This window comes from Odocoileus virginianus, chromosome 23, assembly GCF_023699985.2.
Source record: "Odocoileus virginianus isolate 20LAN1187 ecotype Illinois chromosome 23, Ovbor_1.2, whole genome shotgun sequence".
Taxonomy (NCBI): Eukaryota; Metazoa; Chordata; class Mammalia; order Artiodactyla; family Cervidae; genus Odocoileus; species Odocoileus virginianus.
Window position 1 is genome coordinate 24,235,807 of NC_069696.1, and position 576,716 is coordinate 24,812,522.

Below are 576,716 nucleotides of genomic sequence, written 5' to 3' on the forward strand. Positions count from 1 at the left end.
ACACGTTTCATTTTACTGTTATTGTTATGTTATACTATTTGGCATAGTATCGTGGGCTTCCTTTGTGGCTCAGTTGGTAAAGAATCTGCCTGCAATGCAGGAGATGCAGGTTCGACCCCTGGGTGGGGAAGATCCCTGGAGAAGGACATGGCAATGCACGGCAGAATTCTTCCCCGGGATATCCCATTGACAGAGGACAAAGGAGCCTGGTGGGCTACAATTCATGGGATTGCAAAGAGTACGACTCAACACACATGCACAGCCATCAGAGGGAAGCCAGGGAGAGGTCAGGGGCAGGTTTTAGGAACAGGTTTCAGCCACGTGTAGCAAACGAAAGGAGAAGGAAGCCCTGAAACAGTGGCTGGCACGTGGCCCAGGCCCGCAGAGCCGTAGTGGAAGAGGCTGCAGCCTCATGGCTTAGGACATGCTGGGAACAAGACATCACCCTCAGCAGCCAGGTAGGTTTTGCGGCTAGTGTATCTGAACCTAGCTCTATGTACACTCTGCTCTGGTTCAAATTATTCCCAGAACTCAAGTTGTTGGCATCAGGGTTTGAAGCTGAAAATTTTGGTGAAATTTCTGACAAGAGCCACCTACATGGTCTCCCGAAATCCATTTCTGTCTCATTCCAATCAATTTTTCAACAAAAAAGTTGGAGAAGTCCATTAAAAAAAAAAAATCTGATAACTATGCTCAGGCTCACTCAGTTACTAAGTCATGTCCGATTCTTTTGCAAGAAAAAAGAATCCTGGACTGTGGCCTGCCAGGCTCCACTGTCCATGGGATTTCCGAGGCAAGAATACTGGAGTAGGTTGCCATTTCCTCCCCTAGGAGATCTTCCTGACCCAGAAATGGAACCCACATCTCCTATGTCTCCTGCACTGGCAGGCAGATTCTTCACCCCTGAGCTTCACCAGTCCCTACATTCTGCAGTCTTTCATCACATATTGGGTTGGCCGCTTAGAAAAGTACAGGCTTCCAGATACAAATCTGTTCTACCAGCTGCTTCCACCCCGGTTGTTGAGTCCCTCCCAAGTTTCAACTCTGCCTTAGGTCAAGGTCTTCACCTGGCCCTTCCTCTCCCCTAAAGTGCCTCTGAGGTGAAGTTTGTGAAATGATTAAAAACAAACTGCAAGAAATAACACACAACGGCAGGTTGCCTATCTAGAAGAACTTCCCTTTAGAAGACAGCTTTCTTATTCCTTATTCTTCTGAGATAGCAAGGTAAGATTTATTATTTGTTAACAGTTCAACAGAACATTCCAGTGTGGATGAAGCACTGATGTTTATCAAAAGAATGAGGAACATGTTTTACAGTGGTAAATATCATAAGCTTTGGACGAAGATTTTTTTCTCAAACATGTTTAAATTGTTTAGGTCTATTCCCTTTTAACTGGCCTGCATGTCTAACTCCCACGTTTCTCAGAATTTCCGGCAGTAAAAACGATACACCTCAGTGAAGAGAGATGTTCAGATGTGAAGAGTCAAAGAGAGACTGGCATTTAATCTGTAGCAGGTGTGCTTTGGATTTAATAAGCATTTCTGGGAGGGTTTTTTTTTCCCCCTTCTTCATGAAGAGTCCTTGAAGCACATGAGAAAAATTTAAACCAAAACATGAAATATAATCAGAGCAGAATATGACAAATAACTCTCCACCCTTGCACTTTCTCTACCCTTGAAAGAAAGCAATTTTAGAGGCAGAAAGTTTTCCCTGAGCTTGCTAAGGATATATTTCTTTTTCTTTTGTCTCCTCTTTTCCTTTTCCAGTCCAGGCAAGACAGGATCATCCATAGAAATTAACTAATACCTCATTTCCTAAGTTTGATATCAGAAACACATCCATAAGTTTCAGGATAACATCTTCCTACATCTGTGCTTGTGGTTCCATACTACACACCTTGTTCTAAAAACAGAATTCTCTGTGTGACCAGAACAAATGCAGACCTGGTGAAAAATGTTTCTGCTGGATTGTGAGACTGATGTGAATTAAAGTAGCTGAAATGTAGGTCCACAGTATTGTGATCTGAAGTGTTAGAGCGTGCCCTTCAGCTAAGAAATGCAAAGTATTTTCAAAACAAGCATCATGTGACACTCAGCAGTTTGAGTCATATTATTACAGCTCTCCAGAGGAAGTAATTTGTTGTGCAAAAGCTTGAGGATGTTTAGCTAAAATTTGACACTTTTTTTCTTAATGCAGCTCAGAATTCTCCATTTTTGATGTACATGTTTTACATCTTCTTCTGATAACCAGATTGCTGTCAAAAATTATAACAAATCTTACTGTACTTTAAGACAAAAGGAATGGCAAAAAAAGAAATGTACAAGAATAAATGACAAAGCTTCAGATGTTTTGACTTAACAGGTTTTTGTGTGCTTGTAGAATCCCCAACCATACTATTAACTTACCTAATTCAACACTTTGTGACCTGGTTTCAAATTTGGGATTTTCTTTTTTTTTTTTTTTTTAAGATTTTTCTTTTAATGTGAACCATTTTTTTAAAGTCTTTATTGAATTTGTTACAGTATGTTACTGCTTTACGTTTTAGTTTTTTGGCCTCATAGCAGGTGGGATCTTAGTTCCCCCACCAGCGATGGAACTCGCACACCCTGCATGGGAAGGTGAAATCTTAACCACTGGACTACCAGGAAAGTCCTTGGGATTTTCTCTATCCTTCATTCCATGTACTCTGACAGCAAATATTTTATAATCTGCAGATTAGTTTACTTTTTCTCCAATGATGAAGTATCAAAGAGCTTTAGCCACTTGAGCTGCCAATTAGAAATTGCAACTTCCAGCTCCACCTAAGCAGAAACAAGCCCCATAGGAAAGGTGAGTAGGAGCCAGAAAAATACAATGGCAAAGACTCTGTGGGAAATATGGAAGAATAATATCATTTCTGCTCACTAGATATGTGACCACAGTGCAAGGGAGAACAAAATCTGAGGCTGGACAAAACAAGAAACAGAGGCTTTGACTTATATCAAAATTGGTCAGGAGAGAGGCAGTTCTTTTCAAATAACTTCCAAGAGATCTTCCTAACTTACCCTACAACCTCCATTCAGTTAGTCTTTCATCTTCTATTCCTTTTATTTCCTTTGGGATATTTGAGGGATCTGTTTTGTTTTGTTTACATTGATGCTTAGTCTCGGCTTCAACATTTCTTACACTCCAACTCAGTGACTTTAACTAACGAAAGACTTTCACAATTTAATGAATGAAATTAATTTTCAGATTTAAGAAATCCAGTAAATCGGATGCTGGGAAAGACTGAAGGCAAAAGGAGAAGGGGGCAGTAGAGGGTAAGATGATTAGATAGCATCACCAACTCAGTTGGCATGAATTTGAGAAACCTCCAGGAAATGCTGTAGGACAGAGGAAGCTGGACGGTTACAGTGCAAGGGGGTCTCAAAGAGTCAGACACGACTTAGTGACTAAACAACAACAAATAAATCTCAGGAAGAATAAACATGAGCAGAAACATGCAAAGGCACATAATAGGCTAAAAACCAAAGAGAAAAAATACTTGAAACCAGATACACAAAAATGGCAACTGTACATAAAGGAACAGAGAGTTTGAATCTTGTTGATTTCCTATCAGAAACTATGGAGATGAAAAGACAACATCAAAGAGGTTTAAAAATTTCTGCCAAGACAAAATTCTGCATCCAGCATAAGTATTCTTCAGGAACAAAGGCGAATATAGCCATTTCAGATAAATGAAAACAAAACAAAAAATTTGGCACAAACAAACCTAACCATAACAAATGGGAAAAAGAGTCTTTCAACCTGAAGGAAAACTATACAGATGGAATTATGTATATATTTAAATATAATCATAAATAAATACTTTATATCTTAAATAATACATAATTATAAAATAAACAGCTTATATGTAAATTTGATAATTTTCATTTTTCCATATTTTTTAGCTGGAAGAATTAAAGAGTAAAATTATTTTGTCAGTTTATTTTTAATTGAATGAAAGATTCTTTAGATTCTATAGTGCTTTATAATTTTCTGAAGTTTCACATACATGATTTCATGCAATCCCATGATGGTGGTTTAGTTGCTAAGTCATGTCTGACTCTTGCAACCCCATGGACTATAGCCTACCAAGCTCCTCTGTCCATGGGATTCTCCAAGCTAGAATACTGGAGTGGGTTGCTATTTCCTTCTCCAGAGGATCTTCCAGACCCAGAAATAGACCCCAGGTCTCCTGCAGTACAAGCAGATTCTTTACCAACTGATCTATGAGGGAAGCCCACAATCCCATAATAACCTTTTTTTTCCCCCCAGATTCCAACTCAGTGACTTTTTTGGTTTCTTTGCATTTAGTAGCTTATTCCTAGGCATCTGATATCATCTGGCTATATTTTTAACACGAATAGTAAGATTTTAGCTATGTGAACTTATTTTTTTAATTAGCTCTCCATCCAGCCCCAGCTCCCTCTGTTATTCTGTGCTGGCTCAAACCACTGACTCATCTTCCTGGTAAGATGCTGCCTGTCTTTGCCAAGAAAAAAATAGACCCATCTCTGAAAGAGGAAAGGTTAAAAGTTCTCTAAGGACTCAATTTCTGTGAATTCATAATCTAAACATAACTTAAACGAAAGCTGAACAATTATCTCATAAATGTGGAAAAAATAGTTGAGGAAAAGCAGTATGTGTATGTGTTTAATTATCTTCATGATTAACAGAAAAACACTTTCAAAGGACACAAACATCTTTAGTTCATCTAACCAAATGAGGATCAAGTCTGCATAAGTCCTCTCAGCTTAAGGGGTTACTCCTTAAGAAAAAGAATGCAAAACTACAAATGAAATATTGGGAACAAATGTTAATATATGTGTGGAAGGAAAAATAAATCACAATGAAATACAACTTAAGAAACAGACAAATATGTTAAATATCACACAATACAGAAAATAGCTATTTTATTAATTAATTGCCTGATAAGACTCTCTGATACATATTTCAATTTTTTAATATTTATTTATTTGGCTGTGCTGGGTCTTAGGTGCATCACATGGGATCTTCAACCTTTGCTGTACTTTCAGATTCTTTAGTTGTGACGTTTAACCTCTTAGATGCAGCATGTGGGATCCAGTTGCCTAGCCAGGAATTGAACCCAAGTCCCCTGCACTGGGAGTGCAGCGTCTTAGCCACTGAACCACCAGAGAAGTCCCCATAGTTCTAATTTTTTGGCTTCATACTCTGAAATATATTTACAAAATTAACTGCAACACAAGAGGAATTAAAACACAGTTTTAAATTGTTGCTACATTATATTGAGCTGCATCAATATCAAATTATTCTTATACTACATACATTAACTAAGTTGATGAATATGTATAGATATCCTGTCACTGGAGCACTTATTTCTTCAGTCTGTATTTCTTCGTGGACAATTTCATCAGGAACTGCTCAACTTTCCAAGGACAAAATATGTCAGATACTATAAGAAGGGATCTGACATATTAGAATGAAATGCACAGCTTGTCAAGAGACTTATTCACTGTTTGTAGTATTCCTAAAGTTTGTGACCTAGAAACACAAGAGTTATTGGATAAATTTTATTTTTGTGATTCCCATCCAAAAAAGAAAAAGATATTTGGTGCCTTTATCATTGTACATTCTGCATTATTGTGTGTTACTGATAGGAGAGAACAACAATTTTGGTTAGGTGATAATGAGAAGGAGATGCTTTACTTACAGTTCTACACTTCTAATGCTTAGAAGAATTTTCTACAGACTAGCTTCCTGTTTTTAAACACCCTTTTTCTCTTTCATTGTCCACATACCTCAGTGCCTGGTTCTATAGGACACATTCATATCACTAGGAATGTTTTGTAGGTACTTGAACTACCCACTGGGCTGTTTAGGGTTATTTGAAAATGGTCTTGAATTAGTTGTAAATGTGTATTACAAACTCTAGGGCAACCACTAAACAAAAAGTTTTAAAAGAAGAATAATTGATATGCTAAGAGGGAATATTTTTCAATGCTAACAGAAAAGAGCTATCAGTCCATGAGAAGACATGGAGGAACCTCAAATACATGTTACTAACTGAGAGATGTCAACCAAACAATGCTACATACTGTATGATTCCAACTATAAGACAGTCAGGAAAAGGCAAAACTATGCAGATAGTGGATACCTGGGCACTGGTGAGAAGAGATAAACAGGTAGAGAAAGGAGAATTTTTAGAGCAATGAAACTACTTTATATGATATCAAAACCATGCATACATGCCATTAGGAAACTGCCCAAACCCATAGAATGTACGACATCAAGAATTAACCCTAATATAAAAAAATAGATTTCCAAAGATAAGGATATGTCAAAGTATGTTTATAAGTTGTTACAAATAATCTACCCTATCGGAGATTGTTGGTAAGAGGAAAGACTATGGATATCTGGAGAAGAGATTACATGAAAATGTGTGTATCTTCTGCTCAGTTTTGCTATAAGCCTAAAACTGCTCTGAAACATAAAGTCTATTACAAATAAAAATATAAAATAAAGTTAACAGTTTTAAAAAATAATAGCTGCCAGCAATTGTTGTAAATAAAATTATATTTATTGACCATGGAAAACAAAAGCATTTGCTCTGCATTAAGGTCTATAAGCATATTTGCAATCATATTCAAAAACATAACAAAAATAATGAAAAGGGTTTTCAGTCAGATACCAAAATAGCTGTCTTTTGTTTGTTGAAGAATGACTCTCTTTATCTCCCACTTCACTCCATCTGCTTCCTACAGTTAGCAACAAGAAATACAGCAGTTATTTCACTTATCCACTCTCTTTTCCTTAAAATCCTTTCTTTTCTATAATTTAGTCATTTAAAGTATGAGGTTGTATTTACCAAAGAACCACTTTCAATTAGCCACGGCCAGATTTATATTTTACATTAACTTTAGTTGGGCAAATAAACAAGAATTTGTGAACAAAACTAAAATAACTATGAATCAGCTAAAATAGTTACATATAAGATGGCATTTATTTTGATATTATATACTAACTTACATTTCATTTTTTAAGTTAATTCAACAAGTATTTCTGTCCTTGGAACTTTGGGGATGGTGGGCCACAGATTCAAATAAGCAAACAGTTAAATATTTATTTTAACAGCAAATAGTGATCAGTACAACCTGGAATCAAGAAATATTCCAGGGAGATATTGTAGGGAGAAATATCAATATTGTAGGAAGAAATATCAATAACCTCAGATATGCAGATGACACCATACTTAAGGCAGAAAGCGAAGAGGAACTAAAGAGCCTCTTGATGAAAGTAACAGAGGAGAGTGAAAAAGCTGGCTTAAAACTCAACGTTCAAAAAACTAAGATCATGGCATCCGGTCTTACCACTTCATGGCAAATAGATGGGGAAACAATGGAAACAGTGAATGACTTTATTTTCTTGGGCTCCAAAATCACCGCAGATGGTTTCTGCAGCCATGAATATAAAGACACTTGCTCCTTGGAAGAAAAACTATGATCAACCTAGACAGCATATTATAAAGCAGAGACATTATTTTACTGACAAAAGGTCCGTCTAGTCGAAGCTATGGTTTTTCCAGTAGTCATGTATGGATGTGAGAGTTGGACCATAAAGAAAACTGAGCACCGAAGAACTGATGCTTTTGAACTGTGGTGCTGGAGAAGACTCTTGAGAGTCCCTCGGACTTCAAGGAGATCAAACCAGTCAATCCTAAAGGAAATCAGTCCTGAATATTCATTGGAAGGACTAATGCTGAAGCTCCAGTACTTCGGCCACCTGATACAAAGAGCTGACTCATTGAAAAAGACCCTGATGCTGGGAAAGATTGAAGGCAGGAGGAGAAGGGGACGATAGAGGATAAGCTGGTTGGATGGCATCACCGACTCAATGGACATGAGTCTAAGCAAGCTCCAGGAGTTGGTGATGGATAGGGGAGCCTGGCGTGCTGCAGTCCATGGGGTCACAAAGAGGGACACGACTGATTGACTGAACTGCACTGAACTGAGTGATCAGTGCCATAAAGGAAATGTTAGGAGGATATAATAATAGGAAGGTCTGACTGATATCTTGGAAAGGGTGGGGAGGTGGCATAGGGGATGGGGAAGGCTTCCCTGAGGAAGTGGCATTTGGCTTAGGCTTGGAGTTTAAAGAATAATAAATAAGTTTAAGAGACAAAAAGTATAGGAGGAGAAGGGGGAAGACAACAGATGAGCTGGTTGAATGGCATCATCAACTCAATGGACATGAGTTTGAGCAAAATCCACAAGATAGTGAAGGACAGGGAAGCCTGGCGTGCTACAGTCCAGGGGGTTGAAAAAAGTCAGACAGGACTGAGTGACTGAACAGCAAAGACACAGCAAAGAGTATTGCTGGTAGAGGGCATAATGTGCGAGAGGGTCTTAAGAGACCAAAGAGTATAACTATTCAGAGGACTGAAGACAGCTCCTGTGCCTGGAACATAGTAAGCAAGGATTATCACAGGATGAAGCTAAAAATTAGGCAGAAGCTGGTTCATGAAGGACCTCCCCAAACATAGGACATTAAGTGACTAAAAGGTTTTAAACAGCACTGTCAAATTTTTAAAATAGTAATAATTCTGAGATAGAAGTTGGGAGGAGTGATACTTCTCTAAGGATATCATTTTTTATCACTTTGACTTTGAATCATGTTAATGTTTTAACACATAAAGTAGTTAATGAATAGATTTTATTCTTAAAAGGGAATACAAAGCAAATGAGAAAACAAATAAAGCAAACGAACATTATTATATTCCAAAAGGATGATATAACCATACTTGAGGTGGGGGAGTTAGGGGGGGTGGTGGATCAAGAAAAGCTATTTAAGTCACTTTAAAATTTTTTATTTATTTATTTTTGGTGTGGGCACTGCACTGGGTCTCCATTGCTGTGTGTGGGCTTTCTCTACTTGCACAAGGGGGGTTACTGCTTAGTCGTGGTGCCCAGACTTATTGCAACAGCTTTTCTTGTTGCAGAGCACTGGCCCTGGAGCACAGGCTCAGCAGTTTTGGTACATGGGCTTAGTTGCTCCAGGGCATGTGGGCTCTTCCCAGACCAAAGATTACTATGGATCCAACCTGTGTCCCCTGCATTGACAGGCAGATTCTTAACCACTGGACCACCAGGGAAGTCCTCAAGTAACTTTTTGAAATTGAGATTTAATTGACATCGAACCTTATATTACTTACAGGTTCAAGTAACATTTGAACACAGCATTTTAATACTATATCTTCATTCGAAAGAGACAGAACCATTAGTAAACATTAAACATATGATTTTTAAGAGTGGGTAGCTGTTCCCTTCTTCAGGGGATCTTCCCAACCCAGGGATCAAACCAGCATCTCCCATATTGCGGGCAGATTCTTTACCTGCTGATCCCTATCAGGGAAGCCCATAAAAGAGGGGAAAAGGTCAAGAAAATGCTAAGGGATATGCATATATGAATGTCCCTATGTGTTTGAAGTAATCACTCCCCAAGAGCAGAGAGTACAATTAATGACCAAATTTTGACTTCTTAATATATTTTGTACTAAAGGAATCAAGTCTCTTTAGAGAAACAGCTGATTCCAGCCTGGGGCAGAAAAAGTATAAGAGGAACTGTGAACATCTTATTGTGCCAAAAAGTAAGAAAAGGTTTCAAAAATGTTACGGATGGCAATAAAACACAGGAGGGATGTGATGGAGAGGGAGGTGGGAGGGGGGGTTCGGGATGGGGAACACATGTAAATCCATGGCTGATTCATGTCAATGTATGGCAAAAACCACTACAATATTGTAAAGTAATTAGCCTCCAACTAATAAAAATAAATGGGAAAAAAAAAAGGAATCATCTTGAAAAAGTTCTTACCTGGCCAAATGTAAAAATCATTATATTAGCAGATTAAAATAATTATATTATTATTTTTAGGAAAATATATATACTAACAGATTAAATTCCATTCAAGGAAATAAGAATCCATGAATTTATCCTAATATAGAAAACATATGAATGAATTAGGAAAAAAGACTAAGTGGAAGATATTAAAATTTATTTAAAAAGCAAAAATCAAAGAAAAAAAGAAAACATATGAATAAATGAATGGAAAGATTAAAAAAGAACTTTTCTATGACAGATATAATTGAATTAGGCAAAACTCCTCAAACTACTGAGTGTAAGTTTGGTGATGAATTGAGAGACCTGTGTACCTTACAAAATATTATCTTCCCAGAAAATGCTTGCTAAGTAAAAGGAGAAAAATGGCAACTTTACAACAGAGAAAACTAACCAAATGATCAAAGTTAACATCACATCGAGTATTAAGACAAATCAACATGTGACCCAGATACAGGGCCCTGAGGAGCATACAGCATCACCTTTGTGATATCCCTGCCCAAAATGTATAACCTCAAACTAATCACAAGGAAACATCAGATAAATCCAAACTGAGAAACATTCTATGACAATAACTGTATTGTATTCAATTATCTGCATTCTTCAATTATCTCAAGGATATGATCAGCAAAAGCAGTCTGAAGACCTTTTCCAGATTAAATGAGATGAAAGAGATATGACAAGTGCAACATATGATGTTGGATTGAACACTGGACCTCGTTTCATTCTTTTCCTTTAATTTTAATTTTTTCTTTTAAAATTAAGAACTTCAGTTCCTCAAAAGATATTAAGAAAATATTTTCTCCACTGGGAAATCATATTTGACAAACAACTTGCATCCAGGTTATATGAAGAACTCTCAAGACTCAACAATGAGATGACAGGGATTATCTGGTGATCCAGTGGTTAAGAATTTGCCTTCCAATACAGGGGACATGGGTCCAGTCCCTGGTTGGGGAACTAGGATCTCACATGCTGTGGGGCAACTAAGCCCAAGCACCACAACAAAGACCTAGCACGGCCAAAATTAAAAAGTGGAATAAATGTTTAAAAAGCCAATAAGACAACAAACAATCCAGTTTTTTAAAGTTGACAAAAGGTTTGAACTGACACTTCATGAAAGAAGATATATGGATGGCAAATAAGCACCATGAAAAAGACACTCAACATTACTATTTATGAGAGAAAACCACTATTTATTATACTAATACTATTTATTATGAAAACCACTGTGAGATACCTCTCACTACCTACCTATTAGAACGACTAAATTAAAGAGTGTAAAAAGTGTTAGCAATACCGTGGAGCACCTGGAGGTCTCAAACAGTACTGAGGGAACATTAAAATGGACCAACCACTTTTGAAGACAGTTTGGTAGTTTCTCAGAATGTTAAACATACACTTATCATGTGACCAAGTCATTCCACTCCAAGGTATTTATTTACCCAAGAGAAAAGTAAGCGTACATCCAAACAAAGATTTGTACATACATAAAAGCTCATAGAACTTTCATTTGTAATAGACAACCACTATCCACTACATCCATTGATACAAAATCTAATCCAAGTCACATTATTTCTAGCTTTAATTATTGCAATAACCCCTGCACTGGACTCAATGTTTGTGTCCCCCAAAATTCATATGTTGAAAACCTAGCACCCAGTTAGTACCCAGATGGTACTTAGAGGTGGAACCTTTGAAAGGCAATTAGGTTAAAAGGATGGAGCCCTCATGAATGGTATTAGTGCTCTTATAAAAAGGAACCCAGAGAACCCCTCTCTCCCTCTTTCTGCCCTTTGAGGAAACAGTGAGACTGGAAGTCTGGAGGTCTGAGGTCACAGTGCCAGCATGATCAGAATCTGATGAGAACTTTCCTCTTTCTGTTGTTTATAAGCCATGCAATCCAAGGCTCTTTGTAATAGCAACCCAAACTATAAGACACCCCATAACTGGTCTCCCTGTAGCTGCCCTGATCCTAACCCCAACAATGTATTCTCAACATAAGAACAAGATGTCTTTCCAAGCTTTAAGTCCTACAGGTGTACTTACATAAAGTGACCTGCTGTTCCCACCCCCTCCCACCTGTCTGACTTCATCTTCTACTTATTTCTCTACTCTCCTTATTTCTCAGTTCCAACCATGTTATTTCCTTGCTTTTCTTGACACACATTAAGCATGCTCCTTCAGAGATTTTTGTACTTGCTGCCTGGAAACTCTGTTCAAATATCCACAGTGATGACTTCCTTACTTCTCACAGGTCTATGTTCAAATGCCATCTTCTAATTGGAGATTCTATTGGATAAACTCAGATGAAATAGCTGTTCTTCACTGCTACTCCCCTTCCTCTATCCATTCTTTGTGGTACTCCTCATTATCCACCATGTTGTGGATTTACTTGCTTAGTTGTTGTCCCTATTTTCTCACCACCACTAGAATACAAGCTCCATGAGAGCAAAGACTTTGTTCACTTCTGTATTCTTTGACAACTGGCAATTGGGCATGCAATAAATTCTTATTGATTGGGTGCATAAATATCATAATTGCATTATCTTTAATCTTATTCTTGACATCTTGGTAAAGGTTTCTGACCTAATAGAAGCAATTGAAGTGAGAACTTTTACATTAAACTTACTTTGTTCCATATGTTATGGATTATTTTTTTTAAGTGACTTGTCATCATCCATTCTTTCCTTCCCTCATTGCTATATATTTCACATTAGCCCATTTAATTTCAAATGTAAAGAATACTCCCTGATCATATATCCAGAGTGTTAGACCTTTTTCTCTACTTCATTTCTCAAGGTTTGTACTAGCTGATGAGGGGAAGAAGGATAAGACCTAGTGCTAAAATGTATGGTTGACATTTTCCTAGTGGGTTTGGGAAGGAACCAGTAATTTTAAAAAGTAGAGAAAAAGAGGAAACAAAAGAAAAACGACTCTTCCCGGCAGCACTATTTCTTAACCCTGGCTTTTTGGTTACTAAGTACATAGCATTTGAAAGCTGCTGCTCTTATAACGCCCCTCTACATTATCATGCTGATTGAAAGGCATAATTTGATCACCTGCAGTTTATTGTTAAGGATGCATAGTAGTTACCACAATGCATAACTGAATTAATAGAGCAGGAATCTGTCCAGAATGGCTGCCACTGCTGTTTAGTCTCCAGGCTCTGATTGTAGACCACTGGTCACTCCCCACACTTAACTAGCACAATATAAGCTTCTTGCTGTGACACCGTTTTCTTACCCCGTCCTGCTGAGGGACCTCGTTACTTACAGAAGGAAGGCAGCCTCAGGAGTGGCTGAGACTCTTTGCTGCTTACGAAAAACATTATTCTATGACCACTGTGAAGAACATAAGGTAACTTGAAGAGTCAAAGAATTAAAAACAAGGATAAATCCTGAGAAAGGGTATTTGACATGCTTTTGGGATCAAAGAAGAAGAAAATCTAAGAAATTCTAGACTGAAGATTATTTTGATCCTACAGTTGGGAGTGAAGGAAAAGCAAGGAAAATGAGAATTATGAAATAGAAAAAGGACTCACATGTGGGTAGTTATTTCCTTAACTTGAGATATACAGGAATGAAATTAAATAGATACTGCTGACAAAAATGATTCAACTAGGGGCTTCCCCGGTGACTCAGTGGTAAAGAATCTGCCTGACAATGCAGGAGACATGGGTTCAATTCCTGATCCGGGCAGATCCCACATGCGAAGGAGCAACTTAACCCAAGCTCCACAACTATTGAGCCTGTGCTCTAGAGCCTGGGAGCCGTAACTACTGAAGCTCCCATGCCCAGAAGCCAGGGCAGTGAGAAGCCCTCACACCACTTGCCGAAACTAGAAAAAGCCTGCACACAGCAAAAAAGACCCAGCACAGCCAATAAATAAGTAAATAAATAAATAAATAAAATTACTGTTAAAAGTGATTCTACTGGTAAGCTTCACTATAGGTGGGGATGTTAATCCAGCTCATTTCCACTCTTCTCCACCTTGCATTAACCTTACCTAGTTGCCATACCCTTCTCTTCATAACCTAAACACCTAAAAATGAAAGTCTGTCTCAATTGTTATCATTCCCTGAAATGAGTCATAACACTGAATATCCCAAAACTATAAAATGGGGTATCAGGACCCAACAAATGCTTGATACAGGTAATCTTAATCCTAAAAAAGTGACCATTTCACACAAAATATCATAAACCACTCTTATTCTCTTAGATCATCCTATAAGATGTACGACCTCTATCCAGAGGATCAGAAAGAAAGCTCAACACTTTTTCTCTTTCATCCTCTCTCCTCTTCCTTCATAGACTTAATGAAGACATCTGGCTGACAATAGTCATGTTGCTAAATTAGACAAGAAACAGCCCAATTTGCCTTGTCATCTGCCAAAAAAAAAAAAAGGAAAACAAAAAGGAGTCAGAACTATATCCACTTTATCTTGCCTTCAACCCATTCCTTGCAATTACAAGAAGAATGAAGGATGCTGAATGGTTTTACAATTCTTTTGCTATCAATGCTCCCTCCTGAAAAATGAAACTTTATTACTACTTATTATACCATAAGCAGCATGCATAAAACCGGGATAGAAATTGCCACAGAGAAAAGTGGGTAGTAAATACACGTAGCTCAAATGCTTCATACACTGTGCAGAAAACTCTACCTGTTAGAATGGAAGAAGAAAGTTGAATAGAAAAAAAGGAAAGCAGGTTCCCCAAGATCTTGAAAATCAGTTCCAAGTTTCCACAAATAAGTAGATCTGCAAGTGATGTATGTAAAATGCTGACCCACTCATATCTGTTCCCCATGTAGCCTCTCTTGTCTTTATCCTTCATTCAGATTTATTCTTTCTCTTCTCTCCTTTTCTATAACATTTCAGCAGAAGCCCAACAGATAATGTTCATATAAACAAAACTATGGTTTTTCTAGTAGTATGTACAGATGTGAGAGTTGGAGCATAAGGAAGACAGCACTGAAAAATTGATGCTTTTGAACTGTGGTGAGGGAGAAGACTCTTGAGAGTCCCTTGGAAAGCAAGGGGATCAAACCAGTCAATCCTAAAGGAAATCAACCCTGAACATTCATTGGAAGGACTGAGGCTGAAGCTAAAGCTCTAATACTTTGGCCACCTGATGAAAGGATCTGACTCACTGAAAAGACCCTGATGCTGGGAAAGGTTGAGGGCAAGAGAAGAAGACAGATGAGGATGAGATGGTTGGATGACATCACCAATTCAATGGATTTGAGTTTGAGCAAACTCAGGGAGATAGTGAAAGATAGGAAAACCTGGTGTGCTGAAGCCCATGGGGTTGCAAAGAGTTGGAAACAACTTAGCATCTGAATAACAACAACATATAATGTAAAAACAATGAAAAGACAGAGACCAAATCTTGTGCCCATTTGGGAATTACTTGTTTGTGTATACTATTCTAAGTTCTTAGAAGGCAAATACATATGTATTATCTAGGACTATTTCCTATAACAGATAAGTACATAACATAATATTTGATGGTTTCATGAAGTTGTATTTAGACTCAGTTTCCCTATAGCTGATGAGCAACTCAGTCCAAAATGTTCATTTTTTTCACGGATATTGGCCTTTATTGGCTGCAGTCTATTCACCTTTCCCTGATTTTCTTTCAAGAAACTACCTCTTCCCTATTGTATGTTGTTACAGTGGACAGGTAATTGCATGGCTTTGGAGACCAAGGGACCCAGGTCCTTTATGTGGTAAACCCAAGGGTCAGACATTTGACAACCTCAGCCAACCAGTTTTTCTCTCCTGGGACTGGGAATCTTGAGAGTGTGATGCAACAATGGAGAAAATATTACGGAGATGATTTCATTTCAGTGGTAGCTAAGGAGGTGTCTTTTGCCATGGGGTGGTGGCAAAAGGTGTTCTTCCTGATCCTCTAAAGCTCTCTTTCCTTCTTTTTGGTTCCAAGCTTATCCTCACAGCCTCCTTACCTGTTATTCCTGCGTACACAAACACCGTATTCATCACCATCATAGTCTTAAGTAAATTCTCTTTTAAGTTACCAGCAGTTAGTTTCTATTGATCATAATTAGAAAAACTGATGGATTACCCTAGAGATAAAAGGGAATTTCAAAAAATAATTTACAAGCTCTTTCTGATTTCAGTGAAACTGCATGTGAGAGGAAAATTCAAAAGGGTATTTCTCTGCCACGTGGAGAAACAGAACACATGACTTATTAAAAACATATTTTTTAAACTATTCTCACATTTAAATACTTTCAGACTGTTCTGGGGAAATATGAGCCAAATTTTAAGAGAAAGGGGAGCAGTTATTGATGTGAGAGTGTTTCTGTGCTTCAGGAAAGAGTTAGTGAGAAGGATATTCATAGATTTAAAAAAAAAATAGGGATTTTTAACTTGATTTGTTGTGAAGTCTGACACATTCTAAAATTTTTCTAGGTTAGGGAGAGTTCGAGATGAAAGCCTGAATGGTCAGTGTAATGGTAATGGAGTGAGTGGATGTGACAAGGGGATATGTCATCAACAGCCCCAATTAATACTTATGTTGACAGGCAGCTGAGTCATGAAATGACAGTGAGCAAAGAACTGTGAATGAGCGGAGAGAAACCTATGGATGAGCAAAGATCACATAAGAACACAAAAGATTGCACACCCTCAGATAAAATGTGATAATGGCTCCACTTGGTTAATACTAGCTATTAATTTTACTGAGAAACTTCAGTATTGATCACTAATTTTATTAGGAATTTACCTTGATAATCTGTCTCTAATTTTCTCAAATGTTATTGGAAAAAACTCAAAAATTGTGAATTCTGTGACATAGTGATTTACCGTGGTGTGGGCAACACAGAGCTTGTACTAAATGGAGTGCTGGTGTGTGTGTGTGTGTGTGTGTGTGTGTGTGTGAGGGGTCAGGATACAAGCATTAGTATACAGAAAAGCAAGGTGGGAAGAATGGAGGAAAATTCAAGCCTGAATCAAGACTCATACTGGAAAGAAATAAAAGCCAACATGAAGATTGCAAATGCTTAAGAGGTAATAGAAAAGAAAAATGTAACAGAATACTTGTATAAGAGCTCTGTTAAAAAGAAAGAAGAGCTGGAAAAAATAACAGAACTGACTGAAGAAGGAGCAAGAGACCTATATGTACTACAGTGTACAGATAGATCTAGGAAAAATGCTATACTTTTGTCAAAAAAATTGCTGATAAAGAAAAGGCCTTTGGATTGGCTCATCCATATGTGTTTTACTACAGCATTCTTTCTTCTGATTTTTAATGAAAATACATCAATTGTTAAATTTGATGAAATGCTGAAGGGCATTTAGAAGATACTGTAGATCTATTGATGATGTTTCACCACCACGTAATTATTTCAGAGGGCAGGCTGAATATACGCATGTCTATTTCAGTGGCTAGAATTACAGCGCCAGGGACTTGAAGCCCTATTAGCATCAAAATATGTGTGCTTGCAGGGGGGATAAGGGGGGGAAAGATAGGGAGTTTGGGATGGATATGCACACACTGCTACATTTAAAATAGAGAACCAACAAGGACCTACTATATAGCACAGAGACCCCTGCTCAATTGTTAAGTGGTAGCCTGGATGGGAGAGGAGTTTGCGGGAGAATGGATACATGCACATGTATGGCTGAGTCCCTTTGCTGTCCACCTGAAGCTATCAGAACATTGTTAATTGGCTACACTCCAATATAAAATAAAAAATTACACACACACAAAAGATGTGTGCTTGACTAGCAAGAATGAAACAAAAGGAGGTAAGTTCAAAGTCAACTGTAGGGGCAGATCTACAAATTATGATTTTTTAAATTATTGTATATCACAAGAAAAGCACTTCGGAAACAAACACATCTGAGTTCAAATTTCAGCTCAGCTCAGCTCATTTCTGGGTGTGTGACCTCAGACAGTTATTCAATCTCTTCAAGCTTCAGTACTTTCATCTGGGTGTTTTTTTTTTTTGTATTTTTTTTATTTTAAAGGCAAACGCTGTATGATCTAATTTACTGAGGGTTGCATTGGATAGCATATAAGTACAGTCGGTGATCTGGGGAAGGGAATGGCAACCCACTCCAGTATTCTTGCCTGGAGAATCCCGACAACAGAGGAGCCTGGCAGGCTACAGTCCATGGGTCACAAAGAGTCAGACACAACTGAGCAAGAATCACTTCACAGTTGCTGATATATAAAGTGTTTGATGCTAGAGTTATTGTTTAACACCTGGACGTATGTAGTAAGATTTCAGAAGCTCCAACCTGTTATTTCCCTTCTGTTTTCAACTCTACCACCACCAGAAGGGGGGGGGGGAAAAAAAACCTCACTCAAAAGAAAATCTGAAAACCCTTTTTTAGATTAAATTATTTCACTAAAGATTGTGTGGGCTTCCCTGATGGCTCAGTGGTAAGGAATCTGTGTGCAATGCAGGAGATGTGGGTACCATGCCTGGGTCAGGAAGATCACCTGGAAGAAGAAATGCAACCAACTTCAGTATTCTTGCCTGAGAAATCTGAAGGACAAAGTTGCCTGGTGAGCTACAGTCCACACGACTGAGTGACTGAACACACACACACACAGATTGTGTACTATTTAAAACTTGTAAAAATACTTTTAAAAAGATAGCATAATACCTTCATCAGTTATTCTTACCTCAATTTATGAACATTTATGAACTCCTCTGTGTTGAATGCATTTTAATGGAAAGTCCACGAAAGCCCTGAACCCATTTGCAGTGGTGGTGTGGATGAGAGGAAAAAGGGGAACTGGGAGTACAGAGACAAATTTTATCTTCGTTATGGTTATTTTCTAGGGACTAACTTGGAGAGTTTAGAAGTGTTATTGGGGAGAGGGGGCGAAAAGATCTTTTTGATATTCAATAGTTTATGACTTCCCAGTGTACCATGAGGGTAAAATATAAAAAACTTGATTAATATGCAGAACTTCATAATGCGAGCTTCCCTGCTAACTCAGTTGGTAAAGAATCTGCCTGCAATGCAGGGGACCCCAGTTCGATTCCTGGGTCAGGAAGATCCGCTGGAGATGGGATAGGCTACCTACTCCAGTAGTCATGGGTTTCCTTCCATTGTGGCTCAGCTGATAAAGAATTTACCTGCAATGTAGGAGACCTGGGTTCTATCCCTAGGTTGGGAAGATCCCCTGGAGAAGGGAAAAGCTACCCACTCCAGTATTCTGCCCTAGAGAATTGCATGGACTGTATAGTCCATGGGGTCACAAAAAGTCAGACACAACTGAGCAAGTTTCACTTTCACTCTTCATTCCTAATACATTTTTATTTATACATAGTCCTTATTCCTAGAAGTCTTGGGAGTTTATTACATTACAATTCAGCCTCCACTTATCTTCACTGGTGCATCAGTTAAGTTTAAAAGGAGGAGGTATAATTCTATTATCTTCAGGTTACAGATACAGGAAAGACAGCAGAGATAGATAAACCAATTTATCTATGGCCTCACCTCCATCCATAGTTCACCAGGCACTCTGTCTGTCAGATCTACTCCCTTAAATCTATTTCTCACTTCCACTATATAGTCATAAGGGGTTTGATTTAGGTCATACCTGAATGGTCTAGTGGTTTTCCTTTTCTTCAATTTCAGTCTGGATTTGGCAATAAGGAGTTCATGATCTGAGCCACAGTCAGTTCCCAGTCTTGTTTTTTCTGACTGTATAGAGCTTCTCCATCTTTGGCTGCAAAAAATATAATCAATCTGATTTTGGTGTTGACCATCTGGTGATGTCCATGTGTAGAGTCTTCTCTTGTGTCGTTGGAAGAGGGTGTTTGTTATGATCAGTGCGTTCTCTTGGCAAGATTCTATTAGACTTTGCCCTGCTTCATTCCGTACTCCAAAGCCAAATTTGCCCGTTACTCCTGGTGTTTCTTGACTTCCTCCTTTTGCATTCAAGTCCCCTATAATGAAAAGGACATCTTTTTTGGGTGTTAGTTCTAAAAGGCCTTGTATGTCTTCACAGAACCATTCAACTTCAGCTTCTTCAGCGTTACTGATTGGGGCATAGGCTTGGATTAAGGGATCAAGACCATCCCCATGGAAAAGAAATGCAAAAGGCAAAATGGTTGTTTGAGGAGGCCGTACAAATAACTGCGAAAAGAAGAGAAGTAAAAAGCAAAGGGGAAAGGGAAAGATATTCCCATTTGAATGCAGAGTTCCAAAGAATAGCAAGGAGAGATAAGAAAGCCTTCCTCAGTGATCAATGCAAAGAAATAGAGGAAAATAGGAATAGAGGGAAATAGAGGAATGGGAGAGACTAGAGATCTCTTCAAGAAAATTAGAGATACCAAGGGAACATTTCATGCAAACATGGGTTCGATAAAGGACAGAAATGGTATGGACCTAATAGAAGCAGAAGATATTAAGAAGAGGTGGCAAGAATACACAGAAGAACTATACAAAAAAGATCTTCACGACCCAGATAATCACAATGGTGTGATCACTCACCTAGAGCCAGACATGCTGGAATGTGAAGTCAAGTGGGCCTTAGAAAGCATCACTATGAACAAAGCTAGTGGAGGTGATGGAAATCCAGTTGATCTATTTCAAATCCTGAAAGATGATGCTGTGAAAGTGCTACACTCAATATGCCAGCAAATTTGGAAAACTCAGCAGTGGCCACAGGACTGGAAAAGATCAGTTGTCATTCCAATCCCAAAGAAAGGCAATGCCAAAGAATTCTCAAACTACCGCACAATTGCACTCATCTCACATGCTAGTAAAGTAATGCTCAAAATTCTCCAAGCCAGGCTTCAGCAATACATGAACCGTGAACTTACAGATATTCAAGCTTGTTTTAGAAAGGGCAGAGGAACCAGAGATCAAATTGCCAACATCCGCTGGATCGTCAAAAATGCAAGAGAGTTCCAGAAAAACATCTATTTCTGCTTTATTGACTGTGCTAAAGCCTTTGACTGTGTGGATCACAATAAACTGAAAAATTCTGAAAGAGATGGGAATACCAGACCACCTGACCTGCCTCTTGAGAAACCTATATGAAGGTCAGGAAGCAACAGTTAGAAGCGGACATGGAACAACAGACTGGTTCCAAATAGGGAAAGGAGTACATCAAGGCTGTATATTGTCACCCTGCTTATTTAACTTATATGCAGAGTACATCATGAGAAACACTGGGCTGGAAGAAGCACAAGCTGGAATCAAGATTGCCAGGAGAAATGTCAATAACCTCAGATATGCAGATGACACCACCCAGATGGCAGAAAGTGAAGAGGAACTAAAAAGCTTCCTGATGAAAGTGAAAGAGGAGAGTGAAAAAGTTGGCTTAAAGCTCAACATTCAGAAAACTAAGATCATGGCATCTGGTCCCATCACTTCATGGGAAATAGATGGGGAAACAGTGGAAACAGTGTCAGACTTTATTTTGGGGGCTCCAAAATCACTGCAGATGGTGATTGCAGCCATGAAATTAATGAACGCTTACTCCTTGGAAGGAAAGTTATGACCAACCTAGATAGCATGTTAAAAAGCAGAGACATTATTTTGCCAACAAAGGTCCGTCTAGTCAAGGCTATTTTTTCCATCATGGATGTGAGAGTTGGGCTGTGAAGAAACCTGAGCACCAAAAAATTGCTCTTTTGAACTGTGGTGTTGGAGAAGACTCTTGAGAGTCCCTTGGACTGCAAGGAGATCCAACCAGTCCATCCTGAAGGAGATCAGTCCTGGGTGTTCATTGGAAGAACTGATGCTGAAGCTGAAACTCCAATACTTTGGCCACCTCATGCAAAGAGTTGACTCATTGGAAAAGACCCTGATGCTGGGAGGGATTGGGGGCAGGAGGAGAAGGGGATGACAGAGAATGAGATGGCTGGATGGCATCACTGACTCGATGGACATGAGTATGAGTAAACTCTGGGAGTTGGTGATGGACAGGGAGGCCTGGCGTGCTGCGATTCATGGGGTTGCAAAGAATAGGACACGACTGAGCAACTGAACTGAACTGAACTGATGTTCTCACCACCTGTAAGTTGTCAAGTAAGGCATGGAACCAGTCATGTACTAGATATCTCTCCTGTTAGGTAAGGGTACCAGAGTCCCATCCCAGCTGAGAATTGTCTTTTTCTGAACCCTCAGCGTCAACAGATGGAAAGATGGGAAGGTGGGGTTCAGGGAAATCAGAATGAACAGTTTAGTAGACAACGAATCATTGAAGATATGGTTGCTGTAGATTTGGTGACTGTTAGGTAAGGCGGGAGGCAAGGCTGGTCTAAAGTTCAGAGCAGCTTTCTGTTGAATAGATGACTGTCCCCATAAAGCCCTGAGAGCCCTCCCCTGCTGCCCCTTCCATTTCATCCTCCTTTCGCTGACTTCAACCTGGCGTTTGTTGAGTAAGTCCCTCTGCAGCTCTGCCATGGTTGAAAGGGTCCTGACTCTTAACCTTTGTGCATCTCCAACCACCAAACCAGAATCACCTGGCAGCCACTCTTCAAGGCACAACTTGGCACATACAGAGCTCTGGGACTGAGCCAATTCTGAGGCCAGACTTTCACTTTGTCTCTCCAGTCATTTTTATCTCACAGGTCACCATTCAAATGAAAATAAAGGAACACCCAACATGAGTGGGCTTCCCTGGTAGCTCAGTTGTTAAAGAATCTGCCTGTAATGCAGGAGACGCTGGTTCTATTCCTGGGTGGGAAAGATCCACTGGAGACAAGACAGGCTATCCACTCCAGTATCCCTGGGCTTCCCTTGTGGCTCAGCTGGTAAAGAATCCGCCTGCAATGAGGGAGACCTGGTTTGATCCCTGGGTTGGGAAGATCCCTTGAAGAAGGGAAAGGCTACGCACTTCAATATTGTGGCCTGGAGAATTCCATGGACTGTGTATAGTCCATGGGGTCACAAAGAGTCAGAAATGACTGAGTGACTTTTACTTTCAACATGAGTATTTTCACATAGGGATAACAAATGAGCACTCATTTGTTCTTTTTGCTTATAAAAATCTACCTCACTTGTTTCTTGAGAAAAATGAAGTGAGATGGTAGAATAATTATTAAAACTGGATGTTTAAGAATAAATGATTAAGATCATTTATTCTGGGTAAAGTTATGAAAAGGTGTCTAAAGCTTTAAATCATAGTCTTTCATACTGCTTATGATTATGAACAGCTTGAATTTAGGTCAGAAGAATGACGTTCAGAAATTTGGTATGGAGGACCTCCCTGAGGATTTGGGTTCCATTCCTGGCTGGGGAAAAAGGCTCCCACATGCTGAAAAGCACAACAGGAAAAAAAAATTGGAATGGCTGATATGCAAACTCCTTCCCCTGACACTTAAGCAAACCAAAATAAAGTCCTCACCAATTTTTTCTAGTTTTTGGCTTTTACTTTTTGGAAATAATTGACATATATCACTGTATATGTTTAAAGCATGATGGCTTGATTTACATATATTATGAAATGATTGTCACAATAGGTTTAGTTAATATCCATCTTCTCACGTAGATACAAGAAAAAAAATAATCACCTTGTGATAAGAACTCTTAGGAGTTCTATTAACAGTCACTCTGTTAACAACTTTCCTATATACCATAGGAAAACAGTGTTAACCAGTCATCATGTTGTACATTACATTTCTAGTACTTAATCTCTTAATTAGAAGTTTGCAGTTTTTGATCACACTCCCCCAATTTCTCCTCATCGCATATTCTACACTTTATTATTATTATTATTATTATTTTAACTGCTCTTTAAGTGCAGTTAAAGTTTTACAGCAAAATTAGGGGAATGGTACAGAAATTTCCCATACATGCCCTGCTCCAACACATGCGTAGCCTCCCCTGTTATCAACATCCCTCACTAGAGTGGTACATTTGTTACAACTGATGAACCTACATTGGGACATCATAAGCACCTAACGTCCATAGTTTACATTACAGTTCACTCTTTGTGGTATTCATTCTATGGGTTTAGACAAATGTATAATGACGGGTATCTTTTATTAAGGACTTCCCTGGTGCCTCAATGGTAAAGAATCCACCTGCCAATCCAGGAGACATGGGTTCGATCCTTGGGTCTGAAAGATCCCCTAGAGAAAGAAATGGCAACCCACTCCAGTGTTCTTATCTGGAAAAGCCCCATGGACAGAGGAGCCTGTCCGGCAACAGTTCATGGGGTTGCAAAGAGCCCGACATGACTTAGCGATTCAACAACAATCTTTCATTATGGTATCATATAGTGTATTTTCAATGCCCTGAGTGTCCTTTGTAATCAGCCTATTCACTTCCTCAACCCTGGGAAACACTCATTGCTGATCACTGATTTTACTAGGTCCATAGTTTTTCCTTTTCCAGGACACCATACACTTTAAGATTGGCTTCTTTCACTTAGCAATACACACACAAGTTTCTTCCATGTATTTTCATGGCTTGATAGCTACTTTCTTTTAAGTTCTGCATAATGCTCCCTTGTCAGGATGTACCAGAACTTCTTTATGCTTTCATCTACTGAAACATCTTGGTTGCTTTCAAGTTTTGGCAATCTTGAATAAACCTTTTATAAACACTCATGTGTAGGTTTTTTGTGGACATATTTTCCCACTCCTTTGGGTAATACCAAGGAGTACAATTGCTGGATCACATGATAAAAATGCTTAATTTCATTAAAAAAAAAACACCAAACATGAAACTGCTTTAAAGTGCTTATGCCATTTTGCATTCCCACTAGCAATGAACAAGAGTTCCTACTTTTCCACATATTTGTTAGCAATTGGTGTTGACAGTGCTTTGGGTTTTGGTTGTTTTAATAGCTAGGTGATGGTAGCTCACTGTTTTAGTTTGCAGTTCCCTAATAACATATGATGTTAAGCATCTTTGCTTACTTGCCATCCATATACCTTCTTTGGTGAGGTCTCTATTCAGGCCTTTGGCCTTTTTGAAATCTGGTTGTTAGTTTCCTTATTTCTGACTTTTAAAAGTTCTTTGTATGTTTTGGATAGTGGTCCTTTATGAGATGTGTTTGCAGGTAATTTCTCCCAGTCTGTGGCTTGTCTTCTTATTCTCTTGACAGTGCCTTTTGCAGGGAAGTATTTTTAATTTTGGGCTTCCCTGGTGGCTCAGATGGTAAAGCATCTGCCTGCAATACAGGAGACCTGAGTTTGATCCCTGGGTTGGGAAGATCCCTTGGAGAAGGAAATGGCAACCCACTCCAGTATTCTTGCCAGGAAAATCCCATGGTCAGAGGAGCCTGATAGGTTATAGTCCATGGGGTTGCAAAGAGTTGGACATAACTAAGCGACTTCACTTTACACTTTTTAATTTTAATGAAGTCTAGCCTCTCAGTCATTTTTAATGGATTATTCCTCTGGGTATCTAAAAAATCATCACATACCAATGTCATCTAGCTTTTCTTCTATGTTATCTTCTATGTTGTCTAGTAGTTTCATTGTTTTACGTTTTACCTTTAGGTCTATGATCCATCTTGAGCTGTAACTTCCAGTATAATATTGAAAAGGAGTGGTAAGAGGGGACATCCTTCCCTTGTACTTGGTTTTACTGGGAAAGCTTCAAGTTTCTCACTATTAAATATAGTATTAGCTCGAGGGTTTTTTTTCTTTATCAAGTTGGGAAAGTTCCCATCTATCAAAAAGGAGTCTTTAATTAAAATGAGTTTTGGATTTTATCAAATGATTTTCTGCATCTGTGATAAAATCATGTGGTTTTTCTATTTTAACCTGATATTATGATGAATTACATTAATTGATTTTAAAATATTGAACTAACCTTGCACACTTAGCATAAGTTGCACTTGGTTGTGGTTTATAAATCTTTTTATATATTATTGGATTTGATTTGCTAATATTTTGCTTATGATTTTTACATCATTTTCATGGGGGAGATATGTCTGTAGTTTTCTTGCAATGTCTTTGTCTGGTTTTGGTATTAGGATAATGCTGACTTCATAGAATGAATTATAAAGTTTTTCCTCTGTCTATATCTTCTGGAAGGCATTGTAGAGAATTGGTATAATTTCTTCCTAAGATGTTTCATTGAACTCACCAGTGAACCTCTTTGGACTTAGTGCTTACTGTTTAAAAAGTAGCTAACTCAATTCCTTTAACATAGTCAGACCTATTCAGATGGCTATTTCTTCTTGTGTGAGTTTTGGCAAATTGTATCTTTAAAAGAGTTGGCCAGCTTCAACAGACTATAAAATATGTGCACATAAAGTTGTTCATAGTATTCCTTTATTATTCCCTATTTATTTTATTATTATTCTAATAATATCATCTCAAAATATGTACAGCAAAACTTTATCAGAATTACAAGGGTAAGTATTCAAATCCACAATAAAAGAGTTTTTTATGCAACTCTCACTAACTCACTAGAATAAGAAGAAAAAAATTTAGGAAGGATATAGAAGAATCAAGTAACATAGCAAACTTGACTTTTTCAAATACACATGGATTATTTACAAAAATCAGCCTCTCAAGAAGACAGCTGAGAATAGGAAATTAAGTAAAATAATTGAAAATGAAGTAAAGCTGGACTGCTGCATGCAAATCAATGAAGTTAGAACATACCGTCATACAATACTCAGAAATAAACCGATATGGCTTAAAGACTTAAGTATAAGATAGGGCACCACAAAACTCATAGAAGAGAATATAGACAAAACATTCTCTGTCATAAATTGTACCAATGTTTCCTTAGGCCAGTTTCCCAAGGCATTAGAAATAAAATAAAAAATAAACAGATGGGACCTACCTAATTAAACTTATAAGTTTTTGTTTGCTTATAATGTTACAGTAAAGGAAAATATAAACAAAATGAAAAGATAACCTACAGATTGAGAGAAAATATTTGCAAATGATGTGACTGATAAAGGTTTAATCTCCAAAATATACAAACAGCTCACACAACTCAATAGCAATAACAACAAAAAAACCAACCTAAAGAAGATCTACAGATGGCCATTAGGCACATGAAAAGATATTCATTATTACTAATTATTAAAGAAATGTACATCAAAACTACAATGAGGTACCACATCACACAAGTCAGAATGGCCATCACTAAAACATCTATAAATAACAAATGTTAGAGGGGGTGTGGAGAAAAGGGAACCCTCCTCCATGGTTGGTGGGAATATAAATTAGTGTAGCCACTGTGGAAAGCCGTATGGAGGTTCCTTAGAAAACTAAAAATAGAGTTGCCATATGATCCAGCAATCCTATTCCTGGCCATATTTTCAGACAAAACTATAATTTGAAAGGATGCATGCACCCTGATGGTCAAAGCAGCACTATTTATAATAGCCAAGGCATGTAAGTGCAACCTAAATGTCCATTGACAGATGAATGAATAAAGAAGATTTGGTAAATATATACAATGTAATGTCAATCAGTCATAAAAAAAGATTAAATAATGCCATTCCCAGAAACACGGATGGATCTAGAGATTATCATACTAAGCAAAGTAAGAAAGAGAAAGACAAATGCCATATGCTATCACTTACACACGGAATCTAAAATATGACACAAATGAACATACCTACAAAATAAAAACAGTCTCACAGACATAGAGAACAGATTTGTGATCGTCAAGGGGGTTGGGTGGGGGAAGGAAGGATTGGGAGTTTGGGATTAGAAGATGCAAACTATTACATACTAAATGGATAAACAACAAGTTCCTATTGTAGAGTACAGGGAACTATATTCAATATCCTGTGATAAACCATAATGAAAAATAATATATATGTACAACTGGATCATTTTGCTGTATAGCAGAAATAAACACAAGAGTGTAATCAAATATAGCTCAATAAAATTCTTAAATAAAGAAAATGAAGAGAATATAAAGATAAGAACAGGAATTAAGGTCTTTGTCTCATATTCTTGTGTGTGTGTGTGTTTGCTGTCGTTTTGTTTTCATTTGCTTTTAAAAATATAAAAATTATTCTTACCTCACTGAGTCAAACAAAAACAGGCCATGGGTCAGATTTGGCCTGAGAGCTTCAGTTTTCTGACTCCTGCTATAGATCATACAGACATTAAAATGATCATAAGAGGATAGTATGAAAAACTTCATGCCAGTAAACTTAAAAATTCAGATAACACAGACAAAAAGATAGCTACAAAACAAATACAAGAATAGAAAGCCTAAATTGTTTTATAACTATTGAAGAAATTGGATTGGTAATTTAATTCCTTCCCACAGAGAATAACCACAGGCCCAGATGGCTTTGCTGGTGAATTCTACCAAACATTTAAACAGACTTTTTTAGAGGACAGTAAACCAGGGACAACTTCCCATCATTTTTAAGGGAGCTTAATAACCTTGATATCAAAACATGACAAAAACATCATGAAAAAGAAAAATTCCAAGCTAATGTCACTCATAACACAGATTGAAAAAAGTCCAAGTAAAATATTAACAAATCAAATTTAGCAAAATATAAAAATTTGGGTTTATTCCAGGAACACAAAATTGACTGAACAGCCAAAAATCAATCAGTGTAATTTATCATGTTAATGGAAGAAAAGAAAAATAGCATGACTCTCTTAATAAATGGAGAAAATACTGTGATAAAATTCACTGTTTATAATATTTTTAGCAAAAGAGGAAGAGAATGGAATTTCTCTATTTCAAAAACAGTATCAACAAGAAATACACAGCAAGCATTAAGTTTAGTTGTGAAATGATAAAAGCGTTCCTAATGAGACCTGGAAAAAGACAAGCATGTCTGCTATCACCATTCCATTCAACACTGAACTGAAGTTCCCAGACAGTGCAAAGAGGGAACATAGCTATTATAGAAAAGAGAGAGACAATTGGAAAGGAAGAAATAAAAAATAACACTTTCTCATTATTCACAGATGACATATGCTTGTGTTCACAGACATTCCAAAAAAGGAATGTAAATGGGACAGCCATTTTGGAAAATAATATGGACGTTAAACACACACAAATAGAACTACCGTATCGTATAGCAAATTCAAGTTCTGGGTGTTTATACAAAGGAAACTAAATGACTATCTCAAAGAGATACCTGCAGAGTAGGAAGTTAAGTTCCCTGTGTTATAGAGCAGGTTCTTATTAGCTATCTGTTTTATCTGAAACTAATATAATATTGCATATTAATTATGAAAGTATAAGTGTTAGTCGCTCAATCATGTCCAACTCTTTGTGACCCCATGAACTATAGCTAGTAGGCTCCTTTGTCCATGGCATTTCCCAGGGAAGACTACTAGAGAGGGTTGCCATTTCCTTCTCCAGGGGATCTTAGCCACCCAGGGATTGAACCCACATTGCCCGCATTGGCAGGCACATTCTTTACCACTGAGCCACTACAGAAGCCCAGTGGTCATGTTACCTAACCTAGTTGTGCTAGTCATTTTACTATATCTAATCATCAAGTTGTACACCTTAAATTTACACACTATCGACTCTTGTGGCAGAAAGTGAAGAGGAACTAAAAAGCCTCTTGATGAAAGTGAAGGAGGAGAGTGAAAAAGTTGGTTTAAAGCTCAACATTCAGAGAACTAAGATCATGGCATCTGGTCCCATCACTTCATGGGAAATAGATGGAGAAACAGTGGAAACAGTGTCAGAATCACTGCAGATGGTGACTGCAGCCATGAAATTAAAAGACACTTGCTCCTTCGAAGGAAAGTTATGACCATCCTAGACAGCATATTAAAAAGCAGAGACACTACTCTGCCAACAAAGGGCCATCTGGTCAAGGCTATGGTTTTTCCAGTGGTCATGTATGGGTGTAAGAGTTGGACTGTGAAGAAAGCTGAGTGCCAAAAAATTGCTGCTTTTGAACTGTGGTGCTGGAGAAGACTCTTGAGAGTCCCTTGGACTGCAAGGAGATCCAACCAGTCCATCCTAAAGGAGATCAGTCCTGGGTGTTCATTGGAAGAACTGATGCTGAAGCTGAAACTCCAATACTTTGGCCACCTCATGCAAAGAGTTGACTCACTGGAAAAGTCCCTGATGCTGGGAGGGATTGGGGGCAGGAGGAGAAGGGGACGAAAGAGGATGAGATGGCTGGATGGCATCACTGACTCCGTGGACATGAGTTTGAGTAAACTCTGGGAGTTGGCAATGGACAGGGAGACCTGGCATGCTGCGATTCATGGGGTCACAAAAAATCGGACACAACTGAGCGACTGAACTGAACTGAACTGAATATGTCAATTATATCTCAGTAAAGCTGGGGTGAGGGAGAAGAAACTTCATAAGAATTACAGATATTTGACACTAACAAGAGAGTTCAATGAGTTGCTATATAAAATACACAAAAGCATTTCTTTTTGTATGACAGGTCGTAAGTCTCCTCCTCTGTTATCTTCTAAAGGCTTCAAGTGAAGTGAAGTCGCTCAGTGTTTGACTCTTTGAGACCCCATGGACTGTAGCCTACCAGGTTCCTCTGTCCATGGGGTTTTCCAGGCAAGAATACTGGAGTGGGTTGCCATCTTCTTCTCCAAGAGATCTTCCCGACCCCGGGATCGAACCCGGATCTCCCACGTTGTAGGCAGACGCTTTACCATCTGAGCCACCAGGGAAGTCTCTCTAGAGGCTTCGCCTAGACACAAACGTATTTCTGTATATCAGCAATGAACAGTCAGAAAATAAGAGTTTAGACCATTTATTCAACAAAACTGAAAACATCCAATTACCAAACATCGAACGTAACGTAAGATACACAGGACTGGCTGTGTTGTGAAAGAATCGCTAAAACCAGCAAGTTGAGGGCTCCACTGCATGCCTGCGAGGCATTTCTTTCCAGACCAGCTGGGAAGTGGGAGGAGTAGAGGGAAATTTTGTCATTATTTTAAAAGATAATTCAGGAATACTGTTGACCAGAAGTGTGGGTCGCTTCGACTGCCGCAGAGATTGTTGAGCAGTAATAGTCCCAGGGCTGTGGGTCTGAAGCAGTGGCTGGAAAAATGGGGACCTTGGACCTGGATCAAGTGGAAGCTCTGGAGGAGGTGGGTGTGCTGGAGTCCGAGGTAGATTTCAAGCAGTTTCTGCTCCCAGGCATCAACTGCCTGCGGGAGGACATCAAAGCGCTCACCTGAGAATCCAGGAGCCCATGTCTGAGGACTAGGAGCAAGTGGCGGGAGGTGGACCATCTGCTCATCCAGATGAGAACACAGGTGGAGGCGTCGGAGCAGGGCACCTTGGATCGCATTCGGCCTCCTATAGGGAGGCTGATGACAGAGTATCCGAGTTGTGTGAGAAGGCCACGGGAAAAGGCAAGGAGGTGGAGACAGAGGCTGAGATGTCAACGGAACTGGTCTGGCACATGGAGGAAAGCGACTCGCCCTGAAGGAGGATCACAGGTTCACAGGTGGTGGACTCTGGTCAGCTGGTAAGATTTGGCTGACACCTTAAGGAAACTGACACAGCTTGTTATTTTCTCTATTTTGTTTTTGTATGTTTTTCACCCCCATGTAACAGTCTCCCTTAGGGTCAGTGGTGGGTGACCTCCTTGGAGGTTTAGATTGTCAAATACATGTGGTTCTTAAAAAATAACTTTTGTTTGAGAAATACTCTAATAAGGGAATGGGGCTTAATAAATAGTTGTTTCAGTGGTCAGATTTATTTTGTTGCTTCGTTGTGTTTTTTAAATGTTGGGCATGGCCCAACGGTAGCTGTCACTCATGTGACCAGATTGTTTTAAGTGTATGTTGATGTTTGTATGTATCTACTTGGCTTACTGTTGCTTTTATGGAATTCAAAGAGCAGATTCTAGAAAATATATTAAAATTCAGTGGACTCGCTTGATTCCAAAATGGCAATCAATGGAAAGGCAATGGACTAAGAATACTGAGGGTACCTTTAAAGAAATTCATGGTGGGAGAACCTAGCCTACAAGACACTGATAGTTTCCCTCATGTGGCTGTAATGAAGATAAGAGCATGTTAATGAAAGGATAGACAAAATAAGGGGATAAAAATCAAGACTGTGCATTTATAGATTCCTGAATGTCTAAGATAACACTTCTGAACCTTAGGAAAAGCAAAACTTTACAATAAGTGTTGTTGAGAATATTGGTTATCCCCCTTGGGGGTTGCTGGGGATGGAGGCAGGTGGAAATGGACTTGAATTCAATTACATACCATTCAGAAAAAACAGCTCCAGATGGATTGCAGATTTAAATGTGAAATACAGAACTCTGAAGCTTTTAGAAGATAAGATAGATGAATATATTCATGACCTAAGGTAGGAAAATACTTTATAACAAGACACCAAAAGTATCATCATAAAGGAAAGATTTATAAATTTTGCTACTTCAAGTTCATTAAAACACCCATAAGGAAGTATAAAGTCAGCCACAGAGTGAGAGACAAAGTATTTTGAGTCACCTAAATAATTCTGCAAATCAACAGCAATAATGAAATCTGGGACTTCCCTGGTGATCCATTGGTTAAGACTCTGTGCTTCCAATGCAGAGGGCACAGGTTTGATCCCTGGTCAGGGAACTAAGACCCCAAGTGCCATATGGTACCATCAAAAATAAAATAAATTTAAAAATAATAATAATAATAAATTCTGGCAACGAAAAGGAAGATGGGGAAGAGATCTGAACAGTCACTTCATAAAATATGATAGTTAATAGCCAGTGACTATAGGAGCATATGAGTTGAATAACTCTTTCTTGGTAACTCAGACAGTAAAATGTCTGCCTGCAATGTAGGAGACCCGGGTTCAATCCCTGGGTTGGGAAGATCCCCTAGAGAAGGAAATGGCAACCCACTGCAGTACTCTTACCTGGAAAGTCCCATGGACAGAGGAGCCTTGTAGTCTACAGTCCATGGAGTCGAAAACAGTTGGACACAACTGAGCGACTTCACTTTGACTAATGTAAAGTCAGGGGAAATGTAAACAAACACTATGTGAGATAACACTACTGTGACAAGAAATATTATATTTGGCCTCTGCCCTTAATTGCTGACACAGAACTCCTAAAACCCTTGTAATTTCCTGAATGACAGGAATAACAGTAGCATTTTTGTTATAATATTTGGTCTAAATCCCTGGTTCTTGACATAAGAGTTTCTGAGATGCTTGATATCTCCAGAGTGACAGGCATGTTTCCTCACAAGCTAATGAGATGACTGGTTACCGGGATCCCTGGATAGTTTCATGATGAGGGCTAATTCCCAGAAAAATCAAGGCATAATTAGAAACTTAGAAATTTCAGCCCCACATCCACCAACATCCAGGAAGGTGTGAGAGACTACAGTTGCATTAATCACCAATGGCTAGTTATTTAATCAGCCATGCCCATGTGTTGATAGTAAACTTCCATAAAAACCCTAAAGAGCGGAGTGCAGGTCAGTGAACAAATGGAGGTGCTGAGAAGTTGGCACAACCAGAGAATACATGGAAGGTCCACACCCTTTTCCCACACCTTGCACTGTGTACCTCTTCATCTAGCTGTTTAATGCACCCTTATAACATTCTTTTCATTGGAAAAGACCCTGATGCTGGGAAGATTGAGGGCAAGAGAAGAAGGGGGCAGCAGAGGATGAGCTGGTTGGATAACATCGCCGACTCAGTGGACATGAGTTCTAGCAAACTCCAGGAGATGGTGAAGGACAGGGAAGCCTGGTGTGCTGCAGTCCGTGAGTTCTCAAAGAGTCAGACATGACTGAGTGACTGAAAAACAACAATAACATTCTTTAAAATAAACTGGTGATAATAAAGTGTTTCCCTAGGTTCTGTGAACTATTATAGCAAATTTTCATACCTCATATTAAGGGGGTTAAGAGAACCCCCAATTTTTAGTCAAGTAAGACAGAAGTGTGAGTAACCTGGAACCTTCTGTTAATACTTGCAATTAGCATCTGAGGTGGGGGCAGTGTCGTGGGACTGAGCCTTTACGCTGTAGGCTCTATACTAACTCCAGGTGGGTCAGAATTGAATTAAATCATGTAACATCCAGTAGGTGCCAACAGAGGATTAGAGAATTTCTTGGTTTGAAAAGCCCACACATTTGGTGTCAGAAGAGTTGTGCGGAGAGTGAATTCTCCTTTGACTACAAAACGCATCAAAATGGCTAAAATTTAAAAGACTGATAATACCAGTCATTGAGGCAAGTAGCGAGCAGCAGGAACTCTTATTCACTGCTGCTTGGCAAGTATATTAGCACAACCTCCTTAGAAAAGAGATTGGCACTTGCAGCTGAGTTGAATACAAGCACACCCTAGGACCCAGCATTTCCACTCCGAGGAAGAGAGAGAAGAGAAATGTGTATACATGTGCACCAAGAGACAGGAGAAGAGCGCTCCTAATGGTATGATTCCTGTCTCAAATTGGAAATACCCAAACGCACATTATGAGTAGAATAGATAAATAGGAGACACTATTTTGGGAAAGATCCCCAGTGTTCTTATTTGCTACAAATAATAAATTTTTCCTTTTCCTGGAAAAAAGGGAATAAAATAGATAAATAAATTTTAGATATATACAATCAAAGATTATAAAAGAGTGAAAATGAACTACAGCTGTGATAAAATTTTACAGATTTTATTTGTAAAATAAATGTTACAAATATATTGAGAAGAAAAAGTCTGTCATGACAGCATTTATTCTATAGGATTCCATTTACTATAAAGTTCGAAAGAGGCAGGACTATAGAGTTTGGGATACATTGGAACTATAAAGCAAGCGGAAAGTGATTACCGTTAAGTACCAGGAGGAGGTGAAGGGGATGTAACAGGGGCTTTGGGAGTGCTGGCCAGATTCTATTTCTTGATCTGAGTGGTAGTTGCAAGAAGACTTGCTTTGTGATAAATCATTACGGCACACATTTTTATTTCATGCCTTTTCATATATCTTTATTTGTTTCATTTTTCTTCAAATTGTCTTTGGAAATTTAATCAACTTAGTGGTAATGGGGATTTTTTTTTAACTGAGATGTGACTGATATATAACATTGTATTAGCATTAGGTGTACTGATAATGATCTGATACATGTATATGTTGCAAGCAAGATTTAGTTAACAACCATCACCCCACATAGTTGGGCTTCCTTGGTGGCTCAGATGGAAAGAATCTGCCTGCAGTGCGGGAGACCTGAGTTGGGTCTCTTGGTTGGAAAGATACCATACTGTACCTTACATCCCTGGGACTTATTTTTCTTAAAACTGGAAGCTTGTACCTTTGGACCACCTTTACCAATTTTGCCATCCCCCACCCACCCAGCCACCACCACCTCTGGCACCAACAATCTTCCCTTGTATCTACCAGTTTGCCTTTTTTCAAAAAATTCACTCACATATAAGTGAATATCATGCAGTATTTGTCTTTCCCTATCTGATGCATTTCAGAGTTTCACAGTGGTAAAGATTCAGCCTGCCAGTGCAGGAGAGGTGGATTCAATCTCTGGGTTGGGAGGATCCCCCAGAGGAGGAAATGGCAACCCACCCCAGGTTTCTTGCCTGGAGAATCCCATGGACAGAGGAGCCTGGTGAGCTATAATCCATGTAGTTGCAAAGAGTTGGACATAACTGACTGACTGACTGATCTGCTGTATTTCACTTAACATAATGCCTTCAAGTTCCATTCACATTGCTGCAAATAGCAGGATCACCTTGAATGTTGTTTTTAATTTTTTAAATCAAAGTTTAATTGATTTATAATATTGTGTTAGTTTCAGGTGTGCAGGAAAGTGATTCAGTTATATATATACATATATTCTTGGCATTCTTTTTCAGATTCTTATCCCTTATATATTATTACAAAATAATGAGTATAGTTCACTGTGCTATATGGTAGGCCTTTGTTGATTTTCTGTTTTATAAATAGCAGTGTATATATGTTAATCCGAAACTCCTAGTGTATCCCCGCCCACATTCCCTTTTGGTAACCATAAGCTTATTTTCTGTGGGTCTATTTCTGTTTTGTATGCAAGTTAATATGTATCATTTTTTTTAGATTTCACACGTAAGCGATATGTTGTGATATTTGTCTTTGACTTTCTTCATTTAGCATGATAATCTCTAGTTCCATCCATGTTGCTGCAAGTGACATGACTCCAAACTTTTTATGACTGAGTGGTATTCCATTGCATATATATATACCACATCTTTATCCATTCATCTGTCAATAGAAGCAAGTTAGGTTGCCTCCATATCTTGGCAATTGTAAACATTGCTGCAATAAATCCTTATATTTCTTAAACTCTTAATTTCAGAATTTAAAAGCTTAAGAAAGCTTCAACATGAACCAGTGGGTGGTGTCCACTGACACTGGCTAGTTGCAACCAATGGCCTGTTAAATTCAGGCCTGGCCTTTGTATGGTGACTTGAATAATCCTGTGTGACAGCCCAACACAACAATCCTTACTGAAGCCAGCATGACATAGATTTAAATGGAGGACTTTGGAGTTTTCCTTGTTTGTTTTAAATATTACTTTTTATTTCTTATTTGGCTGCCTTGGGTCTTAGCTGCATCTTGTGGGATCTTTCACTGCAGTACAGAGCCTCTCTACTTGTGGCCCGGGCTTCAGTAGTTGCATGTGGGATCTTAGTTCCCCGATCAGGGGTTAAACCCATGACCCCGCACTGCAAAGTGGATTCTTAACACCTGGACCTCCAGGGAAGTCCCTAGGGTTTTCTTTTTATAAAAGTTGAATTACAAGGTTGTCAGAAGCAACCATTTTGAACTATGTGTAGTTTATGTGTGTGTGTGTGTGTGTGTATTTTCTTGCACTATTCCACCTATGGATGCTCTAGGACCTTCGTTGGAGTGCTCTGCTTCCCATAGAACTGTCAGCTGCACACACATTGAAAAGTCCAAGGACTCCAGTGACAAAAATCCACATCCCCATGGAGCTGAGAGAATTATCTGTACCACAGGGCTCTCAGGCCTTCCTTAACAATCTTTTAATATATTGGCTTCCACAACCCTTTCCTCCTTTGTCATTCCAATTAAGTTATTAAAATTAAAGTAGAAGCATTTAAAGCTAAAGAGTTTTGGTAGATGCTCATAAAGGGTTCTGTGCCTTGACTACTTAGCAAAATGCTTTCCCAGTTTTTCATTTGTTTGTTTTTTGCCTCCAAAGGAAACAGTTCTGAAGCTTCACACACATGTTCTTGTAACTTCTTTGGTTTCCTCAATTTCTATTTTGCCAGATTAAAGTTTAACTTCTCAATGTTTTCTTTAAAAAAAAAAAAAAACAACTCTATTGTATGAAGTAATTAAAATTTACATTTTATTTAAATTCTCCACTGGCCTTCATCCTCCTCTAAACAAAGCTCAATTTCTCCTTAACAAATTCTCAAAACTGGTATCTCCAACACATACAGAGAGCGGATGAAAAAAAATGGGAATTTTCATGTGCTCAGTATAATTGAGCTCAAAGTCACTTATTTTATGAAGAAAAGGCAACCACCCTTCTCATGCCAGCATACTGGCTCCTCAAACAAAGTTCAGTGGTCAAGCTGGGGAGAAAAGGACATATTTCTGATGCCAGATAAAACAGAATGGAAAATTCCCAGGTTAAATGTTAGAAAAATCTCTTAATGAAGATATTTTTCAGGCTGGAGCAACTTTCCTGAGGGAAATGACTTGAAGTGACATCCTTTGAGACATTTAAATTATAGTGGATAAAATACTCAAACCCACCACGAAGAAACACTCTTTGTAGAACTCATGGGAAAATTACTGGGATCTATAATAGGCCTTTTCTAAGAGGAAGCTAGCCCAGGAGGCAGACCTGCTGTGGAATAAATTTTATTTTTAATGGAGTGTGGCTGTATTGTAACTCTGTTCCTTCTTTTGGAGAAGAGCATGAATGGGTGGGTTAGCCAAAAATTAATAGGTTTTTATAAAGTGGTAGATTTCTTCACCAAACCTTCCTAATTATGTGTTTTTCCTCAAGAACTCCATGCCTCAATACTCATTTTCTTTTAACTAATTTTTTTTTTTAATGTTATGTGCCCCTTAGGACTTCCAACCCCCTTTCTCTAACAAACCAGCGCGTAACAGAGAAGAAAAGTTCAGAACTCACACAGCTTTCAATGTTAAATTTTTAAATTTAACTTCACCTTTTTTGAGTAAAATGAATTTAATGGTGATCCTCCATGCTAAGCCTTTCCCACAGCAGGGCTGACCCAGCACAACCCTAATTAAGCATAAAGTGTCCCACAGTGAGGAAACCACTTGTTTGGAATCAGCCTTTGTAAGTTACAAAAAACAAGAACAAAACAAACAACAACAACAAAAAATCCTACCTTCTAAAGAGCCTTCATTGGAAAGTACAATTGCCATATTCTGTAAGCCTATTGATTTTTCTCATTGTTGAGATGGAGAAAGTAAACAGAATTGCATATTTACTCATTTCCTATTCTGATACCTTTGCTCTAGGAGCTCCACTCTTCTGTCCCACACAGATAGGAGGCTGCTATTTCCAGAGCTGGTCCGTGGAGATGACAGATGATTGATCAGGCAAAAATTCTGATTAATGCTCTATAATTAGGAGTTTGCCTCTACTTTATGAGGTTTTTTTTAAGTCCACAATTTTGACCCCACAACCTTCTTTCCCCTTGGTAATTGCTGAAGTCTGACAGCCACTGTGTTTGCTGCCTGTAACATATGGCTAATTGAATCTGAGCTGGGGAAAGAATGACCGGATTCCTAATTATGATCTGGAGACTGGATAAAGAGAAAACAAGGAAAATGCTGCTGAGCCAGAAAACATCATGATACACAGTAGTTGTAGCAGGATGTAAGTATTCCCCAGAATGCCTAAAGATTACTTCTTTATGGTGTGTTCTTTCTTTTAATCACAGAAAGCAGGCAAAGATTAGACAGGGTTTACTTTCATCTCTATGGTTTTTGCAAGTCTGGACACTGGACATCTGATATGTAGTCTTCTCCTGAAATTCATGTAATCTTACACTGGGACACTTTGTATTTTTAATAAGATAAAGGCTGGATTTTCATTCTGTAGGTTCTTCCCCATCTCCACCATTCCTATAGTGAAGATACATGTATGTGGATGGGCAATGTCACCTGCCATATCAATAAACAAAGGCTGTTGTGACCGTCAAGTCCCCTACCACAATATACCCTGAGGGGATCCAGGATAGATAAAAATGGGATACTGGCCCTAGATAGTTAATGCCAAACAAAGGAATAATTTCAATGAGCCTGGACTCTTGCATCTTCCCATACACAGAAAAATGCTAAGTTCATTAATTTGAGATGTTTGCTTTTCCTTTAATTAGAAGAAATCTTCTGATGCTCAACTACCTAGTTTGTTTTTGCAAAACTCCTATATATCCTGACCCCTCCTTTACTCTTCCAAGCAGTGCCTCAGAGGTATCAGAGAGGCTCCCTCCCAGACTTAAGTCCTCAGCAAGTCTACCAAATAAAGCATAATTCTCAACTTTTAGATTATGCTGTTTTTCAGTCGACAAATATATATTTTTAAATGTGTGCTTTGATTTTAAACGAATTATTCTATAGCAGTTAACATAATGGTAACACACTTTTTATTGCCTCTCCTGGAGTTGGGGGAAAGCAGTAAATGAAACAAACCAAGAATATTCACTCATCAAATATTTTTGCTGAATAGGTAACCAACAGTGCAAGGCACAGTACTACGTGTCAAGAGGGTATACAGATGATAAGACGTTTATCCTTTTTTTTTTTATCTTGTAAAGGTAAGCAAGATGAACAGAAGTAAAACCTGAGACAGCTTGTAGAATGTACATAAGAAAATACTGTTTGTTTAATGTCCCTCACTAGACTATAATGAATGAATGAAATCTATGAATGAAATCTAGCACAGAGATTTCACAGTGGGTGTTCAATAAAATCAACTGTAAAATAGTATAGGAAATATAGAATATAATATAGTTATATTTGGACTTCCCAGGTGTCACTAGTGGTAAAGAACCCGCTTGCCAATGCAGGAGACATAAGAGATGCATGTTTGACCCCTGGGTTGGGAAGACCCCCTGGAGAAGGAAATGGCAACCCACTCCAGTAGTTTCCTGGAGAATCCCATGGACACAGAAGCCTGGCAGGCTACAGTCCATAGGGTTGCAAAGAGTCGGACATGACTGAAGTGACTTAGCACAGAAAAATATTTATATTTGAGTATAGAAAGGACTCATTTCTGACTGTGGGATTCTAGAGAGGCTTTTATAAGGAAGTAAATTTTTGTTTTAAGTCTTAAATGAAGGAATACGTTTTTTGTTTGTTTTTGGCTACACTGGGTCTTCGTCATGGTATGAGGGCTTCTCTAGTTGTGATGCATGGGAGCTTCTCTAGTTGCAGCACACGGGGTTGGTTGCCCCACAGCCCATGTGAGATCTTAGTTCCCTGACTAGGGATTGAACTTGAATCCCCTGCACCTGAAAGGCAGAATCTTAAGCATTGTACCAATAAGATTATAGTTCTGTGATGGGAGTTACTCTACTAAGATGGCTCAAGCATAGGGAAACAAAGATACAGGATATATTTGGGTGGCACAACAGATCTCGTTTGTTTGAGAAAGTCATATAACACTTCACATGTTGCAACATGTCATAAATTTTTTAAAGACACATGAAAAAGAGTTGTGTGAGATAAACCTAGAAAGGTATATTGGGAACAGATCTTGGATGACCTTGATTAGAGGTTAACGATCATGATAAAAAGCAGTTTTCCATCAATGTCTGTGGGATAATTCAAATCTTAGCCATTTATTCATAACAGGGAATGTTTTCTCCTCCAATATCTCTCAAAAACACATGTACTGAAATTAGCATATTATAGTGGAAAAGATAAAGTATGGTTTTCCTTGTAATTCATTTTCAGAATGAAAGATAGTAGAGATACCACTGAGAATAAACTCCATTGAGAACAAAGGTGCATGTTAGTAACCTCCTTCCTTCCACCTTTTTCTTAGCAGCTTGCCAGCTATAACTAAAAATAATTCAGAAAGTTAATTTAAGGAATGCTATCTATGGTGTCTTTACTGTTAATAGTCATGTTTTTGTTGTAAGAATTTAGAAGAAGAAATTAAATATCTGATGTGAAAACTTGGTAGTGATGGACTTCCTTAGTGGCTCAGTGGCGGGGAATATACATAAAGAATCCACCTGCCGACTCAGGAAAAGTGGATTTGCTCTGGGTTGGGAAAATCACCTGGAGGAGAAGACAGCAACCCACTCCAGTATTCCTGCCTGGAGAAGTCAATGGGCAGAGGAGCCTGGCAGGCTGCAGTCCATGGGATTGCAAAGAGTTGAAGAGCTACTGAACCCAGCCTCAGAAGTGCTGAGTGAGAATACAAATGGTTTCTTTGTAATTTTGCGGCAAACTCACCCAATTGTTTACACTAACAGCTGTTCTTCCCTAATAGTATATTAACATCTTAAAACCTATTGTTTTTCACAGGAAACATGGCCACCTGGAGACTTTCAAAAATAAAGTGTAAATTTTCATCTTCCCTTGCTCCTATAATTATGTGAATAATTTCTGACCAATAAATGTAAGCCAAAAAATTGTGTGCAACCTCCGGGAAGACAGGAGAGGGGATTTTCTTCATCCCATTTCCCATCTTGCTGCCTGGAATGTGAACTTGATGGCTGAAGCAGTTTGATTAGCATCTTGGACCAAGAAGTGACCTAGAAACAGTAATAGATCTACAGAGAAGGCACTGGGCTCCAGATTATGAAGATACAATGTCGCTTTGACTTGCTTTCCTGTGAACTTCATTTACAGGTACAAAAAGATTCTATATTGTTATCTAGCAATTTGTAATCTACTGTTATCTAGCAGTTTCTATTATTTAACATTGAATCTGGGGACTACCCTGATGGTCCAGTGATTAGGAATCCACCTTGTAACAAAGGCGATACGGGTTCCATCCCAGGTCCAGGAAGATCCTCCATGTCTCAGAGCAACTAAGCCCATGCTCCACAGCTACTAAAGCCAGAGTGCCTAGAGCCCGTGTTCCACAACGAGAGAAACCACTGCAATAAGAAGCCAGTGCACCTCAACAGAGAGTAGCCCCCACTTGCCACAACTAGAGAAAGCCTATGCACAGCAATGAAGACCCAGTGCAGCCATAAATACATATATATATATATGGAGTGGGTTGCCATTCTCTTCACCAGGGAATCTTCCCGACCCAGGGATCGAACTCGGGTCGCCTGCATTGCAGGCAGATTTTTTTACTTTTTGAGCCACCAGGGAAGCCTATGTATATATGTAAATATTTTAAAGTTAAAAAATTGACTCTGAACTGGAGTAATTTAAAATTTGAGATATAATAGAAAGTAGTAAGTAAAGCATCTTATTAATAAGAATAATCATCTTATTAATAATGTATAAAACATTTTTTAATAAGCAACTAAGCATCAATTTTAGTTGCTCAGTTGTGTCTGACTCTTTGCAACCCTGTGGACTTAGCCTGCCAGGCTCCTCTGTCCATGGGATTTTTCAGTCAAGAATACTGGAGTGGGTTGCCATTCCCTTCTCCAGGGGATTTTTCTGACCCAGGGATTGAACCCAGGTCTCCTGCATTGTAGATGGATTCTTTACCATCTGAGCCATCAGGGAAGCCCATAAAGCTACTTTATAGTAAATTCTAAGGAAGTATTCTCCCTTCCCCTTTCCATCCGAGGCATATGCTTTCATATCCCATTGATGTTGGATTTGACTATGTGAGTTGCTTTGGCCAATAAGATTCGTAAAGGCTTGACCTGTGCCTGTGTGGTTGGACTTGCCCTCTTGCACTCCTCACTGCCCTGGGACAGATTTCCACTGGATGGCCATTACCCCTTTGACCCCAGTCTTTTTTTTTTTTTTTTTTTCATTTATTTTTATTAGTTGGAGGCTAATTACTTTACAACATTGCAGTGGTTTTTGTCATACATTGAAATGAATTAGCCATGGATTTACATGTATTCCCCATCCTGATCCCCCCTCCCACCTCCCTCTCTCCCCGATCCCTCTGGGTCTTCCCAGTGCACCAGGTCCGAGCACTTGTCTCATGCATCCAACCTGGGCTGGTGATCTGTTTCACCCTAGAAAATATACATGTTTCGATGCTGTTCTCTTGAAACATCCCACCCTCGACTTCTCCCACAGAGTCCAAAAGTCTGTTCTATACATCTGTGTCTCTTTTTCTGTTTTGCATATAGGGTTATCATTACCATCTTTCTAAATTCCATATATATGTGTTAGTATACTGTAATGGTCTTTATCTTTCTGGCTTACTTCACTCTGTATAATGGGCTCCAGTTTCACCCATCTCATTAGAACTGATTCAAATGAATTCTTTTTAATGGCTGAGTAATATTCCATGCTGTATATGTACCACAGCTTCCTTATCCATTCATCTGCTGATAGGCATCTAGGTTGCTTCCCCTATTATAAACAGTGCTGTGATGAACATTGGGGTGCATGTGTCTCTTTCAGATCTGGTTTCCTCGGTGTGTATGCCCAGAAGTGGGATTGCTGGGTCATATGGCAGTTCTATTTCCAGTTTTTTAAGAAATCTCCACGCTGTTTTCCATAGCAGCTGTACTAGTTTGCATTCCCACCAACAGTGTAAGAGGGTCCCCTTTTCTCCACACCCTCTCCAGCATTTATTGCTTGTAGACTTTTGGATAGCAGCCATCCTGACTGGCGTGTAATGGTACCTCATTGTGGTTTTGATTTGCATTTCTCTGATAATGAGTGATGTTGAGCATCTTTTCATGTGTTTGTTAGCCATCCGTATGTCTTCCTTGGAGAAATGTCTGTTTAGTTCTTTGGCCCATTTTTTGATTGGGTCATTTATTTTTCTGGAGTTGAGCTGGAGGAGTTGCTTGTATATTTTTGAGATTAATCCTTTGTCTGTTGCTTTGTTTGCTATTATTTTCTCCCAATCTGAGGGCTGTCTTTTCACCTTGCTTATAGTTTTCTTTGTTGTGCAAAAGCTTTTAAGTTTCATTAGGTCCCATTTGTTTATTTTTGCTTTTGTTTCTAGTATTCTGGGATGTGGGTCATAGAGGATCCTGCTGTGATTTATGTCGGAGAGGGTTTTGCCTATGTTCTCCTCTAGGAGTTTTAGAGTTTCTGGTCTTAAATTTAGATCTTTAATCCATTTTGAGTTTATTATTGTGTATGGTGTTAGAAAGTGTTCTAGTTTCATTCTTTTACAGGTGGTTGACCAGTTTTCCCGGCACCACTTGTTAAAGAGGTTGTCTTTTTTCCCATTGTATATCCTTGCCTCCTTTGTCGAAGATAAGGTGTCCATAGGTTCGTGGATTTATCTCTGGGCTTTCTATGCTGTTCCATTGATCTATATTTCTGTCTTTGTGCCAGTACCATACTGTCTTGATGACTGTGGCTTTGTAGTAGAGTCTGAAGTCAGGCAGGTTGATTCCTCCAGTTCCATTCTTCTTTCTCAAGATTACTTTAGCTATTCGAGGTTTTTTGTATTTCCATACAAACTGTGAAATTATTTGTTCTAGTTCTGTGAAAAATACCTTTGGTAGGTTGATAGGGTTTGCATTGAATCTATAGATTGCTTTGGGTAGTATAGCCATTTTGACAATATTGATTCTTCCAATCCATGAACACGGTATGTTTCTCCATCTGTTTGTGTCCTCTTTGATTTCTTTCATCAGTGTTTTATAGTTTTCTATGTATAGGTCTTTTGTTTCTTTAGGTAGATATACTCCTAAGTATTTTATTCTTTTTGTTGCAATGGCGAATGGTGTTTCCTTAATTTCTCTTTCTGTTTTCTCATTGTTAGTGTATAGGAATGCAAGGGATTTCTGTGTGTTAATTTTATATCCTGCAACTTTACTATATTCGTTGATTAGCTCTAGTAATTTTCTGGTAGAGTCTTTAGGGTTTTCTATGTAGAGGATCATGTCATCTGCAAACAGAGAGAGTTTCACTTCTTCTTTTCCTATCTGAATTCCTTTTACTTCTTTTTCTGCTCTGATTGCTGTGGCCAACACTTCCAAAACTATGTTGAATAGTAGTGGTGAGAGTGGGCACCCTTGTCTTGTTCCTGATTTCAGGGGAAATGCTTTCAATTTTTCACCATTGAGGGTGATGCTTGCTGTGGGTTTGTCATATATAGCTTTTATTATGTTGAGGTATGTTTCTTCTATTCCTGCTTTCTGGAGAGTTTTAGTCATAAATGGATGTTGAATTTTGTCAAAGGCTTTTTCTGCATCTATTGAGATAATCATATGGTTTTTATCTTTCAATTTGTTAATGTGGTGTATTACATTGATTGATTTATGATATTAAAGAATCCTTGCATTCCTGGGATAAAGCCCACTTGGTCCTGATGTATGATTTTTTTAATATGCTGTTGGATTCTGTTTGCTAGAATTTTGTTAAGGATTTTTGCATCTATGTTCATCAGTGATATTGGCCTGTAGTTTTCTTTTTTTGTGGCATCTTTGTCTGGTTTTGGAATTAGGGTAATGGTGGCCTCATAGAATGAGTTTGGAAGTTTATCTTCTTCTGCAATTTTCTGGAAGAGTTTGAGTAAGATAAGTGTTAGCTCTTCTCTAAATTTTTGGTAGAATTCCGCTGTGAAGCCATCTGGTCCTGGGCTTTTGTTTGCTGGAAGATTTCTGATTACAGTTTCTATTTCCTTGCTTGTGATGGCTCTGTTAAGATCTTCTATTTCTTCCTGATTCAGTTTTGGAAAGTTATACTTTTTTAAGAATTTGTCCATTTCTTCCAAGTTGTCCATTTTATTGGTATAGAGCTGCTGGTAGTAGTCTCTTATGATCCTTTGTATTTCAGTGTTGTCTGTTGTGATCTCTCCATTTCGTTTCTAATTTTGTTGATTTGGTTCTTCTCCCTTTGTTTCTTAATGAGTCTTGCTAATGGTTTGTCAATTTTGTTTATTTTTTCAGAAAACCAGCTTTTAGCTTTTAGTGACCCCAGTCTTAAAATGAATACTCATGTAAGAGACCTAAGCCCAGCCCTCAGCTAAAGCTTGGAGCAGCTGAACTCCAGATGACACCAAACGAGTAAACAAGAAATAAATGCTTGCTGTTTTATGCCCCTGAGTTTTGTGATTGTCACCCAGCATTAATGGACTAATGCACATCTTCTCCCGTTCAAATTTGTCAGGATTTTATGCATTAAGAACTGCACTCTGGTTTTCAACCACCCAAAAATCATCATTACAATTCATTAGACCAGCAGATTACCAGCCTTTTATTACCAGTAAAGTGACTTAAAGAGATGAATATTTAATTCGTATTTATGCTATAGACCCCCCCATATAATTAAATTCAGAATTGAGTTCGATGGGATGGCAAGTCCTTTCTATGCCCATTGGCTTTTACAACTGTGACAGTTTCAAATAGAACTCACAGACCAGGTTTGTCTGGAGATGTGACAGTTTAGTAACCAACTGCCTTTGCTGTGACCACCAGAGCGCTTGAAGGTTTCCTCTTGTATTTATAAAACTTGGAAACTGAAATCGCCTCACACCATTTATTTTCTGATTTCTCTCATTCTTAGCAACTGACACAACAATCATTCTTGGTGAGGACATTAATAACTACTTTACTACAGTTAATGACAATAAGAAAAGTGCAAATTATTGCAAGATAGGTAATTCATCTCAAGAGAGCTTATTTAGTTTTATTATCCATCTGTAAAACTTTCCAGCCCCCAGAATCCAATGTGGTCTTTTTTCCTCTTTGGGAGGCTACGTGCTCAGATATCTAAGAAAACTATCCAATCCTGATCTTCTTAAATAAAATTTTTCTTTATTTGTTCAACTCTCCTAGTTCTCCCTGACCACCATCGCTGAATACATGTGGACATTATTGTTCCCTCCAGAGTCCCAAATTACCAACAGCGACTCCAGACGTTTGACTGTGAACCCACAGGGCTAACAGTTTTTCCACAAACTTCCCTATGAGCTCATCCTTTGTTATCTATATGCTTGGCTTCTTTGGGTTTTCCCGCAGTCCTTGAATTTTCACTCATATAATAAATGGGTTAGTGATTCTTCTCTCATTTCTTCCTTCCCTTTTCTATTATAAATCTCTTGTTAGAATACTACTTATGTTATTGTTCAGCTGTGTCCAACTCTTTGTGACCCCATGCACTGCAATATGCCAGGTTTCTCTGTCCTTCACTTCCTCCCAGAGTTTGCTCAAACTCATGTCCATGGAGTCAGGAACTTACTGATTGAACCGTTTTGGGGGATTTGTTTATTTGTTTTTCAACTGAAGTACAGTTACTTTACAATGCTGTGTTAGTTTCGAGTGTACAGCAAGGTGAATCAGATGTGATTCAGATATACATATGTCTTCTTTTTCAGAATCTTTTATATCTTTCCCCTTATAGGTTATTACAAGATATTGAGTATAATTCCCTGTGCTATATAGTAGGTCTTTGCTGCTTACCTATATTATATTAATATATAATAGTGTGTATATGTTAATCCCCAACTCCTAATTCATTTCCCTCCCACCCTTCTCTATCTCCTTTGGTGACCATAAGTTTTTTTCCATGTCTGTGAGTTTATTTCTGTTCTGTGAACAAGTTCCTTTGTATCATTTTTTTTAATCCACATATACATGATATTATATATTTGTCTTTGTCTGACTTACTTCACTTTATATGATAATCTATTGGTTCATTCATGTTGCTCCAAGTGGCATGATTTCAGTATTTTTAGGAACTGAGTGGTATTCCATTGTATAGACCACATCTTCTTTATCCATTCATCTGTTGATGGATGTCTTACATGTTGCTTCCATGTCTTGGCTATTGTACAAATTGGGTGCATGTGTCTTTTCAAATTATATGTGCAGGAGTGGGGTTGCTGTATCATATGGTAGCTCTATTTTTCATTTTTTGAAGAATCACCATACTGTTCTCTATATTGGCAGCACCAATTTACATTTCCATCAACAATGTAGGAGAAACTCGTTTGGTTTTTTCTTTAAATTTTTTATTTTTTAAATTATGAAGTATGATAACACATTTACAGGAAACTTGGAAAATACAGAACAAGGTTACATATAGTTCTACTATATATTACAATTATTTTTAAGTAAATTAAGATCTTTAGTTGAAGCTTCAATATCAAACTCTCAAAAATTGATAGAAAGAATATAAGGAAAAGAAGGATACAGTAGACCTGAAAGCACTGTAAATCAGTTCAACATAATTATAGAATTTTCACGTAACAGTAGGTTACAAATTCTATTCAAGTTCCCGTAGATTGTAAACTAGGAGGCATAGGAACATATCCAGGGACATAAAACAGGTGTAAAAATTTCATGGTCTAAAGATACTGAAATCATACAGAGTCTGTTCTCTTATCACTGTGGAACCCATTTGTTTTTATAGCAATTGCTTTCTATTATGTCCTGTCCCCTTGCCACAACCCCACTACTCACTATTGTCGATCAAATTGTCCTTTTTGAGCTCCTGTGCATACAAGAACATATAAAATCAAAAAGTAAGTCTTCTTGGATTTTGTGTTTCAATAGCCATAGTTTTACCATGAATGTATAGGATCACAGTGGCATATTTAAATTTTTGAGCTGTCTGTGTACAAAGTACTGCTATTAAGTTGCTTGGACCTAACTGTTTAATGAATGGAACTGTTAAGACTCTGGTATTTGGCTTGTTCATTTGCTCATTGTTTATATTTTGTTTGTTTGTTTGTTTAGGCCTACGGGTGCCATGAAGAAAACTATCAACACACTAAGGACACCATAAACCTAGGAAGGTGGGGAACTTCTGTAGATTAGTAAGGACTCATGGCATAGGAACAATTTAGGAGAAAACAAAGAGTAGGAACAAGCCCTGACTATTATAGGTCTCCTTGGTACTGGGAGGTAGGGTAATCAGTACCAGTACTCTTGTCCTAGAACCAAACTGCTGTGAGGTAGCAAGACTCCCAGATAACTTTCTGGAATCTTAGAGGAAAGGAAACATGAGCCCTATTTTATGACTAGTCCTCTAAGTATTGGCAAGAGAGGGTCTTCCCAGCCTCCACAGAGGTTTACAAATGCCAGCATGACCTGGAGTAGTAATTCGATTTTCAAAACCCCTAGAAAGGTGGGAATGTAGCTGAGACCAATGCCAGAACTGAAGGCCTCTTCCAGACAGAAGTGAAGAAGGCACGCATGATGAGATGTGAGGACAGGACGGGCCACTGGGGTGTCTCAGAGATGCATGAGTCATCAAATGTCCTCTTTAGCCCTAGGGGCTTAGACCTAAGTAAGTTATCTGGTCTTAAATGCAACCTAAGTAAAAAGGAAATAGAAGTATAGGGAAACTGACCACTTTAACCACCGTTAAGTTTCTACCATTCTAGAGGAATGGGTGTTCAAGGAGAAATTAAATTTGAAAAATAAAAGTATATTTCTTACATACTTTGACCTGTGCATTGAGATTTATAACATGTACATAAGCACATAAAATGGAAGTGATTTCACCTTTATTAAGGCAGGTGCTATTTTCAAGAGACTCTGGTTTTTGGGGGGATTTTTTAAAGAAAAATATCCTGTCCAAGCACCAAGAAGAATTTTTCAATACCCCTGACCAAGTGAAATTGTGACTCAAATCAAAATCCACTTAAAATCCACCATTGCCCACTGTGACACATTTTATAAATATTAGAACTAGAAAGAGATACCATTTCTCCAGTGGTTTCAAACAATTTTAAGTTCAGAAAATATTTCCCAGGTGTAATATTCCAAAAAGAATATGAATAGACCCCCAAGAGATAAAGGGGGTATTATACTAGCGAAATTTTATTTTTAACTCAAATTTATAATAAGTTTTTATTTAAAAGTACAACCAATGAAAATTACAAAGCAGTTTTGCAAATGCCAAGATATTGAAAACTAAAGGTTACTGGTGTTAACTGTAGTCTTAAATCAGACTTGTGACCTCCATGGACTGTAGCCAGGCAGGTTCCTCTGTCCATGGGATTTTTCTCAGGCAAAAGTACTGGAGTGGGTAGCCATTCACTTCTCCAGGGGATTTCCCTACCCAGGAATGGATCAAACCCAGGTCTCCTGCATTGCAGGCAGATTCTTTCCCATCTGAACTACCAGGGAAGCCCCTTAAATCAGACATGTGGTCTTAAATCAGACAAGATGTTCTAATTTATTTCTATATTTTGCATTCTCCATTTCTGTTGCTCAAGATAAATAGGTACAAGTGGTCATAACTTTCTAATAGTTTATCTTATTATCAGATTATTCTTCAATATTCTAATTATCTATTGCATGTAATAAACCACCCTAAAATGCAGTGGCTTAGAAAATCATTGCAATTTAAGAATTTAGGCAGAACTCAGATGGCTGGTTCTTCTGCTCCATGTGGTTTCAACTGAGATCATTCTTCAATGGTACTTAGCACAAAGATGACCTCTTCTAGAGTGATCAAAATTATTTCATGCACACATCTGATTCCTCGGTGGACACAGATGATAGGAGGGCTCAGTGGAGCCCTTACACCTCCCTGCAAGCTCAGGACCTCTCCATGTGGCACTCCAGCTAGGTCGTCAGATTTCTTTCTGGTAGCTCAGGGATCCAAGAGTGAGAGTTCCAAGAGGCTTGGGCAGAAATTGCAGGTCTTCTTGTGAGCTCACTTCAGAATTTTAAAGCATTCTTTTCAATACATTCTATCGAACAAACAAGGCGCTAAGGCCTGCCCGGGTTCAAGGGGAGAGAAGAATAGACTCTCAGTGGAGGAATGGTATATGCATTCAAAAAGCTGAAGGAGTGGATGGTGGCCCTTTTAGAAACAAGCCTCCACATTCAAGAAACACCAATCCAGGCATTTAAATTAAGAGCAAAGTTTTAATATCTATTAAGTAATAATGTGTGTGAAATTTGCTCAGTCATGTCCGACTCTTTGCAACTCCCTGGACTATTCAGTCCATTGAATTCTCCAGGCCAGAATACTGGAATGGGTAGCCTTTCCCTTCTCCAGGGGATCTTCCTGACCCAGAGATTGAACCCCGGTCTCCTGCATTGCAGGCAAATTCTTTACCAACTGAGCTATCAGGGAAGCCCTAATAAGTAATAATATCTACAAACATTTCTTAATTGATAAATGTTCAATGTCGAGAGAATCAATGGATGGATTCTTCAGACTGTTATTGGTGGAAAAATAATTTTCAAACATATATTGTTAAATTATGACATGTTTGGTGGTATCTTTTAAAACTTCAGATACTAGGACAATTTTGTCAGATATTTCTTGAAATTTGTAAAATAATCAGACCGCATTATTTTGTATATCAAGTCTTTTCATTTCTTTACAGACACTTTAATCTGTAGCTGCAATTCATAGGGATCTTGAATTGCCAAATAAACATGAGCTTGTTTACATTCTATTACTACCCATATCGATGCAGATAATCCTGAAAAACCTGCCGTTGAAAATTTAAGAGTTGATGAAATTAGTATGGCACTATCTAGGGCTTCCCTGGTAGCTCAGCTGGTAAAGAATCCACCTGCAATGAGGGAGACCCCGGTTCAATTCCCGGGTCAGGAAGATCCCCTAGAGAGGGGATAGGCTACCCACTCCAGTATTGTTGGGTTTCCCTCAGGGTTCAGACAGTAAATAATCTGCCTGCAGTGAGAGAGACCTGGGTTTGATCGCTGGATTGGGAAGGGACTCGTTGGGAAGGGTTTGATCCCTGGGTTGGAGGAGGGCATGGCAACCCACTCCAGCATACTTGCCTGGAGAATCCCCATGGACAGAGGAGCCTGGCAGGTTACAGTCCACGGGGTTGCAAAGAGTCAGACACGACTGAGCGACTGAGCAGAGCACATGGCAACATCTAACACTGCATACAAAGATGCTAGAATCCTCTTAACAGCTAATGTTTCTCTTATATAACACATGATGACTAAGTACATTTTGGCAATGAATTTTCTCTGAGCCACCGATCCCTTGGTGCTTTTTTCCCCCACCACTGCTCCTACATACTCACTGAAGACATTCCTACATTAGTAATATTCAGTATTTGAAAAAATGATTTTAACTCTTACCATTTCTTTCTGGTTCCTATGAATCATGTGTTTGACACAGTCTTAAATCATCTTATATGCATGCCAGAACATATGATAAATCAAGCAAAAATGAAAACTTCACAGTATTTGCAGCATTGTCAGTTGAACTGTAAAGAATTTGTATCATCTCAGCTTCCTTACTAATGTATCACCTTCAGTAGGTACATTCTGAAATCCTTTCTGGAATGTGTTATCAGATAATGTTACAGATCTGCTCCCATATTTGTTACTATGTTGCATCAGTTATTTGTTGCTATGTAACAAACCACTCCAGAGATCAGGGGCTTAAAAAAAACAATATTATTTTTCACAATTCTATAAATTAACTGGTTGGCTCTTCTGCTAGTCTTGCCTGTGTTCACTCCTGTGGTGGTATTGATAAGATGACTTGCTTTGGGTCAGAGGGTGGTTTCTGTGTGGTTTCTCATCAGTCAGTTGCTAGACTTCTTGACGAGATGACCAGAGCATTCCAAGGGGGAGAGATGAGTGCTCCAAGGCTTTGGAGGTCCAGCCTCTGCACAGTATAACCTCAACAACATTCTACTAGTAAAAGCTCATCAAGGGACTTCCCTGGTGCTCCAGTCGTTAAGAATCCAGCTTCCAATGCAGGGGACAAGGGTTCGATCCTCAGTGGGAGAACTAAGATCCCACAGGCCTCAGGGCGACAGAGCCCACAGGCCACACCTGGAGAAAGCCCACTCGCTGCAATGAAGACCCAGCATAGCCAAAACAGAAAGCAAGTCAAGAGGCAAGTTTAGATTCAAGGGGTCAAAAAATAGACTCCACCTCTGAAAGGATCTTGAATCCTTATGTTTACTTCATGAAATTGCACTTCAAAATGACGATGTAATTTGATTATTAGGACATAAAAGTATCTTGGAAAACTTCACTATGTATCTTGCAAATCTTCATATTGAAGCTTCGGGCATTCATATTATCACAGAAGCAAGTCTCAGTGATAAATATTGGTAAAAACAAACAAAAAAATAGTGTTTTCAGATTTTCTTTTTTCTTTTTTTTACTGATACTTCAATCTGTAGCTATAGTTCATTGAGACCCTAAATGGCCAAACAGATATAAACTTGCATCACAGTGACTTTGAAGAGAATACTCTGCGTATCACTTTCATTTTGTATACTACCGTTAGTCTGGTCGATAAAACTGTAAGATGCATTCAGTTCTTAACAGTATGACTCGTTTTATTCTTAGCCTAATCAATACTGCATATCTATCCTAAAATGTGAGCCTAGTCGATATGATCATTTATCACATTTGCTTTTCAAATGTGCTACTTTTAACCAGCAATCTGTTTCTAGTTGCAAGGGAATTATTCCACCTCACCTAAAATAAACATAAAAAACAAAAACAAATCCACAAAACACTCAAAAGGTGTAACAATGTGAGCACTAAGATCAGATAACAAGCACCCAGAATGAAAAGTAAGCATTTAAACACACTGCCAGTTGCATTCTCAAGCAAAGATATAGAAAGCAGTCACCCCGGCCTATTCCACTAATGATTAGATGGTGAGTGGAAGGAGGCCAGGCAGATGAATGTGCTTCTGACTTGTCTTTTCTTTTTTTCTTTTTGGACAGACTAAGCAGCATGTGGGATCCTAGTTCCCCAACTAGGGATTGAACCTGTGCCCCCTGCAGTGGAAGTTCAGAGTATTAACCATTGGACTGCCATGAAAGTCCTTAAGTTGTCATTTCTTTGACGCCTGTCTTTGCATTCATGTGTATAGTTGTGTTTGGGCCTGAATTTGCAGGAAATTCACAGAATTTCCTAGAAAAACTGTATCCATCTTGGTCAAGGACACATTTTCATAACAGTCAAATATAAGCATAGGGATCCTTACACCAGGACTGACCTCAAAAGAGAGGTTGATACAACAGTGTGGGAAAGTGCTAGTCGCTCAGTCATGTTTGACTCTATGGGAGCCCATGGATTATCTTCTCTGTCCATGGGATTCTCCAGGCAAGAATACTGGAGTGGGTTGCCATTCCCTTCTCCAGGGGATCTTCCCAACCCAGGGATGGAACCCAGGTATTGCAGGCAGACTCTTTACCCTCTAAGCCACCAGGGAAGCCCATAACAGTGTGTAAGTGGTCTCAAATACATTAAAATGGGGGGACTTAACAACCTTCAGTTTGTACCAACTGACTTTTTAATAGTCAAAAATTATCTTTTAAAGGCTTCCCTAACAGCTCACCTGCTAAAGAATCCACCTGCAATGCAGGAGACCAGGGACATGACTGAGTGACTTTCACTTCGAAGTGAAACTTGAGTCATATTTCTTAGAATGCCTGTAGCAGTATGAAAACCACTGATTAGGGTGAAAAGTATTTTCATAATACACACAAAACACAGCCCAAAGAAGTTAAGAATCTTGCCCACAGATAAACGAAGTAGGGCAAAAATCCAGGTCGAGAGACTCCCAGTCCACCATCTTACTACACTACTGGCCTTTAGCTCTGATTTTTATCTAACATAGGTTCTTCCATGTGCTTTGACCTCAAATATTTAAAGAAGTTTGGAAAGAGAAGTTTTGTTCAGATCACACAAAAACACTATAATTCATATTTCCAAGAACTAAAAATGACATTGAAAAATCACTCTTCCTATCAAGTTTGTGTAGATGTGTATAACGTAATATATCACAAAGAAGAAGCATTTAATGATCCCCTTAGGCCATGACAAAATAAATCCTCTTTTTAGCTTCCATTTACTTTAAGTTCTTAAATTAAATAAGTCAGGGTGAAGAGCTCCAGCTAACATAAACTGTCGGAGTCTACTATTAAGGCTTCAATCTTCACCAAATTATTTATTGATTTAATTGCTCAGATACAATACCATCTTAATAGGACAGAAGTTTAGTCTGTCAAATTTTCCAAAAAGAAAATCATCTACTCCCTCAAAACTATAGAATTTTTAATTTCCTGGGCACTCCTTGAACATTTTATGCCAACATCTGAAGAAAAGACAATACCTAGTGTTGAGGAGATTTTAGGAAACTAGGTACTATAAATTCCTTCCGTATTTCTAGAGGGCATTTTGGCAATAAGTATTAAAAAGCCACTTTAAAATTGTGTAGGCCCTTTGAGCAATTATATTACTAGCAATTTAACTTAAAACAATAATCTCCTTATGTTTATAAATTTTCCTATAAATATGCTAAGCACAGTTTTTTTCATATCATCAAATTAACAATCACCTAAACTCCAAGAATATAAAATTGATTAAATATATATGAAAATGCAAAATAATACAAAACTGTTTAATTGCTCAAATAAATATATGATGTTACATCCATAAATGAGCCAGTAGTCAACAGTGACTGAGATCTTAGTATGTGGAATGATACAAATCTGGGTTCAAGTCACAGCCTACCAGTGTGACAGTGAGAAGTTATTTAAATTTTCTAAGATTCAGCTTCCTCAATTGAAATAGCCTTGCAGAGTTCTTGTGAAGATTAAATAAGTGTTTAAAGTATATCTAACTGTAGTATACAGTGAGTGCTCAGTAGATCATACAAACTAATATTATTACTGGTTTAGTGAATTGTTTGGGAGTCATTAAACATCATTTTATAGACGTCTTTAATCAACTGAGACTAAGTGTTATAAAATAGTATATATGTATTATGATGTCAAATTCATTCTTACACTGAAAAAAGCCCCCTTGTAAGATAATCACAAAAATGTTAAAAATTGCTATCTCTAAATAGCCAAATACTGGATGAATTTAATTTTCTTCTTTTATATATATAATCTAATATTTATTTTCTACAATAAAATTTTTTAATTTTATATTCGGTGGGGAAGCCACTATTTTGAAAACTTTTATATCATCTTACTACTTAAACTGCACACTGAGTTTTCTCATTTCCATTTTTCCAGGAGGAGAAAGCTGACCTCAGGCTGGGCAAGTCCCTTCTTGGGTTGGGACTGCTCCCTATCACCACTGGAGGGTCTTCCAACCTCAGTATAACAAAAGTTACAGAGTTTTGTGTTTGTTTGTACTTTTTTACTTTTTATTATTGTTTGATTCTATAGCTAGAAAAGTTGTTTTGATACTCAGAAACCTGATATTTTAGTACTTTAACAAAATTTGAAAGCCAAATAATCTCTAGGGGCATAAGGCAGGGTTTTATTCTGCTTTCTCCACAATTTTTTCTAATTTATTAATAAATGTACATTGCCTCCCCACTATTGTGGTGAGGAGATGAAATGGTGAACCTTGGAAATAAATAAGATATAGTTCTTACCATCAAAGAGTTCATAATTTTAAAGAAATAACATTTGTATTGCAATTTACAAAGTACTTTGAATGGGTGTGTGTGTGTGCGTGTGCATCCAGTTGTGTCCAACTCTCTGCAACCGCATGGACAGTAGCCCGCCAGACTCCTCTGTCCATTGAATTCTCCAGGCAGGAATACTGGAGTGAGTTGCCATTTCCTACTGCAGGGGATCTTCCCAAACCAGGGCTCAAACCCACGTCTCTTGTGTCTCCTGCTTTGATAGGTGATTCTTTACTACCAGCACCACTTGGGAAGCCTTTGCACGCATCAGTTCAGTTCAGTTCAGTGGCTCAGTCGTGTACGACTCTTTGCAACCCCATGAATCAAGACACGCCAGGCCTCCCTGTCCATCACCAACTCCCAGAGTTTACTCAAACACATGTCCATTGAGTTGGTGAAGCCATCCAGCCATCTCATCCTCTGTTGTCCGCTTCTCCTCCTGCCCCCAATCACTCCCAACATCAGGTTCTTTTCCAACGAGTCAACTCTTTGCATGAGGTGGCCAAAGTATTGGAGTTTCAGCTTCAGCATCAGGGCTTCCAATGAACACCCAGGACTGATCTCCTTCAGGATGGACTGGTTGGATCTGCTTGCAGTCCAAGGGACTCTCAAGAGTCTTCTCGAACACCACAGTTCAAAAGCATCAATTCTTTGGCTCTCAGCTTTCTTCACAGTCCAACTCTTACACCCACACATGACCACTGGAAAAACCATAGCCTTGGCTACATGGACCTTTGTTAGCAAAGTAATGTCTCTGCTTTTTAATATGCTATCTAGGTTGGTCATAACTTTCCTTCCAAGGAGCAAGAGTCCTTTAATTTCATGGCTGCAATCACCATCTGCAGTGATTTTGGAGCCCCCAAAAATAAAGTCTGACACTGTTTCCACTGTTTCCCCATCTATTTTCCATGAAGTGATGGGACCAGACGCCTTGATCGTAGTTTTCTGAATGTTGAGCTTTAAGCCAACTTTTTCACTCTCCTCTTTCACTTTCATCAAGAGGCTTTTTAGTTCCTCTTCACTTTGTGCCAAAAGGGTGGTGTCATCTGCATATCTGAGGCAATTGATGTTTCTACCGGCAATCTTGATTCCAACTTGTGCTTCTTCCAGTCCGGTATTTCTCCTGATGTACACTGCATATAAGTTAAATAAGCAGGGTGACAATATACAGCCTTGATGTACTCCTTTCCCTATTTGGAATCAGTCTGTTGTTCCATGTCCAGTTTTTTTTTTTTTTTTCTATGTCCAGTTCTAACTGTTGCTTCCTGACCTGCATACAGGTTTCTCAAGAGACAGGTCAGGTGGTCTGGTATACCCATCTCTTTCAGAATTTTCCACAGTTTATTGTGATCTACACAGTCAAAGGCTTTGGCATAGTCAATAAAGCAGAAAAAGATGTTTTTCTGGAATTCTCTTGCATTTTTGATGATCCAGTGTATGTTGGCAATTTGATCTCTGGTTCCTCTGCCTTTTCTAAAACCAGCTTGAACATCTGGAAATTCTCGGTTCACGTATTGTTGAAGCCCGTCTTGGAGAATTTTGAGCATTACTTTACTAGCATGTGAGATGAGTACAATTATGTGGTAGTTTGAGCATTATACACTTGTTTAATTCTCAAAGCAACACTGGAGGGGTAGGATTGTATTATAGTGATGATCAATTTATGGTTTAAGATGTAAAGAGACAAATAAATAATTTAACTCAATGACTGGTGAACCTGGGATAGATCCTAGTTCTTGTTATTTCAAGTCTGCTGTTCTTTCCTCTAAACCAAAATGTAAAACAGAAGCAGGAGTGTAACAAATTCAGTAAAAACTTTAGAAATGGCCCACATTAAAAAACAAAAAAATCCTTAAAATTGACACATAATGTGAAGTAAAGCTATATTAAATTCCAAAGAAAAGGAGGATTTTAAGAAAGTATAACAAAAATTTCCAAGCTTATCTTTAAAAAATCAAAAAAAAAAAAAACACTACAAACAAGGAGAGAGATTAAAAGACTTTTCAGAATTTCAGATCAGAAAGGATGAAGGCATGAACTGAGTCAGAGATGGCAGACATAATGAGGGATGGACAAAGGCAAGAAAGTTTGAAAATTAAAATACGTTGAATTGGTGAATGAGTGATGTAGAGAGCAAGAAAAAAAGAGTTGTTCTAGATGATTCCGACATCTTTGCTATGGGTTACTGTAAGACTTTCAGTGTTACCAGCTGAAGGAAATAATAGCTGAAAATGCAGAGTTTAGTTTTCAACAAGTTTAGTTTTCAACAAGTGTAGTTATGGATCGCCCGTGGGATATTTGGGTAAAGATGGCCATTAGAATATACACTGCCAAGGACTGAAGCAGACATGGGCAGATCGAACAGCAGAAATCAGTTCTGATATAACCACTTAGGGAAGTTCCAGGAGAGTGAGAGTGAGAAGACCACTGGTTTTTGGAGGCCACAAGCATTTCCTGGATGGATAAAAAGACAGGAGTCACTGATGGAAATAGAGCACAGTAAAGAAATGGACTTCCCTGGCGGCCCCGATGGTAAAGAATCAGCCTGCAGTGTAGGAGACCTGGGTTCAATCCCTGGGTCAGGAAGATCCCCTGGAGAAGGAAATGGCAACCCACTCCAGTATTCTTGCCTGGAATATTCCATGGACAGAGGAGACTGGCGGGCTACAGTCCATGGGGTCACAAAGAGTCAGACATTCAGACATTGCAGAGCAACTAACACACACAAAGAAATGGAAGGAAAATTGAGAGACAAAAGGTTTCAAGAAGAAAAGCTCTCTCATCAGTGTGGAATGCGGAAGACCCAGTAAGATAAAGACAGAAAAGCACAGTAGGTTTTTGCACTTAAGAGGTCATTTGCAATCCAGGAAAATTGACTTCAGGAAGTAAAATGGTTTTCCAGGAGCTGGGAAGAGGAGGAAATGGGCAGTTGTTGTTCAATGTGTATAGTTTCAGTCCTGCAAGATGAAAAAGTTCTACAGGGACTTCCCTGATGGTCCAGCAGTTGAGAATCTACCATCTAATTCAGGGGACTCAAGTTCGATCTTGGTCAGGAGCCAAGATCCCACGTGCTTCTGGGCAACTAAGCCCGGGCATTACAACTAGAGAGGTCCACAGTGCCACAACTACTAAGGCCACACACACTAGAGCCTTTGTGCGGCAACCACAGAAGCCTGCATGCCACAATTAAGAGCCAGTATGGCCAAAATAAAAATTAAAAAAAAAAAAAGAGCTCACTTAATAAATATGAAAAATTCTAGGTGCTAATAAACTTTTTTAAAGAAAAAATTCTAGAGATCTTCTGTACAACAATGGCATACACTTAATAATCCTGTATTATACACTTGTGTCAGAGGGTAGCTTTCGTGTTATATAAAGGCATTCATATAAGAGCTAAAGAGTCAAACAGTAAGAAAACAACATTTCAAAAAAGTTAAATAGCTTCATGTCCCTTGCATGCATGCGAAGTCACTTCAGTCATGTCTGGACTTTATGTGATCCCCATGGACTGTAGCCCACCAGGCTCCTCCGTCCATGGAATTCTCCAGGCAAGAATACTGGAGTTGGTTCACACTTCCTTCTCCAGGGAATCTTCCCGACCCAGGGTTCGAACCCATGCCTCCTGTGGCTCTTGCATTGCAGGCGAATTCTTTCCCACTGAGCAACTAAGGAAGCCCAATGATAGAAACCAGACTGAAGTGGCCAGAGGGAACACGAAAGAGAATTGAAGATGTGGACCGAAAATGGAGAGGACATTTTGGAGAAGGATCCATATGAAGTGAAGATGAAGGACTGGGTGGCAGATGGAGGGTGGATGGCTTGGCAGTCCCTGGGTTTTGCTGTGAGCATTTTCTTATGGTGATATAATCTACTTTTTCATGCAGTTTAAACCCAAGATGTACAAATTAGTTCTGAGAGCAACAGGAGCTTCCTATTTGTCCCTAATGATGATACATGGAGCTTTTCAAATTGCTTTCAGCACAGGCTTGAATTGCTCCACTTACTGTCTTAACCCTCTTTGTTAAGCTGTTTGTCATCTATTTCATGTGCCCCACCCAAACAGTTGACACCTGATCTTCGTGGCCCAGATAGCTAAGGAGTGATACATTCCAGGGCTTTCTTTTCCAGATGAAGTTTTCTGATTTGTCAAGTGATGTTAATGATATTCCTGGGTAGTTACCTCAATAATGGTGTGCCATTCTTTTGGTTCTTTTATGAATGTTGATCTTTATTCAAAAGAAAATTCAAGGGCCCTATAGGATTTTTTTTAACTTGGATAAAAAATTGCAAATCATATATTGACACTGTGATGTTTTTGAACTACATTCTTTGTGATATTTATAGGTAGTTCTTTGGAGTTAAACATGATGTAAGAGAACAAAATTGTGCAATTTGCAGAGACATGGACAAACCTGGAGACTGTCATACAAAATCAGTCAGAAAAAGAAAAACAAATGTTGTATAATATTGCTTATATGTGGAATCTAGAAAAATGATACAGATGGAGTTATTTGCAAAATAGAAATAGAGACACAGATGCAGAGAATGGACATATGGATGCCACAGTGGAGGGGAGAGGGTGGGATGAATTGGGAGATTAGGATTGACATATATACACCCCTCTGTATAAAATAGCAAATGTATTGTATAGCACAGGGAACTCAATGCTCTGTGGTAATCTAAATGGGAAGGAAATACAAAAAAGAGGGGATATGTATACATATAGCTTATTCACTTTGCTGTACAACAAAAACTAGCACAGTGTTGAAAAGCAACTATTCTCTAATAAAAATAAAGTGTACCAAAAAGGTGATGTTAATTATGTCTCAAGTTTAAAAATAAGTGTTTAGTGATACATATGTGAGAGTACAAACAGAAGTAGGAAAATATTCCCTAAAAGTTTTAGAATAGAAATCACTTTATAGGATTTGCTTTATAAATCATTCACTTAGTTAATTCAAATATACATTCAAACATTTACTGAGTGTCCAATGCCCACCACAGGTATGCACAATGTTTTATGGATGTAAAGAATTAACTACCTAACTTTGCCCAGGAATGTCACAGAGGTATTGGAGATGATAGAGTGTTTGATCTAAGATTTGCAGGATGAATGGGAGTTTGCCAGATAGACCACTTGGCCAAGGGCATTCTTTAATGAGCGAGCAGCTTTGTGCAAGATGAATCAGAATGGCTCAACCAAAAGTGGAGGAAGCAGGGAGTAAAATTAGAAGGCGATTGCAGTTACTAGTTCAAGGGAGACAGGACTACTCTGCTTTATGACAGGTTCTGTGCCAGAAGCTGAACAGGTTAAAATCATGTAGTCTCTGATCTTTTTGAATATATATATATACACACACACACACATGCATATAATATATATATATATATTTTTTTTTTTTTTAAACTTTATTTGTTGCAGTGCATGAGTTTTCTCCAGCTGCAATGAGCAGTGGCTACTCTCTAGTTATGGTGAATGGGCTTCTTGTTATGGTGGTTTCTCCTGTTGCGGAGCACAGGCTCTAGAGTGAAGGTTCAGTAATTGTGGTGCATGGGCTTAGTTGCCCAGCAGCATGTGGAATTTTCAAGGACCAGGGATTGAACCTGTGTCCCCTGCATTGCAGGCAGATTCTTAACCACTGGACCACCAGGGAAGTCGTAGCCTCTGATCTTAAGAAGCTCAGTGTCTGGGGGATGGATGACATGTAAACACTTCTGTAAAAGGCCACACAAAAGAGGAAAACAGGGACAAGTAGGTGTGATGGGAGAAACAGTCTTCTCCTTTGATATGTGCTGTTGAGTTGAATTATGTCCTTCCCACAATTCATACAGTAACATCTGACACTCCCCAGTACCTCAGGGTGTGGGCTTCCTAGGTGGCGCTAGTGGTAAAGAACCCAACTGCCAAGGCAAGAGACCTAAGAGACAGGTTCGATCTCTGAATCCGGAAGACACTCTAGAGAAAGAAATAGCAACTCGCTCCAGTATTCTTGCTTGGAGAATTCCATGGACAAAGGAGCTTGGCAGGCTACAGTCCACGGCATCACAAAGAGTTGGACATGACTTAGCGACTAAATGACCACCACAAGCCAAGGAATGTCAAAGATTGCCAGAAAACCACCAGGAGGTAGGGGAGAGGCATGGAACAGACTCTTCCTGAGAGACCTCAGAAGGAACCAACCCTGCTAACACCTTGATCTCAAATTTCTACCCTCCAAAACTAAGACAATAAATTTCTGTTGTTTAAACCACTTAGTTTATAGTACTTGGTATGGCACTCCTCTGCTCTGCTTAGTCACTCAGTCATGTCCGACTCTTTGCGACCCCATGGACTGTAGCCTGCTAGGCCCCTCTCCTCTGTTCATGGAATTCTCCAGCAAGAAAACTGGAGTGGGTTGCCATGCCCCCCTCTAGGGGACCTTCCCAACCCAGGGATCGAACCTAGGTCTCCCACATTGTAGGCAGATTCTTTATAGTCTGAGCTGTAAGTATATACCTAGCAAACCAACAAATGGCTTCATTTTGTCAAAGTCAGCCCAAATTTATACAAGGTACTAAGAGTGCACCTAAGAAATCCATGAGGGGCTCTCAAACCAAAATATTCTACCAGATACCCTAGAGTTTAAGAAAACACCATGACCACGTCAAACCAAATACTTTCCATCTTAGAGAGTTAGATGGAAAATCGATAAATAGTCACTTTCCTAGTATCTGCTTCAAGAATCCTTTTCTTCCATATCCGAGAGCCATTCACAAAATCTTTCACTTGTAATAACTCACTTGACTCTTTCTACTTTTCTTCTAATTTTAAGTCATTTATTTTTCATCTGTAGACTCAGCCCCACTCAGGCTCTGAAATTAAAGATATTCCTAGTCAGAGGATATTTAATAATAGTAGGTTAATCATCTACTCATCTTGGAAAATGGCTAAGCATTGTTCTAGTAAACAGGCTCTCTTTTTGTTCTTTATGACCAAGCCCAGTTTTGGGGCCTGTCCCGAAAGACCAGGTCACGTTAGGCTTCTTTGGCAGCTTTAAGTCTCCCTGACTAAGACTGTTTCGTGACTTTCTAGGTGGTTCATTTATAGATGGCACCTCCCCTGATTGCCTATTCCAACTTGGTGAATCTAGCCATTCTCTGGATCCCTGTTTGCTCTGGCCTGTCCAGCCACTTACTAAGTAAACTTTGACCTAGTTTTCTTTCTACTAAGCAGTGAAGATTTTATTTCCTAGTTTAAAAAAATACAGCTTACCAGTTATCTATTTGAACCTACTGGATATTACAGGGTTTTGTTTTTTTTTTATCACAGAGTTATTGCTCTTTAGACACTAAGTTGTGTCTGATTCTTTTATGACTCCATGGACTATAGCCTGCCAGGCTACTCTGTCCATGAGATTTCCCAGGCAGGATTACTGAAGTGGGTGGCTATTTCCTTCTCCAAGAGATCTTCCCAACTCGGGGACTGAACCCACGTCTCCTGCACTGACAGGTGGATTCTTTACCACTGAGCCACCTAGGAAGCCAAGGGAACTCTACTCAATACACTGTAATGACCGATATGGGAAAAGAATCTTTGAAAAGTGTGGATATATGTGCATGTATAACTGATTCACTTTGCTGTACCCCTGAGGCTAACACAACATTGTACATCAACTATACCCCAATAAAATTAAAAAAAAAAATACAACTTATTCTTGATCATTTGACATGTTGCTAGTTGCTCAGTCATGTCCGACTCTTTGTGACACCATGGATTATAGCCTGCCAGGCTTCTCTGTCCCAGGGATTCTCCAGGCAAGAACACTGGAGTGGATTTCCATTCCCTTCTCCAGGGGGTCTTTCAAACCCAGAGATCAAACCTGGGTCTCCCTATTTGGCATAGCTGTCAGTTAAGTTATGCAATGATAACAAACAACTCCAAATCTCAACAGCTTAAAACAACCAAGATTCATTTTCTTTCTTTGGCTGTACGCCCATTAAAAGTCAGTTGGTAGGGTGGGACGGGAGGTCGTCTGCTCTCGGTCTTCTGTCATACTTTCTGCTTTCCTTATTCTGGGATCCAGATCTACGTGGAGGCACCATCTGGAATACAGCCAAGAGTTGCTGTGATCGAGAGAAAGACAGCTGCCTGCTTTGGGATGTGAATGCTTCAAACTAGAAGTGACTTGCATCACTTCCACAAAACTCATTAACTGGAAGGTTCAGTATTTGATTCGCCAGGAAGGAGTGAGTGAGTGAGTGGATGAAAGTCACTCAGGCATGTCCAACTCCTTGCAACCCCACCGACTATACAGCCCATGGAACTCTCCAGGCCAGAATATTGGAGTGGGTAGCCTTTCCCTTCTCCAGGGGATCTTCCCGACCCAGGAATTGAACCAGGGTCTCCTGCATGGCAGGAAGATTCTTTACCAACTGAGCTATCAGGGAAGCCAGAAAGGAGAGGAGAACCAAATAGTGGTAAGTGGCACCAGAGACTACCACCCTTGACACTGATTATTTGCATGTTACCTGGATCCCTTTCTTCTTCTTCACAGACATCCAAATAAAAATAACATTAACAGCTACATACTGAAAGCATGATTTGACAGATGTTCTAAGAATAAATATTCTGTAATCAACATAAACCCTGCTGAGAAATAGGTTTACTTCTTGGATATTCCCTGGTAGCTCAGACGGTAAAGAATCTGCCTGCAATGCAGGCGACCTGGGTTCAATCTCTGGGTTGGGGAAGATCCCCTGGAGAAGGAAATGGCAACCCATTCCAGTATTCTTGCCTGGAGAATTCCAATGATGGAGTCTGGCAGGCTACAGTCCATGGGATCACGCAGATTTGAACATGACTGAAAAACTAATGTTTTCACTTTCACTTGGATATTCATTTAATATTTATTAGCATATCAGAATCTCTACAATATTTTAAAATCTGTTTAATTTTACTCAGAGTTTCCCCAATTTATTTAACCCTAATTTTTTTTTTTTTTTAGTAAAACACCATCAGTTTGAAAAAACACTCAGGTCAAAACTATATTATCTCTTTTAATTTTATTGCAATCCTATAGAATGAGAAATAATGTGTTACAATAATTTTTTTGTTTATTGTTTTTTTAAAAGATATCGTAAGGAAGAAGAATAAAAGTGTTAGTTTTTATAACCTATAATTTCAATCATATATCATTTATTTCTCACAGATACTTCAGACTTTGTAGTGACCATGTTTTTAGAAAAGTCAAAAATGTTAAACTGCATACTAAATTAATTACCACAACATCAAATATTTTTTCAAATTGCCAATAGTTTTCTGAATATAGTTCTTTGTAAAAGTATTATCATTGGAAAGTGAAAACTTTCAGTGGGTTTCAAACTTAGAAATTTTCTTTCTTTTTTTGCCTTTCCTTTATAATTTTGCTTTAATTCTAAAATCAACTTAAACAATAGCTTTTAAAAAGAACATATTATAAATCAGCTACATTTAGTCCATATGTTTTTCTATTATTAGGCATAATTATTTATTGCAAATGACTGTGACTTCACTTAAGATAAAGTCTTCCATCTGGATAGAAAAATCTTCATTCTTGAAAATAAAAATAATAATAACAAGCTTTAAATGACCTACCATAATTTTTTTCGCAAGTCAAAGAAAAAAAGCTGTCTTTTTAAATCACACAGTTGTACAAAAAAATCCCTTAGGCCATTCATCATGAAAAAAAATCTAATTCAGCATTTATGTAAGATGAACACTGCTTTTAATGCCCTATTGTTTGTAGACTTTTTTCTTAAATGTGATGCTATACTTCTAAAGCTCTGCTCTTTCTAAATTCCTTTTCTGTCTGTTTAGAAAAGATCAGGCCACATTTTCTTAGCAAATCACAAATTTTCAGGGTTGGGCATTTGTTTTTCTATATCCAATTTTCTATTTCAGCGTATTACTTTCCTTCAATTATTCTTATTCTTTCCATTTCCCCAGCAAACCTTCAGCCAGTGTGCATTTAATTTTGTCTCACGTTTGCCAGCCAAAGGCACATTTCCGTATGCCATATTTTCACTATTTTTTTAAAAACAAGAATATTTCCCATAAACTTCCCTCTTCACTGCTCCCACCTACATACACACACACACCATCGCCGCCACCACCACAACTACAACAAAAACAGCAACAATAAAAACTAGATCTTCCAGGCTGAAAAGCTGCGCCACAGCCTCTGGAAGTCTAAGCAGAGCCGCAGCAGAACAAGACCTTGTTTACTGGGAGTAGCTAGGCTGATTGACTGCTGATGTAGAACAGACCTAACCAGTGTTTCTGGAAAAATGAAACAAAGCTTCTGTAATGAATAGAAGGCAGTTGTTACACCCTAATCTTCACAAGAAAGGTAAAAGACAGGTTCCATAGATTTATTTCTTTTTCTAGACAAGCGGCCCTGTCGAATTCCTAATGAATTACAGATTACTGGACCAACTGAGGCTTCTCTGAATTATGAGATAGTTTAAAACGACAGAGCTAATCTGACATTTCTGAGAAGAGCTGGTTCCCTGCCTTCTTTTCACCTCCATTAAGTGTGGCAAATTAAAACACTTCTTGTAGGGGTCCAGCTGTGACTTTCATCATGGGATTCAGTACGAAGAAGTCCATTTGGCTCTTGAATAAAACCTTTATTGGTAATAGTGGTGCCATTTGGACGTTCCAGCTGTCTTATTCTTTTACTTTATATTTCCAATCTGTTCAGAATCTAGATGAGGAAGAAAGGCATTATTTGGTGACTTTTCACCAAGACCCCTAATTTGGATGAGCTATTAACATTGAGAAATAAAGGAAGTGGAATGAGGGGAAGGAAAAAATATATATACACAAGAGTGGGTTTTGATGGGGTCAGAAGGGGTGGCAAAGGGCTTTAGACTTTAGTGTACGGGCAGAACATTTTGACCTGAATGGTTTGCGAAGGCACCTATTAGCTAAGCTGACTGAACAGATGGGCAGACGGCTAGAGTCTGAGAGTGAGCTTTCAGCTTGGGGTCATACAGAATGGAGACTACAATTTATGGCAGCTTTATCCAGGGATGAACAGCTGTTTCTAAGAGACAAGGGCTGCTTGTGGGGGGTGGAAGGGGGTGCTGCTGGGCAGAGGGCACTCTACTTAAGTGCAGCTCCCAGCGAACACCTTGGACACTTGGACCACAGGGCAAAAGGCAGGGACCGCTGAACCCTACAAAAGTGCGTGGGAGCCAGGAGTGTTAGTCTAGGCAGTGTTAGTCTAGGAGTTAGTCTAGGAGTGTTAGTGTGCTAGGCAGGTGGGTTTTAGCAAGGATAAAGGCAGCCACAGGATACAGACTGCTACAGTTTACTACACAGACACAGCTTTCCTTATGCTGGCCAGGAAAACATCTAACTAAGGAGAAAGAGCGTGGGTGCCCAGGCCTTTGAGACATTAAGGGTGTAACGAGTTTTGGTGTCTTTACTTTCTTTCCCAGCCAGGCCTGAGACTAAATTAGACAGAGGAGTGCTCTGTGTGCCCTGAGCATTAGGGTGACTCTAAGTTAATGATTTGCTGCCAGTTTTAGGAACCTGCTGCTCCAGAGTCCATTCAGCACTGGAGCTGGGGAGGGAGGGAACAGTATAGAATCAAATCTTAACCTCATGTGGCTTGGGTATAGGTTTAAGTCTCGGCAGGACCTCAAGCTGACTCTCGACATGGTAATTATATATGAGGGAGAAACTTCTCAGCAGACGTATTTCTTCATTCTGATGGACACAAAGGAAAAATGGAAATTAAGAAGTTTTGAGTATAGTATATGAGAAGGAAAGACCCTTCAAATGAGATCAAGTGATGAAACTGAAAATTTCTGAATTTTGTAATATTTCACTTGCTGATCTCAAATAGATGAAAAAAAAAAAAGAAGGCAGAATGTAAAAGCAGGTTTTTTACCCTAGCCATGGTAAATGCATAATGCTAAAAGTAACTTCTGAGAGGTTTCTCCCAATTAAGATTCTGGAATGAACATTTCAGATATTTTGAACTTTTTAGGTAAGAATGATGGAAGTATATCTTCTTGGCTCCAGCAGAAATCAAGAGTTAGCAAATGTGGCTGTGTTTCTTTGCTTTTTTTTTTCTTACTCCTTGGTTTATATTATCCATCTATAAAACGAAGAATAGATTTAACTTCAAGAAAATTTAAACAATGGCAGTTGACGATTTATACAGTAGCTGGACAGTACCTAGAACTCTAACCTGAAATGGTCTAAGTACTGATGGGTTGTGCTTAGTTGCTCAGTCATGTCTGACTCTTTGCGACTCCATGGACAGTAGCCCTCCAGGCTCCTCTGTCCATAAGATTTCCCAGCAAAAATACTGGAGTGAGTTATCATTTCCTTCTCCAGATGATCTTTCCCACCCAGGGATTGATCCTGCATCTCCTGAGTCTCCTGAATTGGCAGGCGGTTTCTTTACCACTGCACCAATCAGGAAGCCTTACAAGTGGGTTACATTCTTATAAACCCATCAAAACTGGAAAATGTCATGAGTCAAATGCATGTATCACACCCAATCTACCAAACATCGTAGCTTAGCCTCAGTTCAGTTCAGTTCAGTTGCTCAGTCGTGTCTGACTCTTTGCGACCCCATGAATTGCAGCACGCCAGGCCTCCCTGTCCATCATCAACTCCCGGAGTTTACTTAAACCCATGTCCATCGAGTCAGTGATGCCATCCAGCCATCTCATCCTCTGTCATCCCCTTCTCCTGCCCCCAATCTCTCCCAGCATCAGGAACTTTTCCAATGAGTCAACTCTTCGCATCAGGTGGCCAAAGTATTGGAGTTTCAGCTTCAGCATCAGTCCTTTCAATGAACACCCAGGACTCATCAACTTTAGGATGGACTGGTTGGATCTCCTTGCAGTCCAAGGGACCCTCAAGAGTCTTCTCCAACACCACAGTTCAAAAGCATCAATTCTTCAGTGCTCAGCTTTCTTCACAGTCCAACTCTCACATCCACACATGACTACTGGAAAAACCATAGCCTTGACTAGACGGACCTTTGTTGGCAGAGTAATGTCTCTGCTTTTTAATATGCCATCTAGGTTGGTCATAACTCTCCTTCCAAGGAGCAAGTGTCTTTTAATTTCATGGTTGCAATCACCATCTGCAGTGATTTTGGAGCCCAAAAAAATAAAGTCTGACACTGTTTCCACTGTTTCCCCCATCTATTTCCCATGAAGTGATGGGACCAGATGCCATGAACTTAGTTTTCTGAATGTTAAGCTTCAAGCCAACTTTTTCACTCTCCTCTTTCACTTTCATCAAGAGGCTCTTTAGTTCTTCTTCACTTTCTACCGTAAGGGTGGTGTCATCTGCATATCTGAGGCTATTGATATTTCTCCCAGCAATCTTGATTTCAGCTTGTGCTTCATCCAGCCCAAAGTTTCTCATGACGTACTCTGCATATAAGTTAAATAAGCAGGGTGACAATATAGAAGCCTTGACATACACCTTTTCCTAGTTGGAACCAGTCTGTTGTTCCATGTCCAGTTCTAACTGTTGCTTCCTGACCTGCATACAGGTTTCTCAAGAGGCAGGTCAGATGGTCTGGTATGCCCATCTCTTTCAGAATTTTCCACAGTTTATTGTGACCCACACAGTCAAAGGCTTTGGCATAGTCAATAAAGCAGAAATAGATGTTCTTCTGAAACTCTCTTGTTTTTTGATGATCCAGCAGATGTTGGCAATTTGATCTCTGGTTCCTCTGCCTTTTCTAAAACCAGCTTGAACATATGGAAGTTCATGGTTCACGTATTGCTGAAGCTTAGCCTAGTCTACCTTAAGTGTGCTCAAAACACATTTGCCTCCATTTGGGCAGCATCATCTAACACAAAGCCTGTTTATAATAAAACATTGACTAGCTTGTGTAACTTATTGATGACTGTACTGAAGTGAATAAAACATAACGTTAGTCTGGATACAGAATGTTTGTAAGTGTATCAATTGTTTACCCTCCTGACTGCCTGGCTGACCGGGAGCTGTCGTGGCTGCCACTACTCAGGGTCATGAGAGAATGTTATACTGCATCATCAGTAGCCCCAGAAAAGATCCACATTCAAAGTATGGCTTCTACCAAATGCTTGTCACCTCTGCCCCATGGTCAAATCAAAGAAATAGAAAGTTGAGCCATGGTAGGTCTTGGACTCTCTGTATCGGTATGAGAACTATACTTTCAAAAAAGTGCTTGGAGGATCTACTTACAGCATAGCGCAGGAAACGCCGCTCAAAGCTATGTGGCAGCCTGGATGGCAGCCTGGATGGCAGGAGGGTTTGGAGAAGAATGGATACATGTATATGTATGGCTGAGTCACTTTGCTGTTCACCTGAAACTGTCACAACATTGTGAATTGGCTATACTCCAATACAAAACAAAAAGTTTAAAAATGATTGAGTAAATAATTTTTTAAAAGGTAATTGGAGATCTTGCGACACGTGCTTTTTCTATACGTACCCCCTTCCTGTGTAGTGCAGTCTGTTTGTTTCTGATTGTAGTGTTGTTCTCCTGGCTTTCTTTTGATGTAGTGTTGTTCACAGTTTAATGCCAGCACAGAGTACTACAGTGTATGCGGAAGAAACCAACTCTTGTTAAAGTACATGTAGTATGAAACAATTTCACCATCATAACACCCTTTCTTTTTTAAAGGAGGACATTAAATGCAATGTAAATGCTACAATTCTTGACAGAACATCATTTTTTTTTAAGAGGAAGTTTTTTTAAAATTGTAATTGGAGGACAATTACTTTACAATATTGTGATGGTTTTTGCCATACCGCAATATGAATCGGCCGTAGGCATGCACATGTCCCTGCCCTCCTGGGCCCCCCTCACACCTCCCTCCTCACCCTGCCCCTCCAGGCTGTCACAGAGTACCAGCTTTGGGTTCCCTGCATCATACATCAAACTCCCACTGGCTATCTATTTTACCTATGGTAGTGCATGCGTTTCAATGCTATTTTCTCATATCATCATACTCTCTCCTTCTCCCACTGAATCCAAAAGTCTGTTTTAAAAAGGGAGTTTTTTTAATAAAAAGGGAATTTATTTAGTTTTATAGAATACTGCTGTTAGGGGTATTATTACACAATTATATTTCTACAGAACCTCTCAACTAACCCAACAACACAGTTTATGCATTATACCTATCAGCAAAGAACTATCTTTTGACTTTTTTTTCAATCATTGCTTCCTTTACTCTACAAGACTACCACATCACCAGGTGGTAGACTGTAGCAAAAAATCTATGATGACTATAGAAACTCTTCTAATGCCACTACTAATCCATAACCAAGGTTTTCACTGCTAATTGTCCTAGAGATGGCCCCAAACCCATCAAGCTCATCTGCACCCTAAATCTAAAATGTAATAGTTGTTTGAGTCATCAAGTTGGGTCTGACGTTTCGCATTCCCATGGACTGTAGCCCACCAGGCTCCTTTGTCCATGGGATTTCTCAGGCAAGAACACTGGAATGGGTTGTCATTTCCTTCTCCAGGGGATCTTCCCAAATCAGGGAAAGACCCGTGTCTCCTGCATTGCAGGCATATTCTTTACCACTGAGCCACCTGGAAGCCCCCCAAAATGTAACAGACCTAACCTTGATTATAAGGGAAGGAATCCACTGGACATAATTCCATTGTTCTTAACCAAGAATAACTTTTACTTTGAGAAGGAATCCAGAGTAGGCAGAAACCAACTGTCATCTATAATGATCATGTAAGACCTCATCTATGCCTGGATGGAAATATTCAAATCTAGTCTTAAAACATTGCCTCTTTAGTGACTCATCTAAATTGATCCTTGTGGGCTGAAAATCAGGTGACGTCTCAAGAAAAAGAAGTGGATTGTCTAAGTTAGAACTCAGGTGACTCTAGAATTCCTACTCTGGACTTCTGGACTGCATGGGCCCTCTCTCACAGCACTGCTCAACTCTCTCCTTGCTGAAGAGTAGCAATGAGACACCCCTCTGCTGAAATCTGACAAACAAGATGCCCAGTTGCACCCCACTGATTCTAGACACTTGTTTGGTAGAAGTACCACATCCCAAATCTTGTCTAAGAGGAGCCAGCACATCCTATGTCTTCCAGACATTGTTGTCTAGAGAGGCATGTCCTGTCTGGGAAGAGAGGTGAGGGCTTCTGCACAGGCTTTCTTTGGTCTCTCAGATATATCTTTCTATTTGTATGCAAATTAAACATCATAGAGGGAGACTTTTCAAAGGCAGGAATGTGTTTTCAAACATTTTTTGCGCTTTTCACCATGATGAGTGAACAGTAGACCTTTTATAATTTTTGTTAATGCACATTTAAGCTTCTTCCCTTTGCATGCCTATGTATTTTTTTCTGTATGTCCTTAGGCAACAATAGAGGTGTCATATTTAGTAGAGAAGTAAAAGACTTTTCTATTTAAAGCTTCCTCTCTTTACCTTCCAAGTTATTCTGAAACTGCCTCCATAAAATAAAATTCATATTTACAGCAAGAAAAGAAAAATTTAAACATAAAATGTCTCCTCTGACCATTGACTGCTTGCTCCCCCTACTGTGCATTGTGTATGCACTTTATGCATACACCTTCCCCCATAGCAGGAATACCTCCTAACCATAAACAGCAACATTTTCCCAGCATCAATAAGACAACTCCTTAAAAGATAACATTCCTTCTGGATCTTGTAAAGGGTCACATGACCCATCATGTTGATGCTTAAATCTGGATTATGTTAACTGTCAATAATATGTCATTTAATGTATGGTCTTCTGTTTCAAAAAACTTACATAAACTGTGTTTTGATTTCTAATGGATGGAGCAGTTCTCAGAGCTTCCTGAGATGCTCTGAGCTATAATCGTCAAATTTGGCTCAAATAAAAATTTCCAATCCTTTTTTAGATGGACTGGTTAATTTTTCTTCAACAGCTGGCATGATCTTGCTACTTTACTGCCAGATACTAGTGTGTCGGTGTGACTGGGTTTTCATCACATACTCTTGTGGCATGAATTCTTTAACACAACTTCTCCAGCTTCCCAACATTACTCTTTTCTTTGGTATCTGAAGAAGAAGGATCAGAGCCTCCCTCCAAGGAATGCAGAGAGTCCAGTCTCCCCCAGACTTTATGAAGTCACACAGGAAGTTCTTACATGTTTCACAAATCCAACCTGAGTGTTTTGTGTCAACTCCCTCTGGGCTGCTGCTTCAGACTTCTCCACTGTTCTCACCTGACTGAAGTTCTCCAGGCTTCTTAACATCCCCAAAGTATAGACACACTTTTCTCCCAAAGTATAGAAATGGATTCCACCCCCACCTCCCCCGACACATATACACATTGAACTTAGAAAAAAACACAATTAACACATTTTAGGATACTTCACTAGGGCTTGAAGATGATCTAAGAGATTATAATAAAAAAAAAAAAAAAAACAAGTAACAAAAAGAAAATACAAGAAACAAAAAAGAAAGGAAAAGAGAAATCTGAACATTGATGTGAGATGTTCATCCTAAAGCCTAAAGTTTATTAACATGCCTCTTCACAGGAAATCTCTTAGTGGATTGTCTCTTTGGGACCCAGTCTGCTTGTGTATTTACAGAATCAACTTCATCTCCTCTGGCCAAAGTTCTGTTTTTGATCTCATTTCTTTCCCTAGTACCTTATCCCTAAACATGGTCTCAGACTCAGCCAGAGGAAGAATAGTCAGGTCATATAATCAAAAATCTCTTCTGTGAGAGGCATATATCTCCCTAAAGAAGTCAGTAGAGTTAGAGATCTATTTTTGGAGGACTTTATCAATGGGCTTCCTGAAAGGTAATGGTGGGTACTTCATTTACAAATACTCAACTGAAAGAAATATTATTTACTTAATTTACAAATATCTAACTCATGAAGTATGAGTTCTTCTAAAACAAAGGAGGATGATACCCTAAAACAAATCCACTTTTTATCATTTATGAAGGAACTGCAAGTACTTGAATGCTTGGTGATCTAAAACTTTTTATTCCCTCTTCCAACCATCAGCAACTTACAACTATCAGGATCTATAGTCCTAGACTACTGCCACAATAGTATTATGAACTCTTTTTTTTCTTAAGCCTAGTTATTTCTATATGATTTTTTCCTTTTGTATGCAGAAGAACTTTAAAGATTTGTAAACATACCCCCTCCTTTTCTTATATTTAAGCACTATCTTATCACAATGAAACTTACTGGATAACTCCTAAGAACCTTCATATTTGTATTCTTAGTGCACAAATGTGTTTGCTTTAGGACGTATTAAGTCAGGAAGGGACTGACTTATGAATCACCTAAGAAGTAAACTTCAGAAAAGCACTTTTTACAAGGAAGAAGGGAACAGAGTATGTGGCATTTTGTTGGCAAAAGTGTCATTTGAAAAACAAAAATCTGTGAGCCACTGCTCTGAAGGAAGCTTATGCTTCACCCACTGAACTTTGTCCTATTGCGATGGGTGTGGTAGGTTTAGCTAGAAAGAAAGAAGGCTTCTGGTAGTTTCACTACCCTTATCTTGAATTCTGGTTGTTTCTTCAGTACAGGAGTAGTATTCAATTTTTCTATTTACCTTCTTTGAGTTAACTACTCCAATATCAGGAAATTTAATTTTGTAAGAGTTGAAAGGGGAGATGAAACTGAATGAATATGTATGTATATATGTATATATACACATAAATATATATGTATACATATATATCAGATATATACATATGGTGTTTCTCGAAACATCTTCAAATGAAGGCAAAAAGGTTTGCATAATGTGTCGACAAGCTTATCATATTTAAAATTCTGCCTAACAGTTGATATGTAATGCTAAGTTAAACAAAATTGATCGGCCTACATTTTCATAAAAAATTTGATGCCATAACATATTTTAAATTTCACTACTAGTAGGAAAAAATTAATTTTTACTGGCAAAGTTAATTTCTTTCAGCTAAAAATTAACACTGTGGAAGCATAACCTTGGGAAATGATATGTTTTGTACTCATGCCTTTAAAACAAAACTTATGGTTCAGTTTTTACCAAAAAGCAGTAATTACACAAATGCTATATATGTACATTACTAGGTGCTTAAAATCTTAATTATAATTATACCTGAACTTTTGCTGAATACCCAGGGACAGCAAAGACATGTTCAAACAGGTAAATCAGTACCTAATTAAATGACATCTGTGGCCCATGTATTGCAATCTTATAAAGCTCCAAGTATGACTCCTTTCTATTGCACAATTTTTAGAGCAGTAATTTTTTTTAATGTTGCACAAACATGATAAGGACACAAAAGACATTTTTTCCCCTTCTGGCCACTGAACTTTCATGAGAATGTTATGAGAACTTCATGTCTTACCACACCAGCCCCAACCCTTGACTGTATTGCCCAATAAAAGCCAGATTTTCCAAATATTATGTTTTAGTTGAGCTTGCAGCAATCACAAATCAGTCATTAGGAATCATGTGAATATAGCAAGGTTTGTCTTCATAATTTTTTGAACTGAATATAAGCAAGCATATTTAAAATGGTAATATCCAAAGAATCATATCTCAAGACTTCCCTGGTCATCCAGTGGTTAAGCCTCCACCTTACAATGCAGGAGGCATGGGTTCAATCACTGGTTGGAGAAATATGGTCCCACATGCCATAGAGTGTGGTGAAAAATAAAAAAGTGAATCAGACCTCAGCAGTCTGGTTTTATTTGCACACTCCATAGTGTCTATTATTAGCAATTAACTTGTGTTGTCTCCCCACAGTCTTTCTGGGGTGAATAAGTCATTCTCTAAGAAAAAGTTTGTGGGCAAAAAAGAAAAACCTTAATTACCCTCTATGGGGCATTTTTTCTTCTGCTTCAAATTGGACAAAAGTGGCTCTTAGATATAATTTTACATAACCTCAGTGGCATGTTGAAGTATGGGAGGCAAAAGACATTTATGCAATTACCAAGTCTATTGTTTATGTGTGCAAGCATGAAGATAGAGTTATTTTGTTGCTATAGCATTAGTTTTGTCTTCAACACCAAAAGTCATCTTTAGAGAATATCAGAATATTCCCTTTATTATCATGTATGATTTTTTTTAAGGTTGTATCTATTTCTCTCCTAGAAAAATACTGCTTTGATCAATGAATTAATGACTGCAACTGAAAACTCTTTGGTAAATTTTTAGAGGAAAAGTTTGGTGGCATACAAAAGGAAAGATTTGACTGCTATACAAATGTGATTGCTTATGAAGTAGAAGCAAAAAATACATTACATTCATTTTAACTAAAGACAAGACAGTTGAGCCCAAGGATACGACCACTGCAATCGCCATACAGGCATGGCAGATATTCTGTTCTGGACTACCCACTAGTTTCTCCTATTTTCAGGTTAATTTCCAAATTTATTTTCCCCAGAATGATTTCTCAGGGCTCGCTGTCCCCTACTTTGAGACAGGATGCTGTGGCTCCCATAATGTTAACTCTATTCTCTGGGGTGGCCAGACCTCAGCTGAGGGCAAACCATTCTCAGAATCATTGCTCTGTTCCCATGACCTGGACCTGATTAAACAAATTACAGTGGCAAGCCCAGAAGTATTTCTCCAACCAGTTAGGCAGAAACTTGGGACCTAAGCAAGAGACAAGTCACAAAGGAAAGCAACATAGTGGAGATAATTTCTTTGGGCATAAGGACAGAAAACTGACAGTGTAAACAAGGGGCAGAATTTGATGAGCCTGGATGGAGATGAGCAACAGCAGCACCAAACAATAAAACATCATGATACGACAAGCAATTACAGACTCTGTAGTAAGCACATGAGCAACCTGATACATTAACTAGTTGAAATGTTACAATGATCAGGATCTATGAATCTAGTTAAAGAAATAGAATAATAACCAGTGCTTAAATCCCATATCAAAAACTGCCCCTCAATGTAACTCTATCCTGCCTGTTTTGTTTTCATAACTCATTTTCTATGTCTCTAGGTCAAATTGGTCATAGTCCATCCTGTTTTAAAAGTTCGACACTCCAGACTGATCTCACTGGTTAAAATAAGCAATCTTTCTACAACTTGTAAACATAAAATTTGCCTGGAAATAGCCTGTTTGTTTTTCCTTTGTAAATGTTAATCATTTCCAAGTTAACAACACAGACTTGAAATTCAGTTCAGTCTGGTTAGACACGAATTAAGGTGACTTTAAAATTTTAAATGATAAGAACTAATAAAAATTATTAATACAATAGAATGTGGGCATACTGTTTTATCAACATTTAAAATGGATTTTTACAAATTTGTTTATTCTCAAATAAAACAAGTTGCAAGGGTTTGATTTGACGGTATTTAATAGTTTGATTTAGCAATCTGTTCTACAGCTGCTTTATATTGGGGAATTACATCCATAGACAATCTCAGGGCCAAATGTTTTGTAATATTTTTATATAGTTAAATGGATTAATTAACAAAAAGATACTTGTCTTTCTTCTTGAGAATATGATAATTTAGCCAAGGGACTTCCCTAGTGGTTCAGTGGTTAAGAATCCACCTTGCAATGCACTGGCTGCGGGTTCAATCCCCGCTCAGGGAGCTAAGATTCCATAGGCCTTGGAGCAAGGAAGTGCACACGCAGCAACTATTAAGCCCCAGCTCTGGAGCACCTGTGCCACAAATAGAGAGTTCATGTGTTGCAACTACTGAAGTCCGAACCTCTGGAGCACACACAAGACAGCTACCAAGCCCACAGCTACCACAACTAGAGAGTCCAAGAGCCGCAGGATTCTGCATGACATATCCCATGTGCGGCAATAAAGACCCTAATCGGCCAAATCAATAAATAAATCTTTAAAAGACGATAGTAATTTAGCCAGGCTACTATCAATCCTTTTGATAGTCATTTATTGGAGACCTATGTATATGGAACCCCCAGCTAGGGCTTGAAAATCATCCGTGTGTGTGTGTGTGTGCGTGCGCGCGTGCAAGCACGCACTCTGCTGCTCAGTTGTGTCCAACTCTTTGTGGCCCCATGGACTATAGCCCGCCAGACTCCTCTGTCCATGAGATTTTCCAGGCAAGAATACAGGGGTAGGCTGACATTTCCTCCTTCGGGGGATCTTTCTGACCGAGGGATTGAGCCAGCATCTCCTGAGACTCCTGCATTGGCAGGCAGATTCTTGACCACTGAACCACCTGGGAAGCCCTAATGATGAGCTGAAAATCACCATAGACAAGATCAATATGTTCCAAACTCATTACAAGGAAAAAGGAGCTTTTGCAGCAGAGAGACCTTTGCTTTCACACGAATCTGCTTTTTGCCATTTCTCATTTTACTATATCATGGCTTAAGATCATGGAGGAAAATAGAATAAGAAGAGAACAGACACAATGTTAAAGTTTCTGTGTGGGGCAGGGGATTTACTAGCAGCTAGGGTCTTCCTTCTCTCTGGGAATTCCAACCAAATAAGGACAAGGGAAATGGTGGCTTGGGATGGGAATCAAACAGGGGAGCGTCAAATATTCTACCTTTCAACAATGTGGGCAGACTTCCCCGGTGGCCCAGTGGTTAAGAATCCACCCCACAATGCGTAGGATCGAGGTTCGATCCCTGGTCTGGGAGCTAAGATCCCACATGCCAAGTTCATCACAACTACTGAGCATGCGTGCCCTAGAGCCAGTGCTCCACAATAAGAGAAGCCTTGGCAGTGAGAAGCCCAAACACCTCAACTGGAGAGTAGCCTTTGCTCACTGCAATGAGAGAAATCCCATGGAAGCAACAAAAACCCAGGGTAGCCTAAATGAACAAATAAAATTATTTTTAAAAATAAGCAAAAATACTTTATATAAAAGAAAACCACATGTGGTCACCGCAAAAGCATTGTTATCCCTGTTGCTTTAGGTTATGGCTTGTATTTCTCCCAAGCCTTGAGTTTTCCATTCATCTTAAATTACATATTAAAAATAATAATAAATACTGAGAATAGTTTTGTTCTTAAAGATGGCACATAAAGTAATATTCATTTCAGGATGATTATTTTTCTTTGTTCTATGTTTATAGCTTATTCCTCTAGCTCATAGTAACCATCAATAGAGCAATGACAGTTTTCTTAGGTATTTTCTTACACTATGGATGTGATTTATAAGCATCTTTTACCAGATAACAACAATAAGAAGAATCTGATGTTTGTGAAGTGTTTTATAGTTTACAAATACCTTCACATACATTATCTCATTTGATTAACAATCTGGCAGATGGCCAGGGCAGACATATTTATCCCTGCTCTAAAGAAACTGAAACTTAGAGAGGTTATGAAATTCGCCTAAGGCATCATAGTCTATAGTAGGGAGTGGTAGGTTTTAAACCTAGACCACGTTTCTTCACGCCCAGGTCATGTAATCCAGGTTCAATTTCCTCTCCTCCATATTTTGCCTCCTGTCTTATGACCCCGAGTGGATTGATCAGTGCCATGACTTTTAGCCATCAGTGTTATAGATGTTGATAATAGAGATGATTTTACCCCATGTTTACTTAGCATAATAAAAGAGATAGGTAATAAATTAAAAGTTGCTATCTCCCACAGTGCATAAAGTAACATGAAAAATAATATTAAATCATCATGGGGGGGGTTTCCCTGGTAGCTCAGTGGTAAAGAATCCGCCCACCAATGCAGGAGACTCAAGTTAGATCCCTGATCCAAGAAGATCCCACATGCCCCAGAGCAACTCAGCCTGTTGGTCACAATTACTGAGCCTGAGCCCACATGCCACAATTACTGAAGCTCGGTGCCCTCAAGCCTGTGCTCCGCAACAAAAGAAGCCACTGCAATAAGAAGCCTGCGCAATGCAATAAAAAGTAGCCTCTGCTCGCTGCAACTAGAGAAAAGCCCATGCAGCAACAAAGACCCAGCACAGCCAAAAATAAATAAAATTTATAATTAAAAAAAATCATCATGGGAAGTGTATTATGAATAACCAAAAAAGGAAGCAAGAAAAAAAAAGAGCAATGGTCCATTACAACGGGTTTTTTAAAAATTGTTTATTAGGAGAGAAGCATTTCATCGAAGCGTTACAAAAGAATAAATCCCCCTCTTAGTGACTGGTTAATATATTAGCCTTCCTGGGGTAATTTGTGTACTTAAAAAATATATATATCTGCACGATAAAACTTGCTGCAGAGAAAATATTTAAGCTATTTTCAAATCACTGAGCCTTTCGGTGACTCTTGCCTTCATTAGGTCCACATTATTTTCCATTTGATCCCTTATTATACTATTCCTTAAAGGCAACAGAGTAGTAACTTAGAACACCACTTCTGGATGGTTATTTTGTTTTCTCTCCACATTTTCTTTTTTGGCTGCACAGTCCCTCTTGTGAACTTCCCCCAACCAGGGATCAAACCCACGTCCCTTGCATTGGAGGCATGGAGTCTTAACCATGCCCACTAGGGAAGTCTTCTCCCCACATTTTTGGATATTCAAGATAATAGAGAAATAGAATAATTTCTGAAATTTTTCTTGTTTAACTGAATTTACCAGTATGTATGAAGTACCAGAAGCCAGACACCAGGAAATACAAAGACCAATTGAACTTAGTCTATGAATTCAAGAAGTTTACAAGAGAGACTTTCCTATGAGCAGCAAAATTTACTCATAATCTCAATTGACATTTAGCAGGTAACATTTTGGGCTGATTCATCAGCATTTACTCCTTTTCTGACAACAGGCCCACCTATAGAGAAGGGCCCTAAGACTACCTTAGCCGCCAGGACTGGTCACTGACCCAAGCTGAACTAAATAAATTCTCCCTACTGAATTTTGCATGAGGACACAGAGGCCTGAAAATTAGCTCTGGCATGGGTCAGGTACAGATTTTCCTGGTGACTCAGATGGTAAAGAATCTGCCTGCAGTGTGAGAGACCTGGGTTCAATCCCTGGGTTGGGAAGATCCCCTGGAGGAGGGCATGGCAACCTACTCCAGTACTCTTGCCTGTAGGAGAATCCCACAGTCAGAGGAGTCTGACAGGCTACAGTCCATGGAGTTGCAGAGTCAGACATGACTGAGTGACTAACACACACACACACACACACACACTCACACATCAGGGACACCCAGTAAATGAGGGCAGTGGATTGACTAGCCATGATAAGGTTGCCAGGTAAACTACAGGCATCTTGGATTTTCATTTGCTAAATCTGGCAAATCAAACATATATGCCAGGTAAAGTGAAGAACGCTGCTCTGTAAAAAGAGAGTAAAAGCATAGCAATAAGCAAAGTTAAAGAATATGGTGAGGGACTTCCCTGGTGGTCCAGGGGTTTAGACTCCACGCTACCACTGCCTGGGGCACAGGTTCAATCCCTGGTCGGGGAACTAAGATTCTGCATGCCAAGCAGTTCAGCCAAAGGACTAAATAATTAAGTAAAAGGAAAATTTTTTTAAAAAGACTAGAGTGAATGTGCGGTGGGGGTAGGAATAAATAGGAAAAGGAAGAAGCACACCAAGTGTTGCCTTGGTCGCTGACAACTTTTCAGTCCTCAACTCCACTCCCTCAGGAGAGCTGATTGTATTTCTTGCCCTTGAGTTCTCTGAGATACCTTGCCTCTTTATAAAAGATTCTTCTTTTCTTTAGCTGGCTCAGAGGAAACCTGTTCCTTATATCAAATATGTCCTAAGGCATGTAATATAATGTTCTCATACTTTGAGGGAAAGTTTTCATTTCCTCACAAACTTTAAAGAATTCACATGGTCCATAAGATATGTGAAAGAGAAACTTGTTTCTTATTTATCAAGAGTAGGAAATCTTGCCTCTCTGTAATATATATCATGAAAGGTCTGAATCAATACTTTAAAAAATTCTGTATTTGGAAACCTATTCACAAGAGGTCTTCTTAAGCTCCTTAGAAGCCCAAGTAGGGTTAGGGGTTGGGAGGGCGCTCAAGAGGGAGGGAATATATGGATACATATAGCTGACTCATGGTGTTGTGCAACTAACACAGCATTGCAAAGTGATTATACTCCAATTAAAAAATAAATGAAAAATAAAATGAGCTACAATGATATATCATACAATACAAGGAATACACTCAATATTCTACAATAACTATAAATGGAGTGCTTGTGTGTGTGTGTTAAGTCACTTCAGCTGCATCTGACTCTGCGACTCTATGGACTGGAGCCCATCATGCTCCTCTGTCCACGGGATTCTCTCCAGGCAGAAATACTGGAGTGGGTTTCCATGTCCTCCTGCAGGGAATTTTCCTGACCCGGGATCGAACCCGCATCTTCTATGTCTCCTGCGCTGCACTGGCAGGGGCTTCTTTACCAAGACCGCCATCTGGGATGCCCATAAATGGAACGTAACTTTTAAAATTGTAAACCACTATATTGTACACCTGTAACATACAATGCTGTACGTCAACTATAATTCAAGTTAAAAAAAGGGTTAAAAAAAGTTTCAATAAACTCATCTGATGCACTTCCTTAAGATATTATTCTAAATCATTGTGCCAAAAGTAAAAACTGTGAAGTGGTTAATGATGAAACCATCAGGTATTATCAGTTTCAATTATGCCTATTCCACCTCTTCCCTTTTCTTGCCTCTTTCCTTTTCTCTTTTCCTTTGTATATCCTCCCTCCTCTATTCTCTACCCTCCCTCCTTAAGTTCCTACTGAGGAAAAAAGGGCCATCAAAAAAAAAAAAAACCGCCCTAACACCTCAGTGTAAATTAGTCAAAAGCGTTATTCACACTTGGAGTATTTGCATTAAAAATAAAAAGACCTTATGAGAGGGAAGCCAGGAACACTTCTGGGCTTGCTGAGAGTGACAACTCTACATAATGTGGAGTTTATGTTAAATAATATTAGTTAATGGATTGGGGCAGATCATACTGAATGTTCAAGAAAAACATCGTGCTCTGCTTCAATCTACCCAAGCTGGGATTGAGTTAGGGCTGGAGATGACTTTCCGAGGGGAATGTGAAAAGTAGATTCAGGTGACTCAGTAAAGAACTTACCTGTCAGTGCAGGAGATTCGGGTTCGATCCCTGGGTTGGGAAGACCCCTGGAGGAGGAAATGGCAACCCACTCCAATATTCTTGACTGGAGCATCCCATGGACAGAGCAGCCTGGAGGGCTACAGTCTATGGGGTGGTCCTTCTTCTAACCCTGCCCACCTTCACACATACACACTTCAACGTGGTGCTCAGTGACATGGGACTCATCCATCAAGACCCAGCTCGTTAGCACTTCCACTGTGATTTTTCCCAGGAGAGCCTTCTTGTCTCCCTCCTTATATAAGGCCTAGAGAAGCACCATGGAATAGTGACTAACAGTACCAGCTCTGAAGTCAAACTGCAGTGTTCAAATTCCAGGTCTGCCATTTATCAGATTTATTTGCATAATTGTGGGCCTGTTCCTTTATCTATAAAATGAGAGTAATGTAAGTAACAACATCATAAGTTTGTTATGGATATATGGCAGGTTAACACACAGTAAACACTGAAAACAATGTTACATAAGGACATGAGCATTCAGTAGATATTTGGAATTTCTATAAGGAGGATAGTATATGACTTAGTCCATTGCATTTTGTTAGATTTGTGTGAGTCCAGTTTCTCTAGTCAAGAAACAAATTTTATACATTTTTGGATCCATAGTGCCTGGCAAAATACAGGCAAGAAGATATTCAGAATATTTCTAATGAATAAATGAACAAGCCTCTGGCACTTGGAAGTCAAGGGGATTTCTCCTTTGGAAAAACAGAATTACAGATAGAGAGGAGTCCCAAAAGATACTGAATCCTGTGTTTCTGGCCTAGAAACCACAGACCCACTTACATGAAAAGTAAAGACGCAGAAGCAGAGATGGGCAGATGATGTCCACCTGCAGGGTAGGAGGAGAAAGCAAACCCACTGTGGTTTGAAGGCAAAGGAGAAAAGATCCTTGGGTAGGAGGTGAAGATCCTCCTTTCACGTCCTAAACTGTGGCCAATTTCCATCACGGAGCTCCTCTTCTGTCATTTCTGCATAATAAAGTGAGATGGGCCCACATGAAACTGGGCGATTCTGGTTTTGAATGAATTAACGTATGCATGTATGTATTTTTGGCTGCCCTGGGTCTTCATTGCTGCACACAGGCTTTCTCTAGTCCTGGCCCCGGTGTCACGCAGGCTTCTCATTGCAGTGGCTTCTCTTGCAGAGCATGGGCTCTAGAGCATGTGGGCTCAGTAGTTGTGGATAGCAGGCTCAGTTGTTCTGTGGTGTGTGGGGTGCTTCTGGCCCAGAAGGATCAAACCTAAGTTCCCCTGCATTGGCAGGTGAATTCCTAACCACTGGACCACCAGAAGTCCCTGGGCAAATCTTTAGCTGGACAGACTCAAGGATAATTGTAAATGCTAAACAGAGGTATTTCAGGTTATTCATAGCTAGACATAGGAAATTGACCAGGGACACTGAGTGGCACTCAGCATACTGATTGGCACCATGTTGATACTCAGTAAATAACTGTTGAACTGATCCAAGAATGACAGAATAAAATAATGAAAGAATGAAAAGGAAGTAAATGGATCAATCAATTGTGGAGGTCGATTCATAAACTGCATCATGTAGGTGACATCAGTATCCTCCAAAGCGTGTCCCAAAGAAGCCTGGGTCAGGGACATGTTGAAAGGTTTGTAATTATTTACATTTGAAAAAGGCAGCAAACTAGACCGTGGAGATTTTAAGAAATGAACATTAGCTTATTAAGGACTCTGTTTAGCTTTGTTTGGTTAATAGCACGGAACGTTTTTCCTCTGTAGAGTGTTCAAGCGTCTGGCTCTGACTGAGAAATTTGAAGAAATGAATAATCTCAAAGTTTGAAAAACACATAAAATTAAAGTTGAATTATATGCTTGAAAGATTAAATATAATGCACATTCAAAAACACGGGCCATTTCTGGTATGAAGCAGTGGCATTTCTCAAAGTTCCTGTGGTAGTTAAATGCTGTTTTAATATTTATTTTTAATGTATTTTTATTGTGGTAAAATATATATAGCATAAAGTTTACTATTTCAACCATTTTCAAGTTACAATTCAGTGACAGTACCTTTGCTATGCAACCTTTATCATTATCCATTTCCAGAACTTTATTCTCATCCCAAACAGAAACTCTATACCCATTAAACAATAGCTGCATTCTCTTCTTCCTCCAGCCCCTGGTAAACTCTATTATGCTTTTTGTCTCTATTAATTTGCCTATTCTAGGTATCTTATTTAAAATGAATCATAAAATTTATGTACTTTTGTCTGGCTTATTTCACTTAGCATTATGTTATCAAGGTTCACCTGTGTAGTAAGATGAATCAGAATTTCATTCCTTTTATTTTCTTCGACTGAATATACATATATTCCATTGCATGTATATACCACATTTTGTTTATCCATTCATCCATTGATGGACATTGGAATTACTTCCACCTTTTGGCTATTGTAAACAATGCTGGTAAGAACATTGGTGTTTAAGTATCTGTTTGAGACCCTGTCTCAATTCTTTCATAATATACATAGAAGTGGAATTGCTGGATCATATGATATTCTTTTTGAGGAACTAGAGGTTTTTTTAGCTTCTTGAGGAACTCATGTTTTTATTTTTTATGCGACTGAATATTTTTCTTAACTGCTAAGTTAATAAAGTGTAGATTTTGCTATGTTATGCAGGAGCTTATACTATCAGAATATAAAATTTAGCAGGAATTTTAATCATAATATTTTATAGGAAAACGCAATTCTTCACAATATTTAAGGCTAAAGAACATTCTTGGGATGTGGTAGAAGTAACTGATTAATCAAGTAGCATTACAATCAGAATATCGATTAGTCATGTTCGACTCTTTGGACTGAAACTTATACAATCCATGGAATTCTCCGGCCCAGAATACTGGAGTGGGTAGCCGTTCCCTTCTCCAGGGTACTTTCCCAACTCAGGGATCGAACCTAGGTCTCTCACATTGCAGGAGGATTCTTTATCAGCTGAGCTACCACGGAAGCCCCATAACAAAGACAGTATTAATAAACATACATTTGTTCCTCCTGCTCCACTTTCTCCCAATTCAGCCACTGGGTCAATGCAAAACCAATCCTCAGTGTCTATGTCTCAATTTGGCATGCTAACCTGTGGTCCAAACGTCCTCCCTTTTCCCTTTTGATGACGATTGCTTGCTTCTTATCTACCCAAGGATAAGGCAAAACTAATCATTTCCTTGAATGTTTACATCTTCAAAGTGTCACCCTCTCACTCCCAAAAAATCATTGTTATAGTCTTTATTTCATTAGTTAACATTTCCACCTAGGCTAATTGTTTCTTGAAAATCTTACTGACACCTCTCAATCCTGCACATCCTTCCATTAATAATGAGATTTCAGGTTCTGATGGTCCAATGGCTGACTTTGAGCTCCCAATGAAGGGGGCCCAGGCAGGATCCTTGGTCCGGGAACTAGATCCCACATGCTGCAACTAAAGATCCTGCATGCTGTAACAAAGATGTAAGATCCCACGTGCCGCAACTAAGACCTGGAGCAGTCAAATAAATAAATATTTTTTAAAATAATAATGAGATCTGAAATTAAAGCTTCTAGAGTTTTTGGTATGACTGGACAGATTTCATCCCTCTATACAACCCTTTTATGCTTACCATCTTCCTCCACTTTATGAATATTATTTATTCATGAAAAATTTCTCCTTGGATTAGTTCTTTTAAAAAAAAGAGAGAGATAAACATTGTATATAACATTATATTGGGCTTCCCAAGTGGCACCAGTGGTAAAAAACCACCTGTCAATACAGGAGATGTAAGAGACTCAGGTTTGACCCCTGGATCAGGAAGATCCCCTGGAGAGGGAATGTCTAACCACTCCAGTTTTCTGGAGAATTCCATGGACAGAGGAGCCTGGCGGGCTACAGTCCATGGAGTTGCAAAGAGTTGGACATGACTGAAGTGACTTAGCACACATGTATGCATATTTTCTTTGGAAAAATGTCTGTTTAGATTATCTGTCCGAGTTTTAATTGTCCTATTTGGGTGATTTCCCAGCAGTCCAGTGGTTAGAACTCCAAGCTCTCACTGCCATGGGCCTAGATTCAATCCTTGGTCAGGGAACTAAGATCCCACAAACTATGTGTGTTGGGAGGGAGTGTTGCTTTTTTTTTTTTTTTTTTTTGCTATTGAGTTGCTTGCTCTGGTCATGTAATTTGGATACTGACCCCTTATTGGAAATTTTATTTCAAATATTTTCTCTCATTTAGTAGGTTGCCTTTTCGTTTTGTTAATGGCTTCCTTTGCTGTGGTACCATTTGTCTGTTTTTGCTTTTGCTAACTTTACTTCTGGAGTCAAATTAATAATTTAATATCTTCCCCAGTGGGTCAGTGGTAAAGAATCCACTTACCAATGCCGGAGACGCCAGAGAGATGAGTTTGATCCCTGAGTCAGAAACAGCCCCTGGAGAAGGAAATGGCAACCCACTCTAGTTTTCCTGCCTGGAAGATTCCATGGACAGAGGAGCCTGGTGGGCTACATTCCATGGGGTTGAAAAGAGTCAGACAGGACTAAGCACACAGACACATACTGATTGTTATAGGTTTGCAACAGAGTTAAAAACCACTGTTTTGTTTGTCTTTCTCAAGATTGCTTTGGCTGTTTGGGGTCTTTTGTAGTTCCATATATATGTATACATTTTTTTTTGGCTGGACTTCGTTGCTGTGCCTGGGCTTTCTCTAACTGTGATGAGTGGGCTACTCTTCCTGGTGGTGCACGGGCTTTGGGGTACTGGGGCTTCAGTAGTTGTGGCACATGGGCTTAGTTGCCTCACAGCATGTGGGATCCTCCCAGACCAGGGATTGAACCCATGTCCCCTGCATTGGCAGGCGGGTTTCCAACCACTGGACCATCAGGGAAGTCTCTCCATACACATTTTTAAATCATTTGTTCTAGTTCTACGAAAAGTTCCATTGGAATTTGAGAATGCAGTGAATCAGTATGCCTGTTGTTCAGTCTCCACCTGTGTGTGTTTTTTCTTCTAGCACTTTGAATATAGCATTCCACTCCGATTTGCAAACTTTCTGCTGAAAAGCCATCTGATAGTCTCCTGGGGGTTTCCTTGTATATAACTAGTTCTTTTTCTGCTTACTGTCTCCCCCTACTTTATGATATCATTATTTATCCCTGAAAAGTTTCCCTTTGCATTTGTTCTTTTAAGGTGAAAAAAATTACACTAATTTTAATGGGTGTTCTCTAAGCTGCAATTCCGCAAACCAAAAAGCAACATGTTTTAAAGCAAAGTTTGTTTCTCCCATGTTCTCCACTCTCATATTTTAACAAGATAGATTTGGCAAAATTCACCAGTGGTCCTCTGGATTAAATGGGAGCCAAGGAGGAGCTCAGAAGGAGGTAGGCTGGGAGAAGAGGTAAAACTACACTAAGGTTAAAAAGGATCACGAGCTCTGAGAGCTGTGAAGTGGATAGAGAAGAAGGACACAGTGATACTAAAAGAGGGATCTTAGGTGTTAAATAACACTTTGGTTTGTGTTTTGCCAAGCAGGCAGAAAAAACTAAGAGGAGGAGAAACTGTCATAGCTATAATTCTTAACTCATAAACTTGATCTAACTGCATTGTAACAAAACTGGTCAAGTAAGTGATTATAACAAATGCTACAAGAAATGTTGTGGGTTTCAAAGAATTCACAAAAGACCAGGACTGAGCAAAATTTTTTAAATATTTTCTGGAATAAGAAAGCATGTTCTAAGCTATAGAGCATAGGCTTTTGTGATTGTTTTCGTGATTGTCATTCTTAACGAAAAGTAATTTTACCATCATCTTTATCTTCGAAGAATGTGCTGGACCAACTTTATGTATCAAATACCAAGATACAGAATGCTGCTGCTGCTGGTAAGTCGCTTCAGTCGTGTCCGACTCTGTGCGACCCCATAGACGGCAGCCCACCAGGCTCCGTTATCCCTGGGATTCTCCAGGCAAGAACACTGGAGTGGGTTACCATTTCCTTCTCCAATGCATGAAAGTGAAAAGTGAAAGTGAAGTTGCTCAGTCATGGCCGACTCTTCGCGACCCCATGGACTGCAGCCTACCAGGCTCCTCTGTCCATGGGATTTTCCAGGCAAGAGTACTGGAGTGGGGTGCCATTTCCTTCTCCGAAGATATAGAATAGTCGTTCCTAAACTATTTTCCTTAGAAATCTGGGGCACAGAACAGGTATGGCAACTGGGATAAAAGAATTATATACATACTTCCCTCTAGTCAGTGGACACTAAAAGTATAACAGTTATGAATGACAACTTTTGAAAGTAAAAAAACAAATTGCTGTGATCCACTAGTACAAAATATTTAGATATTTACATGCAAAAACAAAAAGGATAGAAAATGGGATTTTAGAGTAAAGGAATGATCGGGTCCAATGCAATAGCCTTTTCAGTCAGCACACTCTTGCAACTTACCCAACTCTTTCCAGTAGTATGTTGCCTTCAGTATTGTTTTAAAGGAATTTTCCTCTCAGAGTTTTGTTATTCTGAAATTATAAGCTTTTCCCCAAAGATAATTACTATTAATATTTTCTTTTAATCCACTAGACATTTTTCTCTGCATACATTTTTTCTAATAAAATTGGGATTTTAAAATGGCACCAGACTATTAATACTATTTTTTCAGCTTTATTGAATTAAATTTTCATAAAAAATTAAATTTTCATGAAAACTGTAAGATAATTAAAGGGTCCAAAATATACCTTATGAAAAGATTCTCCCATCAGGTTCATGAACACATCTATCACGTCGCATGGTTTTGTTTTGGTTTTTTTTGGTAAAAACATTTATGTTTCACTCTCAGCAAATTTAATTATACAGTGCAGTGTTAGTAATTATAGTTACTATGCTATATATTTGATCCTCAGAACTTATTCATTCACTGATGTTATAACTGAAAGTTTCTGCCCATTTACCAACTTCTTCCTGTCCCCTCATCTCCCCTACCCCAGGCCCCTACAACCACTTTTCAGTCTCTGGTTCTGTGAGTTCAACTTTTTAAAATATTATTATTGTGTATGCATTTCTGGTTTCTATAAGTTCATAGTAATTTTTGAAAGTTGCCTTTTCACTTTACAAAATATTAATGTAATGATTATAAAAACAGTTTTTCCTGTAGAGTTACAAATATAAAATGTTACTGGGTGAGGTTCTAAATGATCCCTTGTCCTGGGTATTTTTATGGATACAGTCTGGTAGACCAGTCCCTATGAGAGTGTTCTGGGTGAAGTGCTCCTAACTTTCACATCCAGACATTAAAAAACAGAATCTCTGGTGAATAGTGACACTAAACATACAGTAGCCAAAAGTCAATTATCAATCTGGATGAATTTTTTAAAAAGCATCTATCCAGTAATACACCCACTCCCTTTATCTTTTTCCAAACACAATTATCTAAAGGGTAGTTACAGAATATTGGTATTCTGATTCCAAATTGGCTTCTCTTTGTTACAACTGATCTAATAATCCAGGTTTTCATGAATAAAATGAATCTGTCTCTAAACTCAGTAAGTTTAGATAAAATTTATCAAGGGTATTGTAGAGTCAATTTCTACAGAGACTTAGCTTATATGACCTGTATAATTCTTTCAACCATAAGGGAAATATTTCAATTCACCCAAGTTTATCATGGACATTTAGTTTAGTCTATCATGAGGCTTTATACATGAAACTTTATTAATTTTTCCCAATGGTAAAATACAGAGTTGCTACCCTACTCTAGGAATTTTAGAAAATGTAAATTTTCATAGTTAAATAAAGGTGAAATGAAATTTATTTTATAATGAAAATAAAATATACTCCATAAAGAACTATTAGAAAATATGATGAGTTTCTAAAGAAAAAAGCTAAACTAAAAGTTAATCACTGCAAGATTTAGGTATATGTCCTCCCCTGCTTTTCTAGTCATAAGCAGCCAATTATATTTCCCCGTGTTAATAGTCTTGTAAAACCACATTTTTAATGGCCATGTGTTAACAGCATAGATATACAAAAATGTGCCTAAAAAACCCAAATTCTTGAGCCTTTATGAGAAAAAAAAGTCACCGTGATGAACAACTCTATATATATATATATATAACTTTGCCACATTTTTTATTATTGCCTTAGGATAAATTCCAAGAAGTATTGTTTCTGGGCCAAAGGGTATACCGATTTTAAGCCATTTGTCAAATATAGCCGAGGTGCCTTCCAGAAAATTAATATCTATCTAACTCTCAGCTGGGACTTCCCTGATGGTGCAGATGGTAAAGAATCTGCCTACAGTGCAGGAGACCTGGATTCGATCCCTGGGTCAGGAAGATCTCCTGGAGAAGGGAATGGCTACCCACGCTAGTATTCTTGCCTGGAGAATTCCATGGACAGAGGAGCCTTGCAGGCTACATTCATGGGGTCACAAAGAGTCAGACACGACTTAACCGACTAATACTTTCACTTCGCTTTTTTTTTTTCACTTCACTCTTTAACTCTCAGTGGTAAAATATGAGTTTCACCTCTGCACAACCTCTGTAGAAATGGATTTTCCCCCCTTAAATCCTTTTTCTGCACCCAGTTTTAAGCAGTACTTAAGGAAAGGAATTGTCTTAAATTATTTATTTGATTCTTAATATAGTGCCTACCACATACTCTGTATTCATTAAATTTATTTAATAAATTAAAGATGAATGAATATATACTATTCTAAGTGAAACATCAGGTGAATATGGAAAAATAATAGAATGTGGAGAAAAAAAAAAACCAGACAAAGAACTAGGAGGCTAGCTCTCCTAACCAGTTTCATCATATCAGGCAAGTAATTTAACCTGTCTGACTACTGCACAATTGCACTCATTTCACACGCTAGCAAAATAATGCTCAAAATTCTCCAAGGCAGGCTTCAAAAGTATGTGAACCGTGAACTTCTGGATGTTCAAACTGAATTTAGAAAAGGCAGAGGAACCAGAGATTAAATTGCCAACATCCACTGGATCATCGAAAAAGTGAGAGAGTTATAGAAAAACATCTACTTCTGCTTTATTGACTATGCCAAAGCCTTTGACTGTGTGGATCAGAACAAACTGTGGAAAATTCTTTAAGAGATGGGATTACCAGACCACCTGACCCGCCTCCTCAGAAATTTGTATGTAGGTCAAGAAGCAACAGTTAAGAACTGGACATGGAACAACAGACTGTTTCCAAATAGGGAAAGGAATATGTCAAGGCTATATATTGTCACCCTGCTTATTTAACTTATATGCAGAGTACATCATGAGAAATGCTGGACTGCATGAAGCACAAACTGGAATCAAGATTGCCAGGGGAAATATCAATAACCTCAGATATGCAGTTAACACCACACTTACGGCAGAAAGTGAAGAAGAACTAAAGAGCCTCTCGATGAAAGTAAAAGAGGAGAGTGAAAAAGTTGGCTTAAAACTCAACATTCAGAAAACTAAGATCATGGCATCTGGTCCCATCCGTTCATGACAAACAGACGGGGAAACAATGGAAACAGTGACAGATTTTATTTTTCTGGGCTCCAAAATCACTGCAGATGGTGACTGTAGCCATGAAATTAAAAGGCGCTTGCTCCTTGGAAGAAAAGCTATGACAGACCTAGACAGCATATTAAAAAGCAGAGACATTACTTTGCCAACAAATGTTCATCGAATCAAAGCTTTGGTTTTTCCAGTAATTATGTATGGATATGAGAGCTGGACTGTAAAGAAAGCTGAACGCTGAAGAATTGATGCTTTTGAACTGCAGTGTTTGAAGAAGACTCTTGAGAGTCCCTTGGACTGCAAGAAGATCCAACCAGTCCATCCTAAAGGAAATCAGTCCTGGATATTCATTGGAATGACTGATCCTGAAGCTGAAATCTAGTACTTTGGCCACCTGATGCAAAGAAGTGAGTCGTTTGAAAAGACCCTGATGCTGGGGAAGATTGAAGGTGGGAGGAGAAGGGGACAACAGAGGAAGAGATGGTTGGATGGCATCACCGACTCAATGGACATGAGTTTGAGTAAGTTGTGGGAGTTGGTGATGGACAGGGAAGCCTGGAGTGCTGCAGTCCATGGGGTCGCAGAGAGTCGGACATGACTGAGCGACTGAACTGAACTGAACTGAACTGACCTCTTTTTGGGGCTTCCCAGATGGTGCTAGCATGCCGCCTGCCAATGCAGGAAACATAAGAGATGCAGGTTTGATCCCTGGGTTGGGAAGATCCCCTGGAGAAGGGAATGGCAACCCATTCCAGTATTCCTGCCTGGAGAATTCCATACAGTCCATGGGATCTCAAAGCCTGAGCAACTAGCAGTTTTAGTTAGTCAGTTCAGTCACTCAGTCATGTCCAACTCTTAGCAGCTTATTTACTTATTATTTTTGGCTGCTGCGTCATTGCCATATGCAGGCTTTCTCTAGTTCCAACAAGCGAGGGTGACTTGCTAGCTGTGGTGCTTGGACTTCTCTTTGAGGTGGCCTCTCTTGTTGTGGAGCACTGGCTTAGTTGCCCCACGGCATGCAGGATCTTCTCAGAACAAGGATTGAACTTGTTACCCCTGCACTGGCAGATAGATTCTTAACCCCTGGACCACCAAGGAAGACCTGCCTAATAATTTTTGAACAAGGAGCCCGATATTTTCATTTATGCAAACTATACAGCTGGTTTTGCCTCTGCTTCCTCATCTGTAAAACATAATAAAAGAAAATTAGGCCTGTTCAAGTTACAGCAATTTTGATTCAATGAGTTCTTCCTGAATACATGAGGCTACTGTTTAGGTACATAAATATCTTGAAACAATTTGGAGAGTCATTCTAATTGCTTGATGGAGAGCCTCCATTCTGTGAATTGCTCAGCCCTTTTCTCTAACCCGTCTCCTTAAATAGTCTCCTCCAACCTCTCTCTTCTCAATTAGTTTCATCATTGCACTGGATTGTATTTACTCCTGCAGCACTGCAACCATTAATTTTTTAGTATGAAGGAACTGAAAAAGAGAAAGCTATTCATGATGATAAATTCTTATGGTCCAAAAAGAAAGACATATCCAGTAAAATTTTCTATAAGGAGGGGATTGAGCAGAAGCAAAAAGAAAAAATTTGAAAAATCAATTTGAGCTTCTAAGCTTTAACCTGGGTTTCCCTGGTGGCTCAGACAGTCAAGAAACCTCCTGCAATGTGGGAGACCTGGGTTCAAATCCCTGAGTTGGGAAGATCCCCTGGAGGAAGGCATGGCAACCCACTCTAGTATTGCCTGGAGAATCCCCATGGACAGAAGGGCCTGGTGGGTTACAGTCCATGGGGTCGCAAAGAGTCGGACATGACCGAGCAACTGAGCACAAGCTTTAACTTGTAGATACTCAGAGTCACGGAATAGTATGGTTCTTTCCACTTTCTCTCTTCCCTCTGCCTTCTTTTCTTTCTTCCTTCCGTTCCTCCTCTCCTCCCTCCTTTCCTTCCTTCCTCTCTTCTGTTTCTAAAAGCAATTCATTTCCATCCCTGAATTAAGTATAATTTCATGGAGGAAAATTCTCCTCTACAACTATTTCAAAACAAAAGCTGCTGTTCTAGTTTTATTTTGGAGTAGTCATTTTGAAAATAAGTGATGGTCTTTAGAGGAAAAAAATCACAGCAAGCTGCCCAGAGATGGAGAGAGCATGCGAATTACTACTAATTTAAATGACCTTCCTTTTTTCTCTACTCTAGAAAAATGCCATGTTTGTTTTAAAACATTTATATCTGAGCAGTTCAAGCTATTTTAAGATGTTATCTGTTTCAACACACATACTGAAACGTGCTGGGTAACTATTCCGCCAATTTACAGAGAGATGGAAAGTGAAAACAACCGACACCGAATTGACATAAGACTGAGATCTCTGAGTCTAATGCGCTTTGCTGCATCTCAAAATGTTAAATAAAATGCACTCTTATTAATGAACTGGAACAATTTAGAAGGCTGTTTTTTTTAATGTTTTCTAAGATGTTTACTCTTTAGACTTCATTGTATATAGAACAAACTAGATGATATAAATCTTATTGAAAACTGTGTCTTGCCCCTAATAAGCAGTGCTTTTCTACAAAGCACGTAGTTGGGAGAAAGTTGATGATACTGGCATACCTGGTGTTCAAACCCTCTCCCTGAGACCTGGGTAGAGAGAAGACAAGTACAATACGACACATATCCAACAGTGCATAGTTGGCAAAGATGCTTATTTTGATCCAAGTTTTCTGTCTGCTTTGCTTTTTGTTTGCAATAATATGAGAGCACATTGGCAATGTGTAGTCATAGTAAAGTAGGGCAGTCAACTAGCTTTTGCCTGCTATAGTTCAAATTAAGATATCAAAGAAATTGTCCAATTCCCAGAATGTATTAAAGCAGCCTGCCTCACTTGCAGGAAATAACAAGGTACACCATAAGACTACCTAATACATTCAAAAAAATAATTAGGAGTTATTGAAGCATAAGGCAAAGTTTGGGTAAGTAATTTTGATGTGTGTGTGGACATTCATACATTCATTACTTTATTCATTCGAAAAATTACTTACTATCTGACATGTGATAGGTAGTGTGTGGTAAGTGCTGGGGAGTAAGATCAATGTGATACATAAGATTAGGTTGAGCTGAGAGCAGCAGCAGGTCATCCTGATTTCCCCAAACAGCATTAGCTTAATCAAGATGAAATTTAATTTCTCCCTTACTTTAAGTCTAGAGAAAGCACTTTAAAGTTGTTATGTTGGTGCTGCTGCCTGGAGTCCGAAGAGACCCAGGATATAACCAGGCATCTGCTCTGCATCCCGAGGGTGTAGTCTTTGTCTTCTTCAGCCCAGATGGAGGTTGTTGTTGTTCAGTTGCTCCGTTACGTCCAACTCTTTGTGATCCCATGGACTTCACCACGCCAGGCTTCTCTGTCTGTCACTATCTCCCTGAATTTACTCAACCTTATGTCCATTGAATCGAAGATGCCATCCAACCATCTTGTCCTCTCTCACCCGCTTTTCCTCCTGCCCTCAATCTTTCCCAACATCAGGGTCTTTTCCAACGAGTTGGCTCTTCGCATCAGGTGGCCAAAGTATTGGAAGAGACACAGTTGTCCAATCCACATTTCAAGCAACAGTTCAAAGAAGAGGAAATAAGCAGGACCAAGTATTTGCTAACCATCTTTTAAGGAAATTTCCCATAATCTGCCATACATTTCTCTGTTTACATCCCACTCCGCAAAACCCAATTGAAGAGCTCATATCTAAGTTAAAGCACGCTTGGGAGATATGTCTTTAGTTCATGCATCCATGCACCCAGCTGCAACAACAACAACAAAACTTAGGGGGCTCTAAGAGGGAAGAAAAGATGTTGGGTAAATGATCAGCTTCTGCCTCTCATGGCCCCAAATCTCTAGTACCTAATATTCTAACAGAGCTATCGCAGAGAGGAATGAGGGCAGCGTCAGCTGATGCTGTAATTTACCAGTTTCAAGAAATACCCCCAAGGCAATAGAAATAAAACAAAAATAAACAAATGGGACTTCATCAAATCTACAAGCCTTTTGCACAGCAAAGAAAACCATAAGCAATACAAACATAGATGGGGAAACAATGGAAACAGTGACAGACTTTATTTTGGGGGGCTCTAAAATCACTGCAGATGGTGACTGCAGCCATGAAATTAAAAGACACTTGCTCCTTGGAAGAAAAGCTATGACAAACCTAGACAGCATATTAAAGAGCAGAGACATTACTTTGTCAACAAAGGTCCATTGAGACAAAGCTTGGTTTTTCCAGTAGTCATGTATGGATATGAGAGTTGGACCATAAAGAATTGATGTTTTTGAACTATGGTGTTGAAGGGACTCTTGAGAGTCCCTTGGACAGCAAGGAGTTCAAACCAGTCAGTCCTAAAGAAAATCAATCCTGAATATTCATTGGAACGACTTATGCTGAAGCTGAAACTCCAATACTTTGGCCACCTGATGCGAAGAGTCGACCCATTAAGAAAGACCCTGATGCTGGGAAAGATTGAAGGCAGGAGGAGAAGGGGATGACAGAGGAAGAGATGGTTGGATGGCATCACTGACTCAATAGACATGAGTTTGAGCAAACTCTGGGAGATGGTGAAGGACAGGGAAGTCTAGCATGCTGTGGTCCATGGGGTCACAAAGAGTCAGACATGACTGGGTGAACAATAACAACAACAGAATGGGAGGAAAAATTTGCAAAAAACGCAACCGACAAGAGCTTAATTTTCAAAATATACCCACAACTCATACAATTCAACACCAGAAAAAAAAAAAAAAACCCTGTTGAAAAATGGGCAGAAGACCTAAAGAGGTATTTCTCCAAAGAAGAAATACAGATGGCCAGTAGACACGTGAAAAGATGCTCAACATCGCTAATTTTTAGAAAAAGGCAAATCAAAACTAGTCAGGTACCACCTCATGCTGATCAGAATGGCCATCATTAAAAATTTACAAATAACAAATGCTGGAGAGGGTTTGGAGAAAAGGGAAGTTTCCTACACTTTGTGGGAAATGTTAGTTAGGTGTGTAAGTTATGTATGTAGATATGTAAGTTAGTATGTAACTGTATGTAGTATGTACATACTATGTGTGTAGTATATACATGAATGTATGTAGTATGTAAATGTATATAGGTATATAACTTAGTGCAGCCACAGTGAAAAACAGTATAGAGATTCCTTGCTGCTGCTAAGTCGCTTCAGTCATGTCTGACTCTGTGCAACCCCATAGACGGCAGCCCACCAGGCTTCCCCGTCCCTGGGATTCTCCAGGCAAGAACAGTGGAGTGGGTTGCCATTTCCTTCTCAAATTCATGAAAGTGAAAAGTGAAAATGAACTCGCTCAGTCGTGTCCGATTCTTAGTGACCCCATGGACTGCAGCCTACCAGGCTCCTCTGTCCATGGGATTTTCCAGGTGAGAGTACTGGAGTGGGTTGCCATTGCCTTCTCCCATAGAGATTCCTTAGAAAACAAAAAAAAATATAATTACCATATGATCCAGCCATCCCATTCCTTGGCATATATCCAAACAAAATAATAAATCAGAAAGATACATGTATCCCTTCATTCATAGCAGCACTATTCACAATAGCCAATTCATGAACACAACCTAAATGTCTATCAACAGATGAATGGATAAAGAAGATGTGAGATATATATATATAATGGAATACTATTCAGCCATAGAAAAGAACAAAATAATGCCATTTGCCACAACATGGATGCAACAAGAAATTATCATCCTAAGTGAAGAAGTCAGAAGACAAATACCACTTACATGTGGAATCTAAAATATGACACAAAAGACCCCTGTGATGAAACATAAACAGAGCCATGGACATAGAGAATAGACTGGAGGTTGCCAAGAGAGAGGGGGATGGGAGAGGGATGGATTGGGAGTTTGAGATTAGCAACAGCATGGATAAACAACAAGGCCCTACTATATAGCACAGGGAACAACACTCAAATCCTTTGCTAAACCATAATGGAAAAGAATATGGGAAAGAGTATATGTATATGTATATGGGCTTCCCCGCTGGCTCAGACAGTAAAGAATCTGCTTGCAGTGCAGGAGACCTGGGTTTAATCCCTAGGTCAGGAAGGTCTCCTGAAGAAGGGAATGTCTACCCACTCTAGTATTCTTGTCTGGAGAATTCCATGGACAGAAGAGCCTGGCGGGCTACAGTCCTTAGGGTCACAATGAGTCAGACACAACTGAGCTACTGACACTTTCAACTTTCATACATATATGAATAATCAACTTACTTTGTTGTATAGCAGTAATTAATACAACATTGTAAATGAACTATACTTTAATAAAATAAATGATTAAAAAAAATAAATCCTTGTAGAGGTACTGTTGATTAACAACACAACTCAGGTAATGCTTTCTCCCAGAAAGACCTCCCTACCCTCCCCCTGCCATGGTTGCAAGATGGATGTCTTTTTTACAAGCTTTCTTCCATCTTGTACACTATCTATCACATCATCTATTACCAGTATAATATTTTTTTATCTCTTCTCCACTCCCTTCTACCTCAACTTGAGGACTGTGGTGCCTGGAGGGCCTTAACATGCATTTGTATTTCTTTTTATCCCCAGTTTCCCTAGCCTAGGATGAGATGTATTATCAGGTTCATGAAAAGTGTCTATTACTTAAATTGGATAAAATAAATTGCAGATAAAGAATCTCTAATCATAATAAAGCTAGTTACCACAGGGTAATAGTATAGAGAGAATTTCTCCAGCTATCAAAATATTTAGCACCAAACTTTTTACTTACGAACAGAAGGGATTCTTTTATTTTCATCAATATTTAGAACATCATCTAATCTTCTGAGCATGTTAAATATTGCTGACAAATTCATAATTCATTACATTTTGCTTATGATGAATGTTATGACAATTATAAAAGTTTTTAAATCACCCTGTTATGGAGATTGCTTACCCAAGAAACTTTCTTAAAATATTCTAGTAAAAAACATACACAAGGGTTTCCCTTTCAGTCCAGTTGTTAAGAATCTGCTTTGCAATGAGAGGATGTGGATTCAATCCCTGGTCAGGGAACTGAGATCCCACATGCTACACACCAACTAAGCCCGAGTACTGCGGACCACAACTAATAATAGGAAGTCCATGCACCACAGTGAAAGATCTCACACGATGGAACAAAGATCCTGCATGCCACCGCTAAGAACTGATGCAGCCAAATAAATAATAAATACTAAAACAAACAAAAAAGTAAGATAAAGAGCTATTTCTATCTACTCTATACAAATGATAAAGTTGGGCTCAGAATGACACAACTGGAAATATATGTATACATGTACATGCACACAGTTTTCTATAATAAGATGAGCTGGGGGAAAATCTCTTGCTCTAAGCAAATAGTGACTCAAAATATTAAAGAAAAATTGTCCATTCAGAAAGTAAAACACTAACATGCATGCTTAGTCTCTTCAATCGTGTCCAGCTCTTCATGACCCTGGGGACTGTAGCCCGTCAGACTCTTCTGTCAATGAACTCCTCCAGGCAAAAATACTGGAGTGGGTTGCCATGCCCTCCTCCAGGGGATCTTCTGGGATCAAACCTGCATCTCCTAAATTTTGGCAGGTGGATTCTTTACCCACTGAGCCACCTGGGATGCCCAAAACACTAACAATGAGGGAGAAAATGCCTCCCTTTCTTCCTTTCATTTATTCCTTGGGTTTAGGGCACAAGATCTGATAACCTTTATCACTTACAGCTACACACATAATTCTTGATTGTGAGTTTGTTTTTTTCCTCCAGTTCATTCAGCTATAGCATCTGATTTTCTAGGTACTACATATTATTTTTATCAATATTGCTTTTTCTAGGAAGAATTTATGTTCAAAAAAAGACGCCATAAAGCCCTTTAGCAAATCACAGACAATGCTTAATCCTTTCTGTCCTTCAATTTCTCACTCAATAGAACTACAAATCTTACTATTCTTTAAGCCAGGTAGACAGTTATACAGAAAGCAGCTATTTTCATATACTGCTATGCTGGTCTTGGGCTTATGCCATTTTTTTTTTTCTCTTCTATATGGGATATTCTATAAAAAGCTAAACAGAATGTTAAATCTAAGAAAGGAAAGAAGCGTGACTCACTGGCAACTTGCAGTAATAAAAACAGAAATAAGTATCAAATAAGGAGTGCTTCATAAAATACAGTGCACTAAGTAAATATCAGTACCATTATTCATTCATGTAAGCAACATTTATTGAATGTTAGGTGATAAAGATAAATAAATAAAATGTTTTCATTGAGGGAAATAGGATGGAGAAAGAGATGTAGACTATAAGAGCAATTCAGTAGAGAAGGTATGGGAATACGGCAGAAGGAGTAGCTTGTTGACCCAAAGAATCAAGGATGGTTTCTCTTTTTGGCCACCCCATCAGGCATGCAGGGTCCTACTTCTTCTGACCAGGGATCGAATCTGTGCCCTTTGCAGTGGAGTGCAGAGTCTTAACCACTGGACTACCAGGGAAATCCCCCAGAGATAGTTTCTTAGTGGAAGTCTTGAGATAAGACTGTAAACATAAGTAGGAGTTTGTTAGGTAAACAGGGAGGAGGACACTGTAGGGAGAGAGAGGAGCACGTATGGAAACCTGAAAGCCTGGCTCAATTAGAGAACAGTAAGCTTGGGCTTCCCTGGGGGCTCAGCGGTAAAGAATCTGCCTGCAATGCAGGAGACACAGGAGGTGCAGGTTCAATCCGTGGGTTGGGAAGATTCCCTGGAGGAGGGTATGGCAACCCACTCCAGTATCCTTGCCTGGAGAATCCCGCGGACAGAGGAGCCTGGTGTGCTGCAGTCCATGTGGTTGCAAAGAGTTGGACGTGACTTAGTGACTCAACAACAACAACAACAAATCAGTCAATAAGAGGGGAACACAGGGTGGGGCAAGTATTTGGAGGAAAATGATTTGTTTGGGAATGTTTGAGTTCTTGAGGACCACCCAGAAGGGATATTCCAGAAGAAATATGTCTAGAAGGAAATTTGATATATGGTCTAGAACTCAGGAGAGAGGTCTAGGCTGGAAATAAGCTAGGAATTATCATCATATTGGGCGGTGGTTCTAAGATATTCATGTATACAAAAATCACTGAAGTGATAGTTAGATGTGGATTCCTTGGTCTAATCCTCAGAGGTTCTAGTTGAATGGATCTGGGGGAGGCCCAGGAATCAACGCTGAGATAAGCTACCAGGTGACTATGCTGCAGATGGTTTAGAGCAAAGAGCAGGAGGAGAACCACAAGGAAGTGACGTTAAGAAACTCCAAAATGGAAAGTTTCAAGGAGTAGAAGTGGTGACATATGGATTACAGAAGGGAGATCAGGAACACTTGGAGCTGAAAGCATCTACTGGACTTGGCAGCCTTCAGGAGGGACCTGGTGACTCAGGAGAGCAGGTGCAGTGAGGTGGTGAGAGCAGACACCGGCTGCAGTAGGGAGGGAGGGATTACAGGTAAGGAAGAGAGTGAATGAATGGAGCTTGGCTAGGAGGGGAATTCCTTATGGACAGAATTTGAAATTGAACATCGAAACCCTAAGGCTCATCGAAATCAACCAGGCTTAAGCCCTAAGCTTGCCACTTAATGGCTAGGTTACATAATATATTTGTGGAGCCCATATTCTTGTTTATAATACATCAATAATGCCTATGCACAAGTTAAATATGACATTGCATGTGAAAGAACTTTCTAAATTGCTCTTCCAAAGTTTTCTATGATAAACCATCTGAGCAGCAGAAAATCCTAAACAGTTTTATACAGTAGGCGTCTTACTTGTGTCTGTTCACAGTGACGAAACACCCCCAGCTTCAGCAACTGGAATGCTCACCCCATGAAAGCAGAGAACTTCAGAGCCAAAGAGAATGCTGGGTGACGTACTAAATAGACCAATGCCCTTACTTGACAGATGAGAATCCAGAGGTCTGAGACGGGAATGGAGGTTAAATGACTTGTTCAAAGTCACACATTGATTCATGGCAAAGTCAGAAGTTCAGCCAGACTCATCACTCACTGTATCCAGCCTTTTGCCCGTGCATCATAGAATACTTCTTTTTCCCTGCAGCATGTGGGATCTTCCTCAACCAGAGATCGAACTTGTGCCCCTTGGAGTGGAAGCATGGAGTCTTAACCACTGAAAGTGAAAATGAAAGGGTTTGTCACTCAGTCGTGTCTGACTCTTTGTGACCCTATGGACTGTAGCCCACCAGGCTCCTCCGTCCATGGAATTCTCCAGGCAAGAATACTGGAGAGGGTCGCCATTTCTTTTTCCAGGAATCTTCCCCATCCTGGGATTGAACCCAGGTCTCCCGCATTGCAGGTAGACTCTTTACTGACTGAGCCATCAGAGAAAAGACCAAAATGCAAATGGTGAAGAATTAAAAGAAGTGTTAAAGATTTCCCTGGTGGAAGTCCTTTTACAGCAGAGAAAAAAAGCAGATGACTGAAGCTTTGATGACTGGGATAAAGGAAGAGGTGTTTAGTTTGAACAAATCCAGAGATTCACGGCTAAGTTCCTTGAAGACATTTTTGATATCCATCCCTGTGAGTCTCCAAGTCTCCAAGCAGATGCCAACTTAGCCTAGAACCCCAGCTGTGGTAGATGGATCAGCCAGTAGTAGGGTTACTAGTGCTACTACATATTTCTTTCAATTATCCCCGTTTAGAATTGAAGAGCTCTCCAAAACATCAACATGAAAAGACTGTAGCTTGAGATAAGCCTTGAGGGTTCACAAGACACCCTTAGAAAGCAACTCCTGTGGTTTATTTCTATGGGAAGTGTAGAGATGCTCCTTCTAAACTGTACTTCAATATTTACATCTCTTTCTTTCTAAGCCTCCAAGAGAAGGCAAAGATTTCTGATTCCTCTCACCCAGCTGGTTCCTCATATACAGTAGGGATTCTATATATGGCCATTGAATGAATGAGGGAAATAATTTCAACTATAACTCTTTGATCAGTTTATTCTTTAACAGAAAAAGAATCTCTAAAACATTGACTTTGAAATATTATTTGCCTTCTTTTAAATCCTCAATTTCTACCTTTTCTCTCTGGATTGTCAGTGAACTAATTGCATCCTCTATTTGCCCCTCCTCAGAACTTTTCTTGATATATAGAGGTTTCTCTGGTTGCTCAGCTGGTAAAGAATCCGCCTGCAATGCAGAAGACCTGGGTTCAATCCCTGGTTTGGGAAGATCCCCTGGAGAAAGGAATGGCTACCCACTCCAGTATTCTGGCCTGAAGAATTCCATGGACTTTATAGTCTGTGGGGTTGTAGAGTCAGACACAACTGAGCAATTTTCACTTTCCCTTTCCCTGGTGGCTCAGCAGTAAAGAATCTGCTAGCCAAGGCAGGAGACACGGGTTTGATACCTGGGAAATCCTATGGACAGAGGAGCTTGGTGGGCTACAGTCCATGAGGTCACAAGAGTCAGACATGACTTAGCAGCTAAACAACAGTTAAGTAATTAAAGGAACTGTTTACAATATTCTTTATCTGTGAATGAATAAAGTAACAAAACATAAAAGGTAACACAAACATAGCTGGAAATACAACCTAATCAAAGTCACAAACTTTGTTGGTAAATGGAAAGATTGAGGGCAGGAGGAGAAGGGGGCGACAGAGGATGAGATAGTTGGGTATCATCACTGACTCAACGGACATGAGTTTCAGCAAACTCACGGAGATAATGAAGGACAGGGAAGCCTGGAGTATTGTAGTCCATGGGGTGGCAAAGAGTCAGACATGACTGAGCGACTGAACAATAACAATGTACATGAATAAGAGACGGTTGTTGATAGTAAATAAGAAATTTCTCTCTCTAGAGCCTCTTTGTCTTCTTTCCAGAGCTCAGGCTTTTATCATTTCCATTAAAACGGGGGAAAATTGATTTGCTGTTTTCTAAGATGTCGTTTTGTTCTCTTTTACATATTTTAAGAAACTTTCCTCTGATTTTTCTTGTCACAGTATGTATTTTTCTGTTATATTTGAACTGGAAGCTCTTTAGGACAAGGACTGTCCTCTATATATAGACAGAGTGATGTTTACTTTTAGTGCTCAGCACTTTTAAACTTCTTTTCCAGAGAAGCTGCAACAGTCATAGGCTGATACTCCTCAAAAAGGTAGATCATGATGTATGAAATGGAATGGTTTCATAAGATGGAAGTGTAAAAAAAATAAAAAGCAGAGGTTAGATAGGAGTTTAGATCTGAGTCAGTTATTAAAGAGGTATAGAGTGATAAAAAGGGGATGTGTACTGGAAACTAACTCTGCTGGGAGGTCAAAGCTCTGGGAAGAAAATGAAATCCAATAATCATCTGAGAACTGACTCAAGGTTGGGAAGGATTCAGTGATGGAGAAGACATGATTCTTCGCTTCCTACATGTACACACAAATAGAAAGTAAAGCAGATCTGGGTAAGGCAATAAAGCTGCAGAGAAAGGACATTCAAGGAAAATTTAAAGAATATAGCTTTACTCATTAAGGGCGAAAATTATCCAGAGTGCCTCACATTCTAATGTACGAAGCTGCTTTTAATTGCTTCCCTGAAGCCACGGGGACTATTACTTTTCCAAATCAGGAGCATTTTGTATACGCCTCATTTTTTTATATTGTCACTAACTTTATTTACTGCCTTTCCTAAATTTTGAGACATAGGGAATAGTATATAAGATTTTAGGTTACTATTTAAGCACTGCAAATGTGATTTTGTAAGATACACATTTTTATAAGTGAATCTCTATCACTTTTTGAAATATGCCTTGCATTCATGAATCTTGTAAATCAAAGATTCACATGTAAAATGAACTCTCCATACAACCATGGTCAACTTAATGACTTCTCAGCAGTATGAAGTAAAAAAGTCAAATGATACTACTGTACTAACAGGTATTAGATTTCTAAAGCTATTATTATGATATTAAAGACTCACTTTAGATTTTTCAGTATATAATGATAGCACGATATAAAGTCAATACCTCTTGATTTTCTTGCTATGTTACAGCCTGTGACCACTGATGGTAATGTGGAACATTTCCTGCTAGTTATTCATTGATTAAAAAAAAAAAAAAAACACCTCATTTTTCCAGAGACTGGGCAGGAGATAAGATGTCAAGAAGTAATGAAATGAAAGAGGAGAATGCACAGGAACCGAAAAGAGAGAAACATTAAAGTGATGTTATTTTTTTCCCCTGTGTATGCAGATGGACAGCAAAATTATAGCAGTAATTGCAGACTCCTTTTCACCAAAGACAGAATGGCCTTGGGGAATTAGAGGATGAGAGATAAAAGTCCAATGAAACTGCATTCTCATCCAGGCTCCATCTTAGTGGCTGGATCTTGCTTTGGCCAAGGTCATTTACCCTTTTCCTGCCTTAGTTTCTCTAACTGTTGAAAAAGATTTGCCTCTTTGAGCATTAGGGAATATGAGTAAGATAATTCTTCAGAGGTCCCCAAAATCGGTCAGAAAAAGGTGCTATGAGAATACTAAGTATTATTATTATTGAGCTGTGTACTCCTGTTGGCATGAGTCATCTTGCTGCAAAGACACAGAAGCAATTCCAAGTGTGGCTGGGCATCAGGGGCAATAAGAGGAGGCCAGTGCTCTTAACTGGCCTTAAGGGAGATCTTAGTTGCAAAGAAATCTGCCATTCTCTGGTTAAAAAACAAAACAAAGCAATATCAACAAAAAAGGGTGGGAGGGCAGAGGAAAGGTGGGACTTAAAATAAGTATAGCAGTGTGATTATACAAATGGACTTTTGAAATTTAACAGTCAGTTAAAATACAGGCTTTGTCACTTAGTATTATGACCTCGGGGGCTACCCATGTGGCGCAGTGTAAAGAATCCACCTGCCAATGCAGGAGACGCCAGTTTGATCCCTGGGTTGGGAAGATCCCCTAGAGCAGGAAATGGCAATCCACTCCAGTATTCTTGCTGGAGAATTTCATGGACAGAGGAGCCTAGTGGGCTGCAGTCCATGGGGACGCTTGGGCAAGTTTCTCCAAACTTTATTTTTCCCCTCTGTAAAATGGGGATTATAGTACTATCCACAGGACTTAAAAAAACGTACACGCTTTCAAAGGCTCTGTACAGTTAGCTAATATTATAATTTATAGGAGATAGGAGGAAGTAGAAATTCAGGTTGGTAAATAACTGAATTTTAAAAAAAGTAAGGGAAAAAGACAAGCTTGTATTTCACAAAACGTTAAAAGATTTAAGGGGTCCAGGAAGAGGCAAACTTGTTGTGTCGAGTCTGAATTCACTCTTATTTGTGGGTCCGTGGCAACTTGTCAAACCGTTGCTATCTGGCACACAAAACACAAACAGGAAAAACCTTCCGTGTGCTTGAATAAAAACGGCCTTCCTTTTAAAGCGATATATATATATATATATACACACACACACACACACATACGTATATATATTTTTCTTTTTTGGGGGGAAAAATCTTAGATCCCCAATAGCTCTTATAAAACAAAGCTCAGAAGCTGTGTTTCTGTTGTTTTAGAGAGAGAGCAATCAGGGGCATTCAGATTACGCTCTCTTTGAATCGCGCTTGGGGCTGGGAAGCCTTAGGCAAAGCCCCGGGGGCAGAACGCCTTTTTTTTTTTTTTTAAATCGATCCCGGAACCTTCGCTCGGGCGGCGGGGGCGCGGGAGGGAGGGGTCTGGCCGCGGGGCGCGGCGCCGCTCGCCCATCCCCCGAGCGCGCGGCGGGGTGGCCGGCCGGCGGCCGCGGAGGATGCGGAGGGGCGGCGGCGCGGGCCCGACCCAGCCCGGGCGGCGGGGCGGGCGCCGCCCGAGGGGGTAGGGCGCGCGCGGGGGCGCGCCGGGCCGGGGAGGCGCGCTCCGGCCGCGCTCGCTCCGCTCGTTCGCTGGCTCGCTCCCTCCTCCCTCGGCAGCCGCGGCGGCAGCAGGACAAGGCGGCGGCGGCGGCTGGGGATCAGACATGGCGGCGGATCTGAACCTGGAGTGGATCTGCTCCCTGCCCCGCTCCTGGACTTACGGGATCACCAGGGGCGGCCGCGTCTTCTTCATCAAGTAAAGGACCGGGGCCGGCGCGGGGGGCCCGGAGGGGGGCGGGAGGCTGGCGACCGCGGGACAGCGCGGCGGGTCGGTGCCGCTCCGGCCCCCTCGGCTCCCCACGGCGCCCCCACTCACGCCCGGTCTCGGCTTCTCTCCTCCCCCCTGCAGCGAGGAGGCGAAGAGCACCACCTGGCTGCACCCCGTCACCGGCGAGGCCGTGGTCACCGGGCACCGGCGGCAGAGTACAGGTAACGCCGCAGCCCGGCCGGGCCCGAGAGGAGTTGGGCTCCGCCGGGAGGAGGCGGCAGAGCCCCGGCCGCCCGCCTCCCTGCCTCGCTACCTGCCCCGAGCCGCCGGCCCCTGGGAGGCGGCTAGGTGGGGCGGAGGCCGGCGGGGGCGGCCGCAGGTAGAGGGGGTCGGGGGGGCCAACGCCGGGGGACTTCCCTCGAGTCTCCGGACGCCCCTCTCCTCCGCCCCGGATCGCCGCCAGCCCGCGGCGCCCTCTGCCCCATCCCAAACTGCTCACCCTCCGCCCCCCACCCCCGTAGGGTGGCCCACTCCCCTCTCCCGGGAAAGCTGGGGCCCTGAGTTGTTCCTCCCGCGGCCACTCCTGAGTCCTCCTGCCGCCCCCCGGCCCCCTTGCCACCTTTTAGGAAGTCCTTTCCCTCTCCCATCGTGCAGCCCCGGGATCCTGCCTCCCGTCCGCCGGGAGAACGTATCCACAACCTCCCGGGCGGCTTCCTCCTCCGAGGTGGGACTTGGGGGTTAGGTGGCTGATGGAGGAGGTGAGGAGTTCGGGGCGGGGGGGGTGCTGCGATCGTTCCCCGCGCCGGAGCGGCTGGGGAAATCTGGGCTCTTTCCCTCGTGCGGCCGGGGCCGGAGGAGGCATTTGCCGCTGCAGTTGCCCGCCAGCCCGATTCAAAGTCCCCGGCGGCAGCACCGAGGTCGCACACGCCGCCCGGAGCCGGTGGGCGTTCTGGGGGTGGGGGTAGGGGCGTCCCGCGTGCGGGCCCGGGTCCCCGATTGGAGGGGGTCGCCGGGGAACCAGCTCAGTGCCTGGGTGCCTTGGGGAGCTGGTTTGAAGGCTGCCTGTGAGCTGAGCTGGGGAAGAGCAGATTGGAGCTTCGGGGCTGCTCTGGCTTTCTTTTGTCAGTCTGTGTACATTCTTGAAACTTGTTTGCCTTTGAAACGTAACATGTGTTCCTCTTCCTGGCCTGCCTCTGTTACTGGTGATTGGAAAGGCTTGAGAACAGTTTGGGTGGAAGGTGAGGCCGGCTTCAGAAAAGCTCTGTAGAGCTAGTCTTCCGGGATATTTCCTCTCCAACTCCGAGGTTCTCTCTTAAAGTTGCCAGGTTATTGAAGAAGCCTGTCTCCTGTATTAAATGCTGCAGTTCAGCACAGTGACTAATATCCCCAAATTTGCAAAAAGGTGGAGGAGGAAAGAGAAAGCTGGTGTAGCAAGCATGATGAGGTTCCATTTTTAAGGCATTTCTGACTAATTCGCCGTCATATTTCTTAACTCCTCAGTGTCCTCTGACTGAAATGTACATTTTGGTGTTTGGCATACATACAGTCAACTTCAGTGGCCTCTTTGCGTTATGGATAGTAACAGGTTTGTGCCACAAGAGACAATGTGATGTTTAGGTTATGTAGCCTCATCGTCTGGTGGAATTGGTCCATGGTTATTTTGTCTATGTGAAATACATATTTTTATCGTATTTACTCCCCAGGTTTGATAACATTCACATGTCAGAAAAATTTTATTCTGTGATTTCAGGTTAATTTGATTTTTGAGAGATGATCTTTTTTTTTTTTTTTTTTTTTGGTTCTGGTTTGGTTTATTTTGCTTTGATTTTGCACACACATCAGTGGTTTTTTATTTCAGTGGTATCATGATTAAATCCAAGCCACTGGTCGTTTGTAAGTAATTTGCAAGCACAGAATGTTACCATCTTTCACCTGCATTCTTGCCAGGTTTATGACTTGAAACTTCACATCTCTGAAAGCCAGGTCTGTAGAAACACACATGTATAAAGCATGTGATGTCAGATTTCATTCCCCTTAATTAAATACTTAGGAAGTTCTCTCATCAGTGACACTGCCCGGATGGATTCACTTATGTAGCTGAAAGGTGTGGTCTTAAATAGACTCAACATCCTTAGGAAGAAGTGGGTGTTACCTTTTATGCACAGCCTTTTTCTTTGATTTTGGGGGGTATTTTGGCCTGCTGTTCATGGGTATTTACTTGGGATTAGAAGACATCCCTTGGCTTTTTTTCCTCTCCACTCTGATCAAAGTGTATAATTCTGCTAGATAATTTCTAATGTGGTTCATAGTTTTCTGGTGGCATTACATATGAATTGTCATTTCCCAAAAATGATATTGTATCTACTATGAATTTTACTACCAGTCTAATGCTTTTTTGGGGGGTGGGATTAAAAACTTAATAAATGAAAATCACTGATCGTGAAAAGAAATAATTAAAATGGTTTGAAACTTACTATGCTATTCTGTTGAAGTAATACTGATTGTGAAATACATGTTTTTTAGATTTGCCGACTGGCTGGGAAGAAGCATATACTTTTGAAGGTGCAAGATACTATATAAAGTGAGTCTTTTTAATTATGATTTTTTTCCCTTGGTAATTCAGATGCTGTGATTAACCTTTGGTTGTATGTTGGGGTACAATCATGATTTCTTAAGGTTTATCGTATATTATTGATTTTATGCTTTATGAGTGTTGGAATTTGAGGTAAAAGACAACACTCAGTTTTCTTATGTTATTTGCCTGGGCATTCATTGATTTAGCAGTTAGATCATTTATGGCTACAGTTATATTTTTGGCGCTTCTGTATATATTCTTGAGTGATTGTCTTTAGCATGTTACCTTTATTCTTTTTAAGTGAATTCTGTTCATGTGTATTTTGATGAGAGCTATTAATAAGTAGTGAAATTGATGTAAAGCTAGGTTACAGTTTGATGGATAGTGACAGGGCTGAAAGTAAAAACAAATAAGGAATATTTCACAAACATCTGTGGGAGCATTGTTTGTAATTTGCCTCAGTTTATGTAAATAGAGCTGAGTTTCAAAGTTTCATATCTAAATGTTTTATTGGCATTTGTGTTTGAATAAAAGGCTTTCAGTAGCACATAAAGACAAATGACCAGTCCTAATCTTTAAATTAATTTTATAGAATATTGAAATAGTTTCTGTTAACTGTTAACCTGACAGTGCTTGGAGACAGATGCACCAGTTTGAGGTCAACATTATGTAGGAAAAATTTTTTATCCTTCAAGGGAACGTAAAGGTGGTTTTATCTTAGAAACTGTTTACTTAAGAGCTTGTTTTAAAATTTTTTGTTTCATTTTAAGGAACTGAGGCTTGAAGGAGAATGCTTAACTATGAGATTTGGTTGAGATGTCATTGGCTTATTATAATAACAGAGACCTAGCTTAAGGTACCTCTGCTTCATCCAGCCCAATAAGGCATTTTACTGAGTGCCATTTTAAAGATGATGCCATACCTCATTAAATTATAATTATCAACATGGCTTAAACATTTTTTTTAGAATGATTTTTTATAAAATATTAAGGGAAACATATAGATATTAGCTATGCTTGCTTTTTTTGGCTGTAGAAATGGAGAAAGCAGAATGAAGATACAGGAATGGAGTACAGTTTCATGATGTGGTCCTTCCCTGGATATGTTTGATTTGCATCTTTTATTTGGAGATTGTGCTGTGCATCATTAGATGGCCTAAAAAACAAAGGCATGAATAAAGTGCAGAGTCACCAACTGTTTTCTTTAGAGTTCTTTTTCGTCCTGAATTAAAGTGCGTTTGTATTGTCATGAAAGGGATTCTTCTTTTTTTTTTTTTTTGGACAAAATATTGATATTTCCGAAGACAGCTTTTTTTGGATGGAGTTCGTTTATTTGTATCCGGTATAATTTTAACCGTTCTACGTTAAGCCTTGCTGATCTTACAGAATAGGAGTAACACTATATTCTCAATATTATTTAAATTTTGATGGATGTATTCATCCTTAGATGAATGTTTATTTGGCAGTGCAAAAAATTACTCTGTGCAGGCCGAATATGTATGTTTTAATTTAGAACTAAGCTGTTAGAAGACCGAGTTTTCTTTTGTTTCACTAGCCCTTTTGATTAGAGTTTCTTTTATGTTGACTTAAACAAATTAGAATCTTGTTTGTGTCATGCCTAAGTTTCTCAGGCACATAAGGACTGCATTCAGAAAGGTGTAATAATTTGACTTTAATTCTACATGTATTTTTAAGCTAGCCGGTTTTCATCATGTGTATTGGTAGACAGCCAATTGTTGTGTCCAAAGGTAGCAATAAAGAATTTGCTTTATGAAGGTAATTTGTTCTAAAGTTGAGCACATTTTAGAAATATACATTCATTAAACCTCTAAACTTCTTTTAAGTAAAAGTTTAAAACAACCATTGAAATACATGATTTGCTGAATTCTAGGTGCTACTGTTTTTCCTTTCTGGGTTGTATCAGAAGACTAATTTCTTTTAAGATCAGTTAAATCTCTAACGTGGGCTGTCATTTCCTCAAAACCTTTTACCTTCTTCTGTTGTTATGAGCAATTAGGAGTGCTTGATTATTGTAGTGTACTAGGAGCACTGCTCATATCTGAAACTTCAGTTTGCAGAGCGCTTTTGCACATGTTAGCACGTCTGAATCTCATTTTAATTGTGGTTGTCGTCAGAAGAACTCTTTTCCTTGTCACACCACATAATAAAACAACAGAAACATGCCTTTGGAACTTAGGAGTCTGCAAAGACAGCAAGATGAGAAACAGCCGGGATGTGAACTATATTTAGAATGTTCAGAGTAGGAGAAAGGATAGGAGTTTGCCGTAGGAAAGTGATGGCTGTTGGTGGATATATTTTTCACTGTGGGTTCTATGTTAGATGAAGAAAGGAGGTTATTGACCAGATCATAGTAAAAAGAGGTGATGGAGTGAGCAGGGTGGGTTTTGTTCACAAGAGAAGATGAAAGGCAGATAAAAGACCCATTGATCATCTTGTTATTCCTAATCCTGTGTTCTGGGAGGCTCCCAGAGCAAGAAGGGAGACCAAGAACTGGAGTTGTTTCTACTTTAGTTACCATGTGAAGTACATTTAACTCTCAAATTCTCTTCAGAACAAATGGTGGTGGTGGTGGTTCAGAATGGCAGATGGCCAAGAAGAATTTATCTTTGAATTGTATCGATGTTTTACTGTCCACAACCTGCGTTCCTGTGGGCAGTAAGAAGAGCAGAAGGAAGGCGGGACTGTGGCCTTGACCCTCTAAGACAGGAGAGCTCAGTCTTCACATCTTTAAATTAGGCGGTCTGGAAAAGGCAACTTCTCGGTTCCAGCCAACTTTCAAATTTCTTTGAATTTTATTTGGTTCTGGGAATTTATAGTATTCTACAGAATAATGCACTCAGAGTGCCAAAGAAGAGATAGTATGGGAAATGTGGAAAGTTACTTAGCTTTCAGATCCTGCTTAACTATTTAATCTCTGTCTTTAAGCTGTGTGTAGATAACCATAGATAAGTCTAAGTGGAGCCAAAGTTTGTGTCTTCCCTCTTTTTCTGTTGCCACAGTGGGAGAGTTGTGTGTGTACGGTTGACAGCTCTCACTAATGTCAACAGAGGGGCGGATCAGAGTTAAGAGTTGTATAGATTTGAGCTGGATGATCAGTTTATTTTATACAGTTTTTGAAATTGGTTCTTTCATGAAAGTTTACAGTTAGGAAACAGAGTATAAAGAGAAGGTATTTTACTTTAAATCACTTTGGCCAGAAAAATGTTAGAATTTGAAAATTAATTCTTTATTGTAACAATAAATATTTAGGTTTATTTTTTTAATGAAGAAAGTTTGCCTTAAGCTAGCCAGCCTCTAAATTATTTTATTGTGTGTGTGTGTAAATACATATACACAGAGTCTGAATTTGATTATTGTTTCCATATTGCTTTTTAACAGTTAATTCATGCTTTTTATTTTTGGGAAAGAATGCTGAAAGTTGCTGGTGATTTTTATAATTTATGAAGTATAGCTTTAAATATTCAAATAACTCAGCTTAAAGTGCAGAAGATAGTCATATATTTGAAGGTTATAAAGCTTTCTGCTTACTCCTTGAAAATATTACTTAATGACTCTAATGACAGGTCACGGTAGCTTAAAATATATGTGTCATTGACTGTTACCTTGTGCTTCAAAGCTTTAAGATGGTTAATTTAAAGTGCTAAGTAAATCTTTAAACAATGCTCTCTGAATAGTGAGCAACTTTGTTCTAATTATCTAGAGGTCATTGTCTTATGTGACAGGTTTGGGGATCAAAAAATGTCTTTGCAGGGTCATAGAGTAGTATGTAAATTTTGTGAGGTTATATTTTCATATTGATTTTTTCCTTGATTTTAAATTTAAAGTTCTGAAAATTGAACTTAGATATGCAAATAGAGCAGAGTGTGATTTTTTTTGACTAATGAAGTTTCATTTCAGTATCTGCTATAGTTGGATCTAACGTGTGCTTAGAATTTCAAACTAATCTGCAGTGAGGGGAATTCTAGTATGAAATAGCCATTTAAAGTTGCAAGTGAGAAGAAAATCTGTTTCTTCATAGATTATCACAACTCAAACTATGAGTGAAGACAGGGAACATAGCTGCCGTGAGAATGTGAGAATATATTGCCGTGTGTTTGATATTTAAAATTGTTTGGTATGGCTGTACTATAATATTCTAATTGGGTGTAGCAACATCATGTTTCAGAACAATTCATGGACATTGTACATCTTTTCCATATCCATAACAGTATTTGGAATGAGTAATCCTTCTGTGTATAAAGCACTTTATGCTAATTTGTTAGGTACAGCATAACAATGAACTTTGGTTTCAACCTTCAACTGTGGTATAGAGAAAAGCATGTGGAGTATTAAAGGGAGATGGTGTGGGGCCCATGGACTCCTAGTGTGAGGCACTTCAACACAGCATTCGATGAATTTAATACTCAAAGTAGCCTTTTTTTACCTTTCCCCCCTCCTCCCCATGCACCCTTTTTCATGATGAAACGGAAGCCTAAAGAGCTTAAAGGCCTGTTGTAGGTCTTATAGCTTCACTATTAGTCACTATCATTCAAATTAAGGTCTCTGGGCTAAGACTCTTTTAGACCTAAAAATACAGAGCAGTATAAACAGATCTATGGTATGTGTCCCTCCATAAATAGATAGCTTGGAAATAGAGATCATTTCAAAGAAACAAGTTTAGTGGATAGGTGAGTATGTGTGTGCTCACTCACTCAGTTATGTCCAACTCTTTGCTATTCTGTGGACTGTAGCCCGCCAGTCTCCTCTGCCCATGGGCTTTTCCAGGCAAGAATATTGAAGTTGGGTTGCCATTTCCTTCTTCAGGGGATCTTCCTGACTCAGAATCAAACCTGCATCTCCTGTGTGGGCAGGCGGATTCCACTCAGCCACCTGAGAAGCCCCCTAGGTTAGTAGGTAGGTTAGTAGGCACATGAAAGCTCGTTTAACCCCTCAAAACCTATTGACCAGTATTTTTTTAATAGAATCTCAGAATTTGGTCATTTCTTTACATCCACTCGAGAGTGCTGGTGCTGGGCACTATTCTAGGTATTTGGTGATTCAGCTGAGGTTTTCCTGGAGCATGCAGTCTTACTAGGAAAAATAGACATGGAAACAAAAAATGAGATTTCCGTGGTGGTCCCGTGGTTAAGAACTCTCCAGTCAGTGAAAGGACACAGGCAGGTTCGATCCCTGGTCCGGGAAGATTTGACATGCCTTGGGGCAACTAAACCCGTGCACCAGAGAAGCCCCTGCAACGAGAAGCCCGCGCACCGCAACTCGAGAAGGCCTGCACAGCCGTGAAGACCCATGCAGTCGGGTTGTTTTAAAAAACTGGAGCAGATTTTAAAATGGCATCCTCATAAAGGAAAAGCAGAGTGTTTTGTGACAGATTAGGAAAGTTTCCCATAAATGTTTCAGTGATAAAGTGTATTTAGGGTTTCAAGGGTGGGATAAGAGGACTTCTAATAGCGTGAATTTTATCGTGGGATCTCACGGTCCCTTTTAGTCCCAGGACCATTGCTCAGGACCAGGCCTGCTCAGCGTCTTCTTGTAGTGCCTGCATATAGCTGAAGGCCAGCATCTGGTGAGCCCCTGGTAAGTGGTGTCTGTGCTGATACTGCTGGCCTCCAGTCTCCAGAGGAGTTCATTGGGGTAGGACCAGAGGGATCCCCACAGTGCAGGTCACTGCATTTGGAGAGCCCCTTCTGGATTTCTCAAGTGATTTCCCCCTTATGGGGATGGATCTCTTTCTCGGTTTGTATTTCTGATTGTCAAAGCCGGTGTAGTTTAGGAAAGATGAAGGAAAGGGGAGTAGGGAAGGCACTGGTTGGAAGTGTCAAGGAATCGGAGGCCACAGAAACTGGTAGGATGTAGACATCCCTGTTTAGGTATCTCTGTCTGTCTTAGAAAGACAAGGGGTTTCTCAGCGCTTGTGGGCAAATACTCTCTCCTGGGACTTTTTCTCTTTTCTATAAAGATATGTATAAGTTGGGGTTAAATGATGAAAAGTGACATGTATAGCTATGAGCAAATTGGAGTTCATATAAAAGTGATGCTGGTTGTCACTCAAATGGCATCCTAAGAAGTCAGAGAAGGAAGAAGAAACTTAGGGCCAGCTTGACGGGGAAAGGCATGAAGGAAGAGGCAGGAGTTGAGTTAGGCCTTCATGGCATGGCTGGGATTCACATGTACACCAAATACCTAGAATAGTGCCCAGCACCAGCACTCTCGAGTGGATGTAAAGAAATGACCAAATTCTGAGATTCTATTAAAAAAATACTGGTCAGTAGGTTTTGAGGGGTTGAATAGTGATGAATAGTGATAACTACCCTGCTGGTAGGTGGTTAGAAAAAATGCTAGGATAATGGGAAGTCAGACCAGGAACTCTGTCTGGAGCTATATTGTGTCTGGTCTTTGAATGTAAGGCTGAGATTTTCATTTCTAGGCAAGCCACTGCAGGTGGATTTTTTTGGTACAGCATTAATACCGTAAGGTGAAGGCATTAAGGGAGATTTGAATGCAGGCAGCATGGCTTAGAGAGGGGCAAAACGTGGAATGGAGGAGTCCCTTTCTGGGTCTGTGGCTGTAATCTGGGAGTTAGTGCTGGGACGAAGTTGGTAGCAGCGGGAATGGAAAGGAAGGAGGCCATTGATCAAAGTTATTAAAGAGGAGTTGACAGGCCTTGGGAGTCTTGGTGAGCTGGGCGGTTGTCAGAGAAAGAGAGGTCAAAAGTTACTTAAAGGCCTTTGTGTCTGAGTGGCTACGAGAATGATTGGGACCCTTGACCAGAATAAGGGGGTTGGTGGTTGGGGGGAGCTCTAGGTAGAGGTGTTACTGATGGTTCGCTTTTTGAGCTGCTTACCTCCAAAAGGACATCACATTTTAGCTGGCTAAAATCTGGCCTTTCCAAAGGACTCCCAACATTATTTTCTATTCCCCCTCATGAATAAGAAACACACCCTCTACCCCTTAAAATGCTGTCTCAGCTGCTTTATCTCCAAATAATAAATGTAGATCCAAGCCAGCACTGTCATATTCCTTCATCCAATAACTCATTCAGCAAATAGTGAGCACTGTGTGCTGAACGCTTTAGGTTTTATGAATGAAACAGACATGGACCTTGCTCTTATGCAGCTTATAGTTAAATTAGTGGGAGAGACAGTGGTAACATAATCACAAATGTACAGTCATAGGCTGATAAATGTTATGACGTGTGCATGATGCTTTGAGCAGATGTATTGTGAGGAATTGGTCCAGTATGGAAGAGGCCTTTCTCACAAACGTAAGGAGTAAACCTTCTTGAAGCTCAGCCATGAAACCCCACAGAGTGATCAGAACAGAGCAGCACAAGTGACAGATGAAGAATTAATAGCATCTGGGCTTGAGATTGGACTGTGACCTGAGTGACAGTGTTGTTGTAGCCAATGAAAGACTTGGGGTGGGGTCGATGTGAAGTGGAATTTAGGAAAAAGGAAAAACACTGCAACAGAAATTACCCTTTGAGAGCACGGCTAAGCTGACTATGATTAATTATGAGTTTATCTATTATTTCAGTCCCAGGGGCACGGTCTTCCAGTTACATAGTCATTCACCAACACATTTTTTCTTCCAACTCTTCAATACATTTTGAACTCATAATTACATGCCTTAGTAAATAGGACACATCATTAAACAAAATATACCCCCCAAACTCTACCCTTCTGGGGAGTGGGATGGTGGGGGAGGGAATATCAGACAAAGAAAATATAACATTGATAAATAAGTTTTGCGGTATGTAAGCATATATAAGTGCTGTAAGAAAAAAAATTAGAGCTAGATGTGGAGGATCAGGAGAAGAGTGTAGAAGGACGGGTGTGGGGGAAGAAAACAGTGCAATCAGAGAAGGACAGGCAGGGGTGTGTGGGGCCTCATTGGTTGGTATAATTGGCTGTTAACACTGGGTGATGTGGAGCTGTCGCAGGTCTGAGCAGAGGAAAAGTGTGGTCTGATTTCGCCCTTTGAAAGGGTCAGTCTGACTATGGTGTTAGATGCGACTCTGGGGAGACTTAGTGGAGCCCCTCCAGCGTAAGGTCTGCCCCTCGTCAGATTCTCTCCTTGTATTTCTTTTTAACACTTAACAGGATTATGATGAAATACTCCTATAACCACCGTATTTCTTTTAAGCTCCCAGTAGTTATCAGTACCACTGATTTAATAACAACAGCTTTTCGGCGGGGGGAGGGGGGGGGGATAACCATATTAAATAAACCCTTTTATCCTTATTTCAGAAATAGTATATTGAAAAAACACGTTTTAAAATCAAGCCAATGCTTGGTTAATACCTGTTTGCCTACACACACTCATGGTAGGTAGCCTTTGGGAAAAGCAGCTTGTTTATAGCTATATTTTCCATCCCTCAGCTTAAACCTTTCTCATAATACTTCCTCAATAAATATTTCCTGGTGAGTTTTGATGATGACAGTGATCTTAATTCCATGCTATTCAAAAGCCTTATAATGTGGCTCTTTGTGGAATTTAAATATTCTCATTATATGACAGTGTGTCTATCCCAGTATGAATTAGGAAATCACTTGTTTCTTGAGTGTGGCTTATGTGATTTTCCTCCATGACACAGGTAGGATCTGCTCAGAAGCCCAACTGAGGGACCAGAACCAGGATGAAGCCAAGATAATGCTGGGACCTGTGAGGCTTGTTGGGAAATGGACCTTGGCAGTGACCATGCCATTTCCACTTAGAAATATTGACAGTTCAACCTACTGTGATTTGGAGAACAGGGGAAATACTGAAGTCTGTCTGCTGTCAGGAGTAGTATGAGTAAAGCAGATAGAGTCCACTTAGAGACTGAACTCAGTGGATCCTAGAAAGGCCGGAGAGAAGTAGAAGGTGGGTCTCATGAGGTGGAGGTCACAGATGTGTCAGAGTCACTTGGGGAAGCCCTTGGTTCTTTAGAAGCAGCCTCCTGGCTACTTGGGAATTATTCTTTGAAGTGGCCAGTAATTCCAGAAGCGCTGAGAGAATCCCTCTAGACCAGGGGTCCCTGTTAGGAACTGGGCTGCACGGCAGGAGGTGAGAGGCAGGCCAGCCAGCGAAGCTTCATCTGTATTTACAGGTGCTCCCCATTGCTTGCATTACCACCTTGAGCTCCATCGCCTGTCCGTGGTGGCATTAGAGTCTTGCAGGGGCATGAACCCAACCTGAGCTCCACTTATCCCGAAACCATCCCCCCTGTCCCAGTCCATGGAAAAACTGTCTTCCGCAAAACGTGTGTCTGGTACCAAAAAGGTTGGGGAGCGCTTCTCTAGACTGTTAACTCTTCGGAGGCAGAGACTGTGTCATAATCATGTTTCTAGCACCCGACACCTAATAGGCAGTGAGATGTTCGACATGAAGACCTATTACAGATGGTAGGAAAAGGAAATCTGAACATCCCAGGACATTTTCCTGCTTCTCATTTGTCATCTGGTTAGGATTCATACTGTTGGAATTGTCAGTGACCCAAAGCCAACTATTATAAGCGAAAGCCAGCTCTCCTCACATGTTAATTCCAGGAGTGACACAAATGAATCCTTCAAGGCCCTTTCTTACCCACCTTTTTTCACTTGAGAAAGCTTTTCTCCACTTAACCAGGAAAATGGCTGACCACAGCCCCAAATTACGTTCTTTTAGCTGTTTAAATCAAAAGATAAGGTTTCTTCTCTGTTCCCCAATAAAAAATCTTAGGGACTTTGACTGTCTTGTATCCCATGCCCACCGCAAGAGTGAAGACTGGTCCTCTGGTCTTCAGTCATTTTCTGTCCTTAGCTGAAGCTGAGATTATAATACTGTCAGCCAGCCTTCCGAGGAGCTGTGCAATAAGAGAGGAAGGCCAGGTTCACGCGGGAAGTCGGGGTGTGAAAGGCTGCATGATCAGAGACTACCGCTCCTCCCTGGTATACAGGGCCCAGTGCTAACAGCCAGGAAGGCCATGGACTTGAGCATCTGCAGGCTTCTAAGAAGTGATAGGATCAGTGATTGCAAGGCCGCTTTCTGCCTTCTGATGAAGAGGGAGTAGCTGAAGATGCACACAGGGTGATTCAGGCTTGGACCTGGGAGAAGGGAAAGCAAGTGTTAAATTCTGAGGATGAAGCCGTAGAAACCAATCCGGTTCTGGCTGCCTTGAGCAAGGGGGATTGAGGAAACCAACTCGGATTTAGTACAAGCGGTAGTACAGTCTCACTGTGGTCAAACCCCATCCTGCTGGAGCGCATCAGGGATTCCCTCTGGTTCTTCTGAAATCACTGGCCACTCATAATTCCCACATGGTGTCAGTGCTTGAGTAATGCTACCCAAACTTGCTTACGACATACATCCCATGGGTGTTCTACACAGTCTTTCCCTCCATCCCTTCCAAGTGACTAAGATTCTTTACATGTGTTATTTCTTTGGGATAGATATGGTCCCCAAAAGAGAATTTGCCTCTGAGATGAAACATTGCTTTAGTCTTCATATTGAGTTAATTCCATCGGCTCTTGCTGAATTTGATTGAAGGTGCGTATAATACCCATTTTATTAAATGTTTACAATAAAGCTGTTCAACCTAAAATTTAAAACTCAGTCAAATGGGACAGTATGGCCCAGTCTTCAGAAAACACAAGGAATTACTCAGAAAACACAAGGAATTACTCCTTGCTCATTTTCCATAGTACAGCACAGTGGTGCAAGGAAAGTAACATGTTAAACCTAGTGTCAGTTTTTTTCTCTGAAAATTCATCTGTGGTACTACATTTACTTTGAAAAATCTGTTCTACCACAGAATATAGTTGCATCTAATAATGATGGCATTTAAAAAAATTTAGTAAAGAAATGTCAGAGAATGATTCCAAATCCATCTTAAGTGTGTGTGCTTTTTTTCCAACCTGTTTTATAATGTTAAGTGTTTCTTTCTGATTATAGAAGTAATGCATTTTTATTACAGAACATTTGGAAAAAAACGAAAAGTATAAAAGAGAAAATAAAAATCACCCAGTCCCATTATGCAGAGAGAATTTCCATTAATATTTCAGCATATATGCATAAGTACTTTTAAAGATTTGGGTCTTATTGCTAATACTGCGTTGAATGCTGTTTTCATTAAGGTTATACTGTGTGTCCTCATGTCATTATATATTTATTCATTGGAAGATTTTTTATTAATCGAATAGTCTGTCTTATGAATGTATAATAGTTTAATCATCTTATTTTTATATGACTATGAGGCTTCCTTGGTGGCTCAGTGGTAAAGAATCCGCCTGCCAATGCAGGAGACTCAGGTTCGATTCCTGGGTTGGGAAGATCCCCTGGAGAAGGAAATGGCAACCCACTCCAGTATTCTTGCCTGGAGAATCCCATGGACAGAGGAGCCTGGAGGGCTGCAGTCCTTGGGTTCTCAGAAGAGTCGGGCACGACTTAGCAACTAAACAGCTGTTTCCAACTTTTTGCTGTGAGAAAAATCTTATGTAATACTCTTACATGCATATTTGTTTCCTAGACTTGGAATTATTGGGATAGGGTATGAGCTTTTGGGGGCTTCCCTGGTAGCTCAGTTGGTAAAAAATCCACCTACAATGCAGGAGACCCCGGTTCGATTCCTGGGCCTGGAAGATCTGCTGGAGAAGGGATTGGCTACCCACTCCAGTGTGCTTGGGCTTCCCTGTGGCTCAGCTGGTAAAGAGTCTGCCTGCAATATGAGAGACCTGAGTTTGATCCCTGGGTTGGGAAGATCCCCTGGACAGTGAAAGGCTGCCCACTCCAGTATTCTGGCCTGGAGAATTCCATGGACTGTATAGTCCATGGGATCCCAAAGAGTTGGATGTGATTGAGTGCCTTTCACTTCACTCACTCATGAGCTTTTTAAAAGGTTCACTACTTAACATTTTGCCCAGTTGCCCTCTAGGAGATTTGTACAGTTATGATCTCCCTTTGTACATGAGAATGTATAAAAGTGCCCCTGTTTCTCCAGACCTACAATAAATACCCTGATTGGATAGGTGAAATTTGAAGGTATTTCTTGAAGAATTTGATGGAGAATCTGTGTGGGTTATTAGCAGTTCTGATAGTTTGGAACAAGAATTATCTTCCAGTTACCTGTTGTTACATAACTGACTATCCTAAAACTTAGTAGCTAAAAACAGCAATGGTTTATAATTTCTCACCTTGCTTTGGGTTGGCTGGGCTCAGCGAGGCTGTTCTTCTGTTTCCTGGGCTGTCATTGAGATTACTCATACAGATACATTCAGCTGGAACTTGGTGGTGGCTGGAATTGCCAAATGTCTTCTCGTGGCCTCTAATCTCTTAGTGGTCTACCTTGAGTTGCTTGATAACAAGTCAGCTGGGCTTCTAAGAGGCAATATTCCAAGAAGACAAGCCACTGGGTATAAGCATTTATGTAATAAAACCTATGCTTGTTTTATGCCTGCTCATGTCCTGTTGGTCAGAGCAAGTCACATAACCAAGGCCAAACTCAAAAGTGGGAGAGAACTATACAAGCCTCTGAATACAAGGAGATGTGGTTCATCGCAGACTGTTGATGGAATGGACTACCAGAGATAGTAAATAATTTTCTAGTAGCATTGCAGTTCTAATTGATTAGCAGTAGTACTTTGGAGCACTGTATTCAGAAGAATTTGGAGAGTAACTTCTGGATCAGTAGGAAAGTATATTATGACAAGTTGATGTTTGCAAGGGCTTAGGTGAGGATGTTGGTATAGAGGTGTATTTACTGTCTTTAATAGCTACAAATTTATGTAATAAAATTACAAACCTTAAAATGAAAAGCAATTCAAGAGCTTGCGTGTAGGCCCAAATATTTTTAAAACATGGGAGCACTTGAGTAAATTGAGTCTTAAGCGTTTGTTCATCCTGGGTTCACACAATTAATACAACTGAAGTATAAGATGTTAATTATTGGTACCTTGTGCTAGATTAATTTGCAAAATATCCATATTTTACACCAGGACTGCTCTTTCCCATTGCTGAGTGAAAAAACTGTAGCAGAGTTCATCGATAAGGAGCAAGTACCCATATTAGTGATTATAGTGGTGTCCAAAGTCGTATGTGTCGGTGGGTGGATGGCTAGATGGACAGATAATCTCACATATATATGTATTTGCGTTGTGAGTTTTTTTGCAGTGTGGTTTTAAGTGCTTGACTGACTTGTGAACTTGACCTTTGGATTAACTTATATGATTTAGCTAGTATTATCAGTGGCAATATTTAAGAGTAGTCACTATAACCTATGCATTCCCAGGGAGACTTATACGAAAATGTTACTATTACTTTTGATACAGTAATGTAGAGTCCCCCTCACCCCATACTCGACTTCCCAGAGGAGGTTCTGTGTATCTGTAGTTTGGCGTTTGTCCTGCTCCCCTTTCTTTGCATACCTATCCAGGCATACATTCATTTGTTTAGTTTTACCAAGATGAACTTGTCCTATGTGTATGATTCTTTGACTTTTACTTTTTATTTAATATCTTAGATCGCTTCATAGTAGTAGTTAGAAGTCAAAACCATTCTTTCAGTAGCTACAAGACATTAATTATTTAGCTGTACCCACCCCTATTGTTGGACATGTAGTGTTTTTCCATTTTCCCCCCCTCAGTTTCTAAAATCGTTGTTGTGAACATATTTATACATAAACTTTATGGTCATATGAAAATATTCTTATAAAATAGATGTGGAAATTGCTGAGTTAGGTTGTATATGTATTTTAGCTTTTGATAAATGTGGTAAAACCCTGCTAAACACCATAAATAGTATCTGAAAATATTGAAATGTGTAATAATAAGATAAATGAGAAGCAGTATTGTTCATTAAGTTTGTGGAGTTACATGCAAAAAATAAGAAAGTGGTAGAAAGTGACACATTGTGCAAAGCTGCATAATGAATCCAAACGCCCCAAATGATAACAGTGCATCACTCCCTACATTCCTTTTGGAATTGGAGTTGGACCAACTATTGGAGCCCTTCAACAGTCACATTCAGATTGGTTTATGGCTTTACTCTTTGTGGTTAGGCCAACTTCCAAAAACTCTTCACCATTTTATCCTTGCATCATGCATTATATAGGATTATTATCTCCTGTATCCTTGCCAGTACTTGAAGTTACCAGACTAAAATTTTGAGGGAATCTAATGGACAAAAGTGATATCTTGTTTGAATTTGCATGTTCTCGGTTTTGGCCACGCTTGTCATCTTTCCCACTGTTTGTCTCCTGTTTGAGTCTCTTCTACAGATTGATTCTTCCATATATTTTCTCTATTCTTCTCTTGCTATTTTCCTTAATGATTTATGTCATTTATAATCATTTGTATTTTTGTCAGAGCCAGTTAGCTTAATAGAACTCTCCAAAATACTTTCGTTGTGCATCTTGGTAAGTAAAAAAGAAAATTTGGTTGTATTCTGTCATTATATGTCTATTGATTTACAGATTATATACATGTATGGTCGTCAGTCTGTGTCTTAGAACTTAGTAAAGCTTATTTTTTCCTTACTTTATTGTGTCTTAAAAATAAGTGTAAATAGGGGGTGCTAACCTGTCGACAGCTCAATGGAGAGAGTGCAGTGTGCATTCACCTAGGAATTTAGGAGATCTCCATGATACATGATGTAGGCCTATTATAGGCCTATTAAATTGGCCAGGAGGGGATGCTTTTTATCCTGTGACCACAGTGTGCATATCTGTAAGCCTCTGGCCGCTGAGTGTTCTGGTGAAGTGGAAAGTGGCCAAGGGTCAGACCTTGGCTCTGTTAAGCACACAGCTTGGAGAGGATTGCTTATTCCCACTAAGAACCAGTTTGTTGGAGAGGGTAATTCTTGTCTTGCCTTCTTTATAGGCTTATGATGTGAGTGAATATGTGAACAAACTTGGAAAAACTGTAAACCATTGTGTACGTATGAAATACATGGGTATTTGTTTTGCAAGGCCATAACGTTTCGTATATAAGATGGCACATTTCCGGATCATTTATGCTGGAAAACAGTTGAAAATCCTGGCCTACTAATAATGGTTCAGAAATATTTTTTAAAAAAATAAATCTTTCTAGTTGCACTGCACGGCATGGGGGGATCTTAGCTCCCTAACCAGGGATCGAACTCCTGCCTACCACATTGGAAACACAGTCTTAACCTCTGGACTGCCAGGGTTATCCCCAGAAATATCATTTTACGTCTTCAACTTGTGTAGATTCTAAGCTTCTTGAAGGTAGAAACTGTCACACAGGCTGGTCAGTAAGTTTTGTTGTTGATGGTGTATGTATATTTAATAATATATATATTTTTGGTTTTTAAAATGTTTTTTATTTAAGAAAGCCCTGTGATTTAAGAATTGGAAATCAGCTTATTTGTGAAATACCCAGTGGCACTAAGGAAGACTTTCTTGGAAGAGTAAAGTACTTTTTGTCCAGGGCTGCAGATAAAAGGCAGGACCTAGCATGAATATGTTCTCCAGGGTAGGGAAGAACTCAAGGCATTGTAATGTCAGGGCCTGTTAACGTAGGTAGGAAGAGCTGTATTATGCGGGAGGTGGTATAGAATACAGTGTACCCAGGAGTGATGATGAAAAGGCAGTTTGAACATGGATAATGCTGTGTTTTAAAAATGTGTTTCATAATTTTTTTTAATGAGTGTATTATCTGTAGAATAAATTATTACCATCTGCAGAAGGTGGTAGATGAAGGGAGGAGAAATAAAAGAACTGAACCCCTGATCATTAATAAAAAGGAATAGGAAAAGTTGGGATGGCAACTATAGAAGTTTAAATATAGAGGTTTGAAATATTTTACAAGTATTAACAGTCAGGCCCTGCAACAGTGTTGGAAAACAGGCGCTCACAGGCCTGCGCTGCTGGCGGGCCAGGCCGGCCTGTGAGCAGTAGTGGCCTGAGTAGGCTGGGACTGGAGCTGTGGGCAGTGGGCCAGGCGGGGTCGCATTCCTTCTGCATACTCTCCTCGCCTTCCTTTTCCTTTGATTCTCAGAACAGCCCCACAGGGTAGAAAGCTGGACAGGCTGAGTCCAGTTAGAGTCACTAAACCTTTTATGCTTACCCAGATGAGTGGGAAGGGGAGGTGGCGTGCTTACTTATTATATCTACTTTCAAAAACTTATTTAAGACTCTCGGAGGAGGTAGAAGACAGTGTGCGAAAAAGAAATGAAATCCTTTGCAAACTTGGAAGAATAGCTGTATTTCTCAGAAATAGTTCACACCGAGGAATTTCTGTCTCTCAGGAAAGAATGATAAAAGGACTTTTTTTTTCTGATACAGAGAAATCACAGGTCCATTTTGAACATTTACCTAATAATCCAGATTTTTACAAAGTCATATCAAGCCCCCCCCGTTATTCTTATATGAATGAGTCTTAGTCCAGCTGCTGTTCCTTTCCCAGTGGAGCTGCAGAAGAAACTGAATGGAAAACAGGCAGTATTATTGGTAGGAGAAATAAACTCCTTTGATGGGGTTCTACATCTTTTCTGTGTATAACAGCTCCTACCTAGTGTTGTATTAAAGCCTCCTTGCAGAAGACCCTGAGATGAAAATATTTTACAATTTTGGGCTTCAATTCCTCAAACACATTGAAGGAGAAATGTAATAGATGATTCCAGTTGAATAGATATGATTAATCTTGCTGCGTCAGTTAGTGTTGGATAAGAAGCCATCTCCAAACTCAAAGGCTTAAAATAGTCACTGTACATTGCTGAACACAGGGCCCTGGGTTGGCTATGCAGTTCCTCTCGTGTCTGTTGCATTTACTCTCTCTTTTTTTAAACTTATTTTATATTGGAGTATAGACAATTAACAATGTTACCATAGTTTCAGGTGGACAGCAGAAGTACTCAGCCATACATATACATGTATCCATTCTTCCCCCAAACTTCCCTCCCATCCAGGCTGTCACATTTAGCAGAGTTGCTTGTGCTGTTCGCTAGGATCCTGTTGGTTTTCCATTTTAAATGTCCTGTTGCGTTTACTCTTGTCTGAGATCAGATGTGGGTCAAGCAGGAGGCTTTGCTCATCTTGGCTGGTCTGGGATGGTCTTTCGGAGATGGTAGAAGTGACTGGCCCCTCTTCCACAGTCTCTCATCCCCAGGAGGCTTCCCCAGGCCTGCTCTTGCGTGGAAGGCAGGTGTGCAAGCAAGTGTGCTGAAGTGCTCCAGGTCTCTCGAGGTCTGGGCTCAGAATTAGGGCAGCATCACTTCATGCACTGCTTTCCATTGGCCTAAGAAAGTCTCACAGCCAGCTCCAGTTCACGATGTGGAGAGAGAGATTCCATCTTTTGAGAGACTTGGAAAACACGTTGCAAACGTTGTCCATAAGGGGAGAAGTGGAGAATTGGAACCTTTTTGTAAGCTGTTGTGTAGCACATGTGCCCCCAAATTTACTGAGCCCGTTTGAGGTTTATGCTTCCTCTGCCTCAGATAGGGGTTTACACTGGATCCTGTTCATACAGTTGATTATGTACTTCTGTTACGTAGAAAATTAACTGGGCATGTGTGTACAAGTCTCTTTATTGAATCAGTTAGATGCTGATGCCTTTAGGGCAGGGTTCTTCTTTTTTTCCCCCCCTTTCATGATGTGTTCAGTTGGTTTGATGGTCTTATTGAGGCTAAGTGATTTTAAGGTTCAGAATGAGCCATAGTGCTTCTGTTGTGGGTGGTGGAGAAGATATTGTAGGTTTCAGTGTATTTAAGAACGCCGTCAAGCAGATGAACTCCCCTGTCTTACTCACACCCAAAACCCGTTGACCAGACACCTGCTGTCGTGTGACCTACTGTAGTGTCCTTTCCTCCTGGTTCTCAGCACTACTGGCTCAGCTTCTTGTTCATATGCCTCTGTCATTTGTCTCCCCTCACTGAGATGTAAGCTTCCCAAGAACAGGGACCGCCTCCGACCTGCTCATTTCTGAGCTCCCAGGGCTTAGAAGAGTGCCTTCCTCTCCTTAGGAGATGCTCACTAAATATTTGTTGATGTTTATAATAAAAGTTTTGTGATAAACAAGTCAGCAGTTCATGAAAACACAGCGTGTTACGCGCTATGTCTCGGGTACCTTGTCCACACTCGTGGGGTTATGGAACCTTTTAGGGAGGGTTGGGGAGAAAGTGAATAGTTGGAGCCACAGAGGGTTTTTCCGGGTGAATGCCATGAAAGGCAGATGAGCAGGAGAGTTTAGGGTGTGAAAACTTTGTTGAAATGTTAGACCCTTGGACTTCAGGCTGGGAAGGAAGGAAATGGAGCAGGAAGGAATCTGATGAACTTAGAACAGAGACTTGCCCAAGAACAGACACCCCACAGAGGAAGAGTAGTTAGACATGCATGCTGGTGGTTGGGGGTTGTGTTAATGTACTGTGATCGCTGATGTTGTTGATTTCAGATTATGTGCAGGTTATGGGCCTGATGGGGTCCCGGGATTAAGTTCCGTCAAGTGGTTGGAGGACCTTGAGGAGGAGGGAATAAAAGCTGTTGTTTGTCAGGGCCGAGCGGGATAGGCAGTGTCCTTCAGGCAGCGTCCTTAGCAGCCGGAGTACTGGGGTAATGCTTTGAAAAGAGGTTTGCTGACAACGGGGCACCGCTTCCTCGGGTGGTTTAGTTTACAAGATATGGAGGCAGAGTGGAGGCTAGGTCAGGGCCAGACCCAGCAAAGTCTTGTAAGGCGAAAGTTGCGTCAAGAGATGGATTGGGAAAGGGAATGGAGATGGTATGAACCTGGGCATTGAGAGGCTCAATGGGTTTAGTTTCAGTAGAATCTTCAAGAAGAGTGACCCTGCCACTGACCAGACAAGAAGCCATGTCTCATCGGTCAAGGGTGGTGGTCATTCCAGAATTTCTGGGCTCTGACTGTGTGAAGGAGATCTAGGTAGACATCCGTGAACTCCTAGGAGTTTATATACTAAACAGATGTGAGCTGATTCGTTACTGCAGTATTTTCATTATAAGTTCTTCAGAATATATTAAGTATCTTCTTAAAATTAAAAATGACATTCTCCAAATTAAATTAGTAAAAAAATAAAGCAATGATATATGCAAATACTAAAGGACAGTGGCTTAATCATTTTGTGGAGTACTATTTATCAAGTCTAAAATACAAGGAGTAGGGCTTTCAGATGAATATTTTAGTCTATCTTTGGGTCATAAAGTTTTTTAGATAGGTGTTAACCACATAGATATTTTTGCACCTAAATATTTAATCTCTTCTCTTTGCTGTCAGTCATTTTGAAAGTCCAAACTGTGTGGTGAACCAGAGCAAAATTTCATAATCTTTAAGCCACAGAGTTGCCTAATAGGCAACAAAGTAGAAATGACAGCAGTCAGGATTTTACAGATTCCCAGAACCACCTGGCAATAATTTTAGGAAGAGCGTTTGACTAAGAGCTCATAAATAGGGACTCTGTAACATGACTAATTAATAGTAATTTCTTTCTTGCCTTCAACCCTTTGGTCAGACTTGTTCCATGGAAACAAGCAAAGTAGGTTAAAATAATCTATATAATTCAAACTGTGTGCTTGTGCAGTACAAGTAAGTTTATTTTACGCAATTAGCAACAAATTGTCTAAATTCTGTTAGCCAAGTATTTATTTAACTACTACTTGTATGTGATGCTAAGTACTTTTTAAAACTTTTTTTGAGTATGTGTTTTATTCATTATGAAAAATCTAATATAGATTTAGATGGAAAATCTAATATATACCAAATGAGTATAAAATTTGTCCAACAAAAAGAAAAATACATTGATCACTGCACAAGATAACTCAGCTTTAAAGAGAGAACATGTCGCAGACCTTTGAAGCCCTCTCTTGCCCCTCCTTCATTCCATTTCTTTGTCATTACCCACTACCCTTACCCCCATAGGCAACCACCATCCTGAATGTTTATAACATTCCATTGGTTTTCTTTAAATGTTTACCACATATGTTTGAGTCAATATACAGTGCATGGTTTAATTTTCCCAGTTTCTTCTTTTAACTTAATAAAAGTGAATTCGTTCTGTATGTGATTTATTTTCTTAAACATTATTATTTGTAAGGTTCATACCAAATTAATGTGGCTCATTTTTATGACTGTGTATTAGTTTAGTATATGTTTGTTTATTCTATAAGCATTACCCATTGGTGGACATGTGTGCTATTTTATTTTATTATGGCTTTATGTGAGCATCATTGTATGTCTTCTCATACTCATTTGTAAGATTATCTCAGACATAGAACTTGAAGCATAATTGAGGTGGTAAGGTGCATTTCAGCTTCACTGAATAAATCTAAATTGTTTTCCGAAGTAGTTGTACTATTATACTCCCTCCAGCAGTATGAGTTCTTGTTCCTTCATATCTTTGTCAGCACTTGGTATTATCCAACTTTTATATTTTTTGCCAGCCTCAGTTCAGTGCAGTTCAGTCGCTCAGTCATGTCCGACTCTTTGTGACCCCATGAACCACAGCACGCCAGGCCTTCCTGTCCATCACCAGCGCCCGGAGTCCACCCAAACCCATGTTCATCGAGTCGGTGATGCCATCCAACCATCTTATCCTCTGTCGTCCCTTTCTCCTCCTGCCTTCAATCTTTCCCAGCATCAGGGTCTTTTCCAATGAGTCAACTCTTCGCATCAGGTGGCCAAAGTATTGGAGTTTCAGCTTCAGCATCAGTCCTTCCAATGAACACCCAGGACTGATCTCCTTTAGGATGGACTGGTTGGATCTCCTTGCAGTCCAAAGGATTCTCAAGAGTCTTCTCCAACTTACATTTATTTATTTGTTTATTGGCTACACTATGCAACATGTGCAAACCCATGCCCCCTACATTGGATGGCAGAGTCAACCACTGTTATTGTCTTAACCACTGTTCTTGTGATTACTGGTGTAGTTAAAATTATTTCAACCCTATTTTGTACTTTCCTCTTTTCTACTTTCTTGCTTCCTGGTGTTTTCTTTTGGAGGTCAGGGAAGGGTTCGTTTTTAAGAGGATAATATTTATAATCTTTTATATTAGACCCAAAATATAGTAGATAATAAATTTTCACATTAGTAGTTGACTTAAAAGAAACATTGATTGTACCTACCACAAGTTCAGTAAGAAATTGTTAGAGGACAAGCCAGATAAAATTCCTTCATAATTTTGGAAGAAGTCATTCTAAGGAAGAGCACTGATCTTTTTTTAGTAAGAAGAGTTAAATTTGCTGGTTGAACACATTTTTTTTTTCTTGATTTGTACTCATTGATGGAGGCACCATGTTTGGTGTGTTTTTTATATTTCAATACTAAAGTCTTCTGTCGGTAGTCTGATATTTATTATCACTTTTAGTGATTTAAAATAAAATATTATTTGTTTAATCAGGACAGCAGGCAACTTTGAATGCCTTTGTTCTAAGGCCTGTGCCTTGTGGACACAAAGAAATGAAAGGCTTTGTCCTGAGGGGTTCATATGGCCTAGCGTTATCGATTGATATTAAATCTGTGTCAGTTAAGAGTCAGGTAAATGTCAGTCAGTGTCAGATGAGAAACCCCTTTCTTGGTTTGTCAGTTTTGGGCTCATCCTCTGGGTTTATATGCGCATGGCCGCGACAGAGAGAGGAAAATGAGGCAAAGCGGTGGGAAGCAGTGAGGAACAGTCAGAAGAGAATACTACTTGAGGTGTGGAAGGGGATGGAATTACCTGTCTTTAAACAGATCCTTTTGAAGGTGTACATAAGAACTCTTGGACTTACCTGAAAGTTCATTGTCACATGCTAGGAAGACCTCACAAGCTCTATGTTAAAGAAAAAAAAAAAAAAAAAAAACTGGCATGTTTTTATATGATCAACTGTTTACCTGGCGAGAAGGAAGTCCAGACAGTTCTAAACTTGTTTTGATCATGAGATTAAATAATAATGCTTTTATTAGATGCTTCTGAATAATGAACCCGACTCCATCTAGTAAGGGAGCCCCTGCCAGGAATGGAAGAAAAGCAAGGTTCTTTACTATCAAGTCCTTAAATCTTGGTTTTTCTTAAGATCCCGTTTGTGTCCTGCTGCTCTGTTAGTCTTCAGTCAGCCTGATTATTGCAGTTTGGGGACCTGTAGATTTTTTTTTAATAGCTTTGAAACCCCCCAGATCAGGACTTTATATGTAAACTACTTAAAATCACATGGAATATGTTCTCCTCCGCCAAAGAAGATAACAGTTTAAAGGTGTGGAATCCAAGTCTTGGGCATACAGTATTATTACTCTTGATCTAAAATTTGTTACTGCTCTGTACTCAGGATTGCACAGGTTTCATTTACTTAGGTGACGGGATTCTATCAGAGATAGAATTACTTTCTCCTAATCCTCGTAATAAATCAAAGCCATGGGAAAAAATACTGAAGGTTTTGTTGGCTTCTGTGGCACTGAGCGTAATAACACCTTCCTGACCCAAATATCCTGATACGCCCTGAAACAACTCCATGGCTCTCTGAAAATAACTCATCTCTGATTGAAGATCTTTATCTTCAGACATTCCTGAAAAGTGCTCCTTGAATGAGTGGTCCTTCTCTCTCTAAGAGTTGGTATTGGCAGACCCAGGTGTACAGTGAAAGTAATTTTTATAATTAGTACTTTTGTTTGCACTTTGAGAGAATTTCCTGTATTAGAAAGTAGAATCTTGCAGTTCTGAAGTTTCTTATTTCAGTTCTTACCTCTCAAAGTTGGTATTGCAGGGACCTCCCTGGGCACACATTCTCTTAATTGGCAGAGGGATCAGAAGTTAGATAGGACTGTTTTCCACGCTTTGTTTTCGTTCCTTTAGGGAACAGAGCCAAGCCAGTCCTTCCAAATCCTGAGAAACAGAACAGGAAGTAATCGGAGATTTTTATACAGCAGTGTCGAACTTTGGCTTTTTACTTTAGAAAGCTGGTTGTATGGAGTTTCTCTGGTCAAAAACATGTGTTTTTGGTGAAACTGTATATGACACTGAATTCTTACGTTTTGGTTTTGGTAAGAAAACACTGAAAAAATTCCAGGATGCCATGTAGAGTAAATGCTTCTAGGATCTAAAATGATAATACTGCTGTGAGTTCCTTAATGTGATCAGCTTTTAAGACTTTCCTGTTTTTTTTTAGTTTTATTGATAGATAGTTAACATATGCTAAGACTTTCTTAAAACAGAGCTTCCAGCAGTAAGTTTTCCATTGTAGCATTCTCATATACTTGTTTGGTCTGAACTCTGGTTAGGAATTATGGTTTTGTTCCCTTTTTTTATAGAACATGAAAATTTATGCATTTATTCAAACATTTGAGCCCCTAGTTTATGTTAAACACTGAGCAAAATAATATGCTTAATTATTTATTATAATATATAATAAATATATATTGATTTATATACTGTGATCCCAGGTCTAAGCTGACCTCAGGCTGTACTGACTTGCTTCATTATAAAGAATAATTAGCCAGACAGACTTGGCCCTTACCCTTATGTACGTTACAGTCCAAACCCAAAACCCCTGACATGGAATTAAATTACAAATCAAAAGTTTTAAGAATTCAAATTATTTTTTAATTGCATGAGAAAAGGTGAAATTAACTGAATGTGTTACATAATCTGCCAGGCACTGAGATGCAAAGATGAAATAGTCAAGGTCTACAAACTAGAAATTCTCAGAGTTTCATAATAGGTTTTGATAGTTATTATTTAGGAATGTATTAGTATTTATCCAGCACACACTGTTCGATAGGTATGGTGCTAGGTGGTAGGGATAACGCATTGTATGTTAATAGTGGGAGGGTTGTTTGTTTATTTGCTTTTTGTTTTTCTCAGATTTTGAGAAAACAGTTATTTGCATTAGAGACAGTGTTTTGTTTTTTACTTGTTATTTTAAGTTCTTGTCTACTTGTTTTTTGTAATACCGGCTCTTTATGGAATGCTTACTAGATCCAGGTGCTCTGCTGAATATTTATCTGCATTACGTCATTTATTGCATACATCTACGGACCTGTCCACCAGTAATTGAGCACTTCTGTACCATTTCATCTCCCTAAAAATGAGGAGTTCAAACCTGAGAGAACTGGCAAAGCTGGTATTCAAATGGGGGATGGGTCGACAATTGTGGGAGTGAACCCTACCAGAAAAAATTGTTTATCTGTTGAGTTAAACTTCCACCTACAGTAATCAATGATCAGATTATTAATATTCACCAGATCAAAAAAGAGGCAATAGAGGATTAGTGATGTCCAGCTATGGAATTTATTCATCATTTCATGTAACCAGGGTATCTACTGGGTTGTTCAAAAAGTTTGTTTGGGTTTTTCCATAAGATATTACAGAGAAACCCAAACAAACTTTTTGGCCAACTCAAAATTATGGCCAGCTTAAAAAAAAAAGCACACTCCATTCATTTCAACAAATATGGCTATTGCTATAAACCTAGGGTTTAAGTTTACAATAAAACTAAAAATAATAACTCATAAAATTAGCTTGAAAATTAGTGTTTATCCTTACAGCCAATTGTCTTGTGTAAAGGTAGTTATCTTATGCTTGATGGCATTAGAAATTGATAGCTCAAAGAAGGTGTACTTTTTAGTAAAGTTTTGAATTTCTTACAGATTCTGGGCTTCCGGTGACTTCACAGTTCTCCATTTAAGATACTAACAGTGGTGTCTAAGGTGCTACTCTGGTGTTATTCTAGTGTTGCTTGTCTGGTGTTCGCCTTCTCTAGTGTTGCTTGGTCTCCGTTTGGACATATCCCTGGCTCCCTGATTTCTTCTGGAGTAGAAACCTTGTATTGTCTTCGAAGGGTGGAGAACAGCATTGTTTGCAATTGTGATCCCAGGTATAAACTGACTTCAGGCTGTACTGACTTACTTTGTTATTACCCTAAATTATCTTTCAACAGCAAATCAGTTACGATTTTTAACTTGACCATCTTTTTTGTATTTTAAGTCACTTGGAAGTGATGAGATGTTTCTCTTGTCATCTCTGCTTTTAAATGGCATTAAATGAGAATTAGCTCCTGAATCATTCAATTGATGTTGTAAGACTATAGACAGACACTAAATTACTGAATCAAACATTCCAGGTATTTTCTAGTGTGCCTTTAACTTTTGCTGGGCACAAATGGGAATTCTCAACCTCTGACTATCATAAAAAGGGTTTTCTTAGTGTTTAGTAATACAAATTAAAACACAGCTGGGAATGAAGTAGTTAGCCCAGTCTCACAGATATTAGCCTCCCTCTGTTTATTTCCTCCTGTTTGTATTCCTAGAAGCAAACAGCTGTGCATTCAATTTTTTTCCTTTATTCCTTTACTTAAGATCTGGCTCTTAAAAGAAGCAAACTGGGCATTTAGGCTTAGAAAAATTGCCCTATCTCTCTTAGGTGAAACAATGATTTGTCCAAACAGTTAAAAATTTTTTGAAGTAAATTTACCCAGAATTTCAGCATCACGCAATTTGATAATCTGTTTTCACTTGATGGTTGTTGTAGCATTTTCTTACATGTCTATAGAGTCACTATCTGCCTGCCAATGCGGGAGACTTGGGTTCGATCCCTGGGTCGAGGAGATCCCCTGGAGATGGAAATGGCAACCCACTCCAGTATTCTTGCCAGGAAAATCCCATGGTCAGAGGAGCATGGTGGGCTGCAGTCCATGGGGTCACAAAAAGTCAGACACAAATGGGCACTCAACGCACAAAGTCGTTATAATGTTAACCTCTGCATAGAATTCCATTGTTCAACATTTCATTTAAAACTCTCTGCAGTTCACTTAGTTCCAAAACAGCATTACTTACAGTAATGAATCACATCCATTTTAAACTTTATTGTTCAGATGTCTTTTCTGGACATTGCACTGATTAAATATTAGTATTCTCTTAGAGCCATTAACACTATGCAAATTAGCATAGGTTAAAATTTTCAGTTCAGAGAAAATCGGGTATGAATAAATGAAAACTTTTAATTTGAACAGTTGAAATTACTACCTAAAGCATTTGAAGTATTTCTTAGCCTCAAATCCATACAAAGCCTTGAGGAAAATGTCAACGACCTTAGCGAGTTCATTTTTTATCTACCGAGCATTGTCCATGCATGTCAATTTTTGTGTAATTGGTAGTAGTAAGCTTTATTATAGCACTTTGATGTGATTTCTTCAACTGATAACCTGCCTGTAGTGGAATTAGGGTGACTTTATGGTACGGCATATCCCTGGGTCGGGAAGCTCCCCTGGAGGAGGGTATGGCAGCCCACTCCAGTGTTCTTGCCTCAAGACTCCCATGGACGGAGGAGCCTGGAGGGCTGCAGCCCATACAGGCTCTCACAGAGTGGACCCGACTGAAGCAGCTTAGCGCACGCACGCACGCACGCACACACACACTCACGCACGCACGCACACACGTCACAGGGCATGGTTGGCTTGACCTTCCCTAGTGGTATAGAACCCACCTGCCAATTCAAGAGCTGGGTGTTCAATCCCTGGGTTGGGAAGATCTCCTCGAGAAGGAAGTGACAACCCACTCCAGTGTGCTTGCCTGGGAAGTGCCGTGGACAGAGGCGGCTGACAGGCTGCAGTCCATGGGGTTGCAAAAGAGTCAGACTCGACTTAGTGCCTAAGTCAGCAACAACATAGTTGGCTGCTGTGATGAGTGACAAATCACTACATATCTCTCATTTTAGTTAACATATTATGTATCTGTCATCCATGCACTTATTTTCACTCTATTAAATCTTTTTTAAAGTATATATTAACTAAACAAAAAATAAATAAAGTATATATTAACTAAACAACTTCATAATATAGTGTTTTCTATATTTATTCTAAGACATAGAAACATACCATAATCCCAGTGTTGTTTTTTTTTTTTTTAGATAAAGTCCTTGCTACTGGACATGATAATCACTTCCTCCCCTTTCCTATCATCATTATCATCGTATACCTTATAGTATGAGGTTTTTTTTTTGCCTAAGTCGTAAATTATTCCTTTTTTTTGAACCAAAGAATTTTTAACTTTAGTTATGATATGGAGCCAAAATAGTATATTATGTGAAGTAAAATTTTGTTTCTGAGTATAAAAGAAATGCTCCTTCTGGAAAATATAGAAAATTAATACTAAGAAATTACCTATACTCTACCATCCACATATACCAACTGCTGACATATATTCTTTTCAGTTTTTTTAATATACATTTATAGTATACACATTCATAACTTGACTCCATTAATATGTCTGGGGGACTTCCCTGGCAGTCCAGTGGTTGAGACTCCACACTTTCACTGCAGGGGTTATGGGTTCCATCCCTGATGAGGGAGCTAAGATCCTGCATGCTGTGGGGCATGGATAAAAAAAAATACTATGTGTGTGTGTCTAAAATATTTTCTATTAAATACATTGACTTCCGCATCTTTCCAGTAACTGTTGGAAAAGCAGTACATGCTGGTGATAAATTCAGGCAGTTTATATAAAGGGATGTTAAGAGGACTGAAAAAATTCTTACGCTTTCAGTCCCTCTGTCGACAATTTCTTATTCTATAATGACTGCACAGTATTTATTATATAGATGTATCATAATATATTCCATTAGTTTCTTATTTTCAGAGGTTAGTTTTTATCTTTTTTGTTAAAACAATTTAATTTTATGATAAACATCCTTGAACATAAATTCCTTAGGATTTTCTTTTTTTAGACAACTTTACTGTTGTAGAATTGCTGGATCAGTGAGTATGAATTTTAAACTTTTGATACTTTATAGTAAAATACTTTAAAATTAAATTTACAGCATTGAAACATGTATATTATCTAGGGTGAAACAGATCACCAGCCCAGGTTGGGTGCATGAGACAAGTGCTCGGGCCTGGTGCACTGGGAAGACCCAGAGGGATCGGGTGGAGAGGGAGGTGGGAGGGAGGACTGGGATGGGGAATACATGTAAATCCATGGCTAATTCATTTCAATGTATGACAAAAACTACTGTAATGATGTAAAGTAATTAGCCTCCAACTAATAAAAATAAATGGAAAAAAAATAATAAAAGCTGTGAAAGTGAAAAAAAAATAAAATTAAATTTAACGAGAGAGTACAAAGGCATTATAATTTTATTATTGTCTGAAGAAATAATTTTTTGCTATTTGAATATTCTGTGGTAGCTACATACTAAAATAAAATCAAAAGTGTTAATAGTAATAGCTCATATTTATAAAAGAAAGCAGTAAGGTTTTTGTTTTCATTTTATTTTTAAAAAATATTTATACATTTTTATTTATTTGGCTGTGCCAGGTCTTAGATGCATCACACAGGGTCACATGCTTTAATTGCAGCGTGTGGGATCTAATTCCCTGAGAAGGAATTGAACCCAGGCCCCCTGCATAAGCAGTGCAGAGTCTTAGCCTCTGGGCCACCAAAAAGTCCCTGTTTTCATTTTAAATCAATGGATTTGTTGTAGAAACACATTAGTGTTTTATATTAGAAGTGTTCAGAGTATTCCCTGAAGAAAGAGAATAGGAAAACTGAAGCTTTTTTATGGACTATTTTTCTTTCACTCTTCAGTTCTCCCTTCATTGTTTAAAAGAAAAAGAAAAACAGATTTCTCTTTCTGTCCCTCTCTCATGCCTTATTTTGAGTTAATCACTGGGAATACACTTGAGTGAATGTCACAGAACTTCCATCTGAATTGGCCAAAATATGTTTGTCTTTCCAAAGACTGAAATGTTGTTAACCTCATTTGTAAGAAAATCCTTGATGTGCTAAGAGCAGACAGGTTTAACAGTCAGCTACATTATTAAAACACATAATCCTGGTCTGTGATTCTAGTGTGCCCCAGAGGTTACTGTTTTAAAACTGGCAGACTTAACAGATAGGATCTTGCACAAAGTAAAAGTCAACCTTTTGTAGATTTCAGAATGGAACCCTTACTTTTCTAGAGTGTGTGTTGGCCACTCTTGCTTCCCTGGGATTAGCAGGTATTGAGATACTGATAGTTGAGAATATGCCAGTGAAACAATTTCTAGGAGTGAAACTTTCTGGCATTACAAGAAGAGGCTTTACTATAACATATGTGCCTTTGGAAATTAACCAAGATTGAGTTCTGTGTGTGCCAGCTTCAAACAGAACTGAGAATGTACTTTGCTTCAGGGCATAGGGAAGAAATGCAATCTTGATTATCCAAATTAGATAACCCTTTAAAAACACAATGAGTAGATTTTTCTGGGGTCAAAAAGTAGTCTTACTTTTGTTCCTGTGGTGTGAATTTGTACACATTTATTTAAATAAATGGCTGAAAAAAAATTAGTCATCTGATATAAATCAGAGATCTTTTAATCTCTGAAAAGCAATTGTACCATGATGCAATCATCTTTGGGAAAATGCAGGAAGTTCACAATTAGGTTTATTGCTTTAGCAATTGCTTTGTGTTTATGTTGAAATACAAGTTTGTTTTAATATAAAATGGAATTATTATACATTTACCTTAGTTAAATGTTTTTCCTTATTAAAGAACTTATGCTTAAGTAATTAGAATGAGAGGACGCGTTTCTACTCCCACTTTCGGTTTACTCCCACTGGAAAGTCTTAAACATTAAATTGCTTTATTTAACAGATTATTTACTGAGCTCCTACTATGTGCTAGGTAAACATGTTCTGTTTTTTTTTTTCCCTGCCATCATCTTGGTAGATGATTTTAAATTAATTACCACTAATTTATGCATTATTCTTTCATAAGAAATGTTTCCATTTAATTTCAACTCTTCCATATAAGACTGTTACATTAAACCTTGTTTTGGGAAAATGTTTTCTACTGAGGCAAGTAGGCAAAGAAAATGGGCAGTACATGGGTATGATCAAGTTTTCTTGAAAATGAAATTGCTGGATATAGTTCATCCTTTCTAGTCATTTCCATGAAGACAGTATTTTTTTTCTGGTAGTGTTTTAAGATTTAAAGGAACCAAAACTATAAGGCAGCCTCTCTCTATGCCCTTTCTAGTTTGACCATTCAGTTTTAGGATATATTCCTTATCAGATTGTTTTGTGAATTTAAAGAACAGAGCACTTGAACATTTCATCTTGTAAGAATGTGGGCCTTATGAATAAATTTAGATAGAAATTTCATTCCAAGTATTATATCAGCAAGGTAGTGGTGAAGTAATAATTTGAAATTATAGGGGGAAAAACTAGACGGTATAATTAGACAAGTTCTACTGTAGTAAGTACCAAAGGGTCAGCACTTACAATTACTTTGAGAAATGCAGTTGGCTTTTTCATTTTCTTTGAGTGTTTACAGTCTTGGTGTGTCATCACATCCCAGTATTTTCAAGTAGCAGGAAGGTGGTGTTACATCACCTTGAGTTTAAAATATTCTTAGTTGAATGTTAATTGCTACAGTAACAAAGTGTTTTCCTAAGGTCTATTTTACTTACACATCAGAAGCAAAGAAATTCTAGTTTTATTTATCTATATATCTTGTAACTGCACAATTTTTGCTATATCTTTTAAAAGAAATACATTTTTGTATCATATAAATAGTATTCCTCATGTTGATTTTCTGGTTACTTGAGAATGTGTTTTGTGTATGAAAAAGAAAGCATTCTATTGAAAAATGTTTTCATAGAAAAGTAGCATGGAAAAATAACCAGTTTGTATGTTTTAAAATTTATGTGAAGGCTTTGAATTCATACAGTAAATTAAGCTTTACTTAGCTGTGACTCTTTTTTACAATGGAAAATGTAATCAAATAAAAGTTGTACAAAATAATCCTTATAAAAATGTTTAGTGTGTGTTAGTCACTCAGTCTTTTCTGACTCCTTGTGACCCAATGGACGGTAGACCATCGGTCTCCTCTCTCCATGGACTTCTCCAGACAAAATCTCCAGGGTATCTTCCTGACCCAGGGATCGAACCCAGGTCTTTCACATCACAGGCGGATTCTTTACTATCTGAGCCACCAGGGAAGCCCTTTTAAAATGTTTACCATCATCTTAATGTTTTGATCATTTCTTAAACTTTTGCTTTCTTTTTCGCTGTCAGTAGTTTTGTTTGGTGCATAATTAATAAAAGTAGTTCCTTGTTGTGACCATGTTCAGACTTTAAATGATATGTTTAGAACTTACAGTGCATTGTCCCATGGAAACAATATTGTGTAGGTAAATCAGCCAGTTCACAGTGTATAATACTGATAGTACTGGGAAACTTGATTCATTTGCAGTATTTTTTGTTTTTTTGTTTTGGACAGATAGATCCGTCTATCATTAACATGGTAAGGATTCTCCTTTTCCTTCCCCCTCTCTTCTGAATCAAGCATGATGGAGACCTCTTTCTCCAGCGTTAAGTTTCTGCAGATGGCTCCTGGGCTTGCTCTAGGGTCTCCCTTGGAGTTTTGTTCATGAAAGCTGGGGAGAAGAACCACATGAATACAGACCAACCTGAGCTTTCCGTTTGGACGCTTCTTAGTCTGAACTGAGTGCTTGACTGACCCCACTGCTACCAAGAACCAACAAGCAGGTCCTCTTTCTTCACTGTTCTCGGTTCAACCAGTACTTCTTTTCTTCTTGCCTATTTCCAAGAGGGATGACACAGCCTTACTCTTTCTTCTTCCTTTAGAGCAGTTTCATCACCCATGTGGTGGTTTCTCCAGATGAAAATGGGTGTGTATGTGTTTCCTTCATTCATCCCTTCTTTCTTTCCTTCCAACACCAGGAAGATGAAAAATAAAAGTTTTTTCTGCAGCCCACCTCTCTTGCCCAGCCTGTTCCCTCCACTTCTCACTTCTCTGTTCTGCCTCCTCATTGTTTTTAGGTATTAAAAAACTGTGATCTGTCCAGTTGAGAGTGGCATGCTGACTACCCTCGGCATTTTATTTGTGATCTTGGTGTTAGGGTTTAAGGAGCAAAGAGTCACGAAAGACACTGTGGAGTTTAGGAGAGGGAAATGGGTTTAGAGGCTGTGGATATAAATAATCTGTTTGAGGGGAGAGGAGAAAAGGGAGGCAGAATTGGCCATAGGTTTTACTGTATGTCCTCTTCCCAAAGTCCTTGCATTTGAAGCCAGGCAGGAAGGAGAAGGGTGTAAGGTGGGCAGACTGGGGATGAGGAGGTAAAGGGTGGGGAATCTCTTGGAGTCGAGCACGGAGAGAGGGAAAGTCTGCAGAGTCTTAACTGTCCTTTGAAGCAGAAGTTCTTAACCTTTTTAAAATCCGTGTTACACATACATACACAAATTTATGACTGCAAAGCAGTCCAATCTCATTGAAATATAGATAATTTTCAAGCAAATTTGTGGCACAGTAATATCTATGTCGCATTAAATAAAATCCAGAAGTGAGTCTGGTCACTATGGTAATTTTGAAGTGGTGATGAGTGTAAATGATATTTCAGGATCTCTGCAGTAACTGTAATATGATATAAAATATGTGAATTCTATTCTTGATAAAAAATCAGAGGTGCTGCTAATACCAGAGTGGCTTCTTGTCTGTGTTCATAATTAAAGGAAATGCTGAATTTCAGTTAGAATGAAGATGAAGAATAATTTATTTCTCATTTAACATAATGGATTTTCTGAATTCCACTCCCAGATGTCTATATTTCCTTAATTCCTTGGGGTACTATTTGTACGTAGGGAAAAAAACAAATTAGAGTGTATCTTCATCTACACTGTAGCCCCTCCCCCAATGAAACAAATTATACCTGTAAATACAGAACACAGGGAGAGAGCCATGTGTATTAAATAATTAAGGAATTTGTAGGCTTGCATCAGAAGCTGTTTTGCATATTGGCAAACATCTACTGGGTGCCTTCCAAGTCAGGTTACCAGTCTAGGTACCTTCAGACACGTATCTGCTTTTGTGTATTTTCTCTTCTTTCTGAGTAGCTTTTAACTTGTGCCTTTTAAAGTGGAGATGTGAAACAATTGACAAAGCACACGGTAAGTTAACTTATAAAAAGAAAAGCCAAGGGAGCTTATGTTTTATGCAGGAAGAGGTTGTCTTTTTTTTTTTTTTAAATGAACTTCAGCACTTTTACAGAACAAAGATAACAAAATGAACGTTAAATTGGCCTAGGAGAAGTCATTTGCTTTCCTTGCCTCTCAGTTTCCTCATATATAAATTGATAGCAGTTAACTATTCTGTCTCTATCAGTCACTTGTCAGAACTAGTGAATGAGGTAGTGAAAGTAAATACTTTTTTATTAAAAAATTTTTTTGATGTAGACCATTTCATTAAATTTGTTACAGTATTTTTGCTTCTGTTTTATGGGGTTTTTTTTGAACCTGAGGCATGTGGGATATTAGTTCCCTCACCAGGGATTGAACTCCCATCCCCTGCATTGGAAGGCAAAGTCCTAACCACTGGACTGCCAAAGAAGTGCCATGTAAATACTTTTTAAGTGGCAAAGAACCTTACAAATATGAGATGGCATCATTATTATTCATAGTGTTGGTGGTGGAAAGTAACTTAGAAAATTCACAGGATATAAAGTGTTTAAGACAACTAAAATCTAAGACAGAATTTACAGTGCAATGTAATTCCAGGCTGGTTCCATGTTCTTATTTGACTAACGTCATAGCTACTTAACTAGGAACCAGAGCTTGAAGCCACTTGTATTTGTCTTTCTGTCCTACTAACCAGAGAGGAGGGGTGTGTGTGTGTGTTAGTGTCTCAGGCATGTCTGACTCTTTACGACCCCATGGGGCTCCTCTGTCCATGAGGATTCATTCCAGGCAAGAATCCTGGGGTGTATTGCCACGTCCTCCTTCAGGGCATCTTCCCAACCCGGGGATTGAACCCAGGTCTCCAGCATCGCAGGCAGATTCTTCACTGTCTGAGCCACCGGGAAGTGCAGAGAGGAGGTGTTAGGCCCCCAGATGTAGGTCTGCTCTCTGTTTCAGGTCAGTTCCAGTGTCCTCTGGGAAACTGTGGCTGCCTTCTTGTTCATGTTTTCCATTCCAAGTTTTTCAATGTGGGGTACTCACCCATCTCTTCTTATCTGCTATTTGAGAGAAATAAACTACTCTTTGGGTCTATCACAAGTTTCTAATTCCCAGGTCTTACCTGGGTCGTTGGTAATACTCACTGACCCTTTAAATGGTCTCTCATCGCCTCTGCAGAGGTTATCTAACAACCCCCATCCCTTCCCTCTCTTGAGAAAAGTAAGGCTGCCTGATAAGAAATTGTTTTTCTTTCACAACCAAACCCAGATAGAGTGTTTTTTGTTTTCTTTTTTTAACGAGTTTAAGTTTTGGCTGCACCCTGCAGCGTGTTGGATCTTAGTTGCCTGGCCAGGAATTGAGCCCGCATTCCCTGCGTTGGGAAGCAGAGTCTTAACCAGTGGACAGCGAGGAAAGTCCCCAAGATAGAGTTTATCTCATCTTTGCCGTGTTGTGTTCAGTCACTGTGATGTCCGACTCTGCTACCCCTTGGACCGTAGCCCGCCAGGCTCCTCTGTCCATGGAATTCTCCAGGCAAGAATACTGGAGTGGGTTGCCGTTTCTTCCTCTAGGGGATCTTCCCAACCCAGGGATTGAACCGCATCTCCTACATTGGCAGGAGGACCTGTATTCAACATAAACAAATCCCCCCTCCCCACTTCAGTTGCACCCCCATTGTTTCCTCAACTTTTCTCCTCAAAAAACAACCAGTTACACAACATCCTGCCAGGGGGAAAAAAACAAAAGCAATCTTGTTCTGTCTTCCATGAAGGCCCCGGGTTGGAGGACACACTCAGATTATGTAAAATTCCTCAAAGGTGATGGTTTTGGAGTGGCTGAAAATTTTTCGTTTGACAGGGTGAGAATGATGTACCCATAGATGGATAGGTTACAGGTCAATATGTGAAGTTTGGTTTTATTTAGTACTCTGTAAGTGACTTTATAAGGAATATGAACTGTATCACACCATTCGGTCAAGCTTACGTGCTGGCATCCTTATATCCAGTCCATTCCTGATGCTCAGCACACGTTTGTAGTTTTATTGAGGAACCTAGGATGTGAGCACCTCTCTTCTCTGTTGTTTAACCCTAGTTTCTTTTCAATCACATAGTAAACCTTGGATCAAAAGAATCTTATTCTTGGAGAGGAACTTTTTACATTAGCATCTTAGACATCATTTTTACAGATTTGGGGAGAGCGTTTAGTTCGCCCACATCCCTGCTGAGTTTTACTCTTACATTGACAGTGATGGAATCTTTGACATTCAGAGATAAAGCCTGAAGTATAGAGTATAGAAAAGAGTTCAAACCAGAAACCTGTAATACCTGTTCAGCTTGTGCAGTAACCAAGACTGGACAAATGCTCTGCAGAAACCACTTTGAGGAACTTCCTACACTCAGTGATTTATAATGTCTTCTATTCTCTTGAACTTCTGTATGGTTCTGTCAAACTGTCCAAACACAGGGACCACTTTAGCGGGTGTGGCTCCATCATAGTGATTCTGTGAGCAGTTTTAAAGAGGGTTGTCCAAAGGGAAAGTGATTAGTATCGTTCCAGGTACCATTATTTACCTGTGCTTTCAATTTGTAAAATACATAGAAGCACGGCACTTCTCACTTCGAGAGCAGAGATTTATTGAAGTCTCACTCTGGGGGTACTGTGACTGGATCCTTTGAGAATACAGTGTAGGGTAAAAGATCACATTCTAAGGCGATGTGCGTGTGTAGACGAGAAACTGTGCAGGAAACTGGATTTCACTAACAACTCTTTATTTCATCCTGAACAAGTAGTGAACAGGGTGTTTCATTGTAAATCGAAGGTGGCTGCCCCGTTGTTCACGGAAACACCAGGGGTTGCTGTGTGCCAGACATGGTGGGCTTGCTGGCTTCTATGTGCCTGTCACACCCCTTCCTGACTTTCTTTAAAAAAGGAATAGAATATTGGTATTTGCATTTAATGGCCCCATTATACTTATTTTTGCATTTTACTTTGATGCGTGGCTCATCTGAGTTTAAAAATATGATTCAGGGGCTCAGTGGTAAAGAATCCACCTGTCCATGCAGGAGACATGGGTTCGATCCCTGAGTGGGGAGGATTTCCCCGAGCCACAGATCAGCTAAGCCTGTGGCCACAGCTGTTGAGCCTGTGCTCTAGAGCCCAGAAACTGCAACTCCTGAGCCCACACACCATGACTTCTGAAGCCCGTGCTCCACAACCGATGAAGCCCACGCACTGTAGGGCCTGTCCTCTGCGACGAGAGGCCACTACAATGAAAAGCCCTTGAACTGAGACTAGAGAATGGCCCCTGCTCGCCACAACTAGAGAAAAGTCCTCGAAGCAATGAAGACCCACCACAGCCAAAAGTCAATAAATAAAATTATTTAAAAAAACACGATGCAAAAATTAGGCATTTTAGGGATTTCTTTGCTGATGGAATGGCTAAGACTCAGAGCTCCCAATTCAGGGGCCTGGATTTGATCCCTGGTCAGGGGACGAGGCCCCATTATTGCCTGGCAAACAGAAGAGGAAAAGGCAGAAGCTGTGACAAATTTCCTCTTCTTGGGCTCCGAAATTGTGGTGGATGGTGACTGCAGCCATGAAATCAGAAGGTGATCATTCTTGGCAGGAAGGTGGTGGCAAACCTATACAATGTGTTGAAAAGCAGAGACCTTAGCGAAGCAAAGTCACTTAGTCCTGTCTTACTCTTTGCGACCCCCATGGACTGTAGCCTACGAGGTTCTTCCATCTATGGAATTTTCCAGGCAAGAGTACTGGAGTGGGTTGCTGTTTCCATCTCCAAGGGAACTTCCCGACCCAGGGATTGAATCTGGGTGACTCCAGCATTGTAAGCAGATAGTTTTACTGTCTGAGCCCCCAGGGAAGCTCAGTCTTAATATGCCAGATTCAGAGACCTTAATCTTCTGACGAATGTCTGTATAGTCAAGTCTGTAGTCTTTCCAGTGGTCACATATGCTTGTGAGAGCTGGACCTTAAAGAGGGCAGAATGCCAAAGAATTTATGCCTTCGAACTGTGGTGATGGAGAAGACTCCTGTAAGTTCCTTGGACAGGATGGAGATTAAACCAGTCAATCTTAAAGGAGATCAACCCTAAATATTCACTGGAAGGATTGATGCTGAAGCTCCAGTATTTTGGTCAGCTGATTCGAACAGATGAGTCATTGGAAAAGTCCCTGCTGTTGGGAAAGACTGAGTAAAGAAGGAGAAGAGGGTGACTGAGGATGAGATGGCTGGATGGCATCACTGATGCAATGAACATGAGCTTGGGCAAACTCTGGGAGATGGTGAGGGACAGGGAAGCCCGATGCGCTGCAGTCCCTAGCGTTTCAAAGAATCGGACATGACTGGGCGATGAACAACAGGGAACTAGATCCTACATGCTGCAACTAAGAGTTAGCATGTGAGTGCTCACTTGTCTCTGACTGTGCAGTCCCGTGAACTGTAACCCACCAGGCCTCTCTGTCCGTGGGCTTTTCCAGGCAAGAAAACTGGAATAGGTTGCCATTTCCTCCTCCAGGGGATCTTCCCAACTTAGGGATTGAACCCATGGCTCCTGCATTGTCAGGTGAATTCTTTACCACTTAAGCTACCTGGGAAGCCCCATGAGTGGGGTTAATGACATCTAATTTAGAGAATTTTTGTAAGGGTCAGGTGACATAAAGTATGTGTGATACAATGTAAGTACTCAATAAGTGATGGCTATTTTTTGTGGCCATTTCTCTATGTGAGTTGAGTAAAAGTAAAAGATGGGTACTTTTCTTTTAATAGAATTTGTTGTATGAGCAGAAGGTATTTATTGCATGGGTAGTCGATATGAGCAATTAGGTCTCAAAATAGATACTTAAGCTCTTTCATGTGTTTCATGAGATGGAAGCCTACTTAACCTAATTAAACTAAAGAAAGCAAAGAATATAAAGAGTGCATGTTTAACAGATAATTCCAAAAGGATATGATGTTCTAGGTCTTTTATAAATATTAATTTACTTAATCCTTACAACCAGGAAGTAGATACTATTACTGGATTGGTCAAAAAGTTCATTCAGATTTTTCCATAGCCTTTTACAGAAAAACCTGAAAGAACCTTTTGGCCAGCCCAATATTTTTGGCATTTTACAGAAGGAAACTGAGACAGAAAGAGATGGTGACTGCCCAGAGTCACATAGTCACACTGCACAGAGTGGTATTTGGCTCTGAAGTCCTTGTTTTTACCCCAACCCTAGGCACCCTTTCCTAATGTGCTTTTTTTTCCCCCTATATGTATGTGGGCTTAAAAAATAAAAAAATAGTAACAGTTCTTTTCTAATGCTGAAACATGAAAGAGCTCCCAAATTAGAACAGGGTTGAGGAAAGTTTAAGCTCCATGTAATACCTGATTTAATTTCATCTGTCTTACTCCAGGTGGTATTGACCTCACTGAAGCACTTTGCAGCATGCAAATGCCTCATGGTACTGCATGTCTTGTACCTAGACGTTTTATCCTTAAATAGCCGGAGATAAGTGTCACCTCGTTATCTCTGCTCTTGCCTCTCCTTTTCATCTGAGTGTCTGGCTGTCTTTTCCTGGGTGAGATCTTTGTGTCTGTGCTAACTGTCGCATGTTGTTGATCATCACCCCTAAATGGTCTGCCACACCCCAGACATGCCCTCTTGTGCTTCAGCTGACTGTGACTGCGAGCCAGAAGCTTGCCTCCCTGGCACCCACTCCAGGACTGTCAGCCGTGCAGGAGAAGTCCCAGATCACATGGTTTGCTAGTTAAGTGTCAAGCGTCCAGGTTGGTAGCTATCATATCGGGCGTCCCTGTTGGCTATTATATTAATACCCTAACAATGGAAACAGTGACAGACTTTATTTTCTTGGTCTCCAAAATCACTGCAGATGGTGATTGCAGCCATGAAATTAATAGACGTTTACTCCTTGGAAGAAAAGCTATGACCAACCTAGATAGCATATTAAAAAGCAGAGACATGGAAAAGGAAATGGCAACCCACTCCAGTATTCTTGCCTGGAGAATCCCATGAAGGAAGGAGCCAGGTGGGCTACAGTCCATGGGGTCGCAAATAGTCTGATACAACTCCACTTTCACTTTCAACCCTCAGCTGAGAAGACTTTCAGCTCTTGTGTTTGCTATTGATTGTTTTCTTGAGTTCTCAAAGACCTGTGACTGTATGTTTTTTTAAGTTGCCTGTTTTCTAATTGGATCACTTTACACACTGTTGTTTAATAATATGTGGTATTTAGAATGCCATCTTAATTATTTTGAGCAGCCATTGCCTGTATTTTCTTAGCACCTCCTTGGTTTTCTTACGTGAACTCATCTGACAGGGAAATGCAGCATTTTTGTTTGCCCTCTCTGCATACTGGACCGTCTGAGTCAGTGTTCTAACTAATCCCTGGTGGTCTCTGAGCTACTATTCTACCAGACTCAGTAGTTATGTGCTTCAGGAGTTTTTCGGTAGAATTGGTCCTATTAGGAGACTCTTGGTGTCACCTTTGTTATCTTAAAAGCTGGACCCTTCGCTGAGGATCTTAATTTTTTGAAAACTTGATGCTATTTCAGCTGGAAAAAAATTGGCAAGGCTATTTAAAAAATTGAGGAAAGCCATTTAAGAAATTGAAAAGTAATCGCAAACAACATTGGGTAGTTGTGACTTTCAGTTCTGTATCAGTTGAACTTTTGTGCTCTTTTCCCTGTGTACATGGTGGTTCTATTTTTCTCTAATAAACTTTTTATTTAAAAAAAAAAAGCAGAGACATTACTTTGCCAACAAAGGTCCGTCTAGTCAAGGCTATGGTTTTTCCAGTAATCATGTATGGATGTGAGAGCTGGACTATAAAGAGAGCTGAGCGTTGAAGAATTGATGCTTCTGAACTGTGGTGTTGGAGAAGACTCTGGAGAGTCCCTTGGACTGCAAGGAGATCCAACCAGTCCATCCTAAAGGAGATCAGTCCTGAATATTCATTGGAAGGACTGATGCTGAAGCTGAAGCTCCAGTACTTTGGTCACCTAATGTGAAGAACTGACTCAGTGGAAAAGACCCTGATGCTGGGAAAGATTGATGGCAGGAGGAGAAGGGGATGACAGAGGATGAGATGGTTGGATGGCATAACTGACTTGATGGACATGAGTTTGAGCAAGCTCCGGGAGTTGGTGATGGACAGGGAGGCCTGGCGTGCTGCAGTCCATGGGGTCTCAAAGAGTCAGACACAGCTGAGTGACAACTGAACTGATGATAAACTGTTTAAAAAAAGATGCTATGTATTTCACCTTTTCTCCTTTTTGAAAGTAGTAGTGATCCTGGCAACATAAATTGAGTTTTTCCTAAATACATAGACCATTGGACCTGTGATTTGTCACCCTTTGAGACCCTTGTCTGTTAATGTGTGGGCCATCTTATATTGGATTGGCCAAAAAGCATCCTATGAAAAACCCATATGAACTTTTTGGCCAACCCAATATTTTCTTTAAATCACGTTAAGAAATTTATGAAATAAACCAGCCTTTAAACTTCTGTACATTCTCTTTACCAAAAAAAAAAATCAAAAGTGAAGGAAGTTGTTAGCATATGTTCATCCAGCCAGATGATCCTTGCTGTCTGTTTTCATAAACAGGATAACTCTTCACACACCCAAGCCCCACCTGCTTACCCGGTGGTTGTATCTGTTTAGGGTGGTTTCCCTTTTTTGCAATCCAGGTTTTCCACACAGACCAGTGATGAAAGCAATCTCTCCAGAGCAGCTTTGTATCTGTAATGATCTCAGTTTCTTCTGGGAACTGAGAAGAAGCTAGCTGGAAGAGGTGAACTGAATGTAACTTCCTTACAGAGAAGATAGATAAAAGCAGTAGCAGACACAGCCACTTCTTTGACTTCTTGTTATTTAGTCTCTAAGTGGCGTCTGACGCTTTTGCAACTGCATGGGCTGCAGCCCTCAAGGCTTCTCTGTCGGTGGAATTCTCTAGGCAAGAATTCTGAAGTGGGTTACCATGCCCTCCTCCAGGGTATCTTCATGACCCACATCTCCTGCATTGGCAGGCGTATTCTTTACCACTCAGCCACCCGGGAAGCCCCTTATTTGACTTAGGAAATGGCAGAAGAAAGTCTTGATTCTGGTGTTGACTTCATGCTTACGTGAGACCCCACAAGTCTTCAAGACCTCCTTTTTTGTTTTTTTCCTCTTTGGGAACATGGCTGTGGGCAGATTCGATCTTGAGGCAGAGATAATGATAATGTTTTTGTAATTCTGAGCTATGCTGGCAAGTTTCAGGTTTTGAAATCGTGTCTTTTCCCTATATGTTTGACCCGAAGTGCTGTTATTCCACAGCCTTTAATTTCTTCCTTTCACTTGATTCATTTGATCGACTGAAAGATGTTTATTCAGCTTCTGCCCAATCTCAAGTGGTGTGTTCTTCTCTGGGTTACTGTGGTGAGCACAGATGTCCTCATGGAGCCTTCATTTTAGGCACTAAACCAGCTGTCACACAAATCAGTGTCACATTTGCAAGTGTGATAAGCTTGGTGAAGGAGGGGCTCAAGTGTCATAAGACCTAGCGTGCAGGGACATGACCGAGATCCACAGGATAAACAGGACTTACCCCAGGCAACTGCAGGAACACGAGTCATTTGCAGGCGGGAAAAGTAGGCATGAGATTATTACCAAGCAGGACCACAAAGGCCTTGCTGAGGATTTTTGTGTTTGTCCTTAGAGCTGAAGGGGCCAGCATCACATTTCTGTTTGGAAAACCCCATCCTGTGAGATGAGATTAAAGAGGCCAGAGTAGATGTAGAAAAATGAATTAGGAGGCTGTTGCAAATGACATTCTGACGGATTTTCAGGTACAAAATGGTGCCCCTATGTCAATATCTTTGTGCTTTGTGTTTGGAACTTCCCTGGTGGAGGCTTGTCTTTCCGCCTGCCTTGCAAAGGACCTTGAGTCTACTTGGAAGTTGGTAGAGGGGAAGGTTACTTGAGACCCCCCTAGCTGTCTGACCACGTGATCGCAGATGACCAGCGTCAGTCTTAGAGAATCTGCTCGGCTGCATTGAGGTCCAGGTGCTCTTCGCCTTCTGATGACATCATTCGATCTGTGAGTGCTGCCGCTGGTAGGTGGTGGTGGTATAAGCAGCAGCAACAGTCGTGACGGCTACACATGCGTAATTATGTCAGAGACTCTCCTGATTGCTCTGCATATATGCACCCATTTATTTCTCATACATTCTCATGTGGCAGTAGACCTTTTATTTTCTCTATGTACAGATGAGAAAGCCAGAGAGATTTTTGAAGTTGCAGAGCTAAGTTTGAACTCAGGCAGTTTATATCTGGAGCCCAAGCTCTTAACCTTTCCTTTAAGTGGTGGAAGGTCAGAAGTGGCCGGTCAGTGAGGTTAGAGCCCCAGGTCGTGCGGCACAGCATGTCAGGACCCAGGACTCCAGCCCAGGTGCTCTGACGTCAGCGCCCACGAGACATTTCCAAGTAAATTACAAACCTCAGGAAATTAGTTTTCTCTAAGTCAGGTAAGGCCAGGTTGCAAATGTCTACAACTATTTCACTTTATAGAGTGGTGGCCAATTTTCTTTTTGTATTTTCTAGGCATTATTTTGCTTCCCAGGTGGCACAGTGGTGAAGAGTCTGCCTGCAATGCAGGAGATGCGGGTTCGATCACTGAATCGGGAAGACCCCCTGGAGAAGGGAATGGCTACCCACTCCAGTATTCTTGCCTGGGAAACCCCATGGACAGAGGAGCCTGGTGGGCTACAGTCCATGGGGTCATAAAGGGTAGGAGATGACTGAGCATACACACGTGCATGCACGCTGGTATTCTACTCTGTTAGAGTAGGCCAGACTACTGAATGTAGACCCGAAATATAATGAAATAACAGACACACTGGTTATTTTTCTCACACCACGGTCCAGGGTAGATATTCCAGGTGGCGGTGGGGTAGGGCTGTTTCTACTCCTGGTTGTCTTTCTAGGACTCGATATCTCTGCCACCTTCAGCCTGTAGCTCTAAGAATACAGCTCTGCTTACGCCCTGTAGCAGAGAACGTACTCACAAAGGCACAGCAAAGCCGAGTGTGTCAAGAGGAAGGATGGAGGTAGAAACAGTCACTCTGTGCCCGGGAAGAACATGCTTTAATCGTCAGTAGTCTTGGTCATCCACGTCACTTTCATTGTTTTGTGATCTCCTTTTTTTCCTCACATACTAGTAGCACATTGTGACTATCTTTTCATATCAATGGATATATGTCTCATTCTGTTTTTAATGGCAGTAGATTATTCCATTGAACAGATAGGGTGAATCATAATTTAACATTCACATTGATAGTTTTGGTTGTTTGCTTGTGTGTGCTTGTATTGATAATGCTAAAGTGAATCCTTGTTAAGAAAATTGTTTTCAGAGAGTAAGTTATTAGAAGTAGAATTTGATGAGTCAAAAGGTAAGCCCATTTTTAATATTCTGATACAGATTCCTGTGTTGGTCTCCAGATTAATTGCTTTCAGCATCCATTTTTGTTTGGCATGTTAGTCACTTTCATATTGATTTTAAATACATTTTTCATTTGTATATTGATTGTCATTTCTTTACTGTCAGAGAAGTTTTTGTTCAGTTGTGAAATCTATCAGTCTTTTCCTTTATTGCTTTCTCTTTTTGGTGTCATGTTTGGATTTATCCTTAGATTATAAAAATAGCTGTACCTCCTTCTATATGTTTGTGTTTTTATTCCTGATATTTACATTTCTCGTCCACGTGGAAATGATTTTGCATGTAGAATCTAATTTATTTTTTGCTAAGGGGTTGGTTTGTTGTCCCAGTAGAATTAACTTTTTAGAAATACATAGCATTGTATGGACATGTATAAAACTATTATGAAGTATTTTAAATCATCCTTATAATTAGTGACTAGGATGGAATACGGGAGAAGGTTTTCAGTTCTATGGACCATTTAAGCAGAGACAGCCCCATTGCCTCAAACAAAGAAAAAGCAGTATCAGTAAGCATTAAACGCTGTATTGTGGGGAAGGTGGAATCCCTTTCTTTGGCTGAGGGGGGGTGGTATGCTTTTCTGTTTTATTTTTTTGTTTGAAAGCTTTCATCTTATTTTATTACTGAGGTAAAATTGCCGTATAATGTTGTATTAGTTTCTCCTGTACAACAAAGTGAGTCAGCCGTGTGTATGCATTTATCCCCTCCGTCCCCAGCCTCCCTCCCGCCTCCCCTCATCCCCCCCCCCACCCCCCGCCCCACCATTCTCGGTCATCAGAGCACCAAGCTGAGCTGGGCTCCCTATGCCATACAGCCCGTTCCCATTAGCCATCAGTTTTATACATGACAGTGTATCTGGTATGCTTTTCGGTTTAGAAAATCTCCTTTCTCCAAGCTGGTCCCTGGTTACAGGTGTATCATCTGATTACATGAGGCTCTCCTTGGCTGCTATTCCTGTACCATCTCACACTGAGTCGGGGGGTAGGTGCCTATACCTGGGAGGCTGAATGCTGATTGAAGCTAAAATCAATCCTTTTTAGTGGAAATTGACGTCAGGATCACTTTAGGGACCATGTTTTTAATGAGCACTTTATATCTCTGTGATTTCCTTAACATGTGTGACTATTAAAATTATTATTAAAAAAAAAACAAAAGTTCTTGCACCTCACTCGACATTATAGTAACATAGTTTTCTCCTTCAGTTTACATAACATACTTTGAGCAAGTCTATGTATGTGTGACAACTATCCGGTCTCTGGAAGAAGAAAGAGGAAACCTTGCTTGCTTGCTGTACTTCGCTCACTCAGCAACCATGCCCAGGTTCTGGCAGTAGAAAGATGAACAAAATTTGGGTCTTGGATTTGGTGACTCAAGGGTCAGCTAGAACCACCCATCTAGCCTCTCAGGCTCACTGTTAGTTAGTATTTGTTAAGGTTCCTTGGATTGCCATGACAGAAACTTAAGTCTAACCTCATCGAAAGAAGTTATTTGTTAAAATGGGTTATTGATAGATTGCTTGGGGAGCTTGAAGTCTTGAATGAATTGCTGGTAGATTCTGGGCGGGGCAGAAACCCTGAGCAAGACCTGATCAATTGGAGCTTCGGAACCCTCTCCGGAGCGCTTTTAGTAAGGTGGCTCAGCCCTGACCATCTCTTCACTCAAGCTTCAAATTCCCTAGAGAGAGAATCAGATTTGCTTGGTGGATGGGAGGACAGAACCACATGTAGTAAATTGAATCATAATAATTTGCTGTTATTGGGATGTTTTTGAGCTGAAAAAGCAGTGTGTGTGTGTGTGTGTGTATGTGCACTTCAGTGTAGCCTTTAGGGCCACATTGTAAGTGTCAGAATGGTGAGGTGGAGAGTCTTCCCAACGATGTTATCCCTTTGGTCTTCTCAGCTCCAAGGATCTCAGTTCGATTTTTCATATTCTTTTCCAAACTGCTGTGTTTTTGTTGTTTAGTCACTCAGTTGTATCCGACTCTTTGTGACCCACCGGGCTTCTGTGTCCTTCACGATCTCCAGGAGTTTGCTCAAACTCATGTCAGTTGAGTCTACGATGCCATCCAACCATCTCATCCTGTCGCCCCCTTCTCCTGCCCTCAAGCTTTCCCAGCATCAGGGTCTTTTCCACTGAGTTGTCTGTTTGCATCAGGTGACCAAAGTATCAGAGTTTCAGCTTCAGCATTATTCCTTCCTATGAATATTCAGGGTTGATTTCCTTTAGGTTTTGATCTCCTTGCAGTCCAAGGGACTCTCAAGAGTCTTTGCCTGCACCACAGTTCAAAAGCATCATTTCTTCGGCACTCAGGCTTCTTTATGGCCATTTTGCTATAAACCCCCAGAAAAACTCCAACCCTAGGTCGGCTTTTCTGTGCAGAGAAGCTGCATACAGCTGGGGGACGTGACACAGCCCTTGGGATGGCTGTCTTCCCCTTGTCACTGGATGCTGGAGAGCCTCCTGGTCATGTCATCTTTGTGTAAGGCATGCTTGGTAGTGTGGGTTCTTTCTGACCCCTGAGAATTCCGTATTTCACTGCAGGCTGCGTTGCTCTTCTAGTCTAAAAGTAGAGTACAGTTACTTAACAGAGAGATTACTTCTTCATGCTAGCTCATACTTGAAAGCTTCCATTTGTCATCCTCGCCCCCACCTAGCCCCTAAAGGAGATCTTGATTACTTTCTGACCAAGGAGTTCACCCCATTAAAACCGTGTGCTCTTAATAGAGACAGCCTTCAGATTGGCTTCAAGGTATAAGCTGTCTCAGATAAAGAGAAGGAACCGTCTCCTGGCTGCCATGTTGTTTCACTTCTTTTGAAGTATTCACCTTGGCTGACTTAATGGTTTTTGAGATTTACTTTTCTTTGAAATCATGTATTTGGATTCCATCAGTGGAAAAAAAGGTTTTTTTCTGTCTTATGTATACATAGGCTATTCTAATACAAAATAAACTTCAGAGTTTGTACAGCCAAAGTGAGTTATATCTTATTTGTGCCATAGATGAAACAAATCAACGGTGGCAAGTATATTTGTGGAAACCACAAGACTATGAAGTGGAGGCAGTTTATTGCCATGATTTATAAAGTAATAGCCATCTAGCAATTTCTTTTCGGATAGGAGAAATAAAAATTTGGTACCAATATCTTTGCCTTTGTTTGAATGTTAAATTTCCTTAAAATTCTATATCTTCCCACATACTCCTCTTCCCCATACACACACCTGTAAGCACACACACATTAAAGGTTCTCATAAAACTTGATTACAAATGACGTCAACATGAAAGAGCTCTTCTTTCTCTTTCAAGGGATAGAGTGTAGTAGTAGTGGATAATACCAGATTTTGAGATTCCTCTTAAGAATGTATTGTATTCGCAAACATAGGTAAAGGTAAATGAGTGATGGTGGAATAGTACATCAGTATTCTGGAGCCAAGCTCATGAAATGGAAAAGGTGGGCTTTGAAGTCAGCCAGAGTTGGCTGTGAGCCCCAGACCTGATTTTAGCCATATAACCCCTGGGAGGCTCTTTGTCTTTCTTTCTGTAAAGTGAAATTAACTGCTGCCACACAGGATTAACGAAACATACTTTGAGTTCCTGGTATGTAGTACATAATACAATTCAGTAGTTACTGTTTTGAAATAATTTATGAAAGATAAAGCAAATCGTTTGGCTTATTTTATTCTGATAGTAGTCCTAGAAAGCATTTGCCATGTTTCTCTTGCTTTTACCATTGAAGAAAAACTGTGCTTAGTTGCCCAGACGTGTCCGACTCTTCAAGACCCTTCGGACTGTAATCTTTGGACTGTAGGCTCTTCTCTGTACAGAGGATTTCCCAGGCCAATAATACTGGAGTGGATTGCCATTTCCTTCTCCAGGGGATCTTCCCAACGCAGGGATCCAATTCGTGTCTCTGGTGTCTCCTGCATTGCAAGCAGGTTCTTTACCCATTGAGCCATCAGGGAAGCCCTGAGAAAAATGGGCTCACCCATAATGGGCTTAGCAGTTTTGCCGATGTTGTACAACTGGCTTAGACTGGGTGGCTAACTTAGACCAAGTTTCAGTTTTATCTTTGGACCTAAGTAAAGAGGCCTACTTAGATATTATCAAGTAAAATTTTAAAAGGGAGGAGGTTGTAAACTACAGCCGCCCCAGATGAGTGAGGTTAGTGTCGCTTGCCTGGTTAGTCTCTGCTGATACCGTGTTGTAGGGAATCAAGCTCGCTCTTCTGTCCAGCCCTGGGAGGGCCTCCAGTACCTTCTGGCCTTGACCCACCCAGTTTCCAGTGCTTTGAATGACAGTAATGAGTTGGCTGCCTCTGTTGACTAGTCGTAGAGTTGAGTTTCACATGGCCTTCTGAGACACTTTGAAAGATTCACCAGTGATTTAATGATGACTTTTCTAGGAAAAAAAAGACTACTACCTTAAATTCAAACATCAAATTAAGCTGAACCCAATTTCATAAACATTAAACTGTAAAACAAAATGTTTATACCTCCAGGACTTGGAGGACATTATGCTAAGTGAAATAAGTCAGACAGAGAAAGACAAATACTGTATGATATCACTTACATGGGGATTCTAAAGAATACAGCAAACTAGAGAATAAAACAAGAAAGAAGCAGACTCAGAGAATAAACCAGCGGTTACCAATGGGGAGAGGGAAAGTGGGGGTAGGGGAATAGAGGAGTTTTTGTTGTTGTTTAGTTGGTAAGTTGTAACTCTTGGTGATCCCATGGTCTATAGCCCTCCAGGCTTCTCTGTCCATGGGATTCTCCCTGCAAGAATACTGGAGTGGGTTGCCATTTCCTTCTTCAGGGGATCTTCCCAACCCAGGGATGGAACCTGTGTCTCCTGCATTGTGGGTGGATTCTTTACCACTGAGCTACCAGGGAAACCCAATACAGGGGTAGGGAGAGAGAAATGAGTTATCATGGGATTATATGAAATCATGTGTATGAAACTTTTCAAACTCAAAAAGCACTATAGAACTGAAAGACTTCATTTAAAAAAATGTATACATCCAGGAAATATGTAATTTGAAGAACCCATTAGTGATTTTTTGTGTGTGTGTGACTGCATGTATTGATACAGTTGTATTTGAGTTAGGGTCTTTCAAAGCTATTTCTGCATCCCACAGGACCGTCAGTGGTTCTGTGAAAAGGCCTCGGTGAAAACCACGTCAAGATTTAACTGGGTCACTGTCTCTTAGACAGAACCCGGACCATTACTGATATCTTGCAGTTCTTTTCACTTTGTGTAACTCTTTGTCTGCTCTATTTTCTAGAGCAGTTTTAGCTTCACTGTTAAATTAAGAGGAAGGAGATTTCCCATATGCCTCCAGCCCTCAAACATGCATAGCCTCTTCCATTGTTAACATCCCCCACCAGGTCCACTCTTTTTTTGTAAACTGTTTGTCATTCAGTCTCTTCTCATTCCTTACTCAGTGCTGTGAGACATTAATGTTAAGCACAGTGTGTAAAAAGAAAGTAACATGCAAAAGAAATTAATATTTTGTCAGTATTTACTATGCTTTGTTGATTGTGTATATTCTGCCTTGTTCTAGAGCTGCCTAGCAAGCCCTACTGTTGTGTGAACCCCTCTAGGAAGTAGCTTATGTAGATACTCTGCATTAAAATATAAAACCAGATCAGTCAGAAACCCTGATCTCAGTGAACTCCATCTCTTGCCTGTTTTCATTTATTGGTAAAACACAAGTGTGGGTGACCTTGAAGAGTCACACTCCTTTGGAAAGGTTTGTTTTTAACCTCTGGAGTAGAATATGGATCATCCATCTGACTTGTGGTAGATGGGATGGTATATTATTTATAGAGGTTCGTTTTCAACCTGAATGCCTTAAAGACATCCAGTGAATACTTGAATGGCTTTCTATTGTGTTTTAAGATTTCAGTTCAGTTACTCAGTTGTGTCTGACTCTTTGGGACCCCATGGACTATAGCACACCAGGCTTTCCTGTCCATCACCAACTCCCAGAGCTTGCTCACACTCATGTCCAGCGAGTTGGTGATGCCATCCAACGATCTCATCCTCTGTCATCCCCTTCTCCTCCTGCCTTCAATTTTTCCCAGCATCAGGGTCTTTTCCAATGAGTCGACTCTTCGCATCAGGTGACCAAAGTACTGGAGCTTCAGCTTCAGCATCAGTCCTTCCAATGAATATTCAGGACTGATTTCCTTTAGGATTGACTGGTTTGATCTCCTTCCTTTCCAAGGAATTCTCAAGAGTCTTCTTCAATACCACAATTAAAAAGCATCAATTCTTCTGGACTCAGCTCTGTTTATAGTCCAACTCTCACATCCATACATAACTACTGGAAAAACCATAGCTTTGACTCGACGGACCTTTGTTGGCAAAGTAATGTCTCTGCTTTTTAATATGTTGTCTAGGTTTGTCATAGCTTTTCTTCCAAGGAGCAAGTGTCTTTTAATTTCATGGTTGCAGTCCCATCTCCAGTGATTTTGGAGTCCAAGAAAATAAAGTCTGTCACTGTTTCCATTGTTTTCCCATCTATTTGCCATGAAGTGATGGGACAGGATGTCATGACTGTAGTTTTCTGAATGTTGAGTTTTAAGCCAACTTTTTCACTCTCCTCTTTCACTTTCATCAAGAGGCTCTTGAGTTCTTCTTCACTTTCTGCCATAAGGGTGGTGTCATCTGCGTATCTGAGGTTATTGATGTTTCTCCAGGCAATCTCAATTCCAGCTTGTGATTCATCCAGCCTAGCATTTCTCATGATGTCCTCTGCATATAAGTTAAATAGATTTAAATAGTTTTAAGATTTAATTTACCACATTTATGTGTTTTCTTGTTGTTGTTCAGTTGCTAAGTCGTGTTAGGCTCTTAGTGACCCCATGAACTGTAGCCTTCCAGGCTTCTCTGTCCATGGCATTCTCCAGGCAAGGACTGGAGTGGATTGCCATTTCCTTCTCCAGGGGATCTTCCTGACCCAGGAATCGAACCCATATCTCCTGCAGCTCCTGCATTGGCAGGCAGATTCTTCATCATTGAGCCTCTTGTTTTTACAGAGTGGGTCTGGTTTTTTCCCCCTGTAAACATTAAACTAAAAGGAAAAAATGGGGCATCAGTGACTATGATTATCTAGGATTTTGTTGTCGGGCATTTAAACCCAGTTAATGGAGATTGCACAAAATACGACTGAAATCTCCCTGTAATGATGTTATAAGTAATTTATCATCCTTCACTTTTGGCGTCCGCATAATTTCTTGAAACTTGGCTGTCTGGCTGTCTGGGAGGGTAGTTGAATTACTTGGGTGGATGACTGTGCCACAATTCATATACCTCACCAGCCACAATTATGGGGCTTCCCTGGTGGTCCAGTGGCTAAAAGACTTTGTGCTCCCAAGGCAGGGGGCCTGGGTTTGATTCCTGGTCAAGGAACTAGATCCCACAGGCCACACTAACTTTCCTGTGTGCTGCAAGTAAGACCTGGCACAGCCAAATAAATAAATACATTAAAAAAATTAAGAAAAAACACAGTTGTAAAACTCTTATTTGTAGTTATAGTCTGTTACTGTTGCTAATTTTGTTGGGAATTTGGCCAATAAGACAACCTCACCGTGAGGAATTTTGTGCAATTTAAGGTGTAAAATGAGAATAGTAGCTACAATAGAGAGAGAGATTTCTCCTAGTCTTTTTCTTTCCCCTACTCCAGAGAGAAACCCCAGGCAACCTGGCTTGACTTCATGGGTTGGAGATGGGGTGCTCGAGAAAAATCTGTTTTTATAGCTTGAGAACTGATGACAAGTTATGCCCTCCCACACAGATTATTAAGAAGAAATTGATTGAGGGACTGGGCATTTAAATTCTGTCACAAGACTTTGATAAAAGGTCTGGGAAACATGGAGATGATCAGCTCCTTGAACTGCACCTGGGAAGAGTTTAATATTTCCTTTAATATAAGGAAAAAGAGACACTTGATATTAGCTATGAGTTTTAACATTCTGTAAGAACAGCTGCTTGTAAGTATAGATTTGCCCACATAAGACAGCTCCAATTAGTTATTCTGAGATTTCTGTGAATTTATTTGTATATTTATTTGTATAACCAGAACAGTTTTTTAAAATAACGAGTATAGGAGGACTGTTACTACCTGTTTTCAAGGCTTACTGTAATTAAGACAGTGGGACAGAATAGCCTGGAAGGAGACCGACGGAAACATGGTCAATTTTTTTCTTTTTTTTTTTGACAGAGGTGCAACAGAGAAAAATTAGTCTTTTTAACAAGCAGTGCTAGGACCAGTGGACATTCATATGCAGAGAGAGAGAGAGAGAGAGAAACTCAGTCCGTATCTTACACTTTATATAAAAGTCCAAATGGCTCATAGATCTAAATTTTACTGTCGTAAAACATAGGAGCTCTTCTTTGTGATTACACGAATACGTATTCAGTGGGTCATATGCTCTGGGGTTTTTAAGTTAGTGTAGTTATTGTTGCCCTTATGAGAGGGTTGTGTTTTGCACCTGGGCAGTAGGATTGGAAGACTGTTTTTTTAAAAAAGAAAATTGCTCCTGATTTTCCTTTCTTATATACATAGATTCATATACACAAAATTGTGCCATCTATTTATGGGAGAATACTATTTCATGATTTCTTTCTCTTGCTGATTTTCCATCTTGTCCTGTCAGTGAAGAGTAAGGAGCGGATCCTCCAAGAAAAGCAGGCTCCATTCTTAGAGTCAGACACAGTTGAGGTTGCAGACACTAATTCTACACCAGCTGGAGCCAGTGGTTCTGCCCTCGACCCCCGCCCCCCACCCCCCACCCCACCACCCCCAGACAAAATGATGACATGCTGCTAGAACTTTTTACTATCAAAAAGATCTCAGGATGCATAAAACACTCACCGTTGGAAACTGTCAGTAACCCACTAACTAACTAACCCCTTTGGCTCCCTGGAACCAGAGAAAAGAGAATAGCCTGGGGGTGGCCTGAAGTGTCCTGTTTTATTTATAGTAATTAACCCCATCTTCAGAGAAAGCACCATGTATTTTCATCTTAGAAGGCTTGTGTTTGGCCACATCTCACTGGGATCCAGTTCATGAAGTAGCATGGAAAAGGCATGAGCTCCACCCTGGGCCCTCAGCCACCAAAAATCAAAGAGTGAAGTTTCAAGTGTTGGAAATGTGAATTTTTCACCTTTCCATTCTCATAAACTGAAGCTACTGTTGCTATAGCAATGATTTTCCACCTACATAGAATTTGTATTTGACAGCTTTTTTTTTTTTTTTTGAAACACAGCCTTTAAAACTGTAAAGTGAATAATTATAGGCATCATAGTGCTGAAATAAGTCTTCAAATGAGAGAAAGGTGGTTTGTGCTTAATAGGTTTATGAGTGGAAACATGAAAACTTGATCACAAATCTCAGTTGATTTCATGGGTAGGAGCATAGAGTCGAATATAAGTCTAGCTAAATGTGGTATATCTCATTTAAAACAGCAGTTGAAAAAATTAAAATAATGTAAATGTCAATAGGCGGCATGATAATATTCCAGCAACAAGAAGCTTTTAATAGTAGTGGGTTCTGAACTAGATTTATTTTTTATTCTTGCTAAACTTCTCAAAACAATTATAGAGAAAATTCTAAGGTGGTAAATTAATGCTTTGACTATATTCAGGATATACGTGTTTTCCCAAATTCCTAATATATTGAGTACTTGAAAAAATGAAATGTCTAGGACACCAGATAGTGCAATGTTGATAATCTTCTTATATTATGATTTTTTTATATTTAAATATATATTTTATTTAATTATTTTCATGTGGAAAAAATACAGATGATGATCAAAACTAAGTAAGTAAAATCTTAATTCCATAATCATCCTTCTCTGCAAATGTATAAAACAAGAAAATGTCCTTCCAATCAGACTTAAGCGAGATAAGCAATATATTATGATTTAGTTTTATTTTTAAAAATACTTACTTGTTTTTTACTCCATAATGATCAAATTATTCCATTATGACCTTCTTTAGATACTTCATGGTCCTATGAGCCTGTGAAGAAAATGTTGAAACCTCCTAGATTTATGGGGTTTATACCTAGAAGTAGTCTTAGGGATATGCCCATCTTCTTCCTTCTATTAATTGAGGACCTGATTCTTGAAGGCAGAAAAGTGACACCTATGGGTTTTTTAGCTTACTGTGGCAGAGTTGAGACGAGAATTCAGTGGACGCTGGCCTCCTGACCATTCCCCTGCTTGATGCTGTGACCTTGTTAGTTCCTTCCACACTCAAGTACCACATGGTTGTATTTTTATCTATTTTTACAATAGATTTATGCCTGTGAAAACAAAACTACATGCAGTTATTTCTGTTGGACAGAATTCTTAACAGGCAATTCAGATAACAAGGGAACTACAGCCAGTTTTATAGTTACTTTTGTAATGAGAGAAATTTTTTGGAGTGACCTTGAATATGTAACACTTTAAAATGTTTGATTCCCAGTTAGAAAATAATGAGCAAACTAGTAGAAAATTTGAGTAAAAGATGGGAACAGTGAAAGTCAGCTCATACTAAAACAAATACAAATAGCCACTAAAAAGATGCCAGCTGGAATGAGCTGTCTTACTCATCTGTCAGATTGGCCAAGATTTAAGTGTGGTATATTAGTGAAGGCAGAGGGACTAGTCAAATATAAAAGGCTCGTTACCTTTATTCCATCAGTTCTGTGGCTGCAACTTTCTCCTGCGAATGTATAGTATTAATATGAAGTTGAACTTTCATATAGCTTATAATGATGTACAAGGATGGTTACTAAAGTTTTGGTTTTATATATTTACACACACACATAACACAAAAGCAAGAACTGGTTACTACTCAAGTATCTTTTAATAATGACCTAGTTGTGTATAAATTACAGCACAGTAGAACATAATAGAATATATGTAGCAGTAAATGGGTATCTTCTGGAGACCAGATTTATTAAGAGGAAAGAAGAGCCAGTTTTAGAGCTGTGTGTATACTAATGAAGATATACATATTTATGTTATCTCTATTTAAAAATTCTGGTAAGATAAGAGTGAAAATATTAATAATGTCTTCTGGGTTTTATTGGGTTTCAGTGAGAAATATTGAAGGAGACTTTCCCTTTCACTTTGAATCTTTCTGTATTTTGCGAAGTAAATGTATATATATACACACTTGTATGCACTCCATGGCTTTCCCTGGTGGCTCAGCAGTAAAGAATCCACCTGCCAATGCAGGAGACACAGGAGACCTGGGTTCTATCCCTGGGTTGGGAAGATCCTCTGGGAGGACATGGCAACCCACTCCAGTATTCTTGCCTGGAGAATCCCATGGACAGAGAGGAGCCTGGCAGGCTATGTAGTCCATAGGTTCGCAAAGAGTCGGATACGACTGAAGGGACTCAGCACGCACGTGCGTCCAATGTAAAATTTAAAAAAAAATTTTTTTTAAATGCAAACAAACAAAAAAACCCCTAGAAAGACAGATTGCATTCGTGGGGCATCCATGAAGTAGAGCATGGGGCAGAATTTTTGACCACACTTTCCATGGGGGTAGTTAATTTTATTTTTGGTTTCATGATTGATGTTACAAAGCCCACACAGTGAAATAAATTGTGCTGGTTTGCACAGAGGTAGCATGGAGCCTGCTTGCCTCTGGTGACATAGTGACAGGCTTTTCCTGGTTTGGGTCTGTCCTGGCCGAAAGTGGTAGGACTGGCTTCCTCCTGTTCACATCCCATCTCTCACTGGGCGCTGTTTCCTCATCTCTACAGAGGAGATATGGGCTAACAGGTGGTGATGTCTGCTAATTGCTTTCTTTAAAAAGGAGAAAAGAAGTAGAATTATTTATAGTGAGCGGTGGTATGTTAGCCTAATTAGTTGAAATCTAGAAATCCATGTATATCTTACTTGCTTTCTCTGTTTGGGAATAGAAACCAAATGCTTGGGAGAAAGAAGGGCATGTCTTACCTTGGTGTTGTTTTAAATTGCAAACACACAGTGCCTCTTTCAGAAACTCCCATTGACTCCTTATAACCAATGATTACATCATCTTTTCAAGCAAGGTATTTAATTCCTTGGCACTGGGAAATCAGTTTGGGGGATATAATTTTTTTTTAATGCAAAATTGATTCTCTTATAACTAATCTTGAACACATTTCCATTTCTTTTTCTTTTTGATCCCATGCATTCTTGTTAAAGACCTCTGCATAACAATATTGTTTGTATTGAAACAGAAGAAACAAGTGTGATGCTACTGGATCTCAATATTATAAATTCATGCATACTGCTAAAGACTGGAGGAGAGCCTGAAAAACAGCTGGAGTTGCAAAAGAATGAAGTGTTAGTTAAATCCAGACTTTTAGGATGTAGGTTTTCCCCTGGTATATGGAGGAAGAATGGGCTTTTGCAGTAATAAATGGGCAGGTTAATTTCAGGTTTGTTGAGATTTAGCCTCTTATTTGTAACAGAATAGTCATAATGTAACTTTTTCAGTGAGAGAAATACAGGAAAAAAGTAATTAGAATGAAGTAGAAGGTAACTTGATAAATTGATATGAAAATATAGTATTTATTTAAGCAAAAGACTCTCAGAGCCTCCCTCTTCTCCCATATAATTAATGTTATGCTTAGTTTTATGGTTTATAACTAGAGCGCTGTATACCACTGATTTTTTTTTTTTTTTAGAGCTTGGGAGTGTCAGGTAGTAAGCAGATCTCACACTGTCAGCCTTGAGATTTATTATGTGTGTGCTATTTGAGTCCAAAAGGGCTTAACAGCTGAATATAGATTTTAAATCACCTTTGGGATTTAATTTTTTTTTACTCTGTAAGACTAGGTCATTTGACAGTAATCAAGGGCATTTTCATTCTCGAGACTGTTTTGCAAACCCAGCAGAAAGCTCCTCCATCAGCCTGTGAGGGGTGTCATTCTCTGCTAAACCTGGGGTCTTTCACACGTGAAAAATAACAAAACACAGGAGGCTTTGCTTTGTAGACTAATCCAGCAGCCGAGTTTTAAATTGGTAGCACACAGATGGGGAACAATTTGGCCAGATACAGAGGATTAAAGGTATTTAGAACGCAAATTGTGTTATTACTTTTGATGTACAAAAACTTTCACACCTGAAAGTTTATTTTAGAAAATCACCAACTTGAAGACTGATTGGTTGCTGGGGGAGATCTGTCAGTGATTATTGCAGGCAATTATATTTTCAAAGACACATGCAGTAACATGATGATTGAAAATATGTTGGTTACATGAAATTTTTAAATAACTGGATGCAATCAACATATTTTTAATACATATCTGGGGCGTCCCTGGTAGCTCAGTGGTAAAGAATCCGCCTGCCAACGCAGGAGACATGGATTCAACCCCTGGATTGGGAAGATCACCTGGAGAAGGAAATGGCAACCCACTCCAGTATTCTTGCCTGGAGAATCCCATGGACAGAGGGGCCTGGTGGGCTACAGTCTGTGGGGTCGCAAAGAGTAGGACACAGCTTGGCAGCTGAACAACAACAACATATTTACATAGAAAGATATGTTATATCTTTGAAATACAGAGCTTTCTTTTCAAGAAAAGAAAGCTTCTTAAAGCTGTGCTTCTTATTTACTGACTCCTGACCACACATCAGCAGCACCATTCAAACTTGGGCTCATCAGAGACCGACCAAGTCAGACCCCTCTGGTGTGGAGCCTGGAGGTCCTGTTTCTCAAGAACTCCACAGAGGATCACCGTGCACAGTCTCAGGGTCCCAAACCACTGTTCAGAGGTTTTGTGTGTTTCACGTGGAAAGACAAGAGTTGAAAGAAATCTTCTGGTTATCTTGTAGTAAGTGTAAAAAGAAAAAAAAAAAGATCAATTTAGTTCTTAGTAGTCTGGAAAATACCATGTTAAAAAGAACACCTCCCTCTCTAAGAAATAATTTCACTCCTTACCTGAGATGACTGAAACTAAAAACAACCAAATAGAAGATGGTAGGACTCCTGATAGCTGCAGACCAACGCTGACACACGAGTTAGACTTGACCTAGGCTTGGATTATCAAGCAAGTTAAATTCAACACTAAGCTCCGGCTAAAGGAGAAGCATGTGAGTTAGTGAAGCAGCAGGGTAGCATCGTATCATCTTTTAAAGGTATTAGAAATCTCTGGTTGAATGAAGCATAGTGATTTCATAGAACTGAAGAAAGACTCTGAAGGCTTAAGATACGACTCAGTGTAATTAAAGGTGAAAATGCTGGAAAGCATGAATGTGGCTGTGTTGATTATTATTTTGATATTTTAAAACATGTTGCATGCAACAGATTAGTACATTAAGATAATTAAGGTAAGGTCATTTAAAAAAAAGTCACTGGAAAACTGAGAAAAGTTAAATAGTGTCAGACATTCATAATTAAAAGCAAGGATAAATGTGCCTGTGTTTGTGTTTTGGTACCAGTGATTGGGGGAGAGGTAGTAAACAAAAAGATGTTTTTGCTGATTGCAGGATCAAATATGACTCATTTCATCCAAATTAGCTTAATCAGAAATAAAACTGAGTGTGTTCAGGTCTGGAGGAATTCAGAGATGATTGTGACATAGTCCTTCCTCTCAATAGATAAGTAAGGTAGTATACCAGGATGTGACTCTATGCTCAGCTGTGTCTGACTCTTTGTGGCCCCATGGCCCCGCCAGGCTCCTCTGTACATAGGTGGATAAATACAGATAGGTGTGTAGGTGAGTAGGACGTACACCAGTAACAACAGTAACATCATCATGTCGACTTTTTTCATTGAGGCAGTCGTTGGAAAGGGGGTTTGTTCGCTGGAGAAGCCAGTGCTGGAAGGACTAACATCTATAGGCAGACTTGTTGAAGTCATAGTGTTTAAGTGGATAGATGGAATGGTGCTTAAGAAAATATGTTAGGGATCTGATCTGTGAGCGGTGGGGGGCGGGCGGGATCAGTCAGGAGGAAAAGGGGAGGATGGTAAAAGGAGGTACTGCTTCATAGTGATCTCTGTATTGTAGTCCGAGGGTTGGGAGTTGAGATCCACTGGGTGGAAACCGAGGCACAGCTTCACTTCATGGAATAGGTCACAGGGTGCAGCCTTCTTGCGGAAAGGAAGGTAATGATTAGATGTATCACTTGTGTTGGCCAAGGGCTTCTCACGAGGCTCAGCAGTAGGGAATCGACCTACTGATGCAGGAGATGTGGGTTCAGTCCCTGGGTTGGAAAGATCCCCTGGAGAAGGAAATGGCTACCTGCTGCAGTATTCTTGCCTAGAGAATCCCTTGGACAGAGGAGCCTGGCGGGCTACAGTCCACAGGGTCGCAAAGAGTTGGACACAACTGTGAGCCTGCATGCTCACACTCACTGTGTCTCATTGGTATACACTCTGTATACCAGCTCCTCTGCCAGCTGCCTGTGCTAATCCAGTTAATCCTTGAAACTGCCCTGTTCCCCGTTTTTCAGGTAAGGAAACTTAGTTCAGAAACATGAACAGTCGCCCTGGATCACAAAGCTGGGAAGTGGCAGAGCCAGGATTTTGACCCAGGGTGTCTGACCTAAGGGGCTTCCCAGGTGGCACTAGCAGTAAAGAACCCGCCTGCCAATGCAGGAGACAAAGAAGACGCAGGTTCGGTCCCTGGGTCGGGAAGATCCCCTGGAGGAGGAAATGATAACCCACTCCAGTATTCTTGCCTGGAGAATCCCGTGGACAGAGCAACCTGGTGGGCTATAGTCTATAGGGTCGCAGAGCAATCAGGTCGTTAGTACCTGAAACCAAGCAGGGCTGGGCAGGAAGGGCTCCCTGGGCTAAAGTCAAGGTGTGGGCAGAGCTGGGCATCTTCCTGGAGGCTCTGGAGTGGAGTCAGCTTCCAGAGGCTGCAGGTTGTAGTTTTTGGTTCATGGTCTCCTTTCTCCATCTTCAAAGCCAGCAATGTGGCCTCTCTCCCACCTTCTTCCCTGGTCACACCCCACCTCTGACTCTTCTGACCCCCTCTTCCAGTTTTAAGGGCCCTTTTGACTCTCAATGACCCAGCGAATTGACTCTCATTGACCCTTTTGACCCAGTGAATCCAGAACAATCTCTCCATCTTATCTCCCCATTTTAACCACATCTGCAAAGTCCCTTTCGCCATGTAACGGAGTAAAGTAACAATCACAGGTTCTGGGGATTAGGACGTGGAGGTGGAGGGGTACCCTCCCACCTCCTACAGTGCCACAGTGCCTGGCAAATTGCTGCCATTTAAGTGATTTCTAATATTATTAGTATGATTGTCTTCATTATCATTACTGTTAATGATAGGATTACTCATTGCTAGTATTTCAGTTGTAACATGAGTGTCACAGCACTGCTGAAAATTGTATTTTCATTTGGGACTCTACTGGATCTGTTTGGCAGAGATGTCAATCTGATAATAAAAATAATTTACCATCATTTAACTTTGGATGACATGTTAGTTTTTAAAAGTACTCGGGAAGAAAAATTAGGAGCTCTTAAGTAGTGCAAAGATATTTTTTCCAGATAGCATACGATGGTCATTAGTCTTGTCATTAAGAATGTAAAGTTATATGTGCTATTTTATTATTAATGATTTGGAAATATGAAGACTGGTCACAATTTATTTTCTTCCTAATACATTTCTAATTTATCTGCCTGGGGAGAAACTACATATTACATAATTTACTTTCTATTTTATGGTTTAAATAGTTGTTTTTGAACAGCAAATAGTTACATTCGTAAGAAGCAGCAAAAAAAAAAAATTATAATGTTGGCTTGCTACTTATTTAAAAATCTTCAAATTTATTTATATACCAATTAAAGTCCTGAAAATTACACTTGAACAGGAGTTAATATGTGCACCCAAAATGTTAAGTTTTTGTTTGGCCAGATGAGGGCACTTTTTCTTTATATTTCTGGAATTTGAGCTGTGAAGCAGATTTGTTTTTCTCCATCCAAGCTGTTTTAACTTACTTTCTGTTATTATTGCCAGTGAGAGAAATAGTTTTGACATTTTTAATGTTTTGATTGTGTTGTATTCTTACAGGTTGATCTTTTCCCCAAAAGACAAGCTTCAGTGTTTGTTTTTTTTTTTTGCAAAATTCTTACATATGGAAACTTTAAAATGAATGACAATTTCTGTGGTACAGGATAGTTTTAAGAAATATATATGTGTGTGATGTGTAATTTTGCTTATAATTAGTAATAAAGTTGAAATTTACTTTTAACCTAATTTGACTACTCTGTCTCTAGCAAGATGAAGTGGTGTTAGCTGGTGTTAACGCTTCTCTTCATCAAATGTCTTGTGCTGACTTTACATTGAATCAGTGTCACTTTGCATCTCCATCAAAACTGCAAGTAATGGGAAGAAATACCAGAAATATTTTGTCTTAAAACATATCCCCAAACCCAAAGTAAATATAGTTAGATAGACCACAGTCTGACACCTACAAGTAAAATATCAGATGTGGCATGTTTAACTTTTTTATTTGTCGTGCTGGCTGTCAAGGTCTGGGTTGAGTTGAGTAGGATAAGGTTTCTAAGGTTATGTGCTTGCCTGTGTGTTTGCCATCTGTACTAAAAACATACAGACTGCAAACTTGATGTTGCTGTGAATAACCTAAGGAGAAAGCCAAAGACAGTGATGTTGAGGGTTCTCTTCAAGGGCCCCTGTGACAAAGCTCTTGTCATCTCACCATAAACAAAACACGTTTACAGCTTCTTTGGAAAGTTGTTTCTGAACAGTAATGAAACGAGAACGGTTGCTTATTAAAGTTTAAAAAACACTAGTGGAAACAGACATCATCAAAACTTGCTTGATTTGAAGGAGATTCAAATGGGGGAGAAACCAGCAACTTTGTTTAAAGTTGTGAAACACTTTTAACAGTCGTGGGAAGGAAGGAATTGTTTCTAAAATATAGGCATAACAAGATGAGTATCTGGTTGGGGAAAGACTGAAGAGTCTGTAGTAGATTAAAGAAAGCTGCTGTCCCCTGACTCTGGAAGGGTGGGGCATCGGCTCAGTGAGCCAGCTGACCTTCGCGTGCCCTGTGACAGCCAGCAGCGCTGTGGTCGCCGTCTTCGCCACCCTTTTGGGTACCCGCTGCGCTTCAGGGCCTTCTTCACTTGCTCTCATCAGCATCCCTCTGAGACACGGATTATTATTCCCATTTTATAGATGAGGAAGTCTGAGCTCAGGGGCATTAAGCAATGTGTTCAGTGCCACAGAAACTAGAAAAGAATATATCCATTTCCCTGGTGGCTCAGTTGGTAAGGAATCTGCCTGTAGTGCAGGAGACCCGGGTTCAATCCCTGGGTCAGGAAGATCCCCTGCAGAAGGGAATGGCAACCCGCTCCAGTGTTCCTGCCTGGGAAATCCCATAGAGGAGGCTGGTAGGCTGCAGCCCATGGCGTCGCCAGAGTTAGGCACGACTTGGTGACTAAACCACCACTTCCAGACCAAAATTCAAATCATAAGAATTAAAGACACTTTAAAGATAGGAGGAGTATTGCCAAGAAGCAAGGGCTTTGGATTGGAAGGATGGTGTTCCTCTCAGCTCTGTCTCAGAGCGCCATCTCGTGGTGGGTCGATGGATAGCAGCTCAGCTGCTTGGTACCTACAAGGAAAAATTTGCCACGGCCTCAGCCGCAAGCGGAAAAGGAAATGGCACCCCACTGCAGTGTTCTTGCCCGGAGAATCCCAGGGACGGGGGAGCCTGGTGGGCTGCCGTCTATGGAGTCGCTCAGAGTCGGACACGACTGCAGTGACTCAGCAGCAGCAGCAAGCACGGGGCTTCCCAGTTGGCGCTAGTGGTGAAGAACCCGCCTGCCAGTGCTGGAGACATAAGAGATGCGGGTTTGATCTCTAGATTGGGAAGATCCCCTGGAGGAGGGCATGGCAACCCACTCCAGTGTTCTTGCCTAGAGAATCTCACGGACAGAGGAGCCTGGCGGGCTGCAGTCCATGGGGTCGCAGAGAGTCGGACAGGACTGAAGCGACTTAGCGCTCACACAGGCATGCTCCAGCAAGCACATGTGCGGCCCATCAATGGATTGTTCTTATTGGTCCTTTGGAGAGCAAAGAAAAACCGGGGGGGGGCGGGGGTTCTTGTTGCTTAATACCTTTTACTTTATGGCTGTGCCACTTGGTATGTGGCTGTTAGTTCCCTGACCAGGGGTGGAACCTGTACCCCCTGCAGTGGAAGGGTGGTGTCTCAACCACTGGATCACCAGGCAAGTGCGCCCCACCCCCCACCCCCAACGTTTTGTTTATACATTTTGGTGCAGATCTTTTGCTTGTCTGTAGCTTACCAAGACACTGAGTGTTTGAATAATAATAAGTCAAACTTTTTGTTTTCCTGACAGCCCTTTTTAACAAGTAGTAAATATTTGAAACCTGGAAAATTACAGATCTTTAGTAAGAATTAACATTTCCCTCTCCCTTTCATTAAACATTCCATTGGGAACCTCCCATAATATGCCAGCTGCCCTGCTCGGCCTTTTGGGATACAGATGTCAGGCACAGCTGTGCCCTTGCTGTTGGCTTAGTCTGGGGTGGGAACTCCGGACGTGCAGCAGTCCTTCCGCTGAGATGGATAAATACTGTGGCAGTGGCAGAGTGCCCTGTGAGCACACACCCAGGCCTGGGCGGGCGTGGTGAGGGGGCGGTGCTTCACGGAACGCGTGATGTTTGAGCTGACTGCTGCGGCAGGAGTGATGAGTGACGTTTGAGCTGAGTGGGGCCGCAGGAGTGATCAGTGACGGTTGAGCTGAGTGCTGCCGCAGGAGTGATCAGTGTGACGTTTGAGCTGAGTGGGGCCGCAGGAGTGATCAGTGACTTTTGAGCTGAGTGCGGCCGCAGGAGTGATCAGTGTGACGTTTGAGCTGAGTGGGGCCGCAGGAGTGATCAGTGACGTTTGAGCTGAGTGGGGCTGCAGGAGTGATCAGTGACGTTTGAGCTGAGTGCTGCCACAGGAGTGATCAGTGACGTTTGAGCTGAGTGCTGCCACAGGAGTGATCAGTGAAATCTGAGCTGAGTGCTGCCACAGGAGTGATCAGTGAAATCTGAGCTGAGTGCTGCCACAGGAGTGATCAGTGACGTTTGAGCTGAGTGCGGCCACAGGAGTGATCAGTGTGACGTTTGAGCTGAGTGGGGCCGCAGGAGTGATCAGTGACGTTTGAGCTGAGTGGGGCTGCAGGAGTGATCAGTGACGTTTGAGCTGAGTGCGGCCACAGGAGTGATCAGTGTGACGTTTGAGCTGAGTGGGGCCGCAGGAGTGATCAGTGACGTTTGAGCTGAGTGCTGCCGCAGGAGTGATCAGTGACGTTTGAGCTGAGTGGGGCCGCAGGAGTGATCAGTGACGTTTGAGCTGAGTGCTGCCGCAGGAGTGATCAGTGTGACGTTTGAGCTGAGTGGGGCCGCAGGAGTGATCAGTGACGTTTGAGCTGAGTGGGGCCGCAGGAGTGATCAGTGACGTTTGAGCTGAGTGCGGCCACAGGAGTGATCAGTGTGACGTTTGAGCTGAGTGGGGCCGCAGGAGTGATCAGTGACGTTTGAGCTGAGTGCGGCCGCAGGAGTGATCAGTGACGTTTGAGCTGAGTGCTGCCGCAGGAGTGATCAGTGACGTTTGAGCTGAGTGGGGCCGCAGGAGTGATCAGTGACGTTTGAGCTGAGTGGGGCCGCAGGAGTGATCAGTGACGTTTGAGCTGAGTGGGGCCGCAGGAGTGATCAGTGACGTTTGAGCTGAGTGGGGCTGCAGGAGTGATCAGTGACGTTTGAGCTGAGTGCGGCCACAGGAGTGATCAGTGACGTTTGAGCTGAGTGGGGCCGCAGGAGTGATCAGTGACGTTTGAGCTGAGTGCGGCCACAGGAGTGATCAGTGTGACGTTTGAGCTGAGTGGGGCCGCAGGAGTGATCAGTGACGTTTGAGCTGAGTGCGGCCGCAGGAGTGATCAGTGACGTTTGAGCTGAGTGCTGCCGCAGGAGTGATCAGTGTGATGTTTGAGCTGAGTGCTGCCGCAGGAGTGATCAGTGACGTTTGAGCTGAGTGCTGCCGCAGGAGTGATCAGTGACGTCTGAGCTGAGTGCTGCCGCAGGAGTGGTCAGAATACTTCTCACGTGGATAATGGAGAGCGAGGAAGGGCTGGCTTTGAAAGGGAAAGTGTCTATTGTGGATATTTGGGGGGCAGCACCTAGGTTTTGAGGTGTATGGGGGTTTTAAAAATGGGAGTGGAATTTTTAAAGGACTTTTCCTTTTGGAGGGTTCTGGGGATGAATATTTGAGCATCTTGAATGGAAGCGACAGAAGAGATAGGCTAGTGATAGAATGAAATAGAAAGCTCCGGGAGAAGAAAACTGGAGAGTGACTGCCCTAGGAAATTGGAGGGGTTCTTGGAAAGTCAGAGTCGTAAGACTGAAAGGCTTCGAGAAAAGGTGGTGGGGTCTACGGTGGGAGTGCAGCGCCCCCTTGTGGAGGAGTACGAGGACGGCACAGGTTAGGCTGCCAGTTCCCTGAGACAGCAGATGTCCTGCAAGGTTTAGAAACGTGTCTGTCTCTGTTTCCTACTGGTTCTTGACTTTGGAGAGCGCGTCCAAGGGCTTCTCTGAAGCCGTGTACAGACGTAGATTCATCTCTTTATTTCATGCCCTGGGCGTGGTCCTCTTCCTGCCCATCCTCCTCTGAGAATCTAACTTTGTGTTTTCCTGGGAAAATAACTCCCTCCTCGCTCTCAGGCCTGGTCTTGTCCTGTGTCTGATGCAGACCCGACCTTAGTAATGTGACCTTAGATGATGTGACTGGACCAGTGAGGCTGGACCCTGGGACTTTCCCGAAGCTCTGGAGAAAGAGACACTCTTTTGTTGGATTCTAAGCTTGTAAAGCTGTAAGCCCACCGCTGTCCTCAGGGGAGGAGAGTCTCTGAGAGCTGGGGAGGGAGCCTGGGAGGACCTGAGACAGACAGACACACACTCGTTTATCATTTGAGTTGAGTCTCTGAATCTGCTCCTCAACTTTTCAATTTTTTGAGCCACTAAATTCCCTTCTTTTAAGTTATTATGTTATTTCGAATTGGATTTTCTGTTATTTGAGGCTCAAAGGGTCTCTCATTTCTCTAAATCTATGTTTTAAGATTATTTTAAATCCTGCAAATGATTCAGGGGTTTGCAGTTTGGTAGAGGCCCGCACTGAACAGAATGAAATGGTTTTCTCTGTCCAATTATTATCAGTAAGATTTGCCCCACAGATGTAGATCCAGTATTGCTATCATTAACTAATTCATAATGGTCATTCTTGAGACAATTTGATCTTTATTATAGACATCCATGTAACTTTCTTTTTATTGTAGTTGAAGAGATGGGATAATTTTATTAATGCCTTTGAGATTCATCAAGGGTTAACCCATTTATCTCCTTCAGCTTCTTTCAGCAAGGATATCTGTTTTGAAATGTTGGGATTCCGCTTTATTCATTACCTGTCTCTATAGGCTTATAACTATTCTTGCCAGCCATAAATCTGAAATCTCGGAATCAGACCGTAAACCATAAAACCAACATAATTTGCCAGAGTTTCCATAAAATAAAATAGGAAGTCATCCCTAAGTTAAATAACTTGAAGAAAAAGAAAAATGGTTTTACTAATTTTGTCATTAGGAGTAAGCTTCTGATTCAGGAGAAAAGGACAGATATTTTAAAATTTAATTCCATAAAAACGTCTTATTGGAAGGTAACGTTAGAAATAGTGGGGCAGTTGGAAAGTACTTGCCGTGGTCATCTGATTTCTGAGGGCATTATGACACGTGGCCTCTGGGTTGAGTTAGCGAGGCCGGTCACAGGGAGGGTAATTACTTATTTCTGGGAGCTGCACCCATGATGGATGAAGCTCCTCCCAGGCAACGCCGATGCTTGTTTGGGTTACACAGAAAAAGTTAGATTATAGTCACCTGTGGGCAGCTGAGACTGTGCCTGAATTTAATATATTAAATTCATTTTTGCCTAAGGAAAGAGATATTTCATAAAAGAATAATACTGACTAATTTCTAATTAGTAGGTAGAAGAAAAGAAGTAAGAGGAAGAGGTTAGATTGAAATTGACTCCCTGCCCACACTCCCCTGGGCTTCCCTCGTAGCTCGAATGGTGAACAGTCTGCCTGCATTGTGGGAGACACGGGTTCAAGCCCTGTGTCGGAAAGATCCCCTGGAGAAGGGAATGGCTGCTCACTCCAGTAGTGTTGCCTGGAGAATACCAGGGACAGAGGAGCCTGGTGGGCCCTATGCTCTGGGCGCGTGTTCCTTGAAATTGGTCTGATGTTCTCAGCTTCCGTGCTTTTTTGCTTTATTCTCTATCTAAAATACCACTTATGAGACTTTCCTGGAAGCCCCATAAATGTCCTGTCGCAAAGAGTCGGACATGACCGAGTGACTGATTAACAACCTGGCTGTCCAGTGGTTAAGACTCCAGGCTTCCACTGCAGGGTTCTATCCCTGATGGGGGAACTTAAGATCCCGTATGCCTCAAGACACAGAAGGGGAAAAAAAAAAACCTCTTATGAATTAGTGTTAAATTATATAAATTACAAGTTATCACTAATTAGTATATGAATTCCTGTATTCTAGTACAGCTCATGCTCCAAGAAGCTCTGGGGGGCATTATAGTCAGACTTAATCCCTTTTCATTTATTAGCAAGCATATCTTCCCTTCTCTTTCCCTCCATTTGTGTAGAATTTTTATTTTATTCCTGCAACACCGTTCAGGCATTATGTTAGGTACTAGTAGGTCAAAGAACAGTGTGGTGTTCCTGCCCTCTGGTGGTTGAAATAAACATTGCAAACAAGTGGTCGTAAAGATCTGTGCTGTGGCTCTTCCCAGCCTTTGCATCATCCATTTACTCCAGTCCCTGCTGGGTTTATTCGTTCACTGTTTTGTCAGCCATGTGACGAACATCTTCTGTATGACAAGCTTTGTCGGTACTTTAAAGGTGCCTCATCTGGTGTAGCAGAATTTTGGTGTTCAGTAGTAACAGCATACATAGGTGAAGTCTTTCAGATGGAATCCCAAAGAGCATGCTTTCGATGTGTCTAGATCTGATTTTGCCTCTGTTTTGGGTTGCAAAGCATTTTCCTTTCTGCATCTAACATTTCTAGGCCTACTGAGCTGCAAATGGGTTGTACATATGATGGATGGAAAGAAATGCTGTATACCTCGGCGCTCTCTCTTTTTCACAGATGTGTTTATTTTCTCATCTTTGGGGTGTGCTGCGTCTTCATTGATGCACGCAGGCTTTCTCTAGTTGGGGAGAGCGGGGGCTGCCCTTTGCTGCGCTGCTTGGGCTTCCCGTAGCTGTGGCTTCTCGTGTTATGGAGCACAGGCTCGGTAGTTGTGGCACGTGGGCTTAATTGCCTGGCCGCATGTGGAATCTTCCCGGAGCAGGGATCGAGCTGGTGTTCCTTGCAGCGCAAGGTGGGTTCCTAGTCACTGGACCGCCAGGGAATCCCCCTCTTCCTCAGTTCTCTTTTGCCACCTAACAAATGACCTCAAAACTCAGCAGCTTAAAACAATAAGCAGTTGATATCTCAGAGTTTCTGTGGGTCAGGAATTATGGAAGTGACCTAGCCGGGGTGCGGAAGGGGTTCTGACTCACTCTCTTAGGGGAATGCTGTAAAGGTGTTGGTCAGGGTGCCAGTTACCTGATGGCTTGTCTGAGGCTTGTCTCTGCCTCCAAGTTGATCCTGGTTGGTGGGAGGCTACAGCTCTTCAGGTCATGGTCTTGGCTCCCCCCCGGTGTGAGTGATTCAAGAGAGAACAAGAGAGAGACCTCAGCATCTTCAGTGACCTTGCCTTGGCGGTAGGGTTTGACTATCAGGTGAGAGTCAGTGGACTGCTGGCCACCATGGGTTCTAACCCCACGCTTGTGAGCATGCATGTGAAGATATGGGCCCCAATTCACTGGCATCTTCGAATGAAAGTATTTTAGAGTGAAATAGAAGGTTGAAAAGTTAGACCAGCTCACCTTCACTATCATTTCACTCTCCATTCCCCTGGGAGAATGTCAGTGAGTTCTCAGTGCTCCCAAGCTAAAGCTTTTACACTGTGCTTGTAGTCTATTAGGTGTGCAGTGTACGCGCAGTGCCTTAGGCGTGTCGGACTCTGCGACCCCACGGACTGTAGCTGGCCAGGCTCCTCTGTACCTGGGATTTCCCAGGCAAGAACATTGGAGTGAGTTATCATCTCCTCCTCCAGGGGACCTTCCTGACTCAGGAATCAAACCCACATCTTCCGCATCTCCTGCATTGACAAGCAGATTCTTAACCCCTGCACCACCTGGGAAACCCCCCAAACGAACGCTTTTAAATGGAGAGACGTAGGGAAAGAACAATAATAGATACAAGTTTTATGGGAACAAGCCTTTTTATGAAGGTGAGACCGGAACATTTTCAGATTTTAAAGCTGTGGTCTGTTTTGGGGCCAGTCAGTGCTGAGAAATCTCCCCTCCAAGAGAGCGCTTGGCGATGGCTGCTTGTTTTTCAAAGGTTCTTACATATTTTAATTTGAGCAGTCAGCACCATTTGGGTCTGTACCCTGTCAGAACACCGCCAGTCTCATCACAGTTGTGATGAAAAATGGCAGAAATTCAAGCGATTGGGTAATAAGACTGTGGCCACCTCATGCATATGCAGGTTGACGCATTGCTAGGTTGCTAAGCACGGATGTGAGCAGAACTAAGAGTAGAGTGTCTGGAACAGAATTTTATTTTGGTATTAAGAACATCAGGTCTTTGAAGTAAAATTAGAAGGAAAACTAAAGTTGCCTTTCCTCCCTGCCACCTTCCACCCCAGTAATCTTTCTCCTCTGTTTCTCATCATATCCTAGTACATTTTTTTCATAAGTGAAATCTGTTTTCAGGGGGGTTTGTGTTCATTCTGAGAGTACAGCAGGACTACTTTCAGCATCATAAATGGATGAGAAAGAAAAATATGGAAGGATGTAAACACTTTAAAATATTAGAATTCTATTGATCTGGTTTTCATATCATGGGTTCAGTACCATTTTAGAAACAAATCATATTAGAAAGGGTATTTCTAACTATGCAATTTTATTGATGCTTCTGGTAATAGCCAGCCTAGAGTACATATTTCCATGGAATAGCTATAACAGTCTTCAATGCTTGTTTATCTTTAAGGTCTTATTTTGCAGGTAAGACTTAGGAAGTTAATGTACTAATAAATTTGTAATCCCCAACCCTAGGAGGTTTGATTATAATACATTAGGCATTGAGATTGTTTTCTTAAGAATTTACTTCATTGACTATATTCTTTTTTTTTTTTCACTATATTCTTTTTATGAGCTTAATCCATTCATTTCTTATTTTATCTTGTGACCGAGTATTTACATTTATAATTTATGTGTAAAGGCATTGCATAATTACAGCGGTGAGATAAATTTATTTATTTATTTATTTTGGTCTTAAACAATAGGCTTTATTTTTACACAAAGCAGTACAAAATGAGGCAGTTCCTCAAAGGGTGACTTGGAGCTAGAAAATCCATCCTAGAAAATGTTGGTGTTAGTTGCTTAGTCGTGTCCGGCTCTTCTCGACCTCAGGGACTGTGGCCCGCCAGGTTCCTCTGTCCATGAGATTTCCCAGGCAAGAATACTGGAGTGGGTAGTAGCCATTTCCTTCTCCAGAGATAAATCTAAAAGAAAGTCCTTTCACTGAACAGTTATTTATTGGGCTTCTGTTATATACCAAGGCCGCTGGTGGCTTCAGGGGTCACTGTCATGAACAAAACAGATACTGTCACTGAATTTTTGCAGCTGCCAGCATAGAGGAGAGATGGATGCTGAACTTATACCCATGCATATAGAAGCATATTTGAAATGATTTGGGCTGAGACTGGATGGAGGAGTAGGGGGAGTTAGTTTCCCAGGAAAGAGCCTTCTAGGCTGCAGAGATCCACTGGGTCTGACAGCTGTTGGAATGCCTGGAGGAGTGGGCGAGGCCTGGGCTTATGGTGCAGGGTCCATATGACCCTAGCATTGAAGGTTTTAAACAGGGGAATGGCATTGTGTGTATTACTTGGCTGCCAGGTAGAGAATTAAATGACTCGAGACTTAGAGAAAAGGGGAATAGCTAAGAAGCGATGGCTTCTGTCCAAAGGTGCAAAGGTGATGGATGAGTTAAGGGAATTTCAACTGAGTCAGGGGCTTCCCAGGTGGCGCTACTGGTAAAGAACCTGCCTGCCAATGCAGGAGACAAAAGATACATGGATTTGATCCCTGGGTTGGGAAGATCCCCTGGAGGAGGAAATGGCAACCCACTCCAGTGCTCTTGTCTGGAGAATCCCATGGACAGAGAAACCTGGCGGGCTCCAGTCCGTGGGGTCGCAGAATCGGACACCACTGGGTGACTGAGCCACATACATGTGCGTGCAGCTGAGACAGAAGAAAGACGACTCTCTCGAAAGAGAATTTAGAGGGTGGATGACAGTGTTAGTTAGATCACACGGGATAATTTCTCATTTTGTGACATACGCAGCTGGTTGGAGGTTCTGTGTGTGTGTTTTTTAAGTATATATATATATTTAAAAATTTACTTATTTGACTGTCCTGGGTCTTCATTGCTTTATGTGGCTTAGTTGCATGTGGAATCTTTAGTTGTGGCAGGCAGGATCTAGTTCCCCAACCAGGATCGAACCAGGGCCCCCTGTCTTGGGGGCGCTGAGCCTTAGCCGCTGGACCACCAGGGAAGTCCCAGGATTTCTGTGTTTTAAAATGAGAAAAATGGCTCACACTTTTGGAGGGTGGGGTGAAGCAGTGTATTGATGGTTGGAGATCTACAGGTGGTTTGGAGCAAAGGGTGAGTTTGAGAAGGTTGTGAGGGGGCCAAGTGAAGATGTCAGGCTGGCAGTCCAGGTATGTAAGTCTGGAACTCAGGAGGGGGTCAGAGAAATGAGTTTGGCAGATATCAACATATTTGTGCTGGTTAGGCCAGTAAACAGACTGTTGTGCATATTCTTGAGTCTTGTCTGGACCAGCAGTGGGACTAGTATGACATCACTGTGCTAAAATTGTATTGACATGAAAAAGAACTGCTATTTGAATAATTGAGAAAAATCGGGAATGTTGTTTAGAAAAGGGGCTTTTAGAAAGAGCCAGAACTTCCCTTTCATTAGAGCTTTTTTGTGATTTGGTGCCCATCCTCTTTTCTTGATCTCATTCTCAAGGAATTTGATTACTTGCTCTTCTGTGCTTTTCCAAAGACATCAATCCATTTTCTTATTAAATTTCGAGATCTGGTTACAACATGTTGATTCCCCATTTCCCCTTGTAGCATGTTTTTTTCAGAAATTCCTGATCAGCTCATTCTTCCTCTTAGTATCATTTTTTCCAGAGCTTTTCTGAAGCTTCACTGTGCCTTTTTATTAGAAAACCACCAGTGCACAGTAGAACCATCACCCTGAGCTTTTTTGTTCATTTTGTCTCATTTCGGGATACTCTTGAAATCCTCCCTCCTCGGCCCACAGCTAGAGAGAAAGCCCTCAAGGCAATGAAGACCCAGTGCAGCCAAAAATAAATAAAGTTTTTTTTTTTTTTTTTTTTTAAAGAAATACATACTATTGCGTGACCCACTGTTCACATACAAATTCATTTATTTTCGGCTCCATTTTCATTGTCCTCCAGTAGGTCAGACCAGGGTTTAAAAATACTGCCCTGGGAAACAGTGAGACTCACACAGACAAGAGCAGAAGTGAAGGAAGGGTTGTTTTTTCAATTTAACTGTTGTTGTGGGTCATGTGCCAGTGTGACTAGAAATCCAACCACCTTGATCGTCTGGCACACAGCAAGTATCAAGGTACTGTTAACAAAGCGGCATGGTAGTCGTCACTGCCGTGCAGCCAAATTGCTTGTTACTGATATCAGTCTCACCGTCTAAATCCATCCGGTTGCAAGACAGGAGACGCTTGTTTATCAACTGCAGCTTCCACTAACCAAAAGAGTTCTACAAAATAAGCTCAGTTGTAACCTAATCAAATGTGGAGGATCCCCTGTGGCTTCATGATGTGGTTCTCATGACGTGGCAGCTAGTCTTGTCCAAAGCGAGCCATCTTAGAACCCAAGACAGATGCTGAAGGGGGTGATGCAAAGGTGTGAGTACCAGGAGGTGAGGCTCCTTGGCTGTCTTAGAGGCTGGCTATCATTCCTTAAAAGCTTATCTTTGTTAATCATTGCCTTGGTTTTTTTTTTTTTTTTTAAATAGGAAAAGAAAGAAAGTGAAGTCACTCAGTTGTGTCCATCTCTTTGAGACCCCATGGACTGTAGCCTACCAGGCTCCTCTGTCCATGGGATTTTCCAGGCAAGGGTACTGGAGTGGGTTGCTATTGGAAACATGTAAATGCTTCTTTTATTTTTGAATTTTGTAAGACCTTTCATTTGCGGAGAAGTGCTGACATTACTACATTTCACAGGTAATTTGGTGAGATCCCAAAGGAATAAAAATGATAAATTTTAGAAAATGTGATTCATGAGGAAATACTGAATCATTAGACAAGTTGTATTTAAAATGCAGAATTATGAAAAATTAGTTAAATATTGGGAAGAATATAGATGGAATCAATAAGGATAGAAAATAATTTAGTGAAGTCAGTAATCCTAATCCTTAATAAGTAAACTGACCCATCAGTTGATGGTCAGAGACATGAGTCACTAAACTTTAAAGGAGTAGATACTACAAGAAGATGGTCACGCACACTTTACTTAATTGCTGCTCTAAATGAGGAGGCAGCAGCAGTGGCCTTTGGACCACATCCAGCCTGCTGCTGTTTTTGTAAAGTTCTGTTGGAACACAGTCATGTCCATTTGTTTACATATTGTTGATGACTGCTTTTCCACTACAACAGAGACTGTAACCTAGTTTGTGTGGTCCACAAAGCCTAAACTGTCTGCTAACCTTTGCAGAATAAATTTGTTGACCTCCGCTCTAGATTTTAGACTTTTAAATGCAAGATTAGATTTTGTAGTGTTGATTAGGTGCATAAATCCAAGGACTGTAGTATGTCAGTTAGCTTCTAAACATGAATGAAGGTACAGTGTTAAGTGTTTCTATTCTTTTTTTTGAAGAAAAGTCTTAATAATTAGAAGAGGGACTGAATATAGGAAGATTCACAAGAAAAATGTTTCATTAGGCAAAGACTTTGTTTATTAAGATAATCCATGGCTTCACATGGGGCTCCTGGGGGAAGATAAATGCGAACATTATGTTGACTGGATTATGTTATTGTGAAAAAGCAATTTAAAATTTGTGATCAATTTCTTACTCTGAATTGGAAATGAGGACTATTTTATTTACTTTGAAATCTATTCTGGTTTATAGTGAAGTTTTTATTTCTTTTTCCTTTTTTAAAATGAAAATACAGTCTTAGGAATATGCCTCTCCCCTCAAAAAAAAAAAAAAAACCAAAAAAAAAACCAGTATGTCCTCGAGTAATACCCATCTACTGCAGGATGACTTGATGAGATACGGGTACTTACTAATCTTAGACCATATGCTGCAGACAAATTGAAAAGTGAAATTTCTGGGAAAGAAGCACAAAGTTGAGGGGTCAGGGTCAGATGACTGAGGACAAGATGCTAGGTATTCACCTGCAGGGAGAATAGGAAATGCCAGATGTGATGTATTTCTAATAGTACCAGCCACATGCCTTCCTTCTCCTACTGGATTGTCTTTATGGTCATTATTAAAATGTTTACCTTTCTAAACTAGTGAAAATAATTTATACCAAATACAGCATTTTAAGACTATGACATAAAGAAGAAAAAACATAGAGGTGAAGTTATTTTAGTATTCTTTGAAATTAATAACTACCAGTTTATTAGGAGAGACTTTATTAGTTTATTAGTGAGAGACTTTATTTTGGGGGGTTCCAAAATCACTGCAGATTGTAACTGCAGCTATGAAATGAAAAGACGCTTGCTCCTTGGAAGAAAAGCTATGACCAACCTAGACAGCATATTAAAAACCAGAGACATTACTTTGCCAACAAAGGTCCATCTAGTCAAAGCTATGGTTTTTCTAGTAGTCATGTATGGATATGAGAGTTGGACTGTGAAGAAAGCTGAGCACCGAAGAACTGATGCTTTTGAACTGTGGTGTTGGAGAAGACTCTGGGAAAGTCCCTTGGACTGCAAGGAGATCCAACCAGTCCACCCTGAAGGAAATCAGTCCTGAATATTCATTAGAAGGAGTGATGCTGAAGCTGAAACTCCAGTACTTTGGTCACCTGTTATGAAAGACTGACTCACTGGAAAAGACCCTAATGCTGGGAAAGATTGAAGGCTGGAGAAGAAGGGGATGACAGAGGATGAGATGGTTGGATGGCATCACCGACTAGATGGACATGAGTCTGAGCAAGCTCTGGGAGTTGGTAAAGGACAGGGAAGCCTGGCATGCTGCAGTCCATGGGGTTGCAAAAAGTCAGACATGACTGGATGACTGAACTGAACTGAGTTTATTAGGAACTTACCACTTGGCCAGTGGTAAAGAATCCGCCTGCCAATGAAGGAGACTGGAGTTTGATCCCTGAGTTGGGAAGATCCCCTGGAGTAGGAAATGGAAACCCACTCCTTGCCTGGGAAATCCCATGGACAGAGGAGCCTGGTGGGCTACAGTCCATGGGGTCACAGAAGAGTTGGACACGACTAAGCGAATAAACAACAGCAAACACTTAGCCAGGCACTTTGCCAGGCACGTTGTAAAATTAGCTCCTTTCATGTTCACAATAACTCCATAGGAGAAGCAGGAGCATTACCCTCACTCAGCACATGAGTGAACTGAAGCTTGGTTCACTTGCCCACATTGAGTAGCAAGAGTAGGGCTTGCGTCCAGGGGCGTCTCTGGACCTCCCCATCCCACACTGCTCAGCCCCGTACCTGTCACCTTGTTCTGGCTCCTCTTGTTTTCCTTTCCATTTTCCCTTCTTCCCATCTCTTCTTCCATTTCTGGTTTCCTTTTTCCTTTGTAATTGTTTAAGTGATAGATGCCACAGGAAACAGGGTAAACCATGAAAGTCACATCACCCGGGCTGCCAACATTCACTGTGCTCACCACCTGCTTGTGGAATGATGGATCGCTATGTGTACCGGACACCTGCCAGCACGGGGCACACTGTTTTTTTGCCCAGTTCTTTTTAGGTTTTTGGTTTTTGTTTCTTTTTAGAAATTTTGAACTTTTATTTATCTTGCTGCTCGGGGTCTTAGTTGTGCTACGTGGGATCTAGTTCCCAACCAGGGATCAAACCCGGGTCTCCTGGATTGGGAAGCACAGTCTTAGCCATTGGACCACCAGGGAAGTCCCGTGCCCTGTTCTTTTAACAGGCAGGCGCATGAGCTGTTCCACAGTTACAGAAACTAACACTTTAACTTAGCAGCCATTCCTGTTGGGTATCCTCTTGGCTCTTGGCATCTTGTTTTCTGTCTTTGTTGCTGTTTATGTAGCTTTGCCTAATGAACATCTGGTGTTTGCCTTACCTATACTGATTGAGATGACTCAAATGTATCTATGCATCTAGATGATTTTTCGAAAACAACAGTCACATCTTTTCCATGACCTTGAGTCTGATTTCCTGAAACTAGGATTTTGTTTCTGTGTCATGGGACCTTGTCACCCCTTCTTAAACTCCTTGAAAAGTCTCTGTCTTTGCTCATTTATCAACAGATTACATTTTATGTGTCAATTCTGATTTAAATTTTTTTAGATATCTGCTATTTCAACCACATGTTTTAAAATACCACAGACAGGTGATTTGAGAGTTTGTCATAGGTCATTAGACTGTAAAATCATATGTGTTGTTAAATGTATGTAGTGTTTGAGTCACAAACAAGATGTAATTTTTCCGAAAGAACATTAAAATAACTAACCTAATTCCCAGTGTCATTTTAGTGAGTTAGTAATGAAGAACACAGTTTATCATCATTGTTGATATACTGGTTAATTATATTTTTTCTACAGAAGTGATGCTTATTTTGGAAGATATTTTATTTTAGAAAACAAACTTTTCTAAAATGCACTAGGACTTTGTATACAGAGTGTCTTATTGTATATAGTAGACACTGGTACATATTTTTAAATGAAAGAAGAGAGGGGTGGATGGATGGATGAATAGGAGGGAAGAAGGAGAAAAAGTAAAGTGAAAATTTTTAAAATATGTAACTAGCAAGAAGGTCTTACAAAGCAGGAAGAAAACCTACCCTGTTTGCCTGTTGATTTAGGTACATATAAATAGAAGGGCATGGCAACCCACTCCAGTATTCTTGCCTGGAGGATCCCATGGATAGAGGAGCCTGGTGGGCTACAGTCGATGGGGTCGCAGACAGCTGGACACGACTGAGCGACTGACACTTTGACTTTTTCCAATAGAAGAGGGACAGCAGGCGGGCAGAGGAGAGGAAACATGGATTCCTTCTAACACTTTCCCTCAATTTCCTGGCAGCTAAACTGTGGGCAATCTCTGTGTGTTTCATTTTTTTCCCTTATACAGGATGTGGATGGTAAGGCCTATCTGCAAGTATTCTGTACGAATACGATCCGTGATACATCCACAATACTTGGGATGATTCTTAGCCCGTTGGTACTATGTTGCTACTGAAGCTGCTTCTCTGGCTTTTCTCTCTGAATTTTTAGCTGTTTTTTTCTCTGTTTGTTTGTTTTGTTTTTTCATTTTTATTTTTTGAGAAATAGGATAGTGATTTTTGAGTGGTTTATAATAGAATGAGAAAATAAGCAAAATGAGCTTTTTGTAGTCCAAAATTGATTGATGATGTTGACGTTATTAAAATGTTTAAATCCTTGGAGGACCTGTTTTACTACTATTAGAAGTAAATATGCCCCCTGCCAGTAAGACCTCCTGCCCTGCCCTTCCGTAGAGACAGCTGCCTTCTCCGCTGGCTCCGCACTGCACTTCCAGCGTTCTTATCTCTTCTTTCTCATCTTACTCATCCCCTTGGCAGCATTCGGGGTAGTCAGCCTGTGACACCCTTTCCCCCCCTGGCCTCTGTGAGGTCACGTGCATCTGGGTTTCAGGCTGCCTTTCTGGACACTCCTTGCTGGCTCCTTCTGCTGCAGTCGCCCTGGTCGCCCTGCCATCCTTCAGATGTGCCAGTGATCCTTATTTTAGGTCTTAGGGGCCTTAGTGCTGCCCGCTCCGGCTGCCTGGCCCTTCATGCACACCTCATCTTTTACATGAGGCTCACCTTGACCCCCATTTAGCTCCATCATGCTAGCCACACTCCCAGTTCCTCTACTTTTTCTTTTTTCATAGCACTTACCCCTTCTATCATACCACGTGTGTCTGCTAAATTGCCTCAGTTGTGCCTCTTTGCGACCCCATGGACTGTGGCCCGCCAGGCTCCTCTGTCCATGGGATTCTCCAGGCAAAAATACTGGAGTGGGTTGCCATGCCCTCCTCCAGGGAATCTTCCCGACCCAGGGATCTAACCCAGTTCTCCTGCTTGGCAGGCCGATTCTTTACCACTGAGGCGCCTGGAAAGGCCCTGTCATACCACATGGTGTACTTACTCTTTAGGTTGTATTTGCCTTCTTTAGAGTGTAAGCTCCACGAGGGTGAGGGTCTGGCCTTTTCACCAGTATCACAGGCATCTGTAGTAGGCGTTGTGGATTCTCGAAGGCATAGCATCTGTCCTGTGTCACTTCGTCACTTCCAGGGCCCTCTGCACGCCATTCGCCGGTCACTCATGAACCCTCATCTCCAGCCAGACCTTTGCTCACCTCTCCATCCACTGACCCCAGCATGTATCATCTAACAGACACAATCAGGAAAAAAATGCCAGTGCTGCACTTTCCTGAATTTCTGTCTTTCCTTCACTTCCCCCCTGACCCCCAACCTCCACTCTGTCAGTAAGCTCTGTTGACACTGCCCCATCCCAGATAGCACCCCAGTGTTTCCCCCCCCCCCCAGCCCCCGCCGTACCTGCCAGCTGTCTGGCCATCACCTCTCACCCCCACAATTCCAGTGGCCTCTCATCTGTTCCCGCGTCTTCTCTTGACCCTTTACCACCCATTTTCCACACTGTAGCCAAAGGTGTCTTCTTAAAATGTACACAGATCACCTCACATCACAGGCTTGGAGTGACTTTCCATAGCACATAGATTAAAATCTAGAGTCCCTTCTCGGGCTCATAATCCAACACCAGTGGACCTGCGACAGCTCATACCTCATCTCTCAGCTTTCCCCTCACTTATCACACTCTAGTCCCTATCACACTTCTTTCTTCTCTTTAGCTATGCTGGGCCTTGGAACGTTCACACTGTCCACTCTATCTGGATTTCTTTCCCCTCTTTTCTGCCATTATTTAAGCCAGTGCTTAAATGTCACCTCCTCGAGACTTTGCTTGACCATCCATCCTTCACTCAGTCACTTGTCTTAGTTCATGGCATAACCCTCTCCCACTCTCTTGTAGTCAGCCCTCCATATCCACAGTTTTGCATTCTCAGATTCAACCAACCATGGATCGAAAATATTCAAGGGAAAAATCCCAGAAAGTTCCAAAACACACAACTCTTAAATTTGTCTTGCACCAGCAGCTATTTACATAGCATTTACAAGGAGATCAAACCAGTCAATCCTAAAGGAAACCAACCCTGAATATTTGTTGGAAGGATTGTTCCTGAAGTTGAAGCTCCAGCACTTTGGCCTCCTGATGCAAAGAGCTGACTCATTCGAAAGGACCCTGTTGCTGGGAATAATTGAAGCAGGAGAAGGGATCAACAAAGGATGAGATGGTTGGGTGGCATCACTGACTCAATGGATATGAATCTGAGAAAACTCTAGGAGATAGTGAAGGACAAGGAAGCCTGGCATGCTACAGTCCATGGGGTTGCAAAGAGGCAGACACTACTTAGTGGCTGAACAACCATAACTTTCTATTAAGCAGTATAAATAATCTAGAGATGATTTAAAGCACCATTTTATGTAAGGTACTTGAACATCCACAGATTTTGGTGTCCATGGGGAATTCAGGAACCAGTTCTCTGGATCCTGAGGGAATATGGTACATTCTTTACACATTGAGTTTCTTTCCCATGAGAATGTAAGCTCTATGAGAGCACAGGCCTGTTTACTGCTGTGTTCCTGCTATGTAGCACGGTATCTGAAGAGTTGATGCTCCATAGATATTTGTGAATATAATGAATATAGACAATAATATTGCACTGTAATGGTGTGAGTTGATAAGTATTGCTTCAGTGGTAATCATGGTACAATGTATGCATGTATCAAAGTAACATGCCGTGCACTGTAAATTTACAAATAAGTCAAATCTATCAAATAAAAATATAATTAAAACTAAATATGTGGGGATTTCCCTTATGGTCCTGTGGTTAAGAATCTGTCTTCCAATGCAGGGGACATGGGTTCCATCCCTGGTCAGGGAAGTAAGATCCCACATGCGACTAAGCAACTAAGCCCATGCATCAGAACTAGAGAACCCATGCATTGCAACAGAGACCCAGCGCCGCCTAAATAAGTAACTATTTGCAGAATGAATGAATGAACAAAGGGAACAAATTGGTTTATTTTGAAGTTATACATTTCTGTGGTAGTTAAGATAATGTTATAACTAATTGACTATAAGTCTTTAGGCAGTATGGAAAGAAATAGACTATTCTGATTTTGGGCAGGAGTTACTAAAAAATACTCTTCTGTCTCTTAGTAGAAAGCAGGAAACAGTTCTGCCCCACCCTCATTTTCTCCCTCTTTTTTTTTTTTAACACAATACAATATTTTAAAAAATGTTTTTCTCTTATATCTTTATTTAGAAGCAAAATTTTGCGCTTGTTTTTGTTTTTCTAGTAAAGCATGAGAGACTTCCGTATAGTCTTAAGCACTGTCTATAGCAGGAGACAGCTTGAACGCCAAAATAATGTATAATTAGGTCTATTCATTATCTTGCCACATGCTAAGTAGATGCTAAGGGTTTATCACTGCAGTAAAAGTCACTGGGATATTTAAGTTTATTTTATGAAAACATGCTTTAAAATTTACAATTCTTTTGTCAGACAGTAAGAAATTATTGTGCAGAAGGTATTCCTTTACCAAAGGCTTTTGGAGATAAATGGCCCAGATTTTGCAGAGATTCTTTCTGTTACTTTTTTTTTTTTTCCCTCATTGTGTATTGCCTGGTCTCACTTTCTTGCTATATGTTTGGAAAAAATCCTGATTGTATTAGTTACTAAGATTGCATATTTTAAAAAATCACAGTGCTTCTGCTTTTTTTTTCCCTTTAATCCCCTCTGATGATCTCTGAATAGGAATGCAGTAAAACATAAATAGGAATCTTTTACCAACATGATGTTTGGGCTGTTCGTGTTTTGTTGTCAGTTTGCCCCAAAGAAGAAAGTGGTGACTGGAGCCCATGGCTGTTTCTAACTTGAGGTGTTGCTTGGGGCTGGGGATGGAGGTGGGGCCTTACTGCAAATGAGGCATGAGGAAATTTTTAGAGGTGATGGAAATATTCTAAAAGTGGATGCAGGAGCTTTCTTGGCAACCCAGTGGTTAAAGCTCTGTGCTCCCACTGCAAGGCCAAGAGTTCAATCCCAGGTTAGGGATGTAGGACCCCACATACTTTGTGGTATGGCCAAATAAATAAATAAATTTTTTTGTAAAATAAAAGAAAGTGGATGTGGTAATAGTTGTGTGGCTTATAAACTTATTAAAAGTCATTGAATTGTGCACTTACCCGATATGACATTTATGAATGTAAATTTAACTTCAGTAAAACTGAACAGAACCTGATTCAGTCCTCCTTGCCTCATGGTCCTTGCTTCTCCCTTTGCTATCAGTTCTTATCTTCACAGTTACTCTCCTCTCATCTACCAGGTCTTTCCACATTGCCTCAGCTATTGAAAATTCTTTTTTTAAATAATTCTACCTCCTTCGTAAGCTTACTGCTCTTTAGAACTCATTCAGACTGTGGGTTTGGGGGTCCAAAATCTGGATCTAATTCTAGTACTGTTTATCTGTGACATTGGGTAAGTCTTTTGAGCCTCAGTTTCCAGATCTGTAGAATATAGATCTGTAGGATTATAATCAGATCTGTAGAATTATAATCAGATCTGTTGCATTGGGATGTTGTGAATGTTACATGAAACTATGTTTTTAACATCCTGTAAGTTATTTGTTGCCTTAAAAAAAAATTTTTTTTTAAAGCATCCTAACAGTTGAATTAGTAGAGCAAAGTTCTGGTGGACACACCCAACGAGGGAATCATAGCGCAACTGTACCACTTTCCAGCTGTGTGGGCCTGGGAAAGACAATTCACAAACCTCTTTGTCTTCATTTTCTCATCTCTGTTTGAGATTTTAGAGTAAGATTATTGCAAGGGCAAAAGATACAGCCCTTGTAAAGTTTGTAGTGCCTTGTCTGGCAAAAAGTAAGCCCTCAATAAAAACTTGTTATTAAGTCTCTTTAGGACTTAGTCCCACCTAAGCCTTTCCTAAGCTGACTTTCAGTCCTACAGTACCATCAAAACAGTGTTCATGGGGTTTGTGGTGATGTTCTATGATAAATCTGTTGACCTTTCCTAGTCATGACTCTACAGACTCTTATGTCCTTGACAGTCTGGCCACTTCCTTGAAGTTCCCTTCCTTGGATCCCTCCATATTGAAAAAAGTGAAAGTGTTAGTCGCTCAGTCATGTCCGACTCTCTGCGACCCCATGGACTATAGCCCGCCATAGTCTCTGTCCTCTGTCCATGGGATTCTTCAGGCAAGAATACTGGAGTGGGTTGCCATTTCCCTCTTTAGGGTATCTTCCTGACCCGGGGATTGAACACAGATATCCTGTATTACAGGCAGATTCTGTTTTGTCTGAGCCTCTAGGGAAGCCCAGGCCCCCTTATTACCCCACCTCATTATTTCCTCCATGAGTGGTTCTCCCATTCTCCTCTCCCTTCTCAGGTTCTTCATCCAGTTTCCCTTCTTCTTCTTCTTTTTCTTCTTCTTCTGTAGATTTGTGTCTTTGACCTTGATCTCTGTTTTGAACCCCAGACGTGTATTTCTATCAGCTAATGGTAGATATACCAGGTAGCTGTCAGGACACTCACTTCCCCCCGTTTCACACTGAACTAACTGTCCTTCCCATCCTCTCTCCTGCTGGGCTCACCCTCCCCTGAGAGGCAGTCCTTCCACCTGTCTTTTGCATCTTTCCTCTCTGGCGTAGTCAGTGACCACACCACACCCACTTCCCCCAGAATCCTTGTAGTTGTGCTCCAGTTTTCCATCTGTTTGGCCCCCTCCATCCATTCGTACACCCTATCCTGTAGATTCTGTCCTTAACTTTTTAAAAATTTATTATTTTCTCTTCATTCCTTCCCTTATTGTACTCCTTTGGAATCTCTCTCTAATTCTCATCTAATTCGATCCCTGGGTTGGGAAGGCCCCCTGGAGAAGGGAATGGTTACCTACCTACTCCAGTATTCTTGCCCGGAGAATTCCACGGACAGAGGAGCCTGGCAGACTACAGTCCATAGGGTCACAAAGAGTCGGACATGACTGAGTGAGTAACATTTAGCACCCTGTAAACTCCTGGATACTTCAAACAGTGGCTGTTAACCAGGGGAACCTCAAAATTATGTAGGGAGCATCATCTTCATGTCTGCCCTGCCCCCAGCACTGAATATGTTCAGAATGAAAGATTTCTGGACCCTGGGTGCATGTGTTTGAGTGTGTTTTTAGCTACTGAAATGATTCTGATGTGACCCTCTGGTTTAAAAAAGAGAGAGACAAATTGCAATAAAGGGCTCGTGTGTTGGTCTCCATTGTCCCTTCTGTCCTTCCCTCCCTGTGGTTAGGAATGAATGCCACGTGTGTTTACTACACAGCAAGGTCCATCCAGCCTCACATGCGTGCATGCGGTGAAATACACCCTGACTCTGTACAGTCTTCACAGGTTACTCCTCACTCGTCACGGAAATAGGTTCTGTCTTTTGTGGAACTTTTACGGATTCATCCATTCTTTTTAGGGTAGCATTTGGGAAACTTTTTATCACATTTTGTAGGGAGAGAAAGGGTAATGAGCAATTCAGTCAAAGACTGAGTGATGAGACAGATTTAAAGGAAGAAAAAAATATAGGACTGCTAGGTGAAAATCAAAGGATACAAGTAATTAAAAGAGGACCTCAGATTTAAATCAGAATGCTGAGGTTGAATGTGCAGGAGTAAGGAAATTCAGGTTGAAGAAGCTATTCAGTGATATGGCAGAATTCAAAAAGTACATGTGAAAAGGAATATACATGTGCTGGGGAAAAAATGCCTTTTTCACCCCCTCCCCTCCTTTTTTGTATCTGCCTGTCTTTCCAAAGTTGACTACTTCATTCTGCTTTTTAACACATTACATGACCCCAGTGCTTCCATTTGCAGGGTGTCGAATGCTCCTTTCGGCTTCCCTGATAGCTCAGTTGGTTAAGAATCCACCTGCAATTCAGGAGACCAGGGTTCGATTTCTGAGTTGGGAAGATCCCCTGGAGAAGGGAAAGGCTACCACTCCTATATTCTGGCCTGGAGAATTCCATGGACTGTATATAATGCTCCTTGCCATTATTAAGTTGCCAAGTATTAATACCATCCCAGAATAATTACTTCTTGTTCCTCTTCTCTCATCAAATGTTGACCCTTTCTGATCCCCATACCAGTTCCCAGGGTAAAGAACCCACCTGCCAATGCGGGTAGACATAACAGACGTGGGTTCGACCCCTGGGTTGGGGAGATCCCCTGGAGGAGTGAATGGCAACCCACTCCAGTGTTCTTGCCTGGAGAATCTCATGGACAGAGGAGCCTGGCAAACTATAGTCCATAGGGTCGCAAAGAGTCGGACACGACTGAAGCGACTACACACACACGCTGCTGTCCTCCCCCTTCCCCGAACTGGCTGTTCCCTCTTCCTTCCCTCTCCTTTCTGATCCAGATCCTTAGTATTTATCTAAGAAGTTCACCCCCTTGCAAAACCTTTTCTAAATTTCCCTTCTCAGAATTCTTTCTGTCTTTGCTCCAAACACTCCAGAACATGAAGGCACCTCTCTTCTGCCATGGTGATCTGATCTTAGTTATTGGTTCTCTTGCCTCATCGTCTCTAATCTCTGCTGGAGAGAAAGACAGTCCTCGTTTTTTATCTCCACTCCGTGTTGCCTTGTACCCTGTCTCATATATTGATTTTTGTTTGTTTGCTAGTTTTCAGTGAAGAACTTTTTTTCATTCAGCGATCACAGAGAGCTTTCCTTGAGTATTTTAGGTAACTTCCTGTTTCTACAGAGTCCTCACCCTGACATGTACAATGCATAAAACTTAGTAGATGTAACAGTACATGAAACGTAGGCATATTGACACTTCGTGATAATTTGCTTTTGTTCTGTGTTCCTTTACTTCCTGTGCTTTTTCATTAAAGATAGAATGTTTATGTAGACCCACAGACCTTGCAGTTGTACCTACTGAATTTTCCTTGACAGTAAGAATGAGTTGCTTTGGTAGAATGCCAAAGAAACTGGTGTGTTGGCAGTTTTCTTTGAACTTAACACCTTTATTTCCTAGAAAGGTACTGGAATTACAGGAGTTTCCCTGGTGGCTTATTAGTAGAGAATCCGCCTGTCAGTGCAGGAGATGCGGGTTCGATACTTGGTCCGGGAAGATCTCCTGGAAAAGGAAATGGCAACCCATTCCAGGATTCTTGCCTGGGAAATCCCACGGAGAGAAGAGCCTGGTGGGCTATAGTCCATGGAGTTGTAGAGAGTCAGACATGACTGAGCAACTATACAAAAACTACATTGGAATTACATGTGGTTCCATAAACTGTTCCCTATGATTTTTTTTTTCAACTTTAACGTTGTATTTTATATAACCTCTCTGAACCTTTAAAAATCTTGTCCCACTATGTGTGAGGGACCTTACCTCAGCTCCTGCCATGGAGTCTGTCTGTTTCCTATGCCTTCTCACTTTCCCAGGCCTTCCACATTAATTTGGGAGTGGGGGTTGGAGGGAGGCAAGGCTACTGTTCACAAAATGAGACCTTTGTGTGTTGGGGAGGTAGACAGGGTAGTTTACAATCAGGAAGCGGTGGCAGTAACCAAAAAGGACTGAAGGAAGGGAAATCATACCTTAGCTCAGGGGCCCATTGCAAGACAGGCCAGCCCCACTCTGTCAGTGGTTTGCTTTCCCAGGGTGGCTGTATGTCAAGTGTATAGGCACTTCCTAATTTTGCTTGTCTGCCCAGGGTGAAAATGAGAAGTGGGCATTCAAGAACCATCTGGTTGGTTTGATTGGGTTGTATCCGCTTGCTAGGTTTCTGTGTCTAGGAGACTGAAATGGTCACAGTGAGCAGAGGATAAGCTTCTTGACCATATTTCCATCATGTAGAACTGCATGGTCCTTGCAGCAACTTACTCAGCAAACCGGGCAAATGAGTTATTTGATGACATAAATGTACATATGCGAACTATTTGGGTGATTTCTGTGTGTATGGTTGTGTGGCATTTTGGTAAAAATTGTTCTTGAAAATGTGGGGAAAAAATTTTTTAAGTCCTATTTAAAGTTCTATCAACATTTGGGTGAGGCCTGTTTTATATAAGCATGTAATCTGTTATGTAATATATAATCTGTAGGTGAGAAAAATCTTATCTGCTGTAGTTTGAATACAGCAGGCATTTTTAATAAAGATGCTGACCATTCCAGCTTACTGATATTTACTAACATTTCCAAAGCAGAAATGAAAATAGTGCTAGATAAGTTTGTAGATGATTTTATTTAGGGAATAGATAAGAGGACAGAATGAGAGGTTAGAAAGTGAAATATGAATGGCTCATATTTGCTTAATTCATCAGTGGTCACATTTAATTTTGGGGATCACATCCTGGATATCTTAAAGTTTCCAGTTCATTCCAGCATTTTTGGTGCTCATGTGGACATAGCAAATGTGATAATTGAAACCTAAGGACTTGTTTGAATAATAGAAATAATCATTTCCAGTCACATCAAGTTAAATGAACCTCAAAAATCATGAAGCTAAAGACAAATCAATATTCATTCGGTGGTTCTGTTCAGTTTATTGCAGTTAATGATCTTTGATTGAATTTGCGGCTCTCAGAGTTTGTTTGGAAGTAGGCCGTCACATGCCGACATGAAATACCAAGTCATTTAAATTAGATACTGAGCATGCTCGTAGGAAGTACTTATTCTTGGAGGCTGCGGTGTGGTTCAGTTTCCTTCTAGTGGCAGGAGCAGAAGAGAGATCACCGTGTGCCCTTTTGTCATCGTTCTGTCAGAGAGCGTGTAATCTGTCTCTGGAAGCCAGAGGCCTGACACAAAGAGAAGCATGGAAGTTGTTAGCAAAAGGCTGTGTGGTGAGTTAACTAGCTGTTTTATTCTATTCTGTAATTCCTAGCAAGGCTCTGTCTTGCATTTTTTTATACTAAGCTGTAGCTTTATGTAGCAAAGTAACTTCGCTCAGACTGGGAATAAATTGTCTCTGCTATCCATATCTCACTCTTCTGAAGTATTTTCAGTATGTTTCTGAGGTGACAGGTTTGTGAATTGCTATGATGATATTCCTCCTTGTTCTCTACAGATTTCGTTTGCTCACTGGTGCTGAACAACGCTAGCAGAATTGTGTGCTGAGGGAATTCAGGATTTGTCTGGGTGGACAGTTTAACAGTTTTGCTCTTGTATTTTAATTAAGTTAATCATTTTTTTCCTTTCACATTTTAAAACTATATGTAATAAAGCAGTGGTAAGAATTTAGTGTAAAAGCAAGAATTTAAAACTGTATCTAATAAAGTCATAGCACAAGAGCAAGAATTCTTTAAAGAGAACGAGAGGCTCTGTTGTCCATTTTTTACATAGGTGGTTCAAAAATAAATTGGCTTTGTAATGTAATTGATCATTTAAAAAATACTCAAAAAATGATATGAATTTGTCAACACTGTAAAATATGTTGCAGTTATTCAGAATTTATATTCGGAATTTGTTTTTAGCTCTTGAATTAGCTACAGAAGTGTTGTGAGTACAGTAATTGTGCCATTTGGGGCTCTTCTTACTTCCTTGAGCTCATATTATGATAATTGCTGGGCAGATAATCTTAAAATGTTTTGTGATTATTTGTTATCCAACATATTCATGTTTTACCATGAAGTTAAAGGAGAAAAAAATTTTTTACAATTTTAAAATATTCTCATAATATCAAGCAACATTTAAAATCTATGCATCATTATTTCATAATAAACATGATTTTGATTATGTTTATAGTAGATAAACTTGGCAAACAAGTCTTCAGGGTATTCTCCTAAAAACTAAAATTGCATACTCTGCCCAAGAGAAATCATATTTTTTGAAGATTTGAAGAAAAAGCATAAAATTACCATTTTTATTTCCTTGGGGGCAAATCATGTTGGTGAGTAAACAGAAATGTCAGGTAGGGAAATTGAGGTATAGAAAGTGCATTAAAGAGCTCTAGAAAAATGACAAGGGGGTGGGAGAAATAGGAAGAGAATACTAAAAGCCTAGTGCCTTCAAATGCCAGGCAATTATGGGATGCTTTCTTAAAATATCTTTGTTTTGAGAACTGCCCCCACTATGCCATTTTCCAGGATTGGCACCTGTGAAGGAGGTGGGTGTATACTTAAAAGCTTGTATATTCATGGCAGAGGGAGGGTTAGCAGTTAGAGATGAGAACTGGGTGACATCCTCAAGAAATCTATTCCCACTTCTAAACACTGACTCACTTGTGTGGCCTGGGGCGGCACGTACACCCGGTTTATTACCACTTATTTTTAATATGTAATAATATTTTCCCATGGTAATATGTTCATTTAAGGTTTCTAAAGTAATAAGATGGTTTCTTGGACTGTGGCAAAGATTTGCCAGGGCTGTATGTCATTCACAGAGAGCTACTGTGGGGAGAAAAGCAAGTACTGCTTTGATAGAATTCTGTCCACTGTTTTCTTTTTTAATGAAAACTATTTCAAATGTGTAAGTTCTCTGTGGTCTTTGAAGTTTTCAGTGATACATATTCCATGTATATTATATAATTAGAAGATTGCAAATTTTAACCCCCCCCATGTTTGCTCATGAAATAATCATGAAATTTTCATGACAAAATACACTATTTTCTTTTACATATTTAGTCCCATTTACCTCTAATCATAGATCTTCAGTAGAAGATAAATGGATAATCAGTAGAAGATCTATTAAAGAAAATGGTAAGAAATACTGAGGAAATGGAAAGAGGGGACTATGAAAAGAAAAATTACTGATGAAAAGGATTTCTTTGCCAGGTTTTTGAAGATGAAGCATATACCTCTATATTTTGTTCTTTTCCACATCATTAAGTTCATGCAGTCACTTATTTAACTTAATGTCTGCCTAATGAGGAGCGTTTATTTCCCTAGCTTTTATGAAGTTCAGTAGGACTTAAAGGTCCCCCATGGTAGCTGAAAATGGGGTCTGTGGTCAAGTAATTTTGGGAAACAGTGGGCCTCTAACATCTTGTTCAGAACTTTTTTCTCTGGAATATGGTTTACTTTGAAAAGAAAAACCAATGCATGGTATTAAACATTAAGCACACATTTTAATTCTGAATATATTCCGTATATTGAAATATCCAGAAAAGTGAAGGAAGAATTAAGGGTCTGTATATATCTTCCAGAAAATTACCTCAATTCTTTTCTCATTATGTATTTAGAAGAACCATCTTAGAACTACAGTGTAAATGGGACTTATAGGGTATGATTAGATTTGGTGATAAAAATGATGCTAAAGTTACATTTTTTTTAAGTCCCAAACTGTAGAAACATTGGCAGTGAAAGATTTGGGGCACAATGTGACCACGTAAGGATTTTGATAATTCTCACAAGTTCTCATTCATTCTCAAAGTTACTTCTAGATTAGTCCCATGGAGAAACAAATTAATTTTTAAAATATGATTTTTAATGGGAAATAATGGGAAGTTATAGTCTGGTGGGGCTGGGTATTTCTCTATCCTCTGTGTTTTCAGTAGTAAACAAAAATGTCAATTCTTTTTTATAGATTTATAGGAATTGAATTTTATGAAAATAACCTAGCATGATGTTAGTCACAAAACAGGTATAGAATGAATGTCTTCTTAATTTCCTTTCCAAACAATCAAGTTATTTTCTGCATTAAGCGATTTTTCAAAATATTACCTATCAGCTGTCTGAAATATCAGATTCATAGAAATATACTGATTTACAATGGCAACCCACTCCATATTCTTGCCTGGAGAATCTCATGGACAGAGGAGCCTGATGGTCTACATACATTCCATGTGGTCGCAAAGACTCGAACACAACTAAACCGACTTAGCATGCATGGATAAATAATAATATGCTTGGAATCTCTTTATAATAATATACTTTTTAAACTAGAATGCATGCATGATGAAATGTTAAAAGGGTCTCAGTAGCTTAGTCAGCTTCTAAAAATAGAGTAGTTGCTAAATACCTGTTATGTTCCAGCTGTGTTTGGCCTAGGAGACAAAGTGATAAGTATTTTAGCTAAAAAGCAAACACTCAGATTCGTTTCTATTAGTATTTGCTGCTGCTGCTAAGTCGCTTCAGTCGTGTCCGACTCTTCGACCCCATATATGGACGGCAGCCCACCAGGCTCCCCCGTCCCTGGGATTCTCCAGGCAAGAACACTGGAGTGGGTTGCCATTTCCTTCTCCAGTTATTAGTATTTAGACAATGTTAAATGAATAAAATTAGACTTAGTGAAGTATAAACTCTTAAATTAGTGGAAACCTAACTGTACCGTACACAGTAGACACTTAACTAAACGTTTGAAAGTGAAAGTGAAGTTGCTCAGTCATGTCTGACTCTTTGAGACCCCATGGACTGTAGCCTACCAGGCTCCTCAGTCCATGGAATTTTCCAGGCAAGAGTACTAGAGTGGGTTACCATTTCCTTCTCCAGGGGATCTTCCTGACCCAGGGATCAAACCTGGGTCTCCCACCTTGCAAGCAGATGCTTTACCGTCTGAGCCCCCAGGGAAGTTTAACTAAATGTCTACCAAATTGAATTTTTTCTTTTCATATTTTTAATCCATATCAATGAATAACCTGCTTAAGAGCTTATATTTTGTTTTTTCTTCTTTACTTTTGTAAAACTTGTCTTAAAAAAAAAAACTCTTCATAATATTATTAAGAACACATTAAAATTATTAGATTCATTCCATTATGTAATCTCCATATGAGACAATAATATAAATTGATAGATACTTTTAGAAAGAAAACTGTAAATAATTCTTTGTTGACCTTGATACATTTTGTAATTACTTATAGCCAGAAAGTCTGGAACTCAGTGCCCAGCCATTGAGATCTATCTCAATGTAACCCTTTTAGAGCAAAGTTGTTCAGCCATCAGAGATTGAATGGCTGTGTGGGTTGGCATTGGAAAAACACCTTAAATACTTTGGCTTTAGGGCCATGGCCATTGTACACTTGTTTCTCTTGAGCACATTTCTTCTGACACTGGCTTTTTGGCAAATTTAATGTTAGTTAACTACCTCGGTATAAAACTTTTAATGAGCGCTCGGGGGCATAAATGATTTAAGATACACACATCAAAATGTTACGCATATGTAATCCCATTACTTAGGGCTTTGCTGGTGGCTCAGTGGGTAATGAATCTGTCTGCCAATGCAGGAGACTTGGGTTTAATCCTGGGGTTGGGAAGATCCCCTGGAGAAGGGAAAGGTAACCCACTCCGGTATTCTTGCCTGGGACATCCTATGGACAGAGGAGCCTGACAGACTGTATAGTCCATGGGGTTTCAAAGAATTGAACACAACTGAACAACTAAACCTTTCACTTTCAATCCCATTACTTAACCTAACCTGACATAACTCTTTAATTAGGTCATGAATAGATGGTCACTGAACTCTCCTCAGATTCCTGTGAGTTTACCCTCAGTGTATTGTTTCCTTGATGTTTTGTTGATCGTGCTCAGATGACCTGCTCCATTTCATGTTGTCAACCTCTCAGTTGTAGTTTCTGCCTCAGTCATTTTCTCATCTAGAGTCTTCTTAGCAACCTTTCATCAAGTACTTGTCTGGATTTACAGCTCAGACATTTAGTCCAGGAATCATATTTCAGTGTTTCTATTTCTTAGGTTCGTTTTGCTCTTTCTTCCCATTAATCTTCGATTCACTCATCTGTAGGCTTTTTTTTTTCTTTTTTTCTTTTAACTTGGCCATTTGGAGGCTTGTGGGGATCTTAGTTCTCCAACCGGGGATCGAATCCTGACCCCTTGCAGTGCAAGGATGGAGTCCTAACCACTGGGCTGCCAGGGAGTTCCCAGGATTGCTCATCCAGGTCTTTGCTCATGTCTCGCACAGGAGAAAAGAGATTTCAGTTAGTCACATGCATGGGATCCGTCTTGCCTAACTTAGGCTAAATAGTTTCAGTTTTGTGTAGCCTGTATTTCCTCAGGCGTCATTGGTTTGAGTAACAAAAAGTAAGAACTACAGGTTACAATAAAGGTTAAAAATAACAGCAGCAGTAACAATAGCTTTATGTTGTTTCCAAACAGAAATATCTCCTTCCCACCCACATTAAGCTTAATGTTCGAATGCAAACAAACCATCTCAGGTGCTCTGGTTTCTAGAACGTCTGTTCTGTTTGATTGTCTGACTGTGGGCATGCTCTCATTGTCAGGTCTGCCACACGTTTTTCTTGGGGGCTGAGCCTTAAAATGGCTTGAATTACAGTGTACTCTAATAACCTCAAAATGATTCCTCCTCAGCAAGTCTTTAGCCCACTGGCTCTGAACTGAATTTGTAAACGTTTTCTCTTCCGTCACGATGACATGCTATTTCTTCCCCATTATCCTGAATGCTGCCAGGGAGATTACAGAATGGCCCTTCATTCTTAGTCTCAAGCCTCCTGCCTCTTCAGTGATAGACTCATGTGGAAGTAAAATACCTACTGGCGGCTTCCCTGACCCACACACTTAATTTAGGGGTGCTTTGTTTTCATTTTGCTTCAAAAAATTGATAGTTTGATTTGGTTAGCAGTTTAGGCTCTTATTCAGGCATCTCTGTTAAATTTGAAATTAATTTAAACTGTGGTTTTCCTTGCTTTAACCTAACGAGGGTGCATGTTCTCAAATCTTACTATATTCTGAGAAGCGAGGGTACAAATGTTACTGAATCTGGGACCAAGGACACCTGCCCCAAGTTATTTAGGAGCCTGAGATGGGCGTGGTCACTTTACTCCAGAATGCGCTGCAGGTTGAATGTCAGTCTTACTTGGTTTCTGAGAACGGAGACAGACCAAGTTTCTCATTAAGCCTAGCGTAGAATTGGTATTTTGGTGGTTTAAGAGCCATATTTACTCCACTGTAAAGCACTAGATGGGCTTCCCTGGTGGCTCAGGTAGAGAACCTCCCGGTTAGTGCAGAAGATGCAGGTTCAATCCTTGGGTCAGGAAGATCCCCTGGAAAAAGGAAATGGCAGCCCACTCCAGTATTCTTGCCTGGGAAATCCTGAGGGGCCAGGCCGGACAACAGTCCATGGGATCACAAAGAGTCAGACATGTCTGATCGATTAAAACACCAACAACCAAGGACTAGACATTGAACATGCAATTTAGAGAACCTTTAATGAATAACACACATCTGAGTAAAATTCTGCAAATATTCTGAGATTTTAATTTTTGCCATTTTTCAAGTATAAGTTTAAAATCTACTGTTGTAAAGATAGAAAAAATCACAAGTCTAGAGCAGAGGATCTGGGACTTATTTGATACAGATGGAATTACCCTTGCTGAAGCCATCATTTAGCATGGAAGATGTCCAATGGAAGAGGTTCAGAATTAGGGATCAGAATCTTCATGCCTGTTCATGGCTTGTCTGCTGTCTAACACACATCCTTGGGGCTTTTTTTTTTTTTTTAACCGTTCTAATGAACTATGGTAGAAATTTTTTCTCCTGTGTATCAGAAAAAAAGTGTGCTTTGAATATAAGCATAAATTTTTCTTGGAGCTAGACTTTTTCCTTAAGAATAAATCTCTGAAAATACAGTTTAAGGCAACGAGAAAGTACAATTTTCATCTACTAAAAGCAACTTTATAAGTATTTCAGAAACATATCTTTCTTTTGAGGCCAAGTTGCCTGTGTCAAGAAAGGGAGAACTTCGGCAGTTAACATCCAGCCAGCAAAATCCGTCTGGAAGATGAATAACTTGGTCTTAGTAAATAGTGAAAAAATCTTTCTGTATCAAAAAATAGAAACTGTAGGGCAACGGATGTGAAGGTCGGGAAACTTCATCAGCTGGGCTGTTTCCTAGTTGGTCAGAGACCTTCCCATTTTCACTACCTTTTCTCCACTTCCCTAAAGAGTTAATAAGGAAGCAGGCGTTCCCCCCTACCCCCCACCCCCCGCCATAAGCAAAGAGTTGGCTGGTTTATAGATTTGGGCAATGGCATTTGACAGGATTACTGATGTAATAGTAGGCAGTGACATGAAGCTTAGTGCATTGGATGCTTTGTAGGTCTTATGGAGGAAGGTTACGTTGTACCTGTTTTTCTTTTTTAATGCTTAAAAATTATAAAGTATATTGTAAAGATATTACAGGCCTACAAAGGACAGGGATAAGAATGCTGACATACTCACTATCATGGAGAAAGAAATGGCAGCCCACTGCAGTATTCTTGCCTGGGAAATCCCATGGACAAGCTACAGGCAGGAGAGTTGGACAGAAGTGAGTGACTAAACAATATTTACTATCTAGTTTAAGAGGAAAGAAGTTGCCAGTACATTTTAAGCCTTGTATATCATGTGTACAATTTATGACTGCACTGCACATTTCAATTATTTTTGAGTATCTGAGGAGTGACTTAATATTAAATGTCTAGTTCCTCTTTTAATGTTAGATTTATATCATATATCAGTAAATAATTTTGAGATATTATTCAGTTTCTCTTTTTTGTTCCTGTTTTTTTTTAAATTAATATTATAACAAATTTGAATCTTTGATAGTGTTTTCCTCTGTATAAAATTGTTCTCAAAAAGTAATTGTAGCTGCTTGGTCAGGTAACTACGATGGTGACTTTTAGCAGTACTGGGCTGGAATAGCAAGGCCATAGCTATTAGAGCAGTTTTGGTGAAACAACTGCCCTGTGAGCATAAAGAAAGGAAGACAGTGGAAGCTGCGCCTTACAGCTTTGGGACTTTGTTCTTGGGTCTTGTAAAACCTCCTGTCTCCAGCTAAGTAATGGTCCTTGGATTTTTATTGATCATGTCCTGGTCCCCAGGACCTGGAAGGTCACCTTACATGGCAAACATTTTGTACCGGGACTTCCTTGGTGGGACAGTGGCACAGTGGATGGGAATATGTCCGGCAATGCGGGGAACATGGGTTTGATCCCTGACCTGGGGAGATTCCACGTGCTGTGGGCCAGCTAAGCTTGTATGCCACAAGTACTGAAGCTCACACACCTTAGGCCCGTGCTCTAGAGAAGCCACCTCAGTGAGAAGCCTGCGCACTGCGATGAAGAGCAGCCCCTGCTCACCATAACTGGAGAGAGCCCGCGTGCAGCAATGCAGGTTCAGAGCACCCAAAGAGAAATACTAAAAAAAATACCTTGAGATGGGGAGATCATCCTGGATCCTGGGAGTTGGCAGTATACATAATCACAAGTGTCCTTGTAAGGGGAGATGGGCAGAGGAGATTTCAGGCACAAGAAGAGAAGGCAGCGTGACCCCAGAGGCAACAGCGGAGTCAGTGGTGGGGCCGCAAGCCAAGGAACACCAGGAACACCAGCATCTATCAACAGAAGAGGCAAGGATTGCTTCTCTTCCAGAGCCTCCCTGAGGGACTGTGGCTCTGCCAACCCCTTGATTTTCATGCAGCTTCAGCTGGTTTCAGCCTGTTTTCTTACCCGCAGAACTGTGAGAGAATAAATTGCTATTGCTTTAAGCCGCGGATGTTGTGGTAATTTGTCCTGATGGTCATAGGAAACTGATGGCACACCACCGACCTGGGTTGTCTGGCTCATGCGCATTCCCCCTTTGTCTTGTCTTTGTCTTCGCAGATCTCTGTTCACACTGCAGTTTGGATGGGTAATCTCACAGTTGAGAAAGGCCTGAAGCAGGGACTCAGAGACTTGGGTGTTACTTTTCACTTTCCACTTTCATGCATTGGAGAAGGAAACGGCAACCCACTCCAGTGTTCTTGCCTGGAGAATCCCAGGGACAGGGGAGCCTGGTGGGCTGCCGTCTGTGGGGTCACACAGAGTCGGACACGACTGAAGTGACTTAGCAGCAGCAGCAGCATCCTACATACCTATGAGACTTAAAGGAATTCTGGCATAAACATACCTGCCTTATTCTGAAAAGAAAGAAGACATCTTGCTCACAAATTTGAAAACAACACAGGGAGAGAACTTTAAAACAAATAAGAAAGATGACACATAGAAAAATAACTTAAATCAGGAGAAACTTGGAGTAAGTCACTTTACCTTTGCTGGCCTCTGATTCTTGACTTCAGAAAAAGGCCTGTTATCACCATGCATGTAAGGATTACGTTGAACATCATAAAATGCTGCTCACATATTTAGGTTGTTTTACAATCGTTATTAGTGTGTTTCATCCCATGATCACAGTGTTTGCTAATTGAATTTTTGGAGGAGATGGGAGTACTTTTTCCTCTTTGCACATTAACACAACATTTTGTAAGTCTTATATCTGATAAGAGACTTGTATTTAGAATGTATTTTTTAAAACTCCCACAACTGAATCATAAAAAGATAAATAGCCCAATTTAAAAATGGGCAAAAGATCTGAACACTTCGCCAAAGAAGAGTAAGTTCCTGCAAGATGCTAAACATCATTAGCCATCACAGAAATGCAAATCAAATCTGTAATGAGCTCTCACTTCAAACCCACTAGGATAGCTGTAATCAAAAAGATGGGCAATAGCTTGCGTTGACAATGATGTGGAAAAATTACAGCTCTCCTCCATTCCTGGTGGGAACATAAAATGATGCAGCTGCTTTGAAGCACAGTTTGATGGTTCCTCAAAAAGCTAAACGTGGAGTTACCAAATAACTGGGTGGTTCCACTCCTTGTTGTATATCCAAGGGATTTAGAAACATAAGTGTATGCAAAACATGTACACGAACATTCCTAGCGGCATCATTCAGAATAGCCTCAAAGTGGAAGCAAATGACAGCTTGTAAATGGATAAACAAAATGTACTCTATCCAAACAAGGGAATAATGCTTGGTGACAAAAAGAAATGAAATATTAATACATGCTATAACATGAATGAACCTTGAAAACATTATGCTAAATAAAAGAAGTCATTCACAAAAGACCACGTATTATATGATCCTATTTATATGGCTTCCCAGGTGGCTCAGTGGTAAGGAATCCATCCAACTGCCAATGCAGGAGATGCAGGTTCAGTCCCTGGGTCAGGAAGATCCCTTGGAGGAGGAAATGACAACCCACCTCCAGAATTCTTGCCTGGAGAATTCCATAGACAAAGGAGCCTGGTGGGCTACAGTCCATGGGGTTGCAAAAGAGCTGGACATGACTTAGCAACTGAACAACAATGTGTATGTGAAATATCCAGAAAAGGCAAATCTGTAGAGACAGAAAATAGATTGGAGGTTGCCAGGAGCTAGGAAGAGGAGGTAATGATGAACTGCAAGTGGGTCCAGGATTTCTTTTGAGGTGGTAAAAATATTCTAAAGTTGATTACAGTAATAGTTGCTTGGTTTTGTGACTGTCTAAAAACAATTGTACAATTTAAATGATTAAATTCTATGGTACATGAATCCAAAAAGAAGTTATTTTTTAAAAGTAATACTAGATCATCATAAAGAAATTAGAAAATAATTAAGGCCACTAAAACTAGTGCTAATTTCACCAACCAGAGAAACCAAGAATATTTTTAATATATTGCCTTCTAGTTTTTTCCCCCGATATGTAGACCCTCCCCAAGTATACACTTTTTCTTCCATAATATGTACCATATGGAACATATTATATTTTTACATCTTCACTGACAGTTTGAGCATTTTCCAAAAGATTTTTAAAATAATTTTACTATAAAAAATGATACATGCTTTTTATAGAATAGTTTTAAAAAATGAACAAGTAAAAAGGAAAAAATAAAATCATTCATGATCCTGTTTTAATATTGATATTTTGCTGGGTTTTGATTTTTGTGTGTGTTCACTTTTAACCTGATGCTTTTGAATAATGACTGTCTTAACTTCAGATGACTTTTCCATATCTAATTTATGTGGTTTTCCCCCTAATTAGCTAATGTCTGTTTGTTCCGTCTGTCTTATAGTCATTTCTTTTTAATTTCATTTGCAAGCACCAGAGTTACTAAGTAGCGAAATAGAGGAAGTAATTGAATCTCAGTCATGTTGAATTTGAGGAAATAAATCAAATTAGTGATTTTATGTTTCTTTCCATTACAAGGATTATAAAAAATATATATATTTTTAACTTTTTATTTTGTTTTGGGATATAGCTGATTAATAATATTGTGATAGTTTCAGGTGGACAGCAAAGAGACTCAGCCATACATACACATGTTTCCATTCTCCCCCAAACTCCCCTCCCATCCAGGCTCCATATAACATTGAGCAGAGTTCTCTGTGGTATACAATAGGACCTTGTTGGTTATCTATTCTAAATACAGCAGTGTGTACATGTTCACCCCAAATCTAACCATCCCTTCTCCCTGTCCTTCCCCTTTGGTAGCCGTAAGTTCATTCTCTTAAGTCTGTGAGTCTGTTTGTTTTGTAAGTAAGTTCATTTGTATAATTTCTTTTTAGGTTTTACATATAAACAATGTCATACTAAAAAATGTAAATATGGAGTAGCCATCAATTAAAATCAAAAGAGAAAGAATTTCAGTTTGGTTTTAATAAAAATAAACTATACTTTTATGTAAATGTGTTGATAAGTACATTTTGAAAAATTCATCTGTGCTCTCATTTGATCTTATTTATAATTTTTGAAATATTATGTGACCAATGTGTTCAGAAATTCACCAAACATCTTAAACACTACATGTCAGCAGTTGTTGAGTGTCTATTATCTCATATAATCCTCACAAGAATCTATGGGAAAATGTATCATCATCCCCATTTCAAAAACAGGAAAACATTGTTGAGAGCGTTTCTTTGAAGTTAATAGAGCTGGTAAATAGTGGAGCCAGGGTTTAAACCCAGATTTAGATAACTTCAGAATTCTTTGTCTCAAACCTGAAGGACTCTTGTGTTTTCAATTCTGTTCCAATCCTGCACTAGATTCCGGTGAGCCTCAGACAGCTTGTAATCTGACCTGTAGAGAGGAATCTTGACAAACCTAAAGAGCATATTAAAAAACAGAGACGTCACCTTGCCGACAAAGTCTGTATAGTCAGAGCTATGGTTTTTCCAGTAGTCATGTAGGGATGTGAACATTGAAGCGTAAAGAAGGCTGAGCACCGGAGAATTGATACTTTCGAACTGTGGTGCTGGAGAAGACTCTTGAGTCCCTTGGACTGCAAGATCAAGCCAGTCAGTTCTAAAGGAAATCAACCCTGAATATTCATTGGAAGGACTGATGCTGAAGCTAAAGCTCCAATACTTTGAGCCACCTGATGTGAAGAGCCAGCTCTCTGGAAAAGACCTTGATGCTGGGAAAGATTGAGGGCAGGAGGAGAAGGGGTCAACAGAGGATAAGATGTTTGAATGGCATCACCGACTCAGTGGACATGAGTTTGAGCAAACTCCAGGAGATGGTGAAGGACGGGGAAGTCTGGTGTGCTGCAGTCCTTGGGGCCACAAAAAGTCAGACGTGACTTAGCCACTGAACAACAGCAAAGAACTTTTGTTCTTTCTGCCTCGCTTTTCTGCTAGGCAGAAAAGCAGGGGTGGGTCACAGTCAAAGCAAGAGTGACCAGCAAGAGCAAAGGCTTGAAGATCTCTTCAAGGCACAGTGACGCCAGGGCTGCTAGAATACTGGGGTGAGGACTTGGGGCAGGCAGCGCAGGAGCATTGGTCACCCACTTGTAAGGGTTTACGTAGGAAAGCAGAGCAAGACCAACGTGCATATTAGGAAGAGAAGTCTGCCTCAGTGTGGGGGACGCACTGGCAGAGGAGGAGACATTCGGAAGACATCAGCAATCTTGACTGAGGGAGAGGGTCGAAGTGAGGTGACAGTCCTTGGGGGAGTGAAGGGCGGGGAGCGGGGTCGTGCACACAACCTGTGTGAACTAGTCTTTGGGCCTCGAAAGCAAGCCCTTCCCTGCTGGCTCACATGGTAAAGAATCTGCCAGTCGTGTGGGGGACCCCTGGGTCGGGAAGATCTCCTGAAGCAGGGCATGGCAACCCACTCCAGTGTTCTTGCCTGGAGAATCCCATGGACAGAGGAGCCTGGTGGGCTGCGGTCCTTGGGGTCGCACAGAGTCGGACATGACAGAGCGGCTAACACTTTGACAACTTCACTTAAGATGTGTCAGAGAATGGGAATGCCTAAAGTGTGGTTTTTATCTGGAAAGTAGGAGCCAGGAGAGAGGAGCTTGAAGATGCAAGAAAGAGAAGAAACAGGGTTAGAACAAGGTCCCAGGGAACTTGGAGAGAAAACAGGGCAAGGATATAAAATGGGGGACAGGCACCTCATCTTCTGAAGACTCGAAGGAAGAAATGAAAATGGATGTGACACAGATGTACAGAATAGACTTTTGGACTCTGTGGGAGAAGGTGAGGGTGGGATGTTTCGAGAGGACAGCATCGAAACATGTCTATTATCTATAGTGAAACAGATCACCAGCCCAGGTTGGATGCATGAGACAAGTGCTTGGGCCTGGTGCACTGGGAAGACCCAGAGGGATCGGGTGGAGAGGGAGGTGGGAGGGGGGATCAGGATGGGGAATACATGTAAATCCATGGCTGATTCATGTCAATGTATGACAAGACCCACTGCGGTATTGTAAAGTGATTAGCCTCCAACTAATAAAAATAAATGAAAAAAAAAACGTATCCAGAAAGCTAAGCAAAAAAAAAAATGGATGTGAGTTGAGTAAATGATAGTTGCTAAATTATGTCCATCTCTTTGCAACCCCGTGGACTGTAGCCCGCCAGGCAAGAGTACTGAAGTGGGCTGCCATAAACTTGAAGGAAGAAATGGATGTAACTATAGTCAAATTTGCTGTAGGGCAGCAAATGTCTACTTGGGAGCACAGGAGGAATTGGGTAGGTAGCTTAAGGAGAGTGACCAAAATTTTTAGAGTAGCTGCCAAAGGGAGAATAAAAGCAAATTTAAGCGTTACCTGCCAAGTGGTGGTAAATCTGGAGCTGGAAACCAGAAATCGTTAATGACATCAGTCTGTGCTGGTAGATGCTGGCTTTCATTTGAAAGCAAATATTTTTCTTCTTATCTTTTCCTTTCTTTTCCTTCCTTCCCTTCCATTTTTTTTTTTAATGCAGAATTTATTTACTAAAAACTAGTTCTCTTCTTTTGCAGTACTTGAAACCCCTGTCAGTTTGTTTAGTTAGCCAGAAGTTTTTTTTTAATGTGAAATATAAAAGTATGTTGTGAGTTATTAATAATACAGAAGCTATAATAGAATCCAGATGTTGAGTAACTGTTGTTTCATATTCTAACATACAGAGATGGCCAAAATAGCATGGATTCTGAGACACAAACAGGAAAATTTTAGCCATGTGTGTGTATGCATGTGTGGATTGCATATAAGTAGTTTGAATCCAGCCACCTCCTTCAAGTTACACTTGAAATTCCCAAAAGCATTTTTACTGGGTTGGCCAAGATTTTATGGAAAAACCCGAACCAACTTTTTGGCCAACATGACATACTTGAAACCATATATTCGTGTGCTGTAAATGTCCTAGTAAGGCATATTCAAGACCAAATCATATTCCCTGAGATCCCTTTAAAAAAATATATTTAGTGATTTTAGAGAAATCACAAATTATTTAGCAAATGTAGAGAATGTTCCATGCAATTGTTACTGGAGCGCTGCATTATAGCTCAAAGCAGTGCTACATTTTGGTTTTCAGACTGAATTTGCATCTTTAAAGATAAAGTGATAATTTAACAATTAGTCCCCAACTTATAAACAAGATGAATTTTCCAGATAAGAATACTGGAGTGGGTTTCCATTCCCTTCTGCAGGGGATCTTCCTGACCTGGGGAGTGAACCCAGGTCTCCCTGCCTTGCAGGCAGATTCTTCACCATCTGAGCCACCAGGAAAGCCCAAATGGTGTAATAGACACTACAAAATGTTTACAGCAGAACAGGCAAGCTTCCTATAGCTTTTCTTTACAGCTGCATTTGAAAAAACCTAAGGAAATGGCATTGGCCATATCTTTTGATGGTCTCATTCATACCTTTTTAAAAAACTTTATTCTCAAGAAGAGAATTGCTGAATCCCAGGATATGTGTATGTTGAACTTTAGAAAATACTGTCAGGGGCTTCCCTGGTGTCTCAGTGGTAAAGAATCCACCTGACAATGGGATCGGCTCCATCCCCGATCCCGGAAGATCCCACATGCCTAGGAGCAGCTGTGCTCACGGGCCACAGCTCTGAGCCTGTGCTCTAGAGCCTGGGGGCCGCGACCACTGGAGCCTGAGTGCCCTAGAGAGTGGACTCTGCATCGAGAGAAGCCACCGCCACGAGAGGCCCACGTGCTGTAACTAGAGAGGAGCCCCCGCTCTTGGCAGCTAGAGGAGAGACTGCTCAGCACCCAAGACCCAGCACAGTCAGAAATAAATAGAAGATACTGTCAAGCAGTGTCTGAGTAGCTATACAACTTAGGCTTCCAAAAGTACTGTGAGAAGGTTCTAGTGGGCCCACATCTTCACCAAAACTGTATATATATTGCCAGTCATCTTTTTAGACATTGTTATTCTGCTTGGTCCTTTGCATTTCCATATAAATTATTGAATCGGTTTTAATTTCCACAAGAAATCTTGCTGGAATTTTAATGGCGATTATACTGAACCTGAAGGTCAGTTTGGAGACAGGCGACATCTTTGCAGTGTTGACTTTTCATGATATACCATGGATATTCCTCCAGCTCCTAAGAACTGTTATAACTTTATTCAGTATTTTGCAGTTTTCTTTGTAAAGGTCTTGCACAACTTTTGAATGCTGGTGCTTTATAAGATAAATGGAATGATATAAATGTGCTTTAGAAATGGGACCAGCAGGTTGAACTCCTAATTATAATCCTTGTAGCTTTGAAGCCAATATTCTAGCTTTGTATGGCAGCCCACCCTATGTCAAAAGAGATGGGATATGTGTGGGTTTTCCAATTGTTTATGCAACAAATATCCTACCATGTGCTTCATAGATACTGCCGTATGTCTAGCACTTTTCTAAACACTGGGAAGACGGTGATAAACTCCAGAATAAGGTATTTGGAATTCAATTGACTACCGGAAAAGAAAAGAAAGCTTGACTAAAGTGGTAGATAAGCCAGAATTGCAGGGTATGTTAGGCGCTGAGAAGTTGAGAGGCTAGGCAAATATGGGATGGTCCGTGCTGTCCTGTGCTTACTTGTTCAGTTGTGTCCGACCCCTTGTGACCCCATGGACTGTAGCCTGCCAGGTTCCTCTGCCCATGGGGATTCTCCAGGCAGTAACACTGGAGTTACCATGCCCTCCTCCAGGGCATCTTCCCAACGCAGGGATCCTGCACTGCTGGTGGATTCTTTATGGCCTGAGCCACCAGGGAAGCCCATGAATACTGCAGTGGGCAGTCTAGTCCTTTTCCGGGGATTTTCCCTACCCAGAAATCAAACCAGTGTTTCCTGAATTGTAGGCAGATTCTTTACCAGTGGAGCTACCAGGGAAGCCCATGGGATGATCTATATACTATACAAAGAGGTTGGCATAACGCCTCACACGTTTGTACTTGATAAGCTGGTTGTGGCAGTTGATACTACCGTACCTATCGTGGGAAAGATGAGGATGGAAGTCAGAACCTTGGAGAAGTAACCTGTAATTCATGGATAAGAATAAAAATATAGCACATGAAGGAAATCAGAAAATTAGTCCAGGAGGAAGCCTGGGTTGGTCCTCAGGAGAATTCACTGTCGTGGAAGCCAAGGGTGTAAAGATTTCCAGTTGTCAAAAGCTGTATAGGCATCAAAGGAATGAGAAAAAGAACCCAGATCATTGATGTAGCAATTATGAGAGTATTGATTGACCTTTGAGAAAGCAGTTTTAACGGTGTGGACTCTCTAGAGAAGTTTGGCAGAAGGAGAAAGATGGAAGAACCGAAAGAAGAATGCTTTTATACTGAAGAAAACTTAGTAATACCTGAAAGCTTTAGGAAAATTTTAATGGGTTACATCAATTTACCTACTGCTGCAAAACACATCATCCCAAAGTGTGGCCTTTAAAAAACAATGAAAAACATTTCTGCAGATCAAAGGTTTGCTAAGATAAGCTGGATGATTCTGATTCAGGATCATTGGACACTATCCTAAAGCTGACTGTCCAGGTGTGGTAATGGAAGGACACAGGTATTGTGATTTCAGTTATCCATAAATCAGAGAATAAGAACATCTGCTGAGACTTGTTTGGATCAATAGACAGGCAGCTTCTCCAGGAGTTGTGGATGTGAATGAAAGAGAAATGGGGTTGTCGAGTAGCATGGCTTTACACTTCTCAGGGACAGTGTTCTGCAGAGAGCTGTAGCAGAGGTCACCAGTAATTTTTGCTCAAGATGTTTTCTCCTGCAGTGTCACATGCTTGAACTGAGTGATTTTTGCCCAAACCCCAACTATTGACCTTCTTTGTAAATTTAAAAGTTGGAGACACCAGCAGTTAAAAAAAATACAAGCTATTTAACCCAGTTGTCAAAAACACTACAGGATGAGGAATAACTATGTTTTATTCTCATTTGGGAAAGGAACATTACTTTTCATTAGACCTAACAAGAACAAGTGATAACAGCATATTCTTCTATATTAAAAATTCATGATCTTAGCAGCAGTATCCAAAAATACTATAGAACAGAAATGTTGCTCCGTAAAATAAATCATTTTCTCTGTGAAAAATATATCTAAAGTTATATAACTGACTTTGCTTCTGTGAAAGGAAGGAAGGGATTATAATAATTGGTATATCTGAAGTAGAAGGTGATAACAGGTTGCCTGGATTGGAAGGGTAGGGTTTAGATGGGTTTTACTTCTTACGCTCTGCCTAAAGGAGCTTCTAAATTTTCAATCATCTGTGTATATTTCATTTATTTATTTCTGTGTGTCAACAGATTATTCTAGGCATTGGGATCATCTGACTGTTATGTTCTATTTTCTTTCACTTGTCTACATATATTTTTTAAAAACTAATAATCCTTTTAAAAGATACTACTGTGTGGGTAGTGATATATGGTGCATTCAAAATGTAACTATATTTCCAAACTTGAAATGCAGTCAAACCTCTTTAACAACAGATTTGTTGCTTATGCTTCTATTTTTAATCCTCCAAGACTACTGTCGTCGTTAGTCACTCAGTCGTGTCTGACTCTTTGCGACCCCCTGGACTGGAGCCCTCCAGGCTCCTCTGTCCACGGGATTCTTCAGGAAGGAATACTGGAACGGGTTGCTAGTCCCTTCTGCAGGGGATCTTCCTGACCCAGGGATAGAACCTGGGTCTCTTGCATTGCAGGTGGATTCTTTACATTCTGAGTTACTAAGGAAGCCCAAAAATACAATTGTGCATGGATATATATTCCTCTGTCTATGGAATTCTCCAGGCAAGAATGCTTGACTGGATAGTTGTTAACCTTCTCCAGGGGATCTTCCTGATCCAGGGAACGAACCTGGGTCTCCTGCATTGCAGGCAGATTCTTGACTGTCGTTAATTTTTTGTTGTTTGTTTGGGTGTGTGTATGTGTGCACACATGATTTGTTTTGTTTTTAGAAGTAACTACAAAAGCTTCGTGATTCATTTGGATATGTACTGCTCTGGACTACCTCTGTTTCTTGCTTAAATTTCGTGTCATGAATTGGCAATCATAATTTAAAGACTAACTTACTATATAATGAGTGCTTATAGGTAACCTGCTCTTATTTGAAAAGCATACTGGAGTAACATTTCACATATCCCTACATTTTAAAAATACAGTTAAATTGTTTTCAGTTTTAGTTGAATTTTTTCTCCTATGGATTTTTTCAGAGGGAAAGACTATCTACGACTTAATGAATAGCTGGAATTTTTGGTATCATTCAAGGAAAGCTGTGTGATTAAATCTTAAATGGTTGGTTTTGGTGGATATGAAAGGGGGAGAAGTCATTAAAAATGGGAACAACAGAAGCACTTTTCTTTCTGCTTGTCTGTGTCAGACACTAGAACAGCATTTCATACACATACTCACTGAAGATTTTTCTTTTCCCTCAAAAAACAAGTTCACACAAAGAAAAAATCAAAAACCTCTTCAATAGATGTTTTTTAAAAACCAGTGGTTGAATGCATACATCATATTGTCCCATTGAATGCTGTTATAATTCCTACGGAAAATAAAGAAGTTAGTTTCCTTTGTATTGTTATTAGTCACATCTCCAGATAAAAAGCCACCTGAGAAAAATGACCAGTTAACTGACTTGGTATCTGCACCATTAAGCTTGACTGAAGTATGGAAATGGAACATAGATGTTTACCAAAGCCCTGATAGTGGACAGGCTGAGCCATTTATTTTACATGTTTTGTATTTTAAATAACACAGCTCTCGATCTTTTATAAAGCCAGAATGTGCTCAGGATTTATAATAAATGTGTTAAAAGCTCTATAGTGTACTTGTTTCATGAATGTACCTTAATTTTGATTATTTCTCTGCAGAAGACTGGTGTTTGAGATTGATTACATTGTATGTACTGCTTTTTTTAAAAAAATATAAAACCAAAGAATCAAGTAGTTTTTTGTTGGTTCTGTATTTGCTGACCTAGGTGAAATGATGAGATTGATTTATAATCTCTTCTCTAGTAAATTGTGTAAATCTGAACAAAAACCAGTTCTTTTGTAAAAAATGTCTTTATTCAACAGTTAGAAAACAACTCAATTAAAATATGAGCAAACAAAGATTTGAGTAGATATCTTGCCAAAGAAAATATGCAGATGGCTAAGAACTATATGAAAAGATGCTCAACAGGTTTGTCATTGGGGAATTCAAGTTGAATAATAGTGAGATAACACTGCATACCTTTGAAATTGGCTAAAATCCAAAACACTGGCAATATCAGTTGCTGGTAATGTCGTGGAGCAACAGAAACTCCATGACGCACATTCTTGTGTTGGAAACACAAAATTGGAAGACAGTTTGGCAGTCTCTTATAAAGCTAAAGATAGTCTTAGCATACAATTCTGCAATCATGCGTCTTGGTATTTACCCAAATGAGTTGAAAATTTATGTCCACACCAAAACCTTGTACATGATGTTTATAGCAGCTTTATACATAGTTGCCAAAACTAGAAGCAGCCAAAATGATATCTTTTAAGAGGTGAATGGATAAACAAACTGGTACATCCATATATATAAAGAAATATTATAGAACAGTAACAACAAATGGACAAGCCACAGAAAGACACAGTTCATTTCAGTTGCTCAGTTGGTTCTGCCTCTTTGCTACCCCATGGACTGCAGCATACCAGGCTTCCCTGTCCATCACTGATTCCCAGAGCGTGCTCAAACTCATTTCCATTGAGTTGGTGATGCCATCCAACCATCTCATCCTCTGTCCTCCCCTTCTCCTCCTGCCTTCATTCTTTCCCAGCATCAGAGTCTTTTCCAATGGGGTTAGGATAACCCCTGAAGAAGGAAATAGCAACCCACGCCAAGTATTCTTGCCTGGAAATTTCCATGGACAGAAGAACCTGGCGGGCTACAGTCCATGGGGTCTCAAGAGTCGGACGATGACTTAGCGACTAAACCATGACTGCCAAATGAAAGAAACAATCTAAAAAGTCAGCAGAACTGTATGGTTCCATGGACATTCTGGAAAAGGCAAAGCTATAGAGTCAATAAAAAGATTAGGGGTTTGGGAGCAAGGAGGGTTCAGCACGTGAAGCACCTGTAATTTTTAGGGTGGTAAACTGTTTTTTGTAATGTTGGAGTTGAGGTAACTGGAAAAAACCCATTGGATTTTACTCACACAGTGTGAAACAAAACTCTATGCATATTCTAAAAATCACTTAGGGAATCACAGGACAGGATGCAAACTGTGATAAAAGAAGCTAACTGTTACAGATTTATGACACAACCTTACTGGGTCAGAAAGTTACGGACCAAAGTGACTTTGAAAGTGAACAGTGTCTGTAAGACTAAAGACAAAGACTCTGTACACACCTGTGGCTGATTCATGTTGGTGTTTGACAGAAAACAACAAAATTCTATAAAGCAATTATCCTTCAATTAAAAAATAAATTTTTTAAAAAGACACTGTACATAAACACTCTAGGATCAGGAAAAACAGGGAAACTCCTAGAAGTGTCCCAACCAAGAAGAGCCTGAGGACACAATGACCGAAGATAACATGGTACCCTGGGTGGGGTTCTGAAATAGAACAATGACATTAGGTAACAGCTAACGGACTCTGACTAAGCTGTGGGCTTTGGTTAATAAAAAGTATTCTATTAACTGCCCAACTCTCTTTGAAATTATAGGTTACAAACATCCTCACATGCAGATGCATTTTTAAAAATTTTTCCAGAGTTAGCAGATGATTTGGGTTTAGGCATGTCTGTGTTCATTTCATAATTAATGCCTAATTAGTGTGTAGCAATTTTATGTGTTTTGTACACCAAACATTTCTGTAGTTTATAAAAATCTTGATAGAAGTATCTTCGAAGATGTAGTAAGCATCGCCTAATTTAATGATATGTTTGTTATTAACTGCCGGAATTACACAGTGTAGTTGTATGTATGCACCCTCGTATAGGTGCACAACAGCCCCTCTTGCTAAGCACACTCAATCATTACTAACTGAAATAGGGAACGAGCGCAGAGCTGATTCAAGCACTAGAAACCCATTTATTCACAAACCACCTCTTGCCATGAAGAATTTGAAATGGCTTGTAACAAAAAGACAGTAAGTTAACAGTACATCAAGAAGGGAGGTGAAAAATCAGTGCCAGAGAAAATAACATGCTTGAGTCAGACCCAGAAGTGTACGTAAATATTTTTTTAAACAGAGGCATGTCAGGTTTTAGTTACTCTTTTAATCCTGGGATGACACGCCCGAATGCCTGAGAGCCAGGTGGATACTGTAAACATGTGCATTGGGTCAAGCGTAATGCCACTGGGGCGGGGAGTGTCTGCCCTCCCTGCCAGTGGCGGTCACTCTCTCCAACTCCACGCTTCGGGGAGGTAGCTGCCAGTTTGCTTGGCCTAAGATTTGCTCAGTGGATCAGCTCATATAATCCAAAAGATGTTACCAGATAAATATTTATTTGTTTTACTGAGGCAAGAAGAATGCTTTATGTGTGTGAGATTTTTTTGTTGTTGTTTCCTTCAATTATTGTGCACATCACATCTGGGATTTTATCCAAATAGCTTTACAGTGAGTTGATCCCTGGCCTAATTTTGATTCCTGCTTCTGAAATGTTGCTGATGACCCCCTCCCCATAACTGTAAAATTAATGTGTTGTTGTTGTTCAGTTGCGAACTTGTGTCTGATTCTTTGCGAACCCATGGACTACTCTAGGCTTCCCTGTCCTTCACTATCTCCTGGAGTTTGCTCAAACATGTGCCCATTGAGTCGATAATGCCATCCAACCATCTCATCCTCTGTCATCCCCTTCTCCAGCCTTCAATCTTTCCCAACATGAAGATCTTTTCCAGTGAGTCAGCTCTTTGCATCAGGTGGTCAAAGTATTGGAGCTTCAGCATCAGTCCTTCCAATGAATATTCATTGGATGTTAATATGATAATACTTCAAAATTCTGTGGCTTTAATAGGTACACTTTAAAAGTAAAATTTGTGCCATTGACTTGTGAAATATGTTGTTGTTGTTCTTCAGTTGCTCCATCGTGTCTAACTCTTTGTGACCCCATTGACTTCAGCATACCAGGCTTCTCTGTCCTTCACCATCTCCCAGAGCTTGCTCAAACTCATGTCCAGTGAGTTGGTGATGCCATCCAGTCATCTCGTCCTCTGTCATCCCCATCTCCTCCTACCTTCAGCACCAGGGTCTTTTCCAAAGAGTTGGCCCTTCGCATCAGGTGGCCAAAGTATTGGAGTTTCAGCTTCACCATCAGTCCCTCCAATGAATATTCAGGGCTGATCTCCTTTAGGATTGACTGGTTTGATCTCCTTGCTGTCCAAGGGACACTTAAGAGTCTTCTCCAACACCACAGTTCAAAAGCATCAATTCTTCAATGCTTAGCTTTCTTTATAGTCCAGTTGTCACATCCATACATGACTAGTGGAAAAATCATAGCTTTGACTAGACGGACCTTTGTCGGCAAAGTAATGTCCCTGCTTTTTAATATACTGTCTAGGTTGGTGATAGCTTTTCTTCCAAGGAGCAAGTGTCTTTTAATTTTGTGGCTACGGTCACCATCTACAGTGATTTTGGAGCCCAAGAAAATAAAGTCTATATATATGCTTTGTAGCTTATAAATGTATTAGATTCTGTCAGCATTGGCGTTCTCTTTCAGCCACAATGCAACAGCACTTCTAAGACAATAACACCCACAAATAGGGTCTCTTCGTGCTCTCCATGTGAAGTGCCAGGTGGTACCTGGCTTTTGCCTCTTCTGCCGATCCCAGGGTGAGCATCTCAGTACCTAAATGTTTCCTGGCCCCAGGACTGCTGGGGTTGCTCCATCTGGATGGAGATTTCTAGGCAAGCGTGGAGTTGGGCTTTTTTGTTGTTGCTGTTGTCGGTTTGTCTCTGGCTGGGCTCGGTCTTGCGTTGCTGCGCGGGCTTTTCTCTGGTTGCCGTGAGTGAGGGCCTCTCTCTAGTTGCGATGTGTCAGCTTCTTACTGCAGCGGCTTCTCTTGGTGCAGAGCACAGGCTCTCAGGCACAGAAGCTCAGTGGTTGCAGCACGTGGGCTCAGGAGTTGTGGCTCCAGACTTAGTTGCTCCACAGCATGTGGAATCTTCCTGTATCAGGGATTGAACCCATGTCTCCTGCATCGGCAGAAGGAGTCTTTACCACTGAACCACCAGGAAAGCTTCAATTATGGAGTTTTATGTCCAGAACATGTAGAGTTTTGGCACAGAGTTGCAAATGTTGCTTGTTCTTTCCCCTTGTTACATCGTACTGTATGGTCTGCCTTTTTGGATGGACCATTCTGGTGACCCATAGAACCTTCCTGTTAAAACAACAGTGGTAGCAAACAGTCTATTTATTCCATCTTTCTCTTGAGAAGCAAAAACAGCTATAAAGTGCTGTTAGAGGGTCCTAAACTACCAAGAAATTTCCTTAGGGCTCCCCGTAATGGTAAATAATTAGGTTCTCTTTCATTCGTGATTTAGATCAGAATGCTTTTTAACTTGGCTTTTTCCTAAATGAGCTGAATGGGCATTTGTGTTGTGAGAATTAATCTGAAATTCAGAATGTAGATTCACATATTAAATCCTGGAATGTTGTATGTAATGAGAAAGATCCCAGATTATATCCAACTGGAGGAAAAATTGTAGAATGCTCTGCTGTATTGTAGCAGGCTGAAGTACTCCTGATCAGTATCGACTGAATTCTAATTGCACGTCTTCCTTCAGATCTTCACATATTTCGTATTACAGCTATATCAGTTATTTTTTAATATTTGTAAAATTCATACTGCATAAAATAAGCCATTTAAAAGCCTATGGTTCAGTGGCATTCAGTTTATTCCCAGTGGTAGACAGCCATCACCTCTAGCTAGTTTCAAAATGATTTCATCGCCTCAAAAGGAGACCCTGTGTGCCTAGTAAGCAGTTGCTCCCAATTTCTTCCTTCTCCCCCAGTCCCTGGCAGTCATTAATCAGCTTTCTGTCTATGAATTTACCTTCGCTGAGTAATCTCTGAGTATTCCTTATGAATGTAATCATACAGTATGTGGCCTTCTGTGTCTGTCTTTTTTTCACTTAATGTAATGGTTTTGAGGTTCAGCCATGTTGTAGCATCTGTGAGTAAATAATGTTCCATTGTATGTATGTGGTACATTTTCTTTACTCATTGACCCACTGATGGACGTTTGGGTTGTTTCTGCTTTTTGACTTTTGTGAAGCGTTCCCCTAGGAACATTTGCATACAAGTATTTGTTTGAGTTCCTGTTTTCCATTCTTTGGAGTATATATCTAAGAGTTGAATTGGTAGGTAGTAAGGTAATTTTAACTCTGCATTTAACTTTTTGAGGAACTCAAGTGTTTTCCATAGCAGCTGAATTTTTACATTCCTGACAATACTACATATTTATGCTGGGCCCTCAAACTGACACTGGGACTTTCAGATGGAATTCTGAATAATCAAGATGTTTTATCTTTGGGTCCAAAAAAACTAGTATATATTGTTTTTTGAAACTTTTCAACGGAAGCCTATGAAAGTGGCCCATATCTGAAGATTGTGTTTAAGTATCCATACTGTTATGCCATTGATCCTCAGGCACCTGAACCAAAGTTTTAAGAACAGTATTTAAGAACTGCATGTGCTCTGTTATTTGTTAGGGTATCTATTCCTTTCGTATTTTGTCTTTTATATCTTATGTGTAAATAGCATTTTTGAAATATTTAACTGACCTAACAATCAGAGTTAGTAATGGACACACAGGTTATTTTCAATAGGAAAACATCCTGATTAGTAGTTTTCAAATCCAGTTTTTTATTTGATTGACAGTAATTTCACTATATAAGAAAGTACCTTTCTATCCTTCCAGTTTTCAGTTGGATACATCTTTTGTTTCTTTTTCTGTTGGCAGCTTGTGTGTTTGTGTTAGTCACTCAGTTGTGTCTGACTCTTTGAAACCCCATGGATTGTAGCGCACCAGGTTCCTCTGTCCATGGGATTCTACAGGCAAGAATACTGGAGTGGGTTGCCATTTCCTTCTCCAGGGGATCTTTCCGACCAAAGCTGGCAGCTTGATCTGCCTTTGCTTGCTCATTGCTAAGGTTTTCCAGTCTCTTACTGTACTGAACTGGTTTCTCCCTGCTGAGTTACATTTCGATTGGTTTAAACATGGCTTATTACTTTGTCACAGAATGTAATGGACCCTTTTGGTCCCTACCAATCTGCTGTCCACACATCCCTCCAACTTTCTTCCTGTTGGAGAGAGTCCAGACTTTGTTCTGATGTTTGTTTCTTCCATGTGTCTGGGAAAGTGAGTCTCCTCAGTCCTAGGGTATAGATCATAATTATTCCTAGGGAGTTAGTCCTAGGCCATAAGCCAGTGATTGGTCTAAGCTGAAGAACTGTGCAAGTTTTCTTCATTTTCTTAAAACAAAAGGAACCTAAGACACGAATTCATTCCCTTTTTTACCATGAGAGCACAATTCTTAGAGCTGCGGTGGCAACTGTGGAACCATGAGAAAAAAGTAAGGGACTCAGAGGATCCCACCCAAGGGTTACGGCATGATTGAGCTTCTGAACTAAGTCAACCCAGAGGCCTCTCTGCCTCTTCTTGCCATTTGAGATACTGAATTTTTCCTGTTTGAGCAGCTTAAAAAAAAAAACACACACTATTTAACTTTTTGTATTATACTGGCGCTTAGCTGATTAGCAATATTGTGATAGTTTCAAGTGGATGGCAAAGGGACCCAGCCATACATGTACGTGTATCCGTTCTCCCCCAAACCCCATTCCTATCCAGGCTGCCACATGACATTGAGCAGCATTCCCTGTGCTATACAGTAGATCCTTGTTGGTATTCCATTTTAAATATAGCACCCAGTTTTAAAACAGTATTTCTTGTTAAAAATGTCAACCCACTCCAGTATTCTTGCTTGGAAAATCCCATGGATAGAAGAGCCTGGCGGGATATAATTCATGGGGTCGCAAAGAGTCGGACTCAGCTGAGTGACTGTGAGCACATTGTTATTTATTTGGCTGTTTCCAGTTGCCACACATGAGATCTTTGATCTTTGTTATGGCATGCGGTTATTTAGTTGTGGCATATGAGGTCTAGTTCCCTGACCAGGGATCTTAGCTACTGGACCATGAGGGAAGTCTCAAGCCACTTTTTAATTGAGTATTCTGTTGCTGAACACATCCTAACTCATACCAAAGGATAGAGAGAAAATGTTTTGTTAAAATGTGTGTGTGGGTGGGTGCAGCTTAGTATATTTCATAATTCCTACATGTAAAACTCAGGAAATTTTATAGGTAAAAACACCAGCTCCCCAATGATTCTGAGGCAACCAGAATTTGAGTTTAGGAACCTACTGGCTTAGAGCAAATGTCTAAAATTTCTGTTATCTGGAACTCTTAATTACTACTGCTCTTTTTTTGCTGATAATAAAAAAGTATTTGAATTTCACATTTCAGAAGCTAAATTGATGCTGAAATGTTGATTATCAAAAACATGAAATATATGTGAAAGTATCATTGTTGAACTTGTCCTTTGTTCTCTCTGCCCTGTTTATTTAGCAGCTTTGTTTAGACGCAGCAAATATTTTACAATTTGAAGAAAGGGGTTTTTAAAAAAATTTTATTTATTTATTTATCTGTGTCAGGTCTTACTTGCGACATGCATGATCTAGTTCCCTGACGAGGAATCGACCCCAGGCCCCCTGCATTGGGAGCACAGAGTCTTATCCACTAGACCACCAGGGAAGTCCCTAAAGGGACTTTATGTTGTTATTTTCTTTCTTGTTCTGTTTTGTATACCTCGAAAATCACTTTGCCATTTCCTAAATACATTGTTTTACACAGGACTCTTGTTATGGAAATCTGACCTTTAGGCCGGAGAAATTAGCTGGTTTATATACTCAGACTCTGTAGAAGCCACAGATGCAACGCTGGGGAGTGGCAGTAGGGTTTGGAAGCAGTAACGCTTAACTTGTAGGGTTTTTGCTGCTTTTCTCTGTGTTTGGTCTTATTATCTCAGCCCTTCCTCCACAGCTAGAACAATAGCTGCTGACAGGTCCCAGACCCTCTCCCCATAGCTTCATCACCCTGGAGAACCCCCTCTTGATTGACTAATTTGCAGCAAGTTCTGGGCCAGGTACGAGAAATACAGCAAAGAACCAGGACATCCCTGACATCAGTCTAGCGATGGTGACAGAGCTGCGTGGACCCCTGAGTTTAGGGACATAGTTTGTTATGTGACCTCAGTTGCAGTGAGTTATAGTAACATTTAGTGGCTAGCTGTGTTATTTGGGAAGTCTGTTTGGCTATGATGGGACTGACCTGCTAAAGAGTAGTTTCCCCTTTCAAGTACAGCATCCTCAGAGACAAGCCTTCTAGGATTGGAATCAGGGCTCTAGAATCCTTCCATTTTCCTACTTCACCATCCTAGCATGAGACTTTCTTTCTCAAGGTTACTTTGTGTCCTGAAGTGGCTGTCCTTCCGTCCAGGAGGAATAAAACCAGGAGAGACAAAAAGCATTCATTACCTATCTAAGTCCGCTCCCTTTAAGCATCCTTTCCCGGGCCCCACGTGGCACCTGTTCACAGCTGTATCTTAGTAATGTGATCTTACCTGATTGCAGGGAAGCCAGGAAAGGGAATCCTTTATTTGGGGGCATTGCTTCCCCGAATGGAGCCGTATGAGAATTGGAGACTGGATGGTGGATAACTACACATTGGCAGTTCCCAGAGGTCAGCTGTATTGCGAGCTCACTGGCACGTTTTCACTCAAAATCTAAACAGGAATATGAACTGTTGTCGTTCAGCCACTTAGTCATGTCTGACTTTTTGACCCCATGGACTGTAGCAGGCCACGCTTCCCCATCCTTCCCGTCTCCTGGAGCTTGCTCAAACTCATGTCCCTTGAGTTGGTGATGCCATCCAACCATCTCATCCTCTGTCATCCCCTTCTCCTCCCTTCGGTCTTTCCCAGCATCAGAATTTTTTTCCAAAGAGTAGGCTCTTTGCATTGGGTGGCTAAAGTATTGGAGCTTTAGCTTCAGCATCAGTCCTTCCAGTGAATATTCTGGGTTGATTTCCTTTAGGATTGACTGGTTTGAGCTCCTTGCTGAGTCTTCTCCAACACCACAGTTCTGAAGCATCAGTTCTGCTCTCAGCCTTCTTTACGGTCCAACTGTCACACCATACAGGACTACTAGAAAAACCGTAACTTTGACCATACGGACCTTTGTCGGTAAAGTGATGTCGTGCTTTTCAGTATGCTGTCTAGGTTTGGCATAGCTTTCCTTCAAGGAGCAGGCGTCTTAATTTCATGGCTGCAGTCACCGTCTGCAGTGATTTTTGGAGCCCAAGAAAATAAAGTCTGTCGCTGTTTCCATTTTTTTCCCATCTATTTGTCATGAACTGAGTCAGCTTGTTTTCAAATCAGTATCAAATCTCATCTTCCTTCCCATTCATTTGTTGACTCATTCATCTCCAGACAGTGGGAGCCCACTTAGACGCCAGCTTCATTTTCTGTTCGTGCTGGTGAGCTGGTTAGTATAAGTCCTATTTTGCAGTAAACAAACTTGCTATATGGGAAAATCCACTTCCTCAGGGGCATTTGTGAAAAATCCAAACCTTCACCAACCCCTGTTTGATAAATCTTTGATCGTACCCCCTCCTTAGCAACTCTTCACGGCCTGCTACGTGACGCCCAGGCTCCTTTGTCTGCTGGTCACACCTTCAACCCTGCTCTTCACCCAGCCTTCTGAACACCCACCTTCTAAACCACTGCGTTATGACCAAGCCGGACATCACCAAAGTTATTTTTACTACAGTGTTTTTTCATCATGACTTTTCTGTTTTCTACCCTCCTGATTCTACCCATTCTACCATTCTCTATGCATTTAGGCTCAAAGTTCATGTACATTTGTCTCTGCATTTTTGATCCATGTGTCTTTCAGAACAGTAATTGTAGAAGGGCTTTAATGTTTGCATTCTTCTAGTCCTTGTAAAGATCCTATGAGGAAGATGCTGCTGTTATACCCATTTTAGTGATGAATGGCACAGAAGAGGTACAGTAGTTTTCCTAAGGCCTGATCTAAGATTCTAACCTAGACAGTCTGGTTCCAGAATCCATTTATGCTAGAATATCTCATATTCTTACTTACGTATTATTTATGTAGCAGTTCTTACTTAGTCACCAAGTTGTGTCCGACTCTTTTGCAACCCCATGGACTGTAGCCCGCCAAGGTCCTCTGTCCATAGGATTTCCCAGGCAAGGATCCTTGAGTGGGTTGCCATTTCCTTCTCCATATGTGTTAATAGTTACTCACCAACAACTAGTTTGGACATTTCAGTTCTCTTTCTATTTACTTCTCCTGCAGGAGCCAAGCAAATGTTTCTTCTACAGAAGAAGTAATATCCTCAATAAGTATTTGTTAAATGAATTTTTAAAAAAATCTAATAGCAGCCAAGGAAATTAAATCTCAGCCCAGGTTGTTTGATTTTTCTTTTCAATGCTAGACAGCGGTATGTAGAACATTTCCAGTGAACTTCTGAAATAAGGTATTCTCATTTAAAAGAAAGGAAAAAACTTGTAGGCTAAGAAATTTGTACAAATGAGGTATAAAAACAGACAAAGGAATTACTTACCCCTTCATTGCCAGAAATGTGAGTGTATAAGTGTAGCAAGTTAAAACTGTTTTGTTTACCTTGACCTTGGCAGGCAAATGGTCTTGGAGTTTTTGCCACAAGACCACCTGATTGTGTGTGTCTTGTATAATCATGATGAGAAAAGGATGACTTGGCAGGACCTTTCATTGAGTCAGCTATAAATGTTAAAAGTCTCTTTGGTCCCCAGGCTGTGTCTCAGTTATGAGTCTCCATAATGGATTTCACCCTGTTTTGTGGTAGTAAAACATTTAAGATTAAGAACATGCATCTTTTCTACCCTCTTTGCAAGTGGGTGAGCAATATTCCTATTGAGTTGATGAAACCAATGCACAAAGCAGCCATTATAATAAGTTTCTCTGAGGCCTGTTTTTTTGATGATAATGAAACTGGTGACATTGTCATATGTTTGATTCTATTCTTGCATCAAAAACAGACCATGTATCCTCCAGGCAGATGGCTTAAGTGTAGAATTGACCTAGTACTTGAATAATAGATGTTTTGTTGGTACATCAGGCTTTTACAGAAAACCAGTTAGAGTTTATGATTTCTTTAAGAATGAAAATCAGTCTATATCCAAGTAGAGGATAAGTCACAAACTATCGTTCAAAAATATACATTTATCCAGAATTGAAGTTAGGACCTTGACAAGGAAATTAGATGTTTATTAGTTAGCATTGCATTTTTAAAGTATACCAAATCAGTTAAATTTTCATACTGTATTTGTGGCAGGCATATACTTTGACCTGGAACGTTTCTAGAATTTTATTGGTTACAGTTAAAATACAGTTAAAGATTCTAGAGCCTATTAAAAAAATTGACTACTCAGAATCCATTTTTCCCCTAGCAAGAGAAAACACCCAGAGATAGTTTGAGAGTTCACATATTCAATGGAGATGTAAATATAACCAGACATTTCACCTGTAGCTCAGAAGTTGAACTGTCATTTGATAGTTGTGAAAGGAAAGGAAGATAATCAATTTTAATGCCCACATCTTTGTTGCCTTTTAGAGCGTCACTCTCATTTTTGTTTTTATTTAGTTTTATCAATCTGTAAAATTATTAGTCCACTTTTTATGAGTATATTTTTGTTGTTGTTTAGTTATATTCTATTTATGTTGCTGAATAGTTTACAAACATCTCTACTGACAGAGTCTTTGAAATGTAGGTGTATATGACTGCAGATTTTTTGGTTGTGCTATTTGTTCCTGATATATACTGCACCCTGAGTGAAGGAGATTGGAGGAAATCTCTCCAAGGAGATAACATTTGAGCTGGACTGAAAAAGTGTATAAATTGTTGAGATACAGAAATTACGACATAGTTTATGAGGAAGTCATAGCTACCAATCTCACCCAAAAAATGAAAGCAGTTTTGAAAGGATCAGAAGAAATAAATTAAAGTGGTTATAAAATGGCTGAATCAGTATCTTATTAACTAGCCTTTAAGGGCCAAGTTTCTCATCAATGCCCTGAGAGATATTTTCAAATTAGAAGGTTTTGAGTCCTGTTAGTAAGCAAGTATATTTAGTAGCAACCACTCCCTGGGGGAAAAAAACTCTCATGGTATGAAGGACTTTTCTGTTATAATTGGTTCCTTCCTAAGCAGGTGTTTTTGGATTAATCTAATTCTTAAATCATTCAGCTCTTTCAACTACATTTTCAGAGTTTGCTGTGTTATGAAATTTTAGCCCTAATAGAAAACCTAACTGGTTGCATGGAGCAGCCCTTGAACATTTTGAAGGCAGTGAATCGAGAATATCTGAGCTGTTACATCATTGTCAACTGAGGGCTGACACCCATAGTGATTGTCTCCCTGTATTCATAGTGATTGTCTCCCTGTGTTCATAGTGATTGTCTCCCTGTGTTCATAGTGATTGTCTCCCTACATCCATAGTGATTGTCTCCCTACATCCATAGTGATTGTCTCCCTGTATTCACAGTGATTGTCTCCCTACATTCATAGTGATTGTCTCCCTACATCCATAGTGATTGTCTCCCTGTATTCATAGTGATTGTCTCCCTACATCCATAGTGATTGTCTCCCTGTATTCATAGTGATTGTCTACCTGTATTCATAGTGATTGTCTCCCTGTATTCACAGTGATTGTCTCCCTACATCCATAGTGATTGTCTCCCTACATCCATAGTGATTGTCTCCCTGTATTCACAGTGATTGTCTCCCTACATTCATAGTGATTGTCTCCCTACATCCATAGTGATTGTCTCCCTGTATTCATAGTGATTGTCTCCCTGTATTCACAGTGATTGTCTCCCTACATCCATAGTGATTGTCTCCCTGTATTCATAGTGATTGTCTCCCTACATCCATAGTGATTGTCTCCCTGTACTCATAGTGATTGTCTCCCTACATCCATAGTGATTGTCTCCCTGTACTCATAGTGATTGTCTCCCTGTATTCATAGTGATTGTCTACCTGTATTCATAGTGATTGTCTCCCTGTATTCACAGTGATTGTCTCCCTACATCCATAGTGATTGTCTCCCTACATCCATAGTGATTGTCTCCCTGTATTCACAGTGATTGTCTCCCTACATTCATAGTGATTGTCTCCCTACATCCATAGTGATTGTCTCCCTGTATTCACAGTGATTGTCTCCCTGTATTCACAGTGATTGTCTCCCTGTATTCACAGTGATTGTCTCCCTACATTCATAGTGATTGTCTCCCTGTATTCACAGTGATTGTCTCCCTGTATTCACAGTGATTGTCTCCCTACATCCATAGTGATTGTCTCCCTGTATTCATAGTGATTGTCTCCCTACATCCATAGTGATTGTCTCCCTGTATTCATAGTGATTGTCTCCCTACATCCATAGTGATTGTCTCCCTGTATTCATAGTGATTGTCTACCTGTATTCATAGTGATTGTCTCCCTGTATTCACAGTGATTGTCTCCCTACATCCATAGTGATTGTCTCCCTACATCCATAGTGATTGTCTCCCTGTATTCACAGTGATTGTCTCCCTACATTCATAGTGATTGTCTCCCTACATCCATAGTGATTGTCTCCCTGTATTCACAGTGATTGTCTCCCTGTATTCACAGTGATTGTCTCCCTACATTCATAGTGATTGTCTCCCTACATCCATAGTGATTGTCTCCATGTACTCATAGTGATTGTCTCCCTGTATTCACAGTGATTGTCTCCCTACATCCATAGTGATTGTCTCCCTGTATTCATAGTGATTGTCTCCCTACATCCACAGTGATTGTCTCCCTACATCCATAGCCTACATCCATAGTGATTGTCTCCCTACATCCATAGTGATTGTCTCCCTGTATTCATAGTGATTGTCTCCCTACATTCATAGTGATTGTCTCCCTGTATTCACAGTGATTGTCTCCCTGTATTCATAGTGATTGTCTCCCTGTATTCATAGTGATTGTCTTCCTTTGTGGTGTCGAGTTTGTTTCTGTCTTGAGCTTCAGGTGATGGAGTTACCTGTGCAGTAAGTCCATGGAACATTTGGAATCTATCTCGGGCTATCACTGGTGTGAGTGTTCAATTTCTGTGAGTTAATTTACTTTTTGCCTGATTTTCACCTTTTAAGAGAAGATAATGAGGATAATGCAATTCAAAGACGCTTACTCCTTGGAAGAAAAGCTATGACAAACCTAGACGCCATATTAGAAAGCAGAGTCATTACTTTGCCGACAAAAATCCACATAGTCAAAGCTATGGTTTTTCCTGTAGTCATGTATGAGTGTGAGAGTTGGACCATAAAGAAAGCTGAGTGCTGAAGAATTGATGCTTTTGAACTGTGGTGTTGGAAAAGACTCTTGAGAGTCCCTTGGACTGCAAGGAGATCAAACCATTCAATCCTAAAGGAAATCAGTCCTGAATATTCATTGGAAGGACTTATGCTGAAGCTGAAGCTCCGATACTTTGATCACCTGATAGGAAGAGTCGACTCATTGGAAAAGATCCTGATGCTGGGAAAGACTGAAGTCAGGAGGAGAAGGGGACGACAGAGGATGAGATGGCTGGATGGCGTCACTGACTCAGTGGACATGAGTTTGAGGACAGGGAAGCCCGGAATGCTGTAGTCCATGGGGGTCGCAAAGAGTTGGACATAATTGAGCAACTGAATAGCAACAGTGAGGGTAGGAGAGACAGCATATTTTTGAATTAAAGTCAATCTTTCACATCTGAGAATTCTGTATCTGCCGATTCAAATAACTGTGAATCAAAAATATTGGGAGGGCGAGGCATGGAATTCCAAAGAGTACCAAAGAGCAAACCTTGAATTTGCCTGTTTATGTAGCATTTACAATGTATCAGGTATTGTAAGTAATCTGCAGATGATTTAAAATATGCTGGGGGCTGTGCGTGTAAGTTATATGCAGAGACCGTGCCATCTTATATAAGGGTCTTGAGAGTCCATGAATTTGGGGATGGATGGTGTGCTGGAGCCAAGGCCATGAAGACACTGAAGCACGACTGTATTTTTAATTTACTTTTGTGATTAGCGCTGCCTTGAGGTTTCTCTTTAAGTCGTGACGATATGGTGGCTGATGTGCCAAGATGAATTGATTTGGAAATTTGGGAGAAAGGAAAACGAGGCCATCAGTATTCTGACTTTCCCTCTGTAAACTATATGCCTGTATACCTTCCATCTGGATATTTGTATCCTTTATAATATTCCTGATGTGCATGTGCTAAGTAGCTTCAGTCGTGTCTGATTCTTTGCAACCCCATAGACTGCAGCCTGCAAGGCTCCTCTGTCCATGGGATTCTCCAGGCAAGATGCTGGAATCGGTTGCCATGCTCTCCTCCAGAGATCTTCCCCACCCAGGGATGGAACCCCAATCTCTTAAGTCTCCTGCGTTGCCAGGCAGGTTCTTTACCATTAGCGCTACCTGGGGAGCCCAATATTCCTTATAATAAATTAATAAATGTTAAGTAACTGTTTCTGTGAGTTCTGTGAGCTTCTTAAGCTAATCAGTCAAACCTGAGACAGGCTCATTTGAACCTGATTTATAGGCAGGGGTTGGAAGCAGAGATAACAACCTGGATTTGTGATGGTATCTAAAGTGGGGGCAGTCTCGTGGGACTGAGCCTTCAACCTATGGGTCTGCCGCTGTCTCAGGGAGACACATAATTGCCTGGTAGCTTAGAAGAACTATGCATCGTTGAGTATGTGGTTGTGGTCTTCTCGTTGTAGTAGTATTTTTCTGACTTGAAAGTTTTGCATTAAGTGACCTGGGAGATAAAAATCAGTTACCAAGTGATGGGATGTTTGAATGCTTTGCGTTAGCCAGCACTATGAGACCGTATGGAAAAAACACGGGTAGGTCTGTTTCTCATCTATTATAAGAGCTTCAGCTTTGGGTGCTAATGATGGGTAAGCTAGCACCAAATTATAGAGACAGTTGGGTGCTCGTTCAAGTCATTTGGATTCATGCGTGACTTACAAAGTGAAGGCTGGGGAACCAGGTCACATAGTTCGGGGTCCATGGTGGTGTTTTTAAGAATAGAGTGGTTAAGAGTTTTAAATGCCACTGAGAAGTGAAGTGAGAACTGAAAAAAAATGACAGTTATCACAACTGAATCCTCAGTCATTATCACAAACAGCACTAAAGAGGGCTCTGAGTGAAGCACATGATTTGGTGGTAAATACTTTGCAGGCCCTCACTGGACTGTTTTTCTGTGGCTTTCTAATGAAGCATGGTTCCTGCCCTACAGCATAGAGATACATGAAAAGAGAATCAGGATGAATCAAGATTTAGGCTTCTCTACAGATTTAAAGACGGTTATTAGCTCCAGCAAACAGTGGGGCATATGTCCACAATCTCCCTTAGCTTCCTGTCCTAAAAATGTGGTGTGGGTAGAATCGTAAAAAGCTAAATTAGCCATCCTTGACTTTGGGGAGAAGCAGGGCAAAATCTCACCAGGTGCTTGTGAGAATTGCCCTATTGGTGTGCTTTTTTCCCCCCTTCTGTTAATTGGGTGCCTTTTGTAGGTGTCAAGTTTAGATTGCATCTTAAATTTGTGCTTTCACAGCTACTGGTACCTCTAACTGCAATGTCCTCTGGAAAGAGTTCGTCCACTGTCATTTACTGTCCTGTCCTCTGTTAAACCTCTTCCAGATCCCCCCGGGCAGTTAGCCACTTCCTCTTCTGTGCTCTGCAAATCAGGTTATGTTATAATGATCTGTTTACAGCTCCCTCTGTCCTAGTAAACTGTCAGTTCCAGGCTGTTCTGGCCTTGAGAGAAGGGACCTTATCTAATTCCCCCTTTTATGTTCCTTGCCCGAGCACCCTGTTTTCCCTGTGGAAGTCCTGTAAACCGTGGTGGGATGGCAGAGGGGCTGAGCCAGCCTCCCAGGTCCTAGAGAAATAGTGCAGGGTGCTGGAAACTTTGTAAACCAAACGCTCCTTCAGCGTGTTAGTTCTTGGAGTTCCTGGTAATCCAGTCAGTTTGTTAGTTCTCGGTGTTCCTGGTCATCTTTCAGAGTCTCTTGGCAGATCTCTGCTGCTTCTTTATTGCTTTCTCCTGGCAGCTGTGTGTAGCACCACCAAGGCACTGCGATTCGGTAATCATATTATAAGTGTTAGTCACTCAGTCGTGTCCGACTCTTTGTGCCCCGTGGACTATAATCCATCAGGCTGCTCTATCCATGGGATTCTCCAGGCAAGAATACTGGTGTCGGTTGCCATTTCCACATGCTGCCATTTGATTGCCGAATTGTCTGCCTTCAGAGGTGATAATTTTAGAGCATATACACCAATGACTACAGCTAAGCCAGATCTACTAGAAAAATATATAGCTTCCTTCTTAGTGCATTTTATAAGTGTTTTGTTATGCCTGCTCTGTTGATGTGAACAGTTGAACTTTATTACATAACACAAGGTCACATTGGCTTAGGGTAGGAGTAATATACATTTTAACCTTCATATATTGTGCTTAAAGGTTGTTATGGTTTGTGTCATTTACTAGGGACTGTCCTTTGCTTTCAGAACTATAGCAAAAGTTATTTTAACTTTTCTTTAATGTCTTCAAGAATGGGTTTTGTTTTCATTTTTAGTGTGAGAAGTTTAAACAGAGACTAATTAAGATTCACAAAATCTTCATTTTGGAAAAAAAAATAGGGCAGATCCATGAATGACTGACTACTATTCTAAAACATATGCAAACCCTTCTGGCTATCGCAAACTACATCAGCTTGCTTGTCTATATTTCAAGCTATGTGATGAAACAGTTTTGTTTTCTCAACTTGAAATGCTATTTTTAATTTTTGTTATTGCAGTTTCATATGAAAGGAGTGTTTTTTTTAAGCACTGGCTATGTTACATGCTAGATTAATTGTAAGACAACTCACTTTTGAGGTATATTCACATTTTTGTGTCATTAGCATGCTAACAAGATATTTTCAGTACATTTTATAAAATGGTTTGTCTGTAGTCTTATTAAGAATCACCTTGTTGGTTGAAGGGCAGGAAATGCAGAAGAGATATGATTGGTCATCAAATATGAGTTAACATTTAATTAAACACTTGTTAGGTGGTAGGCACTGTTCCAGTTGCTTTACATGGCTTTTCTCATTTAATTCTCACAAAAATCCCTTGAGGATTGAATTGTTATCTTTATTTTCCCTATAAGGAAATTGAAGCATAGAGAGGCTAAGTAACTTGCCTGTGGTCTGAAAACTACTGGAAGAAGAGCTGGTCTTAGAGTCATCTTACTCCAGACCTTACATGCTTGTAGCCATTAACTGGACTGCCTTCCGTGTGAACAAGCTCATGAAGAAAGGTTTAACCTCACTTGCAACTAAAACACACAAACACAATTAAAGCTGTATTTTCTATTAGATTTGCAAGGAAGAAAAATAATTGTCAGTGTCTTTTATGTGGGAAGAAAGTATAACGTATTAAGTTATAAATTGTTACCTCTTTTTGGAGTGTCAAGGAGGCAGATGTTGAAGACACACACATGCTTTGATCTATCTGTGTCATTTCTAAGAATGACCTTGCACAATACAAGAAAGCACAAAGGTATCTAGGCTACCTTAAGCACTGTTTCCTGAAAGAGATGGGCATACCAGACCACCTGACCTGCCTCTTGAGAAACCTATATGCAGGTCAGGAAGCAACAGTTAGAACCAGACATGGAATGACAGACTGGTTCCAAACAGGAAAAGGAGTACGCCGCCAAGGCTGAATATTGTCACCCTGCTTATTTAACTTCTATGCAGAGTACATCATGAGAAACACTGGGCTGGAAGAAGCACAAGCTGGAATCAGGATTGCCAGGGGAAATATCAATAACCTCAGATATGCAGATGACACCACCCTTATGGCAGAAAGTGAAGAGGAACTAAAAAGTCTCTTGATGAAACTGAAAGAGGAGAGTGAAAAAGTTGGCTTAAAGTTCAACATTCAGAAAACTTAAGATCATGGCATCTGATCCTGTCACTTCATGGGAAATAGAGGGGCAGACAGTGGAAACAGTGTCAGACTTTATTTTGGGGGGCTTCAAAATCACTGCAGATGGTGATTGCAGCCATGAAATTAAAAGATGCTTGCTCCTTGGAAGGAAAGTTATGACCAACCTAGATAGCATATTAAGAAGCAGAGACATTACTTTGCCAACAAAGGTCCGTCTAGTCAAGGCTATGGTTTTTCCAGTGGTCATGTATGGATGTGAGAGTTGGACTGTGAAGAGGGCTGAGTGCCGAAAAATTGCTGCTTTTGAACTGTGGTGTTGGCGACAACTCTTGAGAGTCCCTTGGACTGCAAGGAGATCCAACCAGTCCATCCTAAAGGAGATCAGTCCTGGGTGTTCATTGGAAGGACTGATGTTGAAGCTGAAACTCCAATACTTTGGCCCCCTCATGCGAAGAGTTGACTCATTGGAAAAGACCCTGATACTGGGAGGGATTGGGGGCAGGAGAAGAAGGGGACGACAGAGGATGAGATGGTTGGATGGCATCACTGACTCAATGGACATGAGTTTGAGTAGACTCTAGGAGTTGGTGATGGACAGGGAGGCCTGGTGTGCTGCAATTCATGGGGTCACAAAGAGTCAGACATGACTGAGCGACTGACCTGACCTGACCTGAAGCACTGTGTATGACAAAAAGTTTTAAATTAAGTGTCCAATCGGAATCAGGTTTAGATCAATGTCATGGGCAGCCATCAATAAAAGAAAAGTTAAGAATATAGTTACTGATATGGAACTGACCATGGTATATTACTGAATTTAAAAAAGCGAGTTGCAAAACAGCATATATAGTTTGATTTCCTTATATTGAATAAATGTGTGTTTATATACACACACTCTGGTCGAAAAGATTGTTCACCAGAATATTAACGGCTGGTATCTTTCCTACTAAATGGTATAACTTAGTGATCAGATGTACGGGTTTTGAGTCCTGCTCAGTCACTTACTGGACTTCCCAGGTGGCTCAGCGGTAAATAGTCGCCTGCCAGTGCAGAAAATGTGGGTTTGATCCCTGGGTTGAAAGTCTCACTGGAAGAGGAAATGGCAACCTACTCCAGTGTTCTTGCCTGGAGAATCCCATGGACGGAGGAGCCTGGTGGGCTGCAGTCCCCGGGGTCACAAAGGAGTCGGACACAACTGAGCAACTAATACTACTACTATAGTTCCTTTACAATGTTGTGTGGTTTCTGTTGTACACCAGAGTGAATCAGCCACACACACACATATATATATATATATTCCCTTGGGTCTTAGATTCTCTTCCCATTTAGGTCTCTACAATTTTAGCTTTCTTTGTACCTTTTATTGGCTGAATTTTTTGAAATATGGCTCAACTCTGGAAACAACAGCAACCCCCAAAAAATGTTTTGAAAGGAATCACTTGAATAGGTTTGCTTATAGTTTTAACAGAAAACATCTATTGAGAGCTAAGGGTATTTAAAAATCCTCACAACACTCTTCACAAGCCGTTGGCAGCCACGTGTGCTGGTATTTTACCCTGTGCTGTGTGCCAACTTGACGGGAACTGAAATCATACTCGACTCCTCTGGCTGGAAGGCGTACGGAATCACAACAAACTGTTCCAGAGAAGCTGCCTCAGTCTGCGGCTGCAGTGACATGTTGGGCCGTGACGTCAGTCCGGTGGCAGACTGGCAGAGTGGCAGGCGGCCCCCCGGCCACAGTGCACTTCCTGAGGGCTTGGTCCCCGGGGCGCTCGTTTGGGAGCCGCTCAAGACAAAGCAGCAGAGTCAGAGTCTGCTTCTCCTTCCAGTATCCCCTCTGCCTGTAGTTGAATGTCATCTTGACGGAGGCTGGTGAGTAATGCTTGTTACTTTAATGTGTAATAATAAATAGCTGATGGCTAAATGAGCAGTAGTTCTTTTCTCAGTTAATGAGCCTGTGGTAAGTAAGCCTTAGAGCCCCAGTGCCAGGATTTACGTATTGTAGATATTTCTATAACTGAAATATTGTATTCTTAGAGAAATGTAAATACACTGTGAGGTTTTTTCAAATGACTTGAGCATTTGAAGATGTAATCTTCCTTTTGGTCTGTCCTTAACTTGAAGCTACATAAAAGCACAGTGGTTGCAAATTGCTTGAAAACCTAAAGATTTTCATTTATTTGTTTTTTTTTTTAACTTATTCAGAGGAGAAACTTGATTTTTTGTTTCTCACTTCACAAGAAAGAAATGAATAATTCTCAGAAGTTCCTTTGGAGATGTTAACAGTACTCGTTACATAATACTTTTATTAAAAAGTATATTACTAGTCTGAATTAATTAACAATTGGCTGAAGCAGCTCTTTAATTAATTATTTGGGGTTATGTCAGCAATGTGATTCAAAATAGGAATCTCATTTATGAGCCTAAAATTTAAGAGCAGTAAGTTACTAGTGCCTTTGATTATAAAGAATGGCAACATGCCTTTTAAAGATTGATTTCTTTTTGCAATATTAATTCATGTCTTTGAATTACACTATAGAAATTGAGTTAGTTTTGAAATCATTAGTTTCAGAAGGTTGGGTGAAAGTGTGTGTGTGTGTCTGAGTAACTATATTTTGCTTTACTCCCCCTCCCTTTTGAGTGAAGGAGTGACATTATTTTTATTTCATACTGTTTATATAGAATAAACTGAAGCCTTTAAAATCTTAGGCTTTATCATTTCTGGCATAATTCTTCTCTTGCAAGTTCGATGGCAGCCTTGTTATTTCAAGGTTTTTTGGAGAATTTTCAAACAGTTTTCTGTTAAAGAACAGTCACTTTTTACTTTGTATGTCTAGTTGAGGAAAACACAATATAGAAATTCTTTATAGATAATGTTGAATATTTTCACATCAGTTTTTTGAAGCAAATAAAGAATGAGACTCTTTGCACTTTTTTTTTTTTACATGAATAGGATAGTTATTGAGAGGAAATGATCAAACTCAGTTTTTTATATGCGGATATACAAAAATATCAATAACTGCCTTATTATGACTCCTAATACATTATACTTCTATATTTTTAGAAACAGAGAGATATAGAAGTGGGGTTTCAGCTTCATTTTGTTTGACTTGACAGGCTTAATTCAAGATCCAGTTTTTTCCATAAGTTGTAGAATTTTCAAATTCTGCCCCAGTCTAGAAGCTTTAAGTATATAGAGAACTCATTAATATTTTTATTGCTTTTAAAATTTATCTCAAATCTACTTAAACTATTTTAACATGGTTTTAAAATAGCTTATATTCTAATCAGTAAGTTACTGTAGTAACGATAAATTGAAACATATTGGGTATGCATTCTTAACAATGATGTTTTTGAGGCATTATGACCTCAGAGGTCACTGGCCTAAATGCCACTAGAGTTCAAGTGAAGAGAAGCTACTTTAACTTTTTTGTATGAACAGGAAATTAAATCTGACAAAAGAAGGGAGGATGAGCAGAGCTTGGGGTGGGGGTCAGGGGGATAACCTGAAATTGACATAAAAGCCTGACTTAACTCTAAAGCACTGGGAATAAAGTGCTTGTCTGTTCATGAATACAGTGTTCTTTGAGGAAGTCATTCCAAACAATACTGAAGCCTGGTGGTAAAATATGATTGTGGTATTCTTCACATTTGAGATTTGGCTTGGTCAACTCAGATGGAACAGTATTCTGAAGCCCATTATAGTCTTGAACTATATTTTTGTTTCATAGTGGTGGAGAGTACAAAACTTCATGCATAATAGATGTTTAATGAAGGTTTGAGCATGAATAAATGATTACACAAGTTAAATGAATGAGGGGAATATCTTGAGCCTTGCCTTAGAGTTTTCATCTTTACTGTGATGATGAAAACCTACTAGTTATCCTAACCATCTAGTAGCGTGCCGTGGCTTCACACTGTTAGAAGGAAGCACATCCTGAGTAGCACTCGGCCGTCACAGTGGCCTGCCAACGGCCATCGGAGTTCACTGCCAGCGCTGCTCCTGTGTCTGGGTCTCTGCTGCAGGAAGTGGGCCCTGCCTGCTATTCTGGGTCAGATCTTTGTCCAACTTCTGCCTCATCTGTAAGTGAGAAATTTCTCAGTACTTAGGGATAATGATTTGCTGACAAAAACAGAGCCTTAATTAAAGTGCTGTGTGCATCACATAAGTGCATTACTCTTTGGACCTTTTCAGAGTTTAAAAAGATGCATTCCTTTGACACTGAAGTGACAGAGAACCTAACAGTGGAATAAATATACTGCTTCAAAATTACATAATAGAAATTTTATATATAAATGTGTGTGTGTGTGCTCAGTCATGTCTGACTCTTCACCACCCTATGGACTGTAGCCCACCAGAATCCTCTGTCTGTGCAGTTCTCCAGGCAAGAATAGTGGAGTGGGTTGGCATTTCCTTCTCCAGGGGATCTTCCCTCCCCAGGGGTTGAACTCACATCTCTTGCGTCTCCTTCATTGGCAGACAGATTCTTTACCACTGCGCCACTTGGAAATCATATATAAATATATTGTCGCTCAAAGCCTGGATTTTCAGTCACATTTCTGTGCCCCCTCCCTTCCATCTGTGCTAAACTCTGGTCACATCTGAATATTCTTGCTGATCCCATGGAGGCTCAATTCAAGTGGCATACACTTCTGGGCCACCATCTCGGCTCTTCCCCTTTCTAACTAAGCAAGATCAGCCCCGAATCAGGCTCATTTTTGGTTAATTACTCCTCCTATTTGTTTGTAAGAATATCGTTAAGGCCAAGCGTCACCAGTGCCTGTCTCATACTGAGTGAGTGAAAATATTTAAGTTACACAGAAAATACAACCATTTTTGAAGGCATACCATTTCTTAAAATGTCTTTGTGGCATAGGGGTATCATTTGACTTACCAGTAGCTTCCTTTTTATTCTTGAATGCAGTAAGAAAATAATGAATGAAGAATAGTCAAATTCAATAATTACTAATTTTTTTCCTAATTTGAAAAACTTCGCCTGATTCTGTTGGGAAGAATGTTTCACCTATAATAATTGGATGTCTTTTGCAACCTATTTAGAACTAGGTTAGCTTTTTAAAGTAGTGTATAACCACCCAAAAAAACAAAGGACATGGTGCTTAAATTCTGCTTTTTCTAATTTGTTGTTCGCTTCCTTCCCAGGGGTATAGTAATCCTCCATTTAATACATGTTACAATAAAACATTACTAATTAGCATTCATTAGGGAGCAATAGAGTTGTCTGAATTAGGGAAATTTTAGGGGTGTGTGTGTGTGTGTGTGTGTGTGTGTGTGTGTGTTATGCCACAATACTGCTCTTTAATGCTAAAAGTATTTCTGACTGCTGACACGTTCCTAAGTTGGAATTCTGCTTAGTTTTATTTTAAAACTCCATTAGACTTTTGTAATTAATAGTTTTTTTAAATAAATGACTACTTTTTCAAATAAACATTCTTTGAAATTGCTGGAGTATATACCCTGTGATCATTTTTACTCTTTGACTTTTTACATAGATCATTCAACAGTGAACTTTAATTTTGATCAACTTATCAGGTTCCTCATTCATTAAATTATAGCTGTACTTCACATTAAACATAGGGCAGAGAGCCAACAACTTTTTAAAGCAAGGATGTGACATAATTTGACTTCTCTTCAGGAAACCTCACTCTGCTAGCACATTCATGTTTATTATGTATTTCTTTAAATTGGGATATAATTGCTTTACAATATTGTGGGTGTTCCTGCTGTAGAACAAAGTCGATCAGCTATGTGTATACATATATACCCTCCCTCTTGAACCTTCACCCCCCACTAACCCCTCTAGGTCATGACAGAGCACCACGCTGAGCTCTATGTGCTAGAGAGCAGCTTCCCACCAGCTATCTGCTTTACATACAGGAGTGAAATAGATATGGGCTTCCCTGGTAACTCAGCTGGTAAAGAATCTGCCTGCGATGCAGGAGACCCTGGTTCGATTCCTGGATCAGAAGATTTCCTGGAGAAGAGAAAGCCTGCCCACTCCAGTATTTTGGGCTCCCCTGGTGGCTCAGGCTGTAAAGAACCTGCCTGCAATGCAGGAGACCTGGGTTGGATCCCTGGGTTGGGAAGAGCCCCTAGAGGGAGGGCATAGCAACCCACTGCAGTATCCTTGCCTGGAGTATCCCTACGGACAGTGGAGCCTGGCGGTCCTCAGTCCATGGGGTCACAAAGAATCAGACACGACCGAGCAGCTAAGCACAGCACATATATGTCAATCCTCCTCTCCCAGTTTGTCCCGCCCTCCCCTTCCACCCACCTTGTGTCCACATGTCATATTCAAGTTCAGCTATTTACTATTTAGTGAGGGCTTTATTAGGTAACGTATGGTGGTGCTTAGGTACTTGATCCTTTCAAAAGCCTTCTGGAATAAGGTTTGTTGTTGTTTTGGTTTCAGTTGCTTGTTTAATAGAAGGAAGTTGAGGTTCAGTGGAGGATGCTCTAAATGGGGGATATCCTGATTATAATGAGATGAATTCGGATGTTGTTAAGGGCCTTGGGAGACTTAAGAGCCTAGACTAAGGCAGTGATGGAGATGCCATTAGCGAGCTTCTTACGTAGGGTAATTTCTGGATAGCGACCAGAAATGTCACTTGATTCTTGAGTGCATGACAGAAAATGACTCTGGTGGATTAGCTTGTACATTCTAAGAGCCATTTTTCTGTTTTAATCATAAAGTGTCATTTAATCTTCCTATTTAAAAGCTTCTTAAGAATCACTCAGATGACTTCCAAGTGAGACAATTATCTAAATTATTTTAAGCATTTTTATTTATAATGTGATTTATTAAGTGGTCTAAAATGTACCTGTCCCATAAAACTCAGAATGGATAACAGTTACTAGCATGCTGGGTTCATTTTGTTCATAACTAGCATGGTGTTAATTGAATTCTCTAATTCTAAAATTATTTAAAGTCTATTGTCAAATTTATTTTGTAGATTCTAAATTAGTATGTTGGTTTTATTTAGGAAGTTTTTTTTTAGAAGATGATGTAGAAATTATCTGTAAATGCAAAAACTAAAACAAATGAATTTGTATGTGAATCTCATATTTTGAATTTTTTTCCTTTATTTTGTTCTAGCCTATAATAATGCTTTCAGCTTTGTACTTGCAGCGCTACATCATACTCCTATTTTCCCAGTGGGAAAAGCAAAGTTTTCAATTCCTGTTGGGTGCTTTTGTAAAAATCCTATTGTTTACTATTGATGTTATTTGTGCTAAAATTCTTTGGGACCTATAATCAGGGAAATGTGAGGTTACATTTACATTGTGATAATGTTGTCTGAGCAACTGAGAATGGAGAATGATTGCAAAGCCGTAGAGAATAAGAAGATGGAAAAGAAACACTGGGTTTAAAATTCCATTGGAATCAGTAAAGGTTTCATTACTGTGCTTCAGATGGGTATAGCCTTGGGGTGATGCTAGGCAGTGAGACATGAGAAGGCGAAGGAGGGTGCGTGTCCACGGTGTGTGCAAGGAAAGGGTAGTGTTGTGATGTGATGTGTTGTGTTGTGTTTTAGTTACCATTGAGCAGAAACCTGGGAGAAGATGTGAAGCAGAACTGAGAAGTCTCACTGGCCATGATGAGTCAAGAAGGGGCAGCTGTTGAAAGCAGGGAAAAGGAGACTGAAAAAGACAGAACTGGAGCTTTGGGGACCAGGTCTCCATGTGGCTGCTGACACATGGAGAACAAAAGTGAGGCTGTGAGCCTCAGTTTATTCACATGTAGAGTGAAGACTGTAATGCTTACCTCGGAGGGGCTGTGTAAGGATTGTTGGTCAAGTTTCCAGTGCAGCAGGCTCAGATGGAGAGTGTGAGCTGCGCTCAGTGATGTCACACGGTGGTTGCTATTTAGGTGCTGATTTTTATATTTCTTGTTGGGAGTGTGGATCAGAGAGGGTGCATCCTTTGTTCTGTACCCCCTCCCCACTCCAAGCCCCCAAGAAATCTGAGATGCTCCTTTTCCTGAATGATAGGAGGAGGAAGGAGAGGATATAAAGGGTTAAGGCTGGAAGGAAAATTTGGAGATGTGGGTAAATGAATCACTGAGGTTTTAGCAGGACGTCTGGAAGCAGTTAGTTCGAAGTTAAAGGCAAATGGCATTTAGAACTAAATGTGGGGAAAGGAAATGTATACTTTACATGTTTCGCAAAAGAAAAAAAATTGCAATCTTTTAGATTGCTAACTCGGTGGTTATTCACATAACTGAGGCTCAAAAATTCCATTTCTATCAAGAAAAGGCATGGCACTTTCAGTGTTTTCTTTTGTTCTTAAAACACTGCCTTTAATTGCAGGCATAATTTTCCATGCCAGCATATTTTCAGTTTAAAAATAAATTGCAGAAACAGTCATTGTGGTAGTCAGATTTCAGCATAGCATTTTTTTCCTTTTTATTTAAAGGAAAATAAATCCAAATAGTTATCTACATAAGACATTAATCAACTTTACATGTAACAGTGTTTTAAAAATTACTCTGGACCACCATAGACCCAATTGATTTAATAACTAATAAATAAAAATCATATTTAATAACTAAAGTCACTGCTTCAGACATGGTTTTTAAATCTCATTTGAGACTGAGTCTCAGAGTGACACATATAGCATCATAATTTCTATTGGCAAAGGCACTTCAGTTTTTTTTTTTTAACTGAAGTATAGTTGACTTACAATGTTGTTAATATCTACTATACAGCCAAGTGATTCATTTATATCCAGTTATACATTCTTTTCCATTATGGGTTATCACAAGATATTAAATATAGTTCCCTGTGTTCTACAGTAGGACCTTGTTGTTTATCCATCCTATATATGATAGTTTGCAAAGCTCTTCAATTTTAAAACAAGTTGAAAAGTATAATTGTCTGATAGTATAATGAAACCAAGGCCACATTGAGAATGTACATTGAGTATTCTTTTTGGTTGGAGTGGAAGGATATTGAAGAGTTGTCCATGCATATCTGAGCTGTTTGCTGTTTGGTTTGGTACCTAAATTTGAGAAATACAATCACTTCCATAGTCCGTACATCTCTCTGCCTTGCTCCAGCCTAACATCATTGTGGGTATGAGGCACGTTTTAAGGTCTCAGCCCTTGTAAAAGTCCAAGTCATGATGCTGGCTTCTTGACAGGGTTGCAGAAAGAACTGCCAAACCACTATGATATCCTATTTTTCTTAGACTAAATTAAATCCTTCTTTCTCTCCCATAAGGGAAATACATGATGCTGAGCGAATCACACAAATGGGGGTTTGCAGCTGAATTTAATAAGAGACAACCAAAATCTCTTCTGTGGGATAGAGTTTTCTAAAATATATACTTTGTTCATAGTTGATAGATTTTCAACCTTCTTACCACTGGTACACGTATAAAACACTACCTAGTAAACTCCTCTCTGTCCGACATGTCACTCAGACAAATTACTGGCTATTCAGTTCAGTTCAGTCGCTCAGTCATGTCCGACTCTTTGCAACCCCATGGACTGCAGCACGCCAGGCCTCCTTGTCCATCACCAACTCATGGAGTTTACTCCAGCTCACGTCCATTGAGTCAGTGATGCCATCCAACCATCTCATGCTCTGTTGTCCCGTTCTCTTCCTGCCCTCAATCTTTCGTTATTGATGTTAGCAATTTCAATATTTATTTCCTAAGTTGAAAAAAAGAATGGGTTTTGTAGTAAAGCAATCATTGGAGTCACTCATGAAGCCAAAGTATTAAAAAAAAAAATCACTAAAACAAATATTCCCGTGGGGAGAATTGCAATACTAAGAAGTAGCCAGTACATAGTTATTAATGGCCAAAACGTTAAAAAAAAAAAAAAATCTTTTCCTAACACCAAAGAAAACAGCAACAAAAGCAAAATAAGCAAGTGGGATTAACTGCATAATAAAGGGAACCATCAATAAAATGAAAAGGCAGTCTACCCAGTGGGAGAAAATATTAGCAAGTCATGTGTCTGATAAGGAGTAATATCTAAAATGTATAAAGAACTCGTACCACTCAGTGGCAAAAAAAAACCAAAAAAAACACAAAAAAACATTGAGTTAAAAATATCGGCAGAGGGTCTGAAGAGATGTTTTTCCAAAGAAGACATACAGATGACCAACACGTACATGAACATGTGCTCAACAGGGAAATGCAAGTCAAACCTGTTAGAAGCACTATCATCACTTGTTTTAAGAGGTGAGTGTTGGTTAGGATGTGGAGAAAAGAGAACCCTCAGTGCATATTAGTGGGAATGTAAGTTGGTGCAGCCACTGTGGGAAACAGTATGGAGGTTCCTCAAAAAGTTAAAAATAGAATCACCGATGTCCATCTAACAGGTCCTTCTGGGTATTTATCCAAAGGAAACAAAAACACTAATTCAAAAAGCTGTCTGCACTGCCACCCACCCCAGATCATTGCAGCATAGTTTATAATAGCCAAGAGAGGGAAATAACTGAGGTGTCCATCAGTGAATGAATGGATAAAGAAAATATAGTTTGTATGTACGTACATATACATATGCACACAGTGGAATATTCCCGTTTGAAACAACATGGATGGACCATGAGGGCATTTATGCTAAGTGAAACAAGTCCAAGAAAGGCAAATACTATGTGATCTCATTTGTATGCATGTGTGGGTGCTAAGTGCTTCAGTCGTGTCAGACTCTGCAACCCTATGGACTGTAGCCTGCCAGCCTCCTCTGTCCATAAGATTCTTCAACACACTAGAGTGGGTTGACCTTTCCCCTTCCAGGGGATCGTCCCAACCCAAGGATCAAACCCACATCTCTTGCTTTGGCAGGCAGATTCTTTACCACTGAGCCACTTGGGAAGCCCTTTTGACACATATATCTGGCCAATGAGAGTCTAGACAAGGATGGCCAGGGAGTTCTTGAGAAACCTCTTGAAAAGGAATAGTGTATGCGGAGACTTTCCTTTCACTTATAGACTCTGTGGTCTGCATGTGATGTTTGGGACCACTGCAGCCAGTTTGGGACTGGTCAGATGCCCAGCTCAACAGGATAGACCAGTCAGTATTGCCATATTATACAATCATGAATAATCATATCTCCTTGGAATCTTAAATGTTCTTATTTTTAAATCTAAAATAGCTTCTTTCCATATTTGGTTTAAAGAATATACACCGTGTACTGTACTGATTCATTTTAATTTTTCAATCTAGTACTCTCAGTGCTATATTAATTTTTGCAAAAATCAGACAGATCCTAATGTTTTAAAGGACTTAATGTGAGGGTATTTCACCTGTTTATAAATACCTGATGCAAAATTTACATTTACACTCAACAAAGGTTGCAAAGTTGTAGCCTTAATGTTGGATTATAGGAGTTTTAAAATCAAATTACCTATGACTGATTCATGTTGATATATGGCAGAAACCAAGACAACATTGTAAAGCAACTAGCCTTTGAGTAAAAATAAATAAATAAACTTTCTAAAAAACTGAATTTCATTTTTCAGTTCATAGCTGTGCTAAACATTTCATGTTTTGTCTTGTATATCTTGAAATAATCACTCCATTAAGAATGAAAGTTCTTTCAGTGTTACTGCCTTTCATCATTATACTCAAAAATTTAAACACCGTGTTAGCAGACATCTTTCTTCCTCTTTCTAAACCCATAATTTTATTGGGGTTTATATTTGAAATGGACATTTCAGGCATCTGTTTAGTGTATGGGGGATTGTTTCCTTGGGGATATCCTTGATTGACGTCCTCCCTCATTAGTGTCCTGCTGAGAACAGACCAGCAGGGTAGACTGAACCAAAAAATGGCTTTCTCTAGCAAGCCTGGAAATGGACATAAACACCAGCATCCCCAGTCTTCAGAGTGCTGCCATACAGCCTAAATTACTCTTCGTATAACAGCACCTGCCACTTAGAGTTGATTCTAACCCATTAAATTGTTTCCATAAATGGGTTATAGGAACCATTGTAGTTTATCAGCTTTCCCTTTTGATGTAAAGCTCAGAATGGCTTTACAATAACCTTCATGAGGCCTTGTTTGGTTCACAAATACAATCTGAAAAGGAATAAGGCAGAATAATGAATTTCTACTCCATCTCCAGTAGATTTGTCATTTAATTTGTTTTTTGTATAATTTGATGGAAATATGCCATTTTATACACACATGGATTTATTCATCTAAAGATCTTTTAAAATCCAATTATCATTGAGTGAAATAGTTCCATAGGGGTTGGAATTAAGCAGATCTTTCATGTAAATTCTAGTAAATGATTAAATGTCTAGTAATAAAGAGTGAAGAGGGCATAATGCCGAAGAACAAGCAATTTGTGTTGCTGTTTCTCAATTTGTTGATATCTTTTCTAAAAGTGCCACAGATTTGATCCTTTACATGGGTCTTTGATAGAGCGTGATCCTCAGAATGAGCTCCTGGATATGACCTATTTCATTCAGTCATAAACTCTCCAGAATAGCAGAGTCCATTTTTTTAAAGTTTTGTTTGTCATTATTTAAAAACCTTCTCGAATACTGCCTTAAAAACATAGCTACTGTCTCCTTGGAGCTTTTGTATTAGAATGACTTTTCTCCTCTATTTTCTGTTTTTGGAAATATTAGGAATATCGTGACCAGAAACATGAGCGCCACGAGAGATCACACCTTTATTCTTTGACAGTAAATACTGACTAGTGGGGATAACATGAGTTTTTGACATTTTTCGGGTTGCATGTTCATTTGAACTGTTTCAGTTTAAATAGGTTATTGAACCTAACAAGTTGTCTGATGACACCAACATATGCTCAATTCCTGTAGTTCATAACAAAAATAAATGTCTTCAAGGGCTTGTCTGTTCCTGGCCATGTTTATACTCTTTACTCATTTAATCTTCATAAACATCCCCACTAGAAAGTAGGTTCCACAAGGGCAGTGATTTTTACGTTTTGTTCATGGCCATCCCCAGGTACCGAGGACAGTTCTGAACAAATAGACAAACAACATGTGACATAGCTGCTGTTCCCTAGCTGTGAGGCAGCTGAGACATGGACAGGTACAGTGAACCCACAGAAGTAATACACCTGGCTTATGTGGTAGAGTTTATTGTTAGAGAGCAACGATGGTCTTCACTTAGGGTTTAATTAACCTCAGCACTGTTTTTTTAAAAATATTTATTTATGTATTAAATGCCTTGGGTCTTAGTTGTAGCACATGGCACCTTCATTGCATCAGGTAGGATCCTTCCTTGTGGTGCACGGACTCTGTAGTTGTGGTTTGTGGGCTGAGTAGTTGCAGTGCTTGGGCTTAGTTGCTCTGCGGTATGTTCAGTCCCAGTTCCCCAGCCGGGGATCGAACCCATGTCCCCCTGCTGGTGTTGGAAAGTGCAGAGGTGTGGGTTGACAGCGGCTCACTGCAGGGACCAGGGCACTGGCAGCGGCAATCCTGGAAGGTGCCTGCCCCCTGGTGCAAGCCCTCCTGGAAGTCACCCAGCCTCAGCATATTGATATTTGGGGCTGGATACTTGTTTCCCTGTGAAAAATTCTCCTGCAAGTTCTAAGGTGTTGAGCAGCATCCTGGCCTCTACTCACTACATACGAGCCCTAGTTGTAACGTTCAAAAAGTGCTACCAGACAGTGGATGTATACAACAAGGTCTACCGTATAGCACAGGGAACTATATTCAAGGTCCAGGATAAACCTAATGGAAAAGAATATTAAAAAGAATAATTTAAAATTAATTATTTTAATTAATTATTTTAATTAATTAAATTAAATTTCAATGTTATTAAAAAGAGAATATATAATGCATAACTGAGTCACTTTGCCATATAGCAGAAATGAACACATCATTGTAAATCAACTATACTTCAATAACATATATGTAAAACCAGACACCTTACCACACATTTCCCAATGTCCCTTGGGAGATAAAAATTATTCCCAGGGCTTCCCAGGTGGTGCTAGTGGTAAAGAACCCCACTGCCAATGGAGGAGGCTTAGGAGACAAGGGTTTGACCCCTGGGTCCGGAAGATCCCCTGGAGGAAGACATGGCACCTCACTCCAGTATTCTTGCCTGGAGAATCCCGTGGTCAGAGGAGCCTGGCAGGCTACAGTCCATCTGGTCACAAAGAGTCAGACAGAGCTGAAGCAGTTTAGCGCAGTTGAAAAACCATTAGTCTGAGCTTACACATTAAACCATCTCAGACAGAAGTCTGGAAGTAAGAATTAGATGGAGGTGAATACCTGCACTTATATTTAGAAAAGTTTAGCTCTACTGTTATGCCACAATAAGTCAGAGACAAAATGGGGACTAGTTTGTTCTGTGAGTATAAGGATGTTTTATATCAAGACCTGAATTTTATCCCTTCTTTATAAGCATTCCTCTAGAAACAACAGATCTATATAAAATCATATCTTTTCAATTTTTCCTTTTCAGTCATGAAGAGCATAAAATCTCAGGCAAGGATTTAAAAAATAATGCCTTGTCTAGTAAAACTTCAGATGCGTTTTTAGTAGCACAGAGGTATGTTAATTCGTAATTTAGTAACACAGCACACGTCTTCCTAAAAATCATCTCCCTCTGCAAACTCGGACAGTGAAAGTGTGGGGCTTTTGTGGAAAATGGGTTTAGGAGCATAGTCCTCAAAAACCTCGTTAGTGACACATAAAATTAAAAATAGGAGGACATCCCTGGTGGTCTGGTGGTTAAGACTCCATACTCCTAATGCATGAGGCCTGGGTTCCATCCCTGGTTGGGGAACTAGATCCCATAGGCTTCAACTAACAATCTGCAGCCTAATTAATTAAACAAATAAAGATAGGAGCCTAGTGAAAGACATAACATAGTTTCACACATGTTAAATGCTTAGGGAAAAAAAAAGTACTACAAATACACTTTGCGTTGAAAAAGACCTGCAGTTTGCTTGTGGAAATGGACATTGGAGAGGTTTCAGCTTGTGAATTATTGGGAAGTGTTGAAAGTAGAGAGATGTGAAATTAGACAGTCATATCACTGCCTGTGGATGGGTGTGTTTCATAAAACAGACAATGAACTGAAGTAGCTGCTGGACATTTGAGGGTGGCAGGTGTGCCATTCGTGTGTGCCTCGATGTCAACATCACCAGGTGCAGTTTCTGCACTCACCTAGGCTTTCTTATGGATGTGCTCATGCATACACAAATGCAGAATTTATGTGATGTTTCAGCTTTTCTGTAATGCATGAATTGCATCAGAACATCCTTGTACATAAATGTTATAGAAAAACTGATGCTCCTTTGATCTGGATTTTGAGAACCTTCAAAGGAGGAGGGGGGAAAAAAAACTTGGACTACGAAAAGGATGGTGATTGTAGGATGAAAAGATATACTTCTTAAATAACACTACAGACAGACCTGTAGAACTGAAGAAAGGCTGGAATTTTGTCTTCCCTGCCCTCTTGTGGTCCTGAGCAGTCCCTCTTCCTTTGTGCCAAGGATGATGGTCATGACTTGATACATGGGCAGCCACCTCCCAGGGTGCCCAGTTGCTATGTGTATTAAAGAACTTGTATATTACGCACCAAAAGAATTCTACACATTAACAGTGATGGCTTTTTGCTTATTTTTTTTAAAGATTCATTTGGGTTATGTTTACATTGCTTTCATTTGTTGGCTCAGTATATTTTTAACTGATTTTTAGTTTCTGTGGATGATTTAGAAATTAGTTTTTGAAATATAAAAATAAAATTTTAAGTATATAAGAATACATTTGCACAAACAAGAGCAGTAAGAATTGACAATCCTACCAGGTTGTGGAAAATTACCACATGTAAACAGTTAAGACTGGAATTTTGTTTGGTTGATATTTTGGTTTTTCATACTCTCAATTATTTTAATTGATATTTTAACAAAATCATTAGAAAACATTACTCTGATTTTAATTTGATAAGTATGTTGTTTTATGGGAGATGACATTTTATAACTAAACTAATTGCCTATAAAATCTCAATCTTATGAATTTTAATTTTATAGAAACCTAGTAATCTTGAGAGACTATAATTAAGTCAGAACAAATAAACATTTGAGAGGACTTCTTTGTTTATGTTACAGTTAGGCCTAAGTAGTAGGAAAGATTCTTTCTTTTGTTAAAGAATAGCAAAGGCTTGCAAATTAGAGTGCCCTTGTAAATAAATGATTTTTTAAGTCAACTTAATATAACGTTAAATAAAACACAGTGGATACTTTGAAAAAGTAAAAGAAGAACATAGATATATTCATTTTCGTGATTGATTTTAGTCAGTGATCTTTTAACTAAGGGGCTTCCCAGGTGGCTCAGTGATAAAGAATCCGCCTGCCAATGTAGGAGACATGGGTTTGATCCCTGGGTTGGGAAGATCCCCTGGAGAAGGAAATGGCAGCCCACTCAGTATTCTTGCCTGGGAAATCCCATGGACCAAGGAACCAGGCAGGCTACAGTCCATGAGGTCACAGAATCAAACACGACTGAGCTTGCATGCATGCACTTTTAACTAAGATAGAATGCTAAGATTTTCATTTATTTATTGAGTTTTACTTAAAGAAACTGTGCTCCTGAAAGTACTTGGACAGTATAACTGTATTCAGTTTAATTGAAATAGCATCCACTTTCGGAGAAGAGAGTGTTTATGCTCCTTTATGATTGGTCTTTATTTTAGTGTCTCCTTTGCCCTGTGTCCTTGTCTGTGTGTGTTACTCAGTCGTGTCTGACTCTTTTGCACTCAAGAATACTGGAGTTTTGAAGGGACTGGGTTGCCAGTCCCTTCTCCAGAGGATCTTCCCCAGCCAGGTATTTAAACCCAGGTCTCCCAGATTGCAGGCATGTTCTTTACGGTCTGAGTCACCAAGGAAGCCCATGTCCTTGTCTAATGGATACTCAAATCTATTGTCTGGAGGTCAGAGTAATAACCTCTTAGTCCAGTAACCATTGTAGGGCTCTGTGGTTATAATTTACAGTTTCTGGAATATTAGGGTTAGAATCTGCTTTATTCCCTCTAGACAAGATGACATAGTACTGGAAAATAATGCAATACGATAGGAAATACTTGTTTTATTTTTGTAATATTGGTTTTTAGAAAAAGAATTTGTATATTTCTCTCCTACCTTCCACTGAACCAAGTCTAGCTTTTTAGTGCCCCTTCCCAAGGAGAGACTTAAAAAAAGATGCTGTCCTCCTTTTTTCATTATTAAGGTGTCTAATCTCTATCATAGGTTTACTCCCTTCCTCACAATGTTTTATTCTAGTAAAACATAAGAGTTTATGTACCTTGACATATTCGTAGTATTCATCACATTTAGGTACTTCAGCATTTTCCACTTTATCTCCAGAGGCTGTTTGTTCTTAATTATTCTGTCATCAGTTTATTGCTTACTACATAAACCGATGTCCCATTATGAGACTTTAGGTTTCCATTGTTGCAGTTTCTTAAATCAACAGGTAAGAAAGTCATTTGCATGCTTTTTATGTAGTGAAAGTATCACCACAAATAAATATCTAAACCCACCGCCTCTTTATCACCTATTAAATGTGTTTTGTTTAAAAAGAAAAAAAAACACCACAAAAGGCTGTAAACACCTACTGGTGTAATAAGCTCCTATAAACTAGGGGAATCATAAAAACACATTATATTCCATCCATCATTCTATTATCATGATAGTCAATATATAATGCTTTAAAAAAAAAACTATGTACTGTTTTAGATGGTTTTAGTTTTATTTACTGGGTAAAGTTTCTAATACTTGAGTAACCAATAAAAATAATATTGGTGAAAGTTTTGGTTTGGAAAAAGACTTATGTACCTAACGTTTGCCAGGAAGTTTGTGGCTTATGATTATAAATGTCCTATAATACAGATCGTGTGGAATAATCTTTTAAAATTAACAAAGCAGTATTCAGTACAATATCTTGACTGTTTTCTCTGTAATTGTTTTCTAAGGTCTAGCACGTCAGTGATTGATCTTCCTTACAGATTTCTTTGTGATGTGTTACTCAGTGGGGGAAAAAAATACTTGCTTACAAATGATGTATATTTTTTAGGTATCATTGCATGTTGCATGTTATTTTGGGCATCTGTTATTTTGGACTTAGATAAATAGATTGGCATTTTTCTCCTCTCATATCTAGAAGACAGTAGTAGGCATAATCTTGTCACTTGACCTAGGAAGAATAGTATTTCTTAGGCAAAGGTCTTATTCTTCAAAAAATAGCCACTCTTAAATCAAAGCAGTTTTTTTTTTTCCAGCAAGCATAAAAGGTAGATTTTTCTTTGTTTGTGTTGATTGTATATCCATTTAAAAATTTTATTTACTCCTTCCATTTCTCCTGTTACATTTTTCTATAGCATACTTTCTTCAGATATAAAAATCAGTCCCTTTACATTATTTATGTCAAGATTTCTTTGTGAAACGACAATCCCATAAATTATTGCTCTTCCAGTGCTACAGCCTTTGTTTTAATATGCTGGTGCCCATCTTGTAGTGCTATTAGATTGATTTTTCCATGTTTGAATTTGACAGTGGGTCTCTATAATCTGCCTAGACTGGGATACAAAATAATGGATGTAGGTGGATACTCATAACTTATTTTCTATTCATGGCCCACCTATCATGTAAAATGCAATGATTGTGGAGCCAGATCAACTTACTTTTGTTTATGAAAATAGAAGAACAAATTGAGGTCCTACTGTGGATGGGGGTGGGTTGGGAACTGGTGAGTCTAGCTGTATTGTAAAACTAAGTTAGCATTCACACACACATATACATACAATAGACAGTAGAAAGAGTTATGTAAGAGTGTCAATGCCTGGGGCTTTGAATTGCATTGCCGTTACTCAGTAACTTTATTATTGCAATAAAGAAATTGGCTGTTTCGCTACCTGGTATTTTGTAAAGTTTGTGGTAATAGTACATACATTTTCTCTTACTCTCTTTTCTTCCAGCCATAATGAAAGGAAAGTGACCTGTAAACATCCAGTCACAGGACAGCCGTCCCAGGACAATTGTATTTTTGTAGTAAATGAACAGTAAGTAAAGCGTTTCATGGAATGCCTCTGTTCAGAATGGGGTCAGCATTCCAATTACCGTTATCTGTGTTTAATACAGTGCAATTGAACAGCTTTTTATCTGGGCACTTGCAGGCCAGTGTAGTAACAGAATACATGGTAAACCAGCTGTTTACCATGTGTGCTGTAGAAACATGGCTTAAAATCTTTTTCATGAGGAATGTAATTTCAGAAGCTATGTTTACAATAGCTCAAATACAGAGAATAAACTCAAGATCCCTGGATGCAAGATCGGGGGAACTAAACTTGGTCAAATTATTAAACTCATTTGAGCTTAGGTTTCTCATCCTTAAATAGAGATACTGGGAATTACCATTTCTCAGGACTTTTATAAGCATCAAATGAAATTTATTTGAAAATAGTTTATCAATCTGTTCTCAAAAATTAGTTGTTGCTACTATAGTTATTATTTTCTTTTAGGGGGTTGGGAGAGGGCTGCTTCACTGCCTGTCTTATGGGATCTCGGTTCTTCAACCAAGGATCAAACCCGCGCCCTTGGCAGTGAAAGTGGAATTCCCTATCATTGTTATGGTCTTCTTGTAATTAAAATTTTAACATTCCAGTTAGATGACCGAGTAGCATATCTGTAAGAAGGCTTATTAAAATAAACATGATATTAACTTAAGTTGTGCTTAGTTATATTTCAAGTAGTTATAAATATTAAGCTGCAACTATAGAGCTTATTAAGCTCTAACTAATACCTACCTGTTTGGAAAAGTCAGGCACCAGCATTGTTAGCTCCAGGAAAACGTTATTATAAAGTGGTTTACAGAAACAGCACGTTCTAGCGCTCTTGACATGTTATATTTTCAGGACTGTTGCAACCATGACATCTGAAGAAAAAAAGGAACGACCTGTAAGTATGATAAATGAAGCTTCTAACTATAACATGACTGCAGACTATGCGGTGCATCCAATGAGCCCTGTAGGGAGGGTAAGTTATTTTGCTTACTCTTAATTATTGATAACTGGCATAATTGGTAGTATCCATTATTATTACTCTTAATGAACTTAGAATTATAGAATAATATTTCATTTTTGCTGTTACATGAATCTAATTACATTTGAGGTAATTGGCATAAGAAGCAATGCCTTGGAATATAAAGAAATAAGATTATATTTTAATAATTTAATGACTTACATTTTTAAAATACTATAGAGTTCTGATTTTGAATTGTTTTACAAATATAATGGATGTTTGTGTGAGACAGTGGCAGTTTATTGAATCAACTTAAGTTTTAAAGGTGACAATTCAATGACCTAGAAATCCCATTATTAAGTATGCCTAGAATGGTATATATTTATTCTATTTTATTCTATAATATTATATTATACTATTTTGTTAATGTAGAATCCATTACTGCTTAAAGGTTTCAAAACCCCATGCCAGTTGCTTGATGACTGAATTGTTTAGAATCCATTATGTGAAAAGTGTCATAGCCATATGCATACAGAAGTAGATGGTTTTTCTTTGTAATCAGAAACAAAAATACTGTTTAATCTATGATCTCAGACTTATGTGGCTATAATAATTCATAGTTATTTCTTCTTGTACCATAATGTTAATGTTTTGATGTAGAATTTTAATATAAAAATGTCTTCAAACTCTTAGAAAATCTGCTAAATCTGAATAAATAGTTGCCTTAAAGTTACTACTTGGTGCCTAAATTAAGGATAGCAAGAGAATCAAAGGATGATAAAAGAATTGTCTTCATTTATTTAGAAAATAATTATGTATTTTATAATAGTAAAACAGTTGTAATAGTAAATTATGGTTACTGTAAAGAATACTTGTTAAGGTTCCTTTAATGAAATATTGTAGAATATTACAAGTAAGTATAAGTTTTCAAATAATGTAAATTATTTCCATTTCATAGATGACATAAAGGATAACTGAGCATCATAGTGCATTTTAATTAAAATCTAGAAAAATGACTGGTGGGTTGAGAGCTACTAAGTCATTGTCTAGAAAGAAAGTTGAATCTGTGCCTCACACTTTACACCCAGAATTTTCCAGACGGACCAGGTGTTTAAAATGGTAAAAAAACAAAACTATAAAAGCAGTACAGAAAACAATGGAAGTTAAAAAAAAAATGAAAACAACAGCAAACTCAGAATGCAGGTGTGCTGTCTAAATATGACAAATCCCAGAAGTCAAAAGAGAGAATGAGAAATTCAACCACAGAAAACTATCATGTGTGCCTAATATTGATAACTTATATGACACTTAAAGAAGAATACTGAGGAGTAGGTGTTATATAGGCAGTTATTTGAGGGGGAAAGAAAGATACTCTCTAACTATGAAAAGAGTTATCTACATGGATAGACACACATATATACACAGTGACATTAGTTGCCTAGAGTGTTTGGGTTGTTTGGATGCTGGAGTCTAGAGGTGAGAAATAGACTGGTCCTTCTACATCTTTTTGTACCATTTGAGGTTTATACTGTGTTTTTATGCATTATTTGTTCAAGAGGAAATTAAAATTTATCCAGAAAAAAAATGCCATGATTGATATTGGACCTTAAAATTCTATTATGTACTGATATAAGTTTTACAAAAGGAGGTTTTAATGAAATGTGCTAGCTTTCCAAAGATTCTAGTAAGTTGAAAAATAAGAAATAAATTGATACTACTTACCTTCCTTGTTGCTGCTTCTGATGAGTCGCTTCAGTCGTGTCTGACTCTGTGCGACCCCACAGACGGCAGCCCACCAGGCTCCTCTGTCCCTGGGATTCTCCAGGCAACACTGGAGTGGGTTGCCATTTCCTTCTCCAACTTACCTTCACAGAGAAATTGAAATTCAGCTTCTTCTGTCTTTAGGTTTGTTGGTTACTGCTATCATTCTGACCAAGATAAATTGTTTGGGTTAAACATAGCAATATTTTAAAAGATTATGTGTACTTTTAAGAATATGGTAAACACCATCTGGCTGGCATCATTCAAGTTCAGAATTGTCCGTAAAGAAGAAAACACTACATGACATTAAGCAGTTCCTCCCAGTCTTGTTTTGACTTGACGTGATATGTTTGTTTATATTTTATCTGTGAGATTTGCTCTTGTAACTTGACACTGTTGACTTTCTTTAATTGGGACAACACTGTTAACTGCAGATATAAGTCAAAAAGTTCTGTCATTTGGTTTATTCTTTAAAATGTGTTAATATAATTTTTACTCAAGTTTCATTTTATTTAGCGCATAGGGCAAAATACTGCCATACACTGTGCCTTTTTAAAAATTGTTCCTGAAAATTTTAAAGGAGAGGAATATGTGATCCTTTTGTAATAGCCTTGAAGAGGAAAAGCCTTTGTGCAGAATTCTTATACTTGAAACAACTAAGACACAAAAGCAGAATTGCAACAATTCATCTGAAAAGATTAAATCTTGGAAGTTTCAAAGAAATCTGGAGAAGAGATTTTAAAAGGTTAAAATTATGAAGATAAAAAGTAAACTCAATATCTAGGCATTAATACCATATTTCCTGTTGGGCTTTTTTTCTTTTTAGACTTCACGGGCCTCAAAAAAAGTTCATAATTTTGGGAAGAGATCAAATTCAATTAAAAGGAATCCTAATGCACCTGTGGTCAGACGAGGCTGGCTTTATAAACAGGTATTTTTTTTTTTCCCCTGTTTGCTGTGAAAAAAGAAGAGAATATAAATAAACCTTTTCAGCTGAAGGTCCTAAGACAGTTGTATACAGTGGAGAAGAAACTGTAGAGCTAATCATCCAGGTTCTTCCCTTTTTATCACCATGAAGAGTGTTAGGGGGACAGTGAAAAAAGAAGTGTAATGGGTGTTACCTGGAACAGAGGTGTTGTGTGTGTGTGAGAGAGAGAGAGGTATTCCTAAATTTGAAATTAAATGTATGTTGTATGAAAATGTTAGGAATAACACGCTAAGATCTTCTAGGCAGAAAAATTTTTTCAGTGGAAAAAAATAGAGTTGTTCATTTTTCTATTATAAAAAGGTACAATTATGTACTTGTCTGCTTTGATTTATAGAGAAATTTGATGATAATTTGAGATTTTTCTGAGTTTTGCAGTTTTGCTTCCATGCCCTCAAAACTACTCTTTCAAGTGTCTGCTTTTTTTTCTTTTTCTTTTCTTGTTTATCTGTTTGCCCAGGCATAGGTCACTCTTATACCCTCATAAGTAGGGGTTTACATTTTTCCATTATCTGGAAAACCTGGTAACTAAGCTTTTTTGGAACCTTGTTAGTTTTGTAATTGATAAGGATGTGTGTACATTGGACTTGGTGGCATTTGTTTTGATTGCTGAGAGGCTGTTGGTTTCTTTTTCACTTTCTGGTTTGCATCTGGATTTCAAATAAACGACCTCCAGATAACTGAGATAACAGCACTCAGCACTCCTTTGTTCTGTCTTTCTGGTTCTACATGTATGCAGATGATGTTAGTTAAATATTAGTTCATTAATAGTGCTAATTTACTCTGTCAAATAATGCTAATTGCTTTCAGATGACCTAATAATTATATTCATTAAAATTCACTATGAGTTCATTATGAAACATTCATTAGACATTGTTCCACCTGACAATTGGATGGCAACTAATCTAATGTATTGGAAGTAGATCCACTTAATTCAGAGAATCCCCATTCAAGCAAATTAATTTTGCCAATTTCTGACTGCATTGATTGACTGTGTAACTTGGATACGAACTTTTAATTTTTATTTAAAGATCACTTAACTGTATTTTAACCATCTGACGTTTAAACTTATCCAAGCTAAAAGATTTTTAACTAGACTTTCTAATGAGTCCAAATTCTGTTCAAATAGCTAAATGTGATATTGAGCTTTGTAGAGGATATGGGACTCCTTACTTAAAATGATTGCTGTTCTTAGTTCTTGATCCCTTGGTTAATTTAGTATTGCCAAACTCTACCAAGTTTCTCTACTCCTGAGTATTTATTCTGTAATAGGTATGTAGCTTACAGAGAATATTTGTAGAACTGCTTAAAAATCTAAATTTTGAAATTACCTATACTAAAGAAAGAGTTAATTACAAAATTGAAAATACATATTTTAAGGCGGGTGCTTTCCTTAGTGTACCTGTAAATTTTAGGGACGAAATCTCTTACTTAAGAGATTTTTACCCATATAATTTCTTCAGTTCTGAAGGCATCCTTAAGTGATGGTCACAACTAGAAATAAGAAATATTAATCAACACACATACAAACTGGCGTCTTTTTTACCTGTTTATGTCTGTGTTTCATTTTCTCCTGTGGTTTTGCTTTATTGCATGTGGGAAGGTAATTTTTATTTAAATTGTAGTTTTGTTTGAACTTGGTATTTTTATTACCTCAATTACTTAGAAAAAGCTGCCAAGTGGGTACTCTCTTCTGCAGGATAAGCAAAACCCAGATTGGATATGTAAGAAGAAAAAAACGTTTATTAAATGTGTTTGTATGCTAAGTTTCCTTTACTCACAATCATTTTAAATCACATTTCTTTTGGAATAATTTCAAATCACACACTTTTCTTCATGTTGAAGGTGAACATATTTATTAAATCTGACTTACCAGAGTGCACACACTACTGCACAGTTACATTATTCTCATGCTAGCAGACGTGTTCAAATTGCTTGCAAATACGAAACCAAATCAAACTGCTTCAACAGAATTCCTTTTTATATGGCAGTATTATTCGTCAAAGACCAGTGTACTTATAAATATGTTACAATGATACAAATCCCTGGAAAACTACCTTAACATTTTGATTAGGGTTTTAGTTAGATTTCTGTGCAGCATATATCAAACACACCTTGTTTTAAGAACTTATTTTAAACAAATGCACCAGAAATGAGTTTTCACTTTCTGAAATGAAAAAGAAATAATCCTTTATCACACTTATTTCATGCAGGACAGCACTGGCATGAAGCTATGGAAGAAACGCTGGTTCGTGCTTTCTGATCTTTGCCTCTTTTATTATAGAGGTGAGTTTACTACCAGAAACTGTAGAATGTATGTGAAGCATCAGATACTCTTTCAAAGAAAAAAATTAGAAATCTTTTTACTATTTTATTATCAACAAATTGATATCAAGAAACTCTTGATATGTGTGGTATGTGTGTGTTAGTCACTCAGTCGTGTCCAACTCTTTGTGACCACATGGACGTAGCCCACCATACTTCTCTGTCCTTGGGATTCTCCAGGCAAGAATACTGGAGTGGGTTGTCATTCCTTTCTCCAATTGACGTATGTAATTTGAAGTAAATAAGGTGGGGAAGAAGGCAGTGTAGTGCTTCAAACTGAATGGTCTTAGTTTTAGTCTGGTTTTTGTAATCTGTTTCTGCTAACCTGATTTGTTTTATATGAAGAGCATGTGAGTATTCACTCTATAATGTTATCCTTGAATGCAATGCCTAATAGATAAGAAAACATTAATTTGATGGGATTCTTTTTATATGTCAGTTTTGTCACATCTAGCCATTGGTCCACTAGACACGCCATTCTCCCCAGCAAATGATTTTAGAGCACTAGAGACTACTATGATGTATTAGCAAATAAGAAAAATAGCAAACCATTTATTTATTATGATCCCTTCCAGTACCCCCTCTCTGTCTCTCTGTCTCTGTCTCTCTCACACACACACTTTTCTTTTAAACAATGGCAACTCCCTTAAAATGAGAAAGTTGCAAAAGGGATTAATAGCCTACAAATTAGGCTATTAATGTTGATGGAGAAGAAGTAAAGGTATTATTAAAAGCAGTCTTCATTTATATCTCTGTCTCATTTGTTTTAATGTTTTTGTAGGCTTTAGTAAGTTGTTTATTAATGCAAAGTCAGAGTCCAGAGAAGTCTCTGTTCACGTGCCATGTTTATCTGTTAGTTTCCCCAAAGTTGGTGCAAAGCAGTGCAAAGGGATGCCGTGCTCCCCTAGAAATCTGCTTCAGCTACAATATAAAATCATGAATCTGGACAGCCAGCCCTTCTTCCATACTTTAGAATCTGGTTGGAATCAGTCAGTATATAGTTACCAATTTATATACCACAAAATACAGTAGGATTTTAGAGCCTATTAGCAGTTTTAAAATTTACTTTGTGATTGTCCCCCCAAAAAAAGGTGGGGCAGAATTCTGTGGTCACCTATCAAAGCAGCATATGCAAATTGACCTTCAAAATTTGAAATTACTAGAATTGTATCCATCTTTTTTTTTCCCCCACTGAATACCAAGATTGAGAAATACTGCTGAGTCAGAATTAACCAAACCTATAAAATTTCATGTTTGGCATAGAGATATTGGTTGGGCTGCAATTGTGGTATTATCTTTAGTTAAGTGCAAGACTTAAAATTTTCTTTAAAGGTTTTCCCAGTCTTTCAGAAAGTCAGTGTTTGTAACTCATATTTTATTCCTAAGCTTATAATTTGTACTTTTCTTTCTTTTTTTCAGTATGTTTTATGGACTAAATTTAGGACTTTAGGAACAAGAAAGTGTTTGCTGCTTCTCATATAAAAAATTTCTTAATGTTAATTTGCAAGAGAAAGAACACTAAATTCCTTGCCATTTGATGTTATTGCTTTTGGAAATGTGCTTGCTACTCATCACTTTTACTAAAATAAAATAATGTAATTTGAAAAAAGTAAAGGTGAATTCCAAAGTCATGTTGAATATGAGATTGCATATTATTTTTAAACATATGTGTTTTGCACTCAATACATCTATTAATTATAGTACAATTTCCCCAGACAGGAGAAATATGAAAAAGAAGAAAATATAGAAAGGAAAGAAATATCACTTAACTCACCTCTGTTCTTCAGATGGTTGGAAAGAGGCATATGATACTACACTTTCGCTACTTTATCAACAGGAAATGTTAGATTTTAAGTGACAACTCAGATTTTAGTGAAAAGATCATAATAACTTGCAGTAGAGTGTTTACCGTTTGCTAAGCTCATCACATTATGATCTACTGCATCTCTTCCTCACAGCCAGCTGAACGTGAAAAGTGAAAGCGTTGGTCACTCAGTCGTGTATGACTCTTTGCCACCCCATGGACAGTAGCCCACAAGGCTCCTCTGTCCGTGGAATTCTTCAGGCAAGATTACTGGAGTGCGTAGCCGTTCCCTTCCATAGGGGATCTTCCCAACACAGCCACCTGATAAGGTGGCAAGTCTTATTCTACACAGTCACACAGGAGGAAACTAAGGGCAGCCAGGTCCAGTAGCTGACCTGAGGTCTCCCCTGGCAAGTCTCAAGAGCCAGGATTTGCACCCAGGCACTTGGCCTAACCACAAGTTTTTGCCCCACCCAAATCTTATGTTCTCTTTTTTTTCTTGGCCACACCATGGGGCTTGTAGGGTCTTAGTTCCCTGACTAGGGATCGAACCCTGGGTCCACAGCAGTGAAAGCACAGAGTCCTAAGCATTACACCACTAGAGAATTCCTAATCTCGTCTTCTCTTGTGCATTGAGTACAGCAGCCCCATTCATTTCTTCTGTATCTCTCCAAGCATCTAATATTCTAACATTGAGAGTGTGCTGTCAGAAATTTTTAACAGATATGGGAAATAATACAGTGAGAGAATAAGAGCTTTGCTGCTTTTTTTGTTAACAATAGAATAGCATCCAATACCAGATGGAAGCCCAGGTTCTCACTGTTCTTTGCAAAACTGTGATAAAGCACGGAAATTGCTCTGTTCTGTAGTCAATCTATTGATGAAACTTAACACAGGATATAATTCACTCAGCAGATATTTATTGAGCAAGACCTAGTTCATTCCAGGTATTATTAAAATAGCAGTGAAAGAAAGCTTCCATAAAGCTTGCAATTTTGAGAGGTCAGGGAGACAGTGGATCCACTCAGATAAATAAACATGACCATGGTAAGTGCTTTTAGGAGAATAAGGTCATGATACAAAAGAAGGTCACGGGGCAGGAGCCTGTTTGGATCAGGACTCTGAGCAGACGGTTTAGGTAGCAAGATCCCAATGACAAGAAGGAACCAGAGTGAAGCAGAGTATGCCAGACAGGAGGGATAATAGTGCAAAGGCCTTGTGGTAGAAAAGTGTTGGGCATGTTGAAGGGGCAGGAAGAAACCAGTGACCCAAGCCCTAGGGTTAGCCGTAGGGAAAGAGATGGACGGGAGAAGTGGAGATCGCACCTATGTAGGATGCTACTGGAGTTTAGATTCTGCCCAAAATGCCACAAGGAAGCGACCGTACATTTTTAATCACAAGAGTGATGTGCTTTAATTTACATTTTCGAAAAGCTCACTCAAGCTGCTGTTGAAGTGAAAATGAAAGTCTCTTAGTTGTGTCTCAAAGTTGACTCTTTGCAATCCCATGGACTATACAGTCCATGGAATTTTCCAGGCCAGAATAATAGAGTGGATAGCCTTTTCCCTTCTCAAGGGGGTTTTCTCAACCCAGGGATCAAACCCAGGTCTCCCTCATTTCAGGCAGATTCTTTACCAGCTGAGCCACAAAAGAAGCCTAAGAATACTGGAGTGGGTAGTTTATCCCTTCTCCAGGGGATCTTCCCGACCCAGGAATTGAACCAGAGTCTCCTGCATTGCAGGCAGATTCCTTACCAACTGAGCTATCAGGGAAGCCCCAAGTTGCTGTTAGGAAACAGGTTATAAAGTAGAAGGAAGGAAACAGAGTTAGGAGACTTTGTGTAGAAATGATGGGTTCAGACTAGGGTGGTAGCCAGCAGTGAGCTCTTTTGATGCACCAGACATCTTAATAGGTGGTAAGATGCAGAAGTCAACAATATAGACTCCTCTCCTTCTGGAGCTCACAGATTAGCTAAAGGAGTCTGAGAAAGAATGTTGTAGTATTCAGTTGTGTTGAAGGCTGTTGACCAGGCCTGTACAAGGAAGGGGTCAGGAAAGAAGGTTGATCTAGAGACAAATGACTTGCATAGTACATACACAGCATGAGTGAGCATGGCATATTTGTAAAATAACCCATAGAGCTTAAGAAATAAAGATTATACCCGAAGACCTAGCAAGAGGAAAGGCTAAAAAGTAGATCAAGGTGTGAAAGGCATTTGTTTGTCATTCTAGTAAATGTAAACTCCTGTATTGAACATGAAACTAGTATCAAGATCAACTGTACATTTTAGAAAAATCATCCCAGCACTTGAACTACAAACCAAGAGTTGATTAGTTGCTAAGTCTTGTCCGACTCTTTGTGACCCCATGGACCTTAGCCTGCCAGGCTCCTCCGTCCATGGGATTTCCCAGGCAAGAACACTGGAGTGGGTTGCCATTTCCTTCTCCAGGGGATCTTCCCTGTCCAGGAACTGAACCTGTGTCTCCTGCATTGGCAGGCGGATTCTTTTCTTTTGAGACACCTGGGAAACCCAGAAGCCAAGACAACAGTCAGCATAATATTGAGGTATTCTGGGTGAGGAATGGTAATTAGCAACAGTATTCCAGTCTATAAGTTATTTACCCACTGTAATTGTATGCATGTTGTTGTTGTTCCCAAACTTCTTTGAAGCAGAAGAAGAAATGGGGGATCAAAAATATCATTTGAATCCACTAACGTGTTGAGATTCTCAGCTTGTGTTCCTCAGGAAGCAAGCCTTGAGATGCAGATCGGCATGCAAGAGGCTTTCTGGGGAGTGGTCTTGGTATCAGGACCTGGGGCTGGGGAGGAAGGGAAGTAGGACAGCACAGAAGGAGGAGTTAGGCTTCCCTGCAGTCCGGGAAAGGCCTCGCTGACCCCCAATCCCTGACAAGGAGTTCATTCTTTCTGCAAACATCAAGTACCTTCCCTTGGCTTGACCAGAGTACGAGGCCCTCTGGGTGACTGAAACTAAGACAGTTACCTAGGTAGAGAACTGAAAAAAGGCTGTGATTAAGAACATTTAGGGCTTTCCTGGTGGCTCATATGGTAAAAAATCTGCCTGCAATGCAGGAGACCTGGGTTCAGTCTCTGGGTGGAGAGGATCCCCTGGAGAAGGGAGTAGCTACCAACTTCAGTATCCTTGCCTGGAGAATACCATGGACAGTGGAGTCTGGTACGCTATAGTCCTTGGGTCTCCAAAAAGTCAGACACAACTGGGCGACTAACACTTTCACTTTCAAGAACATATAAGTAATCTAGCATATGACTCTTTGGATAGTCATTTGACGGATGGAGATTTTATATGCCTTCAGTTTTATACAATAATGGCAATTGTTACTGAACTCATAGTGTGGGCTGAGTGCATCATTGCAGTCATTCTGTCTGTTAACTCATTTAGCCCTCCCAGTATGTTCCTTTGTGGCAAGTCCTGTTTTCCTCAGTTTTGTGACAGATGACACTAAGATACCCAGCATCCGGTAGCTTGGCAAGATCTTACCGCTACTTAGAATCCGACTGGGAAACAGTCAGTGATAATCGGTGAAGTCACCCTATGCTTATTACCTCTGCATTCTGAAATAACTTTAGGAAAGTCAATTTTCCAGTTATGCAACATAGAAGAATTTATCATTTGATAAAAAATGATTTTTTAATAAAGATGACTTCATGAGCTGTTTCTGATTATGTTTTATATAAACATAAAATCGGATTTAAAATTAGAATGTGACTCATTCTTTTAAATTGTCATTCTTTATAATTGTTGTCTGCTTTCTGCCCCGCCCCCCCGTTATTTTTGCCTTTCAGAATAAATCTGCACTTTTGTTCATTCTCTCTTGTATTAGAGAACTAATGAATGAGTATAATAGAGTAAAAGCAAAATTTTGTTCCACTATTATGAGAAGAGTTACTGAAATGAACCTCTACTGTGACTTTTTTCTTTTGGAAGTTTCAACATATATTCTAGAAATGAGGGGAAAATAAAAATCCCTTGTTAAGTTTATAATAATAATTAAAAAAACACGGCAAACATAATAAAAAGAATTATTTCTAATTTATGATTTTTCTCATTGGTGAGTTCACCAGCCTAATGCATAGCTTTTATTAACTTGTCTTACACGTCTCTAACAATGTACTATATATTTCAAGTTTCATAGAAGTCTCTGCCCCCAAGCAGTAAGTTAATAATGTGAATCTATACTGTGCCAGAAAGAATATTTTGACATTTTCCTAGGTATATTTTATGTACTTGCCTTGTAGTTCTGTGATTTATTCTCTTAGCTTTATTGTGTATCACAGTGACTGGTAAAAACCACCCTTCAAGGATCCATGTTTAAGAAGCAGATAATTTTTCTAGCATAGTTTAAAAGATGTTTTTATGTATATATATTCATGTATTCAAAAATGTTTGAGCATCTACTATTGTTCTAAGTGTCTTCGTGGAGTTTACATTCTAGTCAGGGAGAAGAAGATGATAAGTAAAAAATAAAACATGCAGTGTTTCAGAGATATTGGGGCAGATGTTGAGGGTCATTGTGGTGGAGTTCCAGAAAGAGAAGAGAGGGTTCTGGGACAGATCAGGATGGAAGCACTTCAAAATAAAGCAGTCAAGAAAGGGTTCATTGATGAGACATGGAACAGAGTCTGAAGGTTGTGATGAGATAGCCATGCCTGTCTGGGCTTTAAAATGGTTCCCCGTTTAAATCCTATGGGAAACATGGGTGGATTCATTTTGTAAGTTTTCAGCGTCACCACTTACACGCTAATGTAGTTTCAGTGAATCACATGTCAGAGGACTTTGTAGAATGCAGTCTATATGCCAAACAAAGGTATGCCATTTTTGTGTCTTAATTGACCTTTTTCTGACGTGTGGGCCAAGTTCTGATTTGCTTAAGACAGGGAATTTTGTTGAGAGTAAAGCAGTATATATATATATACTCCACTATTTAATGTTTTCCCTTAAAGCCTTACAATATAATACATGAATTGAATAAATCACACAAATTTATACATGAAAGTCTTCTGGTTTTGTCAGAATAAGTTTTGAGAAAATTTATTCTGCTTCATGAGTACATTGAAAATTCTAATCAGATGTTCAATTACCTCTCAGATGAGAAAGAAGAGGGTATTCTGGGAAGCATACTGTTGCCCAGTTTTCAGATAGCTCTGCTTACCTCAGAGGATCACATTAATCGCAAATATGCTTTTAAGGTAAGGACATGAGTCATACATTTTTTTTCTGAATTTGAATCTTGCATTGGTTAAGAAATGGATATTGACTGTGGATTATCACAAAAAGACCTTTTAGTTACAGTCATTTTTAATATTTAAAATACAGTAGTGGTCTTAGGGTGGAGGAGAAGAGTGTCCCTTTAATTAGGAAGCAGCACATGCTGAAATATTAACGGGCCAGGTGTCTTCTGTGCCTCCTTTCAAGTGGTTCTAGATCAGGGGTCCCCAACCCCCAGGCCCCAGAGCTGTTAGGAACCAGGCCACACAGCCTGACGGTGAGAGGCAGGCTAGCAAGTGAAGCATCGCCTTATTCACAGCCCCTCCCTACTGCTTGTATTAACTGCCTGAGCTCCAGCTTCAATCAGATCAGCAGAGCCATTAGATTCTCATAGGAGCTTGAACCCGACCGTGAACTGTGCATGCAAGGGATCTAGGTTGCGGGCTCCTTATGAGAATCATCCTGAAACCATCCCTCCCTGGGTTCATGGAATAATTGTCTTCCATGAAACTGGTCCCTGGTGCCAAAAAGATCGGGGACCACTGTGCTAGATATAGCAAATATGTTAAAATGCTAATGATTGATAGAACTGTAGGTATCCTGGTGATCATTGTATTGTTCTTGAAAAGTTACTGTATGTTTGAATTTTTTCATAATCAATTTGGGGATAATGTGTTTTGTAACCTCATATAGGTGCACTCATTTTAAAGAATATTTGCGAAGGTGCTCTTAGATCTAAGTACATCATGAACATCAGATAGTTTTGAGAGCCTATTGCAGATGAGACATTAAATCTATTATTAAATCTAAGCAGACTGGAGCTTGCCTCCCCTAACTAATAATACCCACCCATCTGTGATGTGCTGATAAGAGTACCTTCAAGTAAGAGGCCCCTTTAATCTAAGCTGGTTATTTTGTTGCTATTGTTTTCAAAAACCATGCTGCATTCTTTGCTTTATGATGATGGCTGAAATAAATTTCGGGAGTCACCTATTTTTTTAAGTCAGTTTTAAATTTAGAACTCTTGAGGGTTTTAATGTAAATTTTTAATTTTTAGGGAAAGCGGGAATATAAGGGTAACATAGCCTGTTATTTAATAATGAAAATGTGTGTACCATTATAAAATTGAGTCAATCTGTAGTTCCTATCCACTTTTAAAGAATAGTCAGGACTGCAGCTGAGCTACAGCTTTTGCCATAACATGTTGCATTATTAATTACAGAGAAAAGACTGGGAGAGGCAGAGTGGTGGGAGGGCTGCAGGTGGCCTCAACCAGAAGGTCATATCCAAGCAAAGAGCACTGGTTATGAAGGCATAAGCTCCCCATTTCATATGTTACAACAGCGTTTAGTACCAATAAGTCAAAATAATAACTTTTTAAAATACAATGCCAAACTCTCTCATACTGACAGTTACTGGGGCATTGGTTTAAATTCTTTTGTTTGCTCATCAGCTTAGCAAATGTTTATTGAATTTGTACTAGACGGGACATTTTGCTCAGGTCTTTGACTCTAAATATATATATATATAGATAGATAGATTTTTTTAAAATGTCAATAAAGTATGATGTTAAAACAGCAGTAAAAGTGATCATGTATGAGTATATTGTCTCTGTAATTATTTAGTTTAATTTTGATTGTATTTTATCTGTAACAAGAATAATGATTTCTGTTTTCAAATTCTCTCCTCCACGATGTTGTTTTCTCTGAATTTATGAGCCGTGTTTACTACTAAGTCTGTTGGCGTTGATCCTACTGCTTTTACAGTGGTAAGTAGAAAGTAGAGACAGTTGTTGAACAACACTGTGGAACTTAAAAGCTAAATCGGGAACTTTGCCATCATATTCCCATTTGACAGATCACAAGCTTGGGTGTGGTTTGTTAATGTCTTGAGCCCTGGCCACAACTGGAATGCTGAGCACCAGTCCAGCATTCCTTCCACTCATCACAGATATGGGCAGTGGGTCTTTATCCATTTCTCCCAAACCTCCCTTAGTCTAGTCTAGAGACTCTGGTGGTTTTAATCATTCTAACAATACATAGCGCTTGAACTGATTCTTTCTCATGGTTTCCGTATACAATTTTATACCCCTTCCACAGTCAAATGATATTTGTTGGTTCTGTAAGTTAATTTGCTCAGTGTATTGATTGAATTTATTTACATCCTGATGCTGAAAAAGGTTTTCAAGAAACTCATTTGACGCTGTAGATCAAGCAGACAGTCAGGATCTCGGAGTGAAGTCTGTTGCTCTGGGTCTTCTTGCATCTCTTTAGACTAACTCTTCCTTTTGCCTCATTCTATACTGAAATAATTTGTGTTTATTTATCCTTGTCTTTCAGTGTCTACTAGGGAGTTGTCACTGGCTTTTTAAAATTTATTTACTTACTTATTTTTGACTGCACTGGGTCTTGGTTTCTATGTGGGCTTTCTCTAGTTGCAGCGAGCAGAGTTTACTTTCTAGTTGCGGGGCATGGGCTTCTCATTGCAGCGGCTTCCCTTGTTGCAGAGTGTGAGCTCTAGCGCGTGGGCTCAGCAGTTGTGCTGCATGGGCCTGGTTGCCCCCAGGTATGTGGGATCTTGCTAGACCAGGGATTGGCAGGCAAATTCTAACCTACTGTTCCACCAGGGAAGTCCATCACAGGCATTTTAAGTGGAAATTAAGAATGTTTCAGGACTTAACTGGTGGTACAATGGATAAGACTCTGCCTGCCAATGCAGGGGACATGGGTTCGATCCCTGACCAAGGAAGATTCCATGTGAACGGAGCAGCTAAGCCCATGCGCCACAACTACAGAACACACGTGATGCAACTGTTGAAGCTGGCGCACCCTAGAGCCCATGCTCTGCAACAAGAAAAGCCGCTGCAGTGAGAAGTCCCCGCTTGCCACAACTAGAGAAAGCCTGTGTGCAGCAACGAAGACCCAGCACAGTCAAAAAAATAAAAATAATAAATAAATAAGTTAGGGGGGAAAAAGAATGTTTCTCCCACCTTGGCCTTTGTTTTCTTTCTTTAAAAAAATTTTTTTTATTAAAGTCTAGTTGATTTACAGTGTTGTGTTAATTGGCCTTGGTTTTCTACTCAACATACAACTACTGCTGCGGTCCACCCTCGCCTTGCTGGCCCAGGGCTAAGCTGAGTGCTCCGTCCTTGCACCTGGGAGCCGTCCCTCAGCAGGGCCTCCCTGACGTTGTTTTCCATCTGCATCTCTCGGTGGAGGCAGATTAAACCACTTACTGGTGATACAGGGCTTCTTCCTCAAACCTAGAGCATTTATATTTTACTCTGATACTTGAGAAGAAAACCTAAAGGGCAGTACCATTTGGGGTCATGTATAAATCTTTTATGTTTGTGTATAGTGTCTATAATGATTCGCCAGAATGCTTTGAGAGCAGCAACTTTTAAGGGCTGAAGGAACTGCTGCCACAGGAGGGAAGTGCTATTAGTGACTTTAGTTGCTGCTTGCTGTGGAACGTTCTTGAACAGAGAGGTGTGGATTGTAAATAGAAATTGCTTGGGGTGTGGCCATGGAACAGGGATGGTCAGGTGCTTTTTTTTCTTACCTCCTTCTCCTACCGTCCCTTCCTTTAAACCTTTATTCTTTTTCTTTTTTAAGAAAATGAAAAATGGTAAAGATAGAAAAAAATGTAAGATGTGTATATTTTTTCAATATTGAATGGTGTTTTTCTGAAGTCCCTCATTTCTATATCTATATGTATTTGTTGGCCAAAAACGTTCATTCATGTTTTCCCATAACACCTTTGGCCAACCCAATAAGCCAAGTCCCCTTTCTTTGAAGCTTGATAGTAATGGTCTATGTAGGGAGCCACTGAACTTTTTTTCTTTCTTTTACTTTTACAGGTGCCATATTTCTATTTAAAATGATCGTGTCGTTTTCAATCAGGCTGCCCATCCGAACATGCGGACCTACTATTTCTGTACTGACACAGGAAAGGAAATGGAGTTATGGATGAAAGCCATGTTAGATGCTGCCCTGGTGCAGACAGAACCTGTGAAAAGGTAAAGCCTTGTAGGGAAAGCAGTGGTGATTTCCACTTATATTTTATGCCCTGCCTTGCAAATAAATACATCATTGTCATAGTACATGTCATTTTAGTAGTCATGATACAGAACCATTTCTTCCCCAGAAAGCAAGGATTAAGTTCATCTTCTATATTAAATCAATACACCTTTAGTTGGTTTGAGATGCCATCTGCATTTTTATTCCACCTTCCCTCTTTATTCATTCTCACCTATCCATATACTGAGGTGAATCCCAAATCCTAACATTCCAACTGAATGTTCTTTCTTCTTACAGAATTACCTTTAATATCCGGTAAGTACATTTTTAATTGCTATCTTAAAAGTACACGAAACAGTGTTTCTTAAGGTTCTGAATCTTAGACGAGAATTTATATTCATGAAGTTAATTTCACTGTGTTTTTATATTATGTTGTATGTTTCTCAAGTTTAATCAATTGAAATAAAAGTTTTTGATAGGTTTCATTTCTTCAGTGTTTCCAGGATATTTCTGATTGTTTCATGATGAATGTCTCCAGAAAATAGTTCATCAAGCATCTAGATTATTTCTAAATATATCTACTTCTTAATGAATTCTATCTTCTTTCTTTTAAAACTCCAGGACTTAGATTCTTTGGTTATATAAATATGTACTATTAAAATTGATGTAAGTGTGATTTTTCCCACCTGCCTTAACATGTGAATCATTTTAATATTCAACTATATTAAAAGCTAGTGAGAGGAAATCAGCTTCTAAAATATGTAAATAGTAGCTGAATTATGAGCTTTTGGCATTTTTTTAAATATATTCCTATAATTTGGATGAAGATCTATGATACAGTTAAATTTTTCTTTGAGTCAACAACAGTTGAGCACATATATAAGGAAGATTGCTAACTTGCATATCTGGTCTTTTTGCTATTTTCTCAGGAAATTAAAGTCTTTTGAGGTATTGGTTAAAAGACTCAAGTTGATGCTGTATGAGTAAATTTATGTTTATCTATTTCAGATCAGTTTAACTAATCACTAGTAATTAGAGCTAGGCAAAAGTATGCAGAAGAAAGGAAAGAAGGTCTAAGATTGAACTCTGGGACACCTATTTTTAAGAATAGCTACCTCAAACATAATGCATTTTCTAGGTTGAGAGCTAATAAAGGGAAAATCTGTTTTTGGAATTTCATGTGTAAAAATAACCTGGATGGACATAAAGATGAGACTATTATGACTGAGAGCTAGAGAAAATTTGTTAGGTGAAAAAAAATGAATTGAAAATCTTAGGATAAAACTGACTTCAGATAATACTAACTTTTAGGGAATTGTTTAGAATACAGAAATCAATATAGTCATTAAGATATATGATTTCTAGATAATTTCAATTTCATATATTGCACTTAACCCAGAATTTCAACTTCTGTTTTCTTTTCTTGTATTTTCCAGTCTAAAAACTAATAATTACTCCTAATTTATGCTGTTAAAGATGATATTCAATATTGTTTCTTGACTCTGGACAACTATTTGTTGATTATCTGCCCATAGCAATTTTTAGCCAGTTGCATTGATATAATTTGCCCAGTTAGCCAGGAATGATTGAATACCATCTACGTGCCTGACCTGGTGTCAGTCACCATCATCCTGTAGAAATTACATCTTCTGGGGACTTGCCTAGTGGTCCAGTGGCTAGGACTCCATGCTCCCAATACAGGAGGCCAGAGTTCGATTACTGGTCAGGGAACTAAGATTCCACATGCCACAACTAAAGATCCCGCATGCTGCAACTAAGAGCCAGAGCAGCCAAATAAATTAATTTTTAAAAAGGAATAAAGAAAGAAATTACATGTTTTATTCTATCTCTAGCTCATTTATGAAGTATTTTAACCTATGACCTGCAACATCATCATTCCCCAATGGGCAGGCCACTGATGGCATTACAAAATTCTAAGCATAATATACATTCTCTGAATAATTTTCTGTCTCTCGGCCCATTATTATCATTTTCTATATTTGCATGTATCTTCTGCAGTAACTTAAATGTTACTTTTTAAAATTAGATCACAGGTTTTACATTATTTATGTTATCTTAGCATACATTTTTGAATCAGTTTTGGTTCCATTAGAGAGAAGTCAGCATGTATCTTTTTTGATTACATCTTTTAAGTTTTTGGAAAAATTGAGGGAAAAGTCATTGCAGTTCTAATTTAAAATAGCTTTAGGTAGATTAGAGGTAACTTTTTAAAAAGACCTTTTCATATATTTGATGCTCAGTGTTTTAAAAAATTCTTTCTACTCCTGAAATTAGCTTGGATAAATGTGTTTGTAGCATAGATCTTCTCTGATTTCTATCTTTCAAGTGGAAGAAGCTCCATAGCATATCTTAATAAACTCCCTCAGTGTCTAATATTGCTTCCAATATGAAGCCATGAATTTTATCTAAACCTAAATATATGGATGGTCTATAACTGTACTCTGAGGGAAATAGTCACATTTCTTTTTATTTTTTCTCACTGATTTTATTCCTAACTAGCCATCTCTGTATAGCTGAATAGAATATGTATGTTATTAAGTCTCTTCTTGTGTGTGACTTCTTTGCAACCCCATGGACTGTAGCCCACCAGGCTCCTCTGTCCATGGAATTCTCCAAGCAAGAATCCTGGAGTGGGTTGCCATTTCTTCCTCCAAGAATATGTATAGATTCTACATTTTTAACACATGCATTTTTATCACTAACACTGGCAGCAATAGCACAGTTAGGATTCAGTAGGATCATTATTATATATTGAAATGTGCAAGGTTGGTCAGTTCCCTCTTCAAGAAGCCTCCCAGTGTGGTATCACCTTGGCAGTTTTGTGCAGGTACAGACACTCAGCTTGGTCTGGTCAGATCCTGGAAGTGATTGGTCTCAGGAAAGCTGATTCTCATCAAAAAGACCCAGATAGAGCAATTGGCATGGTGAGCAGTAAAACCATCTGCTGGCTCAGGCGCACACTGCTAAGCAGCACATTCTTCCTGCGGGGACGTGGACACGAGATGCCAGCTTCTGATCCACAGTTGCTTGATGAGATTGAATGGTAGTGGTGATAAAGTCTGTGCCAGTCACAGATTTATTCATGTGGAGCTCACAGCAGTCCCGTATCCTTGGTGCTAAAGTTTTCCCTACTTGCCAAAGAGGAGTTTGAGGCTCAGTAATTTTCTGTACCTTGCTGGAAACTCAACTAGTAAGCGGTAGAGCTGTAGACGTCTGTGGTGGTCCAGTGGTTAAGAATCTGCGTGTCAATGCAGGGGACACAGGTTTGATCCCTGATTGGGGAAGATTCCACATGCTGCAGGGCAGCTAAGCCCGTGCGCCTAAAGCCTGCTCCGCAGCAGGAGAAGCCACTGCAATGAGAAAAACCTACACACAGCAACTGGAGACTAGTTGCACGCTCTCCCTGCCCCCCTCCTTCAGCCCCCACCAAACCTGGCCTCAACTAGAGAAAGCCTGTGCTCAACCAAAAGATAAATAAGCAAAATAACAGTGTAACTACTGGAAGTTCCACAAATTAAGAAAAAAGAGAGCACATGTAGTCCAGCTCAGAAACTTAAGTCCTCAGGAATACAGAGAGTGAGTTGGTCACATGGTCTCGATCTTTGATAGCATCAGAAGATAATGTCCATTTCCACAAACCAGAGTCATGTTTGTCTCATGATGCATTAACCCTCCTAATTGGAAACCATGTTGTTTATTTCAAACAACCAGCTACTGTGGTATTTTAAGCATGGATTTTTGTGGTTTCATGGTCAAAGGGCAGCCTCATTTGCTTTCTTTTCAGATTTCTAATGGTAGGGACACTCACCACTTTTTTTGTTTTCCAGTGCTTTCTACACTGTGTATTTTATGTTTAATTTTCTCCCCTTTCTATTTATACATTCTGGTGTTGTACTTGAATTTTCACGCCATGACATTGGGGATTTGTGCAGACTTGTCTTCTGCAACCCTTTCAGGGTTTTTTGTAAAGAAAAGATAGTTTTATGGGTTTTTTTTTTTTTTTTCAGAGTGAATCCCAAAAATAACATGTGCATTATTTCATCTGATTTACTCTGCCTTTCTTCTCTGATTTCAGAGTGGATAAGATTACATCTGAAAATGCACCAGCTAAAGAGATCAATAACTTTCCCAATCATAGAGTGCTAATTAAACCAGAGGTCCAAAATAACCAGAAAAACAAGGAAATGAGCAGAAACGAAGAAAAAAAGGCATTAGAAGCTGAAAAATACGGATTTCAGAAGGATGGCCAAGATAGACCTTTAACAAAAATTAATAGTGTAAAGTTGAATTCTCTGTCGTCTGAATATGAGAGCGGGTCAACGTGCCCAGGTCAGACTGGACACTACAGGCCAGTCAATTTGAATAGCTCAGAGAACAAAACAGTCAATGTGAGCCTGGCAGATCTTAGAGGTGGAAGTCACCCCAGTACAGGGCCCTTACACACAGAGGCTGATCGAGTCATACAGAGAACGAATTCAATGCAACAGCTGGAGCAGTGGATTAAAATCCAGAAGGGAAGAGGTTATGAAGAGGAAACCAGGGGGTAAGTGTCTTGTGGTGTTGACGGGAGACTGCTTTCTGAGATACGGGGTCAGTGTATTGAATTCAGATTGCATTTGTGATATTACAGCTTCATGACTCATCTTTTCTTCAGGGTAATCAGATATGTGTGTGTGTGGTTTTTTTTCTTTTTTTTTTTCCTCTGTCTCTCTGAGTAATGTTCACCCAACTTTACTGATGGCAAGGAACCATCCTCCCTGGCCCAGTATAAGAGAAGGTGTAGGCCGTGGGTACAGATCATGTTTGTTTGAGGCAAGGACGGAAGCAAGATCTAGCTTCACCCCTTCACACACACGCACACTGAGGAAGGGGGCAAGACCTAGCCTCAGCCCTTTACACACACACACACACACACACACACACACACACACACGCTCTAGCCTCAGCCCTTTACACACACACACACACACACACACACACACACTCTAGCCTCAGCCCTTTACACACACACACACACACACACACACACACACACACGCTCTAGCCTCAGCCCTTTACACACACACACACACACACGCTCTAGCCTCAGCCCTTTACACACACACACACACGCTGCTGCTGCTGCTAAGTCGCTTCAGTCATGTCTGACTCTGTGCGACCCCATAGATGGCAGCCCACCAGGCTCCCCCATCCCTGGGATTCTCCAGGCAAGAACACTGGAGTGGGTTGCCATTTCCTTTTCCACTGCATGAAAGTGAAAAGTGAAAGTGAAGTCGCTCAATCATGTCCGACCCGTAGCGACCCCATGGACTGCCACCTACCAGGCTCCTCCGTCCATGGGATTTTCCAGGCAAGAGTACTGGAGTGGGGTGCCATTGCCTTCTCCACACACACACACACACACACACAAAACTTGTCTTCACTGTCCCCACCATCCTGCTCTGTTTTCCATTAGTAGCTCCTACAGCTTAATGTAATGTGAAGCTCTCCTGAGACATGTAATGTGTGGTGACCGGAAAGGCTTCCGTGCTCTAGTCTCAGTCTCATTTCTTGGCTTTCTTAAACTCATGATGCACATGACTAAGTATTATATTTATTCATCTAAGTGTTTATTCATTCATGTGCACACTTATTCTTTTGTATACTTATTGTATAACTACTATATGGTAATCATGGGACCAGGAAGTAAAATACTGAAATGATATAGTCCAAATTTCTCACAGCCATTCTTAGTCTCGTGGACTAAGTTAAACAGATCCTGCATATGATGACAAATACAGCAAGAAGAGAAGATGTTTCAGGGACAACGAGCCCAGCCTAAAGGTTCAGGGAAACCTGTCTGGAGGAAGTGAAGTAGGAGCCCAGATATGAAGGATGGTATGCTTATCTTGGTTGCGGTATGCACAACTGAGGAGTTGATAGTGCTGGGAAAAGACTCCAAAGCCGAGTCTGGCTGAGGCTCACATCATCACAACTGCTGTAATGATGGACAAGAAGCAAGGCTGGAGAGAGAAGCCAGAGTTGTTATATGTATGCAGAGTGGTGATTCAGTAGAATCTGGAGAATGAGTTGGAGAAAGTTCAAAAACTGAACTTGTAATTGACAGGTCTAGTTGAGTACTTGGATGTGCTTGATTGCAGACTGGTCTCACTCGAATCTCATTTGAGTGGCTGGGGGAAATCAAGAATGGTGCTCTGCTTTTTTTGTCTGGTTGTCAGGCATTATCCAGTGCCTCTCACCGCATAGGGAAGGATTGGGGAGACAGAAGGTAATGAGTGATTGGATAGGTTAGATTTGAGGTGCCTGCAGTCTGTACCTCCAAGGAGAGATCTGGACTTGAATAAGATTTGGAGTGTCATCATCATGATATCAGACATGCTTAAAAGTAAGGATGAAAGGAGAAGCATTCATTCAGTAGGAGGCTGGATAAAGTAAAGATTCTAAGGGAAAACCAGAAAGAACTTTGACGTTTAAAGGAAAAAAAGGATAAACAACAAGGTCATACTATATGGCACAAGGAACTATATTCAACATTCTGTGACAAACCATAATGGGAAAGAATATGAAAAAGAATGTGTGTGTGTGTGTGTGTGTGTAACTGAGTTACTTTGTTGTACAGGAGTAATTAACACAGCATTGTAAATCAGCTATACTTCAATACAGTGTTTTGAAAATTAAAAAATAAAGGGAAAAAAGGGATTGGAGGGTCTGCAAAGACCAGAAGTAAAGGCCAGAACATGGAGGAAAAGCAGGTGCCCGTGGATGAGAAAGTGTTGTGTTTTTAGGTGGGAAGCTGGTGGTGCAAGGTTTATAAAGTACTGTAATGAACTATCGCATACACAGTTAACTGAAGACCTACTGTAACTCTTACCTTTCAGGAGTAGGGAACCAGAAAGCAATAAGTTAGTAATGTTTTGGTTGAAAGAAGATGAACTTTTGGGGTGGTGGGATGTCCTTGTGGTCGGGGTGGTTGTCAGCCAGTCTCTCCTCTCGGGAGTGCAGCTCGGCCCCTCTCATCCCATGGTGTGTTGCTCACTCCTGTTTTCTCCTCCTCCACCCTTATTGCTCACTTTCCTAATTTTCCCAAGGGACAGCTGTGAGAAACAGTTGCTGTCTCAACAATAAAATTTGATTGCACCGGAGAAAAGCCAGAGGTATTGGGGGAGTGGGGGCGGGTAGGAAATGACAGGATGTTTGAAAGTACTTATGAAGGTAATCGTTTTCAGGGAAACAGTAATAAAAACCAGAGCCAGAAGATTTGCTGCCTCTCTACCCAGCAAATTAAATCTCGCTTCTTAATTGAATCAGTTTTCCTCAAGTAAAATCATATTTTCGTAAGGTTGAAAGTGAACCATTAAAGGAGTTCAGTATCTGAAGTTAGTTTTTTTAATTGTTGAGCCATAAGTATTAGTTTTCAAGCACTTCTCGAAGTCTTTGGTTGGATGTAATGAACATCCTTAAAGGCTCCCTGTGACTTACAGATTTTGACTGCAGATCTTCCAGCTTCTAAAGGCTGGCCTGAGGTCATTTGGAGCTCAGGTTCCCTTCACGTTGCTCCTCCAAGTTTGGGTTCCCTGGCTAGAGCCCAGCTTAGATCATTGACATAGGTCATCTACATTATTATGTGAACATCATGCTTCAAAAACAGTGGTGAGGTTTTACAGTGAAATAATTTTTATCGGTGGCAAGAAGTGTAATGGTCATAGATGGCAGAATTCATTTGGTGAAACTTTATGAAAGGCTGGCTTTCATTCCTAAAGTTCTAATAGAAAGAAAAGAGGTTTCCTATGTAGTCATATAGTAGGTGCCTGCATCTGTGAACAGAGTCTGAAAATTCCTTTGTGAGGGGCGGGCCCGTTCAGATGCTGGGGCCTAAGCCATTGTTTTGCATGGCAGAATCACGTGTCAGGGTTTTCAGGGCGTTTGACAGGCAGGTGCTGTTGAATGGGGCACAAAACCTGACTAAGGCGCCCACAGAGTTACTTAAGCTTTCACTTAAAAAGTAAATCACAGTTTGCTTAATTTGAATTTCTTTGGAGAAAAACACTGAAGGAAACTAGTTTTTTTTTTTTTTAAAAAAAAAAAAAGGTCTCAAAGTGGTAGAAAGTATATGGGGTGAAAATAAATTTGCTTGATGATAACCAGATTTTCCATTAAAATCCTCCAAAAAGTAGTTCCAAAGATGGCAGAAGAACCTTTTACACTTTGTAGTCACTTTTATTTAGCTAGCCGAGCTTGGTAGGAAAATTGCCTGCCGTTGATGATCACACATTAGATGATCCAAGTGCAGTAGCCATCTCGGTCACAGGGTCCAGCTCGTGTGGACGCCTGCGTTCTGTGTCATCAGATTTTTCTGAACTGGAATTTAAACATTAGCCTACAGGCAGTTTTTCATTTGTTTTAAATCGAAAATATGTGACCCTCCTTTATGTAACTATAAATGATCTTTTTACAGATTTCTGAACAGCATACATGAAGTTAATATCATTTATGTTTTCGGTATTTGTTACTGTGATACAGTTCTGTGCCTAATCCAGAGCTTCTTACTCAATGGGATGTCTATGGTATTTCTTAAGTTTATGAATGGCCCAATAACCAAGGTATGCTGGAGTACACTGCTGGAGCACTAGGGCGGAATTTATCGGATGGAATCATATTCCCTGCCTGACATGCTTTCCTAAGCACCCATGGGGTTGCCAGCTCTGGGCTTTCTTCTGTTAGCGGAGAAGATGAGGGTCGGAGGGAGATCAGGCAAGGAAAAAATAGGAAATTTACATGGAGAGACTTGATTCTTTTTACTGCTAATATCAGAGTATGGGGTACCTTCCTCCCCCACTCCAGCCCCAAAGTCTTCAGACGGTTGGGCTCTCAGAAGTGTGTGTGTGTGTGTGTGTGTGTGTGTGTGTGTGTGTGTGTGTTTTGAGAGGGATGACAGCTCAGTTGGTAAAGAATCCACCTGCAATGCAGGAGACCCTGTTTTGATTGCTGTGTCAGGAAGATCCACTGGAGACAGGATAGGCTACCCGCTCCAGTGTCCCTGGGCTTCCCCTGTGGCTCAGCTCAAGACATGGAGAAGCTGAGGGACATTCAGCGAGATGAAGGAAACTCAGCTTAGAAGAATGGTTGAAGGACCTGGAAGTATTTCAAAATACAAAATAAAACATGGAACTTTAGAATTGTAAGACCACTTTGTGATCAAATCCTCTTCTAGATGAGAAAGCCAAGTCCCAGAACATTTCCGTTGGCCCGATTTCAGCAGCACATGAAGGGCTCCAGCACTTTAAGATTTTACCCTTCCTAATTTAGTGGTATCTTTTTATCTTTAAGTATATTATTGCAACAGAATAGTAAAGTTTTTTTTAAATAATTTCCATACTTTTGGCAAAAATTTTAAAATAAAAGAATGAATTTGCTTTTTCGTTAAATCCCAAAGTCTTGAGAAATCTTAAGTCTCAAAGGGAATCGTTGACATAATAAAGAGAGTAGACAGCTGCTTAAGGAAGTGAGAGGCCTGCATTGTGGTTCCAGCCAGACCACTAACTCTTCTTTAACCCCCTAGTATTGAAAGGAGTATGATCTCTTCTTAGCCTTCTCCCGCCACACACTTGAACCTTCTCTCAGTCCCAGAGGTGTAACTAACCTCCTCTAAGATCTTTTTATTTAGGGGGAAAACAAGAGTGAAAGCTTGGCCCTCCAGATGTTTGACCAACTGCTTCTTCCCGCTTGATTAATAATAAAGTTCACAAGTATTAAAACATCATAATTCTGGAGATCTGCAGTTTTGAGTCTGAAATAGCATCATGTTGAAGAATTTTGTCTTTAAAAAATTAAATTTTTAGCTTTAGCTTTGAGTCATTTTTATTTCTGAAAAGTTATCCAGGGAAATGATTCCTACAGACTGATTCATGTACTTCTTCCCGTAAACAGTTATGCTTTCAGAAGGACAAAGTACAATAAAGCCTCACCACCTGCAGTCCTTCATTTCCAATCTCCATGCTCTGTAGGCACAGCTCAAAAACTCCAATGTTCCATCCACACACAGAAACCCTGTTTAAGTATTCTTCTGAGATGTGTGAAGATGAGATTCTAGGAGATTATTTATATAAAAACAAGGAAGACATGAGGACAGACTTGAGATCTTGAACATTTTTGTTTCTGGAGAAAGTATAGAACTCTTCCTTCCTGAAACCAAACCATACATTGTGTGGAATAAATGGTCTTTAATGTGAGTGACACAGATGTTGTTGACTTAGTATATTCAATCCGTCAAATTAGATTTCATAAAAAAATTAAATTCTGTTCATTAGTCACCTTTAAAAAAAAATGAATCTTCAGTATACATTTTATCTATCAGGAGGGGAGAAAAAAAGAAAAAATAAAAACGTACTCCAATTTACTATCTGAAAAGCAGCTCTCCTTCAGTTTCATGTTGCAATTGTTCTTTTATTTCAGAGTAATCTCTTACCAAACGTTGCCAAGAAACATGCCAAGCCACAGAGCCCCAGTCATGGCCCGCTACCCGGAAGGCTACAGAACCCTCCCGAGAAACAGCAAGACCAGGCCGGAGAGCATCTGCAGCGTAACGCCCTCGGCCCACGACAAGGCAGCGGGACCCGGAGCCGAGGAGAAGCGGAGATCCATGCGGGACGACACCATGTGGCAGCTATATGAGTGGCAGCAGCGTCAGTTTTACAACAAGCAGGGCACCCTCCCTCGCCACGGCACCCTGACCAGCCCCAAAACCATGGTCAACATCTCCGACCAGACGATGCACTCCATCCCCACGTCACCCTCCCACGGCTCCATAGCCGCCTATCAGGGCTTCTCCCCTCAGCGGACCTACAGATCGGAAGTGTCTTCGCCAATTCAGAGGGGAGACATGACCATAGACCGCAGGGACATGACCATAGACCGCAGAGATGTCACCATAGACCGCAGAGATGTCACCATAGACCGCAGAGACATGACCATAGACCGCAGGCACCGGGCCCATCATCCCAAGGTAAGGCGTCTGCTCGTCCAGGGTTCATTGCTCCTCCAAGGATGCTGCAGTTTACTTTTAGTTGTTTAGTCGCTCAGTCATGTCCAGCTCTCATGACCGCATGGACTGTAGCCCACTAGGCTCTCTGTCCATAGGATTTCCCAGGCAGGAATACTGGAGTAGGTTGCCATTTCCTCCTCCAGGAGATCTTCCCAGCCCAGGGAATGAACCCACATCTCCTGCATTGGCAGGCGGGTTCTCTACCACTGAGCCATGTGAGAAGCCTTTTACTCCTATTAATAGTACACTGTTCTTTCTTGTGAATGCCAGAGACAAGATAATGGGGAGGAGGCAGGCAAAATCAGCTTTTTTTTGTTTTGTTTTAAAAATTAAAGAAGCATTTTTGCAATGTCAGACTCTTATGTATAAAACCTAAGCTTGCAGGGCTTCTTCTCTTAGGATCAGCTCTTTGGAACGGATGCATTATGCATTCCTCTCTGCTTGAGAGCAGATCTCATCAGCTTTCCCTGTAGGTTAAGACCACATGCATTTGGATTGGCCCTACGCATACTTGCAAATTCTACACCGCCTCTTGTAGCACCCCTACAGTCTTCTGTCAGGCTCTTCCTATTCTCTGCTAAGATAAAAGTGTGATCCTCATCTTCTAACCACCAGCTGAAGATACAGCATACTGAAATACCTCCTCAGGTGCCCAATTGCATATTAAAGTAACATCACTTACTGATATATATACTTTTTTTTTGGCCACGCCATGCAGCTTGTGGGATATTAGTTCCCTACCAGAGATCAAATTCATGACCTTAGCAGTGATGTGCGGAGTCCTAATCACTGGACTGACAGGGACTTCTCCATATATATTTTTAAAAAAATTTAGATATAGAGATCATGCTTTAATGCACATGTTAAGTTGGTTTAGGGGCTTCCCAGGTGGTAAAGAATCTACCTGCTGCCAATGCAAGAGATACAAGAGACAGGGGTTCAATCCCTGGGTCGGGAAGATCCTCTGGAGAAGGAAATGGAAACCCACTCCAGTGTTCTTGCCTGGAGAATCCCATGGACAGAGGATTCTGGTGGGCTACAGTTCATGAGGTTGCAAAGAGTCAGAAACAACTTAGCCAGTAAACAAACAGCAGCAGCAGCTCAGTGGGTTCAAGTCTTGCTTAGTAGATTTTTTGAAGTGAAATTGGAGCACCTTGCGTCAATCAGCTTTTCACAATGCTGAAGCAAAATCATTTTGATTAGTCACTGTGTTTGCAACCGAGTCTTAGTGTCTGTCCTAAAGTGAAAAGGCATTTTTCTTTCCCTTTCTTTGAATTCTAAAGAGCCTCTCGCTTTATGCTATTTTGAAAAGTGCCTTTTCTTGTCCTTGTGATGGGCTGACTCCTTCAGTTACATCATTGCATAAAGCGTTCGCTTGATTTTTCCATAAATAAGCATTAGTTAGGAATTAATAAGTCAATCAGAAAGTGTCTTTTGAAAGAAGCTTTAGTTTGTCTCACCAAAAAAAGGCTCACTTTGAACGTCCCTGTAACAGAGTTCAACGTTTTGACACTTTGTACGTCCAAAGGCTAATGAAAATTATTAACGATATTCAAGAGAAATCTGATCAAATGCAAATTATTAGTGTGTGGTTGAACAGTGTTCTCATGGTCAAAATTGATCATCTGTTTCAATAGCAAATATGAGATGTAGGTGTGCTGCCTAGTCAGTTTTCCCAGTCAGCTAGCACCTGGCCCTCCTGAGAAGCTCCTCCAGCGTTGCCAGGTTTTCTTTGTGCCTGTCCTGTCGTCTTCCTTGATGTGATCCGTGGTTCTCAAAGTAGGGTTCATGGATCCTTAGGGAGCGCCTGGGGTTACCTGCGGTACCCACGAGCCTTTCAGGGAGTCTCTGATAAGCTCAAAACTGTTTCTGTAGTAATAATAATAAGGCATTGTTGACTGTGTTGTCATTTCCTACCAGTGCAAACACACTAAAAAGTGGGTAAAAGCACTAGCGCCTTAGCCTGAATCAAGGGAATGGCTCAGACTGTGTGGGTGGTCGTTGTAATATTTCACGGTCACAGATTTGCTGTAAAAATAAAGGAGCAATTTCACTCAATCACCAGCATGAAACAGTAAAAGATAACTGTGTTCAGTCTTGACTGTTCGTTCCATAATGTTTGTGTGATGAAATGGGAAATGTACTTAAAGCATGTCTATTGCATACCCCAGTCTCAGAGAAAAATGCTTGCATGGTTATTTGAGTTATAAGCTAAACTAGCTCCTTTTTTTTTTTTTTTCAGGCTCTAATGTTTTGCTTTGTTGCTTTTTATTTATTTTTGACTTTGCTGACTCTTCATTGCTCCACTCAGGCTCTCTACTTGTGGCGAGCGGGGGGTACTCCTCTCTACTTGCAGTGCACCGTCTTCTCATTGTGATGGCTTCTCTTGTTGTGGAGCACTGGCTGCAGGACACAGGCTTCAGTAGCTGTGGCTCACGGGCTCGGTTGCCCCGCAGTGTGTAGGATCTTCCCAGACCAGGGATCAAACCTGTGTCCCCTGCATTGGCAGGCAGATTCTTAACCACTGGACCACCAGGGAAGTCCAGCCTCTAAGTTTTTATTAGCATGAGTTTTCCAACACAAACATTCATATTAGTGTGGGAGTTGAAAGAGGGAGAAGAGGAAGGGGCAGGGAGGAAGAATTCTGCCCAACTGGTAATAAAACTCCCAAGTTCATTCCATCATGGATCCCATATTCCCTCAGAGACACACGGTCCTTGAAAATCATGAACCACTTCTTCAGAATGAGCTTGTTCCAGTGGGTGCCAGGTTGGGCTGTGATCGGCTTCTTGAGATTCCTGCTGGTTTCAGCAGCCCTGCATTTAAGGCAGACCTTCTTCCCCAGATGGTCGTTGCAGCCAACCTCGATCATCCTGGCTGGAGCTTGAATCACCTGGAACCAGCTGATGCCACAGCCTCCTCACTGGGGTGCAGAGCCTGGGCCCTTCTTTAAAAGAAAAAAAAAAAAAAGATATATATATATATATTTAAAAGCACCATTTTTACTTGAAAGAACGAATGACAAACTAGAGTTGTTCAGATTTGGTGTTGGACAGACATTTCCAGAGTGGAATGCTAGTCTGTCACTTCAAGGACGCCAGCCCATGGTATTTGTCATCAATGACACCACTTGAGCTTTCAAGCAAAAATTAGAATTTGGGGAATCTTATACCTGCCTCTTTGAGCTTGACAGCCTTCTGGTGCTTAAAGATCAACGGTGGTATTAACAGATAGGAGCTGCTCATCTCATATAGTGAAAAACAGGTGCCAGCCATTGGAACATCTGCATATTTCACTGAGCCAGTATTTCCCACCTGACCTCTGTTTGATGTCACAAAACCTTGGATGAGTAAAAGGTTCATTTGAAATGTGGACTTCTGCAAATATCCCAAAAAAGCTATTCAAGTTCTCTTCCCTTTTCCAAATACCTGTATCGAAGGTGGATTTTCTTCATGTCCTTCCCCTAAAAGAGATTATCACAACAGATTGAATACAGAGGCAGATAGGAAAATCTAGCCAGACATTAAAGAGATTTGCAAAACTGTAAAAGAACACCACTCTTGTCGCCAAAGTCTTCTTTTAAGGACAGAAAGAGGGCTTCCCAGGTGGCGCTGATGGTACCCAGCCAATCCACCTGCCAACGCAGGAGACATAAGAGATGTGAGTTTGATCCCTGGAATGGGAAGATCCCCTGGAGGAGGGCGTGACAACCCACAGCAGTATTCTTGCCTGGAGAAACCCATGGACAGAGGAGCCTGATGGGCTATAGTCCACACGGGTCTCATGGAGTCAGACACAACTGAAGTGACTTAGCAACCATGCAAGGCCATACAGGGATCCTGAGACCAGTAAGTTTGAGAACCACTGAGCCAAACGACTCTACAGAATTATTCTGCCCATCAGAGTGTGTATTTTAGTCCTGAAGCTTTAGTATCTGTCTTCTTTCATAAGCACTAGTAGCAGTTTTAATGGCATTTTGTAATACAGTTTTCGTCACTGGCATTGCCCACAGAACTTACCCCGTGCCTTTATCTTCCTAGCACATGTTCATGCCAGACAGGAGGTCAATGCCAGCTGGCCTCACTTTGCAGTCTGTTAGTCCCCAGAGCCTCCAAGGCAAAACGGTGAGTACGGTATCTTTACTTACCATATCATGTTTTATTTATGTGCTGCGCATGATAGCATGTATCTGACACAGCTTTTAAGCTTGAGTTTTCAGAGAGGCGCCGCTCAGAGAAAAACCATTACCAGTTTTGTGGAAGAGATGCTCAGTGGTAGAGTTGGCAGCCATATAGCCACAGGAGTGTCTGCCTGATTCCTTTTCCCTAAATGTCTGACTGCCTCGATATAAGATGCTGTTTTCCACCTTTACTGTATAACCTGGGAGGGTTTCTTTACTTCCTTGAATGTTAGTTTCCTCTTCCTAAAAATGGAAGTTGGAGTGGTTCATTAGGGGAACAAATCCAGTAAGAAACACTGTGTGTGTAGTCAAACCACAGGCCTGGTAAGTTTCTCTGGTGAATTTTTATGTAGATTAACTACTTTAGAGCAGAAAAGAAACTGATTTACATATTTATACAGAGAGACTGTCCCAGATCCTAGGTTCAAGCACGTGCTTACTGTGAACAGTTCATAGTCAGTGTTATTTCCATTCACATTGAGAATGAGTTATGTTACCAGAACACTGTTGCTTTTCAAATTAGAAAAGATGACTTCTCAAAATTTCACTGCATTCTTCTATCAGGGGAGCTATGCTTTAATATTAGTATTCAGTCTCAGTTTCTCTGAAGATGCGGTTTGAGGACCGTATAGTTGTCCGTTTTTTAAAGTCCTTCTGTAACAATCAAAACAAGTTCATCTTACATGTATTTCTCAAACATTTTTTATTTCATCTCTTACACGCTTAGATATAAGGAAGATTTCCTGGTTTTAAAATACTTGTGGTTTATTTATTAAAGTCTGTGGATACTATTATACTTCTCTAAAACTAGGGAATTTTAACTGTTGGAATTGTTAAATATTGTTGATCTGATGGACATTAATGATAAGCTCATGCTAAGTATCCTGTTATGAGCTTTCCTCTTCTCCCTTGCTCCCTCTAGTGGCTGTTTAGGATAAAATTTATGTGTCACCGCCTCCTTTTGGAAGAATCCACTGTGCCTCTTTTTATTTTGCCTTAAGTCTAAATATCTGGCAAATTTGTTGGAATTTTTCATCCTTTTGAAAATCTCTTTAACTCCATAAATAGTAAACCAGAGTTTTAAGCTTTCTTTTTTAGTATTTCTGTCAAATACCACTCTGGGTTTTAGGCTGTCTAATCCCCACCCTCCGCTCTCTCTGGCAAGATCTCTAGAGCTTGGGGATATAGTGACATAAGATATGGACTGTCCCACAGCCATGAGATCACAGCATGTGGCTGGCATCTGAGCAAAGGCAGTTCTTTGTTTTCTGTTAAGAAATGTCCTCTTTAAGTTACACGCACACATGTTCTGTGACTGTTTAATAGAAGAGGCTGTTGTCTCATCTGCATAGGTACCCACTTTTATCCTGAGGATCCAGTAGTAATTATGGTTTACTTTTGACATCTTTTTCCACCTGAAGACAGTAACTTTAACATAACTTCAAATAACAGTTAAAATTGATTTGTAACAGATACAGGGTACTACACATAAAAGAGATATGCAACAAGGATTACTGTATAACATAGGGAACTATATTCAATGTCTTGTAATAAGCTATAATGGAAAATAATCTGAATATATATATAACTGAATCACCTTGCAGTATACCTGAAACTACCATAATACTGCAAATCAGCTATACTTCTACTTCTTAAAAAATTGTGTCTCTAAAAATTTTTTTTATATGGATGATAAAGAGCAATAGCAAACAGAACAGAAGAGAACGGGTGTGATGCTTTGGTGCTGGCAAAGCAAGTCAGTCTTGGGAGCAATTTTTGGCTTGGACGTTTTCAGGGCACATTGCAACCCTTAAGTGAAGAGAGTCTCCCCGTGGACCCCGTGTGGTTTTTAATCATAACAAAGCTCAGAAAAAAAACACTGAACACTATTTTATGGCCTGTAAGACTGCCGATGACCATACTTTACTGCATTTCTAATGAAGAAAAATACATCAGATCGGCCTGTTAAGGAATTTTTATCTACCTTTGAAAGTTGATTCCCCATCAGGGATCAGAATAACCAGTCAGGAACCGAAAGGTTCTGTGGTCTCCTCCGAGTGTAGAATGGGGGTTTGTGCACACGTGGAAGCTTTCTACATGTAAATATATTTTTTTTCCTTTAAAAAAAAATTTGGTCTTTTGGTTAATACTAAATATCCTGTGAAAACACTAACAGTGACATTTAAAAATATGACTGGGAAGCAATTAATAGATCCCAGGTGCTCACTGAGCTTAATGATGTGAAGATGTCATCCACGTTTTACATGAATTGATTTCTTTGCATTTACATTTTGTTCTCTAAAATAGAGTGTTGGGCATGCGGGTATTGTTGTTCTGCTGTAAAAGTCTTAGGTGCCATTTTTAAACATCTCATGAAAATATATTTCAATTATAGGTCTCATGTACAAACTTTTTTTTTCGTTTGGCATTATGCTTTTTTATACTTAACGTTTGAACATCTCTCATGCGTTCTGAGAAAATGCCTGAACATACTGTTGTTTTGCTGTACCTTACCAAGTAACACTGTTCCTTCTATTTCTCTAGATATCTATGCATTTATGTAGCACCTATCATCATAGTGCCTAGGCGCTATGTTTGATGTCAGCCGTAAGAGGAAACTTGCCAAGAAATCTTGGTTTAATATCTGTCACTTAAGACCACAATTAATCTGTTTTCCCATTTGGATTCTTAAATTGTGCCCCTTCAGCCAGAGGAGCTTACGCTGCTGCTCATAAAGCTGAGGCGGCAGCAGGCGGAGCTGAGTAGTATCCGGGAGCACACTTTAGCCCAGCTCATGCAGCTCAAACTCGAGGCCCACAGCCCAAAGGTCAGCCCTGGAGCCGTGTGTGTGTGTCTGCTCTCGTCACTCACCCGAGCCGCTCATCCTCAGTCGGTCCCACCTGCCTCATTCCCACGAGCACCAGCCATCCTACCATTGCGGGGCCTCCTATTGACCCTTTGAGAACTCCTTTGGTCATACCTTATCGCTGTGGGCTGAGCATGTTTCTTCTTAGCCTTCTCTCCACCCGCTCACCCGCCAAGTTTTGGTTATGAGCCAGGAAAGGCAAACAAGACTTCAGAATAGCTTTGCCATCCACCAAACACTGCGACTCCGGTGAACCAGATTGAAGAGTCCCGTCATTTCTCATAAAGTAACCAGTGGGGAATTGATCGTCTTTCTAATAAAGCTGCCTTTTCATTGCCAAAGATCAGTTTCCTTGCGTTCTCGATTTTTAAAATGAACACACGGAAACATTTCTCAAAGGGTTTAATAGCCTCTGGTTATAAACATCCCAAGAAGTAGTCCTCTATTGCAGAAAAGAATTAACATTTAAAGTGTCTAACATGGAGTCTGCTGAAACCATTTGAAGGATTTTTCTGCTTACTATTTCAGCTTATATGCATGTCTACGTAATTTCTTACAGAACTAAGTGTGATTTTTTTTTTTTAATAGTAATGGAATACGTCATCTGTACCATTTACGGGGTGGGGGGCATGTGTGTTAAAGTTGTTGTGTATTGTGACATAATAGGTGGTGGCAGACTACCTGTTTTTCCTGTTTCAAAACTGACTTTCATGAATTCCGCACCCTCTTTCTCTGTCCCTTTGTTTCTTGATTGACGTCTGCTAGAATGAAATCCTTTCACATCACCTTCAAAGGAACACCATATATTTGGATCATCAGGTGGGATTTGAAGAATTTTTCTTTCTTATTGTACCTTTCGTTTTAATGTTTTAAGTGTAGTACAATTTTCAGGCTACTCAGATTATTTCAGACACTTTGAGTTAATAGCATGACTTTTACAAGTGGCAGGCTGGTAAGAAATCCTTTACCAGGGGAATTCAGGAATACCATAATAACCAGGTTAGAAAGGACAATTGTGGAGATGAGGCAGGATACAAATGCCAGGTCTCTGGAAGTTGAGAGCCTGGACTCACTAGGTTTCTTTCTTCTTACCCCAGGAAAGCTTGTACTTACGGGCTTATATCAGCTTGGAGGTGACCTCATTAAAGAAATAGACACCCAGCTGTGAATGCCTTGTTGGAAGGCTAGGAGGAGATAGGTGTGGTGGGCTCTGTATTCCCAAAAGGGAGGTTAAGGGTGGGTGACATGTGTGACGAAGACATTGCGTTACTGCGCACCATCTCCTCCTGGTGTCAGTTTGATAGAGACCGACAGTTGCAATCTCTCAGTGGTGGTAGTGAGTGTGGTTGGTTAAGGTGAATATTGAAAAGTGGAAGTTCATAAACAAGGACTGACACTCCTAAATGTTGGTGTTTATGAAATTCCCTGTTAATATTTAATTTTAATTTGATGAGAATTTTCAATATGTTCTTAAATAAAAGTTTATTCTGGTGAATGCTCTTTTTTCATACAAGTTAAGCTAAAACTTGATTTAGCTTGTTTTCGAAATGTTGAAACTTGAATATTTTATCAAGTGAAAGAAGTTACTGTGGAAAGTGTTATAAGAAATTATTTATATATTTATATTTGCCCTGTCTTGTTTGAAACAAAATAATAATGCACTGCTTTAAATTAGTTCTATTTAAAGAGGGATTTTGCACTAGGATAACCCTTGGAAAGACCTTCAGTCATATTTATTTTAATTTTTGAAAGAAATATACTTTTGTTAATATATAACTTATTTTCCCACAAAATGTTTTCATCCTAATTCTGCCCATCAGAATGCTTTAAAAATCAGCATTTCATGAATCTAAATTTCGATCTTCACTCTAGAAACTGGTGCTATTAAATTTAACCAGTGTACATTATATATGCTATCAGTAATAAAGACATGTTTGCCAACAAAATAGTAAGATAAGTCTTTCCTTAAAATTTCACACTCTTGAAAGCTTCTAACATACATGGGAAGTAACTTTCTTAGAAGCTCCATTGTATATAAATCTAATGATAGTTCTGAAAAACAGTGGGATTCACCAAAAAATGAGGGTTAAAAACAGTGATATAAATGTGAATCTGAAGTTATCTAGAATCTCTGGAAATAAACCTAGTGATTTATTAATTTACTACGTACCTCATCAAATCAAATCTGCTATTGCAGACCCATAGAACTTAAGCAGCTTTTGGTAAAGGGCAGGTAAATATATGGAAATACCACCATTTGCACAAATGCCTCTCCTCATCCTGCTTTCCCAGGTCGAGCTGCTTCTTCCCGTGGCTTCAGTGGCCTAGATCTGGCTGAGGCTGTGTTCCCACCCTTTGCTCCCTTGGCATGCCCCGCCAAGCCTTTCCTGATGTGCCATGCCGACAGTCCCACAGGTGGCTTCTAAAATCTCAGCTTCTTAGACACAAGCCCCTGGCAGTCCGGTCGTTAAGACCACCTTCCAATGCAGGGGGTGTGGGTTCAATCCCTTGTCAGCGAGCTGAGATCCCACAGGCCTCTTGGCCCAAAAAAAGGGTAAACAACAGAAGCAATATTATAATTAATTCAATGAAGACTTTAAAATGGTCCACATCAAAAAATGAAAGAGGATGGAAAAGGCCAGGAAGTGGGCTCTGCCCTCCACAGTGTGGAGGGAACATGACCCTGCCCACACAGTGGTTTTCGCAGGTGGAAATGATTGCAGGCTTCTAGCCTCCAGAAATGTAAAAGAATAGTGTATGTTGTTCTTTAATGAAATAGTTAATTATTTAAACTTTCAACTTTGTATCCCATCCTCTCTGTACTCTCAGCATGTCAGCAGAGCTTTTCCAGTGATTCACCTTTTTCTTAGATTAGATCCTGAAATAACTGTCTGATTCCACTTTAAAAATTTATGTGATAGTGAAAAGAATTGTAGAGTTTAATTTTTAAATGATGACTTGCAATGACTATTTCTGATGGCAAAAAATGAGCCATTTTTTGATAATAGAAAGTATATATAAAAACATGGTGAGGGCTTTGCCCAGAAACTCAGATATGCCTAAGTGTATATATTGTTAAGGGTTCCTAAAGAAAAATCTCTCTTTAAATAAATCAAAAAATTTTATGGTTTCAAATAATTGCATTTGATATAAATGAAATATTTATTTTTGAACTGTCCTATATTTTATTTATATCAATAGTAAGGTTATTAAGCTATGTAGAAAGGTTATTAAGTTATATAGAAAGAATTCTTGGTAATTTTAATTTTAATGAAAATTTTCAGCTCGAACATTTCCAGCTTTTAATCTTGTTACTGCCAGTAGCCAATTTTAGATGACCAGGTAAATTTTTATAGGCATTATTGGTTGCCTGGGTTTATAAACTAATTCACCAGTTTTATATGATTGTAAATTTGAAAGTAGATTTTAAAACCTTAACGTCAGAGGCTCTGGTCACATTTTACAGACTATATATCATACCAAGAGAATATGTACTAATTGATACTCTTTCAACACTTGTTCTGCTTGCTCAAATAAATCATCAGAATAACCTAAGGCCAACTTTTAATTGATTTAAATTCTCTTAATCGCTATCATTATTCATGAAAAGTAGAACCAAAGTGTAGTCTCTAAAGTGCTTCTAGGTAAATTCATTTCTGATATTATAACAAATAAAAATACCTTATCTGAAATTCTGAAAATTTACATATTATACAGTCAACCCCAAACTCTTAACTTCTGGTGCCATATAACCATTATGAAGATAAGTCATTTACTGGAGTGTTTTTAAAAATAACAAAAACTGTACTAATTATATGGTAGAGTTTTCTTCTGCTTTCTGTTTTACTTTGAAGTACACTATCACACTTTACTTATGTTTTTATAGCCCAATTAGTAGACTGTTCAAAGTCTATATTTATTCAGATGAGTCTAGGTTTATTTGTCATTTTTATGAATTTTTAGATTTCAAAACCCTGATGTATAATCTGTGAACATACAAGAATCCCAACTAGATACTTTATGTACATCATCCAGGTTCTCTTTAGAAAATGAATAAATACATAATGTATCAATAACTCATTTTCTTCTCATTTAACTTAGTTATCATTGAACATTAGAGAAACTTTTGGTTACAATTTAAGTGAAACTGGACAGTTTCATCCTAAAATACATCGATGGAATGGATTTGACATTGACTTGACCCTGATGCTGGGAGGGATTGGGGGCAGGAGGAGAAGGGGACGACAGAGGATGAGATGGCTGGATGGCATCACCAACTCAATGGGCATGAGTTTGAGTAAACTTCAGGAGCTGGTGATGGACAGGGAGGCCTGGCATGCTGCAATTCATGGGGTCGCAAAGAGTCGGACAGGACTGAGCGACTGAACTGAACTTCCCCTTGTTTATTTCTCTACCTACCAGAATATGGGGGGTGGCGGGGGGAGGGGCAAGGAAAGCCATAAGTACATCTTGCAATGACCTCTACTTTCCAGGAAGTTGGAAGTAAATTTGAGACTATCAGCAAGTGTAATGGTATCTCCTCCTGAAGAGTTCTTTGACAATGAGGGAAAAGACTCTCTTGATATATTTTCCTTTTTTCTCATAACGGGACAAATTGAGCTTGAATTTTAGAACTATGCCTTTGAACCTTTATTTGATGATTAGGAGTTCCTGATGTTTTCATAGAGCCAGATGTACATCATCTCTTTGAAGCCAGAATAACAGGTTTCTACCGAAGCTTACTGTAGTCAACCTTCTGCTTGTCAGCTGGAGTGTATGTCTCTGCTTTACCAGGCCTAACAAGGGTATAGGGACTTCATTTTCTTCCTCTTGTCCCCTACAAGGATTCCCTCCCTTGTCTAGTTCTGGGCTCCTGTCGTATGGACCGGGACTGGTTGGATTGAGCCAAGGAGTGAAGCTGGGGTTGTAGAAACTAGAGCAGGAGCTGGGGAGAGGGAACTAGGCAAGACCTCTGTGGATGAAGAGGCAGAGCAAGAACTGGTACTTATTAGTTCAGTCGTGATGGAGGAGTGGTAGGATTGGGGGAGTTAGGACATGCTGCCGTCCCTTCATCTGTCTTCTTTCCCTTTGCTTCTTTCTTCCTCACTTGCTGTTTCCTTCTTTTTCTGTTGGTGATCGAAAAGCAGTTATGACGGAGTTTCTGCCAACTTTCCATGTAGGCCATGGTAACAGAAAATGAAGTGCTTAAGAACTGAGATGAAGAGATAACGTAGGTAGGGGTGGACCAGAAGGATCTAGAGGCTTGGAGCAGCGCTTCGCAGACCTTTTGCAAGCACGCTGCCCCCTGGTGGACGACCTTGAGCCTATACCAGCCCTCTTTCCCCACCTCCTCCCCCCAGCACTCCAGTGGCCAGCCTCCCCGTTGTAGAAAATCTGATAGAATAAATGGAGTTTGACTCCTACTGATGCGTGCTTTGCTTGTGTCAGTATTGTAGCAGATGATTTTTCACTTTTTAAATGTAAAATGGTAACATCGAATGCGCTTTCACAAATGACCTTTAAAATGATGGCATTCTGCCCTTACCCCACTCCCTTCAAGAGTCACTATAGTTAATTGCATCAGAAATACCTGCACGAAAACCGGAAAGGGAGGCCCAGAGTACTCAAAAGTTCTTCATGAAAAGAAATATGACTCTCTTAGTCATTTTATAACATTCATTTGCCTTTACCCAGCTGGAGCTGTCTCCTCCCCACCTGGAACAGAACTAAATCATTTCTGAATTTAGCATCAAATAGTATATTCTTTAACACCAGATGGCTAAACCTTATCCTCAAATTTTCATGGAAAAGCTGGAAGTTTCTCATGAAAAACCAGTCCGCCAAAGTACAGAAAAAGAAAAATAAAAGTCATGAATACCTGTGATGTTCTTATTGCATGAAAATGTTTAAGGTTTGCAAGGCAAAAGCTCAATCTTTCTTTTTTAAAAAATTTATTTATTTTTGGCTGTGCTGGCTCTGTGAGGGCTTTTCTCTAGTTGCAGTGCAGGGAAATTATGAGAGTGGGAGATGCTGTTAGAACAGCGGGCCAGTTTAAGGGAAAACTGACATTGAACAGGGGTCTTCAGTCCACTTTTATGCCTCGGGTACAAAGAGTGGGATAGGGGTCTTGTGGGTCATTTGCTAATTGGATGAGGCACATATACTGGGTGGAGGGAAGAGTAAGGCAAATACCTTCTCCCGGGTAGGAGGGGAGACAGGTTATACTGCTCAGGAGGACTTGAAATCCATTAATAGATACAACATGAGGGAGGGAAGGATGATAAGGGTCTGGCTATTCCACTCCTGCATTCCAAGACCCTCCTTTGTTTTACCTGCTCTTTATCTGCTCTCCTTGGATCACCACACTAACCTCTAAAACATCTGGAAGAGTACATTGAAGTTTCTAAAATGCAAAAGTTTGGTAGTAGCATTCAGATTATATAATGTAGCTCTTTTATAAACACTAATATTTTGTGACCCGTGCGCCAAAACTACTAGTGACTTTTTTGGAAGAAGTCTGACACCCTATTATTGGTTGCTGTGGACATCCCTCATCTGCATGCTTTCTCTAGACTTTAAGAAACCACACAAACAGGAACTCTGACCACTTCTAAACATACTTATGCCAAGGGAAATGCAAAAAGGAACTGTTAACCGGGTGTATGTAATTGGTACTGAAACCATTTAAGGTAAAAAGTCTCAGTACTTTCTTGCATTTTGTTCTTTGTATTCATGAAAAGCAGTTCCCCTAAAAGGGAAGAAATGCTAACAAGATGACTGAAAAGATTCTTGATGGCTTTCATTGTTGGCCATTGAGCACCTTTATTCCATTGAGTTATTAAGTAAGATCCCATTTTCTCTAATATTTGAAGGGATCCTAGAGCTTCTATTTTTAGGGGTTGATTGAAAGCTCCAGGGGGTAATGTTTCTAGGGGATATAGAAAAGACATTTGGAAAAAGCAAGCTAAGGAAACTGGAAAATTGAAAATATCTTATTTAGCATATACCGACCCAAATTAATTACGTGGTATAGTATATCAGTATTTTCTTGTGCCTTGCTGTTCAGAGCAGTCCTCTCTCTCACATACGCCATTTCTCTTTTTTTTCTCTTTCTGTCTCTCCCTTCCTCTGCATATTTGATCCTAGTAGTGGTAGGGAGAGGGAGATGTCACTGAGAAATATCTTAACCAGGATATGACATCGTAATCAGTTCAGTCTCTCAGTCATGTCCGACTGTTTGCGACCCCGTGGATTGCAACACTCCAGGCCTCCCTGTCCATCATCAACTCCCTGAGTTTACTCATATTCATGTCCACTGAGTCGGTGATGCCATCCAACCATCTCATCCTCTGTCGTTCCCTTCTCCTCTCACCTTCAGTCTTTCCCAGCATCAGGGTCTCTTCCAATGAGTCAACTCTTTGCATGAGGTGGCCAAAGTATTGGAGTTTCAGCTTCAGCATCAGTCCTTCCAGTGAACACCCAGGACTGATTTCCTTTAAGGTGGACTCTTAATGGCAGAATATAAATAAATGGACAGTGAGGAGATTAGAATTTAGAATGTGGAACTGTGTCAATACGCTGACCTCTCGGCCTATCTGATGCTTCCCCGTTATTATCGCGGTTCTCCTGTTTCTTACAGTGATGAATCTGTCCCTGTTTGCTGTTTTCACCCATCTCAACCCCAGTTTTATGGAAGTGCCCGGTGTCTTGGTATCCTCTCATCTGAACATTCCTCTACTCAATGTTTTACTAGCTGTCTGTTACTTTTCATCTCTAGCCCCTGCATTTCTCCCAGAAACAGAGCCTGTGATGTGGGCTTCACATGTGGGCTTGTTTGCGGGGAGTTTTACTTGTGAGAGGTAATCCCAAGGTACAGGAGTAAAGATAGTGAGCCAGGAACCTGGGGATAGCTTATCAACTTGCCAGAAGCAACTCGGGCCTCTTCAGATACTTGTTGACAAACAGAAATCCTGTGGACTTACCAGCTGACCTGGAGAAGAGGGCAGCATTTGTATCCACTCCCATCCTTCACTGACCAGAGTTGTCCCTTGAGACCAGCTCTTGAGTACACTGAGGTTGCGCACACGTGAGCGCCCGGAGGTTCTCAGGACAGACAACGAGGGCTGAAACGAGACGTGGAGAGGGGGCGCATCTGCAGTCCCCGCTGTGTACTTCTAGTTGGTCAAGGAAATCTCCATTTGGAAGCTCTGCCTTCAGTACATCTCCTGTGTGTCCAGAACTAAGGCTGTCATCTTCACCCCTCAATTCCCTGACCATAAAAAACTGAGAGCAGAAATGGTTCAAAACACTGGTCCCCTTTAACCCCATTGATGTCACAAACGTTTATTGAACATATCATCCTCAGGGAAGAGCTTGATGAACTTGAGAAGGATCAGGACCTTAGCTTTAGCTCTTTGCTTAGACATAGAACTTGAAGTGATTGAAATCCCCAAGAGAACAGAGCTGGGGCAGCCTCTCCCAACCTGGTGGGTGAGAAGGAAGACAGCAGGCTACCTGAAGGGACCCCTGGGGTTGTATTCTACCAACTCATATTAAAGCTAAAAATACCTTGAAACTGGAGTTAAAAGTGCTTTAAAAACACTTGACTGAAAACGGTTCTATATGATTTTGCCGAACTATCCAAACAGATTGTACTTTAACTGATACATAATATCTGCATGGTATTGAGTGCAGATCATAAATGCGACCAAAACACGTTACCCCTACTAAGCTCCTCAATACCATTTAGTTGCCAAATCCTTGCTGTACTTAAACCTGCCACATTGTCTTTCAGCTAACTCAGGAAACTTCAAGCTCCCTGTTCCCCACAAAATTAAATTTCTTTTTGATGTGTCACTCGGGCCCTCATTTCATCACAGACACCTCCTCCCCCATAAACCCTTTCCTCCAGTGACTCATCGTTTCTCAGATGTAGTGGAAGCACCCCATTCTCTTCACCATGCACCTGTCCAGCATCTTTCCATCCTAATAGCTTGTATCACTTCACAGTTGTCAAAGTTCTGACACATACCACGTCCCACCTGCCTCGGCAATGTGTGGCCAGTTACTCTTATCCCCAATCAATCAGGTTGAAGTGACTTGTCCAAAATCACAAAGCTAGGATGAATATCTTGTATTAATGAATTTTCTTTCTTTCTTTTTTAAAATCTGTTCTACTTCCTTCAAAATCAATAGAGTTGTTCTTGTACCTAAAATAGTTCTGTTTCAGGTTGCTGATCTTTGTTACCTGACAAGTATCAGTTCCTGGTCATATAACTGGTTATTTTCCTATCTACCAGGTAAATTCAGCTTTCACAGTATCTTAGTGATGTATAATTAGTTTTATAAAAATAAAAGATTTAATTTTAAAGATTCTTCTCCAAACAACTTGCTATTAGTAACCTTTAGTTTAATAAAACTGTAGTATTTCTATATGTATCTTTATATGTTTTGGAGAAGAAAATGGCAATTCAGTCCAGTATTCTTGCCTGGAAAATCCCATGGACCAAGCTGCCTGGCAGGCTACAGTCCATGGGGTCACAAGAGTCAGACACAACTTCTCAAGTATACCACCACCACCAAGACAGGAAAATGAAAACAATAGTTCCCCACCCCTCCTAAAATGCATAATATTTATACAGTTCCACAATTTATTTACAAAATTTAATATTTTATAACCCAATTATTGTGGCTCTTGTTTGCTTCTATCTTATGTTAATTTTTTTTTCCAGAAAGTTCATTCAGCAGAGATTTATGGAGCTTAGTGTCAGGCAGGATGTTAGAGCTTATAAGGTAGAATTGTAAATGGTTTTCAAAGCTCAGGAAGGAAATAAAGTTGAGCATAAATGCCAAAATCTTTTCTGGGATCAACCTAAGGGTGTGATTATGTAGTTAAAACATAAGCTGATAAATCTTTGAATTAATGGTAGGAATTCTGTTAGTGCCAACTTTAACTCAATAGGAATGCGATTGCTATTAATAAAGCCCAGATCCTGTATCTAGAGGATATTTTAATTTTGATTTAAAGCTCAAATATATTTTAGAATAGATTTACCCATTGGCCAAAACAAATACTTCCCCCCACCCCCCCTGCAACAGAAATGATGTAAGATTTTGACTTTGGAAATGTTTTGTTCCTTCAAAATAGTATCGCTTTGGGACTTCCCTGGTGGTCCAGTGGCTAAGACTCCAGGCTCCCAATTCAGGGGGACTGGGTTCAATCCTAGGTCAAGGAACTAGATCCCACATGCCGCCCCTGAAGATCCCACATGCTGCAACTAAGACCCAGTGCACCAAATTAGAAAAAAAGTATATCATTTTATGGTATCATTTTGCAAAATGCTTGCAAGGAAGAGAAATATATGACCATTTCAAACATTTATCCACAATAAAGCATTTTTACAAAATGTATTTTGAGTTCTTTTCATATTTTCAGTTTCCTGTGGATACCAGGAATAAAGATGGTGTCATCAGATAATAGTACATTACTTAAAGGAACAGTATTTTTTAAAAGTTATTTATCAAGGAAAACAGGCTGGTTCATGTTGATATATGGCAGAAATCAACACAATATTGTAAAACAATTATTCTCCAATTAAAAAACTTAAAAAAAATATTCTCCAAGGGGAAGAAAAGGAAAACAGATTTAAGCCACTGAAACAAAAATCAGATCTATAAAATGTATCCTGTAGCCAAAGGATTTTAATTAAAAAAAATTCTTAAAAGGCCCATAGATGAAAAAGGATGACACTAATTTGTACATTGTTTGGAAAAGTACAAATTTGGAAAATTCCAAACGATTTACGTATATAACTTATGTAAACTGTAGATTGTTTAGAAAGACATTAGCCTAGATCTTAAAGGTTTCCTTGAAATATACCACAGGTATGTATCTCAAAATGCTGACTTCAGAAGTTCAGTTTAGCTAAGGTTGTGAGTGTAGAGATTGCCCTCCTTTTGTTCTGCTGGTTTCGGGGTATTTTCATAATGTGCCTCAATAAGTGGATCTTCTTCCTGAAGCCAGTACTTAGAGTCAGTTTAAAAATGCTCTTTTTTTTTTCTTTTAGGGGAATGTCAGATATGACTCCTGTGTTGCAGTTTGCTTTCTCTTTTTCTTTCTTTCTTTTTTAATCTGTCTTTCTCCCTTAAAGAAAAAGAGGATATATTATATAGTCTAGCTGCATCTTTTAAAGCACCATTGAATTTTTTTTGAATATATTTAATAGTAATACTTTGCCAAAGTTCTACCTTTAGAAACCACATACAGCATGAACCGTCTGTTCTGACTGCTTTAAGATTTTTCCAAAGTAATAGACCTCCATACTTTGCCCCATTGGTTATAAAGAGACTTATTTACATCCTTCTATTTAAAAAGTCACTTCAGATTTTCCTGCTTCGTGTTAAACAATGAGCAGTTTCTATAGGTAGTCATACCCTTCAATCTCAGGTTCTGGGACTTTCAGCTGTGCCTGGAATGAGAGTGGAAGGCATTTACGTCGTCATTATCCAAATGACCTGTTTATAAAGGCCCCCGCAATCCTCACAGCTTCACCCCCGGGCATGTCAAATTCTTTAGCCTTTTATTTTTGCCACACATCTTAAGAGTTTATTGATCTAGACACAGGAGGACATTCTTGAGAGATGGATTCTTTGGCGATTAGGCTATCAGGGTTTTGGGCTATTGTTAAGACAGAGTCCCAACTTAAAAATTCTTTTTTCTAAAATGCCATTAAAAGCTCAGGAAAAGTCCATTTTCCATTTAAATGGAAAATGACCACACAGAAATGGGTCTTCTCATTGGTTATCAGTGAAGGACAAAAGCTCTCTAGGGTGTCTCGAAATCATCCAGACTGATTGCCCCCACCCACCCCCCCAAAAGGAGAGAGCTGTTAGTACAGAATTCAGACTCAAGGAACCTCCGTTACTAGACAGAGCTTGAGCAAACATTTTCCCTTCTGAGAATGAGATCCATGTGCTCCAAATTTAGGGGAAAATTATACTTAACTTTGCCAGTCTAGAATTTCTAGGCTTACTGTTCAGTATAATAGCCACTAGCCCATATGTGGCTATTTAAATTAGCTACGTTTTTAGAAAAGTAAAATGCATCTCCTCCATCACACTAGCCACATTTCAAGGGCAGAAGAGCCACTGGTGTGACATTTTGAACTATACAGGTAGAGAGCATTTTCATTATCACAGAAAGTTCTGTTGGACAATGTTATTCTAGATGATTTATTATATAAACTTTTTTTAAAATATAAGCATTTATTTCACCAAGTGTCAGGCTTGTAATTTGCCAGATGTGCATTTTTGTTGCTATTATTGTTGTTTCTTTGTTTATTTGTCTATACCAAGTCTTAGTCGCAGCACACAGGATCTTCGATTTTCTATTTCCATTGCGCCACGTGGTATCTTTCAGTTGGTAAAGAACCCACCTGCCAATGCAGGAGACGAAAGAGACACAGATTTGATCCCTGCATTGGGAAGATCCCCTGGAGTAAGAAATGGCAACCCGCTTCAGTATTCTTGCCTGGAGAATTCTACGGACAGAGGAGCCTGGCGGGGGCTACCGTCCATGGAGTCGTGGAGAGTCAGACAGCTGAGCTCATGCACTGGCCGGCTGGCTGTGGGATCTAATTCCTGGACCAGGGATTGAACCCAGGCCTCCTACATTGGGAAGGCAGAGTCTTAGCCACTGGAACACCAGAGCAGTCCTATGTGAACTTTTTAAAGAGCATTTAAGCCACGACTTAACCACTTCTTATTCGTAAAGGGGGATTGGGAAATTAATCTTCCCGAGGACAAATTATAGGAATGATTGTCCTGCCTTTGCTCACTGGGAGTGTTTCACCTCCTGACTCTCCCCCTAAAATTATTCAGGAGCATTTATCTTATGACTTACAGCATGCTGATCCTTCCACTGTCCTAGCTGGTCTAGTTTCTGTAGCAATAGATATTTTTAAACAGATATTTGAAGTTGCTAGGATAATAGAACAACAGGTAGTTGGAAATTGAATTCTTAGTAATACCTCAGATCTCATTGGATTCTGCTGAGCCCACTGATAATAAAGTGATTCAATTGATTTTTTAAGGCAGTGAAGTTAATGCTGTATTTCATACAAAAACAAGAATGTTTTAGTCTCCGTGCAATATACTTGTGTTTAGATCATTAGTTTGATACTTTTCATCTTTTGATAGTTGCACAGATATCTTGACCAACATTTAGTACCAGCATATCAGGACCATGAAAAAATTCCTAATTGGTGATGGTTGAATTGGTCCTCGGTTACTTAAATTAGTGCTGGGACAGGATCACGGTTCTCATGCCTGATTTCCTGTCAGAACGATCACTGGATCTTTAGCAAGACAAAAACAAAAGTACAATTCACAAGGACTTCTGCACCCCAGCCGCCACTCAGAGTCGCCAGAGCCCCCCTCCCCAACTCTGCATGTTTTTCAAATCCCACAGGTGATTAATTTCTCCCCCTCAGTCAGGTTTGAGAACCACTAAGATAATGACAAGGAACGCCAAAGAGGAGACATCTGGGTTTTTTGTAAACAGAAACACCATCTTAGTGCTCTCTGACCTTTTTCATGTATGGGATACATAGAAAAGTGAGAGTAGGGAGTTCCCGAGTGGTGCAGTGGCTGAGACCCCGTGCTCCCAACACAGGGGGCCTGGGTTCCATCCCTGATCAGGAACTAGATCCAAGAAGAGAGTGACAGGATCTGTACACACCTTGACAGAAACTGGAGGCCATGCTTTGGGGGCATACTAGGGGCCCTATAAGGACTAAGGTGGTGTCTGTCTCCACACACCTGGAACCCTTTTCCCAGCCCACAGGTATCTATTGGAAAGCTGCTCATGATCCTACCATCTGTGGCATAAGTTGCATAGAATTGTGTTGAGTAGGTGGATTCTTAACCACTGGACCACCAGGGAAGTCCCAGTGATGGGTTTTTAATCAAGATATTTCCAACAGTAACATCAAAGAATGCTCTGTATTCATACTTGCCCCAAATGCCTCAAACCTGAGAAAGAGACTAGAATTAAGTATTGAATTTTCTAGGTAGTTTTTATAAACATTTGGACTGACACATTTCAAGTAATAATATGTGTTTTTGTTGTAAACAGACATATATTGGCACCACCTGAGTGTATTTCCAAGAGATTTCCATTTAGATTTTCTTATTTATTGCTGAAGTGAGTTATGAAAATAGTGTAATGCCCAAATCCTGTGTTCTCATTTTTATTATTATAAAACAATGGACCTTTCATAATGCTTTATAATTTTGCAATTAACTGGAACCCAAACCTGTATTACCTTTCACTTCAAAGAAGGAATTAAAGCAGGAAGCGAAGCATTTAACTGATTTCCAAGTAAATTATTAAGCATCCCCTACATACTAATTAGTCTTTCTCTTGCTCTGATTCCTTAAAACCAAAATACATCAGCTATTAGAAGCAGTTCCTTCATGCTGCCTAGGGTTCTTGTAGTAGTCAAGCCAGAAGAGAATTACTACATAGTCCTTTTGTTTTTGTCCTTTAAAGAACTTAAGCATGAAATTCCAAGGTCTCATAGAGCATTATAGTTTTTGCTTTTGTTTTTAGGTCATATTGCACTGCTTTAATTTGAAAGCTGTTGTATAAAGTTCACATAGCAGAAACTAAGTAGAATGTGCTGTTTCAGTGTAAGTTATAGAAATGATCACTTTCTATGTATTAAAATGTAGGTATTTCATGACACAAATCAACCTATCTATGAAACAGACTCACAGATGTAGAGAACTTGTGGTTGCCAAGGGAGAGAAGGGTGTCTGGGAGGAATGGATTGGGAGTTTGGGGTTAGCAGATGCAAACTAGTATATATAGAATGGATAAGCAACAAGGTCCTACTGTGTAGCACAGGGATCTGTTAATATATACAATATCCTGTGATAAACCATAACGGAGAAGAGAAGAAAAAGAATGTATATATAACCAAATCACATTGCTGCGCAGGAGAAATAACACAACATTGTAAGTCAGGTATGATTCAACAAAATAGAGAGAGAGACGTTGATAGATAGTTTTCAGAGGTGAGTTAGTAAAAGAAACTACTACCCTATCTTTAGGATTATTTGGAGCAAAAAAATTTCAAGTATTTCTGCTTCAATGATGTGTAGAGAGTAAAGGTTCAATCAGATTATTAAAATTGTTTCAGTTCAGTTCAGTCGCTCAGTCGTGTCCGACTCTTTGCAACCCCATAGACTGCAGCACGCCAGGCTTCCCTGTCCATCACCAACTCCCGGAGCTTGCTCAAAATCATGTCCATCGAGTCGATGATGCCATCCAACCATCGCATCCTCTGTCGTCCCCTTCTCCTTCTGCCTTCAGTCTTTCCCAGCATCAGGATCTTTTCCAATGAGATAGTTCTTCCTATCATGTGCCAGAGTATTGGAGCTTCAGCTTCAGCATCGGTCCTTCCAGTGAATATTCAGGACTGATTTCCTTTAGGACTGACTGGTTGGATCTCCTTGCAATCCAAGGGACTCTCAAGAGTCTTCTCCAGTACCACAGTTCAAAAGCATCAAATGTTCGGTGCTCAGCTTTCTTTATGGTCTGATTCACACATCCATACATGACTACTGGAAAAACCATAGCTTTGACTGGACGCACCTTTGTCGCCAAAATAATATCTGTGCTTTTTAATATGCTGTCTAGATTGGTCATAGCTTTTCTTCCAAGGAGCAAGCATCTTTTAATTTCATGGCTGCAGTCACCATCTGCAGTGATTTTGGAGCCCAAAACAATAAAGTCTGCCACTGTTTCCACTGTTTGCCCATCTATCTGCCACAAAGTGATGGGACCGGATGCCATGATCTTTGTTTTTTGAATGTTGAGTTTTAAGCCAGCCTTTTCACTCTCCTCTTTCATCTTCATCAAGAGGCTCTTCAGTTCCTCTTTGCTTTCTGCCGTAAGGATGATGTCATCTGCATATCTGAGGTTATTGATATTTCTCCTGGCAATCTTGATTCCAACTTGTGCTTCATCCAGCTCAGCATTTTGCATGATGTACTCTACATGTAAGTTAAATAAGCAGGTGACAATATACAGCTTTGACATATTCCTTTCCAAATTTGGAAACAGTCTGTTGTTCCATGTCTGGTTTTAACTGTTGCTTCTTGACCTTCATACACATTTCTCAGGAGGCAGGTAAGGTGATCTGGTATTCCCATCTCTTTAAAAATTTTTCAGTTTGTTGTGATCCACACAAAGTCTTTGGCGTAGTCAGTAAAGCAAAAGTAGATGTTTTTCTGGAACTCTCTTGCTTTTTTTGATGATACAGTGGATGTTGGCAATTTGATCTCTGGCCTTTTCTAGCTTGAACATCTTTTCAATCTTTTCCAGCTTGAACATCTGGAAGTTCTCGGTTCACGTGCTGTCGAAGTCTGGCTTGGAGAATCTTGAGCATTACTTTGCTAGTGTGTGAGATGAGTACAATTGTGCAGTAGTTTGAGCATTCATTGGCATTGCCTTTCTTTGGGCCTGGAATGAAAACTGACCTTTTCCAGTCCTGTGGCCGCTACTGAGTTTTCCAAATTTGCTGGCATATTGAGTGCAGCACTTTCACACCATCATCTTTTAGAATTTGAAATAGCTCAGCTGGAATTCCATCACCTCAACTAGCTTTGTTTGTAGTGATGCTTCCTAAGGCCCACTTGATTTCAGACTCCAGAATGTCTGGCCCTGGGTGAGTGATCATACCATTGAGGTTATCTGGGTCATTAAGATATTTTTTGTACAGTTCTTCTGTGTATTCTTGCCACCTTTTCTTAAGATCTTCTGCTTCTGTTAGGTCTGTACTATTTCTGTCCTTTATTGTGCCCATCTTTGCATGAACTGTTCCCTTGGTATCTCTGATTTTCTTGAAGAGATCTCTAGTCTTTCCCATTCTGTTGTTTTCCTCTATTTCTTTGCAATGATCACCGAGGAAGGCTTTCTTATCTCTCCTGGCTATTCTTTGAAACTCTGCATTCAGATGGGTGTATCTTTCCTTTTCTCCTTTGCCTTTGGCTTCTCTTCTTTTCTCAGCTATTCATAAGGCCTCCTCAGACAACAGTTTTGCCTTTTTGCATTTCTTTTTCTTGGGGATGGTCTTGATAACTGCCTCCTGTACAATGCCCCGAATCTCCATAGTTCTTCAGGCACTCTTTCTATCAAATCTGATCCCTTAAATCTATTTCTCACTTCCACTACATAATCATAAGGGATTTGGTTTAGGTCATACCTGAATGGTCTAGTGGTTTTCCCTACTATCTTCAATTTCAGTCTGAATTTGGCAATAAGGAGTTCATGATCCGAGCCACAGTCAGCTCCTGGTCTTGTTTTTGCTGACTGTATAGAGTTTCTCCATCATCAGCTGCAAAGAATATAATCAGTTTGATTTTGGTATTGACCATCTGGTGATGTCCATGTGTAGAGTTGCCTCTTGTGTATTGGGAGAGGCTGTTTGCTATGACCAATGCATTCTCTTGGCAAAACTCTGTTAGCCTTTGCCCTGCTTCATTTTGTACTCCAATGTCAAACTTGCCTGCTACTCGAGTTACCTCTTGACTTCCTACTTTTGCAGTCTAGTCTCCTATGATGAAAAGGACATATTTTTTTGGGTGTTTGTTAGTTCTAGAGTGTCTTATAGGTCATCATAGAACCATTCAACTTCAGGTCCTTTGGCATTAGTGGTTGGGGCTTGGACTTGGATTTCTGTGGTATTGAATGGTTTGACTTGGAAAGAAACAGAGATCATTTTGTAATTTTTGAGATTTCACCCAAGTACTACATTTCGAACTCTTGTTGACTATGACGGCTACTCCATTTCTTCTAAGGGATTCTTGCCCACAGTAGTAGATATAATGGTCATTTGATTAAATTCACCCATTCCAGTTCATTTTAGTTCACTAATTCCTAAAATGTTGATGTTCACTCTTTCCATCTTCTGTTTGACCACTTCCAATTTACCTTGTTTCATGGACCTAACATTCAGGTTCCTATGCAATATTGTTCTTTATAACATTGGAGTTTACTTCTGTCACCAGTCACATCTACAACTGGGTGTTGTTTTTGCTTTAGCTCCATCTCTTCATTCTTTCTGGAGTTATCTCTCCACCCACAAAATGTAGAACAGTTATACCAAAGAAATTCTCTCACTGTTAAGAAAGTTGTCAGGCCCGCAAAAGATTTCCCAACCCGGGGATCCAGCAAAGGGACAGAGAACCCCCAGGGAATTTGACTTTGGAGGCCAGTGGGATTTGATTATAGAACTTCCACAAGGCTGGGGAAACAGACTCTTGGAGGGCACAAACAAAACCTTGTGTGCACCAGGAGCCAGGAGAAAGGATCAGTATCCCCACAAGAGACTGAGTCAGACTTGTGAGTGAAATTGTTTAATGGGGCCCAGACTCCTGTTGTGTGAGATCTTGAGTGTTGTGTTCAGCTGCCCTCAGCCATTGCACACTACATACAAGGAGCATGCCACCACCTACAGGACCACTCCTCTCTGCACATCATTCTTAGAAGCCCACTACCCAGGCATCGTAGCAGCCCTTGGGCAGGTGGGTGTGACGCCCAGGGGAATTCTGAAATGGTCCCCCTGCTTCTTCCTTCTGTAGATAGACTTACCCATCTCTCCAACTTGAGTGAGATGAGACTCTCTAAGAGTATGTGAACTGAAGAACATTCACTGTGCTCAGATTACATTTGACTGACTTCAACACTTTGAGAAAGAACATTGTAGTTACTTCTGCCAAAAGGAATCCTGAGGCCAGACCATCACCTTGATGTTTAATGATACTGTCTACATCAGAGATTTTCGAGGTGTACATTATCATCATCTGGAAGTCAGGATCTCTGTTTTTTCAAGCTCCTCCCGTGATTCTGAGTTCAGAACCACTGGTAGAAATAAACTTGAACTTTGATTTCTGATGTAGCCTATAATAAAAAGGAAAAAAGATAAGATAGTTGTAGGTATTTACAAATGCATTGAGATAGCTTACTTTTTTTAGTTAACATTTCTTCAGTCAATTTCTGATATGTGTACAGATTCATGAGGCAGAATAAAGGTTGTGAGAACAGTTCTAGATCAGGCTCTTGCTGCACTAAGGGACTTCAGCAGCCTTGAACATGACATGAACACATGTGCTGAAGTTTTTTCTTAGCTTCTTGTGTCCCCAGGGGGTGTTTGCAAAGGATATAGTTGTGCCATTAATTTAGTTTATTTGTGATTTATATATTTTTATCATTGACTCTCAACATTTTTTTTTTAAGTTAGAAAAGCAGTATCTATACAATGGAGAAAATTGGGGAAATTCAGAGAAGTATAGAGAAAGAAAAAAATAATCATTCTGTCCTACATTTCAAAATAATAGCTGCTGATATTTTTCATTTCTTTACTGTACTAAACTGTCACTTTCCAAAGCTGCCTTCTAAGTTTACTATTCTAGGATTTGATATAAACATGTGAAATTTTTCATAATGAACAGTAGTCAACTTCAGAAGTGGTCCCTGTGACACTCTATACTTTGTAACTTTAAATGTTATTTTTTCCCCTGATAGCTCAGTTGGTAAAGAATCTGCCTGCAATGCTGGGGACCCCCTTGGTTGGGAAGATCCTCTGCAGAAGGGATAGGCTACCCACTCCAGTATTCTTGGGGTTCCCTTGTGGTTCAGCTGGTAAAGAATATGCCTGCAATGTGGGAGACCTGAGTTTGATCCTTGGATTGGGAAGGTCCTCTGGGGAAGGGAAAGGCAACCCAGTGCAGTATTCTGGTCTGGAGCATTCCATGGACTGTATAGTCCATGGGGTTGAAGAGTCAGACACAACTGAGCAACTTTCACTTTCCCTTTATAGAGAAAGACAAATACTGTATGCTGTCACTCATATATGGGATCTGAAAAGTGAAAACAAACAAAGGAATGTAACAAAACAGGAACAGACTTACAGATGTAGAGAACAAACTAATGGTGACCAGTGGGAAGACTGGAGTGGGGAGGGGCCTGTTAGAGGTAGGGGATTAAGAGGTATAAACAACTGTGTATAAAATAAAGAAGCTCCATGAATATTTTGCACAGCATAAGGAATGTAGCTCATTTTATAGTAACTTTAAATGGGGTATAATCTATAAAATACTGAATCATTGTGTTGCACACCTGAAAATAATATAGTATTGTAAATCGACTATACTTCAGTTTTTTAAAAAAGGTCATTTTTTAAATGTTATTTTTGCTCTTTGTATTTTTTTTTTTAGTTTTTCTGTTCCTAAGTCAGTGTCTTCTCACAAGGTCCCCCCTCTTAGTGACTTAATAGTTAATGATCTTTGACAGGTAAATTAAATGGAGGCAGTTTTTAAATCGAAAATGTGGTTTCCCTCTATAACATGCATATTTACCCCTAGAAGTATTCTGCTAAATAAATCAGGCTGGATTACCCTTCTGCCGAAAAGATATTGTCCCTTTTCCCTTTTAAAATACATTTTTAAAAAGTATTTCTTAAAGGTCTAAAGTCTGGATACTAGTCACTGGTCTGTACCCTGTTGAAGCTCCACTAAAAGGGGAAAAACCACCATATTGAAGACCTAGCATGTGACAAGGGCCTGTTTGCAAGACTCCACAGGCAGTTGCATTTTGACCTGGAGTGTCTTTCATGTTTGGAGACTATCCAACCTGCATTATTTCTTAAACATTCATGCCCTTGACCATCTTTCAAACCCCCAGGCCCTCCACCTTCTTCCTCCCAACCCCCCACCCCCTCACCTAACCTGAATCAAGCACTCTTCTGTCTAATATTCATGGCATGCTATTGAAAAATAGCAAGTGTAGATGAGATTGCTTTGAAAATCAAAATGATATAATACTGAAAATGAAGAGAGACCAAGCTACCTACATTATATGAAAGAAAGAAAGAAAGTGAAAGTCACTCAGTCGTGTCTGACTCTTTCCGATCCCATGGACTTTATAGTCAGTGTAATTCTCCAGGTCAGAATACTGGAGTGGGTAGCCTTTCTGCTCCAGGGGATCTTCCCGACCCGGGGATCGAACCCAGGTCTCCCTCATTGCAGGCGGATTCTTGACCAGCTGAGCCAGAAGGGAAGCCCACATTATACAAAGTATGTATTAGTGCAGTCAAATGATGAAGCCAAAACCAAAGACAGTTAGACTTTATTCCAAGATCAACATTTGATTGGGTTTCCCAGGTGGCACTAGTGTTTAAGAACTCTCCTGCCAAGGCAGGAGACATAAGAAATGCGGATTCAATCCCTGGGTCGGAAAGATCCCCTGGAGGAAGGCATGGCAACTCACTCCAGGATTCTTGCTTGGAGAATCCCATGGACAGAGGAGCCTGGCGGGCTACAGTACATAAGGCTGCAAAGAGTCAGACTTGACTGAAGCAACTTAGCACACACGCAACTCTTTAGTTAAGATAAAACGACAAACATTCCTTTAAAATAGCAAGAGGTCTTAAATTTCTGTATAAAAGTTGTTTTCTGCTAAAGAAAAAATTTTATCTATAGTTGTCTATAAGTTACTTCCCAACACTAAAATTTTATGTTGTACTTCCTATCAACACAGTTCTTTCCTGTGTGCATGAGAAGTCACCTGTAAATGCCTTGGTCCCTTACTGGGTAACAGTGAGGGGAAGAGAGTTTGAATTCAACCAGCGTGTAGATTTGAGTTTTACTGACATACAGATATTTGAGTTTAAGTAATAGTAAATGTTTAGATTTAAAAACAAATTCCTTACCTAGAATAAAACTTTTTAAAAGGCGATTAAACCAGTCACAGAACGTTTCTCATTTGACAGCTAAAACAAAAATTACTGACTTGAAACATTGGTAACTAGACGCAAATAAAATTGTCTAGGTGTATAGTTTTCAAGATTTAATTTTTACTTATGTGTTCAGTCTTAAGATTAGTAAACTTTGGCAGATTTTGTTAAATCAGTGAAGTAGCATTTGTTAACCATGATAGAAACGCTTATTTTCTATAATATGGGGGATGAAAATTATGTAAACTAAATGTCACAAATTGCAATTATAAACAGACTTGTCTGCTTACAAATGGTACAAATATGTTGGCCTTTTACTGTCTATACATAATGATAATTGTCTTTTTATTGCTTTAACTTTTGAGTCCAGAGCCTGCTAAAACAAATATTTTTCTAGAGGCAGTAATTAAGTACAATATAGCTGGAAATGTGAACATAATTTCAGTCTTTTAAAGAGCTGGGAGATTCACTGAGTCTTTGCTTATTTAATTTTAGTTTGCACAGCTTTGAAATCATTCTGCATATGGTGTTCTACTTTGAGATAAACCGAAGTAGAGTATATATAAACGTCTATCAAGATTAATAATAAAGTGTGTGATTGTTTAAGTGAGAAGGTATTATTTGTTGAGAGCTAAGTTTTTTCTGAAAAACCTCACAAAGAACTGAATATCATTTTAAGCTTTTTTACTAAATAAGTAATTAAGTTATGCCATTTTTCTCCTTTTAAGTTTATAGGTGGTTGCCTTTTAGTTTATCCTTTGAATCTTTTTTTTTTTTTTTTTTGGAATATTTATTTATTTATTTTTATTATTTTTTTTTCATTTATTTTTATTAGTTGGAGGCTAATTACTTTACAATATTGTAGTGGTTTTTGTCATACATTGACGCTTTATCATCTGTTCTAGTGTATATAAGGATATTCATTAATTGATTATATTGATTATATTTATTAAGTAAAACCTTTACTGCAGTTAGTAAGCCCTTTTTATAACCTTGGCAGTATTTTACAGCTTTTAATACTTGTTTGAAATGGCTTATATTAAGTTTATTCTGTACAACCTTGGGATAATATATAAACAGCTGCACTCTTAGGAAGATATTAAAGTAGAGGCTATATTTACAGTGTCGTCTTTCAAATCTAGCTATGCTGTAAACTGATGTTTGCTGTATGCTCCTCCTGATTTGAAATAGATGAAAGAAAATGAACCTATTATCACCATGGTTCACACAATGATTGAGAACTCGGCGCTAAGACCCCAACTGTACCAGCAAGTAAGGTCTTGGACAGTGAATGATACTGCTTTATCATCTGCAAAACCCCTCAGTGACAGTTTTCGTTTCTCCTCAAAGTTACTCATAACATTGGTCTTTTTTCTTATTCCATTTTTTGTTTCTGTCTCTTTGGAAAAAAAAATAAAAACAACAACCCAACTCATCCATGCTTTTCAAGACGCTGCAGTTCTTCGCATGGCTTTGCTGAACATTCTGCTGTTGAATATTAAATGTGCCATTTTCTTGAAGTTTTTATACAGAGTATTTGATTGAAATGTACTTGGAGGTCTGCAGTACATGTGTAAAATTTTTTTACTCACTTGCCATTAATTTTTGATTAAAGCATTGTAACTGACTTTTAGGGAAAACTTTAAAGAATTTTTTTCCCCCTTTCAGGGGCAAGCTTCCCAACCTCTCTCCCCCACAGTGTTTTAGGAATAGTTTATATTTGTATGGAAGTTATTTAGGGCTTGTTTCTGTACTGTGGTATGGTAAAAACTAAAGATAACTGTTTCTTACCATACTGGGAGTGACTTCTCCCTGGATTCTTCTCACTCTTCTGTAGTCGTCATGGTCTTCATGTCTTAACCCGTTCTCTTCCCTAACTCAAAATATGTGCCATGGCGCTGGCTAGCTTGAATTTAGGACCTCGGTAATCTGCAGATCTGCAAAAGAAGTCATGTTATGCATTCCTCTCCAGTTTGTGTTTTTGTTTTGTTTTTTTTTTTCTGTTTTGTATTTCATGGTCTAGTTGTTCTTAGCTGTGTGTTTTGCAACATCAGCTTAGCTTCTTCCACTTCAACACCCTCAAATTAACTGTGGCCTATGACCTGTCACAATATTTTCAAAATCATACCGAGGAAGAAAATTAACTAACATGAAAAATGAATATACCTTTTAATTGAAATATGTAAAAGCACCTGGTAAAAGAAGCACCTTGAACTTGCACTGGCTTTAAAGGTCTCTGATTTGCCTCAAGGTGCCTTGAGGTCTGCATGATGGAACTTGTAACTGGGAGACTGAAGCAGTTGGCGGGAGGGTGACTCTTATTTCTGAGCCCAGTTTTCAAAACATGTAGAGTATGTGGTTGAGCATAGTTTTTAATTTGCAACAAGGAGATAAACTATTAAATATTTAAAGTTAAACAGCTTTACTCTTCAAAAGAAAAAGGAATCTCCATTCTTAAAGTCTTGAGATTATAGAACCTTGACACTTCATTCCAAAAAGCCACACCTTTTGAAATGAACCTTAGGACTTGATCCGGAATTGATAACCTTTTTCAGCATCCAAAGCTGTCAGTTTCTAATTTTATATAATGCTGACTGACATGAAATCGAAGACCTTTTATTCTAACAGGTTGTGTTTTTGTTTTTCACATTTTGCTTATTTCCAATAAGTAAGAGCTGAGATTTTCTGTTTGGTTTGATTTTTCTTTTTTATATTGATGGGTAATCAAGGCTGATGGTGCAGAATTCATTGCTGATTGAAATCATTCAGCTGCACTAGAAGCTCACTGGCGTTTTTCAAAAAACATGGAGTTTATCTGAGACTGGTCTTCCATAGCATCACTGACCTTGAATACTGAAAGAGTAATAGATTTATATACACATATTTCCACATACTGATTCTTGAAAGAAAAAAACAACCTGAAGTTGCACAGAACAGGAAGATCTGAAGGTCTGAGAGCAGCAGCCCTGCCTGAGTTTGCGATATGGGCAGCCAGGTAATCAATATTGACTATCAGTGCTGTCCAGTCTAGGGAGTTTTTAGATAATTCTTTTCTTTAACTACCCAGTAGTAAAGTGATTAATCATTGGCAGAGCATCCCTGATAGGTAAAAGTGACAGACACAGTTCTTAAATTCTGTCTATATAGACTTCTATGAATTGAAATTACATCTTGTTTTTCTCCAGATTTTCCTTCTGGTGTTATTATTGAAAGAAAATCTTTGTGAAACTTTTTGTTGTACACCTGATGGTTTGCTTTTCTGGGATTGCATTGCAATGCTGTGTTGATAGGTTCCTGAAGTTTAGCTGAAAAGAAAGTGGCAGTATGGGCTTCCCAAGTGGCGCAGAGGTAAAGAATCCTTGTGTCAATGCAGGAGACACAAGAGACCTCGGGTTCGATCCCTGGGTCAGGAAGATCCCCTAAGAGAAGGAAATGGCACCCCACTCCAGTATTCTTTTTTTTTTTTTTTAAATAATATTTGTTTTTATTTATTTCTTTGACTGTGTTGGGTCTTAGTTGCAGCATGTGGGATCTACTTCCCTGACCAGGGATTGAACCCTGGGCCCCTTGCATTGGGAGCATGGAGCCTTAGCCACTGGACTACCAGGGAAGTCCCTCCAGTATTCTTACTTGGCAAATCCCATGGACAGAGGAGCCTGGCGAGCTACATTCTATAGCGTCACAAGAGTTGGCACATGACATAACATAACAGTGTTTTATGACCATTTATTCTGAGTCATAGCCATTTCAGGTTTTCTCTCAGGAGACCCTCTGTGTTTCCATTTTCCTAAAAGAAAGAGGACACCTGAGAAATAACCTAGGCAGTAATTTTTTGGTGGGGGGGTGGGGAGGGCAGCATTCAGTATGCAAGATCTTAGTTCCCTGACCTGGGATTGAATCCACACCCCCTACAGTGGAAGCATGGAGTCTTAACCACAGGATCACTAGGGAAGTCCCAGTAATTTTCTTAAAATTAGTCTTATTTTCTTAAAATTTTCTTAAAATTATAAAAAGAACCTAAAACTGAACCAAAGCAAATGTTAAGTGAGCATCAAGTTTGAAAATTCCTCTGGTTCTATTAACCATTCTATCTCCTTTCACAAGTACAATTTGTTCTTAAATTTTTATAGCATAATTAATATCAGTGAAATTAATCACATGACAGTTGTTTTAAAAGATACAGACTGATTAGCAAATATGCATGCATAGCCTTAAGAGCATTTTTGAGTTTTTGTAGGACATGTCTAATTTTATCGAAATATTTCCCCTCAGATCTGTTTTTGTCTTTTATATATATATTCATATGCTTTAAAAGAGATATATATATACACACACATATATATATTTTACATACTTAAATGGGGTACTGTAGAAGGTTCAGTTTTAACTGGCAAAAGTGATTTTGTTTGAACTTAATGCCAAACCAATTTTTAAAAAGATTATGATACTATACTATGAAAAAGTTCTGAATTTCTAAATATAATATAATGCATATCCTTATATAATCAGTAAAGTCTATATAATATGCTTCTCAAACTGAATTAATTACTTAAGTAACCCTCTGTCACTTTAGTGTTGCCTAGGTACCTCAAACAACAGTATTCAAACTCAGAACTTTCTTGCTAAAGATGTGTTTGAAAAATGATTAAAAATATTGCCATGAAACATTATTTCATGTAGAACTTAGTTAATCAGAGTATTCATGAAGTTAATTTTTCTTATTAGTAGGATTTTGATGTGGAGAACAAAATAGTAAACTTCTTTGATTCTAGATGGAAATTTTTTTAAATAAATTATATTCTAGAATTCCATGGTGGTCCAGGTTTAGGGCTCGGCAGTTTCACTGCCGTGACTCAGTTTCAGTCCCTGTTTGGGAAACTAAGATCCCTCAAGCCTTGTGGTGTGGCCAAATTAAAAAAAAAAATTTTTTTTAATAAATAAATTCATCTTTTCTTAAAAAATCATCAGTAATTATAATCAGTAATAGGAAATGGGCCATGCTTAAAAGTTAATTTTTTAGTAAATCTACTGTACTCCAGTTTAAAAAAGACAAAGTTAATTATTTAAAGAACCATCTTGTTTTCTTATGCTTTTCTTGACAGGCAAAAGAAATGCATAGTGGAAGGTTAATTATTTTAAGATTTTATTAGCTGATATCCAGTTATCTTTATTGAATAAGTCGATAAAAGGTTTAGATAAATCTTCACTGGTACCAAAAATACAGGTACAACAAAATAAATTAATTTGTGTGTAATATTACTTCTATAGTTTTCAGGAAATAGCATTCTACAATTATAAGTACACAATATACATCTTTCCTTTATAAAATATGCCAACTCATATGAAAATGCAGTGAGATCCCCTAAATAAAAATGTTATACCATTATCCAAAATAATTATTATAAATCACTGAGTTTGCATTTTTTAAATACTTGGCTTTTTCTCTTTGACTTGGGCTATAAGATGGAAATCACATTTTAATCTAGATATAACACTATTTATGCCCAAATATACGTTCCATGGTTTAGTAAAGCTGTTTGGTGTTTAACTTTAAATATTAAATAAGCAAAGTCTTTGTAGACATTTAGCAGCTAAAGGCTTTACATCTTTTATTTTTTATAAATGAGAAATACTGATTTTGGTGTTTCTGACATTTTTTTTTTGTCATGGATGTCAGCATTTTAAAATTTAGATTTTCTTTACTTTCTTTAGATAGAAGTATAAACTCTTCTTGGATCTAGGTGCTTTTATTTAGAATGACAATCAACACTTTTCAGGACATATTTAGTGGCCTTTATTTTAAAATAGTGCATAAATATTCTGACTTTTGTCATTAAATTCATTTTTCATGTGATGTTCTTTCCTATGAAAGTTCTATGGTTTAATAATCACCGTGCATACCCCTTAAGTAGTCACAGAATCATTTGCATGAGGTACGTGAAAGCAATGTCTTGAAGTGAAACATGGAAACCAGGATTGATTATTGTATGTTTGGAATGCTTATTACCTTTTTTAAACTTCTGATTTCCACATTCCTAGATCCATTTAAAGTTATCTACTGTTTAAATAATGCCTTCTTGAGATATACATGTCAGTTTTTTACAGAGAAGACATATATAGTTGTAACTTCTACATTCTTATACATTTGTAGTGTAATTTAATTTTCCAATCTAGAATGTAGTTGGGACATTATTCCTGTCCCCGTTTTGAGAAAACGTATACCATTTCATGAACATGCATTGAGCCCCAATTACATTTTCCTACTGTGTTTTTCTTACACTGTCTAGCAGTCAGTATAAAGTGAAAAGACAGGAGAAAAACTACAGTTTTCCCTGCAGAGGCACTATGATATAGTCTGTGGTACAGCTGACTGGGATGGCTTATTGGAATCTTGGTAAGCACAGTCAGAAATAAGTATTGGCTTGACCGAAAGATACTTGGAAGAAGCCGAAAATAGGGTGTTTAAATACAGTGAATAGTAATTCATTACAACATAATAAAACAAATGGTGTCAGCAAACACATCTGTACTTTTTATGAAATTTGGCCGTCCATATTTATAATGTAGACTTTCAGTTTTAAGAGATTCTGAGTGCTTTTCCTCTTTTCAATTAAACCCATCCTTTTCCTCCATTCTTTTAGTTCTTAAGACAGAGGAACAAGATAAGTCTATACTGTGTATGTGTGTTTATATATTACGTATATGTATACAGTGTGTTCTAGGTTTTGTTAATAAAATTGTACAAAGATGTGTTGGCATCTGAGTGTACACATACACAGTTGTGTGGTTATGTGTATACCATTGAAAGCACGGTTTTGACTGCTGAAATAATGCCTGATTCGAGATTTGATTCAATACAGCTGCTATGATTGTATTTGTCAGTTTTTTTCATTAAAATAGTGTGTGTCTCGCAAATGGAAAACATAAGGTGCTGCATAATTTTATTTGACCAGCTTCTTATTTTGTCTGACAAGCTGAAGTTAGCATCATTCTTATGTATCTTGCATATTGATTGTATTGATGTTCAATAATTTTCTATTTTTGTAATGATCTGTGTTTGAACTAAACTTTTTAAAAGAATCATTAAAAAACCCATTTCTGTTATTGTTATATAAATTAAGATATTTACTGTAGGCTAAGTAAATGTATATTTTTTATCATTTTTAAAGTTGCTGTGTGACATTTTCCCTTATAGCTGTCACAGGATGAATGCAGAGGCACATTATACAAATACAGACCCGAAGAAATAGATATGGATGTAAGTATTAGCATGCAATGTATTATCAATGCTCTGCCACAACATTGGGAATAAGCATGACAAGAAAGGTTTCCTCTTCCTGTTCTGCCCTCCAAAATGACATCAAATAAATAACATTTTCTTCTTTTGCACTTAGATTCAATTAAATCCTCACTCCCTGATTTGTCCTCTACCCACCCCACCCCCGTAGTTAGCAGTTGAACAAATTTAGAATCATTTAAATGAAAGTAAAGAGTATTTCTGATATAAAATTATGAAGGGTTAGAGACAAAGTAAAAGTCATCTGGAGAAAGTGTCAACCTCTAGGAATTCTGTCACTGCACCCTTTTGTTATTGCTGTTAATCGTGGTTTACGTCACTAACTTCCTTACTTATATCTCATCCTTCCCTCATTTCTGCTGGTTTTACTCCCCTGAGCTCCTCATTTCAGTGTATCCCACCTGATGGGAAATTGAGGTGTTACCAAGAACTTAAAACATTAAAACTGTTGAAAGTTATTTTTCTCCATTAGCAGTGTTTTTGCTTGTATTATTATAGTTAGAAGCGATTTTTTCTGAAGGACATGAAAAGCATAATTTTAAAAATATAAGAAGAGAATCCAGTCTGTTTTAATTAAGAATTGCATAAGTTACTTAAACTCTTCAGCAGTTTGTAGAGAAAATATCTTAACCACATTAAAATGATTTGCTGAAGTCATAGGAGACTACCTGATTACTAAGAATATTTTGAATTATGTAAGTTAAATAGTATGGTGGAAAATGCCTTTTTACTTTATATGCATTTTTTTAAAGTGTCCTATCTCTATATTCTATATTTTAATTTTTATTTTATTGATTGAAATGAAGATTGACCTGATTAGCTATTCCTTGGCTGTTTTAAATGAGGGGTTTTTTTTGTTATGCCTAAATCCAATTACAGGAAAAATTAAAAACTGCTAACAAAAGACATCTTCTCTGTAACCTAGGCCAAGTTAAGCCGACTGTGTGAGCAAGATAAAGTGGTACACGCTCTGGAGGAGAAACTTCAGCAGCTCCACAAGGAGAAAGTAGGACAATTATGTTTATTATCTACAACTGATGTTACTTTATATGATGATTATCAGGACACTGATAACTGAAGTAGAAAAGAATTAATTCGATGATGCAGAACATTAAGTGTAATCATTTTTTTATTATAATAGTACACGCTTGAGCAAGCTTTGCTGTCAGCCAGCCAAGAGATAGAAATGAATGCAGATAACCCAGCAGCCATTCAGACCGTGGTGCTTCAGAGGGACGATTTACAAAATGGGCTGCTCAGCACGTGTCGTGAGCTCTCTCGAGCCACTGCAGTAAGTAGTGAAGTTTCCTTCCTAGCTGGTATGCAGTCTTTTTTTTTTTCAATTTAATTTATATCATTTTAATTGGGCTTTCTGTAGGATTTTTCTTTACTATTACAAAATTTTAATTTGTTGCTCTTAATTAAGACTAACAAAAATAAAGGGTGGTCTTTGTGTTTTTAATTAGTAGGCCTTGTGTTCTTTGTGAAATAGTTTTACAGGAAACGTCAACACACCTGTTTATATATTATGAAGATGAAAAGTTCTTTATAATGTTAAAAGTTGCTGCTGTTAGGAAAATAAATGTCATGTTAGAATAATTTTTGGAAGGTGATAATTGGATTCATTGAACCAGCCGTTTCAATTAAAGGCTCCCGAGAAATGCTTTTAAGAAGCCGCCAGCATTACCATTTTACAGCTGCAGTGTGATCTAAGGTTAGATGATAGTTTTGAGTAAGAAATATAATTAGCAGAACCTTTAACCCATAGTCCAGTTACTTCATAATAAAGAGTCTCCTGGGATTACCAAATCTAAAAGTCTTACTTAAGAGTTTATAAATTGAGTGTTTTACGAGTTTAAAGAGTCTGCTTTAGATCCGATGACGTACTCATTTCTAAACATAGTAAGAGCACCTGCCCAGGCAGCCCTTTGAAAGGGAAAAAAGCCATCTGTTACAGAAAACTGCAAACACACCCTTGTGTGTTCCTTCCGTGGGCTGTTCAGGGAGCAGCTACCTTTGAAGAAAGACCTCAGACAGTGTAACTTAACTAAGAGAGGTCTTTCCCAGCTGGGAAGCTACCAGACTCTCAACATGGATCGGGATGGGGAACACATGTAAATCCATGGCTGATTCATGTCAGTGTATGGCAAAAACCACTACAATATTGTAAAGTAATTAGCCTCCAACTAATAAAAATAAATGAAAAAAAATAAAAATAAACACTAAATTCACTTTCCAAACATGGACTGCTTTTAAAGGAATATACCATGGTTTTATATAAATCATAACTTGGTTTTTGTGACTCTTAAGTACTTTATATTTAATACACCTATTCTTCATGCCTGTCAGTGCAGGAGACACAGGTTTGATCCGTGGGTTGGGAAGATTCCCTCCTTGGAGTAGGAAATGGCAACCCGCTCCAGTATTCTCGCCTGGAGGATCCCATGGAGACAGGAGTATGGTGGGCTAAGGTCCATAGAGTTACACACAGTCAGATACAACTGAAGCGTCTTAGCATTCTTTAAAACAAACAAACAAAAATACTGTTACTTCCATTATCTCATCTGAGTTTCTTAATTATAGACTGGTGTATACAGATATTTTAAGAATTTAATATCTTTGCAGTTGTGACCTCCTTGAAATCAGAACCATATCTCATTCACCTTTGTAACTCTAGCATTCAGCAATATAGGGTGTGCATTAAAAATGTGATAAATTGGGGACTTCCCTGGTGGTCCAGAGCAATGCAGGGGATATGGGTTCAATCCCTGGTCAAGGAACTAAGAGCCCACATTCTGTGAGGCAAGTGAGCCTGCACCACAACAAAAGATCCTGCATGGCACAACTAAGACCGCCGCAGCCAAATTAAAAAACTGTGATGAATGAACCGAATGACTTACCCAGCGTTATAAAGCTAATTGAATGCAATACCTCCTCGAGGTCAACTCCAGGTCTTCTGTCCATAATCCTGAAGCCTTAGATCTACATAAGCTTTTTATAATATCTTCATAAAGAAATGTTATCTACAAGGAAGTAGTCATATAGTGCATCAGTAATGGGTAGGATATGGAGGAAAGGTGAAGTGAAGGGCAGCCCACACAGGACAAAACGCTCTGAACCATAGCTGAGAGATGAGAATGTGAAGGGCGTATTTGGAGAAGCAAGAACTAGAACTGAGTAGCTGGCTGGAATCAAGGGTGGGAAATATGAGGGAAGGAAGGGAAAGACGGGTTACGCTGTCAGTGCCAAGGTAGTGAAAAGCTTGGAATTTGTTTGACAACCTGAGTCAAATCAAAATTGAGTTGGAAACTATTTCACAATTTGGTGTCTGTTATAGAAAGTTTTAGAGATGTATAGTGTTTAATTGAACTATTATTTCTTCCCTTACTAAGCAGGTTTCATAACTTAAATCTCATCTGTAGGCTCTCTCCCAAGATACCTCCAGTCCTGATGGAAGTTTATCAGATACATTCCAAGAAATGATCATTTTGAGTATCTCACTTTCTGGTTGTTATCACATATGATCACTTTCCTGGGAATTTTTTTTTCCTTTGCCATCAGCATTATTCACTGGTCATTTACAAACCCTCAATATGTTCTTCTAAGAGGTCTTAATGCATAGAATACAAACTATGTTATCCGTGCCTTTAAGCAAACTTACTCATATTTGTAGCTTAGGGCTACAAGTGGTTAGAACTCACTGGATGTCGACCAGACTTAAGTTACATCTCTGGCAACAGAATCCCAAAGGATTCCTCTGATTCTTTCACAGTTGATTTTGGGGCGTCGGTTCCAATCCAGGTCCTGAGATATAAAAGATATAAGATATGATGTTAGGCCTCCATAGAGCAAAGCTTTGATCTCACCTGCTTGGCCACTGAGGTATTAAAACCAAGGTTTAATACATGATAAACATGTAAAGCAGTGTTTCATATGTGTTTAATTCTTGATACAGCGTCTCTTCTCTCTAAACCCTACCCAACACACACACACACACACACACACACACACACACACACACACTCACGCATGAGTGTGCTTTAAAGCAGATGATGTCTTTGTGTGCTCTCCTGCCCTCTGCTTCTTTTTTTCTTTGTTTTTAATTTTTTTTTTTTACTTTATTCTGCTTCTTTTTGACCTAAGCCTAATTAGTGGGAAGGATTATTGTAACAGTCAATTATCCCTTGAAAATTTTCAGCATGTCGCTGTCTTAGTTTGGGTTTTTTCTGAAAGCAGAGCCGGGGATGAGGACCTGGGAGCTGTTTCCAGGAGGCGAAAGTGATGGAGGAAGTGTGGAGAAGGAGACGGTGCGGGGTGGGGAGAGTGGCGGGGAGAAGAGTCGGTGGAGGTTCACTGCTGAGCTGGTCGCCACTGTGGACTAGTAGGGACCCTCTGAGGAAATGAGCTAAATATTTCTAGATTTCCCACTGAGAGGTGGGGAGGCTGGGCTATCTCTCACTCCTTGGTCGCAGTTGCCCCCGGGTCCTTAATTCACCAGCATTTCCAAAGCACCTGAGTTAATTGACCACGAACACCAGCACACGGGGAGTTGACCACAGTGCCTTGAAATCAGGTGGGCAGAGGGCTAAGCATCTGCTCCAGTCACCTTTCTCAGGAAGTTTACATTTAGGCTTTATCTCTGATTGTAAGAGAAATATTCTCATGCTTTATTCATTCAGCAGTGTTGCTTTTATTCTCTCTGACAACTCAAGGAGCCAGGTAAAGCAGATGCTCTTCACATGCCTTAGATGAGAATTTAGGGCTCACCCAATAATGATAGCAAAATAGATTTGTATTTCTGTGTTGTGTACATATATTATCCAGTTTGATCCTTAAGCAGATAATGTGCAAAGTAGATGTAATAATTATTTCCATGTTATTTTCATTTTCATTACCTCCACTGCACAGATGAAGAAGCAACTCAGGTTCATGGAGGTTAAATGACTTCCAAAATGACATGACCAATTAAAAACAGATCAACACCTAAATCCAGGACTTTTAAGATTTTTTTTTTCATGTGGACCATTTTTAAAGTATTTATTGAATTCATTGCAATACTGCTTCTGTTTTATGTTTTGATTTTTTTACCTTGAGGCATGTGGGATCTTAGCTTCCTGACCAGGGGTCAAACCCACGTCCCTTAAAGTGGAAGGTGAAGTCTGAACCACCAGGCCACCAGGGGAGTCCCTAGGATTTTTTTATTCTATGACTTCTGTATTTTCTATTCCACTTTACTCTTTGTAGTTACATAATTTGTATTTTCTGGAACATGGAATCAAATCTAGATTCTGTTACTGAAACATCTACAATCAGAATTCCATGGTTCAATCTTGGGTTTGGCACCAAAGAAATACATGAACAAGTAAATAAAAATAAAGTTGAAATTTAAAGAAAACAACTATAAAGCCCCCCAATCATCCTGAATCATGCTAATACATGGCTTATGCACTTATCCACTGCAGAATAGGACCAATATATGAATAGTAGTAAACGTGAATATTTCTGGAGCAGTTTATTGGGTGCCAGATTCCATTATAAGTGTTTTCACACATAGTTAAGCCACTTAAGAACCCTTTGGCAGGGGTACTATTACTACTGTGTTAAAAATGGAAAAATGAAACAGATTACCCAGAGTTACAGTGAATAAGCATTTTGTATAGACTTCCAGTAACTTTAAATTTATGTTCTAGACCAGATTCTGCATGGGAGGGACTTAAGTCAATGGAGACTTTAGACTAGAATGGATAAAGTTTAATGGGCGGGGGAAGAGGACAGATAAACCACCTTGAAGAGAAGCCTGCACTTGAAATATCTTCATCTTCTTCTCCATATCACACAGAGCTACTGAGAATTATAGATATAGCAAAATGTGATTTTTTTTTTAAACAAATCTATTGACATACATGGATTGTCATGAAATACACTTTGAAAGATTTCATGATGATTTTTAAATACACTGGTTTTTTTCATGATTGTAATACAACATCCTAGAAACAGAGGCAGCTAGGGGTGATAAACCTCCTGAAATGCTGCAGTGGAAAGTACCCAGCAAAACTCGTGGGGTTCGGGGGAATCAAAAATCAAGTCTGAATCTCAGCAAATCTCAGCATCTAACTACGAGTTTATAGGAAACATAGAAAACAGAAGAGCAAGCTAAGCAATACCACAGGAATTCAGTTAACAGAATCAAGCAAGCATCAGAGAAATTCTACAGAACAAGTGACCGATTCTCTTCAACAAATAGGTAGCAAAGGAATAGACAGGGAAACTTACAATTTAAAATACTTTTTTAGGACTTCCCTGGTGGTCCAGTGATTAAGAATATGCCTGCCAATGCAGGGGACACAGGTTCAGTCCCCGGTCTGGGAAGATCCCACATGCCAGGGCATTTACGCCCATGCACACAACTGCTGAGCCCTTCCCTAGAGCCTGAGCTGTGCATCAAGAGAAACGACCACAGTGAGAAGCCGAGCACCACAGCCATACAGTAGCCCCTGCTGGCCGCAACGAGAGGAAGCCCACACGGCCACGAAGACCCAGCACCGCTAAAAATAAATAAGTTTTTAAATATATTTTTCAAGAAAACATGTGTGTGCTCAATCACTCAGTTGTGTCTGACTCTTTGAGAACCCGTGGCCTGTATGTAACCTCCAGGCTCCTCTGTCCCTGGGATTCTCCAGGCACGGATACTGGAGCGGCAGCCTTTCCCTTCTCCAGGGGGTCTTCCCAAGCCAGGGCTTGTACCCAGGTCTCCTGCATGGCAGGCGGATTCTTTACCATCTGAGCCAACAGGGAAGCGTATTAATTATTAGAATTCATTAGAATTTATCTTATCTTTTTCATTTTTGTTTCTTTTCTGAAGTGTTTATAAGTGAAACAATATAATCTCTGGTACTTGCTTTGAAATGATCCCATGAGGATGGAAAATGGATTCTGTAGGTGAAACCAGATTGATCATGTATTGATTAACTTTTGCATTTGGGTGTTTGTTGGCTACATTTGTTTATATTTGGAAATTTCCGTTGTATATGTCTGAGGAGGATTATAAGAAAATCCACAAAATTGCTAACAAAGGGGAAGCATATTAGATCTTTTTATCTTTTCTTGTGTTCTAGTCTGCTTTTATTATTAGAAAAATGCATTATATCTTCAATTTGTACAATAAAAAGCAACCATTCTTTTTTAGATGGAATATTATTTTGTTTCAAAGAGAAGATTAGAGGAGAAACTAAATATATGAGTTAAAGATTGTAACTAGCCAGTAAGTTAAAGATTATAAGTAGCCAAAAAAGTAAAATGACTATAATTGTTATCATAAACTAGATATTTAAAATTAAGGTAGTTCCATAACCATACCTGATTTAGTTGAACCTCGCTTTATATAGTTTGAATTTGTCCCTTGTAACATCTTTTTATGTTTAAAAAAGCCAATACACTAGTCATTATTAGATAGTATAATAAGATACGTTATGTGTTTAGTAAGTAGTGATTTTTATCTCTGATGCAGTTATATACTAAGGCAAGTATAAAATCATTTAAAATATTTTTTTTAATTATTCAAATTCTAAACACATTGTTAATATCTATGCCAAGGAATCTCTACATCAACTCAAAAATCAACTAGTTCTGATACCCAGTTGGCAGAATTGTTATCATTGGGTAATAATGGCCAAAATTAATATTTTTTGTGCCTAATCACCAAAACATAATGGTAAGTTTAAATTGTTGTTTGCTGTTTAGTCGCTGAGTCAGGTCAGACTCTTTTGCAACCCCATGGACTGTCAGGCCCATCTGTCCATGGGATTTTCCAGGCAAGAGTGCTGGAGTGGGTTGCCATTTCCTTCTACAGAGGATCTTCCTGACCCAGGGATTGAACCCACAACTCCTGCATTGCAGGGAGATTGCTGAGCTACCAGGGAAGCCAAATTTAAATACTGCAGTATTTTAATTTTCCAAGGTGTAGTTGTGGACATTAATCTGTAATATTTAAACATGAAGGGTTGTTGGAGCTTAAGAAGCTAATTTTGTTGTTGTTCAGTTGCTAAGTAATGTCCAGCCTTTTGCAACCCCATGAACTACAGCATGCCAGGCTTCCCTGTCCTTCATTGTCTCCGGAGTTTGCTCAAACTCATGTCCTTTGGGTCAGTTATACCATCCAACCATCGCGTCCTCTGTCGCCCCTTTCTCCTTTTGCCCTCAGTCTTTCCCAGCATAATGAGTCAGCTGTTCGCATCAGGTGGCCAATGTGTTGGAGCTTCAGCTTCAGCATCAGCCCTTCCAGTGAATATTCAGTGTTGATTTCCTTTAGGATTGACTGGTTTGATCTCCTTGCTGTGCAAAGGACACAATGGAAAGGCAAAAAGAAGCTAATAATTACACTGTATCTGTATTACTCCCTCATCTCTATTTTGAAGCAAAATCTACTGCCAATTTCTTATGCTTGACATTTTTTTTAATAAAAAATAGAACAGTAGATAAACATTTCTTAGATTAGAACTCAGGAACACTGCTTGAGAGGCAAACCAGAAGCAGACCAGTCTTATTAGCTCTAAGCATAATGTAATAACATCTACATTCATGTGTATCATATTGTGTGACTATTCCCATGGGTAGATTTTATTATAAATTGCCATTGGTTCTGGACAAGGAAAGGAAAGTTCTTATTACATTAAAAACTTGGAAATGAATCATCAGTCTTAATCCCTTCTTGATAAAGCCCACAATACATTGCTGCCGTGGCTCTGTAGTTACATATTAAAATTCTCTTTCATCTCTTTTTGGTAGTCTGGGGTTTCGTTGCCTCTGAATGTTGCAGACCTACTTAAACTTTGGGTTTTTCCCCCTACAGTAGCCAAATCTTATCTCAGTATAGACCATAAAGAAGTAACCACTATTAAAATTTGCTTCTTCCATGCTGTAAACTTAGACTGAGTCAAATTTTTTAAAAGTTTTCTGCCATCCTTGTAGCAAGTCCACACAGGCACATGCACTTTTTTTTAAAACCTTGTTAGAGTAAAACATTTTCTCAGAAAAGTACACAGATTAACTGCACAGACATGGCCAACATCCTTATCGAGGCATTGCATTTTAATAGGATGCTCTCTCCTCCATGACTGCCTCCTCCCCAAAAAAAGCGACTACCTGACTTTTAAACTATATATTAGGTTTGCCTGTCTTGGACTTTGTTAAAGTATAATCATATAGGATATACTGTTTGGCTTCTCTTAACATTATGAGGTTCGTCCGTATGGTTCTAAATCTCAGGATTTATCTCATGCTCCTAACTATATGGCTTGGAAAGTCCAGGTCTTTATTGAAAGCACTGCTGTGTTTCCTGACTTGCGCCTGTGATTTTAAGATAATTGTATATGTGCAACTCATCACCCCTTTTAATTGCCTTAGTGTACCTAGATATTATCTTCTTGACAAAAAATGCTAATGTCACATTTAAAGATTTTAACCTTGTACTGGGATAAGCCACTAAACTCTTTAATGAGACGCTTGGCCAGGTGTTGGGAGGGCTGGTATGGGCCAGGGCTGCCCTGGTGCTGGCTGCTTCCCACTGACTTGTGTTACTCCTCACACGTGATCATGCTGGAGGAGCCCAGAGGGCAAGGCAGAAACAGGCACAGCAGGATAGCAGCACTGGTACAGTGGAATGGCAGGATTCTCCAGCTTAGGGAAATTCAAAGTATATTGTGTTTCCTCACCCCTAGAACATTAGCAAAGTAGGCTCTGCCTGTAGATCTCTGGTTTTTTTGTTAAAGACAAGAATTCCCCACCATACTAAAATGTTCTCGGATTTAGCTGCCCCTGTAGCCGCTTTGGGTTTCCAAGGTGGCTCAGTGGTAAAGAATCTGCCTGCCAATGCAGGAGACACAGGAGATGCAAATTCAATCCCTGGGTCTTGAAGATCGCCTGAAGGAGGAAATGGCCACCCACCCCAATATTCTTGCCTGGAGAATCCCATAAACAGAGGAGCCTGGTGGATTACAGTTCACGGGGTTGCAGAGAGTCGGACATGACTGAGCGTCTGAGCACACACACAGCAGCTTTGATCTCCCTCTCAACTTTTCTACAAGAGAGGTTCCGTGTCTGCCTGGCAATGCCATCTCCTCTCATTGCTGGACAGCCACTGAGTCTGTGCAGTTCAGTTCAGTCACTCAGTCGTGTCCGACTCTTTGCAACCTCATGGACTGCAGCACGCCAGGCCTCCCTGTCCATCACCAAGTCCCAGAGTCTACTCAAACTCGTGTCCATTGAGTCAGTGATGCCATCCAGCCATCTCATCCTCTGTTGTCCCCTTCTCCTCCTGCCCTCAATCTTTCCCGGCATCAGGGTCTTTTCCAATGAGTCAGCTCTTCGCATCAGGTGGCCAAAGGATTGGAGTTTCAGCTTCAACATCAGTCCTTCCAGTGAACACCCAGGACTGATCTCCTTTAGGATGGACTGGTTGGATCTCCTTGCAGTCCAAGGGACTCTCGAGAGTCTTCTTCCACACCACACTTCAAAAGCATCAATTCTTCTGCACTCAGTTTTGTTTATAGTCCAACTCTCACATCCATACATGGCTACTGGAAAAACCATAGCCTTGACTAGACGGACTTTCATTGACAAAGTAATGTCTCTGCTTTTTAATATGCTATCTAGGTTGGTCATAACTTTCCTTCCAAGAAGTAAGTGTCTTTTAATTTCATGGCTGCAGTCACCATCTGCAATGATTTTGGAGCCCAAAACAAATCCAGCCACTGTTTTCACTGTTTCTCCATCTGTTTGCCATGAAGCGATGGGACTGGATGCCATGATCTTTGTTTTCTGAATGTTGAGCTTTAAGCCAACTTTTTCACTCTCTTCTTTTCACTTTCATCAAGAGGCTCTTTAGTTCTTCTTCGCTTTCTGCCATAAGGGTGGTGTCATCTGCATATCTGAGGTTAGTGATATTTCTCTTGGCAATCTTAATTCCAACTTGTGCTTCACCTCACCCAGTCTTTCTCATGATGTACTCTGCATATAAGTTAAATAAGCAGGGTGACAATATACAGCCTTGACGTGCTCCTTTTCCTATTTGGAACCAGTCTGTTTTTCCATGTCCAATTCTAACTGTTGCTTCCTGACCTGTGTACAGATTTCTCAAGAGGCAGGTTAGGTGGTCTGGTATTCCCATCGCTTTCAGAATTTTTCACAGTTTATTATGATCCACACAGTCAAAGGCTTTGGCATAGTCAATAAAGCAGAAATAGATGTTTTTCTGGAACTCTCTTGCTTTTTCGATGATCAACGGATGTTGGCAATTTGATCTCTGGTTCCTCTGGCTTTTCTAAAACCAGCTTGAATATCTGGAAGTTCACAGTTAATGTATTGCTAAAGCCCGGCTTGGAGAATTTTGAGCATTACTTTACTAGCGTGTGAGATGAGTGCGATTGTGCGGTAGTTTGAGCATTCTTTGGCATTGCCTTTCTTTGGGATTGGAATGAAAACTGACCTTTTCCAGTCCTGTGGCCACTGCTGAGTTTTCCAAATTTGCTGGCATATTGAGTACAGCACTTTCACAGCATCATCTTTTAGGGTTTGAAATAGCTCAACTGGAATTCCATCACCTCCACTAGCTTTGTTCATATCATGGTATACTGTCCCATCACTTCATGGCAAATAGATGGGGAAACAGTGGCTGACTTTATTTTTTTAGGCTCCGAAATGACTGCAGATGATGATTGCAGCCATAAAATGAAAAACACTTACTCCTTGCAAGGAAAGTTATGACCAACTTAGACAGCATATTAAAAAACAGAGACATTACTTTGTCAACAAAGGTCCGTCTAGTCAAGGCTGTGGCTTTTCCAGTAGTCATGTATGGATGTGAGAGTTGGACTATAAAGAAAGCTGAGCTCCGAAGAACTGATGCTTTTGAACTGTGGTGTTGGAGAAGACTCTTGAGAGTCCCTTGGACTGCAAGGAGATCCAACCAATCCATCTTAAAGATCAGTCCTGGGTGTTCATTGGAAGGACTGATGTTGAAGCCAAAACTCCAATACTTTGGCCACCTGATGTAAAGAGCTGACTCATTTGAGAAGACTGTGATGCTGGGAAAGATTGAGGGCAGGAGGAGAAGGGGACGACAGAGGATGCGATCGTTGGATGGCATCACCGACTCAACGGACATGAGTTTGAGTAGACTCCGAGAGTTGGTGATGGACAGGGAGGCCTGGCGTGCTGTGGTTCATGGAGTTGCAAAGTCAGGTATGACTGAGCGACTGAACTGAACTGAACTGAACTTTCACAGCATCATCTTTTAGGATGATGAATCTGTTACTGTCATTTTATCCTCCCTGACAATGTATTTTTGAGCACTTGTAGAATTATTCTGTATTAAATAGCTGACAGGTGGTTAAGGATTAAGTATGAAAGTTTTCTCTTGATTTGAGGTTTAGGGGTAGTTTTCTTTCCCCAAAGAAGAAAAGTATAGGTGGGTAGTACCTCTGTCAAGTCTCTACAAGCAGGATCACTAGATTAGTTAGCTGAATTAGGTTCATTTTTTATTGTTTAGTCCCCAAGTCATGTCCAACTCTCTGCAGCCCTATGGACTGCAGCACACCAGGCATCTCTGTCCTTCACTATCTCCCAGAGTTTGCTCAAACTTAATGTCCATCAAGTCAGTGATGCCATCCAACCGTCTCATCCTGTGTCGACCCCTTCTCCTCCTGCCTTCAGTCTTTCCCAGCATCAGGGTCTTTTCCAGTGAATCAGCTCTTCGCATCAGGTAGCTGAAGTATAGCAGCTTCAGCTTCAGCGCCAGTCCTACCAATGAATATTCAGGGTTGATTTCCTTTAGGATTGACTGGTTTGATCTCCTTGCAGTCCAAGGGACTCTAAAGAGTCTTCTCCAGCACCACAGTTGGAACAGTGTGCTCAGTTGGTGCTCAGCCTACTTTATGGTCCACTCTCACATCAATACATGAGTACTGGAAAAGCCACCATATCACTTTGTTTATATGGACCTTTGTTGGCAAAGTGATGTCTCTGCTTTTCAATATGCTATCTAGGTTTGTCATAGCTTTTCTTCCAAGGAGCAAGTGTCTTAATTTTGTGGCTGCAGTCACCATTTGCATTGATTTTGGATCCCAAGAAAAGGAAATCATTACATGACTGTATATTTATTCTAAGTAAAGTTATGTCAAGCTTCCAGTGTTATTGAAAATCTGACATGCTAAAATTACAGCCTATTTAGTGTTTTTATTTCTGGACAAATGTTAATCACAACAGATAAGAAAATATTTTACTTATGCCTCTTCTGCATTTTAAGAAACCACTTTCAAGAAAAAATTAATGTATTATTATGAATAAAATAACATATTTTCTCCAAATAAACCCTTTAGATCCTACAGTCAGCTGAATATTTTGACGTCATGAATGAATAAATAATATAAAGTGTGTTTGTTTGAGTTGTTTGGGGGTTATTTTTGTTTGTTTTTTATTTTTTAAGTGAAATTTGAATACAGCAGCACAATAATAAATAATTCAGTTGCTCAGCATTCTTCTTAAATTGAGCTAAATGAGAGGAAAAAAAGTCAAGGGAAATGAGTTATAACATGTTGTACTTGGCCCATTATTGATTACAAGAGCGATAACATACCAGCACATTTTCTCCGTGAAAGTAATTAAAGCCCTTTGATTTTAGGAACTGGAACGAGCGTGGAGAGAATATGATAAGTTAGAGTATGACGTAACTGTTACCAGGAACCAGATGCAAGAGCAGCTGGATCGCCTCGGTGAAGTTCAGGTACAGAATCATAATATGCTTACGTTGTTCTAACTGGCTTTGACTGGTACTGTGCAATCTATCTTGTTGAATTCACTCACAGCTTCAGCATTCGTTGCAGAACTAGCTACCTAACATCTGGATTTCAGTGCTTTCAATGATAGGAATCTTACAGTCTCACAAAGTAGCCCATCCCTCGTTGTTTAAAAGTTCTTTATTCTGTTGAGCGCATAGTGAGCCCCAGGGTGCCCTGTGCTCCTCGAAGTCACTTGCCATTGAAGTATCAAATTACTTTATCTATTCTACTTTAAATCCCTCTCCTTTATCAAACTGTTGTAGCTCATTGTCTTTACTGCTATATTAATTAGAATAGGGGAAGATGTGGCAACTTTCGGCCTGCTGCAGCTGCTGCAAAGTCACTTCAAGAATCCAATTTTGGGAAGAGTTGGGGAGCTCAGGTCCAGGTGTTTGTTTTCTTGTCTGCAAGCTGAAAATACTAATAGCCAAGTTAAAATATTATCCTGGGGAATGGAGATTATATATGTTTTAAAAAATAATAATAAAAGTCACTTCATACTTGTTACCCTATGTAATCTTCATTGGAATCCCAGTGGACTCAACAGTTCAGTACAATAAATGGATAGTGAGGTTGGTATAGAAAGTCACCTGTCTTCTGTGCCTGCTATCCAAAATAGAATCACTAAACCACATGTTGTTTTTAGGCCCTTCAATGTTGCTAGTGTAGCTGTTGCGCATTTGCAGTGTTGCTAGTAATTTTTAATTATCTAAATTTAAGTAGCCGTGTGTGGTTGTGACTTCTGTTTTGTACATTGAAGTTACTCAATGCAATATTAAAAAAAATATCTAAAATATAACCAAGGGATCAGCAAACTTTATTTGTAAAAGGCCAGATATTAAAGACTCTAGATGTTGCAAGTATATACACTCTGCCACAAAATCTTTGGTACTTGGGATTTTTAATAACCCCTTAAGAGTAAGAGTGTAAAGTTAATTTTTAGGCCATAGGCCATAAAAAAGAAGCTGTGAACCAAAGTAGTTTGCAGTCCTGATTAACCTAATAAAAAAGATTCATCACAAAAATTTAGGAAAAGGAAATGGCATCCCACTCCAGTATTCTCACCTGTAAAATTCCGTGGACGGAGGAGCCTGGCAAGTTACATAGTCCATGGGGTCACAAAGAGCTGGGCACGACTGAGAGACTGAGCACATGAATATTTAATTAGTACAGGACATAAGAGAAGACCTGAATAAATGGGGAGGTATTAATTGTTATACTGTGTTGTTGATGACCTGATTTAACAGTATCAGAATGAAAATTCTTCCCATAAGCATAATTTCTATTCCAATCAAATTTCCAAAAAAGAAAATCACAAAATGGTTCTATATTTTTAAGGTATAATAAAGACCACAAGTAGTTAGACGCTTTGTAAAAAAATGAAAAACTAGGAGGCACATCTTATGAGAAGTAGCATTGTACATATAACCTTAGGCCAGTTACATATGCCTCAGTTTCCACTCAGTAAAATAAAAATAATAATAGTATCTACCCCTGTTGGGTTATTATGATGGTTAAATGTGTTGATTTTTTTAAAGCACTTAGAATAGAACCAGGCAAATAAAACATATTATATATAATTGTTTGTTAAATACATAAGTAAACAATGAAAACAACATAGAAAACTTGAAAAATGACATACTAGGAAGAAGTATCTTGAACCTCTAAAAATTCAACAAGTTATTAACGAGATTTGCAGAAAACTTTTTCATTTTGGTTTGGAGAAACAGAAATGCATTAGAAAAATAGACAAAGAACATGAATAGTTTCAATTGATAGAAAACTTAATGACATAGTTTGCTAACAAGTGTTTGAAAAGTTGGTCAGTGTAACTAGGAACCAGAGAAGTGCAAAATAAAATAAAAATGAGATTTTCATTAAACACTTTTCAGGTACACAGAAATATGTATTCTTTTAATTTATTACAAAAATAATACATATTCTGTATATGCAACTGTCTGATTTGTGTAGTTTATATTCCCTCTCATAATCACATTTCAGGGCTATCATAATCATGACAATTTTCGTACTTATTTACCTGTTTCTTCTTAAGTTATAGTCCTAAAAATGATATTTATTGTTTTACTATTTATCAATGAGTCATAGAGTTTTGTTAGAACCTTACCAATATTTCTTATTTTTGTTTCAATTAGGGTATTTAACCTAAGGTCATGAAATGGGGTATTAGAGGTTAAAAAAAAGTAGATAAAACTTTAGGTTAGAATTAAGATGGCAATAATAAAATGGCAAGCTGAAAATTTGTCCTGAAAATTCTTTTTAACTCTATCAGTCAAAACTCTTCAAAATATATTTTGTAAATTGCCCTTTCTTTTTTGGCATGTCTTTCTAAAACTTAGGAAGCTAAAATACTTTCCTTTTCTTCCCCCTAAAAATGTTTTGTTTAATTTGAGGTTGGTGAGTTTCTGTTCTGTTGTGCTTTTGTGTTGTTTGGTTGGTTTTGGTTTAGGGGAGGTTCCCCATTTTTAGTCCCATCTAGTCAGTATTCCTTCCCGATTGTAAATAATGCAACACAGTGCTTATTGAAAAGATATGAAATAGTGTACCATGTAGGTCTGAAATATTAAATTTTTCTCTTTCTCTGCTTTCTTTCATCATTGACATTGCAAAACTGAGAAGGACACACAGATTATATTAAATAGTCTCAAAAGTAAATCCAATGTGGTTCTCATTTTTTAGATATGTACTTAGTGGAATTTATAACTGTATCTCATGATTTCTCTCCCTCCCCCTACCCTCGTGTGTGGTATATCCATTTTTACGGATAGACCGAATCAGCAGGGATTCAGCGTGCACAAATTCAGAAAGAACTCTGGAGAATTCAGGATGTCATGGAAGGACTGAGCAAACACAAGCAGCAGAGAGGCACTTCGGAAACAGGTACATTAGTGTCGTCTTTTATTCCACACTAATTGACCATATTATTATTATCTAGATGGAATGACATGCAGAATTGGATTTCTCTTGTTATTTTACTGAATTTTTGGCATTAGGAAACAGGTACTTTGTAATAATGAATTAGTACCCACGTTTATATGTAACATAGAAAGCAAAATTTCTCCCAGCCACACTCAGACAAAAATAAATCATTTTTTTGTGTCTGTAATTATAAAGACACACAATATTTTGGTTTGAGTAGTTTTTTCCCCATAATGGAAACTGCTGTTTTTCATTGGTATGCTTTTTTTCTCCTTAACAACACAGTGTAGTAACAGGTGTGTCAGAATACATTGTATAGGTAAACTGTAATTTATCAAGTTCAGTGTTGACGAACAGTGTATTTTTTTCAGTAGATTGCTTCCAGGTTGGTGGTGGGTTGAGTTTATTTTTGTTTTTCTTTGATATAATGAACATTACTGTGTACATGATAAACACACATGCTAGTACTGAATGGATTCTAGAAAACGAGAAATAAGTTTACATTTTTCATTTTGATAGGCACAGCCAAAGTGCTCTCCTAAAAGATTGTATCAAATCATACTTAAACCAGTTGTATTTGAGAGAACCCATTTGCCCATACTGTTGTTTAAATTAGATATTTCAGTTTGTATTTTTAATGTAATGAGTTTTGTTTTTTGGTTTTTTTTTTCATTTTTTATTTATTTATTTATTTATTTTATTAGTTGGAGGCTAATTACTTTACATCATTACAGTAGTTTTTGTTATACATTGAAATGAATTAGCCATGGATTTACATGTATTCCCCATCCCAGTCCCCCCTCCCACCTCCCTCTCCACCCGATCCCTCTGGGTCTTCCCAGTGCACCAGGCCCTAGCACTTGTCTCATGTACCCAACCTGGGCTTATTTTATTGAATTATGGTGGCTTTATGTGTTAATTTCTACTGTATAGCAATGTATTGGGTTTTAAATTCAGAAAACGTTAATAAACTGGGGGTTAGAAACTAAAGCCTTTGTTGAAAATAAGCAAAATGGAATTGTTCCTTTTTTCTATAGATTTAAAAAGGTATGTTTAATGTAAGTAGTTATAGTTTACTTTTTTTTTAATAGGTATGATAGGATCAAAGCCTTTCTCAACAGTTAAGTACAAAAATGAGGTAAGTTTGGATTGTTTCTCTTACTATAATTATTTTAATTTATAATTAAAACATGAATTAGAATTTATTCATAACCAAAATGTTTTCTAAATATATCTGTTATTGTCTTAATCTTGAAATTTCACTGGTTCAGTAATTTGGTGCTTTTAACGAATGTGATCTTCTTCCCTTTTTTTAATGTAAAAAATTTTGAATCACCACTTTTCATCTATGTTAGAAATTTAACATTGTCATACTTTTTCTAATCTAAGTAATTTGAGTATTTATCATTGTTTGGTGTATTTTTTTAAGTGTATGAGATGACTGATAGATAAGTTGGCTGTGTATCATGCATACCATAAAGGAATTACAACTATAAAGAGATACTGTCAACCTAGTTGAAAGCATCTGTTGTCTTGAATTTTGTATAAAAGTCAACCAGAAAGAAATTTTTTTTTTCTCTTAAATTTACCTAAACAAAACAGAGCGAGATATTTAAAATTAATGCTTCTATTTTTAAAATGAAATACAGTAGTTTCATAAATTTGTTTTGATGTTGAGCTTCAGAGTAAATCTAACCTGTGGTTACCGAAAAAATGAGATGCAACCAAATTTAAAACCCAGTTATTGGCTATCATAAACATTCTTGGTTTTACTTTTTGATATGAGACTCTTGACTTGGCAGTGTCCCTTTAATTTTCTTAAAGTGAATATAAGTTAACTTACCATTGCAAAGAATTTCGATATACTTAATTCAATATGCTTATCTAAATAAGGTGACTATTCTACAATCTTTAGGAAGAGGAAGTAGTCCCACCTCGTCCTCCACTTCCTCGGTCCTATGACTTTACAGACCAGCCTCCCATAATCCCCCCTCTGCCCAGTGATAGCAGCTCCTTGCTCTGTTATAGCAGGGGCCCTGTCCATCTGCCCGAAGAAAAGAAGATTCACCAAGTTCAAGGATATCCAAGAAATGGATCCCACTGTGTAAGTGGCTACAATAGCCACAGAGTAATCAATCGTACATGCCCTCATTTTTCCCAACAATTTATTTTTGACTCAATCTTTTCTTTTTATTATTATCACATCACTTTTAGCCAGTACTTTTGTGTTCATATATAACATCATCGTCTGTGTTTTTCCTGTTTTAGTTTTATGTTTCTTATTGTCATTTCCCCCCGATTTTAATATTTCATACTTTGTTGCTTTTCATGAATATTTTCATCAAGTGGTTATGTTGCATGTGTTTAAGGAGCTATATTTTAAATCTACCATTTCAGGATATTGGAGGCAAAGTGATATCTTTAAATCAGAAAGATGCAAGGAAGAAAAAGATTCTTATCAGGAATGATAAAAAGGTTGGGATATGGGCAGTTCGGTCTAGGAAAACTGTTAGAGGATTTGGACATTGCCAGGAAGAGACATTACTCATGGAAACTAGAATAAAGCTTAGAGATTAAGTAAATGTGTTAAATGTAATAAGCAAGAAGAAGAGAACAGGAAAAAAAGAAATAGGGCTAATTGAGTTAATATGATATAATTATTTTCAGACTTTAGTTTTACTGTGATAAAAATGTTCTGATGGCTTTGTCCTTAAGAGGAATATTCTTAATTTTAAAACCAAAAGATATACTGGTTAAAAATCTTTCAAAGTCTTTTTTTTCCTATCCTAATTATAACATATATATTAATTGATTTATATCCAATATAGCTGACTGAGGCTTTTGATTGTTAAGAGTGTAAGGTAAACAGTTTTAAAAAGACTTTTACCTTTTTTTTTGTAATTACACATCTTTCTTTCAAGGGTCCAGATTATAGACTCTACAAGAGTGAGCCAGAATTAACAACAGTGGCCGAAGTTGATGAGTCTAATGGAGAAGAAAAATCAGAACCTGCTTCGGAAATAGAAACTTCTGTTAAAGGTTAGCATTTGTGATATGTCTTATCTCCTGTGTCTTTCAGACATTTTAGAAACAAATTCAGTTTACATGCTGACAGAGTACATATATGAGCCCACAACCCCTTATCTGAAACCTGTGGAATCTGACGAGTTTCTGAATTTAGAAGTTTTCAGATATTGGGACAATAATATGACCCATAAACTGTATATTATAAGTCACCTTCTCTGCTAGGAATCTCCTTTTTAAAACACAGTAATATTTTTGGACTATTCATCCTTTGTGGGATGAAGACTAAAAAACTTCATGTCAGTTCAGGTGAGGTTTTATTGAGAAATAAGTTTATGTCAAATTTGTGAAAAACTTTCTATTTCCTAACCTGACACTTTATTTTTTGGTTTTTACTCTTTCAAAATTATACATAAAAGATTAGGAATAAGACAGACTTTTATACAATTTTTATAAAAGTAAATTCTATGAAATAATGCTTATTTTTACTGTGTATACTCTGATTATCTTTTAATATTTATTTGGCTGTGCTGAGTCTTAGTTGAAGTATGTGGGATCTAATTCCCTGACCAGGGATCAAACCTGGGCCCCCTGCATTGGGAGCTCAGAGTCTTAGCCATTGGACCACCAAGGAAGTCATCTGATTATTTTTTAACGCTAGTCATTCTTTAAGAAATCAATATTAATTAAAAAAAAGGATAGAGAGGGGGCTATTAGGAATAAGACAGAAAAAAACAAATATAGTACAATACTTGAACATTGAGTTGATCATCGTTTAAAAGAAGAGCTCTAAAGACATTCTTTGGAGAATAATGGAAATTTACATAGGTTCTAGATACTGCCTAATGATACTGTGATACTGTGGTTATTTAGGAGATGTAGTAAGTGAATTCTGAAACACTTAGGAGTAAAGTATCTGTGACTTACTTTCAAAAATGTTTCACCAAAAATTTGTTAGAGATAAAACAAATACTCTAGAATGTGGGGTTTTTCAGAAAAGTAATTTCTGATCATCATAACTCCCTAGTCAATTTTTTTAAACCTGCTAGAGGGTCACAAAGTAAATTTTGAACAATATGAAATGGTAATATTCACATAGCTTTTTCCATAATTGGAGTATTTTTCAAGGTTTTCTAATGTCAGTGTTTTTTTTTTTTTTTCTATTAGAAAAATACTGCCATCTTGAAAAGTTAATATATATATACACCTTTCTTGTTCAAGTCCTATCTTCTCACAGAAAGTCTTTGTTAACTTTCTCTTTTCACAGACAAATTTAAGTTAGAGTCACAGTCTTAGTGCTTACCATATTGTTGCATGTAGTTATAAATATGCAGGAGTTATCAGACAGCAAACCAAAGTAAATGTTTTTGGTAACTAGATACCCTGGCCAATCCTCCCACAAACAGTGATTATAAAAGCTGGTTCAGGGGCTTCCCTGGTGGCCCAGTGGCTCAAACTCCACGGACCCGATGCAGGGAGCCCTAGTTCAATCCCCGGTCAGGGAACTAGATCTTAGATGCCATAACAAAGAACTTGCATGCCCAAACTGAAAAGGTCCTGCATGCCACAGCAAATCTTCAGATCCCAAGTGCCACAACTGAGAGACTTGGTGCAGCCAGGAAAAAAAAAAAAGTTAGTTCAGGAACTTCCTGGACAGTTCAGGAACTTCCTGGTGGTCCAGTGGCTAAGACTTTGTGCTCCCAATGCAGGGAGCCTGGGTTTGATCCTTGGTCGGGGAACTGGATCCCACATGCCGCAACTGAGTTCGCATACCACCACTAAAAGATCCCGCATGCTGCAACTAAGACCCAGCTCTTTTATATAAAAGCTGGTTCATACCGCTTAAATTTTTTGAGAAGCTTCAACAAATTGAAGAAAAGTAAAGAAAGGAATGTTCAGTCGGAAAATTACATGAAGGGTGGTTCGTTAGTCTCGGCTTCTCTGGTGGCTCAGATAGTAAAGAATCCACCTGCAGTGCAGGAGACCTGGGTTCGAGCCCCGGGTGGGAAGATCACATGGCTACCCACTCCAGTACTCTTGCCTGGAGAATCCCATGGACAGAGGAGCCTGGAAGGCTAACAGTCCATGGGGTCACAAAGAGTCAGACACATCTGACACATCAGACACATCATTAGTCTACTCAGTCTGCTCTTTTTAAGCACCATGTTCAGGTCAACAACATCAGGGGTTAGGGTTTCAGCAGGAATTTTAGGAAGACCACTTCAGTCTATAGCAGGAAGCATCCAGGAAGTTACTAAGTGGAGCATGAAAGCCAGCTTTCACTTTGTGACAGGACAAAGCTCAGAGCATGAACGTATTAGTAGTCTGCTAGGAAAACCAGTCAGATAAAATTGGGACCCTCTGAGGGGTATACTTTCAGTGAAAACTGATTAATTTGGTTTCATCAAAATTTAGAACTTTTGCCCATCAGAACAGGAGAAAAAATTACCAATACATAATACCTGACAAAACCCTTGTATCCAAAATATATAAACAACTCTGGTAAATCAATAATAAACAACCTAGTGCAGGCATATAAGCCTTGGAGAGCTAACAAATAAGGTATACAAATGACCAGTAAGCACATGGAGAAGTTTACAACTTACTGATCATAAAAGAATTGCAGTTTTAAGGCAATAAAAATCACAATGCACACCTTCTAAAATGACTGAACTTAAAAGACTGACTGACTACCTAGTGTCGGTTAGGATGTGGACCGCACACATTTCTGAGGTGGTCAAAGATAGAACAATAGTCTGGCAGCTTCTTATAAAGTTAAACATGCACTTATCAAACTTAGGAATCCTATGTATCTACCTAAGAAAAACGAAAACATAATTCCTCACAAAGACTTATTCAAGGGTCTTTAAAGCAAGCTTTAATTCACAGTAGACAAAAACTGGAAGCAGTAACATAATCTGTCAAAAGAGTATGGATGAACAAATTTTAACACTCTTCAGCAAAAACCTCATAGATACACTTACTCATAAAAACTGAACTGTCTGAAATATGTTCTCTCAAAGGTTTTCCTCTTTTAAAATTTGGGTTTTTTTTTTTAAGTGTAATCCTAAAAATTTTTTAAATGTTAAAAATTTTAAAAAGTATAATAGGCTCTCATCTGAATAAATTGTCTGAAGTATACAGATCAATTACAGTGTAATTTATTTTGTACCACATGACTTAAAATAGAGCTCTTAAAAATGGACCACAGTTGTAAAGCTGTTATCCTTCAATTGAAAAAAAAAAATGGACCATTGACTGGCACAACAGAAGTCTTTTATTTGCTTTATAAAATTACTTGTAACGTAGCAGTCCAGCTCTTCACATTCTCAAATATACAGTTCTAACAAACACACAGTTTCATAATATTTTATCTTGATTCAGCTGCAAATTGTTTGGTTCTTAACCTACAGGGGCTGTGAATGGTTGACCACTATAGTGGGAAAAATAAGATTTCATTTTTCTGTTGATACTTATTTCATGTAACGTTAATGAGCCCCGAGAGAGTGATTTTTTTTTTTTTCAACAAGCCATATTTGATTAATTCCTTCTTTTACTTGTGTCCTCCATGGACAATAGTGTGCATCTTCTTAAACAAGACAACTATGATACAAGTGAACACATTTTCTGTTAACTGACCACTGGCTTTTCTTGTTATGTTAATGATTTTATATGTGCAGCTGTGTGTTGTTTTCTAATTATAAAAGTAGTATGTACTCATTCTAGAGATTTTCAGAAATGCGAAAGAAAAGTTAACTTCAATTACCTATAGTTAACTTCTCTTACCATTGTTAATAGATTCTTTATTGAGGTAGTGCAGTGTGATTGAAAGAGATCAAATGAAAATGAAGGACATTTAAGTAAATGACTACCTTCTGACAATAACTTTGCTCATCTGTTTGAGAGGATTAGATTAAGATACTTTCAACCTCTGAAAATAATTGTAAATATTTCATGAAGGAGAGCAACAATGGGAAAAGCAGAAACCCCAGTCATGATGCTGCTGAGCTGTATGGATATGAAGAAGTCCATTAACCCAGAAACTGCATTTCCTTTACCTTCTTGTCTTTACAGAGTTGTTGTGAAGATATATGATCCATTATTACTGAATTTTTATAATGTTTTAATGTCATCTGTTATAGTCAGTAGAACTTTATTTCTAAATATAACCCTAAATTTGTCTGGTTAGCATCATTGCCGGCTTATAGATAAAATGACTAATGAAAGGTTATGTTTCCCTGTCTCTTTTCAAACAATAAATTTGCATTCTAATTTTTAAAAGTCTCAGAAACTGAATAGATCAAAAGAGAGCAATGTCAAAAAAAACACCAAACAAAGAAAAGAGAGCAATGTCATGTGAATATGTTTTATAGAACTTACTGCTGTTTTTATTTTTAGGTTCCCACTTTCCTGTTGGAGTAGTCCCTCCAAGAACAAAATCACCAACACCCGAATCTTCGACAATAGCCTCATATGTAACGTTAAGGAAAACTAAGAAGATGATGGATTCAAGAACGGTATTTTAACTATCCATTCATTTCTAGAAGGATTCTGAAACCTATTTATTGCCACATTTATGTGCGTCTTAATTTTAGAGGATTGTTTGGGAAATTTTTTTTGGCACACCCCACAGCCTGCAGGATCTTAGTTCTCCAACCAGGGATCAAACCCATGCCCCCTGAAGTGGAAGTTCGGAGTGCTAACCACTAGACCACCAGGGAATTCCCATCAGAACTTTTTTTTTACATATTCTAAGAAAAAATTAGCAATCTTAATTTCTAAAATTACATTCAGGGAATTAGCACCTCAGGCACAGTGGTACCATGCGCCACCAGGCATGACGTCTGCCCCTACAGGAGATGTGGGTTCAATGCGCATGCCCATACAGGAGATGTGGGTTCAATGCGCATGCCCTTACAGGAGATGTGGGTTCAATGCGCATGCCTGTACAGGAGATGTGGGTTCAATGCGCATGCCTGTACAGGAGATGTGGGTTCAATGCGCATGCCCGTACAGGAGATGTGGGTTCAATGCGCATGCCTGTACAGGAGATGTGGGTTCAATGCGCATGCCTGTACAGGAGATGTGGGTTCAATGCGCATGCCTGTACAGGAGATGTGGGTTCAATGCGCATGCCCTTACAGGAGATGTGGCTTCAATGTGCATGCCCGTACAGGAGATGTGGGTTCAGTCCCTGGGTGGGGAAGATCCCCTGGAGGAGGACATGGCAACCCACTCCAGTATTCTTGCCTGGAGAATCCCATGGACAGAGGAGCCTGGCAGGCTACAGTCCATGGGGTCACAGAGTCAGACACGACTGAAGTGATTTAGCAGCCACGCAGTTAGCACCTCAGAGTACAGGACTAATTTAGGTTTTCTTTGCTCAGACGCCACATCAAGCTTTTAGTGACCAGTTTGTAGAATCTGTTCTCAGAGAGCTGCTCCTTGACACCTCTAAGAATTTCCTTAAGAAAGTGATAAACACATTCTCTAGTCACCCAAGCTGATGGATTCACAGGCCTGCCTGAGTATTCAGGCCCTTTCTGCGGTGGGAGACTTAGACTTTGCTAGTCCTCTGGTTAAAATGAGAAATGTGAATTAATAAAGAAGGAAATCCTCTATTTCACACTTTCATCCAAGATCCATTTAATTCAAACTGACTTTTCACTAGTCTTACCTTGGTCTTCTTGGGAAGATTCCCGATTTAAATCACTTCCCAAAGTACTCTCTAGAAATTTGGATTGCAAAAGAACTTTTACTTTTCACCTTTTTTTTTTTACTTTTCATTTTTATAAAATTCTATTTATTTGGTATGAAATAAAAATAAGAAAAGACTGAAAAGTACAACAAATGATGATTTTCTTGAAAGATACTAAAGTAAAAGTACAAAGTATATCCAAAAAATTCTGATAAATTTATAAGAAACATAATGGTTCTGTAAACTATTGTTCACAGAGTTAGACATTTTTTTAAAAGGGTGTTTTCCTTGAAAATAGTAACGTAAACTAAGTCAATAGAAAAAAAACTTAAAAATGCATGTTAAGAACAAACAGGAATGATGATGTAATTAGCCTCCAACTAATAAAAAAAAAAAAAAGAAAAAAAAAAAGAACAAACAGGAAGATATTAGTGGGTTTATATTATTCTATAACTATCTTAAAAAAAATTAATAACTAACTTAAATACTGGGCTTCCCCAGTGACTCGGTGGTGAAGAATCTGCCCTGCCAATAGAGGAGACGTGGGTTCCATCCCTGAGTTGGGAAGATCCCCTGGAGGAGACATGGCAACCCACTCCAGTACTCTTGCCTGGAGAATCCCATGAACGGTGGAGCCTGGTGGGCTACAGTCCATGGGGTTGCAAAGAGTCGGACATGATTGAGTGACTGAACAACAACAATCATAAATGCCAGAAGAAAGACATATGTAAACAAACACTGGGGGAAAAGTATAGAAGAATATAGTTATATAATACTGTACTGGGAAGTCCTTTATAAACTATATAGATACCAGGAGAAAATACTTGCAGTTTATCAGACAAGTTCCATAATATATGATGAATGAATATAAATAAGTTATTCATAGGGTTTCTTTAAATGGAAAATGTACAGTAGTCGTAATTCACAAGTATATGAAAATGGCTCAACTCCGATGATCATTTTTAAAGTGCTGACTGAAACCCCAGTGAGATACTCTTTTCTAGTTACATGGGAGAGAAAATGTAAAAATTAATAATATTTTGCATTTTAAAATAATAAAGTAAATTTGTATAATATAATTTGGAAAAGGAAGTTTCAGAGAGACAACACTTTTTCACAAACACAGAAAACTAGGAAGAATACATGTTTGTTGTGTATTACTAAAAATAACAGTGCTAAAGTAGCCAACATCTTAATCAGTATCTAGAATTTACTCTTTTTAAAGGGGAAGGGATAGTTAGGAAGTTTGAGATGGTTCTATACAAACTGCTATATTCAAAATGGATAACCAACACAGACCTATTGTAGTGTAAAGTTTGACAAAAAAGAAAAAATATATATATACTTTTTTTTTCCTGCAAAAACAAATGTTTTCATTTACAAGTAAATGAGAAGCATGATCATTTCTGCACTTTCATGCTTTTCAGTTTTCATTTCCCTTTTAGTTTCGACATGAACTCTTTAAGATATTCTCTACAATAGAATACAGTTCTAGAGCTGTGACAGCTGCCCAGCAGACACATTTCATTTTTATTTATTTTTTGGCTGTGCTGGGTCTGCACTGCTGCACACCAGCTTTGCCTTGACTGTGCATGGGCTTCTCTAGTTGGGGCACACAGGCTCTCGAGTACACAAACTCAGTAGTTGTGGCATACAAGCTCAACTGCAGTATGTGGGATCTTAGTTCCCCAACCAGGGATCAAACCTGGCTCCCCTGCATTGGGAGTGTGGAGTCTTATCCACTGGACTACCAGAGAAGTCCCTGCAGACACATTTAGACTGCAGTGGAGAGAAAACAATCTTGGGTCTTATCCGGGTATATTGCTTCTCACTGTGCACCTAGTTGCTCATTTGTGTCCGACTCTTTGCGAACCAGTGGACTGTCAGGTTCTTCAACTGCTTGGTCACAGAAATACTTAACCTCTGCCCTGAGTTCTTTCCAAAACTCTAGCAACTCCACACCACCATCCTTGGCAGTCTTTAGCAGTTGAGTCCAGAGGACACAAATCACCTATGCACTCTCTCCTGTAGATCTTCCATTCAGTTCAGCTCAGTCGTGTCCGACTCTCTGCGACCCAACGAACTGCAGCACGCCAGGCCTCCCTGTCTGTCACCAACACCCAGAGTTTACCCAAACTCATGTCCACTGAGTCAGTGATGTCATCCAACCATCTCATCCTCTGTCGTCCCCTTCTCCTCCTGCCCTCAATCTTTCCCAGCATCTGGGTCTTTTCAAATGAGTCAGCTCTCCGCATCAGGTGGCCAAAATATTGGAGTTTCAGCTTCACCATCAGTCTTTCCAATGAACACCCAGGACTGATCTCCTTTAGGATGGACTGGTTGGATCTCCTTGCAGTCCAAGGGACTCTCGAGAGTCTTCTCCCACACCACAGTTCAAAAGCATCAATTCTTCTGTGCTCAACTTTCTTTATAGTCCAACTCTCACATCCATACATGACTGCTGGAAAAACCATAGCCTTGACTAGACGGACTTTTGCTGACAAAGTAATGTCTCTGCTTTTTAATACGATGTCTAGGTTGGTCCTAACTTTCCTTCCAAGGAGTAAACATATTTTAAGTTCATGGCTGCAATCACCATCTGCAGCGATTTTGAAGCCCAGAACAATAAAGTCAGCCACTGTTTCCACTGTTTCTCCATCTATTTGCCATGAAGTGATGGGACGAGATGACATGATCTTAGTTTTCTGAATGTTGAGCGTTAAGCCAACTTTTTAACTCTCCTCTTTCACTTTCATCAGGAGGCTCTTTAGTTCTTCACTTTCTGCCATAAGGGTGGTGTCATCTGCATATCTGAGGTTATTGATATTTCTCCTGGCAATCTTGATTCCAGCTTGTGCTTCCTCCAGCCCAGCGTTTCTCATGATGTACTCTTCATATAAGTTAAATAAGCAGGGTGACAATATACAGCCTTGACATACTCCTTTTCCTAATTGGAACCAGTCTGTTGTTCCATGTCCAGTTCTAACTGTTGCTTCCTGACCTGCCTCTTAAGAGGCAAGTCAGGTGGTCTGGTATTCCCATCTCTTTCAGAATTTTCCACAGTTTATTGTGATCCACACAGTCAAAGGCTTTGGCATAGTAAATAAAGCAGAAATAGATGTTTTTCTGGAACTTTCTTGCTTTTTGATGATCCAGCAAGTGTTGGCAATTTGATCTCTGGTTCCTCTGCCGTTTCTAAAATGAGCTTGAACACTGGAAGTTCACAGTTCATGTATGGCTGAAGCCTGGCTTGGAGAATTTTGAGCATTACTTTACTAGCGTGTGAGATGAGTGCAATTATAGTTTGAGCATTCTTTGGCATTGCCTTTCTTTGGTATTGGAGTGAAAATTGACCTTTTCCAGTCCTGTGGCCACTGCTGAGTTTTCCAAATTTGCTGACATATTGAGTTAAGCACTTTCACAGCACCATCTTTTAGGATTTGAAATAGGTCAACTGGTATTCCATCACTTCCACTAGCTTTGTTCGTAGTGACGCTTCCTAAGGCCCACTTGACTTCACATTCCAGGATGTCTGGCTCTAGGTGAGTGATCACACCATCATGATTATCTGGGTCATGAAGATCTTTTTTGTACAGTTCTTCTATGTATTCTTGCCACCTCTTCTTAATATCTTCTGCTTCTGTCAGGTCCATACCATTTCTGTCCTTTATAGAGTCCATCTTTGCATGAAATATTCCCTTGGTGTTTCTAATTTTCTTGAAGAGATCTCTAGTCTTTCCCATTCTATTGTTTTCCTCTATTTCTTTGCATTGATTGCTGAGGAAGGCTTTCTTCTCTCTCCTTGCTATTCTTTGGAACTCTGCATTCAAATGGATATATCTTTCCTTTTCTCTTTTGCTTTTCGCTTCTCTTCTTTTCACAGCTATTTATAAGGCCTCCTCAGACTGCCATTTTGCTTGTTTGCATTTCTTTTTCTTGGGGATGGTCTTGATCCCTGTCTCCTGTACAGTGTCACGAACCTCTGTCCATAGTTCATCAGGCACACTGGCTATCAAATCTAGTCCCTTAAATCTATTTCTCACTTCCACTATATAATCATAAGGGATTTGATTTAGGTCATACCTGAATGGTCTAGTGGTTTTCCCCACTTTCTTCAATTTAAGTCTGAATTTGGCAATAAGGAGTTCATGATCTGAGCCACAGTCAGCTCCCGGTTTTTGCTGACTTCTCCATCTTTGGCTGCAAAGAATATAATCAGTCTGATTTCGGTGTTGACATCTGGTGATGTCTATACATGTTTAATCTCTAAAATTTCTGTTATATCAAATAAGCTAAAATTTCCTTATGACAGTTATTGGTGTACTTAGTAAGAAAATGAGAAGTAAGAACTGGTTGTTTAATATATGATATTTTTAAACCATTCAGTAAATCATAAAAGTTAGCCATGTAAATGTATATATATATACATATATATATACACACACACACATATATATATAAAATATAGCCATCTGATTTATAGAAAATAAATTCTTCCATAGTTTTATTATTGCCCATAAACTAAGAACGTCTTTTCTACCAACCTTTTCACAGTAAAAAAAAAAATGTGTGACTTGAAACATTACATTTTTTGTTATAATAAAAGAAATTACTGAGGGACTTCCCTGGTGGTCCAGTGGCTAAGACTTCACTGTCCCAGTGCAGGGGGCCCAGGTTTGATCCCTGGTCAGGGAACTAGAACCCATATCCCCCTATGAAAATCTTGTGCGGCATAGAAAAAAAAAAAAAAGTTAGTGATATTTAGAAGCTATGCCTTTTTTTTTCTTGTAATTTGAGTTTTATACAATTTCCCACTTTAGAACTGTGAGGTAGGATCACTTCAGAGCTGCCATACCCTTTGGTATCTTTTTTAAAAGAAGTAAATACCTTCCTTAAGTTCCTCTTTTCTCCCCTCCCTCCCACCTCTCTTGCTTTCCATCACTGCTCATGCATCAGTGCACTCATAAAGTAATCTGCCTTTCTGGTGTAATGTAAATTACATCTAAACCTGCCACTTTTGGTTTTGCCAACAAAATAAATGCATTTTAAAATACTTTTTTTTAAGTATTTTAAAATGCATTTATTTTAATTAATTAAAAAAAAAAATACTTATTTTTGTGCTGCATCTTCTTGCTTCTTTTTTCAAGGGCTTTTCTCTAGTTGTGGCACTCAGGAGCTCCTCCTCATTGTGGTGCATGGGCTTTTCATTGTGGTGGCCTCTCTGGTGGAGCAGGGATAGTAAGGCCTGCATGCTTCAGCAGTTTCAGCTCAGGAACTTTAGAGCAAGGCCTTCTGTGGTACAGTTGCTCTGTGCCACGTGGGATCTTCCCAGACCAGGGACTGAACCATGTCCTCTGCACTGGTAGGCAGGTTCGTATCCACTGTGCCACCAGGGAAGTCCAGTTTAGAACTGTTTTTTATTTTAACATACTTTTCAGAAGTTGCCCTGTATTCAGGATTCATCTGTTTATTTTTGATTTAAAGGAACGACCAAGAAGTGCAGTGGAACAGCTCTGTTTGGCCGAAAGCCCTCGACCTAGGATGACTGTGGAAGAACAAATGGAGAGAATCAGGAGGCATCAACAAGCATGCTTAAGGGAAAAGAAAAAAGGGTTAAATCTTATTGGTGCTTTAGACCAGTCACCCTTACCAAGTCCTTCAAACTTAAGGGAAAATCCATTCAGGATTACCCAGGTATATATATCAGTCGTTTTTACTCATTCTTGTGGGTAAATCTAATATCACTTGAATCTTAGAATCATAGAGTTAAATGGTAGATGGGTTTTTAAATATTGGAAACATAGATAGTTATATTATTTAACTCTTACGATATGCCAAGACAGCTTAGTAAAATGGAAATAGCCCTGGGTTCAAAAAACCTGGGCTAAATTACTTGTTGCCCTCCTCTTGGTTATGAACTTAATCTCCTCTGCTATAAGTCAAAGACACACCTGTCCTGTGTATGTCACAGAAATACTAAAAAGATAAAATTTGCTTTCAACACATGTAAAATGCCATGTAAGATAGTCCTCAATTCCCCTCCCAATAAAATGTGCAGTACTCTGTATCCTAATTTAGCCTGACCTAAATTATAGCAGGGGAGAGCTTCAGAATAAAAGTTGTACTATGCAGCACATTTTAACTTCAGTCTTATAAAGAAACAACATTCCATCTCTTATTATTTGTTTGTTGGTTATCCTGATTCATAAATCAGAGCAGACTAGTGAGCCTTTCCAGAGGCTTCAGTCGGTCGATCCCTGTTTGTTGATGTGGACTCACTGAAGGTGCCTCCCCATCATCATGGAAATCTCCTCTTAGCGTAGTTGGAGAGCAGGCATTTCTAGGCGAGGTTAACAGTTAAGTAACTGTACATTCTACACATTACCAAATAGACGATTAATATATATAAGATGTCTCTGTTGTTTCTCATAAGGAAACCTTGCAAATGAAGGGCCAACTTAAAAAAAAAAAATTAGCAGGTACTACCTAGGAACTACGCATACCTGTATAGTATGAATGTAAAAGTACTTCCTATCTGTTGAACAGGCTCGAAGAAAGGATGATAACTCTAAGGAACTGGATGCTGCCATCAGAGAAAATGACATGAAGCCAAACCATGACACTCCTGCCACAGACACTGTTCAACGAAAAGAAGCTGAACCTCAAAATACGGATTTCAGCGAAGAGGTAGAGAGATTATTTTAGGACACATATTCCAAAGGGATAGATTTTAGATGACATCAGGTGGGAAGGTTGAAGATAGTTTTGTGTGGCATTCTGTCACAGAGGATGCAGATCTCAGTGAAATGACAGGCTTCATGTAATTCGATCAATATATTCAGCCACTTCAAAAACTAGGTTAATTGAAAACTTAAAACATGATCAGTCAAGGCTGGAATAAATTACCACTACTCCAATTAAAGAATCTTTAATCCCAAAGCAGCTAGCTAATGGCAGTGTACTTTTTGTCCTTCTGATGTAGGAAAGGATATCACTATTTTTAATATACTTGATTTTAAAATATATTTCAGTAAATATTTGATACGGTATGGTGTTTAATAAAGTTTTATTTGGGAATCATTCTAGATAATTCACTCATATAGCAGATATGGAAAAAAAAATTCATTTGAAAAAGCAAATTTTTCCTTCTTCCATAGTTTAAAAAAACTGAAAATGTTTTTTCTGAAACACTTTTCACACCTGAGCCAAATGGAGTGAATTCTGAGGAAGTGATGGATAAAGAAGGAGACAAAAAAGAGATGCCTGAGCATGTGCCATACAGGTAATAATTAGAGAAAACAAGCAGACAAAGGGATCATTCATTCACTAAATTAAATTCACCTGTTTAAAAATGGTAACCTTCATAGTCAGAGGTCTTAGATGCCACTCCCAGAATATCTACATACGAGCTGTAAGATCTTAAGCAAGTCATATAACCTTCCTAAATGCGAGCACCTCACCTGTAAAAATGAGGGTAATAGTAGTGACCATCTCACAAGTGTGTTGTAAGCATTAAAGAAGAAAATACAAGTGCAGCACTCAACTCTGTGCTAAACACCTAGGAAGTGATTAATAAATACCTTTTTAAAAATTATTTTAGCTTTTTATTTTATACTGGAGTAAAGCTGATTACCAGTATTGTGATAATTTCAGGTGGACTCAGCCAGACATGTACGTGTATCCATTCTCCCCCAGACTCCCTTCCCATCCAGGCTGCCACATAACATTGAGCAGAGTTCCCTGTGCTATTCAGTAGTATTTTGTTGGTAATCCATTTTAAATACAGCAGTGTGTACATATTGATTTCAAACTTCCTAACTATTTCTACGCACACAAGCTGTAGCAAAGTAAGCACCTTATCGTTGTCTGTATAATGACAGACGCTGATCAGCTGTCTAAGCTGTCTGATAAGCATTCCAAAAATTATAGTGATTTTCTGTTTATTTTTTAACTGTATTTGTTAACTAGCCTTTTAAAATGTATAGCCTCAATCTCGCCCTCCACAAAAACATTCTCAGTGCTGGAAAAGAGAAATACTGTGTTTTCATGTAATAGGGGTGACTTTATCTCTGAAAAGAATAGCAGAAGTGAATCTGGGGTCTTTTGGTGTGTGTTTTCTTTCATTTACTCATTGACTTTTGGCTGCAGCAGGTCTTCATTGCTGCTCCAGGGCTGGCTGTAGCTGCTTTGAGCAGGGCTCCCCTTTGTGGCGGCGCTCGCACTTCTCACGGCAGTGACTTCTCTCGTTAGGGAGCATGGGTTCTAGGCTTGTGGGCTCAGCAGTTGTGATGCGCAGGCTTAGTTGCCCCGAGGCATGTGGGATCTCCCTGGATCAGGGATGGAACCCATGTCTCCTGCATTAGCAGGCAGGTTCTTCACCACTGAGCCAGCAGGGAAGCCTTGGGGTGGTGTGTTTTAGATTAAAGTAGACATGAAGGGACTTGTCAGGCAAATATAATCAGACTTCGTCTGGATCCTGACTTAAACAGGTAACTCTTATGATGTTATAAAGCAGTTGAGATCATTTGAACATTGACTGGGTATCTGATGGTATTTACAGATTGAGTAATATATCCTTAATCTGCTTGAAAATAATTTGGGGAGAAGTGGGGTGAGGGTTTAGAATGAAACAAAGTTGACAAAATGTGGGTTTAAAAAAAATTTGAGCAAAATGTTAGCAGTTGTGAAATATAGATGGCAACATTGTTTCTGTGAAGATTTTTCATAATACTAAGTTGGAAGAAAAAAATTACATTCTAATATAACAAATTTGGGGGACTTCCCTGTAATCCAGTGGTTAAGACTCCACACTTTAAACACAGTGGGTGTGGGTTCAGTCCCTGATTGGGAAACTAGGATTCCACACACTCTGCAGCCAAAATAATAATAATAGATTAAAAAATAACAAATTTTAAAATACCTTTCTATTTTCATTAGCCCTCAAGAGGAGTCACAGATCCCAAATCATAAACCAGAAGGCCCCCCTGCAGAAGATACAAAGGACGATATTCATGAGCAGGAAGAAAATGTTCTTTCTCACGAACTAACTCCTGAGGCTTCTAGAGGAAATCAGACAATGGCAGGTAGATATTACCCGTTTCCTAGCTTTCTCACCGCTGCTTCCTCTGAACCTCTGAATTTATTTGCCATATGGAGACTCTAGCAAGGGGGCTACCCGGGGACATCAGCTGCAGACTGAGAGGTCTTCGCCTTCCCACACCTGCATGGTCAGGAAGACTGCCGCTACTCAGGAGCCCGGGGCCAGTCCTGTCTCAGCAGCCAGAGCTGCCCTCTCTCTGACTTGGACGTCACTTCCTTCTTTTTGTTTGTTTTTTTGATCTTAACCTTAACACATACCTTAAACTTTTTTCTAAGAAGGTCTTTTACTACTTGGAAATTTTACCTATTTCTCTGACATTGCATTCCCAGAGTATTCATAAACCTCTCTCCCTCTGGGAACCGTGGGAGATTGAATATCTAAACTATTAATAGTCGAATGGATTTACTTACTTAGCTCCTACCATAATCCAATCTCTGATAGTAAATCCGTATCTCTGATAGTAAAAGATCATGATCTGTATAGCATGTCCAAAAAAAAAAAAATACATTTTTGTCTATGCTATTCTTTTATACTTTCTGGATTCTTCAAAATCTTTTTTCTTTTTTCATGATTTTTGGCAAGGAAAGGGGGTAAGAGAATCATACCACTAGTATAAATCATCAACTTTCCTTCTCAATAGTCCATAAGCAAAATCTGTTCTTAGTAATCCTTTCTCTGCCTCCTACCCCCCACCCCTAGTCTTTTGCAGAAGGGTAAGCACAATGAAATTCAATTACCTAGGACAGTTCTTAAGAGCATTTTCTGTATCTTGTATACCTGTAACATGGAAATGTATATTATCAGCCATGTTCCTTTGTAACCAATATGAAGCACTGTCTTTTCCTTGTCTCTTATCACTTTAAAGGCAATGTGCATGGGCATTCTCATTTTTTACAAAAAATTATCATTGGTCACATCAGGTCATTCTTACGGCAGGGTTAAAGGGGTGTGTGTGTGTGTGCTCAGTCCTGTCCCACTCTGCAACCCCATGGACGCTAGTCTGCCAGGCTCCTCTGTCCATGGGATTTTCCAGGCAAGAATACTGGAGTGGGTTACCATTTCCTCCTCCAGGGGTCTTCCCGGACCCAGAGGTCGACTCTTGGGTCTCTTGCACTGGCAGCCAGATTCTTTACCACTGTGCCACCAGAGAAGCCCCAAAGGCTATGTGGGTGTATTTAAACCACAACACTTAGACCATCTGTAATATTTAGCTGCGTGGAACTAGAAAAGCCTTTTAAAGTGAGACCCAAAGGGTTAAGTGACTAATAGACACCTGAAAATTAACCTTGAAAGAAAAAGATTAAAAAGGAGAGAGAATTCTTAATTTTATTTTCCAGTTTCACTGCAATATAATTGGCATATAACATTATATTAAGTTTAAGGTGTACAAGGAAGAAGAATTTTTAAACAGTCTTCAAGAGACATTTCATCCTGAATAAGTAGCTGTCAGAATAGCCAAAATGCAGAAGCGAAATGCAGTTAATAATTCCTTCCCGGCACATGTTCCGACCGTGCTGGGACCCCAGCGTCAGGATCTTCTGCCCCAGAGGTGTCTGCGGGGTTTGACCCTGTCCCATTTTCTCGGTGTGTTCCAGCGCAAAGCCTGCCTCCGTCTCCCGGCTCCTCCGCGTCACCCGTCCCGTCCGCGCAGCCGCAGCTCACGGAAGGCTCACACTTCATGTGTGTGTAGTCTCACAAGTACGTCATTTCCTTTCGACTCTGTGGTTCGCCGTTAAAGTTGTCAACTTGACTTTTATTCCTCTGTTGTTTGAGTGACCAAAACCTGCAATGAGTTCTGTCCTGTGTATTAGTGGTAGTTGGCAGAGCAGGTAGACCAAGCATTTAAACCATGGGCAGTAAAACTTTTCCAACATCGGCCCTGCAGAGGTGCGCTCCGGGACCGCATTTTCCCGGTCTCTTCTTTCATTGTCTGTAAAAACAGCCGAAGTCGGAGGGAAGGGCCTGTGCCAGGACAGGCCCCCTGGTGTTTTGCAGCTGTGTTCCCAGCTCACGGTTCCTTCCACAGTCAGGTCTGAGAATTCTGTTCAAGTCGTTACATTTTGACCCAGAAATGTTTTCCACAGTTAGGGTGACGTATCTTCCATATTGACAGTTTGCTGATTATTTTTAAGGATTACGAGAAGGTCATGGTACAGCCAACTATAAGTCAGTAAAGTAATTATCTAAAAGCCACGAGTGGGGACAGGGAGAAGGGCCCTTTCTTGACCAGTATTCCTTTGACCACAATTTAGAACTGAGAATAATTTTCTAAGGTCCTTTTTTCCCCCGTTAATTTTATGCCTTTATTTTTGGCTGTGTTCGATCTTTGTTGCGGTGCGGGCCTTTCTCTGGTTGCAGCAAGTGGCGTCTATCTGTAGTTGCGGTGCATGGACTTCTCCTTGCGCTGGCTTCTCTCGTCGCAGAGCGTAGGCTCCGGGGCACACAGGCTGCAGTACTCGGAGCTCCCGGCTCAGTAGTTGTGGTGCTCGGGCTAGCTGTTCTCACAGCATGTGGGGTCTTCCTGGATGAGGGATCCAACCCATATCCCGTGCATTGGCAGGTGGATTCTTCACCCCTGAGCCACCAGGGGAGCCCCCTGAAGCCTTACTTTTAAACTTTACCAACAACTGGTACATTTTATGTCAATTTTGTACTTACGTACTTTATTTTTCAGAAAAGCTGTGAGGTATAGAGTGAGCATTTCATGCCTTTTTCTGCACTTTTTTCCTCCTAGTATCTGCCAGATCTTCTAATGTTTAGTGTCTTAGGATTACCACCTATTTGTGTTAAACAGTTAAAGCTATGAAAACACCTACAGATTTTTTGAGCATAATTATAAACATGTTCTTTGCTCTTTGGATTCTCAAAATAAATGACTACAGACACTAACTTGACTCAGTTTTTCATCCAGTAGTGCTCACATTTTCTAGAATCTACTTCCATTCACACCTTTTTTGGAAGAAGCTCTAACCTGTCTATGTCCCTTTTTTTTCAGTCAGAGGATTTGTTTAACTGTCTTGTATCTATAACTTTTATTTGAGATCATGTCTATCTGGAGCCCCGAAGAGGCTTTGCTTGTTGTCATTTGGATCTCTGCAGGATTGTCGTCCTTTCTGGGGTTGTAAACGCCATCTTTGTTATAGTCTTACTTGTGTCTTTCCTCAGTCACTCATACATTTAAACTTTTAATACATTCAGAAGTGGCAGTTGCCACTAGTGACAGAATAACACCAAACACAGGGATAATAAACATTATGTTCCCTTGATGCCGCCTGTGCGAAGAGTTGATCAATGGCCTCTGTCATCTTGGTGACGACATGTACTCTAAGAGCCACTCTCATTATCTTTTGGTTCAATAAAGTTACAACTCACTGTTCTCAGACCATTGTGACAGTTAGTAATGTTTACAGTTAAAACTCGAATACATGGCCAGGTTCCTTAAGTTGTTATTACTGGATTTTGTTTTGTTTTACTTTTGTCCCAAGAACCACTGGCGTTACCTGCTGGCTTGAGATTCAGGGTTTGCTGGATATTTTCTAACCTTGTGGCGTGCAGTCATCACAACCAACCAGCGGCATTCAAGCTTGCGTTATTTTACAGTCCATCTTCTCATTGTGCATGTGTCATTTTCTGAACTTTTTTTGGCAAGACTTAGGTTTCACACAAGATAGACACGCCACTATATAGGCAGCTTGATATAATACTGCATATTTTAGTAAAGTTGTGCAGATCTCTGCTCATTTTGTCAATCTTTTGAATTCAGCCAGAAGTTTGGGTCCTTTTTTCCATCTGAATTGCAATTTAACTGCATTATGTTTCTTTGCTTTGTGAATTAAGCTTATGGAAATGAAGAGAAGATGTCCCTCAATGGTTATTATGTATTAGGATTTTCATGGCCATGCTTGTCAGTTCTTTTGTTAGAAAATGTCACCCTCGATTACTTTAGGAAAGGGTCATTCATTAACTTTGCAGATGTCAAAGTCATTTTCCTTCTCTGTATTTTTCAGCTCTACTGACTTCTGCTGAAACCATTCAGAGCTGAGGACATGGACCTTTGGCAATGTGAGAAGATATTGTACAGTATATTTTAAATCTATGAAATTCATAGTTCTGATGCTTTTGGCCACAGAGCATCGTTTTATCACTTCTGGAAAATGTTTATTCCAAAACAGCTTTAATGGCCCATATGTACACTCAAGGTTCTGTAATGTAATCTCAAGGTTATTACTCTGACACCAGCTTGCTGCTATGATTTCAAAGCACATAAGTCAAGGTGCTTTCTAGTATGCAGTCTACAGCCAGAGCTTACGTAGTTGCTGATCTCCAGGTTTTGATGTTTCTAAAGTCTGGGTGGACTTATATTTCTTTTCACTTTTCAGTACAGAAATTTAGTTATTATTTCCAGTGAAGCTTGTTTTCCTTTTTTTTTTCCTTCCTCCCATTTCAGCTACTGCAATGCTTTGTTTCACACTTGATTTGTAAAAATTTTATATATATATATTTAAAATGTGCCATTTTATTATTGCTAAGTGAAGTATGTCTCGTTTCCTGCTCTAATTATTTCTCAGTCAGATTGCATTGTCAGCAGTTACTGCCACACTCTTGTCAGCTTAAACACAAATGTTACCGCTTACTTTTTCTTAAAAAGCAATTTAAAATGTAGGTATTTTGAAGTACTGGGCTTCTACTTCATTGGACTAGATGTGTACAGCAATAAGCAGGTTTTCAAATCCAGTACTTAGTTTGTGTACAAATGTAATTATGTTCATTGTGTATATATTATACAATGAGCACACGTAATGTAAGTATTAAAGGCTACTTACTATTGTTTAAATGCAAATGTTCATATCTCATTTCTTTTTTATCATGTTAAATAAATGTTGATGTTCTTAAATGACTTGTGTTAGAATTTTTGCTCTTCTCAGGTGAAATGGAAAGTCTGAGACTTTAAGAGACTTCTCAATGAAAAAGTAGTCTGTTAATCTCATTGCAGACAGCACCAGAAAAGAACTGTATCTGTCGTCCAACTCAGCTCTCCCATGTCGAAGCTGAGAAACTTGAAGCTCAGAGAGAAAAACTGACTTAGCCACAATCACTTTACACTTAATGACAAAATCTGCGCCAGAATAAAGTTTCTCTGACCTTTCAACACCAGTGGGCAAATTTAGTTTTGTCAAGTCTTCTGTACCTACTTCCTCTTTCCGTTGGTTTTGGTGTCATAGAAAGTAGCTTCTAGCATCTATAATCTCGCTCTACTTAAGGACTGAATTTGGAGTGGGGGCAGGGGCAGCCAGTTACTTCTCTGACCTGGGTAACGAGAAACCATTTCGTCATCATAAGCAGAACCCTCAGAGATCGTTTTCTCTTACAACACATTCTCTGCAGATGTTCACGCTCTTCAGAATCAATTACATTTCCTTCCCTGTATAACCTTTTGTTCAGGCTATATATTGTTCCCAGAGTACAAGGAAATGTGATGCTTTGGGATTCCTATATAACACGGTTGAAACTAAATCGACACTGGTCAGTCTTATTTTTTTCATGCTGTGTTAAAGCAGATTTAGATTTAATTTAAAATGCACATGTATAAGAATTCATCCAAACAGAAACACACAAAATGAAGTGCAAATAGATACGGTCTGTAATGTAGGAGGTGAATGAAAAGAGAGGTGAAAATGGGAGAAGAATGTATAGCTCTGTCTGTCCATATAAACATGATTACATGTGTTACCTTTTTCTGAAGATGGTTTCTCAAAGGAAATAGTCAACAGATGATGATTTCCCTTAGTCATGATACAGAGATTGTTGTCAAGCTTTTATGGATATGTTGAGGTTGAAAATTGATGTTATTCTTTGGGTTTCGTTTGGGTATTTTTGTGTAGTGTTTGTCTTTATGTTTGATTGGTGTGTGTGGTATGTTACTTTGAATTTACTCTAAGCACATTTTTTGAACTATTTCAAGAAGGGAAAAATGTCCCATTCTGGAATACATGGAAGCTAGGGAGAATTTGAAGAAAGCAGTATAAAGTAGTTGTAACTCTTCATTCTGGCTTTCAGCATTTCAGAAAGCCAGATGAAAATCATATATTTACAAACAGTAAGTCAACACAGGTATTTGTTACAGGATATAGTAGAGGGACTATTAATATCCTTTAAAAACCTGTACTAGATCAGTACTCTCTATCTGACCTAAAGCTCACCTTTCCCAACTTTCCCCCCTTATAGGAGAGGTGCATAGAGAGCTTAGCAAGTCCCAAGACTCACGGTAAGGAGGGCAGATAGACTGGTAAGGCCATTACACCAAGTTGGGGGAGTAGGGGTTACCGTAAGGGCCACCTCTCAGCCATGGAAGTAAGCTTTAGAGTTCAGTGCATGGCTAGTTGGGTTGGTTTCTTGGTCGTCACATGCATGTACCTCACCCATCTCCAATGATTTGACAGGTGACTGCCATATGGTGGTGGAAAAGTAAACAGGTTTGGAATTCCTTGGTGGTCTGGTGGGTTGGATTCCAAGCTTCCATTGCAGGGGGCGACAGTTTAATTCTTGGCCAAAGGGGGAAAAAAGGAAATAGATAACCATAGACAAGAGATCTGGGGGTGACAGGTTTAATCCTTGGCCAAAGGGGGAAAAAAGGAAATAGATAGCCATAGATGAGAGATCTACAAGTTTCTCTGGTTTGATACCTTCACAAGTTTTTTGTTTTTGTTTTTTAATATTTAGCTTAGCTGCATCAGGTCTTAGTTGTGGCACTTGGGATCTTCCATCTTCATTGCAGCATACAGGATCTTTTTTTTTTTTTTTTTTTTTTTTAGTGGTAGCATGTGAAGTCTTTAGTTGTGGCATGTGGGATCTGGTCCCCTGACCAGGGATCCAAACCAGGCCCCCTGCACTGGAAGTGCAGAGCCTTAGCCACTGAATCACCAGGGAAGCCCCCTACAAAAGTAGTTTTAATAATCATGTGCCCCTTTGCACACTTTAAGTTTGATATCCACAATTTTTCATAAGTTGGAATAGTTAAAAAGAATGCAGTTTCTAGCATGCTGTAAATATTAACTTTTAAAATAAACCCGTTACCTCAATTTTTGTAAATGTACCCAACAGAGTCTACATACTATTTTGGTACATATATCTTCCATTTTTAAAGATACAAACCAGCCTTTTTATTTTTTTGTTTTTGTTTTTTTTTTGGCTGCACCACACAGCTTACAGGATCTTAGTTCCTTGACCAGAGATTAAACTTGGGCCACGGCAGTGACAGCCCCAAGTCCTAACCACTGGACCTCCAGGGGATTCCCATAGCTAATATTAATCAAGGGCTAACTTTATCTAACTTTACAGCTTCTAAATTTACTAGGGCACTATTATTCATTATCTTGTTTGAGCAGTTTAACATGAATCAGAATCACCTGAAAAGCTTGTTAAAACACAAATTGCTGAGCCCCATCCCTAATATTTCTTATTCTGTCTTATTAATTTCTTATTTGGTCACACTCTGGACCAGAGTATGGTCCAAAAATGTGAATTATAATTCTTAACAGGTTTCCAGGTGATAACTGATGCCTATGCTCCACGGACCACACCTTGAGAACTTCAGATATAGAACAAGGCTCTGTGTTGTTTATTGAGTTTTGGTTTTTGTGTACATTGAGTTTTTGTGTTGTTCATTGAGTTTGTTGTTCATTGAGTTACATGTGGTGGTGAAAAGGGGATTCAGGATAAATTCAGTTTTTATTTATGAAGGTGTACACAGAGTGTAGAAAAACTAAGACAAATAATGTAACAACTTAGAGATGTTCTATCCCTAACCCCAAAGGGGTAATGGAAGAAGCAGGTAGAACCCGTAGAAAAGAGTCATTTGAAAGAAGCCTTAATCTGAGAGACCAAGCCAGCTTCAGTGAATGCAACCTGCAAAGATGAGGTAGGGCAAGAAATTTCCGATGGCTCTGTCTTATTGCCAGGGCTCCCACTGGCTGAATTCGGAGGTCACAAGAGTTGTGTTGGGTGTGTCTGGGAACTCCTGAAGGTTTCCTGGACCTTCTCAGAAGATCCTTGCAGTCAAAACTGCTTTCATAGTAATGCTAGGATTGTTGTTCAGTCGCTGTCATGTCCAACTCCTTGTGACCCCATGGACTGCAGCACACCAGCCTTCCCTGTCCTTCAGTTTGCTCAGGCTCATGTCCATTATTTCAGTGATGCCATCCAACCATCTCATTCTCTGCTGCCCCCCAGTAAGATGGTATTTGCCTTTTCCACTTTGATTCTCTCAGTAGTGAATAGTGGCATTTTCCAAAGGCTATTTGTCTTGTGATACTTCAGCAGCTTGAGTGCAGAAGGAAATGTGAAAATCCACCTATCTTCTGTTAATCCTGATAGAAAAGGGCATTACAATGGAAAGCAATTTTTTTAATTAAAAAGTATTTATGTTAACATGTAGTGGGTTTATTACTGTAATTTTTGATGAACAAGTAAATCTTTCAAACATATTTCAGCTTTAACTTCTATTGCCATAAATTCCAATATGTCACAAAACAAGCTATGTAGAGTCCTTGATAGTTGTTTTATATGTGAGAATTGTGAGACCCCCCAAAGTTTGAGAACCCCTTATATAGTCCATCTGTACCTATATAGAAAGGATGTGGGAGCTGGATCATAAAGAAGGCCGAGTGCTGAAGAATTGATGCTTTTGAACTGTGGTGCTGGAGAAGACTCTTGAGGAGTCCTTGGACTGCAAGGAGATCTAACCAGTCAGTCCTAAAGGAAATCAACCCTGAATTGGAAGGACTGATGCTGAAGCTGAAGTTGAAGCTCCAATACTTTGGGCCGCCTGATGCAAAGAGCCGACTCATTGGAAAAGACCCTGATCCTGTGAAAGATTGGAGTTAAAAGGAGAAGAGGGCGGTGGAAGATGAGATAGTTAGATAGCATCACCGACTCATGAAAATGAATCTGAGAAAAGTCTGGGAGACAGTGAAGGACAGAGGAGCCTGGTGTGCTGCAGTCCATGGGGATGCAAACAGTTGGACACAACTTAGTGACTGAAAAAAAAAAAAAAACATAGAGTCCATAGAAGTTAGCCTCCTGTTGCAGGGCATAAGTTGAAAACTTTGAGAGGGGAAGGAGATACCAGCCCATCTTCCCAGGGATGATGCCTCTTGCAGTCAATACTTGGAAATCATCACCAGTCTGCTCCTTGAACTGGAAGACTCAGTGTCTATGAGTCATCCAGAGCCTGTGAGTCCCTCTTGGGCCCTGCAGTTTACAAATCATTAATGAAAAATGACTCAGAAAGCTGGCATCCAGACATAAAAAGGTGTAAAAAGGCTGAGGATTTTTACTTTAGCCCTCCTACCCAATTCATACTTTCTTATTCTCGTTAGCCTTGGGTGATTACAAAAACATAGTTAAAATATTTAAATAGGAGTTTCCTGGTGGACCAATGGTTAAGACTTCTCCCTCCAGGGGGCACAGGGTTTGATCCCTGGTTGGGGAACTAAGATCCCACATGCTGTGCAATGCAACTGAAAAAAAAAAAGTAAAATATAATTCTGTTAAATTTACAAAAAAAAATTTTTTTTGTAAATATAGACATGTCATTCCACGACAACATGGAGTAGCAACCATGAAAGAATCCATTACATGATCTACCCAAATGATATTATTTGCCAAATGTGATTTCTGCACAGACATTCCTGTCACCTGTAAGAAATTGCTATCCTCTGACTGTTGGGGTGTCTGGTTCCACCCAACATAAGAAAATGAATGACTCAGCCCTTTGGATGACAAGTAGCAACTTAAGCTGTTCAGAAACTTGTTCAGCATATGCCTGAAAGTAGCAGATGCTCAAAGGATCCCTAACTTTTTTTTTTTTTTTTTTTTTTTTGAGACATCTCTCACCAAGGTCCTTCCCAAGTGTGCTGGGGTTCTGGAGACATCTGGACTGCCAAAGAGCAGGCCTGAAACAGAGGTCATGTCTGTAACATCCTATGGGAAAGTGACAGGGACATAATAGAGTTGCTGGAATTTCAAACTGGCTGCTAGCTGTTTACCCCAACACTGCCCACAAGCAAAGAGGAGGGAAGCAGGCTGCTTCCAGTAAGTTAGTTACCTGATCTAACCTGAAATTTACAAAAGAAAGAATACAGGCATTCACTAAACATATGCATTATCCCTGGTAATCCAAGATAGACAAATTGAAACAATGAGGTATCCTTTTTTAACCTATCAAGTTTGGAAATGGTGCCAAAAAGAAAAAAAGTGCAATCCATAATCCACGTTGTGCATTTCAAAATTTGTTAAGAAGTAAATTTATACAATATTATATGTCGTCTCAATGAAGCTGGGGAAAAAATTTTTTTTAGAGCCTTGTCAATGGTTTTTCTTAATTTTATTTTATTTTTTTTTAAATAAGATTTATTTATTTAGAAATAAGTCTGTCTGTGTCGATTATGTTTGTACGCTGATTGCCTTGGAACCAGAAAGTTTGAGGAATCTATTGAAAGTGAAAGTGAAGTCGCTCAGTGTGTTCCACTTTGTGACCCCGTGGTCTGTAGCCCGCCAGGCTCCTCCGTCCATGGGATTCTCCAGGCAAGAATATTGGAGTGGGTTGCCATTTCCTGCTCCATTAATTTATTTTAATTGGAGGATAATTATTTTACAATATTGTGGTGGTTTTTGCTGCAAAATTTCTGGGAAATTTTAAACCGGCAGATCTCAGGTTAACTATTCTTAACATGCGCATGAGCTTCCCAGGGGTGCTAGTACTAAAGAACCCGCCTGCCATTACAGGAGACATTAAGTGACTGCGGATTTTTCCCTGAACCGGGAAGATCCCCTGGAGGAGGGCATGGCAATCCACTCCAGTATTCTTGCCTGGAGAATTCCATGAACAGAGGAACCTGGAGGGCTACAGTCCATAGGGTCTCATAGAATCAGAGACGACTGAAGCGACGTAGCACGCATGCATGGCAGAGAAAGGAGTAGACGCAAATAGAGATAGGCTGGGACTTGGGACCCAGGACTTACCAGGTAGTGGTGCAGTGGTAAAGAATCTGCCTGCAATGCAGGAGATCTGGGTTTGATCCCTGGGTCGCGAAGATCCCCTGGAGAAGCGAATGGCAACCCACTCCAGTATTCTTGCCTGGAGAATCCTATGGACAGAAAGCCTGGAGGGTTACAGTCCATAGGGCTGCAAAAAGTTGGTCATGAAAGAGCACGCATGCTAGTGACCCGTGTGCTTGCATCATGTGATAGTTAGGAAACTTGGGAGCCTTTACTGAAGTGCAGAGTGTAATCACCTCCTCAAGCAACAGAATACAAAGAAACTATAAAGGACTAAAAATAACTTCAGTCATGGCAACTATGAAACAGTAAGATACAAAAAGGCTACAAACCAACGGCCACTTCTGAAGTGCCGGGAGCAAAAAGAAGCAGGGTACGGCGCATGAGCACTGCACACGGCACCACGGAGGGGGTGGGCAGGCCGCCTAAGCCACGCCTTCTGCCCCACCCACCGAGCTGCCCCGACCCTCCCCGTATTTAAGGAGCCAGCCCGCTCTGCTCGGCACCTGTTGCTAGTCTTAAAACTCCGGTGGCGTCGTGGGAGCCCCAAGAAAGCCTTGCCTGAAAGTCTCGTCTCACCTCTTGTCAGTTTTTATTGCCTGAAAAGCCCAAGGACCCAGGTCAGTAACAATTCAGGGTTGGTGGCAGTGTCCGTTGATAAAATGTTTCGAAAGTATTTTGAGACGTATCTTTAATCCAATAATTCTACTTCTGCAACTTTTACTTAGAAAAAATAACCGAGCGAGTATCCAGAGAGCATTTTGCAGTTTATTTTTTTAGTGGTTTAAATTAAGGTGTCTATTCATCTCATGCCCTAAGAAGTCCAACCGAGAAGTAAGTATCTAGGGGCTGGCTGGAGACGGGGTTGCTGTGAGGGAGCCCGGCTCCCCGCTCCCTGATGGCTGTGCCTGGGGCCACCTGTGGGGAGCAGGAAGTCCAGGAGGGAGGCAGAAAGTGTTAATCGCCCAGCCGTGTCCGATTCTGCGACTCCGTGGACTGTATAGTGAACGGGCTCCTCTGCATGGGATTTTCCAAGCAAGAATACCGGAGTGGGTGTCCATTCTCTTCTCCAGGGAATCTTCCTGACCTAGGGATCGAACCATGTCTCCTGCATCACAGGCTGATTCTTTACCGTCTGAACCACCGGGGAAGCCAACCTTAGGGGTATCTGGAAAAGGAAGTGCTTATTTTTCCAGCTTTTAGAATTAAGGAGGGCCGTGAGAATGGAGTTGAAGTGGGTGTTGAGTGAGTCAGTGGGCAGTACCCCACAACTTACCTGTCCGTCTTTTAACTGTTCAAATAGAGAATATGCGTTGTAAGCAGCCATTTCTTTTGGTGTACATAATCTATGAAAACAGTTCACTGTATATTTAGTGGAAAGGATAGTTGATAAAATAGTATGTTTCATAGGACTCTGTGTTAAAAATACACGTGTATACTATACGTTTGTAGAAAAACCTGATATATATGATATGTTAATTCTGAATCCTTAAAGACTTCTACATTCTCTGGATTTTTTTGGCAAGCATTCATGCCTTAGTTTTAGAATAAGGAACAGAAAATAGATTCACATTTTTATTTATTTATTTTTTTAATATTTGTTTATTGAATTTGTTTTTGGCTGGGTCTTCATTGCTGTTCTGGGCTTTCTCTAGTTGTGGCCAGCGGGGTCTACTCTTTGTTGCCGTGCCAGGCTTTTCATTGAGGTGGCTTCTCTTGTGGAGCTCGGGCTCTAGGGCACTTGGACTTCAATAGTTGCTGTGCATCGGCTCAGTAATTCCCACTCTCAGGCTGTAGAGCTCTGGCTTAGTAGTTATGGTTTTCGGACTTAGTTGCTCCACAGCACGTGGAAACTTCTAAGACCAGGGCTCAAACCCATGTCCCCCGAGTGGCAGGTGGATTCTTAAACACTGGACTACCAGGGAAACCCTCCCTAAATTTCCATTTTCAAGGTGCACACTACCTGAAATAGGAAATAAGCTAGTCAGTCAGTTAAAATCAACCTGATGAGGGCTTCTGAACCCACGTGACCTCCAGATCTTCACCATAAAACTTTCAAGATTGATTCAAGGCCAAGAGTGTAAAGAGAATAAGCCATTTTAGTGAATACAGCTCTTTGTGATCTGTTACCTTTCACTTACATTTCCAAGAGGACAAACTCCAGCACATCCCCAGTTGAGTTCAGTCGGTGAAGCCAGGTGATGATTATTTCAGGAACAGGCTCAGCTCAAAATCATGAAAAACTGATTCTGAAAGAAGACAGATCAGCATGCCAAAAAGAAACATTGTGGGTCAGGATTCCAAGGAAAATTTGTAAGTTGGTCTGGTAGAATTTGATACTGTAAACGGATCATCTCCAAGGAACTCTCAGGGACAGCATATAATTCGCAGGTTCTTCTCAGAGCTTTGACTTGGCTTGTTTGATTGCTGGTGGAATGGCTCAGAGGTAATTGAAGACATTGTAATAGATGATTTGCAGAGTCACATTTTAAAATCAAAACTAGTCCTGTTTTAAAAAATTGTTGTTATTGTTATCGCTACGTCGTGTCCAACTCTTGTGACCACATGGGCTGTATCCCACTAGGCTCCTCTGTCCATGGGATTTTCCAGGCAAGAATACTGGAGTAGGTTGCCATTTCCTTCTCTAGAGGATCTTCCCAACCCAGGGATCGAACCCAGGTTGCCTACATTGCAGGTGGATTCTTTACTGCTGAGCAGTCTGGGATAGTACCATGTAAATCTCCTGTCTTGTTCAAAAGTCCTCAGGTCTGAAGAAGCACTTAGGCTTTGACCTTAACACTTCTGGAAATCAAGGGAGGCCTGTAATTCCTTTCAAAGTCCAGCTATCAATTCCCACAAGATGCCAGTGGATCAACCAAATAAAGGAATCAGTACATAATACTTTGTGGGTACAATATATTAGCTATGATCCTTTTACCTCCTTTTACAAAAGAAAAAGGAAGTAAAAAGTAAAGAAGGTAAAATCTAGGGAGTTCCCTGGTGGTTTACTGGTTAGGATTCCAGGGTTTAACTGCCATGGCCTGGGTTCAATCCTTGGTTTAGGGAGCTGAGATTCCACAAGACTGGTGGCAAGGTTAAAAAAAAAAAGAAGAAGAAGGTAAAAACTAGGAAACAATAGTCAATAATAGTATAAAAACATGAGAACTGGGGGCAGAGGGAGCTACCTACCACTAGAAAATGGATCAGGTTGAAGCTAAGAGACTAATGATGGTCAAGAGCACCCAAGGACAGTGTTCACTTAGCAGCTTCATTTGGTGTCTGGTGAAACCGAGGGAATATACTGTTGATAGTCAAATTTTAGCAAGTCTGACTATCCGTGTTTCCCAAACTATCTGCTTTTCTTAAGCCTAGCTGATCAACAGAATCATTTGGGGATTTTGTTTTAACATAAATTCTTGACCATCCTGGCTATTTATAAATATATTTGCCTGTGTTAGTCACTTAGTCATGTCCTACTCTTTGTGACCCCATAGACTGTAGCCTTCCAGGCTCCTCCATCCATGAAATTCTCCAGGTAAGAATAGCAAAGTGGGTAGCCATTCCCTTCTCCAGGGGGTCTTCCCAACACAGGGATTGAACCCCGGTCTCTTGTATTGCAGGTGGATTCTTTACTGTTTGAGCTGTTTTCCTGTACTGGTTCTTAATTGTGGCACGTGGGATCTTTGATATTTGTTGTGGCTTGGGAATCTTTAGTTTCAGCATGTGGCATCCAGTTCCCTAACCAGGGCTTGAACCCCTGGGCCCTGCATTGGGAGCACAGGGTCTTAGCCACTGGACTACCAAGGAAGTCCCCCCACCATCTCAGCTTTCTGATTCACTAAGTCTGGAGGGTATCCAAGAAAATTGCATTTTTTTTAACCATTTCATTTTTTAGATGAACTGTTGGTAAGCTGTAATCTACATAAACTAAAATGCACCCATTTTAGATGTATGGTTAGGTGATTTTTTTTTTTTTTGCAAATATATATGCCCCCCATAACCTCTACTACAATCAAGGTATAGATCATATCCATCCAACGAGGACTTCTTTCCCTAAGTGACTTTCAAATCTTAGCTATGAGACTTTCTAGAATGATTCACACCCAAGTATAATAAGAAAACCATAAATTCCAAAATGTTCCCTTGTGCCCTGGCAAATCATGCCCCCAGCCCACCCCTGACAGCCTCCACCCCAGGCAACCACTGATGTACTTCTTGACCCTGTGGACTGGTTTGCTTTATCTAGAATTTTGTATAAATAGACACTTACGGTGTTTGCTTTGGGGGTTTGGCTTCTTTGGCCTGGCATAATGTTTTTGAAACTCATTCATGTTGTTGCAGATATATTTAAATAGTTTATTCCTTATTAAGGGTAGTAGTGTTCCATTGAATGGATATACTGAATTTCTATATCCATTCATCTGTTGATGGATGTTTGGGTTGTTTCTAGTTTTTTGCTGTTATGAATAAAGCTTCATATACATTGATATAAAAAGTGTGGACATGCATTTTCATTTTGTTGGGCTAAATACATAGAAGTGGAGTCAATAGGTCATATGGTTAGGTGTAAGTCTAACTTTTTAAGAAACTGCTGAATGGTTTTCCATAGTGGTTAGACCACTATACTACCAGCAACTCTGAGGGTTGCAGTTGCTCCATATCCTTATTAACACCTGGTATTATGGGTCAGTTTTAGCCATTCTATATTTGCATGCATGCTCAGTTGCACGTGACTCTTTGCAACCCCACAGACTTTAGCCTGCTAGGCTCCTCTGTCCATGGGATTTCCCAGGCAAGAATACTGGAGCGGGTTACCATTTCCTCCTCCAGGGGATCTTCCCAACCCAGGGACTGAACCCACATCTCCTGCATTGCAGGTGGATTCTTTACCCCCTGAGCCATCAGGGAGTCCTCCATTCTATTTAGAGTATTGTGGTATGGCCCCACACTTTTTTTTTCTTCTAGGCACTTGCTTATATTTTATTTATTTGTTTTTGGATGCACTGGGTCTTTCGTTGCTGCTCGTGGGTTTCTCATTGTAGTGGCTTCTATTGTTGCAGAGCACAGGCTCTAGGACGTACAAGCTTCAGTAGTTGCAGCTCTATGGGCTCTGCATTCGTGGCTCAAGAGCTCAGTTGTTCTGTGGCACGTGGAATCCTCCGGACCAGGGACTGAATGCGTGTCTCTGGCATTAGCAGGAGACTCCCATCTACTGAACCACCAGGGAAGTCCTTAATGTATTTTTATTTTTTTTCTCACTGTACTTTTAAATTGCTTTTCCTAATAAGTATTAAGTGTGTTTTCGTGTGCTATTGGCCAACCATGTCTTCTTTTGTTAAGAATCTATTCTAACTTTTTGTCAAGTTATTATTGGCTTGTTTACTTATTGTTGAATTTTAGGATACATATATTCTGGATATAAAATTAAATATATGTTTTACAAATATTTTCTTAGATTTTATGGTTTGCCTCTGTTTCTTTACAATGTCAACAAAGAACAAGGTTTCAATGCTGATAAAGTACAATTTTATCAACACCGATTTTCTGTAATTGGTGATTAGATTGTATCTCATCTGAGAAATTTTTGCTTGTAGCAGGGTTGTGATGATTTTCTCCAATATATTTTCTAGAACTTACATATTATTAGCTTTTACTTTTATGTATATGATCCATTTTGAGTTAATTTATCTATAAGGATCATTGTTCCTTTTTTTCATGTAATATCCAGTGGTTCATCTTTTGTTGGAAAGACTTTTCCCATTGAATTGCCTTCACACAGCAAAAATCAGTTGAAAAAAGAAATATATAAAGCATAGTTTATATAATGTATATCATGTTATACATTATTTTACAAATTATATATAATAAAATTATTTATGAGTTATATATGTAATTGTACATATTATATATGCATATATATGTATACATATATATATACACACATCTGTTTCTAGACTCTCTGTTCTGTCCCACTGGTCCATGTCTCGATTACTATGCGTTCGTGCGTGCTAAGTCGCTTCAGCCGTGTCTGACTCTTTGCTCCATGGACTATTGCCTGCCAGGCTCCTCTGTCCATGGCATTTTCCAGGCAAGAATACAGGAGTGGGTTGTTATGCCCTCCTCTAGGGGATCTTCCTGACCAAGGGATCGAACCTGAGCTTCTTATGTCTCCTGCATAGACTGTTGGGTTCTTTACCACTAGCGCCACCTGGAATGCCCCTGAATTGCTATGTCTTAAAATGAAATGGTTTAAGTTCATTTGTAAGATTGTTTTGGCTAGTTTAGGTCCTTTACATTTCGATTTTTGGATTCAGTTTGCTAATGCTTTGTTAAGGATTTTTATGTCTGTCCTTCAGAAACAACATTAATCTGCCATTTTCTTGTAATGACTTCATGTGGTTTTGGTGTTGGCAGATAATGACCTCATAAAGTAACATGTAAGAGCTTCCTCCTCTAATTTCTGAAAGAGTTTGTGTATTATTTCTTCCTTAAATGTTTAATGGCATTCACCAGTGAAGCCATATGACATGGATTTTTTTTACAGAAAGATATTTAAATATAAATTTTATTTAATTATTAGATATAAGACTATTCCAATTTTTTTAATTGTTTCTTGAAATAGTTTTAGCAATTTATGTCCTCAATGAAGTCACCCATTTTATTGATTGGCATTAAGTTGTTCATGCTACCTGCCTCCTTATTAGCCCTTTAATACCTTCAGAGATGTCCTCTCTTTTATTCCTGATATTGTTAGTTTCTATATCCCCTTTCTTTTTTCTTAATCAGTCTAGCTAGAGGTTTATCTGTTTTATTCACTATGTTTGATGGATTGTATTTTATTTCAAATTATTTTCTAATTTCCTTTGCAATTTCTGTAACCCATGAGTTATGAGGATGTGTGTAATTTCTATATATCTGGGCAGCTTTCCAGATAACTTTTGCAATTAATATCCAATTTAATTCTGTAGTATAAAGGAACATTCCACAGTTTTTTAATCATTTTGTATTTATTAAGACTTACTTTATGGCTCAGAATATTATGTCTTGATAAATGTTTCATGTGTACTTGAAAAGATAATATTGTTTCATGTCCCTTGTGTCCTTAGAGATGTTGTGTCTTTTTGTTCTGTCAGTTGCTGAGAAATCAGTATTGAAAGCTCCAACTAAAATTGTGATTGTGAATTTGTCTATCTCTCCTTTTGATTCCATCTAGTTTCTTTGGCTCTATCAGGTTTCATTTAGCATATTTTGAAATTTTGATATTAGGTACATGCATATTTAGGATGACCATATCTTCTCAATTAATTGATTTTTTTGTCATTAGGAAACGTATTGCTCTTTAACTCTGGTGAAATTCCTTGTCCTTGTGTCTTTTACCTGAAAACTGGGTTTGCCTCTTGGTGGATGTTGAGCCAAAAGACAGAATTGGGAGGAAGGATTTATTATTACTTGCAGCAAGTAGGGAGAACACCAAGGATCCTTCCCAAAGCAGTGTCTCCCTACACAGCAAAATTGGGGAAGTTTTAAGCTAGGGGTTCATGCATGTTCATAGAGGGATTTGGCCTTCCCCTGTGACTCAGCAGGTCAAGAGTCCTCCTGCAATGAGGAAGACACTGGGGACTCTGGCTGGATTCCTGGATAGGGAAGATCCCCTGGAGGAGGAAATGGCAACCCACACCAGTAGTTTTGTCTGGAAAATCCCATGGACAGAGGGTCCTGGTGGGCTACAGTATATAGGGTCACGAAGAATCGGACATGACTGAACACCTTGGGCAGTCCAGTCCAAACATTAGTTGATTGAAGTCACTGAGAATCAGAAAAGTCAACATCTTGGTCCTTTGGATTCCAGTTGATCTGGTGGTTAAAGGGCCTGAAAGTTAGTAATAGTCGCTTGGTGTGTCCAACTCAGTCATGTCCCTGACCCCACGGACTGTAACCCACCAGGCTCTTCTGTCCATGGGATTCTTCAGGCAAGAATACTGGACTACAAAAATACTGGACTGGGTAGCCATCCCCTTCTCCAGGGGTTCTTCCTCACCCAAGGATATAACCCAAGTTTCCTGCATTGCAGAGAGATTGCTTACCATCTGAGCCAAAGGGCCTGAGAAGAAACTTAAATCTAAAAAACAACTCAAGACAGTGCTTTAGGCTCGTCTTTACCATTGCAATACAACTGGGAATCTTTACAACTGATTTATTATCTTTGCTATTGTTACTTCTCTTGCTGATAACAGGCCTTTGTTTCTGCACTTTTTGTTCCCTTGTTGTTCTCATGTCCCATTCTTTGCGACCCTGTAGACTACAGGACACCAGGCTTCCCTGTCCTTCACAATCTCTAAGAGTTTGCTCAAACTCACATCCATTGAATTGGTGATGCCATCCAATCATCGTATCCTCTTTGGGAGGCAAAGTGATAGGCAAGAAGTAGATTTATTAGTATAAGATGCTTATAAGAGACGCAATCAGGCAGGCAAGGGAGCTCTGTCTGGAGGATTGAGTGGACTACAATTAATAATGGAAAAAAAGGGATGAGAAAAGACTGCCTTCTTCAGGTAGATGTAGATCAGGCATACATCATTAGCTCCTTCTTCATATTAGGCAGGAAATTGTCTGACCTTATGAGGTCAAACTAGGATTATCTTATTAGTATAAGGGTGGTAACCTTTCTTCCATCTAGTCACTGGGGGATATCTTGTGGTTTAGTTTATGGTTTTATGATTAAGCAAGCCTGCTTCATTGAATAATGTTCCAGTAGCTTTCTTGAGCTATCATTGGCTTAATAATGGCCTCCCAAAGTTTCCTAGGTTCCCTTCTCAATCTGTAGTCACCTATTGGGACTTTTACAACTACTTGTATAACTATCCTATTCTATCCCTATCAGTTTGATCTCCTTGCGGTTCAAAGAAATCTCAAGAGTCTTCTCCAACACCACAGTTCAAAAGCATCAGTTCTTGATGCTCAGCTTTCTTTATGGTCCAACTCTCACATCCATACATGACTATGGAAAAGCCATAGCTTTGACTAGACAGGCCTTTGTTGTCAAAGTGACATCTCTTTGCTGTGAAGTGATGGGATGATATGCCATGATCTTCGTTTTCTGAATGTTGAGTTTTAAAGCCAGCTTCTTCACTCTCCTCTTTGACCTTCATCAAGAGACTCTTTAGTTCCTCTGCGTATCTGTCATCTCCATATCTGAGGTTGTTGATATTTCTTCCAGCAATCTTAATTCCAGACAAGACAAGAGTGTGGGCCATCTCAGAAGGCGAGAGCAGCCCCAGAATGTGGGGTTGTCAGTTTTTACAGTTCACGAGTGTATGTGCCTCGGTTCTTTGTCTCGTCACAACAAAGATTTGGAGTGATGGACATTAAAGCCCCCTTGGCGGGTCACAGCTCTCGGGTCTTGGACAGACCATGTTTTAGCTCTCAGGTCTCGAATGGACAATGTTATAGCTCTTAGAGAAATCAGTGTTACAGCTCAGTGTTACAGCTCTGTTTCATTTAGAAGATAGCAGGAAAATCCATCTTCAAGGCATGAGGGCACGTTGATCCAAAGACGCGAAGAGAAGAGCACCCCATCATGCGGGGGAGAGAGAGAGAGAGAACAAGAGAGAGAGAGAAAGAGCGTAGGCACATGTGGGAGAGAGAGAGAGAGCCCTTTGGCTCCTCTTTTTATATGTTTTTTTCTTCCCCCTGGGCCTGTCCTATGCAAATTGGGCTTAGGCAGGGGTGCTGTTCTGCCTGAAGTCCTCACTCCAGTCCTCGGACCTTCCTTTGACCTTCCTCTGTTCTATTTTCGCGGGCTTTTTCCTTCCTTGTCTTTCAGCCACTGCCATTTTGGACTCCCTTTCCCTATTCTACCTACCTGACAGTTCAGTTCAGTTGCTCACTCATGTCTGACTCTTTGTGACCCTGCTTAACTGCAGCACTGTAGGCTTTCCTGTCCATCACCAACTCCTGGAGCTTGCTCAAACTCATGTCCATTGAGTTGGTGATGCCATCCAACCATCTCATCCTCTGTTATTCCCTTCTCCTCCTGCCCTCAATCTTCCCCAGCATCAGGGTCTTCTCCAGTGAGTCAGTTCCTTGCATCAGGTGGCCAAAGCATTGGAGTTTCAGCTTCAGCATCAGTCCTTCCAATGAGTATTCAGGACTGATTTCCTTTAGGATGGACTGATTTGATCTCCTTGCCATCCAAGGGACTCACAAGCATCTTCTCCAACACCACAGTTCAAAAGCATCAATTCTTTGGAGCTCAGCTTTCTTTATGGTCCAACTCTCACATACATACATGACTACTGGAAAAACCATAGCTTTGACTAGATGGGCCTTTGTTGGCAAAGTAATATCTGCTTTTTAATATGCTGTCTAGATTTGTCATAACTTTTCTTCCAAGGAGCAAGTATCTTTTAATTTTATGGCAGCAGTCACCATCTGCAGTGATTTTGGAGCCCAAGAAGATAAAGTCTGTCACTGTTTCCATTGTTTCCCCATCTATTTGCCATGAAGTGATGGGATCTGCTGCCATGTTCTTAGTTTTTTGAGTGTTTTCATTGAGTGTTTCATTTGAATGTTTCATTGAGTTTTAAGCCAGCTTTTTCACTCTCCTCTTTCACTTTCATCAAGAGGCTCTTTAGTTCTCTGCTTTCTGCCATAATGATGCTGTTTTTAGTTTTTACAGGAGTGGACAATTTCATAGACTAATGAGTAGGAGGATTATTCTATTTCAGTTAAAGGATGGGATTTTCAGGAACTGGGCCACTGCCCTCCTTTTGATCTTTAATGGGTCCACCTTGGAACTGTCATGGTGCTGGTGGGTATGTCACCTAGCTTGCTGATGTGTTACAATGAGCATTTATTAAGGCACTGAGGCCGAAGTTCAAGGGGAACTTGGACTATTTGGATTATTTGGTTCTAATCAGTTTATGTCATGTCCTCTGGGTATATCATTCTTTTAAAGTTTGTGCCCTGCCCTCTTCCTTCCTGTTTCAAAAACACTAGTTTGCTTCCCAGGTAGAGCTAGTGGTAAAGAACCTGCCTGCCAATGCAGCAGACATAAGAGACTCAGGTTCCATCCCTAGGTTGGGAAGATTCCCTAGAGGAGGAAATGGCAACCCATTCCAGTATTCTTGCCTGGAGAATCCCATGGACAGAGGAGCCTGGTGGGCTACAGTCCATGGGATGTCACAGAGTAAGACATGACTTGTCTCGCACACCCCAGTTTTCTAGTTGTTTACAGAGGTAGGCTGTATCCAGTCCCATCCACCCAGTCAGGGTATGAGATTAAATCCTGGAATAAGTAGTGGCATAAAATCTAAAATAGGCCCAAGATGGCATTGCTCATACTGAGCCCCACATCAGCAAACCGAAACTTACCTAGGTATCTCTGCTCAGCTCTCCTGGAAAAGGAAGCTCTCCTGAATCACCACTTGTCTGCTCAGGACAAGTTACATCACCCAAGTAGAGATCTTCTTTACCCCATATAAGGAAGGCAGTGCTGCTGCTTTAACCAATTAGGGGATGCTTGTATAATTCTTTGATTCTTTTAAGCTTTGGTCTGTAAGATCACTCATGTTGCACAGTTCTTTGGAGCTTCTTTCTATCTGCTAGATTGGATGATTCCTGATTCAGGAATTGCTGAATAAAGGCTTACCGGATCAGTCCACTGTCTATGGGTTTAACAGTATTTAACAAGCTGTGTCCAACTCTTTGTGACCCCATGGACTGTAGCCCTCCAGGCTTCTCTGTCCATGGAATTCTTCAGGCAAGAATACTGGAGTGGGTAGCCATTTCCTTCTCCAGGGGACCTTCCTGACCCAGGGATTGAACCCAGGTTACCTGCATTGTAGGCAGATTCTTTAGTATCTGAGCCACCAGGGAAGCCTAAGTTTAAATTCAGGAAAATTAATTAGAAAAGTATATCTACTAGGCAGGAAAAAGTTTCCAATACTTCTTTTCCCATTCATCTAGCCAAGTTTTATTGGACACCTGCTAAGTGCCAGGCACTCCGTATGGCTGTTGGGGATGTAACTGTGAGCAAAAATAGATATGGCCTCTGCAGACGTTTACTTTTGGTAGGTATGACCAGTAATTTAACCAGGTAACTATTGGCTCTGAAAAGATTGTTATGAAAGCATGTCAGAGGTGATCTGACAGGTGTGGTAGAGATGGTGGGGAAGACTTTCTCACAGAGGTAAATCTGAGCTGAGATCTGAAGAGTGAGTAGGAGTTAATTAACAGGAGGAGAAGAAGCCAGAAGCTTAGGACAGGCTTGGCAGTGAAGGAGCCTGAAATCAAGCCAGACCTTGATTGTAGTCCTCAGCTTCAAGCAGTAGAAAACTGCATCTTGAGCAGGAGATTGACATGATTGGATTTGCCCTTTGAATAGATAACCGTGTCATTCTTGACTATGCATGGAATGAAAAGATTCCACTACATGGAAAGTAAAGGGACCAAGACCACAGCTTTCAGCATGAACACTTCACACTAAGAGATTAAGTGAGGTAGGTAGATTAAGTAAGGAGCCATGGCAGGCAGAAATGACACATACATGTGATTTCATCTCTGTGAGGCATTAAAATGTTCAAGAAAATATACAGATACACATATGATTATTGTTGTTTAGTCACCCAATCTTGTCTGCCTCTTTGCGACCCCATGGACTGTAGCACAGACACTAGACTTCCCTGTCCTTCACTGTCTCCCAGAGTTTGCTCAAACTCATGTCCCCATTGAGTCAGCAGTGCTGTCCAACTGTCTCATCCTCTGTCACCCCCTTCTCCTCCTGCCCTCAATCTTTCCCAGCATCAGTGTCTTTTCTGATGAGTTGGCTCTTCGCATCAGGTGGATAAGAAGAGATACTAATATTGTAAAAGTATACAGATATATACAGATGTGTGAGGAAATGATACATAGCGTGATCAGGATAGTAGATACACATCTGTCTGCAATATTTAAATACAGATAGACCGAGCAGAGGAGTTTTGGGTGAAGCAGAAAAGAATAGCTTTATTGCTTTGCCAAGCAAGTGGGGACACAGCCAGCTCCTGCCCTGAAAAACTATGTGTCTCAACCTGGGAGGATTTGATGGGGCGTTTTATGGTAACAGTTCAAGGGTGGGGTTGCTGCTAAGATCAGGGTGTGTGCAGGGCCTACACTCCTCTAATCTGGTCTCAGGTAATCTTGATGAGCTTCTCTGGTTCCTGGCCTCAGGTGATTTCTTGGCTGTGTGTGCTTGCTCACTCACTCAAGTCATGTCCAACTTTTTGCAACCCCATGGACTGTAGCCCACCAGGCTCTTCTGTCCGTGGGATTTTCCAGTCAAGAATCCTGGAGTGGATCGCCATTTCCTCCTTCAGGGGATTTTCCCAACCCAGGGATCAAACCCATGTCTATTGTGCCGCCTGCATTGGCAAGTGGGTTCTTTACCACTGTACCACCTGGGAAGTCCAGTTTCTGGGCTGCTCCTCCTTTATTTAGCAATGGTTGGACACTGCCCTTTGGAAGTCAGAAAAGGTCATGGAGGTCAGATTCTGTTCCCTCCAAGCAAGAAAATGGAGGACAGGCTTCCATGCCCAGGGTTCCTGTAGGATTTGTTCAGTTTTAGTTCCAACCTCCAATGCCACTGTGATTTTCCACCTGGATTACTACACCATCTTAAACCAAATACAGAGTTACCTTCTACTTTCAGTCTATTTTCTTTGTTTGGTCACGCCATGGGGCATGTGGGATTTTAGTTCCCTGACCAGGGGTGGAACTCATGCCCTCTGCAGTGAAAGCAGAGTCCAAGCCACTGGACCTCCAGAGGGGCCCCTCAATCTATTTTCTATATGTCATGTATCACTGTCCGATTTGAAACCCTTAATGAAGACCCTCACTGTTTTAGACAGGAGGTAAACTATGTTGATTTGGCCCTTACCCAGTTAGAACAAATTGTTATAAACTGCTCGCTACTAGACCAAGTTATATGGAGTTACCTTTTCTGTATGTTGATAACTGTCAATCAACAATTTCATGTGTTTCAACCAACTCATGTCAAACACTGCCCTATACATATTAACTGAAATGTGTACATATCAGCTAAAGTTAATCCTCAGAATAACCTGGTAAAGGAGGCAGCATAATTTTCATAGTTTTACAGATGAAGAAACTGAGGTCCAGAGAAGCTAAGGTCTTGCTTGTCAAGGCTTTACAACCGGTGAGTGGTAGAACTAGGATTAAAAAGCAAATGGCTCTGGCAAGATGTGGAGAAGTTGGAACCCTCACACATTGTTGGTGAGAATGTAAAATGGTGCAACCCCTCTAAGAAAACAGTTGGGTAGATCCTCAATAAATTAAAGATGACTGGATTATTCTTGCATATACCCAAAAGAACTGGCATTCAAACAGAAACCTGTACGTAAATGTTCACGGCAGCACTATTCACAAGGCCAAAAGATGGAAAGAGCCAAAATATCCATCAGTGGATGTAAACAAGTTGTGGGATATCCATACAATGGAAAATCACTCTTCCGTAAAAAGGAATGAAGTACCGATACATGCTTCCACATGAGTGACTCTCAAAGCATCACGCTAAGTCAAAGAAGGCCATATATTATATAAATCTGTTGACATGAGCTATCCACAATAGGCAAATCCGTGGAGACAAAATTCCATGGACAGAGGAGCCTGGTGGGCTACAGTCCAAGGGGTCACAGGGAGGAGAGTCAGACATGACTGAGCACATACACATGAAGACAGAAAGCAGATTAATATTTACCAGGGACTGCAAAGAGGTGGGCAAACTGAGAAATGACTACTTCATGGGTATGGGACTTCCATCTGGGGTGTTGAAAAGGTTTTGTAACTAGATGGTGATGTTTTTACTCAAGATACCGTGAATGTACTTAATGCCACTGAATTGCACACTTTAACATAGTTCAAATGGTAAATTTTATCTTATGTGTATTTTACCACAATTAAAAAAAAAGAGAGAGCTTCAGAGACAGGGCACGTAATCTTTTCACTACCCTGTCCACTCAGAGGGCTTCCCTGGTAGCCCAGCTGGTAAAAAAAATCCTCCTGCAATGCGGGAGACCTCAGTTCGAATCCTGAGTCAGGAAGATTGCCTGGAGAACTTGAGCCCACTCGTCTTCTTGGGCTTCCCTGGTGGCTCAGGTGGTAAAGAATCCGCCTGCAATGCGGGAGACCTGGGTTCCATCCTGGGTTGGGAAGATCCCCTGGAGAAGGAAATGGCAACCTACTCCAGTGTTCTTGCCTGGAGAATCCCATGGACAGAGGAGTCTGGCAGGGTGCAGTCCATGGGGTTGCAAAGAGTCAAACAAAACTGAGTGACTAAGCATAGTCCTTTCCAGGTTGACTGCTTGCTCAAGGTTCTTGGAATGTCGAGATCCGGTGTGTGTATGTGTGTGAGTTGCTCAGTTGTGTCCAACTCTTGCTTGCTCATGCCTCATGGAATGTAGAGATCCAGATCAACTGCAAAGACAGATCATTCCCTCTGCTGGAGACCATCTCCCTGCAGGCATGCAAACACATTCTCCCCTTATCTCAGAAATGCCTGCTTACCTTTTTTTTTTTTTTTTTTTATTAGTTGGAGGCTAATTACTTTACATCATTACAGTAGTTTTTGTTATACATTGAAATGAATTAGCCATGGATTTACATGTATTCCCCATCCCAGTCCCCCCTCCCACCTCCCTCTCCACCCGATCCCTCTGGGTCTTCCCAGTGCACCAGGCCCGAGCACTTATCTCATGTACCCAACCTGGGCTGGTTATCTGTTTCACCCTAGATAATATACATGTTTCAATGCTGTTCTCTTGAAACATCCCACCCTCGCCTTCTCCCATAGTCCACAAGTCTGTTCTATACATCTGAGTCTCTTTTTCTGTTTTGCATATAGGGTTATCGTTACCCTCTTTCTAAAGTTGCCTGCTTACCTTTGAGCCAGCTTAGACCTCATTCTTCTACAAGACTTCCTGAATTGTGTCACCCCTCTTGGAGTGAAACTCTCATCTTGTGTGTTCCTCACAGCTTTAGCATGTCCTTATTATAGTACTTAGTAACCGCTGAGGTCAGTAACTGGATGTGTGTATCATTGCTGTAGTCCCACCACTGAGCGGAGTGCTTTGCACATAGTAAATCGTCACTGAATGAATAAGTATGTCATAAATGTTTGCTGTTTCTTAATACCAGCATAAATTGTTTTATTAAGCTTCGCTTTATTGTGCTTTGCAGATTTTTCTTTTTTTTTTTTTAGAAATTGAGGGTTTGGAGCAATCCCCAGGTGGCACTAGTGATAAAGAACATGCCTGCCAATGCAGGAGACATAAGAGACCCAGGTTCAGTCCCTGAATCAGGAAGATCCCCTGGAGGAGGAAATGGTAGCCCATTCCAGTATTCTTGCCAGGAGAATCCCATGGACAGAGGAGCCTGGCGGGCTATGGTCCATAGGGTCACAAAGTCAGACACAACTGAAGCGACTTAACCTGAATGTACATCAAGCAGGTCTATTGGCACTGTTTTTCCAACCTCATTTGCTCACTTCATATCTTGGTGTCACATTTTGCTAATTCTTACAATGTTTCAAGTATTTTCACTATTATTATATTTGTGATGGTGATCAGTGATCTTTGATGTTGCTGTTATGTAACTCACTGAAGGCTCAGATGATGGTTAGCATTTTTTTAGCAATAATTTTTAATTATGGTATGCACACTTTATAAAAAATTTTTTTACTTATTTATTTTTGGTTGTATTGGTTCTTTTTTGCCACGCGGGTTTTTCTTTAGTTTCGAGAAACGGTGGCTACTGTCTAGTTGCAGTGTTGGGGCCTCTCATTGCAGTGGCTTCCCTTGATGCGGAGCACAGACAGGCTCTCGGGCGTGTGGACTTCAGTGGTTGTGATTCTTGGGCGTTACAACACGGGCTCAGTAGTTGTGGCACATGGGCTTAGTTGCTCGTCGGCATGTGGATCATCCCGAACCAGGAATCACATCCATGTCTGCTGCATTGGCAGGCGGATTCTTTACCATTGAGACACCTGGGAAGCCTGAGAACTGTTTTTTTTAGATGTAATGCTATTGCACACTTCACAGAACTACCTTAGAGTTTAAACATAGCTTTCATGTGCACTGGAAACAAAAAGAAAATTATGTCACTCATTTATTGAAATATTCACTTTATTGTTGTGGTCTGGAACTGAATCTGCAATGTCTCCCAAGTACGCCCAGTAATCAAATTTTATTATCTCTCTGTCCCTCCAAGGCTACAGGAATGTGGGATCTCACCACAGATAGGGAAAGAGAATTACAGGAAGTTCATTAGCTCTCTAAAAGTCTGACTTTGCCTTTAAAAGAGCAACAAATTCAAGTGGGAAAGTGAGACACCCCCCCTTGCCCAATCTCTTCATGGCCCAGGTAGGTCGCTTTGTCCAAAGCCTTCAAGATAACTGCACTTGCTTTTTCCAATCCACACAAGAAGGTTGAAGGACTCCCCTGGTGGTCCATTGGATAAGACTCCACGCTTCCAATGTGGGGGCATGGGTTTGATTCTTGGTTGGGGAACTAAGATCTCACATGCCTCTTGGCATGGCGGAGAAAAATAAATAAAATAATAGTGTGTGCTAAGTTGCTTCAGTTGTGTCTGACTTTGCAAGCCTATGGACTATAGCCTGCCAGGCTTTTCTATCCATGGGATTTTCCAGGCAAGAATACTGGAGTGGGTTACCTTGCTCTCCTCCTAGTACCTTTTAATTAAGACTAAGACACTAGTGGGACTTCCCTGATGCTCCATTGGTTAAAATTCCATGCTCCCAGTGCAAGGGGCACATGTTCAATCCCTGGTCTGGGAGCAAGATCCCATCTGCCATAGGGTGTGGCCAAGAAAGAAAAGTTAGAGGACTTCCCTGGCGATCCAGTAATTAAGAGTCCGCCTTGCAGTGCCGGGGACATAGGTTCAATCCCTGGTCTGGGAAGATCCCACTTACCTCGGAGCGATTGAGCCTGTGCTCTGCAATAAAAGAAGTCATACCAAAAAAAAAAATTGTTTCCATACAAAAAATAGCAAAAAATGATGCGAGCCAAATCCCGAGCTGTTACTGTGATATAAATAACGGTAGAGTTTTCATTGGGTTTACAGTGAGAGCTCACAGCCCAGCTCTTGCTCATGTCATTATAGTCCGGCAACAGTGTTTATCTGTCTGAGGAAATTGACTCAGATGATGACCAAAATCTGTTTACAGCAGTGATGTAAAATGACATTGAACTACGCTTTGGGGGTTTTTTGTTTTATTATTATTGTTACTATTACCGCTTTTCATTTTGTTTTGTTTTGTATGTACCACATGACATGTGTAATTTCCCTGACCAGGGGTCAAACCCATGCCCCCTGTAGTGGAAGTAAGAAGTCATGACTCCTGGACCACCAGTAAAGCCCTAAACATATACTTTAAAGGATGATAATGTGATTTAATTCCAGAGCCCTCCTTTGAGGATCCACCATATTTCTGGCCTTGTGCTGAGTGCAATGACTGCTTGAAACATAATTATAGCCCAGAGGAACGCCCTGTTATTAGTAGCACTGCCCAAGAGGACACCCACAATTTCTTTGCTTTTCTGTTCTACCTGCTCTAGTTGAATGACAATGAGCCCTCCTTTTCTCCCTTCCTACCAGGGACCACTTCTTCAGAAGGGTACTAGAGGTGGTGGCATAAACCAAACTGTGTTCCCTGCTTATGGTCTACCCAACCATCTGCCTATATTCAGACACCCTAACTTCCCCCACGTTTCCTCTTTGTATATAAAGGAAGTTGAGGAATTTCCCGTCCTATACTTGGCACTAAGGAGATGCTCAAAAAATTCTAGTTCCTTGGCCTCTTCTCCGTTCTCCCAAGGGCTGTGAAAGAAGGGCTGTGTGCTCTGGAAGCCCAGCTCCAAGTCCAACCATTTGATAGACAAAAAGTATTCTTAGTAAAAGAGAAACTAGAGATTTAGGGAAAAAACACCTTTTTGTAGAAACATGGCTTTTAAAAAGTTGTTTGTTAATGATATCTCGGTTCAGTGGAACTATAATGATTAGAGAATCAAATCTCTAAACCTCTTCAGACCAGAAGACAATGGGACTTTTCTAGAGAAAAAGGCCTTTAAAAGATGCTTTCTCTTTCAAATTCTTGTTTTCCCTCCAAAGATTTCACCCCAACACAGATACCCTGTCTTTGCTAGCTGTTTCTCCAACCCATTGCATTTTGTCTACAAAGATGACAAACACATTTCACATTAATGAAGCCCAATCTTGCTGGCAGGTTGGATGAGAAGGCTTTCAATATGAGAAATTGCTCGGAAACTATGCTGGAGGGTAACATGGGTTATAACATGGCTCTAAAACTCTGTGAATGTTATATATATACATATATGTTATATGTACATCTCTAATCAATCAGTGAATGTTCAACAGTTCCCAATGGTGACCCCTTGTTACAGCAAGGAAACAAACTCATTCATATATAGACAGATTCAAAAATGAGGGGAGGACTTCCCTGATGGTGCAGTGGATAAGAATCCACCTGCCAGTGCAGGGGACATGGGTTCCATCCGTGGTCTGGGAAGATCCCACATCCTGCAAAGCATTTAAAGCCTGTGCGCCGCAACAAGAGAGGTCGTCATAGTGAGAAGACCGTGTACCGAAACTAGAGAGTCGTCCCCGCTCACTGCAGCCAGAAAAAGCCCAAGCACAGCAATGAAGAGCAAGCATGGTCAAAGCTTAATAAAAAACAAAACCAAACCTTAGAGACTGGGGGGTAAAAAAAAGGAGCTAGTTCAGCTTGCAACTCATAACCGTGCAAGTGTTTTTCCCTGAGACAACCATTAATACTTGGGTATACAACAGAAATGCTTTAAGTACATACATTTCCCATTTCATCACACAGAATATTGAAATGCTGTGGAAAGAAAGATCATTGAAAGAACGAAAGATTGATAAAATTATCTTTTACTGTTTCATCAAAGGGAAGCCACTGTAATGAGAAACCCATGCACCACAACTAGAGACAAGTCCATGCGCAGCAGTGAAGACCCAGTGCAACCAAAAATAAATTAATTAATAGTAAATTAATTAATTTTAAAAAAAGGAATGAGAGAAACACAAAGGTTATTTTTCTACCACTAGCATCTCACTTAAAACATACAGCTATGAAATAATTGCATTTAAACGAAGAATCCTGCCAACTCAGCTTGTTGAACTTTGATGCCGAGGAGACCAAAGACTTCCCCCAAGGGAAACAGGAGATTCAAAACACAGGCACATTTTCTTCCATCATCACCACCCCCTAATCCTGCTGTGTCACCTCAGAAACAATGCTGTAAATTCCCAAGGGATTTGAAAGAGGCAGTGAAGACAGGACATTTTCAACACTCCTAGGGAAAGTGTGTCTTTATTTTTTCTTTCCTGTATCAGTAGCATCCTCTTCACAGGGGCCTGCCAGCTCTTAAAAAATAAACTTGAGAATCTTACATTAAGTTTCTAATGTTGAAGTTCATGTTCAAGGTCAGCTTGTCTCTTGACGAAGGAGACTTGGACACGTAAAAGCCTCACATTTGTAAGTGGTTTAGATCCTGATTTCCTTCTCGGTCACAGGTCTTTCCCTTGCCAAACTCATACATAATGCAGTGGTATCTGCTTTTGGTGAAAGCTTGATTGATCCCTCCTCTTTCAAAAGCAATCACGAGAATGAAGCAATTAAATGTAATAATGCAGAGTAGAAAGAAAACAGCTCTGTTTGTGTTGCCGTCTTACCTCAGGAAGATCATGTGGCTTTTGCATAATTTTAAAGAATTTTATGACAATAGTTGTATGGGTTTTTTTTTTTTTTTTTGGTATACTCTTAATTGAATCAACTGTCCAAACAGCTCCCAGTTTATGAAGTTGAAGTGTTCTTAAGTAATTGGATAGGAGGTTTCTTAGTAGGACATTAAAGGGCGTTTCAAGTGAATAAGGACAGCATTGTAGACATGACTTACTACTTGGGCTCATCTTACAAATAGGCAACCATGAATGACCTAATGTCCTGTTCCTTCCCAAATGATATAGAGTGACACTAATGTGTCATTTATTTTAATCAGCAAAAATCAATAAACTCCTCGAAGTGTTCCTTTAAAATTTTAATTAACTTCTTCATTTAGATTTCCCTCCTCATCAGCATGTAGGTATACTCAGTAATTATTGATACTTCCTCCTTATTCTTACTAATCTCCCAAAGTGAAGTTGCTCCTTTGGGTTTGACTCTTTGCAACCCCATGGATTGTAGTCTGCCAGGCTCTTCTGTCCATGGGATTTCCCAGGGAAGAATATTGGAGTGGGTTGCCATTTCCTTCTCCTAGGGATCTTCCTGACCCAGGGATTGAACCCAGTTCTATATTGCAGGCAGACTCTTTACCATCTGAGCTGCCAGGGAAGCCCAATCTCCCAAAGTTATGCTTTTTATAAAAATATAGCAAATGTTTTTTATAAACTGATTGGGACTAAATAAATTAAAGCTTCATTTTCTAATCTAATTTTCACAAAGTTTTCGAAGCTTGAATTTGGGACTTTCCTAATAGGGAAATCACTGAGTAATTCTTAGTTCTGAGGTACTTCACATCTCCTTACCAATAAATATAATCTGTCCATTTAGGTAGAAAAGTTAAAAACTTTTAAAAGATATTGGCTGTTCTAATAGGTGTGTGGCAGAGCTGTCGGAACTCTCATTCATTGTTGGTGGGAATGCAAAATGGTACAACCACTTTGAAAGATGGCTTGGTAGTTTCTGAGAAAACTAAATAGAATCTTCCTGTACAATCCAGCAGTCACATTCTTTGGTATTTACCCAAATGAACTGAAAATTTCTGTTCACACAAAAAGCATGCACACATATTTATAGCAGCTTCATTCGTAATTGATGAAACTTGAAAGCAACTGAATTGTCCTTCAAGAGACAGATGGATAAATAAATTGTGGCACATCCAGACAATAGAATATTATTCAGCACTAAAAAGAAATAAGTTATCAAGCCATGAAAAGACACAGGAGAATTTTAAAACCATATTAACAACATGAAACAAGCCATTATGGAAAGGCCACATGCTGTATGATTTCAACTAGATGGAATTCTAGAAAAGGCAAGACCATAGTTCTAATGAGGTGGTTGCACCTACTATACAGAGTGAAATAAGTTAGAAGTTGTTGTTTAGTCTCTCAGTCATGTCCGAGTCTTCTGCGACCCCATGGACTGTAGCCTGCCAGGCTCCTCTGTCCATGGAATTCTCCAGGCAAGAATACTAGAGTAGGTTGCCATTTCCATCTCCAGGGGATCTTCCTGATCCAGGGATCAAACCCGGGTCTCCTGCATTGCAGGCAGATTCTTTACCATCTGAGCTGCCAGAGAAGTGAGAGAAAGACAATTATCGTATATTAATGCATATATATGGAATCTAAAAAGATGGTACCAACAGTCCTACAGGTAGGGGAGCAAAGGAGACGCAGACATAAAGAACAGACTCTTGGACTCAGTTCGGGGGAAGGAGAGGGTAGGATGATTTGAGAGCACAGCATTGAAGCATACACACTACTATATGTAAAAAGATAGCTGGTGGGAGTGTGGTGTATGACGTAGGGGACCCAAAGTCTGCACTCTGTGACAGACTGGAGGGATGGAGTGGGGAGGGGGTGGGAGGGGGGCTCAGGAGAGAGGGGACATGTGTATACCTGTGGCGGGTTCATGTTGATGTGTGGCAGAACCCATCACAATATTGTAAAATACTTATCGTCCAATTAAAATAAATTTAAAAATTTTAAAAAGAGAGAGAGAAAAAATGGCAAGGCTAAGAGACAGTAAAAAAAAATAAGTGGTTACCAGGGGTTAGGAGAGAGGGAAGAACAGGAAGAATACAGAGGATTTTGGGGGGCAGGAAACTATTCTGTATGATACTACAATGATGGATATATGTCGTTATGCATTTGTCCAAGCAGTAGAAATTGGAACAGCAAGAGTGAACCCTAACATGTACTATGAACTTCAGGTGATTATGATGTGTCAATGTAGGTTCATCAATTGTATCAAGTACACCAGCACTCTGATGCTAGATCATGGGAGAAGCTATGTGTGTGCAGGAATGGAGGAATATGGAACTTTCTGCTCCATTTTTCTGGGAACCTGAAACAGCCCTAAAAAATACAGCTTATTTATTTATTTTTAAATATTTCTTTATTTGGCTGCACCATGTCTTAGTTGCAGCATGTGGGATCTAGTTCCCTGACCAGGGATCAAACCCAAGCCCTTGCGTTGGGAGTATGGTGTCTCAGCCACTGGACTACCAGGGAGCCCCTAAAGTTTATTGATTTAAAAAAGAAATGTGCTGGGCAGCTCCTACTTTGAGCTCAGCAGTGTTTTAGAGATACAAAGAAAAAGTGAATTCTGACAACATATCCACCAGAACTCACAGTCTTGCAGAGAGACAGACCAGTACCAAAAAATGCTTGATGCTATAATGGAATGATGCAAGTTGCTCTCATGGAAGTATATCTTCCATATTTGTTGTTGTTCAGTCGCTAAGTCATGTCCAACTCTTGGAAACCCCATGGACTACAGCACAACAGACTTCCCTGTCCTTCACCATCTCTTGGAGCTTGCTCAAACCCGTGTCCATTGAGTCGGTGATGCCATCCAACCATCTCATCCTGTGTCATCCCCTTCTCCTCCTGCCCTCAATCTTTTTTATAGGAAGATCCAAAGATGGGCTTTTCTCCTGTGGGGTGTGGAGGACAAGGAAAGGATTTCCCGAGGAAATGGCAGTGGGGTTTGGTAGAGGATGGTGGTTAGAGTTTTGTTCTCCTGGCTACAACCAGACACTAAAGAAATGATCCTTAGTGGGGCTTCTCTGGTGGCTCAGTGGTAAAGAATCTGCCTGGCAATGCAGGAGACACTGGTTCAGCCCCTGATCTGGGAAGATCCCACATGCTTCAGGGCCACTAAGTTCAATGTGCCACAACCATGGAGCCTGTGCTCTAGTGGTTTCGGGAGCCACAACTACTGAGCCCTCATGCTGCCACTATTGAAGCCCATGCGCCCTGGAGCCCGTGCTCCACAACCAGAGAAGCCCACTCACTGCAGCTAGAGAAAAGCCCCTGCAGCAACTGAGACCCAGCATAGTCAAAAATAAATAAAAATGATCCTTAGTGTTGCCTTCTTTCCAGTCCCTGAAAAATGTGTAACGGAGTAAGGGAAGGAGGTGTACCAACTGATATTTTACTTGCTCTTCTGACCAGCCCAGGATGAGGTCTAAATAATCATAGAAAAATATTAAAAGATGTTATTCTTTAAGCATTGATTCTGTACTTATTAGAAACCAAATGATGAATGGAAGAAGAGAATTTGGTCAAGTTCATGAACTACGTTGTTTCAGCCTCCAGCTTTTCTCACTTTGTATTCTGTCCCCAAGTGATCTCAGAATGAGCCTCAAACAGAAATATCTGGAAGCACATCACCGTCTCAGGCGAGTGTCTCCAGCTGCTTGTCTGACATCTCTACTAGAATGTCTCTAAAGCACCTTTAATACGATGTGCTGAAAGCTGAATTCACACACTTTCGCTCTAAACCTAGTCCTTCTCCAGGTCTGACCCAGTGGTTGGCATCACTCTCTGTCCAGCTGCACGGACGGACCCCAAGGAGATATCGCTGTCAAGCTCTTCCTGCCTTGCCTCTGACATCTGCCTCCCAGTCCTGCTGTTGGGCCTTCGTATTTCTCAGATGTATGCTCTTCTCTTCAACTCTTCCTTCATCTCCCAGATCAAACCACCATCAACACTCACTTTATCACTCCCCCAGTCCATTTTCCACCGTGTGCAGAGATATTTTTCAAAGATGGAAACTTGAGCACATCCTGGAAGTGGAACTTAAAATCTGTAGTATCATAAATAATAAAGATTTAGGGAATTCCTTGGTGGTTTGCACTTGCACTGTAGGGAACATGATCCCTGGTCAGGGTATTAAGATCCCAAAAGCTGCATGTGTGTTAGTCACTCAGTTGTGTTTGACTATTTGCAACCCCATGGACTGTAGCCCACTAGGCTTCTCTGTCCATGGGATTCTCTAAGCAACAATACTGGAGTGGGTTGTCACTCCCTTCTCTGAGAGATCTTCCTGACATGGGTATCAAACCCCAGTCTCCTGCATTGCAGGCAGATTCTTTGCCTTCTGAGCTGCCAGGAAAGCCCTAGAAGCCTCATGGCCGAGTAAGAAGAAGAAGAAACATTTAGTCTCTGCCCCTGGTTCCATCTATGTCCCTGGCATATAGCTCCTAAAACCCTTAGAATCTCTACAGTGATAAGATTACCTTTTCTTGGAATTCCCTGAAGGTCCAGTGGTTAGGATTCATCACTTTTAGCTGCCGGGGACCAGGTTCAGTCCCTGGTTGGGGGAACTAAGATCCTGGAATCCGTTGCACAGTCAAACCACAGAAGCATGTTTAAAAAAAAAAAAAAAAGAATTAACTCTGATTCCTTCACATGGAGCTCCATGAAATAAAAAGTTGTCACATAGCAGGATGCTAACATCATAGATTGCTATAGAAACACTCAAAATTATCTTTTAAGATCTGGAATACAGAGAATGAATAAAAAACAAAAGGAATTTTAAGAAAAGAATGTCCATTGAAGGAGCACATTCACAGACAGACTGTGGGCCGTCACAGAGGGTGAATGTGGCTCAAAATGTGGTGTGGTTAGCTTTTATGGACTGGGTAATTTCATAGGCTAATGCGTGGGAGGATTAGTCCAAGTGTTTTGGTGGGGGGGATGTTTCCAGGAATTGGGCACCACCGACTTTTTGGTCTTTGATGGTCAGCCTTGGAATTGTCGTGGCGACTCTGTCATTTAGCTTGCTGTTGTGTTACAGTGAGCATATCCTGAGGATCAAGGTCTAACTGAAGTTGACTTATCTGCCATCTCGGCCCCATTTGATTCTAATCAGTTTATGTTGGGTCCTTGGGCTAAGTCATTCTTTCAAAGGTTGTATGGACCTGCCCCCTTCCCTCTTGTTTCAAAAGCTCTTAAGCCCCTTCCCTCATATCCTGCCCTTCTCATCTTTTCCCCTGGCTGTTCCTGAGATCTACGGTTTATACCCAACCCAGGTTCATTTCCTGGGTTGGGAAGGTCCTTGGAGAAGGGAATGGCTACCCACTCCAGTATTGTTGCCTGGAAAATTCCATGGACAGAGTAGCTTGGCAGGTTACGGCCCATGGGGTTGAAAAGAGTCAGACACAACTGAGCGACCATCAATTTCACTTTTCAACAGCAAGGGAAGCACTTTCCTGAGCTCTGTGAGTCATTCTAGCCACTTCTCAAGTCTGAGAAGATGGTTATGAGAACCCCTAATTTATAGTTAAGTAGCTTATCTGACTCTTGCAACCCTATGGGGTGTAGACTGCCAGGCTCCTCTGTCCATCAGATTTTCCAGGCAAGAATACTGAAGTGTGTTGCCATTTCTTTCTCCAGGGGATCTTCCCAACCCAGAGATAGAACTTGGGTCTCCTGCATTGCAGGCGGATTCTTTACAGGCTGAGCCACAAAGGCTAATATTTAACTTATATGCAGAGTACATCTTGCAAAATGCCAGGCTGGATGAAGCACAAGCTGGAATCAAGATTGCTGGGAGAAATATGAATAACCTCAGATATGCAGATGACACCACCCTTTATGGCAGAAAGCAAAGAGGAACTAAAGAGCCTCTTGATGAAGATGAAAGAGGAGAGTGAAAAAGCTGGCTTGAAACTCAACTATCAGAAAGCTAAGATCTTGGCATCTGGTCACATCACTTCATGGCAAATAGGTGGGGAAATAGAGACTTCATTTATTTTTGGGGGCTCCAAAATCACTGCAGATGGTTGGTGACTGCAGCCATGAAATTAAGACACTTGCTCCTTGGAAGAAAAGCTATGACCAATCTAGACAGCATATTAAAAAACAGAGACATTACTTTGCCGACAAAGGTCTGTGTAGTCAAAGCTGTGGTTTTTCCAGTAGTCATGTATGGGTGTGAGAGTTGGACCATAAGGAAGGCTGGTACAGAATAATTGATGCTTTTGAACTGAGGTTGGAGAAGACTCTTGAGGGTCCCTTGGACTGCACAGAGATCAAACCAGTCCATCCTAAAGGAAACAAGCCCTGAATATTCATGAGGAACTGATAGTGAAGCTGAAGCTCCGATGCTTTGGCCACCTGTTGTGAAGAAGTGACTCATTGGAAAAGACCCTGATTGCTGGGAAAGATTGAAGGTAGGAGGAGAAGGGGACGATAGAAGACAAAGTGGTTGGATGGCATCACAGATGGACATGAGATTGAGCGAACTCTGAGTGATAGTGAAGGACAGGGAAGCCTGGCTGGCTGTGGTCTATGGGATCACAAAGAGTCAGACACAACCCAGCGGCTGAACAACAACACAAGGTATAGTTGGTCATTCAGCAGTAAGAGTGTCCTGGAATTAGAGTTGGTGTCTGAGGAGGGGGCAGCAGTCTTGTGATACTGAGCCCTTTAATCTGTGAGCTCTTACCCTCACTTGGGATAGATAGTGTCAGAATTGCATTGTTGCACATTTCATTGATGTCAGAGATCCTGGTCCTGGAAGATTCCACACACTGCAGAGCAGCTAAGTCTGCACGCCACAAGTACTGATGCCTGCGTGCCTAGGGCCTAGGAGTCGCAATTACTGTTGAAACCTGTGCCACAGCTGCCAAAGCCACGTGGCCAGAGCCTGTGCTCCGCAACAAGAGGAGCCGCTGCTGTGAGAAGCCTGAGCACTGCAACAGAGAGTAACCTCCGTTCACCGCAGATGGAGAAAGCCCATGCAAAGCAATGAAGACCCAGCACAGCCAAAAAATAAATACATTTTTTTAATTAAAAAAAAAAAAGAAATGGTGAAGTGAAAAAATGCTCAAAATCCTTCTGAGAGTTTCCATCGCTTTTGAACCCCAAACCAAAATCCTTTAATGTCCCACAAAGTGCTGAGTGCTCTCTGGCTGATAGCTACTCCTTCTTCAGCCCAATTATCACCTGTTCTCCTCAGTCACCAGCGCTCCAGGCACCCCAGAGTCTTCTTGAGCCCTTGAGTATGCCTCCTCCATGCCCGCTTTCTGCAGCTCTTGCCACAGATATTACTTCCTGAGGGATTTTTGTTTTCAATACCCTCCCCTCAACACACATCAGAGAACTAAACCCACTGCCCTGTTACAGGCTCTCAGAGCAACGTACTTTCCCATCAGAACAATTATCACAGTTCATCAATATAAATTTAGGCTGTGCTATGCTCAGCTGTGTCCAACTCTGTGCAACGCTATGGACTGTAGCCTGCCAGGCTCCTCTGTCCATGGAATTCTCCAGGCAAGAATACCAGAGTAGGTTGCCATTTCCTCCTCCAGGAGATCTTCCCGACACAAGGATCAAATCTGTATCTCTTGCATTTCCTGAATTGGCAGGCGGATTCTTTACCACTGTGCCACATGGGAAGCCCCAATATAAATTTGGATGACTGTTTATTACCGTCTGTCTCCCACATAGAATAAAATCTCCCATAAGTGTAGAGACCATAGCTGTTTTGTTCATCATTGTAACTTAGCTCTTAGAATAGTGTCTGCTCTGTAACAAATGGCAGTAAATATTAAAGTAATAGCGGTTTATAGGGACTTCCCTGATGGTTCGGTGGCTAAAGACTCTGTGCTCCTAAGACAGGGGGCCCAGGTTCAATTCCTGGTCATGGAACTAGATCCTGCATGACACAACTAAAAGATTACAGGTGCCGCAACTATGACCTGGTGCAGTCAAAATTAATGCATTTTTTAAAAAAGAAAAAAAAATGGTAGTTTATGGTAGAGTGAGGAGAAAGTGCTGCTAAGCACTTTTCATGAGAGGAGAGCATTTTAAGATGCTGGAATGAAAAGAGGCCACTGTGCCATTTTCTAAAAGTCCAAGGAAAATAAATTTCTCTGCAAAACAACTTCATGGGTTAACTGTAATGTCAAGTTATCTGCTTTGAGCAAAAGGAGATGTGTCAATATGGTATTTCTGATGCATCACCCTCACCAGAAGCTCTGATTACAAGATTTATTTACCTTCAACTAAAAATCAGATGAATGGATACATAAGTAATGCAGTTTTATAGATAATATGAGGTGTGGCAAAAGAGTAATAGAAAGTTGGTCACCTTGAAATACCAGTAATAACCAGATTGGTTGTTATTATTGGTGCTAGTGGTAAAGAACCCACCTGCCAATGCAGGAGACATAAGAGATGTGGGTTTGATCCCTGGGTTGGGAAGATCCTGAAGAAGAGCATGGCAACTCACTCCAGTCCTGTTGCCTGTGAAATCCCATAGACAGAGAAGCCTGGCAGGGGTACAGTCCATGGGGTTGCAAAGAGCTGGACATGACTGAGTGACTTAGCATGCATGCACCAAGCCTGGTAGGTGGTAGGTGACCTTGGGTGTGTGACTTGATTTGTTTTTAGTCTGTGTTTCCCCATGTGTAAAAGAGGTTTAATAGTTTTAAATCAGATGGGGCTGTAAAGATTAATAATGAAATAGTACATTTAAAATATAGTCTTTGGCAACTAGTAGTGAATATGGTCTCATGGGGCTTCCCAGGAGGCTCAGATGTTAAAGTGTCTGCCTGCAATGCAGAAGACCCGGGTTCAATCCCTAGGTCAGGAAGATCCCCTGGAGAAGAAAATGGCAACCCACCCCAGTACTCTTGCCTGCAAAATTCCATGGACGGAGGAGCCTAGGAGGCTCCAGTCCATGGGGTCGCAAAGAGTCAGACACGACTAAGCGACTTAACTTTCACTTTCACTTTCATGGCCTCATGGTTAAGAGGAAGGTCTCTGGGGAGACTTCCCTGGCAGTCAGGCGGTTAAGACTCCACATTTTCACTGAAGGGGGCTTGGTTTTGATACCTGGTCAGGGAATTGCTGACAGCAATTGTCCCAAGGAGGTCAAACCAGTCAATCCTAAATGAAATCAACCCTGAATATTCATCAGAAGGACTGTTGTTGAAGCTGAAGCTCCAGTACTTTGGCCACCTGATGCAAAGAGCCAACTCATTGGAGAAGACCCTGATGCTGGGAAAAGATTGAGGGCAGGAGGAGAAGGGGATGACAGAGGATGAGATGGTTGGATGGCATCACTGACTCAATGGACATGAGTTTGAGCAAACTTTGGGAGCTAGTGAAGAACAGGGAAGCCTGGCTTGCTGCAGTCCATAGGGTCACAAACAGTCAGACACAACTTAGCCACTGAACAACAACAGGAAACTGAAAAAAGAAAAAAAAGAAAAAAGGCGAAAAAGAAGGTCTCTGAAGCCAACTTCCTCGCCCTCTATATATCTTCTCTGTTCAAGTCCAGTCCATTTTTCTTTTTTCATTGGCCATGCCACATGGCTTGCAGGATCTTGGCTCCCTGACCAGAGATTGAACCCCAAGGCTCTGGTAGTGAAAGCACTGAGTCTTAACCACTGGACAACCAGGAAATTCCCATCCAGTGCATTTTTAATCAGCTTGTTTGTTCTTCTTTTTTTATTGTGAGGCTTTTCCCCTCCAGACTTGAAGTACATGGTGTCTTTTCATCAAATATGTGGTATCTTTTCCAGCACTATCAGTTTTCTGACACCAGTGGGGCGCCCAACTATTCCATTCATTCTGACACTGTCTACCTGGAGTTAGCATCAGATCCCACAAGTTGAAGGGCTCCAGCTCAAAAGACTGCCCCTCTTCAGATGCCAACTGCAAATGAAGTATCCAGGCCACGTACACTTTTACCTGATGAATGACAAATCCAGGGCTTCTCACGAAACACTCTGGTGTTCAGTAATTTGCTATAATGGCTGAAGAAACTCAGGAAAATGCTTAATTATGTTCACCTATTATTAGAAAGGATACAATTCATGAACGATCAGAGGGAGGGATTCATAGGGTAAAGAGTAGGGGTAGGAAGAGTCACAAAGCTTCCACACTCACTCTGTATGCAGCACCTCCTAGCACTGTTTTAAAAAAAAGATACTTATTTTATTTTTATTATTTACTTGGCTGCTCTGGGTCTTAGTGGTGGCATACAGGATCCACGTGAGGAATCTTTCAATTGCAGCATATGAACTCTTATTTAGTGGCACATGGCATCTAGTTTCCTGACCAGGGATCGAACCCTGTTCTCCCTACATTGGAATCAGGGAGTCTTAGCCACTGGACCTCCAAGGAAGTCCCCCTCCTAGCACTTTAATAGTTTCATCAACTCTCCTACAGCTCAATCTTTTTCAGGGTAGGGCTGAAAGCTATGACCCTTTAATCATTAGGTCTAGGTTATCCAAGGGCCCCTGTATGAGCCCCTCATTAGCATAAACTCATTGTAGTGAAAGGTGCTCATTATAAATAAAAAGATACTCCTATTACTGAGAAAATCCCTAGAGTTTTAGGAGTTCTGTGTCAGGAACTGGGGGCAAAGACCAAATATATTTTCATGATACCCACTTAATTGTTAAGTTTTAAGAGTTCTTCATATTTTTTTGGATAACAGTCCATCACCAGATATCATCTTTTGCAAATATTTTCTCCCAATCTGTGGCTTGTTTTTTCATTCTTTTGGCAATGTGTTTCATTGAGCAGAAGTTTTTTATTTTAATGAAAAATAGCTCATCAGTTTTTTTCTTTTATGAATCCTGTTTTCGGTGTTGTATTGAAAAAGGCATCCACTGGCAATCTAGTGGTTAAGACTCCCTAATTTCACAGCAGGAGCATGGGTTTGATCCCCGGTCAGGGAACAAAGATCCCTCAAGCTTCGAGGCACTGCCAAATAAATAAATAAAAAGGCACTCACCATACTCATGGCTATTTGGGTTTTCTCCTAAGTTATCTTCTAGAATGTTTACACTGTTGCGAAGAGCTGACTCATTTGAAAAGACCCTGATGCTGGGAAAGATTGAAGGCAGGAGGAGAAGGGGATGATAGAGGATGAGATGGTTGGATGGCATCACTGACTCAATGGAGATGAGTTTGAGTAAACTCCAGGAGTTGGTGATGGACAGAGACCCCATGGATTGTAGCACGCCTGGCTCCTCTGTACATAGGATTCTCCAGGCAAGAGTACTGAAGTGGGTTGTCATTTCCTTCTCTAGGGGATCTTCCCAACCCAGGGATCGAACCTGAGTCTCCTGCATTGCAGACGAATTCTTTACTATCTGAGCCACCAGGGAAGCCCATAGAAACATAAAGATTGGGAAAATTCCCTTGTGGTCAGGTGATTAAGACTTAGTGCTCCCACTGCTGTGGCACAGGTTCAATCGCTGGTCAGGGAACTAGGATCCTGTAAGCTGCATGGAGCAGCCAAAAAAAAAAAGCAAAAGTTTCTTGTTGTTGTTTGTTTGTTTCTCTTCTGGAAGATATATTTTGTGTATATATAAGCAAGTATGTATTTATCTACCTGGAATAGAGTTTGGCTTAGGATAGGCAATAGACAAGGGAAGATAGGCATTCCAGAAAGAATCCAACTTGCCTACAAAAGCTAGCAGTCTTCAACTGGTGATGTTTTTAAGAAAAGCTTTGTGAGGTATAGTTTATTTACAATTTATGTTTCGTTTCTGCTGTAGAGCAAAGTAGCTCAGTTATACACTTCTTCTTTTTCGTATTCTTTTCCATTATGACTTATCACAAGATACTGAACAGAGTTCCCTGTGTTGTACAATAGGACTTTGTTGTTTACCCCCCCCCTTTTTTTTTTTCTTTATTTGCTGCACTGCACAGCGGGCAGGATCTTAGTCCCACCAGGGATCAAACCTGCACACCATGCAGTGGAAGTGTGGAATCTTAAGCACTGCAATGCCAGGGAAGTCGTATCCAATCTATATATAATAGTTTGCATCTGCTAATCCCAAATTCCCACTCCATCCTTTCCCCACTCGCCTTTCTGTTTGGCAACCGCAAATCTGTTCTCTGTATCTGTGAGTCTGTTTCTATTTCATAGATACGTTCATTTGGGTCATATTTTATATTCCACATATAAGTGATATGATACAGCATTTGTCTTTCTCTTTCTGACTTACTTCGCTCAGTAGGATAATTTCTAGGTCCATCCATGTTGCTGCACGTGACATTACCTCATTCTTTTAAATGACTGAGTAATATTCCACTGTTTATTTGTACCACATCTTTTATATCCATTCATCTGTCTGTGGACATTTAAGTTGCTTCCATGTCTTGGCTGTTATAAACAGTGCTGCTGTGAACATAGGGTTGCATGTATTTTTTCAAAGTATAGTTTTGTCTGGGCATATGCCCAGGAGTGGGATTGCTGGATAATATGGCAACTCTATTTTTAGTTTTCTTTGCGGAAACTGCATACTGTTTTCCATAGTGGCTGCATCAACTGGTGATTTTGAATTAGTTTATTTAATTCTGCAATACCAAAGCCAAAAAAAATTTTTTTTTTCTATATAATTTAGTCTACCTGCATTGATAGTTCCCTGGCAGGTGGCTGCAGAATCACATTAGTTCAATTATAGAACTGTGCATTGTATTAGGCACAACTGTTTCCCTTGGGTCCTCATTAAATAAGGTTAAATCAAATTTCTGCCTACAGCACTTGTACTTAAAAAAAGAAAAATCCAAAAAACTCCATTGCATTATTCTACATACCCTTAGAGAAATGAAAAAAGAGAAAAAAAAAATCTTCTCTCAAAGGGTTAAATTCAGAATTTTTTTCTTAAAATCCACTGGAAAATGGCTTCCACATTCCAAAGGATAAGGAAGGAAAACTATGAAATCATTTTGAATGGATTTTTTCAGCAGGGGAAGAACTGGCTCATTTTCCGTGTGGACTGCCAAGTTCACCAGTCTTGGGGAAGAGGGGGGAGGGGGAATGGTTTTACTCTTTCTTACTTCACATACGTTTTTAAACTGCAGTCTTATGGAATTGAAAATCCCATTTGGAGATCAGATTCTTCAGATGGATTTAATTTATATACCATTTGACCAAGTCAATCAGGCCAGGCTTAGTAGATGGCTTTTTTCATTACAATGTTGTGGGCTCTGCTGAAGAATCCTGTTTTCTAAGTTACAGAAAGTCGATTTAGCAAGTACTGCAGCTCATTTAGGTTTTGTAGCTAATTATCTTCGGGCTGCATGAAAATTTTCTTCTGTGCAATAATTACATTGCCTCTCCTTAAAAGCAAACTTTCTGAATTATTACTCTTCTAAAATCTAGAGTTTCTCCCAGATTCCCTGGTAGCTAAATACGGTCAAGAGGACTGATTTCAGCCTGTAGCTTGTTTGTGTACAGTGTCAAAAATGTACAAAAACGGAGCAGAGCAGAGAGAGAAAACAGCAAAGCGTCTCCTCCAAGAGATGAGGCTTCGTCTCATTCTAAGAAAGAGCCCAGTGTTCACACTTTGCTGTGAGCCTCCTTTTTCTTATTGTTTGAAAATATCAGTTAGTTGGCTGAAGTGCATTGGGTTTAAGAGACGATTGCATACCAGTGAGCACACCCACACGAAAATGTGTGCCCTGGGATTAACGGAAGCGACTTGAGCCACTCTTCTCTCCCTTCAAGGGAAACTGGAGTAGAAGCATGCCTCCTGCCACTTCATTATGTCAGAGGTTTGTGTCTCCTGTTAGCAAATCCACAGAGAGCAGGGACTTCCTGCCAGCCAAATGGTGTTGATGGAATAGATTCAAATATTTGAGACAGAACCTGCATTGTGTCTGGTGCTTTCACAGACATTTTCTCTAGCCGAGGGAGCCCCTGCAAGTGCCCTGCTCTTTCCCCAGCTTCCCTGTGCCTCTAGGAATTGCTTCTCTGCTGTTTCTAGGCTTTCTCCATCCCCTATTCCACCCCGAAGATGATTTCTGAATTCTCTGCCAGACTCGACAAATCCTGGCACATTGTTGGTGTTCGGTCAATATTTGCTGAATAAGTAAAAATACTGGTTTATGATATATGTGACCTGTTTGCCGGAAGGCTGGAAATGATCAAAACTCTTTCTGTCAACGTGGATCTTGATAGCGGAGAATTCTGGGGCTGGAAGCATTTTAAAAGACCTTTCATTGCTTTGCACTTGAAGAAATCCATCAGTGATTATGTTAACAATGTAAAAAGCTGCATGGGAGGAAGTGGAGAGAAGGCAGGACATGCTTTACAAGTGCTAAAATCCATCATTTGTTTTGGGTAAACTGACTTTTGTTCCTTACAGTGCATTTCCGTATCAGTGGTGCGAAGGAGTTGATGACAGAAATGACGAGGTTCACTGAAAGTTCTCAGGGATGGTGAACACAACACCCATTTATGAAACACACCCATTTTGCTGACAGATAAAGAACTGGCAAGGCTTTTGGCAAATGATTGAAAGTCAGCATGTGGGAACTTGGACTACAAATTGGGAGTGGATTTTCTGAAACTCCAGTAAACAAGCAAATTCTTCTATTTTATAAAGCACAAAGGCAATCATCTGAGCATCTAATGTTCATCATTAGCTCCAGTGTTACAAGAACAGCACAACTTGTTTGATAATTCACAATATTAGCAGCTGGTCGAAGGAGAGGATGTTCATGCTGGAAGTCCAAGCATGATACCCCCCTGGGCAGGCAGTGTGTATACCCTGACCTGTCTGCCACAGGCCAGGTTAGGAGACCCAGCTTGGACAGATATCGACATGGACTGGAGAGAAAAAACAAAGACAATTTCCTCTTCTGCCTTTAGTTTTTAGCTCTTACTGTGCCAGAGGAGTCTCAGGACTCTGGAGAGGATCCTTTTGCATCTCTACACCAGGATTTTACGAATTACTACCTCATATGGTTGGGAGGATTAAATGAGTTAGTGAGTGAGTGAAACTTGCTTAGTCGTGTCCAACTCTTTGTGACCCCATGGACTATACAGTCCATGGAGTTCTCCAGGCTAGAATACTGGAGTGGGTAGCCTTTCCCTTCTCCAGGGGATCTTCCCAACTCAGGGGTCTAACCAAGGTCTCCTGCATTGCAGATGGATTCTTTATCAGCTGAGCCACAAGAGAAGCCCAACAATACTGAAGTGGGTAGCCTATCTCTTCTCCAGAGAATATTCCTGACCCAGGATCAAATGGGGGTCTCCTGCACTGCAGGCAGATTCTTTACCAACTTAGCTATCAGGGAAGCCCCTCTTATATACATGGATTAAATAAATGAATCCGTGTATATTTCCTGGAACAGTATCTGGCAGAACCAAAGACACTAAATTCTCCTTCTTCCTTCCCCTCACCATTTCCCTCCTCTTCGCCTTTGCCCTGCTTACCAGCCCTTCTTCCCTTCCGCTTCCTCCTTAGGATTATTTCTATTTTCATCATCATCTCAGGTCCTGGCAGGTCTCAGACCTGCACCACTGCCGGAATGTCTCCTGAAGGAACTGGATGTATTAACTTTCTATTGAGCTCTTCTAGAGAAATTAGCATTTAGTGAGCACCACCTATGGTAAAGAATCTGCCTGCCAGTGCAGGAGATGAAAGAGATGCAGGTTCTATTTCCTGGGTCTGGAAGACCCCCTGGAGGGGAAATGGCACCCCGCTCCAGTATTCTTGCCTGGGAAATCCCGCGGACAGAGGAGCCTGGTGGGCTACAGTCCACGGGGTTCCAAGGAGTTGGACTTGACAGCACGCACATGCCCGCACACACAACTATGTTACAGACACAAAGTGCTTTACAGATGATTCTTTTACTCCTTAACAAAAGCGCTAAAAAAATAATGATGACTACTCACAGTTTAGAGATGAGGAAACCGGCATGACCGAGTCAGGTGAAGCCCACAGTTTCCTGGCAAATGTCTTGGGTGGATTAGGAAAGGTCTCTCCAGTGTGTACCCTCTGCAGAGTCTTGTCCTGACAAAGCACCTTTCTGAAGTCACACGTAGGCTTTCTCTGGACTCTCAGAGTCCCTGGGAGTCTCAAATCTTAAGATGCCGAAATTCAAGGAACCTACAAACAGTTACCAGGAATGCCTGCTTTGATTTCCAAAGTCTTTATAAGAGGGAATTTCAGACTCCGTGCGTTTTCAGGATGCGCTGACATTGTTTGTACAGGTGAGGTGCCTGAGGTCTCAGGGTAGGGCCTAGGTACCCTAGGTGAGTTGAGGGAGGTACCCAGGACACAAAATTTAAGGAGCCTTCATGCATCCCAGGGACGGGGGAACCTGGTGGGCTGCCATTTATGGGGTCACACAGAGTCGGACACGACTGAAGTGACTTAGCAGCAGCAGCAGCATGCAAACATGGGCTTCCCAAGTGGCTCAATAGTAAAGAATCCGCCTTCTGATGCAGGAGACTCAGGAGATGCAGGTTCAGTCCCTGGGTTGGGAAGATCTCCTGAAAGAGGAAATGGCAACCCACTCTAGTGTTCTTGCCTGGGAAATCCCATGGACAGAGGAGCCTGGTGGGCTACAGTCCACGGGGTAGCAAAGAGTGGGACACGACTGAGCGACTGAGCGCGTGCAAGCACAGGCATGGCATTCTCCTGTCCTAGTCGTTTTCTGTGCTAGAAAATCTCTCTCTGCCCTCGTCCCTGGCTGTCAACAAACATTGACTAGATCTGGGTACCTATGTGTGGACAAAAGGCAATGGAAAAGTGGTTAGAGGCCAAATCTTAGCCTTCAAGAGCCATAACTGAGTGTTCACATGTTACACCACTGGCCAGTGTTTCTCCACGTGTGGTGTTGGAATCATCTGTTTTCTTAACTCCAGAGTTCTCAGATTGAATTGGAAAGGCAGATTCCTCTTTTCTGCAGATAATGCATGTTAGCCTTGCTCAGTCTTTTGGAAACCTTCTTCTTCCTTTTGGGGGAAGGGATAAATGAGATGATGTTGGTAAAATATCTAGTAACATCATTATGAGGTCTGTAATTTTCTTTAACATATTTTAACACATAGATTCTGTTGTTATGTGTGCACCATTTAGATTAAGCAGTGATTTAGATGCTACCAGCTTTGTAATCTAGAAGGTACAAGCCAGTAACAGCCAAATGCAAGGCAAGATCCTCATTGGGTCTGATTTTTAAAAATCAAATGTAAAAGACATTGTGGGGACAAATGTGGAAATCTGAGTACAGATTGAGCATGAGAGGATATCATGGATTACTGTTAGTTTTATTCAGTGTGATATGGTATTGTGATCATGGGGAAATGTATTAGGTTGTTAGAAATGGATCATTAAGAATTTAAGGGTGAAAATATCATGATGCCTGTAATCAACTATATATTACTTGAGTAAATATGATAAGATGTTAAAAATTATTATGAAAGATGATAAGAATTATTAAGTCTAGGTGATGCATATATGGGTGTTCATTATACTATTCTATTTTTCTGTATGCATAAAAATTGTTTGTAGTGAAAAGCTAAAAAAAAAATAATAACACAGTCCATGAGTGGTAGTTTTCTGGCTTTTAGAGAAAGCTTTTGCAAACACTTCTGTTACCAGTATCTTGACTAAGCCATGACACTTTATCACTTGCTGGGACTTCCCTGGTGGTCCAGTGGTTAAGATTCCGCACTTCCTGTGCGGGGGTTGCCGGTTTGATCCCTGATTGGGGAACTAAGATTCCTCATACTTCGTGGTTCAGCCAAGAAAAAAAATGTGTGATTTGTCAACTAAACATGAGAAATGGGTTTACTGGTAAAATCAATGGCCTATGGAACAGTATAAAGATATTCAAGATATCTTGAATGATTTTTCTTTTCTTTTGTGGCCATGCTGTGCAGACTACTGGATCTTAGTTCCCCCACCAGGGATCAAACCTGTGCCCCCTGCATTGGAAGCATGGAGTCTTACCACTGGACTACAAGGGAAGTCCCTGATGCCTGATTTTTTTCTAAAAATATTCCCTCCCATTGTCTAAGTAGGATGTACAAATCCCAAGAGGCTTGTAGTCTCTACCCTTAGCAATGATGTGTGTGCGTGTGTGTTAGTCACTCAACCCTCTACAACTCTTTGTGACCCCATGGAGTGTAGCCCGCCAGGCTTCTCTGTCCATGGGATTCTCCAGGCAAGAATGGGTCGGAGTGGGTTGCCATGCCCTTCTCCAGGGAACTCTTTTCTTACCCAGGGATCGGAACTGCAGAATCGTCTTCTGCACTGCAGGCAGATTCTTTACCATCTGAGCCACCAGGGAAGCCCCCTTAGCAATGATGCCCTAGGCTAAATCCTTCAAGGGGTCTCACACCAAGAACACTGGAAGATTCTGGGTGATGATCGAATTATCCCTTTGGAATCTTGGCTTCTATTGGAAGAGAAATTTTTTTGGCTGATTGTACCGACTACAAAGAACTTAGAAGTTGTACATGTTCAAACTGACTCAGGTTCGTTTTTAAGAATAGGACTTGCACAAAGTAGATTTTCAATGTTTGCTCATTGCTTCCACATCCCAGTTTTGAACTTCTGTTGCTATAAATAATCTGGGGTACATGCTGTCTTCTTAGCTGTCTTTACAAAACATCAATGTTCTAAGCTCTGTTTCACTTACTATGCTCTCCACCTAAGCTGATGATTCAACTACTAGCTAGATCTTTTCAGTGAAGCTTTCCTTCCATTGAAATGAAATGGACATAATGTAAACACCAATGAACAACAAGGTTGCCCTGGAAAATCCAGTCTCTCCATAGTCTTCAGAAATTGAGGTCAAGGATGCATTTTACTTACCCTGTTATTGTTAAGTGTCTAAGAAAATCACACTGTGTTTTTCTTTACTGTCACGCTCAGGATACTTCTGACTAACCACCTGTAGGGTGTCCTACAATTCAGTTTAATTCTGACACAGTCGCCTAGAGTTAGCTCACAAGGTAAAGTCTCAATCCCATGAGATTGACCCACTTCAGACTCCAACTGAAAATCCCAAATTGTCACCTGTACTTTTGAGCCACTGGCTATCAATCAGGGCTCCCATGACCCCCTCCTCAGGTTTAATAATTTGCTAGAATAGCTCACAGAAATCAAAATATTTACATTTAGCAGTTTATTAATAAAGGATATAATAACAGACACAGATGAACATCCTGATGAAGATATATACAGTTTAAACCAGAAGGGTCTCCTCTCCCCTAGGAGCTGGGAAGCACCACCTTTTTGACTCATCTGTGTGTTCATGAACCTGGAAGCTTCTGAACCCCATATCTCAACAATTTTTACGGAGGTTTAATCACATACACATGATAGATTATTAACTCAAGTTCTCTCCCCTCTCCCTCCCCTGGAAGAGGGGAATGGGACAAAAATTCCAAGCTTCTAATCAGGACTTGATTTTTTGCTGACAGGCCACCCTGAATTTATTCAAAAAGCTCTCCAAGAGTTGCCTTGTTAGAACAAAAGATGTTTCTATCATCCAGGATATTCCACATGGTTTATAACTCTGAGTCAGGAGCAGAACTTTTAAATATTAAAACAAAATATGCTTCTAACAGCTTTATTGCTTGTTGTTGCTATTTAGTTGCTAAATCATGTCTGACTCGTTGTGAGCCCATGGACTGTAGCATGTCAGGCCTTCCTGTCCCTCACTATCTCCCGGAATTTGCCCAAGTTCATGTCCATTGAATCAGTGATACCATCCAGCCATCTCATCCTGTGTCACGCTCTTCTCCTTCTGCCTTCAATCGTTCCTAGCATCAGGGTCTTTTCCAGTGAGTTGGCCCTTTGCATCGGGTGGCCAAAGTATTGCAGCTTCAGTTTCAAGATCAGTCCTTCCAATGAATATTCAGAGTTGATTTCCTTTAGGATTGACTGCTTTGAACTCCTTGCTGTCCAATGTATTCTCAAGACTCTTTACTGCTTAAGAAATTGTAATAGTTTTAGGAGCTTTGGCCAGTAGTCAGGCACAAGCACCAAAATATATGTTCTTATTATGTCACAATATCACAATAAGACACTGCTTACACTCTCAGGTCGTCTGTGGAACTACATATATGTATTAATATGCATAGCCCAGAACCTATAGCGTTTCGAGTATATATTGTTATCTCTTTTGATATAAATAAAATTCAACATTTTATTTAAATTAAAAAAAATTTTTTTAATATTTCTGTATTTATTCATTTGTTTTGGCTGTGTTGAGTGTTAGTTGCAGTACGCTGGCTTAGTTGCCCCTTGGCATGTGGGGTTTTAGTTCTCTGACCAGGGATTGAACCCAAGTCCCCTGCGTTGGAAGGCAGAATCTTAACCACTGGACCAGCAGGGAAATCCCTCAATACTTTTTTGATAGAAAATTAAAATACTGTAACCAGTTTAATAAAGTCCTGCTTTTATTTCCTTTTCTACCCACTTACATTCCATTATCCATTGTCCTGCTTACATCTTAAACACTTCTGGGCTTTTGCTCTTTTGACTTGTCCTCCTAGCAGAGCATTGACCCTGGGGCAATCCAGTGTACCTGTCTTGGACTCCTACACAGGTCTGCAAGCATCCCCATCATCCTCCCCAAGGAGAGTATAAATGTCCTGTGACCTGGCCAGTGCCAATCAACTTGGGCGTGGATCCCAGGACCAAATTGGGAAGATTATAACTCCTTCCCTAATGTATTTGGGAAGAGATTCAGAGAGTCTTGTTAGATTCTTCATGGCTAAAGATTTGAGCATGAGTGCTAGATAAAATATTCAGTGAATTCATTTGTATCATTTCTTTTTATATTCCACATATAAGGATGTCATACAATATTTCTCTTTCTCTGTCTGACTTACTTCACTTAATAGGACACTCTGTAGGTCCATCCATGTTGCTGCAAATGGCATTATTTCATATTTTTAATGGCCGAGTGATACTCCATTGTGTATATGTACCACATCTTTTTACCCATCCCTCCCTTGGTGGACATTTAGCTTGCTTCCATGTCTTGGCTATTGTAAACAGTGCTACAGTGACTTACAAAACCAAAAGATGCTCAAAGACTTAGAAAGCAAACTCAGATTGCCTGGGGGAGGAGACAGTTAGGGACCTTGGGACGGTGCTGTGTACACTGTACATGGTTCCCTGGTGGCTCAGCTGGTAAAGACAGTACAGGAGACCTGGGTTCAATCCCTGGGTGGGAAAGTGCTGGAGAAAGGAACGGCTACCCACTCCAGTATTCTGGCCTGGAGAATTCCATGGATTATATATATAGCCCATGGGATCGCAGAGTCAACACGACTGAGTGAGTTTCACTTTCACTGTACACACTTCAATTCAGTTCAGTTCAGTGGCTCAGTCGTCTCCGATTCTTTGTGACCCCATGGACTGCAGCACGTCAGGCCGCCCTGTCCATCACCAACTCCCAGAGTTTACCCAAACTCATGTCCATTGAATCCGTGATGCCATCCAAAAATCTCATCCTCTGTTGTCCCCTTCTCCTCCTGCCCTCAATCTTTCCCAGCATACGGGTCTTTTCCAATGAGTCAGCTCTTGGCATTTGGTGGCCAAAGTATTGGAGCTTCAGCTTCAACATCAGTCCTTCCAATGAACATCCAGGACTGATCTCCTTTAGGATGAACTGGTTGAATCTCCTTGCAGTCCAAGGGACTCTAAAGAGTCTTCTTCAACACCACAGTTCAAAAGCATCAATTCTTTGGCGCTCAACTTTCCTTATAGTCCAACTCTCACATCCATACATGACTAGTGGAAAAACCACAGCCTTGACTAGACGGACCTTTGTTGGCAAAATAATGTCTCTGCTTTTTAATATGCTGTCTACATTGGTTATAACTTTCTTTGCAAGGAGTAAGCGTCTTTTAATTTCATGGCTGCAATCATCATCTGCAGTGATTTTGGAGCCCGAAAAAATAAAGTCAGCCACTGTTTCCCCATCTATTTGCCATGAAGTGATGGGACCAGATGCCATGATCTTCGTTTTCTGAATGTTGAGCTTTAAGCCAACTTTTTCACTCTCCTTTTTCACTTTCATCAAGAAGCTCTTTAGTTCTTCCTCACTTTCTGCCATAAGGGTGGTGTCATCTGCATATCTGAGGTTATTGATATTTCTCCCAGCAATCTTGATTCCAGCTTGTGCTTCTTCCAGCCCAGCATTTCTCCTGATGTACTCTTCATATAAGTTAAATAAGCAGGGTGACAATATACAGCCTTGACACACTCCTTTTCCTATTTGGAACCAGTCTGTTGTTTCATGTCCAGTTCTAACTGTTGCTTCCTGACCTGCATACAGGTTTCTCAAGAGGCAGGTCAGGTGGTCTGGAATTCAGAATTCCAAAATCTCTTTCAGAATTTTCCACAGTTTATTGTGATCCACACAGTCAAAGGCTTTGGCATAGTCAATAAAGCAGAAATAGATGTTTTTCCGGAACTCTCTTGCTTTTTTGATGATCCAGCAGATGTTGGCAATTTGATCTCTGGCTCCTCTGCCGTTTCTAAAACCAGCTTGAACATTGGAAGTTCACAGTTCATGTATGGCTGAAGCCTGGCTTGGAGAATTTTGAGCATTACTTTACTAGCGTGTGAGATGAGTGCAATTGTGTGGTAGTTTGAGCATTCTTTGGCATTGCCTTTCTTTGGTATTGGAGTAAAAACTGACCTTTTCCAGTCCTGTGGCCACTGCTGAGTTTTCCAAATTTGCTGGCATGTTGAGCGCAGCACTTTCACAGCATCATCTTTTGGGATTTGAAATAGCTCAACTGGTATTCCATCACCTCCACTAGCTTTGTTTGTAGTGATGCTTCCTAAGGCCCACTTGAATTCACATTCCAGGATGCCTGGCTCTAGGTGAGTGATCACACCATCGTGATTATCTGGGTCATGAAGATCTTTTTTGTACAGTTCTTCTGTGTATTCTTGCCACCTCTTCTTAATATCTTCTGCTTCTGTCAGGTCCATACCATTTCTGTCCTTTATCGAGCCCATCTTTGCATGAAATGTTCCCTTGGTATTTCTAATTTTCTTGAAGAGATCTCTAGTCTTTCCCATTCTATTGTTTCCCTCTATTTCTTTGCATTGATCAATGAGTAAGGCTTTCTTATCTCTCCTTGCTATTCTTTGGAACTCTGCACTCAAATGGGTATATCTTTCCTTTTCTCCTTTGCTTTTCGCTTCCCTTCTTTTCATAGCTCTTTGTAAGACTTCCTCAGACTGCCATTTTACTTTTTTGCATTTCTTTTTCTTGGGGATGGTCTTGATCCCTGTCTCCTGTACAGTGTCATGAACCTCTGTCCATAGTTCTTCAGGTACTCTATCAGACCTGATCCCTTAAATCTATTTCTCACTTCTACTGTATAATCATAAGGGATTTGATTTAGGTCATACCTGAATGGTCTAGTGGTTTTCCCTACTTTCTTCAGATTCAGTCTGAATTTGGCAATAAGGAGTTCATGATCTGAGCCACAGTCAGCTTCTGGTCTTGTTTTTGCTGTATAGAGCTTCTCCGTCTTTGGCTGCAAAGAGTATAATCAGTCTGATTTCAGTGTTGGCCATCTGGGGACGTCCATGTTTAGAGTCTTCTCTTGTGTTGTTGGAAGAGGGTGTTTGCTATGACCAGTGCATTCTCTTGGCAGAACTCTGTTAGCCTTTGCCGTGCTTCATACTGTACTCCAAGGCCAAATTTGCCTGTTATTCTAGGTGTTTCTTGACTTCCTACTGTTGCATTCCAGTCCTGTATAATGAAAAGGACATCTTTTTTGGGTGTTAGTTCTAAAAGGTCTTGTAGGTCTTCATAGAACCATTCAACTTCAGCTTCTTCAGTGTTACTGGTTGAGGCATAGACTTGGATTACCGTGATATTGAATGGTTTGCCCTGGAAATGAACATTCTGTACACACTACTGTATTTAAAATGGATAAAACATCAAAGACCTATTGTATAGCACATGGAAGCATGCTCAGTGTTATGGGCCAGCCTGAATGGGAGGCGAGTTTGGGGGAGAATGGATACATGCATACGTATGGCTATGTCCCTTTGCTTTTCACTTGAAACTACCACAACAATGTCAATCGGCTATACCCCGATGCAAAATGTGTTGTTAAATATATATATATTTCTTAGATAAAAAAGAAAAAATTATTCAGTGATTTGGATTGTATGGGTGCTGGCCATTCAGGATGGATACAAACCGCATGAGAGTACGGGAGACCTGGAGATTCCTGATGCCTTTTGTTGATCCTGTAGTTGCTGGATCGTGAGGAGGATCTGGGAGTCCTAGGGAGGTAACATGCTTCAGAATTTTAAAATCTCTGTGTGAAACTTGGGAGTTCTGAGCAACCATGCTTCCTGCCATGTTGTCATATTGCCTCTGTAATAATTTACTTTAAAGTACTTCCTTCTAAACAGTGTCATGTACTTGTGTGTAAATTAACTTTAATCTACACTCTAGGGGAGGTTAGTTATCATTAGCGTTACCCTGTTAGGAATTCACACTCCGGAGGCGGTTAGTTATCATCTGAAGTGCCCTAATCAGGAATCCAAACTCCCCAGGTGGTTACTTAAGCCTTTCAAGAATCTTTATTGAAATTTATATCAGAAGGTTCATTAATTAGCATAAGGGATCTTAGAAATACATTTTCATTGGTGAAATGAATGGTGTTCCTGATATATGGCTGGCCAGAAAGACATCAGAGCCCTGTCATACTTGTGAGAATAAGGTACAAGAACACCTGATCAGAGTTAAGTTCCATGAAAGCAGGAATTTTTCTTGGATTTACCTCCCCATAACTCTATATCAATGCTGAGAACTGTGCCTGACATGTAAGATACACTCATAGATGCAATATATGGTGAATAAGGGCTAGAAAGCCCAGCAACCTACTGCCTTCTCAATCTAAATTCTATATGATTCTGTACTGTCTCCCTCTCCTCAATGCCTTCCGTTCAGTTTTTTAAAAAATAGTGTCTTTTGTTTTCTTTATTCTATTTATTTTTTAAAATTTAATTGAAGTTGATTTATAGTGTTGTATTATTAATAGTTTCTGATATACAGCAAAGTGATTCAGTTATATATGTGTGTGTGTGTGTGTGTGTGTGTGTGTGTGCGTGCATGCGCGTGTGTATTGAGTTACCCGGTTGTGTTCAACTTTTCGACCACATGGACTGTAGCCTGCCACGCTCCTCTGTCCTGGGGATTTCCCAGGCAAAATTACTGCAGTGGGTTCCCACCTCCTTCTCCAGGAGATCTTTCCCAACCAGGGATCAAACCGACATATCTTGTATTGGCAAGTAGATTTTTTTATCATTGAGCTCCCTGGGAAGCATACACACACACATATGTATATATTCTTTTTCAGATTCTTTTCCATTATACTTTATAACAAGATATTGAACATAGTTCCCTGTTCTGTTTATCTACTGTATATATAGTAGTTGTTTCTGCTAATCCCAAACTCCTAATTTATCCCTTCCTCACTTCCCCTTTGGTACCCATAAATTCATTTTTCATGTCTGTGATCCTGTTTCTGTTTTATAAATAAGTTCATTTGTATCATTTTGTTACGATTACACATATACGTGATATCATGTGATGTCTGTCTGTCTTTGTCTGGCTTGCTTCACTTAGTATGATAATCTCTAGGTGCACCTTCTATTCAATTCTTGGAGGTGTCTACTGACAGACGGAGTAGAAAGTTGGCTGATTCTGCTGTTTGGACATTGCTCCACCCACCTCGGAGTGAGCCTCTCCATACCAGATGCTTTAGGCGTGCCTTAGGACAGAGAGTGAGGATTTCCTTAACCTTAATCGGGCGCAGTATGACTTTTTTTTTTGTCCACTTGCAAATAAAAATGTATACATTTCGGAGAATTTGGACTAAGGCTTGTTTGCCTTGTAATCTACCATCTGATGTGAATGTTGGGTGGGGGAAGGGGCTTGCATAGCTTCCTCCTGATTCAATTAGTGGCTTCTATTGATGTTCACTCGAAGAGCCTGACAGTTCTTGAAGGACACAAAAAAGCTGAAGTCAATTGGTAATACATGGGGAAACTGTGGGATAGACACAGATAGAATTTTTTCTACTGGTGCCGTATAAGTGAAGGATCCTCTATGTTAGGGAGGCATTGGTGCTCTCCAGCCAGGTAGAAAATGAATCTGGGATCCTCTTTGAGATTCATCATCAAGGCATCAGAATAAGGACACTGGATGTTATTTACCAGGAAAACTGTAAAATAAGAGGAGAGTTGGCTAAGGATGTAGACTTGGGAACCAACATCTAAAGAACAGGAGAGCAAAAAGAAATGATGAAGGGTACTGGCAATCTAGATGAGTGTCAGTTCAGTTCAGTCCCTTAGTCATGTCCAACTCTTTGCAACCCTATGGACTGCAGTATACCAGGCCTTCCTGTCCATCACCAACTCCCAGAGTCCACCCAATCCCATGTCCATTGAGTCGGTGGTGCCATCCAACCATCTCATCCTCTGTCGTCCCCTTCTCCTCCTGCCCTCAATCTTTCCCAGCATCAGTCTTTTCAAATGAGTCAGCTGTTCGCATCAGGTGGCCAAAGTATTGGAGTTTCAGCTTCAACATCAGTCCTTCCAATGAACACCCAGGACTGATCTCCCTTAGGATGGACTGGTTGGATCTCCTTGCAGTCCAAGGGACTCTCAAGGGTCTTCTCCAACACCACAGTTCAAAAACATCAATTCTTCGGTGCTCAGCTTTCTTTATAGTCCACCTCCAACATCCATACATGACTACTGGAAAAACCATAGCCTTGACTAGACAGACCTTTGTTGGCAAAATAATGTCTCTGCTTTTTAATACGCTGTCTAGGTTGGCCCTAACTTTCCTTCCAAGGAGTAAGCGTCTTTTAATTTCATGGCTGCAATCACCATTTTTGGAGCCCAAAAAAATAAAGTCTGCCACTGTTTTCACTGTTTCCCCATCTATTTGCCATGAAGTGATGGGACCAGATGCCATGATCTTAGTTTTCTGAATGTTGAGCTTTAAGCCAACTTTTTCACTCTCCTTTTTCACTTTCATCAAGAGGCCCTTTAGTTCTTCACTTTCTGCCATAAGGGTGGTGGTGTCTGCATATCTGAGGTTATTGATATTTCTCCTGGCAATCTTGATTCCAGCTTGTGCTTCCTCCACCCAGTTTCTCATGATGTACTCTGCATGTAAGTTAAATAAGCAGGGTGACAATATACAGCCTTGACGAACTCCTTTGTAGCATCATAGAGATCAAGAGAGAAGAGGAAGATATGCCACAAAGTGCATGCGCAATGCAGAATTTGATCTGAGCCTTATTCTCATCATAGTGTGATAGCAAATTTGTAAGGTCAGAACTGATTTGGCAATTAGTGATTCTACTGAGTGTAGTTTATGAACATGTAGTGGGATCAGATATCATTTTGCAGTGGTGATTTTGCCGCTGAGTTGTGTCCAACTCTTGCGATCCCATGGACAGAGGATCCTGGCAGGCTACAGTCCATGGGAATTCCCAAGCAAGAATACTGGAGTGGGTTGCCATGCCCTCCTCCAGAGTATCTTCCCAACCCAGGGATCAGACCCAGGTCTCCCTACATTGCAGGCAGATTCTTCACCATCTGAGTTACCAGGGAAGCCCATTATTGTACAGTAGGGAGACAGTATATGGGAGGTGAGAGAGTGAAATAAGCAAGTGCAGTTCACATTTTAGATGTTTAGATGAAAATGGAATCAGTACTTACTTTATAACCACAAAAGTACCTGATCATGTTTATGAACTGAAAGAAAGAACGAAAAGGAGGATGGGATTGAAGACTCAGAAGAGGGAATGGAAGCTGATGGGTTAAGTTGTAAATGTTTTTGATTTCAGTGAAGGCTAAGTTGCCATTTAAAAAAAAGTCACCCCAGGGACTTCCCTTATGGTCCGGTGGTTAAGAATCTGCCTGCCAATACAGGGGACAATTTTTTTTTAAAATAGCTACAAAGACACGGTATATTTTATTTGTAAAATCATCTCTCATACACAGACATCTATCTTATCATAGGAAAATATGCAAGGGCTACATTGCCACTTGTCGAAAAGAAACAAAGGAGATCACAAATGCCACGGGGCAAATGCGCCCATGTGTTGCAACTACTGAAGCCCATGCATCCTATACCCTGTGCTCCACAATAAGAGAAGCCACCATAATGAGAAGCCTGCAGATTGCAACTAGAGAGAGGAACCCTGCTCGCTGCAACTAGAGAAAGTCCTTGTGTAGCAACGAAGACCCAGTGCCGCAAAAAAAAAAAAAGTCACCCTAAAATACAGTAGCTTAAACAGAAGCTTACTTCTCTGACAACATATAGCAGTCTGGTAAGTCTAGACAGGCATGAAGCTTTGCACCATGAAATCAGTCAGAGGTTCATATTCCTTTCACCTAGTTGCTTCCCCATCATTATATGTTGAAGTTGAGTCGATGGCACAGCCTTGTTGAAGCACATGGGAAAGAAAGTCAAGGGCGCTTCAGGTGGAGGTTGTACTCATCACCTCTGCTCATATTTTCCTGGTGAGGATTTAGTCATGGAACTACCACTCACTGATAACATTTCTGTAATTCACTTAAAAATACTGTATTTCAGTATAGTTAGTGTGATGTTATATATATCTGCCGACAATGTAAGCTTAAATTCTATAAAGGGTGAAATAATGCTTAAAAAACACTCAATTCCATAGTCTTCTGCTAGCATTAGATCAGAAAGGGACACACTCCAGAGCTTGCTGATAACATATTCTTCTATGATGAATACCTCCATAAGCCTTGCTAATTGGCATACTGACTATAAAAATGGGCTTGGTATTGGTGAAGCTGGTGATTTGTTAAATAGAATGTGAATGTTAGAGTGAAATTAAAGTTACTCAAGGTATGAGGATTATCTGTAATGGTTAGGAAACTTTCCTTATGCTTGCATGAACAGGAACTTTGTTGTCTGATGCCCTTAGCAATGCCTCCTAAGCCATTCTCTGTTGAGCCAGGATTTCTGGTTTCATCATAATAGCTCCAGGGCATAGAATCCTGCTCCTTAACTGTTTCTGTATCTAAAGTCATTGTTCATTTGGCATGTTAACTTTTGTCCTAAAAGTACAAAGGGAGCTAGATTTTCACCCGAGGTTATAGAACTGGTTATATTCACATTTCTTTTCTTCCACCCCCAAAGAATCCACTGCTTGGATTGCCCAGATATACTTAGGTTTATGAACTGGGTGTAAGGGTGCATAAAGGATGCTGGAGAAGCATGATCTCCACCTGAGCTGCCATGTGCCCAAGAAGTGGAAGAAAAAATCCATATATACACTTGTGGTCTTTTTTGTTTTTTAAAGATACCTAAGATTCTCAGGGAGGCCTGGCGTGCTGCGATTCATGGGGTCGCAAGAGTTGGGCACGACTGAGCGACTGAGCTGAACTGAACTGAAGACTCTGCAATAGTATTAAACCTCGACTAGGATAGGGACAGAAAAATGAGTGAACATATGGATGAGTTTATAGATGGAGAGGCAGGAAATTGAAGGATTTTACTCACCAGAGCCTCAAATTGCTGGAAAACAGCAAAGTATGTTTGTCTGTTTATTTTACCTGCGTTAATTAAGATACTGATTTGGCCAGTTTAGAAATGAAAAACTAGATAAAAGATTTCTTTCTCTTTTACAAGGAAGTCTGAGTTGTTAATCCATGGGGGTGAGTGGCATTGGAGTCATGCCATGAAGTCATCTGCAGGCTGGGGCCCTGTCATCCTAGGGTGTGGTTCTGGTAGGCATGGTGGAGGCTGGCTCACCCCCGCCACCATGTCTGTGTTCTAACCTAAGGATGGGGCACAGGAAGAGTGAAATGTTGTTGTTGTTCAGTCTTTAAGTTGTGTCCAATCCCATGAACTGCAGCACACCCGACTTCCCTGTCCTTTACCATCTCCCAGAGTTTGCTCAAACTCATGTCCATTGAGTCAGTGATGCCATCCAACCATCTCATCCTCTGTTGCCCCCTTCTCCTCTTGCCCTCAGTTTTTCCCAGCATCAGGGTCTTGTTTCCAGTGAGTCAACTCTTGGCCTCAGGTGGACAAAATATTGGAACTTCAGCTTCAGCATCAGTTCTTCCAATGAATATTCAGGATTGATATCCTTTAGGATTGACTGGTTTGATCTCCTTGAGTCTTCTGCAGCACCACAATTTGAAAGCATCAATTCTTTGGCCCTCTACCTTTTTTGTGGTCCAACTCTCACATCTGTATATGACTGCTGGAAAAACCATAGCTTTGACTATATGGATCTTTGTTGGCAAAGTGATGTCTCTGCTTTTTACTACATTGTGTATGTTTGTCAGAGCTTTTCTTCTAAGGAGCAAAGAATGAAATAAGGGAGGGCAAGCAGCTTCCTTGGGAGTTTGTGATCCCTTCTGCTTACAGCTCGTTGGTCAGAACTTAGTCACATAGCCAAACTGGGTTGTCTGTGATGCTGGGAGGTTATATGCCCAGGAGATCCACATGGTGGGAGTGAGGAGGGAGGAGGTTTAATAGGTTCTTCAAAAACAAAACCAAAATAACTCAGTCAAATTCACTTGAAAAAATAATTTACCAAGATATATAAGGACTGTAAAGTAGATAAGAGCAGGCAATGAAATAAGGGAGAAAAGGAAGAGGAAGGAGAAAAAGAGGGGTGAGTAAGATTAGTAGTCAAAACAGGAAAGGAGGAGGTGGGTTGCCTTTTTTTGGTTTGTTTGTTTTTATTTTGACTTCAAGCTGAGGCAGTTTATCCAAACTGCTGATATGCTGTTTTTTTAAAAGAAGCTCAAGGTTGTCTTTTTTTTGGGGTGGGGAGGGCATGCCCCTTGGCTTGTAGGGTCCTTGTTCCCCAACCAGGGATTGAATCCAAACCTGGGGTGGCAGTGAAAGTGAAGAGTCCTAACCACTGGATTGCCAGGGAATTTCCAACTTTTTAAAATATATATGTCATATATTAAATGTGATGTTTAGATTCTTCCCTGCCTTCTTAGAGATTTGATGGATAAAGTGCTAACTGGTATTGCTACTTGTATGTTACAATAACTACTCCATCAAATTCAGTTTCAATAACTGAGAGACTTTTGGATGTTGAAAAAAAGTTATTTGGAACGTTGTAAATCGATAATACTTCAATAAGTAAGTTTTTAAAAAGTTATTTGGCTAGCAAGTTAGATATAAATTACATGAAAGATCAAAACCATGGTGTTTATGTTATTTACTTTTCATATTTTGCCTATCCTTTCATTGCTAGTTTACAGAAAAAGCATTTTACTAAATTATCAATGAGAAACTATTAAAAAATAGCAGACATGTATCTGATCTCCTTATGGTGGAAAATTAACACCCCAAAAGCAGTTACATCTTTAAATGGTCCTACTGACGACAGAACCTTTAACTCAAAAAGTTTAATTGTGGGCTTCCCCGGTAGCTCAGCAGGTAAAGAATCTGCCTGCAATGCAGGAGACCTGGGTTTGATCCCTGGGTTGAGCAGATTGCCTGGAGAAGGGAAAGGCTACCCCCCTCCAGTATTCTGGCCTGGAGAATTCCATGGACTGTATAGTCCATGGAATCGCAAAGAGTCAGACACGACCGAGTGACTTTCAGTCACTTTCCCTATCTGCAACGCAGGAGATACACATCCCTGGTATGGGAAGATTCCATATGCCTGGGAGCAACTAAGCCCATGAGCCTAACTATTGAGCCCACGTGCTGCGACAGGAGAAGCCACACAATGAGAAACCCAAGCAAATAAAATCATTTAAAAAAAAACACCCTATAGTCCTCAAGAAGATGATGATAATGATAGTAACTAACGTATACTCTTTTTGAGTCCCTCATGGATGCTCAACTTTTGATCTTTACAACAACCCTCAGGGAAGTACTCTTATAAACCTCCTTTTACAGGTCAGAAAACAAGTAAGTTGCCCAAGGTCACAAGTAATAACTGGAAGAAACAGAATTTGAACCCAGGCAATTTGGTCACAAAGCTCATGCTTTTAGCACCATGCCACACAGCTTCTCCAGTTTCATGAGTTAAGGGATGCTACAAAGCTTTAGAAACTAGAAAGTGCTACAGTAAATGTAAGATACTTTTATAAAAGGAAAAACTATAATCATTATTTGGTTGTATTTTGGTGGATGATGATCTACAAATTGGAGAAGCTTTCATCAGATTTTGAGTTCTTTTCAGCTTTAGCGTGTTAGTCATTCAGTTGTGTCTGATGTAGCCTGTCAGGCTCCTCTTTGCATGGGATTCTCCAGGCAAGAATGCTGGAGTGGGCAGCTATTCCCTTCTCCAGGGGATCTTCCTGACCCAGCGATCAAACCCGCATCTCCTGCATTGGCAGGCAGATTCTTTACGTCTAAGCCACCAGGGAAGATCTAATCATTCCATCTTCCAATAAGATATTGTCTCTTTTCACACATACTTTCTTTAGATGTCAAGTCAATCAGAGAGTGAGGTCATTACACTGTTATTGATTCTGCTCACCATGACATTGTTAACAAGAATGAGCAACCTTGAATAAAGACGCAAAACCTGCTCTGGCTGCGTATTTTAGAGAATTTTTCAGAAATACATTATGTGTGATATAGTAGGAATCTCAGCCTGACTCTAAGCTGGGTGTGTTGCTGAGGTGCAAGCTTGTCTGGGCATGTCTGGGAACTGGTCAGGTAAGGCTGAAAGAAGCCTGCTGACCTGGGGGCTGACACTGCTTCCTCGAACAGGGCTCATGTTCATGGAAGAGAATTAGATAGAGGAGCCCTAGAAGAAAGACTTAGTCATTGAATGGGGAGTAATAAATACAGCTTGGAGTAGCTGTTACTCAACTCTGTTACCAACCTAGGTTCATGAAAGTATGTCTGGGTTCCTAAGAGAGACAGATCTCTGAGTAAAAACATAAAGAACTGTTTCATTGAAAACCGTGTGGGCCAAGCAGTCTGCTCCAGAGTTCCCCTAAAAGAGGTCAACACAGTGATCTCCATTTCTTCAGGCTACACCGTGGCTTTGGCTGTTTTGCTTATATTACAGGTCCAGGTAATAAAACCGTTTACCTGAGACTGGGACTTGAACCCATGTGCTGGGACTCAAACTCGGCCAAAAGCCTAGTTGGAGACTCAAATCCACGTGGCCAGGACTCGAACCCAGTCAAAACCCTGCCTGTGACTTGAACCCATGTGGCTAGGACTCAAACCCAGCCAAGACTCATGGTCTTCCAACTGAGATCATAGATTGGGTTTTAGGACCTAATGAAGCTAAGGTTCTTGATGTCTCATCGCAGAAAGAATTCAGCGAGAGACAAAGTGTTGGGTAAGAACTGGATTTATTCAGAGAGAAACACCTCTGCAGATAGAGTATGGGCCATCTCAGAGGGTGAGTGCGGTGTGGGGAAGTGGTTAGTTTTTGCGGGCTGGGTGAATTTCATAGGCTAATGAGTAGGAGGATTATTTGAACTATTTGGGGGAAGGGGTGGAGATTTCCAGGAATTGGGCCACCGCCCACTTTTTGGTTTTTTGACAGTGCCTTGGAGCTGCCCTGGCACCTCTTGGTCTGTCATTTAGCTTGCTGATTGAAGATCAAGGTCTAGTCCAAGTTGACTTGTCTGCCATCTTGAACCCATTTGGTTCTAATCAGTTTATGTTGTGCCCTCGGGCTATGTCATTCTTTCAAAAGTTGTGCCTTGCTCTGTTCCCTCTTGTTTCAATAGGAATCTGCAGTTCCTGAAGGAGCAGAACCAGGGAGGGAGCCGTTGGGCAAGCAGGGTGTGAGCAGAGGAGAGATTCCCCCACCCCAGGGGCTCCCAGAAAACTGGGGGTGAGCTGCCTATGTTAGTACGCTTGGTAGGTGGGAGTGCCAGTGAAATTCAAGTTATCGTCATTAATTTGACCCCATTAGTACTGTGGTTGATGAGTTTGAATACTATTCCTAATCAAATAGCTCTTATGCAATGGTGTGTTATTGGGTAACATAATTACAGGTAGAATCATAGTCTCCAGGCAGGAAGGTGGGAAATACACAGCAGTGAGTCTCAGTCTATGAAGGACAGTGTTTTACTTTCCAGGGGACTGATGCTTTTGAAAAATTACCAGATTAAGAAGATAAAAATAAACTGATGACCTAATAAAAAGTAAAAGCCTCTTTTTGCTGATTAGGTTTGGCAGATATAAAGTTACTCTGCCAAGTTGTTATAGAAGTTCCCTGGGACTTCCCTGGTGGTTCAGTGGCTAAGACTCAGCACTCCTGATGTTCAATCCCTGTTGAGGGAACTAGATCCCATATGCTACAACTAAAGAGCCCATGTGTCCCAGCTAAGACTCGATGCAGCCAAATAAATAAATAAACACAAATAAATATTCAGAAAAAGTTTCCTGAAGCTAATTTCCTGTAGCTAGCTGCAGGCTGGTAAGGACCAGGGAGTGGACGGGCACTGGTCTACAGACCATGGTGCTTTCATTTCCTCCAGCCTCTCACCTGAAGCCAACTGAAAAAATTCTATTACCCAGAGGACTGCCTCTGGCTAAACACTTCATGAATGTCTCAGTGACATTGTGACCCCGTTCTAAGGAGATGCTTGCAGAGTAATTAATCTGCAGTTAAACCAAAAGAGAGAAAGAAACAGAGACAGAGGGACACAGACTGCACAAATGTGGCAAAAGATTATTGATTGATGGGCCTCCCTGCTGGCTCAGATGGTAAAGAATCTGCCTGCATTGCAGGAGACCAAGGTTTGATCCCTGGGTCAGGAAGACCCCTGGAGAAGGGAATGGCTACCCACTCCAGTATTCTTGCCTGGAGAATCCCATGGACAGAGGAGCCTGGTGGGCTAAAAGCTGGACACAACTGAGCAAGTAACACACGAGCGTGCACACACACACACACACACACACACACAGAGGCAAGCAGGTGTACAAGTGTTATTATCCAATTCTTTCAATTTTTCAAAAAATTTGCAATTAAAAAAAAAACACTCCAGTGATGGGAAACAGACTTGTTTTCTTTTTCCCAGAAAGCCAGTTCTAAGATAGTTTGTTTTTGTCTTCAAGTATAAATACTGCATTCAGAGCATTTACTTGTGGATTTGATACCTGCCATTTCCACATGTCTAATTGCCAAGCACCTCTCCTTCCTTTCATGTTTTTCTCCATATCACCTGTAACATTAGATAACCTTACAACATAACTTTAATCATATCACACCTTTAAAATTTTTCTAAGTAGACACACACATATATATACACACACACTTTCATCTTTCAAAGTCAACCTTTTTATTCAAGGTTTTCTGTGATCTCGTCTTGAAGTCTTTTTCACTTTTGTAGTAGCTTCATTTTCTCATGGTTAACAGTCACAAATTACATTTTTATGCTTTTCCAATGTCTCAGTCCTAGAATTCCCCCTCACACAGATTTCTAGTCTATTCAACCTTTAAGATACGGCTCCATCGTAAATGTAGTGTATGTTACGTACACAACTGTTCAGATCCTATGTTCTTCATGATGTTTTCCTTCAATAAGTTGGCCGAACTGAGCCAAAATCTCTAGGGCTTAATACAGTGCTTGGCACATACACTTAATACACGCTTTTCAGTTAAACCGTGAGAGTCTTTTATTGACAACACAGGAGGATGAAAATACTTTGCCAGTCAACCTCAAAGACTGGCTTTGAGGTTGAAATGTTTGTGGTTAGCCTTGTATGAGTGTTTTGGAGGTATCTGTGAGCCATAATGTCCCATGCTATTATTTATTATCTTTATTTTTGCTTTCTTTTGAGGCAACATATGGAACATATAAAGCTATCCAAAGGCCTAAGACTGTAGACATAATGCTGGGCTATTCATGATGTATGAAGACTTTCTAAGATGTGTTTGAGCGCAGAGCCTGTTTTAAGACAATCAGTTCCGATTCTCCCTTCTCTTACACCTAGAATTGATCTGCCTGAAAAATGTGCCTTGGGATCAGGTGTAAGGTGGACTCCTTTCCAGCATCCCTTATCCTAAGTGACCCTTCCCTACTTTACAAAAGAAAGGCATAACTCTGCCTCACCCATCTTCCTAACCTACCTAGCAGGGTGTGCAAAATCCTCCAGGACACCAGAAAAAGGAACAACTGAGTGGTGAATGAGAATGAGTAACACATCTTTTTACAAGTCAGGTGGTATTCAGTTACTTGCTTTCAACAAGGTTGAAAGAACCTAGTCAGAGTTGTCAACGGATAGATCATTAAAAGTATTTTTTCCTTGTTAGATCTTTATGTGATTTTTCAGGGGACATATAATTTGGAAAGAGTTCAAAGAATCGAATTGCATTGCTCTGACAAAACTCCATTCATTCTCATGTACTTATTTATGTGAACAAGTTTTTTCAGCGCTTACATCCAAGGAATTAAAAGCTTGTAACTGAATGGAAGCATCTCATTTTCATTCTAGAAATACTCGTCCACTGATAATCTAGCTTTTAAAAAAGTATTCAATTCCATCTCTGTAAGATGCATTGCCAACAAAATTCCAACTTCTGGGTTTAATATCTATTTGTAAATATTTGAAATATATTTGTTTTGATCAGTTGAAATAAGTCTTAAGAGTGTTTCCGTGGGGCCTGCCTACGCCTTCCCCGTGGGGAAATCTCTCAGGAGATTTAGAAACAATCCTTGAATTTCAATTTCGATACATATTTTTTGTGTATATAAGATGTATACGGGAAATATATGATGATCAATAAAACAGTTCAAATATAAAATATGAGGATAAAATTCTGGAGGAAATGTAAAATGTAAATGAGCTCCAGAGGATAAAGGATGGAAACTGCCCAAGTATAAACGAGACTGTATTTTAAAAGATATTGGTGGGTATTAAATCCGTATGGAATTTAGGATTCATTGGTTGACTATATTTAAAAAGTGTGACAGCCATAAAATATGAGGCTGGGAAAAAATGTGGATGTCACTTTAAACATGTGGATATACGAAGATGCACAAAATCGTTTCAGAGAGCTCCAGAGCTAAAAAGTTTGAAGATCTTGCACACAGATGTTGGCTCTCAGACTGTGATTTAACCAGTCTTCGGGGTATTCGAACGTAGGTTAGATAAAAACCTGTGGCTCTGCGTCGCGCGTATGGATTCAGTACCTAGCACTGTATTATTTATTTTTACTCTTTTTTCCTCTCCTCTCCTCTTAGACTGTCAGCTCTCAAGAGCCCAGGGACTTGTTCGATTCTTGGCTCAGCGCCCGTGCGCCGGGAACGCTCCCCAAACACCCCCGGAATGAATGACTCGATCGTGAGCCCTCGGGGCGGGGGCTGTTAGAATCGCCGTCCGGCGCTCAGCTTTTCGTTCCGCGTGTCCCGCCCGCCGCGCGGCCGGGGAAAGCGTGGGCAGGCCCCGCGGAAACTCTGAGTCCCGGCGGGTCGGGGCGGGGGCCCAGAGGGGGCGCGGCCGGGGGCGCGGGCGCGGAGCCCGCGGCCGAGGGGAGGTGCCACCGCGTGCCGCCGCGCAGGCGCGCAGCCGTCTACGCGTGAGTGCGCGCAGTGGCGCGCCTGTCCCCGCGCGGGTTCCGTAGCGCGTGTGCAGGCTGACGCAGCTCGCGGGCCCTCCTCCCGCTCTGCCGCGGCGTCGGCCGAGTTTGGGGCGTTTGGGAGGGGGGCGAAGGAGCGAGAGTCGAGAGAGGGAGGCGGCGGCGGCGGCGGCGGGGAGGCGGAGGAGCCGGAGGAGGAGGAGGAGCAGGCGCCGCCATGGCCGCCGCTCTCACCGACATGGCCGACCTGGAGGAGCTCTCCCGCTTGAGCCCTCTGCCCCCCGGCAGCCCCGGGTCGGCGGCGCGGGGCCGGGCTGAGCCCCCCGAGGAGGAGGAGGAGGACGAAGAGGAGGAGGAGGCGGAGGCCGAGGCGGTGGCGGCGCTGCTGCTGAACGGCGGTGGGGGCGGCGGCGGAGTGGGGGGCGGCGAGGCGGAGACGATGTCGGAGCCGAGCCCCGAGAGCGCCAGCCAGGCCGGGGAGGATGAGGACGAGGAGGAGGAGGACGACGACGAGGAGGAGGACGAGAGCAGCAGCGGCGGGGGCGAGGAGGAGAGCAGCGCCGAGAGCCTGGTGGGCAGCAGCAGCGGCGGGAGCAGCAGCGACGAGACGCGCTCGCTGAGCCCCGGCGCCGCCAGCAGCAGCAGCGGGGATGGGGACGGCAAGGAGGGCCTGGAGGAGCCCAAGGGACCGCGGGGCAGCCAGGGCGGCGGCGGGGGCGGCAGCAGCAGCAGCAGCGTCGTCTCCAGCGGCGGCGACGAGGGCTATGGGACCGGGGGAGGCGGAAGCAGCGCGACCTCCGGGGGCCGGCGAGGCAGCTTGGAGATGTCGTCGGATGGGGAACCCCTGAGCCGCATGGACTCGGAGGACAGGTCAGTGCCCCGAAGCGTTCCCCCGCTTCCCTTCCTCATCTGGCGCTCCTGGGCCCCTCCGAGGGGGACTTTTCTGCCGAGAGTCCCCCCCTGTTCCCCGAATCCTCGGCCCCTCCCCCCCACCCCCCCGGCTCTCAACTCGGAAACCTCTCCCGGCCGCCGCGCCCCTCTCGCTGCGGATAGCGGCTTCCAACTCTTGAAAACCCTTTTCCCCCCAACTCTCCTTTCCCCGCCCTCTTTCCCCCTCGGCTCTGCACTCCGTTCGGACCGAAGGACGGCTCCAACTCGGAAACCATCCCCCAAGTAGGCCCAGAACCTCCGGCGGAGCCGAAGAGGGCCTTGATGTACACACCTCGGTACGCAAGGTTAGCTTCCCCGGGCGGTGTTGGCTAAGACTTGTCACAACTGTAACTGACAAGTGTTTTCCAACATGGCTGGTCTCGCCTGGATGTAAGAGAACTTCCTTGTTCAGGGAGGGGGACCCCAACCATCACTTTCTTTCACTTCAAAAAGAAAAAAGACTGTTCTTTGCTATTTGACTAGCGCTGCCAGAATTCCTCATGTGTGGTCATTAACCTGGTCTCCAAAATGATTTTAATAACTTCTCTTTATTTGGTTGGTGGTCAAACTGGGGAGAAAGTTCTCAAACTGTACAGATCGTTGTGTAAGAGAATAATGAGTTGGTGTCGTTTAAGGTAACTTTACCGAGCCGAAGAGAGTTAGAATGGTAACCAAAAGCAGTCTTAAGGTACAACATGTTAGTATGCGTTTTAAAATCTGTACACTAATGGTTCAACGTGAGTCGTGATTTTAGATGATAATATTTAAAGTCATGTTTTGGCGAGATTTCTGAAGGGATTAGTAGTAGTTTTCTAAAGCTTTTTAGAAAGAATGTGGAGACTGACAATAATGCTTTTCATTTTCTGGGGCTTTAAGGTACTCATTGTTATGTTTCAGATGTTATTGTCATTACTTTTCATCTCCGGAAGATTTCATATTTTAACTGATTGGTTGTTAATGTATTTTATTTTGATAGAACAGAACCACGTCATGCGTATTGTATTGCATCTAAAGTGTAATAGCAATTATTTTGACCGTCTGCTAATGTTTGGATGAGCAGTAGAATTTTAACAATCGATATTGGCTTGGATTTGAAAGTTTAAGTATTCTGAAGTTCTAGGAATTAGATTGTTAACTGATAAAAATGAACACATTGGCTTATATTTAGTATTATGAGGAATTCACAGCCCTAAATATTTTGAAAATACAGCATCAAATTCTATTTGACATTTATTTTAATATCTAAGGAAATAACCTTGAATGGTGTAAAATAAGACTGCAAACCTTGAAAAAAATTGTCCTGAACTATGTAGGCAGGATAGGAAAGAGAATATCTTTAAGAAAATTAAAAATTGATGTGAACTGCCTAATGAAGCATGTGTTATTTGTCGTTTTACTGTATACGCCTTCACTGGTACCAGTAGATATTTAAAAGTTGACATTAGTTCATACAATTCAGCGTCTTCCACAGTTGTTCCGTTTACCTAGCATATACACGTCAACACACATACTTGCCTAGTAGCACTGCAGGATTTAAATGTGCCAATCATTTCATTTTCACAACTCTGGTAAGACTTAAACAGAGAAGAAGCAAGTTAAGTGTCTTACTCAAAACAGTAACTATGGAATGGAAGTGGTGGAGCTGGATCTGAACAAAGGTTCTCAAGTCCCCTGCTAGTTCCACTTCACCAGAGTTAGAATTATTCTCTTTAAATAAGCTACGAGCAGTACGTGCCAGGTTTTTGGTTTTTTCGTTTTTTAAATGTAATGTCTATCTACTATGTCATTTTAGGAGACTATGAATAGTTGGTCCAGTAATACTTCAGCAAGTGGAGTTTTGAGGTAATTTTTATTAGATACTCACTTGAATGTGTAATTCTTACCTCATTTCAGAGTAAGGAGTAAGATACTGGTGCCACAAGTCCAAATAAGGTTAAAATTTGATAAAAAGGCATACTTGCTTTTCTGGATACTTAAATATTAGAGACTACAAGATGCTGTAATCTTCACTACCCATTACAGGGTAGTGAATTTATCACTTGTGTGAAAAAACCTTATATTATTAGTGACACTGGTTGTGATCTTGATAATGTTAACTGTGAAATGTCCCCTCCTTTGCCTTTCAGTTTCTTTTTTTTTTGAGAGTTATTTTAAGTTTGCAAAGGATTTATAATTCTTATAAACTGCCATGCAGATTACATCAATCTGTGGATTTTATAGATTGATTTCATGGTAGGAAGTCTTTATATTTGTAACTGATGGAAGGATATCGTGGTTTTAAAGTGCTTTTTAAAAACATGAGGTATTCCTGTTGCAAAGATTTTATTATTATTAGAATTTACTCATTTTTGTTAGAATGTCTTGTTGAGCTTTCACTTTGAAATAAGATTATACTTTTAGGGTTTATGTAACATTCTTTAGAACTTGTTGAAATATCTTAAATATTTTTAACTAAGTGCTTCTTTTGAAGAAAGAACTAACTAGAAAGATCTGGATATAAAGCTTGTGATCCAAGGAGTCAGTTTACAACACATATTTGAAGTGTTGTGAAAATGATTATAAAGTGATTAAGTCACACGGTACCAAAAACATTGTTTTCCCCAGGAGAAAGTTATTGAAAACCAGCGTTAAGTGTACTGATGTTTATTTTGGTAAGATTAGGAAACCTTAAAGTTGATATATAGTTTACTCTTAATTCGGTTATAAAGATAACGGAATTTTCTTTGGGGAGAATATTTAGCCGTGTGAGGCCACTAAAAACTAGCTTTTATTTCACTTTGAATCTAAGCTTAAGTACTTTTTAAAAAGTTACCACCTTTTAAGTTAATTTCAGAGCCTAAGTTGACTTTTAAGTAGAATTTTAGAACTTAAAATGCCTGTGAAATTTTTTTTAGTGTAAAAGTTAGTTTTAGCTATTGAATCAGATTATACATGAAAATATTTTTAGTTGCTTGTCTGTATAAGTGAATTGATAATAACAGCCTGTATTTTGTGGTTATTTGTCTCTCTTTTGTATTATAGTTTTTCCTCCCCAGCTAGAATATAAGGTATGACTTATTTTGAAAAAGCCGCTTTTATCAGCCTTTCTAGGTAAATTCAGATGTCAAGGGATGGGTGCATTTGTAAGGATAGAGTGATAGGGAAAGGCGTTTAGTGTGAAGCTTAATGATCAACATAGACTACAGGCCCTTACTGTTTTGAGAATTAACATTTGGATTCCCAGCCTTATGGGTTACAAATTTTGTGGTATAATTAAGATCGTTTTGACACTGGGAAAACAGGGTTATTTTGCCCACCTTCCCAGTATTATAGTAGGGAAGATTTTTTTCTAGTATGGAGGCTAAACTTTTAAGTTGGATTAATACTAGAAGGCTTCATGCTGAGGTTATCATCAAGATCTGTTAAGGCTCTGTATGGTTGAGGCAGTCAAATACTGATAAAAGTATTTTGCTCACTTTCAACTCTGACGCAGCTGCTCATAGTCTGTCTGGAACTTTTAAGCTACCTTTTAGTTTTGACTAAATTTAGAGAAGAGCTGCTAACAAGTCTCAGTTTTCATTGATTACGTATTGTAATTCTCAGTTAAGGAAGGTATGACTCTGTGCTAAAAAGTAAACAACAATAAAACTACAGCTTTTCAGGATCGAACTTATATGGAAAGATTCAAGGGAACCATTTTACTTTTAAGAAACTTTGAGGCTATTTCATTGGGTCAGTTAGGAAATCTTGTGTGTATGCTAGTTTGTTACCAAGCTTAGGTATTTACCATGTTCAGGAAGGACTCCATTGGATATGGTGAGAGATAGACAAAATGCTTCCCTCTCAACCATCTTGCATATTGCTCTGAAACTTTTAATTAGCACAAACTTTGATGCCAAACAAAGTTAGCGATTTCACACCTTGACTATTGTGTTAGCTATTTATTGCTGTCTAACAAATATGCTCCAGATTTAGCAATTTAAAGAAACAAACATATTATCACTTGTGGTTTATCAAAGTCAAGAATGGAGCTACTTAGCAGGGTGTTTCTGGCTCAGTCTCCTATTGTAGCGAAAGTGTTGGCCAGCACTGCAGTCATCTGAAGGCTTGACTGGGGCTGGAAACTATCTCACTTATATAGCTTTTGGCAGGAGGCCTCCCTTACTCACCAAGTCAGTATCTCTATAAGGCTACTTGTCTGTTCTTAGGACCTAGCAACTAGTTTCCTCAGAGCAAGTCTTCTGAGAGAAAGAGAGCCAAGGATTTTATGACCTAAATGTACCTGCTCATATTTTCTTCATACATCTTTACTTAGCAGATAACATTTTCCCCACTTTTCTTTTTATACAAAATAATTGCTTCAAATTTTTGTTGATGGAGACAGCCTTTCAAAACCCATCAAAATACCGTGACAAATTCTTTCCAGGTCTTTTTAAACTTGATACTAATTCCTTCTTCCTTTTAATTAAAAGGAAATATGGTCTTCCTTTTAATTAAAAGTAAATGTGGTCTTTTAATTAAAAGGATACATGGTATTGCTTTTAGTACCATATTTGTATTTCTTCTCTGCTTTTTCCTCCCAGTTTGTGGCTCTGTTCTATATAGATGGGAGGATGTAGAATATTGCAACCTGAAGAGCCTGTAGTCAAGAGGCAAAGGATAAGATTCAAATCTTAGTCTTGCTGACATCTTTGACCCTTAATTCTTTAAGGTTTACATGAGTTCCTATTACGGAGCCCTGTCGACTGTCCTGGAGACCACCTCTTATTTGGATGCTTTGCTTCATCCTTTTTGTTGTAACATGGTAGTTTTGAGAGCAGGGACAGTTTAGCTCATTTCCATCTTTGTAGTATCTAACAGTACGTGCTTACAGTGCATACTCAGTTATTAGAATTAAACTGAAATACCAGCAGTAGAATTTGTATGAGGAAGACTATAAAGTGAGGGCCAGGAATTGATGCCTTTGGTTGGATTATTGTATTTGGTATAGTGATTTAAGGCCAACTTTTCTCTGGGGGCATACTCTAGTAAGGTCAGTGAGATTGAATGGAAAATTTTATGTGGATGTTTCTCTGAGAAGATGTCACTAGTTTTTATCAGTCTCAGAAGTGTCTGGTCTAAGCTAAGAACTGTCAGTTTAGATAGAGGCAATCCAGAGGTGCCTAATAAATACTTTTTAAATGATTGGAAACTCTGTAAATTTCTGTAAAGAGCATATTTACAAAATAAGTTGATAGACAAATCCAAAATGGATAGGCATTTGGGGTTTTTTGTTTTTATTTTAACCGCTGTTTAGAAGCATTTATAGTAGAAAAATGCCCAACGTTTTATCAAAGGCAAATGGAAAATTTGAAGTTAATGAGAGAAGGATAGCGAGAGACGTGGTTAAGAGTACACCATGAGTCAGAACACTTGGATTTGAATTCTGGCTGTCACTGAAGCTGGGTGACCGTGGGACAGTCATTTAGGTTATTCAGGTTTCTTATCTGCAGAAGAGGGATATTAATAGTTCCTTTCCTGTAGGGTGGTTGTGGGGATTACATGTACTGTATTCGGCACACACTTTACTAAGCATTTATTACGTGATAGGTAGGTATTTAGTTCACAGATGTATGCAGAAGCCCCATTATGTGGGTACTGTTCTAGGTGTTGGGTACACACGGCAGTGACTGAAACAAAGCACTTGACCTCATGGGCGGGGCACGGACTGTGCGTTTGAGCCAATTTTAGCTAAGCTGATATTGGTCTCTTGTTGAAGCAGTTTAAGATCTGAAATGCCAAAAAGTACTATGCTGCTGTTTAGTTGATCGGTTGTGTCCGACTCTTTGCAACCCCATGGACTGTAGCTTGCCAGGCTCCGCTCTCCATGGGATTTTCCAGGCAAGAAGACTGGAGTGTGTTGCCATTTCCTTCTCCAGGGGATCTTTCCCAGTCAGGGATCAAACCTGCATCTAAGGCGGAATTTTTTTTTTTTTTTTCTTACCACTGAGCCGCCTAGGAAGCCATACCTAATTATTGCAGTGCTCAGTCGTGTCAGACTTTTTGCAGCCCTGTGGCTCCTCTGTCCTTGGAGTATTTCAGGCCAGAATACTGGAGTGGGTTGCCATTTCCTTCTCCAGGAGATCTTCCTGACCCAGGGAGGGAACTTGTGTCTTTTCTTGTATTGGCAGGTGCATTCTATCATTGAGCCACGTGGGAAGCCCCCAAAAGTACTAAACAAGCTGTTAAATGTGTGGCATGTTATCTGTAAATGAACGCTTCAGAAACTTGCAAAAGGATATGCCATATCAAAAGATTTTATTACAAAATCTGCATCTTAATCATTTACTTTAATATATATGGTTGACCTAAAAGACTTCTTAATGCCTTCCATTTTTAATAGTTTTTTAATATGTAACACTGCTGATCTATTACTAAAAGGTTTTCGGATATGTTTTCTAGTAATGGTAATGGATTTGCAATTAATTTTACCACAGGTTGAGTTCATTTTTGTGACTGATAGTATACATTTGTGGAAATAATAATGACATTGACCTTAGAACTAACTGAACAGTTTTGGGCCTGGATAGGCGATCAGGTGGATGTTTGGATGCTTAAAAAAATCTTCATGGAGCGTTGACTGATGGTTGGCATTGAACCCTGTTTAGTGATAAGAAATATACATGTGTTGTCTTCCCATTTGGTTAGTTTTTAGAGACTAGAAAGACGAAATTGCTTGTGACACGTATGTTAAAGTTGAAGCTGTGGAGGGCTTCCCTGGTGGTGCAGTGGTGAAGCGCCTGCCTGCCACTGCAGGGGACACAGGTTTGATACCCGGTCTGGGAGACACCACGTGCCGCAGAGCAGCTGAGCCCATTCGCCAAGCAAGAGTAGCTTCACGCGCTGCAGCTGGAGAAAGCCCTTGCGCAGCAATGGAGACCCAGGGCAACTGAAAATAAATAAATAAAATGGTGATATTTAAGAGAAAAAAGCCAGAACTGTGGAGTATGATAGTCGATAACTAAAGTTTAGATGGGAGAAAGGGACTGGATTTTAGGGTTAGTTGAGGGATGAAAAGGAAATTTCTAGAAAGCTGAAATGAAACATAGGAAGGAAAGAGCCTAGCATATTCAGGAAACTTCCTGCCGAGACAAGAGGTTCCACATTGAAAACTGGGCAGTGATTAACGGGACAAGTGTGGCCTTTTGTGCCAACACAGGTACGCCCATCTTTCTCACTGTAGGTTGGTGAATTGGTTTCTTTGGCTCCCCCCGACTTCTGTTTTTGTAACTCCTAGCAGTGACCAGGTTTTTACTTCTCCCTCTCCCTGATTCTTTGTTAGATACATAGTGCTAGCTCTCCCCCAAGTTCTGCATTGCCCTTATCACAGTCTGAGTGATGATTTACTGCTCATCGCTCTTGTGAGAGTGTGTGCTCCTTCAGAATGGGAACCGCGTCTGTTCTGATTGTTGCTCTAGCTGCATTACCTGCACAGTGCTTAACAATTATTATAGGTATTTTAAAATGTATTTTGGAGTAATGATGAAACTTTGTGTTACAGGAAAATTAATCACACGTGGCAAAGATAGAGAAAGAAAGCTTGGGAGCTGGGAGACCAATTAGGAGGTAGAAGGAATAGTACAGGTGTGAAGTGAAGAGAATTTGAGCGGGGGTCAAGTTGGGGAAAAAGTCACACTTGGGAAACTGAATTAAAGGAAACAAAAGCTAATCTCTTGAGTGATGAATAAGAGAAATAGTGTTACTATTTCTGAGTAAAAAGTTTTTTTTCCTTGAGGATTTTATTGGAACAATACCTTAACTGTATTTTTCTAGACTCATCTATCACTGAAACAATGAAAGGAACATTGGGTAGTGAAAGAGCATGAATCCGTAAGTCAGAAAGCCTTGGTCTTATAATTTATCTTCTCAGAAGTTGTTTCCTTACCTTTCAAAATAGGAGACATATCTTAGTGTTATGATTAAGTGAGATGGAATATGTAAAGGGCCTAGGGCTGTGATTAATTCATATTGTCATTTATCCTCCCATTTCTCCTGTGTAGAATGTGGAAAGAATACTCCAGTGAGAATAATCAGTGTTTTAGCTCTGGTGTTACTAGAGACTGCCTGGAGGAAATCTGGCAGTTGATTTCATTTCTCTGAACTTCAGTTTGACTCTCTTTCTTGGAAGCGAGGGTTTTGGACTAAACAATAAAAAGTGGTTTGAAACTCAGATAGGGTTTGGCAAGTGCTCTAAATGGAAGTCAGGAGATAAATATAGTAACTCTTATCTTGATTAGGTCTTACCTTGAACAATTTCTCAGGCAAACTATCCCCAATACTTGGTTAGACTCATGGTCCATTTCAAATTCTGCATTAGCCGTATCACAATGGAGTAATTATTTACTGTTCATCTCTTGCTAGAATGTGTGTTCCCTGAGAATAGGAAACTGTTAATATATCCTCTATGTGTCTGTATTTCCTATCCTTTAGACAAACCCAGAATATTGTAGGTGTGTCTTTGCTGTATCCAAGATCTCAAAGATACTCTAGGTTTTTCTGGGTTCAAAAGTCACCATAATTCTAATTCATATTTATGGTGTTGTTTTGAAGTATCCATTTGTGTTTGTCTTCTCTAGGCTATAATATTTTAAAATCAGGCCCTATTTATCTTTATACTTCCAGAACTTAGCTGTACTGTGCTCACATGTCACACTCTCTGTGTAAAGTCACTCAGTAATTGGTTGTGATTAATTAATTCAGCTGATTGTGGATGATGTTTAGTCGCTAAGTCGTTTGCGACTCTGTGACCCCATGGGCTGTAGTGTGCCAGGTTCCTTTGTCCACAGGGTGTCCCAGGTAAGAATATGGGAGTAGGTTGCCATTTCCCTCCTAAAGGGATCTTCCCCACCAAGGGATCGACCCTGCATCTCTGCAGGTGGATTCTTTACTGCTGAGCCAGCAGGGGAGCCCAGCTGTGGGTGTACATATTTCTTCTTTCTCGCTGTCATTAGTGTGGCTGCAGGAAACAAGGAGAAGAACCATTCTGTACCTTCTCTCTTCCCCTAGTTCCTTTTAATCAAGTCAGTCCAGTCACTCAGTCATGTTTGACTCTTTGCGACCGCATGGACTGCAGCACTCAGGCCAGACTTCCCTGTTCATCACCAACTCCTAGAGCTTGCTCAGACTCACGTCCATCTAGTCAGTGATGCCATCCAACCATCTCATCCTCCTGTCCTCTTCTCCTCCTGTTTTCAGTCTTGCCCAGCATCAGGTTCTTTTCCAAAGAGTTGGCTCTTTGCACCAGGTGGCCAAAGTATTGGAGCTTCAGCATCGGTCCTTCCAATGAATATTCAGTTCCTTTTAATAGCATAAGCGAAAACAGTATTTGAAAAAAGTTGTGATTATTTGAATAGTTTTAAAAAGCAGGATTTCCAAGCTTATATTTTGTTTCTCAGGAGAAAAAAATAGATCGACACACTGTTTTAGAAGAAAACCGCTATTGATTGTCTAGTTTGCTTAAGAATCTGAGGCTTGAGCTTATTGAAAAGATTTGATGAAGTTCACTGCATCCACATAGTTCACTGAAGCTATGATTAAGTTCGTAGCTTCCCTGGTGGCTCAGATGGTAAAGCGTCTGCCTGCAATGCAGGAGACCTGGGTTCAGTCCCTGGGTCTGGAAGATCCCCTGGAGAAGGAAATGGCAACCCACTTCAGTACTCTTGCCTGGAAAATTCCATGGATCAAGGAGCCTGGTAGGCTACAGTCCATGGGATCGCAAAGAGTCTGACACAACTGAGCAACTTCACTTTGTTTCTTTCATAACTGCATCCACATAACCAGTGAGGTAAGAAAGTACATGCAGGCTATATCCTGCCCAAAGTCACACAGCCCCTGGAGAAGGCTGGCGGTCCTGGCTCTGAGTGGGGTCTTAGCTGTTATACTGCCTGTAGGACTTGTTTTAACAGCTTTGACCAGGGAAGCTTAACTGAAAGTTGGTGGCTGTTTTAATATTCATCCTGTCTTTTTTGCAAAGACTGTCTTCTGTGCTTGAGCTCATTTACATTTCTGGGCTTTAGTCTCTCTTTGTAATTGTATAGTTAGACTTTGTAACCTAGATTCCTTATAAGACTATGAAATACAGGAGTTAATTTTTTTTCAGGAGTTGATTTTCTTTGAAGTATTGTTGTTATTCGGTTTTTAGGGGAATAGAGTCTTTATTGACATTTTTTCTTTAATTGTAACATTTTTCAAAGTCCTTGACTTGTTTTCTGGTTTTGGTTTATATTTCAAGTTTCTAGAAAGATAAAGTATTAAACCAATTAGAGAAAACAAAGATTTTAGATGGGTATTAGTATTTCTTAGTAAATACATTTCCTAGTTCATTTCTTTCTTTTCTTTTTTTTTTAACATTTCCCTTTTATGTGCTGCTGTATTTGTTTATGCCTGTGCTGGGCTTTCATTGCTGTGCTGGCTTTTCTCTAGCTGAGGCGGGCAAGCAGCTGCTCTGCAGTTGGGGTGCAGGGCTTCTCGCTGCGGTGGCTTCAGGAGCTGTGGCACACGGGGTCGGTGGGTGCGGCGTGCAGGCTTTAGGGCACAGGCTCGGTCGTGTGGTGCAGGGGCTTAGCTGCTCCTCGGCGTCTGGGGTCTTCCCAGACCAGGGATCACAGCCATGCCTCCTGCTTTGGCCAGTAGATTGTTCATTACTCAGCCACCAGGGAAGCCCACTAACTAGTTCATTTCTAAGTTCTAAAATGTTTGTCATTACTTTTTATAAATACTTGTTAAAGTACTGAGGGTGGGATGAATGAACAGTAGGCTTTTTAGTGATTTAACTTGCTGTTAGCAGTCATTCAAACATGTCTTTTGAGGTGTTGAACTCTACTGTAGTCGTTCTTAGGCTGAAATCATCTGATAAAATCATTTTCATGATTTAACACTAACTTAAACACAAAATGAATATGTGGTTGCTTCTGTCTAAAATGAGTGTTGTTTTTCATAGCAGATTTTTTAATATATCATTATGTGTAGACATTTTTTTGGAAACCCTTTTAAGAAGGTAAAAGATAATTGTTAGTGTAATTTTATTGAACTAAAAGTGTTTCTAGTATTACAGTTTTTCTGAAGATAACTGCTTGCTGATGTCTTAAGCTGGATGAAAAATGTGGGTGGAGTAATCTTAAAAGGCAATAGACTAGAGATGAGAAACAGTTGAAAATAATGTGCACAGTGTATGGTGGTGATACAAGATGTAATGTCTTGTTTTCCATGAACTATATTTCATCATCGTTGCATAAAGTCCCTTTTGGCCAATTTGGTGAATACTGCTGGATCTTGGGAAAAAATCTTTTGTCTTTATTCAGAGAAATAATTGTGGGGATAGAGAGTAGTCTTTTTCTTGATTAGAAAAATCCATTTAGCTTTTTAAATTACAGTGATAATAGCTTGTAATTACAGTAATAATAGTAATAATAATATCTTGGTGTTGGCCAATGATTTTGTGTGCCTCTAATTAATTTTTATGATTATCGCAGTGTGACAAAGCCATATATTTTACTTGCCTTAAAACGCCTACTTAAATTTGTGACTAAAATGCTGAGCATTTCCCGTGTGCAAGGCACCAGCTAGGTTGAGGAGTTCAACCTGAGTAAGAGGTTTATAGGTGACTGACTCATCGTATACAAATCAACCAGATCTTCCACCTTAGATGAGGAGGAGAGACCTTAGGGAAGTTTGACCTGAGCATATATAGCATGTAAAATACACGAAGCACTTACTTTACTTTTTCCCCCATAAATTGCATCTGAGTTTAAAGCTGTGAAAGCCTACAGGGCCATGGCAGTGTGAAAGGCAGAACCAAGCAGTCTTAGAGAAACGAGATGTGGTCTATATTCCTAAATTCTGGTTTAAGGCTGATCTCATAACTTACTGTTGGTTTTTTATATGTGAAAACTAAAGTGACCACTTCTTTGTCCCTGGAGCAAGTATTTTGGAGTTGAATTTTACACTGATATTGTTAGGTTCATGGGCTACAATCTAAATTTGGGACAAGGTCTATGTGAGAACAGTGTAGCTTTCTATGACTGACCTTGGGTTAATTTTTTTATGAAGCTAATTGACTTCTAGAAATCAAATTTAATACATCATCTTGTTAGTGAAACCATCTGTTCAAATGAGGCAGATTACATGTAGATGCTAAATATTTGTGTATGTATGCACTGGAGATACAAAAGCAAAGAAATAGTTTCCTGTGGGTGCACACCAGCTGAAACTGTCACCTTATCTTGATGTGTAATATAGGCAACATTTCAATATTTCTGAAATCAGTAATTGATACATTTTTCCTTCATATAAATGTAACAGATTGTTTGGCATTAGTGCTTTGGATAAGTCACATAATTTTTGTGTCTCTTCTATCTGCTCAGTCTTTTTGCTCAGCTTTTATCTGTAAGATGAGGCTACTCATACTTGAATATTAGTAAATAGTGATTACCTCATGTGGTTGTTGTAAGCATTACATGAGTTAATACACATCAGGCATTGTTCCAGTTACTAGGGCTGCATGACAAGCAACTCCAGCATTTAGTGGTTTTAAAACACTATTTTGTTTACACATCTCCTGTCTGAGCAGGGCTTGACATGATTAGATCATTCCTGCTCTGCTTGGTGTCAGCTTGGAGCAGCATAGAGTCTGGGGACACCAGTCCCCAGAAAGTTCGCTCATGAACCTGTCCCATATGTGGGGCCTGGACCGAGAAGACCAAACAGCTGGAGCTGGAACAGCTGGGGCTCTGGCACCTCTAGCCCTGTGTACTTTCTTCCTGGGATCTCTTTAGCATCGTGGCTTCAGGAGAGCCAGATTTCTCTACTGGGTGAGTGTGGTTCAGGGCTCCCACGCTGTGTCCCAAGAGCTAGATTGCCTTTGATGACCCAGCCTAGGAAGTTCTGCACTGTCACTTCTACAAGAGTATTAGGCTTGCTGAGATTCAGAGGAGGTAGGCTAGACACCGCACCCCTCAATCCCTCATTTCTTGATGCCATGCTGTAAGAAGAGGATGTGGGAAGGTGTGAGCATGGGGTGGACATCTTTGGAAAAATACAGTCTGACACAAGTGCACAGAACAACGCAGGGCATATAGTAGTACTTGGTCACTGTGGTGATAAAGAGTGGGAAGTCGTCTAAAATTAGTAGAGCCTTACTTTTGTGAGACACATTTTGATACAGTAAGTTTCATAGTCCCCTTTTTCCTTAGGATAAAGTTATAAAATGTAATAGGCAGGCACTTCATAGTTTTCTTAAAGCACCTATTACTTTTAACTGGTTCAGTTTTAGCTTTTAATTCTGTCAATTCCTGCAATAAAGAGCAGGGCACGAAATGAGAGTCTCTTCCAACGAAAGGCAGTGAGGAGTGGTGTTAATAACTGAAGTAAAGACGTCATATCTTAAAGTTGTGTAACATCAGGCACACAACTTCATACTTAGCAAAAATACAGGATTGTCATTGACTGACCAGCAATGGAAGAGTTTGACATCAATAAGGACTACCATTTCCTCCATATATATTCCTTAGTTTGCCTAAAATAGGAAATATGGTCTTTGTTTTAATTAAGTAAATTAATTAAAATCCATTTATTTGAATTAAAAATAAAAGATTATCTTAAATATTTTGTACTTTTTTCTCCATTTATTTTTATTAGTTGGAGGCTAATTACTTTACAATATTGTAGTGGTTTTTGTCATACATTGACATGAATCAGTCATGGATTTACGTGTATTCCCCATCCCGATCCCCCCTCCCGCCTCCCTCTCCGCCCGATCCCTCTGGCTCTTCCCAGTGCACCAGGCCTGAGCACTTGTCTCATGCATCCAACCTGGGCTGGTGTTCTGTTTCACCCTAGATATTATACATGTTTCAATGCTGTTCTCTCAGGACATCGCACCCTCGCCTTCTCCCACAGAGTCCAAAAATCTGTTCTGTACATCTGTGTCCCTTTTTCTGTTTTGCGTATAGGGTTATCGTTACCATCTTTCTAAATTCCATATATATGTGTTAGTATACTGTAATGGTCTTTATCTTTCTGGCTTACTTCACTCTGTATAATGGGCTCCAGTTTCATCCATCTCATTAGAACTGATTCAAATGAATTCTTTTTAATGGCTGAGTAATATTCCATGGTGTATATGTACCACAGCTTCCTTGTCCATTCGTCTGCTGATGGGCATCTAGGTAGCTTCCATGTCCTGGCTATTATAAACAGTGCTGCAATGAACATTGGGGTGCACGTGTCTCTTTCAGATCTGGTTTCCTCGGTGTGTATGCCCAGAAGTGGGATTGCTGGGTCATATGGCAGTTCTATTTCCAGTTTTTTAAGAAATCTCCACACTGTTTTCCATAGTGGCTGTACTAGTTTGCATTCCCACCAACAGTGTAAGAGGGTTCCCTTTTCTCCACACCCTCTCCAGCATTTATTGCTTGTAGACTTTTGGATAGCAGCCATCCTGACTGGCGTGTAATGGTACCTCATTGTGGTTTGATTTGCATTTCTCTGATAATGAGTGATGTTGAGCATCTTTTCATGTGTTTGGTAGCCATCTGTATGTCTTCTTTGGAGAAATGTCTGTTTAGTTCTTTGGCCCATTTGATTGGGTCATTTATTTTTCTGGAATTGAGCTGCAGGAGCTGCTTGTATATTTTTGAGATTAATCCTTTGTCTGTTGCTTCGTTTGCTATTATTTTCTCCCATTCTGAGGGCTGTCTTTTCACCTTGCTTATAGTTTCCTTTGTTGTGCAAAAGCTTTTAAGTTTCATTAGGTCCCATTTGTTTATTTTTGCTTTTATTTCCAATATTCTGGGATGTGGGTCATAGAGGATCCTGCTGTGATTTATGTCGGAGAGTGTTTTGCCTATGTTCTCCTCTAGGAGTTTTATAGTTTCTGGTCTTACATTTAGATCTTTAATCCATTTTGAGTTTATTTTTGTGTATGGTGTTAGAAGTTGTGCTAGTTTCATTCTTTTACAAGTGGCTGGCCAGTTTTCCCAGCACCACTTGTTAAAGAGGTTGTCTTTTTTCCATCTATATCCTTGTCTCCTTTGTCGAATATAAGGTGTCCGTAGGTATGTGGATTTATCTCTGGGCTTTCTCTTCTGTTCCATTGGTCTACATTTCTGTCTTTGTGCCAGTACCATACTGTCTTGATGACTGTGGCTTTGTAGTAGAGTTTGAAGTCAGGCAGGTTGATTCCTTCGGTTCCATTCTTCTTTCTCAAGGTTACTTTGGCTATTCGAGGTTTTTTGTATTTCCACGCAAATTGTGAAATTATTTGTTCTAGTTCTGTGAAAAATTAATCACTTTATTTGAATTAAAAATAAAATTAAAAATAAATTAAAATGAATTAAAAATAAAAGATTATCTTAAATATTTTGTACTGTTTTGAATTTTAATTTTAATACTTTGATTACAGGTATGGGGTAGACAGAGTAATCTTTGTAGTTGTGAGTGGCAGTTTTATTATGGATGAAAGTAGCATCATTTAACGAAATAATAGCTTACCTCGTTATATGATTAGATAAGGAATTCCCTGTGTGTAGTTACGTTTACCTACAATTTGATAATTACTTAGAAAGCTAATTTCTATCCAAAGTTTATTACCAATAACAAAATTAAACAAAGTTTATAATTTTTGTCCCTGTTTTAAGTGTTCCTTAGAGTAATAGAATTTTTGTCTAACTCGTCACTTGCTTCAGTCCATATGGGGAACAATATTTCATTCTTTAAAAATTACATTTATAGAATAAAAGTTAAAATTACAGAATATTTCTTTTGTAATAATTCAGATGCAGTCAGTGAGGTGAAGACATCCTAAAGATTATGTATTTTCACTTATAGAACAAAAATAAAACAACCTTGATCCTTAGAGATTAAGGGGGTTCTTTTGTGGAACTTCCATGAGTAACTTCCAAATCTTGAAGAAAGTGGCTGGATGCCTTGATCCTTCTGTTTTCCTCCTCCATTTTTTTAAGTTTATGACATTCGATCTGTATATAATAGAGCTCAGTGGTTTTTAACCTTTTAATATAAAAGTAGTTTGACAGTTTTGAGGTCTGTTACAGATTTTTATTTGGAACCCCAATGCATAAGATATATTAAAATGGTGTTTTGTAACTATTTTTTGTAAGTTCAAAAATTTAACAATTTGTCAAGTCAGTTAAAATAGGAAAGCTTTTTGAGATGAGCTTAAATTTCATGTGAGGTTTGTGGGTGATACAAGTTTATGTCAGTTTTTAGCATCCAGTTTTTTTCTTACTCTGTTTTGGCTGCATAGCTGTGAAAATGTGACTTGTGGACAAGGGCACTTTGTCTTTAGCCTCCATTTACACTTTAATTCTCCTGGCAGAGAGCTGTGAAAGGGAATTGCCAATAGGGAAATCTTGTTTGGAAGACACTATTAGTTAGTGGTTGGTCTTAATAGTCTTTACTTCATATCACAAATACAACAGTGATCAGAATCTTAAATTTAAACAATAAAAAATATTGTTTCATGACAGCTCTTTGATTTGTTACCAGCCACCTGGCTAGTCCTCTAGCAGAAGAGAGCATTTAGCAAGTAATTGAGTCTTGGGGAGACATTTAATTGGGTAAAGCATAAAATGTGTGATTCACAGACCTAACTTTTATCAGAGTGGACAAGTGGAGGCCTAAGTTAGGGTTGGAGGAGCACCAGTGCAGAGCTGCAACTTTGCTAATCAATGTTATAGGAAATTCTGAAATTCCTATATTTTAGTTTTTTTATAACAAGAATAAAATACATTTGATTTCATGTTATACACTTACATATCATGTTATACATTTGATATATGTATCAAGTGTGTGTGTGTGTGTGTATATAATCATAATGACACCTCATCCTCAACTCTCTTGTAAAGTTACACATTTCAGTAGTCTAGAAAGAGGAGAAGGACCCAAATTTAATAAGGAAAATTCCTACCCCAGATGAGTTTCCTCACAGATAACTGGAAAGAAAACTGCAGATAAGACTGCCCCCATCCATGTGACCTCAAACTGAATTTCAGGTTCAGCAGTTAACCCTAGAATAAAATCAGGATATTCCAGGTCAGAAACATACTGTTTCCAGTCTATTTCAGAGAGACCTTTAAACTTTGCTTTAAATACAGTCTGGATCAGTGGTTCTCAAACATTTTGCTCTTAAGGACCTTTTTGCTTTCTTAAGTATGGAGAAATACAAATTATATCTCAGTAAAGCTGTCAAAAAAGTTATTGAAGAAACCAAAGAGCTTGTTTATGTAGATTACAGTTACCACTATCACAGAATCAAAAATCAAAACTGAGAACATTAAAAACATTTGTTAATTTTAAAATAAACAAAAGTAAGGTTTTTTTAAATAAAAATCTTCTTTCCAGTTAAAAAAAAGGAGAGTGACATTGTTTTATGCCTAACGTCTGGCTGAACAACTATTTCTCATGTCTGCTTCTGCATTCAGCCTGATGCAGTGAAGTGATTTGGTTGAGCCATATGAAGAAAATCTGGCTTCATGCAGATACTTAGTTGGAAAATGAAGTATTTTAATAGACTTTTTAAGTTAATTGTGTGGCTATTTGATAATTTGCCAGAACTTAACAGGTACAGTTCGTTTGTTTTTTAAGAGACTATTTGCAGTGTAGAATCTGAAACCATGTCAATGAACTTCTCTTACTCTGTTACTTTAAGACCACTGTCTCATCCTTCTCCATAATGATAAGGTAGCATCCATGTATTACTTCCTCTGCTCCTGTATCTTGTCATTTAGCAAGCTGATCTTCTCAGTATTGACAGCCCTATTGGCAGTGGTCTTGTCTACCAAACATATTTTGCTTGGAAGTAGTTTGAGTTATCAGAGAAGAGGCTATTCTTATATATATGTGTGAGTTGGCCCTTGAATTTCCAAAGGAAACAATTTTCATAAAATCCATGTGAGTCTGATCTGCCAGATAGTTTCTTAACAGGGCCCATGGGAAAAAAAGAAAAAAGGGAATGTTGTCATGTTAAAAATAGATTTGTAGAAGTGAAGTGAAGTGAAAGTTGCTCAGTCGTGTCCTGACTCTTTGCAACTCTGAACTGTAGCTCACCAGGCTCCTCTTTCCATGGGGATTCTTCAGGCAAGAATATTGGGGTAGGTTGTCATGCCCTCCTCCAGCTTATCTTCCCAACCCAGGGATTGAACCCAGGTCTCCTGCATTGCAGGCAGATTCTTTACCATCTGAGCCGCCAGGGAAGCCCCAAAATGGCTTATGCCCGTCCCTAAATATTGCCTAGGAATCTTGAGTAATATGTGTGTTTTAACTTAAGGATTTCGCTTGTCATGATGTATGTGTGCTTGCTTTAGCTTACTATTCTACAGTATGAGACAGTTCCTTAGTTGGGTCAGTCTCAGTTGGGTAATAATAATGAAAGAGATCTTTTAGAGTCTTGCTACTTAAAATGTTGTAGCAGCATCATCAACAAGTAGGCTCTTGTTAAAAACACAGTATGTCAGGCCTTACCCCAAACCCACTGAATCAGAATCTGCAGTTAATAAGATCACAGATGTTCATAGACATTTTAGTTTGAAAAGCACTGCTTTAAGTTACTGAAACTATCTGAATAGAGTGACTGCTTTTTCTGGCTCAGGTTTTCTTCCATATCCCAGGCTGCTTTTGTTCACATCTTATAGAATCAGTAAGTGTTTATTGGGAAGGAGAACTGACAGAAAGAGAGATTTTAATATATGCTTGAACTTAGACAGAAGATTAGGTGGAAGTAGAAAGTCAGTTTTTAGTTCTGATCATATTGTTATACTATAGGAAGAAGGACACTGCTTTCTATGAAATCTGTATCTATCCTGTCAAGATTATAAATTACTTAGGATTTGTCTCCTTTGCTCTCCTGAATAAAAACTGTTGTCTTTATCAGTCTTGAGACTGGAGGGAACCGCCGATTCTGGCGTGAATCTGGGACCAGAAGAGAGCCTAGAGATTTAGGATTGGACTCTTTCTAGCAGTTGGAGGTGCCAAGCAGGGGTCATGTGGCAGGACTCTACTTTGTCCTGTTGGGCCACGGGAGCCTTTGTGGGGATGCCGCCCAAGTGTAGAGTGTCTCTCAGTCTTTCAGGGCAGAGGACGTGCCCTTTGCCTCCTGCACCATTGCATTTGCAGCTTGTTGCCAATGGTAGACAGAGTTCATTTGCTTTAATACCCGCAGTATGCCCTCCTTTCGTGAGGATCGGTATCCACATGAAATACTGGTTTTCAAGTGAGTAATACTGCATGTTGAACAATATTTAACTGTTTCTTAGTGTTCATGGCTATTTGGACTCAGAAGGCTTTCCTTCTGGGGTGAAGTGAAGTTCGTAAGCAAAACACGTTATGCGCTGCGTAGATGGACTCTACTGCTAGTTGGATTCATCACAAGGGTGTGGGTCTCTTGATCTTGCTCTACTTTGTTCAATTGAAAGAAAATTAACTTGGTTTCATTTTCAGCTAATTTTTTGGACTTTCAAGTAAAAGCAGTGGAGATACGTGGTTAAAATAACACAGAAGTGTATTTACGGTTAAAGTCTGTCTTGCTTCTCCCACCCGCTGCAACATAGACAGCACTTTGTGTATCCTTGAAAAGAGGTTTGCCTTTTGGGGGTGGCTGTATCTCTGTGTCTCCCTCCAGTTAGGTATGCAAAGTGGAACTGTACTTCCCTGCACTTCTGTGGCTCTTTTTTTTTTTTTAACTTGGAGGTTGTACCATAGTAGGCCATGTAGATTTATCTCTTTTCTAAGGTGGTTTTATAAATTGAGTGTGATGGATTGCTCATTTAAAACTATTATTTATTTGCCTTTGGAGTTAATCAGTATGGTTTATGAAAGTATGAACTTTACAGGGAAAATGTTTTAAAATACATGAAGCAAGTGGCAAGGAAAATCAGTAACCATTTTGCTATTAAGGGCCCCATACTTGGAATTTCTGGGGCTCAAGTAAAAATTTGTATTTCAGTATAAACCATACTTACGGTTTATTCCTGCAGAAACAATATATAAATAAAATTTCATATATTCAAGAGTTGATTCACATTTGAGAGTTTTCTAGAGATTATGGAGTTTTAGAATGAAGTGTTAGAGCTGAAATTTAGAATCTGTAGATAGACTGGGAGATATTTAGACAGATGAACTTAAATACGTGAATATCCCTTAAAGAGAAATCTTGAGCCATTTTTCCTATCTTTTTGAAAATCTTTATTTATTTGGCTGTGCCATGTCTTAGTTGCGGCATTAGGGGATCTAGTCCACACATTGGGAGTGTGGGCTCTTAACCACTGGACCACTAGAGAAGTTCCTATTTTTCATATCTGAAGCTTCCTAAAAACATTTTTGTTATCTTTGAAAACTGAATGCATTTGATTTTAGACAATGCTGCTGCTGCTGCTGCTCAGTCGCTTCAGTCGTGTCCGACTCTGTGCGGCCCCGTAGACGGCAGCCCACCAGGCTCCCCCGTCCCTGGGATTCTCCAGGCAAGAACACTGGAGTGGGTTGCCATTTCCTTCTCCAGTTCGTGAAAGTGAAAAGTGAAAGTGAAGTCGCTCAGTTGTGTCCGACTCTGTGACCCCATGGACTGTAGCCCACCAGGCTCCTCCATCCATGGGATTTTCCAGGCAAGAGTACTGGAGTGGGGTGGATTTTAGACAGTGTATAAGTAAAATTTCAGATGTTCAAGAATTGATTCACATTTGAGAGTTTTCTAGAGATTATGGAGTTTTAGAATGGAGTGTTAGAGTTGAAATTTAGAATCTGTAGGTTGACTGGAAAATAGCCAGAAGGACTTCAGTTCAGTTCAGTAGCTCAGTCGTGTCCAACTCTTTGTGACCCCATGGACTGCAGCACTCCAGGCCTCCCTGTCCATCACCAACTCCCGGAGTTTACTCAGACTTATGTCCATTGAGTCGGTGATGCCATCCAACCATCTCATCCTCTGTTGTCCCCTTCTTCTCCTGCCCCCAATCTTTCCCAGCATCAGGGTCTTTTCCAGTGAGTCAGCTCTTCACATCAGGTGGCCAATGTATTGGCGTTTCAGCTTCAACATCAGTCCTTCCAATGAACACCCAGGACTGATCTCCTTTAGGATGGACTGGTTGGATCTCCTTGCAGTCCAAGGGACTCTCAAGAGTCTTCTCCAGCACCACAGTTCAAAAGCATCCATTCTTCGGTACTCAGCTTTCTTTATAGTCCAACTCTCACATCCATACATGATTACTGGAAAAACCATAGCCTTGACTAGATGGACCTTTGTTGGTAAAGTAATGTCTCTGCCTTTTAATATTCTGTCTAGGTTGGTCATAACTTCTTCCAAGGAGCAGAAGGACTTAAGTATGTGAATATCCTTTAAAGAGAAGTCTGAGACATTATTAAGCTTATTTAAGAAGTTCAAATTCAATTTAAGTCTTAGGTGTGAACAAATAAGGTTGCAGTGGTTAAAGGTTAATATTCTTACTTTTAGAAGGGATGTGCTGAAATAATTGTGGTTGAAGTATCATGTTTGCAACCTGTGGATGATTGAGAAAGACAAATTATATATAGCAAACAGGACAGTGTTAATTATTGAGTTCAGATTTAATTATTTTTATTGAGGTATAGTTGATGGTACACTATTATATATTTCAGGTGTGCAGCACAGTGATTAATAGTTTTTAAAAGTTATGAAGATATCCTCTGCCTGCCTTTTGTTTGTAGAAAAAACTTTAGCCAAAGAAAAAGTTTAAGCAGAAATGTGAAAATGCAGAAACAACGGAAAACAGAGAACACCAAATAATGTAGTTTGTATGCATAGTCAAGGACCTTTAGTTCCTTCTCAAGGGCTGTAGGTAGTCCTCTGAGCCATATCCTGTGAGCAGTCTTACAGATACTCAAACCCCCACCAGGTAGAGAAGTTAACTTACGTGATGACCTGACTGTAGCCCTGACATAAGCTGCCACAATTCTGACAACTGGCCTCAGGAAATGGAAACAAACGGACGCTGGAACCAAACCGAACTATCCTTAAAACAATCAAGATGACTCTGATCAGACCACAGATGACCAATTTCTGTATGACTGTCAGAGCTGACTGTATTGGTTCTACATGTAACCCCCTCCCTCAGCCTATCAAAGCTCTTGCCCACTGATGGTCATTGAAAGGTGTCGACCTTTTGGACAGGTTCCCTCCCACTCACGCCCCGCCCCGCCCCATCCCACCCCCATCCAAAAGAAAGCAAACGACTTTCCACCAGCCTGGCCTCTTTAACGATTGCTTTTGAGCAGCGAGCAGAGCATCTGGGCCCCACTTTTGATTACAGTTATATTCCATTTATTAGTTATAAAATATTCCCTGTGTTGTATATGCTTGTTTCTCCTAGCCTGTTTGTTTTATACACAGTAGCTTGTACCTTTTAATCCGCCCCCCCCCCCCCCCCCCCTTGCCTTTACTTCCCCACTACCTGCTCCCTACTGGTAACCATGAGTTTGTAGTCTGTATCTGAGTTCAGGTTTAGATATACTTTTTTGTGTTTTTGAAATTTTCTGTAATAAAAACTTAGTGGAATGGGGAAGCATGCCCCTTAAAAGTTAATGTGAATTGTATAATTTTCTTGTACTTAAATTAAGTACAAGCAGTTATGGCTTTTAAGAGGTTTTAAAGTCTGAAGCATTCTTACTGTTGATCCTTCTGTGATTGATGCTACTTCCATATAATTTCTCTATTGAGACAATATGAAGAAAGGAAATAAAGTGAATTGCTTGTAAGATGAAGGCAAAATGTGTTAAAAATTTTTTGTGATGTGAAATTTTTTAACATTAAAAATTACTTTTATTAAAGACTTTTATTACTAATATTTTTTAGTAAATAAAAAGATTACTAGTACATAGTACTTTGTTTATTAAATAAAAAGTATAAAAGGGTTTGAGGTCCATAGGACTTTGAAAAAAATTGAGAGCCAGCAAAGTACTTTTTGGACTTTGGTAAAACAGAGAAACTTTTCTTGCACTTAGTTCTCTCTCTTGCTTTTTTTATTAAGAGGGAAAATACAGCAAAATTTCCCAACTGCTTTGAGATGGAAAGAGGTAGGATGTGATAGCACTTGTGTTCTCAGATTAGTGAATGGAAGAAAAGATCAACAAGTGATTTGCAACACTGTAAAGATAATCTTTTGATTCTAAATTGTTTGAAGCTGGAAACTTTATTATTTTATCATGTTTCTTAGAACTCTAGAAGGGGTGGAATGTGGTGAGCTCTGTGTGTGTGTGGTTTGGTTTGTTTTCTGTGGGGTATGGTGTTGGGGACTTTATGTCTGCCAAAAGTTGCTTAAATTATTCCATGGCTGGTTTGAGGTACTAGTTTTTCTTTGCCTTGATTTGCAATTTATTGCAAATAATATTTATTTGAAATTTAGTTTTAGAGAACAATTATTTGAAACTAAATAATTTTAAAGCATGTTTTCTGGTGGAAAATATGGTTCATATGCTTTATGGGGCAGAATGTCAAGTGGTAATCTTAATTATTTATAAGATCATATTCGTGTTAGTGAACTTCTAGGAATAACACAGCCTTTTTTCTTCTTTTGTAGCATAAGCAGTACTATAATGGATGTAGACAGCACAATTTCCAGTGGGCGTTCAACTCCAGCAATGATGAATGGACAAGGAAGCACTACTTCTTCAAGCAAAAATATTGCCTATAATTGTTGTTGGGACCAGTGCCAGGCTTGCTTCACCTCTAGTCCAGATCTGGCAGATCACATCCGTTCCATACATGTAGATGGTCAGCGAGGAGGGGTTGGTTTTGTCATTTCTTTTTTTCACTCCCTGTTTTTATTAGTTTTATTAATTTGTATTTGCTAGTTAGGCTTTATTTTTTTTTAAGTAATTTTGAAGAATTTTTATTTTTCAAATGTTTTATTTTTTCAAGTGTTTTTTCCCTTTTATTTACTTTCCACATATTTGATTGAATCAAATAGAACATATTATGCAATGGATTTTAATTTGCTCTTAGGTGTATTTGAAGAAATTAGACTTTTTAAAATATGGTGGGAGTATTGTAAATGAATACTTGTGTATTTCAAGGTTCTGATGTTTCGAGTTGAAGGCTTTTAAGAATTGGCACTCTTAGGGATTTCTGTTGTTAGAGTGGTCTTAAATTGTCCCTGATGCTGAAATTAACTGGAGAAACTATTGGTATCAGGATTAGTATATACAGTCCTGTTAAATGGCTATCTGTACTCATTATTTGTGATTATTGATCATCTTTCCCGGGTCTTGTCAGAGCTCACATGGTATTGATCTGTAAACTTTTAGGAATCCATTTAATTGTGTCAGTTCATGTAATTTTTATTGAATAGTAAGTAAAGAGCTAAAGCAAATTAGGTGAGTCACAGCATCATGGACCAAAATATTTGTAAAATTGATAGCATAATACATACTTTTCAACTTTATCTAGATTTTTGTCTTGAATAGTTAACTATTCTTAGTATGTTTTCTAGAAATTAGTGTCACATTTTTAAGTACAGATAATTTATTAGGTCACACACTGCCTATCATTGTGGTATCACTATTGAGATACACTGATACTAAGGTGATTAAAATCTTAAGTAAGTGGGTAACTGTTTCCAAGGTAGTATTAATATTTAGATTGTATTATTGATCTTTTTTTAAAAAGTGTGCAGCCATAATAGGGACTCCTAACATTTTTACCAATGGTATTGCATTTGAAATTTCTTTTAAAAATATTTACTGTTATCACAATATGTTACAATGTTTCAGCAGTCTTTCAGTTACTTAAGTGAACATTTGTCTCATTATTAGATTTAATACATATGGGGTCTGTGTAGATATCAGAGGGTGTATTAACACATTATTGACTGGGGGATTTTTGCAAAAACTAACCTGTATGGTTGGCAATGGGTTATGTAAGTGAATATTGAAACATTCTGGTCAATAACATTTGGGTAACAAAAGACATCTCTGGTCAATAAGTTGCTAATGATCTGTGCCCATTATATGGTATTTTCACTGCATAACCCACTCAGTGGTTACGCTGCTTTGGTAACAGTCTTTATTTCCCCCTCGTGTATATCCCTTGGTTTCTTGGTCACTACAGAGTTGCCTTTTGTGAACCAGTGATTGGGGTCACTTGTTATATACCACCAGGGCAGTCTTGTGAACCATGGCATGATGCTTTATAGTCACTTGACTTGGCAACTCCGTGCAGGATCCCGGCTCTGCAGGCATGATCTCCTAGTAGTAATAGGAGACTTTCACATTTCTAAGTCTTGATCCTGCAAGTTGAGTTGGCACACAGCCTTTGTGAGAATGTTTTCAGCCTTTGACAGATTTGTAGAAAAAATGGAGTTACGGACTAAATGTGTAATGTAATCACTGCACCTGCATGTATCTTGCTGATATTACAGAGCCAGGCGTGAAGCTTTGGTATTTCTACCTTAAACTTGTTGAAACGGAAACCCCCCATGTCATTTCTTGAATGCTTATTCATAAAATTACTTTATTACAAATAATAAGATTCTCTGGCTAATTTTAAGAGTAATTCTGTTTTGACTTAAGAAAGGAGTTCTGATCTTTGAAGGACAATAGTTGCTAAACTACAGACTTAAAGGCTCAGCTAAATGAAGAAAATACATTTCATTACATTCCCATTATTTCTGCATACCAGTCTTTGATGTATAGACTTAAGCTTTCAGAGTGAAAGTTTGAATGAGAATTTGAAAACTTGATGTGTTGTGTGCTCAGTCGCTTCAGTCGTGTCTGACTCTCTGCAGCCCCATGGAGTGTAGCCTGGCAGGCTCCTCTGTCCATAGGATTCTCCAGGCAAGGCTATTGGAGTGGGTTGCCATGCCCTCTAGGGGATCTTCCTGACCCAGGGATTGAACCTACATCTCTGTCTCCTGCTTTGCAAGCAGATTCTTTACCACTGAGCCACCAGAGAAGCCCAAAACTTTATTACTACTAGATAATTTAGGAAATCTCAATCTGGTTTGTGCTTTAAAATAGAGTAGTTATGTTATGGCCATACCACCCTGAACACGCCTGATTTCAACTACAGTTGAGTAAGTTGTTGGTTTTTTTTAAATGACCTCTTTGAAGGGAAATTAAAAAAAAAATCATTTGCATTGTTTTTAAGTGTGCACCTCAGTGGCATTGTTAAGTACAGTCACGTTGCTCTTCAGTGACTCCAATCCCTCTCCATAACTCTTTCATCGTCCCAAACTGAAATCTGTACATATTAAATAACACCCCCAATCCTCCCTTCTGCTAACCCCTAGTAACCGTGCTCCTACTTTCTGTCTTTAAATTTGACTAGTCTCGCTATCTCCTGTATAGTGGAAAACAGCTGATTTTGATGACATTTTTAAAGAGTTCTTAATTCTCTTCTTTCTACCCCAAATGTGAAACTGTCACAGTGGAACAGAAACAAATGAGGAAAGTTATTGGCAACTCTAGAGGATTTTATGTTTCTAATTACTGAAAGATGACAGTTCTTCTGGAGCAGTAAGTTAGTAAGATCTACATCCTGTATTAATTCCTGTTCTTTTTCTCATCCAACTCTGCTGTTCACCCTGGGAGAACTGAAACAGCTTAGTAACTTCTTTACCTGCCTTAAGCTATTTATGTTGCCATGTCATGTGGACTTTAATTGTGTTTGGAGGCTGAAGGCAAGTGGAATTTTAAGGTTTCCTGACCTTTTCAAAGTGGGTGGATACTTAATCCTATAGTAAAAGTTAAACTTATCATTTAAGCACCTTTTTTTTTTTTTAATATACCTTTTAAAAAAAGGTCAGAAAAGTACTTTCTTCTCTAAAAAATAAAGACAAGCAAGAAAAACTTAGTCTTTTTTTGTTCAGTAAAACCAAATTGTGTTCTTGGGTTCATACTTCCATGCATGACTGGATTTTAGAAACTAGACCGAGCTATTTTGCTAGTCAAATTTGGAAGACCTGTGTCCTCTTATTACACACGTAAGTCTTGGTAGGATGGGAACTTCATCTTGTAGGATTTCAGTGGTTCAGTAAGATCCATTAGTGTACTGTTTTTGTTTTTTTCCTTGTCTTAACTATTTCTCACTTTAAAAACAGTTGCCAGAAAGAAATCTGTTTTTCAGGGGTGCTCTTACACGTGTTATTTTTATTAAGTTTACTTTTGTATATGTTCTTTGGTGTGCTTGAGGCAAGAGGGCCAGAGGGATATTTTGGGGGAGGTGATGACAGGGTATTTCTAGTTGGAGAGTTGAATGAGTTACCTTGATGTTACATAAAATTAGGCTTGTAGACTCTCATGGTTACATTGAATGCTGCTAGGAAATGGGGTCAATCTTAGGGAGGTCAGTTTGAGTTTTGATTGCCAGTCTGATATTACTAGATTCTGAACACAACATGAAATTGGGCATATCTTTTGCAATAAATGAGAGATGTTTTTTCCTTGTATTGTGAGAGCTTACTGAATAGTTGACCTCTGTTTATTAAATATCTTTTAACAGAGGAAATTGAAAATGTTAACACATTTAATGTGGCTAAAAATTACAGAATACAAAATTATAGCCTTCATCTTGAAAGAGTAGACTGATTAGAGACAAAATAATTAGATGTAAAAAACATTTACTTCTCTTTTATATGTTCACATTTTGTGAAAAACTGAGCTAATTTTTTTCTAAGAGTTTAAAGGAACCCTGAGATCATCCATTCAACCCCTTCCTGACTTTATTTTAGATTGTCTGTCTCTTATTTAATATAAAATCTTTTTGTATCATTTTACTACAGAAGGAATCTAATTATTTAGTAAAAGTAGGCTTTTTTCAGTCCCTTTGAGGATGTAAATTATATTGCTTACTGGCTCTATTTATAGTATTAGGCTGATTTTACTTTACCAGTAGTAACAGAATTTTCCTTATACATGCTTATTAGACTTTGTTAGGTTGTGTTCTCTTATTTTGCAGTGAGTCTTTAAATTTACTTAATTTTTTTATGGATTCATTTATGCACTTCATGTGTGATATGTTGGTAACCAGGTGTAAGTGCATTTATCTTTACTGTCACACAGTCCATTATAGGTGTAAAGCATGTGGTGGTATTATTGTTTAGTCTCTCAGTTGTGTCTGACTCTTGTGACCCCATAGACTGTAGCCCGCCAGGCTCCTCTGTCCGTGGCATTTCCCAGGCAAGAATACTGGAGTGGGTTGCCATTTCCTTCTCCAGGGGATCATCCTGACCCCAGGGGTTGAACTCAGGTCTCCTGCATTGCAGGAGATTCTTTACCATCTTAGCTACCAGGGAAGCCCATGCATACATTCAGATAAATACGCTAGTTCAGGAAAATTGACCAAAGTAAGGGAGACTAGGACTATCCTTGGTTTGTACAAACTTCTTCATTTTAGGCCTTTTGGAGGAGACCCCTGATGGTAAAGCTGACCTGTCTGACAGTAATGAGCAAGGTTTTCTAGAGGAGTTCTTAGCAGAAAGCCTGAACCTCCCTCTAACACTGAAATTTTAGACCTCTACATCTTACAAGTGAGGTCATTATAAATCTGAAGTTAGTAATAGAAAAATATTCTTTTAATGGCCGTGTGCTGTTTTTTTTCCTTGGACAGTCTGGCAGAAGAAGATTTGCAGCAGTTATTTTGAGAAGGGACCTCCAGTGTCTAATATAAACCCAAGTTTTCTGTTAACTAATCCTGAGAGAAAATATTATCTTGCATTTTTGTTGTGTTCTGGACTTACAACAAGTGTGTACTCATAGCATCTATTTGGTGACAAAAGAAATAGAGACTTAAATTAGTGGTTCTTTGAAGATTGTGTAGCTGCAAAATATGAAAGGGCTGGATAGATTTTAGGTTGTTTAGTTTTGTTCTGTTTGTTACCTCTAATACAACCTGTTTTAACTAAGCCAGTTTATCATGAAAGACTGGACTATGCACTTCAGTGTTCTGATTAACATAGATCTTAATTCATTTTAAGATAGTTTAGAGGAACCATGTCAGATTTTGTTCTTGAATAATTCCATTCATATTGAGCTCCTGTAATGTTTGGTTCTCAGTGTTAATTTCTAGAATGAGAAAGTTTCTAAAAATGGAGTATAAAAATGTTTTTCATATGTTGTGCATGCAGAAAGTCTCAGGTCAAATACCCCTTTGTCAGATTTTGGACTGGACTTAAGGAAATTTAGCTTTTTAAAGATTTGTGGTTTTTGGGAATACTTGATAATGGATTTTTAGTGCCCATTTTGTGTATCAAGATTATCCTTATGCAAGTTTACTTCTCCCCTCTCCCCTCAGAGTAGTTTTCAGGTATTAATATTCTACCTGAATATAGCTAAACATAGTTTGCTTTGATCTCTTTACACCTGTCTCATTTCCTATAAAATTCACTAGGTTGAAGGTTACGGTTTTTCTTTGAACCTGAAGGTGTTGCTGCCCTAATAGTGTTACAAGACATTATTCTATCTAGAAGGATAGACCATACCTGTTCACACTTGAGGCTATTATCTGATGGAATCACATAGCCTGTAATTGCCTCCTGTTAGTGTTTGTTCTGGAGAAGGCAGCGGCACCCGACTCCAGTACTCTGCCTGGAAAATCCTGTGGACGGAGGAGCCTGGTAGGCTGCAGTCCATGGGGTCCCTAAGAGTCAGACACGCCTGAGCAACTTCACTTTCACTTTTCACTTTCATGCATTGGAGAAGGAAATGGCAACCCACTCCAATGTTCTTGCCTAGAGAATCCCAGGAATGGGAGAGTGTAGTGGGCTGCCGTCCAAGGGGTCGCATAGAGTCAGACATGACTGAAGTGACTTAGCAGCAGCAGTGTTTGTTCAGAGGAAAAAGAATTAGAAATCAGGCATGGTTGTTTCTCCCAGCTGTAGCTGTTGGGTGGGGACAGAAAGTGAGTATTTATCTTGTTTCTTTGAGAGTAACTTAGCACAGGTGTTTCTTAAGAGTTACAACAATTCTTTACTGTTAAAATTTTTTTTTGCATAACTGAGATTAATTTTGTTCCCAAATACTTGCTTTAGGACATACCTGTTTATGCATGACTTGTGAAAGCATTTTGAACCAGTCTGTTTATTACTTGGATTGAAAATTTAAGACTGAGTCTTAAGTTAGTCTTGAGTTAGGAAATTGATAGGATTGATAGCCACATATGATTATTAAACACTGAATTAGTCTTGACAGCATATTGGTGTGCCTTTAAAGACTTGTCTACATTCATTAAAAAGTGGCTTTTAATTTTGGGAACTTGAGGAATCATTTTATAAACATGTACTAGGGTCAAGATTTTGTTATCTTTTTTTTTTTTTTTTTAAGGAATTTTAAATATGGAGGAGGCAATGTTGTGACATTGTATCTGCTTAACTAGAAGAAACTAGCAAATGCTTTAAGCACATCAACAGCAATAACAGTGTTGTCTCCTTGTGAAATGGTTTTGAGTAAAAATTGATCTCAGTTATTTTAGACTGTTTTTTAGACTTCAAAAAATTTTATTTTAAACTTACTGTTTAATGATTACTTCCTCAGTCCTGTGTGTATCTTTGTTTTGTTCTATATGCAGTACGTTATAATCTTCGAAGTGTGGCTCTATTTATAATTGTTGTAACCTTAGAAAAGAACAGAGCCTATAAATGGTTCTTTGAATGTAATGGTTATTACAGGTTCATACTTCTTTTACCGATGATGGGGAGCAGTTTTCATTGTTCAGTTTGATAAAAATAGAATCAGTAAAAAAAATTGGTATCTCAGTGGTAGGAAGATGGTAAAAATCATGTTGGTTGTTAACCCAGTCATACTCACTTGCCTGAACCCAAGAAAGTGGGTATATTATTACAGAGTAACTGCTGTCCTAGCTTCTGCAACTGTATTAATTTTAGCATTCTGTGTTAGATTTTGCTTCGTAATCAAGACAATTGGAAATCATTTTAAATAAATCAAAACAATGTAAATATAATATAAACATTGGTATGCATTTGAGAATAAGAAATCAACAGCAGCAAAATTATAATTGGAAAATTTGTTCACTCCTTTTTTGAAGGTGAAACTATCAGTATCTACCAGTTGACTGTTTTGACTTATTGTTTCTTTATACCTTTATATATTCCTAATATTTACAGTTAGTACATGCTTGTTCCTTCATTAATACATAATATAAATTATGGTCCATCGTTCTGATTCTCAGGACTGTAGTGTTAATATTTTGTATATTTCCGTCTGAATGGCTCATTGGGATCGGTATATCAGTTCCTTATTGAGGGAGTGGACAGCAGCCTTAGAGGGGGACGGTTAACACTGCCTCATGTGGGAGGCTCAGAAAGTACCTACAGTGAGCGTTTTGATTGACTGGTACATTCAGTGTTTCTTTGTTGATTGAAGACTTGCAGCATGTTTACTTGAATTTACAGGGGATAGAAGTCCCTGTTGAAAAAGGTGATGAAAATAATTATGGCTCTTCTGTTAACAGGTGTTTGTTTGCTTATGGAAAGGCTGTAAAGTATATAACACTCCATCAACCAGCCAGAGTTGGTTACAGAGGCACATGCTGACACACAGCGGAGACAAACCTTTTAAGGTAAGTAAGCGTATATGAGTTTTTTTCTTAACTTCAAGTTGGCATGTTTCTTAATAGGCATACTTTTGCGCTCCTAAAAATTTTTTTAAAGAACCATTTGTTTTAATATTCCTGTAGATGCATGCAATGTTATAAAGTAGATGAAGGTAAAGATAATTTAATCTGACTTTTATAATTTGAAGACCAGAAAAAAGTCAGTGTGAAGGTACGGTCTTAAAAACAGCTAGTAGGCCAAGTATCACTTTGAATGGATGTCTAAAATTGCTTGGTTGTCATTAGTACCTTGTACTCTAATTATGGTTTCTCAGTGTCATAGGTTTCAGCCTTTTTAATTAGCGAGCAGTTCTGATTATTACATGAAAAAATTTTGAAATTGTGGAGCATTAAAGGATTTGATTTCTTTCTCTCACTTTGAGATCATGTTACTAAGCTTAGTCATAAATTACTGTGTCAAATAAATTATTTGGGGAATTCTGAGCAATTTCATGTAAAAACCATTTTTTGTTTTATCCTCATAAAAAGTTAAAATATTTTGCTTTGTAACTATGGAAAGCATATACCATAGAGATGAAAAGTTTGTCTTTGAAGAAGTCTAGTAGTTGTTAAACACAGTGTCTACTGGTATATATTAATAAACACTGCTGTGCCAGAAACTCACTTTTTGAGTTTCATTAGAGGAGGAGGTAATTCATGTGCAGTTTTTTTTTTAATTACTTAATTTTCTTGGAAAAGAGAATCATTAATAATTTTAAGAAATTATAAAGAAAAAAATTTATATTCAGAAATCTTTCTACCTCTCTTATTTCTTATTTGCTCTCCCCCAAATAGATAACTGTTGTTCTTAATTACTGGTGAATTCTTTATGGAACTACAAGTAGATTCATATGTAGTATTGTTATCCTTCCACTTATACAACATCTAATAAACTATATACTCTCTGTATCTTATTTTTTTATATAAACTTTATATTTTAGAGCTAGAGCAGTTTTAGTTTTACAGAAATATTACAACGATTAGAGTTCCTTTATGTCCTATACCAAGTTTCTCCCATTATCAAGAATTTTATTGTGTGTATGTGTACCTTGCTTGTGTAATATGCTTTGTAGTAGAGATCTTTTCATATCTATTCATAAAGAATATTCTCTTTTTCACAGCTTCATAGTATTCCATTGTGTGGCTGTAGCAGTTCATTTAACCAGACTTTCATAGCTGCTTGGGTTCATTTCAGTCCTGTGTTGTTGCAAGTAGTGCTGCAGTGACGGATCTTTGAACATATATCATTTTGTACATGTGTAATTATAAATGTAGGAGAAGTTCCCAAAATGATGAGAGTGGCTGGATCAAAAGCTATATAACCATTGATAATTTTAATAAATATTGCCAAACTGCCTCGTGAGGGCCTTTATCAGCGATGTTAGAGTGTCTGCCTTCTTCACAGCTTTGATAAGAGGGTTTTCCCAAACTTTTATATCTTTGCCAATCTAATAGATGAGAAATTGTATCCTGATGTAGTGTGGTTGTCCCATCAACTATGCCGCGCTGCCCCCCACCCCCGCCCCAGCCTTAAGATTTGTTTTGATCTTCCTGGTGGCTCAGTTGGTAAAGAATCCATCTGCTGTGATCCCCAGGTCGGGAAGATCCCCTGGAGGAGGGCGTGGCAACACCCTCCAGTGTTCTTGCCTGGAGAATCCATGGACAGAGGAGCCTGGCGGGCTGCCATCCATGAGGTGGCAAAGAGTCAGACTCGACTCAGCGACTAAGCATAACACAGCACAAGATTGATTTATCTTTTTTGACTGCTCTGGGTGGTCTTGCTGTGCACGGGCTTTTTCTCTTTGCGGGGAAGGTTCGCGGGCGGGGGCGGGGGCGGGACTACACATTGTTGTGGTGCTTGAGCTTCTCATGTGGCTTCTCTCTTGGAGCCTGGGCTCTAGAGCACAGGCTTAGTTGTTCCACTGCGTGTGGGATCTTCCCGGCCCGGGAATAGAACCTTTGTCCCCTGCATTGGTAGGCGGATTCTTGAGTCACTAGACCACCAGGGAAGTTCCCAGCTTGTGGGATCTTAGGTTCCCTGACCAAAGATTGAACCTCCCCGCCGCCACCAAGTAAAAACGCCAAGTTCTAACCACTGCGCTGCCAGGGAATTAATTCCCTTCCTTGATGAAGTTTTAATTTGATTTTCCTTTATTATCAGTGAAGTAGGACATCTTTTCATATATTTGACCATTTGAATTTCTTTTTCTTTATTCTCTTAAAAATAGTCTCATTGAAAAAAAAAAATAGTCTCATTGAGCTTTCTGTTGGCATGTGTGTCCTATAACATTGACCTCCTAGTCTTTCCATCTTCTCATACTGCAGGTTCTGGCCCTCATGTGACCTGGGACAGTTTTTTGAACTTCCTGTCTAACTTGTAGCTGGTAATAGTGGTTATCTCATAGAACTGTACAGTATGTAGTAAATGTAAGAGCTTATTGTTAAAGTAAGAGAATCATTTACTTTCCCACTGTGTTCCTTTCCATATATTTTTCTTTAAGGCAGGCATTCTTTTGCTGGTTGGTTATGATGTTCAAGTTAATTTCACAGTCCATAGAAATGGATTTCCCCCCCACCACATCTCTTTTTAGAAGCTGTATAAGAGTCTCATTGAAGAGGGGGAAAGAAACTGTCTTTTTAAAGGGTGTGATTTAGTGAGGCATTAGGAATCTTTGAATCAAAAACATTTATTGATGTTTGCATTACATAGCGTTGTGCTAGGCATTTGGAAAGCAGGGTGAATAAGAATGGAAACCTCTGCCCTTTAGAAAAGTTTTCTCTTTAGGTTTTTACAGATCTAAGTAGGTTTTAGTAATAAAATGTCTTCAGTTCAGTGCAGTTGCTCAGTAGTGTCCGACTCTCTGTGACCCCATGGACTGCAGCACGCCAGGCCTCCCTGTCCATCACCAGCTCTCACAGCTTGTTCAAGCTCATGTCTATCAAGTCTGTGATGCCATCCAACCATCTCATCCTCTGTCTTCCCCTTCTCCTGCCTTCAGTCTTTCCCAGCGTAAAGAGTCTTTTCCAATGAATCAGTTCTTCGCACCAGGTGGCCAGAGTGTTGGAGTTTGAGCTTCAGCATCAGTGTTTCCAATGAATGCTCTGGACTGATTTCTTTTTTTTTTTTTTGGACTGATTTCTTTTAGGATTGACTGGTCGGATCTCCTTGCAGTTCAGGGGACTCTCAAGAGTCTTCTCCAACACCACAGTTCAAAAGCATCAACTCTTCAACACTCAACTTTATTTTTCTTTTTCCATTTACTCAACTTTCTTTATAGTCCAACTCTCACATCCATACATGACCACTGGAAAAACCATAACTACTCAAAGTAGTAGTCTACTTTGAGTAGACCGACCTTTGTTGGCAAAGTAATGTCTCTGCTTTTTAATATGCTGTCTAGGTTTGTCATAGCTTTTCTTGCAAGGAGCAAGTGTCTTTTAATTTTGAGGCTGCTGTCAACCATCTGTAGAGATTTTGGAGCCCAAGAACATAAAAAGACAAAATCATTGATTTGCTGTCATTCAGTTGCTAAGTCGTCTCTGACTCTGCAGCCCCATGACTGCAGCATGCCAGGCTCCTATGTCCTCCACGGTCTGATAAAATGCTAAGTGCCAGTAAATGTACTTCAGAAGGTTCCCTGGAAACATGGATTAGTGACCAATTAATGGGACTGGGAAAGAGTAGTAGAAGTTGAGTGGTAGTTGACTACGGAGAGGGGTTCATGTGATGATTCTTGAGATAGGAATCATCCTATCTCTTTGGAGACAGCTCCAAACTCCTTTTGGAAAATATTTTTTTAGTTGTAAAATACCGCTATGTACATTAAAGTGCTTAAAGTACACTTAAGTGTTTCATACGTTTGTATGTACCTGTGTAACTACCATTCCGATGAGGAATATTTTCAGTAAAACAAAGCTTCTTAATGCCCCCCTCTATCCTCTACTCCTTCCCCTAGACCAGATTATGATTTCTATCATCTTGACTTAGTTGTATGAGCTTTTGTGTCTGGCTGTTTTCACTCAACAAAATAGCAGTGAGATTTGTCCTGTTGTAGGTTGTTACTCTTATTTAGTCGTTAAGTCATGTCTGACTCCTTTGCAACCCCATAGACTGTAGCCTGCCAGCCCCTCTGTCCATGGGATTCTCCAGGCAAGAGTAGTGCAGTGGGTTGCCATTTCCTTTTCCAGGGAATCTTCCTGACCCAGGGATTGAGCCCATGTCTTCTGCATTTCAGGCAGATTCTTTACCACTGAACCACCGGGTAAGTTCCCTGTGTACCAATCATTTAAAAAATAGTTGCTGTGTAGTATTCTGGTGTACAGTAAACCATAGTTTATTCTTTCTCCTGCTGATGGGCAAGTTGGATGTTTCTGGTCTTTGACTGCTATTAATCAAGCTGTCTTAAATATACTCTTCCACATGTCTTCTGATGGCAGATGTACTTATTTCTCTGGTTGTATAGTTAAGCGTGGAATTACTGAGTCACAGATAAGTGTATATTTAGCTCTAGAAACTACAGACTCTTTTCCAAATTGGTCATACATTTTATGTTCCCACCAGCAGTTAATGAGAGTTAATTTAGTTGCTCTAGATCTTGATATTTGCCATCTTGTTAATTTTAGCCGCTCTGGTGTCTATTTAGTGGTATCCCGTTGTGACTTTAATTTTTACTTCCCTGATGAGTAATGATAGGTTAACCGAACACATTTTCAAAGGCTTTGGCTATCTGAATTTCTTCTTTTGGGTGAAGTGCCTATACAAGCCCTTTTTTATTTTACCTAATGATTTGTCTTTATTATTATATATAAAATTTTATATATATTTTGGATATAAGTACTTGGACAGATACATGTATTGTGAACACGAGTCTGTCTTTGGTTATCCTTTTTACCTTTTCCTAACAGGATTTTTTGAAGAATAGTTTTTAGTTTTAGTGAAGTCTAATCTCTCATTTTTTTTTATGGTTAATGTTTCTTGTATTCTGTTTAAAAATTTTTTTGCCAATATTCGGTCTATGAAGATGAGGAGGATCTTAGAGAAGAGTTCTGTCTTATAGTGATAGAGGAGATCATTTCAAGAGGTGTGTGTCTATATATCAGTTCAGTTCAGTCACTCAGTCGTGTCTGACTCTTTGTGACTCCATGAACTGCAGCACACCAGGCCTCCCTGTCCATCACCAACTCCCAGAGTTTACTCAAACTCGTGTCCATTGAGTCGGTGATGCCATCCAACCATCTCATCCTCTGTTATCCCCTTCTCCTCCCACCTTCAATCTTTCCCAGCATCAGGGTCTTTTCCAATGAGTCAGTTGCATCAGGTGGCCAAAGTATTGGAGTTTCAGCTTCACCATCAGTCCTTCCAATGGATATTCAGGACTGATTTCCTTTAGGATGGACTGGTTGGATCTCCTTGCAGTCCAAGGGAGTCTCAAGAGTCTTCTCCCAACACCACAGTTCTAAAGTATCAATTCTTCAGTGCTCAGCTTTCTTTATAGTCCCAGCTCTCACATCCATATGTGAGTACTGGAAAAACCATCCCTTTGACTAGATGGACCTTTGTTGCCAAAATAATGTCCCTCCTTTTTAGTATGCTGTCTAGGTTTATAATTTGCTTAATACTTACCAAGTATATAGCTAAGTAGTTTTTACTATATTCATAGGTTTCTGCAACTATTACTGCTACTTACAGAAATACACGATTTTGAAAAAAAGACAGGCACAAAAGAGGAAGTGGATTATTTAGGGAATAACATGGCAGTTTCATATATTCAGTGATACTTTATGGTGGCAATTTGAAATTGTTAAAAAAATTCTGACTTGTAAGCTTGGACTGTCTAGAAATTAAGTATAAAAGCAATTGGTTGTAACATGTTGTCTTTCCATACTGTTATTATCTTACTATCTTGTAGTCTGGAATCCAGTTATTATAAGGAGTTACATTATTTATTTTATCTTTTATGTTTACCATATGCTTCAAGCATTTGCCAGGGGGTTCAGTTGTATTCCTGTCTTAAGCAGCATTGATGTTGGCTGCTCTGGTTTGGTGGTTTGTGTGTGGGATAATTGATAGATTCATCTTGATGAGGGATTTTTAGAAATGGACACTGTCTTTACTGAAAACATTTTAAGTTGTTAATTCTTTTTTTTAAATTAATTTATTTAATTGGAGGCTGATTACTTTACAGTATTGTAGTGGCTTTTGCCATACATTGACATGAATCAGCCATGGGTGTACATGTGTCCCCCCTCCCACCGCCCTCCCCATCCCATCCCTCAGGGTTGTCCCAGTGCACCAGCCCTGAGCACCCTGTCTCATGCATCACACCTGGATTGGCGATCTATTTCACTTATGGTAATATACATGTTTCAGTGCTATTCTCTTACATCATCACACCCTTGCCTTCTCCCACAGAGTCTAAAAGTCTGTTCTTTACACCTGTGTCTCTTTTGCTGTCTCACACATAGGGTTATTGTTACGATCTTCCTAAATTCCATATATGTGTGTTGTTATACTGTATTGGTGTTTTTCTTTCTGGCTTACTTCCCTCTGTATAATAGGCTCTAGTTTCATCTACCTCATTAGAACTGATTCAAATGCATTCTTTGTAATAGCTGAGTAATGCTCCATTGTGTATATGCCTGCAGTGCGGGAGACCTGGGTTCAATCCCTAGGTCAGGAAGATCCCCTGGAGAAGGAAATGGCAACCCACTCCAGTACTCTTGCCTGGAAAATCCCATGGATGGAGGAGCCTGGTAGGCTACAGTCCATGGGGTCGCAAAGAGTCGGACACGACTAAGCGACTTCACTTTCACTTTCTTTCACCACAGCTTTCTTACCATTCATCTGCTGATGGACTTCTAGGTTGCCTCCATGTCCTGGCTGTTGTAAACAGTGCTGCCATGAACACTGGGGTACATGTGTCTCTTTCAGTTCTGGTTAATTCTTTAGAATCAAGCCTGAGTAGAGAGAAGGGATGGAAGGTAGGAAAAGAAAGGGCCAGTGCAGCATTGCTGGCTGCAACAGACGCGGCCATACACAGCCAGCAAAGCTTTTCCTTACTTCCTGTTGTCTCTTGCTCTTCTCCTGCACTCTGTCAGATGAAAGTGTCTCACAAAAGTCGTGCTTGCTTCATTTTAAGAAATTTGATTTTGGGAAGTTTAAATAGTGTAAATATAATCTAACATCTATTATATTTGACTTCTTAGCACATATGTACAAAGTAAAGAAATAAGTGGGATCATTTTGCACCTACATGTAGTTAATCTTTTTTTTTTTGGCTCTGCCACATGGCTTGGGTGGGGGGAATCTTAGTTCCTTCACCAGAGATTGAGCCCATACCCTTGATAGTGGAACCATTGTGTCCTCTAGCCACTGGACTGTCCCTAGGGAATTCCCTAACCTACCTTTTTAGTTTTGTATTGGACATCATTTCAGGTTGTGTAATATTTCTGTGTAATAGTTTTCCAATATTTTATTTAATTATTCCTTGATGGACTTTTTTGGTTCAGTTTTTCACAATATAACCTATGAGGTCATTTTTATACACTACTTTTGTGAGCTAATATAAATTCCTAGAAGCTGTTTTGCTAAGTCAAAGAGTATATGTCTAGGCCTGCTTTTGAAAGATATTGTTAAATTCCTTCTGCAGAAATACATACCAGTTTATACTCTCACCAGCAGTGTTAGAATATAGTAGTGCCTGTTTCCCAGCAGCCTTCTTGAGGCTTGTTATTTATTCCCTTTTATTTTGCCAGTCTGCCAGTGTATGGTAGTACCTTTCTACTTACATATTGTACAGATACATACAATGTAAATACAGTACAAATACTTTTCTATATATTCACATTGTTTTCCCCCTTTTGTTAATTATTTTTGTATTTTTAGGATGGAAAACTTTTTGAGCTTACTCATTGTTGTTTTTTATAGAGAAAATATTTCCCTCCTGTGATAGAAGTTAAATATTATCCCCATTTTGACCTTTTTCTAAAATGCAAATTTTTTAAACTTATAATTTTGAAAAATTTCAGCTTGCAAAAAAGATGGAAGAACTCCCATATATTTCTCTCTCTCACATGTATGTGTAAAGAACTCCCATATACCCTTCAGCCAGATTCACTGGTACCATTTTGCCACATTTGCTTTCTCTCTATCCATCTCTCCATCTGTCTTCCTCCCATCTCTCTCTCTCCTTTCCTCCCTTGTTTCTTGCACACACACATTTCACACACTACACTGTTTTTGAGGAGCCGTTTAAGAGGAGCAGTATCCCTAAATTCTTCAGGGTGTGTATTTCCTAAGAACACTCATTTTATATAACCTTAGTACAGTTACCAAGATCCAGAAATGTAACATTGATGCTGTTAGCTATTCAGATTTCACTGACTGTCCCAATAATGTCCCTCATAGCCATTTTTTTCTCTTTGTTTAGAATTCAGTCGAGCATCATGCATTCCATTTAGTTTTCACGACTTTTTGAAACTTATTTTCCTGAGCCTTTCTTTGTGTTTTATGGCAGTAATATTTTTGAGGAGTATAAATGTTTTATTTTGTAGTGTATTCCCTATTTGGGAGTTATTTGATGTGATCAGACTCAGCTTGTGTGTTTTTGGAGAAAATAAAAAGTCTCACTATTATCACTTCAGGGGATACTTGATGAGAGTTTGTTCCATCATAGATCAAGTTACCTAGCATCACTTGGTTAAGGTGGAATTTCCAGGTTCACTACCACAAACTTTTTATTTGTACCTTTACAGTTAATAATCAATTATTGGAGGGATACTTTGAACCTGTATAAATAATATTGTTCCCCATTAGAACTAGTTTTAGTATCCATTGATATTTCTTGCCTGAATCATTTATTACTATGAGGGTTATTACAAAATGAGTATTTTTCTAACTTTATTTCCATCTGAATTTATTAGTTGATACTCTTATTTTCAGAGCTTTCTACCCATTGTTCTATCATCTAGCTAGAGAATGGACTCATGTTTTATGTTATTCTTAAGCTTATAATACATGGCTATCATTTTGATGCTCATCTAATACCAATTTTTATATATTGAATTTTATCAGATTTTGCTCATGTGGCTTCTGGGGCAACTGTCTGAAAATTAAAGATTCAGATGATAAGAGTCCCTTGAAGTTTTGGTAATGGCAAAGGTTAGAAACGAAAAGTCCAAAAAGACCTAATTGAGTTGATATGGAAAATCAGTGAAAGTCACGGACGTGTCGTTTAGGTTTGAACTGAGTTTTATGTTTCCTATACTTGTTTTGCACTTGATAAAAAAGTTAATATCATATGAAAATAATCTTCTTAACTCATTATCATTTTTTAGTTTTATAAAATCATACTCCTGAAATACAGATAGTTTTTTTTTCTTTTAATAATGTTTGTCTTGTGTAATGAAAATGCAAAGATTATTCCTTGATAAGCAAACCCCTCCCCCCAACATTCACTTTGTCTTGTATGTATACCTCTGCTTCGTATGTGCTTTTAAAGTTTGTGTGAAGGGAGTTGCTGCTTCCATTTCATTAAATGTCGTGAAACCTTTTATTGTTAAGGTTTGAAAAACATTCAGTTCAGTTCAGTCGCTCAGTTGTGACTAACTCTTTGCGACCCCATGAACTGCAGCATGCCAGGCCTCCCTGTCCATCACCAACTCCCAGAGTTTACTCAAACTCATGTCCATTGAGTCGGTGATGCCATCCAACCATTTCATCCTCTGTTGTCTCCTCCTCCTCCTGCCCTCAGTCTTTCCCAGCATCAGGGTCTTTTCCAGTGAGTCAGCTCTTCGCATCAGATGGCCAAAGTATTGGAGTTTCAGCTTCAACATCAGTCCTTCCAATGAACACCCAGGACTGATATCCTTTAGGATGGACTGGTTGGATCTCCTTGCAGTCCAAGGGACTCTCAAGAGTCTTCTCCAACACCACCCTTCAAAAACATCAGTTCTTCTGCACTCAGCTTTCTTTATAGTCCAACTCTCACATTCATACATGACTACTGGAAAAATCATAGCTTTGACTAGATGGACCCTTTGTTGGCAAAGTAATGTCTGCTTTTTAATATGCTGCCTAGGTTGGTCATAACTTTCCTTCCAAGGAGTAAGCGTCTTTTCATTTCATGGCTGCAGTCACCATCTGCAGTGATTTGGGAGCCCCAAAAAATAAAGTCAGCCACTGTTTCCACTGTTTCCACCCATCTGTTTTGCCATGAAGTTATGGGACCTGATTCCATGATCTTAGTTTTCTGAATGTTGAGCTTTAAGCCAACTTTTTCACTCTCCTCTTTCACTTTCATCAAGAGGCTCTTTAGTTCTTCCTCACTTTCTGCCATAAGGGTGTTGTCATCTGCATATCTGAGGTTATTGATATTTCTCCCAGCAGTCTTGATTCCAGCTTGTGCTTCTTCCAGTCCAGCGTTTCTCATGATGTACTCTGCATGTAAGTTAAATAAGCAGGGTGACAATATACAGCCTTGACGTACTCCTTTTCCTATTTGGAACCAGTCTGTTGTTCCATGTCCAGTTCTAACTGTTGCTTCCTGACCTGTATACAGATTTCTCAAGAGGCAGGTCAGGTGGTCTGGTATTCCATCTCTTTCAGAATTTTCCACAGTTTGTTGTGATCCACACAGTCAAAGGCTTTGGCATAGTCAATAAAGCAGAAATAGATGTTTTTCTGGAACTCTCTTGCTTTTTCGATGATCCAGCGGATGTTGTCAATTTGATCTCTGGTTCCTCTGCCTTTTCTAAAACCAGCTTGAATATCTGGAAATTTCATGATTCACAGATTGCTAAAGCCTGGCTTGGAGAATTTTGAGCATTACTTTACTAGAGTGTGAGATGAGTGCAATTGTGTGGTAGTTTGAGCATTCTTTGGCATTGCCTTTCTTTGGGATTGGAATGAAAACTGACCTTTTCCAGTCCTATGGCCACTGCTGAGTTTTCCAAATTTGTTGAAAAATGTTGAAAAACATTACGTGTGTTAATAGGACTAGGATTTTAAAGTTCTTTCAGCTATTCTCTGGTCTTTATTTTTAATGGTGATTTTCATTCTCCTGGATCATTTGGTGTTAAGCTTTATCATGGCTAATTGACCTCAGCTCACCGAGCTCAGTAATATTTTACTTAACTGAAGAAAATAAAAATTAGTCATACACAGCATGTTTGGTGATGGTTTTGATTTCCATTTTGCTAGTGTGACAGTTACTTGTCTGGACAAATTTGTATAGTGTGGTAGAAATTACATAGTTGTACTTTTTTAGATAGGCTTCATAGTTTTCTTTTTCTTCCCACACATTTCTCTTCTACTCTAGTATTTCTCTTTACTTTGAACATAGTACTTGTAGTCACTTAGTTGCCATGGGCTAATGTATTTATCATAGTATTTATTATAACTTTTCCTCAGCAGTTAGTCTCCTGAAGCTCAATATGATTGTGTTCTTTCGTAATAGTGACATATCTGAATGCCTTCTCATTGTGATAGAGTATTGCTTGTAAAACTTAAGACTTTCTTTGGGTAGTAAAGCCATTTTGACAATATTGATTCTTCCAATCCATGAACATGGTATATTTCTCCATCTGTTTGTGTCCTCTTTGATTTCTTTCATCAGTGTTTTATAGTTTTCTATGTATAGGTCTTTTGTTTCTTTAGGTAGATATACTCCTAAGTATTTTATTCTTTTTGTTGCAATGGTGAATGGTATTGTTTCCTTAATTTCTCTTTCTGTTTTCTCATTGTTAGTGTATAGGAATGCAAGAGATTTCTGTGTGTTAATTTTATATCCTGCAACTTTACTGTATTCATTGATTAGCTCTAGTAATTTTCTGGTGGAGTCTTTAGGGTTTTCTATGTATAGGATCATGTCATCTGCAAACAGAGAGAGTTTCACTTCTTCTTTTCCTATCTGGATTCCTTTTACTTCTTTTTCTGCCCTGATTGCTGTGGCCAAAACTTCCAAAACTATGTTGAATAGTAGTGGTGAGAGTGGGCACCCTTGTCTTGTTCCTGATTTCAGGGGAAATGCTTTCAATTTTTCACCATTGAGGGTGATGCTTGCTGTGGGTTTGTCATATATAGCTTTTATTATGTTGAGGTATGTTCCTTCTATTCCTGCTTTCTGGAGAGTTTTAATCATAAATGGATGTTGAATTTTGTCAAAGGCTTTTTTTGCATCTATTGAGATAATCACTCATTATCAGAGAAATGCAAATCAAAACCACAATGAGGTACCATTACACGCCAGTCAGGATGGCTGCTATCCAAAAGTCTACAAGCAACAAATGCTGAAGAGGGTGTGCAGAAAAGGGAACCCTCTTACACTTACAGCCACTATGGAAAACAGTGTGGAGATTTCTTAAAAAAGCTGGAAATAGAACTGCCATATGACCCAGCAATCCCACTTCTGGGCATACACACTGAGGAAACCAGATCTGAAAGAGACACGTGCACCCCAATGTTCATCGCAGCACTGTTTATAATAGCCAGGACATGGAAGCAACCTAGATGCCCATCAGCAGACGAATGGATGAGGAAGCTGTGGTACATATACACCATGGAATATTACTCAGCCATTAAAAAGAATTCATTTGAATCAGTTCTAATGAGATGGATGAAACTGGAGCCCATTATACAGAGCGAAGTAAGCCAGAAAGATAAAGACCATTACAGTATACTAACACATATATATGGAATTTAGAAAGATGATAACGATAACCCTATATGCAAAACAGAAAAAGAGACTCAGATGTATAGAACAGACTTGTGGACTCTGGGAGAAGGCGAGGGTGCGATGTCCTGAGAGAACAGCATTGAAACATGTATATTATCTAGGGTGAAACAGATCACCAGCCCAGGTTGGGTGCATGAGACAAGTGCTCGGGCCTGGTGCACTGGGAAGACCCAGAGGGATCGGGTGGAGAGGGAGGTGGGAGGGGGGACCGGGATGGGGAATACATGTAAATCCATGGCTAATTCATTTCAATGTATGACAAAAACTACTGTAATGTTGTAAAGTAATTAGCCTCCAACTAATAAAAATAAATGGAAAAAAAAAAAAGAATAAAATTAAAACGGTGACTATCAGAGAGCAGAAAAAGAGGAATGGGGAGTTAGTGTTCAATGGACACAGAGTTACAGTTTGAGAAAAGAGTTCTGGAGATGAATGGTAGTGATGGGAAAAGAAAAAAAAAAAGACTTTCTTTATCAGACCTGATATATGAAATAGCCAGTCCTTTTGGGTGTTTTAGAGTCAAGAACCTAGCCTAAATTGTGATAAAGAAATGCATCAAACTAGAATTAAACTATTATATCCTCATTAACTGTGCATGTCTTACAGTTGTGCATACAAGCAAATTGTGGTGATTGTTACAAGACACAGTGATGCCAGTATTATTACATCATTCACTGTGATGGGTGATGAAAAAGTTCCTTCTTCAGTTCCTTTGTAATGTGTTTGATAGTGGTAGTTGATACTGATAATTTAAAAGATCTTTTGCTTTTTTTCTCCAGTTTTATTGATATATAATTGACAAATGAAATTCTAAGATATTTAAAGTATACATTGTGATGATTGGATATGCATTACAATTGTGAAAGGAGTCCTTCCATTTAGTTAATTAACACATCCATCACCTTACATATATATGTATATAATACATATTTTAAATTTTTATATATATATTAAATTATATATGTGTGTATTTTTTGAGGGGGTGAGCATATTTTACTTTTCAACATTCTCTGTAATAATACAAGACTTGAAGCACCCTGTTCTGTCGTTAATTCTCCTTTGCCTTTTTGTGTCTCTGTGTTTGAAGACTCATTTTCCCTAGCCTTGGCAGCCAGATTTTAGGAGGTTTCCACTGACCAAACATGGTACAATTTGAGTATAAATGAGGAAAGTAAGTGTAATGAACATGATGATACTGACAAACAAAACATGATTCCTTAACACACACACACCTACCCACTCACCCACCCATGAGACTAATTGGTCACTGGTGGAGAATGGTAGGGATCTGGTTATTTGGAAATCTAAGAGTCTTGAGGTCATTCTTTCTTGACTGTATGAGCTGTGCCACTGGGTATTCAAATTCTGGTGCCTGAGTTGTGCCCATGACCTATTAAATGAGAATCTTTTTGATGTGCTGCTAGTTGCTGCTTTATTTTAAAAAATCTTTCTGGTGATTTGACTGTGCACCCGTACTTAAGAATTCTTTATGTAGCTGCGGTGGATCTTTGCTGCATGCGGGCTTTCTCTAGTTGGGGCGAGCGGGGGCTGCTCTCGTTGCATTGCATGGGCTTCTCAGGGTGACTTCTCTTGCCGCAGAACACAGGCTCCAGGCGAGCAGGCTCAGTAGTTGTGGTTCATAGGCTTAGTTGCTTCACAGCATATGGAATGTTGGACCAGGGATCGAACCCATGTCCCCTGCATTGGCAGGCAGATTGTTATCCACTGTACCACCAGGGAAATCTAAGAACTTCTGTTTACAAAGTTTTTCTCTTATGAGGGGACCCTGTAAGAGAAGTACCACTTATTACAACCCTGGGTAAATGTGATTAGTTACAAAAACTGATAATTAAACAACATTTCTCTAGTAAATGAGGATACCAATTCAAAGCTCTTTGAAAGGAGGGGAAAAGGCACGGGGAAGAAAGATGGATGCTCTGTTTACTTTGTGCATGTTGCATATGGGATCTCGGTTTTTATTAACTTACTCTTTACTCTCTGGGCCTCCTTGATCCCACACTTGCCTGTTCTTCATCCCTGCCGAAACTCAGCGGCTGTTCCTTTGCAGTCTGCTTTGCTGTTCTGCCTCACTTCCGGATGTTGGAGACTGCTGTCAAAACTGTCACCCTAAGTGTTTTTATCTTACCAAGTTCTTTGGTTTTAAATACTCAGTATATTCTGATTACTCCCAGATGTTTACATCTAGCCCTAATTTTCCCTCTTGGATTCCAGAATAGAATATTCAGCTTGGATGTCTTAATGGAGCATTTTGAACTTAATATGTACAGAAGGTTGGTTTTCCATTTCAACCGTGGTTCTGTTTTAGACTCAGTAAATAGTAAGATCTTCCATCCAGTTACCCTGACTTTAAGAGTCCTGCATTATTCTTGATTCTTCTCTCAACTTCTTGTATAGTGCCCCCACATGCACTCCCAAATTCTATCAATTTTACTTGCCTCTCAGTGTATTCTGAATACTGTTACTTAACATTCTGCTTTTCTATTATTCACCTCCCAGTTCATCTTCTAAGGTTCACTTAGTTATTGCTCTTTGAAATCCTTGGTAACTCCTCCCTCTCTGTAAATGAACATCCATATTCACTGCTGCTGCTGCCGCCGCCAAGTCACCTCAGTCGTGTCTGACTCTTCGCGACCCCATGGACTGCAGCCTACCAGGCTCCTCTGTCCATGGAATTTTCCAGGCAAGAGTACTGGAGTGGGTTGCCATCGCCTCCTCTGATATTTCTTAGTATGATGTATAATATCATATCTGATACCTATCTGCTTCTCTCTTATTCATTCCTTTACTAGACCTTCATAGGAGTTGTGTTCCAGCCAAATACTGAACTACTTGTACATCTCAAATGGATCTCCTTTTGCCCTCCTTGTGGTTTTGTATAGGCTGTGCTTTCTACCTGAGGATGTTAAAAACTTTGTTTTGGAAAATTTTTATTTTATAGAAAATGTGGGAAGATAGTACAGAGAGTACTCATGTACCTTTACCCCATTCGTTTCCCCTGATGTTATCATCTCACATACTGTGGTACACGTGTCAAAAGTAAGAAACCAACATTTGTACCTGGAATTTTTGTTTTCTTTTACATCACTTGCTAATAAACACTCCTGCATCTTCTGTTCCCTGCTTTGTGTTTCAGGAGCCCCTTGTAGATTTTTATAGCACTTACGAGAGGATGAATATGAATGACAGTCTTGGTGCTGCTTCATTCGACAAATCTGTTCGGAAAAACTGTCATTCCATGTTTCAAACTTTATAACAGCTACATGCCCACAATAGCAGCTGACAAATGTTTCAGTGGATTTGTAAGATAGAACATTTAAAACACTCGTTGTCTAATGATCAATTTTTCCCGATTGTTCAAATAGATTTTTTTTTTTTTTAATCAGCACCATGTGTGGTAGCTTATGTTCAGTGGTCATTGTTGTATGTGTGGGTGAAACGTTGACTATTTGAACAGTAAAATGACTCAACACTGTGAAACACTTGTGTAAAGAGGAGTGAATGCAATAAGACCATTTGAGGCAACAGATTTGTCTCTCAGCTTGTTCTTTGTGATAAACACTACTGAGTGGAATATTGATTAGTGACTTTCAAAATTTTTCTGTTAGGGTAAATGAATTTGTATTTTAGTGAAAGGTGTGTGATTCTATTGTATTTGTCTTTATTAAAAGTGCTCTTTTCTCTCATTCTAAATTCTCATTTACTTTGTTTTCTTTTTAACATTTGTTTTTGATTCTTTATTTTTTGGTTTTGATTCTTGATTGATGAATAATCAAAACCAAAGATAAAACAATTTTCTATTAGAATTCTCATTATTGATTTTATTTCCTGAGCATTGATCGTTGCTGATTGAAATAAACTTGAGATATTTACTCTCTTAGTTCAGGTAGTACCAGGGCTTATTTTTTGCAGTTTTGAAGGAACCTAGGACAGAATGAATCTGTCAGCCTATTTGAATCCTTGTAATTAAGGATAATCCTGGGTGGATTCATATGACAAAATCCCTTTAAATTTAAACCTGGGGACTTGAATCTGAACAGTTACTGTCATTGCTGCCTTAATTGTAGTCAAGTAGCAATTCTAAAATTTGGAATGTGGAATTTGTCCATAAATTTGTTTGAATAACCAGTACTCAACCAAGAATCTAAGGGTAAAGCTGTTTTATTTATTGCATTCCTTGAAGTATCTGTCAAATGGGACACAAAATATGTAACTGACACAAAGTATGTTTTTTGGGACTTCACTGTTGGTCTGGTTGCTGAGACTCTGAGCTCCTAATGCAGGGGACCTGGGTTCAATCCCTGGTCAGGGAACTAGATCCCATATGCAGCAACTAAGACTCAGTACAGCCAAGTAAATAATAAAGTATGTTTTTAGAATAGGTGTTAGGAAATAGAGGCGTGATATCTTTTAAAATGGAAAAGCAAGAAAAATAAGTACTGCATGTCTTAGTCTATGGCAGTACTGTACAGTTTAATAGAAATAACGTGTGAACTGAATGTTATTTAATATTTAAAATTTTTCAATGCTGTGTTAAAATAGTTAAAACAAGTGAAAATGAAAATAATTTAAGTAACATCTTTGACTTAACCTATTTGATCATTTCAGCCTCTTGTCAATATACATAGTTATGAAGATGTTTTGCATTTTCTGGTACTAAATCTTCCAAATTTGGTGTGCAGTTTATACTTGCAACACTTTTTAAAATTTTTGAACTAGCTGCATTTTAAGGAGTCTGTAGCTCTATGTGTCTAATGACTAGCATGTATTGAACAGTGTGAAATTAACTCTTCAGGGTGATTCTCCTTCAGCACTCTTAGTTCAGGCTCTGAACACTTGCATCTATATTTATTTTATTTTTTAACCGTTTTTTAATTGAAGTATTGTTAATTTGCACTGTTAGGTATAGGTATACAGCAGACATTCAGTTATACATACATACATATATATATTCTTTTTCAGATTCTTTTCCATTAAAGGTTATCACAAGACATTGAATCTAAACAGTAGGTCTTTGTTGTTAATCCGTTTTATACATAGTAGTGTGTGTATGTTAATCCCAGTCTTCTACTAATTTACCCCCTCCCTATCATCATCTATATTTAAATTTCACAGAATTTGCAATTGGAGAAGTAGATTGACACACTCATGTTTTCCAACCATATTTAAATTTTTTTTTGGTATTTAGAAGGAATTATCAAATATTAAATTAAAATGGTTATTAAGAAAATACAAGTGAAAATCATAGTGAGATACCACTTTATACTCACTAGGATGGTTTTAATAAAATAAACGAAAAATGACAAGTCTGGGCAAGGATGTGGAGCTGTCCTTATAAACCTTGTATTTGTTTGTAGGTTGTGAATACACTAAATACCACTGAATTATATACTTTAAAATGATATGTTATATGAAATTCACCTCAAAAAATTAATAAAATTAAATGAAAACAAAGATTCAGTTTCTTCTGATAGTGTTATTTATAGTGTAAGTAGCATCATCTGACTGGTGGCTCCTGTTGTAGCTAGTGGTGTTTTCTGGCAGTGTGGTAATCTGCAGAAGATGGAAACTTTAAAAAGCATTATTATTTTTTGATGCTTAGAATATGTGTAGTAGGATTTTAGGTTGTAAGAATTTAGCAACAGTCAGATGCCCAGCTTCTTTCTCAAGGTCAGAATCTGTAGCTGAGCCTTCTGTGATGTAGGCAATCCGAGGACCACATTATTGATAAGAGTTGTAAGAATTAAATGAGTTGTGAAGCCCTGAATATGGCTGATTGTTTTATTTTCAAGGTTCCATAACTCTTTGTCCCTTACCCTTGATGATAGTCCTTTGAAGTTGTCGCTTTATCTATTTATATCTTGCTGATCACATATAAGCACTTTCAGTGCGAAAAGTATATCTCTCATCCATCCTTACACTTCTAGCATCTAATGTTAATAGTACTGAATATGGAATAGATAAGTATTTGAACTAAAATCTTGAGTCATCTCCTCTCTCTCTTAACCTAGTGTGCACTTTAGAATGGTCAAAGGTTTCTGTTAGCAATACTGAGTACCGTTTGAGCTCTTAACATGTCTCATATAGTGAAATGAGTAGAATAATTCTTAATGGTGGCACTATGCAAGGATTTTGCTGTGAAGTGTTTCAGCCAGCACTGATTTTTATCAGAATCTGTAAGCCAGTGTATTTAGAAATAGCTATGATTTGCAGGATGCTTCTGGCAATGCATATATTCATAAAAGTATATTCTTGTCTTCAAAATGCGTGGAAAAGATGGGTTGGGATAGATGATCTAATCATGATCTGAAAGTGTGAGGGTGTTCCTCACAGGAGGGTGAACTCTTTTCACATGGTCAGATTTAAAGAGATTTTGTGAATAAAGTTAGGATCTTTACTAATAGAGGGCTGTTGGTCTGGAAGATCCCCTGGAGGAGGAAATGGCTACCTACTCCAGTATTCTTGCCTGGAAAACCCCATGGACCGAGAAGCCTGGAGGGCTACAGTCCGTGGGGTTACAAAGACTCAGTCGCTTCTGCGTGTGCGCGCACGCGTGCACATACACACACTCTGTCTCTAGAGGGCTGTATTGTGCTTTTAGAAGTTTGAAGTTTGAAATGGTAGCGGTATCTCATCTGAAAGAAGACACACACAGACGCACACTAGAGGGCAGTATTGTGGGACCGGTGCAGTCTTGTGGTATTAATCTAGAAAAATGGAAGTTGAACCACCTGGGAATAATGTGTTGGATACATTTAGTGGCATACATGGCAGATTTGCCTTCTGCTTGTTTGGTTGTCAAGTCAGAAACTAAACAACTGGAATAAACCCCTGATGGAAACCCCCCAGCAATCCAGTGTGGATTTTGCTGTTTTGAGGATCACTTTTGGAAAATGTTTTAATTAGTAACATTCATTTCTTAGACGACCTGAAAATATTATTTTTTAAGATCTAACTAGAAGTCTTAGTAAAATTGTAATTTTAGTGATTTCCAAACATTCTGCATCCATTGTTGGAATAGCAGTTGCCAGGAGACTTGGGTAGTTACGTGGACCTTGTTTTTTCAGTTTTGCAAGAAGACTGTGGTGGTGGTGATTTAGTTGCTAAGTTATGTTTGACTCTTTTGCGACCCCATGGACTGTAGCCCACCAGGTTTCTCTGTCCATGGGTCATAGATCCTTTCTGGAATTAGTTCTGTAGTGTCACTGATTTACTTCTGAAAATACAACGTATCCACTCGTTTCTGTTTTGCTCGCATCACATACAGCGCCCCTGACATCGTTGTTTCTTTCTTTAGTGTGTCGTCGGCGGCTGCAATGCCAGCTTCGCGTCTCAGGGAGGGCTAGCTCGCCATGTGCCCACACACTTCAGTCAGCAGAACTCCTCGAAAGTCTCTAGCCAGCCAAAGGCCAAAGAAGAATCTCCTTCTAAAGCTGGAATGAACAAAAGGAGGAAATTAAAGAACAAAAGACGACGCTCGTTACGTAAGTATTTAATACAGACTGAAAGACAGTGTATCGGGTGGTTTAGTTTTATCTTAGGCGCTAATGCAAGCTCAGGTTCTGACATTCTTCAACTCTGCTTATCTATTTTTGTTAATAGTGATGAACAGATAGGATCTTGGTCTGTTCCTGGGAGAATTCAGATGTATGTTTTACCTCTAGTAGCTAAGGGAGCAGAAGTACATGTGGACTTACAGTACAAACTTTATAGAATTAGATTTTGAGGGCTATTGTAATTCTGAATTAAGAATTTAAATTATGACACTGTTGGTGTTAATAACAATATTTTAGAAAATTTGAACATGTTAAAGATTTAAAAATCAGGTAAAAATTAAGTAACCTATCTAGTTCCAAAGTGGTGTGTGTGAATAAGGAAACTCAGTGTAGTCTGTGTCTTGGTGCTTAACAGTCTGCTGTGATGCGTATGTATAGTGTTTATGTGCTTAATGACAAGATTAGGAGATGTAGCCTCCATATTTAGGACAGGACATAATTAGATGTTTGTATACTTTTGAACCACAGGAAAATAGTCTTTATTTTTGTAGTCTTCAAACAAAAAGTTTTTGATTATATAGCTTATTAAGAAAAATGGCATTCAGTCTTAACTTGGTGTACTTACAGTGTATGGAGATAACACTGCTAGTGTACACTGACAAGAAGGAATACTGAAAAACAGAAATGAGGGAAAAAAAGAAGTCGTATTATTTTCTTCCTCATGCTAGTGGATCATGATACAGACCTGCTTTGGAGATTATTCTTCTAGTTTAATATTCTTGATTCTTTAGTAGTGGGCACAAAATGGTTAAGGTCTGATGCATAGAATATGAAATTTGAGGGCTCTTTTTATTATTCCAAATTTAATTCAGGTGATGACCTCTGTGTTTGTTGAATCTTGAGTGAGGAGTGATAGATTTGAGTGATTTAGAGGGGTGAGTCATTGTTAATATGTTTTCTCTTGAGAAGGATAAGCTTATTTGGAGAGAGGAGAAAGTACACATTTTTCCCCCAGTAGCAGTAGAGTAAGTAGGGAAGGGATTTGTTTCTTAGCACTCGGTAAAATCATGACTTTTTTCCTCTCATAAATAAATGTGAGTTTTAAAAAACTGATTTCCCATTGTCATTGCATTGTTAATCTTGTGGGTTCTGTTAGTTTATTACTAGCTAGTTTTCTGTTTATCTCCTTTTGAGCAAAACTCCAATGAGAAAAGAGCTATTCAGGTTGCTTTATTGAGTATACCAACTGGTACATGTGTGTAGGTATACTGAGAACTCCATGAGTAGTAGAGACAATTTCAGTCTACCCATATGTTAAGTCAGAACAGTGGTAAATCAGCATATATGTAATTTAGAATATGATGTACCAGGAAATTAGGCTGTTTCTTTTCTTGTCGGTAAAATTTAATTTTTAATTAAGATGATATTGAGATATTTTACATGTATTAGAAAGCTCCACAATTGTAAAAGAATAAATGCATTTTCCTTACTTTGAACAGTGTTATTAGGAGTAGAAACAACACAATTTATAGTTATTAATGGGATGAAAATAGAAGTTTAAAAAATGATCTTATCAAATCTTTAGTGTATAACTTTGTTGTGATCATACTAAAAGATTGCTTACTCTAGGTTTGTCCATTTATTTTTTAAAAAATGATATAAGTGTATCAGTAAAAATTGCAATGTGGCTTAAGGCATTTTTCCTATGCATTTATTTTACTCGTCATCTATAGCTGTTGCATTTCCATTTCTCAAATTAGGAAATAGACTAAGAAAGATCAGGCAGTTTGTGCAAAGTCACATAGCTGATAACTGATGGGATTGGGCGTTTGAAAGAATTTTGGAGTACTCATCGGCATTTAAATGTATTTATAATTTTCTTAGATTATCATTACAGGAGTCACTCGTAATCAAGAAAATGTCAAAAATTCCAAAATTTTTAAATTTTAATATTACTACTTTGTCAAATCTGAAGCAAATTTTGATTACATATTAATTTAAGCTGTTCATGAAATGTATTTCATTTGTTTGGCCGAGATGAATGAGATCTTGTTGTAGTGCACAGATGAAGACATTTGTCATATTGTTGGAAATGCAGGACTGGTGCTCAGGAGAGATCCTGGAGTAAAATACAAAATTATATGAAAAAGAGAGTAGCTAAAGTGTACAATCATGAGGTTGAAGGTTAAAATCTCACACACCAGGGAGCAGAATTAAACCACACTCGCTGAGTTCTACTTCTTAGACCCTTAACCTTGTAAGCTTGGTTCTGTGCTTTGAAAGCAAAGAAAGTCTCGACATTTAAATACTAGATAGATTGTTTCAGTGTTTTCTACCTAGTGCATATTTTTGTGAAAAATGGGTCACTAATTATGGCTGTTCTGAGACACTTACATTTTTCTAAATGTTCTTCACCGCTTTTGTGTTGCCTTTTAGCACGACCGCATGATTTCTTCGATGCACAGACACTGGATGCGATAAGGCATCGAGCCATATGCTTTAACCTCTCGGCTCACATAGAGAGCTTAGGGAAGGGGCACAGCGTTGTTTTCCACAGTACTGTAAGTATCTGGTGGTTTTTTTTTCTTTTTCAAATATTTCCCACAGTTCCATGTTTAAAGATCACATGAAGTTTTTTAGCCTTTAATTTGAGCTGTTTAGGAAATTGGGGTGACATTTGGACACTAAGCATTTGAAGATCCGTTTCTGACTTTAAGTAAACTAGGTGTGTTTTCTGACCTCTGGTTTCCTTATATGTAAAGTTAGAACATTAGACTTCCTTTAATGTACATCCCTGTCTTTGTTTCTGCATGTTGTCTGTGTCCCCTAAAATGCACATCTAAAGTTTGTGTTAAACAGAAAATAGAATAATGGTCATCAAGTGAAAGCTTCATGAAAGAAGGAATTTTTATCTTTTTTTTTTTCTTCTGTGGATGTTTCTGAAGTGTGTAGAATTGTGTGTATATTTGTTGGGTAACTGTGTTGGAAAAAGCAAAATATCAAATTTAAAAAAAAAAACAACTAGTTTGTCTTTGGTTAACTAGAAGTTAATAGAGAGTTGTTTTCTTCTCACGCACCTTGCCATTATCCAGTCATCTTTACATTGCTATAGTTTGGTGTAGGTGAGTTAGTAGAGATAAACCTTAGACCAGACTCAGTGATTTGAATCCCTGGAAAGAGAGTTTCTTTAATTTTGGCAATTGAAATAGAATTTAGGTTTTATATATTCTAATCAAAATGCATGAGAATTTGAATATAAAAGATCAGTATGGATATTTCTACTGGTTTGAATCTTTTATTTTTCCCAACTCCTCTACTAATGAGGTTTTCTTGTACTTTCACTTTTTCTTCTATGACTACTTTCAGTTCACAGTCCCTGATTTTGATTCTCAAAGTTAAAAAGACAAGAAGGTAGAAGATTAGACACAAGAAAAGGGAATCTTTTCTGAACTTCGAGTACATAATAGATGTGAGTTGGGTTTAAGGAAAGGTTTGCCATACGTATGTTCTTTTAAAGAATGTTGGAAATACATTTATTAAATAAGAAAGGTTCGGAAGGAAAATTAGAGGCTTTGAAGACAAAGTTAAAATGGCTGTGCTGAGAATTTTGTTGGGATTCAGCAAGATTAGGAGCTTGCTCAGCAGTGATGGTTAAAGTCCTCCTTTGGAATTTGATCACATAGGTTTATGATTTGGTAGGTCTATAATTCTTTTTTTTTTTAAGTTGAAATTAACATTTATTATCCAAGTTTACATTTATGTATTAACACATAGGAGATAGAAAATATTAATGATTTTACAAATTGAAATAAACTGAGGATTGGGACTTTGCTGACTATCTTGTGGGTTAAGACTTGGCCTTCCAGTGCAGGGGGTTGTGGGTTTGACCCCTGGTTGGGAAGCTAAGATCCCACATGTCTTAGGGCCAGAGAGCCAGAAGACATAAAATAGAAGCAACATTGTAATCAATTCAATACAGACTTTTAAAAGGTTCACATCAAAAAAAAAGGTAAAAAAAAAAAGAAGCCTGAGGATTGACTGATCATAAAAAATATTTCATGATGATTTGATAGAGTAGACTTTTAAGGGTTTTGCTGAATAAAAAGCATGTGAGATAGAAAATAAGTTACTTAAATTTTATCCATGTGATCTTTTTCTTTTATTGAAATACAGTTGATTTACAATATTTTGTTAGTTTCAGGTATACAGCAGGTGATTCAGTTATATATATGTAGTTTTTCTGGTTATATTCCTTTATAGATTATGATAAGATATTGAATATAATTACCTGTGAAAGTGATAGTCGCTCAGTCATGTCCTGACTCTGGTAATCCCATGGGCTGTAGCCTGTCAGGCTCCTCTATCCATGGAATTCTCCAGGCAAGAATGCTGGAGTGGGGTGCCATTCCCTTTTCCAGGGGATCTTCCTGACCCAGGGATCGAACCCCAGTTTCCTGCATTGCAGGCAGATTATTTACCATACTATACAATAAATTCTAGTTTGTAATCTATTTTATGTATAGTAGCTTGTATCTGTTAATCCCATACTTCTAATTTGTTCCCCTTTTCCACCTTCTAAGTTTTTTATTAAAATTTTTTTTTAACGGTTGGTAAGATGTGGTCCCAGACTCAAAAGGAGTGTGTCATTAGGGCTGTTGTGTTCATTTACTTAAATATTAAGCAGCTACACGTGCCAGCTACTAATGATACAGAAGTGAACAAAATGGATGAAAAACAAGAAACCATGCCTACAGTCTAATGGGGGATACATGATAAACAGGGTTTAAAAACTTGAAAGTGAGGATATGAACCATTCAGTTGTTGAGGGAGGGGCATCATAGCCAGAGGCAAGTGTAGAATCCTGAAGTAGGAATATGCCAAGTATGTTTGAAACCAGGGCGAAGGCTAGTGTAGGGAGCAAATGATTGAGGCGGAGAGAGTAGACGTGTCCGAGCGGTAATGGGGAGAATCTGGTTGGACTGACACCTTGGCTTTTTATTCCGTGTGTGTTGGGAAGCCGTTGGAGGAGTTTGAGTAGCCATGCTCTGATGTGAGTTTTTAAATAAAAGTTCTATTGAGATGTAGTAAATATAAACTCACCTGTTTTAAGTATACAAGGGAATTCCTTGTGGGCCCGTGGTTAGGACTCTATGCTTTCACTGCTGGGACCTGAGTTCAGTTCCTGGTCTGGGAACTAAGATCCTGCAAGCTCTGTGGCCGGGGGGAAAAAAAAGTATACAGTTCTCTGAATTTTGACAGTTTTACTTACCAGTGAAACCACCACCACCACCATCATAGTTAAAAAATACATTGGAACATTCCCATTACTGAAAACTTGCCTGGTGTAGTTTTGCGTGTTCATCTTTGTCTCTGCCCTCTGCCTTAGAGAACTCACCAGTCTCTTGCCTCATGTAGGTTTTAATGTGCTCACTTCAGTTCCTGTATTGAGAACATATTGTAGGTCAATGTTGGGGAGAGAAGGGATCAGTCTTTTCAGTATCTTAAAGTGAGAAAAGACCAGAATGGTTGTAGTGGAGATACTAAAAATTGTTAGGCTCTGGATGTCATTTGAAAGTAGTATTGATGAGAATTACAGATGGATCAGGTATGGTAACAAGAGGATAAGATGACTCCAATGTTTTTCGCCTGGGCAGCTAGCCAAAAGAATGGAGTTGCCTTTTAATAGAGTGTGCGGTGAGCAGATTGAGGGAGTCGTTGTTTAGTTGCTAAATCATGTCTGACTCTTTTGCAACCCTATCGACTCTAGCCTGCCAGGCTCCTCTGGCCATGGGATTTTTCAGGCAAGAATACTCAAGTGGGTTGCCATTCCCTTCTCCAGGGGATCCACCTGACCCAGGGATCAAACCTGTGTCTTCTGCTTGGCTGCTGGGTTCTTTACCACTGAGCCACGATGGAAGCCCAGGTTGAAGGAGAGGGGAATATCAAGGGCTGTAATTTCAACACATTCTGTGGAGCATCTAGTGGTTTTGTCATGTAGGCAGATGGATATGAATCTGAGCTTAGAGGAGAGAAGCGGCTACAGATAAGAATGGAAGTTTCTCGTGTATTAGGGTATTTAAAGATACTAGACTGGATAAGATCACCTAGGACGTATTAAATAGAAAAGAGAAGAAATTGAAGGAACGAGGTTTGGGACCTATGAACATTTAATGATTTAAAAGGGTAATAAATCTGATGAAATAATGGTCTGGTATTTAACAGGGACCTCTACCTGTTAGAGAATAGAGGCGATGATGATAGATAAGATTCTCTTAAAAAGTGTAGCATCAGTTTTCACATGATTTCATTAGAGCCGATCCTTGAGATGAAATCCTTAAGCTGACCACAGAAGTAAAAATGATCAAAAATGGAGGAACTAAAAATGTGATACTAGTTTTCTGGAAGAAAACTTTAAATTTACTCAGTTAACATAGTCTATGAAAATGAAAAGTTTTCCATTTGTAGAAAACATCTTTGAGGGTTTAAGAACATGATTGATAGCTGTTGTCAATAAATTTTTAAAAACCTAGGAATAAGAGTGGTTTTGCACCCCAGGCGACATTGTGGTGGCAGAGGTACCTTGACTGAGAAGTAACAAAGGTGTAATATAATCTGAAGAATGCTTTTTCCTGGGGGAATTGGAAGGAAGAAACATCCATAATGGGTAATGGTCTTCCTTGGACACATGGAAAGGAAAGGAGCTAGGTGAGGAAATCCTTGAAAGTTCCGTAACTGTGACTGAGGAAGGGGGATGAAGGCGGTTAGTATTAAACAGAATCATTTCTGTTCGTAGTCAGTGCTCAGTACTAACTGTAAACAGGAGTTTTCTAGTATCAAGTTAGCTTTTATGGTTAATTTGATAAGCATATTGATAGTGAAACATTTTACATAAGAATATTTATGTGGTGTACTATGCTGTTCAGTTTGCCTAATTTGTCTTCCTTAATTGAAACATTCTCTTTGAGCCTTCTCCAGAAGAGGTCAGCAGAATCCCAGTTACCAGTCAGTTGATTTGCTATACTTGGTTGCATTGCATTATTTTTATATCTTATTTCTTGTATGTAGAGATAGTCTGTTTTAGCGTCTTCAGATCTGTCTTTGGGCTTTTTACTTAACCCTATTATTGAGTCTAGATTTAGAGTACTTAACTATAGGGTTTTAAATAATGAGGCTAGAAAGTGTTTTGTGTTTGTGTGAAGTACTGCTTTTACTTCTAATATGTTTTGAGGATGACACATAACATTACTTTGTGAGGCTATTTGAAACTTAAAAACTTGATAAAAAATATTGACATGTAGATTATTAAAACAGAAGTGTTCTAATTTCATTAATATGGAAGTTCTCAGACTTTTAAAATGCCATTTTGATTGATTTTTAAGAATCATTAGTTTTTAGCATCTGGTAATGAAAGACAAGCATTTTGTTTTTCCTATACTTACATAGGTCCTTATAGCTCTCGTTGGTCCACACTTTAACTTAGATTTCTTAATCAAATCACACCTTAAAATCAAACCAAATTCCTTAAAATCAAACCTTAACACTGATTGGTTAATGTTTCATTTAAAATAACACAAATCAACCCACAAACAAAAAGCCTCCACACAAATGACAAATACCTTAATCATAAAAAGGAGACTTGTCCCTTTCAGTGTTCTTTTTTCCTTCACTGTTCATTTGTTCTTCAAACACATTTCACGGCTCTCCCCCCCCCCGCCTGAAAAAAAAAAAAAACCAAACAAACCCATTTAGCCAATGTGGATTCTTGGTTGGTATTCTGGCTCAGCTAAAGAGTTAGTAGATAGTAAAATAAACAGCATTTTAAGAGATAATACGGTTTTTGTCTTTGGCTGTATAAAGCTACTTCACTTTTTCTCTTTTGTGAAAATAAATGATCAAGGGTGGGTGGAATTGCTACGAACTAGGGCAGGACAAGATGTGGTGGTAACACCTGGTCCCAAACACAGACACTTCAGTTCTTGATTAGTACCGAAAGCTTTTTTAAAGCATATTAGAATGATGTTTTATAAATAGTTATTGTAATTTATTTTATATCATTGCTAGGTAATAGCTAAGAGAAAAGAGGATTCTGGAAAGATAAAACTTTTGCTTCATTGGATGCCTGAAGACATGTAAGTATTTGGAATACTGCATATATAACTAAATAGACTGATGTCTTACTCTTATTAAAATCTTTTACTCAAAAATTACTTAAGCTATTGGGTTCAAATATAGAAGACTTACAGGAATGAAATCACAGAATATTTTGAGGTTGTCAGCATGAAAAAGATAATCTGTAAAGGCTCTTAAGAGTACGTGCTTCACGGTATAAGCTTTAAAATTAACTTTTAAAATAGTTTTTTTAATGCAAGTTGTCATAGCAATTTTTAATCATTTTTAGGATGTGATTACTTTCAGAACTTTTAATAACCTTCAAGTAGGATAGGGCGTAAGCAACCTTAGTTAAGCCTTTGAGTCAATTATTTTAACAATTTCTGAACATTTTTCAGGACACTATTAATGACATTTTATTGAAAAAAACAATTGGTGAGTGTTCTAGGAGTGTTACATTTTTCTTTGAGTTTTACTACCCTTTTATTAGAGTGGTTCTGACCCATGTGCTCCTTAATTTGGATAGTTCATGTTCAGTATTCCTTTTATTCTTAAAAATTTTTTTAGTTGTTGCAGAAGGTAAATGAAGGTATATCATAGAAAAGCACCAATAATAGAATAAATTGAAATGAATGGAATCTCATTAAAAATTAATAAGATATAGTCCATACTTATTCTTGTTATTATATATTTTTCTACAATATCATTCCCCAAACTCCAGTCCAAAGAGATGTTAATGAACATAATATGAATTAAGAGCTTTAAAAATAGATTTGGGATGTGGTGAGGGGTGGGGGGAGGTTTAAGAGGAAGGGGACACATGTACATGCTGATTCAAGTTGTTGTATGGCCGAAACTGGCACAACATTGTAAAGCAGTTATCCTTAAAATAAAAATAAATTTAAAAAATAGATTTGGGAATTTACAGTGCACATTAGCATATTGAAGTAAAGAAATCTATTTAACTTTTTAAAAATCCTGTGATTATCAAATGTCTGTGAGTGTAGGACATACTTTCCACTTCCTTTTACCCCTCCCTTCCAGGTTTAAAAAAAATGCTACTCTAAAATATTTTGAAACGTCTGTGTAAAATTAATTTAATGAACTTTTTACTGAACATTTAAAAGTTACCCATTTTTTTCCACTGTTAAAAAAATGTTAAACTTTGTTTTTATTTACAAGCTATGGAAAATGTTATGGAGATAGGCATTGCCTGTTACGGAGAGAGGCGTTGCCTTCCTGAAAGCTTGTGTCAGTTTCTAGCCTCATCTATGACATTAGAGAGCTTATTTCTGACTTACTATCAACACTGGCTATTGGAGTTCTTATATTTTGCATTTCTTTGATTATGAGCAACTGCATCTTTGGTGAATTAATAATGGTTTATGTCCTTTGTCTCCCCTATTCTTTTTCCCCTAATGAGAGTTCACTTTTTTCATACTGATTTGTAAGAGCTCTTTTTATAGTAAGGTTATAACAGTTCCTTAAAAAAAATTATATTCGGATGTCTGTATTCTTAATATTTTAGAAATCGATTAGTCCAAATATCAAAATGCTTTTATTCCGAAATTCATTTTTTTCAAAGTGGAAATTAACCTGGTGGGGTTTTTACTTCTTATTTCTTTATAAAGAAACTAGATTTCAGCTTTTTATCACATCATGCTCTAATTTCACTTAGCAAGCTAAGAGACAGGCAGTGTGTTAATATATGTTTCCAAGTTGTGGGATGACTTTGCCATCAAAAATCATTTCCAGATTTATGTCTAAAATTTCACCATACCATTTTCTGACTGGGTGTCTACATCCCATTACTTAGATTACTGAGTTTCCTTGGTGTCTGATAAGCTTGTTAACCTAAGTGACCCAGTCAGACAAGTCAGAAAAAGCTGGGTAATGTGAATAATGTGGAGGTATGTGAAGGATAAGTTTAAACTTAATGTTACTTTATATATGACTTAGTTTTTTTAATTCACAGTCTGCCTGATGTGTGGGTGAATGAAAGTGAACGACATCAATTAAAAACTAAAGTAGTTCATTTATCAAAGCTACCCAAAGATACTGCCTTGCTTTTGGACCCAAACATATACAGGTAATTTAATTCTTGCTTTGATGTTTCACTTTGAATTATAATCGTAAACCTTCTTAAATTTTGGATATAAGGTCGGGACTTATTTTAAGTACTGAGTTTCAGCATCAAGCATATCTTGCTTTCTGGGACTTTATATATGGAAATTACATCACAGTGATACATAAATTGTAGTCTCTAGAAGGGCAATATTTTGGTCAAGTTTATATGCCCCATTAATTCCAGATTTATCTTGAATAGCTTAGACTGTGATATAGAGTGTTTTGAAAATTAGTGCCTTTTAAGTATGTAATTCTTTTTTAATATCAGACAGGTAGACCTGGACATATATCATGTGTTCACTAAATACCATTAATGATTGAAGTTCTTAAACTTAGACTCTTCTTAGACTTTTCAAAAGAGCAGTTCAAATATTACTGTGCTTGTTTTTAAGAGGTAGCTTGGAGTGTTCACATTTCCAAGTTTTTTGATCTTACGTTTGTTTTTGTGTGTCGTGCATGTGGAATGTGTTTAGTGGGGGAAGGAGAAGAGACCACCGCCATTTCTGGTTGTTTGCTGAGTCACTGTGCTAGGTGCTTTACATAACACTTCCTCCTGACAGCAGGCCTGTGAAGTAGGTGTTCCTATGTCTTGTTTTACAGATTAGAAATTTGAGGCAGGAGGTACGCAGCTTGCCCAAAATGACACAACTAGGATGTGACTGAGCTTCATTCTGCCTGTGTGCAAATGACATATACCATGGTGATTAAAAAAAGTGGTTGAAAATGCTTAAAAGACACTCTTAATGAGTGAACTTTCTGTATTTTAAAAAGGAATTCTGGTTTAATATATACTTTATATAGTAGTAGTTTGGATAAGAATAAGGTGACATAATGATTGATAATCCCAAATGTGAATTTCAGCTGTTCTAAAGTACTATGTCTTCTGCCAAAAGTTGAAACAAAGATTTTGATTTGAAGGTTTCGTTCATTCTACGACTCAACTTTTTGGAATGTGAGACATCTTTTGAGAGTGAGATTCTCGCATAATGGGCCTTGCTGCAAGGAGACATTGAGATGCTTCCAGATTTTTAAAGCATCTTTTGGTGAAGGTGCTAAGTGTGATGAAACTTGTGTGTTTTTTTGTGGAATGAGCTAGGTTATCAAGAAACTAGCTAGCAGAGAGAACAGTGAAATAACCTTAAATGATTTACCTTTCTCTTTTTAAAGAAAAATAATTGGATATTCTTTATTTACTGGCACCTAATTTAGGGCTTATTTCTGCTTATTCTTTGAAAGGAGTGATTAAAACTAGCATTCTAAAATAATGATATTTTGGGAGAACCAAGAATGGTCCTAAACATGCCTTAAGCAGTGAATTGATAAAGGGGCATGAATTTTAAATAAAAGGTTGAGACTAACTTTCGTGTTTCTGCCCTGCATTCTACTTCCCACTCTCTATGAGAGTGTTCCTTTTTCACAGAATCAGCTTATTTTTGCTGTTCTTACGCTATATAGGAAGCAATTTAGATATTTTGGTGAAAGTGACAAAAAAATTGTTCAAGCTCAGAACCGATGTCCAGAAGTGCACAGGACTTGCACCGCCTGTTCTCAGGGTGTAATTCTGCAGTTGTTACTCATTTCTGGGGTAATGATGATACACATTCTTAAGATGTATTTGGTACTTCTGTGGAGTTAATTTTCTTTAGTTGTAAACCATCTTCCACCCATGTTAACATTTAATCTTGAGTCTGTAAACTTTCATGCTTCTACGATTCTGGAAATGAGAATCAAATCTACCCTAAAGTGGTGCGGACTTCTAGAACCCCCCCTACATTTGCCATGCTGTGGCAGCTTAGCAGTGCTTGGACTTGGAGTGGGAAAGCATGTGCAGTTAAGAGGGGAAGAAAGAATTACTCTAATTTGTTTTAGGAGAAAAAGTTTGCAGCTTATGCACATCTCAAAATGAAAGCATGACAAACATTCAAAAAATATATTAGCTTCAAAAATAGCAGTAAAAAGGACATACTTATATGAAATTTAAACACTAAACACTAATTTGTTTCATATAAATTTAAACATGAGATTCTTTTTTAGAAACACATTAATAGGTTACATGAAAAGGATTTATTAAAAAGTTGTATATTATGTAACTAAATTTTTATCCATCGTGTGAATGCTTAGGAAATAAATTTTCATGGTGATCAGTGATTGTCACATTTCCTATTTCTTATACATATTTGTATTTTTGAAGCACTTCATATGTGTTTTTCATTCAGTTGAATAAAAAATTATCCCTTTTTCTCTTTTTCTAGAACAATGCCGCAGAAGAGGTTGAAGAGGTAAAAAATAAATAAATACATAAAAAGCAAACAAGCGGGGACACCTGCAGTCTTAGTCACTGACAATGGGTTTTAGTAAAAGTTGCACATTAGAATCAACCCCCTTCCTTTTTTTTCCTTAAATCCAATATTTAGAATATTTATGCTTAGTGTAAACATTCTGTGAATGAAGTAGGCTCTTCTGTGGAATATATTAATATATTACTGTATATCCACATCTTCATGGAGTGGTACTGTGGGAGACTGAGCAAACACTCTTCTGGCAACTTAGCGGATCAGCTTCTTAAAGGCTTTGCATGCTTGCTGCTTTAAGCTGCTTTTTTTTTTTTAAACCCTTTAGTGATTACAGTAGTTGATATTGGAAAGAAAACCAATTACAACATGTGCCCTTACAAATACCAAAAGCACTGTAAGGATATTTGTCTTGACAGTGTCTATTGATTCGAAGTCTTACTAGGAAATATTAGACAATGAAAATTATCGAGAGATAATTTACCTTTCAATTATGATAAATAGATGTGATTGGTTGCCATTTGTGTTCTTTTGCAGAACTCTGATAAGAAAAGTGTTCAATTTGTATTTAAGCAAACAGTGAACGACATTTGCAATCAACTAAAAATTCGTCTATCGAATTAGGGCTGAGAATTTCTGTTAAAGAGTGTTGCAGAATGTCTGGTGGCTCCCCTTTCAGGAGTAGGGTTTTCTCATGGAGTACAGTATGTTAATATTTACCTATATAACTAATCTGTTAACGGTTTTTGAAAAACCTCTATTTCAAATTATTTGAATAATCCTCATATTTTCATTTTAACCTATATAATAAGCCTCTATTTTTTTTTTCTTTTTTGAGGAAAGCATTTGGTTTGTGAGCTGTTTTTTTCTTAACATAAGAAAAATCGTATTTTTTTTACAAGTATCTTCAAACTGAATCCTTTATGCACCAAAGTTGGTTTTGAAAAGGAAAATAAAATCACTTTCTTGCTTGGTAAGCAAGAAGCCATATGGTTTTTTTTTTTTAAACTTACAGAAATGGAAGTATGTGTAACTTGTTAGTATTGTATCAAACAAATGTTGCATAGAGTTAATAGAACATTGCTTGTAAATAATTCAGATTTGTAATATATTTTTATATTATGAAATGTACTGTAGATGTTTTTCTAGAGGCATGAAAAGTTAAATGTATATATTATGGGTAGAAATAATATTGAAGGATATTGTAATTCACTAGTGCTGCCAGAGGAATTGTTAATAAAGCACCTTCTTTAACAATAAATGTCTTTTGCAGACTTAAGGGACTATGTACTACTGTTAATATCTATAAGAGCAAAACACATTGAACATCCTTCCAGAAAGTCTTTGAGGGAGGACCTATTACCCATAATAGAATTATGGCACTCATTTCTGACAGTGACCGTGAAATCAATTATTTCCTTACTGTTGGAAGGACATATTGTAAAGTATGTGGTTATATGCAGTCAAACTGCAGAAACTACTCCTGATTGAGGAGTTTTCACTTTACTACAGTGATATTAAAAAAACCAGCAGTTTTTACACTAAAATTTTTTAAAGAAAGAATAGACAAAAATATAGAATTAATAAGCCTTTTGGTTCCAAAATGGGAAAGGTTCCATGATACATAAATCATTTCTCATTTACTTTAAAAAAATTTTTAAAAATGATAAAAATTATGGGAGGCTTTATTCGTTAACAATGGGGTTAAAGAGCTATATACATGAAGTAAGTCATATAAAAGTAAATGAAGTGCAAATAAAAGCACTGCTTCTGTAAGACATTCTGGAATGGTTGTTTAATAAGGGTATTATTCATACGATCTGTAGCAAATGTGATTTTATTTTTGAAAAGCAGTGTGTTTTCTTACTATTTTTTGTTTTCTTTTGCTTAAGCACTTCATCAGTTGCTTTATTCTGTATCTACGAAGTAATCTGCAATCTCCTTTTTTCTTTTTAAATTTTGATTTGTTATAAAATTGCCAAATAGTGTTTCAGATATATAGTTTGTACCTGTATTTTTATTTTATTGCCTCATGTTCTTGTAAGTCATTCTTAATTGACCGATGATTGTAGACCTTGCCTGAGTATTTTTTCTAATAAAACAAAGCAAATCACATTTAGTTTCAGAATTGTAACAATTCAATTAAGTTTTAAAACGACATCTGAATTATGCATCTAATGTTTTCTTCAGGGGCACAGCAAATAAATTAGTTTTCCCATTGTGTAGAAATACTAAGATGGTCAAAACCAAATTTCATGGTTATTGATTACCCTCTTAGTATTCAGTCACTCATGATACTCTGCTGCTTATCTGACTTTGTTCTGATACTATTTACACACACCAAAAAGAATATGAAATTAAAATGAAATAGTTTTATAACTTGTTTGTATACATATATACACACATGCAATCATGATTGGGAAATAAGTGTGGAAACTTTTATTTTATAATGTTTATTTAGTAATAGCTATCCATCTATATTATTATTCCTATCCCTGTATTACCTGCCCTCTGTGTCTCTTCCCCTCACCCCTATATATATATATAAAATATGCATTGTCTTTTTAGCAGCAGGCAAAACCGCAGCTCACAGGCATACCCATTCATTTACTTGTGGCTGCTTTCTTCCTGTGTGACAGAGTTAAGTAGTGACACTTTATTACCTGCAGGCACAAAATGTTTACTATCTGACCTTTTAAGGAAAAATTTGTCAATCCCTGGTTATAGTTGATAAATTTTTCTATAAAATAAACCTAGATTGCACAAATTATATTTTAATATGATAGTATTATCTTGGTAATAAAGTAACACATTAAATTTCAGTGAAGCTTTTTAATATACATGAGAGTATAAATATGGTCAGTCTAGATACATGCAACAAATGGTGGTTTTTGGTTTTTTTTTTTTTTTTACTTTTTTAATTTTTACATTGGAGTTCTTAATAGTTACTAACATTTCCCTATTTGTTATTGTATTTTGTTTTACTCAATAGGACTAAATGAGATTTTGTAAATTGGATCATGTTTAAATCATAAGGCTCATCTTCTCTATCTTGAAAGACTCTTGAAAGTGGAAAATATTGTAAAATTTAAAGTTGTTTATTTTTCTAATAAACTTTTTCAAATATAAATCTTCCCTAAAGTGGACACACATTACCTCTGAACTTCAGATGAAGGAAAATTAAGGTGGACAGTAGTTGACTCTCAATTCGTATTTTAAGATCTGTTTTATTCTCATTGAAAGCATTGATAATCATATCAGTAAATCTTTGTGAAACTTCCCCTCCCTTTCATACCTTAATAAAATGTTTTAAATATGCAAGTACTCTTAAAAGGATAGAATTTGCCACAGTTATTTAATACATCTTTTATTGTTTGCTGTTTGAATTCTTTTAAAAATATCATATGGTTAGCAAAAGTGTTAGATATTTGAATAAGGTATAAAAATGGGTAAATATGGTTGAAATCTTTAAAATAGTTAATGGGGGGCTTCCTATATGATTACAGCTTTTTTTCTTTTCTTTTTCAAGTCTAATACCTTTTCATATGTTCTCTAAAAGACAAAGAGAAATTCTTATTTAGGTAGATTCTCTATTGGAAAAACTGATCCATTTATATGTATAGCAAGGCCAGGGGTTGTATACCTATAAGGAAATGCTTATATATAAAGCCTTTATTAAAAAGAGTACAATCATATATGTCATTTGAATGTCTTGGGGGTTTTTTGTTTGTTTTTTGAGAGAAGTGTTATTTTTTTTGTTTGTTTTAATGAATAGTATTTTTCTACTTTTAAAATGTAAGAAGTGTTTCTTAAAAGGTAAGATTTTAAGAGAAAATGTCTTATATATTTTTCTTTTTTAAGTCTTAAAAGAGTTTGACCTAGTGGAGGACGTTTTGCAATTCAAACACTAGCTTTAATACAAATAAAGTCTGAGGAGGTTTTTTTTGATTTTTAAGGGTTTAGAGTACTTTGTCATTTCTAATGGTTATGAGCTTCAGTAGCCTTAAGAATGTAACAAGTTCTAAATTACTTTAAATTAAAAAAATTTTAAAAATATTTACATAGTCCAGTTCATTCTCTGACTCAGATTTGCATGGTATATAACACATGGTTCTATATTACTGTGAAAATTAAAAAGGACTTGTAAACAGAGCAGGAATTGCAACCCATATTTTTTTCTAGGTCAGTAGTCTTTGTGCTATACCAAATGGCTTTTCACAAGTGTGGAAGAGAAAATAAATGTGTGTTGTAATACCACTACAAAGTCGTTTTCAGTGTTTCAGCCATAGCTAGTCCCTAAGATAATACATGGTACAAAATTAGTCTCTAAAATATTTATTGAATGAGTGTTATAGGTGAATTACTTGTTATAGAAAAGTATTTTGGAGAGTATGGCTGAAGCACACTGGCTTAAATGATACTGTGTGGTAATATTATTTATATGTGAATCTATAAAGGGAACTACAGTTTGCCTAAACATTCTCAATGAAAAGAATTATTGATGTTATATTTTTACATACTCAGTTGTAATAGGAGTATTTTTAGTTTGTTTACTTTTGGGAAAAATGTTCTCAATCTTGTTTTTGTAGAGTGCCCCTCCCCTTACTGAAGCACAGTTGATTTATAATGTTTTGTTAGTTTTTGGTGTACTATAAAGTGATTCATATATACACACACATATTCGTAGAAGCCCTTTTTAAATAATAAGGCTTCAGTTGTATTTATGGTATGAGTAACATGTTTTGAAGTAATAACACTATTTTAAAGGAGTTACCTAGTATTCGATTAATTTATCTTAATGTTTTTATCTTTACAGCATTGTAAGGACCTTTTTTCCTTTTCAGTACTTAAAAGACCCTGCTAGTGGGAGAGCTGCATTTTTTATGTCTTAAAAATTTATTATGAAATTGCTAAGGGTTTTTATGTTCCTGTTAAAGCCATTTCAGGAATTCATTTATATTGGGATGCCTAATAAGACTCATATAAGGTTATTACATGTTTGAGGGATTTTTTTCCTTTTATAAAAGCAAATTTGTGTAGCTAACTTAACACAAATTTAGTTAGTGTATAGCTAAGAATAGTAGATTGTAAAATGTGAGCATGGTGCACATTTACTCTTGGTTGCTGGGCCCAGTGCAAGTAGTTTTGTGTTAACATCATTGAGCATTGCAGAAGAGTAGGTCAGAAGATTTCCCATGACATTACATTTTGACTTCTGTATACACTGCAGTTTGCTCATCATCAGAAGTTGAGTTTCAGTCTAATTACCAGTTGACCTGCTTTACCTGTTTTGTTCTTCCACACATGTGTTTGATTTACTAGTATTTGTTGAGTACTTTTGCCTCTGTGTTCATCAGTGACATTGCCTGTAATTGTGTGTGTGTGTGTGTGTGTGTGTGTGTGTGTGTGTGTGTGTGTGTGTGTGTGTGTGTTCTTGTGCTAGCCTTGTAAAATGAGTTTAGAAGCATTTTCTCTTTTCAGTTTTTTGGAAGAGTCTGACTCTAGCTTTTCTTTGATTGTTTGGTAGAATTCACGTGTGAAGCCATCTGGTCCTAGACTTTTGTTTTTTGGGAGGTTTTCTATTAGTATTTCAATTTCTCTGCTAGTGATTGGTCTAATGATTGGCCCATTCAGGTTTTCTGTTTTTTCATGATTCAGTCTTAGAAGGTTACATGATTCTAACTATTCATTTCTCTTATGTTGTCCAGTTTGTTGGCATATAATTTTCATAGTATTCTCTTATAATCTGTTGTATTTCTGTGGTATCTGTTATAGTTTCTTATTTTTGTTTTCAGATTTTGTTTATCAGATACTTTTTTCGTAGTTTAGCTAAAGGTTTGTCAATTTTCTTTTTTTTAAAAATCTATTGTTTTTTACCCTCTAATTCATTTATTTCTCCTCTGATCTTTACATCCTTCTTTCTACTGACTTTGGACTTTGCTCTTTTTCTGATTCCTTTAGGTGTAAGATTTGAATTTTTATTTGAAATTTTTCTTGTTTCTTGAGGTAGGCCTGTATCGCTATGAATTTCCCTCTTAATACCACTTTGGCTGCATCCCATAGATTTGGTAATGGTGTATTTACGTTTTGATTCATCTTCAGGTATAAAAACATTTCTTCTTTGGTTTACCCAGTGGTTGTTCACTTAACATGTTGTTAAGTCTCCACATAGTTGGGAATTTTCCAGTTTTTTCTTATAGTTCATTTCTGTGGGTTGGAAAAGATGTTTTATCTGGGTCTTAATTAATTTATTGAGACTTGGTATTACATTCCAGAATATGGTCTGTTCTTGAGGATGTTCTATGTGATCTTGAGAAGAATGTGTGTTCTGCTACATTTGGATGAAATGTCTGACACAGATACTTATTAAGTCCATCTGATGTGTTGTTTTACTTCAGACTGCCGTCTCCTTGTTGGCATCCTATCTGGATGATCTGTCCATTGACGTAAGTGGGGTGTTAAGGTCCCCTACTCTTAACTGTGTTGCTGTCAGTTTCTTTCTGTAGGTCTGTTAGTAATTGCCTTGTGTATTTTGGTTCCCTTATGTAATAGGCATATATATTATTAACTGTTATACCTTCTTGGTGAATCATACCCTTTATCATCATGTACTGTCCATCTTTGTCTCTCATTACCCTTTTGGGGTCTGTTTTGTCTGCTGTTTGCTTGGAATGTCATCTTCTTTCCTTTCACTTTGAGCCTGTGTTTGTCTTAAGAGCTGAGTCTTCTGGAGGCAACATATAGTTGGGTCTTGTTATTTTAATCTTTTCAACCAGCATGTATGTATCTTTCTTATTTTTCCTTTTTTTTTTTTTTTTTGTCTGAAGCATGTGGTTTGTGGGGTCTTAGTTCCCTGACCAGGGGTTGAACCAGGGCCACGGCAGTGAAAGCACCCAAGTCCTGAGCACTGAACTGCCAGGGAATTCACACACCCTGTACCTTTTTGATTGATAGATTCACTCCATTTACATTTAGGGTGGTATTAACAATGGATGAACAAGGACTTATTATTAATTTTATCTTTTATTTTCTGGTTATTCTGTATCTTTGTTGTTTCTTTTGTGTGTGTCTATTTCTGTCTGCCATTTTAGCTGGGTGGTTTTCTGTAATGTTTTTCTTAGTTCCTCTTCTGTTGTGTTTTGTGTCTTACCTAGAATTATTGCATGGTTACCATGGGATGTGTATAAATTTCTCATAGATAAAATAGTTCTTTTCCTGCTGATAGCATCTTATCTTCATTTGCCTGTATGAATTTTCCACAATATTTTTATGGTCCCAAATTATTCCTTTCTATTTACCAAATTGACATCACTTTAGTTATTGTTACTTCTTTTTCCCCTTTACATTGTAATTAAATGTTTAACTGTTTAATTAATTATTTTACTTAATTCTAGTACAGAATTACCATTTTCTGATTCTATTAGAATTAGAAATTCTATTACCTTACTCAAAGTTCTGTGTCTTTTCATTTCAGAAGGGAGATCTTTCAACAGTTTTTGTAAGGCAGCCCTGTGTCTTCGTGTGCTCAGTCATGGTCTGACTCTTCGTGACCCCATGGACTGGAGCCCGCCAGGCTCCTCTGTCCATGGGGTTTTCCAGACAAGAATACTGGGATGGGTTGCCATTTCCTGCCCCAAGGGATCCTCCCCACCCAAGGAGCCAACCCTCATCTTGTGCCACCTGCCTTGTGGTCATGAACCTCCTCAGCTTTTGTTCGGGAAAGCCTTTACTTCTCCTTCATATCTAGAGAGTAACTTTGCTGGATAGGGTATTCTTGGCTCACAGTTTTTATCTTTCAGTATTTTGAGTATGTCATTCCACTCACTCCTGTCCTGTAGTGTTTCTACTGAGAAAGCTTGTTGTTTAGTAGCTCAACCATGTCCCAGCTGATTTGCAACACTGTGGACTGTAACCTACCAGGCTCCTCTGTCCATGGGATTTCCCAGGCACGAATCCTGGAGTGGGTTGCCATTTCCTTCTCAAAGAGATCTTCTCGACTTAGGGATTGAGCCTGGGTCTCCTGCAGGCAGGTTCTTTACCACTGAGCCGCTGGGGGAGGCTGCTACTGACAATGCTGCTGGTAGTCTAATGGGAGTTTCTTCGTAGGTTACTCTTTTTTTTTTTTTACCTTGACTGTCTTTAAAACTCTTTGTCACTGGCTTTTGACAGTGTTAATATGATGTATCTGGGAAGAGGTCTTTTTGCATTGAGGGAATTAGGTGTTCTCTTAGTTTCTTAGACTTGTGCATCCAGTTCCTTCTCCAGGTTTGGAAACTTCTCAGCAATCACTTCTTTAAATAAATTCTCTTTTCCCTCTCTTCTGGTACACCCATTTTTCCTATTACTTGATAGTTCTCGCAGAATTTCTTCTCTTTTTAGATCTTATTCTTTCCTTTTCTACCTGCATCATTTCTAGATTTCTGTTTTCAGACTCAACTGAAGAGCAGTTCTCTCTTCCCTACCATCTGCTTTATATCCAGCGCTTTCTAATGTGTTGTTCTTCTCAGTCATTGAGTGCTTTAATTCCACAATTTGTTTGGTTCTCTTTTACAGTCTCAGTCTGTTTGTTAAAGTGTTCTTTCTCTTCATTAATTTTTAAAATACTTTTTCTGAATTTTCTTGTAGCTCATTGTGTTTCTTCATGACAGCCCTTCTGAATCTCTCAAGATTGCAATGTTCTGTGACTTTAGGTTTGGTGTTCGGAGAATTGTTGTTTTCTTCTTGTGATCCCATGTTGCTGTGTTTCTCGTGGTGCTTGAGTTCCTTTTCTGGTGCATTTGAAGTAGTGAATAATGTCCTTCAGGTAAAGCTTTACTTACTTAATTCTGACAATAGGTGAGTAATTAGAGGTCTTTGTTTTCCAGTTTATTGTTGAGTTGCTAAGTCGTGTCTGGCTCTTCTGCAACCCCATGGACTAGTCCATCAGACCCCTCTGTCCATGGGATTTTATATCTTCTTATGATCCCTTCAAGCCCACTCTGGATGCAATCTTTTGTTGTTACTGGAAGAAATCTCAGGTAGTTTCCTTAGTTTCTCTGATTATGCTTGGGTAAAAAAAGCTCCTCCAATTTCATGTAGTCATAGAAAGTCATTTTAGCCATTTAATGATTTCATGAAGTATTTATCTTAGTCAATTTTTACTGTTCTCTTAGGTGTGTTTTGACAGACACTCATAATTGTGAAATCACCAACACAATCAAGATACAGAATGTGTCAATTACCTCCTATAGGTTTCCTCATGTGTAGTTCATCCTGCCCCCTTACTCCAGCCTCTGGGAACTGCTGATCTGTATTCTCTCTTTAATATAGATTGGTTTGCGTTTTCTAAGATTCTATATAAATGGAATCACACATCCACACACACGTACTCCTTTGTGTCTGGTGTTCAGCATAAATAATTTTGAAATGGATCAGCAAATACTGTTAAGTATTCACATTTCCTGTTTATCTAGAGACATTAAACACTTTTGTATTTTTTTTGTCTTTATATTCCAAGTAGGCATTAGAAACATTAAAAATTAAATGCTTCTGACTTCAGATTATTAAGATTTATTAGTAGTGAATAAATGCAATATACTTATTCTTAAATATAATTGGGTAGCATTAAACACATTAAGGCAATTTTTTATTAAAACTTTAATCATAATTTCATAATCTGTTTTTAAGATAGTTGGGGCTTCCCTTGTAGCTTAGTCGGTAAAGAATTTGCCTGCAGTGCAGGAGACCCCGGTTCAATCACTGGGTTGGGAAGATCCCCTGGAGAAGGAAATGGCAACCCACTCCAGTATCCTTGCCTGGAAAATCTCATGGACAGAGGAGCCCGGTGGGCTGCAGTCCATGGGGTCACAAAGAGTCGGGCACAGCTGAGCGACTAACATTTATGTAAGATAGTTGTGTGACTTAGGATGGAAGTCCTTAGCTGTTTTCTTTACATTGGAGATGTGAGAATAAATATTTCTAGCTAAGAAATAGGACTGTCACACTTAGAATGTCGTAAAGTTTACATACAAAATCAGTAAAATGTTAGTAGAAAGTAAAATCTTAAGCGCATGTGTAAAGGGTAAGGGCTTGCTACTATTCTTGATCTCATGGGACTGAAAACTGTGTGGATGGGAGATGAAAGGCAGTATACAAATGAATGAAATATACAGTGGGTTATGTGGTGTAAATGCTGTGAAGAGAAACAAAATGAGGATGGAAGAGTATTTGTGATGCAGTGGAAGTGGGGTAGTTGATAAAACCTTACTGATAAGGTGACTTGAGAGCAAATCTCTGAAGGCACATGGTTCAGAGCCTTAATATAGATTAAGGTATCTCAGGGAAGAATGTTTCTAGCAGAGAATAGCAAGTCTAAAAACCCTTGAGGCAAGAGCAGTTATTTCAGATATATATATCAAGTACTTGACCCCATCCCAGCATAATCCCAAGCATTGGTGATGCTGCCCTGAACAAAGCATTAAAAGAATAATTTCAGCTTCTTGGAGCCTGTGTTTAATAAAGCTTAAGAGTATTGTTGGGCTGGGGTTGATGCAAAAGGACTTCACGTTTGAGGAGGTGAGAAGAGCAGTTAAAAGACTATTGAAATAAGTGGCCGCTGTAACCAGAGTGAATGGTGGTAACAAGTTAGGTATTAATTGGTAGGTAGATTTGCTGAGAGTTTGGATGAGGTGTGAGTGACTCCAGGATGACTCCACATTTGGAGGGTGAATTAAGCTTTGAGTGGTTTGCACTTGTATTGCTTATTAGACATCCAAGTAGTAGTGTGTGAGTCAGAAAGGAACATACAGTGGAAATGGTTTAAAATCAAAGACTGAATGTAGTTTACACACTTGCATTGACATCTAGGTTAAGTCAAGCATTGATCAGGGTGAGTTTATCATTTCAGTTCCAGTGAAGAGTTCATAAGCTTCCTTTTGAGTCGTCTTGTTTAGTTTCTCGGCTGTGTCTGACACTTGTGACTCTATGGACTGTAGCCTGCCAGGCTCTTCTGTCCATGGGGTTTCTGAGGTAAGAATACTGGATTGGATAGCTATTTTCTACTCCAGGTGATCTTCCCCACCCAGGGATTGGGGCCTCATCTCCTGTGTTGCAGGCAGTTTCTTTACAGCTGAGCCACCAGGGAAGCCCTTTTGAGTCTGGGCTTGAGCAAAAAGCAGAACCCTGGGCCATTTCTAAATAAGCAACAGGCAGCAGAAATTCAGTCTTAAGACTGAGAAGAAATAATGTTTGATCAGTTTATCACTGCCAAATGTTGATAAGGAATGAGTCAAGAGTTGCTTTGTGATTAAAAAAAAAAAAGTCTAGGCACAGAAAGACAATTCCATACCCTTTATATCAAAAAAGCAAGAGAGTTCCAGAAAAACATCTATTTCTGCTTTATTGACTATGCCAAAGCCTTTGACTGTGTGGATCACAACAAACTCTGGAAAATTCTGAAAGAGATGGAATACCAGACCACCTGACCTGCCTCTTGAGAAATCTGTATGCAGGTCACAAGGCAACAGTTAGAACTGGACATGGAACAACAGACTGGTTCCAAATAGGAAAAGGAGTGTGTCAAGGCTGTATGTTGTCACCCTGCTTATTTAACTTATATGCAGAGTACATCATGAGAAACGCTGGACTGGAAGAAACACAAGCTGGAAAGATTGCCAGGACAAATGTCAATAATCTCATATGCAGATGACACCACCCTCATGGCAGAAAGTGAAGAGGAACTAAAGAGCCTCTTGATGAAGGTGAAAGAGTGAAAAAGTTGGCTTAAAGCTCAACATTCAGAAAATTAAGATCATGGAATGCAGTCACATCACTTCATGGCAAATAGATGGAGAAACAGTGGAAGCAGTGGTAGACTTTATTTTGGGGGGCTCCAAAATCATTGCAGATGGTAACTGCAGCCATGAAATAAAAACTTACTCCTTGGAAGAAAAGTTATGACCAACCTAGACAGCATATTAAAAAGCAGAGACATTACTTTGCCAACAAAGGTCTGTCTAGTCAAGGCTATGGTTTTTCCAGGAGTCATGTATGGATGTGAGAATTGGACTATAAAGAAATCTGAGCACCGAAGAGTTCAGGGTTTTGAACTGTGGTGTTGGAGAAGACTTGAGAGTCCCTTGGACTGCAAGGAGACCTAACCAGTCCATCCTAAAGGAAATCTTGAATGTTCATTGGAAGGACTGATGTTGAAGCTGAAACTCCAATACTTTGGCCACCTGATGCGAAGAGCTGACTCATTTGAAAAGACCTTGATGCTGGGAAAGATTGAAGGCAGGAGGAGAAAGGGATGACAGAGGTTGAGATGGTTGGATGGCATCACCGACTCAATGGACATGAGTTTGAGTAAACTCTGGGAGTTGGTGATGGACAGGGAAGCCTGGCATGCTGCAGTCCATGGGGTCACAAAGAGTCAGATATGACTGAGCGACTGAACTATATCCTTCACAGATTTAAATGAATTGTCTTAAATCTTTGGCAAAATGTGGGCTAAGTGGGCATTATCACTTGGACTAATAGGAACAGTGAACATCTTTTGAGACACCAATTGCTGGGTTCTGTTCTGAGTTCTTAGGTGCACTATCAGTTTAATCCTCAAAGTAACTCTATGAAGCTGGGATCATACATTGTATGGTGGAGAAAGCAGGTGCAGAGAGGTTAAGTGATGTTTCCAAGATCACATAGTGAGCATTTGGAAAAATCTGTTGGAGAATTTGTGAATAATAATCCAGGGGAAATGATTTTCGAACTTGACTTAGAAGGGTGCAGTGACTTTTGCCAGAGCTCACTTTTGCCATGTGCAAAAAAGACCAAAAATTTTTGAACCATGGTGTAACTATTTAGTGCCAGGCATGTCCTTGGTGCTTTGAATAAAAATGAATAAGGGGTTCTGTTCATACTTTCCAGACTTGAGGAAGAAGATGACAGTGGCATTAACATAACCACTGTGCAGCATGGGAGGCTGTGCTGGAGGCTTGCCTGGATGATCGTGGAAGTACCAAGAGCAATTAATCAGCCTGGAGCATCAGGGCAGGCTCCTCTCGGAAGAGAACTCCGAATTACCTTGTAAAGATTACTTGAGACTCTGTTGAGTGGAGGGCGAGATGGAGTGGTTTAGGATGGAGGAAGCTCAGCGTGCCCAATGCCTGGGACAGCCTGGGTGCGGTGAAGTGGGAGGTAGGGAGTTGTGGAGGTGATAATGGACTTGTTACCATGCGTTGTCATGGTTTGGGTTTCCTGTGGAAGACATGAGAAACTTCAAGGTCTCTGGGAGGAAGTTAATGGTCAGATTTTTTTTTTTTTTTTTTTTTTTGGTCCCTGTGTCTAGTAGTACATGAGAAGCTGGGCCTGGTGGGTTGGTGGGGGGACAACTAGTCCAAACACTGCTGTTGTGCCTTACTCTCCACAAAGGGAGAAATAAGAGCATCATAATATTCAAAGGAGTGTATGTTTTCAAAGCACTTTTGTGTATATTGAAAGTACCTGAAAAGTACCTTTTCAAGATTTGAAAGTAGTTCCTTACTGGTGTGGTTAACATATGTTCTGTTCTTACAGTCCTTAATCTAACAGTTTTACCTATTAAATTCAGACTTGTCTCGGGTAAGGTGGGGACTAAACTAAGTGACCTTTTTAACTCTATATGTTGCTCTGATTATACCATTACGTTTTCTTTTAAAGTGGGATGTAAAGTACAGAGTACGGAACATTGCCCATTTTATCTTTGTGAGAGATAAGGCATCAAAAATGTCCGTAGAGCACTTAGAAGGTGGCCTTGGCCTTTATAGAAAATCATAATCAAACTGGCAGACAAGTCCTACCTAGATATATTTACAAATAGGGGGAAGCATAGTCTCATTAACATTGGACTGAGCCAAGAATTAACTTGGTTTGTTTTTTTTTACTCTCTCTTCTTGAATTTTTGTGACATTCTGCAGATCACTTAGGAGCTTAGCAATTTAGGGAATGTTTCCTAAAGTAAGGAATGGTATTTATTGTATAGAGAGGTTTGTTTATGTTTATAAGGAAATTTGAACATGAAGCAGATATTCAAAGCCAATTTGGTCAACATCAAATAATTGAAGTTTAATCCTTCCCAGAGGGAAAAAAGTGGGGAGGGGAGCAAAATACAGAAGTTAATCATAGTGACTAGTATATATGTGTGTGGTAGGCATCTCCTGTGGTTGGGAACATGGTCAGCAGGCCTGCCTTGGATGCCATATTATGAAGGTTGGTTGAGGTGCTTCTAGAAGATACTTCTGAGGATTATTTCCTCTATTCCTTGGAGAAAATATGAAACTGTTGACTTGGTCTCTTATCTTTTTATTTCTCTTATTTCAAAAGATTTCATACTGTTCTGAAGCAAGATAATGTTTTTAAAAACTATTAATGAAAAACATAGCACATAGGAAAAATTTCAAAGTACAGGTCGAGTGATGTCCCCAAAATGCATGCTCTGAAGTTTTGTACATTTGTTAGAGATTGGTCACAAACTTGGCTCATTGTGAAACTAGTGTAAGGAGAAAGTCTCAAGGTTCATACTGCTTACAACTCAGTCATTTAGCATTTAGAATTATCTGTTCAGAGGCCCAGGTGAATTTGCATACTCTTTGCATTTAATCCTTACACTAATATATGAAATGTGGGTTTCATTATTTTTGTTTTACAGATGAGTTACTCAGGCAACTTACCCAAAACTATACATATAGCCAGCAAGTTGCTGAACCTGGGGTTTGAACCACTTTTTTGTGATTCTAAACCTAAAGGTTTCACATCTATGCCTTTTGGATAAGTGGTATCTGATATCTGAACTGATATACTGAACTGTTATACTGATATCTGTACATATTTTGCAAGGCTTTGTTAAAAGAATAAGTATCTCTGAAAGAAAACATCTTAGTTACTGTCAAGGAGATCTTAACCAAGTCTTGCTCATCTTTCTCCTTGTCTTCTTGCAAACAATTTCCATTTATTAATGCAACTCTGCCTAAGGATTGAAATTACTTTTAATTTATGACAAACAGCAAGGATAAATATTGTATAAAACCATTGGAAGTATTTTATTTTCATTTATTTTTTCCTTAATGTTTTTTACTTATGCAGATCTGAGTTTGTGACCTGTATCATTCATTTCTTTCTCTCTGAAGAACTCTTACTATTTTTTGCAAGGCAGGTCTACTGGCAACGAGTTTACCCAACTTCTGTTTGTCTGAAAAACTTTCTCCTTCACTTTTGAATAATTTCGCAGGATACAGAATTCTTAGTTGGTTGGGTGTTTTTTTTTTTTTTTTTTTGGTCTCAACACTTTTAAATATTGCATTCCACTTTCACTGATTGCATGGTTTCTGAGGAGATATCTGATGTTACTCTTATCTTTGATCCTTAAAAGGATTTTTTAAGGATCCAAAGATCCAAGATTTTTTCTTTGATTTTCTACAGTTTGAATATGATATCCTATGGCAGATTTTTTTTGGCATTTATCCTGCTTATTGTTTTCTTGAGTTTCCTGTACCTATGTCTGACATTAATTTTGGAAAGTTCTCCATTTTGATCACTTCAGATATTTCTTCTGGCCCTTTCTCTCCTAGAGGCATTCTCATCACAGTTACGGCATACCTTTGTAGTTGTCCCATAGCTTTTGGATGTTCTGTTCCTTCCTTCCTTGCTCCCTTTCTTTTCCTTTTTCTTCTCTTTGCTTTTCAGCTCTGGAGGTTTCTATTGATATGTCCCCTAGCTCAGAGGTGCTTTCCTGAGCCCATCAGTCTTTTTTCATTTCTAGCATTTCTTTTTGGTTCTTTTAGTTTCCATCTCTGCTTATGTTACTCATCTATTGAATATTGCTGCTTTCTTCATAGCATATGAATACTTATTCTCTTGCATATTAACTTTAATTATTTTAAATTCTCAGTCTGATAATTACAAAATGGCTGCTCCGTCTCTACAAATGTGGGATTTTGGGGGTTTTTATTTGCATTTTAGTATCCATGTTATTGTTTGTTGAAAGCTGGACAGGATGCACCTGATATAAAGAACTGTGGCTCTGAGCAGTGTGAAGTGTTCTTTAGTCCTCTATGCATGTTCAGTATTTTCACCGTAAACATCTTTAACTGCAAGTGGCTTCACCATGTCAGTCATTGGCCATAAGGCAATTATGCTCTGAAAGATAAAATAATTGAAAATAAAAGAGGCACATTAAAAAGGACATAATGAAACATGAAAAAATCAACAGCAAATTGTAAAATATTGTGAAAAACAACAAAATATTTGAATACATTTAAAATGTGCACAGATTCATGCTTATGGTTGTATGCGGGTATATCTTTCGGAAAGAGATTATTCTTTGTCTTTTTTTGGGGGCTATGCTGCCTGACTTGTGGGATCCTAGTTCCGTGGCCAGGGATCGACCCCAGGCACCCTGCAGTGGAAGTGTGGAATCCCAACCACTGGACCACCAGGGAATTTCTTATACTGTCTTTCTTAAAGTCAGTCATAAAGATTCAGAATCTTACTGTAGACATAAATTCTTTATGATGTAAGGAAATCTACTTTTGAGTCGATTCACATTTCCTTGGAAGTAAACAGGGATGCTGCTGTTTCTTATTCATACATGTAATGTATGCAAGGGCTTCCCAGGCGGCTCTGTGGTAAGGAATCCGCCTGTCAAGGCAGGAGATGTGGGTTTGATCCCTGGGTCAAGAAGATCCCCTGGAGGAGGAAATGGCAACCCACTCGAGTATTCTTGCCTTAAACAATCCCATGGATACAGGAGCCTGACAGGCTACAGTCCTTGGGGTTGAAAAGAGTTGGACACGGCTGAGTGATTGAGCATGCACAGCATGTGTAAGTGGTATTACCTGTCTGGACTGTCTTTAAAAGTTCTGTCACATGCTCAGTCCTTATACTTCACTGAGTCATTTAAGCCAGATTCTGTGCCAAATACCAAAATTCCATCCACATCATGTTTTTCACTATCAAATAGCAAAAGACTTCAACTATTTTGAAGAATCTTATACTTATCAGGAATCATGTAATCGTTTCTTTTGCAGGGGAATCAGAGGAACTTGATTTCCTCTTTTGCCTCCAACATCTAATGTTACATGAAAAATCTGGTAAAGATGGTGTTAGAGAACAAACTCTTGGATCTCAATTAACTAAAAAGTCAAGAATGAATGTGCTTGAAGACTTGTGAATTATTAAGCCTTAGCTTGGTGAGCTTTTGGTTTTGACAAGTGGGAGAGTGGAGGTGCTCACCAAAAGCATCTGCAAACCCAATTTGTTCTTTTGTACTAAAGTGTGCAGTCTGGCTTTGCATTGTCTCATCTCACACCATCAGTAAGTTTTCTATCAAGTTGGTAGACTGTTACCTTCCACATCTCAAGACTTCTACATCTACTCATCACTGTATAGACCAATGAGGCCCAAGATTGCTGTAATATAAAAATGGGAGTACTGCCTCAATGGAGAAACAAAACCAAAGTGCTAACGAGCTAAAACCAAACTGTTAAACCATCGAAACCAAATTGTTAAACCAAACTGTCAGCCAATTATTCTGTCTCTTACTGCAAAATCGCCTTTTGGCCAGTTGTCTGGTGAAACCGCTTGCATCAAACTTCTTATGACAGAATACCTAGATTCTATCCTCTGAGTTGGTGAACCTGTGTGGCTAGGCTGTGACCTTCGGGAGTGCTTCTGGGTTTCTTTCTCTTCCTAAATGGGGCAGGGTGCCTGGAGAAAACTGGAGTTGGGGATTTCCCTCTCCCACCCAGAAGATTCTCCCAGGTCAGTTGCTGCTGCTACTGCTAAGTTGCCTCAGTGGTGTGCGACCCTGTAGACGGCAGCCCACCAGGCTCCCCCGTCCCTGGGATTCTCCAGGCAAGAAACACTGGAGTGGGTTGCCATTTCCTTCTCCAATGCATGAAAGTGAAAAGGGAAAGTGAAGTCACTCAATTGTGTCCGACTCCTAGCGACCCCATGGACTGCAGCCCACCAGGCTCCTCTGTCCATGGGATTTTCCAGGCAAGAGTAGTGGAGTGGGGTGCCATTGCCTTCTCCACCCAGGTCAGTTAGACTATGATAAAACTCCAGGAGGGGGACTTCTCTGGTGGCCCCTTGGTTAAGACTCCGGATTTCCACTGCAGGGAACTCGGGTGCATGCTTTGGTTGGGGAACTAAGATGCCGCATATGGCATGGCCCCCAAAATAAAAATAATAAATATCTGAAAACAGAAACTCCAGGAGGGTTAAGCTCTGGTGAAGTGGTTTTTTCTCTCAAGGGCTGGCCTTGTTAAGAATCACAGCATGCTTTGGGTGTATAGTTTGGCCCTCTGTATCTGTTTCACATCCTCGGATTCCACCAACCATGGGTCCAAAATATTTTGGAAGAAAAAAAATTACAGCAAGTTCCAAAACCAAGATGTGAACTTCCATACTCGGGACAACTATTTACACAGCATGTGCCTTGCATTTGCAACTATTCATGCAGCCTTCCCTGGAGGCTCAGTGGTAAAGGATCCACCTGCTAATGCAGGAGACACAGGTTCGATCCCTGGTTGGGGAAGATCCCCTGGAGAAGGAAATGGCAACCCACTCCAGTATTCTTGCCTGGAGAATCCCATGAAAAGAGGGAGTCCACAGGGTTGCAAAAGAGATATGACTTAGCACACACGCATGCAGCCTTTACATTAGGTGTTATAAGTAATCTAAAGATGATTTAACATACAGAGGAGGATATGTGTACTTACATGCAAATTTATATGAGTTTGGTATCTGCAGGATCCTGGGAAAACCGTATTTCAAAACGACTACTTTCCGCTCCTGTGAAAAACAGGAGAGGGCTTTTCTTTGTCTTCAATATGAGAATCCAGTAGAACTCCTGAAGGTGAAACGCAACAAGAATGTGACAGAGGCCCCCTGAAATTGGGTCTCATTGGAGTATATAGCTCTCAAACTTGTCCATACTGAGCATCCGGCAGTTTGCCAATTACAGTCTGGGTTTTCCTACCCCAGTATTGGTCTGTAGGCTTCTGCTTCAATTGAGATGTGATTTTCTGTATCTGCCTGTCCCTCCAGTTTCAGGGGCAGTGGTTCGTCCTGTGACCACAGTTCTCTGATGGATCCAAGAAGAGTTGTTTGACAATCCAGATTTTTACTTGTTAGGACTGAATGACGACTTCCAACTTCCTTACATGCCAGACCAGAAATGAGAAGTTTAATTCACTAGAAATGAATTTGTTGTTGTTACTCAGTCTCTTAAGTCGAGTCTGATTCTCTGTAACCTGCCAGGGTCCTCTGTCCTCCACTATCTCCTGGAGTTTGTTTGCTCAACATTTCCATCGAGTCAGTGATGCCATCCAACCATTTCATCCTCTTCTGCCCCCTTCTCCTTTTGCCCTCAGTCTTTCCCAGCATCAGGGTCTTTTCCAGTGAGTCAGCTCGTCACATTAGGTGGGCAAAGTATTAGAGCTTCAGCATCAGTCCTTCCAATGAATATTCAGGATTGGTTTCCTTTAGGATTGACTGGTTTGATCTTGCTAATGATTCATCCATTGCTTTGGCTTCATTACTGTGAGAGTTACTATGAGAGTTACTCCCGTGTAAGGATCAGGATTGTGTTTTCAGACTGTATGTTATATGATTTATATCATCTTACGTTAAGCATCCCCAGACAAAATCACATTATTTTCTTTTCATGATTTTTATGTTTTCCTTCTATTGCACTCCAAAAGTGAAGGGAAAGGAGGGATCAAATGAGGATCGAAAAAATTCACCAATTCAGTGCTTACCAGTTTCCTACTATGCGCTGTGTTCCAGAGATGCGGGATTGAACATGTCTTCCTGGAACTCACAAGCTGATGGGGAGGAAAGGGTGGAGATGTTAAACAGACACATGGAGTTAGTGATGAGGCCATGAGGAAGGGAGGGTGCAGTTCAAGTCAGCACAGCCTGGGCGGTGCCCCTTTGTGGCAGTAACCTTTGAGCAGAGAGCTTTCTGACAAGGGGTCAAGGCATGCGGGTGTGTGGGAAGAGGTGTTCTGGGCAGAAGGTTCTGTGCAGAGGCCTGAGGGGGCGGGAGGCTTGGCCCAATTATGAATAGAAAGCCAGTTGGTGTAGCTGGAACCCAGTGGGTGACGCCTGGCATCTCATGAAGGATAGGAATCAGCAAACTAGAAACAAAAAAGATTTTTTTTTTGCAACTATGGGGGCTTTAAGGTACCTGCCATTGGAGCAGGAAAGAAGCCATAGGTATTATATAGATCAGTGCGCAGCTATGTTCCAGGAAGACTTTTTTATAGGAGCAAGCACTGGACCGGATTTCGCAGGTTGGCTGTAATTTGCTAACTTACAGCAAATGAGACCATAGGGTCTCATCGGGCATTGGAAAGCACTTTGGGTTTTAGTCTAAATATAATCATAGACACTGGAGGGTTAAGGAGCAGGTCAGTGAAGTGAGAAGATTAATTTTAAAAGGATTACTGGTTGCTTCATGGGGAACAGACATTTTCTCCACCCAAGAATGAAGCAGGGAAAGCGACGGGGGGTTTTGTGTGAGCTGAGGAGATGGTGGCTTGAACTGAGGCAGTGGCAGCTGTGGCATTGTCCGGAAGGGTGTTAGATGAAGAGTGAGTGAGGTTGAGTGTGTGCGTGTGTGCGCGTGCATAGAGGCTGCCAAGGATGACTGACGCTAAGACTATTTGAGCAACTTAATGAAAAGATAGGTTCAAGAAGACTTCACCAGGATGGGATTTTGTGGAGAAACCAAGTGTGGTTAAGTTTGAGATGCCTGTTAGACATCCAGGTGCCAGAATTGAACAGGCAGTTGGATGTATTCCACTCATCTCTCTTCCAGGGAGAGGAGGAGGTGAGCAAATCATCTGGGAGAGTGAATGGAATAAGGAAATGTAAGAAATGCTAGACAGCCCTGACATAGCACAAGGTCTGTCCTCATACATTTGTAGCGAGAGTAGATGCCATTACCGTGTACTTCCTCCCCTAGCCATGATGAGCTGTGGGTGTCGGTGTGCAGTTACTGGAGGGTTGGGTTGAACTCGAACTTGGATTTTGTTAAGCAGGTAGAATGAAGGGAGTGAGTCCTAGGAAAGTACGTGGTCTGTGGACTCCAGTTGGGGTGGGGAGTGAAAAATGAATAGGTCATAGGTCCTGGTGGAGTTGAGGAATTGTTGGACTCTTTCCTGGAGGAAGTGAAATAGAAAAGCAAGTGTTTGGTCAGATTTTGCTCTTGATGCATTAATTGCTACCACAGAGATCCAGCACACGGCCATGAGAGTAAGTGGTGGATATGAATGAGGATGTGATGATTGGATGTCAGGAAGTCCAGTAACAGAGGCTGGAGCGAGCCATTATCACATGCGTTTTGGAGTCAGAATGATCATCAGAGTCGTCAGGGAGACCGAGGCAGTAAGCTTGGAAGCCAGTGAGACTCTTCAGTGAACACGAATGATGACGAGTAAGCCGGAAGGTGGTTGTTAATTGCTGATTTTAATCAGCTCTGTGGCTTCTGGCCAGTCAGTTAACCTCTTACAAATCTGTTCCTTTCTGTTTGTACCAATGTAACACGGTAAGTGAGGGGAGACTAGGCACATCATGAAGGACAAGGATCGGCCAGCTTCTTTTATATAAAAATAGTATTTTTTTTTAATGTTGAGGACATCATGGTCTCTGTTACAACTGCTAACCTCTATTATTGTAGAAGCATTTTTATAAACATGAAAACCTCAATTATCATAGAAGTTGGAAGAAGCAAGAAAGGGCTGAAAAGATAAAGAATGGAATTTCCCTTTTAATGCAGTGATGTCTGAGCATTATTTCCTTTAAGCATCAGTTAATGAATTCATTGATCCAGAGTGTTTGTCAGTGATACAATCACACATTTGTCACCACAGTCTAAAGTCAAAATACTTTTCATTGATTAGAACTGACTTTTTATCTCATGTCTCTATTTCTCAGTCTCTACCATAATGTTTTACATGTTACAATGTCTTTAATAAATTGTTAATGAATGAAGATAAAAGACTTCCTAAAATTAACAATTTTTAAGAAGCAGTTTTCACCCTTTATGCCAATACAGCATGGTGAAAAATTAGAAAGTAGTGGTTATACTTCTGCATATTTTGCTTAACGTTTGAGACAGTTACTAGTTTTTGTATGTAAATAATTTTAAAGGGTATAAGGTCTTTCTATTAATGAGGATTCTGAAATGTGTAGTATTGAACAACCAGTGTGTCTCAGTAGCCAAAGTATATTTATGATGAGATAGGAGTTATTTAAAGCTTAATTATGTCAGAAGGAAGCAGGAAAATGAATCTGTTTTCAGTAAGGTTTGCAGTTTGATTTTTACTTTCGCAAGGATGTCATAGTGTCAGATAAGGATATTTTTTGTTTTCTTTAAGCACTTCCTAAAATGTCATCTGTGAAGGAATAGTCTCTACATTGAGGTGCTGACCTTATTCCATAAATGCATTTGTGGATTTAGGTATTTATTTACTTATTTGTACTTTCATAGCACTTATGTTCATAGCACTTACTATGTGCTACTTAAAGCTAGTCCTGTATGTGTGTGTGCTGAGTCGCTCAGTTGTTTCTGACTCTTTGCAACCCTGTGGACTGTAGCCCGCCAGTCTCCTCTGTCCAGGGGTTCTCCAAGCAAGACTACTGGAGTGGGTTGCCATGTCCTTCTCCAGGAGATCTTCCCGACTCAGAGATCGAACCCGTGTCTCTTAAGTCTCCTGCATTGGCAAGCGAATTCTTTACCACTGAGCCACCTGGGAAGCCTGCAAAGCAGTTGTTGTTCAGTTGCCCAGTCGTGTCTGACTGTTTGTGACCCCATAGACTGCAGCACGCCAGGCCTCCCTGTCCTAAAGTTTGCCCACGTTCATGGTCATTGCATTAGTGGTGCCATCCAGCCATCTCATCCTCTGACAGCCTCTTCTGCCCTCAATCTTTCCCAGCATCAGGGACTTTTCCAATATGTTGGCTTTTCTTATCAGATGACCAAAATACTGGAGCTTCAGCTTCAGCATCAGTCCTTAGAGTGAGTATTCAGGGTTGATCTCCCTTAAGATTGACTGGTTTGATCTCCATGCTGTCCAATGGGACTTTCAGGAGTCTTCTCTAGCACCACAGTTTGAAGGTCTCCCTTGCTGTCCAAGGAACTTTCAGGAGTCTCCTTTAGCACCACAGTTCGAAGGCGTTCTGCCTTTAAGATCCAGCCATCACAACTGTACATGACACCTGGGAAGACCATGGCCTTGCCTATAGGGACCTTTGTTGATAGGGAGCACACTGTCTAGGTTTATCATAGCTTTCCTGCCAAGAAACTATCGTCTTCTGATTTCATGGCTGCAGTCACCATCCGCCGTGATTTTGGAGCCCAAAAAAGGAAATCTGTCACTACTTCCACCTTCTCCCCTTTGATTTGCCATGATGTAATAGGGGCAGATGCCTTGATCATAGTTTTTTTTTAAATATTTACTCTTAAGCCGGCTCTTTCATTCTCCTCCGTCACCCTCATCAAGAGGCTCTGTAGTTCTTCCTCTTTACTTTCTGCCATTAGAGTGGTATCATCCGAATATCTGAGGTTGTTGATGTTTCTCCTACCTGTCTTGATTCCAGCTTGTAACTCATCCAGCCCAGCATTTCTCATGATGCGATCAGTGTATAGGTTAAACAAACAGGGTGACAACAGAAGCCCTGTCATACTCCTTTCTCGATCTTGAACCAATCAGTTATTCCATACAGGGTTCTATCTGTTGCTTCTTGACTCACAGGTTTCTCAGGAGACAGATGGTCTGATATTAGGTAAGATATTAGGTCTGATATCTGTCTGATATCAGACAGATGGTCTGATCGGGTAAGATGGTCTGGTATTCCCTTCTCTCTAAGAGTTTTCCAGTTTTTCATGATACATACAGTCAAAGGTTTTAGCATAGTCAATGAAATAGAGATGTTTTTCTGAAATTCCCTTGCTTTCTCTAAAATCCAGCGAATGTTGGCAATTTGATCTCTAGTTCCTCTTCCTTTTCTTAACCGAGCTTAGACATCTGGAAGTTCTTGGTTTGCATAATGCTGAACCCTAGCATGCAAGATTTTAAGCATGACCTTACTATTATGGGAGATGAGTACAATTGCCTGATGGTTAGCACACTCTTTGGTACTACCCTTCTTGGGAATTGGGATGAGGATTGACTTTTTCCAGTCCTGTGGCCACTGCTGAGTCTTCCAGATTTGCTGGCATAGTGAATGCAAAACCTTGATGGTGTCATCCCTAAAGGATTCGAATAGTTCTGCTGGAATTTCATTGCATCCTCTAGCTTTATTAACTGCAGCACTTCTTAAGGCCCACTTGACTTCGCACTCCAGAATGTCTGGCCCTGGGAGACTAAAGCTAGTTAAGCACTTTATAAAGCTCAATAAATATCTTGAATCTTGGCATATGGATTACATGGGGATTCTCGCATCTCTGCTCTCTTGTCCTTTCTAGGTGAGTATCTGGCTCATGGAGAGAAGCCCTGTTGGACTTACTCCTGTTCTTCCAGCACTCCCTGCCATCTTCTGCTTCTGTGTCTGTAAACATCCTATTCCTTCTTCCTGGAACATTCTCTATACATGTTCTTCTGGTTACCTGGCCTTGATTATACATCCATCCTTCTCATCTTGGCTTGAGCACCACTTCCTCAGCACAGCCTTCTTTGGTGGGTACCCTTCTCTCGGTGAGACTGCCTTGTGTTGGGATCAGCGCCAAAATACTGATCATATTTGTGTCCACCATTGTATCAGTGCTCCAGTCTTCTTTGCTGGAGTAGAAGTCCCATGGAGCCAAGAGCTTTATTTCTCTTGTCCTCCCCACTCGCCTTCTGGTGTTTATGTCGTCTGGCACCTAATGGGCGCACAACAAACTGGAGTTGCAAAAAATGTTATTGGCATGTGTATTCTTTTTTTTAAATTAATTAATTAATTTATTTTACTTTATAACATTGTATTGGTTTTGCCATACATTGACTTGAATCCACCATGGGTGTACATGTGTTCCCCATCCTGAACCCCCTCCCCCCCCCCACTGCCCTCCCCATCCCATCCCTCTGGGTCATCCCAGGGTACCAGCCTGAGCATCCTGTTTCATGCATCTAACCTGGACTGGCAGTTCATTTCACATATGATAAATTACATGTTTCAATGCCATTCTCCCATATCATCATATCATCCCACCCTTGCCCTCTCCCTCAGAGTCCAAAAGACTGTCCTCTACATCTGTGTCTCTTGCTGTCTCTTATACAGGGTTATCATTACCATCTTTCTAAATTCCATATATATGCATTAGTATACTGTATTGGTGTTTTTCTTTCAGGCTTACTTCACTCTGTATAATAGGCTCCAGTTTCATCCACCTCATTAGAACTGATTCAAATGCATTCTTTTTAATAGTTGAGTAATATTCCATTGTGTATATGTACCACAGCTTTCTTATCCATTCGTCTGCTGGTGGACATCTAGGTTGCTTCCATGTCCTGGCTATTGTAAACAGTGCTGTGATGAACATTGGGGTACAAGTGTCTTTATCTGATCTGGTTTCCTTGGTGTGTGTGCCCAGCAGTGGGATTGCTTGGTCATATGGCAGTTCTATTTCCAGTTTTTAAGAAATCTCCACGCTGTTCTCCATAGCGGCTGTACTAGTTTGCATTCCCACCAACCGTATAAGAGGGTTCCCTTTTCTCCACACCCTCTTCAGCATTTATTGCTTGTAGACTTTTGGATAGCAGCCATCCTGACTGGCGTGTAATGGTACCTCATTGTGGTTTTGATTTGCATTTCCCTGATAATGAGTGATGTTGAGCATGTTTTCATGTGTTTGTTAGCCATCTGTATGTCTTCTTTGGAGAAATGTCTGTTTAGTTCTTTGGCCCACTTTTTGATGGGGTCTTTTATTTTTCTGGAATTGAGCTGCAGGAGTTGCTTGTATATTTTTGAGATTAATCCTTTGTCTGTTGCTTCATTTGCTATTATTTTCTCCCATTCTGAGGGCTGTCTTTCCACCTTGCTTATAGTTTCCTTTGTTGTGGCACATGTATTCTTGGCTTTTGTTATTGGAGACGTTCAAAACCCAGTTTCTAGTTGCCTTGATAATGGTGGATATTTCCTGGCTCTGAAGACAAAGCTGGAGAGACGTGTGGCGCAGCTCATCAGGGAGAGCGTGGGCCGCACTTTGAGCTCGTGGCATGTCATCAGTTCATTGCTGAGGTATTTGGTGCTGAGCCCTTGATCGCTGGGCTTCCCTCGTGGCTCAGGCAGTAAAGAGTCTGCCTGCAATGCAAGAGAACCCGGTTCAGTCCCTGGGTTGGGAAGATTCCCTGGAGAAGGGAAATGGTTACCCACTCCAGTATTCTTGCCAGGAAAATCCCCATGGGGTCACAAGAGAGTCGGACATGACTAAGCAACTAACACTTAACACTTTCTCACTTTGCTGGGTCACGAGCAAGGATGAAAGTACTATTAGGAATCCAGTATTAGCTGCTGTGGTGGGAAAAACCAGTTGTGTCCAATTGGTGTTTAGTTTTTATTTGGATAGAATATATTTTGGTGTCATGTGAGTATCAAAAGAACTGGTCTAGTCCTAGATAATGGAATTGCTAAATAAAATGTTAGACTTCTCTGTCTGCACCAGTTATAGTAGAATGATATTCCCATTTCCCTTACAATCTTTTTGTGGAAGAGTAAAATTAATTTCAAAACACAAATCTGAAAAATTTCCCAGGAGCTGTGTGTCTGTTTTTTTACCTCACACCTTTGGTTTGACCTCAGAAGCCCAATGATGACTTCAGGTGAAAAGAAGCAAAGACTGAAAAAGAAAAAAGCAAAGACTTTCCTTATTAGTCAAAAAAAAAAAAAAAAATTACAAAATATGGACATATTCAGCTGAAGTCTTGATGTTTGAGGTAAATGTATTAATAATTCAGGTTTTTCTAAAGCTAGGGGATTGGATGCCCATATGTAGCTTTGCTTAGGATCATTATATGTTCTGTGAGCTTGCTTTCTATTTAAGAGGAAAAACTTGTCCTTTGAAGAAATGTGGCACACACACTTTAAATAGAACATGAAAGAAAAGGCTCTTCATGCCAAGAAATCCCTCACGTGAGATGGAATCTCTTTCAACAAATCTGGTGACAAGCTTTTTCTGAAAGCTTGGAAGAAGGATGAAATCTTTTGTGTTAAAAAAAGTTTTTTATTTCTGGCTGCGCTGGGCCTTCATTGCTGTGCAGGCTTTTGCTCTGGTTGCGATGAGCAAGGGCTCCTCTCTCGTTGCGGCTTCTCATTGCGGTGGCCTCTCTTGTTGCCGAGCACAGGCTCTAGAGCATGTGGGCCTCAGTAGTCGTGGCTCCCCGGCTCCAGAGGACAGGCTCAGAGGTTGTGACCCATGGGCTTAGCTGCTCCAAGGCAGGTGGGATCTTCCTGGATCAGGGATTGAACCCGTGTCTCCTGCCTTGGCAGGTGAGTTCTTTACCACTGAGGCACAGAGGAAGCGCAGGATGAAATAACTTGGACTCATGGCCGTCCCCCTCAGCCTTTCATTCAGAGTGTGTGAAGCCTGCCTGAAAACTCAGGCTCAGCGCCGGCAGCCCCTGTTGCACAGCCAGCGTGCAAAGCCTGCCTCTCTAGGCAACTTCTCCAGTTTCTAGGTGGGACGGTTTCCAGGTTGCAGTGACGATGTTTAGATCTACAGCAAGATCTAGATGTGCTCTAAGACACAGCGTGATTCAAAAAATGAGACGTCAGGACTCCCAGAGTGGGGGTAACCCACCAGCCTCTCAGGGTCACATTCAAGTTCAGAACTGTGGGTGTCGGCAGTTCAACAACGAGGGAAACGAGCTCCTTTTCAGGTTTGGGGGATTTTGTTGTTTTCCCTGTAACCAAGGACTGAACTATTTTTCCTTTATCACATTGGGCACCATACCTTTTCCTCCATACCTTGCTCCCCTGGTGGCTCAGTGATAAAGAACCTGCCTGCAATGCAGGACGCCCAGGTTTGGTCGCTGGGTGGGGAAGACCCCCTAGAGAAGGAAATGGCAGCCCACTCCAGTATTCCTGCCTGGAGAATGCCATGGACAGAGGAGCCTGGTGGGCTACAGTCCAAAGGATCGCAAAGAGTTAGACTTGCCTGAGTGACTAACACTTACACTTTCTTTCGTATTTTCCTGAAGCAGCAGCCCCGTTTACAAGTTCCGTTTTGCTTAGGGTATCAATATCTTGATGCTGCTGGGAGCTTTCCGCCTTCAATCCCCGAGTCTCAGTAAAAGTCCACCCACCTTCATATTTGCGAGTTTTTCCCATGCTGTTAACATTCCTCTTTAAAACGGAAACACACTGTTTCCAGCTCTGCCCTGCTTGCTTGACCCTCTGTATCACTGATGATATGTAGAAATCAAATAGGCATCGCTGCCTCTGCATTCTTTTCCCAATTTGAGTCTTTCCTCTGTTTGGAGAGATGTCTGCGTGCTGTTAGTGAGGGCCCTATGACCTCAGCCTTTGGCAAGAATTCAACAAAGCAAGACCTCAGCCAAGAAATTTAACCGGATCAAACTTCTGAACAGCGTCCAAAACACAGAATCAGGGCTTCTATCATCCCAAGTAAGGACCCAAATAACCCCTAAAAGCTATGTCTCTCAGCGACAAAATGTAATAAAATACATGAGGATATTACTACTTTTTTCTTTTTAATCAGTAATATCCTAGGGTGAAAAAAGAGAATTCTTTCCTTCATATTGGAAGTGGTAGCCATCATAAGTCCCCCTGCTGTTTTTTCCCGCTCTCAATAGATGCATTTTTTGTTTGATTTTAGTTTGCTTTTGTTGTCATAAAAATCAGAATTTAGCTCTCTACCCAAATACGTGAGAATTATTTTTAAAATTTATGACAAATCTCAGATGGGTCTAGGGTAAAGAATGTACACTTGTTGAGATATGAAAGGCAATCTCTTGAGAGCATTTTGTGGGAACCATGCTATTTAAATATTTCTATGCTTTCCCAAACCACTCTTGGCTTCCTGCCCTGGGGAGTGAAGCCTCATCGCAGAAGGGCAGGGGAGAACTCTGGATTAGAAATCAAGAGATGTAAAAGCTGACCTCAGTACCTACTGCAAATTTGTTTTGTCTTCCTGGGCAGATCTTTTTCTTTCTCTTTACCCTGTGGTGAACTGATCAGTATGATGATATGGTTAAAACTTAGCCGCCTTAAATCAGTTTAAACTTGATTTAATTTTGTTGTTCTTCTTTCCACTGCAGTGTCCTCTTATCAAATTGTAAACTTACATAAACTCTAGTACATCATTTAGATAAAAGATGATACATGAATTCTAAGTTAGTCTTCATTAGAGAGTTAAGCCATGAAAACAGGCTGTCTGAGCCTTTATAAACAGTTGAAATGGGAGTCATATTAATTTCCTAAGGCTGCTGTAACAAATTACCGCAAACTGCTGGTATCTTTTTTTTTTTAATATTTATTTATTTGGCTGCATCTGGTCTTAGTTGCAACTTGCAGAATCTTCCTTGTGGCACACAAACTCTAGAAACGTGGGCTTATTAGTTGTGGCAGGGGTGTTACTTGCTCTGAGGAATGTGGGATCTTAGTTCCCTGACCAGGGATCAAACCTATGTCCCCTGCATTGTAAGCTGGATTCTTTACTACTGAACCACCAGGAAAGTCCCAAACTTAACAGTTTTAAACAACAGAAATTTTTATTACCTCGCAGTTCTGGAGGCTGAAGTCAAAAATCAAGGTGTGGTCAGGGCCATGCTCCTAGCAAAGTCTGGGGAAGGATGCTTCCTTGCCTCTTCCAACTTCTGGCCACCCCAGGCATTCCTCAGCTCCCAGCAACATAATTCCAATTTCTGCTCATGTTCCCATGGCTGTCCTTCCTCTGTGTTTGTGTCTCTGTGTCTTTACATGGAGAACTCTTTTTGTGTGTGTGTTTTCTAAGAACATCAGTTATTGGGTTGAGTGAAAGTGTTAGTCACTAAGTCATGTCCGACTATCTGCAGCCCCATAGACTGTAGCCCACCAGGCTCCTCTGTCCATGGAATTCTCTAGGCAAGAATACTGCAGAGGGTAGTCAATCCCTTCTCCAGGGGATCTTCCTGACCCAGTGATCCAACCTGAGTCCCCTGCATTGCAGGCAAATTCTTTACCATCTGAGCCAACAGGGGAGCCCACATTGGGTTGAGGGCCCATTCCAACTGAAACTGACCTCACCTTAATTATATTTGCAAAGACCCTATTTTTTTTTTAATATAAAGACCATATTTTCAAATGAGGTCACATTAACAGGAACTGGGGTTTAGGATTTCAACCTATCATATGGGAGGATCAATTCAACATAGTAAGAGTGGCAGATGACATTTGCAGGGTTGTATTAACACTAGTAACCAATTCACTTCTCTGTTTTTTTGGTAATACCATATGGAAAAAAATACTGGTGCACACTAATCAGTAAATGTAAATGGTAAACCTGTTTTTTATGTAAACATGTCATTTTGCAATCTCAATCTTAATCCCTTCAGTTAAACTGATCCCAAGGTCTGAAAGAGCCACGTGGGGAAATGTATGCATCAACATTAAATTACTGACAATTTCATGAATAATACTCACCTTCCTTATTGGAGAGGGTTCACTTTTTTAAAGGAGTTGATAAATGGACTCTGGAGGAAGCCTAAATCATCATTATATTTGGCTGACATTGTGTTTTCCAGTGTCATCATACCCCGAGTTTAATGGCACCGTTTGAAGACATCTCACTAGTGACATGTCCTGTCACATTCCTTCAGAGTTTCAAAAGAGTAAAAATAGTGTTGTTTCTGCTATTGTGAGCTGTAATGGGGGGAGCATGAAATCCAAAGGAACCCTTTCAACTGGTTGAAAACAGTGTCCAGCTACTCCAGCTGGTCCAACTAAGTTATATTCAGATGTTTCGTTAATGGAGGTTTAGGGCTTCGCTGTTATTTCAGACAGTAATGAATCTGCCTGCAAAGCAGGAGACCCGGGTTCGATCCCTGGATCGGAAGATCCCCTGGAGAAGGGAATGGCAACCCACTCCAGTAATCTTGCCTGGAGAATCCCCATGGACAGAGGAGCCTGGCAAGCTACAGTCCACGGGGTCACCGAGGGTCATACACGACTGTGTGACTAACAATACTTTTCTAATACATAAGTAATTTATATTTTTATTGGAAATATCTGCACCAGAACCTTGTTTTGAAACTACTAAAATGTTCAGTGTTAAAACGTGCATTCTGGAACTTACCACCTTTATTCTGAAATGTCCCCAGTTTTAAGACTGGGGACACTTTAAGACCTGTAATAAATTTGATAGTTTTTATGTCTTTATCCAGCTTCTTCCAGAATTGCTGTACAACCTTTCAGCACAAGTGCAGTGACCACCAGCATGTTTCAGCAACTGCTTTTATCTGAACAACTCTTTCTATAGCCTCAGTATATACATGGTTCATTTTTGATAAGTTTTTCAGTATCATAATCTAAAAGCATTTTTTTCCCTCTGTTGTGTGTTATCTTAATACGTCTTCCTTATGTTCATTTGGATTATTTCATATAAAAAACAAACAAAATGCAGAGATCTGCCAGTTCATATTTTCATTCAGCTGAATTATAAAAGCTTTAAGGGAGTTCACCAGATGTATTTTGATGTGTATTTTTGGGTAAGAACAGTGGTGCTATCCAGTGTGGTATGGGTCCTCAAGGATATTTTATTTGCAAATCTGTGGGGGCATTTTGCTTGACTCAGTATCCAGGGGCACGCCTGGCACTAAGGTTCCTTGATCGAAGGTTGCTAAGTAACTTGTACTTGTCTCATCTGAAATGCTAGCAGAAAATGAGGGTAATTACATTTCTGTACATGTCAGCTTGGGCTTCCCTGGTGGCTCAGTGGTAAAGAATCCACCTGCCATTGTGGGAAATGCAGGTTTGACCCCTGGGTCGGGAAGATCCCCTGCAGAAGGAAATGGCAACCCACTCCAGTACTCTTGCCTGGACATCCCATGGACACAGGAGCCTGGTGGGCTGCAGTCCATGGGGTCACAAAGTCAAGACACGTCCACTAAACAACACAAAAATGTCTTTATTTAACACAGCCGAACCTTGAACAAACTCTTTCTGATAAAATTTGTCTTTTCCTCACTTACAGCTTTGGATTCTCCCTTTAAAGAATTAGTTTTCATTATCAGATTTAGATTTGGTTCACAAAAAAATTTGTGCTGTTGACACCAGGCAGGAACATCTGAGTTCCTTACCTTTTGAACTTCTGTGTTTTGTTTCCAAATCCTGTATTTGAGCAAGATTGAAACTCCAATACTTTGGCCACCTCAAGTTGACTCGTTGGAAAAGACCCTGATGCTGGAAGGGATTGGGGGCAGGAGGAGAAGGGGACGACAGAGGATGAGACGGCTGGATGGCGTCACCGACCTGATGGACATGAGTTTGAGTAAACTCCGGGAGTTTGTGATGGACAGGGAGGCCTGGCATGCTGCGACTCATGGGGTCACAGAGAGTTGGACACGACTGAGTGACTGAACTGAACTGAGAGATGGTACAATTTCACTGAATGAAATACAAGAAGTTGAGCAGTCTTAGATACACTGAAATGACTTTCAATGACGGATATTTCTCATTGTTACTTTCTTGACTTCAAAAGCTCTCCTGTGAAACTTAGAGACATTTGCTTTCATTTCATACAGTGTTGTTACAGTGGTGTGGTTGATTCTTGATTATCACTTTGTGCCAAATTGGCACTTTCGTCATGAGACAATCTTATTTTACTTATAATCTTATTTTCTCATTAGATTTAATTCTTTAACCAGTGATTCACTTCTACTTTTAAAGGTAATTACTTTGTTTCATGAGAAAAAAATTTTAAAATATCCCAAATTTACCATAAGCCTTAAGCTTAGATAATAATCACAACATATGTGACTTGTTGGCCACACAGCTTTCTGTGACTTTCTGACATGAGCTGAGTAGAAGCATCTGGGCCTCACCTGGCATTTGATGAATCTGATTAATGTCTGTTAGGGTAAGTCTAGTCACCTGTATAATTTTACAGAAGAGGCCACAAGCAAGCCTGAATTAAAAAAAAAAAGACTTGCAGAGTTACTACCTTTTCGGTGTATTTTATACATGCTAAGTAAAGTGTTAATTGCTCAGAAGTGTCTGACTCTTTGTGATCCTTTGAACTGCAGCCTGTCCGTGGAATTCTCCAGGGGAGAATACTGGAATGGGTTGCCATGCCCTTCTCCAGGGGATCTTTCTGACCCAGGGATTGAACCCTGGTCAATTCTTTACCATCTGAGCCACCAGTGGCTGAAAAAGCTGTAATTTAAGGTCTGCATAAAAATGAAGAAAACTAAATGGGAGTTAAGCATGTATTCGAACTTGGTGTTTTTAGTGACGTTTTTTAAAAACTTGATTAAAATCTAACAGCTGATTCCCCACCATCCCAAGCTCTCAGGTCCTTAGTAGTGTTCAGCTTGGTCTGGTCCGTTTCTTCCTTTCCTTTTTCTCAGTCCAGTCTCCTCGTTTTCCAGGTCAACTTCAGTGTAAGTGATTCCAGTGTAGACGGGCCCATCTCAAGATTTTGTCCTTCGCCTTGTGTATGTGTGCGCAGTCATTCAGTTGTGTCCAACTCTTTGTGACCCTCTGGGCTCTATGGACCCACCGGGCTCCTTAGTTCGTGGGATTCTCCAGGCAAGAATGCTGCAGTGGGTTGCCATGCTCTCCTCCAGGTGCCTTTTCCCTTACCCAGGTCCCCCGTTCTAAACTCCCTAGGGCTACCCCAGATAACTGAGAAAGGGACACTTCACTTCTTGGTCTTTTCTTGGCTCATTTCCCCTGGAGAGTAAATGCCAAGTCTGCTTGTATTTTTTTTTTAATTCACACAATCTGACTTCCCTGCTGGATCAGACAGCAAAGAATCTGCAATGCAGGAGACCAGGGTTCGATCCCTTGGTTGGGAGGATCCCCTGGAGAAGGAAATGGCAAACCACTCCAGTATACTTCCTTGGAGAGTTCCATGGACAAGAGGAGCCTGGTGGGCCAGAGTCCATGGGGTTGCAAAGAATTGAACATGACTGAGCGACTGAACTGAACTGAGTGATTAACACTTTCACTTTCTTCTTTCAAACAACCTGGCAAGAATTATGGCTCTGAAATTGAGCTTCTGTGTCCTCTTTTCTTCATGTCAGGAGGCTCAAGTAATGTGCTGTACCTTTGCTCTGCAAATGGTCTCCTGGCAAGTGGACACTGTGGCTATGCATGTGGGGCCCATGGAAATTTCTGGGTCTTCACCATCCCTTAGGAGCTGCAGGGAAACCCAGGGGGCTATTTCTAACTTTCTCTGGTTGCTATCTCCACAGTCTTGCCCCCTTACAATGCAGAGTGCTTCTGTGTGTCTGGAGCTTTTGAAGTTGGAGCTGAACATGTATTCTCTTTACTTTGGGATTCCCCAATGAAAGGTTTTCCATATTGCCTTCTCTCTTCTGGTGACTGGCCACCATGCCACCACCATGCTACTTCCTTTCTTGAAGCTCTCCTTTTTCCTTCTGCTGAGAGGTTTTTGTCTATTTGGAGTGAGGAATAAGGGAGCACAAGGAAAAGCTGTCCTTCCAGTGTCTATCTACTTTTTGTAATGTTTTGTTGTCTTATGTGGGTAGGAGCGAGGAGTGCACTTTCCTTTGACTTAGAGAGTAAGATCATGACATCTTTTTTTCTCCCTGTTTTACAGTCACAGATTGACAAGTCCTAGGAGGATCAGGCATTTCACTGGGCATGTGCTAAGGAGTGCATCATTAATGCTTTCAAATATCATCATGCCACATAAATGAAGCACACACAATAAAACAAAAAATTAACAGCTTAAAATCAATCAATTCTTCTTCCTTGAAATTTCCTTCCTTGAAAGTGGTTTGGCTAGAAGATGTTGAAATTTCCTTCAGAGAAACCCTCCAGTTTTACATTTGCTAAGTGATGATGACAATTATACTTTGATTTCTCAAAGATTAACACAGCAAAACAGTCGCCGGTCATCCCCTTAAACAATAGCGATATCAAGGAGATTTTCTCTACAGAGACAATGTCAGTTAGTGGCCTGAAGGAAGGAGAAGAGAGTTATAGGATTCTTAGAAGGAAAGCCAGAATCCCTGTTAAAAGGAAAACACATTTTTCCCTACCCATGGACCACTTCTGACACCAAATGTGTATAGCTTTTTTTTTTTTTCCCCTCAAACCAAAAAATTCTTCATCTGTCTCAATACCATTTGGGTGCTGCAGTCCAGCTCTGACACTAACTATTTTGATTTAGCAGAGATCCCAAACAGGTTGAGGGCTCAATCCCACAAGACTGCCCCCTCTTCCGATGCCAATAGCAGATCCCAGGATGTCTTCTCTGTACTTCTGACCAACTGGCTATAAATCAGGGATCCCCACAACTTTTTTCTCTAGTTCAGTAATTTGCTAGATGATTCATATAAGTCAGAGAAACATTACTTTCATTTATGGTTTATTATGAAAATTATAATAAAGGATACAGAAGAACAGTCAGATGATGGGGTACAGAGGGCAAAGTCTTGAAGGGTCTTGAGCGCAGGAGCTCAAGGGACAAGAAGCTTCTGGGAGGTGGGGAGTACCATCTTCCCAGGATGTAGATGTGTTCATCAACCCAGAAGCTCTCCGAACCCCATGGTTTTGGGATTTTTATGGAAACTTTATCATGTAGGCATGATTAATTAATGCCTATTAATTATTAATTAATCCTAAAGGAGGTCAATCCTGGATGTTCATTGGAAGGACTGATGCTGAAGCTGAAACTCCGATACTTTGGCCACCTCATGCGAAGAGTTGACTCATTGGAAAAGACCCTGATGGTGGGAGGGATTGGGGGCAGGAAGAGAAGGGGATGACAGAGAATGAGATGGCTGGATGGCATCGCCGACTCGATGGACGTGAGTTTGAGTAAACTTTAGGAGTTGATGATGGACAGGGAGGCCTGGCATGCTGCAATTCATGGGGTCGCAAGGAGTCGGACATGACTGAGCTACTGAACTGAGCTAATAATTATTAATTCATTCTGTAGCCCCTCTCCCCTCCCTGGAAAATGGTAAATGGGGCTAGAAAAAAAAAGTCCCAAACTAATCTATCATGGCTTAATCTTTTGGTGAGCAGCCACCATCCTGAAGGTATCCAGGAGCCACCAAGAGCCACCTCATTAGAACAAAAGACATTCCTATGACTGGGGAAATCCCAAGGGATTTAGGAACTCTGTCAGGAACCTGAAGTAGAGACCAAATGTATATTTCTTGTTATGTCACACCTGTATTAGGTGAGATGCACTTGACCCCATAGGTGGGTGTAGCATTCAGTATAACACAGAGGGAAAAGACAATGACCAGTGGGGCCTAGGGAAATTTTAGGTAGCGTCTATGTGGCCCTTTCTTTAATTGTGGCTTGAGAACTCTTAGTTGCATTATATGGGATCTAATTCCCCTACAAGGGATAGAACCTGAGCCCACTGCTTTGGGAGTGGGGAGGCAGCAAAGACAAACTCGTTTGGACTAGAAAACTCATGAGATATTTCTATAGTTGTCAAGGGTCAAATAAAGGAGATCCAGGCAGAGTAAGTGAATAAAGCTTAAACATTATACACACACACACACACACACACACACACACATAAATTTCAAACAAAAAATTAAAAGATAATTTATCAATAAAGCTGGTTTCTGTAAAAATAATATTTAAATTTTGAAAATATAAAAACATAAACAGGCTTATGTAAGTTGGTTATCAGCCTTTGAAAAATTTTAATACTTGATATGATGATACTAAAACTATCATTGAAAAGATTTGTTATTTTGATATTAATGCATATTTTTTAAAAAACTGAAGGAGGTATTTCCTTCCTGAGAAGAACCAATAGATATTATAATGTAATAGATATAATAGTATCTTAAATAGCTGTCCTAATAGCTAACAAAACCTAAAATGCTTTAATTATTTTCCCTTTTGTTTAATCCATACACATTTCAGAGAAAAATTCATGAAACATCAGATTAATCTTTTAATTCATATGAATGCTGATTTGGAAGATTTTACTGTTCTGTTTCCAAGTATCTTGTTTATTAGATTCATGAGTTTTGCTGAGAGAAATCATAATTAAACTTCCCATGGTTATAGTTGGGAAACTATGCCTCCTTTCATGGTGACAAAATATTGCGACACACTATGAAGGTTCAATGTCCTTGTTACAAGTTTATGGCATTGTTATGTGGATAAAAGGGACAGAGAGAGGGTCTTAGAAGATCTTATATGAAAAGAGATTCTAAATCCAGAATCCAAGAAAAATTAAAATTCTGAAACTCAGTTCATGGAAGCCTGTGAAGAATGAAGAGGAGGTCTTTCAAGACCATTTAAATGGATGAATTGAGACTTAATTTTCACTTAGATGTCAACTAGCAAGAATTATTTACTTCTTTCCCAAGGTAAAGGTCTAAGGCAAAACATGCAATTTGTTCAAATCCTGTAATTCTTTTACTCTGGTGCAAATAATGATAATATAATTACCAATAAATAGACCTACACATCCTTTTAAAAATTTAGATTTTCCGTCTGGATTTTGACACTGACTGGCAACACTGAGCAAGTCAGTTGGATATGAATGTGTCGCGTGGTGTTATTTAAACTGAGGATACTGAATTTTGTCATTTGTTTAACCACATCCTTTTTTTTTTTGCCTCTCAGCATGTAGGATCTTAATTCCTCAACCAGGGATCAAACCATTGCCCTCTGCAGTGCACGAGTGCAGTCTTTTTTTTTTTTTTTTCCATTTATTTTTATTAGTTGGAGGCTAATTACTTTACAGCATTGCAGTGGTTTTTGTCATACATTGAATTAGCCATGGATTTACATGTATTCCCCATCCCGGTCCCCCCTCCCACCTCCCTCTCCACCCCATCCCTCTGGGTCTTCCCAGTGCACCAGGCCTGAGCACTTGTCTCATGCATCCAACCTGGGCTGGTGATCTGTTTCACCCTAGATATACATGTTTCGATGCTGTTCTCTTGAAACATCCCACCCCCGCGTTCTCCCATAGAGTCCACAAGTCTGTTCTATACATCTGAGTCTCTTTTTCTTTTTTTGCATATAGGGTTATCGTTACCATCTTTCTAAATTCCATATATATGTGTTAGTATACTGTAATGGTCTTTATCTTTCTGGCTTACTTTGCTCTGTATAATGGGCTCCAGTTTCACCCATCTCATTAGAACTGATTCAAATGAATTCTTTTTAACGGCTGAGTGCAGTCTTAACCACTGAACTGCCAAGGAAATCCCAGGAAATTTTTTTAAGAACTTGTCACAGTATGACAGTGAAAAGGTTATATTTTTTCCCTCTTGGGTCTCATTTGTTCAACATGTAAATAAAACCAAACTTTTGTTGACAAGTGTTTTTCCTCCAAAGCTTTTTAATGTATTTTCATTTAAAAAGAAAACAGTTCAGTTGAAAAGACTGCAAATCCTATGGTTGATGCTTCCAAACAATAGGATAGTTGTCAGAGAAATCAAAGATGAGCAGATGGAGTTATGCTTGTAAACCTGCTTGAGAATTAATCATCAAAAAGTTGGAGGAAAATAGTTTTCATGGTTCTTCAAAGGGTAAGACTGATTTCCTCGAGACTTAGATATCTTTAGTTTGAATTGCCATCCACAGAATAGCTATTCTAAGACTTCACTTTCCAGAGCCTTCTCCTGACCTTGAAGAGCAACATGTGGTCTGCAGATGTCTTTGCCACCTGACAAATGACTCTGAACAACAGCCAGATCTCTCCTGTTCTTCGTAGAAATTTTCTTAGATGAACATTTTTTTTTTCTCCATCAGCCTTTCCTCTTCTGAAGTTACATATAAAGAGAGACATTCTCTAAATCATTCATCTGAATAAACTGGTCAAATGTTGCTTCATACATACCACACAGTCATAGAAATATCTTCTCAGAAAGTCTATATTGACCTCTAAGAAATTGCTACTCCTGGTTTTTTTCAAAAGAATAAAAGAGGATTTTGACATCATGTCCAAGAGTAATTCTGAAATGTGACGTGATTTAGAGACTGCAGATCTGTTCGAGGATTTTGCTTTAAGGACTGGAGGGACTGGTAGAGTAGGAGAGATGGGGCCTAAAATTTTCTCCTTCCGAACTCTGCATGGCCTGTTTTGTTTTTTTTTCTCCTGGGGTGAAGAACAGGTTGGTCTAAAATACATTACCTTTACAGTGTTTCCAGTCATATGACGTGACCTCATTTTCTTTATCTTATTATTGGGCTGTAGGGCACCCTTCTGATGTAGATGGTGGTGATGTTGTTAGTGAACTGTAATGAGAGATATCATTGGAAATGAAGGGCTGGGTAAATTTTAGAAGACTGGTACTCCTAGACCGAAGAGTTTGGATTTAATTGAACAAGAATTCAGACTTTTTCAGCATGATTTGCACATTGTGGAAGTCCTAACCTCCAATGTGACTGTATATCAAGAACAAGCTTTTAAGTAGATAATTAAGGTTACATGAGCCTTTCCCAGTGGCTCAGCAGTGAAGAATCTGCCTGCAATGCAGGAGCCACAGGAGACATGGGTTCCATCCCTGGGTCAGGAAGATTCTCTGGAGGAGGGCATGGCAGCCCACTCCAGTATTCTTGTCTGGAGAATCCCATGGACAGGAGCCTGGTGGGTTACAGTACATAGGCTCTCAAAGAGTCAGACATGACTGAGTGACTTGGTCCACGTGCACAAGGGTAAGTGAGGGCAGAAAGTTTGGGGCCCTATCCAATGGGACTGGTGTCCTTACAAGGAGAAGAAGAGATACAAGAAACTCTCTTTCTGCATCTGTCTACAGAAGAAGGGTTGTATGAAGGGATGGTGAGAAAGTGGCCATTTATCCACCAGAAACTGGTGGATACTCCAAAACAAATCTAACAGCACCTTGATCTTGGACTTTTAGCCTCCAGAACCATGAGAAAATAAATTTTGGTTGTTTAAGCCAGCTAGTTTGTGGTATTTCATTATGCAAGCCCTAGCAGACTAATATACTGTTTAATAAAATTGTACTCAATAGTAAGATCTTATAATAATAATGATAAAAAATCCTATTTTGTATGCTAACAGAATCAATATCACGGAACTTACCTTTTAGCAAGACAATGAAGACTTTTCCCATCAGTGTAGACAGTGATGGTTGAAACACAAGTGTTTCGTTGCAGCTTGAGAAATTCATCAGAAAATCAGCTGGTGAGCTGACTGTCGAACCAGGGTGAATGGGTCACTTGTCTTTTATTCTCCAGCAAAATAGTCCTGGTTTGTTTACGTGGTGGGAGAGTTTCAAGAACAGCCGAGAATGAAGTCCAGTGTGAAAGCATGCATTAAGCTTCTGCTTGCATTACATTGGCCAAAGGGAGTCACATGACCTGCGTAGATTCAAGAATAAATCTACATTGGCAGGGGGATAGAATTTGAGGCCATTTTTGCAGTTTTCCACATCTTTTATGTCACCTAAAGAATAAGACTGTTTGAAGTCTAAGCTGAACTACCTGTGTTGAAGTCACAGAGCTATATGTCAGTCCTTTCAAGTGTTACCAGATGCTGAATGTAGTTACTAATGTTACTGTAAGCCTGTCCTCAAACTGTCTTTTTACATGTCACTAATGTTGCAGCTACCTGCTTGATCTTGTTTGTTCAGGGACTGGCAGGGGGGACTTAGAATAAGCTTCCAAAAATCATTCGTCTTTTGTTGTTTAATCATGGGAATTAGATGCTGGTTTCACTGGTAAAAAATCATGAACGTTCTGAAACTCCTAAAACTGATATACTGTCCAATTTTATGGACAATATAGAAGGTCTTTTGGTTTTTCTTTACTAAGAAAATCAGGGGAATTTTCCTTAGGTCAGTGGTTAAGACTGTGCTTTCACTACTGAAGGCCCAGGGTTCGATCCCTGGTTGGGGAGCTAAGATTCCACAAGCCACATGGTTTGACAAAACAGAAAATCAGCTTTTTGTTGTTGTTGTTGTTTTACTAGCTGCATTTCAATATAATACTGCAAAATTCTAGAATGCCATCTTCTATATTGTATGGGTAGGGGCATGGCTGTTATCTCTGCCACATAAATTCAGTCCCAAGAATCCTCTTCCATTTAATTCCAGGATAACTGAGGCCACCCTGGTTATCTGTAAAGCTGCCATCCATTTTGGGGAATTTTAAGACCTGGGGTGAGGGGTGCAATTGATCCTGTCCTTTGAACCTGGTACGTTCTCTGATTGAGGGCAACAAATGGTCTACATGTGGTCACTGAGTTACCAAACTTGCTAAAATTACTGGATTTTTGGATTATAGTGTGTAGAAAGAAACCTCTTGATGCAAATAGTTTGCAAGCCTAGAATTTTTTGTTTTCCCCTGCAAAAAGCTTTATTGTTTCCATCTTCTCCATGGCTTGGACTAGAACTCCAAGATGGTTAAAAAGCTGCCTATTGGCTAAGTGAAAGAGGAGAGTGAAAAAGTTGGCTTAAAGCTCAACATTCAGAAAACTAAGATCATGGCATCTGGTCCCATCACTTCATGGGGAATAGATGGGGAAACAGTGGAAACAGTGGCTTACTTTATTTTTCTGGGCTCCAAAATCACTGCAGATGGTGATTGCAGCCATGAAATTAAAAGACGCTTAACTCCTTGGAAGGAAAGTTATGACCAACCTAGAGAGCATATTAAAAAGCAGAGACATTACTTTGCCAACAAAGGTCCATCTAGTCAAGGCTATGGTTTTTCCAGTGGTCATGTATGGATGTGAGAGTTGGACTGTGAAGAAAGCTGAGTGCTGAAGAATTGATGCTTTTGAACTGTGGTGTTGGAGAAGACTCTTGAGAATCCCTTGGACTGCAAGGAGATCCAACCAGTCCATCCTAAAGGAGATCAGTCCTGGGTGTTCATTGGAAGGACTGATGCTGAAGCTGAAACTCCCAATACTTTGGCCACCTCATGCAAAGAGTTGACTCATTGGAAAAGACCCTGATACTGGGAGGGATTGGGGGCAGGAGGAGAAGGGGACGACAGAGGATGAGATGGCTGGATGGCATCACCGACTTAATGGACATGAGTTTGAGTAAACTTCAGGAGTTGGTGATGGACAGGGAGGCCTGGCATGCTGCGATTCATGGGGTTGCAAAGAGTTGGACACGACTGAGCGACTGAACTGAACTGAACTGAGTGGCTGAAGGAAGAGGCTTGGACAGAAAACCTGACACTGGGGGACTTCCAGAGAGGCCCCCCAAAGGCTGCTGGGCTCCCGAGGCTCCTAGTCATGCGTGTGCGGGTAAGGGGTATTTGTCTAGCCTGGGGGCCGCCAGGCTGCGGAGGGCAGGCAGGTGGGCTCTGTCCTCTGAATGAGTTTAACCTGCTCATCTAGTTAACAAAGCGGCTTCCAGGAAGTTGGCCGGAGTCTGCGCCAGCAGAACTCAAACCGCTTGGTTCAGGTTCTCCTCCCAGACCATGGTGGCTTTCATGTCGTCCAGGGTTTCACACCACTCATGGCGGGGCGGGGGAGACGGTTTCTGCCTGTCCTGGAAGGGGTGTGTTTGACACCCTGGTTTTGCATCTTCAAGAGAGACTTGGCATCCTGGCGCTTCTCCTCAGCCCCTTCGCAGAAGCAGCAGCGTAGGCCCTGCAGACCCACTTCTTTGGGTGGAAGTAGAAGCCCCAGGAGAGGTAAGTGTGGGAGGCCCACAGATGCGGTTGACCCGAGGGTTGACGGGTGGACTTGATCTGATGAATCTGGGAGCTCCTGGCTGGTGGGCAGTGAGGTGCTAGGCACAAAAAGCCATGTTGGCTGGCCTTGGAGGTAGAGGATGGAGGGCAGAGAGGTCCCGAATGTTGCCGCTGGCAAGGAGGTGGTTGGAGGCTGGAAGAAGCTACAGGCCTGGGGTCTTGTGTGCAAACACGGGGTACCCAGGACCCCCGAGTGCCCTGCCAGCTCACATAACCTTTGAGAAATGTTCTTAGGACTGACCTCACGCAGAGCACAGGCTATATATCCAATATATATATTTATATGTATATATATATGAACCTGGGTGGTTTCTTTTCTCTCCAGTTGTAAAAAGGTATATTAAGTAATCATTTGTTAAATACTTTCAGAAAATCTTTCTGGAATGACTTCTAGAGTAGCTTGTATTGTGTGACAAATACAATCCTATTGTTGTCCAGTCACTGAGTCCTTTCTGACTCTTTGCAACCCCATGGACTGCAGCATGCCAGGCCTCCCTCTCCCTATCTCCTGGAGTTTGTTCAAGTTCACATCCACCTAATCTTATCCTTTCTTGGAAAAGTGCTTCCATCTTCTTTTGGAGAATTGTTGATGCTTTCTTAGTCCAAATACATGGTTTTGGTGAGGCTGTCTCTACCATAGGATGGGGCTCTCACACTACTTCATTTCCCAAGCAGGAGAACTGCTTAATCAGAGATGGGAGAAGTTAGATGGACCAATCAGAGACCTTCTCTAGCTTTTTTTTTTTTTAATGAGAAGGTCATGTGCTCTTTCCTCTGTGGTTCTTTAAGGATGTTGCTGAGTTACTTATATGCAGTCTTGTAACCTCTAGAAGCAATTGTCTTTATGCTGTTGATTCTCCACAATAGCATTATTCCACATGCTATTGAATAATTCCACAATACTCCACAATATTGATATTCCTTGTGTTATTCTAAGGTGTTCTTGCTTCCTTAAGTAAGAGAGCAAGAAAACTGAATCTCAGCGTTTTTCTCTTTTTCTTCCAATAAACAAGATTTTGAGAGTCACAGGAGAGGTCCTAAAGAAATCTAGACTCAGAATTTAGACTCTTAACTCACAAAATTAGCAAGAAATCTGAAGAATGAGATTGGCCTCATCTGTACCCTTGAGACCAGAGGGAGGGCAGATGGGTTAGGGGAGATGGGGCACTGCGTATAGGAGACGGGAGTCGGAGTGAGCAGTCCTCACATGCTCCAGGTGAAGAGGAGTTGGATCAAGATTCGGAGCCTGATGGGTTTCACTGGTGGCTGTCTTGGGGCAGCCAATGGGAGCCCTGCTGATGGCTGTAACTCATCATCCTTCAAAAGAGCATCATGTGCTGTGTGTGGATTGACTTTGATAAACTCTATTGAAGTCCAATCTGTATATTTCAGGGCTTCCCAGGTGGCTCAGTGGTAAAGAACCCACCCGCCAATGCAGGAGATGCAGGAGTAGCAGATTTGGTCCCTGGGTGGGGAAGATCCCCTGGAAGAGGTAATAGGCACTCACTCCTGTATTCACGCCTGAAAAATCCCATGCATAGAAGAGCCTGGCAGGCTACAGTCCATGGAGTTACAAAGTCACACTCACACATGGTGTGTATTTCATGAGTCGGTTGTACTTTGGTTCCTGCTTTTACCTCTTTTCTCCAAAGACATGGCAGGGAGAAATCTCAACATCCGTAAGAATGATTTTTTTTCCTGTACAATGAGCGATTTTCTCAGCTCCTTCTAATAAACAATCTATTCTTTTCCCATTACTCAATTGATACCATATGTAACACTTACATATATAAATAGGCCTGTCTCTGGCAGGTCGCCATTTAAAATAAGAGGCCTCAAACTTCCTGCATTTTCCATAAAAGCTGAAGGATAGAAGAAAAGAGCTGTGAACATACCCACACTCTGTCAATGGCCTAAGGCGGCAGGCAGGCAGCATTGAAGCTGCAAAACTAATCAGCAGCGCCTGCATAGGTCTTTACTATCTGGGAGACTGCACAAATGGAACTTTATAAATTTGAGTGGAGAAAGTTGGAGAATTTGGCAAAGCAGCACTGTGTCTACACGACTTCAGTTAAAAAAGAAGCACAAGCTGGAGGAAAATGGGAACAGTGCAGGTGGGTTACATAGAATGTTCTGGAATATTCTGAGAACGTTGTGGGTTAAAACTGATTTTGTTGAACTTGCCCTGAGAAGCTGCTGACTGATTCTCAAGTCGGGATGTCTGGAACACAGCTCCCTTCGTCACTACTCCAGAAAGATTCACAGGAATTTTGTTTTTTATTCACTCTGACCTCAGACATGGGGACTGTACCCTCTGCACGCTGACCCTCTACATATAGAAGCAGGAACAAGCTTGCCGCAAATGTACATGGCAGGTGGAAATGATGACTTTGATCTCTGTGGAGAAAAGCAATTCTGCAGCAGGGAGAGTCAGGCCTCTGGTGCCCGAATCCTAGTCATACGTACGTATCTTTAAGCGAAAAGTGGGAACAGAGCCCAGAATTCAGAATTTAGTGGGAAAGCAGGCCTGGGTTCCCCCTTTCTTGCTTGTGAGCCCTTGACTTCTTCATGTGCTGGTTGACTTGCAAATGGCTGAGACTCGCTGAACTCTCTTCAAAGCCAATCTGGTATTAAATGCCACATTGATGTTGTATCTCTTTCCTTTTTGTTTTGGGGACGAGTGGGATGGACCAGATGCCTGGGCATACCCTGTGAATGTGGGGACTGGGATGGGGCTAGGCACGGCCAGCACCTGTCTGGTTCTGGGTGCAGAGCTGGGGGACGTTGTTTCTCTCTGACTTAATTGGTTTGAACATGAGACAAAGATGAGATTTGATCAGGTTGGCACAGATTTGGTCCAAAATATTCTTAAAATTATGGGCTTCCCAGGTGGCTCAGCAGTTAAAGAATCCACCTGCGGATGCAGGAGATGTGGGTTCGATCCCTGAGTCAGGAGGATCCGCTGGAGAAGGAAATGGCAACTCACTCCAGTTTTCTTGCCTGGGAAATCCCAGGACAGAGGCGCCTGGCAGGTTACAGTCCATGGGGTCCCAAAGAATTGTACACGACTTAGTAAAGAATAGTTCTTAAAAATGCACTGAAAGTGGCTAATATCTTCTCTTTATCTGTTGCCTAGACACAGGAACTTTGTGTTGGAAAAATATATTGATATCTAAACTCAAAGAAATGGAAGTATTAGGTGTTTTGGGAAAACAGATGAATAACCTCTCTCTCTGTCCGCCTTTTGTACCCTCCCCCCATTTCCCCATTTTCTCCTTTTTAAAAGTTAATTTAATAGATAAAGAACATTGTTAAGTGACTGTAAAAATAAGGTTCATGTTTAGACAATTTCCCCAGCTGCAGTGCTCTGTTTAAAATACTGTTTTCATGGCCTGCACTGTTTATTTTACATTCAGAGATGTGGGCACATGGGAACCATTTGCAGAAAATACCTTTATTTGCTTCTACGATTGATATAATACAGAAGCAGAGGGTAGAGGTTCCATAAGCTGCCTTTCTAAAGCCAGATGTATACTCTATCCTCTTATTACTACTAGCAAGTACATTTATAAGAAAAAATGAAGTTATGGAAAGTAATCAGATAAATCCATTCTGTCTTTGATTGTCACACCCAAGATTTACACAAAATAGAAAGTTCTCGGGGATTATTGGGGGTCAAATTCTGGCAGAAATGCTCAGAGCCATTTCACCTACCTGCACTGAAAAATCAATCACTGATGATAAAAGTGTTGTGCCTTAGGTTTGACTCTCAGTACATCTATTACCAGTGATTGATTTGCAGGTGCCTTCAGATAGGTTTCTCCACATTTGATTTCAATTTCTCCTTTAATCAATCCATCCTGTATTCTTCCACCAGAGCAATCTTTAAAACTGCAGACCTGATCATGGGTCCTCCCTGTCTTAAATTTCATAACGGTTGTTCCTTTTTGCTTCTAGGGGAGGTTAAAACATTGTTGGCTGAAACCAGCTTTTGAGAATATATAATACTTTTTTTGACCACATACTGTGAGCCTGAAAAAACAGGTAATATTTGCCAAAGTTTAAAAGCCAGAGAATTTGACAGAAAAATCTGCATAGTCTGCCGTTATTAAAGTGGCAGGCCTGGCAACACTAGTCTTACACTTTGTATAAAAATAATCAAACTGTTCCATCTGGAAGGGCACCGTCTCCCCAGTTTCCCAGAGGACCCACACTTCCTATCTTTTTTCTCATTTACGTGATTTCACTTCTGTCATTTGCATGATCCATTTGGCATTTACAGGCATTTAAATGGTCAACTCCTGGACCATGGGCTGAAGTCCAGCTCTTTGGCCTCACACGTAAGGACCATCTGACTCCTATTAACTTTTTAAGGCTCGCTTCTCACATTTATTTTCTCTTTTGGAGATTTCTACTCCAAAATCACAGGTTTTCCCCCAAGACACTGTGTTATATTGCCATTTCAAGGCCTTTCCATCTATCTGAAAAGTCTGCTCACGTATCAAATTTATATTTTCCTTCTGTTTTTCTTAGAGTGAACCATCCTTCTTGGTGTTTTTTGGGAGTGTCTGCACATACTTCCATTACTGATTACATAAATAAGTAAAATACAGAGTAATATAAAGTCAGGAGAAACTCACGAGCAGCAGGTATAAAATTCCTTGAAGGGAGATGCGAGGCTCTGCAGAGGAGGAGCTTGCTCAGGACCTGTAGGTGAGCCCCTGGGACTCAGAGGACCCACTGAGTCTCTATTAAGGTTGTTCTTTGGGAAGAGGGCTTCAGGTCTTTGCAGTGTGGCTGGGGGTGAAGTTGAGAAGATGTTGTTCAGTCACACAGTCATGTCCTACTCTTTGCAATGCCATAGACTACAGCATACCAGGCTTCCCTAGACTTCACTATCTCCTGGAGTTTGCTCAGATGCATGTTATTGAGACCATGATGCCATTCAACCATCTCATCCTGTCACCCTCTTCTTCTCTGGTCCTCAGTCTTTCCCATCATCAAGGTTTTTTCCAATAAGTCGGCTCTTCACATCAGGTGGCCAAAGTAGTGGAGCTTCAGCTTTAGCATCAGTTCTTCCAATGAATATTCAGGGTTGATTTCCTTTAGGATTGACTGGTTTGATCTTGCAGTCCAAGGAACTCTCAAGAGTCTTCTCCAGCACCACAGTTCTAAAGCATCAATTCTTTTGTGCTCAGCCTTCTTTATGGTCCAACTCTCAACCTCTGTGCATGACTACTGGAAAAACCATAGCTGTGACTATATGGACCTTTGTTGGAAAAGTAACATCTCTGCTTTTTAATATACTGTCTAGGTTTGTCATAGCTTTTCTTCCGAAGAGGATGCATCTTTGAAGAGGAGGCCTGAAAGGGAGACATTTCAAATGGAGGGTTTTTCATATAAAAACCTTGAAAAGAACTGAACGTAGAATTAACTTGACAGTAATGAGAAGAGATTGGCCCTCAGGGATGGAATAGAGGGGTGGAGAGTGGGTTGTGGTCGGAGCTGGGGAGGGGGCGGGGGGCAGTTGCTTCTCACAATAAGCCTCCTGTCATCTTTAATTTTTTGAAATCAAATTACTTTGATAAATTATAATTAAGGAAGCATGAATGTAACAATTGATTGTATCTGCTGTGATCCTCTCCCATTGTCTTAGAAATCATCATAAAGAATTGTTTTAAAAAAACCATTAAATCTGCAATGATTATTTTTCTTAGGAAAACCTGTGAAGAATCTAGATTCTAAATACTGGCTAATGTGAGACCAGAAGTGTCAGCACTTGTGAAGGTCAGAACAGCTGGGATCTTAGTTATGTTAATATTTTTGGGGGTATGATCTTAAAAGAACTGATCAAACTAATGCATGCAATTGATTAAAAAAAATATTGCAGAAGGCTATAGATAAAAAGCCACAGACCCCACCCTGTTAATCAGTTCCAGTCCCACCATCTTGGCCCAGGGTCAACCATTTTTTTAAAAAATGTTTTTTGGGGAAACTTTATTGGCCATATTCATACCCAGCTTCCCAGGTGGCTCAATAAGGAATCCGCCTGCCAATGCAGGAGATGCAGGTCTGATCCCTGGGTCAGGAAAATCCCCTGGAGGAGGAAATGCAGCCCACTCCAGTATTCTTGCCTGGAAAAATGCCATGGACAGAGGAGCCTGGCAGACTACAGTCCATGTGGTCGCAAGAATCAGACACAACTGAGCATGCATGCATGTAATTTCAGTCGGTATCATATCACAAGGATAGATGTTTAGAACTTTGACTAAATCCTTTGAGGAAGACTTACATTTCTAGCAAAGGTAAATGATTGTATATACAGTTTTTTTTTTTAGTTAGAACATTTTAATTCATTAAATAAATTCTGTATTTAGTTCTTATGGTAGTGATCTTCATAACCCAAAATAGTATGCTAAATCACTGCAGTCCAGCTTTATAGCTGAGAAATTAAGTAATCATATAGTTAGTATGTAGCCAGAGCTCAGAGTTCAGACTTGACCCACATCTCTCTCAAACTCAACTCCTGGGATTGTTGCAGGCACTTCCTCTAGCTCTCTACCATCGCTACCAGATGGCAGAGCCAGATATCCGGATCTAGGAGAGCCTCTTGTGTTTTGGGGCAGGGGCCTCACGGCCATCAGTAGCGCAGGTATCTTTGGAAACTTAAATAAGCACGGGAAGGTGTCCTGAACTGGGAAGTACTAACGGGGACTCCAGAACTTGGCTGATGGCTCAGACGGTGAAGAATCTGCCTGCAGTGTGGGAGAACTGGGTTTGATTCCTGGGTTGGGAAGATCCCCTGGAGAAGGGCATGGCAACCCACTCCAATATTCTTCCTGGGAAATCCCATGGACAGAGGAGCCTGGCAGGTTATAGTCCATGGAGTCACAAAGAGTCAAACATGGCTGGGCAACTAATACACATAAAGGGGACTCTGCCAATCAAACTGATTAAACCCCTGTCCTAATAAGCCTGATGGGGCTGACCTTCCACTCTCAGAGGGGACTTAGTGATCCGGGCTGCCGTCATAGGCTGTGCTGTCCCTCGAGTGAGTGAGTAATGATGGGACACCCCCCATGGAGTGATGCCAGCAGGGGGCTGATGGGGAGGAGGACATGGTGACAGTCTTATACGCACAAATAATTGCCTGTTGATCTATATGAGGAAAAGTAGACAGTGCCTCAAGAAGTTACCCCAAAGTAGTGACCACAATTCAGATCACAAAATAGAACATTATCTGTAACCCAGGACACTTCCCAGAGCTCCCTGCAGTCACTACCCCCTTTTCTCCCAAAGATAAACACCATCCTAATTTACAACACTGTAGTTGTTTGTTTTTTTTAACTTTTTATTGTATATTGGAGTATAGCTGATTAGCAATATTATGATAGTTTCAGGAGAACTTGAAAGGGCTCAGCTGAATATACACGTGTAGCCATTCTCCCCTGAACTCCCCTCCCCTCCACGCTGCCACATAACATTGAGCAGATTTGCATGTGCTATATAGTAGGTCCTTGTTGTCTAACAGCATAGTTTGTTCAGTTCTGTAGCCTTGGAAACTCCTACATGAGAAACCATAAATGTTTATTCTAGTATCATTTGTTTTTGTTCAGTCACTAAGCCGAGTCCAACTCTTTTCAACCCCATGGACTGCTGCACGCCAGGCTTCCCTGTCCTTCACTCTCTCCCAGAGTTTGCTCAAACTCATGTCCATTGAGTCAGTGATGCCATCCAATTATCTCATCCTCTGTCACCCTCTTCTCCTCTTGCCCTCTATCTTTCCCAGCATCAGGGTCTCTTCCAGTGAATAGGTTCTCGGCATCAAGTGGCCAAAGTATTGGAGGTTCAGCATCAATCCTTCCAATGAATATTCAGGGTTGATTTCCTTTAGGATTGACTGGTTTGGTCTCCTTGCTGTCCAAGGGACTCTCAAGAGTCTTCTTTTGAACTGTTGTTCAAAAGCATCAATTCTTCATATCATTAGATTTGCCTGTTTTTTGAACTTTATGCACATGCAATTTTACAGTATGTATGTGAGATTCATCCCTGTTGAGGCATATGGTTGTAGTTGACTCATTTTTTTACCCCTGCATACAGCTGCATGCATGTATCATGATACATACAAGTAATTTTCCTACTAATGAGATATGTACAAGTAGCTTTCCTACTGATGGAAAAATTTGGGGTTGTTTCTAGTTTTTGGCTATTAAAAGTAGTGCAGCAAAGAGCATTCTCTGGAATGTAATTTTGGTACATGTGTAAGCATTTCTGTTGGGTATGTAGTGAATTACTAGGTCCTATAGTATATGCTGCTGAAGCTGAAACTCCAATACTTTGGCCACCTCATGCGAAGAGTTGACTCATTGGAAAAGACCCTGATGCTGAGAGGGATCAGGGGCAGGAGGAGAAGGGGACGACAGAGGATGAGATGGCTGGATGGAATCACTGACTCGATGGACATGAGTTTGAGTAAACTCTGGGAGGTGGTGATGGACAGGGAGGCCTGGCATGCTGCGATTGATGGGGTCTCAAAGAGTCGGACATGACTGAGCGACTGAACTAACTACAGTATATGCAAAATTTTCATTTCTCCCCCAGATTTATTGAGATGTGATTAACATGTAACATTGTGTAAATTTAAGCTGTATAATGTGGTGATTTGATACCTGTGAGTATTGCAAAATGGAGACCATAATTGGGTTCGTGAACCTCTCCATCACCTCACATAATTATCCCTTTTATTTTGGGGTGAGACATGTAAGACCTACTCTGTTAGCAACTTTCAAGTATGTAATACAGTACTATTAACTGTAGTCACCATCTGTACATTATATCCCCAGTATTTATTGGAAATTTGCACTCTTGGATATCTCCCCATCTTCCCTACCCCTCAGCTGTTGGAAACTACTATATACTTGGCTTCTATGTGTTCAGCTTTTTAAGATGTCACAGATAAGGTAGAACAGATAGTAGTTTGTCTTTATCTGGCTGACTTATTTCCTTTAGCATGATGCACTCATGGTCCACCCATGTCACAAATAACAGTATTTTCTTCTGTCCCATGTCTGAATAATCTCATTGTAAGTTTCATCACATCTTTGTATGTGTGTGTTTTAACTTTTTATTTTGTACTGGGATATAACCGATTAACAATGTTGTGAGAGTTTGAGGTAAACAGTGAAGGGACTCAGCCATACATATACATGTATCCATCACCCCATCTTTATTTAAAATGGTTTTTTAAAGTTTATTTTCTATTGAAGTATAGTTGAATTATGATGTCACGTTAATTACTGCTGTATAGTGAAGTGACTCAGTTTTTTTTTTCCCATATATTCCATATTTCTTTTCCATGATGACTTATACCACATCGTTTTTCATCCATTCATCCCTTGATGAACACTTAGGTTGTTTTCATATCTTGACGGTTGTGAATAATGGCACAGTGAACATGGGAGTGCAGATATCCCTTTGAGAACTTGATTTTATTTCCTTTGGTTATATGCCCCCAAATGGAATTGCTGGATTATATGATAGTTCTATTTGTAATTTTTTTGAGGAACGTTAATAAAACTTCTTGCCATAATGGCTGTAGCAATTTGCATTCCCACTAATGGTTCACAAGTGTTCTCTTTTCTCTGCATCCTCACCAACACTTATCTCTTGTCCTTTTAATAACAGCCATTCTAAGAGTGTGTGGGCTTCCCTGATAACTCAGTTGGTTAAAAAAAAAAAAACAGCCCACCTGCAGTGCAGGAGACCCTGGTTCAATTCCTGGGTCAGAAAGATCTGCTGGAGAAGGGATAGACTACCCACTCGAGTATTCTTGGGCTTCCCTTGTGGCTCAGCTGTTAAAGAATCCACGTGCAGTGTGGGACACCTGGATTTGATCACTGGGTTAGGAAGATCCCCTGGAGAAGGGGAAGGCAACCCACTCCAGTATTCTGGCCTGGAGAATACTACGGACTGTGTAGTCCATGGGGGTCGCAAAAAGTTAGACACGACTGAGCGACTTTCACTTTCATCCTAAGAGTGTGAGCCGATATCTCACTATGGCTTTGATTTGCATTTCTCTGATTAGTGGTGTTAAGTGCCTTTTCATGTACCTATTGGTCATTTGTAATCTTCTTTGGGGTGGGGTTTTTTTTGACTGCTTTCATCAATAGACTATTATGGAAGTGATATTATGTGACTTACAAGGCCAGGCCGTAAAAATGTCCTGGACTTCTGCCTTGTTCATACATGATGGAAGGGTATAGGTACAGAAACAGAAGAGACTACCCACACCACTGAAGTTGGAGGAAGGGGCCTGGAGCCAAGGAATTCAAAGAATATAGCTCTGGAAACTAAAAACGGTGTAAGGAAAGGAATGACAGTGATGCAAGGTGGCAGCCACCATGGCCTCAAGGGTAAAAGTTCCTTCAATTTCCAACTGTTAGAAGAAGGCCAGAAAGCTGTAGGAGATAGTACAGTTAGCCTAAGTCTAGAAGATAATGAAGACATGGCACTTATAAGATGGACAGGGATGATTGGGCCTCCAAGAACAATTTATAAAAACTGAATATATAGCCTTAAAATAGAATATGGACCCAAATACCCAGAAGCACCCCGCCTATGTGAAATTTGGAACAAAAATTAATGTGAAAGGAGTTAATAGTTCTAATGGGGTGGTGGAGCCCCATTAGAGCCATATCAATGCTACTAAAATGGCAGAATTAATAATAGCATCAAAGTTGTCCTGCAAGAGCTTCGACACCTAATGATGTCTAAAGAAAATCTGAACTTTCCAACCACGGCCCTGCAGGATGGCTCCCGCAGAGAAGGGCGGTGAGAAGAAGAAGGGCCGGTCCGCCATCAACGAGGTGGTAACAAGAGAATACACCATCAACATTCACAAGCGCATCCATGGAGTGGGTTTCAAGAAGCGTGCCCCTAGGGCACTCAGAGAAATCCGGAAGTTTGCCATGAAGGAGATGGGAACTCCGGACGTGCGCATCGACACCAGGCTCAACAAAGCCGTCTGGGCCAAAGGAATCAGGAATGTCCCATACCGGATCCGTGTGCGGTTGTCCAGAAAACGTAATGAAGACGAAGACTCGCCAAACAAGCTCTACACTCTGGTTACCTACGTGCCCGTCACCACCTTCAAAAATCTACAGACAGTCAATGTGGACGAGAACTAATTGCTGATGGGCCAATAAAGTTATTGAACTGCAAAAAAAAAAAAAATTAAAAAAAAAAAAAAATGAAAATCTGAAACTCCCTCAGCCACCTGAGGCAGTGTGAAAAATGAGAAACCACAGGCCCTCCCCTACCCGCTGTTTGATTTAAGCAGTCTTCATTTTGCACAGTAGTAAACTTTCTAGAATAGTAACTTCTACATCTTGTAGACCTCAGTGTACTGTAAAGACAGCTCTCATTCAAAGACAGTTTATCTTAAGATATTGTAAATGATACTTATTTTTTTTGTCCAATTGAAATACATGAGTTGTGCTATAACAACAACAACAAAAAGGTAAGGAAAGGATTTTCTTGTAGACACTTCCAAGGGAGCAAAGCTCTGATGAACCTTAGGTTTTTTTCAGTGATACTGATTTTCAGATTTCCTGTCTCCAGAACTCTGAATGAATAAAATTCTTATTTTAAGCCACCAAGTTTATGATAATATATTACAGCAGCTGTAGGAGCCTAGTACAAATGGCAAAAAAGTACTTGAAAAGATACTCAACATCATTAATCATCAGGGGGGTACAAATTAACACTGCCATGTGATACTACTATATACCTGGTTAATATATTAATGGTTAATATTAAAATTAACAAATATTAAAATGTTTAATAAAAATTATTAAAATATTAAAATTAACAAATGGTTAATATTGAAAATGTAATAAACTGATCACTGTGCGTGATACCCTAATTTTAGTGAAAATGCATTATGCAAATTTTCTTATGTTGTCATGAACACTTTAGAAGGATATCCAAAAAACTAATGAGAGAGGTTACTTTGAATTCAATGAAACAGAAGCCAAGGACTGTTTCTTAGAAGAAAGGTATTTACCTAAACTGAAAGAATCATGTTTTGGGCAAAACTTGTTCTTCGTATCATCTTATCTCCTGAAAGACAACATTGCACTGCCACCAAAGACCAACTTAGGAGTCTTTCTCTACCATCTGTTCTCCCCCAGCCCCCACATCCCAGACACTGAGTCTTGTCAGTTTTATTTCTCGGTGTCTTTTAACTTCATCTTCTGTCCCAGGCTGCTTCTGTTGCCTCCCCGGGGCCTTAGATATTTTCTGTGGACCCTGTAATTACCTCCCAATTGGTCTTCCAGCTGCCATCTTATCCTTCTCCTTTTACTGATGACCAGGTTGGTTCTTAAAAAATACATAAATCTGGCACTTTGCTGGCAGTCCAGGGATTAAGACTGTGTACTTCCTGCTGGGAGCTCAGGTTTGATCCTTGGTTGGGGAACTAAACTCCCACAGGCCATGTGGTGCGGCCAAAACAATTTAAATAAATAAATGCAAATAAAAAAATGTACAGATCTTACCAGATCAATGTCAAGGTTACATCTTTTAATGGATAAAAAAGTGTTGTTGGTGGGTAATTCTTCAAGACCAGTCTTAACTGTGAAAAGAGGGCATAGTGAGAGTCAGTGGTCCAAGGAAAAGACGACTGAGCGTGAATGTGTTTGATTGCATTCGTTTTGTGCAAGGGTCAGAGGGTAGGATGGAACAACAGAGGAAAAGATTGATCTGGAGGCTCAGAAATGGAAAAGGTGAGATAAAAGGAACAGGAGGTAAAGATCAGAAAGAGAAGAGAGAGCATTCAAATTGGAATCATCAGTTTTGTTTCTATTGAATTGGGAAGTTACAGAATTTTTGCATTAATGTGCAGGAAATTATTTTATAAATCCCAGAAGCATCTGTAACAATTCCCTAAAAAGATGTAGAAAAAGAGACCTCAATTGATATTGTAAAGGAGAGGGGGAAAAAATGTAAAACAGGGAATGAAGTTGTGGTTGCCTTTTGAAGTTCAGAAGACCAAAGAAAGTTAAAAAAAATTTTTTTTTTTTTTTTTTTGCAGAGTTGCTTTGTGTGTGTGTATTTGTGGGTTTAATATCAAGAGAGGCTCCACCATTTTCATGTGCCTGGAACGGCAGTTTCTGACATCTGTTAAATAATCCTGAAACATGAACAGTGCAGGCCTGGCTGGTAGCATACAGTGAGCCGTATTGATTAGGCTTGTCTTTCAAATGGTTAAGTCCAGTACATCCATTATTTGAAAATACAAGAATTAAAAACAAAATACAGGAATTTAAGGGAAGCTGATAACTGATCAAGTACAGTGTGCTTACATCTCTGTTAGCAGTAGCTACGGCCTAACTTATTAAAAAGCAAAACAAAACAACAGAGACAGAACAGAAGTGTACCTTTTCAAACAAGATGAAAGATTTAGGGCAAATAAACTGTGTTAGTCACTCAGTTGTGTTCGACTCTTTGAGACCCCATTGACTGTAGCCCACCAGGCTTTTCTGTCCATGAATTCTCCAGGCAGGAATACTGGAGTGGGTAGCCATTGCTTTCTCCAGGGGATCTTCCCAACCCAGAGATTGGACCTGGGTCTCCTGTGTCTCCTGCATTGCAGGCAGATTCTTTACTCTCTGAGTCACTGGGGAAGGTTGTAGATCTATTCAAAATTGTGTTGCTATAAACATTTGAAGATGACAGATAAAGAAATAGCTAATATCAAATAGCTGTTTCATTTCGATATGGATAAAAATAGTGCGGCCCTCGGGCTTCCCTGGCAGCTCAGATGGTAAAAAGTCTGCCTGCAATGCAGGAGACCTGGGTTCCATCCCCTGGGTAGAAAGATCCCCTGGAAGAGGAAACGGCAATCACTCATAGTGGATTCACCCATAATCAGATCCAGAACATAAAAATGCTGTGGATTTGTAGATAATTGAGGGACCTCTTAATGTGAGGTTCCTGGACTGCTAGAGTTCCTCATTGGAAGTTTACACAATTGAGTAAACAATATCAAGTCTATAACACTGTGTATATCTGGGTAGAAAAATGCAAGACACAGGTACTGGACCACATCTGTGATGAAGTTGTTGTTTAGTTGCCAAGTCGTGTCTAATTCTCTTGTGATTCCATGGACTGTAGTCCACTAGGCTCCTCTATCCATAGGATTTTCCAGGCAAGAATACTGGAGTGGGTTGCCATTTCCTTCTGCAGGGGATCTTCCCCACCCAGGGATCGAATGCATGTCTCCTGCATTGACAGATGGATTCTTTACCCACTGTGCCACCAGGGAAACCCAGGGGTGGGTTTTTTTATTTCTCGGTTTGGAAGATTACAATTGAAAGAATCAGACCAGGTTACAGTGCATGCACCCATATATGCATGCGATTTAGGGAAAGAGTTTAATTTTGTGAACTCGGCTTACAGAGACAGACTGATATTCTTCTGGGAGGGATGGGAACACTTTGCAATTACTGGGGAAGACACTTGGCAGCTTCCCCATGAGAGCTGGAATGGATTTTGTAGGGTTGTTTCAAAGTTCACACTGTGAGTCATTAATGTTGGTCAGGCCGGTGATGGAATTGCTGAAAAGTCAGACAGGAGGTGGGGAGCCGAGCCTGATACTGGATGGCAGGAAGCTAGTGTCACTCCTTGGCGGGAGGGACAGAGGAAGGAGTTGATGCTCCTAGAGCCCAGAGACCAGAGTCCCTCTGGGGACTGAGGTCACTGTAGGCTGGGTTGTATGAGCCACACCCCAGCTGAGCTGAGAAGGAGGAGCAGCTTGGGTTCTCCTTTCTCCCACATCTCCAGTCTCCCTCTGCTTCCCCCTCCCTGACTCATTTCAGATCCTCCAAGGACGGAGGTCCCTGGAAGTGCAGCGTGCAGGGCCAGCCCCGCTGCTGTCCAGAGCAGTCCAGGGGAGGGAGAAGGATACCACCTGGGGTACCAGGCTCCAGCTTGGAACAGTGGGAGAGAAGAAAATCTGAGATACTGCATAACCAAGAGAACGACAAAGTTCTTTTTATAAAGTTGTTGAGAAGGCACATAGAGGAAGAAGGGTTTAGGTTGGCAGTTAAAACAGATCAATATACAGTGACTGACAAGTCTGCATGTCAAAGTACAGAGAATGACATTTAAAACAGAAACGTGTTAAGAGCTGGTATAGATGATCTAATTTACAAAGCAGAAATAGGCACAGAAGTAGAGAACAATCATGTGGATACCAAAGGGGAAAGGAGGGTGGGATGAATTGGGATTGACATATAGGCACTATTGATACTATGTATAAAATAGGGGCTTCCCAGGTGGCTCAGTGGTAAAGAATCCGCCTGCCAAACAGGAGCCTGCGGTTGGATCCCTGGCTCAGAAAGATCCCCTGAAGAAGAAAATGGCAACCCACTCTAGTATCCTTGCCTGGAAAATCCCATGGACAGAGGAGCCAGGTGGGCTGCATTCCATAGAGTTGCAGAAGTGTCAGACACAATTTAACGACTCAACAACAGCATGAAATAATTACTAATGAGAACCTACTGTCTCCTTGGTGCTCTGTGGTGACCTAAATGAGAAGGAAATCCAAAAAAGACAGAATATATGTATAGATGATTCACTTTGCTATACAGTGTAAGCTAATGCAATATTGTAAAGCAACTACACGCCAATAAAATCAAACATGCAACTTTTCAATTGATGTGAGTGAGACTTGCTGAAATGGGCTGGTGTTATTAAGCAGTGCACATTTTGCAGTGGAGAAATTATCTTGCTTTGTCATAGGTACCAGCCATGTGGGGGAGTAGCCATAAGACAGTGTCTTATTCCCCTCTAGCTCAGGTCAGTCTAATGACCTGTGACCACAGCCTCTTCTTGGGCATCCTCTCCCTCTAGCCAAAGAGAAGGAGTGATTTTTGAGGTCTTTCAAAAACTGACTGACCCCTGGTGAGAGCCCATCAGCCGTTCTCCCAAATGCTGAGGTGAAACCAGGCTGAATCTGGATGCCTGATGCCAAAATCATTTCTGCTGTTAGTGACTCTGAGTCTTTTCTTTGGAGTACCCACTTGCCTCTTTCTTGTCCAAGCATCCTCTGAGAGTGCTGTCCAATAGAATTTTCTGTGGTGAGGGAAAGGACTTCAGAGGTGGAGGATATAGCTGAGGAACCGAATTTTAAGTTTTATTTAATCTTAATTGTTAAATCTCCGTATGTGGCAAGTGGCTGCCATGTTGGAGAGTGTCTTTATGGCACTGAGGCTGAGCCTTCAGATAATCTCACAGGTTTATTCCACAAGAGTCTTTCCTTTGCATTCAAGTCATCCCGGGGACTAGGTTAATTAACTCAAACCCTCAAGAGGGACTAACATTTGACTGCAGTCCCAGACTATAGGGCTTCCTTGATAGCTCAGTTGGTAAAGAATCCGCCTGCAATGCAGGAGACCCCAGTTCAATCCCTGGATTGGGAAGATCTGCTGGAGAAGGGATAGGCTACCCACTCCAGTCTTCTTGGGCTTCCCTTGTGGCTCAGCTGGTAAAGAATCTGCCTGTAATGTGGGAGACCTGGGTTCGATCCCTGGGTTGGGAAGATCCCTTGGAGAAGAGAAGGGCTACTCACTCCAGTATTCTGGCCTGCAGAATTCCATGGACTACAGTCAGTCCATGGGGTCACAAAGAGTCGGACATGACTGAACAACTTTCACTTCCTTTCAGACCTTAGAGAATTCTCTTGTTCATGTCCCCAAGGCCCCAGGTAGATTCTAAGCCTCTTTTCCTGATAAAGTCAGAGGAGACAAAGGCCTGTGGAAAAGTTCTTGGCCAGTGTGACTCTAGGAAGAGAGGCCTCGGTGGTGCTCCTGTAGTTTGTGGCCGCAGAGTGCAGTGGGAAGCCTTTTTTTCCTCTTGAGAAGTACAGAAAGGCTAAGAGGGAGAATCTGTGACATCTCAGAGCTAGCCACCAAAGAGAAGGATGAAGACAAAAATCACAACAAAAGTAACTAAAGTAGGATGAGATAGATCGTGGAGGATGTCAGTGGAAGACAGGAGTATGGCAATGAACCAGAAGCTTCCTCGCTGTACAAAATTGACTCTCCGTAAGGCCACCTGGACTACATTTCTGATGAAGGAATCAGAGAAAAATCCTGAATTGACTGAGCTTAAATCTAAATTGAGGAAATATAGTAGTGACTAAAGTTACTCCCCACCAAACCTGAGTGAGAGAACAATCATGGAGTGATGCTTTCATGTGTCTACCATGGGCATGTCAAGCATATTTATAACCCTCGTCCCAAAAGATTAAAACAACAACACAAGCTAAAAAATCAAACCTCATCAATAGGAGACTAGGTCATTAGTGGAACTGCCATATTATGTAGTCCTTTTTTGTTGTTCAGTCGCCCAGTCGTGTCCGACTCTTTGTGACCCCATGGACTGCAGCATGCCAGGCCTGCCTGTCCCTCACCATCTCCTGAAGTTTGCCCAAGTTCATGTCCAATGCATTGGTGAGGCCATCCAGCCATCTCATCCTCTGATGCCCTCTTCTTCTTCTGCCCTCAATCTTTCCCAGCATCAGTGAAGTACTATGTGGTACTATGCCATGGTGAGAATAAAGGAGTTACTGCTATGTGAACTGGCATGGAAGAATTTCCAAAGTATTGAGTGGAGAAAGCAAGTCATTAGAAGAATATATGCAAACATTACATAAGATGATAAGCAGGCAAAACTGAGTAATACTCTAGGTTTACAGGCAAAAGTGGTAGCAGCTGTTTAAAAAAAGTGTAATGCTAAAGTCAAGGTAATAGTTAACCTCTTGGAGTCAAGGGAGGGGAGGGTGGGATCAAGGGGGCTCCTATGGTAATAGTAACATTCTTTTTCTTAAGCGGTGGGGTTAAGTTGTTCACTTTAAATATTATTATGATGATGACTTTTTTTTCCTGCCAGTTTTTTGGATGTATAATTGACCTATAGTGAAAGTGAAGTCGCTCAGTCATGTCCGATTCTTTGCGACCCCATGGACTGTAGCCCACCAGGCTTCTCTGTCCATGGGATTCTCCAGGCAAGAATACTGAAGTGGGTTGCCATTTCCTTCTCCAAAAGCATTGTGTAATTCTAAGGTTTACAGCATTACAATTTGACTTACATCCTTCATTAAATAATGAGCAGAGTAAGTTTAGTAAATATCTGTCATAGATAAAAAAGACAGAAAAATTTTTGTGTTTGTGAGAGCTTTTGGGATTTACTCTCTTAAATTTCACTTGTAACATGCATCAGTGTTAATTATATTTATCATGTTGTATATTACAATCTGAGTAATTACTATTATTAAAATAATCTAGGGGGCTTCCCTGGTGGTCCAGTGGTTAAGACTTCACCTTCCAATGCAGAGGGTACTGGTTCAATCCCTGGTTAGGAACTGAGATGCCCCATGCCTTGCGACCAGAAACCAAAGCATAAAACAGAAGCAATATTGTAACAAATTCAATAAAGACTTAAAAAATTTAAAAATAGCCTATAATGTTGAGGGAATAGGATGTGTGCAACGAGATACCATTTCTATACAGTTTAAAATCATGCAGAACTCGATATTGTTTCTATTGTGGAGTCCTATTAGAAGTGTAAATATGTATCCCAGTGCAGGATAGTGGTTAATTCAGGGAGAAGAGAAGAAAAAATGATCATGCAGGGTTCACAGGGGCTTCAGTTGAAGCACTTGCTCTAATTTTTTATTTCTTTAGCTGAGTGCTGTTTGTTACAGTTTTACATGCCGAAAATATTTCACCAAAATTTTATGAAAAGCAGAAGCCAGGGTGGCTTCCTTAGAGAATACGCAGAGAATGCAGGCTCTGAAGAGCAGAAGGAGAGAGGAACAGATCCAAGGAAAGACAAATGCCAGATTACCTCCAGGTTCAATGCAGCCAGTGCTGAAGACAAAAGTCTGTAGAAAACCTGTGCTCAAAGCAAGGAGAGTAGAAGGAAAGTGCTAGGCTTGCTGGATTCAGATAAGCTAACCTTAATAGATGACCCCAAGAAAGTAGAAAGTCCTAGTATATCTTTCATTTTTTCATTCAGCATATTTTTACTGACTGTTTCCATCTGAAGGTTTTGTTCTGCTCATCTTTTTCGTGCATCTTTGAGAACTTGATACCAAACTGGAAATGATTAAAAATTCCAAAGATAATCAGTGTAAAGTAGTTGTTGTTCAGTTGCTCAGTCATGTCTGACTTTTGTGACCCCATGGACTGCTTCACAGCAGGCTTCCCAGTCCTTCACTATCTCCTGGAGTTTGCTCAGACTCATGTCTACTGAGTTGGTGATGCCATCCAACCATCTCATCCTTGTCTCCCCCTTCTCTTGCCCTCAATCTTTCCCAGCATCAGGGTCTTTTCCAATGAGTCAGCTCTTCACATCAGGTGGCCAAAGTACTGGAGCTTCAGCATCAGTCCTTCCAATGAATACTCAGAGTTGATTTCCTTTAGGATTGACTGGTTTGATCTCCTTGCAGTCCAAGGGACTCTCAATGTAAAGTAGCTATGAGGTTAAAAGGAGTTGAGAGACCAAGTTAGAATCTTGCATTTTTGGTGTGTTTGCTTATTTTTAGGAGGCAGCCTAGGATGGGAGTTTAGGATAAGGGTTCTAGAACCAGACTGCCTGGGTTAAAATTCCAGCTCTACCAATTCTAGCTGTGTGTTCTTGAGCCAGCTGCTTAACCTCTCTGTGCCTTAATTCTGTCATCTGTAAAAATGTGGATGACTATCTACTTCATGGGGTTGTGAGGATTCAATAGATGAGTATATGTAATGATCTCAGACACATGCCATAGAAGAATTTCCTATTAAAAAAAAGTTTCCGATTAAGAATTTTAACCTCCTTAAGCTTATTCAAGTTTTCAGGGCTAAATTACCATCTTAGAAACATGTCAGAAATTATTGTGCTAATTCGTTACTCAGGAGGATGGGAAAGGAGTGAGGTGTGGTGGGTTTGGGGTAGGGCAAGAAAGTAATTGGGCTTTTCTGGTGGCTCAGACAGTAAAGAATTTGCCTGCCAGTGCAGGAGACCTGGGTTCGATTCCTGGGTCCGGAAGATTCTCCAGAGAAGGGAATGGCTACCCACTCCAGTATTCTTGCTTGGAGAATTCTATGGACAGAGAAGTCTGGTGGGCTACAGTCCATGGGGTCGCAGAGTCGGACACGACTGAGCGAACATCACTTTGACTACTTTCAAGAAGCTAATTATGTATGTCCAAGTAGATGAGCAGACTGAAGATAAAAGCTTAGGTGTTGTTAGCACCCAGATTTCAGTGGTTGAACTTAAGACAGGCCTTAAGACTCTCCAGTTGATGCCGGATGCCCTTCATTATGAATGAAACTCCCTACTGTTCAAGTGAAAATCTTTACCCTTGCTTCATTGTTCCTATTTACTTTTTCTCTTACAACTCCAAACTAATGCCAGCATGTATCTTTTTTTTTTTTTTTTTTTTTTTTTTTGCATTCTTGCAGTGATAGACATCAAAGAGTGAGGAGATACTGGTTTGCCATCTAGGAAGGACAATAAAAGTTATTAATAGCACACATGGAACCGAATAATGTACTTTTAAAAAGGGATGCAACAAAAAAGGGGAGTGCAAGTTTGTTTTGAAAAAGAAACAGATTTCTGTGCAGTTTGATTCTGATTCATAACAAAAACTCAATGGGCATTCAGCCTTCTAGTTCTCTACGTTATTGGCTGATGAGGTCCAGAATCATGTGTTATTATTACTTTTTCCCCCAGGTTTCTTATTTTAGTAACTAGAGATGAAAATCATGTTTGAGGTACTTCTATACAGTGTTTCTTACGTGAGATATTTTAATGTCACTGAAATGTATTTAAGTTCTCAATATGTGTGTGTGTGTTTGTATATATATATATTTGTAATTTATTTTTGGCGCGTGGGACCTTCGTTGGTGTGTGGGGGCTTTGTGTAGCATCAGTGGGCAAGGGCTACTCTCTAGCTGTAGTATGCAGGCTTCTCTTGTGGATCTTGGGGCTCTAGGCACACAGGCTTCAGTAGTTGTGGGTTTAGTTGCCCCTTGGATCTTCCTGATCCAGGGATCAAGCCATGTCCCTGGGACTGCCAGGAGGATTCTCTACCACATAGCCACTAGGGAAGTTCTGATATATATGTTATGATGCTGAAGGCTACTGAAAGCAATGTCCTGCTCTTCCTGCTCAAGAGACTGTCCTGATCATGATCTGTGTTAGAAGGCTGTACTTTGCTGTTTAGGAATACAGGCAGCCTTCTCTAGTCTTTAAGACCAAGTATTAAAAATTAAGCTTCTACAGAAAAATAATCCAATAAAATTGCAGACTGTCTCAGTTCAGTTCAGTTTAGTCACTCCATTGTGTCTGACTCCTTGTAACCCCATGGACTGCAGCACGCCGGGCCTCCCTGTCCATCACCATCTCCCAGAGTTTACTCAAACTCATGTCCATCGAGTCGGTGATACCATCCAACCATCTCATTCTCTGTCATCCCCTTCTCTTCCCGCCTTCAATCTTTCCCAGCATCAGGGTCTTTTCCAAATGTGTCACCTCTTTGCATGAGGTGGCCAAAGTATTGGATTTTCAGCTTCAGCATCAGTCCTTCCAATGAATATTCAGGACTGAGTTCATGTAGGATGGACTGGTTGGATCTCCTTGCAGTCCAAGGGACTCTCAAGAGTCTTCTCCAACACCACAGTTCAAAAGCATCAATTCTTCAATGCTCCGCTTTCTTTATAGTCCAACTGTCATATCCATACATGACCACTGGAAAAACCATAGCCTTGACTAGATGGACCTTTGTTGGCAAAGTAATGTCTCTGCTTTTTAGTATGCTGTCTAGGTTGGTCATAAGCAGACTGTCTAGACTTGCTTATTTGGTTGGTATCGTGTTCCTAAACTGTGCTGTTCATATTCTGAAAAAGCCAAATCTAATGATAGACACTTCTGGGGACACTTGATTAAGGTTCTGATTTTGGTTGGTGTCCTCAGTCATTATGTTCATTGTCGTTGACTTTTCTCTTAGTGCTTATCTATTCCTTGGACCACCTATGCTTTCCCCTATAGCTGTCAATCTGAAGTGGTTTTCTTCTAAGAAACCTCATGTCACTGTCTGGGGAGCATTAAACACCTCTATCAGAAAATACGATGATTGTATTCTGAAAGTCTTTTACAGATGGCAGTAGGCTAGAAGTGGTCCCTTCATCTTATTTTGCTTGGCTTATTTATCATCTTAGTCTTCAAACCAAGCAATCTTTATATCCGTCTTAGTGGGTGGTCTCCGGTTTGGACTGGTTGACTTGATGGGACTTTCAGAAATGTTAAGAACTCTTTTGGATCACTTACCTAGTCAACATAATGGAAACATGACACCAAACCCTGAAATTGCAATTAACTTATGAGAATAATGAGGAGGAGGACTCAACCAACAAAGAACATTTCACTACCTGGTGATAATTTAGCTTTTAAAGATTATGCTAAAGAAATCACTAACCACAGCCATAGCAGTAATGTTTCTACCAGAACAGACCTAATTAATTCCTTGGCCATTAAACCCTCCAGGCAACAACGCTTCAGGAGCCATATAACAAGGTAGTGGGAGACGAATGATGGAAAAAGTTTCCCTTTTTCTCCTGACAGCATTGCCAATCATATTAATTTTCCCCACTCTTCTGAGTAGCAAACCATAAGCTGCAGCAATGGTTAGGGGAAAATGTTAAGGTATTAAATAGTCCCTAGATGGCTATTAAAATAAAAATTCTATCTGCATATTATAGAATTAAGTGAGTCTAAGGAAAGTATTAGCTCTTAATATTCCTCCAGGAGTTCTTTTGTTACATTAACTTCCCACGAAGAAGACTTAATGAAGAGTTTCTGAGCTTGGCTAGAAAGAAGCAACATGGCTCTGATTGTTTTTCTTTCCAAAAGATGACGATTTTTGGAACAGGGACATTTATTTTTCCTTTGGAATTGTGTACACAGTTGCTTCTCCAAGAATGCCCAAACTGAACAGCTTTTCCCCTTACTTTCCTTCTCATTTGGGGGTATACAATCATTTGCCTTCCATAACCACAGATGGGTAAAAACTGTCCCCCTTTCCTTAGTATCCTTAAGTTCTCCCCTTAGTTCAATTTTAAGCTGCATTGGAATAGGGATTCACTATTTGCAGCTCTTGGCTAGGGAATCTGCAGTTTCTTTGGTTTTCCATATTAAACAGTCTGTAAATGGAGGAACTGAGTATCAGTGCCTTCCACTGTATAAATAGAAAAGGTCCAGTATTATATTGGGCTCCAGGCCTGCCCAAGGCCCCTCCTCTGAATGTGACGGATAAAAACAGTGCCTGACTTTGTAAAGCCTTTACAACTTGTAAGGTATAGTGACATACTTTATATCATTGCATCTTGATAACCCTTTGAGGTAAGCATGGTCGAGATTACTGTGTTCTCTTTATAAAATGAAGAAATTGAGGTTTGGAGAGATGAAAATAATTCTTAAGGTCACTCATCCAGTAAGTAGTAGAGGCAGAAGATCTAAAACTCAAGCTACTGAAGCTGTTCTAGGTACCCCCATCCCATTGTTGTTCAGTTACTAAGTCACATCCGATGCCATGGACTGTAGCACACCAGGCCTCCCTGTCCTTCACTATCTCCTGCAGTTTGCTCAAACTCACGTCCATTGAGTCTGTGTTGCCATCCAACCATCTCATCTCTGCTGCCCCTTCTCCTCCCCTTCAATCTTTCCCAGCATCAGGATCTTTTCCAATGAGTTGGCTCTTTGTATCAGATGGCCACAGTATTGGAGCTTCAACATCATTCTTTCCAATGAGTATTCAGGGTTGATTTCCTTTAGAATTGACTGGTTTGACCTCCTTGCTGTCCAAAGGACTCTCAAGAGTCTTCTCCAGCACCGCAGTTTGAAAGCATCAGTTTTTCAGTGCTCAGTCTTATTCACGGTCCGACTCTCATATCCATACTTGACTACTGGAAAAACCATAGCTTTGACTATATGGACCTTTGTTGGCAAAATGATGTCTCTTTTAAATGATGTTTTTAATACATTGTCTAGGTTTGTCATAGCTTTCCTTCCAAGGAGCAAGCATCCTTTAATTTCGTGGCTGCAGTCACCATCTGCAGTGATTTTGGAACCCAAGAAAATAGTCTATCACTTTTTCCACTTTTTCCCCATGTATTTGCCATGAAGTGATGGAACTGGATGCCATGATCTTAGTTTTTTGAATGCTGAGTTTTAAACCAGCCTTTTCACTCTCCTCTTTCACCCTCATCAAGAGTCTCTTTAGTTCCTTTTTGCTTTCTGCCATTGGAGTGGTATCCATCTGCATATCTGAGATTGTTGCTATTTCTCCTGGCAGTCTTGATTCCAGCTTGTGATTCATCCAGTCTGGCATTTCACAAGATGTACTCTGCATTTAAATTAAACCATATTAACTCTATGCCACTCTTCCCCACTTCCTCCACTGCAACAGAGTTTTAAGAGACCCGGAAAGATACAGCTATAGCATAAAGGAAAATGATGCAACAAATTTGGGAATGAGAAGATGAGGGCTTAAGGTACCCTCTCTAAGAGTTATACTTCTTAGTGACATTGGACCTTTTAGTCAAGTGGTTTTGCTCATGTCCAAGAGGAGCATGCTACTTGCCCCCCAAAAAATCCCACAGTGTTATTCTCCAGTTTCACAAGCATTCTTCTTACTTGTGGGTTGAAAAATCTGATTTGTCTTTACTATTCTCTTATGAAGGACTCTTGATAGAAAATACTGGCCACTGTAATAAGTCAAGAAAATCATGACTTCAGTCCTGAAAAACACAGCTAACTGAATGGAATGATTCTTCTCTATTGATTATAATAATAATCATACAGTTTCTAACTGTTTTTGAATAATGTATATGGTAGTACCTTATTAGTGCTACACACAAAATGGAAATTTCAAAGAACAAGGCAACATCCCCCATAAATGGCATATTTTTTCTTCCAGTGCATCTGTTGGCTTATTCCTTGGAGTATGTACTACCCATATTGCAAACTGCTGTCCTAAAGAACAAGAAGAGTAGAAAAATATCACCCACTATAGAGAATAGAATGGGATTTCCTTAAAAAACTAAAAATAATTACTGTATGATCCTGCAATCGCACTTCTGGGCATGTATGTATCTGGAGAAAAGATACATGCACTCCAGTGTTCATAACAGTACTGTTTATAATAGCCAAGATGCCTAAGCAACCTAAATATCCATTGATAAATGAGTGGATAAAGAAGATGTGGTATATATATATATACAATGTAATATTACTCAGCCATTAAAGAATGAAATAATGCCATTTGTAGCATCATGGATGGATCTAGAGATTGTCTTCAAGGATCTTGTGCTATATAAAGAAAATTACTGAATTCTCTCATACATGTTGATATGGATATGACCTGCTAATAATTTAAAAATCCTTATGATGGGACTTCCCTGGTGCTACAGTGGATAAGAATCCACCTACTAATGCAAGGAACATGGGTTCAATCCCTGGTCTGGGAAGTTTCCACATGCTGTGGACCAACTAAGCCCTTGAGCGACAACTACTGAAGCCCATGCACCCAGAACTTTTGCTTTGGAACAAGAGAAGTCATCTCAATAAGAAGCCCATGCACCACAGTGAAGAGTAGCCCCTGCTTGCTATAACTAGAGAAAACCCTTATGCAGCTATATATGGAATTTAGAAAGATGGTAACAATAACCCTATATGTAAGACAAAGTCACAGATATATAGAACAGACTTTTGGACTCTATGGGAGAAGGCAAGGGTGGGATGATCTGAGAGAACAGCAGTGAAACATGTATATTATTAATTGTGAAACAGATCGCCAGCCCAGGTTGGATGCATGAGACAAGTGCTCGGGGCTGGTGCACTGGGATGACCCAGAGGGATGGGATGGGGAGGGAGGTGGGAGGGGGGTTCAGGATGGGGAACACATGTAAATCCATGGCTGATTCATGTCAATGTATAGCAAAAACCACTACAATATTGTAAAGTAATTAGCCTCCAACTGATAAATGAAAAAAAAAAAAAAAAAAGAAGAAAGCCCTTATACAGCAACAAAGACCCTGCACAACCAAAATAATAAATAAAAAACTCTTGTTATAAAAAATCTTTATGATGAATTGTTCTTTTACTATACTGCCAGAATTTATTTGATAGCATTTAAAATGTTGGCATCCTATTCATCGGTGAAATTTGCCTAGAGTTTTTTCTTCATTATGTTAGTAAGAACATGATAAAGCATAAAATGAATTCTGCGGTTGAGAATAAGTAACATAAATAAGGAATTATTTGTACTTTAAAAAGTAGAGATAATCCAGCTGCTATATCATCTGGGCCTGGTATTTTTTGAGAAGTGGTAGACCTTGGCTTTCCAACGTCTTATGTGATTATTAATCTTTTCAAACTTGCTACTTCCTATTTGGTCAAATACAGTAGTTTTTATTTTGGTAAAGTCAACTGTTTTCTCTGCATTTTCAAACTGATCACTGTCTTAGCTTAAAGTCCCTGGAAAATAGAGGCTGAAGCCAGGGTTGAGTGCTAATGGTTAATTGGGAGGTGCAATCCTGGGACAGTGAAAGAGGTGAGGAAGGAAATGCAGGCTGGTGCTCCCTGCCTCCTGAAGGGTGAAGGGTGAGCCACTCAGGGCAACTCCAGACAGGCTACCCAGAAAATAAGTATAGGAACAGTCTGTTGCAGGGAGGAAGGGAGGTGGCTTTATCTGCCGGTTCCCTCTCATCTCATTGTTCTTGTTGGTCAGTATTTGCTCCATGGGGCGCTCACCCTCGGTCGTTCCAGATTGCATCACCTGGCCTCTTTGGCTCCTGCTGCGGAGTCCAGATCCCACCGTGTAGGATGCAATTTTGGGGAATATTCATTGGAGTCCGTGGCAGGAGGAATCAGAGCCTCCGGGGGTCTGATTGAGTAGTGTTAAGAGGACTCGAGCTTCCGGGGCTTCTGGCGTGATGGGAAGACGTGAGGAAGGTTGTATTTCCAGAGCCTGGCACTGGCCTCGGGAGATGATGGAGTGATCTGAGAGGCCTGCTGATGGGGTGGTGTTGGTGACAGCTGCCCTGGCTGCTGGGTCATTGAGGACTCCAGAAGGTCCAGTCGTGTGAATCCGAGGGGACCCACTAATTGTATCTGCAACATTTCCATAGATTTGCATCTATACTCATATGATTTTAAAATCATTAAAATCTGATTTTTCATCATAATTAACAATAAAACCCTACAGCTATTACGTTCTATCTTGTGTGTGTATGCTAAGCTGCTTCAGTCGTGTCCAACTCTTTGCGACCCTCTGAACTGTAGTCTGCCAGGCTCCTCTGTTCATGGGATCCAGGCAAGGGTATTAGAGTGGGTTGCCATTTCCTTCTTCAGGGGATCTTCCTGACCAAGGGATCGAACCTGAGTCTCTTAGGTCTCCAGCATTGACAGGCAGGTTCTTTACCACTAGCACCACCTGGTAAGCCCTTCCTGCCTCCCCCTGCCTCTGCCTTTTTTATCTTAATATTGTATATTTTTGCTTTTTCTTTTTCCATTAATCAAGTTTGCCAGGGGTATATGCATTTAAAAAATACTTTCAGGGACACGGTTTCTATATATTTTGTATATTCCTTATTGCTTTCTGAAAAATTATCTGATTTCCTAATTTTAGCTTGGCAGTTGATGTTATATTTTAAATTTCTTACATTTAGAGCTTATTAATATTAGGAAACATTAAAGCTTTTAATGGTATAATTTTGGTTTGTTGTCATAGCGTAGTGTTACCTATGGTCCGTTGGTTTTGGCATCAATAGTCCTTTTGTTACTTTTAAGACAATTTGCAATTATAATTTTGAAATTAACAAGGTCCCTCTAAACTAACAATTTCTGACCCAAACCGTGGCACCATTTAGTTTCTTTAGAAAGATTTGGGTGTGTTTAAAAAAAAAAAAAAAGATTTGGGTGTGTTTATAGGCCTTTCTGAGACTCTTGAATCAAACTTGACCCTAGGATCCTCTAAAGATAATTCATAATAATGATGATTTACTGAAAGGACTTGACATAACCCTAATCTTGTTCTGGGTCAATGGACATAACCCTGACCTTCTTTGGAGAAATAATCCCTTGCATTGTCTCCCAGGTTCATGACCACTGACTTCTCATTGATCTTAGTGTTCTAATTCCACGGTGGTTTTCGCCTTGTAGATGCTTTGACCTTGCTTAAATGCATATGTGCATTTTAATAAGTCTTGTATAGACATCGTTGACCTTTCATTAATTTCATCAATAAAATAGTTTTTGGAGTAAACTGTTTTAAGCAAATAAAATTCGTATCCACTCTAGTCTTGCTTATTATGGTTAGTAAGCCAGTCTTATCTCTTGTAATAAAGTGACTCTGTTGGCCTCTTCCACTGTGGATCCCATAATCTCTATTGAAAGAATAGGACCCATTACACAAACAGCTTTCACATTTATCTTGATCCACAGAGTCCAGCCATTATACTGCTTTCCAAAGACCTCAACATTTATTTCTCAGTGCTGTGGTAAAGACATGGGGCCTTCTTGGGAGACCTAATTGGGAAGAGATAGAATTATGTTGCATGTGATATCTGTCTCTCCAGATTTCTATGTTTTTTCTACTACCAATGATCTTGTATCTCAGTCTCATTTAGGAGGCTATGATTGAGTCCAGATTTGAGTTAAACCACGAAGAAAACAGAAGCAACCTGGATCACCCAGAATTAGTATATTGGCACTAGCATTTCTGCTATTTGTCTCTGTTTTTTTAACTTGAGTAAATCTAAAATGATGTTCTTCTCCCTCTAATCTGCCATCCCCAGAATCTGGTTTCACATCTATTCTCGGGGTTTTTTTGTAATAGAATTTAACCCAGTCTTTTGATTTTTCCTGTTTTGTTTTTACATACTCATGATTTGATTTTGTAATGTACCTCAAAGGACACACTGGAGTATATATCCAGTTTTAGGTATAGAAGCAATTTAGAATGGGACATGGGGAGAACTGGCACCCCTTGAGAAGGAACTTGCCCAGGTGAGGTGTTTACAGCCAAGCCACCTATGGTGGCTCAGTGGTAAAGAACCCGCCTGCCAGTGCAGGAGATGCGAGTTTGATCCCTGGGTCAGGAAGATGCCCTGGAGGAGGAAATGGCAGTCTACTCCAGTATTCTTGCCTGGAGAATACCCATGGACAGAGGAGCCTGGTGGGCTACAGTACATGGGATTGCAAAAGATTCAGACAGGACTGAACACCCACACACTCCTATAGCAAGTTAGTAACAGACTGGCCTTAACAGAAGAGTGAACGGCTTTATCTGGCAAGGGAAAATGAGTGGTTTTAAATTAATTTTTGGGATACCAATGGACTCCACTGGATCTCTTAGGATCGCATTCTTTTTTGATCAGTTCCCTCACTTGTACTCAAGAGAAGGACTGTGAAATCAACCTGCATTCCCATGGTACAAATTAAGGTCATCTTCTGTGTCTGACTTCAGTGATCTCAGGCTTGCAGCGTAGAAGAGACTCTTTCTTAGGGTGGGTAGTCATAGAAACCGCTTATTTGATGATTGTACCCAGAGCTAAGAATTTTATTTATTTTTTAAAGAGTTTGTTTATTTATTTTGGCCAAACAGCATGTGGGATCTTAGTTCCCCAACCAGGGATTGAACCCGCAGCCCTTGCATCAGGAAGCATAGAGTCTTGACCCCTGGACCCCCAGGGAAGTCCCAAGCTAAGAATTTTAAATACTGAGCTTGCCATTTTCTCTCTCTAAGCTTTCCTGGGAGGCAACAGGGATCTTGTAGTCTCTTGCTAATAGTAGGTGCCTCATTATGGCTCACAACAGGTAGTCCTGTAGGTCACATTTTTGCCCCGTGAAAAATGAACTACAGGTCCTTGAAAAGTCATAGGATCTTTGCTACTTTCAAACCCAGTTCAGGGAGAAAATCATTCAGATTTCTGTTTCTTTGGGGGTCTGTTGACTGTAAAGTCTTTGGCACCACTGACTCTGTAGTTTATTTTAACTTTGAATCCTCTCTTGCTAGTTTTAACAGAAAAGGCTTTATTAAAGGTATATAAAAAAGGGTATATAAAAAGTATTAGGTAGCTCACAGAATCTTGGGGATGGTCAGATAATCAGGCTTTGACATGAAAATACAAGTAAATTTCACATTGTACCAATTATATCTAAAGGAAATCTAGCTTGTCTCTGCTACAGGGGCCTAATAGCATTCCCTTTTACCCTGAAGATAATTTCCAAGGAAGACAGTTGTGTAGAAATATGTATGAAAGGGTTTCCTTAATCCTTTTGGCTCATGTTACTAGTTTGAAAGCCAGCAAAGAAATTAAAACTGCAAGGTAAATCCTGTACTCTCTCCTAACTGGCAAGGAACACTGCATTAAATGTTTTATTAACATTATGCTGTAACAAAGCCAGCGACGTATGCATTTGTTCTTTGTTTTTGCCTGGAAAGACCAGCAGTCTATTCTGGTTTACCTTTGGGTGAACTTTTGCTTTTGATAGTAAGCAGACTTTTTGCTCTGAAGTTCCAGGGTTGGTGTTTCCCTTCTGCTTTTTAAGGAAAATAATTACCTTAATGCTTTTTGGTTTTTCAGCTCTGTTAGCTGTTAGTAAAAAGATAGAAACCCAAGTCCTGTTCAATACAAAATTCTTCAGTAAATGGAAATTGACAAAGAACTGTTCTCTATACTTTTTTCAAAATGCCCTTTGAGTCCCAGGCCTAGGGTTTCAGAATTTTTAAAAATACCCAGGCACTTGATGACTTCAGGTTGAGTGACCATGGTCCCAGCATTCAGATCTTTCAGACAAAGGAACTCTGCTTCTATTAGAAAATATCCTTTCAAATAAGAGGAAATAAAAATGAAAGGAAGGCCTAACTATATGGGCTGTTTATTCTGGCTTCGTTGGTCTTGGTTCTGTTCGCTCCTTCCCTCCTTATTTGCTGATGCTTAGGCCCCAATATCATTTAGTCTGTTCTTTTAGAAGCACACCATTGTTTTAGAAAGTGCACACAGTTGAGGAAATGTAAACTCATGCAGAATCTTTACTTAATCTGCCATGAGTTTAATATCTTGTAGATGTTCCATCTCTAGTCAGGAAACCCTTCAAGAGACTGATCTCAAGTAACTGTTTATAAGCTTTTTGGTGACTTCAATTAAAAATCCCTAATGGTGCCTGTGATTATGAATGGATTAGTCTGAAATTTGAGCTTGTAAGAGAGTGAGGTGAGGAAGAAAGCTATAAATAGCAGAGGACTCTATTGGGTCTGGGCTTTGTTGCAAAGTGTTGTTGAGAATCCCAAGGATGCATAGAAGCTTTTCCCTATCCCCAGTTTTCGGGCTGCAAAATCACTGCAGATGGTGACTGCAGCCATGAAATTAAAAGACGCTTGCTTCTTGGAAAAAAAGTTATGACCAAGCTAGACAGCATATTAAGAAGCAGAGACATTACTTTGCCAACAAAGGTCCATCTAGTTAAAGCTGTGGTTTTTCCGGTAGTCTTGTATGGATGTGAGAGTTAGACTATAAAGAAAGCTGAGCACTGAAGAACTGATGCTTTTGAACTATGGTGTTGGAGAAGACTCTGAGAAAGTCCCTTGGACAGGAAAGAGATCCAACCAGTCCATCCTGAAGGAAATCAATCCTGAATACTCATTGGAAGGACTGATGCTGAAGCTGAAACTCCAATACCTGCATGTTTGTGTGTGATAAACAAGGATAAGCTTAGTGTACATAAGCTTAGTGTACATAGTGTACACTAGTGTACATAGTGTTCCATTCTATAGATAGAGGAACAGATGTTAGCAAAGTTAGATAACTTGACCAAGGTCATGTGACTGCTAAGTGAGAGATAAGGTTTGAATGCAACTCCAAGTTCAAAACTTTATTTTAAGCCACCGTGGTATAACTGCTGCCCTTCTACATTAAGACTGCTTTCTGTTCTGAGGGGCTGAGAGTATTGATAGTAGGGACTGAGCTATATTTGGGGAAATATTTCTTTCACAAAACTTGGGAGAATTCCACAGATGCTCAGAGCTACATCCTTAATGCCTTAGCCCTCAATTCATTGAGGTTCCCTGATGGCTCAGAAGTCAAGCATCTGCCTGCAATGTAGGTGACTTGGGTTCAATTCCTGGGTCAGGGAGATCTCCTGGAAAAGGAAATGGCAACCCACTCTGGTATTCTGGTTTGGAGAATCCCATGGACAGAGGGGCCTGTTGAGCTACAGTCCATGGGGCCGCAGAGAGTCAGATAAAACTGAGTGACTAACACTTTCAATTTCAGTTCATTAGTTAGAAGTAGAAATTGTTTTCTTGAATAGTTAAAAATCTCAGGGTTAAAAACTCAAGTTAATGAGTTTTTTTACCAACATATAGCTAGGTGCAAGCCTTTTGGAAACAGAAAATTTTTAATTTAGGCCAACTTGACATGAGTGAATGAAAAATGTATAGTACCTAGGTGAAGATTCACCCTTTCTTTGAAGATTTTCAGGCTAAAGCAGCCCCTTACGGTGTGGTCTTATGATTGGTAAAAGAATGTAATTGTTTACAGGGTGTGGTGTGAGAGGTATTCTGAACACACAGATACCCCATCCCCCAAACTTTCAAAGCTTTGTTATCATTTATGAAATTTCACCATTCGAGATTCATTCCTTTGAGATGTTATAGCTTTTTAGACTTCATGAATGATCTGTTAAAAGTAAAGACTTTGACTCATGTGTGTGAAAACCAAAGGAGCAATACCTTAAGGACATTGCTGATCCCTGAGCGGGTTGAATTGGCAGGTAGCTGAGAGCAATCCCCTGAGGACTGAGACTGACCCAGCACCAGGGAGAGAGGCAAAGTTCTCTGGAATGGAGGATAACCCCCTTTCAGCTTGAAACCCTTGGCTATCACCTCCTCAGTGTATCTTCCCCAAGCTCCAAGGTTCTTTACATTTTACTTGGAAATGTACTGTTTGCTTTTCACATCTGTTTCCATATTTTCATATAATTGCTCCCTAGCTCTGTAGAGAAACATGTTTTTGTTTCAGACTTGCACGAATGTACTCATCCCAAAGGGGGAAAAAAAATTGTTATTGCCGTTCAGTCGCGTCTGACTTTGCAAGCCCACGGACCGTAGCCAGCCAGGCTCCTCTGTCCAGGGGATTTTCCAGGCAAGAATACTGAAGGGGGCTGCCATTTCCTTCTCCAGGGGATTTTCCCAGTTTAGAGACTGAACCCGGGTCTCCTGCACGCACCCATCCCAAACCCCACCACTAACACAAGAGCAGAGACAGTCTCTTAGACCTCAGCGTCTAGTATGGCACAGCTTAGAGATCTGGGTTCAGACTTTTATGTCCTTTCTTGAATTCTGGCGATAACTCAGCAAGGGGATGGAGTAACTTTGTGAACAATGCACAGTTAGGAAGTGTCAGAGGTTAATGTTTCTGTCTCTGAATCCAGCACTGTATTCAGTACCACAGAACAGGGTTAACAAACAGGTTTAACAAACCTGTTAGAAGGAAGGAAGCAAAAGTGGCAGGGCCCAGGAAACAAGCTTTTCCTGTTCCATAACCCATCTGAACTTGTCCCTTGGTGTGTAATAAAAACTAAACTTTTATTTCCTTCGAATCTGATTTTTTTCCCCTGGAACTCTGGAGGGAGAGCATTCCAATTGCCTAAAACTTTGTTTCATTGAGTATTTCTCTCCTTAAACTAGTAGAATCGGATAGGAGAGGGTCAGCCAGGCTGAACCTTCCTGTCCAGCTTAGTCTCTAGAGGGAATGCTATTTTTTTTCAATTTTTTAAAATTGAAATGTACTTTATTTTATTTATTTATTTATTTATTTTTAAAAATTTTTTATTAGTTGGCGGCTAACTACTTTACAATATTGTAGTAGTCTTTGTCATACATTGACATGAATCAGCCTTGAAATATACTTACTTTAAAATGTTATATTAGTTTCTGTTGTACAGCAAAGTGAATCAGCCATATGTGTGTGTGTGTGTGTGTGTATATGTATATATATACACATCCCCTCTCTTTTGGGTTTCCTTTCCATTGAGGTCATCACTGCTATGTTCCCTCTGCTATATAGTAACTTCTTATTAGTTACCTATTTTATATATAGTAATGTGTACATGTCAGTCCCAGTCTCCCCATTCATCCCACCCTACCTCCCACCCCACCTTCCCCCATCGCCTGTGGAGTCCATATATTTGTTCTCTACATCTCTGTCTCTTTATCTACTTTGCAAATAGGTTCATCTGTACCATTTTTCTAGATTCCACATATATGTGTTAATATACTTGGAGAAAATCCAAAAGATTCATGAACCCCAATGTTTATTGCAGCACTATTTATAATAACCAGGATGTGGAAGCAACCTGAACGTTCATCGACAGAGGAATGGAGGAAAAAGATCTGGTACATATATACACACAATGGAATATTACTCAGCAGTAAAAAGAAACAAAGTTTGTGCCATTTGCAGAGATGGGGGAATGCTACTCTTTACTGATTGAAGCCACTGCAGGGGACAGCCTTGCAAGGGATAGTGTTTGTACATAGGGCTTAAATTTGCCTTCCAAGTTATGTTTGATTTTCTTGAAAACAGACTGTGGCAGAATTTTCCATTTTATCTGAAGTCAGTTCAGTACTGTTATCACTTGGTGTTGCTCTTGCTTAAGAAAAGAAAGAGTTTCATACTTTACTAGTTACATTGCAGCAGTAATTATGTGGGAAGGCCAGTCTGGGACAGTTTGTGTTCAGAGAATGTTTGTTTTTCTCCATGAGTGTGTTATCAGGCACCGTAGGTTAGCCAGCGATGATTTAGGGGACCCAAGATCCAAGTTTTTCTTGGCTCCTCTGCCGTCTCTCATTCATCCTCTATTGTTCTCTCACTATCCTTGTTGGGTCTTTAGGCTGGAGCCTGGAGTCATCCTGCTTAATGACTTGCTGCAAATGGATCTCTGACTACATTTCACAGTGAAATTTCACAGTGAAATTGAATTGGAGGGTTTTGGAGTGTGTTTACTTTACAGCTGCCCTTGGCTCTTACTATCCAAATGAACATTAAAAAAGTAGTCAAGTATATGACTAATTCTTTTAAGATTGCCATCCAGCTGAGAGTTCAGTCAGCCTTAAAAAAATACCATAGTTTTGAAAACATATCCCATTTGGGTACCATAAGGCACCAGAGCGCTTTGGGTCATGTGTTAATTTTGTATTAAAAGACCAGTCTTCACACACTCTGATTTTATTGAGGCCCAAATGAAAATTCCATTTCCATGACTGTGGCTTGCATTCCATGAAAATTTGCATGTTTTTTCTGTTTTCCTGCTTTTTCACAGATATGTTTTTAAATCATCGTGGTCAAATGTTTAATTCTGGAAGAACCCAAGAGATTAAAAAACTGAAATTGCTTTATATTCTACCATCTGTTTTAGTATTTGTCTTCTGTAGTGAGAACGTTAAGTTGAGCTTTCTTATTTCTCTTTAAGGCTCTGATTTAGTGAGCGCCAGGAAGAGATAAACCATATGTAGGTCTTTCTCTGGCCAGTAAGGCTTGGTTGCCAAATATTTTATGATGGTCTTCTGTTGAGCAGTAAGTTATGTGGGAGGGCAATTCATCAATCTTTAGTCCCAATTTGTGTACAAACTGTATAGTAAAACATTTATGAATATACCATGTGATAAAACGAAGTTACCTATGTGGTAGATACCATTTGAATAGGGTTTTCCTCTGTTTATTTATTTGATGTACTATCAAGATGGTTAATTTTTTTTAAACTACTTAGAAGGGAGACAAAGGAAAACTCAGAAAAAATATGATTGCTAAGCATCTTACTTCACTATGGCCGTACAGCAGGCAGTGAGGTTTGACTCTAGACATATGGACCAAAAGAAGACAGCTGCTAGATGCTATAAAATAGTTAAATTCTCCATCTGGTTTGCAAGATTGGTGAAGAGTTGCTGAAAATCTGGGGTGAATGCCATGCCCCAGTTAGCTGACAAATATGGTGGGTCCCTTTAGTTCTACAGCATAAAGTGTGGTCCTAAGGACCAAAGAATTAAACTCTCTTAAAAGTAATAGTATGTGTGGGACATGGAGAAAGCCCACACACAGCAATGAAGACCCAGTGTAATCAAATAAAAATAAATAAATAATTTTAAAGGATTTTTTTTCCATTTATTTTTATTAGTTGGAGGCTAATTACTTTACAATATTGTAGTGGTTTTTGTCATACATTGATATGAATCAGCTATGGATTTACATGTATTCCCCATCCCAATCCCCGCTCCCACCTCCCTCTCCACCCGATTCCTCTGGGTCTTCCCAGTAAAAAAGTAACTGTAAAAATGGGACAAAGATAAAAACAATACCACTTATAATTAGTTCTACAGGGTAGGGGCAGACTGGGGGAAAGGGATAGTTAGGGAGTTTGGGATCAACATGTACACACTGCTATATTTAGAATGGATAACCAACAAAGACCTCCTGTATAGCGCAGGGAACTCTGCTCAATGCTATGAGGCAGCGTGGATGAGAGGGGAGTTTGGAGGAGAATGGATACATGTGTATGTATGGCTGTGTCCCTTTGCTATTCACCTGAAGCTATCACAACATTGTTGACCAGCTTTACTCCAATATAGAATAAAAAGCTTTTTTAAAAAATAAAATTTGCTCTGTGTGATTTCTAAAAGTGATTTTTAATATCTTTAAGGATCTGGCAAAGAATAGCAAAATCATAGGCCTAGTTTAAATTGAGACAACAGTGAAGTGAAATGAAACACAAATACATTTGTTAGAATCAAAAGTGGCCTAATATATAAGACTACAATGGCATCTGATGTTCCTTCTTTTAAAAATTTTATTAAAAGCACTTTTATTGTGGTATAGTTGAATTAAAATATTAAGTTTCAGGTGTACGACAGATTGACTCACAATTTTTAAAGGTCATACTCCATTTATTGTTATTATACAATACTGAGATACATTCCCTGTGCTGTATATATATATCCTTATAGCCTATTCTATACACAATGATTTGTATTAATATCTCTTACTCCCCTACTCCTATTTGCGCCTCCCCCTTCCCTCTCCCTCCAGTAACCAATAGTTTGTTCTCTCTCTGTAAGTCTGTTTCTTTGTTCTATTCACTAGTTGTATATTTTAATTTCCACATATAAGTTCGGTTCAGCTCAGTTTAGTTGCTCAGTTGAGTCCAACTCTTTGCAACCCCATGAACCGCAGCATGCCAGGCCTCCAAGTCCATCACCAACTCCCGGAGTTTACCCAAACCTATGTCCATTGAGTCGGTGATGCCATCCAACTGTCTCATCCTCTGTTGACCCCTTCTCCTCCTGCCCTCAATCTTTACCAGCATCAGGGTCTTTTCCAATGAGTCAGCTCTTCACATCAGGTGGCCAAAGTATTGGAGTTTCAGCTTCAATATCAGTCCTTCCAATGAACACCCAGGACTGATCTCCTTTAGGATGGACTGGTTGTATCTCCTTGCAGTCCAAGAGACTCTCAAGAGTCTTCTCCAACACCACAGTTCAAAAGCATCAATTCTTTGGCGTTCAGCCTTCTTTATGTTCCAAGTCTCACATCTATACATGACTGCTGGAAAAACCATAGCCTTGACTAGACGGACCTTTGTTGGCAAAGTAATGTCTCTGCTTTTTAATGTGCTTTCTAGGTTGGTCATAGCTTTTCTTCCAAGGAACAAGCATCTTTTAATTTCATGGCTGCAGTCACCATCTGCAGTAATTTTGGAGCCCCCCAAAATAAAATCTCTCACTGTTCACACTGTTTCCCCATCTATTTCCCATGAAGTGATGGGACCAGATGCCATGATCATAGTTTTCTGAGTGTTGAGTTTTAAGCCAACTTTTCCACTCTTGTCTTTCACTTTCATCACTTTCCTATTTTTAGGAAATATCATAAGGTATTTAGGAGTAAATGAGCACGATGTTTCAACTTATTCTCAAATGATTTATGAAATGTATACACACATACGTAGATATATATAGAGAAAAGCAAAGAAGCAAACTGTATTAACTGTGGAATCTGATCAAACCTTATATAGAATTTCTTGCAGTATGTTGAAGTTTTTAAAAAATTGCATTAAGAAAAAATACTATGTGACACAGATCTGAGTACATAAGATAGTAGATAAGCTTATAACAAGAACCCTGTGGCATTTGCTGTCCCTGGTGATGGGCAGAGTGGATGTTTGTAGAGTACCACTCCCTCAACAACCTGGGGCAGAAGACAGTAGAGTCAGTCAAGGAGGAAATAAAATCCTCCCTTGTTTCGGAAAAAGCTGAGGTGGGAGGTAGGAGGATCTGAGCATCACATTGCTTAGTGATCACTCCACAGGATATGTAGTAAGATGTACTAGATCAATAGCTATTAGAAATCTCAGAAAGCCAGGGAAGGGTTTTCTTGCTATATAATTGGGAATTTCTGGTGTGTTCTACCTGGTATTTGGTTTTCTCATGATTAAATAGAATGTTCATTAAACTAAAATTTTAATTAATTTAATAAATTGAACTTTATTGACCTTACTTCTCCCTTAACTACTGGCAACCACTGATCTTTTTATTGTCTCCATAGCATTGAATACTGTATGGTTGGATTCATACACTTTGTGGCCTTTTCAGGTTGACTTTTACCCCTAGTAATGTGCATTCAGGCCTTCCCAGGTGATGCTAGTGGTAAAGAACTTCCCTGCCGATGCAGGAGACATAAGAGACATAGGTTCAGCCCCTGGGTTAGGAAGATCCTCTGGAAGAGGGCATCACAACCCACTCCAGTATTCTTGCCTGGAGAATCCCATGGACAGAGGAGCCTGGCGGGCTGTAGCCCATGGGGTCACAAAGAGTCAGACATGACTGAAGTGACTGAGCATGCACACATGCAATGTGCATTCAAGTTTCCTCCTTGTCTTCTTCATGGCTTGATTGCTCATTGCTTTTTAATGCTGAATAATGTTCTTTTGGATGGATGGATGGATGTACCAGAGTTGGTTTATTCACTCAGTTTCTAAGGGGTATCTTGATTGCTTCTCAGTTTTGGCAGTTATGAATAAAGATAGATAAAATAAAGATGCTGTAAACATCTATGTGCAGGTTTGTATGAATATAAGTTTTCACTATCTTTGGGTAAATACCAAGGAGCATGATTGCTGGATTGTATGAAAAGAGTTTGTTTAGTGTTGTAAGAAATTTGCCAAACTCTCTTCCAAAGTGTGTGTCCCATTTTGTGTTCCCATCAGCAATCCGTGAGCATCCGCATTCCTCTGCATCCTTGTCAGCATTTGATGTTGTCAGTGTTTCAGACTTTGGCCGTTCTAATTGTTGTGCGGTGGTATCTCATTGTTCAAAATTTCCATTCCCTAATGACATCTGATGCTTATTTGCTGTTTGTTATCTTTGGTGAGTTGTCAGTTCAGGTCTTTTGCCCTTTTTAAAATTGAATTGTTTATTTACTTATGGTTGAGTTTTCAGAGTTTCTTTGGATATTTTGGACAATCCTTTATCAGATATGTCTTCTGTAAATATTTTCTCCCAGTCTCTGATTTGTCTTCTCATTCTCTTGAAGCTTTATGCTTTTCATCAAATTAAAATGCAAAGAGGGAAATGTGATCTGATAAACAATTCAAAATATCTATTAAAGCAATCCAGTTCCTATAAGAGAAATATAAATGTTCCTGCTTTTAAGGGCAGAAATGAGTTTATCCCAAAGTCCTCAATAAAGGAGCTCTTTTTTGGTACTAATAATGAAAAAGTGCACTTAACTGCAGGCTTCTTGCTCCTACCCACCAAACCATGTAATGTCTCTTCTTTATTTTGAAGAGAACTTGGAACCTTAAACAATGTGTATTAAGATTATAAAGCAGGAAGGTATTAGAAATAGAATGGATATGAGAAATCAGGGTCCTAAGCTAGTGCCTAGAGCCCCATTAATGGTAGCAGTAAATAATATGCACGTGTCAAAAAGGGGCTCTGAGGGTGCAGCAGTGGCAACTAGGCTCCCCAGCTCACGCTGCACGGAGACACTGGCAACTGATTTGAGAAAGTAAAGCATCTCACTTGCATTCATGTCCCAGATCACAGATTCACGCAGCTGAGCACGACATGCTAAGTAAGACGGGGAGGGGGCGTGGTGGTGCTGGCATGTGTGCGCCAGAGACAGTTTCTTTCTTTTTTTAAGATTCATTCATTTATTTTTGGCTGTGGTGGGTGCCACACTCGGGCTTTCACTAGTCGAGGCTAGCAGGGGCTGTTCTTCGTTGTTGTGTGCGGGCTTCTCATTGCTGTGTCTTCTCTTGTTGCGGAGCACAGGCTCTAGGCATTCAGGCTTCAGTAGTTGCGGCTCACAGGCTCTAGAGCACTAGCTCAGTAGTTGTGGCTCACGGGCTTGGTTGTTCCATGGCATATGGGATCTTCCCGGACCAGGGAGCAAAACAGTGTCCCTTGCATTGCAAGGCATATTGTTAACCACTGGACTGCCAGGGAAGCCCCCTAGAGACAAGTTCTACCACCAAGTTCCATAAAGGGATTTCTCACTGTTTACTCCTCTGCTAAGAAGCCTTCAAGCACGTAGGGTGTTCTATAGCTACTGAATTCTGCCTGCTGTAGAGATTCCTTCCTGTCCCACTCTTGTCCTCTGCTCTTTCTGTTTATCTTTCCTCTCTCCCCTGTCCTTCTTTCCTCTTTCCTCCCACCCTCTCTCTTTTTCTTTCTTTCTCTTGCTCTATTCCCTCCTTGCTTTTTCCCTTTTCCCTGTCTCTCCCCTCTTTTTCCTCTCCCTTCCCTTCCTCCATCCCTCCCTCTTTCTCCTCTTCTCCATATTTAATTACTAGGAGGGGAAGGAAGAGGAAATGGAGCTTCTTGCTGAAAACCTGTTTCAAAAATCTCTGTCTCTATGTTTCCTCTGGCATTCATTTACAGTTCATGGGGTGGGTTTCTGTTCACAATCACTGCATGAAATGTGCTAGGTCTTCCCCCAAAACCTTATAGGAAATATACCTCCCCATCATGCAGATTGATGTCTATATGATCTTTCAATATAGATCTGTGACATCACACTGATGTATCCATCAGAAACATCTTTGAGTCCCTTGGTCATCAAAGTCCTTGACAAGTTAACTTCCTCATGGAATTTGTAATAGAAATCACTTTGCCCACAGTTAGAAGCAAAGCTGATGTCCGTTGAAGTTATTGTACTGAATCAATAACTTCGATGATATACTTTGTGCCTTTAGAGAAAGAAAGGAAAGTAGTAAGTTCACTTTCATTTAGTTCTTCTGGCTGTCTGAGCTTTTATGGCAGGTGCAGTTCAGGCAATTTAGGTGAACTTCTCTAGAGAGAAAACTGAGGACTTTGAGAGTTGTCAGCATACCTTGAATAGTGATGTATCACTGCTAGTTTGAGTAAAGAACATCTAGATAACACCCTCAGGCATTTTCCTCTTTACCAGCTGAAGGGTACTTTGTGGAAACTGTCTCTCTACTATACCTGTTGAAGTAGAATACCAGGTAACAGGGTCAGTACAGAAGCCTACTTTCTTCTCCTTATAACCCTGTTGAGTTTTGGGAAGTACAGGAAGAAATAAATATCTCTGAATTACAGGTTTAAGCCAGGAGGCTGTAGTGGTGTTCTTTTTTTTTTTTTTTTTTTGATAACTAGCATAGGAGGCCAGCCTTGCTACAACTTGTAATTTGGACTACATTAGCAGGGACTTGTAAATGACAGTGTCCAAAGCCTTGGCACAGGACCTTGGGGCAGTATGTAGGTCAAAAGGTGATGCCCTAGTAATTAAGTTATCTTACATCTTATGTTTATAGTCACATCAAATTCTGCGTGAGTATCTGACAATAATAAAAGTCCTGGGCTTTGGTATTCCATGATAATTAAGATCACTTACCACCATATTGTTGAATCTAAACATAGGTTTAGAAAACATTTATTGAGTTCTTAAAACGTGGCAAAGGCCAACAGTGTCACTGCCCAATTCCCTTCTGGCCTCTCAGGCCCTCCCCAACCCCAAGTTTCTATCTGGGGGGCAGTTGGTACCCCATCAGGTACCACTCGCCTAAGGAGATGGTAGATGAAGGAAAGTTACATGCCTCAAAATACCCTGGAGTTAAAACCTCCCTCTGGGTCCTCCCCACCATTCTATGCAAAACAAAGAACTCTCTCACCCTCTCCCCCGAAGGAAAAAAAAATGGACATTAAGGTTGATTATGCCCAGCTCCTAGTCGGTCTCAGCCTCTGGCCGATCTCCAGAATTCCTTGCCCTAGCTGTTTAAGAGAGAACTACTCCGAACAGCCTTGGAGAAGAACAGGCCCCCTTAAGATGTGGATTTCCACATATGCCTATATATACTTACTCTTTTCTTGGGTTAGTGCAGCAGCTCACTAATGTGACTGCTGCCCCTTCTCGTCTCATTAAAGATGATCTGTTCCTGTAAAGTGCCGGTCTCATTGTTTGTCTGAACCTTGCCTTCTCTAACTCCCTTACCCTATAGTAGGGGGAAAGAGGTGAACTCAGTTACTCATCACCGGAGAGAATTTTCCTCATATGCAAATGGTAGACCCAGATCAAAAATGTAAAAAATGTTGTATGTCACACTCAATGTAGAGAAATCACTTGGTGTTACTGAATAATCACTTGAAATATGTTTCTCTAATACAACTGTCCTTAATGATCGCTTCCCCTCACCCCCCTCCTGACAAAATGAGTGTCTGTCTCAGGTAAGTAGCAGTGTGTTGAGTTTCTTTTAAAGTAGTGAATCAGCTGACTCCTAGCAGGACTTCATGGAAACCCTCCGCTTTTAGTAAAAGCCCAACTTTCCTTCATTGGGAACCCTTTAAGCAACGCACATGTTTTGGCCTTGAAGAAATGTGCACGTCATCTGTTTTCTTCCTTCAGACACATTCAGGTTGGAATGTGTCACCCTGGTCTCTGCCTGTTGAGTCTTATGAAGTATCTCCAGGGGTTTTTAAGGCCAGACAAAAACGCTCTGAAGGCAGATGAAAGGAAAGTCTGTATAGGGAGCCCAGCACAAGGCAGAGACATTTTCTGTATCTCAAGGCAGTCTGCTTTGTTGCTTCTGGGCAAAGCTCTGGGAGGAAGGGGAAGTGTGGGCCGCCTTCCAAATAGACCATTGCATCCAGCTCTTGCAGGCCTGAGCTCCTCGTTGGTGGAGCATCTCGTCAGCCGTGAAAAAAGAAACAGAAGACCCGGTCTTCTGAACTGCTGCCTATACCTGCTAAAATTCCTGTTTTTCTCTTTAACACTGAAATTGTTTTGTATTGGAGTATAGCTGATTAACAGTGTTGTGGTAGTTTCAGGTGAAGAGCAAAGGGACTCAGCCATACATACATGGATCCATTTCTCCCCCAAACCCCCCTCCCATCCAGGCTGGCACATAACACTGAACAGAGTTCCATGTGCTATAAAATAGGAGCTTGTTGGTTTTCCATTTTAAATACAGCAGTGTGTACATTACCTTCCTAAAGTCCCCAACTGTCCCTTCCACCTGGTGGCCATAAGTTTGTTTCCTAAGTCTGTGAGTCTCTTTCTGTTTTGTAGGTAAATTCATTCATATTATTTATTTTTAGATTCCACATATAAGGGAGGAGGAAATGGCAACCCACTCCAGTGTTCTTGCCTGGAGAATCCCGGGGATGGCAGAGCCTGGTGGGCTGCCATCTATGGGGTCGCACAGAGTCGGACACGACTGAAGCGACTTAGCAGCAGCAGCATAAGGGATGCCATATGATATTTCTCCTTCTCTGACTTATTTCACTCAGTATGACACTCTAGGTCCATCTGTGTTGCTGCAAATGGCGTTATTTCATTCTTTTAATGGCTGAGTGATATTCCACTGCATATATGTACCACATCTTTATGCATTTGTCTGTCGATGAACGTTTAGGTTGCTTCTTTGTCTTGGCCATTGTAAACAGTTATAATATTGTTACATTGTAAACATTGCAATGAACAGTGGGGTATGTGTATCTTTTGGGGCCATGTTTTTCTCTGTTATATGGCCATGAGTCAGATTGCAGGGTCCTATGGTAGCTCTATTTTTAGTTTTTTAAGGTAATTCCTTACTGTTCTCTATAGTGGCTGTATAAATTTACATTCCTGCCAACAGTGCAGGAGGGTTCCTTTCTCTTCATACCCTCTCCAGCATAAAATATATTTATTTTTAGATTTTCTTTTTCAACCAGAAATTGACTGATAGGATATTGTACTTTTAAATATTTCATTAACTTCAACTGTGAAAATTTAAAGGTGGAAAATTGCTTAGGATGAAAAGAACCACCTTTAAACATTATAAACAAAGCAACATGTCTTCTTTGAATTCAGTAAGTGCAGATGGAGTCTTTTCAGTGTTACTTAATGAGCTTACAGAGATGACAAAGACACTGCCTTTTGGAACTTCAGCATAGTGAATGGTAACACCCCCCTCCCACCCCAATGTGGCATTAAAAGGATGTAATGGGGCATGTACAATGTGCCATTGGAAGGCAGGGGTAAACATGTCAGAAGATTGGGAGTGTCCATTAGGGTGATGCTAGTGATGAAATTGTGCAGATGTTTACCAGGTGAGGGAGATGGGTGTCGGGCTACACCACTGGCTTGTCAGCCCTTTGCTTGCTCAGCCTCAAGCCTGAAGAAAGGGCCTGGAGTCAGTGACAGAGACATCAGTGGTTTCATGGATGGGGGTCATACATGTCTCAGACAAGGTCCTGGAGCCTGCCCTACCATGTGTGGCAGTTGGTGGGCAGGACACAGTGGCCATCTTTGCTCTTAGAGAGATGGGGAGGTTACCAGTTATAGGGACAGTTGGCAACAGGTTGACTCCTTGGTTACCAGGCAAACCAGCAGAGGAGCATGCCCCTCACTGCTGTGTTTGATAAGCTTTCATGGTAGAGATGTTCGGATCTGAAAATTAGAACAGTCACTAGCTGTATGTAATGTACACTAGCTGTATTTGCTGCTTAGGTTCTAGGAATAAGAGGGGGGGGTCAGTCATGAGAGAGTTTAGATGAAGCAGTGGTGGGTCAGGCAGAATATGTACAGAGAGCAAGAGAAAAGCCCTCTTGGGTGGCCTGATCACACAAGGGAAAAAGGACATTGCAAGGAGAAGGATGGGCTTGTGCAAGGGCAGTGGGGC

The 576,716-nt window shown here is 39.8% G+C and overlaps 3 protein-coding genes, 1 long non-coding RNA gene and 2 pseudogenes across 32 annotated transcripts in view; 4 read left to right on the forward strand and 2 right to left on the reverse strand.

Annotated features, from left to right (window-relative positions):
- LOC139030681 (uncharacterized) overlaps positions 1–19,687 on the reverse strand; it is a 19,909-nt gene extending 222 nt beyond the window's left edge. Inside the window, exon 1 of the long non-coding RNA XR_011483090.1 lies at positions 19,486–19,687. This is a non-coding gene — a long non-coding RNA (uncharacterized lncRNA). The remainder of the gene's footprint in view (positions 1–19,485) is intronic.
- An 11,154-nt stretch (positions 19,688–30,841) lies between these two features.
- On the forward strand, positions 30,842–31,224 carry LOC110128572 (MORF4 family-associated protein 1-like; annotated as a pseudogene).
- A 76,314-nt stretch (positions 31,225–107,538) lies between these two features.
- On the forward strand, positions 107,539–358,933 carry PLEKHA5 (pleckstrin homology domain containing A5). 25 transcript variants are annotated; one of them, XM_070453690.1, is made up of 32 exons: positions 107,549–107,837; positions 107,991–108,070; positions 110,373–110,430; positions 254,808–254,891; positions 255,744–255,864; positions 258,437–258,541; positions 260,809–260,881; positions 267,850–267,950; positions 271,872–271,987; positions 272,286–272,303; positions 276,085–276,552; positions 282,462–283,011; positions 287,091–287,174; positions 289,938–290,057; positions 290,862–290,915; positions 313,088–313,168; positions 318,538–318,573; positions 319,092–319,154; positions 320,119–320,199; positions 320,335–320,484; positions 332,869–332,970; positions 335,812–335,923; positions 337,054–337,100; positions 337,878–338,066; positions 338,884–339,001; positions 343,385–343,503; positions 350,169–350,378; positions 351,231–351,371; positions 351,842–351,966; positions 353,622–353,767; positions 355,380–355,482; positions 357,792–358,933. In XM_070453690.1, the coding sequence occupies exons 1-31, from the start codon at positions 107,746–107,748 to the stop codon at positions 355,472–355,474; spliced, it is 3,939 nt and encodes a 1,312-aa protein (XP_070309791.1). In that variant the 5' UTR covers positions 107,549–107,745; the 3' UTR covers positions 355,475–355,482; positions 357,792–358,933. The 25 variants fall into 25 exon arrangements, with proteins under 25 accessions (XP_070309806.1, XP_070309805.1, XP_070309794.1 ...); XM_070453693.1 differs by lacking the exon at positions 355,380–355,482 and having other exon boundaries at positions 107,548–107,837; XM_070453696.1 differs by lacking the exon at positions 337,878–338,066.
- Positions 285,638–285,988, reverse strand: LOC110135717 (ubiquitin-like protein 5 pseudogene; annotated as a pseudogene).
- A 64,378-nt stretch (positions 358,934–423,311) lies between the features above and the next one.
- On the forward strand, positions 423,312–490,688 carry AEBP2 (AE binding protein 2). 5 transcript variants are annotated; one of them, XM_020890899.2, is made up of 9 exons: positions 423,312–424,138; positions 447,772–447,979; positions 455,658–455,765; positions 475,848–476,034; positions 478,483–478,607; positions 484,108–484,175; positions 486,131–486,244; positions 488,535–488,561; positions 489,111–490,688. In XM_020890899.2, the coding sequence occupies exons 1-9, from the start codon at positions 423,486–423,488 to the stop codon at positions 489,154–489,156; spliced, it is 1,536 nt and encodes a 511-aa protein (XP_020746558.1). In that variant the 5' UTR covers positions 423,312–423,485; the 3' UTR covers positions 489,157–490,688. The 5 variants fall into 5 exon arrangements, with proteins under 5 accessions (XP_020746558.1, XP_070309819.1, XP_070309820.1 ...); XM_070453718.1 differs by lacking the exon at positions 423,312–424,138 and adding an exon at positions 424,339–424,494; XM_070453719.1 differs by lacking the exon at positions 423,312–424,138 and adding an exon at positions 424,369–424,503.
- Positions 490,689–542,224: 51,536 nt separating this feature from the next.
- LOC139030607 (large ribosomal subunit protein eL31-like) lies at positions 542,225–542,686 on the forward strand. Its single transcript, XM_070453720.1, has one exon. It carries the CDS (start codon positions 542,240–542,242, stop codon positions 542,615–542,617), a length of 378 nt encoding a protein of 125 aa, XP_070309821.1. The 5' UTR covers positions 542,225–542,239; the 3' UTR covers positions 542,618–542,686.
- Positions 542,687–576,716: the final 34,030 nt, after the last annotated feature.

What these genes read in the sequence shown, in the direction of transcription:
- PLEKHA5 (XM_070453690.1), top strand. Translation starts at nt 107,746, where the DNA reads ATGGCGGCGGATCTGAACCTGGAGTGGATCTGCTCCCTGCCCCGCTCC. An exon ending in AGCTCTCTCGAGCCACTGCA is followed by an intron (nt 320,485 to 332,868) that starts GTAAGTAGTGAA and finishes CTTTGATTTTAG; the next exon opens with GAACTGGAACGAGCGTGGAG. An exon ending in ATACGGATTTCAGCGAAGAG is followed by an intron (nt 351,372 to 351,841) that starts GTAGAGAGATTA and finishes CTTCTTCCATAG; the next exon opens with TTTAAAAAAACTGAAAATGT.
- AEBP2 (XM_020890899.2), top strand. Translation starts at nt 423,486, where the DNA reads ATGGCCGCCGCTCTCACCGACATGGCCGACCTGGAGGAGCTCTCCCGC. An exon ending in GCGGAGACAAACCTTTTAAG is followed by an intron (nt 455,766 to 475,847) that starts GTAAGTAAGCGT and finishes TTCTTTCTTTAG; the next exon opens with TGTGTCGTCGGCGGCTGCAA. An exon ending in TTGGACCCAAACATATACAG is followed by an intron (nt 486,245 to 488,534) that starts GTAATTTAATTC and finishes CTCTTTTTCTAG; the next exon opens with AACAATGCCGCAGAAGAGGT.
- LOC139030607 (XM_070453720.1), top strand. Translation starts at nt 542,240, where the DNA reads ATGGCTCCCGCAGAGAAGGGCGGTGAGAAGAAGAAGGGCCGGTCCGCC.